The sequence below is a fragment of the Berkeleyomyces rouxiae genome (genome assembly GCF_048999995.1).
Source record: "Berkeleyomyces rouxiae strain 22BRR77 chromosome Unknown BrBRR77_ptg000002l, whole genome shotgun sequence".
Taxonomy (NCBI): domain Eukaryota; kingdom Fungi; phylum Ascomycota; class Sordariomycetes; order Microascales; family Ceratocystidaceae; genus Berkeleyomyces; species Berkeleyomyces rouxiae.
In genome coordinates, this window is record NW_027396492.1 from 1,848,437 (window position 1) to 2,278,294 (window position 429,858).

Consider the following 429,858-nt stretch of genomic DNA (forward strand, 5'->3'; position numbering starts at 1 on the left):
GTCCACAGATGTTTCTTCTCCAGGATCCAGCTCATTTCACGCACCATCTGCTCTGCGGACTCTGTTTTTCTGTCCAACCCATTATTGTCCAAGGCTAGTTTGTAGTTTGTTGAGTTGCTCTTAGTTACTGTCATTGTTAGCTATGAGAGTCCATCCATGTCAGCAGAATGGGCAGACTTGGCCTGCAGGGTTCTGTAGTTAAGACTTGTAAGTACAACATACTTACAATGGGCAGCCAAGGAGTTCAAGCATTAAGTACATACATATGTATGTACAAATACAAATACAAAGAAAGAGAGTTACATACAGGCAATCCAATCCAACTTACAGACAACGGAGCAAGCAAGCTTAAGGAATATAAATCTGCAGCCTGCCCCCAGTCGCTTGTAACTTATAGTCAATGTGCTATCGGTCTGCCCCTGCTTTGTTTCTTTCATCATTCTTCCAGGCCGCCACTCACACTCACTCTCACGCCTCACGCTCATTCTCGCTCGCTCTCTCATCTCAGTCTTCCCCTCGACAACGCCCACCCGTGCACTATGGATGATGATGAGATGATGGTAAGCTCTTCTGCTGTTGTTTTCTGTGCCGTCTGTGATTCTTTGTCTTGGCCGCTTGATATCCGCCAAACACCTACTACACATACATACACATACTGACTGAAAGGCAACCAGCGCTGGGTGATCTGTGAGATCCTCAAGTCGGCTGGCGCAGACGTGAGCGCCCTGCTTGACTTTATGAGAGACCAGGTCCACAACCCGCAACACCATGCAGCCTGCCTGCGCCCACCAGCACCAGAAGGTAAACCTGCCGCTTCTCTGGGTCTGGGCCTGAAGCCGCCTCCCCAGCGCCCGTCACTCGTCCGTCTCCCGCCCGCCCCGCCACTAACACTAATGCCTGCCCACAGGCCCCCAAGCTCTGGCCTTCAACGCCGCCGTCCAGCGTCTGATCTCCGTTGCCGCCCTGCCCGCTCCCACCAGCATCGCCAGCAAGCGCCGCGCCTCGGAAGACCCCTACGCCCTTGCTGTAAAGAAGCAAGCTGTGCACAAGACATGCGTCACCCTGCCGTCGATTCAGAACATTATCCACCCGTCGCTGCAGTGCTCGCCGTCCGAGTCCTTCCATGCCCGCCCGCATGACTCCCACCCCCACCCCCACTCGCACTCGTACTCCCAGCACTACCGCCCGGCCTTCTCGCCCGTCTTTACGCCAGACCAGAGGAACCACTACAACGCTTATACCAACCATCCTGCCGCTCCCACCCCGTATCACGAGCACCCACCAGCGTCCACAGCCCCGGCCAGCTTCGGCACTGCGCCCGTCGCCATGACCCCAGCCGCCGCCAACATGTCCTCAGCCAGCAGAAACCCCTACCAGACACCCACGCCGGCGCTATCGCCCGCATCACAGCCCGGCCAGGACCACCCCAGCAGCGCCGCCAACGCCAGCACCATGGGCCACCACAAAATCGCCTGCGTGGCGGCCGCAGCTGCTCCCCACGCCCACGGCCTAGGCGTCTCTGGTCGGTACTCACCCATAATTCAACTAGCGCCGCCACCGCCCGTCCACACGTCCAAGCCACTGCCCGCCACTACAGGCCCGTCTGCATCCACGGCAAGCCAGACAACGCTCTCGTCGGCAAGCAGCACTTGCTCGCCGCCACTCCACGCTCCGGCCCTATCCACAGCCTCCCCGGCCTCCAACCCATCGACATCGAAACTGAACTCGTCTGCTGCCACGCTCTCTCTCCCCGCTTCCACGCCAGCTCTGGCTCCAGCCCCCGCTCCAGCTCCAGCTCCAGCTCCAGCTTCCACCACGGCATCTGCGCCAGCCAAGCGCAGTCGCGGCCGTCCGCGCAAGATCCCCGCCCCGACGCCACCTGCAGTCCCGTGGCCAACCCAGCGCAATTTGATGCCCAAAACCGCCGAGCCACCAGCACAGCCGCAGCCTGGTGCCATGGGGGCGTTGAATATGCATCCGAACGGCGACTCGCGGAGGGCTCTTGGATCGCGCCGCAGTGAGACATTGCTGATTCCGCCCAAGACTCGCGGGGCAACCACGCGTGGCAAGACGGCAAAGGAAAAGCCCGAGACGAGAGGGAAGTCCAAGAAGTAGCAGCACCACGAGAAGAAAAAAAAAGGAGTGAGGGATGGGGGGAGAAGAAGTTCCTTGAACGATTTGTCTTTTTTTACTTGTTGTATTGGGGTTGGCCTTGGTTGTTATGTTCTTTGCTCACGATACCCAGTTTGCTTTGATTCTGTATTATATTAGCTTGTTTCTATTCACTCATCGCCTTGTTTCTAAGAGACACAACTTTCAACTCTGTTTTCAGTTTCCATGAACATTGCCCGTGCTGATCATCTTTGCCGTAATCTTCAACCTACGCTATTATTTGTCAAAACCCCAGACACCACCACTTGTCTCCAAATTCACAGAGCATTGAGAATCTTGTCGATCAAGTCGACCAGGATGTCTGCATGGTGCTCCTGGAAAATCAGCATCGGTCGTAGACGCACAGTCGTTTCACCGCAGCCGCCAATATTGAGACCAAAGCTCTTGGCCTTGAGTAAGAATTCGTCTCTCTTGGGTGTGTCAAACGCAATAAACGTTCCGCGATTCTTGCCGCGTAGGTTTTGGATGCTCTCGGGGTGCTTTTGCGAAAGTGCCTCCAGCTTGCCGTAAAGATAGTCGCCTGTGCGGCGCGTGTTCTCGACCAAGTCGAGCTTCTCAATCTGGTTAAACAGCTCGCGGAAAAGCAGCGCCCGCACAGGGTCGCCCATCCATGTGTTGAACTGACGATACGGCTTGTTGGGCCGCAGCTCGGGGTTTGAGTAGAAGTAGCCGGCGGCCTGTGCCTTCTTGGAGAAGGTGACCAAGTCGGGTGCGTCGTCAAGTTCCCAGTGATCATGGGCCCAGAGACGGCCTGTCGCTCCCATGCCAGTCTGCACTTCGTCGACAATCAGCAGGACATTATGCTTGCGCGTCACGGCACGCAGCTTGCGGAAGAAGTCGGGCGAAGCGTGGTTGTCGCCGCCTTCTGACTGAATCGGCTCCACCACAACAGCGCAAACCGGGTGATGAAAGGTCTTGATGAGGTGCTCAACCTCAGCGAGCGATTCTGCCTCAGCTGCAGCATTCTCCGCGGCAAACTTCTCGAGAGGGTACCGCGTCTTGGGGAAAATTGCTTGGGGCCAGTCAAAGGCCGGGATGTCCAGCTTATGGATTGGCTTGGACCGAGTAGTCGAAAGAGAGCCAAAGAGACGGCCATGGAAGCCCGTGCGGAATGACAGGATAGACAACGGAGGGCATCCAGGAGACTTGTTTTCCATGGATGACGTTAGCTCCTCTTCGGTGAAGTCTGCTGAAGGACCGCCGCGCTCGTGCTGCCGGCGCCACATAAAGGCAGCCTTGTAGGCAGTTTCGTTGGCATCGGAGCCCGACATGCCAGTGAACACCTGCGTCTGGCCCTTGGGCGCCGCACGAAGCAGAGAAGAGTGCAGAACATCAGCCCAATCGTGGGGTGGGAAATTGCCAAGAGCTGGGCGGTTGATGATGGCATTGATCATTTCATCGCTGGACGCAACCTTGCGCAGCTCGGGGTTGTTGTAGCCAAGGGGAATAGAGGCGATTTGAGCGTACCTGGATAGACGACCGTGTTAGGGGCAGCAGATGGAGGAGAGAATAGGCAAAGTCACATGGGAGGAAAAGCTTACACATCGAGATAAGTGTTGCCATCGTGGTCCACCAGATAGTTGCCTTTGCTGCGAGGATAATCAACCAGAGTGTTGACAGCGCGGGTATCAAACACCTCGGTAAGCTTGCCAAGAGCTTCTTTAGATTTCGGGCCGGGGAACTCTGTCTTTACGAACGGGCCGTCAGGCTCCCCGGCGAACAGAGGCGTTGCAGCAGAAGCCATGATGGTAGGGGAACCAAGGAGAGATAGGTGGGAACTGGAGAGAGAAAGAGCAAGAAAGAAGAAAAAGAAGAGCCCGCGGGAAGATAAACACAAAAGCGTGTGAACTGATAAGCCGGCAAGATTCTCAGGATAGAAACTGTCAGTTACGGCTGGTCTTTTATATCCGTTCGGAGGTTGACGACAAGGTAGAGCTTCTTTCCCTGGACAGAGCCTGTGTCTCCAAACATTGCCCCAACGGGCGGCTTAGTTAAAATCGACTGAGAATTAAATGCCACACGTAGACCTTGCCCATCCACATCGTTAAGCACAGCCGACAACACGCTGTTCCACGGGCTTAGGATCACCGCTATCTTGGGGGCTTCTTTGTGTCCAGGGTCCACCGTTCCCGTTCGTTCAGTGCATGCTTCCTTTTTCTGCCCACATTTCTCCACCTCTGATGCTCGCTCACGTGCGCTTCCGTCTCACGAGCCCTGCAGCACGGTCGGCATAGCTTGCTTGATTTGCCGTTTTGCTGCGCTTGGCCCCGGATTCAACCGGCTTTACACGAACCCCAAAAGACGGGTGCTAGTAGGCCCTGTGATACAGATAACTACACCACAGAAGTCTTCCGCAACTGAGCCACCAGAATAGACCCTGTGATGTGGGATGCTAGTGGCATAACTAGACTTGCCTTAGGAATGCCTCCTTGCCCGCTCTGCTCACATACAAAGAGCCATGTCGACGCTACAGGCCTTTTTTTGGTCAGGAACTGGCAAAGCGGTTTCCTGCATGAATCCCACCCAGCGAGCTAGCTAGCTACCTGTAGCCGGTGCTTGTGTATAGCTGACCATCATGCAATGTCGCAACACCAAACCAGGGCAAACCGCCCCTCGCGCTCCCGACATCGGGCCCCAAGTCACACTCCTATTAAAAGTACACAGACATACGGCCATGTACCTGTAGCTTTGCACAGTTATACCCAACAACCCATCAAAAAGAAGCTTGGGCCCGGCTGAAGTCATCCGGCAGCCCCTCCATCTGCTGGCCCGCCCATCTGCATCACCCCCTGTCGCCCACCTACTTGTACTTGGGCCGAAAGATGGAGCTGCATAATCTAGCGCTGATAACGTATCTGTCCTGATAACAGCTGAAGCCTTCGACGGGCCACTATCTGCGACTTATCATGATTTAACTTTTCCAGGCACCGCCATGGAATACAAGTATGTACACTACCCTCGCACCGGAGCGGGCAGAACGTGCGCCCTCGTGTGTGAATGTGTCTACATGTGCTTGTCAGACCATCAAAGGCTCTATTCGGGTAGAACAGAGATTTAATAAGGAACGTGGGAAGTTGTGCAACGACAGCTTCATATTATGTTTCGTGAAATATACATGCAGACTAAACTATATACATTGCTTTCCCCAAAAGCAAACACCTGAGGATATCAATTGACAAACATGCTGCGCACCAGTGAAAACATAAGCAAGAACGAAAAGATTGCAAAAACATGCCAAGTTTACAATTGGCCAAGCACGGCCTCTAGTGGCCTTGTTCCTCCAAGAGACCCCGCATGTATTTGGCGAATGTCTTCTTGTGAGTCTGTTGAGTGACACATCTGGTCAGCATGCGAAATATTTCGTTGATACAGCGCGAGAGTTGACTTACCATGCCAGCGTAATGGCCGTCTTTCAGTACACAAATGTACCGCAGGCCTAACTTAACGAAGCACTCGTACACCAAATCCATCGGCGACTGAATATCCAGGGCCATCGGAGCCGGGTCGATGTACGGTGTGAAATCAGTTGGATCTACTCCTGCATCTTCGTCATCCGAGTCCTCAATTGACACAACCTTTGCCATCAGGCATTGGCTAGAAGCTTCGTCAAGGAGACTGTCAAGTGCGAATTCCAGATCTGGTGCCGGAATCAGACCAACAAGGGTTTGATCTCTTACAACCGGCAAACCACCATCAAGCTCTCCAGCACGATGTAGAAGCTCCAATTTCTGACGCAATGTGGTTGCTGGGACCACGGGGGAGTCGGTAATGTCGATAACCCGCCATTGTCTGATTGGAGGCATGATTTGAGCCAGCTCTCCTGTAAAGATTGGCTTATGCTTATTATCAAGAAAGGGGTACGAGTTCATTGCGGTTAGGAGGTCCTAGAGCGCACGCGTTAGTTCCAATATGTCCAAAGTGTAGTTGAACGTGTTGGCTTACATAGATACTGTTAGGTTCAATGGCATCCGACATCCACTTTGAAACAAGAATAGCTAGAGAAAATGGCAATACGTAGTCCAAGCTTCCTGTCAACTCAAAGAGGATAACGACCAGAGTGACGGATAGGCGCGTCACTCCACACATGACAGAACCTGCGCCGATAAGGCCGTACACACCGGGTTGGATACAGCTTACAGGCGAGGTAGCAGCACACTGGGACCACATCCCAAATTCGGGCCAGTTGAGGACCGCCCATTGCACAGCATGGCCAACAAGGCGCCCGAACAAGGCGCCAACAACCATAGACGGAACGTATATACCAGCAGGGATTTTCTAATATCATGGTTAGTCCAAGTTAAAACAGTCATCATGTCATATGTACTTACAATTCCAAACGTAATAACAGTCAGAAACCCCTTGATCAAGAACGCTGCAATAAGGTTGAACATAATAGGTCCAATCTCATTGACAACTTTCGGACATAAGCCTGCATCGTCCTCACCATCCTCGCAAGGGGAGGCAAGTTGAAATACAAGTTCAGATACAGGAAGGCGCGTGTACATGTTCCAGTAATTCATGATGCCGGTTACCAAAGCCACGAGGATCACCTCAGCAAGCGGGAACGCCTTGATGAGACCAATGCGTCGGAATGACTTGGCCCAGTGTTTGGAAGCTTTTATGAACAGGGCGCCAAGAGCACCGCCCACAACACCGACAAAGATGAAACTTCCAATCTCAAAGTATTTCCAGTCCATAGAATACTTGACTTGGAAAAGAACAATCTTCGATGTACCGTAGGGGTTCAGGAATTTAAGAGATAGGGCTGCTACAATGCAGCAGAAGAAAGTTCGGAACAGAGTCTTGGCTGGAAAAAAGTATGACACCTCTTCAAGTCCAAACAAGACACCGCCGAGGGGGGCGCCGAAAGCAACAACAACGCCAGCAGCAGCAGCAGCTGAAAGGGCCTCGCGACGTTTTCCGTCATTCATGTCATACTTTGGGAACAGACGACAGGCAATGTTTCCAATGCAAGTCGCAATGTGCACATAGGGGCCCTCCTTCCCGACACTTAGACCTGAGGCCACACTAGGAATCAGTGCAAGTGTCTTGATAAGGAGCGTGCGCAAACCAAGAAACCCGTGAAGCACAAAGCCACTGAGAATAACACGGACCTCAGCTACACCACTCCCGGCAGCGGAGTAATAAACCATTGGAGGAAGAGGGGAGGTGGCTTCCATCTTGGGAACTTGGTGTGGTGATAAGGTATCCTCGTTAGCCTGCTGTGGAGTAGGGACTTGTTCGGCAGCAAGATTTTCATCGAGTGTTGCAAGTTGGTAGGCTGAGGGGATCACGGTTTTGGTCCGGAGGGTGATCAAGCAAGCAACCGCCGAGAGGGCGATGACGAGTGCAATGTAGACAATGTACTCTACCCACTCATGATCAATGGCCTCATGGCTTAGAACCTTACCCCACGGCCTCCACTCAACGCATGTAGTGGCAATATGGCCGCAGCATTTCTGACGTATACGTGTTAGTATGAAGGGCTTGCTTGTGTATAATCGTACTTGACTTACAGCCTGGTTATAGTACCAATGTGTATTACAGTAGCCTTCTTTGAAATCAAAGACAAGAGCCTCACTGACATCGATTACGTACGCAAACAATGCAACGAGCATACCGCACACTGCGGACAAGATCCAGCCCTGGGAGGCATCGTATATGCGATATATTCTCCCCGCAAGACCTTTTCTAGCGCGTAGCTCTTTTACGCGATAGGCATCTTTGATACTGTCGCGAACCCAATCTGTAGAGGTAAATTGGTCGTACCATACGCGCTCATCGGCGAAGTTCTGGCGCCTTGAGTCAATTTCCTGTCGGTCTTGAAGAGCATCAACAAGGCGTTGACCCCATGAATTCTGTCGACTGTGGTTACGAAACGATCGCAGACTCCCTATAAGCGCAGAGAAAAGGTCAATATCAGAAAAGTACCAAAACCGTTCAGTGGTAGTTGCACGTGTCTGAGACAAATACAAAAACAGAGGTTTCAGGTGCTTGCAACTTACCTGTCAGTCCTTGATTCCAGGAAGCAGGGCCGTTCCGAGGATATGGGGTAATGTTGCCACTATGGACGCGTATCCGAGTACGGCCGGTTAGCAGAGGCGTGTTCTCGTCGGCAGCCCCTTCGAAGTGGGAAGCGGCGGCAGTGTAGCTCGGCTGAGCCGACAAGGGATATGGCCGCGGTAACGCTCGTGGCTGTGCGGTCAAAGGTTGAGGGGTCGAGGAGCCCGGAGGCAGGCGGAATGAGATCTGGGCCGGTTGGAGTGACTGGTCCGCTGAGCCGCTCGGGGTTTCGACAGGCTCTAAGCCCTTGGGGGCATCGGGGCTGAAATATGACATTGGCCAAGTTCACGAGACAACCCTTTTCTCCAAGTCAGCGATCGTTGGGATTAGAAGTTTGTCGGGGAGAGAACAAATTTTGGCGACAGGGTTAATCAATAGCAATCTCGTGTGTATTTATGACAGTGATGTCGTCATTATTTTGGAGAATTTAGGAGAAAACAACACCGAGGAGTCGACCAGCAGACACGGAGTTTAATGAGAGGGGCCGGGCCGTAACGCAAGAAGCACAAATGCAAGAGATGACGATGCTGGTGGGGACAAGCAAGTCACACAAGCGAAACAAAGTAAAGAGCAGAGAAATGGTAAACAGGAAAATGATGGGGAAAGAGAGGAACATCACTTGATATTTTGCTTTGCGCTCTTATTGCTGGCTCTTGTTTCATGAGGATGGATAATGGCACTTACGTCAGAAGAAATAGTGGAGCCGCCAGGTCGGCCGGTGAAAAAAAAAGAACCCTGGAGCTACGCTACGCTGCACCGTCGTGAGGTTTCCTGTGTACATGAAGACATAGTTACATACATGCACATGTATCTACATACAGATGGACTGTCAGAGCAGAGAAACCTTGGTCCTTCAAAGTCCGCTAACTAGCGATAGGGGAGACAAGGAGGTGCAAGTTGATGGTGCCAGGGCACAGATTTCAAAGGGGTTAGAGGACAAACGATATGTACCGGTACTATTGCCTTGGTCAAGTGATAGCTAATACCAGAAGTACTTGTACATGCCTTATAGCAGAACGTCATTGATAACGTTGTTTCGTCGTATCAGCCACACCTTATTCCTCCTATTCCACCAGCCTGGATAACCTTGTGGCGTGGCCCTCAAAAAAGCATCAAGTAGACACGATCGTCGGGATACAAGACGAAAACAGGTCAATCGACCAGAGAAAACAACGCTGTGAAACTGAGGTGGTTACAATCGAGTTGAATGCAAGTTTACATACGTATGCAGCTAAATGCCTCGGCAATAGTACATTTCTTCCAGCAGATTGTTGCTGGACTTGCAACTGGCCCAGTTCGGCAATATTCTAGAAGCTATGGCCTGGGGAATAGAGCACGGTGCGCCGCACTGTTAACTTGCGAACAAGTTCGAAGCTCTCACACAGTACGCGCATGACCCACAAAACAAAACACCCCTATCTACTCTCATCTCAATTATCACCAACTCCGATGTACCGCACCTTGACTTATCGCTGTCCTTGACCAATGCTAGCCAAACTAGCCTTCCATTTTGCCCCTTTCAAATTTGCTTTCTCTCTCATCACACGTGGGCTAGTATCCCTTTGGTGTATCCATTTTATTGCCATCTTTCTAGTGCCCTTCATCACGAACTATCACCGTTATGAGTACGCCCTGTAAACATGTCTGAGCCAGACAGAAAACCGGGAATCGTGCCCAAGTTCGCGTCATTCAAACCCAAGCCAAAGACAGACTCAATAGAAGGCAGTGATGGAGAGAAACGTACAAGGGAGCGGAGTAGTCGCTATCGCTCACATAGCAGGAGAGATCGTGGCCACAGCAGGGAACGGCACGGTGACCGAGACCACTATCGAGAACGTGATAGACCCCGGCACCAGGATAAAACATCTGAGCGTGATAAGAACCGGGACCAGGAAAGAGAACAGGAAAAGAGTTCACGCAGAGATAGAGATCACAAGAACAGAGATCTCATAGACAAGGGCAACAGAGACAAGGGCCAAGACAAACTGCGAGGCCGTGACCGGGATCAAGACAGAAGCTATCATCGCCCCAGACAACGAGGTTCCAGCAGAGACCGGCACCATTCTCAAAGTACCCGGGAAACATCTCACTATCAGCTGCGCTCTAATAAGATATCCTCGATACCTAATGACGCACCATCGAAACAGACAAAACCACCAGACATAAGCAACCAGGACTTCTTTGTCATTGATACCAAAGGGGATCCCCTTGTACACCTTGGACTTGACCGTTACAGTATCCCAAATTTTGGGCGAGAACGCCGCAAGTTTCTTCTCGGCACATCGCTGAGGCTCTTTATACATCGTGATGGCCCTCACGAACAATTCACGTTACTGCGCCCGGAGGAGTTCTATGGATCTCCGCCCCTGCGAAGCAAAAAACTCACTTTCAGCATGACACGACCACTCAGGTCTTCAAAGCACTCCGAGTCTACTGATATTATGGATGACATTATCTTTGTCAATAAAAAACGCAAGCGTGGAAAAATGGAGACTTCTGATGAAGAGGGTCCAAACTTCCGCTCCATCGAAGGGCCAGCGAAGCCCAAGTATTACTCGGACAGCGAGCCTGAGTCTGGCGACGAAGCAGAAATTTCCTGCGGCAGTGAATCAGAAGCTACAGAAGAACAAAGTTCACTCAAGAGACGGTCTATCGATTTAACAAGACAGGTTAAGGTCAACCCCGGAGATATCCCAGCCTGGATCGATTTGATCTATCTACAAAACGAACTCATGTGGGAAGGTCTAGCACCTAATCAAAAAGTCTCCACTGGGAAGGCTCATAGCTTCTCTGAAATCAAGTTATCCATGATTCACAAGGCCCTTAAAGCCTCTACAACGGATGCTGACAAAGAAGCCCTTCTGCTACTTCAAATGTATGAAGGTCGGAAAATTTGGTCCACTGATGTCACGCGCAAGAAGTGGAACGAGATAGCTTCGGGTGACTACGGCCAGCGGTTTGGTCTTTGGATAGCTCGTGTGAACTTTGAAATGACAGAAGTCCAGGGCTTCCATGTTGACAATGTCAAGAAGATGTTCATTGATAGGCTGCATGGAATCATGGAAAAGTCTCGGCGGTATGGTGCACACCAGTCACTCGATCTGTACGCCGAGGCAATTTACATTTTCCTCCGCCTGACGCGCTTGTTGCATGAAGCTGGATACCGCGAGCTTGCTGTTGCCGCTTGGCAATCTCTACTGGAATTGAATTTCTTCCGGCCCGACACCGTCGATAATGAAGAGCATGAATTCGCTTCCTTTGCTGAGTTTTGGGAATCAGAAGTTTTGCGTATAGGCGAAAATAACGCCCTTGGTTGGTCACACTTCATCAACCATCAGGACAATATCGAAGTACCTGAGCCCGAAAAAGAGGACCCTACGACTGTAAGAACGCCAAATCAAGGAATAAGAAGCATCTACAAGTCTTGGGCGGTCAGTGAGATGAGGTGTTCTCAAAACGGCCGTTTGCCTGCTCGTACTCTCGATGATGGCACCGGAGATGACCCATTTCGGATGATCATGGCCTCTGATCTAGATGGGCTACTCTTACAGTTTCCTTTGTCTGTCATTCCTAAACTTCAGGAGCAGATTGTGGATTCCTTCTTGATATTCAGTCACCTTCCTCCTCATTTCAATTCAAGCGCCTGGGTCTCCAAAGCGAAGAACGACATGTTCCTTGCACCAACTGATCCATCACTGCATCAGTCTGTTTCACAAGCTTCCAAAGGTGTCCTTGAAAATCAGAAGCGAGACCGTTGCTCTTTGGTTTCACTGCTTTTGCCCAGCGCTCTACCACTGAATCTCTCCTCATTGATCAGATCCTGGCACCGCAAGGATATCAATGATGCACCAGTTGACTTTGTATGGATTCGCAACACACTTTATCAACTTTCCACGACCTCCACGGGGGTATCGGTGAAGGGTCTTCTTAGCCTGGTTATGACCCTAGATTGGCTCCGGGACCCTGTTGTCCGCAAGTCAGCACGGCAGATCATTCAGTCGGATCCATCCAATGCAGAGTTATATCGCTTATATGGACTTCTCGAGTCCCAAAATGGAAATTCAGAGGCGGGTTACAACGTCTTTGCCTCTGTTATCGCCTTGAACGAAAACCCCCCCTCGAATCTTCCAATCAGCGAAGTGGCGTTCAGCTGGATATGGACGGAGCTTGTGGATGATGCATCAGGATCCCGGGCTCTGTCGCGTCTCGTTTTCTTGCTGGACGGACTTGACAGCAAAAATGAAGTATCTGGAGCACGAATTTTGAGTGGTATACAGATGCTTTCGGGGTCCTTTGACTTGATAGTGGCATCTGGGAATTTTGCCGGATTTTCAACAGTTGCAAGATGCCGTGTGCTACTGGCATATTTGTCTGATATCAGTACTGCTCAGCCTCAGAACCAAACCCAGGGCAACATTTCAGCTGCAATGGAATTGCTTTGGTCCCAATCAAAAAGATTAAACCCAATGAATCCGGAACAGGCTGCAATACAGGAAAATTTGCTGAGCTTTGGAGCTTCCCTCTTGTATCTTTACATTTGTCGAGGACCATACCAGCGGGCGTTTCTCAATCTCAACATACAACGATGCTTGGAATGTTTCCCCCAAAACAGCTTTTTCATCGAACTCTACGACTACATAAACTCGAGCCACCTCCTGAGGAGTGATTTCCGCAAACTTGCCGACACGCTTCTTCTTTCGCGATCCAACGACTGCGTGGGGAATAGAATTTGCACAGTGGTGCATGAGCTGCGCCATGGCACTGTTCACTCAGCACAGGCTTCGTTGGAGCGCAGCATTTCCGCTTCTAGCGCCTCCGCCAGCATCGAACTTTGGAGTGCATACGTGCATCTCTGTGCAGGGTCGGCTGATCTTCGTCACAAAGCATATGAGACTTACTACAGAGCAGTAAGTCACTGCCCATGGTCTAAGGACTTGTCCATACAGGCGTTCATGGTACTGGCTGAAGACATGGACGTGGAGAATCTCGAAGCTGCGTTTCAGGCGCTAGCAAACAAGGGCCTACGTGCACATATTGATCTAGCCGACTTTGCCAAGCGGGCTCTAAGCAAAGAATGATTTGAGTTGCATGATGGTACTAGTTACATGTAGAAGCTTTTAGGTGATTCTTTTCAGTACTTTGATTGTGAGGACTTACTGAAGTCCTTTACAGAAGAAGTTTGATTCCGGAACGTCAGACAATATCAATTGGTAACAGAAGTGAGTGCGCGCAAAGATCTGTGGTAGAAAGTATTGCTCTTGTATTCAATAGAGAGGAAGATGAAGACTGTTGTCTAGAAGGAAAAACTAGCTACAAATGACATAGGAAACACTGAACCTTTTATGTTCATGGAGAGTTGTGCTTCTCCGGAGCAAGTAGAAAGAGTTCTGATCTTTCGGAGCTTGTGCAAGTGGCGGATGTTCAGCCCGTTACCCAGAATCGTGACGTCAGTGTTAGGACCCGTGATCCAAACGGCCGACTGACCCTTACTCCAAACGTTCGAGTTCAAGTGACCGATTGTTTTGGGTATAGTGCTTTGGGGACATTAGTCAGGTGCTCCATTCAGCTCGTTCTTCAAGGGTCGCGAATCCTTTAGGGTTGACTGGATGCAACAACAGTTAGTCAACTACTAAGTAAGCAAAAGTTTGTAGTTACTTTTTTGGCAAACATTCGGGTGATTGTAGATCCAACGACTGTATTACAGAGCTCGGGGGGGGGGCGTAAAAAATTCAAACATGGCAAATCTAAAGTCTACAGGAGAGTTCCATAGTTGGCCAGGGTTATCATATTTTCGTAGCCCTAATTTACACATGAGGTATCTCGAGAAGACTTTATCAAGAGTAAACCACAAACAAAAACGACGACACCTCTGAGGAAGCACATTGAATTTATTTTTAAATTTGTATACGATATATTGCGGATGTATTACGAGTGCAAACCCTTGAATCCACTAACTTAGGGTTACCTCACATTTCCATCAAAGTCGTCTCCAATATCGTGACAAAACTTCAACTCACGTCTGACACGGGACAAATGCATGTGCCATCATCATCTCCTTGTAAGTTTTGCCCACCACCTCCATCGTGACACGGTAACGGACATCACCTGTCATCAGCATAAAAGTATCAGCAATTACCTCTTATTCTAGTAATGGAAGCTTTGCCTTCCGCAGCAGAAGACCTATGGGCTACCTCTTAGACTGAGGTCTGATCACGAGGATTTTGGATATAAAGAATGGCTCTTTCTCTCTATCTGGTGTATGTAACTATAGGCTTGTAAGTCATCGATCATCGTTCTTTCATCTTGGGATAATTGATTCAATATCTCTATCTAACTCTTTGAACTTGTGACGGTCCAGAAACATCTTCTGTGAAGAACAGTGAGTCCTCCAATATACACTGACATTTACTGATAGTGGCTTGGAGAAAATAGTTGCCCTCTGGCGTATCGGCGTATACTAATATTTTTTCACCATCTTTTCTGAATTAATAATTCAAGATCCGTCTCGCCTCTCTTCACTATTAAAAAATCAATGCTTTTTTTTCTTGGGCATGTATATGTCAGAATATCACTCCATGGTTGTAAGGTATATGTACAGGGCTACGGTCACGTGATTTCATTCCGGTGCTAACCCTGATGCTACCCTACTTTGTACCTGTATATAGCTATCACGATGGATGGAATGAGGCTGGAGAAGGAGAAGAAAAGAAAAACCACGACTGAACCAACTGACTCCATGACCATTATCTTGCACCTAGCACCGTACGACGTATATTCCGTATTTTGCCACGCAAGTAGGACAGGAGTTGTGATAATAATGACTTGATTATTTCTTCTAGTCTGAGTTTGCCTCCCTGAGAGGGGGTGTCTCTGATTCTGTCTACGTAGGAGTGTCGTGTGTGTGGGTTCGGGCGTACGACACGTGGCTGTGGTGTTTAGGGATAGGGTTATACCACAACAGGAGTCAACGCACAGTATATCCCTGCCTTTTCTTTTCGGACGAAAACGCATGCCGAGAGAAAACATGTCCGGCTCACGGTGGACGGTTTAAGGCGATTCATGTAGCCCGGTCATGTTAAAAAAAGCCAAGTCGAGTCAAGAAAGCAAGCGTATGTCGTATGTGCCAGCTACGGAAAAGCCCGAGTTACTTATGGCATGCATCTACTCATCTATACCACCTGAATTATAAGGACGAACTTGCAGTTGTTTTTGTATCACCCCGTCTTTTCCACCTCGATCCTGGAACCTTTAATTAATCGGCAAACCCATCATTCACCATTATAGTTATATTAAGCGCCATAAGTACCTGTTCCAATCTTATCAGTGTTTAATAGGAGGACTCACTGTTGTCCTGTACGGAGAAGTATCCGGAACGTCACAAGTTCAAAGAGTTCAATGAAAGAGAATGTATTCAATGAAGGGGAAGAAAGGCGAACGATGATCGATGCCTTCTATTCTAGATACTATGGAAGAGAGGGAGAGAGCAGCCCTTTTATGCCCAGCAGTCCATTGATGTCTTGTGCTAGAAGCAGAGTCTAGTCCGAGCAAGAAAAGGAGAAGTACGGCCTTTTGTCGCTCAGCTTCCACTAGGTTGGGAACTTTTACAATAGCGTTCCTCTTGTGGCGATTTGTGATGTTAGAACGTGAACGAGTTGAAGGCAATTCCGATGTAGTCAGAGGAGCACAACCCTAAGATGCTTCTATTTGTAGGGTTGGCATGCTGACAATATCAACAAATCTTGAAATCTCTTAAAAACTACCGGAGAAGCTCGGTCGGACGATGATGTTTTTTATGCAGAAGCTTTCTGAGTAGTCCGTAGAGTGCGCTCGATATAATAAATGTGGGACTAAGTTGCCGAATGATCGCCAACATCCACTGGGACTAGGATCTACATATGCATTTAAGGTTATGTACCGATAAGACTATTCCCAAACTCACGTATACGACTATTACACGCAGTGATGTAATCAATAATACTTCGATTTGAGGAAGCCAAAAAAAAACCTTGATGAGCCATGAACCATACATGTTCCATTTTTATAGAACTGCTTTACGTGAGCCTCACGACCAGTCTAACAGCCGCGTATTAATACAGCCGCGTACCACCCTTCTTTAAATCTCCAAAAGTTCTTTCTTTCCACTCACTTCTCTTCCATCATCTCACTGGGGTCATTGACTTGGTATTCGTCTACATCTTTGTTTTTCTCCCTGAGTTTCCTACCTCCCCCTTCAATATGCTGTTGTCCTTTCTCTTTATTCTCGTCTCAGCTACTGCAAGTCAGGCGGGCAAGTTCAAAGGCGTTTCCTCTGACTACAGCTTTGATCTCGCCGGAGCTTCCAACCCAGATTGGATGTCCAAGCTGCCTGATGACGCTTCCCTACCATCTCTCTCTATTCCTGGCACCCACAATTCCATGGGTGACATGTATGGCGACAGCTTCTTTAGATTTCAAAACACTGAATTGGAAACTCAACTTGAGGCTGGCATTCGATATCTAGACTTCAGTGTTCGCGTGAAGTACGACATACTTGAAATCTCTCACGCTAGTTTCCTGTGTGACGTGGGCCTGGGCGGTGCTCTGGATGTTATTTTTGAGTTTCTTGACGAGAACCCCAGCGAGACCGTCATTCTACGTCTTCGCAAAGGATATCTGAGATCTGGCGATGATGAAACTTTCGAAAAGACCATGGAAAAGTACTTGGGCACCAGTGGCTACCTTGTAAGTGGAGTTGGAGAATATGTCTACTACGATAGAGATGGTATTTTGTCTATCCCAAACCTAGGTCAGCTTCGCGGCAAGGTGCTCATCCTGCAAGACTTCCAAACCAAGACTCCTGGCCGTTTTGGTATCCCCTGGAAATCCGACTCCCTTGCAGTGACCGACCGGAAGCTAGCAATAGGGGGAGCTGGGTTGTCCCTCAAGTGGCTTGGTGTTCAGTCAAGTCTACAGGCGGCTCATAAGGAAACGGCGAACAAGCTTCACATTACACACACGAGTGTAAGTCTTGGTTATACCCCTGCCAAGGCTGCCGGTGGTAAGAAGACCAACAAAGACGGTATGAATGATCGTCTTGGAAAGTACTTGGATGATGGAAAGATCGGTCGCGTTGGTATCGTTGCCATGGACTTCCCAGGCAAACAGCTTGTCGATCAGATCATCAGACTCAACGATTTCTTCTACCCACCGACATCTCCATAGTTCAATCTTGCCTCATACTTTATTATCTAACAACTGAATTCATACCATTGAAGATCTCGCATCTAACAACCCATTACGATGAGACGAGGTCTTTTCAAGAATTTTAACCTTGTAGAAAAGTGTAGCTAGAGTCTTACCCTCTTCTGTCGGTAGCTGCACTTTTTTAGCTACTTATAGATTCAATTTGTCTTGGTAATGAGTATATACACCGTGGTTGTATTCAAAAATATGTATATGGACCTTGGAAAAGTAGTGACAACTCTACGCAGAATATTTTTACTTCGAACTAACACGGATTTTGGGGGGAGGGCGAATAAATTAGTAAATCGTTACTCTTTCCCTATCTACTCCTATTCTCTTCTATGCCCGAAGCCTTGCCTTTTATTCCTATGTCGTGAGACGTTGTGGGTCCTTACGGCACGTGATCATATGTCATGTGCTACCCTTGTACCCTTATCCAAACTCAACAACGGAAACAAAGACACATTGTTTAGGGTGGCCCCTGCACGTCAAAATTGGGGGCCATATTTGTTGGTAGGGAACTATTATTGTTGTTTTTTTTTGGGGGGTGAGGGCGAATATGTCAGTGAATCGTTACTTCTCTTCTCTTGTTCTCCCTAGGTTCTATGTTCTCCCTCTCCCTGCCTTTGTATCCCAGGTCGTGGGAACTGTGGGTCTCTATGTGCACGTGCCCTGGGGTCACGTGTCATCATGTACCCTGGTTGTACCCTTACACTAACTCAACAGTTTTTTTATTATTATTGTTACGTTTAACGTCTGTCTGTGGGTCACGTGGGTCCGACCCTATTGGATCGTTAGACGTCGAGACACCCTAGGGTCCTCAAAAATCCCTCCAAGATGAAAATCCGGAAAACAAAGGAAAAGTTATTTGGTACATCTACCCCGGGAAAAGAGGAAAAACCGGTCGGAACTGGGGAGCGGAAGGGGACTCGAGCAGCGCTACCCTGGCTCAGCTTTCTCTCCTACCGTCCGCCAAAACAAGGCTACAGGCTACAGGCTACGGGCAAATATCTACGAAGAATTTTGTTTCCTCGACAAACCTGCGGAAGTCATGTGCGCCCTGCTTTGTGGTTAGGGCATCGTCGGTCGTCGAGTGCATGGGCCTCCTGGCGAAGACCTTCGACAGACGTTTGCCTTTCCAACAGAAGAAGAAGTGGAGGGGGTCTTTGCGTTTCCCACATGAGCAAGTGGCTTTGAAGTTGGCGTGGTTCATACGCTCGTGGAATTCTTCAAAGTCCCCGTGGTGGGAACGAGCAGCGAGCAGCCAGCCAAGAGTCCTTCTGGGCATTGTTAGTTCGAATGGGGCCTTCGGGGCCGCCATGAGCCCGAGGTCCTTATATGACGTGGGGGCTGATACAGCCCACCATTCTGCATACGCAACGCGTAGCCTTTCGGGTGCCACACGGTGGTAGGGAACTATCGCCGTCTATTTATTTATTTATTTATTTATTTATTTTTAGAGTCTAGCGGGGGAGCACGTGACTCCCGCCCATCCCAGTGAGGACATGCAGACTAAGGCTAGCTTGAAACAAAAACTGTCGCTATGACAGCGCGTGGCGCAATGCCAGGGTTAGGCTGGTGAGGCCCGCGGAAGGGATGGTGGGCGCTGTACAGCGGCTGTCCCACCGGAGGTGTAGTAGAGGGGACACAGGTCCTGAAGAAACTGTGTCTTGTGGAGCAGGGCGGAGAGGCGGGCCGCTCCCGTAGGGGTACCGAGCACGAAGGCTAGGGTCCCGAGGCCACGGGGGCGTCCGAGGGTTGCGAGCCGTTCCCTCACGGTGGGGCACGCAGCGAAATGGGTAGAGGCCTTGGGACGGCCACAGGCGCAGTAAAGCGCCGCTCCGGTGTGCTCAAACCGTTCGTGGTATGACATGAAGTCACCATGGTCGGTCCGGCATTGGATCAAGAAGCCGAGGTGGCGTTTTGGGAGTTGGAGCTCCTTGGGGGGCCCTTTGGGCCAGGGGATCTTCAATTTGTGGTAGGAGGCAGGTGCCGTCTTCTGCCACCACTTCGAAACCTCTTCAAAGAAACGTCGTCTAGTGGCTGCTTTGGCCCCTGCAACTGTTGCCACAAGCCTGGCGGGCGTTTCCCGGCAGGCCGCCTTGGCGAGCACATCGGCACGCTCGTTGCCCTCGATGCCGACATGGCCGGGGCACCACAGTACCCGGACCCTCCCAGGTCGGGCGATGGTGCTGGCGGTCCGGGCAGGCCAGGACGCGGCGAGTTCTCGGAACTCAAGGATTTCCCTCTGAGAGGTCAGAGTCGGGGTGGAGTCAAGCAAAGACTCCGAGGCCTTCTGATTGTCCAGTATCACGTGAACATCGGTAGCGAGGCGGGTGCATGGAGATGCTAACGCCGCCTTCAGGCCTAAGAGGGCGCCCGCGACCTCCGCGTCGTAGACCTCGTGGTACCTGCCCAGAGGAGCGGTCTTCTCAGCCAGGGCTTGGCCAAGCTGAGTGACGTGCGCGCCGGCGCCTGCAGAGCCGTCTGCCTGCTTGGACCCGTCGGAGTATACGACGATGTCGTATGGTGGGATGGCGGCAACCAGCTTTTCGAAGGCCTCCTTTGACATCTCACTTCTCGTGAGGCGTGGAGGCGGGGGTGCGTATGAGTACGGGAGAAGAACTCGTCGCGGGATGGGTGGTGTTAGGGCACTCTTAGCCCGAAGGTCGGAGGACCCGTTTCGCGGGCCCGCGCTTGCCATGCGCCGGGCGCACGGGTGGCGGACATCAGCTGCTGCCAGGCGAATTGCTGAGCGGGCTCTCAGCTCCTCTAAGAGTAGCTTGGCCGGTTTCAGCCCGGCCTCCCTCAGGAGCGCCGGGACCGGGGTAGTGCGGTACACCGGGAGAATGGACTTGGCGGTGGCCTTGAGGGCTCTCTCGACCAACCCCACCAGGTGTGCCGAGCGGGTGGAGACGGTTCGCCCTGCACGGGTAATAGTGTCTCCTCGCCACCAGACCTCAGCTCCGTAGAGCAAGACGGGTAGTGCGGCTGCCAGAGCCGCGGAGCGTAGAAGGTTGGTGGGGCATCCACGAACAGTGTTCCCAAACCCACGAGTGTGTGCCGCGACTTTCGTCGCCTTGGCCGCCCAGTGTTGCACGTGGGTTTTGAAGCTCAACTTGGTATCTAGGAACATACCTAGCCATCTTGTTGAGTCGTTGGCAGCATGACTTGCCCCATCGATCTCGATCGGAGGGGGCCTTTGCTGGGTGCGATGGAAGTACTGGAACTCTGTCTTGTTGTCGGCGAGAGTTAGGCCATTGTCGCGGCACCATTGTCTTGCCTGGCTGACACGCTCGGCAGCGAGGCGGGCTGATTCCTCTAGGGTCTTGGCAGAGCAGAGGAAGCCGATGTCATCCACGTACCCAAAACTAGCTGGGATGACATTGAGAAGAGGCTCCAGGTAGAGCAGGAACAGAATTGGAGAGGCGGGGGACCCTTGAGGGAGACCGTGCGGGATGGGGCGGAACTCGGTGAGGTGGTCGTCGAGGCGGAAGCGAGCAAACCTCCCGGACGCAAACGTCGCTGCCCATCGGACCAGAGGGTCGGGCCAGCCTTGCTCGCGCATGCGGACCGCCAGGCGGCCCGGTTGGACGCTATCGAAGGCACCCTCGACGTCGACAGTGGCTAGAGTGCACACGTTCTTCATGGCCCATGCGTCTTTGACGTCATGAACCAGGCATTCCACCAGGTCGGTGGCCGCGCGCCCAGGCAAGGCACCGAAGTGCTCTGGTGCGGTGACTCTGGACTTTAGGGCCCATAAAGCGAGGCGTCTGGCGACCAACCTCTCAATGCCCTTCCCGAGGATGGGCAGTAGGGAGATGGGCCTCCAGTTCTTGGGGTCGGTCAGGTCATCCTTGTTGGGCTTGGGGATGACAATGACCTCGGCTTTGCGGAAGACTAGCGGGTGGTGGCCAAGGGACAGGCAGAGATTGGTCAGGCGGACAATCCATCTCCTCCACGGTACGACATTCCAGACGTGCTTGAGGACAGAGACGGATAGCCGGTCATGGCCGGGAGAGGTAGACCCAACCTCGATCATGTTGACCCGGACCTCCTGCTCGCTGGCCAGCATGGTCAACGGGATGGAGCGTCGAGGCGCCGTTGCGGTGGATTCAAAGGGGACGTCCGGTCCTCCTATGGGGCGGGCTAGCTTGGCCCGAAATAGTACCTCCGCCCTCTCGGCAGGGGTGCAGTGTGCCCGACCTTCCCAGATGAGGGAAGGGGGCGCAAACCGGCTTCCATATTTCCTCCAACCAATCAGCCTGTGTGCTTCGGTCACATGGGAAGTCTTTTCAATCCTGGAGCGGTCGAGGGCCCTCTTGGCCTTCCGAGCGGTGCGTTTCAGCTCTCGCCCAGCCTGAATTACCGCCTGGCAGTCTTCTAGGCGTTGTACAGCGAGGAAGTTTTTCCTTGCTTCCTTGCACGCGTCGTTCCACCAGTCCTTGCGCGGCACGCCGGCAGGAACAGGTGGGCAGATGTGGTGAAGAGCCGCCACCATGGCTTCGACACCAGCCGCCGCGGCTGCATCGAGGCGGGCGGCATCTACGCCGTCAAGGGAAGGGGATTCAGCGCGCGCCAAGGCGGCCTCCAGAAGCACTCCGTCGCCGTCCTTCAATTTGGGGAACGCGAGAGTGGGTCGTCTAGAATGTGGCGACAGTTGGATGTCGCAGCGGATGGACTCATGGTCCGAGGTAGTGTGGGCATCCGGCAGGATCATGGCTGTAGCTCCTGGAATGTTTGTCAGTACGAGGTTAAGGACATGACCCCGGTTGTGGGTGGGTTGCCCATAAGGAAGGGCAAGGCGGAGAGAGTTAGTCTCTAGCCGCTCAACAAAGAGCGACGCTCCAGAGGAGCGTGAGACGTTGGGTTCCCAGGCTTCATGGTGGAGGTTGAAGTCACCGGCGAAAAGGGAGTTAGCTTTGACGGGCCTGTTGAGGAGGACGTTGAGGCTCTCGGGCATCAGGCCGCTGGGGGGTTGGTAGACGTTGACTATCTCAATCTCGGGAGAGCAGTGAAGGGTGAGAGAGAGAATGTCGAAAGAAGGGCCCATGTCGTTTTGTACGGGGCGGAGCGCCGAAGCGCGCCGCACGTAGGTCAACACACGGGGGCGGGTCTCAGTCCAATCCTGAGAGGGGGCGAACGTGAGGTAGGCAGGATGACTTTTGGTCAACCGCCTGCCCCCAGCCCGCGAGGTCCACGGTTCCTGGACCAGCACTACATCATACTTGCCCTCGTGGGCTGTATGAAGGAGGATGTCGTGCGCGGGTCCGCCGCGTCCTACGTTCGCTTGGAGCGACTGTAAGCGGGGCGGGGGAGCTCGTCGGAAGTGCTGTGACTTACGCATTTCGGCTAGCGTTGGGGTTCTCGGCCATGTCGACATCAAAGTCGCCAAGGACGGCGAAGGAGTTCTGGGAACTCGCGGGTTGGGTGGGGGCGGGGGTGGGAGCGGTGGCTCCAGTGGTGGCGCTCGTGCTGGCTGGGGAGGATCCGGAAGCCTCCGCCGCCGCCTTGGCAGCAGCATCGGCTTTGCTGGCATCCTTAGCCCGTTTGCGGTTGTCCTGTTTGGTCGCCAGGACAGTCTCTTCGGAGGGGAAAAGCACCTGGCCCTTGAACGCTCTCGGTCTCAAGGGGCAGGTGGAGCTGGTGGCGGGGTGGTCGCCCAGGCAGTTCAGGCACCGGGTCGGACCCACGCACTCGCCTTGGTGGGCGGACGCGCCGCATTTGGCACAGCGCTCCTGTTGGCGGCAGCTGGAGGTGCGGTGGAAGCCGAAGCAGGCCGCGCACTGGTAGATCCGCGGGTTGCGGACGTACTTGCGTGACGGAGCGCTGCTGGCGATCCTGAAGTTGGTCACCTCCTTGTCAAAGAAGATGACTGCGGTGCGGGAAGGGGCAAACTCCCCCTCGTGCTTAGACCAAGTGACCTTTGTCGGTACGACGCCGGTCTGGTCGCGGGCGATAGCCTTGGCCATCTCGAGAGTGGTAGGGGCTGTGCCCACTACGCCGTCGAAGAGGACCCTCGGGACACGCTTGACAACGTACCCGACCTGGTCCACGATGGGGGTCAGAGTCCCCGAAACCTTCGCCCTGATGGCATCGGTGTGCTTGGCAATGCTCGCGGCATCCTTCTCAGTAGCAGCGGCGATGACGAAGCCGTCGCCGGCGCGGTAGACGCCCTTAACGGCATCGGGGAGATCGGGTGCCGTCTCGCGGACGGCACGCGCCACGACGGTGGTGTCGGCGTGTAGGAGCGGAGAGGTAGGGGGAAGGCGGAGAGTGAAGCGGGGAAGCTTCGGGCCGGCCTGCTTGGGGGGAGGTGTGGTGCGGGTCGTGGCCTTATGGCCAGGGGGAGAAGAGGAGGTGGCGGCCGTGCCTGAAGTCGGGGCCTTAGCGGCAATCTGCGCGATGGTCGGTTTCAGGGGGAGGGCGTGGTTCTGAGGCCCCGAGGGGCTCTCCTTCTGGCGCTTCGGCGCCGCGAATAGATCTTTAGCATTGACTGTCTTGCCAATGGCTAGGGCGTAGAGGAGGACCTCCGTGGTTTCTTCAGCCGATTGGCGGATTCTCTCATCCGCTCGGGCTGTGATGGGCGAGATGGCCGCGTAGAGCTCCTCCGCCAGTTTTTTACGCGCGGACGCGAGTTGTTCGGCATTCGCGAACTCAGCAGCAACCCGCTCTGGGAGCGGGAGGGTCTTTGAGGCCTTGCCGGGCATAGCGTGGGCCTGTTCGGGCGCGGCGGGTGTCGCGTCGGAGATGGTAATGTGTTCAAAAGGTGTGAAAAGCGAGGGTTAAATTAGGGTTACAGCCCAGCTTGAGGGATGTAAAGGGGAAGGTTGTATCGCCGTCTAACTAGTGTCCTATGCCATAGGTCGCATCATTAACTCACGTGACTTCAATGTCATATGTTAGACCTTGGGATTTCATGTGTAAGGTGGCGAACTTCAGATCACATAGTCTGTGAACAACCTTTTCCCGCTCGGGCGGGGAAAAGGATACCTGCACGACAAATCTGATGGGCATATAATGCACAGGGTTTTCCTTTCCTTTGTGGTAGAATCGAAGATAGAACATAATCACGATAACGTCTTTGCTCTCAACCTTTCAGTCAATCCAGATCTCCTTCATACAGTCATAGTTTAATAATATTCCTATTTTTATATACCCGGTAACTTGTACATTTGTGAGATCTGGAGATCTGTATTCATGTAATAGTTACGGCTATGCTAAGATCTGTTTGGATGGAGATGCCCAAGAAAACCCTCCAGAGTATAAGAATTCGCAAAAATGGAAGCCAAAGTCTTGCAAATCCGCGCACGGTGGTTCAGTGTCGATATATAAAGAGTTTGGGCTTACATCCGGGTTTGATTTGAAAGTATTTATTATGTCACCGAGAAATGTGTCATCTTATATCCGGATCAGGGCGTTACATAACAAGACGCTGTTCTCGCCTTCGGATCCAGATATTCAATTCCCTCGGCTTATCATCTTTCTCTTAATAATGATTTATTCCATACCTTATTCCAACCTTTTGAACAACCTCATGGTGAATGGCCACGAAGGGTCGTTCTGTGAGCCTTTCCTTCATCTTTACAAGGCGACCAGTTATAATGCTGTTTAAGACTGAGGTACTGCGCATAATTGGCTTGGGCCAGGCTATAAACCCAAGGAAGCTCAGCTCAAGCCAAAGCTATACGATACTCGTATATACAATACGTAGCTGGGCTAGGCCTAGGCAGTTTGCCAACTTCAACTTCTCAGGGTGTTTCCAAGTTGCTGCTGAATTGGCATTTTGCCCTGAATACGGCGATCTATGATCTCGTCCGCTTTCCGGTTTCCGAACAAATCTCAGTTTCGTCCTGCGGATGGCTCTCGAGTGTACTTGTTACAGGGTTTTGATTGATTGTTTTGGTTTCATTTTTAACCTTTACCTACTCTTATTTCGCAGCAATACGACGCCATATTCCGGACGGCAACAGTCGGATAATGTGACCTTCCAAGCAACTCTCGGGCCTTGTTAGAAGCCTGACTTTGTTGTTGTTGTTTATTTTTACGCCGTATGTCAGGGTTCACTGGTCGAGTGGGCCTCACAGGCGGCTATTCCACCTGTGAGAAGAGTATAACTATGAAAAGAGCAGGTCTACACCTGAACGAAGAGAAAAAAAAAACTGGAACACGGAGACTCGCAGCCTCCAGATCGACCCTAAAGTCACCCCGATGGTCCCAGGAAAAACAAAAGAAAAAAGAAAAGAAGTTGATGGACTGTCTGAACCTTCAAAGGGACAGTACCGAGTTGTGAAGAGGGATTTACGAGTTGTTGGGTGTGGCGGCGATGAAGGGCCGGCGATCGCGAGGGGGTGTCGTGAAAAGGGGGTGAGTCGACGGCGAGGAAATCCCTCCGAGTTAGGAGAAAGCGGACTCGGGCTTCGCAGCTCGTTATCGCGTTGAAGAGACGAGAATGGCGGCAACATTGGGATGGTGTTGCTGTCCTCGTGAGACCCTCAGCAAAGGCTCGAGGGGGGGAGGCCGACCTCAAAGGTACCCCCCCCCCGAGGGTTGTAGGAGGGAAGGTTGGTTTGTTAGAAGCCTGATTTGATTTGATTTGAGTTTATTCTTTTACGTCTACCTACTGTTATTTCGCAGCAATACGACGGCATATTCCGGACGGAAACAGTCGCATGATGTCATCTTCCAAACTACTCCCGGGCGGTCAGCGATTGCAGGTTCGCAAAGACTTGAAGCATCCCCTGTGACTTTTGAGGGTCCGGCGTAGAAGCCAGGAGGACTCTCCGTCCAACGCGGCCCGAGGGCACTTTGTTAGAAGCCTAATTTGATTTTATTCTTTGACGTTGTTAGAAGCCGCTTTCGGACAACCGCAGCCCTACACGCCATGCAAGCAGCCCACGAGCTACCGCAAGAGACGACCGGCGACCTTTACCTGTGTCTTGATAACAGGGGCATTGTGAACCGTCTGAATGCAGAAGAGGGCGACCTGGGGACATCCCAAACAGCCATCGACGAGACAAGACGACTCTTGGCAAGCTGGAAGCTGAGACAGGGCGGGCTCTTTGCGCCAAAGGCAAGAGTCAGATGGGTACCGGACCACAAGAACATCACCGGCAATGAAAGAGCCGGCCGGTTAGCCAGAGGGGTTGCTGGGACTGAAGTCGGCAGACTCGAGATGTCGCTCTCCAGGGCAAAACGGTGGTGCCGAGAGCAGGCCGCCACAGAGTTCAAGACGTGGTGGGGGGCGCAGAACGGGCCTTCCCATATAGACAAGCCAGAGCCCGTCGAACCCTGGAAGTTTAAGGACTACAGGGAACACGACCGACTCGATATTGGCACATTGATGGCAGCAATTTCTGGACACGGCGACTTTGCCACGTACCACCAGATGTTCGAGCACACCGGGGCCGCTCACAATTGTCCGAGATGTGGACAGGAGAAGACCCCGTGGCACCCGTGGACTTGTGGCTCGATCCCACAGAGGCTACGGCTGACGGAGAGACTCGTTAAAAAGCTTCTCCCTACAGTCAAAGGACGCAAGCAGCTCCTCAAGAAGTTGAAGAGGGTGAGAGGAATGACCAGCTGCGATGGTGTTTGGCGTGGTGTGATTTTGAATTTCTGTTCTGTCTTTGGGTGCTTTCTTTCGTGTATTACTTGCTTCTTTTTCTTGTTTTGTTTTCTGATTCCTTTTTTTATCTGTTGTTTTTTTTTCATTATCACAGTCTTCATGTATCCCCCCTGATGTATCCTGCGCCAGGAGGTGCTTATCACCACAGGGGATCCCGAGTCGGCGTCTACAGTTTCTTCGGAGCCGGGAGACTACGGTCACCAAGGCAGTCTGAATCGAAAGATCCCGGCAGTCGGTTATGCCGCTGCCAAGTTGCCAGGACCTGCCTGGTCATCTTATGAGTGTTTGACGAACACTTCGAATGATGTAAAATAGATGAAATGAAATGAAATAAGAAAAGCCGATTTTTGATTTTATTCTTTTACGTGATGAAGTGAAAAAAGCCACTTTTGGAACTCTCTATATAGGCAGGAATCACAGTCTCATATTTCAAGAAACAAGGCAACTTGCCTGAGTGGTTAAAGGGTATGACTCGAATGAACTTGTTCATCTGAGCTATCATATGACTTCGGTCGCGTAGGTTCGAATCCTGCAGTTGTCGCTAACCTTTTGCACCCGAGACCAACTGACCAAGTCTGTTTTGTTTTGGTTTTTTTTCCTATACACAGACGGCTCGAAGCTGAGTCCGAACAGGGTTGGCGCCGGGACGGCGCCCGTGATCCGAGGCATGCTCGATGGCGTTGACGACCGCAGGGCGCTCACCAACATTTTCCTCCATTCTCATTGCTGTCTTCGGCACTTTTTGTCACGGGCGCGAGCGTCGACCTCCGAGAGGAACTCACCTGCGGCAGCGACCATTTCCCGCTCCTGGTGACCCTTCCTCTGCACGGCCACGCGCCGGCGCCGGCTCCACCCGGCAGGTTCCTTATGGACAAGCTAGACAAGGAGAGGTTCGATGCCGCGTGCAAGGCCGGCGCGACCCGCCTAGACTCCCTTGTCGCGGAGTACCGCAGGGCAGGCACATAGACGAGTTTGCGCGACTCCTGCAAAACGTCATTCTGGACGCGCTAATTGCCTCGACCCCAAGGTCCGAAGGAAAAGCCAAAAGCTTTCCCTGGTGGAACGACGAATGTCGGGAAGCCAGCGCCGACCAGAGGGCAGCTCGGGCCCGCGTGAAGCACGCCGGCTCGCCCACGGAGGAACAGGAGGCTAGGGCCGTCCGCCGCGAAGCCAAAAAACGCCTGAGGTCTGCTCTCAGGAGTGCAGCCCGGGCCTTCTACGACGACCTCCTCGCCAACGTCGCGCGGTCCCGAGACATCTTCCGGATGGTCAAATGGAGGACGAAAGCGCCGAACCGGCACTCCCCTGCCCTGGCCCCGTCCGAAGGCGCGGAAGCCACAGTGCAGGACACCACGGAGAAGATCGCCCTCCTTCGCAGGGTGCACATGCCTTCCGACCGCCCAGGCGACGTCGACCCGCCACACATCGCTCTAGATGAGCAAAGACGGACCCGCATCACCAACGGGGAGTTGGAGGCTGCGCTCCGAAGCCCGCGCAACACCGCACCGGGCCCAGACGGCCTGACCAACAACGTCTTGAAACTCGCGTGGCCTGTTTTACAGAGGCAGATCATGCATCTGTTCAACGCGAGCCTTTCCTGGGGCCACCACGCCGCCTCTTTCAAAGAAGCCAAGGTGATCGCCCTCGCCAAACCGAATAAGAAGGACCGTTCTTCGCCGCGGGCCTACCGACTGATCTCCCTCCTCCCGACTCTGGCCAAGTGCCTAGAGAGGATCATCGCCCGCCGGCTCTCTCACTGGGCGCTGGAAGCTGGTCACATCGGGGAGAACTACGCTGGCGCGGTCCCCGGACGCAGCGCGGAAGACATGTGCCTGCGTCTGGCACACTCTCTAGAGTTCTACGCCGACGGCAAGTCAGAATCCTCAGTGCTCACCTTTGACATAAAGGGGGCGTTCGATGCGGTTCAGCCCAACCGGATGGTGAAGAGATTGGTGGAGCTTGGTTGTCCCGCCGAGACTTGCCGCTGGGTGGCATCCTTCTTGTCCGGGCGCACGGCGTCGCTATCTCTCGACGGCGTGGCCGACCCTCTCCAGCCTACAGGCGGCAGCCTGCCCCAGGGCTCGCCCATATCCCCCATCCTGTTCATGCTGTATATGGCTCCGCTGTTCAGGATGAATCTCCCCAGCTCTCTCCGCGGATACGCCGACGATGGCTGCTTGGTCCACTCTAGCTTGTCCTTGGAGGAGAATTGCACCGCCCTTTCTCGCTCGTTGGAACTGGTGAACAGTTGGTGCACAGAGAACGGCATGGCGCTAGACCTCGCCAAGTCTGACCTCCTGCACGTGACGCGCAAGCGCCACGGCCTAAACCCGAGCGCGCGTCTCCCGGACGGTTCCACACTCCAACCGGTGGACCCTCGCGGGACTCTGCGCTGGCTGGGCGTGTTGTGGTCCCGCAACCTGTCGTTCCTGCCGCACATCCGCGACGTAGCCCAGAGGACGGCGCCCGTGATCCGAGGCATCCAGATCCTGTCCGGTTGTTGGAAGGGCGCGCCGATTAGGGGGGCTCTCACGGCCGTCCGCGCCTGCGTGGTCACGAAACTGACATACGCGGCGGCCACGTGGTGGCGCCCTGGCCCCTCGCCAACCAAGCCTTCCCGGGGCCTTCTCGGGGCTGCCCACATCCTGGACCGCACGGTCAGGAGGGGACTACGTGCAGCGCTGCCCTTATATTGCACGACGCCATGTGCGATCTTCAACCTGGCATCGGGGTTCCCCCCCATGAGCTGCGTCCTCGACCACCTCCTGGCCTCGGCCGGCATCAGGGCATCTCTAGCCCCGGCAAACCACCCCTTAGGGTTCGGAGACACCGATGGTGGCAAGCTGGGTACGCTCAAGAGGCTACTCCCGCACAGGATTGCCACGAGCCTCCCTGCTAGGTGCAAGGGAGTGCTCCCGACAACCCGCCCCCCGCTGCAAGGCGACAAGGAGGCCGCAGCCGCGGCCCACCAGCTACTAGTCCGCTCCTCGGACCCCTCAGATCTCTGGATCTATACGGATGGATCCAAGCTGAGGGATGACAAGGTCGGCGCCGGCTGGGTGGTCATTCAGGACGGCAGGACCCTGTCCACGGGCAACTGCCCTGCCCCGTTCCGCGCCGAAGTCCATGACGCCGAGGTGCTGGCCATCGCCAAGGCCCTGGCAGAGGTCGACTCATGGGAGAAGCCACAGTGCCGCAAGGTCTGGATCTGCTCCGACAATCTCGCCGCAGTGAACCGGCTCACGTCTCGCTACGCCAAGCCGGGCACCTCCGAGCAGTATCTGAGGCGCGCCCAGATGATCTGCGCAAGCTGGATCAGACCGCACCCAGAGCGGCCACGACCAAGGCCCTGGCCCGACGGCCCACCCGAGGTAGAGGCTATTTGGGTCCCGGGCCACTCCGACATCGCGGGCAATGAGCTCGCAGATGAGCAAGCAAAGCTAGGGGCCAGGACAAACACCTGGCTGGACGGCATGTCGCTCTCCTGGGCCCGCCACTATTTCCGCTCCCGTCTCGACTCTGCTTTCCGCGCCTGGTGGGCAGAGGAGGGACGCGCCATCAGACCCCATCTGCACCGCCCAGTTGAACCCCCCAAGAAGGCTTGGTCAAGTCTCCTTGACGAGACAGATCGCAAGCTCGCCCGCGCAGTGCTGACTGCTCTGTCCGGCCATGGCGACTTTGCGGCCTACCATCGCCGCTTCGAACATGTGGACGCCGTGCTCTCCTGCCCCCTTTGCGGATCGGAGACCGCCCCAGAACATGTTTGGGTCTGCCCCCGGAACCCACAGCGGGTGTCCCGCAGCTTCTTCCAGAAGTTGATAGGCACCAAGCGCGGGGCCACCTGGCTGGCCGCCAAGGCAGCTAAAGCACCCACTGTGCTGCTCGCCCACCGCCGTGCGAGGACTGAGGTGCACCCACAGGCCGCCGACCCTCCCGCTCGCTCCCCGTCGAGCCTACCACCGCCCGCCCCTCCACCTCCCAGTGCGGGGGCTCCCCCGGGCCTCTCGGCTTAGCGCGCGCTGCCACTCTCGTCTGTTTGCTCGTTCTCCCTTTCTCTCTCTACTTCTTGTCTTTCCTTTGTTACTTTTCTTTTGCCATGTTCTATCTTTCTTTTGGGTTTGGTCTTCTACAGGGTAAAGGCCGAGGCTTGGGGTCTTGTTTGGGGCCTTACAAGCGAAGGACAGCCATTGCGCTGGGCGGTCGAGGGACCCTCCGTCATTATACTTCGTGCTGTGGAGATTTTCTGTATGCATGATTCTGGGTTTTTGGTTCTTTAGCTTCTGTATGTATTTCTTGGTACTAGTTTTAGTCCCCTGTCGTATGTCGAGAATACCTCGCGAGTGGACAGGTAAAATAAAGACAATCAAATCAAAGGGTTGGCGCCGGCCGGGTCACCAACATTTTCCTCGATTTTCAGAGGCTGCCCGGGGCAGCTTAGCCTCTGGGGCCCATTGCGCGGACTGGTTACGTCCCGACGCCAACCATCCGCGGCCAAGACCGTGGCCAGATGGAGCCATTGAGGTGGAAGCGATCTGGGTTCCAGGCCACTCCGATGTCGTGGGCAACGAGCTCGCCGACAGACAAGCCAGGTGGGGTGCAGACATAATCACCACAAGGACTGGCATGTCACTCTCCTGGGCACGCAGTGAATTCCGCGCCCGGGTCACTACCGCATTTCGCGCCTGGTGGGAGGCAGAGGGTCGCAACTCCAGACCTCACCTGCGCCGCCCGGTGCAGGCCCCGAAGAAGGCTTGGACAAGTCTCCTTGACGAGACCGATCGCAACCTCGCCCGCGCGGTGCTGACAGCTTTGTCAGGACACGGCGGCTTTGCGGCCTATCACCGCCGTTTCGAGCACGAGGACGCCGTGCTCTCCTGTCCCCTCTGCGGAGCCGACACGAGCCCGGAGCACATCTGGGTTTGCCACCACAACCCACAGCGGGTGTCCAGCAGCTTCTTTCAGAAGTTGATCGGTACCAAGCGCGGAGCCTGCTGGCTGGCCGCCAAAGCAGCCAAAGCCCCCACGGCCCTGCTGGCTCACCGCCGCACGAGGCCGGACACGCAGGCGCAAGACGCGGCCCCTCCCGCGCTCCCTCTGCCATCTGGAGACGGCGTACCCTCGGGGTCTCCCCCTTAGCGCGTTTGCGCTGCCATCACCTCCCCTTTTCCTACTTGTTTCCCTCTTTATTTGTACTTCCCTTTGTTGTTTCCTTTGTTTTTGTTTTTATGTTTGGTCTGCATCAGCGGCGAGGCCAGGACTCTGGGCCAGGTTTGGGGCCACACAAACAAAGGACAGCCTCTGGGCTGGGCGGGTGGACACACTTTAGTCATTACACTTTGTGCGGGGGGTTTCTGTATGCATGGTTTGGATTTTAGGTTTCTGTTTCTGTATGTAATTTCTGGTACTACTTGTAGTCCCCTGTCGTATGCCGAGAATACCTCGCGAGTAGACAGGTAAATAAAGAATCAATCAATCAGATCAAAATCACTTTCAAATCAACCAATCAATAGACGGGTAAATAAGGAATCAATCAATCAATGAAATTCAAATAAATAGGAAATATCATTTCACGGGACATGTCTCACCTCAAGTCAACTCAGTTCCCATGATTCTGCGGCCAGAGAATACTCATTGATGCATGAAATATCGTCATAAAACATGAACCTATGATGGCAATGTTAGTGAAACTCCTGTGAACAGTCAAAAGTAGTAGCAGACTTATCCTCGGAGGTGAGGGGCCACCTATTCGCCGTGTCACTGGAGAATAGGTGGCCAGGGCTACCTGCCAATTGGCCTGCCCTTGAACCAAGAAGAACCTAAAGTTTTCCAGAAACGGTGAGCAGCCAACATTGATGGATGCGGGGAACTTGACATCCCGGACAAGCACCAAGCTTTGACACTAACTCTATGATAGGTCCCGGGAGCAAACACCATCGCAATATCAATACCGCCGCTGCTGCCGCTGGAGCACTCGGGCCTCTCCGGGACAACACACTTCAATCCCATAGTCGTCAACGCTAGACCTGGAGATCAACGGCAAACTGCACAATTCAAATCGCCGACCAGACACCAAGTCCTCAATATCCGCCCATTACTGACCCAGTTGATCGAAAACTTTCTGTTTGTGGATGCACTGCCAACATAAACTAGACTTTGATTCCTCTCCTTGGCATGGAAGGCAGACGCGGACAAAAGACGTTCAAAAAACCGCCAACATCTCTTGCGAGGGATGGCTAATCATTGCGATGGGAATACCACACGCCAATGAGAAGCTGCTGATACTGGCGCCACCCCAAAACCATGAGATGTCGCTCACAGAGGGATGCTAATGCACCTGGTCGGACTATGCTCCAAAGAGCAATACACACCGAACGCCGTGACGCTGCTAAATGGCATGCAGTTGTCGAGGGGGAGCGGGAGAAAAACGCTAAGAATATGGTACTTGGACGTTATGCCAGAAATATGTGTAGGGTTCAGATGATCGCGATCTTAGAAGAAAGCCGGCAGTTGGGACTACCAGGTCAAGGCTTGTCGGTCATGTTTCTCGAGTGACATGGGGGGTCAATTCCATTATCAACACAAGAACACAGAAGCCCTAGCTGTATGTTGCTAAGACGAATCATTCCCTTCCTAATTTCAATCCGCACTTTCATAGACATGATAAGCCCAATGAACGCTACACAAGTACCGCATCGAACCATTTGTCTCGGTGTTCACCGCATCTCGGAACCAACAATCGCATCAAGACCAGAGTCATGTCCCAGAGGTCAAGATTTGCAAGCACCCCCCAGGGGGATTTACCACTAAGACTTGGAAATCAGAACCGTCACCCACAACTGTGTCTGAGATTGTTCTTCTAGCCCTTCCATCGAGAACTCTCTGCCTTATCGCAATGGATTCGGACAAAGGGAGCCATGACGACTTAGAAGGCTAACTTAGAACGACTATAAACAGTGCAATACTCGTGCCATATGGCACAAACCAATGGATCGTTAGGGTTAAGTTCCGAGTACTGTTCCTCTATCCAGTGCCAGACAAGGAAAGCTCATGGCTGGGCAGCTAGCGAGAGGTCTGCGTCGAGACTTCAAAGCTAGCCACAAGCAGGCTGTCCAACTAATAGGACGAGGGCCTGAAGCCTCTCCGCAAAGAAAAGAACAGGCATCATATCCGAAGACATAAAACAGCAACCCGGAGGACTATGAGGGAGGCGAGGTGCGAATAAATAGATCGAAAGTTTTGGGACTGGGTCGAGTTATGTGACGAACGAAAGAGGTCGAGATGTTTAGCGGAACTGCTTTATCAGTTAAACCCTGAAAACAGTGGCAAAATCAGTATACAGGAGCCTCCTCCCAGGGTCAAGAGAAGATCAACCAAGTTACTGGAACAGCAAACATGGAAAATCGAAGAGGTGTTGTGTGAATCAAGAGCAATATGTTATGGAGGATGAACTCGTGAAGCTGTTTATATAGAACTGAATCGCGTCACACTAGACCCACTTATTCTTCGCCAACGCGACGGCACGTGCCAAGGGTTCGGGATGGATGGCATGTCGATTATAAATGTAGAGTCTGTCATCCTCTACCCGAGCAACCAGAGTAACCAACTCTTCTGGATCATCACGGCGAAACCAACAACATCGCTATCTCGCATCAGTGTAAACATGATGGAGGATTCTCACGAAACACCAACTCGGGAGGATCTCGGACAAAAAATCATCGAATGTGGAACTGCAGCTTTCAACCCTAAGAACGATATTCCTGGTCGAGATCAAGCCTTGGAGGAATTCCAAAATTTGATCAACGAGTAAGATTTCGAACCCCTTTTTTTTCATGCTTTGTGCCCTGGTTGCTTGTGAAGACTTACTTGACTCACATGTTTTCTCTTCAGATCAAGTGCTTGGTCCTTGCTACCGGTCTTGAACGCTGCCATACAGCCTGGTGCTGTTCCTGACTTCTTGCGGATAGAGCTACTTGCAATTTTGACTCGCATACCATTGCGACCCAATGGTGTCCGTAGCACTCTGGAGTTTATCTTCGCAGTACACCCTAGTTCTACTGTGACTGCTGAAGAGTCAGCACAGCCTCAGAAACAGGGTGCTAATATTACTACAGAGGCTTTGTCCGCGGCTACACGGCTGTTATCTTCAGTTCCAACAGGCATTCCACCACTGGAATGGTTTATGGGCATCAGGCCACAGCTCCTGGAGTTGTTAGATGGCAGTGCAGGGGATGAACTTGCCAAGGTCGCCGGGCATGTCATTTCGTTTGGAGTATTGGGGAGGAAGGCGTATGGCGCTCCAGGTAAGTGACAAGGAATTGTGTAAATTATTTGGTGATACTGATTAATATGTTGTAGGCACACCTGGATGGCAGGCCTTTATTGACCCTATCATCCACGTTCTCAAGCCTTCTATCCCATTCAAAATCCCAGAAAGCAATGTTAAAATCAAAAAAGAGATGGATGATGAGGTAGTTGATTTGACACAGAGCAAAGTTCTTAGCACTGGACCTGATATCAAACGTGCCCTAATGCAGTTATCTTCGCTACTATACTCTAGCCCCTCTCCAGGCTTGTGCAAACGAGTTATCTCCCAAATCATCCTAGAGTTATGGGCTATAGCAAGTATTCCAGAGGCTGATGCAAAGGATGATACTGTGGAAACTTGCTGCAAACCTGCAAGAAAGCTGCTTTCCATGTTCATTCGCGTTGCTAACTCTAAATATGCTGTAGATAAGATCATTGTCAATCTTCTCTTCAACGGAGAGACGTCAAGTCATTCGTGCGCGTGGGAATACCAGCTTAGCCCATCTTCTATTTCCATCTTGTCCTGCAAAACCAAGGCTAACACAACCGAAGCTTTTGACATGCTTAATATGGATTGGAGTGCAGCTGAGTTCAAAGCCAGTTTCTTGGGTACTCTCGTCATGGAAGTCTGCACACATGACGAGGTTTCCGAAATTTTCTTGGACTTATTCAGAAAGTGGCTAATGTCGAAGAATATGGCAAATCCCCGAAGTTCAAAAATAACAATAATCGAGGAGGAAGATGACGATCAAAAATCCCCCGATGACTTGGTGAAGGGACTGCTCGAACTTATGGTTATCCAAGGACTCATGGAAAAGGCCTCTGAGAAGCTCATTAGCAAGTCTAGTCAAGTACTTGATGTTGTCGAACAAGTCCTTGTTGCAGACAAGACAGAACCCCAAGGCGACGAAGTCATTTCGGTAGCACTAAGTTTGCTCAACCAAGTCATTACAGCACCAAACTTCCAGTCCAGCTCGATGATGGAGGCAACCATGGTTTCCCTGAGAGAGGCCCTCACCCGCCTTTCAAGAGAGGCTGGATTGTCTGCAGAATCTACAGCTCAGACAGCAAAGAATCTTTTGCTTCTTTTGCAGTATCGGGATGAGCTGAATGATGAAGAAGAAGTGAAACCAGCAACAGATCGACAAATCGAAGATCGCAAAACCTACCAACTCGCCATGTCATACATTACGGATGGTGATTCACCTCCGCCTGTCAAGTCGGAAGGGTTGAATATGATTTCGAAGCTGATACAGGAGATGAGTCCCATCATCGACGTGCCAGCTATATTAGTACTTTTGTCGAAAGTTATTTCTGATAACGAGGATTATTTAAACTTGCGGGCAATGAAAATGCTGACTCTTCTGTCTGAGCGACACCCCAAGACAGTATGCCGTGAGATTTTGGACCACTATCTGGATCCCAAGGAAATGGCAAATACGGATACTAGACTCCGTTTCGGCGAAGCTCTTCTCCAGGTTATTCAACGCATGGGTGAGATGTTTACCGGTCCCACAGCAATAGAAGTCAGCCAGACTCTTTTGTCCATTGCTAGTCGCCGCGGCCTTCGGCCTAAAACTGAGCACAGGCAAGCTCGCGAAGAACGAAAGCGGGCAATGAAGAACAAGGAAGCTGCCGATGCCTGGGGCGGAGAAGTCTTGGACATGAGCGACGAAATTCCCGAAGCCGAGCGTTTGAACAACGAGATTCTAACTCAGATTGTGCACGGCTGGGAAAGCAAACGCGGCAGTGAGGATGTGCGTATCCGGGCATCGGCACTGTCACTGTTCGCGAGTGCCATGGACACGAACATAGCTGGAATTGGGGCTACTACAGCCGAAGCAGCAGTAGACCTTTGTATTAACGTTTTGGCATACGAACCCGAACTTGAAAAAGCTATCCTGCGACGAGCAGCAATCGTCGTCATTCTCGCATTTGTCAAAACGTTGGATACTGCGAAGCAAGAGCGGCGCCATCATTCATTCGGCTTTGGGCTTACGGAGCAGAGCAAAGACGACATTATGAGATCTCTGAAGTACATTGAGGGCACGGATAATGATGGACTGGTCAGGGAACATGCACGTGATGCAATTGAAAGCCTGGAGAGCTGGGAGATGATTAGTCTTTCTCCTCAAGCGAACAAACACGAAAGCGATGTCTTTTGTGGGCTCAGCGGCATTGCAGGCAATCCGATTGAAATGGCACTTAAAGCAAACCAAGACTCAGGCTTGAATGGCCGGCCACGCATAGAGGAGATAGAATAGAAGAGTGTTGGTAGATTCTAATTGAGCTCATAGAGAGCAATCGTTTACTATGGACTGTGTGGTTGATGTCACCCAAGTCTTGTGTACTGGTGGATTTTGGTGGCACAAACGGTCACGTGACTTCGCGTTTTGTCGCATTTGTAGGCTTTGATCAGGAACGATGTTGATTTCCGCAGCACCAAGCGCATCGACCATAACATCATTTTGTTTCCCCGGACCGTTGTCAAGTCTGTTTGTGTTTTTTTTGTTTACCTCTCTCTACACATGTCCGTAGCGCGAATAATAGCAGACTCTGATGGCGAAGATGACCACTATACCAGCGAGGCGGCTCCTTTAACCACCACTCTTAGCCCTACCACAACAGTACCCCCGTTTTCACATGTAGGCAGACAGTGTCCAATTCTAGGGTCTCGCCCTGTTGGCACCGCCATTGTTGCTCCCAGCGAAGACGCGACGCGCCTGACATCTACAAGGAGCAATTCCACCGACCCTGCCTTTTTCACGGCCCTTTATGCCCGGGAACAGCGCGCTGCCCTCGGCCAAGACTCGTCTCTATTACTAGCAACATTGGGATCCGCAGATGCGACTGCAAAAATCAAGGCGAACTCGCAGCATACCATGGACGGCTCCCCGGCTCTGCTCAACGGCGGCAATCTTAGTGGTAAACGCGCTGCTGCATCAGAAACTTCAACATCTCTAACGGACTGCAACGCCACGTCAAAGCGCCCTTGTCTTGGTGATTCACATAAAGACGCTGGCGCGCGAACATCTCAGGGGTCAATACGGGCTTTACCTGAGAATCACAATCCCAAAATTCCACCAACAGCTAGCCTAACAGATAGTCCAATGGATCCATGGGAGGTTCCTGATGACAGTCAGCGCCAGTGGGGGCAGTATAATAATAAGTTCATGAAACCCTTGAGACCTGAGCCTATAGATAGGCGTCGTCTTGATTCCCATACATTTTCATTGGGGTTTGGTGGAGCGATGCATTCCCACCAGTGGCAACGGGTAAATGCTTCAAGACAGACAACCGCCCATAGCATGGTAGACGAATTATCCCTAGATCCAGACGACATGGCCATGGCTGGCCCAGGAGGTGTTCCAGATATCGGCGGCCTTCGACCAACTATTCCATCAACGGCCTCAGATACAGCCAATTTCCGGCCAATCTATGTCGAGCCTTCGGTCCTTACAGAGTCACAACGGCGGCAGTATCGCGAGGTGTCTATAACGCCGTCACCTACGAAAGGAAGTGAGACTGATATAAGTTTTGACAATCCCGGGACATTGCCGGGGAATCTTAATCGGCCCACAACAGGAATATACTCCAACCTAGCGCCTTCTAGTTGTGCGCCTACAGTGAAGTGCTCAACGCCATCAGATTTCATATCATCAGGACTTGGTCCACCACCTATAGAAGACACTATGGTCTTGTCTTCATTGAGACCAAAGCCAATGGTTCAAGAGCCCACAGGGAAAGGGCACATGCGAAACGACATACCATCGACTCTGGAGTTCACACCTCAACGGCCAAAAGGAACACTAAAGATTACGGCGGACTTATCAGCTACCAAGAAACGCAAATCTGAATGGCGTCGTGATTCCTCCCCCGACATAATCTTAGTAGAAGAAGCACAGAGACTGGGATCAGCGCATTTTGAAGGCGGCATTAAAAAGCCCGCATCAACAAGTCAAGGTGGTGTAGACATGTACGCATTCGACTCTTCTCCGCCTGTTGCCCCAGCAAAGAAGAGACGCAGCATTATGCCGTTTGTTGACCAGAGGCCATCTGCACAGCCACATGACTGTGGTCCTCAACTCTCCATCACCATGGCCATACCCTTGACAACCCGGGCTCAAGAACCAATTGATGTCCTGAGTCAATGGCAACCTGCACCAGCTCCGATGGCCGTTATGGAAGTCTCTCGTAGCACGGAGGAAACCGTTGCACTAGGCGTCATTACGGGGCTTGGTGAAGACCAGCCTCAGCCACACGATACATTCCAACAACCAGAAGAATCAGAACAACAATTCGACGAGCCATCACGGTCTGGTCGCTCAGTACATGATCAAATTGCAGATTCCGAAGACGATGAAGACGATGGCGACTTCCCAGCGGCACCTTTTGTCCTGGCGCTGGTGGAGCCGACAACGCAAGGAAAGGAAATCATTCCAGACACACAATCGTTCTCATCACATGACCCTGTAACACAAACATTGATAGAGCTTCACCCAGAGGAACCCGCGATGCCACATGACAAGGAGCTAGTCCCCAAGAAAAAGAAGAACACATCAACGAAGAAAGCGCCAGTTAAGAAGCAAAAGACAAGATCCAAGGCGTCTGTTCTCAGGAAAGAAGCCGAGGTTGCAAAATCTGCAGATCAAGAGCCAACACCGCAACGCATACAAAAACTGACGGACATTATCACAATATCTGACGATGAGTCTAGTGGTGACGAGTTAGCAAGGGATTCAACACCAATGTCTGCACCGGCACCTGTTCTCGAGCAGGTTACACAGGCACGGGCAAAGCCAGAGGTAGACTCCAAATCTAGGGCCACACTCACGCCTGAGCCTGAGCCTGAACCTGAGCCTGAACCGCCAGCAGGGAAGGCAAAGGATACGACCAAAAAGTCTACCACTAAAAAAACTGCTAAAAAGAAGGCCGTATCGAAAAAGGGCACGGGTAAAGCGAAGCCATCCGTTACACCAGATGTGGCGGTGACGGTCGAGATACCTGAACCCGAGCTTGATGAACCTGAGCCGAAGATTGTTGTGTCACCAGCCCCCGAAACAGTTGCGCCAAAGCCACCCATAGAAACACCACTGCCCGAACCTGCCGCCAAACAACCTGCCGTACCGACATCTCAACAGCGCCGCTCCGAATCGGTCATATCAGCAACAGCGGTGAAGCCAACCGGCTCGATATCGGCATCTGGTAGTGAGCAAGCTACTCCTGAAGCCGACCCGCCTGCTGTGAAGGCCAGCCCAGCAAAGCCAGCAGTGACACCTTTGGCTGCAAGGCCCGTTTACCGCGTAGGTTTGAGTCGCAAGAGTCGCATTGCACCGCTTCTTAAGATTGTACGCAAGACCTGAGATTGGAGCGCATTTAGACCAATGGCACAAGTCTTTGAGTGTAGGCTCATCATGCGGTGGAAGGAATCGCCTCAATTGCATTAATTGCATTAATTGCATTAATTCGAGAGGGCTCTGCCATCTAATTGCCAGTGTGTATGTCTGTACTTTATCTTGGACAAATGCAGCCAATGACGGTCCACTATCGCCACCATGATATGATGGCTTGATGTCATTAGCTCTGTCACGTTTCTGCCCCTCCTTGCATTAAGTGGGGGACCAGATGTGGGGCGAGGAAAATTCACATTCTTACAGGGGCCTCTAGAGGGTCCAATGGGCTGGCAGGCTGCTGTGGCGGCTACAGACACGGTTCTGCAGGTACAAATCACAGCGCCCAATAGTTTGGAAAAGACCAATCTGTGCCTGGCAGTAGCACATTAGAGGCCTGTAATCAGTATCTCCAGAAGGACCGAATCTCAGAAGGCACTGCTGTGCAGAGGAAATATGGCTGGACGGCTGTATGTACCCAGGTATTTTGGAGGCCGCCATGGTGTGACCGATGGCCCCACTTTTGTCATCTCTGTATTCTTTCTAGATCTGTTGGCGATCAATCTGACTTATTTTTTGCCTCCGAATTCTTCTATCCCACATATTTAACGACGGTTGAAATCGTTCTCTGTCTGCGCAAGGCTAAGATATATTAGCCTCGATTCCCGCGTTTTCTTTTCCTATCTCTGCGGACCCGTTTTTGAACCGTCAACGCTCACTTGAGCTCAGGAAGCCTCCCGATTCCAACTTGACTTTTCGCTCTTTTGTTACTCATCGCTTCCCTCTTTCTTTTCAACCATGGCTGCTAACGGCTCAACCCACACGCGCTCTCAGCGCTACCTCAGTACTCGTGGTGAAGATACGGATGTAAGTGGCTTTCTTCCAGTGTGGGATGCTTTCAATATCCTTTACTGACACTGGTTTTCGTCCCCATTAGCTCTCCTTCGAAGAGGTTGTCCTCAAGGGTCTGGCTACCGATGGTGGCCTGTACATCCCCGAAACCATCCCCACCGCTGCCAACTGGGAGTCCTGGAAGGATCTTTCATTCCCCGATCTGGCCTACGAGATCCTGTCGCTGTACATCTCGTCCAGTGAGATCTCCACCGCCGATCTGAAGGACATCATCAACCGGTCGTACGCTACTTTCCGTCACGCCGACACCACTCCTCTGGTGCACTTAAAGGATAACCTGCATCTCCTGGAGCTGTTCCATGGTCCCACCTTCGCCTTCAAGGATGTCGCGCTGCAGTTCCTCGGCAACCTGTTCGAATACTTCCTTGTCCGGAGGAACGAGGGCAAGACTGGCGCTGGTACGTATTATACTACAACTGATAGCCCTTGCGTCTGGTGTCTTTGCTAACCAATGCTCGCACGCTATCTACAGACCGCCACCATCTGACTGTTGTCGGTGCTACTAGCGGTGACACTGGCTCTGCTGCCATCTACGGTCTGCGCGGCAAGAAGGACGTCTCCGTCTTCATTCTTCACCCCAAGGGCCGCGTCAGCCCTATTCAGGAGGCCCAGATGACTACTGTCCTGGACGCTAATGTGCACAACCTGGCCATGGCTGGTACCTTTGATGACTGCCAAGATACCGTCAAGGCCTTATTTAACGACCCCGAGACTAACGCTACCCTGAACCTTGGTGCTGTCAACTCCATCAATTGGGCTCGCATTCTCGCTCAGATTGTGTACTACTTCCACTCCTACTTTGCTCTCGTCAAGCAGTCTGACTCCTTCAAGATGGGCGACAAGGTCCGCTATGTTGTTCCCACTGGTAACTTTGGTGACATCCTGGCTGGCTACTTCGCCTTCCGCATGGGTCTGCCTGTCGACAAGCTGGTTATTGCTACCAACGAAAACGATATTCTAGACCGTTTCTGGAAATCTGGCCGCTACGAGAAGCAGGACTCTAGCGCTGCCGCTGCTGTTTCCCAGGCCAAGCAAGATGCTAGTGGTGTCAAGGAGACCCTCTCTCCTGCCATGGATATTCTGGTTTCGTCCAACTTTGAGCGTCTCATGTACTTCCTTGCCTATGAGTACGCTACCACCACTGGTATGGACGAGGAGTGGAACCGCAAGCAGGCTGGCCAGGAGGTTGATAAGTGGCTGTCTGATCTGAAGACCAAGGGTGGATTTGGACCCGTGTATGATGAGCTCCTGGGCTTTGCCCGCCGTGACTTCGCCTCTGAGCGTGTCAACGATGCCCAGACCTCAGCCACTATCAAGAGCATTTATGACGCTATCGGATACGTTCTGGATCCTCACACAGCTGTCGGTGTGACTGTCGCCGAGCACTCGCTGTCTGAGGCCAAGGACATTCCCCACATCTCTCTGTCGACAGCCCATCCTGCCAAGTTTGCCGGTGCTGTTGAGGATGCGCTCAAGGGCACTGAGGGCTTTGACTTTACTGCCAAGGTCCTGCCCCAGGAGTTTGTTGGCCTGGAGTCGCGCGAGAAGAGAGTTACGGATGTGGAGAACAGCTGGACTGTCGTCCGTGACATTGTCCGGAAACAGGTTTCCGAGGAGCTGGCTGCTACAACGGCGTAAACAATCGGAGAAACGGATTTAGAAAACATGCGGGCTTATGTATATCAACGGGAATAGGATCGAATTGGTATTTAGACATATGGAAATATGTAGAACAAAATGTACAACATCTATGAACGACACACTGAGAGCTTCTTAAACGGTCCTAACAGTGTGGGCTATTTATTAGGGTTAACTAAATGATTGTCTTTAAGGTTTCCTTTTGATGTGTCACAAAGAATGTTCGGCAAAAGAGTCGCAACGTCATTGTGCGGCTTCTTTGTTTCTCATCAGCTTGAAACACTTCCATGGAAGTGTCTGTTTCTTCTGAAAGCTTCCAGAAGAAGTCAAAAGCCGAAGGCCACGCGAGAAGAAAAAAAAAGACGACATGTAGGACAAAGAGAGCTTGGCCAGTGTTCTGCTTGTGAACAAAGAGTTGACAATTGGGCTAGTTTGAAAAGACAAATGCGGGAAGATCTCGTACAGCAATGTCTTTTGGAATTTCTATCATACTTAGAGCGCTGAGAGCTAGGTAGCCCTCTGACATGGGTTGAGCTTCGGGATGTTATATAAAGAGGGCTCTAAGCCTGGCCGTGAAGTCTTCTAGAGGCTCTTGCTTCTCTTTCCTTTACGACAACGAAGTATGACGATTACAACCGCAACATTCACTCACTTTCTTTTTTTATCCTCTCCTAAGCTTAGACCTTAGTGTTAGTTCTCTTTAGCACTTGATCAATGGGTGCTCTTCTTCAAGTCAAGTCACCGTCTGTCGACAGCCCAGGACTACTCACAGAGCCAACAGAGGGCTTCAAAGCGCAGCGTGGGAGTCCGCAGCCCGGTAGTTCTTCAGGTGAACGGCAGGCAACTCAGCATAAACAGACTCCTGATGCAATCAATGGCCGGTCAACTTTCCGTGCGCCCAGCTATGACGACGAAGGTAGCTCTAGTTCTGAAGATGAAGACGACAGCGAAAACGATACAACAGACTATCTACCAGGGGAGCTGCCAGGGGCCAAGAACCTCCCCAACTACCGCATCATACCACAGCCCCCTCTCCAGGCGATGGTGGACTATTCATCTGACGGGAGCTGTGGGAGTGACACCTCCTTCTTATCCTCACTAGACAGACCTTCGCATCTACACCCACCAAGCCCACCCTATAATCCTTATAAACGAGACCCAACCGCCGCGAGTCCAACGACGTCATCGCCGCGAGACCAGCTGCCTTCCGACCGACGGTTGACCGAAAACCTCCCACCACGCCTGTACGACACGCCGATTGACTGGGGCTCTGTGCGCCAAGCCTCCATGCAACGCTCATGCATCAACCCGTTTGCCGAGCCGCGGCGCCGCCGTGTCACTCGCCAGATCTTACAGCTCCATATCCCGCCCGAGACATGGTACGGCGCGGGGACAGCGCGCCCCGCGCCAATCACACTTACCCCCGACTCCGATGGGTCGCAGGGCGCGTGGTCGCCGAGCGCACTGGCTTCGTCTATGGGCGCCACGCTGCATGCGCTGCAGCAACCAATTAGGAATGTATGGAGTCCAGTGTATACCCGCGAGGAACTCATCCGACAGGAGGAAGAGCAGGCTCCAAATAAGTTTATCAGGAGCGTAAGGAAAGCGTTGTCGTTGTTTTGGAATGGGCCGGAGCCGCCACCTCCTTCGCCAGCTCAACTGCAGCGACACCGTGAAGACTACATAAGGCAATATATGCAGGCCCGGCACTCTCATCGCCGGCAAAGCCAAAAGAGAGCACTACAGGCTCAATGGGTCCAAGCCCAACACGCTCAAAGTGCGCAGAATCAGCAAGTGGCTTATGAGAAAGAAATGTACACCCCCAACTGCAAGTACGACTCCCCGAGGACTCATGAGTCTTTGCACAACCAAACTCCGATGTTTAACCCTGACCTATATCAACATCATGAAGCGGCCGTTGACATTTTTGAATATTCAGGCGTAAACCCCACGGACACTTTCCGTCCAGAGTTTGATACCCCGGTCCAGTACGCCGCCGGACCGTGTGTGGGTCCTGGCAACAACCCCGGCTTCACAATCTACGGCTCGCCCTTCGACCCATCTCATAAACGACGTGTGCGCACGCCTGCGTCCAGGTCTTTACAACCGCAACCCTTGGCAGCACCACACGCTCAGTCGTTCCCTGCCACTGACTTTAGCCGTGAAGCTATTGTGCAGGCAGTTGAGCGTGCAGCCATGTACATGCGGGCAGATCGACGTGATGATGCCCGCGAGGCCATTGGAACTATTCGTGCGTGGTTGGGGCAGCAGCACGTGCAGGACTTTTTAGCTGTGGTGGGCGTCTGGATGACGGCGGTGGCGGTGCTTAAGTGGCTCAATATCTCACCTACTGCGCTGGTTGACACGAAATTGACGGTAGTTGAACCAGTCACGAAGATGAAGGGGTTTAGCTATGTGAAGGTTCTAGAGGTTCGCATGTGGTCTGTTGGCAAAAATTGAAGCATTCATTCATGGACCATGTGCTGTTCACGATGTTCAACAAAGATTGTAGTCACAGTACATAATAGTTGGTAACAGCACAAGAAGGTGTCACAACATAAGTTTACCGAGAACAAGACTTTAGCGCATGTCAAGAGATGCCGGTATAGGTTTGCATAATATGTTGCAGACATGACCAAGAAATACGGTACAAGTTGGAGCTCTTAACTCTGTCATAGAAGTGAGGCAGGAAAAAGACATCAGAGGAGAAACCAGCCTTGGCTCTAGATGAAAGAAGGGGAGGCGCAAGACAAGGGAGAAGGGGAATCAAAGAGGGAGGACATTGACAGAGTAGACAAGTCTAAGGGGGGTTGTGATACAGGAAAAGGGGGAACAAAGAATTACAGTTTGAGATCCTTGCATGTCTTGGGGCCAAGAAGTGAAGCACAAATTGTTGCAACTTTTAGGTTGACTGTTTAGATACCCAGGGTGAACTCGACACCAACGTCAATCTCGCGAGCTAAAGGGTTCACAAGTTAGCGATCATAATACACACAAAATAAGAAGGGACTCCGAGAACTCGGAGCAGCAAGTTCATTTACTTACCCATCTTGACGACCTTGGACAGCTGCACGGCCTTCTCGGCAGCGTTCTGGAGGTCATCCATGGAGAAGATCTTCAGACCAGAGTCGTTGATCAGCTTGCGGGCAGCCTCCATGTTGGTACCGTTCAAACGAGCAATGATGGGGATCTTGAGGTCCAGGTCCTGGACAGTCTGGATCAGACCGTTGGCAATGGCGTCGCAGCGGACGATACCACCAAAGATGTTGACGAAGATGGCAGTGACCTTGGGGTCGCTGGTGATCAGCTCAAAAGCCTCCTTGATGGCGGCAGGGGTGGCACCACCACCAACATCCAGGAAGTTGGCAGGAGAGCCGCCGTTCAGCTTAATGATGTCCATGGTGGCCATGGCCAGACCGGCACCATTGACCAGGCAGCCAATGTCACCGTCGAGCTTGATGAAGTTGAGACCCGAGGCAGCGGCACGGACCTCGTCGGGGTCCTCCTGGGTGGTGTCGCGCCACTCAAAGACCTCCTTCTGGCGGAAGTCAGCGTTGTCGTCGAATCCGAACTTGGCATCCATGCACATGACCTCGTGGTCAGAGGTTTCGGACAGAGGGTTGATCTCAATCTGAGTAGAGTCCTTCTCGAGGAAGATCTTGTACAGCTTCTGGATTGTGTCCTTAGCCTGCTCAATGCACTGGGTAGAGAAGCCCAGCTTAGTAGCAATATCGCGAGCAATCTCGTCGGTGACACCGACGTTGATGTCGATGAAGTTGGTGTTGATGGCCTCGGGGGTCTCCTTGGCGACAGTCTCAATGTCCATACCACCCTGCGACGAGGAGACAATGACGGGCTTCTGGGTGGCACGGTCCATCAGGATGGCCAGGTAGAACTCACGGCGGGCAAACTTGCGCTCACAGATGTAGACAGCATTGCACAGACGGCCCTGGGCGCCGGTCTGCTTGGTAACCAGCTTGTGGCCGATCATCTGGCCGGCAAACATCTCAGCCTCAGTGGGAGAGTAGATGATACGGACACCGCCCTTCAGGCCGTTGTCGAAAGTACCCTTACCACGGCCACCGGCCAGGACCTGGGCCTTGATGACGAGGTCACCGCTGCCAATATCCTGGGCAACGGCCTTGGCCTCGGCGGCAGTCTTGGCGACGGAGCCCTTGGGGACAGAGATGCCATACTAATTTTGAAAAAGGCTTGTTAGTTGTGGAATGCCCGGAGAGGTGGTATTTCAGTGCTCCGAGTTGGAAAAAAAAGAGAAAAAAAGACAAAATAGGCAAATTTTGGTGGGTAGCTTCAGCTGTTGCGTGAAGCTGGGTGCTCGGGATCGGGCGGAAACAACTGGCTTGTGAGGAACAATTGGAAGAGCAATTCTCCAGGCGGCTATAAAGGTGGTATCATACCTGACGGAGGAGGTCGGCAGAGAGATACTCGTGGATGGACAGAGCACGGCGCTGCTGAGAAGCGCCGGGAAGTCTGATGGCCGAGCGAGCGGCGAACTATAGACCGACAGCAATTGCAATTGAATCGGGCAAATGGTTAGCAAAGCTGCTCCGAACAACAATTCAAGAAAGCCGAGATAGCCACAATACTTGGCGATCCTAGGAAGCGGCCATCAAGTGTTTAGCCTCCAAGGCGGCCATTTATGGCGGTGATGCCGAGATCACGACCAGAAGCTTGAGAGAAGGGGTTTTGCATACCTGCGAAGTTCTGAGAGCGGATGCGACACGGCTTGAGAACATTTTGAACAACGACAACTGCAAAGAACAACAAGGATAATATAAATGGAAAAGGAAAAAAAAAAACACAAATGCGATTTGCGCAATTCCAGGAAGAAGAGAGAAAATGAAGGGAAAAAAAAAGACGTTGAAATTCGGGAGAAAGAAAGAAGTGGATGTACGGAAGAAACCAAGAATCAGCCGACAAGCAGGGAATGCAGGCCGCTAAAGCCCACTGGAAGCCGCTGCCCTACAGCGACCCGTCCAGTGACCCGTCCACTGTAAAACAGCGCTTATGCTGCTGAGCTGGAGCTCGACGGCTGCTAAAGCCCAGGCCTGGCTACCTATTCTCCGCCGTCCATCTTTGCTCGCCGGCCCCCGCGAAACCTGGTGTGCTGCTACGGCTAACGAACTGCAGCTGAAGCCCCGGGAAACCTGCACGCATTCAACAAGGAGACCTTGGATATTTTTGGCCTCCATCCATCCTTCGGCTCGATGGCGTTTTGGTCGGCCTTTGCCAGCTTTTGCTCGGCTCTTTGTGCCACCCTGCCGCCCTGCCGCCGATGCTACGTTCTGCCCTGTCCAGTCCCTAGTCCCTCCACAATCTGCTTCCCCTCTGCCGTCGCCGCTCGATTGGGTTTGTGTGCGCTCGACTCTTGTCAAATGTCAATCAGGCCATGGCCAGTCCTCCATCTCCAAGGCGGCTTTTCCCGACCCTGGCAGCCTCTGCTGCTCCCACCTGCGCACCGGTCAACTTGCTTGAGCCGCAACCCTGGCCAATGATTAAGCTACCCCACTTTGGCGGTTTTCGCTCGCCCTGGCTGCTCCTTCCCACTTGGCAAGCTCTTTCCCAGCGAAGCCCTTGGCCCGTTGGCCCCTCAGCCCAAACCACAGCAACAGCAGGAATAGCACCAATCTGGTAATTGGTAAACATGCCTCAGCCTTGTCTGCAGGTTTCACCCCTCTCCGCCTTGTCCTGAAACCCACCTTGGTCTGTGGCTGGATTCACCGCGCCGTAGCCCGTCCCATAGTGAGACACGCCCGCTATTTTGCTCTGCTCAGTTCAGTTCTACTCTGCTCTAACCCCGCGGCTTGCCCTCTTTTTGCTGCGTTCTCTCTTCGGTGCTCAGAATTTCTCTTATCGATACCTTGGTAACTATGTCCCGCTCTCTTGTTTTGCCCCTCGCCCCGCGCCCCTCGTCTCACCGCCTTGTGGTCATTTCACGTTGCTACTGGAGCTCGCAGACTCTCCACAGCTAGCGCAAGTCTTGAGTGGCGCCGTGTGAAGATGACTCTATCTCTAACTTTATTGTGGCTGTAGCTCATTTCTCCTGCGTATCCCAGTATTACAACATCACTTAATCTGCCGTCTTCCCCTCGAATCGGACTCATATTATGGCTTCCTTCCTCACCACTGTGTTAGTACCCATTCCTGTTGCCAACCGCCATAACTATAACCCTCGTAGGGCTGTCCTAATGGAATATTTGGGCACTGACACCGCCATCTAGCAACCAACGCACCCGCCAGCAATTCCGGCCCCGTGCTGGCAAGGGAGGCGGGACCAGCCACCAACTGCGGCAGTATGCCGAAGCTACTCTGGGAGGCGGTAGTCTGCGCAAGATCGTGAAGCTTCCCGAAGGCGAAGATGAAAATGAGTGGCTTGCAGTGAATAGTGAGCCCATAACATCAACCCACAGACCAGAAACAAGACTAACTTTTCCGCAGTGGTTGACTTCTACAACCAAATTAACCTCCTGTACGGCGCCATTACCGAGTTCTGCTCCCCCCAGTCCTGCCCCGAGATGAAAGCGACAGACGAGTTCGAATACCTGTGGCAAGATAACGAAAACTACAAGCGTCCTACCAAGATGTCTGCCCCTGCATACATTGAGCAGATGATGGGGTGGGTTCAGAGCAACATTGATAACGAACAGATTCTGCCCAGCCGTATCGGTATGTGTTCCTGGAGTTTAGCTCTCATGCCAACCCGCCCACAGCTAACCTTGTCCTATCTCCAGGTGTTCCCTTTCCCAAGTCGTTCCCATCTCTCGTGCGTCAAATATTCAAGCGCATGTACCGCGTCTATGCGCATATCTACTGCCACCATTACCCCGTGATTCGTGAGCTTGGTCTCGAGCCACACCTAAACACCAGTTTCAAGCAGTATGTGCTCTTCATCGACGAGCACCATCTTGCCAGCGGCCGCGACTACTGGGGCCCGTTGGGTGATTTGGTCGAGAGCATGTTGCGCAGCGACTAAAAAGGTTCTTGATACACAGAGGCCAAGACTTGAAGTTGTGTCTATCAAGTGACGAGCGAGACATGGATTTGGGAATCGGGTGGGATGCACAGGCGTTCATTGGGTGTTTATTTCATACAAACTTTTGGTTGTTGTTTTTTTTTTGTTCGGGTTCGTTTTCCTTTTCGTTATTCTTGCCGTATTTCGCCATACATTTTAGGTCCAAGATTCAACCATCTGTGGCAGCTGATGTCCTGATGTAAACGTGGCCATAATCATCATGAAATCATTGTATTGGAAGCAAGAAGATAGTCAACTATCACTAACTATGACGTTCAGTTGTCGTACTACTGGTAGGGCAGAGCTAAAACAATGGGGTCTATTTTCAAGACAGTATAGTTATGCACTGAATTATGTCAGCAACAGCCACTATACTTGTGCTTGTGCATACAATATCGATGCCTTACTGCCAAGGTATCCACTCAAAATTCCGAAGACTTCCTAAAGTGATTCCGGGCTTCAAGGATCTCTTCATCACCCGCTTCCACGACGAAGACGACGACGAAGATCACCAATTCACCCCCATATTCTTCTCCCCCGTCCTTTTCTCCCTTCTTCTCTCCTTCCCGATCTTAGCCAAGATGTTGTCCAGACAGATCCTGCGTGCCGCCCGCGTGGCCACCCCCGCCCGGACTCAGCTTCGCACCTACGCCGCTGCTGCCGCCGCCGATTCGAAGCCCCCCGTCGCCGTGTTCGGCCTTGATGGCACCTACGCCTCTGCTCTGGTACGGTCTCTCCTCGTGTGAAGGTTGCTGTTTTTTTTTGTGGTGGCGGGATGTAATGGGGACGTGGTTCTCCCAGCAAACTTTGGGTGTAGGTTTGAGCTTTAGGGAGGAGGACCGACATTGGGCCAAATGGGTCTGCAAAAAGTTTCGGCGCGATTGCGGCTCTGTTCTCGCTTCATACGGCTGCGGACCTTCCAATTGGCGAACAATTTCAAGCATGCGATCTCCAAACTTCTTCAACCGACGATTTCTTAAGCTCGAGACGATTCCCGAACAACATGGAAAACGAAACGAGAGAGGAAATGGCTTCTAGAGCTCCTACGACCAATTCAATCTGAGCTAAATCGACATGTCGAACAAACATCTGATCATCCGAGACCACCAGCCGAGCTAGCGACCGTTTATCCATGTTGAAGCTATACCTACACCAGGCCGAAGCCAAAACCGACCCAATTGACTCATTGCTTGGACTCAGAAGCCCCCATTTGCCGAAACAGAAACGATTGGATAGAAGATCCAGGACTACACATTACTTGACATCCTTTAACTTTGGACAGCCATACTACTACTTTGGCCGTAATATGGAACTCAAGCGCATCAAGAAGCCATGACTCTCGGAGGCTAACATATTTTTTATCTCAATTTCTAGTACACCGCCGCCGTCAAGACCTCTTCTCTTGATGCCACCGCTAAGGCCGTTGCTTCTCTGGACTCCATGTTCGCTAAGGACAGCAAGCTGAGCACTATTCTGTCCGCCCCCACCCTGAGCGACTCCGACAAGTCGTCTATCGTCACCGAGCTGCTCAAGGCTGCTGGCACTTCTGATGTCACCACCAAGAACTTCCTCCACGCCCTGGCTGAGAACAACCGCCTAAACCTGCTCGAGGGTGCTGTCTCCAAGTTCGCCATCCTGATGTCTGCCGCCCGTGGCGAGGTCGAGATGACCGTCACCTCCGCCCAGCCTCTGGAGGGCAAGCTCCTGAACCGCCTGGAGTCTGCTGTCACCAAGTCCGCGTACGTCGGCAAGGGCAAGACCCTAAAGGTCAAGAACGAGGTACGCCTACAAAAAGAAAATTACGAATGATTGGGCCATCACACATCCCAATGTCATCCAAGTGATGGCGGCTCTTGTATTTGCCTATTCAAACGCTAACAAAGCAATGTACAGGTCAACCCCGATATCCTGGGTGGTCTCATTGTCGAGATTGGCGACAAGACCATTGACCTGAGCGTCTCGGCCAAGGTGGCCAAGTTGAACAAGCTCCTGACCGAGTCTCTGTAATTTTAGCACTGAAGCAAGCAAAAACTCGTTATATTTACCTATTAGGCGTGTTAACTTAGCTCTACCATTATCGCCACTGCTCCTACCCACCGGCCACATGCCGCACGACTAGGCTATGTTGGCTTTGCAATAACAGATTGAGGTTTCCTTCTTTGTTTCTCTGTATCGTACTTCACCATGACTCAGGACGAACTACTTGAAAGGACGTTCACTTTGTAAGGGCTACACGTGTGCAGATGATTGACGATGAATTTATCCGAATCTTGATATAAAAGATCCAAGGCAGAATACAACTCTAGATAGTAACAAAACAAAAAGCAAAAATCCCCTACACAATTTGAGCGATTTTGAAGCAAATGAATGTAGCCTATGGCAGAAAACAAGAAAAAAATCAGGAGAGAGCGAGGTAATACGGCTAGAGCCTATTGTCCCAGCCACCAATCTAGCCACTCTAGACATCCTCGGGGCCGACCTCGAACGAAGCAGGGCTCTTAGCCACAAGAGTGTTGATGCCAAGACCGTTGAGCTGCCGGTTGAGGGAGTTTCCGCTGCTGAACTGAGAGTTCCCTTTGCTTGCGAAGCCCGTGCCGTTGAGAATCGGGCCGTCGCCATTGGCAGGCGTCTTGGGTCCATTGCGCTCAACGCCGTTTCCGTTGGTAGCAATGCCATTTCCATGGGTGAAGTAGCATTCTTCCTCTGCAGCGGGAGCGCTTCCGTTGGTTGCTGAGTGTTTACCGTTGACGTCTGTGCCGTTGTCGTGTGTGCCATTTCCATTGGTCTCACTGGGGAGAACAGGCTCCTGGTTGGTGGGAGGGGGGTTACGGGGGACTGCGTTTTTAATGACCTGGGGCTTGTCACTGTGGCACTTCTCATTGTCGGTTTCGTGTGCGTCACGTAAAGCCTTGAGAGCAAAGTCACTGCGCGAGCCAAGAGATCTCGATGACGATGAGCGGCGCAGGTGCACGCGGGGGCTCTTGGGGGTCTGTCGGCCAAGAGTCTCGTCAAAGTAGTGGAACATGGCTTGGCCGGGAGACTTTGGAGTCATGGGCATTGCTTCCATGCGGCTGTGTGAGTGTACGGGTTAGCAAAGTTCCATTCATTCATAGCGTGATTGTTGTTAGAGTCTTACCAGCTGTCAAACATCATGCGCGCAACCAGGCCCGTCCAGCCGGTCTGATGGCAGGCGCCCAGGCCGCGGCCAGTATCGCCATCGAAAAACTCGTAGAACCAGACGTGGTCGCGCCAGTGCTCGTCAAAGTCGAGCGTCTCGTTACCGCCGTTAGTGCTGCGACGGCCATTCTCGTCGCGGAGGAAAATGCTGAGCAGTCTGCGACGCAATTCGTCGGCAACTTGGCCCAGGTGCATGCTCTCGACAGATTTATTATTGGGCCCCAGCTGCGTGCTGACGCAGTCAACGCGGAACTCGGGTCCATAGAAGAGGTGGAAGCGCTGCAGCGATTCGATCAGCAGGTAGTTGACGCAGAGCCAGATGGGTCCTCGCCAGTTGCTGTTGCCGCCAAAGAGGCCGGAATCCGAGTCTCCGGGGACATAGGACACGCCAAAAGTCTGGCCGTTGACGTCCATGGTCACGGGGTTGGCTTGGTGGAACTTGCTCAGCGAGCGGATACCGTGATCGGAGAAGAACTCGTCCTCGTCGAGCATACGCTTGAGGATCTTTTCGAGACGGTCTTTACTCACAATGGAGAGCAAAATCCGGTTCTTATTACCACGTTTAGCAATGCTGGCCATGTTGCGCTCAGCCAAGTCGCAGCGATATTTGGTAAACCACTCAACACGCTTCTTGAAAGCCGGCAGCCTGTCAATCAACTCGGGCTCCAGAGTCAGCGTTGCGTAGAGCGGGATCAAGCCGACTAGTGATCTCACAGGCAACTGTTTGACCCATGGAGCTCCCCAGGAGATGGCATCGTAGTAAAAGCCGTCCTCGTCGTTCCATAGAGATGTTTCCTCGGCCTGGCCGGCTCGGAAAGTCATGGCATCGCTGATCATGATGAAGTGCTCAAAGAACTTGTTGGCAATGTCCTCGTAGATTGTGCGGTGCTTGGCTAGCTCCAGGGCAATGTTAAGCATGGACAAGCAGTAGAATGCCATCCAGCCTGTGCTGTCGGCCTGTTCCAGCACACCACCTGTGGGCAGGGGCTCGGAGCGGTTGAAGAGACCGATGTTGTCAAGACCAAGGAAGCCGCCCTCAAAGACATTCTTGCCGTCGACGTCCTTGCGGTTGACCCACCAAGTAAAGTTGATCAGCAGTTTTTGGAAAACACGCTCGAGGAAGTCAAGATCCTCGCGGCCATACATTCTGCGCTCCGTCTTAAATACGCGGAAGGTAGCCCATGCATGCACTGGCGGATTCACATCGCCAAAGTTCCATTCATATGCGGGTATCTGGCCGTTGGGGTGGCAGTACCACTCACGTGTAAACAGATCGAGCTGCTTCTTGGCGAACTCTGGGTCCATCATGGCGAGAACAATGCAGTGGAAAGCACTATCCCATGCGGCAAAGAAGGGATACTCCCAAGAATCTGGCATAGACAGGATGTCGTCACAATGCATATGGCGCCAGTGTTGGTTGCGAATGTTCTTGCGGCTTTCGGGTGGGGGCGGGTTGGCAGCGTCACCATTAGCCCACTCATTCCAGACAAAGTGGTAGTGCTGCTTGGTCCACATCATGCCAGAGTAGGCTTGACGCTGAATGTTGCGCATATCGTCGGTCATTTTAGGGGGCATCAATGCGTCGTAGAACTCATCAGCCTCATCTTTTCGGAGGTCCATCATGTTATCAAATATCTCCTCGTCCACGAATGGGTCATTTTGCTTGCTCAAGCGGAAACGAATAACTGGAACATAGTATTAGTATTTGCCAGGGAGAGAATGAGTGCAATGTGGCATGATAAGAACTTACCAGCACAGCTGCCAGGCTGTACGCCGCCGTTTTCAGTAAACTGATACCAAGCAGCGAACTTGGTGCCTTCTTTGGCAGGGTTGACAGCCTCCTTCTCGCCTTCGACAACATGACGGTGGAAAGCATCTTTGACGTAGGGTTGTTGGTTCTTGGACTTGTACAGCAGCTCAACGTTGGTCTCGTTTTCAGTGAACAACATCTCGGGGTAAATATCATTGTCCGCGACAGTTTCATCGATACCTGGCGAAGGCGCAAACACAGCAAAGCGTTGTCCAATATGCGGGCAGGTGGTCTCAATCATGAGATCGTCATCGGTGGCTTTGGTGACCGGCTTCTCGTTTTCCTGTTCCTCGGGCAGACCCCATGACCAAGTGTTGCGAAACCAGATGTGCGGCAAGATGTGCAACTCGGCGGCTTCGGGGCCACGATTCCAGGCTGAGACCCGGAAGAGCAGCTCGTCAGGGTCATCGGTGTCCTTGGCGGTCTCAATTATAATGTCCCAGTAGCGGTTGTCTTTGAAAACTCCCGTGTCAAGAAGCTGGTACTCGGGGTCTTGCTTGCCGCGCCGCGCATTTTCAGTAATGAGCTCTTTGTAAGGGAAGGCCTCCTGGGGATACTTGTACACAAACTTCATGTACGAATGGGTCTGGCGAGGACCAGTCAGCAGCTGTCCAACAACTAGCAGGCAAATTAGAAAAACTCACCGGGGTGTTGTCAGCATGGAAATGCGCCTCTTTGACGCTCTCGCCATGATTTCCCTGCGGGTTAGATAGACCAAACAGTCTTTCCTTGAGAAAGTCACTATAAGACGAGCCGGTTAGTCTGTGGTGATGATGTAATACCAGGCAGTGGAGATGCTACACTTACTCTTTGCCGTTCCAAAATGCAAAAGCAATGTTCTGTCTTCCGTGGGTATCGCACACGCCCGCAATGCCATCTTCGCCCCAACGATAAGTTCGAGATCGCGCGTCGTCGTGGGTAAAGTCTGGACGTTCAAGGGTTAGCGAGTGGGTGTGGGAGTGTAGGGTTATAGACCCTGGCACCGGCGCCAAACAGCCATTGTATCACCAGCCATAAAGGTGTTAGAAATGGCGGGGGAAGAGGGACTTACAGCTCCAAGCATCACCATCCGCGCTGTAATCTTCTCGTACTGTGAACAAATAAGCGTTAGAACCCGTCTCAAAGCAGTCAATGGCCAGCAGCTACACTTACCAGTGGCCCATTGGCGCTCAGAAACATAGGGACCCCATCGTTTCCAGTACTTGGTCTTTTCGCGGTCTTCGCGTAGACGAAGCTCTTCTTGTGAGACGTTGTCTTTGCCGGTGACGTTGACCATTCTGGCGTATTGCAATGTGTCTTTTACGAGCGGGAGAGGAAGAGAAAGAAGAAGAGGAATAAAGCAGGAGGAGCAGTAAATAAAAAGGATTAGGAAATGGTGGCGATTTTGGGCTGTTGGATCAGTTGAATGTAGGGAAGTTGGACGACGAGGGCTTGATAAGAGGAAAAAGAAGGGGCTGCAGGAAAAAGGGAATTCCTAAAGGCTCACGGGCAGCACAGCAATAGGAATCTGAACAGAAGAAGACAAGAAGAACAGAAGAACCGGGTTAGGTCTTATGGCTGCGGGCTGCGGCCAAGAAAAGGGACTGGGCTTGGATTTACGACGGTGACTTGTGTGTACTATGTAAGTACCAGTACAAGTCTATAAGTCTATAGCTAGCGTAGCTTGGATATCAGACAGACACAGACAGACGCGGCTGGTGGGGGGGGGGGGGGGGGGGTTCAGGACCACAGTGAACAGGAGCCGCTATAAAATGGCACAGGCACGGCGCACGGCGGATGTGGTATTGCGTGACCTGGGTCTGGTTGCACCGCCTGCGGATGGAGCAGCTCGCAGCTCGGCACGGCGTGTATTTCAGTTTCTTGGGCGGAGAATATGTGACAGAATTATGTATAGCTGTCTATCTGCACCTACACACCATACACGCGTATGTAGGTTGCCACCATCGCAACGTCTAGTTTGAGACCGAGCGACGTGAAGAGCCCGAATGCACACCTCGACCGCATGTGGTAACATGTGGCCGGAGTCCCAAGTCGTGGGCTCTGCATACTTGGATGAGACACATACACAAAAACACAAGTATACAAAGCCCTTGTAAAGTCTGTATCGAGCTATACAAAGGTCTCTTTGGAGAAAAGCCACGACGGATCCGGGTGCTCTAAACAAAGCACACGTCCTTGGGTTTCGTGCCCACGCTCTTCTTGATATGCGAAGATACATGGATTCACCATGTATGCCATGTACGTATGCATGTCTGTATGTAGGTCTCTATATTTGTATGCACATATGTGCATATGCAGAGGCACCCTTCACTTGCAGCCCAACGCACCCACCCTATTGTAGACTCTTTCTTGGGCAGTTCAGTCTAAGGCCGTTCCTCACTGCCCTCCCTTGAGTCCCAAGATCTCATTCAGACCTCATTCACATCCCTGGCTCACTTCATGCTGCAAGCTACATGCTACATTCCCTCACACCAACCAGGCCAGCTCGATTGCCGAGAGAGCCACACAGCAAACATGGGGAATGTCCAAGGGATATGACGTCCTGCAAAAGCATAGGGAAAGTAGAAGATGAATGGTTGAGTAGCCCGGAGACCAACGAGTCAAGCTGCGACATATATCGATTCACGCCGTATCGCTCTCTTTCTCCCTTGCCGTTGGCTGGCTGGTCTAGTGGTGATATTGAATGTCCAGCGTCTACAGGTACTTGGTTGCTTACACTTGAGCTCTCTTTTGCTTTTGAATCGCTATAAATGAGACATGGTAGTCTGGGCTGGACATCTATGCTGCGTTTGTAACATGGATTCTTCATTTGTTATTCGGCACCCTTTTTTTTAACCATGTAAGCCTCACCTTATTCTGATGCAGAGCAGATGCAAATAAGTCAGCTCAATGTACCTGTATACATGCATTTCGTGAAACCAAATCGACGGTCAAAACCCCAAAAGTCACTTCTGGCAGATGCGACTGAATATATCTATGTACAGACCGACTGCCAGATACCACGTAGCCACACAAGCACATATGTACATAAGTACGTACTCCCACAAAAGAGCCTCGAAGCTTACCTGCATCGGCCCAATCTGCCGCTGGTCCAAACAAGTAACTTGATATTGTTTTCTAGCTTAGCTCTCTCACCATCTTCCCTCATACATAATATAACTACATACACTCATATACTCTTTTCATGTGCTTAGCCATCATGTGTTGGTACTTGTACATACTTCCACAGCCGAGCCCATACTACGATATCTAACCCCGCAGTCTAGGCCCATCCTATCCGCTCCTTGACAGGAACAATATGTTTGGGTTTTCTAGTAAAAGAGACATGGGAGCCTATAGCTATCGCGCCCAAGTACAAGGACACTCTTCCATGGGATTGTGCGAATGGGCAACAAAGACGTAAAGTTGGAAAATGGGCTGACAAAGTTGCAGCTGCTGCCGGGTATCTCATGTTTCATATTTGCGCTCTTCTTACAGTAGCCACCGAGTACTGTTTGGCCTCTATCATGGATTCTACGTGTATTCCTCCGCAGGACTCGCGCGACCGACTTAATGCGCCAGCGGATTCGCATGAATCGAAATCCGCTCAATCTTGACCGCCTCCTTGGGCCGATTCTTCTTGTCCACCTCGACCGCCTCGATTCTCGCTAGCGTATCCAGACTCGCATCGCCCAGGACCTTTCCGAACACGGTATTCAGGCCGTCGAGGTGAGGCGCCTTGTCAAACAGGACAAAGAACTGCGACGCGTTTGTCCCCGGTCCGCGGTTTGCCATGGACACAATCCCGCGTCCCGAGTGCTTGAGGCCAGTCCGTATCTCGTCGGCAAAGGGCTCGCCCCAGATAGACTTGCCAGATTTTGGGTTCTCGGGCGTCGGAATCGCGGGCCCGCCCGTCTGGGTCATGAAGCCTGGAATGAGCCGGTGGAAGGGCGAGCCATCGTAGTAGTTGGAGGCGCAAAGAGCGAGGAAGTTCTGCGAAACAATGCGGGACGCGATCAGTAGCTGTGTATGGGTGCTCGGGTGTTGTTGCGATGGCTTACCTCGGCTGTCTTGGGGACACTTTCGCAAAACACTTCAATTTTGATGTCGCCGTGGGTTGTGTGAAGCGTGACAGACATGGTGAATAGTTTCACAAATGTGCCAAGCGAGCACGCAGAGTAGACTTTGGCGGGTCGGTAAATACACAGTTAGCTCTAGGGCACAAAGAAATGGGCGTCTTGAAAGTGACGGGGCTGCGAGAACTTCTAACGCGCTGTATATATTCCAAGTTGCGATCTCGTGTAGCTTGATAGATAGCTCTAGATGCTTTTCTCCGTGCCCCACTTGAATGTGCAATTGACCAATCATTGGTTTCTGGTGGTGCTAGGGTTAAAGCGGCAGGGTTTTGAGATAAAGCTCAACCTCAGCTGGTTCTCGGCGCAGGGCATTTGGCAGGATTTGTCTGTGTGTTCTTATGAAGAGAGACATGGAAACAGTGACTAGGTCTCATCGTGTATTTACAGCAAATATTGCAAGCCGGACTTTGCTTTTGCTGTTGGTGTTGCGTTGCCACTGGGCTAATTATATAATCTGCAGCCTATTGCGCACTGCTGATGAGATGGTGCACATGCTTCTGGGTTTTATAGAAAGAGACGTCAAAGGCATGAATGACGTGACATGGTCAACCAATATATCCGCGTGATAACCTTAGTTTTTCCATCTCCCCTGCTGCCAAGGCGCATCAGTGACGTCAAGGCCAAAAAAAAGCTAGGTCCGAAGCGAGGCACTCGAATGACTCTCGAGTCCGTCGGGAAGCTTTAGAGTTGCGTGGAAGGAGGGAGCTCATAAGAAGCTTAGTTTCTAGCCTCGTTCCTATGTGGTTTGGGTCGCCCATCTAGGCCTGATCCTTTGTCCATGAGAATGCAGACGAGTCAGTTGAAGGGGCTGGGTCTGAGCCGTGGAGACGAGCCTTTGCCAGCTGCTTGATGGGGGCTTGTCTCCCTGCTCCGGAGCACGTATTTGTGCTATCAAGCGATATCGTGTTGGCAGTCAATGCTCCACCCACAGCGGCCCGGAGCCGCTGGACGAGGTTGATCCGACATTCCAAGCTGGCCACTCGTCGGCCAATGGTCCCGCGTTCTTTTGCTGCTAGGGCGGGCCCTGGACTGCCCTACGAAGTCAAGCTGCAGCCCCTTGAGAAAATCAAAGACCGCCCACCGCGACCGCGACCGCGACTTGGACTGCGACTACGACGGTGCTAAGTATAGCCAACTATCCATAACAGTGCAAGTAGCCACAGGCACAATAAGCCCACGCCTGCCAACCAGCGTTGCATTGCTGGGCAATTATAGAAAATTGTTTGATCAGCCGATGGGAGAGCTCTGGCTGGTGGATTACAGCCAAATAAAGCTAAATACGAGCTCACCGTTCAGTGCGTGTGTGTGCTTCTGTGGTGGACGACGAGAAACGGGCAGCAGGCCTGAATAGAGACAATAGCCATGTCGAATGTGCTGTGCTGTGTGCTTTTTGTGTGTGTTGGTTACTGATAGCAACACTAGTTACTCCAATCCTAATTTTTTTCCCTGACGCAACCGCCGAAACTCCATCACGACAAACCCTCTCTTCTTTGTTTTCCCCACTGCTTCGTGTGTCTAATCAGCGCTCTGTTTTCTCTTCGCTCGTTTCTTGGCTTGTGGCCGCTTTTTTTTCTTTTTTTTTCTTTTTTTGACCTGTGTCACAGCTCTTCCTGCACCTTGTTTTTTTTCTCCTGGTCGTCTAGGCCGCTGTACAAGTAAACCCCTCCCCGAATTCTGCGCCCTGGCCCAGGCCTTTTGATTACCGCGCCGTATGCATTGCATCGTACGTATGTATGTGCCCTGACTCTGACACTGGCCGTCTCTCTCCGATATCTCTTGCTCCTTCGCATCAACGCCTTGTTCTTGGCTACAGAACCGTCGCCCAAGCTACCTGTCCTGACGACAACACCAACCGACAACATCCTCGCCAAAAACAATCCCATCAAGTAACCCTCTTACGCCCTACTGCCGCCTTGTCAAACTGACGTCGCCAGCAGCTGGCGTGTGAAAAGACCGATCCACGGATCTCCTCTCTTTCGACGCCCACCATTCGTTTGGCTCGCCCGCGTCTCCTCAGTCCATTACCTACGCCTGCCGGATATACATACAGTCATACTCTTAATCCAGCGGACATAATTGGAGCCGGGCCACTCGCCTTACCATCAGCCGACAAAAAAGGCTGCCGGCTTTCTTTCCACCACTATAAATATAACACATCACTCCGCCCGGAAGGAAATCCCGATCTGCTCAATCTCGCCACCGTCCGATCCCCCATCATCCCGACCCCTCCTCACACACGTTACATTGCCGTCCAAAGACTTTGAGGGAAACTTGATTGAGCCAGTCCGCCATGGCTGCCTTTGTCAGGGTTTCGGGCCTACCAAACCGAAACTTCCTCGTGGGATATACTGGAATCTCAGCTACAGTTGTACGTATCTTGCAGTCCAGCCGCTCCTATTGACTCTTGCTAATAGTCTGGGACCCAAACAGCCCCGTATTCAGGGAACCGTAGAGGTCCGGCCCTCCGTAGGCTACTCAGCCCCCGTCTCCGTCAGTCTTGTCCGCATATGTCTCCAGCGAAGAGAATCCATCCACCCCGCCGCCGAGAACATGGCCCGCCGCCACTTGAGTGCCCCCCGCCGAGAAAACGTTGACGTCATCGGGAAAGAATACATCCTATATACCTGTACTGCCGGCCGGGAATCCGACAGTGTTGTGGTCATGGACCTCCCCTTCATGATATTCATACCCTATGGCCGAGGGGGCAACGAGGTCAGCCGCTTGATACCACCTGCCACGCTCCAGTTACCGAGTCGCACTGCGGAGACCTTTTACGAACTGGTGGTTACTGTCCAGCAAGGGCCGAGCATACAAAACAAATACTCGTTTCCTATCCCGCTATTGCGATACGATACTCTCAGCACCTTTGGCATGTACAACACACCAAAGCCAAATCGAGCCTCTACCGACAGCATTGCCTTTCTTGAAATATCACTTCCCAAGCGCAGCTATGGCCCCTTGGACCCCATCAACGTATACATCCGGATTACCCCCAACAAAGACTGGATGAGAAAAGCTCGGAAAGTCACCATTGAAAAAATCACACTCCAAGTCGAAGAGGAAATCACATACAACCCAGAAGGCGACGAGGCCACCAAAAAAGTCAACAAACTGGTCAAAAAGACAGAGGCTATTAGGGAAAAGCTCCCCGAAGCCGGCTACATGACGAGTCTTGGCCTCATCTTCCCCGCGAGAGAGCTCCGAGACTCTGACGGCGTCATAAAACCGCCAAAACCTGGCTTCCCACAATACGAAGTCACCTCTTTCACAACCTCCTCTTACCTCTACAGAATTGAGTTTTTCCTGACTATCAAGGTAAGCCGCATGTGAATGTGTCTCAATCTCCTCCTCCCTCTCCAGCTAACCCTTCCATGACACCAGGCAACACTCAGCTCAGCCCGTGACATTATAATCCGCGAACCCATTATCGTCTGTCCATTTGACAGCGAATCCTGCAAGCAAGAAATGGAGGCTATCGAACAGGCAGCACGAGACGCCTCCCACATCGACAAGCACAATCCACGACTCCCCTCGCCACACGTCATCTACGCAAACCAACCAAACTCACTATCAGCCCTGGGCTTGTGTCTTGTCGGCGACCAAAAGAAGCCCCTGATCGACTGATGCCTCTTGGCAAAAGTAGCCCTAGTCGGCATTTCCAAATGCCTTTGCTGTCTGCCTCGCGGTTCAAAAGCTTCATTGAACGTATCATCATGACCCGTCTATTTATTGTTCCTTCACCCACTAGGCTATGAATCGCCTTTCTTTTTCATTTCTTTCCTTTTCTCTTATTATTTTGCTCTTTCCATAGTTCTCTGGTCCTTCAAGATTCCCCATTTCGATATCTTTTTTTCTCTGGCGTCTATTCCTTGCTTTTTTGTTTCCTTCATTCACATACCGCCTGATGGTATATCATTTGGAATCTTCCAATATATTCTCACGATCTACTATATGAAGAACATACTACTTATTTTCTACGTAGTCGATTTCTTTTTGGATTTATCAAATGCAGTTATTCATGTGTTACCGAAGAATATAAACAAAACCCCTTTTTTTCTCACCCATGATACGATATACGATGACATTGACATTGACAATAAAAGAGAGACATAAGGCAAGGTCTGTTTTTTTTCGTGATTGCTAGAAGATAAAAATGTGGTGGTGAATAGTAAACCTTTTTGTCTTTTTCGTTTTCAAGCCTTTCAACACTGCCGAAGAAAAAAAAAGCAGCATCAACCCGAGCAATACTGTAAATAAAGAGAGAAAGAAAAAAATGAAGAAAAGTAGAGAGAGGACAAGCCGAACAAATCTTCATAGTCTGGTCAGAATGATTCTATTGTGTATTTGCAAAGGATAATGAGAAACATGGAGGTATGGGTGAGATGGACAGAATAATACGGTAAAAGAAGAAAGCAAGAGGGGGGAAAGTTGTTGATCAGAAGGGACAAGGGAAGAAAACAGAAATGTGGGACATGACAAGTAGAGATAGTGTTGGAAGAGGTATCGTCACATGATGGAAGTGGGAAAGTAGGGTATCGATAAAATGATGAGGGGAGAGGGGAGAGAAAGGCCAGCATATCGTAGCCAAGATAATCAAACGGGAAGAAGCAGAGGCATGAATTTCTTAACAAAACGCCGCACATGCAACCACCAAGCTCCGAGTCGTGGTAAAAGAAAACATGCATCAGAAGCCCTAGTTCACGCGGCGTCGTTTAAGATCATGCGATGGGCTCTCCATCAGCCCGTTTGAGAGCTGCAGTGGCTGTGCCTGGTTTGCCAGCCCCATGCTTGTATCCACGATCGGGCTATTCATGCTCAGCCCCGATAGATCGGCACCGGAAGGCATGCCCATGGTTGGTGGAACGGTCTCCAGGGTCACCGGAATCGCAGAAGTCACAGGAACGGCCGTGACCACTGGGGGGGTCGAAGTGTGGGGGTGCGGCAGATTGGGCGCAGTAGCGCTCGCGTTATCGAAAGCAGCGTTGAGGCTGAAATCGGTATCATCACCAGTGTACGCAGAACTATTGAGGAAGTCGCTGAGATCGAAACCGGGGTCGTTGCCAAAATAGTTCATTGCACTGGGATCGCCAAGATCAAACTGCAATCTGCCGTTGGGACTGAGGGGGCCAATGCGGCTTGTCAGTTCTTGGATAGAGCTGTCCTGGTCCTGGACCATTTTTTGCACACGAAGGAATTCGTTGGGATCAGGCTCGATGAGTGTAGATGGAGACTGAATCGACCTAAGAATCGGCGAGAGTGCAGGCGCGGGAGTACTTGTCGCCGCAGAAGACCCGGTTACAGGAGGCACGCTAGGAGGAGGAGGCATGGCACCCATGGGGGCAGTACTAGACACTGTTTGTACGGGTGGTGTATTTACTAGAGCTGGGGTGATTGTCGTTGGTGTCATGTCAGGTGAGACGCTAGCGGCACTCACAGAGGCGGGAATCGGGGGCGTAGGAATAGGTGCAGTAGAGACGACAGGGCGCTGAGAAGATGCGGATGGCAGTCGACTGGCAGGCATATCGGTTGAAAGCGCGGGGGTAGTAGCCACAGGAGTGGGTGATACAGATGTCCCGGGCATGGTGACTGAGGGGCTCTGCGGGTACATGGCAGCAGCGGCGACTGAGTCGGCCAATGACTGGAAATCAAGCGACATGCTGTTATCAGGAGAATGCCCATCAAGGATCTCAGTCACGGAGCCCATTTCAGGCCGGAGATAGGCCGATCCAGAGGGATTTGGAGAAGCGCCTTGCTGGGGAGAGCACAAAGTAGGCGGAGCTTCAAGCAGGTGTCTAGCGCGCTTGGGAGGGCCTATGGGGCTTTGATTCTGCTGACTCGAAGAAACAAAGTCGGCAATATCAAAGACATTGCCCTGTTGGTGCATCTGGCCTTGGGGTATGAACGTAGCCATCAAATCACTAATATTCGTGTTGTTGCTGTGCTCTTCAAGGGATTTCCTAAAATGCATAGCCAAGAAATTGAGAATGGCGCGGATGTGCTGATCATGCTTCTTGTGAACACGAAACAATTCCCGACTCTGGTCATGGTACTGTTGAAGGCTTTGTTGAATGACGGCTTGATTATCTCTGACTTTTCGTAACTCATCTTTGAGTGCGGTAAACTCTTTGCGTGTCAAACCATAATCCGTCGACGGCAAAGCCTTCTGCCCTTGGCCAAGAGTGTTCTTGGCCGCAAGTTCTTCAGAAGGCCCGTCATCAGCACTATCCACGTCGCTTTCGGTTTTTGGCTGCTGGCGATTTTTAGATTTATTATTTTTGGGCTTGCTGATCAACCAGAGAAGATCGGGATGGCCACGGCGGAAATAATCGTTGTAATACTCGCTCGGATTCTTGCTCTTACGCTCGCTGGCCCTCATCGAGTTATCCGATAATCCAACACGTTTATGAAACCCGTACATGTTGAGCTGGCGAACAAAGGAAGCATAGTTGTTGTGTTTGAACAAGTCGGGTATCAGCTTCTTAGCAAATTCATCTTCGTTCATGACAAAGAAAGAGTCCCCTTTAGTCGACCACCGAATAAGATCTCTATACTTGCCAGTTTCATCATCCAGAAAGCTATATAGCGATAGTTAGTTTTGACTGAGTTTAGAATACAAAGACGATCACCGGGGGTTACTGTACTGACCTGCTGAGTTTCTGCACAAATGGGGGTATCTGCTTCTTAGCGGCCAGTGCCTCTTTTTTCGCGTCCCGCGCAATGGCTTCAAGCTTGGAGATATGATTTTGCTCAAGGACCTCAGCATCGGGGGCTGCAGGCGCAATAGCACTGAGAGTTCCGATAGCGCCCGCCGGGTTAGCAGCCATCATGGCCGACCACTGGGCAGGGTTTGCTTCAAATCCCTGGCGGGCGGCTGTGGGCATCAGGGCGCGACCAGGGGCACGGCGAGTCAGCGCAGTGCTGTTAGTAGGAGCTACAGCCGGGGCAGTGAATTGAGCCTGTGCAGTGGGTAAAGGACCAAGGTTCACGGCGTTACCAGCAGCATCTAGGATCAACGAACCGTCACCAAGACCATTGTTCCAGCGCGCCACATGCTCGTTGACCGAAGGAAATACCTGAGCAGCGTTAGTTGAAATAGTTTGGTTTTGGTGAGGCTGTTGCTGAGCTTGCACGGCGGCATGTGACTGTGATTGCTGGGCCTGAGACACAACCTGTTGCTGTTGCATTTGTTGGAGGGCGGTGATGGAATCGGGCGCAGGGCGCTTACGGGAATTTGGCGACGACATTGGCTTTTTTTTTCCTTCACTGAGGATGGGATCGATTGGCTGACAAGGATGGTAACAGAGTCGGATCAAGGCGTACGCGGCGATGACAAAGGCCTCGATTATAGAGAGTCTTGGGATCCGAAGAATGCGGATGCGGAATCTTCCCCAAGGAAGACCCGGTCCGTTAGGGAGAAGAAGTCGGAAGGGGGGTTGTTGGCAGCGGAGAAACACAGATAAGTGCTACTGATGCCCAAACAATGTGTGTAGAGGGATGGAGCGAGAGCAAGATCGATGAGAGAGATCTGGATCAAGATAAAAGAATAATCGGTGGAGTCGCAGCAGATCAATCGGCGCCGGGGCACTCAAAAATGGACGAGGGGATGGCTGGTGGTATCAATATCGAAGGGAATGTTTAGCGGCACTAATCGAATGAAGCACCAGGCAAAGAGAGCCGGATGGTGGCGGCAGGTGGCGTAAGGAATACAGCGAGAAGGCGGCGCGGCTTCGGTCAGCCAATCAGAGAAACAAAGCACTCGGGGCGTTGGGAAACGAGGGGAACGCGGGCAAAGGCCAGACGGCAGTTCAGGATCGCAGCAGAATTAGAGACACGAGATGTTCTTGCTCAGTGCGGGCAGGCTAGACTAAAGCGACGAAGCGCAATTTGTGGTTGGTGGTTGGATGATGAAGGGCGAAAGAAGAAACGGGCAGGCGGGTAGGTTATCAAGGTTGAAAGGCGGTGAGATCGCAGGTGAATGCCGTTCTGTCCTAGGCTTATGCAATATTTTTCAGAATTAGCGTTTGTGTGAAGAACAAAGACGGACGGGAAGTAGAAAGATACTTTGGGTCGCGTTTATATGTGGGCGGTTTTACAGGCGAATAGGTTTTTTTTTTAGGATGCGTTCACTCACTGCAACAGCAAAGAGAAGGCAGCGATGAGACAACTACCAAAGGTCAAAAAAGGGTCTAAGCTTAGGGTCAATCCGACAGAGGCTAGGCCTTGTATATTTTCCTGGCTCTAGGCTGGGGGAAAAGTCTGATGCTCAGATGGATGGGTCCTGGTGGGCGGTAGGAAAAGCTTGGGACATCCGGGATGAAACCAAGACACCAAGACACAAAAAAAAAACTGCAGAGTAAATGGTAAAACTGATATGACAGGTCGCGAAATAAACGACTAAGCGGTTTGCAGCACACACAAGACACAAAGGGAGGCAGTCAGTCGGCTGGCGGCGAGGGGAAAAGGCTGAAGTCAGCAAGAGAGAAAAATTGCAAGCTCCGATAAGAGCGCCGGCAAGGCTGGGCCGATAAGGAAAATTAAGGTTTGCTAGATGTGGGTAGACTTCAAACTTCAGCTTCGGGTTAGTGGGTAGAACAGCTGGGTCTCTGGCAAATAACCGGTAAAAAGGTTCTGACAGGCTTTGTGCAACCCAGAGACAAAAGCATGGCGCTCTGGATCCGAACAACACACCGTCGCAGGGCATCTCGGTTGTTGTCTGTACTGAAGCACAAGTCTGCTGGCTGCCAAGCTACACCATGTAGCAGAAGGCGAGCGCCGGTCGCCCAGGATCTGCCCTACACCTCCATTCATGCTACGCAACCTTGTCTTGGAGTCTGCTACGCCTGTCTATGTATGTCTTTCCTGTCCATGAGTATCGCCATCTATCCCATCCAAGTCTCGCTTGGCCCCACGCTCTCAATTGACACGCAGCGCAGACCTCCATAGAACTTGAAAGAATCAAGCCGAAGTCCATCGAACATTGTGGAAAGCTGCAGTGTTGCTTCTTTTGGTTAAGCATCCTTGTCTGCTATGAGGCCCGCGCACTGACTTGGTCCGGTTAAACAAATTCCCGGGCCTCTTTCTCTTTGCTCGTAGACTAGCTATCTGGAGCTCCGGATGGTGAAGACATCTGGGACGCACAGTTCAGTATCCATCGATCGCTCCTCTTGTTCGTTTCTTCGGGATCTCCGACCTGCCACAGTCTCAGGCCGGGGTATCACGGAAATGGGATTCTGAATTGAATGTAAAATTCGACATGTTGATCCCCGTGCGTGACTCCAGTTGTCTGCTGCATTCCACTCGTTATATCCTGTGTTGAGCCGAATTACCTCTTCGAGACTATGATGCTGAACAAAGGAGGCTTGTTCTTAATGTGAATCACGTTGACCAAAGTGTCACAACGTAAAGTATGGCCGCAATAACTAGTTGCAGCTAGTTACAAACAACTCCTTTGAACTAGCTTGATGGATCACATGGCAAATATCAACCAACAACACAACTTAATGGTGCGAGCTGTCACGTCTTTCAGTGGACACATCCTTATTTCTACAGATCACAGTGGGCATATCGGCCATGTCCTAACCATGCCTTGCACTGGCACTTATATCCATACTTCTCCATGCCATCATAACCAAGACTCTCCCCCCAAGTATCAATATGGGCTCACTTGATCTATCGGCCGGCGTTCCGCGACATTTGCGCATTGCGCTATTGATCCCATGTTCTGCCCGATTTCCCACCACTCCTCTTTTCCCTCTCCCTGCGTTTCCCATCCTTCAAATTGCGCGCCTTCGCCAGTGGATCTATCACAACTAGCTCTTCCTCTGCCTTTTTACGATAGCTCAGGTCCTTGCCCAACTTATCTGCTGCAAAGCTTAGCGCGTGGCCCATCCAACCCTCATCATCACTCACTTCCTCTTTTTCCTGTTTGTCCCAAGCCCTGCAGCTCTCACAGTTTGGAATGTAATGCAAGTCGCAGGCTCCTGCTTCTTCATCTGCATCATCTGCAGTGGTATCAAGGTTGGCATTCTGCTCAGGAATATTGAGCGATGTTTTCTTTACGTCGTCAGGAATTGCGCTGAGCTTTGCTTGGAATCTCTTGAAAAAGCTCATGGCCTGCCGCTCTTCTCTGTCTGAAATGCCTTCACCGCCTGGTCTTCTTCTGCGACCCTTGACAGACTTTTCGGGAATCATTTTCTCCAGCGCTGACTTTTTGGCTTCCTTTTCTTCCTCCGTGTTCGATTCATGTGTTTGTTTTATTGAAGCCTTTAAAGCGGCGATTTCATCGCGAGTCTTTTCCAGCGCCGTCTTTCGTCTCGGTTCGGGTTCTGGTGATGCTTCTAGCTTATCGATATCCATATGTGAAGGCGAATTGTCGTGTGTTTTCTTGTCCTTGAAATCACTCTCGCTGGAGCTTGTGGTTTCTTTCGTAGGCTGCAGCACCTGTTGTACGGGATTTTCAATAGTCTTGTCGCTGTCGCTGGTCTTGTCGCGCTTTGATGACTTGGGCTTTTTCGATAAAGGCGCTGATAATGCTGGTTCATCCTCCTCAATATCCATTACTATCCGTGAATCAAACTTCTTTTTCTTGGGTAGATGGAGAGTTTCATTGTCATCGCCCTCTTCATCACCGAAGCTTAGCAGCTGCTTGCCACCCTTGCGCTTCTTCTTACGCTCTACCACAACTGTTTGCTGCACTGGGGCCGCTGTCTTCACACGTTTTGTCAGACCCTCGAAAGGATTCACGAGAATCTCGACGTGGGTTATCTTTGCGGGATACATGGGACGCTCAGAGCCTTCAACCAGCTCAGCCTCACCCATTTTTATGAGGTTGTACATGGTGTCGCCAACGACTCTTCCAAATAGCGTGTTTTTACCATTTAGTTCGTCTGCTTGGTCTAATGTGAAGAAGAACTGGCTGCCATTGGTATTGGGCTGGCCTTCGTTTGCCATAGCGAGAAGACCGCGTCGCGTAAATTTTAAACGGGAATGGAACTCGTCTTTGAAGCCGACGCCCATGGGACCGGCGTTGCGCCCGGTGCGCTGGTCCATTGGCCATACATCGAACTCGCCGCTCAATTCGCCGCTGTCATAAATGGATTCGCCGCCGTTTCCAGTGCCGCTGGGATCGCCACCCTGCAAAATGAACCCAGGTACTAGGCGATAGAATATGGTGTTGTTGTAGTAGCCGTCGATACAAAGTTGCAAAAAGTTGCGACACGCCAGAGGGACTTGCTTCGCCCATAGCTCGATGAAAATTTCTCCTTGTGTTGTGTGGATAATTGCCGATGCTGTCGGCTGAGGCTCAAGGTTATATATTGCTGACATCTCGAAAGCTCTTTTTGGTGGATGGCCGGATAGTCGAATATTCGGGTTGGTGATGAATAGTTTAGTTGTTGAGGTTTGTGATGGAATTCTTAGAGAAACTAATCGAAAAAGCGGGAATGTTTTTACTTTAGGAATTTATAACCCTAGTAACCCTATCGTACTACATGACGACATTATCAATTCATGCATGGGTGAGAATTATCACCTCACATTGTTGTGATGAAGATTGTACGTCCAATTTTGTATTCAAGTTCTTGTCGTAGATTTCAAGACGAATATTTTAGGGTATCTATTTATAGGGACATTTCTTACCAATTGCAATTGTACATGCTCATGCTCAAAGAAAAGTAGCTTTTAGGCTTGTGTTGAAGCATGCAAAATGCTAGTTGTCACGATCTTTAGCAAAGGTGTTTGCGACAATGAGAGGGAAGCACGCGGTTGCCTCAAGATACACCTATAAATTCATGATTAGATGATGCGATATAGACATATGTGTAAAGGGGTAGGGGGTTGTTCATGTCGAAAAATACCTTGACACAGTCACCACCAATCTTGATCTTGCCCCAGGAAACAGCTTCATCGGGGCGAGCACCAGCATCACTACCGTCGAATTCTTGAGCTGTGTTGATGTATACTGCTGATTCGGCGCCGTTGCGCATGAGGCAGGCACTTTGAAAGCATGTCAGTTGGGTCAATTGGATTGGATTAGGAGGTAGTTGACAAAGAGTTGTCGGAACATACTTGGCAATGTGATGTTTGACTATGCCACCACCAAGGACAATCATGCCAGCTCTTTTGGCGCGAACGGACATGGTGTTGATCTTGCGAATATCCTCAACAATATCAACCTTGAGTTGCTGAGGCGAAGTCTTGAAGGTGTGGAAGTAGAGCATGTCACCCAGGCTGCCGTCTGTGAGAGCCGGGCAGAACACAGGAATGTTATTCTTCCACGCCCAGTAGTACACAGATCGCTCATCGTTGATCTCCTTTCCCAGGCGATGGATAATCTTGCTGGGAGTCCAGTTGATTTCCTCTTCCGTGCCTTTGCTGGCTTCCTGTTCCTCCAGCATCTTGTCAAGGATGGGTACAATCCAGTCCTCAAAGGCACAGTAGTTGGCATTGGGCACAATCAGATTGCCAATGCGGTTCATACCCTTCTTCCGAAGAGTGGCGCCGTCATGCGAGAAGGAGCCCATGTAAGTATCCCCCAAGCACTTGATGAAATCTTCTTCAATGCCACCAGCAGTGGTAACAATGGCACTGACATGCTTGTGCTCTACAAGCCAGCGCAGGACACCGCGAAGTCCAGACGATATCAGATTGGAGGTATAGCCCAGAAAGATGGTAGTTGGGGCACCAGTCTCAGGATCACGCCATGTTCTCTGGATACATCGTCAGTAGGGCATATGGGTGAGAGAAAGTCTGTACAATGTGGATATGGTTTACCATGCCGTTAATTATGCGCACAGCTTCAGCGATAGAAGAGGCCTGGAAGCCCATGTTAGTCATCCCCTTTAGCAGATCTTCTGCCGTAATAGGACCCTTGATTTTGTTGAAGTCAAGCTCTTCAACCTTTTGGGCGTCAGCGGGCATCTCGTCAGATTTGACTAGAACAGCGGCAGCAGCGCCGCTTGGGCGAACATCCTGTTTGTCGGCCATTTTGTGCGTGTCGAGTTAAGGTAAAGAAGCCTGCTTGGGGTGAAATGTCAGAAGTCAGGTTTGGATAACGACTTTTTTTTTGTCTTTGGTGGGATTCAAAACGAGGAACAGGATGACGCTCCCCCGCCGCTGGCCGATGCACCAATCAAGGAGGGTACACAAATACTAGATAGGTACCACTTGTATAGTTATGTAGTTAGTTGCAAATACAAGCACAGTTGACAGTTCAACCAGTAACTACCTATGTATGTGCATTCACAACTAAAGGTAGTTTAGTGGACTAGTCAACTGGTTACTGTAAAACTGATGTAAACTGGTGGCTCTAGTTCCCATCTTCCACGGTCTAGTCTTTGGGGTAAGAGCTCACGCTTCAGAGTGATTTGCGCTTTGATGCATCACCTGGCTACAGTGGCCTTGTCCATGGCCACCCTTCTATGGTATGGTAGTTACTTGTCATGCACGAGCGCGTTTAGGCTGCATCGAAGATTGTGGTTTTTGCCGGATGCTAAGACATTTTGGTCCGTCGGAGAAGAGGAAAGCGCGGAGAAAAGAGAGGAAACTACCCTTGTTGCACGCTGCTCCACATTAATAATAATTACTTGATTTTTTGGCTGTATTTTCCATCTTTGTTCTGAGTTTCTTCCCTTGAATAAACCCAGCTGTGTCTATTCGAGAGTCTTCAGCTTTGCATCGCCAGCTTCACATCACATTGGCTAGAAGCTGATTCCATCGGCCAACCCACCAATTCGCCACTCGTCACGCTCGGTTGTTTCTTTGTTGCTGCTCCATTTGCCGCCGATTGCGGCCTGCAGCGCGTCTCAGTCTTCTGCTGTTTCTCTGGCCGCCGCGACCACGTACTTGTTAATACGCTTCACTATCGCTTGTTTCGCCGGCTACTGGTGGCTGTCACATCGCCCTCTTGCTGGACATTAAGCTTCTAATATCCGACATATCCTCGTTACTTCTGTTCAATCCGATTCGAGCGCGTCGTCCAATTATCCACCCAAGTGCCCTCTTTTGGGCGCTCTGCAACCCGAGCCCATTGCTGTTTCGCCTCGCCTCACTTGGTGATTCCATGGCCGCGTAACTGGCTGGCCTCCTAACTTTTTGTCCATCATCGTCGACCGAGCCTTGGCCGTTTTTGGCGCCTTGGCCTACTGTTTTTCCTTCGTGTGTTGCTACTGTCTGTTGTTTACCTTCGATCAGTAGTGCTATCCTGGTTCTTCAGCCCTGTAGCCAGCCATGTACGTTTTTGTATCCTCAATCTTGCATTCCACAGGTCTTTTCCACCCCTTCTTCCCTTTAAACCCATCAAAAGTTTTCATGTTGGCTCATGCCATGACTACGGCTTCATGCATAGTCTTTGGTCGCTAGCTTGCTACGAGCAACACCGGAAAAAGACTAAATTGCCCTCGTTACCCTATTGTCTCTCTTGCTTCCACCTCACATGCATCTTAATCTAGCGACTGCCAATCGTTGAATACAATCGCCGCCCAACCCTTCATACTGACAAGGTCTTTAACTCGACAGGTCATCACGGTATCCACGCTACGACGGTGGCGACCCGAGACGATCGCGCTCACGATCGCCTGATCGACCTGAAAGATACGAACGCATGCCCCCCTACAACAACGAAGACCGCCGTCGCTCTTCTGCTGCCGACCAACGAACAACCGGCCCGCCTTTCCAGTCTATGCGCTCAGATATCATTAGAGACGTACCTCGTGGGCCCAAAGCCCTCCAACCACCAGATTCACTACCAAACGCGCCTCGCGGTGGATACGGCGGCGATTTTAGCCGTGGCCGTGGGAGACCAAGGGGTGGTCGTGGATGGGCACGCGACGATAGTCGGGAACGAGGTCGTGACATGGACTTCAGAGACCGTAATGCCTATCGGGGCGAGGAACGAAGTCGCGATAGAGAAAGAGACCGCGATCGCCTAGATCGAGACAGAGATTGGAGGGAACACCACGATCGCCCCTTTCGTAACCGACGGCCTTCACCCCCGGTTCGTGGCCGTTCCCCACCGAGTCGAGGTGTATTTAGCGATCGAGACAGCCAACTTAGTCTTAATCTTGATCGCGCGCGTGGGACTCGTGATGGTGGCCCACCTTCTGCTGGATCTGCCACATCTGACACGCAATTTGGACCCCCCTCTTATTCATCTCAACGTGGTGGCTTTAATAGCCGCGGCCGCGGCCGGGGTGGCCGTGGCGATTGGGATAATCGACCGCGTGGCCGATACTTTAACGACGATCATCGTTTCAACCGCAGCCGATCTCAAGAAGGCCGCTGGAACAATCGCGACCGCGATCGAGACGACCGATTCCCCGACTTTCGCGATCGAGATGATCGTGATTTCAGGGATCGGGACTCTGGCCGGCCACGGCTGGAACGTCCCGCACATTCACATGATAATTCGCCTATAAATCCCAAAGAAACTACGTCACCGCCTCCGCTGACGCCCGGAGCTGGTCTACCTCATTTTGTACCGCGTAACCCAAGAACATCTGATGGTAATAGATCGTCTCTTCCTCATCCACCCAAAACCCTCCCTGAACGACCTGGCTCCGCTGGTCATGGAAGTGTGTCTGATATATCAATGGCAAGCGGAAGCCCGACGTTGCCTCCTGGTCCGAAGAATCCACGTGGCTTTGCAACATCAAATTGGGGAAGCAATGGTCCGCCAAATAAGAAAATCCCCGAGTCTCCGGGTGTAAGACTCCCCCCTCGACCATTCCCTGGGTCATATCCACCTGGAGATGAAAAACGCCCGAGAAGCAGTGATGCCAAATCTGACCCGACCTTGCATGACATGAGCCACTCCAGACTAGGTGATAATGTGGATGCCCGTACCACAACATCCGACGCAAACCTGACATCACCAGTGACTCTTGCACCTAAATCTGCACCAATAGTTACTCGCGATGTAAAATCCAATATGACAACAGGCCCAAGTGGCACTGATGGGCTTGCATTAATCATCGATGAGCCCTCTCGCATTATTCGCGCACCTGTAGTTCGCTTCCAACTACCACCAACTGAACCTCCGCCGCCGCCTCCAATCTTTGAGGCAGAAGCTGGATCTATCGAGGATGAAGAAGAAGATCCTGATATTGGTGATTATGTTACTGACGAAATCACCAAAGCCGAAGCTACCATGCGCGGGTTGGTAAGCCAAGGATCGCCATGGGAGATTATTCGACTCTTCTCCTACCTGAGCCATGAGGCACTTACTGAGATAGTTACGTACGAGCCCGATTTGCCTTACTTGCACACATGCGTACCCGAACAAATTCCAGAGAAGCTGTCTGAAGCTACTACCCAGGGCAAGGATCTTGTAACAACTCAAGCGTTCACTCTCGAGAGTAACATCCCCATTCATGACAAGACAAAAGACCCTGTTGATCTTAAACAGCAAGATACACCCAAACAAGATGGGGAAAATATCGCTGTAACTACGACAACCTTGTCGGATGAGCTATCGAAAGACCCTCAAGACACAACAATGCAGGATACCGACAACCTCCACGTCAAATCCCAATACCCTTCTACAAAGTTCAAAGCTCCCGAGAAAGATCATTTGCATACCGACGAGACTCTTCAAAAACAGGAACAACAAGACAAAACTTCTCTAGCGCCTAGTAACGAGAATTTTGATGTTGAAATGACCGTAGACAGTCCAAGTCAACGACCAATTTCTAGCCATAAGCCTACTGTGACGGCGGTATTTGTGCCTAACCCTCCTAGTGTCAAGACGGTATCGCACGAGTCGACTTCCTCGGTGGGCAACGCTAGTTCTGCTCTTGGCTCCCCTTCGATACCTGTTCCAGCTCAAACGCCTGTGCCCATACCCATACTAAGTTCAACTTCTATGAATCCTTCCTCAATTGTAACTTCGCGACCCGAGCCTTTGTCAGTTGCAGCCGCACCGATTGGTGCTGAATCGAAACTGACCCCTCCGGCGGAATCAACGTATGGAAACGAAACAGAAACAGAGCCCGAAATGGATGTTGATGGTGAAATTGATCACAACGGCACTGGCACAGCCTCAACACCATCTAGCAAGTTGGGAATGAAGACACCTCCGTTGGATAGTCTTCCTGATTTCAGTGTTTCATTGCCGTGGTTTGAAGATGAGCTAGTCTTGGATTCCCTCAAGGACGATTCCGACTCCACACAATACGTTTTCGATCACTTGTCTAAACAAGAAGCTAGCGTGTATACGGGAATGAACAATGCTAGTTTGGAGTTCCGCCATCGCTTGATCAACTATTTTGATTTCACACGCTCTGAAGATCCCGCAGCAATCCGAAGCAGAGGGAAGTTCTCAATCAATGGAGGTCTCGACGACAGCGAGCCGTCATCCTCATCCTCGTCTAGAAAGCCAGAGGGTCGCACGCGGAGATTTGCTAGTGAACGAGATCTCCAGCGAATACTCGCCGCATCAATCAAGGAGGATGAGGAGCGCAAAGAGCGCGCTGAACAACTGAAGAAAGATCAGTGCCGAAATGATGAGAAAGAAGCTGTTGTTCCTGACATGATATGGGGACCGGAAAGACGTGAGAATATGAGATTCCTTGACAACTCCGGGTATATTCCCGTTCGTGACACTGTTGCCATTTGGCAATGTCTACCTCCTATCCCCAATTTCACCGACACTGAGTCTGACTTGTTCGTCAAGGCATACCTAGAGCGGCCTAAGCAGTGGGGTATGATTGCTGAAGCAATTCCTAAGCGCGACTTTAGATCATGCATCCAGTACTACTACATCAAGAAGCGCGAACTGGATCTCAAGACCAAGCTCAAGAAGCAGCCGCGTCGCCGCAGAAAGGCTGTTAAGAAGACCAAGACGGCTCCGCTGCAAGATGATGCTGAAAACGAAGAGAACCAGGATACCAACGAAAACGGCGAGAGAAGACGGCCTCGACGTGCAGCTGCTCCGACATTTGGCGAGCAAGCTAAGCAAGCAGCAGAAGAGAAGGCGAGGGCTGAGGGAGTAGCAACACCGGAGAAGACGGATGTACGTCGGAAGCGCAAGACGGCAAAGGAGCGCGAGAAGGAGAAAGAGCAACAGAGAGAGGCCAAGGCTGCAAGTAAGGCTGGAACCGCCACTCCCCAACCACAGTCTGACCAGCCAGCCGATGTTCAGTCGAGCTCCAGTGCCAATCAAACCGAGTCTTTCTCTGTGCCTTCCACCCCCGCACCCCCTACTCCTGTCTTAGGCACAACGAAGGGCTCTGGAAAGGCTGCTCGTTCTCGGTCCAGCTCACATGCCCACCATACCGAAGCCCGTGCTTCCGTCCCTGGAACCCCTCAAGTCCATGGCGTAGGGATCGACCGTGGATCTGCTACCCCGGCACCTGTTCACACTCCCATACCGCTGCCAACAATGTCACTCCAACAACCCCAACCCCAGACTTTCTTCGCGGCCACTACGACAAACACTATGACACCCATTGCGCCCGCTGTGCCATTTTCCACAGGCGTGTCTCTTCTTTCAACATCGCCACCAGCAGGCTTTTGTGGCATGGCTACTGCTGGAGGGTCTGCTAAAACTCCGACTCACACACCTGGGGGCACTCCTCAGCCTCAACCACAAGCCCCCGCCACCACTACTGCAATCTCAGGACAATCGCAGACATCTGCGCCATCGACCACTGGTGGTGAACGCCGGCAAGGTAACCAGCCAAGCAGCTATTGGAGTGTACCTGAAATGGACGCCTTTCCTGGCTTGCTCGCCCACTTTGGTACGAATTGGTCTGCAATGGCGACGTTCATGACTAGCAAGACAGCTACTATGGTGAAGAATATGTACGCTCGCGACAAGGACAAGTCGGGCAGAAAGACGCATTGGGAAGCCATTGCCAAGAAGGCTGACGAACAACGAGCCAACGGAGAGCCTCGACCAGATCCTCCCGCCATCCAGCTGACAACGAGGAGAACCGGGCCTCGAGGCGGTGCTTCTGCAAATGCTGCATCAGCATCGACCACTGCGTCCGCCGCTGCTTCTCCGGTTATCCCGAATGCCCCCGGAATTGAGACGCCCAAGCTAGCTCAACCGGAGCCTCCGACGTCCGAGATTTCGCCTGTACCTTCACCTGTCAAGGAAGTAACATCCATACTACCGACTTATGGCGCAACCGGTACTGGACGTCCCATCGTTCCCATGCCTCTTTCCAAAATGTCTTCCAACCAGCCTACTCCTGCGTCATCTGTCGCCCCACCTCTCTCAGCAGTTTCTCATCAACGCCACCCATCCCACTCTACAGTTGTTGGCGATTCTGATTCGATCAAGGGGTCGCCCAATATTGCTCCTGCACGCCCTGTTGCACCGCCTATCCCGATTCCAGCCTCACCCCTTCACCAAGGACGGGCTCAACCCTCTCAGGTCTCGCCGTTGCGTTCAGACATCAAGCCGATCCGTGACAGAGAACGGGAACGTGAAATTCCCTACAGTCAACAACGTCCTCCGACACCATCTCAGAGTCGCCAAGGCCCTAGTGCTACCGAACAAAGGCCGCATAATCCTGTGGCGCCCCTGGCTATGCAGGCTACCGATGTGGATATACGCAACACCGAAAACATGGGAGACCGCACTGTTGAAAATCCTTCCGCTGCTGCTAGCCGCGTAAGCATGAAGCCCGAGCCTGACATGATACCGTCTGCCAGTCGTTATGACCCCTACCCAGCTTCGCACCCTCATCCAGGCATGCAACAGGCTTCTCAACAGCCGACTTCTGGGATCCGCGGTCATTCGCAACAACTCCATCCTCAAATTTCCATGCAGCAGCACTCACATCACATGGGAGCCCCACCTCTCCAACCAGCAGCGTCTCATCAAGTCACCCCGTTAGGTGCTGGACCCACCACGATGCAAGTGCAGTCTTCGCGTCCTGAGCCTACGGGTCTTGCTAGGCCTCCTGCTGAGGCGCCTCGTTCATCGATGCCTCCTGGCCCGGAGCCTGGACCGAGTGTATATGGAACTGCCCAGCAATCACAAATGCGCAATATTCTTCGTGAAAACGTCAATACTACGCCCCCAGCTGTTGCTGGAAACCCGATGCCAGGACCGCCTCGTCCTATTTCCACGCTCTCTCAACGTCCTTCCGAGTCTTACGCCGATTCTCCTAAGCCGGCTCCAGCCCCTGCTAAAAAGACGTCTAGCCTAATGTCTTTGCTGAATGATGACGGACCTCCATCGCCCCCGAAACCAACACCCGTGGCATCTGCGGTTGCAAGTAGTCTGCGTCCGAGATCCAATAGTCCTGCGCCGCAGGCTGTGTCGAGCCGGAATAGCATGGCACCGCCTACAGGGTCATCGTCCGTACACGTATCATCACAGTTGCGCCGTGAAGCCGAACCAGCTTCGTCGTATTATTCTCATCAGAACACCGCCTCTATTTCGCAGACCGCCTCCTCTTCTGCTATGCAGCCGCTGAAGCAGCCACCTTATTCTCCACCCCCTCAGCATGCTCCTGCTCCTCGACAGTCGTCTGTGATGGAGGCCGCTTCTGCTCTCGAGCGCGACTACTATTCCGGCCGCCCTTATCCGCCAGGTAGCGCACCGCCACACATGGGACCTCCTTCCTCGCAACAACACTCCCATCAACAGCATGTCCAGCATCAACAGCACCCTCCACATCCCCATCATCCTCAACACCAGCAGCACCCGAACCAGATGTACCACCCTCACGGCCATTCACACCCACACTCGCATTCTCATTCCCACTCTCACTCGCACTCGCATTCACAGTCGTACTCGCAGCCATACCCCCAACAGTCCCATTATGCAATAGCCTCTCCACAGACTGCGCACCCCTATAGTCATGGGCAGCAACCCCCGGCGTCTGTAGCCTACCCTCCCCAGCAGCAGCCACAGCAAGGATACCCAACGCCATACATGCAGCAGCAGCAGCCCGGTCACGCCTCGCCGCCGTCTCAATATACTATGCACTCCCGTGGCCGGGAATCCATTGTCTCACAGCCTGTCCCTCCTCGTGAGAACTGGTCTTCCGCCCCAAGCGCCCACCAGCCTCAGGGTGGCCCGCCCCCTGGTCAGCCTCAGCAGCACCCTGGATATGGGCAGCAAGGCCCTCCGTCATCTTCTACTCCCCAATCTCAGCAGCCCCCTCCCCAACATGCGTCTGCTTCCCAACAACCCCCAGTGCAGCCAGGATCCGCTCCGAGCGGCTCCTCTGTACGCCAGCAGCCGCCACCTTCTCAGGCTCGAGGCAAAGACGCATGGGGTAACAAGCGTATGACCACAGGGTGGAGTTCTGCCACAGGCTCCTGGATGGGAACTACGGGTGACTCTCCTGAGCCCGCTGGTGTCCCGCCCCCGCCAGGACCACCATCTGGTGCCGTTCCTCCAACCTCGGCCACACAATACCGCGACGACCGTTACGGCATGCCCTCCGTATACTCCAACCCTGCCGGTGGTCCCCCATCTGCTGGTCCCTACAGCCACCATGCTGGATACGCCGCTCCGCCTCCCCAGTCGCGTGATCCCCGTGATCGTGATGTCCTGCCTCCCAGCAGGGCCTACTCCCAGGCACCTCAAAGCGCCTACGATCGTGGCCCACCGCCCCCCGGCCCTCCCTCGGGCCCTGTAGGAGCGGCATATGGCGAGCGACTCCCCTACGACCCTCGCGATCCGCGCGAGCAGCACATGTTGGCTCAGCAGCAGCAGCAGCAGCCGCCCCGCGGATACGATCAGCGTGGCCCACCCCGAGGATACAACGGTCCATAGAGTGCGTAGCGCCTGTGGCTGTTCCGCGGCGTGTTATATAGACCTCCACGCCGTTCAATCTTGTTTCATCAAGGCGCTATTTAGATTCACTCTGTTTTTTTTGTTTGTCTTTCTTGTCTTAACTGGCTTCCTGTAAGCTCATGCTTTCATATAACTATAACTATTTTTTCTCCATGTTCTTTGTACCACGTATTTCCCTCCTCTCTGTGCTTCGATGAACGTTTCTATGTCTAACTTGGGTATCCATGTCACAGAATCTCTTTCAAGTAGGTAATCCATGTAATATCGCGGAAAACAATGGCTTGTCAAGTCTGCGCTCGCTATCATCGTATTATAAAATTTCTACGGTTATGTTTTCTCCTTTACACTAACATCACCCTGCCCATCTTCTCAACCACCAACTCCCTCCTTATTCGCGCACCTCCATCGTCTCCTACAGCACACCACCCACTGGGGAACTCTACTCCGCTGCCGCGCGCGCCAAAGCCTCGTGGAGATGGGGCGGGAAGCGGTACTTGAGCTGGCTAGTGTAAGTTGTCAAGTCCAGAGTCATGGAGCGCAGCTGTTCCACGACCATGTGACGTGTGCCCTCGTTTCCGCTAAACTCGCCGTGCAGTAGCATGTCGCGCTGGCGCGTGCAGCACGTGACGGCCCAAGTAATCAGGCCGGGGATGTTGGCGGCAACCGTCTGCGGCAGGGCAGCGAACTTGGTGGCAAAGTGCCGGATCTTGGAGGGGTCGCCGCGGGCCTCCAGGGGCAAAAGGTCAAGACCGCGAATACGCTAGAGAAAGAAAACATTAGTAAAAAGTGTAGAGGACAGGATATGAAGAGTGTTGAACTTACATCAAGAGACTCGGCCCACTGGCCGTGCTCAACCAGTATCTTAATTTCACTCATTTCCAATAGTAGCTGGCAAGCTGACAAGTTGATCTCCTTGATGTGACGGTGGAACATGGCGTCACGTAGATACATTTCCATCATTGCCCGCGCAAGCTCAACGGGCTCGTCGATAGAGGCAAGACTCATACTAGCGCCCCGCTCACCGTTCTGCCCATCGCCAGCGACGCGCACCTTGACGGGGGCCAAAGAGGTGGGGTTTTCGCCGATGTCAAGGGCCACAGCCTCTGATAGTGCACGAGCTACAATAGCCACAACAGTGTCGTATTCAGCAGCCAAGTGATACAGAAGAACAGAATCCGTAATACGGCCCGATTCATCAGCAAAGGCGGCAGCTTGTAATGTCACAGCAGTGATAAAGTCGTCCTCATCGGTCAAGCCGATCAAGCTGCAACGCATCTCAATCATTCCCTGCATGCGGCGGCCGTCTGGGTGGATGTCACCGATGAGAGACGAGAACTCACGGGTCTCCAAAACAAGCTCGCGGAGGGCCTCGTGGCACATGTTGGCATGGCGACGACCAGACTCTCCAGCAAGGTCGATGTTGAGACCCAGGAGAGCCAGGTAATCGACAGCAGCCTCAACATTGGCAGCGCGGAAATCACGAGTGTAATAACCAACCATCCGGCCAAAGTTGATCAGGGGGAGGCCACGTGTGTTGGTGCTACGTAGCTCGTTATCGGCTGTCAACGGATCACTGGGGCGAAGCAGACCATAGAATGATAGGGCAATTGCAAAATGCACAGCATCGACATAGGCGAAAGAGTACAGATATGCGATCGCATCTTCGTACAGACCGCAAAGAATTTGCAAGTAAAAGAACATGCCGAAGCTGCCGCTTGAGACGGCGTCATCTGAAGGCGTCTTGGGGAAGTGCTTAGAGCCAATGTCCCGTATGCTAGCTTGAACCTCAGCCAAACCGAAAGTCTCAGAGGCCAGTTCAGTCGATCTCTCAGCCTCGCGAGCCAGATTGAACTGCAGCCACACCCAGTCGTGAACATCTGTGTTGAGGCCATCCAGACTACGGTTGCCAAGCTCACAGCGGCCAATAATCTTGTAGCAAGCCATACGGAAGGGGTCGATAGAGTGCTCAGGGGCATTCCGAGCCCTCTGAGTATATTCACTTACACAGCGCTCCTGGAGCTGTCTCTTCAGCCGGCGGTCTTCGCTTGAGGCGTATCCATTGAGGTATGTAGAGAACATTCGATCAATACCACGGAAATGACCCAGATTGTCGTTGACGTACTTAGCAGCGTCAATTACGTGACCACTCCGCAACAGATAGAAAACAATAGCCCAAACATATTCTCCTTGGACCTGCTGAAGCTCCGTGTTATCCGGCACCAAGTCCTTTCGCGCATTACGAAGACGGATGTAAGCGCGGATCTTGCTCACAATGTCTGGCCTACCTCCAAGATTGGCCTCGTGAGGATGTTTAGCAATGAGATTCTCGATTTCTCGCAAGAACTGTCTTTCCAGGAAGGTGTTTGCGCCGGAAAGAATTCGCTTACGCATGTCTATCGCTTCAGTCGAATTGGTGTTCTCGTTCAAATACATCTTAGCAAACTGCCTCTCCGCCGCCGTAGCACCATTCAACCAAGACTCGGCTTCGGGATCCTCGCCCACGACGTCTACCATAGCACGGTACGCCTCCGCAACGTGATTAGCGTGTGGCTCGACTGACTTCGTCTGTAAAGATCCTAGCTGTGTGAAAATAGGGAACGGACGGTTCGAAAGGCGGTAGATGTTGAGCATGGTAACCTGCTTGGCAAGTCTGCCCTGGCGCTCTCTCAGTGAGCGCATGTCACCCACATAACCTCCACCCAGTTCTGCAGATGAAGACTCTTGGTTTCTCTCCATGTCGGAAAACTCGGTTCTGTGGGATCCAATGCGCGAGGGAGTTCCAATCACTGAACGACCCAGACCAGGGCCCCCCAACACAGACGCATGATTTCCAGCAGCAGGACCACGAGTGCTCTCATCGTTAGCTGCCTTGCTGCGGCGGGACCGGCCGAAACGGCCTTGGGCATCCTTGGTGCCCGATTCGTCGCCGGGAGCACCTTCGCGCAAGCGAATGCCAAAGTGTTCGTAGATCTTTTTACGTTGAGACGTCCACTCCAACGCCATGTTTTCTTCCAGGAACTCGTCAAAAGCACGCGCAGACCGATCAAGGCCATCGCGAATCATACCAAGTGTTGTCTTACTCTGCAGGTTAGACAGATAAGTCTCAACATCAACATCGCTAGTGGACGCAGAACCGGGTACATTTACAGTGGCACGCGTGTTAGTCGTAGGACCCAGGGCCCCGAGGTCCTTGTCAGCAGTGTTGGGGTCAACACCAGAAGTGTTAAGCAGATAAATAGCACGTCCATCAATGACATTTTGAGAATTAGAGGGACCTAGTTTCTTCAATCGCTGGCGGATATCGCCAAGGCCTAGCTGGAGCGAGGGTAGGTTGTCAACAGCGTTTTCGCCCAAGGGGGCCTGTTGTTTACGGGTCGAGGCTAGCAGACTGTCAAAGTAAGCGCCCGCAGGCTTGTTGGCACCATTCTGTGCGTCGACTTGGGCGACAGGCTTCACAGTCGCAGCATTACTGGCGGCCAAAGCAGAGAGACCCAAGCTAGCAGGAGCTCCACCACCAGCAGCTCCTAGGCCAGTGGGGGCCATAGGAGGGGCTAGAGTGTTCGAGAAAAGACTGCTACCACCAAGAGACCCTATAGCAGGCTTTGTAGCACTAGGCGCGGCACCAAAGAGTCCGCCGCCGGTCGCAGGCATGGCGGTGGTAGCAGTTTGCATAGCGCCACCTCCAAATAGAGAGCCGGCAGGTGTCGTCGAGGGCAGACCGCCAGAATTTCCACCAAGTGTGCTGCCAAAGAGCGAGCCACTGGTCGCTCCCATCGCAGCACTTGCCGGAGTCACAGTGGCGGTGGAGGCGCCGAAGAGGCTACCGCCGCCAGGAGCAGTCGCAGTCGAATTAAACAAGCTATTTCCGGCCGGAGCATTAGAGCCACCAGCAGCGGGGGTGGTGGTAGATGCGCCGAACAAGCTGCTGGTGGGCTGGGTCGAGGCGGTAGAGTTGCCAAAGAGGCTGTTTCCGGGGGGGGCGCCGGTGCTGCTCGCTGTGCTGGAGGCAAACAGACTGCCGAAGCTGGGCTTAGCCTGGGCTCCTCCTAACATTGTCGATTGCTGTATTGTTCGGTATACTTGATCGATAGAGGTCGTTCGTTCGTTGTCGGGGATGTGATGTCGTGTATCAGCAAGGCTGGCCAACAAGGCTGCAAAAAAGCGTGGATCCAGGCAAAAGTATCGCAAACTTTTTTGTTGTTTTTTTCGGGTCTCGGCTTGCCCCAGCAACGAAGCCCAGAAAGAGATTGAGTCGCGGGTAAAACAAGGCTGTGCAGAGAAAAGAACAGCAGGAAAACAAAAGCTAGCAGTTCTCTCTCTGGAGCTTTAAAGAGGGTAATAGAATAATAGAAAAGCTTCAATGAGGAGAAGACGAAGCAAGAGTTGAGCTCAAAAACAAATGGAGCAATGGCTGGTGGATTTTTTGCTCCTGCCTAAAAGCTCATGTCCTACAGATAACAAACAAAGCACGACACGCCTGCCTTCCTAGGAGGGAAGACAAACGCGCCTACGACTGACTATACCTGCTAAGTGGTTGTTCTACCGATATTCTACCGACAGAAGCATGTACCTTGGATTACATCATACTTCTAAAACTAACAATTCATGGCCTTCTCTCACAGCCAACTAGCGTTAATGTGGCATGGCTTCTCTTTGTTGAGCTTTGTGAATTTTACTATACAATCATATGCTTTCTAAATCGATCAATACTCTTCATCAAACCCAAGCTTGTAAGAAACTTGTAATAGTATTGTTCATCCAGGTGAAGTCAATCCCACAACAACAACATGAAAGCTAAAACCCTAACAAAGAAAAAGGTTGGTTCTCTTACTGGCCATATTCTGTTAACCAAACCTCCACAGCTGCATCGACCTGCTTTCTGTAGCCTTGCTGTCGAGCAGCTAGATCCAAAAACACCGAATATTTGGCATCTAAGAGCAGCTTCTGGCCTTCATCATCATCCGGCTTGATAGTTTGCGCCGGCCGGCTCATTCGTTTCATAATGTCCCAAAGCGGTTCCGTTTCGCCCTTCTCGTTGGCACTCGCTGCTTTCGCCCCCAGCATCGCCGCTCCGTGAACAACGGCCGAGTTGGCGTATTCAGGAATAATCACAGGAACATTGCACACTGTTGCCAACAGGGACATCAGTTTTGGATTGAGGCACTGGCTGCCAGACATAAAGATGCTGCTGATGTGGTGGCCTGATTTGTTCATGGCCGAGATAATCTGGCGTGTCTGCATGGCAATAAACTCCATGGTTGCATAGTACTGCAGAGCAAGATTATCAATGCTCTTGTCGCTGCTCATGCCAACATAAGTGCCACGCATAGCTGAGTCTGCAATAGGGGAGCGGTTTCCCCAAAGATCACCATAGAAAAAGATGTGCCGGGCTAGATATGAGATAGAGGGCGCACCTTGTTCGTCCTCCAGGTGATCGAGCCAACCGTTGAGGAAGTCATAAATGTTGATTCCTTCTGCTAGGCTCATAGCCTCATTATATGCTGGGTGAATCTCAATCATGTGCTTCAGAAGCTCACCTGTAGCAGACTGGCCTCCTTCGGCCATCCAGTAGCCGGGAATGACTACATCACGGTATGGGCCCCATACACCGTCCACAAAGACAGGGTCCTTGGACATGGCCAGATGGCAGGTAGATGTACCTGCGACGGCTGCAAGGCGTGTAAAGGCTGTGGTGATGTCATCTTTGCCATTTGCCTCAACTCCAATGTCAGTTGTAGAGGCTTCTAGAGAAGCGCCAATAGTTCCAATCCAGCCCGCATAGGCATCGATGACACCACTCCCGACGGCAATTCCAGCTGGGAGTCCCATTTCCTTTGCTGCCTTTTCACAGAGTCGCCCAACAAGCTCGCCGGCGCTCATGAAAGTGCCGTTCTGTAGTGGAGGAACTGTTAGCATTTCTACATTTGGAACCAACAGATTATTTGCTTACCTGACCATGAATGCCACCAATTCGTAGATAATCATCGTGCACAAGCTCTTCCAGACCAATGGTCTTGTAGAAATCGCCCTGCCAGCCCTTAACACTCCCATCAACACCAACAGGAACATATCCCTGTTTGCATACAGCGCTACAGAAGCTTCGGGTTTCTAGTCCAGTGGCCATGTGCGTCAATGCGTCAGCCAAGTCGTAGAACTTGCTGCGTGAAAAGAGCTTTGGTGGCATGTTGTTCTTCAGCCACAAGACCTTAGGAATCTCCATTTCAATGCTCATACGACCACCGACGTATTGCAACAGTGGGTGATTTGTAGCATTGATCTTCTTTGTCTCCGCTTCCGGGCGATGGTCGAGCCATAGGATGACGTTGCGATCTTCACCATTGCTCTCAAAATCCGGGCCAGTCACTGTTACGGGCTCATCGGTATTGTGAGTAAACACAGCCAGGGAGCAGGTTGCATCAAAGCCTATGCCTTTAATGCTAGCGGGATCAGTCTCTGATTGAAGCAAAATACGTTTCACGCAGAAGCAGATTGCTTTCCAGATGTCTGTAGTCGATTGCTCGTAGTATCCTGTCTGCGGCTGCCACATTTTGATATCATGTGAAACCGAAGCAATAATGACTCCATCATCGTTCATTAGACAAACCCGGGCGCTACCAGTGCCGACATCAATGCCGACGTAGTTCTTCTACGGTGGGCGAAACAGGTGAGACAAGATTAGCACATGTATGCCGGAAGTTGTTTATCTGCGGAAGAAATACCGGTGAGCTATATCATGGTCAGTAATGGACTTGGCTTGATAATAAGGGGCAAATAGTACAACTCACATCATTATCTATGTTGTCAAGACCGAATATCTCGATAGCTGAAGCGTCTTTTCAGTCGTGCTACTTGATCAAGACAACAAAACTATTGAAAAAGACAGTTTGGTCTCTCAACGGGAAATAAGAGAAGAAAACAGTGTAGAGTCCTAGATAGAGGATGCGATGGGCTTGAAGGTGACAGCTACCAAATCCTCCCTGTCGCTCTTCAGCCGGGAAAGGAATTGTCCTTGGGGCTGCAGCTTAAGCTTCTATCCAGGTTTTGCCAAAACAGAAACTCCGCCAAACTCCAACATCCAACCCCATGTCCAACTACAAGATCCAATCACAAGATGTTAGTTTAAGAAAGTGCAAAAGATAATTGGAAGGACCAGAGTTGTTTAAATACGAAATTGATATCTGGAAAACGAATATCAAAGCAAATAGTCAAAAGGAAACATTAACGTCCATCCAGAAAAGTTCTCTCACCCCAAAACTAACACCTCTCCTTTTATGTTGTTCTGTTTTCCCCAATGCCGACTAGCGAGTTAGGGGGTTAGTGATATAGCAACTCCGAGTTCAACGACACTAAGAAGCAATACGTTCACTCATGACAGAAATTGGCACCATTACAGTAAATATGGTGGATATATTAGGAAGATTACTTCCCCTCTTTCGTGGTCAAAATCCAAGATAGAATAATACATCATCAACTCATTCTATTTCTCTCAATTCGCCTTCTCTCCTTATATTCGAAGTCTAATAGAAACCCTCATGATAATATTTCAACCCTAACATGTAATGTAAACGATCCTCAGGTCAGACAATACATCAAAACAGGAAAGATTTTGGACAAGGACAACGGGACAGGCAGAGTATCAACAACGAAAATGACGACAGGGCCATAGAAGCAAAGAGTAAACAATGTTGAAACGAAATGATAAAAAAAGATTCGAGATTAGGAAGAGAGTTGCAGATCGAAAACGTTTGGCCAAGCGGTCGTGGGATACTTGGCGTTGCTGTGTTTATTGCTTCGGCATTAAATTTCTTCGTCTTCTTCATACAGCTGGGAATCAATCATGATTACAACTGTTATAGCTGCAGCGTATGCCTCCCTGATTGAACATGAGATGCTATATTAGCAGCGTTAGTACAATGCCATTCACGACAATCATTGAACAATGCACATCAGATCAGCAATTATAACTTACCAAGTCGACGCCAAATCTGCTACTACTGCACTCAAGCCCCAGTGAGCACACCATGCACGTGCCAGAACCTCATTGTCTCTGACACCAAAGGCCTCTACCAGCAGAACCTTCATGTCGTCACCGTCATCATTCACGACAGACGCTGCGCGGTATTGTTGGGAACCTCGGTACACGTTTCCCCAGTTCTGGACACGTACAATCTTGTCGACTGCCACTCGTTCGAAAGTATAGTCAATCCACAAAGGGTGCGGTCCATCAGAACATGGCCAGGCAGCAACGAAGGACACGTCGAACTGTAGTCGCAAGGGCCACGAAGTTCCGTCAATGGCGAATATAACGAGTGCCTGATACCAGCGAGGTACCTGATCCGAAGCAGTGCCTTTGCTTCCTGTGGCTGATGGGGTGATATTTTTATCTTGTAGGTCTGGGTGACTGGAATTGTCGGCGCCACTGCCTTTCCTCTGGTTTTGATGTTCTTCTAGCGTCATCTGCTCAATGCGTACAGTATCGACAAGCTCTTGCTGATTAGGCAACGGTAATGTGTACTCGTCAACGGTATATTCATCGGCTTCTGGGCCTAGGGGGCTGGAACCGTGTCGCATTTCTTCAATATCTTGAGCACGTATGCGCTTTTTTGGGCGATTGACAGAGAGTCGGGCAATCTCTGTACGTCCAAGATCGTTGGTAGGCCGAGCTGGCCCAACCCAACCGCCAATTATGTTGCACGTAGGCGCAAGGACCTTACCAACAATGCTGGTTATAGGCCAATATGTGTAACTGTTGCGGTATTGAAACCCAGAGTCAGGATAGTCCATGAGAAGGTGTTCAAGCTGCTTGCTTGCAGGATCTGGATCAATATCCGTCAATGTATTCATTATGATGTAAGGGAACGAGTCCTAGGGGACCAAGTTAGTACATAAGGACAATAAACATATATAACACAAAGGGAGTTGAACATACGCCTGGTAGGACAAGGCCACTGAAAAATGCCATTGAATCTTCACTCAGTTCAGTGAGCATACCCTCACTGTCGAGATACTTCATTTCATCCAACGTTTCCCTTAGATTAGGCCATTTGAGCTCTCGGGCGAATCGTCTGATAGCCTTCATTTGTATCTTTTTGTTTGGGAACGATAATTTTACTGCAATTGTTAGAAACGAAGCCATGCTTGGGTTGACAATATAACTTACAGTTCTCAGGATAGTTTCCCAACTCTTCAATCCGTACGCTTTCTTTCCATCTTCTAGCGAGAGCTAGACTCCATTGAATCATTGGCGGGATATCTGTAACCATGCATTTTCGCTGGTCGGCTGGGAAGCGGCGATGTGTTAGACGGAAGAGAAGCTCCAGTGTAAGTACCAACTGATGGTAAAACTTTTGGAAGTCTTGTTCTTTATCCGGCGAGTCACTGGCAATGAATTGGGTGACTAGTTGGTTTTTGCGTTGCGAGAAGTCAATCCAATCATTTCGTGAGAGCACATGAATGAGATCCGTGACTTGGCGTTCAAGAGGTCGAATGGCATTAGGGCCATGGAAGCGCATTTTGGGTTCGGGATCTCGAAGAAAACGCTTGTACATTACATCTTCATCATCAACATCGAAGATTGTGCGGTCTTGAAGATCTTGGATACGCTGGAGAATAACGGCAAGGTCAACTTCACGTAGTTCAATAGAAGACTTGCGGTGTCGTATAGCTTCCGGTATAGAACTAGCAGTCCAAGCCCATTGGTTTAAGGTGACTGTGCCGGGGAGATAGCCATGACGAAAGGTGTAACTTGGCTGCTCAACGGTTTCCCAAGGCGACCAGCGACTTTCAGGATTCACTCCCTGGAGTATCATAGTCTGCATGTCTGCCATGATTTCCTTGTTGTTTGCCCTCCCAGTAAGATTGTTATTCTTGCAGGAACTTGCCGAGTAACAACGGTAAAAGCTTTTGTCGGCATTAGGAATGCTCTTTTTGAATCCGCGATGCGTGGAGGCCCCTCGCGCAATGAGAGAAGTCGCTCGCCGCTCACTAAGGGCTTCATCTTTTGAAACTCCGGATGGGGGCCAGCGAGGGAAGCGGTTGGATGACTCTCGTAGACCAAGGGCTTTGTCTTTGTTCTTGGCTCTACTAGTGCGGGACTGTGATGGGTTAAATGGTTCCGGGTGATACGAACGTCGACGAGGACCCTCCTGGGCACTCTCGTGGCGGGTAGCGGTTGAAGCACGCCGAGTACCAGAGACATCTGTAGAGCTTGATCTTCTGTTATCTCTCACCTACTGTTATTAGCGACATAACTAAAGCAAACGTGTATAAACATGTGACTTCTTGTTCCGTAGTTAAACTTACAGATTTAGTCATTTTTCGCGTCAGACTAACACTGCGCAGCATGCCCCAAAGGGTCCGACCTCGTCGGTCCTCTCTTTCAGTCATTTTGTGTAGTGACTATGAATAGGTTTAGTTCCCTATGGAGGCACTCTCTGTGCTGGTCACACACCACAGATTTGGTGACTTTTGGGCGAACAAGCAATCGCAAGATTTCTAGGCCGGAGTAAAATATGGGGGATTGATTCGGGACGCGCAGGAAGAAGACAATAATCACTTAACGCGCAGGGCTTGCTGAACACCCTTGCTCGTGTCTTGTTTCGTCGTGATTGATATTCCGGGATTCGCTGATGCGATAAGCTGCAGCGCTGCAGCTGGCGTTTGGAGTGTTTGCAACAGCGATGTGGCAGTAATGATCGATAAGCTCAAGGTTGGTAGCAGCGCTGGACGTGTGGAGTATGCTTCGTAAAGCACTGCACATCAATACTTGCATATGCCGATCGGAAGACAAAAGGAAGACCAGATCATGACGTCGGGTTTTCCCAGCCTCCTCCCAAAAAGGGATCCAGTTTAGACCAGGTCGGTGGACTTTCAGCGTTGAAGGCAAAAAATGTTGAAAAAAAAGAGCAGTAAACAAGGCTATCGATGAAGAGGCGCAATGCAGCCGACGAGCTGAGTGTAAAAATGGCCAGAAAAAAGTTCCAGTCAGTTGTGAAAAAAAAAAATTTATTCACTTCTTTCTTTTTCTGGAATTTTCGTGATTGTTTTTGTGCGCGTTCAAAAAGTCGCAGTTACTTGTCTGGGGATTGAGGGCAAAGGCGGCCGGGCTTCAGGCAGTTGCTTCTTTCTTGCCTGTAGCTTTCTGAGCTGTCTTGAAGTGTAGATTTCGCTAGGAGACCTCAAAGTGGCTGTTTTGGCATTCCGCGTGTCAAGTGTTGCTTTTGCCAGCCACATTTAGCTCCTAAACGACGTTGCATCTGGCACTGATTGTGGGTTCTGTTGTCTTTTTATATTCAGTGTAAAACAGAGGTCTCGTGGGCCGTCCAACATCACAAGGCGACCACAAACCACTACATCAAGCCACTTCAACCACCAAAGCAGGGCACCATGCAGAAATCTGCAACCAATGAATCTCAACGAGGCCGCACTGATCGCAAATGGAAAATCGGAAGAATGGAACGCATAAACGATTTTTGCTGAGTCACGGTCTACATTCCACGGGATAATGGCATGTATCCAATCTTCTATCAACTATAACATAACGCGTGGATACTTGTTGAACGGTGGCGGAACAACGAAAGGCTTTGTGAGTTGGGCAGCAAAGAACAATTATGCGTGCGAGTATTATCACGAAGATAGCTGCGCAAGAGGGATGGCTGTTAGGTGTAGCAGTGTATTATTACATCACGTCAAAATAAGGCAAAAAAACAGAACAAAACAAGGCTTTATCCAGATGATAAAACAAACTCGATCAATAGTACTCCATTGGCCATCCGATACAACCCCGTTCGAGGAAATCAGGTTTGCCACTTACAGTTCATTTCCGAGAAGGGGCTGCGTGGTGTTTTCCGGTGTACGCACGCTGTAGAATGCCTTCTGGAACTCCAAAAAGAAGTTGACAACAAGCGCAACAACCATGGCGATAGCGATGACCAAAGGACCAACCAAGTTGTCAAAATCACGACCGCTACGCTCATGGATCATGCGCCTCCGCACATTCATCATTACGTAGCCCCATCCACCAGCAAAGATGGCAATCACAATATAAATAATACCCATGATTTCAGCGACAGTATCTTTGCCAGCGGCAGAATAGAGCGCAACAGCCAAACCACCTAGCAGAATGCTGATGTGCTGCCATTTGAGGAACGTGCGCTCGTTAGCCAACCAAACCTTGGGCTCAATCTTGAGCTCACCCGAGTTCTTGATCCAAACCTCAGGCTCGACGACACCCTCGGGGAGTTCCTGCGTGATAGCTGACTGCTTAGCGCGCCTGTTTTGCGCATACCGCGACACAGAGAAGCTAGGAAGTACCGACGAAATTCCCGTACGTGCCGGGGCTTCTTCCTCGGTATTCGTTCGCGATGAAGAAGCGAGGTGTGAAAGATGGGTACCACTCATCTCGGCCTGAGCACGTTGGGTTAAAATTCCTTCAGCGACAGGTGAGCTGGTAGTGGGCTTAAACGATGAGCCAACCTTGGCACCAAGCAGACTGCCGACAATCTGCTCGTCTTCAGCCTTTTGGATACGACGCTGGACTTCCTCATCAAAGGCTTCCTTGGGGTCTTTACGGATATCACCCTCCAACTCGCTAATCCAGAAGGGAAGAGCGTTTACGTAGTCTTCGAAGAGAGAGGCAACGCCATGTACAAATTTGGAAAAGCCCGGGGCAGGGTACACCAGGTGAGAGCCCATGAGGTCCTCGACCCACTCAGGGCGTTTGCGGCCCTCAAGAAGTTTGATCTCCAGGATAGCGTAGGGGAATTTGGAGACCTCACTTTGGTTAATGTTGGAAAACGGGTATTTCATGTTGCTGTTGTCGATGTCGGTGCGATGCCACGTAGAGGGATCGCGGCAAGGACGGCTGCGATCCAGAGTGTCTTCACGAATGAAAGCAACATCCGTATCAATGCTAATGCGCACTCTATCATCAGAGAGCTGCTGGAAGGCAGTTCTGACATAGGTAGCCCGCAGAACGGGGGCTATCTTCTGTGCAAGAATGGTATCTTGAATGCGGGAGACATTAGCCTTGAAGACGTCAATCTCAGACGCCAGCTGACCCTGCCGCTCCATCTTAGTAATTGATCTTTCCATCTTATACTCGCCGTCAAGGTAGGGCTTGATCCACTTCTGCTTGATGTCAAATTTGTGCTCCTCAGCACTTCCGCTAGAATGTACTGTCTTTTCCTCCATCTTGATTTCAGGAGCAGAGTTCAAGTCACCATACCAACGCAGACGCAGGGACGAGGCTTCGGCATTGCGTTCGACCTTCTTGCCATAGAGAGCAAACTTAGGGCTATCAAAGTAAAGCGAGGTAATATTCGGGTCGTTGGAGGCATCATCGACAGATGCGGCCTGCTCAGCGTAAACCAAGGCAGGAAGGCGGCGGAGAATATAGGTCTTGACTTCAAGCAAATTATCGGGGTGGACCCAAACTAAAAGCGGGTGTTAATGCATGACAACAGTATCGCAGGGACTCGAGACCCATGTTCTTACACTTGTAGGCGGTGTGCTTGCCATCCTCCTGCTTGCCAATGTCAAGCTCAGGATGAATGTTCGAACTGTCGCCTCCCTCCGAGTGCTGACGCACGATGTAGTACATGACAGAGAGCTTGTTGATGAGTGGAGTGTAGCCCTTTTCGCTGTTGAAGGGCCGTTTGCTCAAGCTGAGCTGCATCATGGGCCGGACCTTGTAGCGATCTCCACGCTTACGATCATGCTTCTTGACAATCTTCAGAAAGCCTGTGTAGTTGATGGAACTGTACTTCTTGAGCTGACGTAGCTCCTCCGTCAGACCATCTAGCTCAGACTCAACTTGTTTCGCCTGTTCTTTGGTCATTGAGACAGTAGACTCTTGGGCCTCGCCCTCGGCAGCCAAGCCCTTCAGTTTGTTATAGGTAACCTCAACGCGATCTTTTAAGCTGTTGAAAGTGTCCTCCTGGAACTTGGCCACCTTCTCTAGCTGGTTGTTGAAAATTTCATCGCAGAATTTGTTCTCATCGGTCTCGGTCCAGGGCACCTCGTCGTCGTCGTACTTGTCTTCACGAAGGAGGCTCTTCAGCTTGGTGTAGTCAATGTACATGTCCTTCCATGGTCCATGTTGGGCCTCCTGGAGGGTCTTGCCAAAGCGCATGATGGCTGTGTCGAGAAAGTGTGTGGATGAAATTGTTGATCAAATCGTCGGTGACAGGTGACGACAAGACAGCCGATTGCTTGCTGTATGTAGAGATGATTATCGCGACGAGTGAAGCGAATAAAAGGATAGGGAAATAGAAAAAAAAATACAAATGCAAAAAAACAGCACACTGACGTTGGACTCTGATAGCAAGGAGACAGAAACCCCAGCGGCGATGCTTTGAGGGAATTCATTGGAGGCAGTCTAAACACAAAGCTTCCCAAGCCACCATATATAATAACTGTCAGATCGCGTTTTTGGCACTAACGACGTTGAAGCACTACGCAAGGTCCCGTTTAGGCGACAAAATCTTTGCACAGCCCAGAAACCACAGCCTTTAGTGCAAAGCTTCACTATTACTGTCCTTGATAAGTAGCCTACTCCACTGAAGCACCATCCTTGTCCTATGAGAGCGCCATCTCTCACAACGTGCCAGCTGTTTTGCTGGCGACTCCCTTTGGACTTGGAGCATCTTCAAGGGCCCTGGAAGACAATTAGATGTTTATAGCGATGCAGAACATCCATGATTGCGTTGGTTTGTGACCGTGTCAGTCATCTGTAAACACGCCGTCTTATGCTGTCTGTACAGCCACTGACCGCACAAGCACCATATAATCATATATGAGCCAACAAGCCTCTGGACCGTCGCATAATGGCCAATGCTTCCAAAGAGTACAAAGCTGATGGACTCTCCGGTTTTCTTTCTTTTTTTTTATTCATTACTCGCATGGAACCTGATAGGGGACTCTCCGATTTGACAGTAGGTATGACTGCACCTGCATCTAGTCCCTTGAGGAATAATCCTATTTCTCGCCAAGGGAGGAACACAGTCTGCACCATTCCTACACTCTGAAAAGCAAAAATCACATCTATTATTGGTTGACTGGTCCCACCCCTATCTGGGATAGATGCATACATACATATTCGTCTGTCGCACACTACACGCCAACCGCGGATATTGCTCCTGAGATGTCTGTAAACACAAATAATTACAACTTCACTGCACATTGTCTAGAATATCGTAAACAGGAACTCAATGCTGCTGTTCCTAATTCCAATTCCTCTATACCATATACACTGGAGAAAAAAAGCAATAATTGTCATACACCTGTCACACTTTCCTCCCGCTGGCTATACTGGTATTCTATAATTCTTGGTGGAGTAACGGTCAAGTCCACTCCAATGGCTGCACAGGGCATTCCCTCTACTACTCGACATTCAAAAGAACACAAGAAAGTAGAGTATCTTTCCCTCGTAAGTGCTTACCATGACTACCCTTGAAACTAAAAATGGACCAGCTCACCATGTTTGGATGTTTGTGCGGACAACAAATATCGAAAAAAAAAAGAGGAAAGAAGAGATCAAGTGAGGAAATGAATGTCAAGGTTGGATCATCGTGTTTCACCACCATGGCTCTCCGTTATTTTGTTTTGACTTTTACTTTTTGTATTTTTGTCGTAAAGATTCGGTAGAGCTCTCCGCTTACCACTGGGTATCCTTGTTGGTGGTCTCGGCAGCCCAGTCAGTGGGAGCGGCGGCAGCCCAGTCCTCGGTGGTGACGGGGGCAGCGGTAGCCTCCCATTCAGCCTGGTAAGTGCTCTCAACAACGGCAACGGGCTCCTCCTCGGGGGCAGCGACAAGCTTCTCCTCCTCGATCTTCTCCTCAGCCTCAGATTCAGGGTCGCGGTCTTTTCAAGATGGTTAGCATTTCGCGTAATCTAGGCTATCCAACCCCAACAAGTAACTTACAGAAGTACAGATCAACCATGACATCCCAGGGGATCTCGCGGTTGGGGATGGTACCACGCAGGCGCAGGACCTCACGGGCCAGCATCCACCAGACCAGACCAATGGCGTGGCGACCCTTGTTGTTGGTAGGGATGGCAACATCGACGTACTCGATGGGGGAGTCGGTGTCGCAAAGGGCGATGACGGGGATGTTGACGTAGCTGGCCTCCTTGATAGCCTGGGCGTCGGTGCGGGGGTCGGTGACGATGATCAGGCGGGGCTCCTTGAATTCACGGGTGATGTAGTTGGTGAAGGAACCGGGGGTGAAGCGACCGGCAATGGCAACGGAGCCAGTGTGGGCGGCGAACTTCAGGACGGCACGCTGACCGTAGGGACGGGCAGAGATGACGCAAATGTCGGCCGGGTTGTCAATGGCGGCAATGATGCGAGCAGCCAGGACAATCTTCTCCCTGAACTAATGTTAGCAAGCCGCATACACTGGTCATTCGCCTTGCACTGCCAGCTGAGAGTCGCAAACTAACCAGGTCTTGCCAATGTTCAGGATGTTGACACCGTCGGCGCGGGTCTTCCAGAGGTAGGGCTCCATCTGAACCTGCAGGTTCTTGCTACCCAGGTGGCACTGGGCAGCGAGGAGCATCTGGATGTCCTCAGCGGTAGCATCGAAGATCGAGGGCAGGTTGGAAGGGGCCATCTTGACGGTTGTGTTGACGATAATTGAACAAACGATCAAAAAAAGGGAAGTCAGGGACAGATTCAATGCGGCACCTAGCTCTCACGAAAAGTTTCACTACTATCAAAATTCAGGCCCCGCCGTGGAACATTTTCCTGAATCTTTGTGTGAATTTGTGGGAGCTGATAGCCCTTATCACGCTAGGCTCGTTGGTGCAAAATGTGTCAGCCACATAGGAGCACATAAGTGTGGCGAAAACACATGCGTGGCGTCTTATGCAAGGCTACCAAAATTAGGACATTGTCTAAGAACTTCAGCCTTGTTGGTGGGGACTCAGGCAAGGTAGATGTGGGAAATTTTGTGACGACAATGTTGAAAGTCTGACATCACGAGAAAACCGGCGACGGACTTGGTCTTCGCAATATTGACAGCCGCACAATGCCTCTGAAGCTTCCCAACGCGACTAGGCTCGGCTCTTTGAGCCGTAAGTTATTCCTACACAACTCTCCCATCACGGACCGTGCTAACAATCATATTGATAGTGAGTCTTCGACCTGCGGTCCGGCCGGCTGCCTCTGCCAAGCCTCTGATCTTGCCGACGATCCAAACTGCGAGTTTGATGACGAAGTGGGAGAAGAAGCAGCTTGCCAAACGTGACCCATACCGCTGGGCTCAAATACAACAACGCAAAAACGCAAATGTCAAGCGCCAGGCTGAGCTTACTGCTATTCGGGCAGAGGAGTATGGGGATCCTGTCTGGGGCAAGCCCACTCCCTTTGTCGAATCACTAGACTCGGCTGGTCAAGACCCTATGTCAAAGCCCAAGGTGGACGAGAACGGTGTCGTTTTGAAAGAGGGGCATGCCCTCCCCGTAGCTAAGGGTTACCTGGCTTACGGCCTCAATCAGGAGGCCGTTGACGAGGCGTTGGCGTATGGCTATGAGATGACCAAGCCTGTTCCTAACAAGAACCGCGAAATTTCTGATCCTCAGGCTTACGTTGAAGCCCAAGCACTCCATGAGGAAAATCACCAGCGTGCCACCGAAGCGATCAACCGTATTCTAAAGCTCGAGAACACAAACTCTATTGTCCGCCTACATGCCAATATTCGCCGGGTGATTGACACCTTTGGTCGCCACAACACGGACAACTACCTCAAGCCTAAGCCGTTGTCAATCCACCCTAACAAGGAGGAAATGCCTGAACGGTCGGGTCCTGACACTGGTAGCTCCGAGGTCCAGATTGGTATCTTGACTGCCAAGATTCGTGCTTTGGCGCAAGCTCTGGAGCAGCCGCATGCCAACCGCGACAAGCACAACAAGCGCAATCTGCGTCTCCTTGTTCACAAGAGACAGAAACTTCTCAAGTACATGGAGCGCAAGGAGCGTGGAAGCGAGAGATGGACCAACATGCTGACCACCTTGGGCTTGACACCAGCAACCTGGAGGAACCAGATCACGTTATAAAGTAGCACGATATTGGTCTTTTCATCGATGCGGGGTGTTTTCAGTGGTAAAACTTCATAGCAACTGTATTTTTAAGCGTTTATTCGGAGGGGGGGATGTAATGTATGCATTCTCCAGTGGGCACAAAGGGGAAGACTACCTCAAGTGTAGCTCTTTACAATGGATATTTCACCTTGTTGATATGTACAATACAATAGATGCGGATGAGAAAATTCTTCGCATACAGAACATACAAACATAGCATTCTTACATCAAAGCATGCGCAAACAAGCAGACAAAGTTACGGGGTATGAAGTACAAGACTGCAGCGTCAAGATATCCTGGTACTTGGTAGAAAGTTTGGAGCTAAGTAGAGAAAGACAGTGAACTCATGGCGCAAGAAGACAGAACAACAATATAAAAGGGCGCGCAGTGATGAGAAACAAGGAAGCCAGTGGTGATGGGAGAGTGAGGTAAAAGAGAAAAGTGCCGTGGTATTTATACTGATGGTCACTGGCTTAAAAGACGCTGATGTAGTTGCCAATGCGGTCCTTTTGGTTTTGCGCAATGCATTCGGCAATCCATGTTATGTTGCGGATTTCCTGTTTCTGTTAGTTTCTGAGGCTCGGCTCGGGATGAATGCGAGGAAAAGAAGACTATCTCACCTGTTCGCGCAGCTTCACCCACGCATAGACAATTGATAGAGTAAATTGCCGGGTGAAGGCACTCTTAGAAATCTCCATTTCCTTCTGGTAGAACATGTCTTCCAGACTCTTGCCCTCGGAACTACCGCCGCCCATGTTTCCAGGCCCCGAGAGGCCACCACCCATGCCGGCGGCGTCAAAGAAGCTCTTGTAGTCATGAACGGCCTCGACAGCAAGGCGAACACCCTCAAAGTCATCGGCGCGCGAGAGCATCAGGGTACCCTCGGGGTACAGGCTACCGAAACTGGGGTACAGTTTGCTGCGGTCAGCCTTGTTAAGCTCTGTGCCAAAGGAATTGAGTGTGATGTTGATGGCTCGGCGGTCGGCCTCAAACTCGAGGATCTGAAGCATGACCTCGGAGGTGACATCAATGTTGTTCTTGCAAAAGTTGTAAAAGTCTTCGAGGTAGTTCTTGTAGAGCGTGTTGCGGATGATCTCAATGTTGAGCTCGTCCAAATCTTGGTGCTGGGAGAAAGATAACGGGTTAGCCTACGTTGACAAACCAGTACATGGCGATAGGAATATTTGTTGACTAACGCTTAGACTGCCCTTGAAGTAGGGTGCTAGAGGTGTTTCAATGAGAACAGAATTGTAGAGGTCCTCGATGTTGGTAGCCACACATAACACGGGCATAGTATCAAACCAGCCTAGAGGATGGCAGCGGTCTAGAAGATCACGGGTATCACGTTCGTGGAGAGTACCGGTAATAAGAAGGGCGACATTGTCGATCATGTAGCCGTAAGTGAGGTAGTCCAGAAACTTTGACATGACGCCGACAGAGTTGGCGCGCACATACTTGAACTCGTTGACAAGTTTGTCGGTGGTTCGGGCGGCAAGGCTAGAAGTCGAGGGGTTCGGCGGCAGCGAGGCGAGGAAATCGCCGTAAGCAGGGCCGAGCTGGAGTTTGAGGTCTGGAGGGGTCGCTAGTCAGTATCGAATGCGCACGAGACAGATGTTTAGCCGGGGCTGGGCCTACCGTCAAGAGTTTCGCATTGGGTCAGGTTGGCCTAAGACGCAGTCAGTATGGCGAGAACAAGTTGGAAAACTCAAGAACAGAGTGGGCGCACGTAGTTGGAGCTGGTCAACAGGCTGTTGCGGTAGCCTCTTATTATGCCCTCAAGGTATCTGCAGGTCGGTGGATGTTAGATACTTGTCGATATCAGGATCCTCTGCGAAAGCGGAGCCAAGACTGGGATCATCATACCCGTTGTTGACGTTGAAAAATAGGCCTTCCATTGTCGCGGTAGTTTGGGAGATCGTCGTCGATTGTTGCGCCACTCAAGATCACAAAACAGCAAATGCCAGATCAAGCAAACTCGCGGAAGAGCTTCGGAGAGGAGACTCGGTGCCCAAGAAACAAGAGGTTTTACGGAAGCGAAAAGAAAGAGTCGCGACAATTGCGAAGATCACAGGCTAACGTTGAGGACTGCGGTGATGTTGGTGGAAGAAGGCGATGGTCTTGGAGGTTTGATGCCATGAGCGAATTGACGACCTTAAAGTCAGCTTTAACTCTGGAGGCTTATTCAAGATAATCCTACTTGGCACTGGCTTTTCCCTGAACACAGCGCAAGGGACATTCTCAGCACAGCGTCAAAAGGATGCACTGTAATTGCACTGTATCGCTGCCGGTATGTTCCCACTATTGAGCGGTGCGATCCCTATTAGCACTGTACTTGTAGTACACAGCCTGAATTGTTCCGCCACTTGCTCAGCCCACGGGTTTGGTTCTGTGCAGTCTACATGCCCTCAAATACAGACAAAAATGGCCGGCGTTCTCTTTGTGATGATCGAGTTTCTTCTGATTCAATGCCTCGACTGTACAATCGTGTATGCGTCATCCAGGCTGCCCAGCCAAATCGCCTCTTAGTCTTCATATATCCTCTCTCTCTTCTTCACCGCCCAAGACACGCCTGCCACCGGCAGATGTGTTGGCTGACATAAGCATGCATGGATTCCATTTTTGATAACCATAGACCGGGGCCGATAACGAAAATTTTGGACGATTGGACGTTTTCCTGCCATAAAATTTTTTGATTAACATTTACACTCTCTGGCCTTCTCTGTGCATTTACTTTTCTTCCTCTCTCAGAGCCAGCAACGTCTCAACAAACCCACGTCGAACGAAATAGACTTCGTTGGAACGACGACCATACAGTGATTTTGTTGTTTTGGTGTTTTGTTTTCTTCTTTCCTCTGAATTCTTGTGTTGAGTCTTTTCATAATGCCTCTCTACGTCCTGTCCGAGACGCCAGCGGGGTGTGTATTCCCTTTCTCCCCGTCTTCGTCCTTGCGACAACCAGATCAAGACAGAGTCTCTGGGCTCCAGAAGCAGTTCAACTTGCTAACTCACTTCTCTTTAGTTACGGCCTGTTCAAGGCGGCCGACAAGAAACTGCACACCCGCGACGATGTGTCCGCCAAGCTGGCTTCCCTGGAGGCTGTCTCCGAGATGTAAGATGCCCTCGCCAGTACACTCGCTACCGCCTCTTCCACTTTGCGATTCGAGCCAATATTAGATTGTCCCAGAAGTCTCAGCGTACAAACAAATACTAACCTGTGTCTCTGTCTCACTTTCCAGGTTCAAGCTGAAGGACTTCCGCAAGTACGAGAGCACCTCCATGGCCCTTGAGGAGGTTGCGTCTATGTCTTCCCGCAACGTCAAGGTCCCCCAGCTGCTGGCCGACTTCCTGCAAGAAGTTAAGGATGAGAAGCATGCATCTCTAGCTCTGGCTGACAAGGCCCTGGGTCAGAAGCTGAAGGAGCTTCCTGGTTTCGACAAGCTGGATATTGTCGCCTCTTCCGATTCTGCTGCCGGCCGTGGTGTTGAAGAAATCTTCCGTGCCATCAGAGAGAACATGAATGCCCTGATTCCCGAAACCGCTTCTACCTTTGAGCGCGTTGCTCTGGGTCTGTCGCACTCTATCGACCGTCATAAGCTCAAGTTTACCGAGGATAAGGTGGATTCCATGATTATCCACGCCGTCAAACACTTGGAAGACCTTGACCAGTCTCTGAACATCATGGCTATGCGCACCAAGGAATGGTACGGCTGGCACTTCCCCGAGATGTCGCGCCACATTGCCGACAACGTTGCCTACGCCCGTGTCATTATCGAGACTGGTACCCGTGACACCTTCGCCACTGCCGATCTGACCACCGTTTTGCCTGAGCCCATGGCTGACGCCGTCAAGGCTGCCGCTGAGATTTCCATGGGTACTGACATTGACAAGGAGGACATGGAGAGTAAGTACCAACCATCTCACGATAGCCGAAATTAACATACTAATATCTACTCCCTTGCAGACATCAAGCTGCTGGCTCGCCAGGTCGTCACCTATTCGGAGCACCGTACCGAGCTGGCTACCTACGTCGAGAACCGTATGCGCGCTATTGCCCCCAATCTGACTGCTCTGGTAGGCTACCTGGTCGGTGCCAAGCTAATCGCCCACACTGGCTCTCTCCTGAATTTGTCCAAGTCCGCCGCTTCGACCATCCAGATCCTGGGTGCTGAGAAGGCCCTGTTCCGTGCTCTCAAGACTAAGCACAACACTCCCAAGTACGGTCTTCTGTACAACTCGTCGCTGGTCGGCCAAGCTTCCATGAAGTACAAGGGTAAAATTGCCCGCATGCTGGCTGCCAAGACCGCCCTGGGTCTGCGTGTTGATGCCATGAAGGCTACCAAGATGAACGAGGATGGAGAGGAGGTCATCGATGAGGAGTACGAGCTGGATGAGGAGGAGCGCGCCTTCTTTGGTCTTAACCTTCGTACCAAGCTGGAGAACAAGCTGCGTTCCCTGGAAGGTAAGCCCCTGCTGCCCAAGGGTGTCAATGTCGGTCCCGATGGCCAGGTCCTCCAGCCCGGCGAGTTCACCGTCCGTGAAAAGCGCGCCTACAACATGGACGTTGATGCCGTTGCCGAGACCCCCAAGAAGCCCCTTATCCAAGAGGTTGAGGACACCCCCATGGGTGATGGCTCCGACTCTGAGTCTGAGGACAAGCCCAAGAAGCTCAGTGAAAAGGAGTACGAGCGTCTTGCTGAGCAGGCCGGTATCTCAGTTTCCAAGTTCAAGCGCAAGTACGAGCGTGGCGATGTTGAGCTGAACCCCAATGGCAGCATCAAGGTTGCCAGCAAGAAGGACAAGAAGAAGAAGGATGGTGAGTCTTCCAAGCGTAAGCGTGATGAGGAGGCGACGCCCACCAAGACCGACAAGAAGCACAAGAAGAAGAAGACTGTGAAGGAGTAAGAAAAACCATGTGCCTTTTCTTTCTTGTGCTGCTTCTTTCTGCTCTGCATGTACCAACTTGTGTTTCTGGTTTCATCTGCATATCCTGGGTCTATTATGGGTTTGTTTTCATTATTCTCTTTCTCGTTCTTCTATTGTTGCTGGTTTCTATGCCTTCATATCTCTCATCCCAGCGTTCCTCTCTCCTGCTACTCGCTTCTCTTTTACCACCTCCACCAGCCTGCTGTTCACATTGGCGATCTGCATGGACCATGTACTAGCACATGCATGTCTCTATTTTCTTTCTCGCGAAAGAGAGATGATAATAGCCAAGCAACAAGAAAGACAGTATGCATAGAAGGTGCACTACTGGCTGTTCTCCTTCCATCTTGTTCTCATATATCTGAGCGTTTTTCTCTGGGGGGGGCGTGGTTGGCCAAAAAATGGGATATCTTATTTTCTGTTTCTCAAAAAGACAGGCCGGGCCGTCCGTCTAGTCTGTCTATGAGAGGAGGGATCAAAGCCGCCAGCCAGCACTATGTTGGAGGAAGGGTGCCACCTCAGCCCTCATCTTTTGCTGAAGGCTGCCCTCTCACGGTGTTGTGGCCTGACCTGTTTGTTTTATGTCTTTCGTTCTGGCGTAGGATTGGGTGTTTGCAAATTTGTCTCTATCTAAAGAGTTTCCTTTCTTTATCAAAATGTTTTTTTTTCATTATCATGATATTACCGGTATACAACTATGGTGGTAACCAGTTTCCAAGACGTACCATATACTCGCAGAATCGTAATACTACTACTCAAGAAATAACTGGTTACCGCATCCGGTAAAGACAGACATGTTCCCCAACTTGGTCGTGTCTCCCTAACACATTCGCCTATATCAACTCTACATGTGCTCAACAATGTGCGCATTCACTGCTCTCTGAAGACCATCAGAAGAACCTCTAAATTCTGAGACATTGGCGTCGTGGCGCGATCCACCATGTCCCCTTTCTTCCTGAGTCAATGCATCCTGGATGGCGGGCATTGTCTGGTTTGCAGCTGGTAAGAAAATGACCTTGCTATTGGCCGATTTGGCCATGGCCTGCATCGCTTCGAGATATCGGATCTGCATGGCGGGAGCGGATGACAAAATGTCAGCCGCCTGGCGCATCAACTTAGCAGATTCAACCTCAGCCTTGGCTGCAATGACTTTGCTTTCGCCAATACGCTTGCTCTGGGCGGCCATGGAAAGCGACTCCTGCAGATCCTGACTGAAGATGATGTCCTTGATAAGCATGCTTTCAACCTGAACGCCCCAGCCACCTGCCACGTCCTCGATGATTTCGCCAATGCTCTGGGCAATCTCTTCACGGCGCTCAATGACATCCTGCAACACTCGAGCACCAACAACATGGCGCAACGTGGTTTGAGTGCGCTCAATCAAGGCTTGACGAACATCCGAGATTCCAAACGCGGCCTTGTGCGGAGATACTATGTGATAGTATATGACCGAGGTTAGGGTTAATGTAACATTGTCCTTGGTCATGCAGATCTGTTGTGGAACCTCAACAATCTGGATCTTGACGTCAACCTGAATGAGCTTTTCGCTTAGAGGGTTAATCTGGACTAGGCCTGGATCCACAGCCCTATAGAATTTGCCAAACTTTGTCACAAGGCCGACATTTCCCTGTACTACATTTTTGTACGGGTTGGGGCAGAGGATACAGCAAGGCACAGCACCGCAAGCACCAACAATGGAGCCACAAGCGTCGACTTCAGAAGTTTAAAGAAGATGGAAATGTCAGTTATTGAATAAGAATGGCACGATAGGAGTGGGTGAGGGTGATAACATACTCATGCGACCATACCAACCCTTGGGGTTCGCATTATCTGCAACGACAGCGGCGTAACTTTGCTGGAGGTCTTGCATCTTTGGAGGCCGAACCTCCATGGGTTGCTGTGGGCGGAAGCCTGTGGTGAGAGGCGCCTCGGAGCCTGAGGCGTGGGATGTTGGTATGTCCATGCCTTGCTTGGTTATTTGTGAAGTCATTATTAACGGTTGTTTTAATAGTCACTTAGAAGAAGATAGTATTAGTTGGCATCAGCTGGAATCAGTGATGATAGAAACAAGTGTCGTTCAATGAAACCCAGAACCCGCGCGTCCAGGAATTCATCACGGTATCTTTATGTAAAAAGCACCACACCAACAAACATGATATGATGTCGAGCTGAGAACACAGCTAAAATTCATGTCTCAAACGTGACCTACCTAGAAGAAACATCTCCTGCCTTGATCTACCACAAGACAACCACAAGTGTCGCTAGTTACTCCAAATGTCTCCTGCTTATCACAGTGTTACAAGCTTTCAATCTGTTTGTTTTCACTGTGGTCAGGATAGACCCTCGGAACACTCGCACGGGTATCCATACAAATCTTCCAATCAGATCTAAAGTGCCTTTTTAACAATGTCCGCATGACCTACAGCATGTGATCTGCAGGTGGCCTCAGAGCGTTGTTACATTAATAATACCAGGAATGTATGGGATGCTAGTAGTGTCGTAGTACTTTTGATAGGTCATGCAAATAATAATAATAATAATGATGTCAAGAACACATTCAGACAGGCCGGTTAAATGGAAAGCCTGAGGTCAGAGACGCCCCACTCTGCCGCTACCGTAGAGACATTGAAGCTACCGAGTTCGGCCCGCGCAATAGCGAGTCTGAGATCCAATCTTCTAGTGCAGAATCTTGTGTCGTCTTTTTCCGCTTTTCCAACTCGGCCTCAGTTTGCATTTCGCCTGGTTGGCTGTTGGCAGTAGTGAGTAGCGATATGGGTGTCCACGGGTTCGCGGTCGCCCTGTGTGGGTCAAAGCCGGACATAGGATTCATCTGATCCATGTCTATGGCCGGGAGGCCGTCTCCGCCTAGTGCCCGCTCTTCGTGCTCCTGTGCATATATCTTGATACCACGGAGATGTGTATCTTTTCCATTCTGGTGGTTCTCCAAGATAACCATTTGAAACACATAAGATACAAGAGTGTTGCCGTCGAGGCCTCCGCCACAGCCAAATATCGGGACGTCTTGCCAGCCCACCGGAGCCGAGAGTTCAACCGAGGCAAACTCAATGAGCGTGTTTTCGCCGGTTCCTGATTTGAATACAATCTTTGTTGGTGTGTAAGACTCATCTTCTTTGTAGTTGACGTAGAATCTGATTGTTCGGATGGAGACCCTTTTTATGAAGTAAACGGTCAGTTTGTGTGGCTGTGGACCATCTGATCTATTCAGTGAATACACATTCAAAAATTAGTAACTAAGCAGTAGCACAGGTCGGATGTGGAATGGGTATCTTACTGCCAATAGAGCTTCAAGTCATCACTTCGCAACTCTTCAACACCATTGCCCTGCTTTTGGCTGCTCACGGTAAACCGACCCAAATTCGAGATTTCTTTGAGCCCATGAGAGGCAGGGTCTCGCAGTGCTTCTTGTTCTAACTCATCTTCCTCTTCCTCGCCTTCGTGATGAATGTCATCTTCGTCTTCAATGTCAACATCGCCGCCATAAACGCTATTTTCTTCGTAGGCCTCTTCAATCTCTTCGTCTTGTATGTCGTGAGGATCTTGGATAACCATATGTCTTCCAACACTATTAAGCGTTGCAGCAGCCGAAGCAGAAAGAGAAATCGACGGTGATGTAAATGCATTATGGTGTTGGGTCATTGCCACGGCATGTGTAGCCAAATATGACTCCTCTATACTGCCATCGGATTCTTCCGATTCCGTACGGTTGTTGTGATCTCTCATATCCATCTCAAGTTGCCCATTATGTGTAGGTGCTAAACAATATCAGTTATGAGTTAGTTGCAGCGTACTAGCCATAAAATAAGAAGGGGATTGCATATCTGATTTTCTTGGGCTTCGCGCTGTTTTTGTTCCAAGCAAGATAACTTGGGATATGATTGGGATTAAGTGAAATAGCAGTCGGACTATGGTTGTGAAATATCTTGCACATGCTTGCTCCCTGTAGTGAGTCCAGCATAACACACAGGATTGGGATTGACATCATCATTTGCCACTTACACGCGCAGACTCACCCCGAAATTGATGAAACAGGCCGCGGGCTGTAGGGCCAACAGCTAATGACTCCTCTTCTTGGATTATGGCAGCTTCTGTATCTTCATCCGACTCCAATCTTTGATTGGTCCCAGTTCGTGTATTGGAAGGGAGACCAGAGTGGTCATATCCTATGTCCTCTTGGTCGACTGTCTGTGCCGCTATCAAACGAGACATGAATGATCTCCGAGTATCAGTTGGTGTCAAGCTCGGTGTGTTATATGAACCGTTACGGGCAGCATCGCCGCGGTTGTTGTCGCTGTTTATACTGTTGATGTCATTGTTCGAGTAGTTGACTGTTCCCCGTGCCGTAGCCCGGGTCACTCGCCTTCTGCTTGCTTCCATACTGCTTTGGAGGTGAAGCTTTCAATTTACCTAGGCCTTCAGTTCGTAGCCAGAAAGTAAACCCAGCATGTGGAATGCGTTGTGATGTCAAGTTGTTTTGAACCTTGATCACACCTTGGCTGGTGGGGTATAAATATCAGGTTGGCAAACATGCGCGAGCTTACGTGATGGACGAATATCGTTGTATCCGATTTACCCAGTCGCGCTTGCTTGAGATCACGTGGGTGTCTCCGCGTCTGACGGTCCAATGATATTCGATTCACGTGACCCACATGAGGACGCAAAACAAACGATAATTCACATCACGTGACGCAATGTCTCGGACCATGCTACATATTATTACGTCTTAATTATGGGTCAAACCACACAAGGAAGAGTTTTTTTTTCAAATTTATCTGTGCTAGGGTTAGGGTGAAGATTGAGGTGGGCATTAAGTACTGAGGAATAAAGATACATTGGTTTTTCAATAGGTAGTTACTCCCATGGAATACAAAGGTACTGTATAATACTATACAAATAAAATGCACAAACATGGATACGAGGGGAAATTTTGTACGTTCTTTTCTCACAACCACAACAGAGCCTGGCAAAACATCCTCAAGGTTGGCCTAATGACACCTTACATTAGCCCCAAAGTTGTTATTGGTGCACATCTGTAATCGAAGACGAGTCAGTTGGATATCACATAACTACTGAATCCCCAGGACACATGACTAGCCAACAGTCCAGTTCGATAGTATCCGACTCATGACATGACTCAACTAAGGGTTACACTCGAACCTTAAATTTGCATCTCTCGTATGATTTCCGCCATTCCATTTTCCCTGCCACCAGAGCAACATTAGCCCGAGCTGTGAAATGCGAGTCAGTCCAGTCACAGCACCTGGCGGGCATGTCGCATATAAAGCTTAGCAAATACAAATTCCATGCGCCCACATGCAGTGACAGCCACGGCCAAGCAACAGGCATGTATACAGGTACAAGCCACAGTACAGCATGCACCAAAAAGTAATGTTGTTTCGTGTGTTTTGGGTTCTGTCGTTGGTTCTTATCGGCCAAGTAAGAAATGCCAATCATAATAGTGGATCGACTGACTCGGTCGTAAAATTTAGGACGTTGATTGGTCAGGATTCTGGTGACGTTGGGGGAAATCTTAACTGCTCATTGTGCTTTGAATGATCTCTTGCACGTCACGCCCCTAGGTCGTATAATCATTCGTAGATTCTATGTTCTTCCAAGCTTTGATTTTTTACTTGGTGTGTCATGGTCCTCTTTTCTTGCGGGATTTGACCTCACTACATACGAGTCATGTATCTGCATTTTTAGTGTTTCTATAGGCGAGTTCCAGTGGCTCGGCGAAATATTCTGGACAATAGATATACGCTGGGCAGAGCTCTTCACTATTGTGGATGTTTCCTACATCTGCTTCTGCGCCATCTGTGCCTTGCTGCTTTATCTTGTTGTATGGGAGTAGCACACACGCTACGCTACCTTCCATCATCTTCTGCACTACTGGCCCTCACCTCCGCAGATGAGTAATCGCTAGACTTTGCTTTTAATTTCCCTGTTGCGTACTCGAGCCCCCTTCATGATGGGTAAGAGTGTATTGTACCTGTGGCCGGACTTCGCCCACGGCTTTGTGCTTTATGGGGCGTTCACACTTTCTTTGTGTTCATCTCCCGCTTGGAGGTTTTCATTCGGCCCAATTTCCATTCATATCCTTCTTCGACACCACAGGCTGGCCGCCTTTACATCTAATGCCTAATATCCCATCTCTCCGAACCTGTGTCGACGAGCCTGGACCTTTCTGGGATTAAGGCATCGCCACAAACAGACTAAACAATGGAAACTGGAAGCAATCCAGGATCTTGAGCAGTCAGTCCAATTTTTCACCCATTTTCAACCACCATCATCGCGTCTCCGTCTACAAGGAAATTTTTGGGTTTCACCTTGGCTCTCTTTGAAAACAGACTTCCCTTGATCTTCACCATCGATCCATTTTGTCCAGAATACACAGTATGATAAAGCCACGATACTAACATTGTCCGCAGCAACACAGGGTCCCCTTGCCCTTGTTTACTCGGCCACTTCCAAACTCGTTTTGACCTTCATCGACCTTGCCTCTACCTTTATGACGTCGAATACCAAATAACCATCACATATCGCCTAGCCGCCATCTCGCGCACCATAAAGATCTCCGCCTCGAGGCTGAGAACGAATCGTCGTAGCCACTGAAGACACTTCTCGACTCGTGAATAAGTATTCCGACCTTGTCTGAGTTGATCTCGTGGTCAGATCGTGTGTGGGAAAACACAAGATGCCATTCGGCAAACTATCACGCCTTGAACCAGCGACGCCCTCCTTATTTAGAGTCTTCCGTCATCCCCCTCACGTCGCCGAACAGCCCACAATCATTAGCACTCGCCGTCGAAAGGTTTATGACAACAGAGACTAATTTGTCCTACCAAGATAATCACATGAACCCTCGGCGTCGCGTTTCCACCCCCGTCCCCTCTGGATAGCTTTTGGTAAGGCCTCCACTACTTCAAACACTGTATTCACCTCAGCCGTAAGAAAAAAGGAATACAACGAACTCGTAGCCTCCAAGCCGCTTCCCATCCTCTACAGTCTCGTTGATCTCCAATCGTGATTACCCTCTACTGCAAATCGTTCTTAGCTATTTGTTTTCTACCGCAGCTTGGTGTTTAGCCTCGCTCTGCCTTTTTCTTCAGCCACCCACCCAACCCAGTCTTCATCTACATAGCTACAAAACTTGAACTGAAGCCGTGCTCGGGTATCAAGTCTAGTGAATAAGGATCCCGACGGGGGCCTTTTAGTGCCGCTGTGCTTTTGTTCGCTATTTCCCCTCGCCTTGCAGACTTTGTCCGTTGCAACACCCGTAGCGTCCCGCCGCCATTATTTTTCGTTATTATTCATTTCCGCCCCAACACGCGGCCGGAATCTTCTGGTCTCCCTCCTCCCCCATCATTTGTCAGATTTATTCCCCTCTTCTCTCGTCTGCTTTCCGCTATCCTTTCACTCTGGCCTGCTTAGACAAGTCCTCAGCTACAAGAGCCCCTTCTCCTCTGCTTTCCATCCCCCCAATTCCACTCCGTTGTCTCCAAAGCCCAAGACTCACGGACGAACTCCAGAGGACCGGAGTAGCCGCAAATTAAAACGCCACCTCCTTCTCTATCTGCTCAGACCACTGTTAGTCTGTTCCCTGGAACGGGCCGTTGTACTCTTTGGCCATAACGGAGTTTTGCCTATTATACCGCATCGAGTTTCCGCATACCCGTGGCTGCGGTGCTGCACACTAAGGTACGGGCCAACTGAGCATAACCACGAGAGACAAAAAGAACAACAGACCACTCAGTTTCTAGGTCTTTCTTTCTAAGTAGAGTTAGCAAGCATCCAAAGCACAACAAGTTTTGCAGTGCGAGCCGGCCAGTCGGGTTTCTTACTTGCCCAAGCAAGAGTGCCCTGTTCACAAGTAGAAACGATTCCATCCCCCTCCCCACAGGCACTGTCGATTTCGGGTTGACGGCTTGGTTTTTTTCCCTCTTTTTTGCCAATTTATTTTCCTGCCCTCTGTTGCTGGGAAACTTTGCCCGTTCCTACCTTTTTTCTGTCTTTAGATGCCGCATCGGTTTTCCTTTGCTTTTCTAGCTTCCTTTCGGCTCTGAACCCGCTTGGAGAGGGGCTTTCGCTGTCTGCAAGAAAAAGCCCAAAAAACGAGACAAACCTGAGTATCAACTTTTTGCCCAGAATTACCTTGCTTGGTGCACAACGCCAGGATTGTTTTCGGGTTTCCTGGTGTCCTTTTTTCTTCGTTCTTTTGCTTGCCACCCCTCCAATTTTTTGCAATATCCCCTTATTCACCTGCGCTTCCTTGATTGTTGTTTTTGTCGCAGGCCGGCTTCAACGTGAGGTTTGACTTGATTTAGAAGCTGGAAATTCCGAGTTTGGCCGGCCACGCTGTTCAATCTCCATCGCCAGTGGGCCAGCGGGGTAACTCGACATCTTGAGTCATCGTCATCTTGGTCCAACAAGAAAATCAGCCATTAGTCTATCCAAGATGGAAGAGCCTTCGGCTTCAGATTCACCTTCGTTGGGCAAGGCTTCAGGGCCACAGCCTCCCCAGTCTCAATCACAGGGCTCGCGAGCTTTGGCCCCCCGGCCATCTGACAGTGATTCTGCTTCAGGCTCCGGCTCCGGCTCTAGCTCTAGCTTTTCCCATGCTGGAGCTGCCGGAGCATCATCGGCTTCTAGAAAACGAGCTGTACAGGCTTCCCGTGGAGTAGCCACTATGACACCTGATCGACTAGCCCGTAAGAGAGCCAACGATCGGGAGGCTCAACGAGCTGTCAGGGAGCGTACCAAAGCACAGATCCGTGAATTGCAGGATGAAGTTCTAGTGCTGAAAAGTGACCAAGCCCAACTACAGCATGTTTTGCAAGAAAACAGTGTTCTTCAGGCCGAGAATTCGGCAATGAAACAAGCCATGGCCCAGCTAGTTCACCAACTAGACTCGCAGAGTCTCGGTAAAAAATCATCCTTGCAGCACCATCAGCATCATCACGAGCATCATCATCACCACCATAATCATCAAGGGTTTCAGTACCAGTCTCGAGACGAACGTCATGATCAAGATGTCTCCCGCGGCAGTGCCTCTAAGCTACTGTCTTCTGCATCACCAGGAAAAGGAGATTCTTCGAAAGCATCGTTTTACCATGAGCACGCCCCTGACTGTCTGGGCAACAATGGCCATTTCAACTGCTGCAACCAAGGAAACAGTGGTTTAATGCTGCCTGGTATTGAAGAGATGACCCGTCGACCGTTCCATGACGTAGAAAATGGGCCGGACTCGCCACATGGCCATGGGTCCATGAGACATGAATCGGCCATGGCTCGCCAGCGAGAAGACTTTGAACGTCACAGTTTCCGAGATCACTCTTCTATGCAGACCGTGGATAACCACCACCACAGCCAACATCATCAAGAGAAACACTATAATCAACGCCGCAATCAGAATGAATATCCGCAATCATATCGCCAGGCCGTGCACTACGCGGCCTCTCGATCTCTCGTCTCAACGGCCCGTATCAGCCTCGATGACCTCCCCAAGGTCTCCGCGTTATTCCAGGAGTTTGAGGCGCCTAGTGCAGGAATGATGAGAGCTCTTGAGATCTTCTATGGCAGCAGTAATGGTAGCATCGGCGGCAGTGGTGGTGGTGGTAGTGGCGGCGACAACGGCAACGGCAACAACTTCAATGATAATGACAACTGTCGGAACAATGGAGGCTTCAGCGATGCCAGTATGGGGAACAACAACAATGGAAGTGTAGAGACCCCCCCGGATTGCAAGGATGCGTCATTTTACAACGCTCGACGCATCAAACTTCCCATGCCCCGCGTGCCCACGACCTGTAAAATCGATTCATTTCTTCTGCCCTTGTTCGACATGCCAGAATATTGCCAGCCCACGCAGATTGAGATTGCTGCGCTGTTAGCCCCGTCAGCAGTGGCGCACAGTTCTCTGCGGGCCAAGTTGGATCCCTTCTCGGCCGCCTTGGTGGACATTGTGTCGCTTATTGAGTCGGAGTCGTCGGAGTCGTCGTCATCTTCGTCGTCGTTGTTTCAGCGGCTGCCTGAACGCGTAGCCGTCATGTATTCGGCCTTTCTGCTCATTAGTTACATGGTCAATGCCAAAACGGAAAACTTTGACCGCGTGCCCGAGTTTCTCAAGCCGCTCGAGGACCAGCTGGAGCGGGCGCATGCGGCCTGGATCGACCTGGTTCCCTTCCCCCATGCCCGCATCAAGCTCGTGGCCGACAGCGGCGACAACGGGGGTTCCGCTGCTGCGAGAGGGGCAGAGGGTCCCGGCTCCTTTTTCTTCAGATATTTCGGCTGCCTGAGCATTAACTGGCCCTACCCGCAGAGCGATGTGCTGCTTGTAGCCAATGGCAGGAATGCGGGTAGCCGTGAGCTGGTCATCAACCCAGTCTTTGACGCACACATTCGGCGGTTGGAAAATTGGAGTGTGAGACGTGATTTTCTGGATACATTTCCAGAGTTTGGCCATCTGATCAATCTCCAAGAGACGTGAGTGCTGCTGACTGTTCCGTTCCTCCTTTAATCTTTTTACCTGCTTTTCGTCTGTCTTCGCCTTTTTGTTTCGCCGTCCTTTTTTTTGTATCTTGTTTTTATTTCCCTGCCTGCCTTTCGCTCACTCAGCCTTTGCATCACTCTAGCCTTTCTTTTACTTTACATCCGCTCGTTCTTTTCGTCCACTCAATATATATTATCATGACTTTGCATTTGGTCTGCTTTTGGAAGCCGTAGCATCCCAACCTACTTATTTGACGCCTATGGCTTTGTCTTCCGTAACAGTCCGATTGTGTCCTGCGGATCTCTTATGCAGAAGTTTTTTTTCTTCTTGTTTGGTGACCCGATTGATTGGTGCATTAGGCACTAAGCCTTCCCTGCATTGATGCAACATGAGGCTGTCATATCGCCATAATATCGCGATGTCTGACTTTAGCTTCATTTCCTATTTCCACCTCCACACTGTCCCATGTGTCCCCAAAAACCACCCACTCATTCCCCTTCTCACGATATTGTCTCATTCGGCCTCCAATTTTCGCCGTCTCTCTAGCTCAACCTCACGTTCCGCCAACATTTCCACATCATCGTCTCCTAGTGACGAGAACTTGTAGATGCTAGCGCCCACTCCCATGTACAAGCTGGGCTTATGCGTGCCATCGGGGAGTTCGGCAAACCGCATGCCGGTGATGGGAGCCACGCCGTCCACTCCATCCAATACCGGTACTGCCAGCTGTCGCCCGGACCCGAGCGAGTGAAGGACGACTGTGCCGTTATCGCTAGCTGTACACACTACGCCCAGCTCAGTGCTCACTGCAAAGCCCAATCCGATGCGTGCAATGTTGAGATAAGCGGGGAACACAGTGTGTGGTGTGGCTGCGGATTCGACGCTGTAGACTTGCCGCCGACCGTTGGCCACACTGATGGCCTGCGGACCGCTGGCATCGAACGAGGGTGCGCTGTCGGCTCCAAGTGTGGAGGACTCGCGCGTATATCGGAGGTCGTACATACACATACGGTTTTGGAAGCCAGCAACCAATACCTGGTGGTTTCCCAGAACTGAAAGATTTGTGACTCCCGCGCCATGGTTAAATACGTTGACAATGTCTTTGACGCGAGTATCCAATGTCCACAGGTTTCCGTTGCTTCCACCTGCTATTGTCACGTTGGGCGACTCGTGCAGAAAGTCGTGCGCAAAGACGTCGCGCGGGTACTGGCCGGCCTCCTCGGGCTTGCAGGACCGCGGGTTTGGTCCGTATAGTTGGACCAGCTGGCCGCTGGTTGTCAGCTGAAGGACGCCGCGAGTGCCGCCTATTGAAGCTGCAATATCCGAGTTTCGCGGACCGGCTTTGAGACTGTAGGTTGACCATATGTCGCGACTGTATTGCCCTGGGGCTTCTACCAAGCTGAAGTCTTGCACTATGTCGTAGTGGATTATATTAGCATGCGCCACTATTCGGCAATACCATGCCGCAAAATTTCCCATACATGATGCATGCACCCAACTCACATTCAACTGGTTGTACTAGGGGTGCTGATGGATATTGTGTACGTCTGTGGTCATCATCGTCGGCGGATGGACATTGTGCAACTGTAAGCGAGGGAGTATTCGTAAGATCGGTAGATGTAAAGAACATTCTGCCGTTGTCTGTGCTGCGCTCTATCCCACTGATTGACTGAACAAAGGGGAGTTGGATGTGAGCTGGTAAGCCAGACACATGGCGAAAATCAGAAGGGTCTCTGGTCTGGGCGATTGTCCCTCCTCTAAGCGGTATGTATGCATTTACCAATACTTGGTAGGATGCTACAAGTCTCCATTAGTGATCTTGCAGCCGAGTATAACGAACACCATGAAATCCAGACTTACAAGTATACGCCAGTCCTGTACATGAGCTCCCGCAGCCTCCAACCCACAGACACGGCAGATTCATCTGTCTGAGATTCCCATATCCGGCATCCACCCGGCCGTTGGCGCCCGCATGCGGGCTTGGATTAAACTGCAGACGGCCCATGACACGCACATTGTCGCCCCACATGCGGCCGACCGAGTCGCTGAGGTTGCGCGCAGCGCGGCGGCGCTGGCTCCAGCTGGCGCCCGCGGGACCGCACTCGCCCAGGTCCGGGCCGAACTCGCGCGCCAGCCACGCGCCACGCAGGCTGTCGGACAACAGGGCTGAGCGCTTGACGTGCTGCGCTATAGCCAGCTTCCGGCGCTGAGCCTGCGCCGCTGCCTCGTCGTCTTCCTGGCGCTTGCGGACGGTCGAGGCGGTCCATTTCGTCGCGGCTGTGGCGTTGCTGCTCTTCTCGATTTTGAAGTAGCGCTTTTTCTCGGCGTCTGGCCGCAACAGTTAGTCGCCGAGCGGGCGTGCAAGTGGTCTGCTAGGGGCTTGGGAGACCCGACTCACCAAAGTAGTACCCTGGCAGATTTGGGGCAGACATTCTTTTTTACAGGTAGAGGCTAGCCAGATGGTGTATGTTATGGTCCCCCTCGTATTCTTTTTTGGCATGTAGTAGCAGACGTGAGAGTCTGTGACTTGGATAACCCGGCACCAAGTCGGTTCGCAATCTGAAGCTCTAGTAGGCTTATTTTTGATATTACTTGATTCTGATTGATCTTCAGCGTGATGTCTACAACGGTTCGTCAAGATGATGTAGACCAAGGAAAACATCGTCACAGATTCGGCACCATCAGCATTATGAACTCTACTATCAAAAGGCTTCCTCGGCGACGCCACAGAGCGCCACAGAGCGCCACACAGAGTCGACGTAGGATTCTACAGAAGGTCAAGGCATGTAGCTGTACATGCAGTCCAGGTAGAAACTATAAGGCTGAGATGTACCGGTACGAAGCGACCGGTGAGATGAAGATTTTTCACCGGCTAAAATCAGAGGTATCAGAGGCACAGAACAACAGGGTAGGGGAAAAAACGGAAGTCAACAGTGCGGCCAACTATCTACCAAAGAAGCCCTCAGTCCGCTGGAAGTCGGATGATGGTGTTCGTCAGCTCCAAGTTGCAAAATTAATGAGGCCAGTTCGCATGCCAAGCCAGAAACAAGCATAGCCTAACGTGTTGACACCGACAAAAGAAATCAGGCATTAATCGGAAACAGTCGCATGTCAGGAGCAAAGGAATCTATCTAGACAGGTCGAAAAGTGCCTGTACATGCAGAGATCAGGAGACAAGCACAGGCGCAAGAGGAAATAACAGCGCAAGTTGGAACATCAATCACATGGGGAGTCAACTTGTACGGTATACAGCAGGATATTTAGCGCGGAAATTTTTTCACTTCTATTAGGGAATTTAACTCGGTTCAACAAAACAAAGAACAGAAACCAGTTCCAATCTCAGGCCATCTCGTCCCGCGCTGGTACATCTGCCATGTAGACAAGACATAGACAACAAGGGTATTCAAGGAAATAATCAACGGCACAACACATGGCAGCCGCGACGACCAGCACGAAAACAGGAAAGGAAGAGGGAGTAGGTAGGAAAGTGCTCAGGGCGGTGGCCCCAACACAAGACTGGACCAAGGCTTCTGAGGTGTGCAAAGAAACTTGTTCTTACAACAAGAGTCGCGTTTAAGCAGACTTCTCATGCTGGGTAGACACACGCTGCAGCGAGACAACAAAGTCTTCGAGCGAGCGCTGCTTCTGGGAGCCCTTGATGGACTTGCCGTGCATGAGGTTGTCGAAGCCCTCAGAGTCCTGGAGCATGTAGTAGACACCACCCATGATGCAGAAGACACCGAAGGAGAAGACCCAGATACGGACGACAGCGACAATGGAGGTCTGCTCGCCATGCTCGAACCAACCCCAGATGCAGAAGCAGGTGGCGACAATGTCGACAATCAGGATAGCACCAGACAGCTGCCACGAGGGGATGGAAGACCAGAAGGGACCATTGGCACGGGTGATGAAGATCAGCCAGTTCTCAGTCAGGGAGATCTGCAGGAACAGAACCTCGTCCATGTTACCAAAGTTCTGGACGATACCACCGTCCTCACCCTGAGCGTACATGGTGGTGACAGTGATCCAGGTACCGACAGCCAGAACAATACCCAGCAGGACGGACATACCCCAAAGCTTGGGCAGGTTCCACTTGACGGGAGTCATGGAGTAGGGAGCGTTGTCGTAGGCAATGGCCAGGGTGGCGATATCGGCGAAGATGGCAATGAAGACAACCAGCTCAATGTTAAGCGAGCGGTTCATAATGGCAATCCATAGACCAAGGTAGATCTCCAGATGGATGGACAGGGCAATACGGTAGACGACATAGGCGTACATGCGGTGGAAAATCTGGCGAGAAGTCTTCAGGGCATCAATGATGGCACCCAGACCAGGAGCAAGGAAGACAATGTCGGCAGCGGAGCGGGCGGCGTCAGAGGCACCCTCGACGGCAATACCAGTGTCAGCCTTCTTCAGCGAGGGGGCGTCGTTGACACCATCACCAGTCATACCAACCAGGTAGCCACGCTGCTGCAGGATCTCGACGACGTTGTACTTGTGCTGGGGGAAAACCTCGGCGAAACCATCGGCAGCCTCAACGAAGTCGTAGATGTCGGAACCGGACATGTCACCGCCACCACCAAGACCAAGGCGCTCGGCGTTGTAGACATTGGTACCAAGGCCAAGCTGGCGAGAAGTCTCACGAGCAATACCGACAGCGTCACCAGTAAGCATCTTGATGGACAGACCCATGCGCTTAGCCTCGTTGATAGTGCGGGCAGTGTCGTGGCGGGGAGGGTCCATGCAGGGCATAATACCGAGAATCTCCCAAGAACCACCCTCACGCTTGCGGGCAACACCCAGAGAACGGAAACCACGGGTAGCGAACTCAGCGACCTTGTTCTTGTAGTCGGTCTCAATGTCCTCGGGGATGGGGTGATCGGCAGAGACGGTGGACAGGACGAAGAGAGGAGCACCCTTGACGCAGGTGATGCGCTCACCCTGAGGAGAAACTACGATAGCAGTGACCTTCTTGGAGACGGGGTCGAAGGGGGTGAACTCCTCAACCTGGTACTTGGACAGGACGGACTTGGCGCGGGGGTAGTAGCGGAGAGACTTGAGGAAAGCCTTGTCGATGGCATCGATACCCTTCTTCTTGCGGGAAGCAGCAAGGCAGGCAGTGAGCATCAGGTCATCGGGCTCGACACCGGCGACAGTGTAGGGCTCAGACAGAGACAGCTTGTTCTTGGTCAGGGTACCGGTCTTGTCAGAGCACAGAATTTCGACACCAGCCAGGGACTCAATGGCAGACAGCTTCTGGACGATAGCCTTCTTCTTGGCGAGGTAGGCGGCACCGACAGCCATGGTGGTGGTAACGACGGCGGGAAGACCGACGGGGACACCAATGATGGTGATGGCCAGGGTGAAGCGCAGGATCTCGACGATGGGGTTGGAGCGGTAGAAGGAAGAAACCCAGGCAACCAGCAGAGTCAAGATGACCAGAACCAGCAGAATAGTACCAATGCCGTTCAGGACCTCAGTGAAGTGACCAGAGCCACCGGCAGCACGGTTAACCAGAGCAGCAGCACGACCGACGTAGGTGTTGTCACCAGTGGCAGTAACAACCATGAAGGCCTTACCACGCTTGACGGAAGAAGAGGCAAAGGTAGCATCGTTGTGGCGCTTGTCAACAGCCAGCGACTCGCCAGTGATGGCGGACTGGTCGATCTGCAGGAAGGCGTCCTCGGTAACAACACGGCCGTCGGCGGGAATGATGGTACCCTCCTCAATCTCAAGGATATCACCGGGAACGACTTCGGGGGCCTCAACCTCCTTCAGGGTACCGTCACGGAGGACGACAGCCTTCAGGGCCAGGGTCTTCTTCAACTCCTCGACAATGGAACCGGCCTGGAACTCCTGGATGAAACCAACCATGGCGTTAAGCAGAAGCAGGGCTAAGAGAGAAATTAGTACGACTGCACGTGGAGACGGGTGACTGTTGCACAAAACCGTGCAATAGCGGGGGTCGCAGGGAAAGGAGCCTACCGCAAATGACACCGAAATCAACCCCTGGAAGTGGAGAAAAACTAAGTGTTAGCAAACCATAATTTCGAAGAAGCTGCCCAAATAGGCAAAAAGCGGGGCTGTTGCGTCGGATCGGAGAGATTTTCCAGCCATGGCGCTGATCGCGACAGATTCCTTCCAGACTGGTCAAATCGCGCTAAGAGCTGGGCTTGACGCGCCGTCAAGAAAGTTTTTCTTGTCGCGGTGAGCCATGGTGGCAAAAATCAGGCCCGTATCCGTCGATCGCAACGCCAGCGCAGGCAAGGGGTGACTTACAGTCCTGAAGACCGGCACTGTTGAAATTGTTAGCAAATTATTTCGACAAACATTGCAGCGGGAATGGGCAGCGGCGCAAAGCGCATGAGCGATGGTCTACGAGCTGTCGCCAGCGAGCTCTTGAAGCGAATTGTGGAGCCGGCTCTGATTTTCTGTTGGCTCGTCCCCACTATGGGATGCCGGAACAGCCAATCAGAACAGACCGGCAACAGTCGGCTAAAAACCGCTGGCCCACAAAGCCTTGATCGCATGCGATAAGCAGCTAAAAAAAAGTTGCAGTCTGACCAAGGCGACAGAATGTTTTCGCGAAACTCGCTGATCGACCATGGTCAGAGCAACAATGGCGCAAAGACCACCGCCAATGCTAGGGGCGCACGAGGGGCAGAAATGGAGAGCGGGAATACGTACGCAAGAATGGCAGCCGCCTCCATGACGAACTGAATGGGACCAACGAAGAAGCTGAAGAACTTGAGGATCAAGTTCTCCTTCTCCTCCTTCATCTGGTTAGGACCCCCTGTAGATGGTGTTAGCACATGCATCGGAGCAGTGTAGACAGTGGCAGTAGTAACTCACACTTCTTGCGGCGGGCCAGAACCTCCTCGGAAGTCAGGCCAGTCAGAGTGGAAGTCTGAAGCTGGTCCTCGGGAACGACGCGGCCACCAAGACCGGCCTCGTCCTCCTCCTCTTCCTCATCCTGGTGTCCATCCTGGGACTCCAGCTCCTCGATGAGAGCATCAATGTCCTCATCCTCACCCTCATCCTCAGCACCCTTTCCGGCGGGGATGATGGCGGGAGGCTTTTCCTCGTACTGCGGCTGAGCCGCGCCAGTAACGTCGGCCATTTTGATTGTTTGTTGAATTATCAGGAGTATTAATTTCTTGATCCAAAGAAATATTTCACGACAGTCAAGTCGGGTTTTTTAAAAGAATTAGAAGTAAAAAAAAAAGTACTGTAGCACAGATAATGTTAGTAAGGAAACCACAAAAACGAGCGACTGAATAGTGTATCGCACGCAGAAACCGAGCGGTGCTGGACGATTCGAGAAGCCGATTCGGGCTGCATCACAAGCAGCAGAAGAGAGCTGTTATATCTCCCGTCTGATGCCGCGGTACAGACCCAAGGCTATCTCTTTTCGGCGCCAAAACCGTGTCCGGAATGCTGACAGGAACGAGGATGCAGTGATAGTAGTGAGAAAGGGAGCCCAGCAAGCTCCGGTGCGCAGGATGCTATGCGGAAGGGAGAAGGGTGTAGAGAGGATGGGAATAAAGGGCGTGTGAATGACAGGCGGAAAATGGAGGCAGAGTAGACAAAATCCAGGCAAAGAAAGATATAGAGAAAAAAGGGCAGATGCCAGTGCAGCTCGAAGATGCAGTCTGGCCCATGAGGACGAGATGTGAAGAGGAGATGGAAACAAGGCGAGGCAGGAGAGGGAATACTCACTCACACCACCGCACGAAAAGTGAGGGCCGAAAGAACGGGACAGTCAAGTCTTGATCGTTAAACCTTCCGTGGGTGAGGAGGAAAGGGAAAGAAACGAGACTTGAGGGAGGGGAGGGTGCTGCCTTTTAAACCTTTCGTGTAAGGCGGGCTCTCTGATTTTTTTTATCCTTCCTGGATGGAGCTAAACCGTTTTCCCGCTCCGTCTGCTAGAAACTGGGGAGGGGGGTCCAAGTCCTTCCGCCGCCTTATTTTCTGGCGACTGGAGCGTCATTCGCTATGACAAGCAACAGACTGCTATAGTGTCCGTACGCATTCGATCTCTCTAGTTCTGGCCTGCAGACCGGCTTCACGTCATTTTGGCCGTCTAGACTCTGGTATTCAGCCATATGCGTTCGCCTTAGACGTCATGTCCATGGCGTTTCCCACGCATCTGGCCTAGAAAACAACTTGCACACTGATAACCGCCACATCAGTGGCACTCACTAACCCTTACCGTCCTCCACGCTGCTCTATACGTGCAAGGAGGTTCACGGCATTTGGCCGCTCTGGGGCCGGCCACTATGTCTACCGTACGTCTAGCCCGAGTATGGGCCGTCAGCTAACCCCATTCATGGCCAGTGTCTGTCAGGCTAGCACGACAACAGAGTTTTCTTTTTTTTCCACGGTCTTCAGAGGCCTCAGTGGCCTAGGAAATGGCCGTGAGCCCTCTAGCACGTCAAGAACTACTGCATGCGGTATAACGCGAGCTACTGGAAGGCGAGGAAAACAAGAACGCACACTAGATCTGAACATGCATTTTTCCCACTGATAGACGAAGACATGGTCACGCAGCCTGCGAGAACGCCATTGCTTGCCGCTACAGGCCACATTCGGGCCAAAGCCAAGCCAAGCCACAGGGCTCAAGGCCAAGAGCCCAGGGAAGACCACAACGACCAGCAGAGGTTGCAATGGGACTGAAAAAAAAAAATCGGAAAAAACAAACACCTCACAAGCGGAGAGAGCCAAAGTAGCCCTCCACCCTCCACGCTCGCTCTCAAATCGCGCTTAATTGGCGATTAATCTATGTCCGAAAGATAAAGGTACCGTGGGAAGGGCCGGGGTTGGGCTTGACCCAAAAGAGCTAGGAGACAGCGAGAGTGAGAAAACAAGACAAGATTACAGTGCCGGGTACGGAGTACCCAGCACCCACGTACCGGACGGAGGCTCTTGCGCACAATCCCGTACTAAAGATACTTAAAAAGCTGTACTGTGGGCCGTGGAGGGGCGTGTGGATGATGAGCAACATAGGGTGTTGTCTTAGAGACTTGGCTGGCCGCGATTTGGCTTGCTTCCCTCTGGCTCACTCTGGTTCTGGCTCTGGCTCTGGCTGTCTCGCTCTCGCTGTCGCTGTTACGCGCTCTCTCCCACGTCCTACGCCGGTTCTGTCCATCTGCTGTGCATGTACGTACATACATAGAGAGAGTCCCTGTTCAACATGTTACTTACACCAGAGCCCCATGTGTGATCCAGTTGAGCGCACACTGTCTACACTCAGCTTACCACTATGTAGCCATACCGTGAAACTACAGTGTGCTTATAGCCAGCCCTTTCTTTTTCTCTCTTGACCTCAACATCTTGTCAGGGTCCAACCCGTTCACTTCTGATAAGGAAAAAGATCACCGCGGCCTAGGAATTCTCTCACTGAAATGTTTCCTGCCATAGACCACCATCAGTATACGCTGGGCCATATAGTACTTCTATTATGGCTCAGGGTCTTTCAAGCACACGAAACATCATACATAGAGCTTATTTCCCTCGGCCTTCAGCTTCAATTGGCCGCAGTCACCTCGCGCTGATAACCCTAGTGTAGTCTGTGTTGTTTATGCCCAGGAAACAACTACCACCCGCAAACCTTGCTGCCAAAATGATTCCTGTAAATTATGTTGGCCATGCGCTACGGCCAACCTCAGGCTTCCATGTCAGTCAAGGCCCATGTTTCTTTTCTTCTAGTTATGTCTTCTAGCCTTCAAACGTCCACTTCTTACTCCAAAAGCCTCTACCATACGCACAAACCAAGCATGCAAGAATAACAAGCAATCACAGGGCGAAGCCAAATGAGAGTCACCAAGAGCCTGAACACAGATCAATTTGGACTCCAAGACGCCTCGTTTGCTATGGCATATATCTCTCAGACGTCAAGTTGCCATAGTGAAGCTGGTCGGGTCGTCGTCGTTGATATAACGTCCGAGCTTTGTTAGTGAACTCCAAAAACAACACACACCAACATGGAAGTTTGTCATAGAATATGTATAGAAAGACACACGGGCCAGCCCTGAAGATAGCAGGCATGGCCTGGGCGATTCTTTGGTTTTTGGGGGTCAAAATGATGAAGCTGGAACATTGGAGCACGGGATGGTGTTTTGAACTTGTTACGATGCCTGTTGACATGCTATCTAAAAGCTGGTCTATGTTCTGGCTCAGAGAGGGGGGGGCAGAAAGGAGGGGAGCATAACTCAGGTCAGCCTTGCTAGGGCTAGGGCCATGATATCTTGCAATGTAGCGGGCACCACATTTATTCTTCCGCCCATGATAACACTTGCTGTATGCCTGGTCTTTTTTTTTTGTCTCGCACCACATGAAATGAACAGCTGCCATGCTCCAGTATTTCTGCCAACGTGGGCAGGGTCATTTCCGAGTTGGCCGTGTATCAGGGCGAATGATGTATCGGGATCGCGTGAACGTTGGTAGCCAGGGGAGTAAGAAAGAAAAAATAATACATATATAAGCAGTGCGTGTTTCTCTCTAGGACTCTTATCCTCGGCATGGAACTGTACGAGTTTTCGCTCGCGAAGAAGCCGCGCGATTGGAGTTGACAGCTGCCGATTTTCCGCTGTCAGGGTCGGTGGATTAACCCTTGGCTATGCAAAATCCGAAGTCCGATGGGCGATCATCGGAATGTCCACACCGGGATAAGTCCAGGGCTGGCGACAACTACGTATAACCCTCCTTGTAGCTGACAGAACAGAGGCCAACAAAGACCCTCCAACTACGGCTGTGGCGAAACGAAGCCATGTTGAGATTCACGATTCACATTGCGCCGATCTCAGCTGCATATCGCCTGTCACAAGAACGATAGCTGCAGTATATACAACATGCGGTAGTTATAATACGCTGATGACAGACAATAGGGCGTCCACCTGCCCATTGCACCCTCAGCCATAGACAATATGCGAACAGGCTGTGCACAGGCAGAGAGAAGAGAAAAGGCAAGACGTTCCGGATTTGTTCTGGACAACCCCCCTTGCTTAGGTGTCTAGTGCGGTAGTGTAGCTGGTGTGCTCTTCATCTGGAGATGGACGAGGGTTCTATGTAGACTTGTAGTCTCTCTCTCTGTATCACGCCGAAGCCGAATGCGTCAAGTGAGGGCAAAGACGCGGACATGCCCTGGCATTCGGACATATAGAGGCGATTTCTTGGGAGTTCGGTGTCCAAAACTAAGTCCCCGAGTAAGAAGCCTCTAGGTAAAGAAAGACATGAGCAGCCACACGGCTGGGACTCTTACACTTCTACAATCGGCATGGCTGATAGTGGTCGGCGTGTAGCCGCCCTCACGAGATGGGCCTGGCCTGGCATGGTTCTTTTTTTTTTCTAGTCAAGACAACCCATTTATTCTTATTTTATTTGTCGTGCCCGGAATCAGCCGAAAAATAGAAAAACGCTGCTAGTGGGGCATAATCGCCACCCCGTGATTGGCGCATTTTGTGAACCCTCATCCGCGGCACTTTACGTGTAATAGCGACCAGTAACAAGATCGCGACAAGCTTAAGACAAGAACTCGGAGACGGCGCCTGGCATGACCGCGCCCTCCTGTTTTTGGCAGAGCCAGAGGTCTAGGGCATAGCGCCAGTCGAGAGCTCGCAACTATTTACACGGTGGGCTCTTGTCGATAGCGGCCGGGCCGACATTTGGGCGAGTCGGCGACGGCGCTGTCGTTTCTTCGCGTTAGGGTATACCGATCTCTATTTGACCGGGGGGGCTGCTGCAGAAGAACAAGTCCCTCTCCCACCCATCCACGCATTTTCTTTGACAGGGCTTCTAATCCACGTACAAAGTCCACATGACGTGACATTTCGCAATGACGTAGTCCTTCAACGGACCAACCTTGTCAGTTTTGTGCTTCCTTTTTTTCTTTTCTTTGCTTCCGCCATGGCCAACGTAACCGAGGATTCTTTGTGATGCACGCGACGGATAGACCACAATTCATTATGTCTATATGCACAATTATTATTCAAAATAATTGTATACATTGCTCTACGCTTAACCACACTGTCACATACGTCTGCCTAGTAGCTCATCTCTCCCCCTACAACTGGCCACAGTCCAGATCTGACATAAAGCCTTCGCAGTCATGGGAAAGTCGGACTCTCATATGTGTAACAAACAAAGCACCAAGAAAATTTCCCAGGCTCGGAGGGAAAAAAATACGGAGATGCATCCAGCTACAAGAAAAATGTGACCACAGCAACAAGGGCTTCTTTGCAACATGCGCGATTTTCCGGGCCCTGTCCCATTCAGTTTCCAGGCTTCTGGCTAGGTCTCTCCACCCAACCACGACAATGGAATAAGAGAAGAACCAAAAGCCCCAGGACTAAGTGGACAAACAGCCAGCATCGATGGGCGAAGAAAAGGCTAACGAGAGCAGAGCTAGGTGGGGACTTCTTTTCACGTCCGCCTCCAAAGACAGGGTGTGCAGTGTCGACCATTTTATGGGCGTGAACATATTCACAGTAGCCCAGTGCGAAACCAGTTCTCAGTGTTGTTGTTCTCTTCTTGTCTCTTATTATCACTGACCCCTGAAATACTCCTCCCAGGTGCAACCTAGTCAGAGCCGATGGAGAGAAGGAGGAAACAAGGAACTTGGAAACTGAAGGAAGCACCGCAAGATGAATGTTGTAGTGTTAGGTAGATCGCTCTCGTCTTTTTTCTCTTTTGGCACAGGCGGAAAGACACCAGCAAATGACGCCTAGCCCACCGCAAGTATACCACTCGTAAGACTACATGCGAAAAGCTAACCCGAGTCCTCAAGGAATAGGTCAGACACACCAAATACTTAGTAAAGTAGGTCATAGATCCAATCATATGTGATGGTTACTAGGCAAAGCCAAGTAACAATGATAACATGTACCATGTGTACCAGCAACATTACTGTTTCCCCTCGCCTCGACAAACAAGTTCATGGCCTTTCTGTCAAGTTCGCTCCAGGACAACAGACGTCAGACAAGGGCGTCGGACTAGGGCCTGTGCAGTAGAACAACCTCACAAGGGAGAAGAAATAAACACGAAAAGAAGTTGGGGGAGGAGAAATGACGACACAGCAACAAAATCATGTAGTTGTGTTATTGACGACACTGTGGAAGTCCGATAATTGTTTATCCAGAACTAACAAGCACAAGAGCCTCTATGCCAAGCCAAAAACCACAACAAAAGACCTACAAAGTCTCTAGGGTGATAATAGTGCAGGTCTACAGGCATCTAATTATACAGCACCCTTCAACTTGTCGCCTCGACGCTATAACGACCGGGCAAATGCCAAGCTATCAAAAAAACACACACAAGACCTGCCTATCAGGAGTCGTGAGGCGCGCATGCCAAGCTGAATTGTTTCTCAAGTGCCAGCCATTTTCCCTTCTCTCGCGCCTTTTTAGGGCCTATGTGGTTGTCGCTTCGGCTATGCTTTTCTTGGGCTCTTGCTATTTTCTCCCTGTCCGTCGAGTCTTGATCACTTGGAGACCGAAAGTTGCACTTTCATTGCTTTTGCTCATGTGCCATGTCTCCCCCTCCCTTGTCCGCGTCTGTCTCCCTCGCCTGTCCTCTTCAACTACGAACATAGTTACTTGTAGTTATATATAACTATACGCACATAGGTACGTCTTTTCTGGCAAGTACGGCTAATATGGAGTATGGATATGCAGGTAAGCGCGAGGAAAGTTCGGCAAAATTCAGGAAATGACTCGGCAAGCGTCGAGGACGGAAGCGGTGCCATCAGGCAGTTGCATTTCTTGTTCGGACGAAGAGGACCGAGTAACTACCACATCTCGACTTAACCTCACCTCAGCTCAACTCTCTCGCGGTTCAAACTGTCCTGGTCTCTTTGCTTCTGCTGAGCGCTTATTCCCGTACACCTTCTGATATAGGCCCATAACGATCTCGTTGCTTGAACGCCGGGAAGGAATTTTAATGCAGGAGGGCTATAACATCTTCTTTTTCACCTCCAAAAAAAGAAAGAAATCGACACGATAACAACGCTATCAAAACCAGATTAGGTCTAGTAACCACAACTTTGTCACGTTCTTATTCGGCATCAAGGCCTTTCATTTTGTTTTCGGTGAACCAACCTTCATTTCCATGTTCCTTCCTCGTTCCCCGTCAGCCTCAAACAACAGTGGACAACACGACACAGTGGCGGCAAATCCTCAGTGGCCTACTGGATCCAGACACGTCCAATGGGAATGAGCTACACAATGAAATATGCACTTGCAATGTAGGGAGATTGCAGCGTGTTTGTGGTTCGTTTCGGTGGTTTTTTGCTGCTGTTTGCTTGAATTCCGCATATGCAATCAAACACTAGAAATGACAACACAAATACGGCAATGTAGAGATTGTTACAAATCTGACCAGGTTCATCTTCATATGAGCATGTTCAAAGCATAAACCACCTGCCTACAGACAGACATACTCATTAAACATTAGGGTAGTTGTACTTGACCAGAAGCAAAAGCAAAAGCTTTAATCCCATTTCCCGATTGTGGTATGTGCTCCACGATCAGGATTCGTGTAGAGAATTATAGCAGCGCAAAAATGTCTTGGCTGTTCCTGGCTTTATAGTATGGCCTAGTTGACGAATCACGACAGACAAGTCCGAGGCAGAAGAAGCCAGATTGATCGCGATACTCCTTGACGGTGAAACCCAGAAAGGACAACTAGTACAGATGAACAGAGCCAAGGGCGTGGGACAGAACAATAGAATAGGTATTACGCATACACATGCGCACTATGCGTATAAGAGGAATACACCACCGGGGGATTGTAGACTAATAATTAGCCCTTCCAAGTTGACAAAAGTCGCAGGCGTAGATGGAGGAGCAAGTAGGAGGCGCTCAGTAAGCCATCACCACTCTTTGTTCCTAGCTGGACACTAAGAGAAGATGAATCCCCACATAACACGGCGATAGAAGCTTCCAAAAACGGAGTTGCAGGACGCCAAGGCCAGTAGGATACCATAGCAGAAGGGAGAAAAAGGATGTAGGAGAGCAAAAAGAACAAAGAGGGTCTGGCATATGCAGGTGCCAACAGTAGCGGTTCAAGTACTACATACATACACACATCCCCAAATCCTAATACATGCTGAAAGCCAATGAGCCAACATGGCCCCTCCCGTTTCATCGATGTGAGTGGCTGTCTTGTATTCCTATCGTCTCCACGATCTAACAAATGACCATCTTATTGACTATGGAAAAGGAGGTCTTGGTGTCTTGGTGTGTATCCTGAATCGTGCCTTTGGCTGTCTAGGACTGGGACCCAGGGCCAAGCCAAGGCAAATAAGGTAGTTCGGCTAGTAACTAGTTATGTATGTTTGTAACTATGTAGTCACAAACATATGTGCCATCGTAGACAAGAGAGCACAGACACATGCAAAGGACAACACATCACCGACTTCTTACAAGTTGCTGATGAACAGCGCAAATAGGTCGGGAGTTGGGAAGCGAGCAATGTGTTCTTTTTTTAAGGGCGGCCAGATCATCTGTACGTACATACATGTGCTTGTATTTTCGCGCATCATGGACAGTGCTCTGTATGCACATGTGCGCCATCTTTGATTGTGCCCGTCGTCTTGTTAACCAGCCAGGATGCAACTATAGACATGGATATGCGACTATCTCGCCTTTTTCGGCCGGGATTGCTCTGCTAGCTTCGCTGTCTGTGCAGCTTCATGTTCAAGCCGTTTCAATTCACCACCTATGGCTGTGTTGCTTGTTTTGGTCCCTGCGATTGACTTGCATTGTCAGTTCTCATGCCGGACTGGGCGCCGCACGACTTGACAAAGTACAAGTTACTAACTGTATAACTTACTAACTATGCCTACAAAAGTAGAAGGCCACGACAACTATGCCCTGGGCTCCAGAGAAAAGAGAAGCCAAGGGAATCAGTTCCACATCCGCGGACAGGAGCCAGCGACAGAGCTTTTGGAGAAGAAAGAGGGCCGGCTGGATCGTGTTTTGTTGTGTTTTGGAGTAAGTCCATGAGTGGAATTTGCATTCTGTGACGAATTGTCAAGTCGGTGAGGGAATATAAAACTTTGATTTTTGCAATATGCACATATTAGGGTTATATGCTTGTTGTGTGGACATAACTTATGCAACAGACACATGGCGTTTTGTGTAAGATGAAGCAAGCATACAATGCACATCAATAACTATAGTTATGTAACTAGCGAGACACATTGCCAGTCGTCCTTCATCACCAGGCCCATACATTGTCAGGATTTAATTGGCAAATCTATCTTTCTTGTCATGGGAAGTTGTTCCCCGACCGGGTGCACCCATAAACTTCCGTAACTTCAGGGTGGGCGCTTCACGTCGCTTTGTTGGCCTTGTTCATATGTACCGTACCATCTCTGGAATATCCAAGGATCAGATCAACGGGTGTCCATAGTTTTAGATCACGATAAGCTGGGATGGTGCTAATTAGAAACTTCTGTACCGTATAGTTGAAGCAGCCAAGTAAACAAACAGAGCATAAATATAAACAATTGTGCAAAGGTTGGGGGTCTACGGCGCAGCTACCGCCCTGGACCTCGTCGAGGTTCTCAAAGATGTTCAAGACATGATTGTTGGGGGGAAGCATTTTGAGCCATCAGGCTACTCTCGTATCATGAGCCCTATGTAAATGATACTTAATTTTCTACCTCATGCTTACTCTCGTCTGGTTCGAAAACTCGTGGAGGTTTGGCGATGTCGCTCACCTGGATGCTAAGTCCGCTGATGCCCCCCCACGCACACTCGACCATGGCTCTCACTTACACGTGAAGGTGCAGACTAGCACAAGCAGAGGCACAAGAAGCAGCAGAAGCAGCACAAGCAACAGGTGAATGCATGGTCAGGTTATCAAATTCTGACATATAACCAACATGTATATGCACATGCAAAGGACTCAGATTTGCAGTTGCATTCGCTCCACGGGATTGGGCGTCTTACACGCTTCTCAATTTCATGCAGACGCCCTCTCCGAGAAAGCTGCTGTTTGATGGCTGCTGTACCGACAAATATTACCTGCCATCAGGTTGTTACTGATTGTTGTAATATTCCATCGGCTCACCCTAGACAAGACACGATATAAGCAGAGAGCAGGGCTATGTCATGAATCGCGTTCTCACCATCCGAGTTTGCAAGCTGTTCTGAGTGTTGAGTTCTGTGCAACTGCGTCAGGATAGGGCTTACAGGGGAGAGGAGCCTAGAAACCATGTTTGAAGATGCTTGTAGTTAACCAACTAACTAGAATCTGCCTTTCGAATTGATGCTGGGCCCGCCACTTAACGGCCGTCACTATTAAGTTGCCCACATTCTTTCCATTCTTTATTGTTTCCCCGTCCCCTTCCCAGCCTGCAGGAACTGGGATTGGGGCGGTTAATCCTGGTATGCTCTCAGCTTGCTTACTCGTTTGGCTTCCGTACCCCTCCCTCGCTTTCACTTCAAAGAACAGCCAGGCCAGGCCAACTGGCTGGCTCACCATCTGCCCTGACAGCTGAAGCTATGGTGTTGTAGATATTGCTTGCACATGAGATGGCGAGGATTTGGTCGCTGAGGCGTCCAACCCAAGGCTTAGCATGTGGTCTTTGCGCTGTATGTAATGAAGTGAAATAGAAGAGCGTTTCTCCAAAATGACATATCCGAACTATCGGATGTATACGAGGGTGGCTTCTTTGTAGACTACACACTTGACGTACACGCATGTATGTATGTATGTACATATCATGATCATTCAAGTCGTTGTTTTGCCCGGTTTCCTTCCTTCGCTCTCGTGCGAGATAGACCAACCGTCTTCTCCCTCTCCCACATCTCGTCCGAGTAGGCAGAATTCTCTCGCCTTCTCTTGATCCTTTCCCACTTGTCCTTCTGGGCGGCCCAGGTTTATGCATATTGCAGCCCAAAGACATGCTCCAAAAAAGCCCAACAGCTAACCCCATCTTCTTCCTGTCTGGACTTTGTCTTGAGCTTCCTGTTTTTTCTTTTTGCCAATTCGCTATCCCCATCGCCGAGATTCCATCGTGGGGACCCAGAACCTTGTCTTCTCATAAATATGGCCTTTTCTCGGTCAATAAATCCAACGCCTCGCTGGCAAAACGGCTTGCCTTTGGTCTGTTTGGCGTTGGCTTTGAGACACCAACGTTTCGCTTCACGCGACCTTGGCCCTTCACGTCACCTGAAATTTTGGCCTTCTTAGTGCTTTCGCTCGTGTTTAGTTTGTCTCATGTACGCCGTTATAATGCCCGACACAATATTAGTGTGAAGATGTCAAAATCCGATCGATAGTCTTAACCCTACGTCGTCTGTGGCTGCGCCAAGCCCACGGCTTTAATTCTAGGCATTGCTTACTCTAGTCATGTCAAGCATAACGGATGGTACAAACAACTAATAGGAGCAGAGAAAAGAAGACTAAACTCGGGGTCACCAAGTTGACTAGCTGCACATAAGAAATGCCAGCAAAATGCCTTGAAGGATACTAAAACGAGCTTGCTAGAGACCGTGCTAGGCCGTGTATGACATGGAAGGCCGCCACGATTGGCCAGGGAGATAGGCTATTCGTGGAGAAGAACTAGAAGCCAAAGAAGAAAGCTTTGACACCGCTGAATGACTGACTGAACTGCACTGATAGGATAAGCATGGGGCCAGGAAATAGGAAATAAGGGACCGTTTCTCGCTCACAGGTATCAGTGAGAATTTTTTCATCTGCTCTGTTGCGCCGCCATGGTGCTTCTTCTCTCTTCTTCTCCGCCCACAAGGGGGGGAGAGGACAACGAAACCAGAGAAGAGGGGGAGAGTCGCATGTGGGCCTTTGAAGATGACGCTCACTTTATCGTGCTGTATAGTTGCTTCAGACGGCTGGGATTTACATCTAAAAGGGTTGCGTGAATTACAGGGCCCTCCGCTGGATATGACTACATTCAAATAAGCACATGTCCAAGTACATACAGCCAGCAGCTTGAGGTGCACTGACTTTGAGTCTTGGATTTTCTTCTCTTCCTGGTGAGGTCTAGGCGTTGCTCCGCTCATCTTGTGCGGTGGCACTCGCTCTCGGCCGTAGACTAGACTTTCTTTTTTCTGGGTTTGCAAGATGACCTAATACTGATCTTCTCTCAACAAATAACTATGTCTGTACACATGTAACTGCGTATGTATACGTGTGGTTATGTTTGCACAAGTAATCTCCTTGTCAGAAGACCAACCTAGTGCCTTGCCTCTCTATTACATCCGGCCGGCTTCTGTGCTACGACTTTGGCGATCTCTATTGATGCACAGAGGCAAATTACGGCATTTAAAGCCGCCGTAAGAAAAAGTGAGGCTCAACAAGCTGACATGATTGTCGAGCCCTCTGATATTGTCTCAAGCACTCAAATCTTACCAACTTTCGCGGGAAACAATGTGGCCGGCCCTGGTGTCAGAAAGCCAGGCAAAACGCGGACCGGCATAACACACCACCACAGTCAGCGAGTGTCAAGAGCCTCATTTTGCGGCCCATCGTCCTGCTGGAATCTGAATGTTCGAGAGCCCCTTCGCTTGCGACTAGTCGCCTGCCCTTTTCATCTTCACGGGCGCCCACATTGTCATTGTTTGTCTCCATCCACCGGCGGCCGGTTTCAATTTGTTTGTTGCATGTACCCCACGAAGGATCTTGGGAGAGACAAACCCCCCTCTGGGGTAAACGATGAAGAAGCTTGCCTGCTTGCCCGCCCACCCGCGATCCTGTTGATCTTGTGGTTATTTGACGATCAGACTTCAAACATCCAAACTACATGGGCAAGAGGTAGCATGCGACTGAGTGAATATAGTTATTTGTACGCAAAGCCTGTGCAGTCAGTCAATCAGAGATACGGGTGGGCGGCTAAGAGGCGGTAGATGAGCGGTGCCGAATATCTCGTTATTTGCAGGTCGGTCAGCCTCACGAGAACAAATATCTTGGGTCCCATGTGCTTGTTTTAGGTTAGGGCAGGCCAGCCCAGCCTTTCAATTTCAGCATGCAACGCTTTGAGCGACACAGTGCACAGACGGTGTTGCATCCCGCGAGTATATGTGCACGAGACACAGTTTATGACGTATATGAATACTGTGGCATTGGGAACATCTCTGGGCATTCATCCTTCTTCCTGGACTGTTAGCCGGCTGTTCGCCCAATTTTGACGTTACTTTCTCGTCCTTATTCCACATAAGGAGCAATTGCCGAAGACCGGATGTCTGCATCATGATAATTCCAGCGAAGAGCGACCGACGCCTTTGTTTCTTTTTTTTTTTTGTCGTTTCGTTTTTATTTCCCTTCCAGGGAGGTACCAAGTCATCCCCTGGCACCTTGCCTCGGACACAACAGGAAATTGCCTACAAGAGCGGAACCCCATGCAAGTCTCCCGCGTCGCTGTCGCCGATGGACTTAATCTGCAACTGCGGTTTGAGTGAGTTGCAGTTGCAGTTGCAGTTGCAGCTCCACCAGACTTGACCGCCTTCTACATTTGGCGTCGAGGGCTCTTTCCCAGTTTCCCAATCGGCCGCGGGCAGTTCTTTTTGTCACGTTGTTTGCGGTCCATGTGCGCTTCATGCAAGAAGAACCATATGCACAAGCCCTGTTTTCTTTTTTTTTCTTCCCCCACGCTGTTCCATATGGCAGAATGCCCTTGATGTTTATTAGGATAAGGATAGTTAGTTGTCCTTGTGGTGACGTGGAGGAGCACATGATAATGTAGTTATACTTGAAAAACTATGCAACATTGAATAGCTTGTTAACTCCTCGGCAAGAAAACTTTTCGCAGAAAGAAAGGGGACGGTAAAAAAGACACCGATTGATCAATGTCACCGGATCATGAAATATGCAAAGTTGCTATTTTGACAGGTGAAGGCTGGTACTTGGACAGGAAGCAAACATGCGGAAACTTCTTGACTTGGCTTGATAGCGTCATACCCGCCGACTTCAGGCGTATACAAGTCTCGCCGCCATTGCCAGCTTCCATTCGGCTTCGTAACAGTTGTCTTTTAACTGACCGTCCTTTGCAGAAGAGGCTGGGAAGTGTGTTCTTGGCTACATCTTGAGATATTATCTTAGTGCCATGGAACTTGAGGGAAAATATCGCCCACTGTATAGCATGTCCATTCGGGACGTAATATTGTCCTGCATGGGCTTCTCGCCTTTTCTTTTCCCACATTTTCCTCTTTTCACAGACAAAAGGAAACACATACAGCATCCCATCCAGACATGCAAAAAAAAAGGTCTTGGCAGCATTCATGAAGAACGCTGATTTGGTAGGCTCCGTGTTTTGACTTCTCTACCCCAGCTTTTTCCACGCAAGTGTGCCATTGCGGCTAACAAGGTCGAATCCGGGGAGAACAACAGCAAGGGAAAGCTGAAGCCCGGAGAATATGGCTCATTTTCTTTTTCCATGACGGCATGCGTTTGCCGTGAGAGTAGAGCGATATTTGAATCGAGGCCAAGACCAAACGTGCTGATGGACAAGATTTAGAGTGTTGATTGCGTATCTGCCCTCAGCGTGATTTAATAGGGAGAGTTCTTGAAGACCCAAAAAAAAGCCTCTTTTCTGGATGACCTTCCTTGCCATTTGTCCCGCGATGGAGAGGCCGACAGCGTCTGGGTCAAGATCAGCACCAACTTGTATTCGTACGGAACAATAGAAAAGAGGAGCCAGAAAAGTAAGCTCAGACGGGTCGTGTGTTCTTCCCCACCATTCCATCCCCCTCCTCTCCTCTCCCCAAGGCCAACCAGGTGTCTTGTGTACCTGTATACAAGTGATTCTGTGGAGGGGAAGAATTGTTCTGTTCGCTGTTTAATTGAGAAAATTGCCACCGCAAATCTTCCCCAGCTCTCGCTCTGTTCCTTCGTGATTTGCGATGGTACTGGCTGGGCCTTGGATGCAACTACCTGGGCTGACAATACACGTTCTTTCCGCCAACTAAGAAAGAAGATTTTTTTCTGTTTGCCTTCGGTCTTACGGATCTCGAGGACGGGATGAAGACCTCGACAAATTGTAGTAGTTACCGAATCGGCTCTTTGTTGGTGCGACGAATCTGTTAACCCGTCCGCATCTAGTTTGAGCCAATCAATGGTGTTGCTTTTTTTTTTCTTTTTGTTTCTCAACAGAGGAGCCAGACCACCACGACAAATTGGCCCAAATCCAGAGACAGCGTGTTAGAGAACCTGCGTAAAGAGTGCTTTCCCATTAAAATGAAACGGCTAGCATACATGGCACATGGTGTACTCGTAAGATCCGGTCAATGAGCAGAAAAGAGAAGGACCAGAACAGTCTCAAGGGTAGAATCCGCTTTTTCTACGTTATGTCGCTGCTTTTTTCTCTTAATTTCTGATTCTTCTAGCCTTGATTTCGATTTCGGGCCGGCTTTGTGTGGGGCGCTTGCATGCAAGCCAGAGCAAGGAAAAAAAATGGCCCCAGGACGAAGCGGGTTGACAATCACATCACTTGACTTTGACGTGTTTTGTGCTGTCAACAGGAGCCAGAGTCCAGGCTTTCTATAGGCCTGTATCTCGTCTCCGTTGGTAGCTGTTTCTGATTGTCCTCGTTCTTTGGCTAGCAGAGTTACCGAGACGTCCCGAAGAAAAGGTCTGGGTGGAGGAGGGGGGACCACTCGCCGTCAAGGATTAACTTGAAAATACATGCCACTAACTACCCCAAGATAACGAGAGCAGAGATTTCACAAACGTAACTTATTCGCGAACTCGAGCAAAGCTAGTGAATTAAATGGAAACACACAACATGGATGACAAAAGTATAGTTGGTTGTACTTCTACTGTACTTACGGTTTCGTGTAATGCTCTAGTTAACCAAGCGATGTAGATGACACTGTATGGCTACTAACAGTTGAAAAAGGGAGATACTTATCTATTTCCTCGGCTGTTGCGTCATTGTATGGAAAAGTTTTGGCCTCTTCCTGATTGAAATTCTCATCAAGAGATAAACACATGTACGGTTGGGGGACAGAAATGTAAAGAATGGTCAATAGAGAATTGAAAGTTATATGACAGGTGAAGCATATGTAGTAGAATCTATCCATAGTCACTCACGTGTTTATAGACACTGGATATGTCCTACCAATCAAGACATCGTTATCCCTCATACTTCTAATGGTTGATGCACCAACTACTACTAATATGTACTCACTGAACCCCCAGGATAGGTGAGTAATTTGATTTGATTGTCAGTATTGATCAGTCTACTTGCCAGGGAATCTCGGCATACGACAGAGGGATGGATAGGTGAGAGAATATAGTTCATTGTAGTCTATGACGGCTACATAGAAACAAGGTGGTACAATCCCAACGTGCATGTCTCACATTTCCCTGCCTCTTAATTCTTCTTTGCGTTGGTCTTGAAGCTTCCAACCGTCTACATAATACGGAGCCTTCTTTTTCCGGACAGTACCGAGGGGGGCATGTCTCTCCCAAATAGCAGCCTGAGGCTTTCTCCCTCTTTGATATACGACGGTGGCTAGTCCTGATCAGCGTTATGACATGTGTTGTTCTCTCTCGCACTTTTTAGTTTCCTTGGTGCTGCGGAAAATATCACCTTCAGCGGTCAGTTCTAGGCATTCGTCGTCGTGTGTATCTCGTCCTTGTTCGGAAGCTGTATATTGCGGCTTTTGCTGTCATGTTGACCGCCGTTCCCACCCCGGGACTCCTCCATGTGTCTTGATGTCGTGTTTATTGCAGCCCACCCGCGTGATGGATTCCCCTTTGCGGCCAAGAAGTGGACATGCACGTATTTGCGGTACTTGGAACTCATCGTAGTTTCAATTCACACAGAATGACCAAGTATGTACGTACGTACAACTACATACAATTTCACACATATGTACATGTGGTCACACATGTTCACGTAGATGTACTTGCTACTTGTGTATACTGTCACTTACCCACATCACATCATTGCACACACTCGATACGCCGCTTCTTAACACCCCTCTTGTTCCCTCCCGTCGCACTGCACCAACAAGCATAAGGTTTCGAGCTGTTCACTCCTGACCGCGGATGTATGTAGCCCTGCTGATGCATGTCTTTTGCTCCTCCTTCCAGTCTATTCCTACGCCAAGTAAGAACCGGGGCTATTGCTTGGGGGGAATGGGATTGACGGTGAGGCTGCTCTAAAGATACTGGGTAGTTCTATGAATCTGCTGTAACTTGTCCCGTAAACAACGACTGGTTTCGCATGTGAGGTTTGTAGCATCTGTATAAATCACATTGTGCATTGTATTTCAAGCATGTAACGTAGAAGAATCTATCAAGAACTGTACTTGTAATGATAGTAGCATGTAAATGTATGCTGCTCCTGTTTTTGGGTAGACTTCATGCCCAGCAAATATCATGGAATCTTTCTACTTTGTCTCTGATTACATGTGACAACCACACACATGTCTCCGCATAGATCTACTGATGTGTAGGGCCATAGCTTCATTTTCTGCACCATGCGACTCCTTACTTTCGAGAGGAATACTGAGACTTCATAGCATTCCGGCCATATGTAGCCTCCCGCGCTTCAATATGGGCTATTCCAGCCCACCTTTGTGCTGAATATTCAAAATGTTTGCTTCCTCTTCTATTGCTAGAATGCATGTGGCTCGAACGGTCTTGTTGATGTGTGTTTTCGAACACGGAGGCTTTATTTACAGAATTGGGTATCTTTACATCAAGTGACCCCCCTCAAGTTATACAGAGCTGCACTCTCCTGTGCAGATGTTTTGACTCTGACTTGTTTTTATATCTTGCGTTTGGTATCCCTATACTCACCTTCTTCAACCCAGATGCACCGCCAAGGTTAAGTAAGTCACAAGATGCGTCATGAAATTCTAAAAGTTCCAAATGAATCGCCGTGGCTATGCTGCCCAGTTCATGAGGCTTCCGGGTATCAATCAACAAGGAGTGTCAAGTATTGCTGTCGATTAGACTGCTGCTCATGTCAAAACTTCCCCGGACATACATGCACCCCTTGACCTTGAGCTTACGCTCTGGGCCACCTGCTCGTATTTGTTGTAGAAGTCAGCACGCCGTATACAAGGCATGTCCGTAATCGTAGATGAATAGATTGCTTTAGAATTTTAAGCCTTGACTTCATCTTCCTCGGTACGTCTCAACATAAAAAAGACATACACTCTGCGAATGACCCCCTGCCTTTTTTTTGAAGGTCCCTATACACCGGAGCCCTCATATTGACATGGAGTGGAAAGTGGATTTCCTGAACACCAAAAGTCCGATCGGCAACTTCCATTGCCGCTGAAGGACCAAAGCCGCTACATGACCTCCGTTGTGTGGATGTGCATGTTTTATGTATGCCAAGAACATATAAACGTGTGAATTATGGCCTTCATAAATGTGCTTTTTGTGCCGAGAGACTTATCCATTAGCGAATGGGCTTCTCTGGGCCTGCAGCCTGCCGAATCATGATTATAACAAGCAAAGTACTGGTTGTGTAACATCAAATGTCACACCAAACCAGGTGTCCAAACACAGCGGCCTTTCGTGAATGCATATAATACTTCATGGTCTTTCTTTTTGGTGCTTTCTGCAAGACAAGCTCCATGATTACTGCCAGTTGAGTTGATGCTCCACCTCCAACAGAGTTGAATGTTTTACAAGCCTTTTAGTAGAATATATCATGGATAGCGCCCGCCTTGGCTGTGATATTTCACCGTCGCCAAGCAAGCGGGTGGACGGTCCTGATATCAAGTAGAAGTACGCCAAGACGCGAAGAGAGCATGTGGCATGTCGCATGTCGCTTGGGTATCATTTCCTGGCCATGCATCGAACTGACTTACAGAGCCACGCTATAAATAGTTTGAGCCGTCATCAGTTTACTCGCTTCTTGTGTAACACACAAGTTAATCTTCAACTTGCACCATCCGTTCTAGGCAGGTTTCTACATCGCATACACACAATAAGCCAAGACGTTGTAAGAGGCTCGGTGCTTCTATAAGATTACGTACTCGTTGCGGTCCGTGTTTCCCCCCCATGCCCATGCCCATTGTCCAGCCTCCCGTGTCTCCCCACAACGACACAGTATCCCCCCGATGCAGCCCCTACCGATCACAGCGTATATGCACCGCATTGGCTCCCATGGGCGTTGCCCCTTGGCGGATGTCTGGCATCACTACAAAAGCCTCCTTGGCGGCTCACTCTTTGCTCATCCTCTCTGCGTGCGTGTGTACGTGTGCGCGTGTCTCTGCTTGCCTCTCCATCTAGCCCACCGTCTTGGCAGTAACAGCGGGCTTTGCACTTGTCAGTTACACACATGCTCATGGACCAGCGCTGCCAAGCCTGCCAAGCCCGGCAGATACAGCACATTTATACAGACAATATGCACTGACTGGAAACATCTACTCTTCCCCTTGCATTGTTTCGTCATTGCGTGAAGCTCTTTCAAAGTCTGGTTTGTTGCTTGCCGTCTCACTGTAAGACGGCTTGGCTCCCTGCCAAGTTCTTGGTTGGACCTTTTGCTCTGCCGGGACCATGTGCTTTGTTCTGGTACTCAGACTGCATGCACAGCCGAATGCTGAAATGTGTTCTGAGATTCATACATTGTGAACTCTGTTGTCTAACAGCGACCCATCAATCCACATAGTTCAGAAGCCCAAGTCAGGAGGGAAAAACGGGCACACTGTCTACCCATAATCTTGCAATCGCAACTGGTATTTCCTGTTGAGGGGTGCCTGTGGTTACGGTCTTCGTATTAGTATCTCGAATAGGTCTAGATGTGTTGTCTAATGTTCATTACCCATCTCATCCGTACTCCCACTAAGTTGGCCTTTTGTGCAAAATCCTACATACATAAATTCTCAACATAATACAACCACCGGCTTGACTTGAAGATATTCAACGTGGCCAAGCTACATAAAACACTATTACATGACTCAACGTGAGGCGGCCACTACAGACAGGTCCTATACAGCTACAGATAGTTGTCACTCTGCCACTTGAAACTCAGTAGCTAGCACTTGACAGTTGGGAGATTCGCATTGTCACCTTTCCTCATTATTTCAACTTTCTCAGATTCCGTGGTTGCTCAACATCAGTCTGGGCCACCTCGGAGTTCCAAGTCAGGATATGAGATAACTACAGAATTACGTGAGCAAAGTCTTGATAAAGACTTTTCTATGTGTTGGGGTCCTCGCCCTGTCCCTGATGAATACTCAGAAGTACGTCATTATTCTAGGAGTGTGTGGCAAGTCGCAGCTTTCTCAAGCTTCCGCAGCTCTTGTGATTTTTACTTGACGACTAAAGGCAGTTATGGGTGGCATGTATGAACATGGAGTGTACAAAATCAATCAGCAGTGTTATGTGCATTCCTCCCAAATGAGGGTATTTTGAAAAAACTGTCATAACTGTGTAGTACTTGAACTAACGCACAGAAAATCTCAAATTAAAAGCTCTTCTAAGGGTATGAAAAACCATGGAGCCATGTGTCTAATAGTTATCATGATATATATATGTACTTAGTGCTTAGCCGTGACCTTGTCACCAGTCAACTTCTCGACATAGGTCTTGGCAATATCACCAACAGCAACCATGCAAATGGTTTGCCAGATTCCGAGGCCGATGCGGGGAGTCACGCCGCGGTAAAGACTCTTGATACCTCCATTTTGGTAAATGTACTTGAATGTGTTGCCGACAGTCATCTTCTTGGGACGGTTGGGGTCGTCCTTCTTACTCTGCATTTCAACGCGGATGACCTCGATGGGCTGGTTCCAAGTCGAGAGTCCACCACCAACAGCAGAGGCAAGAATCTTCTCACCAACGCCAAGCTTCTCATTCTCACCCTTGCCGCTGATGTTGCGAATGCTCTGCTCGGCAAGGCGACTGAAGCCGAAGCGAGATCCCCAGTTGGTCATCTGTCTAATGGCGACAGCGTTGACACCCTTGTTGATACCTCTTATTCCCTCCTTGTGCCAAATATCCATGAAGGTGGCAAAGGTACTAGTAGGCTTGACACCGGTAGCAATCATTTTATGCTTAGTGATCTCAACGGTCTTCATGCATGTGCAGAAACCCATTGTAGCATATGCTTGGACGACACCACCGGCAATACCACCAGTAATTCCAGCGCCGAAGTTTGAAGCACCAGCAACGCGAGCATAGTATTCGGCCTCGGAAGCCACAAATAGAAGAACAGCGCCCTTGGTAGAGGCCTCGATCCAGGCCCACGGGATAAGACCCTGGTAGACTAATTGAGTAAAACTTCAATTAGCACTTCATTAAGTACGATATGGTGGGATATACATTCGTAGACACTCTGATGTAGAGCTTGCAGAATATAGGGCAAGCAGTCGGTTGCGACGGGGGAAAGTGTAAAGCAATGGCCCAAGAGACTGCAAAGGAAGTGAGATAGGATGGGCGCATGGGCCGGCATTCTTAAAGCACTTTATACTTGGAACGATGATAGATGTTGAGAAACGCGGCTTTGACTTCCATTTTTGGTCCCAGGACATGTCGCCAGCCAGGGATAGGCCAGATGCATGGAGGGGAATGGAATGATGTGGTGTAGAGGTTGAACAAGATGTTTAGTGACATAATGTTGAACATGTGAAGATGGCGGGGTACAAACGGCACATGGACACGCATAGCCGACTACCGACTTTGTTGCTAACGAGGTATTGCCGATGGGGAAAAGGGGGGGAATGAAATCCACAGGTAGAGAATTATGGAGGGAAAAGAAAAAGAAAAAAAAGAGAATTACTTACATCCAAGGAAGCCACCACGGGACCAGATACGGCCAAGAGAAGCAGTAAAGCCATCACCACGATGCGCGGCCATGGTAGTCTTGACAACCTCTAGAGGCTGGCCAAGAGTGGTAACCTCAAACAAGTTCAAGCCGGCACCGAGAAGGAGGTTGGAAAACTTGACGGGCTTCTTCTCCAGTTTGGGAGCGGCGACGGCGACAGCCGAGGCAGATGGCTGAGTGGTAATGGCGACCATGATATGCTAGGTTTCGGTGTGGAAGGGGCCCTGACCAAGGGAATAGGGTGCGTATTCGCGAGAAGAGAAAAAGGCGTAAAGGGAGGTTGTGTCCTGCTAGAGAGACGAACAGTTGAAGAAGGAAGAGAGTTGAAAAGGTGTCTAGGAAATAGAGACCAGGTATAGTCCAACTAGAAAGACAAGGAGCAGAAAGAGGGGGAGAGAATTCCTATTTCAGCGGCTGCAGATGTATAACTATAATGTGAGTAACGGATGTTTCGCAACTAATATTGTAGTATTGAGGTTGGGAGCAGATGCGCACAATACACGACGAATGAGAAGTTTAGATGGGCAAAGGTGGGCTTCTGATGGTGGTGTAAGATGAGAGAATATCTGAGAGCGATAATGAAGAAAAAGGGCATTGATGCAGAGACGAGACAAGATGAGATGGCAAAACAAAGCGGCCTGGGTCAAGTTGTAGCAGACATGAGGCAGGCTCCGTCTTAAAGCAAGCTGGCTAGTTCCAGGAGCTCATGCAGCCGACTCGGGACCAAGGTTGGGGAAACCGCGGTGTGGATATGGCCAGTGCTGTGCTATCCGGGCCAAGCAGTAGAGTAGAGAGTACTACAAGCATGGAACCAACTGAAGCAGGCCTATGTCAATCACAAGCCAAGCCGAGCCAGTGTGAGGATGGGCTGATTGCTGAACGCCCAGACACTGGCGCTGATTCAGGTGCCGGCCAACACAACCAAGCCTCGGGCAAGGAAAGTCAAGACAAGCAAGTAGATGGAAGGGAGGAAAGAGAGGGACAGGGGAAGGGAAGGGTCCTGGATGCGCTAGAGCGAGGTGGGCAGCTGTTGGTTGAGAACAGGCGGATGTTGACTAACCTTGAGAACAGCAAGGGCGCTTAGCCTAACTCAATGAGAAACTCGAGGGCAATTATGCGACAGCAGTAGAATAAGAAGCCGTGGACAGCCTGGAATAAGCGGTGATGGAGCCAAGGGTCTTGTGTTGCGGCGGTGTCAAGAAAAAGAAAAAAATTCCGTCAGGCGGCGCGTTGGACGTGGGCTGAAGCACAAGTATCCAGAGGGACAAGGAGGCTGATGGGCTGGCCGGTGGGTTGTTGGGAGGTGAATTTGGATGGCCGATTCAATTCAATGGATGAATGAATGCAAAGGGAAATGGGAAGCGGATCCGAAGTGGATATACGGGACAAATCACAGGGGAGCAAAAGAACAGCCAGGTCAGCTGTCATGAAGAGGCGGATGGGATGGGATGGCCATTTGACGAAGAGACTTTAGCCAGCCTGAGGCATTCACTTCTCCAAGCATTTGTATATTGGCAACTACCAGCACTTACTTCCACGAATGAATTGGTTGACGGGCGGCTTGACTCATTTCGTGGCTGAAAACCTGTCCTTTCCATCTTTCCTTGAGGCGCAATGAAATGCTCACGTAATTTGCACTAGAGTACAAATACATATTGTCATGGCTTTACTCAGCCTACCTGCGTGTACCTGTACCTCTGCGAAAGGGAGCAAGCCCAAAAAAAATGTTGTTGGGAATCATGCGAAAGCGGTAAGCTTACAGCCACAAGGGCTACTGTACAGCTTCCCCTTTTGAACCCAAGCCTGTTTAGGTACTGCTCTATTTGCCCGGGTCTTTTAAGGGCCCGCCCACTTTCTATCGCGTACCACGTACATTCATTGTTTTTTTTCTCGCAGCTGCGCGCAGTCTCACTCAGCACCAGTACAGAGGCATACAGCACATATATTTGCCCATGTCTTAGTTCCTTTGATTGCCGCCATAGAAAAAAACAGTGTCGTGGAAATTTCTGCAGCTCAGAAGCTGAAGCCAACAACGCACCAATGACACTGACCGATGGCCTATTCAAGTACATTTTTGTGCACCCTTCCCTTGTTTTGTTTCACCCGCCACTAACTAGCACTACATCTTACTTCTCGTTCCCCAATCTGGGGTCATAAAAAAAGGCTTTACCAGGATGGAGCTGACAGGCTCTGGTCTGGTCTGATCTGTTCTACTTTGCCCTATAGATGTCCCTCGATATTGTTCAGATAAACTTGTATACTTGTGCATGCCAAAAATGCGCATCCGTACGTCGCAGATGGCCAAAGGAGTTTCTTGATACTTGATGGTCCGCGGTATCACAAGCTAGAGACAACCTTGTTTGAGCCTGGTTTAGTTTCAACAGCCCTGCTAGCGGTGGCTTGCTTCTGCCGCCAGCAGAGCTCATATTTCATGCTTTGGGTAGTCGTAGCCGCAGGTTTCTCCATGCCTCAGACTCGGCTTGTCTTTCTCCAAGATATCACATGTCACACATTTGGCCGAAAAATGAAATGGTGTTTAGATTTTGCCTAAACACAATCAATGCGTGACTGAACATATGTACATACATTCATCCGGTTATAAGAAGCACTTCATCTGATGACGTAGGTACAAATACAGTTCACATGTCTTTTTCTTTTGGCATGGTACCATTTCTTTTATTGCGTTCAAGTCAAGAACATCTTCAACTACATACCTAAAGCAAAATGGCTACAGAAAACATTTAATTAAACTGCAACTAGCAAAAGCTCAAACAAGTCTGGAGCCGCAAGCTCTTCCGCGGGACTGACCGAAAGAGCGGGAAGCTAAAAAGGATAACAAAAACAATGAAAAATGGCCAAACTCCAATGGGCCCATCTAGCCATGTACCTTTTGTCTGTATGTGAAATTCTGGTCATGGTTGCCATCAGGTCAAGGGGTTTTGGTACATTGCGCAATCAATCGACTTTGGTGTGTATTGAAACAGGAAATTTTTAGTGGGAGTAGGTCGTAAGGCGCCCGCCGTCGCACCAAAGACATACCCGTTAGTAGTAGTACAGGGCGGACTCCAATGAAGAAGATCGAGTAATAGGTGGTGGGGGTTATGGTGATGGTATCGAAAGAAAAAGAATGCGACAAATAACAAGGGGCAAGACTGTAGTGGGAAGAAAGCTGAATCTATTTACAGCTTCTGAACAATCTTGGACCACATGTCAGTGGAGAAAGACTTGGGGCTATACACAAACGCGAGTTAGTCAAAGTTTACGTTTTAACAAAATGGGAAATAATCAAATCTTACCGCTCAATGGGAGCACCAATAGCGCGGTCAATGATGAGCTGAGGAAGAACACCAATGGCACGCGACACACCGAACAGAACGGTGTAGTAGTTAGCCTCGGTCAGGCCGTAGTGCTGCAGCAGGACACCAGAGTGCGCATCGACGTTGGGGAAGGGGTTCTTGGTCTTGCCGTGCTCAGTCAAAACACCGGGAGCAATCTTGTAGACCTGGCTGACCAGCTTGAACATGGGGTCCTCGGGCAGGTGCTTCTGGGCAAAGGTGCGCTGAGCAGTGTAACGGGGATCAGTCTTGCGCAGCACGGCGTGACCGTAACCAGGAACGACACGGCCGGCGTTCAGGGTGGACCACAGGTACTTAGAAATGTTCTCATCGGAAAGATCATCACCAACGGCCTTCTTCATCTCAGTGAGCCAGAGCAGAACCTCTTGGTTGGCCAGGCCGTGGAGAGGACCGGCCAGACCGTTCAGACCAGCGGAAACAGATAGGAAGGGAGAGGACAGAGCCGAGCCGACCAGGTGGGTAGTGTGGGCAGAAACATTGCCGCCCTCGTGGTCAGTGTGGATAGTCAAGTACAGACGCAGCAGCTCAATGAAGCTCTCGTTGCTGGCGAAGCCCAGCTGGTTGGCGAAGTTCCAGGCGTAGTCACGGTCCTTCTGAGCCTCGGCAACCTTGCCGCCCTTGAAGACGTTCTGGTAGATGCGAGAAGCAATGGTAGGAAGCTTCGCAATCAGGTCCATGGAGTCCTCAAAGGTGTAACGCCAGTAGTCCTTCTTGTGAGCACCGCTGGCGTACGCCTTGGCAAAAGCGGAGTTCTGCTCCAGAGCGGCAACAGCAATTGTGAGCTGGGCCATGGGGTGGAGGTCGTTGGGGCAGTGGTCAATCAGGTCCTCAACGAACTTGGGGATCTCAGCACGCGAGGCCCAGTCAGCAGACAGGTCACGAACCTGCTGCTCAGTAGGGACCTCACCAGTCAGCAGCAGCCAGAACAGACCTTCGGGAAGAGGCTCCTTGCCACCGGGGGCCTTAGGGAGCAGCTCCTGGCACTCGGGGATGGTCTTGCCACGGAAGCGGATACCCTCCTCAGAGTCAAGAACTGAGCCCTCCCAGACCAGGCACTTGATGCCGCGGGCACCACCGTAAACCTGATCAAGAGTGACCTCACCGACGACCTTGTCGCCGTGCTCTCTGATGAAGGATAAACAAGTCAGCATGAATGATTGTGATATTTAGGGTATTATCGGGATGAAGCAAAAAGAGCAAATATTCGATGCAATTAATGCGCACGGGATGGAATGAAGGAAGACTGACTTGCGCAGGGTCTTGATCTGCTCGATCTTCTCGGGCAGAATCTCAGCGAAACGCTCCTTCAGGGTCTGTTGGAAGCCATTGCCGGCTGTTGTTAGCAGAATGGACGACGAAAAGCTGGTAAAAAGATCAATTGCATGCATACCTGAGTCTTGGCGGAGTAGAAACGGGTGGCGGCGAACGAGGAGGTTCTGAAGGCAGAGCCGCGGACCGAAGACCGCAGGGCGGAAGAGCTCAACCGAGCGACGGAGGCCATTGTGAATTACTTTGGGGTGAAGAAGAAAAAGAGGAAAAAAGGTTGGAAAAGAATGGAAGAAGAAAACTTGCACAAGAGCTCACTGCTAAAAGGCAAGTTGACAAAGGAGAAGGTTTACGAGGAGGTAGATGAGGATGGAAGAGAAAGAGAAAGGGAACGAAGGTGGGACGGGGCACGAAGAACGAACGGCAACATAAATGGAGAATTTTCGAACAGATACATAACTACATCGGTGCTTGCTTGGCTTGGCCTGGCCAGGGAGAAAAGCCACAGGCTAGCTATAGTTGCTTGTACCTTGGCCAAGGACGCAGACACAGGCAGAACGGACACAGCTGGCTGGCCATGCCGCCTCAACAACACGCACAAGTCACAGGCTGTAATTAAGTGGCCGCCCATTGATTTCACTGGGAAACAAGGCCGGGGTTCAGTTCCGTGAGACTCCATAGTCAGGAATCCTTCTGGGCCTTTCCTTTCCATGTGCTCTCCTCAGGTGGTGTCGTTTTTGCCTGACTCTGCGTGCATACCATAGTCACGTTTGGACGGCCTGGACATTGTAGCTGTGATGCCGTCCATACTTGTAGTACCAACCAGCCTGTGCCAAGAAAGCATAGAAGACTCTTCCCTTCTTCCTTTCCCTCTCCCCAAGGTCTGATGCGTATGGCCGGGCGTCGATGTGCGCCCCAGGAACCGACGGACAACCCCCGTATCACCCGAGGGGTGTCTTGGGAAAACCCAGCGCGCGCTGTAGAGACTTCCACTGCACTGCTAAACAACGAGATAACTGGTCATGTACGTCTTGGTTATATGCCTGTTGACATGTATCGAGGCCATCTGAGAGCTTCTGTGCATCTACCACCCGGCTCTCTCACACTCATTCTCATGCTCACCTCACCCTCAGTCTCATTCTTTATTTACCTGCAAGCACACACAAGGCACAAGTACAGATACAAGCATTGCCTCTGCCTCTTCACCTGCATTGGATCTCCACATGCCCACGCCTGTTGCTTTGCAGGGTGTGATTTATCGGTCCTTGTGGCCCTGTCAAAAAATTCAGACAATCCCGTTACTTGATTCAGTGGGTCCGTGAGGCCGACGAGCCTCTGTAGAACACAATCCTTCCCATTTTCGAGCTTCCCACGCAGGCATGACCTGGGACTTGAGCCAGATTTGGTTCCCAGCTTTACAGCATTGTATGCAGACAAGAAAGAGACAGGAAGCAGACAGTAGCGTCAAGGTACGAAAAGGCCCGCACAGACCGTGGGAAACAACTACCCCAGCAAATAATCCCACCACCAACAAATAGCACGCCCAAAACTTCCGAGACGACTCCGGTAATCGACACCTGAGGCCGCAATTTGGCCGCCAACATTCCGAACCTCCGCCGCCCCATCAGCCAAGCCAGCGATGTGTCTTTTTGTGCTGCTGCAGCGGTGGCGCCTATTCTGACAGCCGATTCAGCCTCAATGCCAAATTCTCCAACTGCCCTGCGTTGCCCGAGGTCGCGTCTGGATATATCGACGGCATGGAAGACAAAGAATGCGTGCCATCTTTGTCGCGAGGTTTCCCCAAAGAAGCGTCAGCAACAAGCCCAATCACACCAAAACTATGACGCTCCAGCAAGGCCAGCCGGAGAAGACCCGGGAATTCCATGGGCCAGCAAAAGTTCTACTGGCCTATCCGAAGCCACTAATTCTCAGCAACTAGTCCTCCCCGCTTATACGTGCTTGATTATGGGGTTGAGCAGCGGGGCGCCAGCAAAATCTGCGATTGATGCTAGGTTAGCTCCGGCCGGGTTGACGTTTACGCGCATCCAACAAGAGATATGGATCGCGGCCAACATGCAATATGCAACATGCAATGTGCAACATCGAAGCAAGGAACTTGGCTGAATATCAGACTGCGCAGCACCAGACCCCCTGAATTCGTACAATCGACAGCATCGGGGAAAGCACACGGGGGAACTCGCAAGAAACAGTCGAAGCATTCAGTCAACGTACGGGAACATACATGTACACACATACATACATAATGGCTCGTTATGTGTGTGCTTGTCCGTTACCATCTTCCACACTGATTCTTGTATACACAGTCATATTCACGAAGAACCCCAATATCGTATAACAACAACCAATATCCAGTATTCCCCGAGAGATTGAACTGCCAGCTGCGAGCGCGGTTTACAACACGTATACTTTCATCCTGTGTGCTAGATCTGGCCAGCTCCCGCCCCATGCACTCCCCCAGGCTCCCAGGCTCCCCAGGCTTAGGCAAGATGTCGCAATACGTCCGAAGAGCCGGCTGCGCCATTACAAGGACAAGTACAAGTATGTACACGTCACAAAACTAAAGAGGGCCTTCTTACATTGTCATAGAATACCTACTGGCTAAAGCGCGGTAGCCAGTTAGTTCCTCATACAAAGACACTCTGGGCATCCGCCCATTCGTCCTAGGGTTTTGTCGGAGATATTGACCTTGGTTATCATTCGGAGACGGCTTTTCATTCAGTGTGATCTGTGGGGAGTTGGGGGTTTGGCCGGATATAAGAGTTCGAAACAGAACCTCCCCCGTCTCCTGTGTAAGTAAACCTACATATTTTGGCAGCAAATCATGACCCAACGAAAGAAAAAACAGTCAGTGTATTGTTTGCTGCCTTGGAACACAGACCTGTGCAAATTCTTCCAATGGTTCTCTCATTATTCCTTCTTATGCAGCATACTTGTACAAACAGTGCCGCTATTCGGGAACCTCACCCCATTGTAATCGTAGAGGAGACAGGCATACACATGCAACAGGCCTACACCAGTAGATGCTACTATGTACGTTCTGGCTGGTATAGTTATCTGTCTATACGCATTGTACCAAACAAACTTGGCTCCTGAGTGTGGCCTGTGCTGCAATACATATGTGACCTTGTGGATGTGGAGTTGTGTCCAGGTTGCAGACTCGTAGATTCTCGCAGAACAGATGTATGAGAAGAATGCTATAGTGAGTTTATGAGCCTATACCAGGGTAGCCAAGGATGACTGCTTTTTCCAATAACTACATCATGCATACAGAATATGAATGGCTAGCTAAATAACTAGTTATAGGTAACTATAACTCAATGTTATTCACCAATGACTGCTCGCTCAAGTTCAGCCACCTGTTTTCAGTATGTTATGTTGCAGGGTCATGGGCTTGTGTGCTTCGGCTCGGCTGGCCGGAGGACTGCAGCGTGGTACCCCACACCTCAATGGAGGCGGTTTATCAACTGAAAAATTGATTTTGTGATAGGATCAACGATGTCATATGTAAACGACGCTCAGTGTTGGAGGAGACCTTGGCAGATTGTAAAGGCAGCTGGGTTTTCTCTTTGGCAACCTTATCAGATCTTCTTTAAGGAGCTATCTCAGTCCTGGCAGTCTGTGACTGAGGAATGCTACATCGTTTAATTTTGAATGCCTGGCTCCTCGGCTCAGGGAGTAGAAACTAGCCCCTCACTGCGAAGCGTTGGCCGAGGTTGAAGTCCCAACGTGATCAGTAGTAAATCAATCGGTGGCCCAAGACGGCTTTCTAGTTGATTTTTGTAAATTCTGCGATGCGTAATAGTAGTCCCTTCTCTTCTGATTTTTCAACTTTTTACGACGGATGGGCATTGAAAAGTAATGAGTACTGCTAACTACTATTGCATGCAAAATTGCACCTTTATTGATACAGCGTCATCAGCCGCTGCATATATTATGTTTCGTTGGGAAAGATGCACAAAATTTCTTTTGCAATGTTTTCCTAATAATGATGACTAGGTGGCGCCACATTGCTTCTCCTTTTCTGACGCCACGAAAACAATAGTTGCCACAAATCTTTTGACAAATTGCCATTAGTCAGCTGGATCAGGGCTCCACATTGCATTTGCTGGCCTTTTTCTTTGGAATCCCCCAGCGTTCTCTTCCTCTTCTGCTTTCATCTTCATCATCTTCTCAGTGTTAGCCATCAACACCGAGCTCTTCGTCATCGACACATCGGATTTTTCCATTGCGATCATACTCACGACACTTACTTGTTAGACTCTACGCTTCTCTTTTGAAGAAGCAATCAATTTGTCTTCGACCCCCTTTAATCGCCTCGCACCGTCTTTTCAACCAATTGCGCCATTTTCACACAGTCTCTGGTGATAACTAAATCTTGCCTCGCGACAACTTGTATCTGACTGTCGTAATCTGGGCTGAATTTCAATTATTGCGGGAAGCATATGCTGAGTTTTCGCTCTGGTTATAAACCCTCAAGAAAAGATCCTAAGCTCAACGTCCTGAAGTTGAACTTCGCGTTGATCTTGGCGTATCGTAACATTTCCACGTATTTTTTTCTTTTTCCATCGTACGAACTGCGTCTAGAAGACAAGTGCAAATAGTTGCCTGCGCATTCTGTCCACTACGTGAAATACGCTCAAGGTGAAGAACCACAAGTAGGACTTGGCCGAGTTCTTATCCCTGCGTGTTCCCTAGCTCTTGCATCTTCCATTGACACTGTTTGTCTTGGGATAATAGCATCGTGGCTGTTTGCAGTTCACCTGTCTCTGCACCCTGTGTTTTTACACCAATATCTCCCCACCACCATCAGTCGCTGAAACTCGCGGCTGCCCAGGAGGTAAAATTCTTGATTAATTCCGGACTAGCCCACCGCATCTTCCTTTGCCTTGTACCGTCACTCTAAAGCCCTGCGACTAGCCAGCGAAGCCTACAAGCTGTCTGCCTCTTGTATACGATCGTCAAGTTGTCTAGCGCATATTGACGTTCAATTGGTGATAAACTTGTGCTCGCTCGTTGATATCTAGCTTCCGAGAGACGCATCATTGTAACACATCTACCAATTATTTAAGAGTGATCTCTCCTTCGACTATCACTGGCCTGTTTTTGCTCCAACCTGATTCAGTAGGCTCTGTTATATTTGTAATAGTGCTTCAGCACGTTGGTGAGCAAATACTGCAGGACATAGAAAGTAGGCACTGCTCCCTGTCTATTTTCCCACTCTCTGTCTTGAGACCGTGATATAGGATTGAGCGAATCAGTTTGATCTTCAACATGTAAGGACTCTACAATCAAGGTACTGAGTGGCGTTGGAAGGTCTGCATGTTGGCTGCTTCCTTAACCTCTCAGTATGTTGCATGACTTTCGCCAAAGCAGGTTTCTAATAAATCTTCCCGTAGAAACAGAACTTAGTGCAACACAAACACGTTACAAGTCAATCAAAATGTCATCAGTAGCATCTGATCTCGAAAAGCACTTCGGCGTGCTGGTGAACTCGAAGCCTCCGGGCTCTCAGCGAGGCCAGGTTGAAGCCATCACTGCTCTTTCAGAGTCAAATATTGAGGTGAGTTACAGCTAAGCAGTTTCGCTTGATAGCCTCAGATGTTTCTAAGGAAATGAAGCTAACAGGAAACCGTATAAATATAGTCCGAATCCGTCGTTGTATCTGCCCTTGTTAGATATCTCAAACGTGCCCCCATTACACATAAGCTTGGTGCGGTTTACATCTTTGATTCAGTTCTTCGGAAATGGATTGAGAAGGCGAAAGCTCAGGGTCAACCTGAGGTTAGTAGTGCGGATGAACACGGGACCTTCGCTGCAGGTGTGGCCCGTATTAGAGATGTCATTGAGCCTCTTGTTCTTGATGTTATTCGTGTTTGTCCCCCTGACCAACGTGAAAAGATCAAGCGCCTGGTCACTATTTGGGATCGGTCTGGTGCTCTTCCCAGTCACATGATTTCTACATTTTTGAAGAGCCTTGAACACCCACCCGAGCCTGGTAGGTTTACTTCCATCAGATATATTATTTTAGGAACTTCAAGTTGGGTTGGATTGCTAACCAGTCTTCACTTATTGCAGATCGTTCAACAACGCCTCAGGGATCCCCGCCGCCTGGCGTTGTTAATGGTATTCCGAGCCGCTCTACAAGTCTCGCCCCTTCTGCTACTGCTACTCCTCCTATCGCAGCACCAGCTGCGCCGGCCGCTGCTGCGTCAGCATTCGACAGTGCATCTTCTATCTTGAGCCGACTTGCTGCTATTGCTCACAATAGCAACAATAGCACTCCCACCCCAGTAAACAATGCTCCTGCCGCCCCGCCTTCACAGCCCGTAGCCCCTGCACCAGTTCAAGCCCCCGCTCCCATTCCGGCTCCAGTCCAGCCCCCTGCGCAGGCTCCGCAAGTTCCTGCTTATAACGGTTACTATGCTGGCACATATGGTACTCCTGCCCCTGTCCAAAATGCCACCCCTGTACCGCCCGCTTCTACTTCTACTATAGCGTCCAACAACGCTGCGGCAGTGGCATTCCCGCCTGCTCAAGCTGCAGCTCTTGCTACTCTGATGAACTCTATTCCTGCCTTGCAAGGTGGATTCCCAAATGCGGGTGCTGGCGCAGCTTTGAATCCTGCCATCGCGGCCATTCTACAAACTTTGGCCTTGGGTAATGCACAGCAGCAGTCGATGCAGCCTCAACAGAATGCCACCCAATTTGGATTCGGCGCCTATGGTGCCGCTAAACCAGGAGTCCAACCTCCTACTGGACCCCAAGCCGATCGTGACTATGGCCGATCTCCACCACGCCAGAGAGGTCGCTCTAGATCGCCTAGCGCAGGAAACGCTTGGCAACGTAACAATGCTGGAAACGGAGGTTATAACGAGCGTAAAGGCGGTAAAAACGAGTACCGCGAACGTAGCCCTACGGGCAACAGAGCCCCGGCACCTGTAAGACCCCGCTGGATTGAGTATGACAAGTCTCTTCCTGAGAACCACATTCGGGTTTATAGTCGTACCCTCTTTATTGGAGGCGTGAACTACTCTGACTCGGAGCTTCACAATATCTTTGCTGCGTTTGGTGAAGTTCAATCTTGCATTGTAAACAAGGACAAGCGTCACGCGTTTGTCAAGATGCTGTACCGTGATATGGCTGCTCATGCTATGGACCAGATGAAGTCTCCCGAGTATCAGCATTATGGACTACGCACACGCTGGGGTGTTGGTTTTGGTCCCCGCGATTGCAGTGATTACAACACTGGGATTTCTGTCATTCCTATTAGTGCTTTGACAGACGCCGATCTTAAGTGGATGCATACCGCCAAGTTTGGTGGATGTGGAGATACTGAGATCACGAGTGGCATGTGTATCGAAGAACCTGATATTGAGATTGGTGCTGGTGTTTCCTCTAAGGCTATATCCCGCCGTATTCAGACTGACCGTGGTGGCTCGTTTGGCCCACGCAGCACTCGGGCTGAACCTGGCTCCCAACAGCCCCCACAGGCACCGGCTGCTCAGACACAGCCTCCTACTCAGCCTCAGAGCCACAACAATCATGAAAGCCATGGCCATGGTTTCCGTGGTGGACATGGCGGTCACGACGGGGCCTCTCATCATGGCCCTCCCACGCGCGGTGGGCGGGGCCGTGGTGGCTTCCGCGATCGCGGCCGGCCGCGCCGTGATTTCGACACGCCGCAGCAGTTTGGGCAGGGCTTTGACTATGGCGCAAACTATTAAGTTTGGTGATACATATTTGCATCTCGAAAAGTTGTTGAGGATAGGGGAAAAAGATTGTCTAGATTCTTAAGCTTCACAGTATCATTCTGAAGTTTTATTGGTGTTTTCTCCTCATTTGTTTTTCGTGGATCAAGAGTTTCTTCTTCATGTCCGTTTGGCAAGCTATGATTGTGGGTGGCTTCTTCTCGTACCTTTATTTCTCATCGGACATAGTGATTGTTTGTTACAAGTTAGTTTTCACTAGTTAAGAAGTTTGATAAGTTGCACTTGATTTTCACCCTTGTTCGTCCACACGTTTCTTAGGTTGAACCATGATAAAGAGTGAATAGCTTCATTGCCTTGAAGTTTGTACATCATGGAGCCCTACACCTGAGATATTGACATCGGTTCCGGTCAGAGTCCCAGGAGTGCCATACGAAGGCTCTAGTGAATACAGCACGCAAGCCGCAACTATATTGTTTGATAAACATGCTGATTCAAAGTGCCTGCAGTTCCAAATCGTTCTCCATGTTGACTTATTTGGCCTACAGAAAATTAAAACAGGGAAGCTGTATCTTTGGCATTCTGTGACGTGCGGATTGGCCGCTTTTCAACACCACACAGACGCGGAGGGAGCCCCCGTCAGTACAGATGCAGAATGGATCCAGCAAGGGCTCTCCCCCCTGACCAGATACGAGTCTACGAGAACCTACGATTTGGCCTCGTCTCGTCGATACCGTTGTTTATTCTGGTGGGTTGGTCATTTGGACGTGGGTTAGCCAACCTAAGATGTTAAAGGCCAAACGAGTTGCCCACTAGACGATACGTCTTGAAATTGGCATGTCATTTACCATGGTTACTTGCCACACCAACTCTGCCCCATTTTTGTACGCATAGTTGAGTTGGGACGCAGTTATGTATACATGTGTGTATAACTATGTGCAGTCCGTCTTAGGGTTACCAACCGTCCAGACCCTGACAACATTCTTGTTGTCTTTGGACTTGATCTCTAATCTTGCTGAAAAGTTCTACTCGAATCTTGACCTTTCAATGGAGCAGTAATAGCCCAATGTTTTGTTTTATATGTCTTCTCCAAGCTCTGCTCTAGACGGTTTCCACTGATCGACCGACACAGATACTAGATGCTCTTAGTATCACAGCCTGCTTTGAGAATGCAGTATGAACCACTCTTCTCTAGTTATCGATCTAACGACTGATGAACTTGTAGTCGATGTGCAGAGCTTTGATTTCATAACATTGTCTGCCTCGGCATCTGGCGGCAAGCGTCTCCTCGATAAAACTGGCCGCACATCAGCAGAGAGACCTGGCGCCCATGCCGCATCGCAGTTTGCTGTTGATGGCTGGCAAGAAGGACACAATCGCGAAGCACAGCATCGTGACGCCCACCCACACGCGCACACCCACAACCACAACCACAGCCACAGCCACAGCCAGACTCACCCTCACCCTCACCCTCACCCATCGCACAAGGCCGCGGGCCCACAACAACCGCCGCGCCATTTGCCATCAGAACTCCATCCCAGTCGCGCCATCTCCCGCTCCCGCTCTCGGTCCCATCAGCGCCGCTTTGGCGTTGACGGCCGCGACCGGCCCAGCCTCCCATCCGAAAACTTCTACACCAACGACGCCTCGCCGCGGCCATACAAACGCATCCGACCAGACCTCGACTTTGATTGGGTACGCATGCTTCATACCGTGACGCGCAGACACCAGCCAGCACGCCCAAGAACACCATGGACGCCGTCGTGGAATGGCTACCGCGACCCTCTGAAACTATAAATATACTAATGCCACCTTACTGTCTTCTAGGGCCTAATCCCGCAGTCTTTCTACGGTACTCAAGATGCTGCTGCAAGTTCCAACCACGGCCGCGATAGCAGCTCCAGTGCGAGAAAAAATACTCTCAATCCTCGCCAGCGCCTCGGCAACTCTTCCTTGCCGCACTCACCGGCTGACCGTGTACTGGTACACGGATCCGATACTAAAGACTTCACGCTTGTCCCGACTTCTTCCGTCGATTCCTGCCTCGCGACCAACTCTATACACGCCCCCAAGCCGGAGCGTAATACCCCCCCAATAAGAACCCTTGTGCCCAGTCCTTCCCGCGTCCGAGACCTCCGTCGCAAGCCACCGGAACAACCAAACGACACCGATCGAGTAGTACCGACACAACCCACCTGGCACCACCAGGGGCCATGGCCTTACTTGTCACGGAGCAATCGGGATACCGTCTTGGAGACACTGTCTACAGATGTCCCAATTACTGAGCTTGAAACCTTGCCTTCCAAAACAAAGTTCCATGTCGACTTCACGCCCGAGGAAGTCGATTTTTTGCTCGAGGAGGGCCGGAAACTTGTCAAGTTCAAAAAGCCACCACTAGATAAGATAAAGGAGTTGTGCCGAATCATCCACAAACGGCCCAGCTCTATTCTTCACCTGAGTGGACTGGAGCGTGAAGGCAGGCTTGCAAGACGAAGCTACATGGACATTTACAACTTTCTCTCCGACGTTAATTGCCGCCAGACACAAAGGGGAATTCCCGCGGCCCTTTGGATAGACCGAGACCAAACAAACGGAGCCTGCAACCGATCAGCAAAGCTCGCGAGTCTTCGGTTTTCTCGAGAGATTGAGGGGCGCCAGAGCTTTGGAAAGTCAAGGCGGTACATGAACGTCAAAAACGACATATCATGTCTGCTTGAAGACGACCTAGATGTCCGCCAAGAATGGACCAACTGCGCTGGCGACATTGCAACAATCTCCTGGCTCTCTACCGATACATTTATTTGCGGCACAACTACACACTCGGACTCCCACAACCAGCAGTATAACAGACCCGGAAATCTCCTGATAGGCTCTGTCAAAAACCGCACACTCAGGGGCTTACCAGACCACCGAATTCCCCGACCCATTGTGGACAAAGGCGAAAACTCAACCAATGCCATGCGTGAGAGTCAAGACCCTTGGTTATACTCCTCTGTCGTATCTTCGGCTTTCGATGAGCCAACAGGGCTGGCGTATACCTCTAGCTTTGACCATACTGTTAAGATCTGGAGAACTGATTCACAAGGGGATGCTATTGAGCACGTTGCAACGTGGCAACATACTGGCAACGTGAACTTTGTGCTTCCACGGGGAAGCTTTGTAGCAACAGGAATGGATGTCTCAGATCAAGCCGTGCGCGTTTATACCATAGACCCCGATGGCGATATCAGCAAAAGCACGTATAGGTCGTTTGGGGATCGGTTTGGCGCCATAAACATCTCAATTCCAGGTCAGGAAGAAGGAACTCCCACTTGGGGATATTTTCCTGCTACCATGCAATGGGGAAAAGGGATATACTGCCAGTACCACCTACTTGTGGGATACTCACCGCGTTCTATGTCTGGAGATGAAAATGACATTCCCCAGAATCGTAGGAACTCTGGTGTGATGCGCATCTGGGACGTCATGACTGGTTATGAGGTTACGCTCAACTGCTTGCTGGCCCAGAACGTGTTTGAGGTGGCTTGGCATCCGACACAGCAAGCTTTTGCTGTGGCTACATCAGCTTCCTCATCAATGACCAACGCCGAATCCAGAATCAAAACACAGGTCCGTATTTGGTCATACACACCCGATCCCCTCAATATCGGTACCGGCTCCTACCACTTGAAACAAACACTGGACTGCTACTCAGCCGATATCAACGAAATTACTATTCGACCCAACAGTCACTCCTACTCATACGTCACAGCTGCCACGACAGATGGCCGGGTTTATGTTTGGGATACGTCAGTGGGTGATGCTCCAATACACATCCTCCACCATGGACGATCTGTGGAACCATTGCTAGATACCAACGAATTCGATACTGGCGTGCGCTTCATGCTCTGGGGCTCAACGCCTGATCGTTTGTATAGCGGAGGCTCTGATGGCGTCTTGCGGGTGTGGAACATTAGAAGTAAAAAGCCATTTGTGCGGAATCTTATTGAAGTGCCTGGTCCCCTCATGGCTGGTGCCTTTTCCGTCGACTATTCCCGCATGGTTATTGGAGATGCTTCAGGCCGCGTCTTTCTCCTCACTACCGATGTCTCCGATTCACGGCCCTCTGACTTCTTGACACTCCCTATGCCTGGCGGCAAAACAAGGCGTATTCGTCGGCCACAACCGTTCAAACCACATCCCGAGCCACCACCCCCTATCATTGGCGCTACGTCAAATCCTCCTTCTACCATGGAGGGTATCCTCCACGCCCGCGACATGCTCGACTCGCGCCAGATCGTAATCTATTCAAATCCGACAATCGGCGCCGTCCAAGGACCCAACTACGCTGAGCTGGGCCTCTACCGCGCCGAAGCACACTCCAATGGCAATACCGCGCTCCAGCTCACCCCCGAGTTTGCCTCAAAACAACAAGAAAACTTACACCCAGCGCCTAAGCGTATGTCGAGTCGGAAATCTGTAGTCTTTGGCTCGATGAAGGAACTCGTGCGCGAGGACCGCTACCTCGTCGCCTCATTGGAGGAGATGCGCTTGCACTCACTCAATCGCTCACGTGACCTCGATCTCGCGAGGATGGATCGAGATACGCTGCGCGCGCTGCGCGCGGAGCGTGCGCAGCTTGAGCTGGATCATGATTTTGAGTACGAGGTAACGCCAGGCTACGAAGATGACCAAGAAGCAAGCGATCGGAGGGCCAAGTTGAGGAGAAGGGCAAGTCGTCGGCGGAGGATGGTGCTTGACGATGAGGATCTCAGTATGATTTAGAAGAGCATTAGTGAAGGTGGGGGGGGGGGCAGGAGAAAGAGAGCAGAGGAGAGGGGAAAGGGGGGTTGTTTGATTATTTGGACGTGCCTCTTGCCGTCTTTTCGTGATCATGTGCTTGTGGGGGACGGGGGGATTGTAATATGCATTGTTTTCTAGATTTCTTTTGCTACGCGATAGAATCGTTCGGTTCATAAACAAAATATGCACGTCTAGTCGAGAGGCAGCTTTGGCTTTCATTGCGTGTCACAAGCATCACGAGACTTGAAAAAAAGAAAATTAGTATGTGACATTCGGCCATTGATTTCCACGTTTGAAGCTATAACCCCCAAGCAACCAGAGAAGTAAAAAAAAAAAAAAAGAAAAAAAAAAGATGCATAGGAATAAAATTTGACAAACAGAGTCTGTATAGGTAGATGGTAATAGTAATAGAAACAAGTAAGACATAGACATTGGTGCATTTATAGACGCGCCTTCTCGGGCGTGTTGTTGATCTCCTCGTACATGGCGGAAATTTGTTCCTGGAAAGCCTTGGCGGTCTGGGGGCGCTTGAGCTTGAGTCTAGAAGACGGGAGATGGACAATCAGTAACAAGATTCAACAGAAGGAAAGAAAAAAAGGAAGGATAGCACTTACGTAGGCGTCAGCAGATCGTTTTCGATTGTGAACGGATCAATGTCGAGGTAGCAGCCGCGCACACGCTCAAAGCTGTTGAACTTGGCTTTGCGGCCAATCTGGTCGAGGGTCTTGAGCATCTCCCGCTTGATAACCGGATCCTGGATTGCGGCGCGCAGCGCAGGCAGGTCGGTGGGCGTGATGTGGCGTTGGAGGTGCTTGGAAGCGAAGGGGGCAAAGGTCACGGGGTCGATGCCGAAGATGCCGACCAGTGACGACTGCATGGGGTCGCCGTGGACGTAGGCGGATACAATCAGGTTTGTGCTGCCCATGTAGACGTTTTCGATGCGCTCGGGCGAGATGTACTCACCCTGGGCCAGCTTCAGGACGTTCTTCTTACGGTCGACGATCTTGAAGCGGCCAAGGGAGTCAACTTCGGCAATGTCGCCCGTGTGGAACCAGCCGTCGGCATCGATTGCCTTGGCAGTCTCTTCAGGGTCTTTGTGGTAGCCAGAGAAGATGCAGGGGCCACGGAGGAGAAGCTCACCCCGTGGGTTAGGCTTGTCAGAGGCCAGGTACTCCATATCCGGGACAGACTCCAGGCACACCTCCACACATGTAGTAGGCGCACCAATGTTGCCAACGGAAAAGTCATCGGGCATTTGTACCGTGGCAACGGCATACGACTCGGTCAGACCATAGCCCTGGACGAACTTGTTTCCCAGGGCAGCGCGGAGGAACTGCTGCACCTCAGGGTCCAGCTGGGCACTTCCACTGACCATGAAGCCGCACCGGCCCAGACCAAGAGCAGCTGTGACCTTGGGGGTCCAGATGCGGTCGAACAAGAAATGTCTGTTGGAAGCACTGCCGTTGGTAAGCTTCATGTTGGCCCTCTTTGTCTCAATGACCTTGCGGGAAAGCGCTCCCTTGACACCAGGGGCTTGAATAGTAGCGGTGCGCAGAGCAGAATTGAAGCGGTTGTAGAGCCGTGGGACACTCATAAAGCCAGACGGTTTCAACAGCTTCATATCATCCACAAGGGCTGTCACATCGCCATGAAAATATCCGACCTTGGCACCCGAAGCCAGAGCTGTAGTATCGACCATGCGACCATATATATGGGCCAATGGCAGATACGAGATATGGGTGTCGCCAACCTTGACATTGTCATTGGCCTGAGCACCAGTAATGCCAGCGACAGCATTGCGGTGGGTCAAGACAACACCCTTGGGGATTCCAGTAGTGCCGGAGGTGTAGTTGATGGTAATGAGGTCGTCGGGGCCAGGAGGACGCATGGGCCGACCAGACTGAGCTCCTATGGCCTCAACGTCACGCATATCGTAGATTTTGATGCCATGAGCAGTAGCGATGTTGTTAAGGATGGATAACATGGTCATGTCGGACTGCTCACCCGCTTCTAACGAGTCTAACGAGATGATGGTCTTGAGTTTGGGGAGGCGACTGGCAAGGCTTAGGAGAGCCGGGATATGTGGCAACGAGCACATGATGACGGGGATTTCGGCATGGTTGATGATGTACTCGGTAGTCTCGGGGCCAAGGGTTTCATAGAGCGACACGGAAAAGAGCGACTGCGAGATGATGGCGAGTTCTAAAGGGGAGAATCGTTAGCATGACGTTATGCAAATCAAAGATGTTTGGTTCAGCGTCTGATAACTTACCAGCAATCTGCCACTCCACGCGATTCTGCGACCAAAGGCCGACGCCATATGTTGAGTTGGGATCGACACCAGCAGCCTGCATGACCTCGACAATGCCAGCGCCGAGATTCTTGCGGCGCTCCAGAACCTCGCCAAACGTGAGCCACGCATACGAGTTGTCCCATGTGCGCGTTTCGCGGTTCCACGGCCGATTTCCGAGACAACTGGCCGAGAGCTGGCGTCGCGCAGCATTCTCAAACAGATCGTGAGTGGTGCGCAGATCGGCGTTGTAGGTCTCGAGGAGACCGGTTTCGCGGAGGCGCCAGTGGCGGTACACAGCCGACCGGTTCTCGCGCTCCGATCCGGGGATCGCGACACCGTGAGGCTGGCCGGGCGGAGGCGTCAGGGCCAGGTCCTTCCGCAGAGCAGCCATTTGGGCACCGGAGACCATGGTTGTTTGAGGGCTATTCGACATTACGCACAGCGAGATAAATTGCGGGTATTGATTGAGACTCGGAAGGGTCGAGGTGATAAATGGCAGCGTTAGAGATTGCGCTCACGAAGAAATGAGGCAGAAACAAAAATCTGGCCAGTCGCAAGGAGGTAGATGTACCAAGGTTGGAGGTGTTGATGGCAAAAAGAGCAGTCACGGCCAAGCGTGGTAGTTGCGTAGATTGATGTCGCAGTCGGCGTTGTGGGTACTGGGGGAAGCGAACAGGTAGTTGCAGTTCTTGGTGCTGGGTTTATGCGTACAGCGACTGTGTAGCTGTATCAGGGCAAGGAATTAATTCAATGGCTGGAAAGACGGCCAGGGAAAGCTGATGGGATGGGCAAAGCGTGCAGGACGAGAGCTTGGGCTTGTTTATTGTATATGTAAGAGCATGCTGCAGGCTGTCTCTACCTTTCAATCATTTCTATACTTTGCCTTAACGACTCCAACGACACCTGCCAAAAACATCGACAGTGCTTGTGTGCAGTTACGCCAAACTGGCCGAGGTATGGGTTCCTTCCCTCTCTTTAGCGTCCTCGGTTCGGGTTTCTTGCTTTCTGGGGAAGTTTGTAGCGTCGCCAGGGAAGGTACCTCACGGAACCGCTGGAGCTACTAAAATTACAGTGCCGCTGCCGTATCCTCAAAGGTACTGCGCTCTTGGCGGTACATTTCCCCACAGACTTGTACCCCATAGAAACCGGGCCTGGCGTAGTTTCCGTTTGGAGTAAGCTGGCTTGCCATGAGCAGACGGGCAACAACTTATTCACTACTGGCAGTAGTCAGGGAAATTTCACCTCGGCAAGTTGTTTTGCTTTTTCCCCTCCGCTGATTGGACGATTTCGCGTTGGTCCCTTGGCCTCCTGGCACATGCCAAATCTTTTTTAATGGCGCACATGTTCGGATGCAGTGTGAGCTATCTAGGGTTAGAATAGGGTTATACATTGTCCTTGGCTGCCCAAAGATTTCCTCTGTAGCACAAGAGTCGATGGCCTGTCTTATTTTACATGGCGAAATGTATGTCAGATGTGACAGCCGGCAGCACTGGCACGTTCGATCGGCGCTTCAAGAAAGGGGCCATGTTTCTTGCCATGGCAGCGGGATATGGAATAGCCTGTTCGACTTCTCTGCTTCCAACAGAAAACTTGAAGACATGAGACGCCGGATAGTGTTAGTGTTTCAGTCTGGATGGCTGTTGCTTTCCTCACACAAGCCCTATGATATATGTAGTCCATAGCATTGTGAGAGGCCGCTGGCGTGCTGCCAACCGGAACTCTCATTCTTTATTCACATAGTTATACACAGTGAGCTGGCCTTACTATCGTCTTCCCATATGGTCTCTGGAGCTGCCTCTTGGATTCTGCGCGGTCTTCAGGCTGTCATAGCCTTGACAGTGTTGATTCTGGCTATGATCGGTATGTCCTACATGCAACAACTATCACGCTCCGGTGAGGAGACTTGATTCTGGGGTTCGATTTACTGACTGGGCGATGCCTTCAGTTTCTCGGTTTTACAACACACAAACAGATTTCTCGGCACCCTCACAAGTCAACTTTCTTATATTCGTGCCGCTGTTCTCCTTTATATCGTTGGTGTATCTTGTAGTAATTCCCAAGATCGCTCCTCGAGGTAGGCCACAGACAAACTAGACCGGTGCACTCCAAGTGTAAATGGCTAACCCCAAGAAGCCTCGCATCCCTTTGCGGCTTTTGTCGTTGAAGGACTCAACGCGTTGTTTTATTTTTCCGGCTTCATTGCGCTTGCAGTATTCATATCGCGGCTTTCGTTCTGCGTAGGCTCCATTTGCACCACGGCCCGCATGGCGGCAGTCGGAGGTGGCATCGAGTTCGGGCTGTGGACGGCATCAACAATTGCCGCTTCGAGAGCTGCATTTGGCTGGACTTGGAAAGCTCAGAGATTGAACTCAGAGCCAGCACCCACGCCGGCAATGGCTCAGGCCTAGTAGGGCGTTGGGGAGGATACCAAAGGAGGGAGGGAACACTATATAAAGATGAGGATGTGGCCGGCATCGGGCCTTTCCTGCATATCCTTTTCTTTGATTCCTGTGCCAAAACATATGTATGTACAGTCTTGTCTGCGGAGTTAAAACGAGCAAACCATTAGCACAAAACAAAGTTTAATACGGACCGGGAATTTAGCAGATTCCGCCACTACTACCAATACAGACAGCGCCCCTCAGACTTGCCGCGCTTCTATTGGCCTGAACCACCAGAGCCCCCCATCCACATACAGCCATGTCGTAATTTCGCAAGCCGTTCCTGATCTTGCGTCTTAAGGATCGATTTGACAGGCGGCCTGGATTCGGGATCAGGGCTATGGCGTGCTTCCAGGGAAGTCCAAGGATCCCAACAACACCCCCACTTTGACTTACATAGTCCCGAGCCTACACGCGGAATCGCCTTGCATCGCCAGCAATGGGCCAGAGAAGCAGAAAGAAAGAAGAGCCAGACTTGGGCTACGGGCCGGTTCGATGTGACAGAGCGATGTCGCCATAGCATAGATAATTTCAAAGGGAAGCAAAAGAGGGCCATGTATGTGTACACACAGAAAAAATACGACTAGCACACAGATGACAATGTCCAATATAAATCAGGCTGTGTCCGTGGGGTGACCTCTCCTTGTTCCTCGTCTTACTTGTCTTTGGTCCACAGCCAGCCCTGTTTGTTTTCTTGTCTTTATTAACCAACCTTCTTCAACATGTCTAGCCAAAGATTCGAGACTCTGCAGCTCCATGCTGGCCAGGAGCCCGATCCCACCACCGGTTCGCGTGCTGTTCCCATCTATGCCACCACCAGCTATGTATTCAAGGACTCTGCCCACGGTGCCCGCCTGTTTGGCCTGAAGGAGTTTGGCAACATCTACACCCGCATAATGAACGTGAGTTTGTTCTTTGCCCATGCCCATCTGCTGTCGGCTTCCTGGTGCAACAGCTACTGACATGACCTGCCTCTTTTATAGCCCACGCTGGACGTGTTCGAAAAGCGCATTGCCGCCCTCGAGGGTGGTGCTGCTGCTCTGGCCACTGCCTCCGGCCAGGCCGCCCAGTTCATTGCGCTGACTACCCTTGCGCAAGTCGGTGATAACATTGTCTCGACCTCGAACCTGTACGGCGGCACTTACAACCAGCTCAAGGTGCTACTGCCCCGCTTCGGCATTACAACCAAGTTTGTCACCGGTGACAATGCCGAGGATCTGGCTGCTGCTATTGATGACAAGACCAAGGCTGTGTACATTGAGTCCATTGGCAACCCCCGCTACAACGTGCCCGACTTTGAGGCCATTGTGAAGGCTGCCCATGCCAAGGGTGTGCCCGTCATTGCAAGTAGACATCTATCCGGACCGGGCTCAAATGAGGTGGTCTTTGCTAACTCCCAACAAGGCCGATAACACCTTTGGTGCTGGTGGCTACTTCTGTCGTCCTATTGACCATGGTGTTGACATCGTTGTGCACTCAGCCACCAAGTGGATTGGTGGCCACGGAACCACCGTCGGTGGTGTCATTGTTGACAGCGGCCGCTTTGACTGGGGTGCAAACGCTGCCCGTTTCCCCGACATGGTCGAGCCTTCTCCCGGCTACCACGGCCTCAAATTCTGGGAAACATTCGGCTCTCTTGCTTTCATCCTCCGCGCCCGGGTTGAGATCATGCGCGACCTGGGAGCCTGCCAGAACCCCTTTGGCGCCCAGCAGCTGCTGCTCGGTCTCGAGACGCTGTCGCTGCGTGGCGAGCGTCATGCCCAGAACGCCCTAGCCCTGGCCAAGTACCTCGAGGCTTCGCCGTATGTCAGCTGGGTGTCGTACCCCGGCCTGGAGAGCCACGGCTCGCACGAGATTGCCAAAAAGTACCTGCCCCGGGGCTTCGGAGGCGTGTTGAGCTTTGGCGTCAAGGGTGGTGGTGCGCAGGGCTCGCAAATCGTCGACAACTTCAAGCTGATTTCCAACTTGGCCAATGTTGGCGACTCCAAGACTCTGGCTATTCACCCGTGGACCACGACCCACGAGCAGCTGGATGATGAGGAGAAGGTTGCGTCGGGTGTCTCAGAAGATCTGATCCGCATCTCAGTCGGTACTGAGCACATTGATGATATCATCGCTGACTTTGAGCAGTCCTTCAAGGCTGTTTTGTCTGAGTAGAGTTTGGAGGAGAGAGGGCATGAAAAAGGGAAAGTCTAAGTAGACCCATTTGACATGACGGAGTTTTGGGGATTGTTACATACCATGATTTTAACGCTTGCTACATAATATTAAAAGTTATTGTAATGAATGACTGATCAATTTTGTTAGTTTCCCCATGCCCATGCTTAGGGTTATCAGGGTCTAACATCGTAGCTATCTCCAACATGGTTGACGCTGGGAAATCAAGCGGCGATTACATCTAGTGTGGTTTCAGACGAGCTCTCACAGTCCTCATACAAAACTTGCTCGGCGCGTAGTATAACGGCTACTGCATGAACAAAAAATTCCCGATGGACTATGGACTTGGATTTCGCGGATAAATAGATGGCCTTTCCTCGCCTCAATGTGCGGACGCAGACTCAGACTCAGATAGCCAGACATCATTCTACATCTTCATTCTTGACTCGATTCACAATTCTTCCTCGATTCACATCGCCCCCTAGTATCCAAAATACTAATAGGTTATTGTGGTGATTTTACATGAGGAATAATTTATTGAAGAAATTTTCTAAGAGGAAAATAGGACTAAATGCTAAGTGGTATGAGAGACGGGGTCACGTGGTGTGGCTGAGTGGCTGGACTGACATGTCACTACAACAGTTATGAACCCGGAGTCGTTTATACTACGCTCAACTCCCCCCTATACGTTTTGTCGAAACTCCTAGATCTCGATACAGCGTTAGTACCTTCTGCCGCGTTCCTTCAGCCTCAAAAGATCGTCACACTAACGCTGTTCACATCGTGTCTGCCCTTCCCAAAGTCCTTGAACATCTGTGTTTGACTTTGAAGGAGTCCACAAGAAACGAATCAGATTCAGAAACCTCTCCGGAACTTCACCCTCGATCCTGTACTTTGCCAAATACACTTCCCGTGCTACCTCCCTCTGTTATTTTTCACATTTACACCTTCGTGAAAATGGACGCTACTCAGACTTTTCTTATTCAGGCTCTCAGTATCCCTATCCCTACCGAGGGGCCATCGAAATCCTCCACCGATCGGACCGCATCATATACAAGAAGTGGCGCGCTACTTGCATGGACATCGCGCGTGACTATGGTGTCAGGGGCTATATTGAGACGCCTATGAACACGGAAGAGTCAGAGCTCACCAAGGAGTACACTGGGAAACTGGCGGCTGAACGCGCCAAGTGCATCTTTGAGTTCTATCTGGATCCCGAGTTCCCCGAGATCGTCATCCCGAACTTTCACGGCAAAAACGCCCGACAGATCCTCAGGGAACTAGACAACCATTTTACTTCCGACATCCATGAGATAGTCTCTCTATACTGGGAGCTCGAACAACTCATTATCAGCTGCTGATCCATGGATCCCGTTGTCTATTCTCAAAAACTCCTTTTACTTGCTGAAAAGCTCAGTGCCGTAGGCATCGTAAAACCCAAGGCTGAACTCGTCGGCATGATCGTCGCTGCCGGTCAACGCGTCAGTCCCATGTGGTATTCCAACACCCGTGCGATCCTGGACCCGTTGAAAATGGAAAACTGGCCCGAGCCGATGATCTTAATTCAAACCATGGAGAGTTTTGTCACTCAACCAGTTCTTTCCCAAGAATTTTCTCAGGCACTGGCCACAACAAGTCCTGAGAAGAAAAAGAAGAAGAAGTGCTCTCGCCACCCTCGCGGCAACCACAGCGATAAGAGTTGCAGAGTAAACCCGAAAAACCAGACCTAGTCCAAGCCCTCGGACTCCGGGAAACCCAAAAACATCAACCTCGGTAACAGCGTTGCGCTGTTTGCACCTATGGTTATCAACAAGGTAGAAGGAGATCCGCCTCATCCCGATCTCTGGTTTGTAGACTCCGGTGCATCTTTTCACATGGCCGGTGACCGTTCCATTCTCTTCGACTATAAATCCACTGAGGCCTCTCTCATCCAAGGTTTCGGTGATGTCCTTCACGCTTGAGGACAGGGTACAGTCAAGATCAACACACGCACCTCACTCGGTACAAAACTTTAGCTCTCCCTACAGAATGTTCGGTATGTTCAGGGTATCCCAAAGAACCTCATTTCGACCTCCGAACTTTGACGACACGGCGTTTACTTCGAACAACGCCATCCTGCGCTCATGGGTCCTCACTCTGAGAAGGAACTCGCCATGGTGCGCCCTCTTCACGGGGTGTACTATCTAGTTGTACGTGCTGTACAAGCTCCGACCCTTCAAAACGCGCCTCTGGCCTTGGGAATCGTTGCCCCCAACAGGCCTCAAGATGTAATAGCTTCGGCTTCGGCCTCGGCAAAGCTCTCTCTCTGGCACCGACGACTGGGCCACCTTCATCCAGCAACTATCAAAAAGGTCGCTTCCGTTGTTAAGGATCTTCAAATCTCTGAAGAAGACCTCCAATCTGGCGACAAGTGCTCAGCCTGCTAGAAAGCCAATCCGCCGAGTCGGCCTTTTCCGTCTAGGCCCGACACTCGCACGCAAAAATTGGGAGACAAAGTACATGCGGATCTCATGGGTCCCGTCGACCCGCCGTCACCTGAGGGTTATCGATACGTTCTTCTTGTTGTCGATGATGCAACCCGATACGTCTGGACACGCCTTCTAACGTCCAAACAGGCTGCCAAGGTACTTCAGCAAGTACCAAACGTGCTGAGAACACGTTTTAACTCGAGTATCAAAGCTTTCCATGTTGATGGGGGCGCTGAGTTCACCCAAGTACTAAAGACCCTCGAACAACACGGCACAGAGATCCGGGTAACCACACCCTACTCTCCTAGCTCCAATGGTCTCGCTGAATGCTGGAACGGAACCGTCACTTCCCGTGCCCGTGCCATAATCCAAGACGCCAATCTTCCTCTCAATTTCTGGCCTCACGCTTTTCGCCTCGCTACACACATCGCAAACCGTCTGTCCACCAGGGCTAATAAGAAATCGATCACCCCGTTCGAAGCCGTTTACGGTTTCCCTCCTTCTGTTGGACACTTCGTTGCCTACGGTTCCGCTCTTGAAGTTCAAATTCCCGAACCCAAACAGCAGAAGTCACAGAAGATGAATGCACGAACGACGCTCGGAATTTTCCTGGGCTACCAAGAGGACACTATTTACAGAGTGTACCTGATCGATGAAGCCAGAATCGTGTCTGCAGGTTCTGTACGCTTCGATAAGACAGAATCGCCAACGTTAACGTCGGTAACAACAGGCCCTACCACAGGTCGAGTTCCAAACACTGACAACGCCAACCTTCGCCGCACACGAAGGGGCGAATCCTCCAATAATCCCACCTCACATGTGCTTCCTTACCACTACTCCCCAGTATTCAATATACTAATAAATTTGTCTTGTCGAGATTGTGATTGAAAGTGTGAAGCAAGTGTATATAGACCAGTAACCCTAGAATAAGTTCTAGAGTTAACCCTAAACAAGAGAGCCCCACATTTTAGCTCACAGCATCATCAGCCACCTATCGTCAACTCTCAGCTTCCATACCTTTGATGATAGACACAGCATAGCTTCGCCCACTGTGATACATCACCGATTTCTTTGACAGCTCATCCTTAGCTTATACATTTCTCGAAAATGCGCGTCGTATCCATATTAATAGCCGCACTGGCTTCTCTGGCGTCGGCAACCGCCTCGGCCAGCGATACAATCTCGACCTCGCTTCTTTTCACCGTGCCAGCCAGCCAGGCCCTCGCCAACCCGAACGTCCTGCCGCCGTCAACACACGCCACGCTTTCTGCGCCCGGAAAGCGCTTATCGGCGCCACTCTCAGTGTCCAATACTTTTGTGTTCCAAAACGTGACTCCCGGCTCGTACTTGGTTGATGTCCACTGCGCGTCCCATGGGTTTGCGCCGTTGCGTGTAGATGTTGATGCTACGGGCCAGCTAGTTGGTGCGTGGGAGACGTACCGCGGCAACGAGTGGGATAACAAGGGCGAGGTGGTTCAGGGCTTCCAGGCGGGCAGACTGGAGATGCGTGTGCTGGGCCAGCGGGGATTCTTTGTGGAGAGACCCAAATGTAGGTTGACCAGAGAACAGAGGAAATATGGGATTTGTAACTAACCATGTCCTCTAGTTTCTGTCCTTTCGCTCTTCAAGAACCCCATGATCCTGATGGCCATGGTGTCGTTGGCAATGTTCATGGGCATGCCCTACCTCATGGATAACCGTAAGTTCCATGTCCTGCCACCGAACCTTGGACACCATTGAGACTAACCAATCGTGTAGTGGACCCCGAACTCCGTGCTGAAATTGAAGACCGCCAGAAGAATGGCGGTCTCCTTGGAGCAGCCATGTCTGGTGCTGCCGGCGCTAATGCCTCGGGTGGTAATAAAGACAAAGCTATTGGGTATGAAAACTCTGGCGGCGTGCGCAGATGAGAGAAAGGGGACTTGGCTTAGAGTGCTTGTATAGTTAGCTACCAGAGACAATGGGTTGTCGTTTATGTTGACACGGGCCAAGAAGCACACGGCAAAGCTACATGGGACCGCTTATTGGGCTTTGTTGAAACAAAACAATGTCGTGACTATTTATGCAAACGTCTGTGTGAAATCTAATACTATCACGTCAAATATATTCTAGAAGTCAAAGTCACCGCCTCCAAAATCACCACCGCCAAAGTCATCATTCTGCCCATCCATGTAGCCCTCTGCATAGGCTTCGTTCTCCTCATGGTCTATGGCACCAGCTATCAAAGCACCACCCAGCAAACCGGCACCGACACCCATCGCCGCACCACCCATCTTGCCCATGCCTCCGCTCTTCTTTGGCGGCGCTTGGCCATAGTACCCGCCCTGCGGGGGGTATCCGCCATATGCCGGCTGTCCGTAGCCCTGGGGAGGGTAGCCGCCGCCGCCATGGCCCTGCTGGGGATAGCCACCGCCGTAGCCCTGCTGGTGTCCGCCGCCGTGGCTGCTATGGCGACCGGCAAGGCTGCCTAGCAGACCGCCCAGACCTCCAGCAGCGGCGGCTCCGCCGGCACCACTGTGCTTGCCAGAGGCTTTTCCCAGGAGCTTGCCCATCAAGCCGCGCTTTTCCTCGCCGCCGGCATTCACGGGCGTTGAGCTGCTGCCCGGCGTGGCGTTGTTGTAGGATGCAGCACCACTTGTACTGTCGTAGTTGGGGTTCGCTCCGGTGCCACCGTAGTTGGGGTTTCCACCAGCGGTACTGCTGCCATGATAGCGTGCGTTTTCTTCTTCTTGGAGGCGACGGGCGAGTGCCGCATCGTCTTCATGTTGATTTGAAGGCGTGTCGTAGGGGTTCTTGGCGTCATTGGGCACAGGCTGATTGTGGTTGGGGGCATAGCCGGGAGGAGCAGCAGGAGGGGGAGCTTCACCGGGCGGATAGGCAGGCTCAGTAGGTTGTTCCCACTGAGATAGTTTTGTGTGAAGGTTAACGTAGAACCTACAGCATGCGGCAGTAGAAAGTTAGCACAACAGACGCAATAAGAGCTTGTCAAGTAAAGAAGAAACTCACCATTGTTTGTACTGTTCGTTCCACCGAGCCGTCCAACCAGGGGGCACTTGAGGCGCCTGGGGAGGGGGAGGCCCGGAAGGAGGGGCAAAGTCAGCCATGACAGAAGTAGAGGCTATTTGAGGAGGTTGAAGAAGAGGGCAAGCCAAGACAAGAACACAAAAGACAAAGAAGAGCTGCTGAGCGGGTGTGTTGTCTCAGTAAACAAGAAAGAAATAACCAAGACAAGGAGCTTATAAAAGAAGAGAGGGGAAAGGAGTTGGATCAGTGATTAGTCGATGGGGGTTGGTTAATCAGGTATTTCTTTATATAGTTATGTACCAGCCCGGAGGTGGAGGTGGCTACAGCAGGACAAAAGCTGAAGTGCAAGCTGGCCCAACAAAGTGCCTGATGAAGGTAGAATAGTAAGTGATATGTAGCAAGGGATTAAAGTAACTAATGGAAAATAGACGTGTTGTCTGGGGGGCTCTACTACATGGCGGCTGTTGGTTCCGACTTATATCACGTTTGTTTCGTCTTGGGGCCTGCGTCGCCGGAGGCCGCCCTCTGTTGCACAGCCCTGGTTCTGGGAGCTTCCCCCGACACACATCCGCCAAGTACTGCCCCCCCTCTCGCCAAAGATCGAAAACGAATCACCTTGTGGCTGAGTTCCGCGCTCTCGTCCGCGCATGAAGCGTGTTTGGAAAACAACCAATCACTCCGACTTAAGACTTTCCCCTGATTAGGCGTATGTGCTAGCTTCGCGCGGTAACCGTAACAGCTAACCCGCATACTGCCTCTAGCGTGCTCAGTAGAGCCATGATGTCATCGGGAGCCAAGCAAGAGGACAGTAAGTAGACACACATTTCCGCACAGCCCGGAGGTTGTCTCTAAACGCATATCCAAACCAAGGCGTGGAGCACCGATCCACACATATTCTCCACGCGGGAGCCAGGGTTTTGACATTACGCATGTGGGCAGCAGAAAAAGGCTTGGCTTTGGGTGGAAACGTGCTGCCAAGACTTGGTCTCCCGTCCTTGCACCATCGGGGTCTTTGATCGACATTGCACCTGCATTTCCATGGTGATAAAGTCAAACAAGTCAAGTCAATTCAAGAAACAAAACGCCTGGGAGGGACAACCATCCACAAGAGCATCAAAACAAAGAAACAGTAGACTCTTGAATCAGCCTGCAGCACAAACAACCCCGAATATAAGCAAATTTGTCCCATCTTGTTGCGATGTATACAGAGAGAAAGCACACGTCCCCGTCATTCTATAGCCACAATGGGAACGAAAAACATATACTGCCTCAGCCACAACGGAATCGCAAGGCAGACGAATACCGAGATACACGAGGCAACCTAGTACACTCTCTGGCTTACCTCATGGCTCCCCGTCTATGGGTAACCTTCCTCTTCGGCTCTACGACGTCCACCAAACAGGTAGGCGGCCTCCATGCAGTAGGCCCCGACGCCATTCTGCATGCGTCGCTCGCTTCCGTAGCAAACAACCACGGCATCAACAATGTTGCCAAGGATACTCTCCATTGAGCCCATGACAGAGTAGCCAATAAAACTGGCCACTAAACCAACTGTGTACGCGTAGAGCGAACCTCTTACAACGCCGGTCCCATCAGGCTTCTCGATTGCGAGTTGCCGCGACGTAACAACCCATCCCGCAAAGCCCATGACAATCGCCATAATAAAGCGCGAGGCGTGTAGAAGCATCTTGGATAGACGGTATGGCACAAGGCCACTGTGTCGTGGGCCGTCGGTTGGGGTGTTGAAAACACGTGGGGTCAGCGTTGCAGTTGGTGTTTGAGGACCTAGAAACTCCATCGAAGATAACCCCCGGGCTGATATCACCAGATTTTGGGAGTGAATTCCAGCATAGGTTATAGTAAGGGGGTTCGTTAAAGCCACCACCGATGTAGGCATTATCATGTTGGCCATGCGCTGGATGATAAAAGATAATCGTGCGGGCAGAAAAAGAATCGGCATCCTAATCATTCGGGCTAGTAGAGTTGACTGGCTGATAGTACCAAAGATTGTAGTAAACGCATGATTAACAGCCGCCTTCACTACTTCCTGTGATGGTGTCACGGGGATTGCATTCCGGTGAAAATACCACTGCGACACAGTAGCTGCCGAAGTCGCGCGATGTACCTCGTTGATGATAGATACTGTCCACATGTACATGAAGACAAACCATCCACCAAGCCACCATGAAGACCCTTTAATGATCCACTGAGCCTTGGTCATAGACATGTATCCATCAAGAAAGATGCGTGAAAACATGGTCAGCCAGACCCATGACCAGACAACAATGACGCCAAGGCTGACGAGGCCAACGGTCACAAGAGCCGAGTTCACGCGAAGGATGCGTGAAGAGAACTCCAAAATTTTAATAGCTTGGTGTATCGAGTGCCGTCCTTTGTACACACAATACACCCATAAACAAGCTGCCGCAAGTGGTACTGATGATGCCCAACGCATGGCCCTTTCTTGCATCCCGCCGCGGCCATGAAAACTAGAAATGAAGGGATACATGAAGAACGACACTGATAATATCGGCATGCCAACTACAATAAGCAGTACCATGGGGCGAACAAACGACTGCAATGCTGCAAGCCATACTAATGCTACCATGATGGCTAACACAGTGTCGACCGCAAGCATGTACATAGAGCCTCTGAGAGTTGTATATATGGTATCGCCGATAGGATGAGAGCTATCTGGAGCCGAGGTATGTAGCCAGACTAGAAAATAAGTGGAAAGCATACTTGCTACCATGATTAGATAGAGCCAGGCAAAGAACTGATCATGCTTGAACAGCTCCGACTCAGCAGGAGAGGACAGGATAACAACATCCTGAATACGGGATTCCTCGATCTCGGACTCTCCAAAGACCGGTTGTTGCCGGAAAGAAGTATGAACATTTGCTTCGCGTCCATCTGTGTCATTGAACCTTTGAAATGGCGCTGGGCTATTGTCAAAATCATGACCCATGAGAGATGCGGGTGGATCATCGTCGTTAATGAGTTCAGAATCGAGACCAACATTGACCATGCCGCCTTTCGCAGATAACGCCTCCGTGTCCGATGTTATGTGTTCGCCCTCTTCGTTGATGATGCCATGTTGTTTCGTCTGTCTGGGTTGTAAGGTATTATGTCGACTACCATGCCAGCTGCTCTTTAATCCTCGGCGGAAAGAGCTCTGGAAAACAGGTGTTTGTTCGTCAGGCTCGTTGCTGTCGTGGTAGTCGTTGGCCTCGTGATCGTCGGCAAATGATGACTGAGCGCCCCGGCTCTGGTCTAGTGATATGTTGCTGGCGTCACCTTCAGAGCCCATGCTTTCAGCAAGTTTGCTGGCGGCAGCGACTCGCCTGGAACGTTGGAGAGCATATAGATCGGCGGCATCACGGCCTTGGTCGTCATCGTCGTCGTCTTCTTCTTGAAATTCGTTGTAATGACTGTGGAAAAGGGGTGCTTCTTGCTGTTGGGCTAAGCGAGTGCTGAAAGCCAGTGGACCAAAACGAGAGTTGCCAGTATTCCCACCGGTTTGTTGATACGAGGTGCCGGCGGGACGATAGGGCGAAAGGAAAGGGCGGTTATTTGTAGTTGGGCGTGAGGACTGTCGCCCAACATCAGCGCCTGGGCGCGACGACGACTCAGGATCGGGGTTAGTTTGGCCAACAAAGGTGGACGCTTTTATTTGGCTCTGGGCCAGGAATTTGGATGCGTCTATAGTTGTAGATATGTTAGTAACATGTGGGAATGGCGCTTAGAGGGATAAGAGATGGGCTAGGTCGGCTGGTGATGAGATGGTGGGCGCGGTCGGTGAGTGGGGACAGGCTGATCGATGACGTACATTCAGAAAACATCGTGGGCCTCGATGGTGTGGGCGGAAAAGATGGACTTGGGCGGGTTTTCGGTCGCGATTTCTGTCGCTGTTTATCTCCTGAATACTGGCCTGGTCGTCACTGGCCGCCAAGATGACAGAAGAAATCTTGAATTTTCGCAGAGAAATTTTGGTTTCTGACAAGCGGTCACTGTTTAAGAAGAAATCCACTTGGGTCGGTTGTGCTGACGGAAAACGGGGGTTTTAGCTGCCAAACTGCATGCATGCGACCAGCCAGAAACGAAACAAAACAGGGCCAGGTCAGGCGTGCGTGAGCAAAGTCGAAAGCGACCGTCAGACTAGAGTGTAGCCAGAATGTATTTGAGCTGAACAGGGCCCAGTAGTAGGAAGAGCGAGAGGAGAGCGCAAGATGGGCGAGCAAAGGACTATCGCAAGATTGCGGCAATGGGCAGAAAGTTTGTAGGAGGAACAGGCTTATGACGCTCGGTAGGCAGGATATGACGCATAGCACAGGTTTACGCGGAGAGAATGTCTGGAAGCAGATTTGTACAACTCAGCGTCTCTCTTAATAGTGTCCTGCTGGTGTGCGTGGAATTATGCGAGCATCCATGTGGCTAGGTTGAAATGGGAGGAGATTTGCAGACTAATAACCCAGTTGACTACCGAATGTTCTTCTAGCTTGACTGATGCAAACCAGATTCAGAGCATGTGACTGTAGAGGCTCTGGAGATTTAGTGGTGGTATCAGATCGGGGGGGGGGGGGTGTTCGAAAGAATATAGGGCGGGATTTTAGGTAGGCGAGCACGGACGTTTAATTGGGCGACTGGGTCGGTGGTAGCAGAAAAAGGAATGGTGCAAGTCTTGGGAGATAAGTCGGTCAAGGGTACAGCGAACGAAACGCTAGCTGGCTGAGAGGCTCACGGTCTTGAGACGAGGCTGGAGGCTAGAAGCTAGAGCGTTGGTTGGTTGGTTGGTTGGTAGGTTGGAATAGAGAAACAGGTTATATGCCACGTTGAGATGAAAGAAAAGAGAAGACCGAAGATAGAAGACGGCATCTTAAAATTAAGGCATCACTAACTGATGCGGAAGGAAGTGAGTCGTCGTGTATGCCGACGTCCAAGAGAGTAGTTGCCGTTACCGTTACCGTACAAGCGGCGCTGTGGTTAAGCGTTTGTCCAAGTATTGTCTATTAGTTAGCTAACTATTGCACATTTGTGCATTTGTACACGCATAAAACCCATGTACACACAAGGCATAACTTGTAGTTGCACAACTTGACAGTTGCAGAGCAGTTAGTTGACGATAACTATAGAGTCAACGAGAAATACAGCTTGCAGCTCAGTCCTTGTATGATCTTGTTATTCCTTTACAGGGAAAATCTGCAAGGCCTGAGCTCGCCAAACAACTCAACTCCAGCATGTGATATGCCCGCATGCGTAAGCATGAGCATGAGAATGAGACAAGGCAAGGCGGCTTATCGTGATGAGATAACCCCTGGCACCGAAAGATATCTACCATCACCCCGGCTTGGCAGGTCGCCAGTCATGAGCCCAGGAGCGACAGCCACACCCACATGATCTCGTCTCACCTGGTCTGGCAGCGCGCCGCGGAGCTGCTCTGTTCCTTCTGGATGAGCTTCCGCCCACTTTTGCATGATTTGCCCTGCTTTGTATTATGTATGTACATACACATGTCCCCTTGAACCGTGCTCTTCTAGATATGTAGGTCTATCATGTGCCAAATACTACCTTGCTCATCCGGACCACAGTTGCTGCGCCCGAATGTCATCATCGATCAGTGCCTGTTATATTAGCCACCGCCCACAAATTCTGCCTCCTTCTTGATTCGACCCGTAGCTTCTGGCTCACCGCCTTTCAGACCTTCGTGGCTACAATTGCCTGCTTGTCTACAAGTGACCTGTTTGCCGCCTCCTTGTTCATTTTCTGCCCTTTCTTTGTCGTTACCGTCGTTTCGCCCCAAGATTCATCCTTCTGCTATCACCAGCGCCTCCGTTTCTACGCCTCTCATCACCTCACATTGCATCCCTTGTATTTTCTGCAGGTTTCTTGCTTGCTCTTTCTTCTTTGTTGTTTCCCTGACGCCGTCGTCGCCTGTACCAGACTCTCGTCACTTCTTCCATTTGCCATACTCATATTACATATCCGTATCGCTAGCTCGCTCTTTTTATCTTCTCTTGTTGCCTGGACATAATATCTCACCTTCAAAATCGCCATCCACTCGCTGGTTCTCGTTACTCTTCCTCCGAGCCGCATTGCATCTGTCTGGGTTGTCTTACCTTCTCTTCAGCTTCGACTTTGTCGCTGCAACTGGTTGGAATAAAGAACACTTCGCATCACTCAAAACAAATCTCCCGATCGACGCTGCCATCAGATTCAACTGTCCTATATTTCGCTTCCCGGTTTCTATTGCTGCCAGGTCTTCTCAATAGCGGCTTAGCTTTTTGGCTTCCGCTTTTCTCATCACGACAGCTTTTTAGCTTGGCTCCATCCGTACGTCGGAGCCAACACTATCCTTGTCTCAACAAATACTTCCGTCGCCATCTTCTTCACAACCCCCAATCAACCTACTCTTCTACTCTCAGCCGACCTATCACCCATCATGGCTTCCTCTGCTCCAGGATGGGACTACATCGCAAAGCTGGTCTGCATAGGCGATTCTGGCTGTGGCAAGTCTAGCTTAACCATTCGTCTCTGCGAAGGCCGCTTCTCCGCCCACCATGATGTGACTATTGGTGTCGAATTCGGCTCACGTATTGTTCCCGTCGGACCGCCTCACAGCGAAACTTGTGCACCGGCACCGCCAGCTAAAGATTCCAAAAAGACCTCTCTCCCAACATCGTCAACATCACATTCTACGAAGACGACGCCAGCTCCTTCATCAGCAACTGGACTGCCAGCACCACCGCTAAAACCAAAATGTAGCACCAAAGCCACCACCGAGCCTCCACTACCTCAAAAGCATATGAAGCTGTCGCTCTGGGATACTGCCGGCCAAGAAACATACAAATCGGTTACACGATCCTATTTCCGCGGGGCTTCTGGGGCCCTTCTTGTCTTTGACCTTACTCGCAAACAAACATTCGACCACGTAACCGACTGGCTTTCAGACCTACGACAAATAGCCGAGCCCAATATCGTCGTTGTGCTTGTTGGAAACAAGGCTGACCTGGCGACTGACGAAGGAGACGATGGCAATGGCAAACGAGAGGTCACCCGCGCCGAGGCTGAAGAATGGGCTCGCTCAAATGATATCCTTGAATACGTCGAAACTAGTGCCAAGAGCGGAGAGAATGTCGAGAATGCTTTTTTGCGTGTCGCCGAGCATATTCATTTGAACATCCAGGCCGGGAAGTATGACTTGAACGACCGCAGGTCCGGCGTAAAAGGACATGCAAGCGCAACGGGGCAGCGACTGGCCATAACAGCTGACCAAGCTGTCAAGCGGGGATGCTGTTAGTTCACCTACCGTATGAGTTCCTTGCCGTGGGGGTAGATGTTATGCACGAATTGCCAGATGCGTGTCGTGTGCCTTGGTCATTTGCAACTTCAGATCGTCATCAGTTGCACTTTCTGCATCTTTTTTTTCTGTTCTTTTTGGATTTCCTGGGATTTTCTTGTCCGTCCCAAGTGTTTCGATGTCTCTTTAATATTAAACTTGGCATGCCCAAGTGATATCACTATATCAAGGCTTGTTTCTGAAGCTTCTTCTGAACTTCTATTTCGTTAACTACGCATATTTACCATTTAAGCCTGGCTTGTTGGATCTTGCCTCCTCAAGCTATAACCCCTCTGGGGGCAGAGCGCGCATTGCATGCATACGGACATTTATACATGCATATTGGCGTGACATGGCTCATGTATCCATCATGCTTACATTACATGTGACATTTTACTCCTCTTTCTGGCGCACGCCTCACGATATCACCGACACAAAAAGAAAATAGAAGCAAAAATACAAATCCAATTATTGAACACACTTACAGCAAGGACACTCCGACTGTTTACAGGTCTAGTGAAATACGCAAGGAAATAAAACCTTTGGCACAGAAGGGCGGGGGGGGGGGGGGGGGGGCCCTGTGCACCTAGAAACAAACAAAAAAAAACATTCCATGAACCATCTAACCTTGTAGTACCAAAGTTTCCTCAAAGTCCACAAATTGATATGTCCCAAGGCCCTTTTCAGCCTTGAATTGTACTTCGTATGCACAGCAGACGATGTACACTTTGTCATGATTTGCTCAAGCATCAGACATCTTCCAGCGCGAGAACCACCGGAGATAGGCATAGTCTCGGTTAGAGCCCTCCATACCCCAACAGATAGGGATAAAGTAGATGTAGAGGCCAATCGTGGCAATGTACATAGTGCCGTAGACCAGAGCCTGGACAACCTTGCGCTGGTTGCTGAACAGCCAGTCTACCACGAAACCAAAGGACAGGATGGCAAAGTACAAGGCAGGGTAGTAGTGGTGAACGTAGGTCACACGAGCCATAACTACAAAGGGAAGGTAGTGAAGGACCCAGCCAATGATGGGGTAAATGCCAGAGTAGTGAATCTGGTCAATATCCTGCTGCGCAAGCTCCTTGTAGCCGCGCTGCCAGCGGATCAGGTACCAGGCGACGATGAGGCCAACAACAGAAAGAGAAGCAGTGGAGCCCCAGTAGACAAAAGGGTTACCTAGGAGGAAGTACTTGACGGTCTTGTTGTCCCAGCTGCACATACGGAGACCGACATGCAGGAAGGGCCACTGCCACCACTGAGAAGCCAGGTCATCCTGCTTATCAGGGTCAGGGACAAGAGCATTGTTAGAAGTCATCATGGCAACATTCAAGTGAATAAAGTCATGGAAAAAGGGGGAGGTGTATACGGCAGGGTCGCTAGGAGGAACTGTCGCAACGGGTTAGTAAAGGTATATACACAGTATTTTAGAAGCAAAGAAAAAAGACTTACGCTTCTCGTTCGTATGGGCTTCGACGTTCCAGTGAGTGTAAGTATCCTTGGGGTTGTTAGACTTGGTGCAGGTAACCTCAATCTGCTTGAAACCCCACTGGGGCAGGTTAACAGTGCCAGCACGAAGGTAGCAGCCCATCACGGGATGTTTCAGACGGAAGGCAGTAGTTAGAGTACGGACTCTGCTACGGTCACGGGAGGCGACATCGCTGACGACCTCGACCTGCCAGTGGTCCTTGGCATCGCCCACAGTAATGTTGCCGTAGCTGGAAACCTCCTTGTCAGCTTTGGTGATAGGGGCAGAAATATCGTGAGAGTGCAGATTACGGCCAGTCTGGGCGTGAATCAACCGAATAACGGACTTGTCAGCAATGAAGCGAGGCTCCTCTGTTTCATTGTAGTCGGCATCGCCACGGTTGGGGTAGATGAACCAGTCATTGTTGGTGTCCTTGTGGTGGTAGCAAGTAACCTGCTGCTGCTTAGAACCCTCGGGGTAGGTTTGAACGTGAGAATGAAGGAGACCACCACCATATCCCATGTTCTTGATGGTCACACGCGAGCCATAGGCAAGCTCCAGGGGGCTTCCCTTTCCAACGGAAGTGCCCTTGAGGTTGGCCTGGAAAAGAGAGCTCATCTGCGCATCGCCGGGGCCGGAGTTGCTGAGAATAGCAAAGTGAAGAGCAAAAGAAAGCAGGTAGATAAGGAAGGGGACAATAATAAGACCAATAATCCGAGCGGAAAGATGGGCACCAAGAACATGGACAGGCATCTTGCGGTTGCCAAACTTGTTCCACAGATCTTCGGCGGTGTACAGACCAACCATGGATGTGACGAAAAGACCAACCAGCTTCACACTGCAAACGCAGCCGATGCTGACACCAGTCAATAGAAGCCACAGGAACCACTCAGGTTCGAAGCTACGATGGCGCTGGTTGTGGAATTTAGCCCAGCAGAGAACAGTCGAGACAGTTCCGCACAGCAACATGGAGTCCAGCAGAATGAAGCGGCTGATGGTGGTGTAAGAGTTTTCACACAGAACCATGAGAGAAATCAACCAAACAGTAGGACGTTTAAAGTGTAGCTCACGGGCAGTCCAGTAGGCCATTGGGACACAGACAATACCAAAAGCAGCGTTGAAGGCGCGCATGAAGGTGTAGTTGACTTCATCGGGGTACTTTTCACCCGACTTGAACTCAAAGGTCCCGTTGTAACCAGCGAGAACACCGGACAGGCCAACCAGCATCTTGCCCAGAGGAGGGTGAACATCGCTAGAGTGTTGAGTCCCATTAGTTTCGTGTTCGGGACTTTGAGGATTTGAAGGGCAAGACATACAAGTAGTATTCGTTTTTGATATAGTAGGATCCGAACTTTCCAAAGCTACAGAATGACCGTTGTTAGTTGATTGGACGATGAGATAGCAGCCACGGCATGGGAGACTTACTGGGCTTCATCCCAAGTAACGATGTTACTCAGACCAATCTTGTAGAGGCGAGTGAAGCAGGCGAGCGCAAAGAGCACAATCGGGCCCCAAATCCACTCCCATTGGAAGAGAGCGTCAAGAGCGGACTTCTAGAAGTACAGGCTGATTAACATCACGACGGTAAGTCGGGAGCATTTATAGCTGGAACTGTACCTTTGGGGCTAGCTTCTTCTTGTCGTCAACAATGGGAGTGCCAGCAGCGGCAGTCTGGCCCTCAGACTGGACGGGTCTCCTTCTGAGACCCTCGGCCAGGTCAGCGCCTGACGCCACGGCAGCATTTTCGCTAGCCATGACGACTGGATATGTGTATGGTGTGGGCGATCAACGCGATGTATTGAGGGTCGGGGAGTCGAGGCCAAGGTGTTTGTTCGTGGTGGGAGAGTCGGATACGTGTGGGCGATTGTGGCGCGATGCGGAGGGGAATTAGAAAGAAGGAGTACGTGTACTTGTATGTACAAGAAGAAGAGAAGGCCAAATGAATGAGCTACCAAAGGAAACTCAGCTCAGATGCGTGGGCGAGAACACACAAGGACAAGGGAGTGGGGAAAAAATAAACGTGTAAAAGAAGGAGGAAGGGGAAACGCGGCTGAAGCTCTTAGCTCAATTGGCCTTTAGGTTAGGAGACACTGGCCACGCTGTCTACATGTACAACACCCGACAGCACCAAATCTCGAGCTACTGGATTACTAGAAAAGCGATAGTTCAAGGGCAAATTGACAGGGAAAAGAGCACATGGAAACCATTTGTTTAGCAATTGGATTTTACAGTGGCACAGAAAGCTGCAGCTGTGTAATCAGCAGCCAATTGGGCGGCCAAGCTGTTCCTTTCTTCACAAGCCGGGCAGCTGCTGGACGGTCAGCCTGTGGATGTATTTCCGTATAAATAAATAGTGGATGTCCTCGTACCCGTGCTATATGTACTGTGCCTGGTCTGGCTGGGCCTGTGCTGGGGGCTAGCTCCAGAGCAGTGAAACGCCTGAAATGGCAAACAGCTGCAGCTGCGTGACAGAAGTGACAATGCAACAAATTCATGTGCAGCATGTTGTAACTATGCAATTCCCAGCAGACCAAAGGTCACGTCGAGTAATGATGCTACTCCCAGAGACCCCCAGATACCCATTACCGCCTTTGCGTAACTGGTTGTGCAGGTTGACCTGACCTATAGTTACTTGTTCTTAAATGTTCTAGAGTTATCGATGGCATTGATGCTGAAAATACCACCTTGCTGCCCTGTAGATATATCCGGGGTTGATTGATATGTTGATCGATTGGGATGGTCCAGAGAGTTGAAGGTGTTGTTGTAATGGCACCCCGAGCCCGACGTAGTTCGGTGAGTATGGTGGGTGTCGACATACATTACATAAGCCACTTCCCTGCTTACCGCCGACATACAGGGATGGCAGTAACTGAATTCGATCCGTTTGCGTGTCACAGCCTCGCAGGATTACCCGAGGTGTCTATACACCAACCCTGAATATCAGCAATCCGCATGCCAGCCGAAGACTGCTCGTCTGCCAGCTGCCAGACTCTGCGTTTCTGGGCCCACAAACAGGCGTACGTATCCCTGTAAACATAAACCTTGCACAGCATGTGATATTACTGGAACAGCCAGCCAGTCCTCAATACTCTAGAACTATTCCTTGAAGCTCTCCGTCTCCGGTCTCAGGTAGCTTTCAGGACTAGTTATATGTATGAAGAATCCGATGGCACAAGCTCCTCTTATTAACTGCGCTATACAGCCAGAGTAGGCCGCTCAAGACATACATAGTATAAAGCACACGTCACACACTATGTCCAAGGCCCCGTATCCTTGGCATTTACCTGCCGCTCCTGTATTCTGCCTCTTTCTTTGGCTTGTTGTTCCTCCTATTGTTCCATCAAATCCAGCTTCAAATTGACGCAATGTCCTTCTTCTACCCACATATTCCTGGCCATGCATTCATACTACATATACACATAACTACACCTACATATGCTGCACACTGGCCCGTTTCACCTCTCATACAACTTTTCCGCCGCATACCGTTAGCATTCAACTCCAAAATCTTTGCTTTCGCACTATCTATATAAATACTCATATACCGATCGTATACCCTCCACTTTTCTTTTCCTCCTCTCTCTCCTTTTGCTATCACATGTTCCCGTTTTCCACCCACCGCCCTTGATCCTGCTGCCAGCCTCGTGTCAGATCTCACCTGTGACGCTTTGTTGCAAACATTCCAAGTCCTTGGGCTCTCGTTTCGCAGCACAAGTCAAAGACACTGGGCTGCTCCCTTTTTTTCTTCATCCCAATATCCTGATCTCCATTTTTGATCTTCGGGGCGTGTGCCGTCTACCCTAACCAAACATCACCTGATCGTCTTGCAAAATGGCATCCTTAGTTTCCGAGTTTATCATCAACCCTGTCCTCAGACAAGCCCGCCGCTTCTCTGAAATTTCCCGTCCATCGGTTGCCGATCTCGGTGGCGAAAACGAAATTTCCCACAAGGACGCGGGCTTGCCTGCTGACTCTCCCGAACATTCTCCGGGATCTGATCCTGGTGTCATCATAGTCGTCGATGATTCTCCAAATTCGGAATCGGTATCTGCTTCAAATCAATTACCTTCCAATATCATTCAAACCGACGGTCAATCAACACCTTTGCCGCCCATACATGCTGATGGCGCCAGGTATAATCATATTGCAGCTCAGGAAACCCGCATTCCAGACAACATGTCAGAGTCTTCTTCAAGGCCTTCTTCTCCCCTTTCCATGGAGCTGCAAGGAGTTTGTGATCTAGAGGAGCGGGAGCTACCTGACGATGATGGCATGGCGGGGATGCGCATGCGCATTCGCGAGATTCAAAACATGGACATATCCACTTGGGAAAAGGGCCATCTTCTTCACCAAACCCTTATGAAAAGCCATCTAGATGCCAAGGCATTATGCTCATCTGGGCAGTCAGCCTCTGGCTCCTCAAATGGGACACAGACATGGCAGGTCCAGAAAACTCTGGCTGTTGGATCGCCGTTGTCAGTTGGGCCTCTTTCTACATCACTAGCTAGCCTCAAGTTCTGGAGCAACGGAGACGAGGTTGAAACATTTACCTTGACCGAGAAGGACATCACCCCTACCTTCCACACCCCTTCCGGCGAGGAAGAAGCATATATTGGCTGCAAACACTACCGCCGCAACATCAAGCTCCAGTGCTCTACCTGCAATAAATGGTACACATGTCGACTTTGTCACGATCATCACGAGGATCACGAGTTAAATCGCCGAGAAACAAAAAACATGCTTTGTATGACGTGTGCTTGCCCTCAGAGGACCTCTGACACTTGTGTCAACTGTGGCACTTCTGCAGCTAGCTACTATTGCAGCATTTGCAAGCTTTGGGAAGATCGTGCAAACAAGCCTATATATCACTGCAATGAATGTGGCATCTGTCGGAAGGGCCATGGCTTAGGCAAGGACTTCTTTCACTGCAAGGTTTGTCTTCATCTTTACTGCCCCCTCTCACTTCTTCTTGACCTTTGACTAACCACCTTATTCCTTTCACTAGACCTGTAATGCGTGTATTAGTACGTCCATCCAGTACTCCCACAAATGTATCGAGCGTGCAACAGACTGCAACTGTCCCATCTGTGAGGTTTATCTCTTTACGTCTCGCAAGGCTGTTGTTTTCATGGAGTGTGGCCATAGCATCCACAGGACGTGTCATGATAAGTATCTAGCCTCTGGTAGCTACAAGTGTCCGCTCTGCAGCAAGGCCATCATCAACACCGAGGCTTTATTCCGATCTATAGATCTTGCCATTCAAAATCAGCCAATGCCGGAAGAATATGTCGACACCCGTGCGCTAGTCTTCTGTCATCAATGTACCACACGAACCACCGTTCCCTATCATTGGCTAGCACTAAAGTGTGGACTCTGCCTTTCCTACAACACAAGCCATATCGAAACTATCAACGCACCCGGTGCCACCCAACGGCACATAGAGTCAACAGCAACACCAAGGCAAAATACTGATAACACAGGAGAAGTTTCAGAAATAGCACTTGGTCAAGCTCCACCGCCTCTTCCAGACCAGGTTACGGAGACAGTTGGGCAGATAAGACAGGCACCAATTACAGACATCCAGGCTGCACTTGTACAACAGGCGATAGTTGCCCGTTCTTCTGCGTTGAGATTCGTGGAAGATCCAGTCTCGCCATCTAGCGATGAGGATAATTCCCCTGAACTCTGCGATGAAATACAAAATTCAGAGTCACCAACTTCGGACGCGGTACCAAATTCAGCCCAGCCTATTCAGCCCATTCAGGAACTCAATGCCGATGGTGTTGAGCGGTTTTTGCAGCAGTTTGACCAAGACCTTGACCAAGATATCCTACATTTCTGGGACAACGATGACGATGACGATGACAACAACAATAACAATGGCCCATCCACTGTTGTTGGATCCCTCACTCGCAATGCACTGAACACTTTACAGCAAGCCATCCACAATAATCTACTTGACAGCAACGATCCTGCTGGTGTGGCAAGAATGACAAGAAACGCGCTGAATTCGTTCCAGCAAGTTCTTCAAAATAGACTTGACAATGATTCTGACGACTCCAGCGACGAAAGTCTGAGGAGAAACACACTGACGATACTGCATAATGCACTCCATGGCAATGTAGTTGATAGTGATGAAGAAGAAGAGGAAGTATCCCCATCAGTTGAAAGAGAGCCAGGCCAAGTCGGGTTTGAGCGTGATGATGATGAGGAACAAAATGGCGATGATGCCAGTAGTGCTGCAGACTCCCTTTTTGCATATGAAGATCCTGAGACCGACTTTTTTCTTCCTGGCCATCGATAGAGGATGTCCATGGGCCGTCTCTGGATAGGCTTTTTATCATGTTCCAAAGCCACTGTATATACACGCAGGCAACTTGGACTACTCCAGTCCTGTAATGTCATTTCCTCCTACGACTAACGTGATGACTAACAGAAGTATTTATGAAAGAAGTGTTGCGTGATTCCTGTGTTGGAGTATTCTGGGTATGTACCACATACATTGGCTCTTCTGCTCCGCTATGAAAAAGAAGAAAAAAACACATCTCCTACAAACAAAAACAGCCTATTTCAACGATGTCTGCGTATTCATCGCCTACGGGCAGCCATTTGTTGTTCGACGGCATACTTCTCTTCTCTCAGCTCCTTGATCACATTCTAGTTGCGTAAAGGCAGTCAGCCAAAGATGAGCACAGGGCAGGATCGGTTACAAAATGATACCTACAGCGAGAGCTTCCGGGTTAACGCCATTTTCAATCATCGAGATGCAGATGGACAGGCCACGGCGGTCAAGCTGGCAGTTCTTATTAGAGTGATAGAGGCTGTTAGTTTATATCCAAACGCAGCGATGGTCAAGGCCGTGAGGACGTTCGGACTTAACCGCGGCCTGCACCAGCTTAAACACACCAGAATAGTCGAAATTTCATGGAGGATATCAACGGCTTGCTGTGCAGAGGCTTGCTTATCAACACGGTCGTCCGGCGGTGGCATATTGAAGTCTCTACGTGCAGGAAGATAGATGGCTTGTGGTAGTAGGACGTGGTTGTCGTAGAAAAACAAGGCTTTGGTTGGCTTAGAAAATGAGATGATTAAGCCATAAGACAGGGTCACACATGGAACAATATAGTTGAGCTAGGGTTAAGCGGGGCAGCCTTGTTTGTCCGTATTGCCGACGGTCCGTACACTTGTCGAGAACCGATGCTAGGATAAAAGGGTGACAGCTTCCTGTGTTCTCCTACAGGCGAGCTTCAACACTTTATAGTGAGGAGTCTGGCGCTCGTGCGCAAAGACAGTGCTTGTCCTCAGAGGCTTCTCCACCAAGCTGACGTATCCTGACATGACTCACAGTGCCATAAACACTGTCATGGCTGCATTAGAAGCCGGCAGCTTGGGTGTTGTCGTAGTCGTCCTTGCACTGTGGAGCGGTACGGATGTTTTTTTTTATATTTCTTTTTATGGCTCTCTTCTTTTACTTGGTCAAATTGACCTCCTTTTCACATTGGACTTTAGGGGTACAGGTACAACACAGCCATGAAAGTTCGGCAATGTCTCTATCCTGTTGAATTAATGCCTAAATCACAACTGCTCTTGTCGTAAAAGGCTCCGTCGCGGCATATATATTCTGTTCGCCTGGAATCATGTTGAAGCTGGCGACCTTGTCTCTATGAACCAGAAGTATCGCGCCCATAATTCATGGTGTTTGTTTGTTGGCTAAATCCCTCCACCAAACAGATTTGCTAAATTTTTGTCGCCTTGCCGAGTGTTTGGCTTTTTGTTGATTCTTCCTACCCCTTGCAATACAAGAAACACAGGTTCTCTTCCCTTGTGTGCTTCAATCTGTCCCTCACTCGACTTCGACACCCCTGGACCTCGCCTTCACTGAACTTGCACAAGCGCCGTTAAAGTTAACTCCATGGCCCTGGCCTGAATCTGCTCGTGCACAGCGCTCTCATCATTATTACATTTGTCAGTATTACACTATCCAACATCTTTTTGGCTTTCGTTATCCAGCGCCCACAACAGTTTCGACTGTCGCCGTATTGTCCCTAAAATCCGCCTCTTATCACAAAAGGCATTCTCCTCAACCAGAGCTCTTGACGGCTCTTGTCCTAGACAAACATTGTTCCCTTTTCCATCTCCTCGAGCGTCTCCTTGTTATTCCGCCATGTTTCTACCAAAACACAACTTCAGCTACAAGTCTGTACAGGCCGGCGTGCCCGTGGGAAAGGCTCTTTTGAACCACATGGCGAGACCTCGCTCTCTTCTGCTACTTGGCATCACATGTTTCTTGTTGTTGACATGGCAAGGCCTGAGATCGTCTTCGGCTGAGATTCAGCGGTTAGTATTTTCCTCGTGTTTCTAAACCACAACAGTCTGACTAACTACCACTGTGATTTGCCTTTGTTGACAGGTTCTACTGCTGGGGACCTGCTACCCCCCCTACACGAATGTCCATCAACGATCAGGTGGCATGGAGCTCACATCAACAAACTCCTGTCGTTTTTAATCACCATGCACCAATCGAGGTCAACGAGTCTTCTATTGTCAACATCGATCTAAATGCCATCAAGTCCACCAAGCAAGCCATCGAAAACGAGGAACGAGTTTTGCTGTTGACCCCCCTAAAAGACGCGGGCCCCTACTTGGAAAAGTACTTCGAATTGGTCACAGCCCTGAGCTACCCCCATCACTTGATTGATCTCGGTTTCCTGATATCCGACTCGACCGACGAAACTCTGGCCATTCTCGCCTCAGAACTCGAGCGTATCCAGACTTCCACCGACAAGAAGATCCCGTTCCGCAGTGCTAGCATTGTCCAAAAGGACTTTGACTTTCATCTAAGCCAAGATGTCAAGGAGCGTCATTCTTTTGAAGCTCAAGGCCCCCGTCGCATGGCTATGGGCAGGGCTCGCAACTATCTCTTGTCTGCGACGATGAAACACGATCACTCATGGGTGTACTGGCGGGACGTTGACATCGTTGAAAGCTCTAACGCTATCATCGAGGACTTCATTGCTCACGACCGTGATATCATTGTACCGAGTAAGTACATGCATACAAACGTGTATTTTTTTTTCATTTAATCACAGATGTAGTCGTCGCTACACGTAGATGATGAACAGGATGCCTGTGCTCCTAAGGTATTTTATGGACATGCAGTGTTAACATTGTGCAGATATCTGGTTTCACCGCTACCGTGATGGGAAAGACATTGAGGGACGCTGTGAGTTACCGAGCCTTCCGAGCATTCCAATTTGGAGACGTTGGGGTGGGATAATTGCTATGCTATTCCTACAGACAATGCATGGCTGTATCCTAAAAATCTCTACTGACATGGTTTAATAGTTGACTACAATTCTTGGGTCGAGTCGGACACTGGCCGAAAGTTGAGCCACAACTTGGATCGTAATGTTGTTTTGGCTGAGGGTAAGAATTTATCAAACGTATTGGACGTATGCCAGCGTTACAAGCCAGCTAATATTTTTATTCCATTGCAGGCTACAAGCAATATAAGACCGGTCGCAACTACATGGCTCTCATGGGCGATCGTCAAAAGGACAAGGACGAGGAAATTGAGCTGGACGGCATTGGCGGCGTCAATATCCTCGTCAAGGGTGATATTCACCGCACGGGTATCAACTTCCCTGCGTATCCCTTTGAAAACCAAGCCGAGACCGAGGGCTTTGCTAAAATGGCAAAACGTGCAGGCTACAAAGTTTGGGGCCTGCCAAACTACATTGTTTGGCACATTGACACGGAAGAAAAGCCCGGAAATGCGGCTGAAAAGAAGCGCGTCTAACGCTTCTCGTGCTGCCTACATCTTCTCGTCATCCTTATTTCTTTTTCGCTTCACTCTCTTTTCCTTTTCCTTTTCAGCGTTCCTGTGTATATTTCTTTTTTCTTCTCCCTACCTCTCTCCTCAAGGCCATATGAGCCTTTGTTATTTATCATCATAGATCAGCTTCGTGTGCTTTAGTTTTCACACAAATCTTCACATTCATGTTCAGGTATGCCACTTCTAATCTACTACTTATCGAGAGAAAATGGTGTAATTCCTCTTTTGTTATGTAGTTCATCATGTATAGTTCATTTTAATGCTTTTCTCGCCTTTCCCACCTTGGCTCGGATTTGTTCATCCACATCTGGTAGTGCTAGCATTAGACTGGCCAGCATCTTTGACATCTGCTTAGTTACCTATATGCCTAACTTTATCCCTACCATCCCAAGCAGTGTGTCATCATTATGTTTTCACATGCTTCTGATTCTACGGTTCATCTACAGGCATACAATAGTCTCAGCACATCTCCCTCTGATTTGTGGTTTACTAGGATAACGTCCTATTTGTATCTTTTCATTGCTGCAATTTAGGTGTTTATGTAAAATAGGTCCTGCCCGAGCCCGAGGATTTGGACTGGGCCTGGTTCAGAGGGTTTGCTCTGAGCAATGTCCATTTTCACGAAGGTGTAGTTGTGAAAGAAAACGGAGAAAGGTAGCACGAGAGGCGTATCTGGCGAGGTGAGGGAACGAAAGGGAAGTTCCAGCGAGATTTTAGAATATGGTTCTTGTAGACTCGTACAAAGTCGAACGTGGATGTTCAAGGACTTTGGGAAGGTCAGACACGATGTGAACAGCTTTAGTATGGTAGTCTTAGAGGCTAAAGAATAGCGGACAGAGGACGGCGGGGACTAACGCTGTATCGAGATCTGAGAATTTCGATAAAACTTACAGAGGAGGAGTTGAGTGTAGTGTAGACAACTCCGGGCTCATAACCTATTTGTTTATTGATAGGGATGATGTGAATCGGGAAAGAATTGTGAGTTGAGTCAAGGATGAAACTGTATTGCAACACGCGGAGTGTGTTTCCAAAACCAAACTGTTCATGGTTTTCTAAATCTAAGGCCAAAGAAACAAGAGAAAAAGAGCAATATATTTATACCCGAAAACACTAAGCCTTTTCGGACCTCCGTGAATGGCGATGAACTTCAGTTGGTCTTCCAATTCGGAGGACAAAAGTTACTGAGTGAGTTATTTTACCTAAAGGCATTGTGGTTTTCCATCACGGTAGTTGGCCATGATGAACGGTCTTCAAGGAGAGAACTAGAGAACGAGCCAAGGCAGGTGTATTCCGTGAGTCGCTGTGAATAGACCCTTGTAGCCTTAAGACGGTGCATTAGGAAACCAACAGTATCCCTACAGGCTGTACCGCGTGTATAAATGCCAAGCCAAAATGGAACCGTTCATGATAGCTTGATCACATCACCAAGTTTTTGGAAAAATAGAAGGAAAAAAAGTACGAATGGGGGTTCTGATTTTATGGCATTAACAAGATCTTTAAGGCCCTCGGGTTTACAAAGCTCTTGTTTCTTGAAGAGGAAAAATAGTGTTACAATTTCTCGTTCAGGTGTACCGGATATGAATTGCGTAAAGAAGAGAGATATGAGGTCGCTCGAGGGAGTTGGGTCACAGGTGGACAGAAGAGGTTGAGCGGTTCCACAGAGCGTATAGAAACATAAGAGGTGGAGCAGACGGGCGATGTCACTCAACAAGAGAAGGATATATCAATCTGACAGGGTATGGTGGGGTGATGGAAGGGCCTGGCAGTTGTCGTGAGACGAGGCAAGAAACCGGGAGACGAAGAGGGCAAAATCAAAAGAGGGTGAAGACTCGCTTAATGGCTCTTGGTAACCTCCAGGCTGTCCAGGGCCTTGCGCTCAGCCATCTCAGCACGGATGTCGTTGATGATAGGCTCCAGGTAGGGCATGTCCTGTAAAAGATAGAAATATCAGTATGCATGTAAATTCGACGCCTGAAGAATGGCGGATCCAGGCTTTTAAGTTGCAAGGGTGGAGGTTTGGTGGGGGAGGGCCTGGATAGTGGAACTGGCGAAACTCACATCCTCGGGCTTGGTCCACTCGGACTTGGGCAGCAGCTTGTTCTGGTAGCTGCACTGGACGGCACGGCGGATACGGTAGATGCGGTCGTAGTGCTGCTTCTCAGACAGGCGCTTCAGGGCCAGCTGGGCAATCTCGTTCTCCTCCTCCCACAGATCATCGGCCCTGGTTTGAAGAAAACTTGTTAGCATGATGGCAGTACATAGTGGCGTCTCATTGGCTTTGGTATAATCTCTGTTTTTGGCTGTTCAATTGATACGCTTGCTGTCACATTGGTAGAGTTGACAGAGTCGGGGATTCGTGTGGGTAGTGTTTTCATTCGATTGTCATGTGTCGTGGTGAAAGTTTGATGGTAGTCTAGATCGTGTGGAGGGTGAAAAAATAGGGACAAATTGAATCAGAGTGCCATTTATATAGAATAAAAGCAATCAACCAATTTGATCGATATTGAATGCCATGACTCTTTAATTGAAGAGTACTCTCGATGGAAAGTTCGTTCGGATGTCGATGCTGGGTATTCCACGGCGATGGTGTTTGCTCAAGTGACTGATTCGGGATCGGAGCCACACACCCAAAGTCGAGAGAGGCAAAATGCAGACGTCGATGTACCAATTGGCCCGCAGAGACAGAAATACCGAAATATTGAGCAGTATCGAGATCAAAGACGACTTACTTCAGGCCAAGCTGGCGGTAACCCTGAGCATTGCCGTACCACTGAGCAACGGGAGTCAGGGCGCGAAGCAGCCACGGACGCTCAATGACGAACTTGGCAGCGCTAACAGACATTTTGATGAGAGTTGGGAGGAATTTGTGAGTGAGGAAGAATGACCGGAAAGAGTGGAGAGAGGCCGACGCGAAGCACGAAGAAAACCGAGGGCGGAGAAAAAAGAAGAGAAAAAAGTCGGGAGGATCGGGGTGGTGATACCAAGAAAAGAGTTCTTTTTTTTCGTTGCTGGAATAGTAGTCAAAGCCTCTGCTCCGAATTGGCCTGGCCAAACAAAGGGTGTGGAGTGGGTGGCCCGAATTCCCTTGACGCTGATTTGCTAGATGGGTCGGCAAAAGATCACGTGAAGTTACGTAATCGTAAAAGAGAAACTGGGTTGCACAAGCAATATTATCTTTGCCTGGGATTTCAGGGTCAAGTTTGAGTTGACGAAGTTCTGCTTAAAGCCCACGCCTATTAGAATCAACATCGAGATATCAACCCAATATAACTGTGCTTATACTGGCTGTATGCAATTTATCCTCCAATATGTCTTGCATATCAGGCCCGGGTTGTTCCTGAAATCTCGATATTAGCGTGAAGACGTTGGCCCTGTGTGTTTGGATTGTAATCCGGGACTTCTCGGAAGACCTTGGATAGCCCTATAAATTCAATGCCTCGAGTCTGAGTTATAGAGGGTCGTCACCCCCGCCAGTACAAAGTTACAGATGGAAGAAAATACCTTGTCCCACTATGAAGTTTATCTTGCACAGCTGCAAAATACAGCTGCAGACACATGTAATGAGGTTCTGGGCTCAATTCCTTCTCAGTTCTGGGGCAACACAGAAGGGTTCTGGTGTTGCATTGGGAATAATGTCGCATGTCAACCGCATATTCGGCAAGATATCACAAAGATGACAGTCCTTGTAGTTAACCACTTTTCTCAAGAACGTGGCGCTCAGCTTCCAAGTTGGAGATGGTCCTGCTCTAAATCAACTGATCTCCATGTTGCATCTGCGCTGTGGGCCTCTGCTTCCGCTCGCCCAAAATATTCTAGCCCGGACTCTGAATTCTCTTTGTGGTTTTTAGTCTTGGATCTGTCTTGACGTTGATTCATGCGCACAAGTCTATCCGAATTTCGTGATATTTTCTCAGTGCTTCCCTAGATTTTGGGGTTACGGGCTCATATTCCATACAAATCGAAAGCGCTCCAGTTTTTTTTTATACAGGCAGCCTTCTACGATTCCTTCCAACCGTCACGCATCGCCCCATCAAGCTCACCAGAGAAGCTTGTCATATTTTGACCTCTCTTTCCATCTGCCAGATTCCTGGCCCCAACGTCGTGGTACCGATATCGCCTTTTTTTTCTTTTTTTTTTTGCCTGCGTAGGTGCTTCTTCCGCTCCGGCCGATCTGGTTCCAACCGCCACAAGACAGTCAATAGCCTGTCCATACAATTCCAACAATCAAACAAGCAGGGGACTTCGCCAACGTAGTCCGCGCCGAAGAAACCTGGCATTACAAATCACCTACGAGCACCTCCTATTGTTTGCTGCTTCGGAAGAGTGCTCCAAGGGCAATCGTCGCATCAATCTGCGTGCCTCCCTCCGCTCTCAGTTGCCACAACTTGCGTCGGTCTGCCTCCCCGCATATCCTCTTGCGAGGCGAACGGCTGGCGGCTTGGAACAGAGTCACAAGTGCCGGGGCCGCGCAGGACCTCTCTGGGCTCTTCCATGACCATTCTTGCAATCCTCTTTTGAGTCGCCCACCACCAAGCCCCCCTCGGACCAGATCGCCGACCGAAAGCGACCCGCAATAGCCTCTTCTCTCCTTTGGCACACGTAGCTGCCTCGAGGTTAGCCCATCCGTCTTCATCCCATACGCTCGAATTAGGTACCCGATTTCCGTCGACCGAATGGCCCATGACGAAGTTGATCAGTTTGCAACCACGACCTCTGAGAACTCGGCAATGACTCCCTCGGCGCCATCTCCTACAACTACCACACAATTAAAGAGTCTTTCAGTCTTGGACCGCTTTGCAGTACAGGCTTCTGACTCACAATTCAACGCCCTCTCCGGCGCTCTAGGCGGCTTCACAGCCGGAATTGTCACCTGCCCTCTTGATGTCATCAAGACCAAACTTCAGGCCCAGGGCGGCTTCTTGGCAGCAACACATGGGGGAAGGATCTCACATACGACACGGCCAAAGGTTTACAATGGCTTAGTAGGCACGGCCAAGGTCATATTGCGCGAGGAGGGGGTGAGGGGCTTGTACCGCGGTCTTGGACCTATTGTGTTTGGTTATCTCCCTACTTGGGCAGTGTGGTTCACAGTCTATAACAAGAGCAAGACGAGACTAAGACAATATATTGGTATGCTTGGCTCGTTTCTTCATCACTGTCCCAAGATTCCATTACTAACTGTTTAGATCATGACTTCTTCGTCAGTTTCTGGTCCTCCATAATAGCGGGCGGCTGTAGCACCATCGCAACGAATCCCATCTGGGTCATCAAGACTCGATTAATGTCGCAAAGTATCAGCGAATTATCCGCGACCTCCAAGATCAACGGATCTTTGCCGCCAGGCCATATCCCGCCTCAAACGCCATGGCACTACCGGTCAAGCTTTGACGCGGCTTACAAAATGTACACCACTGAAGGCATTCGCTCGTTTTACGCAGGCTTGACACCTGCCCTCCTTGGTCTGGCCCATGTTGCTGTACAGTTCCCTGCTTATGAGTATATGAGAGTGAAGTTTACCGGTTTTGGAATGGCCTCGGCCTCTGCTACCGGCGGAGCCAATGAGCAAAAACACAATCAATGGCTTGGTGTTCTCGCTGCGTCTGTTATTTCTAAAATCATGGCCAGCACGGCTACCTACCCACATGAGGTTCTCCGAACCAGGTTGCAAACCCAGCGCAGATCCATAGCATCGACTGTGACTCCGGTTGGTGGCATTGTGACAGAGAGTCCGCCACTTAAGTACCGTGGTGTGATCAAGACATTTCGCACAATCTTGAACGAGGAGGGGTGGAGGGCCTTTTATGCAGGCCTTGGTACAAACATGATGCGTGCAGTCCCGGCAGCAACGGTGACCATGCTCACATATGAATACTGTATGGGAGAGCTCAATGGGGCCCGGCTGCGCGGACTGGACTGTCTGGAAAGACAGGCCGTGTGAGACCCCCGTTGCCATGTTTTATTTTGTTTTTCATGTTATAGTTTCTCATCAGACACATACAGACGGATGCACACGCACAAAAGGTTACCTCTTTTTTGTCCTAGCCACAAATCTGCGATTTGGCTCGCTTGGCAGATTTGCCTTTTTGGTGTTTCTGATTGCGATGTTTACCATCGTCAGCCTTTGCATTCGTGTCATGTTCTAGATCTTGCTTTCATCTGGTGGTTCATTAGATTGCGATGTCGTGGGTTTACTATAAATACTAGGGTTAGTGTTAGGGTACAAGATTATGCAGAGTCAAACTTATCTAGGTGGTTGTCTCTTGATCCTGTTTCCTCTCTTCTGTTCTATTGGCTTGTGCTTTTGCTTTTTCGCTGCGGTCTCCAGCTCAGCCAGCCCATGACATTTTATTGAATTGCGTTAAGAAGCGCCCCCTCCCTCAAAGGTTAATTTGAGTTAATGCTTGACAGCACACACCGGAAAACTGACGCACAATCAGAAGCCAGAAGCCAAACCCCCAGAGGCCAGCCAGTCAGTCAGTATTGGTGCATATGGGCGTATTTGTATGGAACATCTGTCCAGACCAAGCCACCCTTTGAGCTCCCTCGCACTGCTTCTCCATCACCACTGCCCTTCAACAGAGCTTCTCGCAACGCCAGTTTTTGGCGCTTGGAATTCATCGGCTTGACATTGCGCTTTAATTCTCGCTGCTGCCGGTCTTTTTGCCCTCCCCGACTCCGCGATTGCGTTGTGTCCAGCCACCCGCTTCTTCAGCTCTTCTTCTGCTGCTTTGCAGCCACCGACACTGAAGAAATTTGTCTTTTACCTGCCCTCGAGATACCTTGAAATCGCCTCGCATACAGCCTCGGCTTCCTTTTATAGTCAGCACTGAATTAAGGACACCGAACCAGCGAAACGAACCGAATAGCTCCGAGACGACCTCGACACCTCTGGATCTAGACATCACGATACATCTTTTCGTTCAAGATGTTGTGGTTCTTTCGCATCATTTTCAGCGCCTTGTTCCTGCTCAGCATTGTTCTATCAATTCCGATAGCCTTCGATGTGGGTGGCAAAGATAGTGGCCTGGCCTATAGTCTTGCGCTCTTTAGTTTCTACTTTCTCTACTCGGTCTTCCGTCTTGTCACGCCCCCCGAGTCGCGGGTTCGATGGGCCATCACCAGTGCCATTCGTCTTTCGCAATGGGTGGTTATTCCGTCATTGCTTATTTGGGCGCTGAGCACATTTGCTGTTGATGCTGGCTCGGCCGGCTTGCCGGGCCGTAGCATTTCTCGTGGCCAGGCGGATACTTGGTCCGGTTATGTGTTTGGCGAAGGCGGCCTGGTTGAGACGCTGGCGCTTGGGAGCTGGGATACTACATTGAGATACTCTAGTCCTGTCTTCCAACTGCTCGAGGGCTTCTGCAGCTTGCTTGTAATCCAGACTGCTGGTCAGATGACAAGATGGCTGGTAAATCGTGGTCGCAGCGATACTTGGATGGTAAGCCCCCAATTTCAAGAGGCCTGGAATGTTTATGAAGTTGCACCATCGTACTAACCCCTTCCTAGATAATTCTTCTGGTTCTGTCCGGCTCGATACTTGGAAGCTCTGGGTACTTCCTGTGGAGAGTCGTCAACTTCCCGCAGATTACCACAGTTGATGCCTCTTTCATTGGCGTTACTATGACGACTGCTATATTCGTGGGCGGCTACGGAATCACGAGCAGCAAGGGCAACGTTGTTGAGGCCTCTCTTTTGTTTGCTTACGTTGTTCTGTGCATTTATCAGATTTTCACGGATTATTTGCCCTCACACGAAGTTTTCGCCGAGCATCCTTTGCAACCCGAGTTCCCGCCACTTCCCCCCATCATAATGGCGTCATACTCTACATTCTTGCGCATCATTGGCTCCATGCCTGCTGCAGTGAACTCCTTTTTCGCCCTACTCTATGCCGCCTTTCAGACCATTACACCATCTGTGGTAATCTCACTCACCTACCGTACTATTGTCTTCTACTGCGCTACTCGCATCATTCCCGCTTTCCGGGAGAGCGGTTCCCGTGCTCTTCTGGATGAGGACTCGTTTGAAGATACGGCTGATGGCGCAAACAGGGTGCTTGGGTTCCTTTCATGGTTTTCTCCTTCTTTCCTCATTGCCATCTACACCAGCTTGCTCCTCCAACACTTCTCCGCTAGCGACGATTCTGACGGTTGGACCCTGAAAGCTGGAGATGCAGAAGGTAGCGTATGGCGCTGGACCAACGTCATTGGTGTGATTTCGCTCTATGCCTTTGAGCTATACCTTGGCGGCGAGAACTCTAACCACTGGAAGGTTGATTGATTTTCCTTTTTGTCCAGATGATACTTTCTAGATCCTCTAAGGGTTAGCTTGCCGATAACCGCAATTGGAATGATTGGAGGCGTCCATCAACTAGTTACGACTCTTATCTATGGCAGAAAGAAGTGTCTCCTCTGAGGGATTGTCATTACATCCAATTTAATTCCGACGGACCTTGGGGCGCCATCTTCAGGTGTACACGGAGTCGACCTTTATTACACAGAGCTTGTAAAAAGCACTGCTGGTTGATGGGTGCTCCCCAGATCACAACTTGTAGTGGACGCTGCAGTTTGCACACTGTGATCCAATATTTCCCAATTACCCCATTATGGATCCAATTATCCCTTCGAAATCCTATTTCATTGCCCTAGTGGCATTTATTCTAACGAGACAGATAAGAGCAAAGTTGGACATGCCTATTACACTTGACTGGTCATCCTGCGCAAGGGCTTGGATTGCTGTTTTCACATATCACCATGTGATATCTTGACTATGGCTATGGAACTGCACCCGCAAGATCATACTTGGAGTTTGGGCTATACCATTTGGTCGCTATAAATTCATTCATACGGGGGGGATATGTGACTGAGCCGGATGGCCTAGATAAGTTCAATGCCATTTTCTAGTGAACTCTTCTTGCACGATCGTTTCTTTAAATTAGATGATGCTTTGGAGGCAGAGGGAGCAATATCCATGGAACAAGGCTTTTGTTCATGTTCCTTTCCTTGGTCTAAACCATGGTTTGATTGTATAATAGTTGCACTATCAAGCAATACTTCTTTACACTCTTTGCATCCGAGCTGAATATTCCTTGTTGTCTATACATGTGAAATTGGAAATCACACCTGCAATATGTATGAGGGGACTGGAAATGAGATAGTTGACTAACTACTCACAAAGCGGATTCTTATCACAATCATTGAAGGATGTTGAGGTATGATTGGTCTAACTTTTGATTTCTGGGTAAAACAATATTCTGCGTAGCATAAAACACGAGAACTGTTAGACAGTTTAGTAGGAAATAACACAATGAAACAGCTATCGTTCTATACATGAAGCACCAACAAACGGCATCTAATTCTTCTTGCGCTTAACGGCCTCTTTACGCTTCATACTTTGGCTAGCGCGTACTAGGGCCTGGCGCATATCGCCAGCCTTGATCTCCTCCAAATCGTAGTATGCCGGCGCCAGTTCCAGCAGCCACTGCGGCTTAATGCCGGTGATTGTTCTAATGTACTGCTGAGATGTAAGGACAAACTCGTTGTACAGGACCCAGTCGTATTCGACCTTGAGGCCCGTGGAAGGATGTAGGCGCACCGCCTGGTCGTCCTTGACGGTGCGGTATACTTTGCCAGAGGAATCGCGCATGGCCACCTGCATGAAAAAGCCGGCGAGAAGAGCGCGGCGGATGTTGGTGTAGTAGAGGGGATCGTCAAAGGGCGTTGTCCTGAATTCAATATCGTTCTTTTCCATGAGGCGGCGCAGCTGCGTACGCACATTGTCGGCACTGCTTAGGTGGCGGTACGAGAGAAAGTGCTCGTGGCACCACTTCTTGACGTCAACCGAGGAGTCCGCAGCAGCGCCGTGGTAGGCGTGGTAGGCATTGAGAAGCGTGAGATGGTCTCCGTCGGGGTGGGTGAACTGGCTCTTCATCTCATCGGCACGCTTGCGCTGGTTGGCCGGGCGCACCCAGATTTGTGGGACAGAAAGAAGGGCTGTAATGGAAAGAATCTCGTTGGTGCATTCGAACTCGGGAGAGGAGATCAGCATGACAGCCAGAGCAGGATCAAGAGGGAACTCGGAAGCAAGGCTTCCCAAAGGGGTGATCTTGCCCTCGTCATCCAGACAAGCGAGGTAATTTAACTCCTCCAGCGCTCTCATCATGGTTTCAGGTGCTGGAGGGTCCATCAAGTCGAAGTGTACCAGATCTTCAACACCGAGCTTTAGAAGCTCTAGCACGGTATTGGCCAAGTTAGAGCGCAGTATTTCGGGGTAGGTTTGCTCAATAAGCTCATTCTTGTACGCTTTCTCAGTGTACAACCGGAAGCATTTTCCAGGTTTGGTACGACCGGCACGACCAGCTCTTTGTTGGGCAGAGGCTTTGGAGATGGGGGAGACGAGCAGCGACTCGACTCTGCTACGAGGGTTGTAGATCTTTTGCTTGCTGAAGCCGGGATCAACCACATACACAATACCGTCAATGGTCAGTGAGGTTTCGGCAATGTTGGTTGACACAATGACCTTGCGACCTGGTCTACCGCCTTGCTTGAGCGGGGCAGGGGCCTTTGAGAAAATGCGCTGCTGTTGCTGGGGCGGCAGAGTACCATATAGAGGATACACTGCGAGTGGACCGGCACCGATTTCCATGATCATCTCGTCGGCCTCGATGGTGATTTTGCGGCAGGCGTCCTCGATTTCCTCCTCGCCCGTGAGGAAGAGGAGAATATCGCCCTCGGGCTCTGAGGCGTGGATTTGAAGGACAGTTCGGATGGCGGCCTCGACGTAGTCTCTCTCGGGCTCAGGAGTATAGAAGATTTCAACAGGATGGGTACGGCCCGGCACAGCCAGCAGAGGGGCATCGTTGAAGTACTTTTGGAACTTTTCGGCGTCGAGAGTAGCAGACATGATGATGATCTTCAAGTCGCGGCGGCGCATCGAGATTTGCTTCAGCAGGGCCATTAGGATATCGGTGGAAAGCGTGCGTTCGTGGGCTTCATCGAGGATAATGCAGCAGTAGCGCGACATATCGGGGTCGTGCATGGCTTCGCGCAAAAGCATACCGTCGGTCATGTACTTGAGAACAGTCGACTCGCAAGTCTTGTCCTCGAAACGAATGCTGTAACCGACCTCCTGGCCCAGCTGAACGTCCATCTCATCGGCCACACGAGAAGCAACGCTCATGGCGGCCACACGACGAGGCTGTGTACAGGCCACCATCTTTCCATTCAGCTGTGGCAGCTCATCATAGACCACATACTGCGGAATCTGGGTAGTCTTTCCGGAACCAGTCTCACCAACAAAGACTAGGATTTGGGTCGAGTGGTATTTTTTGAGAAACTCCTGACGCTGCTTGTGGACAGGGAGGTCGCGGCGTTTTTCGAGAATCGCAAAGTATTGCTGCGTATGCTCTTCGCCGTTGAACGGATTATCCGGCAGGTCTTCAATTTTTTCGGCCTGTTTTGCGGTAGTTTTGCGAGGGGTAATGCCCTCGAACGCAGTGCCGGCGGTAGAAAGGTCTTCATTCATGTGGCTCAAGTACGGGTTGGACGTTTCGGGCGATTCGTCGGTGGTGCGCATCTTCTTACGGGAGCCGCCAGATTCTCCATCGTCAGTTGAGCGTCTCGTTTTGTCGCCCATTATTGAAAGTGTGAAATATTGAGCTTGGGTAAGTCGGAGGCTGAAAGATTTGGCTGGCAGTGTGCCGAAAAAATTAAGTAGCGAGTGAATGTGTAACTCTGAGAGACAGAAAGGGATAAAGACTGGAGATGAAAAACAAGACAGGCACAAGGCTGACAGCAAGTTGAACGCAACAAAAGAATCATCGCGACATCAGAGAAAAAAAGTTCAATGGCCTCGAGATAAGACGGAAGCTTATCTGTTTATCGATAAGAAATAAATAACACTATGGTACGCACGCATGGCCTGACAAAAGGCTCTAAAGGGTTGGTAAAAGAGTAGTAAAATGCGGCTTGTCTGCGGACGTATAACCTTTCTGGTTATTTCTTTGTGTACATGAGACACAACAACTATTGGATGCCTGGTCTTCGTCTTCACTCTGATGTCGATGCATTCATAAAGTGACAGTTTTCCTAGTCAAAGCTTTCTTTCAAGTGAACGAATAGGCTTGGTGGTTGTGAAGGAGTGATCCTACCAAGGTTACACACAACCCTAACAGAGAAAAAAACCTGCACTACATTCTATCCTGGGTGCCCCGCGATGGGTTACTCACTGACTTGAACATCAAAACATCGTGAGCTTCATCAACAACACCCGATTTTGAACTAAGCCTTCTCACACAAGGCCAATATTATCTCGATGGCCTATAACGCGACGCAGGAGCCTAGCTGGCCCAGAGTTGTTCTTGGATATCATGATTCCACTCTTGAGGAGCCGTTGAATGACCTTCAGTATGGCAAAGCTATCAACTCGGGCGTGAGTTTACTATTTGTTAAATACTTCGTTGGCACTGTGAACTGACCCCTAAACTAGATTTCTTATCTGACCTCTCCAATTACCAACTCCCATTTCTGCCAAAGGGTCACTGATATTGTCAAGACTCACCTGGAAGCTCTCAAGGAGAACAAGAGTGATGCCACTGCTGCTCTCACTGCTGCTATCCCCGATCCCATCATTCCACCACTCACACCCAAGGACACCTCGTTGTTCCCCAACCTCAGTGTCAGCACCTACACTGCCTGCACCAGCACTTGGATTGATCTTGGCTCATCTGACCCTGTCATTGCCAATATTTCTCGCCAGGTTCTGAACCTGGAGCTTGCCTATGCTACTTGGTGTGGTGTGAGATCTTTGATCATTGCTGGTCCCAAAAAGGATTCGTCGCGCGGAAAGGCGAATCAGGGACTTGCACAATACGCCCGTGCTATTCGCGAGGCCTTGACAGTAGCAAGCCGCCAACAGATTACAATTCATATTCCTATGTACCGCGAGCCCGGCCTTGGTGAGGCTACCGAGTCCCTCTCTGAAATTATCTACGGAAGCCAATCCGCATCCGAAATGGCTTCTGAAATTCCCCTGTTCAGTGCCTGGGACTCATGGCACTACATTCGTACCCTCTGTGACTATAACCCTCGTCTATTTGTCGGTAGGTATTTCACTTGCATTCTTCATGCTTTGTGTTTTTGTTGCTGACCCAAGTTTAGGTGTTGGTATTCCTAAAGTTATGGCCGAGAAGACCCTTCAAACCCGTTGGTTTGCAGAGCCCCTCAACTTTGTTTCCATAAGTCCTCAAGCTTTTGAGGTCAACAAGGCCGGCTTCCCTTCTCTTTCAAAGCACCACCAGGGGCTCATATTTAGCTACATGCGCCTCAAGACAACCCCATGGGTTCTACTTTGTGACATCGTCTTAGATCTCGCAACTGGCGAACCTAATGATGTTCCTTCCAAGGCTGAGTTTCCCACTTTGGCGGATGCCGTCAAGGCCACTAGTCTTGCTGCCACCCAAAAGAAGTTGACGGGAAACTCATACATTTCATACATGCAGTGGCTCGAGTCACAACAGACTCCCTATTCGCCTCTTGAGAACAGTACTCTTATTGGCTTCCAAGATTGGCTTCAGTCTCCCCTTCAGCCTCTTTCCGACAACTTAGAGTCTGCTACGTATGAGGTTTTTGAGGGCGATCCGGTCAAGTATAACCAGTACGAGGCTGCTCTGGTTGAAGCGTTGCGTGAATGGAAGGCTTTGAACAAGCCCACCTCTTCCAAATCTGGTGCTGTTGTCGTTGCTGTTGCTGGCTCCGGTCGTGGTCCCCTAGTCACCCGTGCTTTGCGCGCTAGCAAGACAACTGGTGTGCCTATCGAGGTCTGGGCTGTGGAAAAGAACCCCAATGCCTATGTGTATCTCCTTCGTCAAAATGAGCTAGTCTGGGAGCGCCAAGTTACGGTTGTTAAGACCGATATGCGTGCCTGGAAGGGCCCCCTCATGCCCGAGTCTACCCCCGAGAAGCCTGTGTACGGCAAAATTGACATTCTAGTTTCTGAGCTACTGGGATCTTTTGGCGATAATGAACTTTCGCCCGAGTGTCTTGATGGTATCCAGCACGTTTTGTCCAAACCTTACGGTATTTCCATTCCCCACTCATACACCGCACACTTGACGCCGCTCTCTGCACCTAAGCTACACCAGGACATTCTTCACAACAAGGTACCGGTTGAGCCCCATGCCTTTAGCACTCCCTATGTCGTTCAGCTATACTCTCATGACTTCGTCTGCGACCGCGGTGTCCCTGGCCACGCCCGCTTTCAACAGACTTGGGAATTTTTACATCCCATTCCCGAAACTACGCTAGCCCTCATCGAAGCTAGAAAGTCTGGAGGTGTGATTGGCGGAGGCGGTGGTAGTATGGCAGGTGCTGCGGGCGCCAATGATCACAACTACCGCCAATGCCATCTGGTATTTGTTGCACGCAACAAGGGCGTTGTCCATGGTCTAGGTGGCTACTTTGAGTCTACTTTGTATCAAAAGCAAAGTGGTGAGCCAACCAAAGTTGAAATCAGTATTTTGCCAGAACAGATTGACAAGAAGAGCAAGGATATGATTTCATGGTTTCCAATATACTTCCCGCTTGCCGTAAGTACCCTCCTTAAACATCATATCTTTATCTCCTAGTACACTATATTAACATCATGCGATTCAGAAACCCATCGACTTCCCCGCCGATTCCGAGATCGAGGTGTTCATGTGGCGCCAAACCAACGACTCCAAGGTTTGGTATGAGTGGCAGGTTGAGGCTTACACTTGGATTGGAGAGAACCAAAGAATCAAGATTGCGACATCGGGACTGTGCAGTAGCTACAGCGTAGCCTGCTTGATGTGAATAGGGTTGTTAAAGTAACGTCACTGAAAGGTTGAAAGATGGGCAACAATGTATGGCCTCCCTAATGTGTGGTACATTAGTGAAACCCCTCGGATTGTTTATTCATTTGCATAGTTAGAATTGCTGAAAAGTTTTTGTTTGCCTTCGAGAATGGATTATACGCTCGAAGTTCAAGAGACGTGAAGTGAACCTTTCGTCGCGGCGAGTCTCGGTAACATAAAGCCAAGTCCATATTTCTGGCCTATTGGAGGGCATCACGATCGGACGTTCTATTTGAGTTTGGTGGGAGTGGGGAGAACCGAAGCACGAAGAAGTACCATATTATTTCTCTTCGGCCAACATTGCTTGATGTCTACTTGGGTGTTTTTATTCATTTCAACTATTTTACATCAATTGGAGTGGGTGCTCGTCAAACACTCATAAGATGGCCAAGCAAGCCCTAGCAACCTAGCAGCGGCGGAGCCGGCTGCCGAGATCCACCGATTCGGACTGCCTTGGTGACTGTAGTCTCCCAGCTCCGAAGAAACTGTAGACGCCGACTTGGGATCTCCCTGTGGTGAAGAGCATCTCCTGGCGCAGAATACATCAGGGGGGATAAATGAAGACTGTGACAATGAAAAAAAGAAAAAGAAAAAAGGAATCAGAAAACAAAACAAGAAAAAGGAGCAAGTAATGCACGAAAGAAAGCACCCAAAGACAAAACAGAAATACAAAATCACACCACGCCAAACGCCATTGCAGCTGGTCATTCCTTTCTCACCCTCTTCAACTTCTTGAGGAGCTGCTTGCATCCTTTGACTGTAGGGAGAAGCTTTTTAACGAGTCTCTGTCAGCCGTAGCCTCTATGGGATCGAGTCACACGTCCACGGGTGTCACGGGGTCTTCTCCTGTCCACATCTTGGACAATCGTGAGCGGCCCCGGTGTGCTCGAACCTCTGGTGGTACGTGGCAAAGTCGCCGTGTCCAGAAATTGCTGCCATCAATGTGCCAATATCGAGTCGGTCGTGTTCCCTGTAGTCCTTAAACTTCCAGGGTTTGACGGGCTCTGGCTTGTCTATATGAGACGGCCCGTTCTGTGCCCCCCACCACGTCCTGAACTATGTGGCGGCTTGCCTGGCACAATCTTTTTGCCCTGGAGAGCGACATCTCGAGTCTGCCAACCTTAGACCCAGTAACCCCTGTGGCTAATAGGTCGGCTTTTTTATTTCCGGGGATATCTTTGGGGCCCGGCAGCATCTACATGCGAGAGCCACACCCAAAGAGTGTTCATATACTATGATAACAGCTACATAATCATAACAAAGTCCTCATTAGTGTAGTGGTGATCATACCTGCTTGTCACGCAGGTGACCTGGGTTCGATTCCCAGATGGGGAGATGCGAAAGCCAAAAGTTGAATGGCGAACACGTTGTGATTTTTTGTCGGGTTGAATCAGAGCAAGCAACGTGGCGCAGTGGAACACACACGACAACTGGCAAGAATTTTTACATACTTCCCCACATATCTCAGACGCAGCCAACAATCAATCCATTTTCAGAGGGCACCTTCGACATTTTGACCAAGCTAACAGCTACCATTATTGCAAACTACTTTACTTTATTTTCGCCCCCGACAGGTCCTGTCATCCCTAAGATGATCGCGTCCGTCCACGCGCCCGCGCCCGCCGCGCCCGCGTCCGCGCCTCCGTCATTGACGTATGCGCAGGCCACCTCGCCCGCCAGCGACCCCTCCCCCGTGCCCACCACTGTCCCCTCCTCCGCGTCGTTCTCGCCGAACCTCGCCGGCCAGGCCCCTCAGGGGCTCCCCTCTTCCGTCGCGCGCGTCGCGACAGGCGCAAAACGCGTCAGGAGCGAAGACGCGCCCCTCCCCCAAGAGACCGCCTACGCCCCCATCTCGCTCCCCGTCGGCCCCGTAAAGGCTCTAGCTGACGCCCTCCGCAACCAGAAGGACGCGGAAGCAGCAACCCGTGATAGGATGTTGAACACTTTCTCGGCCATGGCCGACAACTGCCTGGCCGCAATGGCCCCGCAGGCCAGCGCGCACGAGTCGACGCGCAAACTTCTAGACTTCCTGCAACAGGGTCTTCTAGACACCCTCCAGCACGCCATGACAGGCGCGCCCCAGCCTCCCCCCAACCGTGCCCCTCGCGACACGACCCCCTCCCCGGCGCCGCAACGCGAGCGCCCCGCCCGCCCATCGACCCCGTCAGAGGCACCATCAGCCCGCGACCCCCCTGCTGCCGCTCCCGCAGCGCCCACCGAGTCCTTGGATAAGGAATCCTGGAGCACCGTCGCCCGCAAGGGCAAAAAAGCGTCCAAGGCTGCCCAGCCCGCGGCTCCCTCGGCCGGAGCCCCCAAGCCCAGACAGGGCAAAGCCAGCGTGGTCCCTGAAAAGGCCACCCCCGCCGACAACCGCCTCTTCGTGGTTGTGCCCACCGATTCCCCCCTCCGGAAGCTCTCGCCGGCTTACATCGTAACGAAGGCCAACGCGGGCATCCCCCGCGGCGAGGGCGCAGGCACCGCCACCGCCACCAAGACGGGCTTTGCCCTGACAGCCGTCCGTGACGTCGGCAAATTCCTCAGCCACGCTGAGCGCATCCGCGCCAACCTGACTGCGGAGAAGGTCCACAAGAGGGACGCTTGGTCCAAGTACATCGTACACGGACTGCCAACCTCGATCACGGTCGAGGACCCCAAGACCCCTGGCGCCGTGATGCTCCACCGGGTCACCCTAGACGATGTCCGTCAGGATATCGAACAGGCCTTTGGAGTCGTCTCCGCCAGCGCCACGCTGTCGAAGTACGTTGGCAAGGCGGGCGTGCCCACCTTCCGCGCCCACATCGCCTTCCACGAAGGCCTTGTGGCCCCGTCTGCGGTTCCCCGTCGCGTAGCGACACTCGGAGAGCTGCACATGGTCTCCCCTGACAACACCCTGGAGCGTTTCCCGTTCTGCACACGCTGCCGGGTCCGCCACTTTGACCGCAAATGCCCGGCCGATACCGAGACGCAGTCGTCTACCCCGGCAGCCGCCGCCCAGGGAGACAAGGCCCCGTCCCCAGTGCCCTCCCAGGCGCCTTCCACGGCCGTCACCTCGGCCCCCCCGGCCCGGCCGTCGTCACAGACGAAGAGCCCTTCAAGCTCCCAGGCTTCCCCCTCCCCTGCCTCCTCGGCGCCCAGCCAGCCACCGACCGCCCCATCACAGGCCGCCCAGCTGCAACCCTACCCCCTGCCCACCTCCAGCGAGTCCCCTGAAACACGGGATTCAATGCAGGTAGACGACAATGACGAGGAACTTCTGTAAATGTTAGGACACCCTAACGACACAGTATTGCAAATGATTTCTGCGAATGTGCAAAGGTCCTGGACCTGTGCACAGTCGTTGCTACATAAGGCGCATGAAGACCAGGTGGATGTGGTCTGCCTCCAAGAGGCCCCGTCAAGCGCAGACCCGGGGAACAGAACGTTCCCTAGGCACCCCTCCTATCAGGTAATAGTCCCGGAGGGTAACTGGCGCTCGAAACCCCGAGTAGCCACATACATTTCGACAAAAAGACACGGGCTTCGCTTCCAAAAGGCCTACATGAGAGAGGAACACCAGGATGTCATCATTGTGGAGGTCCTAATCGGGGGGCGCACATTCAGCATCGTAAACCTTTACAATGCCGGGACAGGTTCGGCTAGGACAGGGGAGGCGCTACGTCTCCTGACCAGCATGCAGCCAGGGCCGCGGTCGGTGGTAGTGGGCGACTTCAACCTCCACCACAGCGCCTGGGACCCCCGGAGCGACACCGACGACAACGACGCAGAGCTTCTGCTAGCCTGGATGGAAGAGCGAGCCCTCCTCCTTGGCAACGCGGAGGGTGAGCAAACCCACGAGTCCGGAAGCGTCATCGACCTCGCATTGCTGTCTTCGGCACTTTTTGTCACGGGCGCGAGCGTCGACCTCCGAGAGGAACTCACCTGCGGCAGCGACCATTTCCCGCTCCTGGTGACCCTTCCTCTGCACGGCCACGCGCCGGCCCCGGCTCCACCCGGCAGGTTCCTTATAGACAAGCTAGACAAGGAGAGGTTCGATACCGCGTGCAAGGCCGGCGCGACCCGCCTAGACTCCCTTGTCGCGGATTACCGCAGGGCAGGAAGCCAAGTCCCACAGGACAGGCACATAGACGAGTTTGCGCGACTCCTGCAAAACGTCATTCTGGACGCGCTAATTGCCTCGACCCCAAGGTCCGAAGGAAAAGCCAAAAGCTTTCCCTGGTGGAACGACGAATGTCGGGAAGCCAGCGCCGACCAGAGGGCAGCTCGGGCCCGCGTGAAGCACGCCGGCTCGCCCACGGAGGAACAGGAGGCTAGGGCCGTCCGCCGCGAAGCCAAAAAACGCCTGAGGTCTGCTCTCAGGAGTGCAGCCCGGGCCTTCTACGACGACCTCCTCGCCAACGTCGCGCGGTCCCGAGACATCTTCCGGATGGTCAAATGGAGGACGAAAGCGCCGAACCGGCACTCCCCTGCCCTGGCCCCGTCCGATGGCGCGGAAGCCACAGTGCAGGACACCACGGAGAAGATCGCCCTCCTTCGCAGGGTGCACATGCCTTCCGACCGCCCAGGCGACGTCGACCCGCCACACATCGCTCTAGATGAGCAAAGACGGACCCGCATCACCAACGGGGAGTTGGAGGCTGCGCTCCGAAGCCCGCGCAACACCGCACCGGGCCCAGACGGCCTGACCAACAACGTCTTGAAACTCGCGTGGCCTGTTTTACAGAGGCAGATCATGCATCTGTTCAACGCGAGCCTTTCCTGGGGCCACCACGCCGCCTCTTTCAAAGAAGCCAAGGTGATCGCCCTCGCCAAACCGAATAAGAAGGACCGTTCTTCGCCGCGGGCCTACCGACTGATCTCCCTCCTCCCGACTCTGGCCAAGTGCCTAGAGAGGATCATCGCCCGCCGGCTCTCTCACTGGGCGCTGGAAGCTGGTCACATCGGGGAGAACTACGCTGGCGCGGTCCCCGGACGCAGCGCGGAAGACATGTGCCTGCGTCTGGCACACTCTCTAGAGTTCTACGCCGACGGCAAGTCAGAATCCTCAGTGCTCACCTTTGACATAAAGGGGGCGTTCGATGCGGTTCAGCCCAACCGGATGGTGAAGAGATTGGTGGAGCTTGGTTGTCCCGCCGAGACTTGCCGCTGGGTGGCATCCTTCTTGTCCGGGCGCACGGCGTCGCTATCTCTCGACGGCGTGGCCGACCCTCTCCAGCCTACAGGCGGCAGCCTGCCCCAGGGCTCGCCCATATCCCCCATCCTGTTCATGCTGTATATGGCTCCGCTGTTCAGGATGAATCTCCCCAGCTCTCTCCGCGGATACGCCGACGATGGCTGCTTGGTCCACTCTAGCTTGTCCTTGGAGGAGAATTGCACCGCCCTTTCTCGCTCGTTGGAACTGGTGAACAGTTGGTGCACAGAGAACGGCATGGCGCTAGACCTCGCCAAGTCTGACCTCCTGCACGTGACGCGCAAGCGCCACGGCCTAAACCCGAGCGCGCGTCTCCCGGACGGTTCCACACTCCAACCGGTGGACCCTCGCGGGACTCTGCGCTGGCTGGGCGTGTTGTGGTCCCGCAACCTGTCGTTCCTGCCGCACATCCGCGACGTAGCCCAGAGGACGGCGCCCGTGATCCGAGGCATCCAGATCCTGTCCGGTTGTTGGAAGGGCGCGCCGATTAGGGGGGCTCTCACGGCCGTCCGCGCCTGCGTGGTCATGAAACTGACATACGCGGCGGCCACGTGGTGGCGCCCTGGCCCCTCGCCAACCAAGCCTTCCCGGGGCCTTCTCGGGGCTGCCCACATCCTGGACCGCACGGTCAGGAGGGGACTACGTGCTGCGCTGCCCTTATATTGCACGACGCCATGTGCGATCTTCAACCTGGCATCGGGGTTCCCCCCCATGAGCTGCGTCCTCGACCACCTCCTGGCCTCGGCCGGCATCAGGGCATCTCTAGCCCCGGCAAACCACCCCTTAGGGTTCGGAGACACCGATGGTGGCAAGCTGGGTACGCTCAAGAGGCTACTCCCGCACAGGATCGCCACGAGCCTCCCTGCTGGGTGCAAGGGAGTGCTCCCGACAACCCGCCCCCCGCTGCAAGGCGACAAGGAGGCCGCAGCCGCGGCCCACCAGCTACTAGTCCGCTCCTCGGACCCCTCAGATCTCTGGATCTATACGGATGGATCCAAGCTGAGGGATGACAAGGTCGGCGCCGGCTGGGTGGTCATTCAGGACGGCAGGACCCTGTCCACGGGCAACTGCCCTGCCCCGTTCCGCGCCGAAGTCCATGACGCCGAGGTGCTGGCCATCGCCAAGGCCCTGGCAGAGGTCGACTCATGGGAGAAGCCACAGTGCCGCAAGGTCTGGATCTGCTCCGACAATCTCGCCGCAGTGAACCGGCTCACGTCTCGCTACGCCAAGCCGGGCACCTCCGAGCAGTATCTGAGGCGCGCCCAGATGATCTGCGCAAGCTGGATCAGACCGCACCCAGAGCGGCCACGACCAAGGCCCTGGCCCGACGGCCCACCCGAGGTAGAGGCTATTTGGGTCCCGGGCCACTCCGACATCGCGGGCAATGAGCTCGCAGATGGGCAAGCAAAGCTAGGGGCCAGGACAAACACCTGGCTGGACGGCATGTCGCTCTCCTGGGCCCGCCACTATTTCCGCTCCCGTCTCGACTCTGCTTTCCGCGCCTGGTGGGCAGAGGAGGGACGCGCCATCAGACCCCATCTGCACCGCCCAGTTGAACCCCCCAAGAAGGCTTGGTCAAGTCTCCTTGACGAGACCGATCGCAAGCTCGCCCGCGCAGTGCTGACTGCTCTGTCCGGCCATGGCGACTTTGCGGCCTACCATCGCCGCTTCGAACATGTGGACGCCGTGCTCTCCTGCCCCCTTTGCGGATCGGAGACCGCCCCAGAACATGTTTGGGTCTGCCCCCGGAACCCACAGCGGGTGTCCCGCAGCTTCTTCCAGAAGTTGATAGGCACCAAGCGCGGGGCCACCTGGCTGGCCGCCAAGGCAGCTAAAGCACCCACTGTGCTGCTCGCCCACCGCCGTGCGAGGACTGAGGTGCACCCACAGGCCGCCGACCCTCCCGCTCGCTCCCCGTCGAGCCTACCACCGCCCGCCCCTCCACCTCCCAGTGCGGGGGCTCCCCCGGGCCTCTCGGCTTAGCGCGCGCGCTGCCACTCTCGTCTGTTTGCTCGTTCTCCCTTTCTCTCTCTACTTCTTGTCTTTCCTTTGTTACTTTTCTTTTGTCATGTTCTATCTTTCTTTTGGGTTTGGTCTTCTACAGGGTAAAGGCCGAGGCTTGGGGTCTTGTTTGGGGCCTTACAAGCGAAGGACAGCCATTGCGCTGGGCGGTCGGGGGACCCTCCGTCATTATACTTCGTGCTGTGGGGATTTTCTGTATGCATGATTCTGGGTTTTTGGTTCTTTAGCTTCTGTATGTATTTCTTGGTACTAGTTTTAGTCCCCTGTCGTATGTCGAGAATACCTCGCGAGTAGACAGGTAAAATAAAGACAATCAAATCAAATTACATACTTCCCTTTCAATCACAATGGCAAACAAAAATCGCCAGCTTCCTGGAGCAGATCTCTGTTCTGGTGATGGCCAACGCTAGCAAAATCCTGCGCCCGGCACGCACTACCCGCGGTCTCTCCGACAGCCGCTGGGCCGGCCCGGCCTCACAAGAACAAGACGCAGCCCCCGCTGCAACCGAGCCTGCTCCCCAACCGAAGAGCAACAAAAAGACGCCCTCCGCTGACATCCAGGCGCCCTCCCCCTCTGCCCCGACCGCCTCTGTGGTCGAGGTCCCCGACGCGGAGGAGTGGACTGAGGTCGGCCCCAAAAAGGGCAAGAAGAAGGGCAGTAAGAAGAAAGCCCAAGCCAAACAGCAGCCAGCCCCCACCGAGACCGGCAACAACAAGAAGAAGAACAACAAGGACGGCAAGGCCAAGAGCAAGCCTCCCACGATGGACGCCCGAGTCTTCGTGCGCCTTCAGGAGTCTTCAAACCTCCGCGCCATCCACCCTCTCTCCCTGGTGGAACAGATTAACAGACTCCTGCCCGACAACTGCGGAGTCAGTGAGGTCAAGCATGTCCGCTCCGGGCTGGCCCTCACTCCTGTCTCGGGCAAGGACTCGATCGTCCAGGCCTCCAGCACGCTATCCCAGCTGTTCGGAGATGCCAAGATCGAATCGGCCGCCAATTGGGTCTCAGTGATTGTCGCTGACGTGCCCAAGAAAGTCAAGTCTCTCACGTCCAGTGAAGGAAAATACTCGGACGTTGAGGTCGAACTAACCGACGACCTCTATAAGACTCATGCCAGAGAGGCTTTCGGCGCCAACCCCACCATGGTAAACTGGAGAGAGGTTTCCGAAGGGTCAAACACGGGCACCCTGAAGCTTTGCTTCCTCGAGGAGCACATTGCCGCAAGGACGAAGACGATAGTCTTCATGGGCAACCGCCACAAAATACGGTTCCCAACCCCCAAACGGCTATGAAAGTCTCTCAGGGGACTGGGTGCCAGATCAAAATTGCACACCTTAACACCCATAGATCTAGCACCGTGCACGCAGCCTGCCTTCAACTAGCTGCAACGCAGAAGATCGACATCGTCTGCATTCAGGAGCCGTGGATCTCCTCTGATCTCCTCAGACAAAAGACGCAGAGACACCCTGCATACACCACTTTCGCCCCATTGCAGAAGTGGACCGCCCGCCCCCGAGTGATGACCTACGTCCGTACGGACATTCTCGCGCACTCGACCGACTATTTCGGCGCCCACACCGACATCCTGTGCATTCAGGCTCGACTACGGGACCGACCTCTAGACATCGTCAATGTATACAACAGTGGCACAGGCAGCCATCAAACCAACGAAGCTGCCGAACTGCTAATCAATGCCACGCTGTCCCCGACATACTTGGTAGTCGGAGATTTCAACTTACACCACCCCAGATGGGATGCCAGGGTGCTCCAGTCGACCCGTAATGCCGAAATGCTTGCAGACTGGCTCTTGGACTCGAACTCGGTCCTCCTTACGGACCCCAACATCCCCACCCATGATGCAGGAGGAGTGCTGGATCTTTCCATCATCTCCCACAACATCCCACCAACGTTCCACGCCCAGGCAATACTCGACGAAGCCCTCACATGCGGCAGCGATCACTCCGCCGTGGTGGTCACAATCAGTCGATGCGAAGTCGCACGCAGACGGCCTACGAACAAAGTTAATATGAAATCCCTAGACCAGAAAGAATTCGAACGAGAGTGCAGCTCCCTTGCCGCGCACCTCCAGGCAACTTACCCAAATCTTTCTGCCCTACCTACTGAACAACAACATCTAGAGCTTGACAACCTGGCGGCCCAACTGCAACAGGGCATCTCCGACGTCTTGACAAAATCCACAACTAAGTCCTCTGACAAAGGCCGCGGCAACCCCTGGTGGAACTCCTCGTGCAAAGAGGCCGCGATACAACACCGCAAAGTGAGAAAGCGCTGGAAAAAACGAAGAGAAGATCCAGTCCGCCGTAACGCTTTAAAACGTGCAAAAAAACGCCTGAGGAAGGCGGTCCGTAACGCCAAAAGGAAGTTCTTTAAGTCTCTCATCGCCGAGCTTAAGGATGCCAAGGACCTCCTCCGAGCAGTTAAGTGGGCGCACAAACCGCTGCCACTAACAAGCCCACCGCTCAAGGCACCCGACGGGCGCGAAATCACAGCTCCGACTGACAAAATTCAGCTCCTCCGTGACACTCACGTGCCGGAGCAGGCTGTCAGCGATGACCACCCCCTGCCCTTTGTCCGCGCGACAGACCCCCTGGACAGCTTCACAGAGAAAGAGATTAGGGACGCGATGTGGAAACCAAAAAACACCGCCCCTGGGATCGACAACATCCCGAATGCAGCGCTCAAACTCACGTGGCCGTTCCTCAAAGACATCTACGTGAAGTTCTTTCGCGGCTGCATCCGCTGGGGCCACCATCCCGCATCATTCAAGCACTCCGCGATGGTGGTCCTCCCGAAACCCGGAGACAGGGACATGTCTAGCCCGCGCTCCTATCGACTAATTTCTCTGCTACCCACACTAGGCAAAGCACTAGAGCGTCTCATCGCCAAAAGACTCTCATATGTTGCTGTGGAAAGAAGCATCATCCCTCCGCGCTACACAAGCGCACTGCCCAAAAGATCGGTTACCGACCTCATCCTCTCCCTGTATGACGAGCTTGAGGAAGCCAAGAACCAAGGCCGATCGACATCTATATTTACCTTCGACATCAAGGGAGCCTTTGACTCCGTCACACCCAACCGCATGGTGAACTGGCTTATCTCACAAGGATGGCCCGCTTCAATATGCCGCTGGACAGCCTCCTTTTTGTCAGGTCGCACCTCCACTATCTCCTTGGATGGGTTCCACGACCAACCAACCCCCCTCGGTGGAAGCCTGCCCCAAGGCTCACCAATCTCACCCATACTCTTTCTCCTCTTCATGGCCCCGCTATACGAAAGAGTCCCCACAGCATTAGGCTATGCAGACGATGGGTGTCTCGTAGCCAAATCCTTAACACTCAGAGAGAATGCTGCTCTCCTCAAGATGGACCTCGAGGTGGCTCAGTCCTGGTGCTCCGGAAACGGGCTCTCCTTAGACTGGGCTAAATCCGGGTATATTCACATTACCCACAAGCGAAACATGGGGAACCCCGAGGTCATCCTCCCCAATGGACAATCCCTCGCTCCAGTCGGCGTCAACGAACCCCTACGCTGGCTAGGCGTCCTCCTCCACAGAAAGCAGTCTCCGCGCCCCCAGGTCGCTCTGGCCGTGAGGAAAGCCCAAAAGGCTATCAGTGGAATCAGGATGCTCTCCGGAGTCTACAAAGGGGCACCAACAGAGTCCCTGATACATGCAGTGCGTGCGTGTGTCATACCAATTCTAACGTTTGCTGCGGTCGCATGGTGGCCTTTACGGACGCGCAGGCGGCAGATTGTGCATCTAAAGTCTCAACTGGGAAAGACATTACGGGCAGCCCTCCGGGCGGCCCTCCCGGTGTACTGCACGACCTCGACCGCCCTGCTCCATCACGCAGCCAAAATCCCCACGATGGAACTCATCCTAGACGACCTCCATCACCGAGAAGCCATCCGGCTAGCAACCCTTGACCCCAATCACATGCTAGTCCGGGACAAGAGAGACGCGCGAGTTTACGCACTCCGCAGGCTTCTACCAAAATCAATCCCACAGACCAGCTACCTGTATGACAAAACAGCTATATCACCATACCCTGGATCTCTGCCCTTCGCCGACAAGGAGGGGGAGGTGCAGAGACACGCCGAACGGCGGAGCAGGTGTCCTGACGACATATGGGCGTACTCGGACGGTTCCATGCTGGCTTCTGGTTTCACCGGAGCAGGCTGGGTCGTAGGGTACCCGGAGGACACGCTCGCAGGGTCCATACCAACGGGTAAATGGAATGAAGTCGCAGATGCCGAAGCCATCGCAGCCCTTCACGCACTTGAGTGTGCTGAAGTGGAATACGCGGGTCAAAGCAAAACTCTACACCTCTGCCTGGACAACAGGAGTGTCGTCGACCGCATCCTCAACCCAACAACAAAGATCGGAACGTCCCAAAACCAGATCGATAGCGTCAAGTCAAAGCTTCGCAATTGGCACATCCACAGGCCCGGCTGTACCGCCTACGTACACTGGGTCCCTGGTCACATGGGGGTACAGGGAAACGAAGCGGCTGACGAACGCGCAAAAGGAGGCGCTGCCAGGGACCACACAGAGACAGAGTTTATGTCGCTTGCCCGGGCCCAGCGGTGGCGCAAAACATGGCTCCAGGAAGGCTCTGACAAGTGGTGGAACACCCAGAAGAAGCCCTCCCATCTGACACACCAGTTAGATGCGCCCAAACTCTGGAAGCACGAGTATAAAAGCTTCGGACGACAGACGGTTGGTCGGGTGCTGAGTGCGAGATCCGCTCATGGGGACTTCGCCCAGTACCACCGCCGCTTTGCTCACGAAGACGCCGAACTACTCTGCCCAGACTGCAACGAGGAGAAGTCTGCCTTCCACGCATGGACCTGCGCCCATGTCGCTAGACCCTTCCAAGAAAGATTCATTCAGAAGCTGATCGTCTCCGAGAAGGGCTTCCGCGCTCTCGCAAAGAAGTTGATGCCCAGCGCCACGCAGGCTGAATAAACCCATACCACCTTCTCACATATTTCCTTTGTTTGCGGCGCCATCTTTCGAAGATATGGTTTTTCGTTTTTTATTTTGCTTCTGTTCTGTCTTTTCTTTTGCTACCATGTGCTTTACTGCGTTCGTTTCTGTATACTTTCCTTTTTTTTTTTTTTTTTTTTTGTTACTTGTTTCCTTGTACCACACATGCAGAATTCCACCCACTAGATATCCTACGCTCGCGCGGGGGTTGAAAAGCCCCGATTTCTAGGGTTTTCTCATGACTAGCAGATCTGCTAGGATCTGTGTCCGCCTCACGGCGGGCCGTGTAATGCTTTTCATGTAGCTTAGTCACGTAAAATGAAGTCAAGTCAAGTCAAGTAAAGGGTGGAGGGTGGAAGTGAGACCTTGGTGGTTGGACAAGACCTGTGTGTGCGTTACACAAACCTCATGGTGGCAAGCCACACGTACAGGGACATTTTCAACATCAAGCACAAGATGCGTTGTCCACATGGTGTAACAGACCTTTATATTGAAGGAAAGTAACATCATGAAGCGTGTGACTACTACAAAAGACTTGAAGTTTCCATGGCCTCAAAGGTCTAGGAATAAGACTGTGTTTCCCCACAAATCCAGCCGTATCTTCTCTTCTTCTCGACTCTTTATAACACCCGCTCGGTATAGAATGGCACCATCAAAGTAACCCACCACACCACAACAAACTCGTATGCCGGTAGTTTATAGAAAGTACAGTATGATACCTACTCTCCCTAGCCAACATACAAAGAACTTGAGTATTTTCCTACGGTGAGCAACCACGTGGGAACCTTCGGGTTTCTGTTGTTATTTTGTTCTAGCTTTCTTTTTGCATCCATGTAGGCATCAAGTTTCTAAAAAGCCTACTGCGCGAGGCCCCCAAATCAACATGTCGGATAGATGGTGGATTCATGGAAATGAGGAATTGAGGACACGAAGTTGGATATTTCACTCCAATAATAATAGAAACTTAGACCTAGAAAAGAAGCAAGGCAATACGTGACGTGTGATATCAAGAAAAATGAAATAGGAGGAGGGCGAATTCGTGAATAGGTGATAGCAGCCCTATCACGGGAGTTATTTGCTTCACCATGATAAATCCTCCTTCCTAGAAGAACCATAGCATTTCGTTTCGGGGAAGAATAAGGGCATCATCAAGAATTCAGAGCGGCAATCATATATCTCTTCAATCTGACATCTTTATGTCCTTGGAAGAGTCTTGTTCAGCGGCGCGAATCCAGAGAACATTGTTACACCTACAAGTTCAAGAGTCAGTAGGGGGTTGGATTGGACTAGACAGAAGATAGACGCTGAAGCTTACCGAATCAAAACCTCGCCCAAATCACCAGTCTTCTTCTGATCGATGAACTCCTGTGCACCACTAAGCTGGACGTTCATGTACGAGTCGATAGACACAAGGCGGCCCTTGTATTCAGCCTCCCCCCACTTGAGCCGGACGACAATGTCCTTACCAATTCTGTTTTCGCATTATAGTTAGCCACATGTTAGACTCGCAGTGATTCTCGTCGCATGTAGAATTTCAAGGTGGATAGTGGCTCTCATGCGCTTCAAAGTCGTAGGATAGTGGAAAGTTATCACGTACAGCTCCTGGAGCATGGGGCGGGGGTTTATCGGTGCAACCTATGACAACTGTTAGCAAACATTCGTTATTTTGTGTGGGAAGTCTTTCTTCTAGTACATACACTCATTTTAGCGGCTGATTGAGGATCGATGGTTAAAAGCTGAGGTAAAGCTTGTCGCGATCGCAGCCTTGCGCCAGGTTTTTAGCATACTTGACCAGCTTCGGCGAAGCTAATAATTCTGCCATGACTCACCGCCTTTTGAGGCCTTCCCTTAGGGTTAAAGTAAGAAGCCAAAATAGAATAGGCTTGTACTTTGACATCGAAGATATCAGCGAAGCATTTTCAGACATTTTCGTCTCCCGCAGATGAACTAGACGAAGGCTTTAAATCGGGAAAATTGTGTCATTGGATAGACTTATTTTCTATCTAGCACATGTCACTAGTGGTTTATCATCAGAAAATGACAATCGCAACCGACGATATCAACTCCCAACCACTCATTATTGAATACATAATCTCCATCAACGAGAGCCACAGACATGGAAGAGCCGAGCATGGAGCTGCTACAAAGCCAGGGCGTGAGAATCGCCATTGAGGGTTGTGTAAGTATTTCAAGAGGCGCTACTTGAGATTGCATTCCACTAACTTGGATAATAGGGCCATGGTACTCTCAATGCCATCTACGAGTCTATCAAGACATCGTGCACAAAGCGCGGCTGGGATGGTGTCGATTTATTGATCATTGGAGGAGACTTTCAGGTAGACATGGTTGAACTCATATAATGGAATTCATGCTAACTATGATACCAACAGGCTGTTCGCAATCCCAGCGACCTCAATGCCATGTCGGTGCCAGCAAAATACCGCGATCTAGGTGATTTTCATGAGTACTATAGCGGCATCCGCAAGGCGCCTTACCTCACTGTTTTTATCGCTGGCAATCACGAGGCTAGCAATCACCTTTGGGAGCTCTTTTACGGTGGATGGGCAGCTCCCAACATCTACTACATGGGTGCCGCTAATGTCCTCCGTCTAGGCCCCATTCGCATTGCCGGGCTGAGTGGGATTTGGAAAGGACGCGACTATCAAAAGACTCACTACGAGCGTCTTCCTTTTAATGGGGATGACGTCAAGTCGTTTTACCACGTGCGTGAGATTGACGTGCGGCGATTGTTGCTGATGCGCTCGCAGGTTGATGTTGGGCTAAGCCACGACTGGCCCCGTGGCGTAGAATGGAACGGAAATACTGCTCAGTTGTTCCGCCATAAGCCGTTTTTTGAGCAAGAATCAAAGGACGGAACACTTGGCAGTCCAGCGGCTATGTATGTCATGGACAGACTCCGGCCTCTACATTGGTTCTCGGCACACCTGCACTGCAAATTTGTAGCTTTCAAAAAGCATAAGCCTGTCCTCGAGTTGGAAGAAGATGGTGCTACCAACGCACCAGAGCCAGTTGCCACCACAGAGCCAGCCATTGTCAGCAATGTTGATGAGATTGATCTTGATATGGACTCGGACGGGGATTCTGAGAACTCTCCTACAGCCGCATCCGAGTCCCCTAAACCGACAGAACAAAATGTTCAAGGCCCAGTTGACCCTAACATCCGAGCCCAGCTTCCAGCCTCCTTTGCAGCTCCGTCAACGAGCCACTCTACCTCACGTCAACGAAAGATCCCTGGTCAGCCAGTTCCTAAGACAATCTCCAACACCGAGACTAGATTTTTAGCACTGGATAAATGCCTTCCAGGCCGCCACTTCCTCCAGCTTGTTGATATGACCCCGTTTGACAAAACTCAACTCGATAATTGTCCACCAACTACCACCGGTACTTCTGGGTCGCGTTTCAAACTGCAGTACGATCCTGAGTGGTTGGCCATCAACCGTGTATTTGCCAAGCAAATCAAGATTGGTGATCCAGGTGCTGAAAACCCCGTGGATCTAGGTGAAGAGGTTTACATTCCACTCATTGAAGCTGAAAAGAAATGGGTTCAAACGAACATTGTTAACAAGAATCTACTGGACGTCCCAGAAAACTTTGAGATCACCGCCCCTATCCATGTTGCTGGAGAACCAGAGGTCGTAGATGACCTCCCAGTCGAATACACAAACCCTCAAACGTCCAAGTTTTGTGAGCTTCTTGACATCCCGAACCAATGGGACGCATCTGATGAAGAAAGGGCTGACAGACAACGTGCTGGGCCTCGGCCAAGCGACTTCAAGTTCTCGGGTGGTGGTCGTGGAGGAAATAGAAATGGGAGAGGTGGCGGAAGGGGTAGTTGGAACGGCAATAGAAATCGGGGAGGCGGTCATGGCCGTGGACGTGGAAGACGGTGAAAACATTCGGTAACAACCATTCCGGTGATGAGTTTAAGAATAAAATAAAAGCCCAAGAAGCAACGCATAATTTATTAGCAACAAGTTTTGTAGGCTTCTGGACACCCGAGGTTCTACATCTTGATGGCCGCCATATACCCTGAAAACATACTATATATGACTACACGCTTGTGGATGTGCCGGAGCTGAGTTTTGTGTAGCCATAGCTAAGAGCTACTTGCAGTCAACTGGCGAGAAGCTGGTAGACATAAACTGTTAGTACCAATGAAAGTAAAAGACGCCTGTTGTGAAAGCTTACAATCTAGTCCAAGATAATCAGCGGCAACCAGAAGCTCAAGGCATAGTTCAACGGGAATATCCAAATTGGGCACGCAGCCATCGTGGTCCTTCCAGCGGTACCAGTAATGAAAGTAATCGACGATGAGCTCTAGGATCACACCACTAAGTCCAACGGTTAGCTCGCAACTTCTCATGAGAATAGCTGGAGAGCCAAGCCAGGTTTACTGAAGTCAATCGAGGCCCAATAACATACCTGATTTCAGGAAACTCACAAACACCGGTTGTGGCTTCTTGAAAGTTTCCCCGTTCCAGCATACCGTTGATTACTGGACTCAGTCGGGCTAGTTTCTGGGGAATTATAAACTCGTAACTATCGCCGGAAACAAGAGTGACATAATCCTCGGGCGGTACCGCAGATGCAGACATGTTGAGCTTCAGGCTGGAAAGAATGTAGTGCTGTGTGGACAACGATGGTGATAAGTCGACGGGGATCAAGGGACTTTAAGTTCGGAGTGAGTGATGCAAAAGTTTGCGTCAAATTTCATGAAGAGTTTTGCAAAAGCTGATAGATTTAGGTGTTAAAGAAGAGGCTGAATATGAGTATGTGATATAAGCCGTCGAGATCCCAGCGAGGTGTGCATGGCAGAACTGCAAGATGACGACTGGGTTATGTGGATGACTAAGCTAGACTAGGGTCTGTCAATCGCAAGGGTTTATGCTACAGCTTCGGGCGAAAATAGAACTCCTGTTTAAGTTAACGCGGTATTCTACTTCTAAAAACTATTGCTTGGAATCAAGATGCATTCTTGTCTGTTTAATGTTGAGATTTCTGCCTGTTGGCTCAGCCGCAAAGCAGATAATTGTTTTCTTTTCCTGTGGATAGCCAGACTAGCTAATACCAACACTAATTGGCCTATGCATCGTTCGTCTCTCTTTAACTGGTGGGGCAGTAGTCGTTGTACAACTTCAGATTTGTGGGGCTTCATGGCTACCTTTTTTTGCTCCCCACTTTTGATGGTTTTCAGCTGGCGCAAGGCTGTGCTTACATAACACAAGGGTGAACAGGATTCGTCTAACTTGGACCTGGAGCTTTGAAGCTCAACCCGGCGCAGCGATCGATAGGGGACGGGCGCTAAGAGAAAACGCCGTTGCCCGGCCAACGGTTTACTTGGTTGTCAGGCTCCTCGAAAACTCTGGTGTTTCAATAAAAGACATCCTCGATGAATCAATCGATATTTGCTTTGCTAAGCCTTCTCCTTTACGCTTGACTGGCTTTAATTGAAGCTGATACACGCACAAAGTACCCAAGTACCCAAGTACCTAAGTACCTAAGTACTCAAGTACACAAGTGCGTAACTACTGTACTGTACGTGTACTGTTCCATCCGTCGCTGTGCAGTTGCAAAAAAAACAAACCAGCTGAAGGTGGTTGCCCTTTTCCTTCTGCCGTCCGCCATTTCTATTTCTGCCATCTGCGGTCTCTTCTTTCCTACTTTCCCGCTCTCCTGCTCTCCTGCTTCATATCTGCTACTACTTTATCCCCGCGCTTTTCTTTCTTCCTGCTATCAACATTCTCCCCGGAGCATCCATCTATCGCACGTTTTGCTTTCGCCATCTCTGCATTCCAGTTCGCTCTTCTTTTCGCTTCTATCGCTCGCTTGCTCTTTTTTTCCTCTGCCGTTTCTAGCCCCCTTCCTGGCCTGCTCGGTTTGACATCGACAGCCAGCTTGTGATTTTCTTGCCAATCTTTTGCCGTCGTCAACTGTGCCCGCCCTACCACTGTAATTCTGTCAATCTCGTGGCTGTCCCCGTTTACTTCGGCTTTTTGTTTCCGTTCCATCTCTGCAATTCCGCGTACGTCGACTATACACAAGCCTGTGCTGTCTCTGTTTTCCTCATTGTACCATTTGTCCTCCCGCCACCAGACGAAGCGGCACACAAACAACCAAAACAAACAACACGACAACGCTATCTTAATACCTGCGCTCTAATTTCGAAGAAGAGAAGTAGCCCATACATCGCTACAGACTCATTTCTTGATCATTCGTGCTACTTTTTCTCCCCGCACTCTAGTCTTCGTCTAAACAGCGAAACGACCAAGTAGTCCCATAACCACCGCGAGGCTGACTTTGCTGCGGGAAAACCAGCATCCTACAAGCCCAACTCTGCGATACGAGGACCCTCTCGTCCACTCGGGATCGCTGCAGAACATCCCTCTTCTCACCTGCAATATCGTCCCCTCAGTCTGTTCACCCTACAAGACTCGCGCTCCAGCTATTCTCCCAAAGTCGATCAATACTAGCCCTTCGAAAACGCTTCACTGTTATCCTATTTTCGCCCGTCCTACACAGTTATGACCTCGTACCAGCAGCGCAACTCTCACTATTCCCAGCCCACTGAATCGCGGTATGCGGAGAACCAGCGCCAGCACTCTCCGTACCAGTCTCAACACCATTCCTACGACAACTCGCAAGATCAGCGTACACGGTCCAGTGAGGGCACTGTTAGCACCACTATGAGCTCGTCCAGCGATCGCCAGTCCGACAACACACAGGCAACTGAAGGCCCCGCCTTCTCCAAGAAAATCGTCGTCGTGGGAGACGGTGGCTGTGGAAAGACATGTCTTTTGATTAGCTACAGCCAAGGATACTTTCCAGAGGTAAAATTCATCACGTAGCTTATACTTCCGAGCCTCTATTATTAACCTCTCGTCACAGAAATATGTCCCCACCGTCTTCGAAAACTATATCACATACCCAACCCATCAGGCATCAGGCAAGACAGTCGAGTTGGCTCTGTGGGATACAGCCGGTCAGGAAGAATACGACCGTCTGAGACCACTTAGCTATCCCGAGACCGACCTGATCTTCGTGTGCTTTGCTATCGATTGCCCCAACTCTCTCGAAAACGTCCTGGACAAGGTAAGCAGAAAAAAGCACTCATAATCACAGATAGTAGAGTTTATTGACTGACATGTGATCAGTGGTACCCTGAGGTTCTTCACTTTTGCCCCTATACACCACTAGTCCTCGTTGGTCTCAAGTCAGACCTTCGCTTCAAGAAATCATGCATCGAGATGCTCAAGACGCAGGGTTTGACGCCGGTAACAAAAGAACAGGGCATGGCTGTCGCCACCAAAATGAGCGCCCAATACGCCGAGTGCAGTAGCAAGGAGATGATTGGAGTTGACGAAATCTTCGAACAGGCTATCAATGCCGTAGTAGCCAACGACCGAAAAACACTTGAGGCCGAGCTTGCCAAGTCAGGTGGCAAGCAATCCAAGCTTTCTCGCAGCAACACTAGTGCCGTTCCTGGTATTGGCCAAATCAAGAAAAAGAAGAGAAAGTGCCAGTTTCTGTAACGTGATAGCTTCATACACTTTACTTGAATACCGATGTCCATAAGGCCATGCGGCGAAAGCCCACTCATGAAGGATGACTCTGGATGAATTGGTAGATGAGAAGGACCTTTTTTTTATTTATTTTCTGTCTCAAATGTTTGGTTGCCTTTTTGTTTTGTTGTATGGGAAAGACTTGGGATATTTTTTCTTCTTCGCTCTTTGTTCTTATTGAATTTGCTTTTTTGCTCTCACCTGGTCCCACCCAGTCCTTCTTTTTGTCGTTGTCCTGGGTGTGATGAAAGAAGAAAAGGTTCATGCTTGACTGACCTCTGCCAAGCCGACCAGAGTTCACAAGCAAAGAAGTTGATCAGATCTTCATATAACTAGTGTACAAATATAAGAAATTGAGTTTGTTTCTATAACTAGTTGCTTTAGTGGTGTGTGTTGTTGATGGAATATAGTTGGTGAGTTGAGCATCGCTATCGTCACAAAGTTCTGGCACAACATAACGTCTTTCGTCGATAAGACTTGATATGAATCAATAGTCCGCTCGCTCAAACATGCTTTGTAATTCAGATCCCAACACTGGTATTATTCATCAGGGCTATTCCTGGCCATCCTCATTCTTGATTCTGCTCTCCTCGGTCTCTTCACGCTTAACATCCTCGTCTTTGCTCATCACGCCTTCAAACTGGGACCACAGAGCCTCAACAGAGGAAAACTCATTACCAACCTAGGCGTGACGTCTTGTGTTAGACAGAAGGATATTGGGTTGTAAACCACGGCGTATGCTGAATATGGGGCTGGCTTACAGCAATGACAGCCTCCAGTGAGCGGTTGAGGTTATTCAAGTTGGTGAGGACGTTGTTGAAGCTCTACAGATTCACGAGCAAGAGGACCGGTGGTCTGCAGTTAGTGGGTGGGCGTATAAATGGCATATGCCACAGTGCTCGGAGGGGTGCCGTTTTCGCTATCCGGATGCCAACACAGAGTCAAGAAGGTCGGAGTTTCCTTACCAGGGCAATGTCGGAGACAAGAGCTTCGCGCTCCTGTTCAAAGAAAGACTTTTCTCTACCCCCGGTGTGTGAGGAAGCCATGGTTCGGGGGGGGCGGTAAAGACGACGGGTGTGTGTTGTGTATTTTGTATTTTATGTTCACGGTCACCATGTACCTCTGGGGTAGATGGAGGTTTACTGTTGAGCGGCTTGTACTACAAAAACACACCACGACGTCCAACAAGTGCCGAAAAGGAGACGACAAAGACGTTCGGTAGTTGTAATTGGAGAACGACTTGGGAAGGAGGAAATGGGGCGGGTTTAGGTCGGAAAGGGAGGGGGGGATGAGAGAAGGCTTTGATTATCGGCTTTGGTTTCGGCTTCGGAGACACGACGACAGATTGCCAGGCTGCGAGACGCTATGTACGGCAACAAGGACGGATAAAATAGCGCGGAAGGATGAGGTTTGGTGCTGATGAGTAGGAGTGGAGTTGAGAATACCACGACAAAAAAAAAGCCCAAGGGCCGCGTGTTTACAGGGATTGCAAACAAAAACAACGATGAAAATGAAGATAAATCCACCAAAATAGATGATGATGATGAAAGTCTTTATTTACATGTCTACAAAGCAAAATAGGCTGCGATCTCGCTCCAACTTCATCCTCCTATTCAAAAATCGACAGATTGCAAGCAACCACCAAAAAAAACACCATCATGGGATTTCAAAAAATCTCACAAAATCGTCCAAAAGGATAACTTTGATTATCAATCGACCCCGCGAGGATTCGAACCCCGAATCTCCAGAGGTTTTCGTGTACCGAAATCTGGCGCCTTAACCATTAGGCCACGAGGCCGGTCTCTGAAAACATGACGGGTAAACTGACTATATATACGAAGTACTGAAATTGGGCAAAGAAAAACAAGAACAAAAAAAGTTCTCATCCCGAACGCACAGAACCTATGGGCGTGTCGAGCGGAGGACTTCAAATTTCCGTCCGGTAACCGATCCGGCGTCGTTTGATCTTAGTGATTTTTGTAGACATTAAATACAATCAAGTCAAGAAAAAGACCAACTATAGCCTCCATACCTAGCTAGTTCTCAGATCAAACAACCGGCCAGGATTCAAGTGGCCATCAGGGGGGAGGGGCAAAGACACATCACATAAGCTTGGAGAAAGCTACTCCAATATTAAACATGGGGCGATCATATCACTCAGACAGCTTAATTGATAGGCACAGGACGTTAAGAAAAAGTTGATAAATTAACCATGACTATTCAAAGAAAAAAAAAAGATCAACTTCAATACATATAACCCAGAGCTAGATCGAGATATCTTCCGGATGTAAGAGAGAAAGAAAGAAAAAAACGCCTAGAAACCCCCAATTCGAACAATCAACCACATAACTGCTCACACATAAACATCAGAAAATATACAGTACAGATTAGCCAATAACCAACGGCTCAGGTTGTTCAAGCCTTGGGAATGCGCATGGTGACAGTCTTGCTCTCGGTGTACATGGCCAGAGCAGCCTCGCCGAGCTCACGACCGATACCAGACTGCTTGAATCCGCCGAAGGGCAGCTGGTGGTGCAGCTGGTTGTAGCAGTTGACCCAAACGGTGCCGGCCTTCATCTGGTTGCTGATGCGGATGGCAGTGTTGAGGTTGGTGGTGTGAACGGCAGCAGCCAGACCGTAGTCGGAATCGTTACCGAGGTCAATGACCTCCTGCTCATCCTTGAACTTGGCAATGGCGCAGACGGGGCCAAAGATCTCCTCGCGCATAATCTTCATGTCGGGCTTAACATCAGCGAAGATGGTAGGCTGAATGAAGTAACCGGTGTCACCGTGGCGGCCACCGCCGGTCACAAGGGTAGCACCCTCGGTCTTACCAGCATCAATGTAGCCCATGATACGGTCGTACTGAAGCTGCGAGACCTGGGGACCCTGGAAGGTCTCGGGGTGGAAGGGGTCGCCAACCTTGTTCTCCTCGGCACGCTTCTTGAAGGCGGCCAGGAACTTGTCGTAAATGCCCTCCTGGACGTAGATGCGGGTACCAGCACAGCAGCACTGTCCGTGGTTGTAGTAGATACCGAAGTTGACCCAGGAAATGGTCTCCTCGATGTCGGCATCGTTCATGACAATGTTGGGAGACTTGCCACCCAGCTCCAGGGTGACCTTCTTCAGGTTCGACTCGGCAGCAGCCTTCATGATGGTACGGCCGACACCAGTGGAGCCGGTGAAAGCGACCTTGTCGACGTCCATGTGGTGAGAAAGGGCGTTGCCAGCAACGCGGCCAAAGCCAGAAATCAGGTTAAAGACACCGGGAGGGAATCCAGCCTCCTTGACCAGGTTGGCAAAGACGAGAGCAGACAGAGGAGTCTGCTCAGCGGTCTTCATGACAATGGTGTTACCGGTGGCCAGAGCGGGACCAACCTTCCAGGCCAGCATCAGAAGAGGGAAGTTCCAAGGGATAATCTGGGCGCAAACACCGATCTGAAGAGGGGAGAAGGATTAGCACCAATTGTGTTATAGGAGGAGAATCGATATTAACTTACAGGCTCGTGACGGGTGTAGCAGAACATGTCGGGGCCAATGTCGATAGTCTTGCCCTCAATCTTGTCGGCCCAACCACCATAGTAGCGGATGCAGCCAGCGACAGCACCGACATCACCACGGGCGTTAGTGATGGACTTGCCGTTATCCATGGACTCAACAGCGGCCAGAAGATCCAGGTTGCGGTCAACCAGGTCGGCAAGCTTGAGCAGCATATGGCCACGAGCACCAGGAGAAGTCTTGGTCCAGGTGGTCTTGAAGGCATGGCGGGCAGCCTTCACAGCTAGGTCGACATCTTCCTCGGTGGCTTCGTGGACGCTGCAGATGACCTTCTCGGTAGAAGGGTTGATGACCTCGAAGGTCTGGTTCTTAGTAGACTTGACCCACTCGTTGTTGATGAAGCTGTAGAGAATCTGTGGTTAGAAAGCGGGGCCGTGAATGGTAGGGACCGGAGGCTGTGGGTTGCACTCACAGACCAGTGGGCTGCTGGTAGTCACCGCAGATGGGCGTGTTCAGAGTAACCGAAAGAGACATTGTGAAAGAGGTGTGTGTGTGGTGGACAAAGAAGTATTAACTAGTTGTGTTGAAGCTGGCAACTTTGGGTATATATTGATAGACAAGCGCAGCTTAGACTATCAATGAGATCAAGCGGAGAGAGGATAGGGGATGGAAGATAGAAGAATAGAAGACTGATGAGGTGAAGATGGTGGTGAGAGATAGAAACAAGAGGCTTGGTGTGGAGGACGGACAGGCTTTTATAGCTAGAAGACAGCGCGTCAGAAAGAGTTTCTGAGCTAGACAAAAAGCCGTGGAGGAGGGGCAATGGAGGAACTTCCGTACTTGCCTTGCCTTGCCTCGCCTTGCCTACACACCCTCCCTTCCTCCCCCACAATTGCAAACAGTGCCAGTGCCGGGGTTTGGATTACCCCAAACGTCATCCACATCTCCTCTTTAATCGCTGATTTTATCCATGGTTCTTTTTCCCTTCTGGGCCCCTTGTCGCTGCCGCTCAGCAATCAAATCAGAGCTTCAAGAAAAAAGGAGGCAACAAGCAAATCCGGGGTGGGGCGCCGTGGTTGGTGCAGTGCAGCTCCTCGCCTTGACGTCGGCGGGGAACGAGAAAACAAGTCAAGAAAACGTGCCTGTCGGTGCTCTAATCCAGATTCGGCATACAGTCTTGTCTGGTCGTCTTGCACTACCACCTGGGCTGCGTCATGAGACCCAGGGCCTCCCCTTCCCCTTCCTGGCTTCCCGTCCTCCCGGCGTGTTGCTGGAGTTCTCCTCTCTGTGTCTCTGCCCAGAGCCCACGACAAGTTTCTGTCTGTAAGTGGCCATTGGAATCCAAGACAGAAGCGCCGCCTGGCAAATCCGAGAGCCCGGCCTCGTGCAAAGGGTGTTTGGCTTGCGCTAGCCCGCTTGGCTCCACCGGGGGGAGGGGAAATGAGCCCCAAAAGCTTGTCATCGTGGGGCTTGTGAAATCACCATGTGCGGCGTGCAATATCTTCCCAAGACGCTGCAGTTCTTCAGTCATGTTTCATGTCGTCAGTGGCTGGTTCTCTGGTGTCCAAGTGATGCCCGTCGGAGTCTCATGTTTGCAGTAATACAAGCCTGGGTACACTCATGCGCAGCAGATGTTGCCCTCCACCGCCGCCTCTTTTGCTGCCGCCCAAGTCCGTCCCCCACACCAGTTCGTCAGGAATGCACACTTCCTCAACCGAGACTCCTCTTTCAAAATAACAGCGCACCGTCTGCTTGCTCTGGTTGATTGCAAACAAGCTTTCCTTGTCTCCGCAGGCCCTGTCAACCCTCTATTGGACATATCTACAAGTGCCTCTAGATACGTGTGCATTAATCAGCGGAGGCTTTGTACCGCCCGTCTTGGTCGTTGGAGGCACGGGACTAGTGCAAGTAGAAACAATAAAACAAAACACCGCATGGCCCATGTTAAGAACAGGGGCGCATTGGATCCGGGAACGGAAACAGAAAGCGGTAATTGGATGACTATCTGTACTGAGGACGTAAAAAAGCTTAACTCTGCATTGCATTGTAACTACGTATAGAAAGAAACATGCTTGAACATAAATACGTGCTTGTATGAGCCTCGCCTCCCCCCTCTCCCTTCTCTCCTCTCCCCTCTGTAACCATACACAAATCCAGACATGTCCAATCCCTGGCTCTTCACCTTCCATAGTGGGAGCTTGGGTGCTTCGGCGCTTGGGGCTTCTAGTCTAGACAACACCTTCCAGAACATGCATACATCTGTATTCTTGTAGTTCTTCATTTGCTCATGGCTTATTGGCCAACGCTACATCTCAAGCCAAGAACACACATGCTGCACAGATAAAAGCACAGGCCGAAGTTGCATAGCCTGAACAACATCATGGAGCTATGTATATATGTATATGACCTCTCACATCACTCTTCGCGCTTCTCGCCGATCGTCGGACTCTATCTCTCGGGGTTGGATCTGAGCTTTCTAACCCAGTGTAATACCAGGACATCGCAGTTTCGCCTTATTTATATACCAGTGCACTAATTCCTGGCTCAACATCATGCTTCAAAACTGCGAACATCCGTGTATGTATGTACGCAAGTTAAGCCCTGGAGTCGGGTAGACTCAGAACCCAGTCCGAAGATTGTCTCGTATACTAACTCGAGGTCGGATTTCGGAGATGCGTGGCCTTGAAAATGAATTGGTTGTTCCCCATCCTCTGCATATATTTGCACCCAGCATGTATAAATCTGCAAAGAATACAATCTGCATGTCTACTTTCTACCCACTCACTTACACGATATATTGCCCATAACTACCAATGCACACAAATATCAACTTTAACATATCCATGCACCGGCCACCGGTTGTTGCGCCGCGAATGTAGCTGATTATGTAATCCTACCCGAGTAGCTACGCTGCAAGGCAGCGTTTTCTCGTCCTCAAGATCCGCTTCCTTCCTTTCTCAGACCGGCCGTCATACATGCTAAAGGCACTCGGTCTAACGGCACAATGCCACAAATAGTAAGTCCATATCCAACGAAGGAACGGCTATCTTGAACAAACAGTGCCGAAAAATGGGCCAAGAAAAAGGTAGGGATAGAAACTGCACACAAGAATGGTCAAGCAACCAGCCTGCAGGAGGCGAAGGAAGGCGAGTAGGGGAAAAGAGGCAAGGGCAAGAGCAGGGGACAGAAGTGGCAGCCAGGCTGGATGCTTGCTTGGCTGCAATTTCCCTCTGATGCTCACTTTTTTGTTTCCCTTTTTTGTCCTTGTGCGTTCTTCCCCAAAGTCGTCGTTTAATATTCCCAGCCAAGCAAGTCTTGCCTGCTTTTGCCTTGCTTGTTCTTGAGGGAATACATACAAGCCCCGAACAAAAGGTTGTTGACTGATGGCTTATCCGGGCTAGCCAAGTATTGGGCCTCCTTGATTTGGTGTCTGTCGCCTCGAGAGAACCCTTCTTTTTGCCGGACCCAAGCTACTCGACGCGACCCCACTCGGCTGTTCTACGGTTGCCGTTTTGGCAGATTTGGAGTTGGAGAGCCGCCGCTCTCCAAATTCAGCCCATCTATCAAAGCTCCTTATTATGTATTTCCACTTATTGGGACAGACGCTTCGGTCAAGCGCACGTGTAACAACCAACCTGCGCATCTTTTTGCCCATCTTTGCGGCCATTTATATTAAATCGTGATCGCTGCCCGTTTTTGTCCAGTGGTACGCAGAGTTTGCTTGTATGCTAGTTCATGTTCTCCATCGTGAGGTTGAGCCTGGCTCCGGAATCATGGAGCTAGCTTCTCCAACACCCACTGCAAAGAACGCGGTGTTATTTTCCCGGACCGATGGAACAAGCTTATTGTCTCTACTGTTTAGAATCAGTTTTCCCTCGTGTGGGGGTTCATATTTCTGTGCTCCTTCGACTTGTCTCTTTTCCTTCGTTACAGCATACAATTAGTTAGAATATATGTACGCACTTACTTACTGTACACTGTAGATCTCAAGATCAGTGAGCTTCTATGCTTCATGTTCCGATACGGAGCCTCAGATGCCAGCTCCATGTCAAAGATTTCGGAATACTTGGCATCTCATTCTAAGGCCGCCGCTTGGTCAGGCTTCCAAGGACATAGGGGCGTGGAATCATTCGATGCAACCCCCCTACGAAGCTTGGCCCTTCCTACGTTGTAAAATAACGCCCGAGATACCACTGTCTGGGCATATAGTTTGAGGGTGCTTTTAGACGTTGAACCTCGAAGGTCTGACAAGTCTGAAATGCGCTACAGCAAGTGTCACTGGTCGGCTATGTCGCTTTATTAGGAATTCCAGGAAACACCAAGCGGCTTCTACTATACTACTCCACGACCCAACATCCAAACGGCTCTTTCGGCTTAGTCCTGCCTCAAAATCACAGAAGCCCCTGAGGGATAACCAGTGAGGGGTATCACAAGCACGGAAACCAAACTAGTACACTCCGAAGCGCCAAGTTCGCGCACGCCCATTGACAAGGATTGCGGTAAGGTTGAGGCTCAGCGCTAGTTCCGGGGGAGAAGACTTCTTCACCAGGATTGTTGCCCGTAAACGGAATGTGCTGGCCACATGAGTCCACATGAGAAGCCAAAATCCTACTTGCGTGCGGAGGTCACAATGTCAAAGGAGTTTATTTTGACCCCTCATGGTTTCTTGTTGCGGCCAGCGGGAACGGGCAACGGAATTGATGTTGGAGACTTAACCCTGCTGTTTTAGGTGTACCGATAACCCTAACGGAGGCGCCGTGATATTCTCAAAACTAAGTCACATTCAAGGAAAGATGCAATTTCCATGCTGCCAGTAGTTATATATCTATCGTATGTAATTTGACGTGTACGGAATCAATAAACCTTAAGAGTGCCAAGCGAGTGGTAGCTTTCAGCTTTGCCAGCTCATTTTTTCTTCTCAAAAGGAGCCGTTCTGCTGATTTTCTTGATTTTCAGAAACCCTTGAGGTCACAGGTCTTGTGAAAAACACAACAAGTATAGCTGTATCAAAAATAGTATTCATGGTGTTGCTGCTCTTGTCTACTGAGCCTTATATGATGCATTATGAAGCATGCTATCAACCAGCTTATATTGGTACTCTCTGATGGTAATAACTTTCTTGAACAAATGTATTCGTGCCCCAGTAATTCTGAGCGGTATTTCTATCTCGGTATCCTTACTGGCTTGCTAACAAATGGACATATACTCAGGCTCCGAGTATCAGTAATTAGTACTATCCAGCTAGCTAGAATATGGTATAGTCCACCATAGAATTGCGTTGTATACGCATTGTATGATTAGGTGCAGCTACGTCCAGTGAACATAGCCACAGAAAAGGAAATACAGTATGAAAAACAAAGACAAGGAAGATCAAAACGAGCGACGCCTGTCTTGAAATAAAGAAGTTCGAAAATCGAAACAAAAATTCACATTTACGCAACTACAATCTCACGAGTATAAAATGGCACAGCGCAGCCAATGACGTCGTCTGTGTAGCACACGCTGACTAAGATGCAAAGATTTGGTGAACTGATTTGATAAGATAAGATACCACGGATAGAAGATAAAGGGGTACCTCCTCTCAGCATGGTGAACCACACTATCGATGATGTACCTTGATATCTAGCGATAAGATAGCTCTTTGAAGCCACAGAAAAAGTTGTCCGATAAGAAAAAAAGTTGGCTCTTACAATCAAGCAGTCCCATAATGCTGCAGGCAGCTGGTAGATTGATTTTGTCGCCAATAAGCCACTTCTAAATCCAGCAGCCAAGCAGAAAACTCCTCTAATCTTCACAACGCTTCACCAACTTCCCTGCAGGAGACGGCTATTCAGTTTTTTATCAAACACCATTCGTCGAAGATTGCATGGCGCGTACGAATCCTTATCGTCTACTTGCGCATGTGTGAATTGAAAGGCGTCCTTGATATTTATTTCTTTTTTTTGCGCCCAACACTGTCGCACGCTGAATTAGCTATGACGGCTTAACTGGGGCATGATTTCACTGTAATCGATAACGCCTCGACACGAATCTACATTCACGCAACACCCACGACCTCTGCGCCTGACTACACCCGCCCACAACCAATATACCCTCGATGGCCTCAGTAGCAACTGAGGCGACAGCCGCCCAGCTTAATGATGCCATCGGCGACTCTCTCGCAGATCTGGCTGTCAATGCCGACGCGCTGGCGCAAGCCTTGATGCGGGAATTCGAAATCCAAGGTACTGTGATCTCAGTCGCTTTTACACTCATCGCATCCGTGGATCGCTAACTGCGTATTTCCCATCTACGTAGACCTTCAAATGGGCCCTGCGCATTCAACAAAGCTACCAGAATCGCCATCTCGGAAACGGTCCTTTGATGATCTAGACGACGACGAAAATAGCGATGCAAAACGCCTGAGGACTACCGCCGATGGCCATGAACATGACTTTTCAGGTCTTTTCGACTCTATCGTCAATAATACTCTCGGCGAAGTCCACGATCTCATGGGTCAAATTCCCGGACTTCAAGACGAGTCGAATGAGCTTGGCATTTTTGACCCAGACCATGATCTGTCTGGGATTCCAGAAGAAGACACCAACATTGCGCCCATGACCGATGTACCTTCTTTTGCACAAGGCCCTATGGAAGCCCGAAAAACCATGAGCATACCCATTCTTGCCAACTCAGTACGTATTCCCATTCGGAAGTTATCCACTCAGGGCGCCTGCATCTCCACCGCAGCCATATAGCAATGGAGGGGAAGAACCCGTTGGATATCCTACCCTACTGCTTGCGCGCATGTCTAACAAACACCAACTTTAGGCAATTCAAATGATTATGATCCTTTCCGAGCAACCTTTTTCGACGACTATCGCAGAGTTACGAAACGATCAATCACTTGCTCGGCGAGAGTTCCTCAACATATCCATGATATTTGAACAGTCCTTTACCTTGTATACCAACGGGAATATAACCAGACTTCTGACATGCGATGACCTTGGTTTCAATAACACATCGGCCAAGCAAACAGTGCGCCTGGCAAACCTGGCTTGTACATGTCCTGGAGTATTCGCCAAGCAAGGTCTCCAGCTCATGTTTGATAAGTTCTTTGAACTTTTCTTACCTGAACAAGCGGAGCTGACTGCCGATATTGCAGACTTGTTCTTGGGCTTACGAACTCAAATGTTTCTGGAAGAAATATCACCCGAAAGTTTCCACACTCTTCTCGACAACATGTTTGAATTTGAGGCCATGTTGCGCTCACGACGAAATGATTCCGAATTGACATATACTGAGAACGACTTGATCGCGGCGGCTCATACACGAAAGTCTGCAATTATTCAGCATCACACAATGAATCCTATGGATAGCTTGATATCGTTACCTGCGAAGTATGCTTATGACGACTTTCTTTCAAAGTTAAACCGGTGTTTACACCGAATATTGGGCTCGTTTGCAGATCATGCGGCGGTCTTTGGAATCAAGGTTCCAGTACCAGAACCCGAGGAAGATCACCACTCCCTGGATCTTGATCTTACAGATGAAGATCTCTCTACATTTCTCCAGGCTACCACCAGCAACTTGGTTGAGAGTGTTCTTACTAATCTTATGGACAGTCACAACTCATTAGAAGATGTTGACCAAGTCATTGCCGACGCCTCAATTCCTACTGCACCAGCACCAACTCCTATCCCATCATCTACGTCAGATCCCGAGATATCTACCCCCGCTTCTGCGCCTCCCACAACAGAAAACTCCACCCCCGCGGCCATGCTGGTATCAGCTAATGGCAAAATCGATTTCAATGATTTCAAAGCTCTAGAAGCTATCGTGGCAGAGAGTACATCGAACTACGTGAGGACCACATTGGATGGGATTTCTAAAACTTCCTACAACATCAGCTATCCCGCAACAACAACAAATTTGTCATCAAAGCTCTTGAGTATGCAGGGTCTCCAAAACCTCCAAAAGGATGTTACTGAAGCTGTTTTGGCGCCCGACTCATCCGCGAATAACATTCTTGCACGTCTACAAAGCAACAATCCCATAGCCGGAACTAACAGCACGGCTGCCTCGACTGCTGCCGGCCAAGCATTTTATCAGTATTCTCAAACCGATGGCGGTCAATCTCTGTCCGTTGGAGCTTCTACCTCTAACGACTTACCGCCGAACCAGACTTGCCCTAGCTCTGTTCTTTATGACAAGGCTCGTCAGGCTGCTCTTTCAAAGTCCTCTTCCCATACAAGAAGAGAAGGCGTCCATTCCACCCGCCGTCCCTGGACCCAGGAGGAAGAAAAGGCTCTTATGACGGGCCTTGATTTGGTCAAGGGACCCCACTGGAGTCAAATTTTGACTTTATTTGGTGCAAATGGTACTCACGGCGATATTCTTAAAGATCGCACTCAAGTGCAGTTAAAAGACAAAGCCCGAAACTTGAAGCTGTTTTTTCTGAAGACAAACTCTGAGATGCCATATTACCTGCAGGCCGTGACCGGGGAGCTCAAGACTCGTGCCCCAACTCAGGCCGCACGTAAAGAAGCTGAAGAGCGAGCCCGTCTCAATGCTGAAGAGGACAAAACTAAGATTAGTGGTTTGTCTGGTATCAATGGACTCATGTCATTGAATGGTTTGCAGTCCCAGCAACGACATCTACAGCAACAATCTGGCGTTCATTCATTCAGCCATGCCCAGGGCCATGGTGCTCACAATGTCATCACGCCTGCCCAGGCTGCCCTTGCAGCATCTCAAAACTCCGGCACACTACAGGAGATTAAGCAGGACGCCAATACCGCTCCTCATGAGCTTCATCAACTACAACAGTTTAACCAGATGCAAACTTTGCAGCAGGCAACGGAGCAGATGTCCCAGACAGAGCAAGAGGAAACGGAACAGGCCCAAGTACAGCAACCCCAAGCTCAACAGGAAATACCACAACCACAACTGCAAGAGATGCAGGAACAACTCCAACAGCAGGTTCAACAACAGACAGCCCAGCAGCTACAGCAGCTCCAACAGGTTTCGCAACAGCCCCAGAACACACAGTCCGATCAACATGCCCAAAAAACACCGCAATTTCAGACGATGGATGTTCCAAAAACACAGCAGGCTCAGGCTCAGACTCAATCTCAAGTCCAGCAAGCCACTTCCCTCCAGCAAACCCAACAACAGCAAGCCGCCGCGATCCTCCAGGTTCAACAGCATGTCACGCAGTTGTCTCGGACTGCCTCTCCCCAACAGCCCGCATCCGCCTCTGCAACTACACCTGCTTCTGCTAGTCAACCCCAGGCCACTCATAATACGCAGTCTGTGCCCATTGGATCACCATCCATTGCTTTGACGAGCACTCAGCCGATTGCAAAAACTCCTAATCACCGGTTAATGCTGCCCCAACCTTCAGTTCCCCAACCACCCCAGTTTACAGCAAGTCATAATATTCAAAGCACTGCTTTATCTCACCAGCCTATTCAAGCTCGACCTGCAGAAGGGTCTCAGGTAACTCCATCTCCAATTCCTGCAAAGGCATCTCTTCCTGCATCATCTTTGCTGCCCCAGGCTACTCAAAGTCCATCTACGAGAGCAGCAGCGCCGGTAACTGCGGCTCCCGCCCAATCACAGCCGTCGCCAATAAAGCACTTGACACTTCCTGCAACCGCAGTAACGAAGCCAGAGGTGGCACCGAGACCAATACTGCCGATATCAACTACGGAACCTTTGTCTGCCAGCGCAATCTCGCAAAGAATCTCAGAAATTTCCAAAATTGCTTCGACAAATCGCCAATCACGGCCTTCTATTTTGGATAACCTGCCCACAACTATTCTGTCTTCGAATGGATCTTCTGCTCCTGTCCAGAACAACATGCAAGCTCAGATTCTCGCCCAGATCCAGGCCCAGGTTCAGGCACAGCTTGCTCAAGCCCGCGTGTCGCAAATCCAAGCTGAAGCTGAGGCTCAAGCCAAGGCTCAAATTGCACATGCCCAGGCACAGGCTAAGGCCCAAATTGCTCAGGCTCAGGCTCAGGCCCCATCTCATGCTGAGTATCAAGCTAAGATTCAAGCTGAAATTCAGCAGCAGATTGCCCAGCATCAAGCTTTGGCACAGGCGCAACTCCAAGCACAAGCTCAGCAGCAAGCAGCTCAGGCGAAGGCAGCTATTCAAGCACAGATACAAGCGCAAGCACAGGCTCAGGCTAGAGCCCAGATTCAACAAGCGCAAGCACAAGCCGCAGCTCAAGCACAAGCCGCAGCTCAAGCACAAGCCGCAGCTCAAGCACAAGCCGCAGCTCAAGCACAAGCCGCGGCCCAGGCACAAGCTGCAGCTCAAGCGCAAGCTGCAGCACAAGCTGCTGCTCACGCGATTGCTCAAGCCCAAAGTGATACACAGGCCCAAACTCAAGCACAAATTCAAGCACAAATGCAGGCGCAGATCCAGGCACAAGCACAGGCACAGGCTAGAGCCCATATTCTTGCCCAGGCACAGCAGCAAGCTCAGCAAACTCAGCAAGCAGCATCAGCGGCTGCGGCGGCGTCCAGAACTCAAGCTCCAGTAGTTTCCAGAGTGTCGACGCCGGCAAGGGTACAGTCTGCCATCGCGTCCCCAGCTGTGGCCTCTCCAAGCCTAGCCTCTGTTCAAACCCAAACTTTAGTCCAGGCGTCCGTATCCCCAGTTCCTCCCCAGCAAGCAGTGGTGGCATTGCCTGGCTCAAATAGGTCTTCACCTCCATCGGCTTTAGCGGGTTCGGCTCCACCAGCTCGTGTGCTCACTCCAGTTACCCAGGCTCTTAGCATCAATCAGACGGTTGTTAAGGAAGAGTCGCCTGAGCCAGATCTTCAACAACCACCACAAGTTGCAAGATCCCAAGTACAAAGCGCCTCGAACCGAAGTCCAAACCCTGTATTTTCGCCACCGTCGCAACTTTCTACATCTGCTATAAACCCACAGATATCTACACCCCAGCCCCAGGCGAGCTTGGCTACTGTAGTCTCTGCTGATGTTCAAGTATCTGGACCACCACTGACCACCTCTCATCTGCCCCAAACTCAAGTCATGGCTTCCATGGCTTCTCACACACTTCCTCAGGTGCAGCTGCAGCCAACTTCTGTCTCAGCGACAACCACCTTACCGACTACTGTTCCTACCCCGGTAGCGCCTCTGGCTGTCTCGGCCCCCCCTGCACATGACCCGCCATTTATTACCTCTTCGAAAAGTCCAACTCCAGCTTCAGCTCCAGCTCCGGGACCCACCCTATCTTCTACTGCATCTGTTGCTCCACTTGTCGGGCAAGTATCCATGTCTGACTCAATCCAGCAAGTTCTGGCCGAAGTAACTCAGTCAGCTACCCAGAGCCTTACTCAGCGTGATACAAGTGCAGTGGAAAATTTAGTTCAAGAACATGTTGCTCGGAAGGCCCCGACTGTTGCAACGGTGGCTCAGGTCCAAGCGCCCGAAACAGAGCGTTTTTCATTGATGTTGCCTACCCTAACCCTGGCTCAAGAATCAGTACCGACCGCCGCATCTGTTCCAGTCTCAGCTCCGGCTTCAGCCCCAGCCCCGGTGCCTACTCCTATTCCGGACTTCGCTGTAGAACCGTCTGAGCTACATGATTCAGTGTCTGCATCATTTACAACCGTTGAGACGCCATCTGCCTATACCACTGTGACGGCTTCGGTTCCAATCGCAGCTCCTGTCCCTGTTTCTAATGCGCTACTGCCTACCACTAGCATCATGTCTAGCGTACTGGGTGAGGCACTGGTCAAGCAAGAGCCGGGATCATCTACAACCCTGAAGCTAGAATCCGATGACACAAATCCATTTGCGTCACTTATTACAACAACTTCTGTGAGTGAGCAATCACAGGGCCAAGTCCAGAGCCAGCCGTTGAGTCAACCTCAAAGCCGGACGTCAGACCCAAGTCAGGGTGTGATTGTGGACGTTGATGCCATAACAAGCGCAACAAGCTCATCTGGAGTGATGGATGAAGCAGCTCAAAATTCAATTTTGCAGGGGCTCCAAGCCTTTATTGACGCAGCAACTTCTTAGTAAGCCCGAGGCTTGGCACCACTTCATCAGAAGCAATCTCTAACGACGGACTATCTTCAGGACCTGTTGTTTTTGGGGTTGATAACGGACTTGAGATAAAAAAAGGCATTCCGTGATAAGAAATCGTTTTTTCAAACAACCTCTTGCTCACAATTGTCTTGTAATATTTCCCCCATGAATTATTTCGGACAGCATCTACCAAGCCAGGGACACTTGATGACCTCGGGAAACAGCCAGTGGCCATATCATTATTTTTATTTACGTATCTTGCAGCTATGGGCTTCTCTGCCCCTATGGTTCTTCTCTTTGATGTTTTAAAAGTCGAATTTTTTTTTCCTAGTTTTTGTTTTGGACTGGCGGGTGTCTTGGGTTTACGGAAAAGCAGTCTGATTTTTGTTTTTATTATTTCTTTTCAATGGGCGTTCCTTGCCTGGCGTATTCATAAGACAGTTTATGAACGAGGTCTTTTCACGCAGGCCTGGCTGGTGTTAGAGAGGGGGAAAAAAGGAAAAGCCTTGTTTTCACCGCAACTATAACGTTGTATCTTTGTTTTTATACCTACTTCTGTAGTTGTCGTGATGTTGATGCTACATAGAGGTTGTTGTGCTTGTTACACAAACCTTGCTTGTACGAACACCAACACCAACATCAATAACTATCTGATTTTGCTCCAATATTCTAAATCACCTTCAAATATTTCCATGTCTCATGTTCCTGTCAAGTCACGGAGATATATTGGGCTGCGATTTTAGATATAGCATTGGCCGGGTACAAACTGACAGGAGTCCGGCTACCTGCTTTGTCAGAGGTAACAATTCGGAGTTCAAGACAAACATCTCACACGAAACCATGAAGCTAAATAGGTACAACGTAACAGTAATAGTAGGACAAGGCAAGACTTTCCTTGATCAAAGTGGCACTACGGAGCAAACATGCTCGGCCGGTGTAGTACAAATCAGACACGGCAGAGAGGACACGGTGAGACGGGAACTCAAGCAGAGACATAGAACGACTGGGGGAAACTTATAAAAGGAGCCGCTCCTCTCCTCTTCCAGGTCCTCTTAACTCTGATCCTGCTGTGCCAGAATTTCTTTCAATTTTATTCCATCATTACTCACAAACCAACACCTAGACGCAGGGATATCGCCGCTTGGTGACCATACTACAGCATATCAAGATCACCACATTATACCACTCCTCTTTTATTTCACAGACTACCCCCACCAGAAGGATGCCTTCATTGTACCGCCACTATACGCAATGGGCTCACCCACAACCGCACTCCTTTTCAGCCCTAGCCCCAGCTGCGACCAGGACCAGCAAGGGGCATGTTACAAGACTGGCCCAGCCATGTGTCCCTCCTGCCTTACAATGTGAAGTTGAAAACGGAGTCCGATGTCCTAATAATAAATGCAGGGTACTAGTGAACGGCATCTTACAGTACTGTTACTACTGCCGGATGCACCAATGCCCACTCATGATGAACGGAGCGCGATGTGAGAAGCCTAAGCGCACAACGGCGCAGTTCTGTCAAACACGTAGGAATACTTGAGCGGCACACACCTCTGACCGAGAAGGAATACTCGACTGACTTGCTCGTAGATAGCCGGTGCCAGGCTGACACTGCAGACGGCGCCAAATGTCCTAGCCCGGTAAAGCAAAACAACCCAGTGAAGTACAAGTTTTGTTCAGGCAGGCGTATGTTACCACGACGGCACCATTTCCTTTCATCATCTGCCTTGCTACTAATCAAATTTCTTTCCTTGTAGACGCCTGCCTCAGCGATAACTGCACGGCCCAACGTCTCGCCCGTAACAACAATACATTCGGCTATTGTGTTGATCATATCTGCTCCCACACCACTTGTTCCAGTCCTCGAGTAGCCCCAAGCACATTCTGTTCCAACCATCGTTGCGCCGACCCTGTCTGTCTAGCATTTATCGATTTTTCCGGTGGCACGCTTAGCCCCACAGACCCTCTCCGCTTCTGCAAACACCATCGAACCTGCTCACGAGACGGGTGTAACCAACCCTGCGAAACAAGCAATAGCGACACCCTGAGCCGTTTCTGCTCCGGCCACTTGTGCCAAGCCCCAGAATGCCAGGATGCCCCTGGAGGTCGAGAAAAATATTGTGCGCGTCATGCGTGCTTGGAGCCCGGGTGTGGTCTTCCAAAGGCAGAAATGGCCAATGGCCGGCTGTGCAAGACGCACGAATGCAAGTATGCAGATTGCAGACACTACAAGTTTACTGGAGACTACTGTGCTAAACATGGCTGCCGTATCTCGGGCTGCCATGGGGTAGTCACGGACACGGGCAGTGATGTGTGTGAAAAGCACATCAAGTGTACCGTAGTGGGTTGTGACCGATTCCACAAGGCAGGTGTAACACTGTGTGAAGTCCGTAAGTAGAAGATATTGCGCGCCTGGTAGTGCCGCGATACGCATGCTGTTTGCTGATTTCTTTCTCTACCCTCACCGCTAGATGAGCCTCGAACCTGCGATTTTAATCGCTGTACTCAAACAGCAACTGGCTCTGGACTTTGTGCCCACCATACATGTTCTCATTCTGGGTGTAATCAAGAGGTTCCCATAGACCAGGCCCAGTTCTGCATAACGCACAAATGCTTAATTCCTTTATGCATTGGGTCTCCAAAGACTGTTCAGCCACCACAACCTGCACGAAACATCAGCATATACCCTTATTGTCTAATGCAGACCATGAATGGAGTAAACAGGGTCGAAGTTGGTGTTATTTCAGGACTCTTTTGCCTACGGCACAGTTGTATCCAGCCCGATTGCTTGGAGTATACAGAATCCGCCGGCGGGAGATGCACATCACATGCCCAGTGCAGCCAAGAGTCCTGCAGACAACAGCGAGATGAAACATCTGGTGCTGATGGAAAACACTGTGCCAATCACCAAGAGGTAAAGAACCAAGTCCAACCAGCAGCTGTCGACAGTTGGGCACAGTGGTCTGGGCGATGGTGAAGGCACCATGGAGGTGCCCATGATAATGTTCTCAGACGACGCGCTTCCCTTTGAGTCAACAATAATCCGCCTCCTTACTTCCCTTCGTATTCCGCTTTCCCCGCTTGTTCTCTTTGTCTTCTACCATCCTTCCCTAAATCCTTTTTGTTTCGTTAATCCCAGGTCCCTCTGTCAAGCTACCCTAGAAAATATGATGCATACTATTTCGTCCTCAAAGCCTTTGTCCTTGCCTTCCCTTGAACTCGCTTGCCTCAAGTATTTCTACCAAAAACGTTGAAAGGCTTGTTCTTGTATTGCATCTCCCTTTCTCTCCTGGATTCTGCTTTTTTGGTAATGCCTTTCTTCCGGTTTCTTTCGCGGCAGCTCTTTGCCCTATGATGTTCTTTTTTCCCCCTTTCACCAAGAATCTTTCGGTGACTGCCGGTTTCCAATTTAGCTGCCAAAACTGAGACTCGGACTCGGGACTCGAGATTTGGCAGTTGCCTGCCACCAAAAATATCGAGTCTTGAAGTTTATAACAGCTTCGGATCTCGCATTATGGTTGCGCTCTTTTGTCTCTATCATTCCGTACTTTCTTCTTCATTTTCTTGTTTTGTCATTCAGCTACTACGACATAACCATCCGTTACTCGCATCACACCATACATCATGCTTTCCTACACTACTTCGGAAAATCCCAATGAAGGTTACATTTACAGACACCGACGCCACTGGCAGTCCATCGTCCCCATTTCAGAATTTTGCGATGGCAATAGTCAATGCTCGCCCCCATTTACTTATTCCGCATTTAACCAACTTAGCTCAAACTCGACAAGCCGAAACCCGCCCTATAGGTACCAGCGAAGATTTGAGGAGGATGGGTATGGACCAAGCAACGGAAAATTAAATAAACATACCCGGATGCACAGACAATCGAGCCTCCCCACCCGAATTAACAATTCCAAAAACAATTATAACCATGACAGTCTTGGTCAAAACCCCCCTAGTCGCAAGAAGAGCAAGTCTGGAGCTGACATTGAAAAGTCTTGTCATCATAACAAAGACTTTGTCGCCGAGATGAAGGATCTACGGGCTGAGCTGGACGCTTTTGCCAAGTCTTTATCAACTGCATCTTCCGAGCTCCGACACTACAAGAAAAATATTGTTCCAGCATTACGTGAGGAGGTTGCCACTCTCACTGCTGCTAATGACAATTTACGGAGCAAGGCCCAAGAGGCTCCCCTTCAACAATCTTCATGTCGCACACTGGAACAGGCAGAGGACAGCCTAAGAGAGATGGAAGTTGAGCTGGGCAAGTTTCGCCTGAGTGCGCAACATGAACATGAGAAATACAAAAAGGCGGATGCTAAGATTGCAAGACTTCGTGCAGAGGTTAATGAGTGGGAAAACAGGTACGAGGACCTCCGGGAGGCACACTCTGCGCAAAAGCGAGAGTCGATGCAAAAGATAGAAGAGCTTCATGGACAAATCCGCGAGCGCGACATCAAGAACCAAAGCTATGTCGACCGCTTCAGCTTCTACGAGTCTTTGCTAAGGCGTGAGGGATACCTTCGAGGTGACTGAGGGGCAAACCCCGGATTTGCTTCTCAGGGATATAACCGCATCACACCCCACTTTGTAGAAGTGGGGCGTAATACGGCTCAAGAAAACAGAGGATTGGGGTGCGATCTAGAGATTATGTAATATACAACTAATTCAAGGCAGCCGCGACATCGAGGCACCATGTACAAAATCACAACGTTTGGCTCATTGTTGAAGGGGTTGTGGAGTGTGATAAGCTGCAAAATACCAGCATGTGAAAGCAGTCAGATCTCGTATAGTTGAGGCCTTCTTTACAATGACCCTTCCCCCCGTCCTTCCCCTGAACCCATTAGGACACAGGTGGGAGCTTCCTCGTCGTTGTCCCCCCTCCTGTAACTTGATTGTGCTGACCTGCACTTCGTGCAGTCTTTCAGTACCTCATGGTAAAAAAAAGATCTGAGCATACACAACCTTGCTGGTCGTGGCCCCTTCTCCATACAGCACATGTACTATGCACATATGTCCGGTGTGTATATATTTCTGGGTGTGTGTTGTAATGTATGTACATGTGTGCAAAAGCTACAACCAGTTCAGAGGCTATCAGCCTACACCACTTGAATTCTGGCGGACCCCTAAAGACCTAGTAGTTGTGATAGGCTACAAAAACACCTATAGGTGGCCCTCTTATAGTTGGATATAGGGTGGAAAGCATGTACATAGTCACTCTCGCTTTAGTCAAGTCGGAATATCATGTAATATGGAGTTGTGAGTGTAGTTGACGCTGCAAGCGGTACAGTAGGACTGTCTCATGCACTCCAAGAGTGCCAGCCACCGGCCCCCTGATCCTTTGGGCATCAATGTTCACTCAAGCAAGTTTAAAATATGGGCCATGTGGTAGAGAAACCATGCGCCGAGCCGAGATTGAACACACACAGTCGACACTAGGCTTTATTGTTGTTGCATCCAAGCTCCCCGTTGACCTAAACTTGGCAGTGCTTCAGTGCTGAATTTTAGATGAGTGGAATAAACAGTTTATGCGCTGGCTAGCAGAGGCCATGCTTCAGACACGGCTGTGCTTTCTCCCCCGCCAGAAACCACGAATCAAAGAACCTATTCTCCACGCAAGAGATCGGCCGATGGCCACTGGCCGCCGGCAGTATTGGCAGAATATTCCAAGAGAGAGAGCGAGGCGTATTTTGATAAGAGCGGATGTGTACATATAATGCATTGTTTCCCAGTGTCGGGTCCCAGACTTGTACACACTACATTGTACATAGCAATATATGTATGTACATACGTACATACACACGCGGCCTATTTGGCCCCAGTAGCCGCATGCATATTCTCGGTGAGCGAAAATAGTCCTAGAGGGTCACCAGTTGATTATATAGAGGGATGTGTCAAGTTTCAACTCTTCTGTGGAAGAAATACGTCGTTTGGGGGGGGGGGGGGGGGGGCATATGACGTGTAGGGTAGCTAGGCAAAACTAGTTTATAGACAGTGCAACTGAATTCCAAGTCATGTGTCAAGATTCTGTAGCGATAAGAAAGAAAATAAATGAAAAGAACGCCCTGGAGATGATGGGTGTTTCTTTCTTTTCGCCTTTCGTCTTCGGTTATACATGTATACCTGGCTGTCAGTTTCTAGGCAGAAACCTGTTGACAAGATCTGTAGGTGATCTGTTGACTTGTTTTTTTGTTTCTTTTTACGCCGAGCTCCCTTCTTTCAACTACAATGGAAGACAGGTATTTATACCTATGTTAATGCACGTATAACAAACTAACATGCATAACTCTGTACGTACGGTCTGTTGTTGGCAAAAGATCATAGACCGCCCGATTGAAAACCCTTGCTTGGAGGTCTTATCTTGATCGTTGTAAAAGCATTACCACCGTCTACCCCCAGGCACATTTCTTTCAACCCTCCCGCCGTCTAACTTGTGCTTTCACATGTCGATGATAGGCCCTCGTCAACTCCGTATAACTATTGTGTACACCCAGCCAGCTATGCTGTCTAGGTATTTTTGATTCTGGGTACTTTGCAGCAGGGCTGCCTTAGCTTAGTGAACAGGGCCATCTCATCGCGGATGGTCCTTGACGTGATTTGTATGGCCCATTTGCACGCTCATCAGTCTCATGGCAAGAGTGGCGTCACTATCTTGTTTCACGACATCGCTGGATATCTCCGGGCACGTATGCGTATTTTCATCAGACCGCTCTGGCTGTCCAGGAGACGGACTTGTCGTGCCATATTTGGAATGCAGTGAAGACGTGCTAAGTAGGATGGTTGAGGAAATATTGTAAGCTTAACTACAGTTATGTGTACATACATACGTACCGCGTTGTCTGAAGGGCTAGACCCAATGCTACAAGGGGATCTGTTGCCTTCTTGAGGTTTTAACTAGGTGAAAAGACAAACTTTGATCGGCTGTTCATCTTGAAAGTAGAACTCACCAGGAAGTACTGGAAGGTCCCAGCAAGTGCCAGGAAGTGGGGACTGTGGCGTCAGGTGGGGCCATGACTAGGCAGACCCCACCCGTGGTCCGGGTATAAATGGGGCAGAGATATCCCACGAGAAGGATACATAGACTGACTTGTGAGCCAACTACACAACTTTCTCTTAATACATCTTTTTATTCAACAGTTCAGGGCATTTCCATTTTTGTCTCCACGCGAGTGCTAATTGTCAAGACGTCGGGAGTAGGCCTCAAAATAAAGTCTTGTCTTTCCGCACCTGTGTATGGAAAGCTCAGTATTAACGGGCGCAGTTTTAGAATGCCGTCGAGACAATCCCAGTACATAGACTAACACGGGCAGAAGTGTAGCACGGCCCTTCAAACAATTCCAGGGGAGGTAGGACGTTATCACAAGACCCTCCTCCCACTACCGATCAAACCCTGGCTTCTCAACGGGAGGCGGCCCTTGGCCGCTCCCCTTTTGTATTGTATATCGTTTAACGTCGTAGTGTCCGTTCCCTTGTTGTACATTCAGCTCTTTTTTTTTTTGTAAAGCCCACAGTCATGGATCTAGGCCTGGGGGTTACAGTTCCACGTTGTGTTGTCTCCTAGCTAGTTACTAGTCGCTTGTACTTGCGCGAACATGGGCGAGGATTGGTCTCCCGTCTACGTCACTTCAAGCGCATTTACGAAGCTATATGCTATATAACACCTCCGAACCCCCCCCTTCTTTCCTTGTTTCCTAAGTGATCTCTGCAACTTTCTTTCTGTCTCTCTTCAACCTAAGCATCTCACTTTTCTATTAAATTTCATACAAGCCGAGCCTTCTGAGTTTGCCTGCTTATTGCTTGCTTAGCCCTAGACATTTGTCGCTTTGAACGAAACATTCACGCCGTCCTTTTGTATCTTTTCTGCCTAGGTATCTTGCTCTCCTCGCTGTGGTTTCTTCTATTGCAATATCAAAGTCCCTCCCCTCCCCTCCCCTCCCTCGCTTCTCCTCTCTCATACTCGCTGTCATACTCAGACTCCTCGCTCAACTCACCATGACCAAAGGTTCGTTCTCACCCAAGATCTATTGCTCTCTTTTCAGGGCCATACTCACATATTCAAGGCATTTTATCCCCAGAAGACTATGCCATGATTTACAAGATGACCATCACTCCGACTCAGCGTGCCGATGAGGACTACAACACCGCCTCATACAGAATATCGGAGCCGTTCGCCGAGATCGCTAGACTCCGGTGTGATATTAACGACCAAGCCATCGCCATCTCCAGCCACAGAGAACGCTCTCGCTCTCGCTCTCACTCTCGCCATCGCCCTCGTCCTCGCCCTGAAACCCAGTCGGGCTCTAGCCTGCGCAGCCTGAATGAAGAGTTGCAAAGAATAGAAGAACGCCTAAAAGAGCAGGCCGTAGCCAACAACGCCACACAGCACGCACTCGCGGACTTCAAGAAACGGCTCAAGGCGCTTAAATCCAGCCAGGACCTCTCCTTTGAGAGCCCACACCCCAAGAGCCGCAGCACGCGTTGCCATCTCGACATCAGATACGTCGAACAGGATGTGAGAGAGGCGAGACTCAACACCCCGTTCAACATCCATCCCTCTCACTCTCGATCCCGATCCCGCACATCCAGTCGCTATCTCGTCGACTCCCGACCCTCATCCCCATCCCCATCGTCATCAAAGCCTACCAACAACTACACTGATACTATTGACCACGTCTATGATGATTCGTACGCTTCCGCTACTGAGGAAAGTGCCTATCATGGGAGCTACGGCTTTGCGAACCGTAAAGGATCTCCCAAGCCTGCGTCTCGCCCACCTCACAACGTCCATTTCCTGGGCCAAGATAGCCGTCCCAAAGCGGCATACAAAGAGGGCTGGGGCCAGATAAGCAAGTGACTTTTTGACATCTGTGTCTCCCCTCTACTCCCACGTCAACTTTGGCAGTCATCGTGAACGTTTCTTCGGTGTTTCCTTTTTTTGGGCTTGTAGTTTGTCATCTGCCCGTCACCGTTGTTATTGTTCTGCTTGACTCACTCATCTGCATTGTGCACGTGATACTGATACCTTGCAGGTGGCGATAACAACGCTTCCCGTCGTACCCAGTACATTACCTACACAACCATGTTTCTCTATGCCCCGGGCTTCCCCGGGTAGCTACTTATCTTCACTAGAACGTTGCGTTGGCATGTACTTCTTGCTTGGATCTGAATCTGCATTTTATCCCGCTCTGCTGTCTCGGCTTTTGCTTTTTTGCCCTGTCTTCGTTTGTGTTCCCTGGTTCTTTGGCTGCGTTTCACATGCAGTTATGGAGCAACTCACTCCTTTGTTCTGTTCTGACAAATCTCGTTTCTCGCTCGTCCCTTCTTTGTTTCCACGTCTCCGCTTTTAGTCTCTACCTGCTAGTTAGTTAGTTTGCTGTTTCTTTTCCACAATTACCTCATGTCTCTGCTTGACTCTGCCTTCTTTTCCGGAATTTCTAGCTCGTCAATATCATCAAATTGTTTTCAAAAACCCACTTGTGAACACCATGCCCAAATTCTACACCAGCATTTCCGATGAACTGGCCGCATGGGCCCAAAGACAGCCTGTATTCTTCACAGGATCTGCGCCGATCCACGGCTCCCACATCAATGTTTCTCCCAAGGGCCTCAGTGCGCACTTTCGTGTACTCTCGCCAAACAAGGTAGCCTACATTGACCGCACCGGCTCTGGCTGCGAAACAATCGCACACTCGTATGAGCCGTGCAACGCCCGCCTGACTCTTCTCTTTGTTTCCTTTGGCCGTGCACCGCGCATCCTGCGGCTCTTCTGTACCAGCACCGTGGTTGAATGGGACCAGCCTGCTTTCGAGGGCCTGGTGCGCCACGTGGCCGGTGGCAAACGCAGCACCTTTGATGGTGCACGGGCCGTGATCGTCTGCGATGTATTCAAGGTACAGACGAGCTGCGGCTATGGTGTGCCTATGATTAAGCCGGAGCTATACGACGAAAGCCTGTCGCAGGGACCACCACCTCCAGATGGAAAGTTGGCTGCGACACGGGACTCAGGCGACGAACTGGTGGTCTTCGCTGATAGACCGACCCTGGACAACTGGGTTGCGAAGAAGGTCGCATCCAATACGGCCCTGAAATACCAGATCGACAACAATCTACAGAGTCTGGATGGCCTCTCCGGCTTACGTTCTGCTCGGATCGAGAATGGAGAAAATATCATATGGGCAACGCTCATGGCCCATGTAAAGGGAGCTGCCGCCGAAGTTCGTGGGTTTTTTCTCGGCGTGCTGGCTTCCCTGACCATGTATCTCTTGTACAACTTTTTTGCAAGCAGATCCATGCTCCACGTGGACTAACCATGGAAGCATTCAAATCGCTATCTCAGTCACTGGTTTTCTTGCGACTATTCTTGCAACTAATCAACTATATGTAGTTATCTCATGTTCCTGTATAGTTAGTAGTTACTTGGTTATTACTGGTTGACATCGCGTACCCCTGTGGCCGTGAATACGACTACCGCTTTCTACTGTGTGCATTGCGATATTGTGTTATTTATCTTATTGCTGCTCAAGTGTGCCATTGAGGAATTTTGAAAGGAGAGGGAAGACAACTCTGTAGCTTTATAGTTAGTTAGGCGCGCCTTAAAATCCCAAAGCAAACTCCCTGTGGCCCTCCAGAAAGCCATGCTGCCACTCTCCCCCTGTACTATCTTATGATAGCCCAAGCAAAAATGAAATGTGATACTCCAGCCCCAGTAGTTATATGTGTCAAACTATCGCTTTAGGGATCACTACAAAGAGGCCAAGTTACCCAGTTAGCATACAGCACAGTGGCCATGAGAGCCCAGCATACATAGTGGAAGATAGAAGCCTCACTAAGTAAGCAAGCCCAAATGAACCTTCGTCTTTTTGGCGTAGTTTATACGCTTTGACAATGTGTTCCATCACTCGTCTAATCTCAATGTCTTTGATTAGATGCTAGGGCTGAAGTAGGGCAGAAACATCTGTGGAAGGGCTGGATCATTTGCCGGCTTTGTCACCACCTGCGCCGGCCTCGTTGCCACCACGGCCGGCATCCTTGTCTTTCTTTCCACCTCCACCTCTACGGCCTCGACTACGCCGGCTACCACTCTTCTCGGACCTTTCGCCACCCTCTTTGATATCTCCACCCTTGGGCTTTGCCGGTTCCTTACTAGCTGCCTTTTCTGGCCCTCCACTCGCCGAAGGGCCATTACTAGGGCCATGAGCACCCGAACTAGTAGACGTGGTGACAGGTTTCTTGTCCTTACGCTCGACAACCTGAACCTGGCCTTGGCCTATTGAAATCTGCCCGGCTTTGACTGCGGCAACGAGAGATTCATGTTGAGAAAACTCGACGTATGCGAAGCCCTTGCGACGGTCAATGTCAATAGAGTTGAGAGCCCCAAAGCAGCTCAGGGCAGTTCGGAGGGAAGATTCATTTACGCCCTGAGAAACATTAACATGCTTGACAAAGCCGTGGGTAACACCCGCCGTGACTAGCGAAGAGGATGCACCAGATGTCTTTCCATCTGGTTTATCGGACTTGCGCTCTTTATTGCTGTTGCTGTTGCTGGGGTTATTGTTGCTTTTTTCAATAGTCTTTGTTTTGCTAGAAGTTATCGGCGTAGGTATTGGTGTTTCTGGGACTCTCTTTGCTGTAGATGTTGTTTGGGAGCCTCCATCATTAGCTACAGGTGTAGGCTGCACAGATGTCGAGTCAGCAGTCACCTCTGACTTTTTCTTGAGCAGTATAATGGGTTTTGTCGGCGCTTGTTGTGCCTTTGAAGCTTCTGGGTCGCCACCACGCTTTCCTCTTCCACGGCCACGGGTGCGTCCCAATTCACGCTTAGATGAGCTAGCTGCTCCATCGGTCGGCTTAGATGCATTGGTAAGAGGTTGGCTCTCTTTGGCAGCTTCCTTTTTATTAGACACATTACTGGAGGCAGCAGCTTTGCTTTCACTTTCGGCTTTGGCGATTTCGGCACGTGCTTGGCGATGGGCTGCTCCAGGGCTCATTCCGTGGTCGCGTTGTAGCAAGCGAGCGGCAGCAGCAATACTAGCCCTCTTTGTTTTAGAGTTTGACTGTTCTGAGGTCGAAGTGCTGGCATTCGTTGTTGTCGCATTCTTTCCGCCAGCGTTGTCCTTGTCGGCATTTGTTGTGGCTGCAGGTTTCTTGAGAATCTTGACTTTCTCCGACATCCTTTCGGCTTTTTCTTTCTCCTTGCCACCATCTCTTTCCTTGTCTCTTGATCGCTTTTTATCGCCAGAATTTGATAACTTGGTCGCAGACTTTCCATCTTGTCTGGCATTCCGACTGTTTCGACCTAGGCCGCTGGTCTCTTTGTCTTTGTCACGTTTCTCGCGCATGTATTCAACCAGGGGGGTAGAAATTGTTGACTTTTCAGCAGACTTCTCTGCTTCAAGTGAAGATGATGCAGGTGTTTCTTCTTCTTTTTCCCTGGTTGCGACGCGCGTGAGATTTTCAAGGAAAGAAATGAACTCTGGATCTTGATCAATCGTACCCTGAAGAGGATCTCCGCGGTCCTTTTCCGCTGGGGTTTTCCGGTAGATACATCTCTCTACATATGGCTTTGCCTTGAGGCATGAGTCATTGAAGCTATCAGCTCCATCCTCCCAAGCCACTTGCTTAACAGTTTCACCAAGGGTGGTGATATCCTCTTCCTTTGACAAGTGTAGATAGGCAACTGAAGCATGAGAGGGCCGGCCGGGGCTATAGCGCAAGGGGCAAATTAGCGTCTAAGTTTGATTTCTATGTCCAAGATGATTTAAATACTAACCGACTAGATGTCTTCCCTTGAGTGTATCTGAAGCTGTCTACCTTTCCGTGTCCAACATGCCACTGTTCTGGCAAAAGTTTCAGACACTCCACTTGCTGCATGGCGGGAGGAAGCAGCCGAATCTTCACCATGACACCGGCTAGTTGGTTGCGAGAGCGGCCACTTCTTCCGGAGGCTTTTGATGGCTGCTGGTTGGAGGCAAAGGCCCCATTGCCAGCGGTATTTTGGCTTAGCCGGCCGGCCTTAGTTTGTGCGGCAGTCATGATTGTCCCGTACACAATGCGGGGTTGTAAAAGTTCAAGAGCAGGTATAGTTCCGGTGATAAGAGAGACAGTGTCGTTCAGAGCGGCTGCCAAAGAGATGATGAATGCAGTTGCGGCCAGCTGAGTGCCGCTGGATTGTTTGATAGGAATGACGATGATGCACTTGACAAAGGTTCTAGTTGACACCAAGTGGTCTATTGTGGGGCTACGATTTGTGCAACTAGGGCGGTATTGTACAATCGAGTGTATGCAATTATCGGGGTGCAGGCTAGGCTCTGGGCTCTAGGCAGCCGGAGCAACCCTTAAAATAAACCCTTGCCACAGTTGGGTATCCCTTGCATGGCACCCCTGCCAAAAAGAAGGCTTTTCTTCCCTGTATTTTTCTTGTGGGTGTTGTTCTCTGCCGAGCCTTGCAAACTTCTTCTTCACGGCCACGCTGGCAAAAAAAACAAATCATGAAACGTACAAACAAATTCCCATCAGAGGAAGGACACAACAAGTGAAAAGCTTTCAACGGGACATCCGGTGTTCAAGGTGGAAACAGCTCCACTCATTGTAGAGGGCCGACCATCAGGCGGCTTTGGAGCCTCGAGTCTTGAGACTATGGCTAATATAGAGCTTTCTGGCGTGGTTGTTGGTGATAATGTGGCTACACTGAACGACATGACCAAGTGCCATAGCGTCACGGGGCACATTTCGCGTCTGGGCGCATGTATCGAGATAGACGAGCCGAGCCCAATAAGTTAGAGGTAGTTGGTCAAGTGTATGTACATAGTTACATACAACATACACAGCACACATAACATATGCACATGTATGGTGTCTGGTGCATCGCCTGGCACGTACCTGTGTAGTCAAATAACCATATGTATGTACATAGCCATGTAACTATGTGTGTACATACATATGTACGTGTATGTATGTACATACGTTTCCATCTCCTCCAGCAAGGTACCGTACCCGCCCGCATAGTCTCGCAGTCTACGCCGCCTTCTGGGTGTTCCTGAAGCCGTGCTGAAGCGGTACTGAAGCTGTACTGACGCTTGTCGTGTCTTCCTTCTTGGTGCCTTGGCCCTGCATTGAGACTCGACTGACGCTCCTTGGCTTCTTTGAAAGCCTTGCAGAGGAATGAGACAAGTCACCAGGTTGGCTCCATTGTAGCAGCACCGAGTCAAAACAAAGATCCAACCAACAAGGGCTTTCTCTCTCTCTCTGTCTGGACCAGAGCAAGAGTGCACGAAGAGGAAAATTCAACCTACAAAGGCCCGAGTTCCTTTCTTCTGCGCTTCGATACAAGCCCATGGCAACAGTTACATATATGATCTTCGATGCGGAACCTGGCTTCCCTGCAAAACACCACCATCGCTTTTTTGTTCTCTTCCTCTTCTCGTCCCCAGTCCGATTCTGCCCCCCTCGCAAGATTCCTTGTGGGCTGTGCTGCGTTGCTTCCTTGAGACCTGCTCAGCTCGGCTTTCTGTCTGCATCTGCACTCGCGTCTGCATCTTAATATTTTCACATAATCCTCAGTCTTGGCCCCCTTTTCTCTTGGAGCAACGAGCGCCTCTTGTGCGGGTGCTTCGGTCAAACTTTTCTTTTCTAATCGCCCACACCCAACTCCCGTGGGCGGCCTTTGTTTTGTTTTCCTTCTCCTCCATTGTATGCTTACGCACCAGCCAACACAGGTCCAGCCCAATTCCCATTCGCCAGAGCCATCACGCTATCAGGGTTCCATAGATGTATACTACTTGCTAAGAGAAGCTTAACCCATCATCCGAGCCTCTTTTTTTTTCCAACCCTTCCCAACCAATTCCTCGCCCAACCCCGTGGTCTAAACACAAAAACCAAACCAGCGCCGCCCACGCACGCGAGAAAAAAAAAAGACCAAAAGGTCACGCTTCTCGCCAGCTCTCCTACAATTCCAATCCCAAAGCCCTCATTCACCTTGAGCTTCGTTCTCCAGAAGCCCAAGGCCGTGTCCATTTCCACACTGGCACCTGGCAACACTGCAGTTCTCTGCCTCGGCACTCCACAACTGCCAGCTGGCACAACCGCCATCCCACGTGACCCGTTTCCGGCTAATCTAAGGCTGGAGCCCCGGCTGAGCTGTGGGGGAACTGCCCTCCCCATTCCAACCTGCTGCAGAAAAATAATGGAGGGTAGGGAGATTCTTGATGAGGGTTTCAAGCCGTCAATGTCGACCTCACAGCCAGATTCACCCTCAGCAGTCGTCGTAAGACAGTCTGTTCGCGCCTGCGGAAACTACAACCCCAATATCAACACCATCAGCATCGGCCTCGGCCTCGGAATTGGCATAGACATTGAAGACTACAGTGACGCCACCTGTAGCCCCAATAGTAACAGCAGCCTCAGCCCCAACTTTTACACCAGTGAAAGACACATCAGCCCCACGAGAAGCCGCCCCTCGTCCAGAAGCCGCTCCCCTAGTTACGCCACTATCAGAAACACCGGCATAGTGTCTACACCACTACCACCTGTCACCTCTGACGCCGTATCGAACACGGCCACATCCGCATCCACAGCCACGGCCGCGGCTCCAGCGTCTCCTCCTACCTCTCCCTCCGCTTCCGACGACGCCTCCTCCCAAATCTCCAGCCGTCGGAGACGCAATGCTATAGATTCAACCAACCCGCGAGTCAATCCCTTTTTCGATCCTCGCAATCTCCCGGCTGTCCAGCCCGCTACGCCAAATCTTCCTCGATCAGCCATCATTGCCGCACAGACTGGCCCTGCCCGCTTCCGTGCTGATCCTCGCCGTCTAGAAAAGCCGCCATTTCAACAGCCCTTCAACGCCCAACACAGTCCGTCCAAAAAGCGGCCCTCGTACGAGTCGTTGCACCTTCAGCTGCCCTACGGTGCTGACTTTTCCTCTCTTACATCCTCCTTTGCTTCCGAGTCCACTGGAGGCCACGACGACGACATCGTTCCCTTCCCCGAATACGACGATACTGCCGCCTTAGCCGGGCTCTCTTTCTCTTCATCTTTCTCCTCTCCGTCCACTGACGCTGATCCCCGCTCACTGCCCTCTATTACTCAAGACACATTGTCTACACTTCATCAAACGACTACTCGCCCGCGCTCTCGCCACAAGTCACCTGCTTCTTCCTCTACCCCTCCACGACGAGCTCGAGCAGGTACCCGTGACGCCGGCTCACCATTCCGCCCGTTGCCCCTGGAACGACCCCGCTTCGGCTGATATTTATATTCTCCCTTTCAGCCAACCGGTACAGCCATACCATCAGCATTTCTGTTGCCCCTACTAAAAGCCTCTTACATTTCTTTCAATCATAATGTCTACAGTTGATCCAATCATACCTCAGCCGGGGCCGGCCAATCTAACACCCTCCTCGGGTCTTGATGAATGGCTAGAGGAAGCTAAGCAATGTCATCATCTGCCTGAACGTGTTATGAAGGAGCTCTGCGAAATGGTCAAGGAAATTCTCATGGAGGGTAAGTTGGCTGCTTAACCACTAAGAAACAAGAATAAACAAAGCCTAACAAAAGCCTACAGAATCCAATATACAGCCTGTCTCTAGTCCTGTCATCATATGCGGCGATATCCATGGCCAATTTTATGACCTTCTCGAGCTTTTTCGCGTTGCTGGAGGTATGCCCGGCGAGACAAATTCCCAACCGCCTCGTACCGTCATCAGTGACGACGACCTTCAGCCGCCTTCAGAGATCACCGACCCCAATTTGAAGAAACGCATTGGTAATATCAATAACAAAAACGATACGAATAGCTCTGTTGAGAACAATGGATGCAGTGACGCTGCGATACACTCTACAGAAACTCATGCCGAGAGAATGTCTGGCTCACAATCTGTCAGCAACAAGTACATCTTTTTGGGTGACTTTGTCGATAGAGGCTACTTCAGTTTGGAAACCTTTACGTTGCTGATGTGCTTGAAGGCAAAGTAAGTCATTCATATTCCTGTCCAACCTTGTTTTTGAATGTTATTCTAATACATGGCCAGATATCCCGATCAAATCGTACTTGTTCGAGGAAATCACGAATCCCGCCAAATTACACAGGTGTATGGCTTTTACGAAGAATGCCAGCAGAAATACGGCAATGCTTCTGTCTGGAAAGCGTGCTGCCATGTCTTTGATTTTCTGGTCCTTGCCGCTATCGTTGATGGCGACGTCCTTTGCGTGCATGGTGGTCTCAGTCCCGAGATTCGCACCATCGATCAAGTCAGAGTCGTTGCACGTGCTCAAGAAATTCCGCATGAGGGTGCCTTTTGCGATCTAGTATGGTCTGACCCTGATGATATTGAAACCTGGGCTGTGAGTCCTCGGGGTGCTGGTTGGCTGTTTGGTGATCGGGTAGCAACGGAGTTCAACCACGTTAATGGTTTGAAAACTATTGCTCGTGCTCATCAACTTGTCAATGAAGGCTACAAGGTATGTTGTTTGAAACTTATTTGTAGAAACTCATTGGGCATCGGCTAACCTCTATCAGTACCATTTCGATGAAAATTCCGTCGTGACAGTTTGGTCAGCCCCCAACTACTGCTACCGTTGTGGCAATGTCGCTTCCATCATGACGGTCGCCAAAGACATGGATCCCAAGTTCAAAATCTTCTCTGCTGTGCCTGATGATCAGCGCCATGTGCCCGCTAACCGGAGAGGGCCCAGTGACTATTTCCTGTAGTCTAAATCTCCTCCAGCATGGCGAAATACAGGGCTTCGTGGTCCTGATAATAGACCCAACTATGTCTAGAAACCGCACTCTCGACGTTTTCTGTTAACATTCGTCACTGGCCCTTGTTTTATATTCCACGAGTCTATGGATGTACGAAGTTTCACTCAGCTTTCATCGTTTTGGCCTTTCTTTTGTTGCCTTTATTGTTTTTCCTTTGTTTTACTTCCCTTCGTTTCTTCTTTTACTTGTTTCTTGATACAATCGGCCACGACAAACGAACCGTTTTTCTCACAACTGGCCGTTGCATCAAATCTTGCAGTTCTAGGTACTCCTAGTATTGACCTGATACTATCATGGCTTTGGGACTCCAAAGAATCACAGGCATGAACAAATGACGACTTGCAACATGACGGTGAAACTCTCTATAGACTATTCTGTTGATTTCATTCCCATATAACCTTATTTTTTGTATATAACTATGCTTCTTGAGAACTTGTGAAATGCCTAGTGTAGTTAGTAGTACGAATAATCCATAGCAATTTGTGTTATTAGGGTTAATAATGCTTAATCAGCACTATAACCCTCCGTCACATCTTATAACTTTTCTGTCTCGATAACCATCTTAACATCATTACATGAAACTGGGTAATTCAATGTCACGATAATCGCCAACTTCTCCCAAATATTACTTGCACATATTTTCAAGTTTCAAACACAAACCCCCTTCTACAATCAAGATGGCAGCAAAACCTGTTCCTGGATTACAAGAACGCCTCAACTTTCTTACCGACTCCAGCTATCTGCTAGCAACATCATCGCCAACAACTGCTGCCTTTCTCATGCGCAAACGCGCCCAGCTACTGGATTACTATGAAATTCCTACCACAGAAGCGGAGAAGCACCGTGTATGTAGTGGATGCAGTAGTATTTCGACTCTTGGGGTGGATAGCAACGTGGAAATCGAGACTGGCGTTCGCCACTTGGTTTCGCAAAGACGGATGGCAGCACTCAAAAGAAAGCGCGCCCTAGCAAAGGAAAAGGAGACGCAAAAGGGGACTGGCAAGGAGAACACAAAGGCAGCTCCCAACGTCAACCGGCCAGACGACAAAACGGCGCGAGTCGGCGTGAGCAAAGTCACAAAGTGCCATCGATGCTCCAGCTTCACTAAGTCGCAAATTGCGCTGCCGCCAGCTTCGTTACGTTTCAGGCCAATGAAGAAACGCAAGGCTGCGGGAAAAAAAAACACGGACAATCAGACGACGCAGAGTGGCGCTGACAATGCTCACGCTGGCCTTGGTTCAGCGCAAGCCCATCTGGCTGGACCTGGCAAAACGCAGCAAAACGCAGCCGCGCCATTGGCTGCGCGCACAAACGCCGGTTTGCCAACGACCACAAGTGCAGCTTCGGCAACCAAGAAACGCAAAAAGGCAAAGAACGGCGGACTGCAGGCGCTTCTTGCTAATCAGAAAAAGCCCTCGGGCAGTGGCTTGAGTCTAGCTGACTTTATGATGAAGTAATTTACAAGACGAAATAACCATGTAGTTACATAACTAGTTACAACATATGTAACTAGTTAGTTATGTCACTGTCTAACTATGGCTTTCTTCTTTTTGCTGTAGACGTGCTGTTTGTGGAGTTGGCCCTGGAGTCTGTTATCAGTTGCCACCTAGCGCTAGAAACGCCGGCTTTCACAGCGCATGTCAGCGCTGTGGCAAAACTTTTCAGGGCACCTGTCATTTGTATTACCAAGCAACGACGCTTCTAGAAGTAGCTAAATGAAAATTGCTGCCCCGCGTTTTCTCAGTCAGTAAAAAAAGCACCCCGCCATCCTTCCGTCACAATTCAAAGCATCGCATAATTTTTTTTCTCTTTACTACAAGTCATAATCATATACGCTTTCTATACACCTTTTTTTTTTTTCTTTTTGAAACTCTTGCTGTTTCTTGATACCCTTCCGCTATTCAAGTTCTTCCGCATTCAAATATTCGCCATGGCTGTCCCGACGAGCGAGTTCCAGTCTATCGGAGATCGTGCTGAGCAAGCGACCAACGCCAATGATGACCATGCCGTTGAGCAGATCGAGTCGCTGTGCATGAACTGCCATGAAAATGTAAGTGCAATACACGCCAGGCTAGATTGCGCCTCTATGCTCTGCTTCATTTGCTAACCTTTCGTCCTGTCTAGGGCTGGACTCGCCTGCTTCTCACTTCGATCCCCTACTTCCGCGAAATCATCATCATGTCTTTCCACTGTGAGCACTGCGGTTTCCAGAACAACGAGATCCAGCCTGCTGGTAGCATTCAACCCAAGGGCACCCACTTTGAACTGCGCCTGACTGCGGCTGCCGACTTTGAGCGCCAGGTTATCAAGGCCGATACTGCCACCGTCAAGTTCATTGAGCTGGATCTCGAGATCCCCGCTGGCCGCGGCCAACTGACCAATGTTGAGGGTGTTCTTCGCGGCATCATTGATGATCTGGTTATGGGCCAGGAGGCCCGAAAGACTCAGCAGCCCGAAGTGTACACCAAGATTGAGGAGATTATCGCCAAGAGTAAAAAGATGCTGGATGGCGAGGCCTTCCCTTTCCGCATGTATGTTGATGACCCGGCTGGTAACTCCTTCATTTCTCCCGATCTCAAGGATGGTGTTGGCAAGTGGGAGAAGCACGAATACCTGCGCACGCGCGAGCAGAACGAGGCTCTCGGGTTGACGGCTACCGGCGAGCAGAACGACGGAACCCTTATTGGCGACGCTACAAACCAGCCTTCACTTACCCAGGAAGGCGAGATTGCTCCCAACGAGGTGTACTCCTTCCCTGCTACCTGCCCTGGCTGCACCCACGCCTGTGTGACGCACATGAAGATGGTCGATATTCCTCACTTCAAGCAGGTTGTGCTGATGAGCACTGTCTGCGACGCCTGTGGCTACCGCAGCAATGACGTCAAGACCGGCGGCGAAGTCCCCGAGCACGGCGAGCGCATCACCATCAAGATCGATAATGAGCTGGATCTGGCCCGCGACATCCTCAAGAGCGAGTCCTGTGCCCTGGAGTGCCCCGAACTCAACCTCGTTGTGAATGCCGGCACGCTAGGCGGCCGCTTCACGACTGTCGAGGGCCTGCTGACCCAGGTCCGCAATGATCTGCACAACCAGATTTTTGAGACCCAGGGCCAGAAGCCTACGATGTTGACTAGCGAAGCTACTCCTGTTGACAAGCTAGTCGATGACGTCAAGAAGCACATCTCCGAGGAGCCGATGCGCAATGCAGGCGACTCCATGGCCGATGAGCAAAAGTCGACCTGGACCAAGTTCTTTGATGATCTCGACGCGGCCATTCGCGGCGACAAGAAGTTCAGCCTGGTGCTGTCGGACCCGCTCGCCTCGAGCTACGTTCAGACTCTCGTTGATCCCCCCGCAGCCGACCCCAAGATCATCCGCGAAAAGTATGAGCGCACTGAGGAAGAGGAGGAGGATCTGGGTTTGAGAGACATGAAGGTCGAGGGGTATGAAAACGAGGCTGCTGATGCGAACACTATGGACAAGTCTGCTTAGACAAATCTGGCTGGAATATGTGATATGACGCCAAAAGTCCGGCATAGAAAAGTGAGAAGGCATGGAAGAAAAGGGGTCTTTCTGGAGTCTGTGTATTTTAGGGATTATTTGTTTTTTTATATTGGCTTTTTTTGTTTGAAATGCTACAATGGGAATTATGATTTGATGTAAGCACAATGGACGGGAAAAAAGAACGCGAGTCAGGGGAACTGTGAATATGAAGTCTAGAGCCACCATGAATACAGCTTCATGGTTAGGAAAAGCAAGATGCGTAAACGATTTAAAGATCAACATGGGCAGGATTCGTACATCAAAATTCATTGGACTCGTTATCCTATGTTAAAAAGAAAAAGAAAACTCCTCCTCGGTCTGCTCCCTTTCTCACCACCCTCGACACCCATCAGGGCTATAACCAAAGAAAAAAAGAAAACTAATGAAGCTCAAATTGGACCAGAGAAACCAAGAAAAACAGACGCCCCGAACCTACCACGACAATGAGATACAAAAAGAAACAGAACAAAGAAAAGAATCAATAACTATGAGAAAAAAAAAGTACGCCAGGAGAAGGACGGAAAATCAGGCATTTGATGAGTTTGCTTTCGAATTTTTTTGATCGTTTTTTCTAGTATATATATATGTGTACAGGCCTTTTGTAGTGAAGAAAAGGTAAAGAGGCATTTAGGCTGCCGGCGCACTGGGTGCCGGAGGAACGCGCGGAGGGGTCTGCGCCGAGCCTGACTGCTCACTAGAAAAGGCCTCTCCGGAGCCGGGCATGGCTCCGTCAATACCGTCCGGAGGTAGGGGCAAAGCCATGGGACCAGGGGGAAGAGGCTGACGTCCAGGGATAGACTGGCCACGAATGACCAGCTCAACCTCGCGGCGGTCCAGGGTTTCGTATTCAACGAGGGCCTGGGCCAGAAGGTCAAGCTCCTTGCGGCGCTTGGTCAAAATATCGCGGACGTTCTCGTAAGATTCATTCAGCATACGCTGAACCTCACCTTCAACTCTACTCTTGGTTTCAGATGAGAGGTTTTGGTAGTTCTCAGAGTAGTCCATGTTTCCAAGCTTTTGGGACATACCAAACTGAGACACCAGCGAAAAGGCAATCTTGGTAGCTTTTTCCAGATCCTGATTTGTGGGTTAGTATATGTATCTCAAGCACGTGGAGCCTTGGAATTACTTACACTAGAGACACCAGAAGTGACATGGTCAACACCATACCGCAGCTCTTCAGCCATCTTGCCACCCAGGGACACACGAATCATGCTAAGATAATCCGACAGAGTGTATGAATGCTTGTCCATCTCGGGCAAGAATGCCGTGTGTCCTAGAGTAGGACCACGAGGCAGAATGGTAACCTTGTACAGCTCGTTCGGCGGGTTCTCGGCAAACAGAAGAACCAAGGCGTGGCCAGCTTCGTGGTAGGCAGTCATTTCCTTTTCCTTGGCACTAATAACCATGCTGCGACGTTCAGAGCCCATGATAACACGATCTTTTGCCCACTCAAAGTCCAACATGTTGACATTCTTAGCCTTGGCACGGCTGGCATGGATAGCAGCCTGATTGACAATGTTCTCCAACTCGGCACCAGACAGACCAGAAGTACTAGAAGCCAAGGCCTGGAGGTTGACATCAGGGGCAGCCTTGATCTTTGTAGCATGATGCTTCAGGATAGCAAGACGGCCGCGGACATCAGGAAGAGGAACAGTGACATGACGATCGAAACGGCCGGGACGGGTCAGGGCCTTGTCGAGAAGTTCGGGGAAGTTGGTGGCAGCAAGGATAATCACGCCACTGTTCTGCTCAAAGCCGTCCAGCTCGGTCAAAAGCTGGTTGAGGGTCTGCTTGACGTAGGCAGCATCACGAGCATTACGACGGCCACCGATGGCATCCAACTCGTCGATGAAAACAATGGCAGGAGATTTAGACTTGGCAGCAGCAAACAGCTCACGGACACGCTTGGCACCAACACCAACATATATCTCATCAAACTCAGAGCCCGACATGTAGAAAAAGGGCACGCCAGCTTCGCCAGCAACAGCACGGGCCAGAAGAGTCTTTCCAGTACCAGGAGGACCAACCAGGAGCACACCCTTTGGCAGCTTGCCACCAAGGGTGGAGAACTTGTCAGGATTCTTCAGGAAGTCAACCAGCTCCTGGAGCTCATCCTTGGCTTCCTCGCAGCCATGAACATCTTCAAATCTGGTGGTCTGACTCTTGGGCTTAACTTCGCTTTCTGTCTTATTTCCAGGCCGACGTTTGTTCATGTCATCAAAGAGAGACACGGCGAGGCTAATGGCGACAAGACCCAGGTACGTGCTAAGTCCAAAACTGAGAAGGAACTTGACCCAGCGGAAGAGAGTAGAGCTACGAGACTCGTCAACGACAACGTAAAGAGGCCCATTCTTAGTTCCGGCACCGCTGCGAATGGAGGCCACACTACCGCCAACCGAACGAGCAGCGACACTCTGGCCAACAGCCTGAGCAGTCTCATTTATAGCATACTGACCTTCAGCAGCCCCTGTGTTCTTAATCATTCGCAACGCCCTGGCATAGGTCTCGTCTGCGGCTTCGTTGGTGGCATACAGGCCAGACTGGTATCTCTCGATGACAATAGCCGGCATATTGGCCTTCAGAAGAAGCTGGTAGAAGGCGTTTTGGGCAGTGGCACTGCCGGGGGCACGGTTGGCGGCGGCTTCGCGGGAGGCCAGCATAGAGCGGGGGATGCCTCCGGAGGCAGAAGTGAGTTTTCGGAGATGTTGGATAGGGTTAAAGGAGGCGCTAGGCGAGCGCCACGCGGGTCGTAATGAAGACAAGGCGCGGATGCTGTTTGGGAGGGTGGCGGAAGCGGAGAGTGACGCAGCGCTGGTGACGAGAGTGCGGAGAGGGAGATTGGAGTTGACAGTAGCCAGTCGCTGCATCAATGTGAGTGGCACGCCGGGCCGGAGCCGGTTCGTAGCCACAAGGGCCTGGTTGCGTATCATGATGACGGCGGTAGTCTCTTGTGACGGCAGGTTGGGGGCGGGCTGCAAGAGCACTCAGTGATAATGCGGTAGTGGTGGCGGTCGCGATGCGGCGTATTCTATGGCGGCAGCAGAAGATTAGCGATTGCAGAAAGTAAAAATGTACGACGTGACAAGTGACGCACCAGACAGAACGGCCCACAGGAAACTTACTCTGCTCAGATCCTGGGTGGTCGGAAAAATGACTAGGGACACTGGACACAGGCTCCACCGCGATGATGAAGGTTGCAGGGCCTGGAAGCTAGAGCATATAGGCACAAGAATGTACCAAGGACAACCCCGGAAGAGGGACAGCCAGCCGTAAAAGGGTGGAGGCGGGTTGCAACTGCGCGCAGGAAATGTCAGCGACTAACGGCTGCTCGTGGATAAAGAAAACAATTCTTAGGTGGCAAAAGAAAAAAAGGAGGAGAAGCTGGAGGAAAAGAATGCCGCTATAAAGCCTGTTGTTCTGCAGCCTTCCGCAGCCTTCTAAGATTGAACAGCACGGCCAGAACAAAGCCCGCTTCACGATTATAATGGTCTCCTAAAAAATATCACGTGAGGAGTCACAGGGCGCTTTTGCTAGCTGGCGACAGCTGCCACCAGCTGTCGCGAGTCAAAACAACGACTGCTCAGCTTGGCATCTCGAGGCACCACCACCAAATAGGAACCTACCACCAACAGTAGCTCTCTGTACCACCATCCACTATCAACGACACACAAGCAATACAATTTCCATACTAACCGATTAGAGAACATCTACAGTATTCATATACAAACTACACAAACAGAGATTACAGTCGGAGGCAAAAAAAAAAAAAAAAAAAGGTATGTATGATGGATGTCATGTGCATTATATCGACATGTTAAAACATGTCGATGGCTAGATAAGACAAAAGTGCAAAAAGTACAGGACTAACTCTCAATAGCATTGGGAACAATAAAATCGTATATCCTTCAGATCATCCTCCAGGGCCTCTCCAGGTCAATAAATGCAAACACAGAATGAAAAGAATACAAGAGAATATAGACGGCTAAAAGCCACAAGACCGGAAATTATTAGGGCAGAAGGAAAACAGGGTAACAGACGTAAAACCACCAAAAAGCAAAAGAAAAAAACACCCGCCATGAGCTAAAAAGCCAATAGAAAAAAAATAAAAAGGAGAAAATATGAAGATGCGGATAATGACGCAATAAATGACCGTTCAAAGCCAGCAGTCGTCAGAGAACAATATAGAAAAATGCAGCAACCGGGTGCTAATGAGAAAGAAAGGTCGGGAAAATGAAGAACCAGCAATAATGAAAGTAGTGGTACACGGATAATTCCTCTAAGAACGCCAGTGCCACCAATGCCGTATCAAATGGCTAATGGAGAAATGGAGACAGGAAAAAACGCCAAAGAACAAACAAGAAACGTGGGGTATCGTTTGGTACTGATCAAGTTCAAGCACAGATAGACAGACAAACAAACAGCAGAGAAAGCAAATACGCAAGCTAAAAAAGACATGGTGAAGAGAGTAGGGCATGTGTTTTTGCTTTCACATGTTGGCGATGCGCTCGCTGGGCATCTGTAGCGATGGATCCGTGGCGAACTCAATCTTAGGGCCCCAGGGGTCGTATACCGAAGAACCATATGCGGGAATCTGGTCGATAGGCGTCACGTCTACAGCCACAGGCTGCGAGAAGTGATACCATTGGTCGGCTTCGGACTGAGGAGTAGGGGCCTGTTGCTGCTGCTGTTGCTTGTGGAACTGCTGCTCTTGGGGAGCCACGGGCGAGTGAGGTTGAGAACCGTGCGATGGAACGGGCTGGGGTGAAGGGATAGCCTGTTGCGGGTGGTAGGTAGCCTGGTGGTGGGCAGCGTGGTCGACGGGCGACGCGCTGTGCAGGGTGTAGGTAGCCTGGGCGGGATGGTTGTAGAATCCGGAATCCTGAGGACCGGCGGAGCGGACGGGAGCGCTCATGTAACCAGTGGGAGAGCTCATAACAGTCGCCTGGGGGTAAGCCGGGATATCAAGGCGGTCGACAGGGTGGCCGCGAGGGATCTGGTACTGGGGCATAGCAGCGTTCATGGTAGCGACACCAGGGTTGGCTTGCTCAGTGACGTAGTAGGGCATGCTTGTGCTACGGTGGACCATGGGCATAGCAGTACCAGATTGGCCGGGAGTCGTATCAAACTCGCGGGGCTGCTGAGGTGCGCCGGGGGCGGTATAGGCGCTGGTGATGTTGTAGGTAGGCATCTGGGAGCCAAAGCTGGCGTAGGGTTGGGCGCGGTGAAGCATCTGGTTACCCATGGCATTGGGAATCATGCCAGAAGTAGACCACTGCATGGCGGAGTTCTTGGGAGTTGAAGGAGACTCGCCACTGTCGGACTCGGAAGTGCAGTCATCTAACATTTCGTTGGGAAGCAGGCCACGCTGGTGAGAACGGCGTTGGTGCTTGACCATTGTGGTCTTGCGGCAGAAGCTAAAACAAAGAGTCAGCAAATAAAGCAAGTGAAAGTCAATGTATTGTGCATAACATACCTCTTAAGGCAACCCTCGTGAGAGCATTTGTAAGGGCGCTTGCCAGTGTGGATGCGGCGATGACGAGCCAGAGAGGAAGAGTCAGAGAAACGCTTGCCGCAGCCAACATGCTGGCACTGATGGGGCTTCTCGCCAGTGTGAGTGCGAATATGCACAGTCAGAGCACTTCTCTGGATGAAGCTCTTTCCACAGCCGGGCGTCATGCATGAGTAGGGACGCTCGTTGGTGTGTATCCGGTAGTGGCGCTGAAGGTCTGATTTGCGGTTGAAGAACTACCCAAATGTTAGACTGATGGTTCAGTGACCAGCGAGGTCATCAAGTTTGGCTTACCTTGTTGCAGTTAGCCCAGTCGCACTGGAAGGGGCGAGCAGTGGGCTCGTTCTCGACAAGCTCCATAAGTTCCATTTTGATAGTGATTGGGGGAGGAAAGAGTAAAAGATGTAATGAGATGTGGGGTGACTAAAGCGAGACCCAAATGTTTGGCTCAGGTGCGGTATCAGGTAATGCTGTGGCTATAGGCCTTGATGTGCGTATACAGACACAGATAGAGAGCAGGAATGGATAATTGGATGTATGCCAATGGAGTGGAGAAGGATGGAGTCGAAGGGAAGTAAACTAGATATATACAAATTATATCTGAAAATGACTGTAGAGGAGTGTGTATGAACAGGTGAGCACAGGTAGGTATTGATGTTAAAAGAGAGACTAATGAAATGTCTTGATGAGAAATGAATAGTTCAACTAGATCATGGACTGAGAACAGAAAAAAAAGAAGAAGCGGATGCTCTAGATATATAGAAACAGAGAGAGGTGATGGTGGTGAGGCTGGGCTAACAAGAAACTCTTTCCTGGGTCGAGACAGGAAGTCTTGAGGTATAAGTATATGGGATGGGTGGTGCTCTTCTCTTGCTCGCTTTCCTCTGCAACGAATATGCCCCTCTTCCACACACACACACACACACACGCCCACTTCTTCTACTTACATGGAAGTTGGCTATCGCACGGGGGGGTGTGCCATTAATTTGATCCTTTGGAAATACCTCTTATTTCTTTTATCACTCGAGCAGCTGCTACAAGGAAGTATGGCTGGATACACATACCGACATGGCAAGGTATAATATATGGACAAGGATATAACTACCTAGCCCGCTTAATTGTCTGCATTTTATCTTTCCTTTTCACTTCTTGATCGCTTAATATACTTTTTTTCCCATGTGCAGTATTGGACATTCCCATAAAACCGGCCGTTGGGGTGAATCGAGGTGTATGCATGTACATACATACATACCCAGATACAAGGGCGGCGTAGGGCTAAAAACCATATGTAAGTAAGCATGTAACTACGTATGTATGTACATACATACATGGATCTTGAATCGATACTCACGAGAACTTGTGAGGGCAAGCAAGGCGAAAGTGAGAGGCAATTCCAATACCAGGATGGATGGCTGAGCCTATAGATTGTTCTTGCTCTACAGTTTTATTCTCCTCTTCTCAACACAGCCAGGCCAAGAACATCAAGTCTCCTTCTCTTCTTACGCGAGAAAAAGTGGCCACGATGTTGAAAACGTGTTGCCCACAACAGAGACTAGGATGACTAGGTGTGTTGTTGTAATTCATGTCCATCATGTTGTCCCCTCCATATAACCCTCAGTTGGTAGATAAATGGCGCCAGCATCGAAGTGCTTAAGCCGCTAAATCCCATCCCATGTCCTTTTTTGATACCGAACAGAATCAAATGTTGAAAACGGAACTGGGAGACTCCAAGTCGATAATATAGCTCGACCCTTACTTTGAGATGAAGCAGCGAATCCATTAGCGCATCATACTTAGCTACTAAATATCATCAGCTGGTTCACATAGGACAGCCGCCCTCCGGATAGCGGCAAGTTCTCGAGTCTAGGACTCGAGCTCATAGGGAAAGTGCTCGAGTTCTCTCGGAAACAGAAATATTGGGGAGTGAATCGGCACATCCGTGATAGCCTTGCCATTGTATACGTTTTACCTTGAGGGTACGTGCATTTTGCTGTGTAGACACCTAGAACTCAATATCTAGACAGAAACACAAGAAAATCAGAGTCACGCAAAGCTCAGGAAGGAATGGAAAGCAAAGTACGAAACAATAGGGAAATGAGTAGAAGATATCATCAAACCAAATAGTACGCTTCCGATACAGTGTCTAACTATTGCAAGTGGAGCTTCTTGAAGACAATATTTTTGTTGTAGGTCTTGTTTCCTGCCAAGTCGTCCTTTCTTCTGTCCTTCGACTTGCTGCCACTAAAGTAGTTTATACCGTCTATCCAGCTCGTTTCGTCGCATCTCCAGTGTCTCTGATACGTGGGATTTGGATTGAAGAAATATAGCGACAAGCTGAAGGGACAGAGGCAATAAAGAAGCGCGGGAAAGTATAGTTCTCATCTTCCTACTCTTCCTCTTTTCCCATCTCCATCCCCCCTCAAATGAACATCAGTGTCTACATAGCTTCAAAACAACACTAAGTCTCCTAGTGCCGGATCTTGGAAGATGAATTCACTGACCTCGACTCGTTTTTCAGCCCAGCCCGGCTGGGCTCTCCGGTCGAATCGTCACGAAGAAGAAAAGAAGAAAACCAACCCAGAAAAGCACTGGCTTCATACTCTCTCCCTTGTCCCCTAGTACATATTAGGCCTAGCCAGGTGTTTCTAGGGCCTTGACTTTCTGCAACTTTTGTAGCAATACTAACTGAGTCCACAAGCAATAATTCTGTATTGCCTACGATGCTAACTGAACGCAAATTGCCCTCTTCCTTACTCAACCATTTTGTCCTAACCAAACCAGCTGCTCCGTGTTTACCTCCAAGTGCACCATTTTGCGCAAAGCCGTGCGGCCCTAAGTCTGTTCTGCAGAGTCTGTTCTACTTTTGCTCGGCTGTCTCTAGTTCTTGTCTTTCTCGTCGCCTTTCCAACTTTGTTGTAGTTATAGACTTTCTTTGTTCCTTTCTTCTTGTGTTTAGAAACCAAGTGCTCATGCGTTCCAGCTGAACGCTTTGGCTTCTACAAATACTAATGAACTCTGTAGGCTTTTTCTAGCAGATTGATACATAATCAAAAAGCAGGCCTGACTGGGCTGGACACTTGCGGCAGTTGGTTTGCCGTGAAGCGGAGAACAGACACGAACAAACAAGGCATAGTTTTTTTTCTCCTAGTCAAACCTTCATAGCCCAAATTTTGTTTACTATTCGTGTATACGTGCAATTGAAAAAAACAGTAGCTAGCATCGAAAAGATGGTGGGGTGGAGAACTATTGAGAATCGTCATGTCAACCCTACGACAGCACCAAAATCTTCAAGTGAAGATGAATAAAAGCCCAAGACCATGGGTGTGTTCGATAGCTAGGACTAGGACGTCGTCCGTTATCGTAATTGGCCCTGTGTTGTCACACCATACTTTTTCGGCTTCAAGGTGGTGACAGCCCTATGTCTCAAAAGAAAAAAGCATGATGATTGCCGTCGTACATACATATGGATACATACATACATTACATATGCACAACAGTTACCGGGCTGCGCGTTGGCTAGGCGCATCAGTCCTCGCACAAGCAACCTCTGCAGTTTCTTCTTCTACTTGACGATTCTCCTTTTGCATGAACCTGTCTCATTATGTTTCTTCTCCCTTACTTGGCCGCTTGCCGGGAAAAGGTCTTCGATTAGGCTTCTGCTAACAGAGTAGCAGTCTATTCTCCCAAACGAAATTAAGTAGCCCATACTTGATATTACGCATGAAGTCTGCAGTATTTCTCCGTGAGGGTTTGTACACGCAGAATTACAGTAGCCTTTTTTAGTTCCCACTTAACTTGGACGATTCGGATAATAAAGAGCCTGCGAAATGGCCGGCCCAACCGTAATCAATCAAGACTACATGCAAGTAGAAGTGAGGTCTGAGAGCTATGAACAAAAAACATATGAAAAAGGGCACTGCTTTCGATGTTTCCCCTTGCATAGCGCGCAATCTACGAATGCCGCTCGCTAGAACACGATAAACCAATAGAAGCGATACAGAAGGAAAGGCGTGGGAGAGGGACAGGGCAGAACTGAGAGATGACGGTAATGGCGATGTCAATGTGCTGATTAAAAGTCTTTTTCTTTTTCTTTTTTTATTCTCTCATCTTAAGCATCTGCACGTTGGGACTTCTTCTGTAGTCAGATGACGACGTTGTGATCTGTCGTCGCTCTGAATAAAAAAAAGTCCCCAAGCCCGGTAGTAGGAGTGCACATCCACCATCTAATCACGACCCGCATTGCACTACATACTTGCAGAAGCCGCGACTGATAGTTCTCACGTCTTGCACTTGTTGTTCTCCGGGGAAGCTACAAGTTTATCACAAAGATGCATCAGAAGAATTACCGACCTTTGTTTTTTTTTTTGCCTTCTGCTGTCTCACACTCTCAATTGCATCCACAAAGACACGCCATCAATACTAGCAAAAGGTGATTTCTTCTGCGCTATATCAGTATTGCTAGCACCTGCTTGGCATTCAAGAGACGCCGTATATATCTGCCTTGTTGGGACAGAGAGGAAATCATCTCCGTGCAAAGCAATTAGTGAGTTGGAGGTGGATTGCGATGGATTCGTGGCGGTTGAACTATCGACGGGAAGTTTGTTCACGGGTATAAAGCAAAACAAGATGGTTCAAGTGAGTCCGGGGTCTTGGCATAATGAAGCTCCCGATCGAGAAAACAAAAACGCTAGCAAGTTGATGATGACCTCTATAGCTATGGTGTATTCAGACGGCGATTTGTCCCAAGAAAGCCAAGGTAAGGCGACAGATACCCTGAATGAATAATATGTAGTGAGTCCTTGTATATAATACAAATACACATGCTTCCTTTCCCTCCACAACTGGCTCAATCAGGCCCAGATAGGCCAGAAAAATGCCATGCACTATAGCACGCAAGAGGTATATTATAGACAAAAGCTTGCCCTAACGAGTCAACGATATTGACTACTTGCATAGAACTGGTTAGTCTCCAAATAATCTCTCACTTTGCCATGTACTAACTAGCATGTAGCCTCTATCTGGTCTGTATACTTACATATACATATGCTTCTGTAGGTCTTGTGAAGACGACAATCTGCTCCTGCGAATTGGAGACTCGGCCGAACTTGGTTCAGGGCGAGATAGTGCCATACCGCCACCGCCCACATATCTATGTACTCGCAAGCTATACATCGACTTGTCTTGTTTGTTTTCTGTCTGCTGCATATCAGACCGCTGGTCTGAAAAAGCGGAGTGTATGTCATTATCTCGATAAATGAATCTAGCAGAATAGCTGCTAGGGACATAAAACACACATTTTATACAAAAGTCATGAACACCACATCTGCTACTTGTTCACTGGGTTCGCGTTTGGCACAAGATGAAGCTAAAGAATAGTGAACGCCTCCTAAGCCATCTATGCACATTCCTATTTCATTTCGTATCCAGGAACATAATAAAACTGGGAATTATCTCCTCCTTTGCCACCCAGGCTTTATTTGCTAGTACATAATCCTTCAATCACAAATATTATGCTGGCCCCCTTTGTTTTTAGGCCTGATTATTGCGTTTGACAAGGCCTAGTAGGCTATGTTATGGATGAATTGTGGCTTATACATTGAATTGAGCACAGGGTATACAAGAGCTATGACCTAGTGTTCTCCCCTCTGATGGACTCGACATCCTGTAATAAAGGCGAATAATGGCTGTTATGTGACGTACAGGATCGGAGGCTTCAAGCACAAAAGTTGAACCACAATAAGTTAACCAAGTCAACACTCTCGCCTGTATGGATCGTGTTCCTGGGACTTGCATCTTTTCTAAGCCAATACGACAGGCCCTGTGTATGTACATACATACATAAATTCTCGGCATAATTTGACCCAGCGCAAGTATAGTCTGGCGCATTTGGGGGGATTATAATTCAAAGGCTTCACGGCGTGGCTGTCTGGCTGCAAGTGCTAGCACAGATCTCTTTTCCTTTGTGTATAAACACAGGAATCGGCTACTATATCACGACGTGCACATAGGCCCGGCATAAAAACGACAACGTTTTTTGTCTGCATGTGCATTGATTTACTGGGAGGTGACTTGACAAGGAACAGAAAAACTCAGTGAGCCCGTGAGCCCGCGTGCTAGACAATGTGCGGAGGAAGACAAAGAACATCAAAGTCTTGTGAAGGAAGGGAAAGAAAAAAGAAAGCATAAAGCACGAGCACAAAAAAGGACAACGCCCGAGCGCGCCGTTCTTAATTGAGTCTTACTTTTCTCATTCCCCTTCACTGGAGGGATCAATTCGGCCTATTTAGTACCAGGTCCGCTCAGATATGCAAGCACAAACACAACTGCACGCGATTGCAGGAGAACGGTAAAAGAAAAACGTCCAACCTGAGCAATGGCTATCCCAAAAGTCTCTGGTAGGGTTACATTGCGATTCTTCTGTTGCAGGTTAACTATAAACAAAACTTGTGTACTGATCAGGTAAGATCTGTCCCTAGATCCAATGTAGTTACTCCTCTAACAACGAGAAAGAGGCATACGAAGAAATGTAGACGTAGATTGGTCTGGGCCGGCTGTCGAAGCTGTGATCTTACAACACTCTGTTATATACCGTTGGTTACGTATGGATGTATGTAAACACATGTATATTCGCCGTCTCCAAAGCGAGGCCTCTGTCCCTCACGCTGGCTGCTATAGCAATCAGGTATACCCTATGATCCCTGTTTCCTTGCAGTTTCGTCGCAGCCCCTCCCATAGTTTGGCCTGGTATAGTTCATCCAGCCCCGCATGGCACATGTATGGAGACAGCTCACACAATAGATAACGCAATGCATACGAACAATGTCTGCAGTGCGTCTGCACATGCGCCTCTTGTGACAAAGCTGGCGTGCAGCCCTTAAACTGCTTCCATTGGTTTTTCCGGGGCTGCGTGTCTCATGATGGCCATCCAAATAGAACACCCTCCCCATACAGTGCATTGTATGAAACAGGATTTTCCGGCTCATCTTGTGCGTCTTCTGCTGGCTTTCGGTGCGTTCGGACCACGACAGGAAACATTCGGCAAGGCATGCCGAGAATGGACGTAGAGAAATATGAGACTTCCTTGAATTTTGTACAGACAGTGTTTTAATCACACCCATTCTGCTTGGCCACATCCTTGTAAGGCTAAGCAAACCTGCATCCTCAGAGCCAGACTTTCTCTTTGGTTAGCCTGCGGGCGCCAGAGCAGCATTTGTTTTGGACACTATCAAGACGCGTCTTTGCTATTGTATACCCACCACATATTAGCTGTTGGCCGTTATCCAGCCACTCAATGCTGTGCATCGGCCAATCATAAGACGATGTCTTTCAACATGGGCCAAAATTTACACCGCCTTGCACTCTTTATCAGTGGCAGCTATTTCGGCTAGGAGGGCTAGCCTCAGGGCTCAGGGTTTCCCTGGCTTGTCAAGACACGCTGGGGATATGTGTGGTGTGGTTACTGTGAAGAAACCAGAAGCAGTGGGCACGTCATTGTTAAGTAGGGCAGGTCGGTGTGAAGCTCGAGCCAAAATGGCGAAGGTAAAAAGAGCTACGGTCTGAGCATATGGCGAAGCTTTGCCAAACATTAATGGCAGCCATGGCGCATCTGAAAAGCTCAATACAGAAATGCACCGAAGTCATAAAGTTGAAACGTAATCATTGGTTTTGTTATCTAGCTCTACAATAAAGTTCTTGTCTCTAACAAGTTTCTCAATATGTTTGCCTTTTTGCAACATGAAACCAGCATTGGATTCAGTTGGCTATGCTCCGTGAACATTTGCCTCCACTACTATAGTCCCTTGACCTATTCAAGCAGGGGAGTCCAGTGTTTAGCAAGAGTGCTCTTTTCCTGGAACCTCTGCTCGTTCAATAGAGAAGGGTAATAGACCTGTTTTCTCACTTACAAAAGGAGACTGAAGATCAGATACACTAGAAGATCAACATTAAACCTTGTCTATAGGGGGAAGAACGCTTCAACAGCGCTCTTGTTGAGATGCTTCTAAAAAACATTATAGATAAACTCGTCAGTCTTCATCTGATACAAAAGTCCACACCACACATGTTGGCAAGGGAACTTGGGCTGTGGTTTTGCACCCCCACCCTACCCACATCGTCTACTTGCACTTGACCGCCTTATATGGTGGCTCACCTTTGATAAATGGCCATTATTCTCCCCTCACCTCTCTGAGAACATATCGAGTTTCGGTACGGAGAATATTATTGAATTACATGATCTGGGACTAGGAAAAAAACGGATGAGGACAAGTAGCAAAAGAAAAATGTAGAAAAAAAACAAGAAACATGCAAACTTTGGTACACGATATCGAATGTATCCAAGAATAGGTCTTCTAAAACGTGTCGGAAATTGCCTATGGTCGAAGACTCGTTGTTGTCTCATTAGTGCTTCCAAGACTTCAAGATTTGTTCTACAATCGTTCTTTTCACATTCTGTTGTTTTCTCCTTGACCTTCTTGGCCTGTTATGGCTGAGACATGGAATGTTTGGAAGTCTTGGCAGCCGTTTTCGCCATACTTTTCCATCGTGGTCTTGATAGCAGGAAAAGGGCGGGCTCTTGCTTTGGTGGACAAGTTTCAAGGCGTGGGGAATTCTTCAATTATTCTCCTGGGATCCTGTAATTTCGTTGTCTTGACTGGAACAGAAGAAAGCCACAAATGCTGCTTGCTTGAAACATAATGAAAGTGTGCTAAGGATTGGGTTAGTGATTTTTGTGCCCACGAGCAAGATTTATAGAACGAATAACTGGTTAGGCAAGTTCTGTCTTGGCTAAAAGAAAGGAAGGCACCTTGTCATGACAACGAGAAGGAGCTCGAGTCTGATCGAGTCCGGTCGAGTCTAGTCGAGTCCTTGCCAGCTGTTGCCCGATCTGGTCGGCTGTTGCCACCCGAATGACGAAGCAAGCCGGCAACACGGCTAGATACAAAGACGTAATGATTGCCAGAAAACATGTACCAGTGCACCATGAAACATTACCGAGATGTACATGCCGTCCAAGAGGTCCTACAGGCCTTTTTACCTTTTCTCTAACTTGTTGCTGCAGTGGAGAACCCTGGCTGTGTGCAAGTACCAGAAGGTCACGCTTGCGACAAGTGCAAACATATTGATCAAGCAAGACTCGTCAAGGGTAGAGACACAAGGGCCCTGATCGAGCGACCGTTCCTTGTCAGTGTTCTGTGTGCTCGAGGCTTATTACGTGGGCTAGAGACAACTATAGACAAGGGCCAAGGGGCGATTATCGAACGATAATGCTCGCCTAGAACTTGGGTAGACCGCAGGTATGAGGCGTGGTAGCTGGCACAACCCCACAAACTCGACATGGCAACTCAGCAACTGACATGGGACACGGCTGGTCAAGAAACACACGGACAGCCCATGTTTTTGATCATGGAACCAGGCTCTGTCGCCCACGAGGAGGGCCTGCATACTGTAGAATAGAGAAGCCTTGAGGGTCCTGGATATATTGCGATTGTCGCCGACATGGCCGTTGCGGTCCATAAAAAGCAACGCAGGGGGGAAGACATGTGTGGCCGGGCGAGAAAACAACCACCTTGCCGTCTGGAACGATGGTCACTCAGCGTTACTGATTTTGCTCCTACTCGGAACTTACATGGTGTTGTTATCCGAGCCAGCGGCCGTGTAGGGACCGTTCTTGGCAGGTCTGGTACAATTACACATAGACCAGAAGGCATACATACCACTGATAAGATCGTTCATCATTGCTTGCGCTTGCACACAAGCTTGTTAGGTGTGGTGCGGCCAAAATGACATCTAAACTCGCAGATGCTAAATTCTGCTTGCCACAAAACTCCCCCTTTCCTCGTGGTACATAGTTAGCGCCGTTAAGTCCGCAGTAATCTCATCTAGTCTAGGCCCTGCGATTGTCTTTTACGGCTAACACTGCGTGCTATATAGCACAGATTTACAAGTCCTACACCTTGGACAAGGCGTAAGCGGGCGCCCAATCCAGGTCTCTGGGTAAGCGCAAGCCCTGTAATTGGACAAGAGTGCAAACCCTTGGCCTTTAAGAACATAGTGTTGTTGTTGCTCCATACTAGTAGGTTTCACGCCATCAACTAACTAGAACATAGACAGCACCCCTGATGCAAGAGGCTGGCCACAAGACAAAGACGAGGAGGATCCCAGGTAGCGTATGTACTGGTGCAGACAAGCATAGTGGCCTTCTTCTCTTCTTTGGACCCGTTTTATCGGTTCCTACGGAGTGTGGGACGCAGGGAATGCTGCTGTGAGCCTGGCTGATGTGGGAATCACTGGGACTAGGCTTGGTACTGATCTGACTAGGATGGGCATATAAAAAAGAAAAGAAAAAAAAAAAAGGGAAAAAGAAGAACAGGCTATGCGGTACATGGGGCCAGCATACACACCAATCCAAGCATATCTGTGCCATAGGCGAGAGGCCAAGCAACAAGGAACCAATGGCGCCTTCGCCAGTATGTGCGTGATACCTAGCCTCGGGGCCTGGCAAGTGGACTTGTTAGTCAACCAGCTGCATGGGGAAGGAGACCCTGAAAAGTAACACTGCGCTAAGCCAAAAACAGACGACCGACGGAGGACATGGTGGGGAGCGGGCTGCGTGCAGGCCGGGCCAACAAAAGAAAACTAGGCTTTGCTCTCAAGGTCACTGTTTGTTAGCCGTGAAACACAATTCTTCATGGCCGCCGCCCTTTATCTTCCGCCACCGGTATCAGGCAATTTTCCTTGCTCAAATACATGGCGCGTGCTGTGCCTCCCGCGACTTGAACCGCCATCACGCCAGAACGAGAGCGTGCTTAAACTGAACAAGTAGTACATGTCCTACGAGCATGTGCGAGGGCAGATCTGGTCTAGACGGCTCTGTACTGGTAATGTTTTATGAGATCTGCCGCGTTGGGGTTCCTGCAATGCGCCGATCTATCCGTGGTTCTACTAGATGTATACTGAATTACTGAAAATCTAGGCCGACTGCCTCAAGGAAGACAAAGGGTCATTTTTTGGTAGTTAGTTAGTAGCAAAAGAGGTCTTTTTGTTGTCTCTGCTTGGCAAGTTAAGAATCGGGAGAACATTTGGCTTGTACTGATTTGGTTTGGCCACCCACTCCGCTCTACAGAAACCCCTCCCCCCCCCTTCCCCCGTTGTTTTCATCCCCTGCTTGGAAATGGTGCTAAATACGGATAGCATAGCAAGCTCCCCCCCCCCAGTGACAGCACTTGTGGCGGGCTCTCCAAGGCCCCTGGCACTTACCCAAGCCCTCTCCACGAGACCACGGGCTGACTCGCTTCCCTGCACGCCGCTCTGCTTTCTCTTCACCTCTGTGCACTGTGGTGCTTCGATTCTTGCCAGGCACGCACATACTGACTATACCGAAAGGAATCAAGCAAGAGAATCTCCGGCTTCATAGTAAGCCGCACTGCCTACCGGCTATCTGTGGAAGGATGTACCCGCGCGGGCTTGTAGAAGCTTCGCATCTGCTCAATAATTATGTCCTAATTTTTGCTTGCCTTTTTGATTCTAGCTTAGCCTTGATTTGACCTTGTTTATGGTGTTTCCCGGCGGCGCTGGTGCTGCGGAAGTTTTCTGTATAGATATAGAGACGTATAGGAGTATACTGACCATAGCTATCATCATTATCATTATCGTCATCACAAAAATGCGGTATCATAAAACATTTTTGTGTAGTTACATGTATATTGCCCACTTCCCTGACACCAAAGGGACTAGCGAAGGAAGTTCCGGCCACCTATACATGGGCTAATAGCGGCAGACGGGACTGTTGCATGCCGGTAGTTTGATTTGCGGAGACTGAACATGTCAAGAAGAATGCTCCCCGAGCCACCAACCAGAGGTTCGTGTTTCTACATGTGGGCTCCGTCAACAGTTGATTTGTAGTGCAGTCGCGGCACGACTTTGACAATCTCTTGATAGAGAATGGTGTTTGAAACGGTGTCAAAGGCTCAGACTGTGATGGGCCGCTTACAACCCTTCATGCCTTCTGCCACAGACACAGCACCAAAGCCGCACGGCACCGTCAATGCTGTCTGCGACATTGACATGTTGACTGTTGACGTGCATGGCGCTGTGGTTTTCTTGGTCTTTGCGTCCTGTTCTCTTCTTATCTCTGCCGTCCTCCTGGAAATCCGACGAACCTGCAGCCGGTCTGATAAGCTCTTGTATGTACATCAAACACGGGCAACAAGACATTCCGTGGTCAAGTCCCAGGGCATGAGTTGCATCACCGTTCCCCCTTCTCAGGTAATGGGTATTTCTGGCGTCTAGTCAATCAGATTTTTGAGGCTGCCGGTATCCGGAACACCGGGTAATGCTTTTTCTGTGCGAGACCGGCAGACCCATCCCCATGTTTTCGGGTGACCTGCAGAACCGAGCTCGTGGAAAAGGGAGTCTGATCTGTAGTGCTATCACACCAAGACGGAAAGAAAAGAAAAGAAAAAAAGGGTTTCATTTCTTCGAGGGTTCGTCACAAACAACACCCCGTATGACATGATGCGAGCAGTACTGGGAGAACTACTTGCAGAGTAGGGTAGGCCTACCTGAAATCAAGGAGACCACTGACCACGCTCGCGCTAAGCCTGCGACCAGACCTAAACAGGAATAGTCGCGGCCGACATCCTAAGTGCTGCCCAGAATGGTAGCAACAGCCAGTGTTTCAATTTTGTGTTGTTGTTATATGTGACGGCCACTATAGACGTCTCAACTTGTTGCATGGCTTGGATTTCTTGGAAACCCCTCCCTAGATTTTTTGGCCTGCTTTTTCAGCGCGGGAGCTTTTAGCACAAGCCAACAAAGGAATATTTTACGTCCTATCTTACGGCGCAGTCAAGCCAAGACAAAGTGTGAGTCCAAAGTCAACCGAACGTCGGCCGCGAACACTGGCATGCGTAAAGTATTCACATCGCTTTCTGGATGTTCTCTGCTGGAGGTAGGGGAATATCTCTTTGCTGTGATTTTGTTTCTTCCACCTGTGCAAAAAAGAGAACATGGCAGAGCTACAGTTAGTTACTTGTAGTTAACTATCTACAACTAGCCGTATGTATACGCGTGAACATCAGTACTAACCCCCATTGTATAGAGTCCAGTCCATACAGGCAAAAATGGCTTTCCACCAAGAGCCTGTATGGTCCTTGTCGACGACGAGGAACAATATTTCTGTGCAAGCAAGCTCTATCGGTCTCTCCCACAGGGAGCAGCCTCGCACCTGAGGCCTTTTTCCTGCCACCCTCTCGCCTTCTCTCAACAATGAATACAGTTTCCCGGTTCTCCAGTCCAGGAGTCTTTCAAAAGTCCTTTATTATGCACAACATCCACATGACGACATCTTATTGTACCGTTGTCAACCTTAGCTCACCAAAACTCAAATCTACGCCCGCTGTCATCTTAAGCCCGCTCCTCTTGCGCTTCCTTCTATCTCCTCCTCCGTTATGTGGACGACCCACTCCCCTCTGGCTCTGATACGAGGACCCAGTGAAACTTTTCAGGGTATATCTGCCGAGTTCCTGGTCTGGCCAAACAGGGTCTGGCCACCAAGCTCACAATTGTGGCTATTGTGCTGAAGGAGTCTTTCATCTCCCTTCATAATGCACCACTCTTTCGCCTCTTCCTGCCTCCCACTCCCAGCCTTAGAAGGCCAAGAGGAATGGCTGTGTATGATTATGTGTGCACTACAGACTATATCGGCTTAAAGGATTTGAGGAGCAGAAGGAAGCATGGCAATCATAATTCATTAAGGACTACAAGGCAATATTGAAGGCGGCCTCTTGTCTTGACTTCATGCACTGGCAGTCAGTTGCTAGTGTTGAGAATCGGCTTGAGAACAGAGGCCGTTCAGGGGGGGGGGAGATGGAGAGAGCCTGGCCGTATTTTCCCGGTAGTCCGTAGTTGTTCCTGTTTCTGCTTCTGCTTCTGCTTCGGCTACTATCCATTGCCTATGCACAAAACAACTGCTGTATATATACCTGTCCATACACACATGTCAAGGCTGCTTTGTGCATCCGCTATGCATTGTTTGTGCGCCGGAGAAATGTTGCCTTATGCGGCACAGGCATAGTTCTCAAGCTTGGACTTTGTTTTTATGCTCTATTCTTGTATGGAACAGAGGGGTGCTTATGGTGGTAACCCTAACGTCTGTGCTCTCGCCACATTCCGAGAAGTGCCTTGGACTTGGGGCACTAGCATGGGATGAAAACCCGCAACAAGAGAAGAGGACTGTTCCTTCGTTAGTTAGTTATCTAAACATTCAGACAAGGTATACTAGCCTTGTCCTGGGATTGACTCCATCTATGTACATAGCTCTCCAGTCTCCTCATGGCAGACCTAGATAAACTCATGGGTTCCATGCCATTAGCAACTATGCCATACAAACCTGACTACAGACTACAAGGATGGTCCAGCACTACGGCCGGCCGGCCGGCCGGCCTTTTCCTTGGATCTAGTTGGACAGAAGAAGAACCCTTGAGGCCCATAGAGACCGGCCATATCCCTCTATCTTGACTGCACTATTGAAACCAGTTCATGCAGAGCAGCACATCATTGTACAAGTAAATAGATAGCCAAACAGTAAGAAGAGTTGCGTGATAAGATAACATGACACCGGTAGAACTATCGATAAGTACACACACACATACGCACGTAGTAGTAATGCCCGGCACAAATATGACATGACATGGTCTGATTTGTTGTAACCCTCAATGACATCCTGTTTTGGTGACATTATGCCGCCGATTGGCTCGTCCATAACTGGCTGGCTTTACGAATTCCAGTCACAAGAGTCACAGGTAGCAAATAAGGAGCTAGACCAGCAAAACTTTTGCTAATAGTCTCTCAGGCTGGCCTTCTGGTCAGGTTCCAGAACACTATCGCGGGAAGTAGACCCAATACATCGTAATGATACCGCCTCATACCAATACAGCAGCCAGAACTAGCAAGTCTAGTTTGTTGTGAGAGAACGGTCTTGTGATGTTAGTAAGACACTACCCAGAGCGGGAGGTGAAGGATAAGGTGTAAGAACAAGGAGAGTTTTGTTCTAATTTCTATAGCTAGTTGAAGGGCAATAACTATACAAAAGGAAAGACGAGGGGTTAATAACTAGATGTAGTTAGTTACTTGAATACATGATCAAATCAAGGTGAAACCCAAGTATGGATTCCCAACTACATGATGATTAAGCTTTCCAGACTAACCCTATCCAACACCAGTTCAATCACCTTATCACCCTATATTCCCCTGATCCAGTGTGAAAGAAACATAGGAGATGCCAAATGTTTGATAACACAAACCAGTTTTCAGTATAGCTGGAAAATGGGTTCCGGCGGGCTGGAACCAGAAGGGCTGGCAAGGGAGACAGACACACAGAACATTCTCTGCCCTAGTCTTAGCCGGGGCTCTGGTTCGGGTCCGGCGCTGGCTGTGGCTGTCGCTCCCCATGGCTCTAAAAAGACTTGAGATCTTGTCTTTTCATGCTGCATGCGCAGCCCCCGATACCCGTGAGTTTGTTTAGCTTGGAGAACCAACTATCTAATTGGAGGGGCTAAACCCGCAAGAGGTGGACGGTTAAACTACTCTGTTAGCACACTTGCTAAGATGTGCTCAAGAAGCCACTATGGAACATACTCACTAGGCCAGGAAAAGTCATGATTTCTTTTTTAATTCCTTATTTCTTCATGGTTCAGCGAGCGTTTCTTCCTGTCTTTCGTGGGGATTTTAGAATTGCAATCTGTAAATATGAAGCCGCAGACCAGCGGCCACGCTAAACACTAGAACAGAGACAATCAGTTGCCGGGTAAGGAGACTCTGGATACTAGCTAGCCCATTTTCCAATCAACTACTACAATATGTAAAGACATGAAAGAATCCAGGACCTGGTATTTTTGCAGGTACACACATACTTTAGTTATCTCCACGTCAGCTATGACAACTTATCGAGACAGCTCGGCAGAATGTCCGACAGGGCAGGTCAGGATCGCCGAGTTCTCATGGAGGGTGTTGACTAGTATGTACGTGTATGGTAAAAGTCTACAAGCAAAGAGAGTGCAAAAGTCTGTCAAGTTCAAGTAAATGTTCCCCCGCGCATTCTCACTCATCTCACAAAGTACTTGGAATCTTCTTTTGATCCGTAGATCCTTGGGTTGTTTTCCGAGTCGTTTAGTTGAAAACGTAAAGGATATGTCCTGGACTCTGCATGGAGACAACATAGCTTAGCCATTTTCGGTGAGGGTTGGTGACAGCTGAATGTTCGGAATTGTCCGGCTTATTATGGCGGTGTGGACATATTTGGACAAATAAAAAAAGTCAAGGGAAACAAAGACCAGGGTTGACAAGAAAGCAAAGGTTCAATCAGAAAAAAAAAAAAAAGAGTAAAGCTGAGCCCTAGTTGTTGGTAAAGCCCGTAGATACCCTGGCTAACCCTCATAATACCCAGTTCATCTACCATCAGTGTAGCAGTGGTGTCTCCTACTTCGGATCCAAAGACGTCTGTGTTGAAAAATATCGATTGTTGGTGGTGATAGGAACACCTGAAACCAACGTCTTGGGTACATAGCCATAATCGTCCATCACCGACCCAGTGTACTCCGGCGAATTCTGGTGAGCTAGAAGCCGCAGAACCTCTAGGTCAGCGAACCCCAGTCGTAGTAGACCCCAGAGGAGGACATCACCGAATAACCAGGGTCTTTGCCCCATGCTTAGTTTCGAGTGCTGACCAAACCTCTGTCTTGCAAAACGACTGACAAGCCAGTTGACCAGCATGAAGAATGGCACACCGATACCAGGCGAAAGTATGGCGAACTTGAAGCCCCAAACCCATAGGGAAATGACAGCCGATAGCGGCAACGCCAGAGCATATGCCAAGGAGCTATTGGTAATGCCAAAAACAATGCAGAGTTTGAGTTGCACTCGAACCCACATAAAAGTGTCCAGAAAGGCCATGGATGCCAGATATGGCCGTGGATCTTTCGTGTACCACGACCACAACTCGAGTGCCGGGCGTGCCACTGCAATGAATTGATAGGACGGCCGTGAGGTTGGTGGGTGTCCTCGCCGCAGAGGCTTCACTAGGAGCAAGCCACCCCAGCCCCAGAACATACAGGCCACCGCCTCCGCCAGTGACACCGTGCCGGGGGCGACCAGACCCATGCGACGCAGCTCAAACATGACCAGCTGCAATACGCCGTGGGCCACATGCAGAGGCAGTAGCCACGAGACCTGGCGAGAGCGTTTGAAGGTCTGCTTGTACTGCGGCACCCCATTGCTCATGCGGTTATTGAGTGTTGCTGCATAAACCACTAGCCGGACAAGTGGCCATAGCTTCCCGCACTCAACAATTGCACGGCCCGGTGCGGCTAGCAGTGCGACGGGCATGGAGGCAAGGGAGACTAGGGGCCAGCTGCCGGTCCACTGAGCGGCCGTGCGAAGAGACAAGGGAATCATGTTCATCTGGGAGATTATCTGTATTTCTTTTGGCTTGGGCGTGGGGGAGGGTGAGCCTTTCACAGCGTCGGATTTCAACGGCTTTCTTTTCTTTTCGTGACTGGTTCCTTGAACCACGTTGCAAGATTCTAAACAAAGGATGCGTCGACGACGAAGTGATAAGTGAGGCCTTGTGTATCGTCAAAGGTAGGGCTTGATGAAGAAGCGTAACACAAAGAGATGAGGAGAAAAGTCAATGAGGAACTAACCAAAGTACTGGCGATATCATAATTTTCCAGGCCACCGCGATATTTGAGCCTCGCAACGTTAATGTGACGTCTCCATGTCGCCCTTTTCGGCGCAGTCCATGAGTTCAGCTTCAAGCTCAAACCCCACCCAGAATGCGCAGCTTGAGTCACGGTTGAGACCCCACACACTTTATTCTCATCATCTGGCCACCAAGCTGACGAGCGATGGTGATTGTGCTGGATGCTAGTGGCACTCTACTATCATGGTGTCGCCCCGTTACTTATTGTTGGTTGTGCTGCTGTGAAACACACATCCCAAAGAATGGATAGATTTTCATCAGCTGTATTTTGCAGTATAGCATGTGAGAGATGTGTCCTAACTGCCAGGTCCCCGCCCACGCCAACAAAGCCCACAAAAAACAGTCATGTGACTTAATGGTGGGCGTGTTGTGATAATGGAGCCCGAGAGCATGACTTGGTACTACATCTGTATGTATGTATGTATGTATGTATGTACTTACATGTACTCGAGAAACCCTGGCGTACCGCGTGAAACCGCTTGTTGCTCTTGGCCTGCATCTAGATGCTTCCATGGAGTCTTGGTAGGCCGGTGTGCATGAGCACTGTCGCTCGCATACGCGATATCGGTCTTCGGAATACTTCACGACGGTTCATTCCTCTTTTCATGTTGTCTCGTCTCGTAGCACCCTCTTATTTCACATCATTTTCTTTTTTTCTCTTTCCAAATAATACGACAGTGAGGACTAAAGACGAGAGGCACGGACTACAATACAGTGAACTACGCCGAACTGAGTATCCCATATTCGCTATTGGCGAGGCACTGTGCTCTCTGGCTCTTCCACTGTTCCCGAGTACCAGATAGCAGGGTGCGAGAAAAGTCCGAATCACATTCTACATGTGTGTTCACGGGTGGAAGGTGAGATTGCCTTTCCCGTGGCACACAAAGTCCGCGGCAGATCATATCCGCCATGAAACTCGACCCATTAAACAAACTTCCGACTACATGTGTAGATATAAAGCACGTAGCTATAGTACAGCAGTTATATTGCTCCGCACTTCCGCCACATTGTGTTGTGCATGAACTGAAAACCGTCAAGACGAGATAGACGATGAAGCAGCCGTATAGAAACATGGCCATCAATAGTTAAACTGTCATATAGTACTGACATTAGAGTTGGATGAATTTGCGCATGAAATTTTATTCCCACTAGTAGCTGAAAAGATTGACGTAAAGAGTCTTGGACTCGTGACGAAATGAGAGCTTCCAGACCATGTCAGCAAGCCCAGGGAGGAGAAGTCTACCGAGGAAGCCTACAATTGTCTCAACATACTTGTAGCTATGTAACTAGCTTTCTTTGACAACTTGGTCACTGAACAGGCGACCCCGCATCAAATGTTCATGACTTGATACCGGTGGCTTGTCGCCCATCATGGCAGACTCCGAGTCCCCCCACTTCCGAAATCCAGGAACACCCAGCACTCCAATATGCAAGGGGCCCCCCTTCTCTATCAGTTAGATCTCTGATGAAGTCTGAACACCCAGTAAAACCTAAGCTCGTTCTTCTCGATTGGGAATGGCGTCGCCGGGTCCCTAAACGTCTGTGTGCTAAAGACTGGCCAGCATATAATACAACCCTGCCTGTTGTTCTCCCGCGCGCGCGATGATGATGTCGACAATGAAACATCCATGAGTGTCCCTACTCGGCCTAGGCTCGCTGAGCTAAACAATGATCATCGGATACAAGTATGCAAGTAGACATAACCATGGCAAGTCATGCGTGCGGGCTGTCCTTTTCGGCCTGGCATTGATATTGGTCGAGGAAATCCGGTCTAGTTTGTTTCCTTGATACTACTCTACTATTTTCCCTGTTTTTCCTTTTCTCAGTCTTGCTGTTTTGGACCCTTTGGCCTGCCATATATGACCATGAAACTGAAAACATGCTTTTGTTCTTTCTACTTCTATCCTCGGACACACCCCTGAGTACATACTCGTATAATACATACACACTCCCTTCCTCCTCCACCCTGTTGGACAAACGAATCTTCTCTTCACCTTCATTTGTCTCCCACTGACCAAAGCCTCTGTGCGCGAGGAACAAGAAGGATTGCTACATTAAAGTGGATTTGGGTTGCTTAACGAGTTGCACCCTATACAAGCAGTTCGGTTTGTTATCATGGACTTTGCGGGAACTTCAAAATGTGTATACATGCACACCAGACAAGAAAGCCCCTGGAACAAATGCACGGATCTAACGGTGCCTTGTTAAGTTTGGAGAGGGCTCGCTGCATTGTTCTCACACAACATCCTTGGCAACCATGATATATATAACTATCGTATGTACATATGTCCATACAGACATGCAGCTTCGAGCGCTGTCGGAGACAAAAAGAAAACATGCGAAGTGACCAGTGTCAGTGGGCAGAGAACAAACCCGCGCCCGCAAAAAGGATTCAATCAGTGACATCTGCATAGGCCAAACAGTACCAAAATTTGGCTTCGCTAGCGACTTCTACAAGTATACAAGTTACAACATGCAGTTACTCAGCAAGGCAGCCAGCCTCATGGAAGCTTTTGCTATTTGGCGCCTGGTACATACTTCAATACATCGTGAACCTCGAATCAATAGTTAGCTTCTATTTTGGAGCAATGGTTCGGAGATAGCAGCCCGAAATCTATCTCTGTGGCATCCAGGGCACGAGGTTGCCAAATGCGCCAAACAGGGAAATTGTCATTGACAAGTCGGATTCGAGTCCAAAGATCGGGTCATTTACTATTTGTACTACAATGTCCTTGTAAGCAGTTGCGGTCATGTATCTTCTATGACATCACGCAGACTTCGGAAATAAAAGAAAGGCCAGGCTCCTATATGACAACTGTAACTAAGCGGGTAACTCTGCAAATCTGGAGACAATGCAGTTGTTTTGTCGAGATTGAATAAAAAAGAAAACATGTGTTCGTGGTAAAACCCAGCTGTCATGTAAAGTTTTGTACCTTCTCATGACGCAATTCCTTTTGCCGTTCTGTCTTTCTAGAAGCCTCACCTCAGGGAGAAGAACGCGTTAGAGACTCACTTTATCAGAGTGCCGTCTCCCTGATCCAGTGTTTCGCCCCATAAGGCCTGTAGGATGGGTAAGACTGATATCACATTTGCGATAGAGCTCACGGACTACAGGGTCTGTGGGCCTCTTGTATTTCTCCCCATTGTTCATACTTGGCTTGATTCAAGCAACTGGTTATCTGCCAGTACATAGAAACTACAGCAACCATACGCACACGTTATTATTAGCACTACTTGCTGTATTAACATATACTACTACCTTGAGGATGCTGCAAAAGTTAGTCCTGAGACGAGTCTGAGGTACGTTTCGTTGCCTATGTACATTGACTCGACACTTCAACCCCGTAATGGTGGGGAAAGAGGGGGAAGATGAGGGGGGTTCACACAGCCAGGCATGGCTAGGCTTCTCTTTTCTCGGAGCGAGTTCTCCCTTGCAGCCCTGGCTTGGATGGAATACATTCATGATGTGGATATGCATGTATGTACATACATGTGTACATAGACATACACGGAGCTTCAATACATAGTTATTGTACTTGGGTTAACTAGTTAGTTATTTGTATTTGTAAAAGCAACAATGTGACTATTTCGTCTAAACGCACGAACTGGCCGTGGGCAAGCGCTGCTGTGTACATCCAGACTAGGAGGAAAGTGATTACATAGATGTACTAACTGTAGTTGCGGATAACAAAGGAAATACATGTCTATGCACATTGGTAACTATCTCATCTCGTCTACGGTCCTTCTAGAAAACCCACTGCAGGGTGTGGCCTCTTACTAGCAGGCTCAGTCTAGCATTATCGAGATTGTCTGCAATGCAAATCCAAACTCTCCACCATGATGATGCCTGTTCGCCTTCGTTCATACGTGTAAGTACTAAAATGGGAGACCTTTGTGCAAGAAGCAAGACAAAGGTCCAACAAAGGAAGACACATTGAAAAAGCGGTCAAGAAGAATATGCGGGGTCGCTTTGAGAGTCCATTGGTTCAATTTTTGCTTCCTTTCTCCATGTTGTCTTGTTTTCTGATATCTCTACTTTTTGGTGCTGGGAAGGAGTTGTACCCTCGCTTCTTGACTTGTCTGATCCTTAAAGCTACCAGAATGGTGTGGCATGGCACCTTTTTTTTTTTTTTTTTTTTTGGGGCTGTAGGGTAGGCCCAGGGCAAAGAAACAGATGAAATAGAGTTCTCAGGTGTCTGTCTCGCACATTGCTCCATATCAGCAACGGTGGATAAGGAGGATGAGCCAATCACGCATACCCTCGCGTATTTGTGCCAGCCTCTTTGGACATGCTTGCAGACCGCAGCCTTCAGGCCAAAGATAGAAACGTACACAAAGACTAGACCCCTTGTAGACACACGCACATACACAATGTATACGGTTGTGCACGAACATTCTTACTTGTACAAGTACAGGGCTCATGAGAGGGAACCTCTCGATGCTGCAGTGTGCTTCGGTGGGGGAGCATCCTGAAACCAAATAACTTACTCTATGCTGCATATGAAATCTCGCTGATGCACCACAGTACCATACTTTGTGCACATCTTGTTCTCTTCCAGTCTAGATCCAACTGATGGCGTTCTTGGTAGCAAGGGATAGAAAGGTTACCCTCCTTCATCCTCAGTGTGCAAGTGTGTATGTGCATACATACAGATAGGTACCATGGCTACATATGTACAAGACTCGTTCATGACAGGGTCGCCGAATTTTCCACTCGAAAATAGTACATGCATACATCCTCTTCTTGGGTAAATGTCTATCAGATCACGGACTGCTGTTAGCTTTCAAGCTTTACCCCGTGCTATGCTTGAACTTGTATGGAAACATGTATCCAGGTATCCTTGACTCACTGACATGCATCTGCCTGCCTTCAAGGCTCTATTTGTACCTGTGTAGATACTTATATGTGCTTCACCACTCGATGGCCACCCACCCTGCTCTATACACCGGGCTGGGGACTTGGTCCTTGTTCTTATTATTAATCCGCCGTGGGGAAAAGAGAGAGAAGGGCCTTTGGGAAAAGATCGACTGGTATACAAAAATAGTATACTCTAAGCTGCAGTGTTGCAATACGGACTTCTTGAACACAGGAGACCGACCTCACCGACATTTTTTGGTTTGTAGAGGCTTTGAATCCCCGCCATTTTCTTCCGACTCCCCGTCATGTTGAACCCGTGAAGACCACACTTGTTCAAACAGCCCAGGAGGGTGGACAAGCGGACTGAAAACGGCGGCTGTGTGGAACAACGGTACGTTTGGGTAGCAGTGGCAGTGACAGTGATAGTGGGAGTGATGAGCCTTGCCTTGGTATGTGGATAATAGGATCAGGAGCCAGCAACCCGACACACGTAACCTAGCCCCATCCCCTCTCTGAATGATACGCAACATCACTGTTCTTGAACCATTGGGGCGGATTCGGTCAGTATGGCCACTCATGCCCTTGTCACCGTCGTGCTATTCAAGAAGTACTGCTGGCTGCGCACACATGCCTGTCTTAGAGTTGTGCACATGGGGCAAATGGCGACACATCCTCCTCGAGGTTACTGGCAACGGTTCATTTGGAGGACTCTATATGAACATATGTTTGTTAAGTACTAACTAACTAACTAACACTAAAGCTATGGCATATAAGGGACAGCTTCGGCACCCTTCGTATGCTTGGAGTTCGCAAGAGGGAACTTGTACTAAAAGAGACAATACTCACAGACCTGAGATAGGGCGCGGCATGTAGATTGAACCTGAACACCCGTGGGCGGACCTGCATGAAAATAAATTCCCCAAAGGCAGCGGACTAGGTGCCAAGACGGGGCAGTGATTCGGATTAGTTAGTGCGGACTTGTTGTATTTACCGAAGCCTCTATATGAGTTATCAGATTTGCCGCTGATGAGCAAGACCAGCGGAGAGAGGAAGTGCGCAGGTATTCCCACGAATACGCACCTGCTATTTCGGCTCGTAGTTGATGGCGCAAGGAGGCAGTAAACTTAAACTCAAAACGCGAAAAGATCACTGCAAGATCCAAGCTTCTCGCTTTATCAACAACAGCAGACCCATGTCTGTGCTTCTGGCAAGAATGGCCTGATGTTGAACGGGAAATTGTACGCCTGCTATAACTCCCTCTTCTCTTCTCTCCTCTTTCACATTCTCCGCCTATGCATTGCTAAAAGCTGCTATCAGTCTGAACTAAGACCCGTCAAGTAGACTTTGAGATATTGGATACATCTTGACTTACAGAGACCGAGTGGCACATCCTGAGATACTCCACTAGAGGGGTGTTTTCTCATGCGGCGATATAAACTATAAGACATATGCAGAGTGGGACAAGTCTCCCGAGTTGGATTGATCGAGATCAAGTCTTGTGAGTGTGATCGGGGTGTGGAACGCACCACAAGATCATAGGGTTTAGAGAAATTACTTACACGCGTTAGGGTTGTATACATACATCGTATCAAGAGTTCTAGTCAAGGACAGCCTTTGAAACCACCGTCAATGGAGTCTCGGATAAATGGAGTTTGCTGCGCGCAATTCCAGCGTACTGGCTGATTCAGAGTGTATGTTGGTTCGTGCACACCGCGTGTCAATACTTGGTGTTATATCTGCTTAAGTGGCCACATATAGGCGTGTTGAGACGAGGTTCGCCACTGTCTTGCGAGGTGTATTATTTGGATGGACTCTGTGCCGCTGTAGACTCCTTATGGAGTGTCCGGTCGGCCGAAGGAGATGACGACTAGTACGGGCCCTTGAAGGTGCAAGCTTGTTTTCGAGAGGGATTAGTTGAGTGATGGGAACTCAGTAGCTCGTGACTTTGGGTGATGTGCGGATTGGGAAGCTCTCCCGGAGACATGTGACAATGTTTGCAGAAGAGGGCTACAATTGGGGGTTTTACTGGTTGGCAAAGCACTTTGCTCCCCCAAAAAAGTTCCAATATATCGTAGTATTATGAACAGGCCAGTGGTTGTTATTAGTAGTCAGTTTTATAGCACGCCATCCGTAAATGCAGATGACAAGGCACCCGAGCCAGTCTGTATGTGTTTGTGTGTATCTATGTACGTGTGCATGAAATCCTAGACCCCCCTCGAAAACCCGGAGCCAAGCTCTACAATACTGGCTAATGGATCAAAGGAACACAGCCTCGCCTGTAGCAGGAGCAAATCTCTAAAATGGTTCGATGGTTCGAGCGATAGAGCGTTCTAAGAACATTGTTTCTCCATTGAGACGGGACAGAGGCAGATGTGCTCAGTCTCAGGTGCGAACAGTGTTGTGGCCATTGCCGAGACGAGAGCAGCTCTACCCATTTCTGTAGAGGACAATGAAGCAAGCACAGTGCAATATCCGGCCCGGGGCTTGGCTAGTGCTTTGCTATCATTCCTTTTTGTCTCCGGGCGAGCCCGCTGTCTTAAAACATACTACATATGTATGTATGTATGTACATGTGTCGGCCTCCATCTCCACCTGGATGGGCCCCTCCCGCTGTGTATGTGCGTGCATAGTTGCTCGAGCAGCCATATGGTGATGCTCAATTCCCTCGTGATAGATGCACTTTATAGCCGGAGGGGTGGGTGGGAAACAAAACAGAACGCCTGTGCCTACCCAAAACTTCGAATATACTGGTTCCGTGACGACGTGGGGAAAAGGCCCGATGGCTGTGGTAATCAGTGGGCAAGGGGCTATTTGACTACAGACAGCCTGGCTGGCCAGGCCAGGACATGAGCTTTGGCAGCCATCAGCAAGGGCGGCCAAGGACAGGCGCCGCTCGGCCATTTGCTCAACCCGGCTGATGCTGCAAGCAAGGTCCTGCATCATGGATCACGGGATAGTTCAGCACGACAACGAAGACTCACGATGGTAAACATGCCACTGACAGCAGCCAGCCCAGTGATATTATCGTAGATGTGTATAGTGCTACTTGTACTGGCAATGTGGAGATGACAAGATAAAAAGGACATAATTGCCCAGGGAATCATTTTTTGTAGTCTGTCCCCCGTCCCTCAAGTCCGTCTGGCGTCGCATCATGGCTTCTATCAATTCTTTCGGCCGCCAAGTTCAGGTCCCCGAAAGCTCAACATGCAGGGCACCTGGGTTGGTTTGTCCTCAATGTGTTGCATATACGAAAAATAAGGCACATACAAAAAAAAAGCAGGGCCAACTCAGAGCAGGAAAGGGTAGTTATAGAGAAAAGAGAAATCAGGATGAGCAAGGCAGCAAATCACGACCCCAGATAGAGCCCGCAAGAGAGGCCCAGCAATGAGACAATAAGACGCGGAAAATGGTGGTGTTGTTTAGTGCTAATATTTCCCGTAGGGCGAGTCTTATATCACAGGTATGATATAGTACCGGGATTGTTTGAGAAGAGACAACAACTAACTAGTTAGTGATAGTTGATTAGTTAACTATACACTTTGTTGGAAATGCACATACACATGCACATGCATCCGTGTACTTGCAACTGTACGTACAAAGCCTTGAAGGCCAATGGGAAACTGACTGCGAGACAACAGGATGAGATGCAAGTTCCCACAAGAGCATGACAGCAGCGAAGACGCAATATCGCCAGACAACCCCATTGACGATATCATTGAAACAATCCGTTGATTTGGGAGCTTTGTAAAGTCGGGACCAGGAGGTCAACGACCATTACGCGGCCTTTCATGAAAGTCTGGCCAAGACTTCATACGCCAAGCATTATCATTGCTACTATGTATGTAAGTCTGTACATACATATGGTTCGCCTGTAACTCGGGACTCTCATGCAGCCGGTACATACCTACAGAGGCGGGCCTGAGGCTTCCCTTTGCCCTTCTCTGGTGTCTTCTTTGCTTTTCCCAACGAATCATGCAGGGTCCTGTCCGCCCGTTGTGGAGGCTAAACATCTGCTTCAGGAAAGCTAGCCGCTGGCCTGGTCCCATCAGGAGGGGTTTTTCTGGGACATCAAAACCCGAGACTTATTTTCCACTCTTGGTTCATGCATGCTACCGATTTGAGAAGACAAGGAAGAGAAAACACAGAAACACAAGCACCCTGACTGCCAGACAAGAGGGAGAGACAGAGAGAGACAACATTGACCAGGAGGAGAGTCCAGGTCGACGTGGGGCCACCCGTTTGGACCGGGTACCAACTGACAGACCCGCATCTCACTCACACCTGTAGGCGTCATCATTCGTGCGTCCTGCGCTCCTACATGCATCCGCATGGTATTTCGTGCTCTGGCTTCTTAGATTTCCCCAGAACAGGGGTCTTGGGATGGCGTTGGGACTGGGCTGGACGCCACTTGACAGGACTGCAGCCACAGGAAATAGCACGCACAGAAGTCCCTGTCCTGTCGTGTGGACTGGACCTGCGAACATGGAAACCTAGACCAGAGGTGATCGCGATAGTGACAGGGCAGTGCAGTGCCTCATGTAAGTCAGAGGCAAACAAGCTCTCAAAAAGCCTGGCCAAAAAGACAGCGTCGTGCTGCAAAGCCTGTGCCACAAGACCTCGCCGCCCCCGTGAGGAAGGCCGTGCCCAAGAACCCACTGGAGAGGATTCAAGCTTGTTTAACACTCAACTTGCTCATCTCATCGATCTTGGCCACATCCACTCTGCTATGCATCTGCAAGCGAAATCGGCGATTGTCTGGTCTTGGAGTGCGCAGCAGCAAAGTGCATACATACATACATATGTACATACATCTATTTACACATGCGAATGCGTACACATTGTATTCGCATTGGGGTTGCATGACCAGGCAAGGCCACCGCCTTTTGTCTAATACAACTCGCCCAAGGAAGAAGGAGTAGCATTTGGCAGCTAACCTTGGCTTCACCGTAGATTCGATGGCAGCCCGTGGGTGGGGGATTTTGCTAGCGCTGGCAGCCGTAGTAGCATCTGTTGTCATGATTCGTGAGTGAATAGTATCGCCGTGCAGCTACAGTTACAGATCACTTTTTTCCCTCGTAGCACACCGACATTCTGAGGGCAAAGTATTTGCCGTGCCGTAGCCGTGCATGGCAGTCACGATGGGTCTAGAAGGTCTGCGACTACTTGTGCATCTTTAGGTAGCAATGTAGCACAAGGCCTTCGGCTGCGAGTCTCTCGGCGTAGCGGCACTTCTGTCTGGGAATGTGAGACACTTGTGTGGCCAGCCGGGGTGATGTGATGGTAGCACTCTGGAAGCAGCCCGTGGCGTGTAACTCAGTACTACAGCAGAACGGTCAAGTTAGTAGACCGAAGGTTGTCACATATTTACACTTGGGCATCTCGTAGATGCGTCAACACTACCAGGAAAGCATGTCTGTCCCCTGTTAATTTGCTGGCTGCATCACCGAAACTGATTTGTTACAGGCCTGCCCATTTTCACAACATGTAGTTTTGGTCTCCAGCATGCATACATCCTAGCAAGGTTAAGAAGACATTGATGATGTCTTTAGGCACGTTCCTCACCGGCTTTTGTTGCGGCCGCAGCAATCGGGCCCGTGGGCTCAAGATGCACTTTACCTTTTCCCCTACATTTCGATTGCTTTTGCCGGACATGAGATCTCGTCAGCACCAGAAAGGCAACTCGCGTCAGATCTCCTTTCAGAGCCTCTAGGTGTGCGTTTAGGGCTTCACTCTTGGTCCCAATAGAAAGGATAGTCCATGCAAGGACTGGGAACAGCCCTGCCGTACCCTACCATCACGACACGCTCTTCCCTTCTGCCATAGAACTCGCACTGGTCTCCGTGATTCGCCAGGGCCACAAGACAGGAAGAAGCCACTGCATCAAGACTAATCAAGATTTGTCCTGGGATATTCCCTTTGCGCTTCTTTGCTCTGTCCTTTTCTTTCGGGAAAAGATTGTCAAATGTCTTGTTGAGCAAACTTCGAAAATTACAAGGACTCTCATAAACGAGATAATGAGTGGCGTCCCTTCACCGACATGCAGTAGCCTGGTGATGTGATCAAAGGCTCGAATCATACTCACCTGTCTTCAGTGATCATGCTCGTGCATCTTGTGTCCTACCATCTCAGGTCTGGAATCATGAGCGTCACAAAAAAAGGGCCATGCGTGTGTTTCTTATTGCGTAGAATACCATACCACACTCACACTGGCTTCAGTTTCCACCTCGTTGACTTGAGCCACCTCCGTAAAGTTTGGTACAGTGCCATGATCTTCTCTCACGGGGCCTGAATCCTAGCAATGTCTTGTGCGGCATCTATAACCTCTGATGTGCCGTTCCCTTCGGCCTGGGCTTTCTCATGGGCAGTGAGCCCTTGTCTGATGGCAAGGACATTGTCAACGATGACGGCATCGATGCCTTCTTCCACTTGTTTCTAAAAAAGAGAGGCAGGTTAGACCCATTCACCGCCTTCAACTTGACAGCCTCATGCTTCCTTCTTCTTTGTAGACTCACCTGGACCATCTTGGTATCGTTGTTCAAGGTTCCGTAACTAACACAAACAAGGCCGCTTTCCTTGACGACCTTAACCAACCTGGGGCTGTTAATCAGAGGCTCTACTGCACTAACCACGCCTAAAAGATTCCAGCGGCTAGCAAACCTCACAGCCTCTTGTAGAGAGGATGCCCGGATGTCGCCAACAGGACAAATACCAGCATCCGTTAGAAACATGATGGGAATTGAAGGTTGCTTGAAACTGAGGCACAGGCAGATATCCGGGTTAAAGGACGAGAAAATAATGTGTCTGGCACCCATGAGATCATACACCTTAGCCAGGACGGTGTCACAGAATGAGTTGAGCTCCACAGCATAGGTATCCATCTCTTGCTCTTCACTTTCATGAAGCATAGGATACTTCATCTCAATGTTGAAGCCCACGCTTTCAGGTAGCTGTTGAAACAGGTCCTGTAGTGTTGCAAATGGTGCCTGAATGAAGTTTCCTCGTGAGTTTCCCTTGTAACCTTGATTCTTAAAATCGCGAGTATGCTTCATACGCTCTTCCATCTCCCTGTGACCATCACCGGCAAAGCCTAGCGTACGAGACCGTCGTGGAGGTCCAACACTAGTGCTCCGCGATAAGCCGCTGGCTTTGCCATTGCTTGAGCCTGGTGATGGCGCGCGAGAAGAGTCTGGATTAATATGAAGGAATTGCTCAAGAGTTAGAGTATGTACTGGAGCATCAATACCAGTCTCGCTGACAAGAAAGTCGTGGTAGATGACAGGCACATGGTCCTTTGTGAGCTGCACATCGAATTCAACATACTGGGCTCCTAGATTGGCTGCTGCAATGAATGAAGGAACTGTGTTCTCACCCAGCTGTAGTGACTTGGTGGAAGTAGCATTCTTCCCTAGGCCTCGATGGCCGATGACCATGGTGGACGACATTTTCTTCCAGTATGTCTTGTCGGATGTGATTTCAATGTTTGGATGCGTGAAGGGTGTAATGACAAGGAAATTGAAGTTAACAGCACCGATGACGTCAAGGTTGCAATCCACAATAGGTACGCATACATCACCCTGAAGATTCATTCTTTTGGCACCAATAGACGGACGAACGGAAGACAGCAGGGCCACTGCCCGACCAATCTTCTTCTGACCAGTGGAGTACGTTGGCACAAGATCAAAGAAGAGTTTAACTTCGGTGGCGTTTTTCGTCGTGAATACAATTGGGTCTGTCATCACATTCTCATGTGTAGGAAGGTTGATAATGGTGGGCTCGCCTTGAGCACCAGATGCTGAAATCACAATTGAAAGCGCAGTGTCTAGCTCGGTAGTATGAGCAGAGGCAAGAGGTACATGGTCAAGCTGTACCGCCTCAACAACCTTGCGCATATCCATAGACCCCAAACTAACCAAGACCAAGCTCTCATCCTTGAGATATTTGTGACCAAACGACTTGACAGGCTCAGGGACTTTGCCATTTGATCGGCGGTGATCGATAGAACTCCCAACAGGAGTATCATTTCTTTCGGGGGGTGTTGTACTGAGAACAGAAGTGCCTTCTGTCAGGCGCTGTTGCTGGATCTTATCTTCTAGAAAGATTGCAATATTCATGTTTCCGCGGAAGGCTGCGTGTTCCTTAGCGGTCCATCCAGAGGAGTCAAGCTTATCTATAATGGCTCCGTTCTGAACCAAAAGCTCCACAGATGCCATTTTGCCGTCTACTGCAGCCACATGGAGAGGCGTCCAGGCATAGGTTGACTCGGTGGCATCGATTTTAGCACCCCCTTTGAGGAGAATTTGAGCGCAATCAACGTGGTCATATCGAGAAGCAAGATGAAGGGCTGTTTCTCCGGTCTTGTCTTGCCAATCAAGGTCAACACCTGCCTTAACCAACATGTCCACGATCACGGAGAAGTTGGCCTTCACTGCAATAGCAAGAACAAATCCTGACTGAGACATGGCCTTGCGAGGTTTTCTACCAGTTTCGTCTATATGTCTCCAATTCTGACCATCGATCAAAGCCTGAGTAGTCAGTGGATGACCTCCAATCACGCTTAAATGAAGGGGAGCATAGCCATCTTTGTCTAGCCATTGAGGTGCGTCTAGCTCGTGGTCGGTTGAGAAGAACCCACACTCTTGCATTTTCTTCATGATTATTTTGCAGACGTTTACAAACCCAAACTGGGCAGCATAGTGAAGTGGAATACGGCCACTAGAGTCTTTGCTGTTGATGGCTGGCATTTGGGTAGGTGAGAGTTTATCGAGAAGATAAGTCAACATCCTCACGGCCTCATCGTTTTCACTCAAGAGCTGAGGCTCATTATTGTTAAGTATAAGCTCCGACAGAGACACAGGAGGTTTCATGTACTGGTCTGAAAACTGAGAGCCAGCAACAATTCCGGTTCGTGAGGTGCATTTGGTGCGACCAATATGGATGACTAAACGGTGAATGCAGTTTCTACCGTTGATGTCATCAGGCTCGTCTAGAGATTTGGCATGGTCAAGCAAGTAGTCAACAGACTTGAAAGCGCGTGTGGAAATAGCCCTTTGCAGTAGATTAAGCATCAAGGGTTGCGATGAGGCATTAGCCAGGATATCGCCTTCTTTTAGCTTTGCCTCAATGGCCGTGATGTCGTTCGTTTTGACAGCTTGATCTAGGCTGTCCAAAATTGACTGGGGTAAGAGTACCAGAGATCCTTTGACAACCGCTCTACTAGAGGCCGACGGTCGATCTTCGTTGGCCTTCTGGTTTTCCATCAACACCGAAAGCCAATTGTTGATAACAGCAAGGGTACTTGTTGTTGTTGTGTCCTTTGCAAACTGCTTTGGGTCAACCTTAGTGGCTATGTATCGATGTTGTGTGGGTACGGAAGGTATCTTTTTGTCCAGCTTCTTTGTGATTTTGACGAAACCACGGCGGTTGATTTCACCAAACCACTGGAGCTTTCTTAGATGTGATCTTAGATCAAGGAGAGCCCCCATGAGCTCTTCTGCTTCGTCGTCGTCCAGCGACGAAGTATCGTGATGTGGTCTTCCGTAGTGTTCCTGAAGAAGGGTCATTCGGCGCGCATACTCTGTGAGCTTCTTGTTGTAGAAGCTATCGACGTCTTCCAAATTTCTGTCTAGTGCATAGAAGAACTCTACTCGGCAAATATTAGTTAGCGGTTCCTGCATGGGTATCCTGCGTTATGTATCTGGAGTCTGCGTACCAGCAAGATCGGCGGTTTCCCCGCTTCGCCATGTTTCCTGGGCAGTCTTGATGAGCTTCTTCAAGTCCTTATAGTCAATGTAGAATGCTTCCCATTCCGGGACCTGGTTCCGCGGAAGGCTGAGGCGTGGGTTAGTTCTGTCGTTCACATGCTGATTGGATCAATGACGGCTTACTTTCGACCGAATTTCATTGCGTAAGGTGTGATGATGAAAGGAAATCAAAGGCGATATCAGAAAAACGGCGACAAGAAGATAAGTTAGGAGAGAATAGGGACTTGTAGTTGGGTGTATCAAAGACAATTAAACGGAAAAGCGACGAGACCACTGCCTTTAATATCCGTAGATAGTTGTTAACGCGAAGCCACAGCCACAGTGCAAAAGCCTAGGCTGCACTTGTCTCGGTGCCTCATCGCTAACTACAGCATACAGTGATTCCAAGACCTCTCGGCACTGTTCTGTCCAAAATGCAAGCCACTAGCGTGCCCTGCCTGAGACTGAATACACCAATAACAGGCCGCTGAACTCTGCCCGTGCTGGTCTGGGAGCCTTTAGTGGCTACGGTGGTGTCTGTACATCCATACATACGTACTGCAACTTGGTGAGTCTATGCGGAGCTTCCGTTGAACAAGTCACAAGTTGCATCATTTTCAAAGACGAGACCTAGACGTAGAACACGCAAGGGATGCTGTTTCTCTTGGGCCCTGTTCGCTGGGGCTTCAGGGGGCTTGGAGACATGCAGGGACTATGGCACTTGAGGACACCTAAAATAGATCTTTAACTATCACGTGTCAGACCATCACTGAAAGTTACAAGTCGGTGAGGGGCACCACGTCACCGCCGCCTTTCAAGCAATTCTCCCTATCCAAGCAGAAGTTCGGTAGAGATACACGCTACCTTACAAGCTGTATGCCCTATGTCGCTACAAGAAGAAATTTGAATGGCAAAGTCCAACACAATTCTAAATGTTCTCTGACATCTTGAGATGAGACGTGGGTTGGTTCACATGCCCGTCGTAAAGCCGTCTCTTAATTTCGCACCATGGTTGTTCAGCACCAACAAGCATCTAAGCTCTAGTTCGTCTCAGGTTTCCACGTGTCTTGAGTAACCTGGCCTTGGAGAAAATGGTTGATACTCGGGAGACATGAAATAATGTGCGTCATTCAACACGTCCGCGTGACCTCACGATATCCTTTGCAGAGACACCATGCCAATCTTGTGCCGCTCACATGCCACACATGAAATGGAGTTAGGAATGCTCACGTGCTGTGTCTAGATGATAATACATAATACTAGTATACAAGTAGTTCCTCAACCTATCCAAATTCCCCCATTGCAAAACCAACCCTATGTCAAAAAAAAACGCAAAAAGTGTACCAACGCTAGCCTAACAATCAATGCCCCCTATCCTTCCGATGAATTTTAAAGAGTTCTCATGAGGGCCATGTCGAATTCATCGTTACGCTGTGTTGCAGTGACTCTAACAGAGCAATCTTCTTCTTCAATTGCAAGTCAGCTGCGTCTTTGGCATCCTTCAATGACGTTCTAGGCTCCCATCCCTTAAGCATCTGGTGGTTTATCTCTTCCTTTTTCCGGGCTGGAACATATGGTGCCTTGAGATCGATTTTTATCTGCTCATCAGCCTCTTCGGTACCCTCTGCTTCTCGGGCCTTCTTGACGTCAGAAATGACTTCCTGGGCTTCCAGAATAAGCCCTTGGCCGTCACGGACGGCATTGATAATCATTCTATCAGTAACTGCCAACTTGATTGCCATTTGTCCTTCGAGGTAATCTTGATGTGTATAATGCGTAAACTTGGGTTCAGTAGGACTTCGTGCCATGATCTTGTTTCCAAACCAACTTCCGGGCGAAGCAGCAGTCCAATGGAAGTCAAAGTCTTTAGTCGCAGCATCAACTTCTTGGGATAGTTCTGATGGGGATAGATCTGATGATAGAGCCGCGTAGAGTCGCGATGTAGCACGCTCAACCTGCTCAGCCTGGAGTCTTATATCGTGGAACTTAAGAGAAGATGTTAATGACTTAAACTCTTGAAAGCTTATTCCAGACTCTGCAAAAACTTCGTCACGGAGAGTTTCGGGCACCTCGTTTAATCTCGTGATAGAAAGCAGATATTTAATCTGATGCATGACGATAGTTTGAACTTCAGGTTCACGCGTGATGAGTGAGTCTAAAAGTTCAGGTGCTTGGGCTAGAGTGCGTATTATGACAAGGGCAGCGTTTCTGTCCAGAGCGTAGATGCACAGGCTAAAGAGTTGTATGATAGCCCAGGAGTTGATCATGTTCCCTAGCTGCAAGCCATTGCAAAGCATATCAGCAGCATCCCGAAGCTTGTAAAGTCCAAGGAAACCTTTCATGATGACTTCAAACAAATGTCGACCTTGATCCGAGGCACTCAGTAGCCATGTTTTCAACGCATCGGGCTCTTTGGAAGAGAATATTCTGGAAACATGATTGTAAAAGAGACCAGTGCGATTTGCCTCCTTGCTGTGGTTGAGAAGGCAGACAGCCGTGGAATAATTTGTTGTGTATGGATTGAAGTGTGATCGAGCATTAAGCACCAACTGCTCTGCAATTGAATGATAGCCGGCTTGACTCAGGCGAAGAAGAAGTGAGTTGTAGGTCTTAGCATTGGGAGCAACAGGAGAGACCAGGAGATTATAGCAAATATTCTCAATGGTGACCTCTTTGTCGTCGTTTATTCCCTTCAAAAGATAAGTTTGAAGGGTAGAATGATCCTGTTCTTCTTCAGCGGAAGATGAGCTGCTGAATCGTGGGTAGTCTTGAGCCAGGAGACCTTCAATCCGAAGCCGAAGGTCTTCGGGCTGAAACTCGCAGTCATAATTTCTTTCCAAGGTCCGAAAAATCGATCGGACAAAGCCAGACACTTCTCTTTCGCGTGTCCCAACATCAGGGTCTGAAAAGTCGTCCAGGGATACAGGATCGTCAGTTGTGTTTTCCTTTAGCCAGCGCGTTAATCGTTTATAGTTGGTGCGTTTGATAACTGGAATCGTCTTCCAGTAGTCAGAAGTCTTGAATTTGTCAAATATTTGGTTGCCATGTTCATCCCATAGGAGATATGCTGGATCGTGACTGGATGCATCTGGGACAAACTCTTTGTCGCTGCCCCAACGACTGTCGCCCTTGGCTTTGTTGCTATTTTCGCCCTCAATCCTTTGCGCATGCTTTGCCATGAGCGTTGCATTCTCGGCTTGTAAAGCTGCGATCGCATTCTTGGTGTCGTTGATTTTTGTTTCAAGATCGTCTCGTCGTTTGTCCTTAAACTTGGAATCGATGACGGCGAAGGTTCCAAACGCAGCCGTGTAGCATCCGGTGATGACTTCGCTGAGGGTCGGCTTTCGCGGGTTCGGACCGGTTGTCATGTTCCGAATCGTAGTCTTGACCACTGTTAAGCAAGACCGACACCGGCAGGCCTGTGTCCTGCCTGCTCTGAAAAGAAAGGACTGCATAATCGGAGCATTGAGCAGTCGGTAGTTGTAGAGGAAAGAAGATAATTGGTAGTGTGTCTAGACCAGCTGTTTCCAGCCTTGCCCAAAAAACCCGAGTTGTACCTCAATGGACCACAATGCGTTGCGATTTTCCTGTGCCGCTTCAGCTTCCAACCATCTGACGATATCTGATCTGGAGCCGGCCCCAGCAAAATTCATAACCTCGCTTCATCACGTGACCAAAATTGACCCGCGTTGACACTTATGTAAGCTAAAGTGCCCCTCTGACGTTCCAAACTGCGTTTGCAACCCCCGTTAGCATGCGGCGCTGGGTAATGAATTACCGCAGTTCTGCTCTATCGTGATTAACTAAAAAAATAGTTTTTGGTATTTCGTTTCCGAGTTTCTCTTTTTTTTCTTGCTGTACTGCACATCAAAGCCCGCCATATCTAACCATGTTCGCCCTCTACTTAACTGCGGAGCTCACTGGGTATGTATCACCTGTAAACATTGCGAAACCGGCTCCCATTACTAGACAATTTCTGACCAAGATTATGATGAATAAGTGTTACCAATCTCCGGCCTGAGGATACTGAAGAGGGGCCTTTCTGGTACACCTTCACTGTTCAGTGCACTTCATGCAGAGAAACCAACCCCAAACCTGTTGCAGTGAGCCGTTTTGTATGTGGTCCCGAAGAAATAGCATAAATACATTGAGATCATCCAAAGCTAATCACCACAATAGGAAGAGAACGAGCTCAGTGGCAGCCGTGGTGAAGCCAACTTTGTTTGGAAGTGCAAGAACTGCAAGGTTTGTTGACATTTACATATCGTCTAGTTTACGGCATCACATACTAAAACATGCGTCATAGAGAGAGTCATCGGCATCGATCAAGACTTCCCCAACTGCATACACCCAAAGTGAACCCGCCAAGCGTCAAAAGATTATTGAGTTTGACTGCCGTGGTCTCGAATTCACAAGCTTCTCTGCTGAGGTACTTAATCTGCATTCCTATCAGTTTCGACACTTGAACCCAACCGAGACCATACGACTAACTTAGATGGATAGGGCAAATGGTTGGCCGATGGTCTCGAGACTAGCACCAAGTTTAGCGATGTTGAGCTCACCGAGGATTGGTTTGACTACGACGAAAAGTCCAGCGAGGAAGTGAGCATTACGGACCTGAAGTGGGAGGTTTCCCGGGCGTAGTGATCGGGAGCCAATGGTAGACTTGCATTGATTTACACGAACATGAGAAAACCATCAGATCAAAACGACACGATTGAACCAAGACCAAGAAGCCATTTAACTTGACTTACGTGACCAACCCGCATGGAAAGCATCACACCACCCACTGTGAGGCAGACACGGATCCGAAAGAGCATGCCAGATACGAAAAGACTCTGATCATCGGAGCCTGTTGACCCCCGCCAAAGAGCTAGCCCACGATGTCAGAGTGGCCAGGGACCCAGATCGCTTCCACACCCACGGCTCCGTCTGGCCAGGATCTAGGTCGTGGCCGGGCTGGGCGTCGTGAATCCCGGCGGCCCCTGCACCGGAAAAAAAATCTAAAATGACAAAAAAGCCAGCGTGAACCTCCTTGATTGATGATTGATTGATTGATTCTTTATTTACCTGTCTACTCGCGAGGTATTCTCGACATACGACAGGGGACTAAAACTAGTACCAAGAAATACATACAGAAGCTAAAGAACCAAAAACCCAGAATCATGCATACAGAAAATCCCCACAGCACGAAGTATAATGACGGAGGGTCCCCCGACCGCCCAGCGCAATGGCTGTCCTTCGCTTGTAAGGCCCCAAACAAGACCCCAAGCCTCGGCCTTTACCCTGTAGAAGACCAAACCCAAAAGAAAGATAGAACATGACAAAAGAAAAGTAACAAAGGAAAGACAAGAAGTAGAGAGAGAAAGGGAGAACGAGCAAACAGACGAGAGTGGCAGCGCGCGCGCTAAGCCGAGAGGCCCGGGGGAGCCCCCGCACTGGGAGGTGGAGGGGCGGGCGGTGGTAGGCTCGACGGGGAGCGAGCGGGAGGGTCGGCGGCCTGTGGGTGCACCTCAGTCCTCGCACGGCGGTGGGCGAGCAGCACAGTGGGTGCTTTAGCTGCCTTGGCGGCCAGCCAGGTGGCCCCGCGCTTGGTGCCTATCAACTTCTGGAAGAAGCTGCGGGACACCCGCTGTGGGTTCCGGGGGCAGACCCAAACATGCTCTGGGGCGGTCTCCGATCCGCAAAGGGGGCAGGAGAGCACGGCGTCCACATGTTCGAAGCGGCGATGGTAGGCCGCAAAGTCGCCATGGCCGGACAGAGCAGTCAGCACTGCGCAGGCGAGCTTGCGATCTGTCTCGTCAAGGAGACTTGACCAAGCCTTCTTGGGGGGTTCAACTGGGCGGTGCAGATGGGGTCTGATGGCGCGTCCCTCCTCTGCCCACCAGGCGCGGAAAGCAGAGTCGAGACAGGAGCGGAAATAGTGGCGGGCCCAGGAGAGCGACATGCCGTCCAGCCAGATGTTTGTCCTGGCCCCTAGCTTTGCTTGCCCATCTGCGAGCTCATTGCCCGCGATGTCGGAGTGGCCCGGGACCCAAATAGCCTCTACCTCGGGTGGGCCGTCGGGCCAGGGCCTTGGTCGTGGCCGCTCTGGGTGCGGTCTGATCCAGCTTGCGCAGATCATCTGGGCGCGCCTCAGATACTGCTCGGAGGTGCCCGGCTTGGCGTAGCGAGACGTGAGCCGGTTCACTGCGGCGAGATTGTCGGAGCAGATCCAGACCTTGCGGCACTGTGGCTTCTCCCATGAGTCGACCTCTGCCAGGGCCTTGGCGATGGCCAGCACCTCGGCGTCATGGACTTCGGCGCGGAACGGGGCAGGGCAGTTGCCCGTGGACAGGGTCCTGCCGTCCTGAATGACCACCCAGCCGGCGCCGACCTTGTCATCCCTCAGCTTGGATCCATCCGTATAGATCCAGAGATCTGAGGGGTCCGAGGAGCGGACTAGTAGCTGGTGGGCCGCGGCTGCGGCCTCCTTGTCGCCTTGCAGCGGGGGGCGGGTTGTCGGGAGCACTCCCTTGCACCTAGCAGGGAGGCTCGTGGCGATCCTGTGCGGGAGTAGCCTCTTGAGCGTACCCAGCTTGCCACCATCGGTGTCTCCGAACCCTAAGGGGTGGTTTGCCGGGGCTAGAGATGCCCTGATGCCGGCCGAGGCCAGGAGGTGGTCGAGGACGCAGCTCATGGGGGGGAACCCCGATGCCAGGTTGAAGATCGCACATGGCGTCGTGCAATATAAGGGCAGCGCAGCACGTAGTCCCCTCCTGACCGTGCGGTCCAGGATGTGGGCAGCCCCGAGAAGGCCCCGGGAAGGCTTGGTTGGCGAGGGGCCAGGGCGCCACCACGTGGCCGCCGCGTATGTCAGTTTCGTGACCACGCAGGCGCGGACGGCCGTGAGAGCCCCCCTAATCGGCGCGCCCTTCCAACAACCGGACAAGATCTGGATGCCTCGGATCACGGGCGCCGTCCTCTGGGCTACGTCGCGGATGTGCGGCAGGAACGACAGGTTGCGGGACCACAACACGCCCAGCCAGCGCAGAGTCCCGCGAGGGTCCACCGGTTGGAGTGTGGAACCGTCCGGGAGACGCGCGCTCGGGTTTAGGCCGTGGCGCTTGCGCGTCACGTGCAGGAGGTCAGACTTGGCGAGGTCTAGCGCCATGCCGTTCTCTGTGCACCAACTGTTCACCAGTTCCAACGAGCGAGAAAGGGCGGTGCAATTCTCCTCCAAGGACAAGCTAGAGTGGACCAAGCAGCCATCGTCGGCGTATCCGCGGAGAGAGCTGGGGAGATTCATCCTGAACAGCGGAGCCATATACAGCATGAACAGGATGGGGGATATGGGCGAGCCCTGGGGCAGGCTGCCGCCTGTAGGCTGGAGAGGGTCGGCCACGCCGTCGAGAGATAGCGACGCCGTGCGCCCGGACAAGAAGGATGCCACCCAGCGGCAAGTCTCGGCGGGACAACCAAGCTCCACCAATCTCTTCACCATCCGGTTGGGCTGAACCGCATCGAACGCCCCCTTTATGTCAAAGGTGAGCACTGAGGATTCTGACTTGCCGTCGGCGTAGAACTCTAGAGAGTGTGCCAGACGCAGGCACATGTCTTCCGCGCTGCGTCCGGGGACCGCGCCAGCGTAGTTCTCCCCGATGTGACCAGCTTCCAGCGCCCAGTGAGAGAGCCGGCGGGCGATGATCCTCTCTAGGCACTTGGCCAGAGTCGGGAGGAGGGAGATCAGTCGGTAGGCCCGCGGCGAAGAACGGTCCTTCTTATTCGGTTTGGCGAGGGCGATCACCTTGGCTTCTTTGAAAGAGGCGGCGTGGTGGCCCCAGGAAAGGCTCGCGTTGAACAGATGCATGATCTGCCTCTGTAAAACAGGCCACGCGAGTTTCAAGACGTTGTTGGTCAAGCCGTCTGGGCCCGGTGCGGTGTTGCGCGGGCTTCGGAGCGCAGCCTCCAACTCCCCGTTGGTGATGCGGGTCCGTCTTTGCTCATCTAGAGCGATGTGTGGCGGGTCGACGTCGCCTGGGCGGTCGGAAGGCATGTGCACCCTGCGAAGGAGGGCGATCTTCTCCGTGGTGTCCTGCACTGTGGCTTCCGCGCCATCGGACGGGGCCAGGGCAGGGGAGTGCCGGTTCGGCGCTTTCGTCCTCCATTTGACCATCCGGAAGATGTCTCGGGACCGCGCGACGTTGGCGAGGAGGTCGTCGTAGAAGGCCCGGGCTGCACTCCTGAGAGCAGACCTCAGGCGTTTTTTGGCTTCGCGGCGGACGGCCCTAGCCTCCTGTTCCTCCGTGGGCGAGCCGGCGTGCTTCACGCGGGCCCGAGCTGCCCTCTGGTCGGCGCTGGCTTCCCGACATTCGTCGTTCCACCAGGGAAAGCTTTTGGCTTTTCCTTCGGACCTTGGGGTCGAGGCAATTAGCGCGTCCAGAATGACGTTTTGCAGGAGTCGCGCAAACTCGTCTATGTGCCTGTCCTGAGGGACTTGGCTTCCTGCCCTGCGGTACTCCGCGACAAGGGAGTCTAGGCGGGTCGCGCCGGCCTTGCACGCGGCATCGAACCTCTCCTTGTCTAGCTTGTCTATAAGGAACCTGCCGGGTGGAGCCGGGGCCGGCGCGTGGCCGTGCAGAGGAAGGGTCACCAGGAGCGGGAAATGGTCGCTGCCGCAGGTGAGTTCCTCTCGGAGGTCGACGCTCGCGCCCGTGACAAAAAGTGCCGAAGACAGCAATGCGAGGTCGATGACGCTTCCGGACTCGTGGGTTTGCTCACCCTCCGCGTTGCCAAGGAGGAGGGCTCGCTCTTCCATCCAGGCTAGCAGAAGCTCTGCGTCGTTGTCGTCGGTGTCGCTCCGGGGGTCCCAGGCGCTGTGGTGGAGGTTGAAGTCGCCCACTACCACCGACCGCGGCCCTGGCTGCATGCTGGTCAGGAGACGTAGCGCCTCCCCTGTCCTAGCCGAACCTGTCCCGGCATTGTAAAGGTTTACGATGCTGAATGTGCGCCCCCCGATTAGGACCTCCACAATGATGACATCCTGGTGTTCCTCTCTCATGTAGGCCTTTTGGAAGCGAAGCCCGTGTCTTTTTGTCGAAATGTATGTGGCTACTCGGGGTTTCGAGCGCCAGTTACCCTCCGGGACTATTACCTGATAGGAGGGGTGCCTAGGGAACGTTCTGTTCCCCGGGTCTGCGCTTGACGGGGCCTCTTGGAGGCAGACCACATCCACCTGGTCTTCATGCGCCTTATGTAGCAACGACTGTGCACAGGTCCAGGACCTTTGCACATTCGCAGAAATCATTTGCAATACTGTGTCGTTAGGGTGTCCTAACATTTACAGAAGTTCCTCGTCATTGTCGTCTACCTGCATTGAATCCCGTGTTTCAGGGGACTCGCTGGAGGTGGGCAGGGGGTAGGGTTGCAGCTGGGCGGCCTGTGATGGGGCGGTCGGTGGCTGGCTGGGCGCCGAGGAGGCAGGGGAGGGGGAAGCCTGGGAGCTTGAAGGGCTCTTCGTCTGTGACGACGGCCGGGCCGGGGGGGCCGAGGTGACGGCCGTGGAAGGCGCCTGGGAGGGCACTGGGGACGGGGCCTTGTCTCCCTGGGCGGCGGCTGCCGGGGTAGACGACTGCGTCTCGGTATCGGCCGGGCATTTGCGGTCAAAGTGGCGGACCCGGCAGCGTGTGCAGAACGGGAAACGCTCCAGGGTGTTGTCAGGGGAGACCATGTGCAGCTCTCCGAGTGTCGCTACGCGACGGGGAACCGCAGACGGGGCCACAAGGCCTTCGTGGAAGGCGATGTGGGCGCGGAAGGTGGGCACGCCCGCCTTGCCAACGTACTTCGACAGCGTGGCGCTGGCGGAGACGACTCCAAAGGCCTGTTCGATATCCTGACGGACATCGTCTAGGGTGACCCGGTGGAGCATCACGGCGCCAGGGGTCTTGGGGTCCTCGACCGTGATCGAGGTTGGCAGTCCGTGTACGATGTACTTGGACCAAGCGTCCCTCTTGTGGACCTTCTCCGCAGTCAGGTTGGCGCGGATGCGCTCAGCGTGGCTGAGGAATTTGCCGACGTCACGGACGGCTGTCAGGGCAAAGCCCGTCTTGGTGGCGGTGGCGGTGCCTGCGCCCTCGCCGCGGGGGATGCCCGCGTTGGCCTTCGTTACGATGTAAGCCGGCGAGAGCTTCCGGAGGGGGGAATCGGTGGGCACAACCACGAAGAGGCGGTTGTCGGCGGGGGTGGCCTTTTCAGGGACCACGCTGGCTTTGCCCTGTCTGGGCTTGGGGGCTCCGGCCGAGGGAGCCGCGGGCTGGGCAGCCTTGGACGCTTTTTTGCCCTTGCGGGCGACGGTGCTCCAGGATTCCTTATCCAAGGACTCGGTGGGCGCTGCGGGAGCGGCAGCAGGGGGGTCGCGGGCTGATGGTGCCTCTGACGGGGTCGATGGGCGGGCGGGGCGCTCGCGTTGCGGCGCCGGGGAGGGGGTCGTGTCGCGAGGGGCACGGTTGGGGGGAGGCTGGGGCGCGCCTGTCATGGCGTGCTGGAGGGTGTCTAGAAGACCCTGTTGCAGGAAGTCTAGAAGTTTGCGCGTCGACTCGTGCGCGCTGGCCTGCGGGGCCATTGCGGCCAGGCAGTTGTCGGCCATGGCCGAGAAAGTGTTCAGCATCCTATCACGGGTTGCTGCTTCCGCGTCTTTCTGGTTGCGGAGGGCGTCGGCTAGAGCCTTTACGGGGCCGACGGGGAGCGAGATGGGAGCGTAGTGAGCCTCTTGGGGGAGGGGCGCGTCTTCGCTCCTGACGCGTTTTGCGCCTGTCGCGACGCGCGCGACGGAAGAGGGGAGCCTCTGAGGGGCCTGGCCGGCGAGGTTCGGCGAGAACGACGCGGAGGAGGGGACAGTGGTGGGCACGGGGGAGGGGTCGCTGGCGGGCGAGGTGGCCTGCGCATACGTCAATGACGGAGGCGCGGACGCGGGCGCGGCGGGCGCGGGCGCGTGGACGGACGCGATCATCTTAGGGATGACAGGACCTGCCGGGGGCGAAAATAAAGTAAAGTAGTTTGCAATAATGGTAGCTGTTAGCTTGGTCGAAATGTCGAAGGTGCCCTCTGAAAATGGAGGAAAATGTTGGTGGCGGAGGAGGTTGATTTGATTTGATTTGATTGTCTTTATTTTACCTGTCTACTCGCGAGGTATTCTCGACATACGACAGGGGACTAAAACTAGTACCAAGAAATACATACAGAAGCTAAAGAACCAAAAACCCAGAATCATGCATACAGAAGGCGGAGGAGGGGATTGATTGATTGATTCTTTATTTACCTGTCTACTCGCGAGGTATTCTCGGCATACGACAGGGGACTACAAGTAGTACCAGAAATTACATACAGAAACAGAAACCTAAAATCCAAACCATGCATACAGAAACCCCCCGCACAAAGTGTAATGACTAAAGTGTGTCCACCCGCCCAGCCCAGAGGCTGTCCTTTGCTTGTGTGGCCCCAAACCTGGCCCAGAGTCCTGGCCTCGCCGCTGATGCAGACCAAACATAAAAACAAAAACAAAGGAAACAACAAAGGGAAGTACAAATAAAGAGAGAAACAAGTAGGAAAAAGGAGGTGATGGCAGCGCAAACGCGCTAAGGGGGAGACCCCGAGGGTACGCCGTCTCCAGGTGGCAGAGGGAGTGCGGGAGGGGCCGCGTCTTGCGCCCGCGTGTCCGGCCTCATGCGGCGGTGAGCCAACAGGGCCGTGGGGGCTTTGGCTGCTTTGGCGGCCAGCCAGCAGGCTCCGCGCTTGGTACCGATCAACTTCTGAAAGAAGCTGCTGGACACCCGCTGTGGGTTGTGGTGGCAAACCCAGATGTGCTCCGGGCTCGTGTCGGCTCCGCAGAGGGGACAGGAGGGCACGGCGTCCTCGTGCTCGAAACGGCGGTGATAGGCCGCAAAGTCGCCGTGTCCTGACAAAGCTGTCAGCACCGCGCGGGCGAGGTTGCGATCGGTCTCGTCAAGGAGACTTGTCCAAGCCTTCTTCGGGGCCTGCACCGGGCGGCGCAGGTGAGGTCTGGAGTTGCGACCCTCTGCCTCCCACCAGGCGCGAAATGCGGTAGTGACCCGGGCGCGGAATTCACTGCGTGCCCAGGAGAGTGACATGCCAGTCCTTGTGGTGATTATGTCTGCACCCCACCTGGCTTGTCTGTCGGCGAGCTCGTTGCCCACGACATCGGAGTGGCCTGGAACCCAGATCGCTTCCACCTTAATGGCTCCATCTGGCCACGGTCTTGGCCGCGGATGGTTGGCGTCGGGACGTAACCAGTCCGCGCAAATTGTTTGGGCTCTCCGAAGGTGTTCCTCGGAGGTTCCGGGCTTGACGTCCCGGGACGTGAGTCTACTCACCGCTGCCATGTTGTCTGAACAGATCCAGACTTTGCGGCACCGCGGTTTGTCCCGCAGGTCGACGGCGGTTATGGCCTCGGCAATGGCCAGCACTTCGGCGTCGTGCACCTCGGCGCGGAAAGGGACCGGGCGGTTTCCCGAGAGCAGGACCTGTCCCCCCTGGATAATTACCCAGCCGGCGCCAACCCTGTTCGGACTCAGCTTCGAGCCGTCTGTGTATAGCCACAGGTCTGAGGGGGGGGAGGAGCGGACCAGAGCGAGGTGTGCTGCAGCGGCAGCCTCTTTGTCACCCCGGATCGGGGCCCGGGTCGAAGGTAGCTTGCCCTTGCATGGCGGCGGGAAGCTCGTGGACAGCTCGTATGGGAGCATACTCCTGAGCTCGCCCAGTATGCCCCACATTGGCCTTATGGAGCCGAGGGGGTGGTTTGGCGGGGCCAGCGCGACTCTGAGAGCAGCCGACCCAAGGAGGTTGTCCAGCGCATAGCGCATGGGAGGGAAGCCCGATGCGAGGTTGTATATTGCACAGGGTGTGGTGCAATATAGCGGCAGGGCGGCGCGGAGGCCTCTGCGGACGGTGCGGTCGAGGAGGCTTGAGGCCCCCAGTAACCCGCGGCTCAGCGGGGCGTCGGGCGGGGTTGGGCGCCACCATGTGGCCGCAGCGTAAGACAGCTTGGCAACCACGCATGCGCGGACCGCCGTGAGGGCACCCTTGATCGGGGCGCCTTTCCAGCACCCGGACAGAATCTGGATGCCGCGAATGGCCGGTGCCGTCCTCTGTGCCACGTCTCGGATGTGTGGCACGAAGGAGAGGTTACGTGACCAGCGCACGCCGAGCCAGCGCAGGGTCTCGCGAGGGCTGACCGCCTCCAGCGTAGAGCCGTCGGGGAGTCGCAGGCTTGGGTTTTGTCCATGACGCTTGCGCGTCACGTGCAGAAGTTCGGACTTCGTCAGGTCGAGCGCCATGCCGTTGTCCGTGCACCAGCTGTCAACGAGCTCCAGAGAGCGGGAGAGAACCGAGCAGTTGCCTTCGAGGGACGAGTCTGAGTTGACTAGGCAACCATCGTCAGCGTACCCACGGAGAGTGCAGGGGAGTGGCATCTTGAACAGCGGCGACATGAACAGCATGAACAAGATTGGGGAGATGGGCGAGCCCTGTGGGAGGCTGCCACCTGTTGGCTGGAGAGCGTCGGAGACGCCGTCTAAGGTTAGGGAAGCCCGCCTGCCCGCCAGGAACGAGGACACCCATCGACATGTTCCAGCCGGGCACCCCAGGTCCGCCAGTCGTTTGACCATGCGGTTCGGATGCACGGCGTCGAAGGCCCCCTTGATATCAAAGGTGAGGACCGAAGACTCACCCCTGAGGTCGGCTGTGCGCTCGAGAGAGTGCGCCAGGCGTAGGCACATGTCCTCGGCGCTGCGCCCCGGAACCGCACCGGCGTAGTTGTCTTGGATGTGACCTGCCTCCAGCGCCCAGCACGAGAGACGGCGGGCGACTATCCTTTCCAGGCACTTGGCCAGGGTCGGGAGCAGCGAGATGAGCCGGTAGGCCCGTGGCGACGAGCGATCCTTCTTGTTGGGCTTTGGCAGGGCGATCACCTTAGCCTCTTTGAAGGAGGCAGGGTGGTGGCCCCAGAAGAAGCTTGCGTTGAACAAATGGGTGACCTGCCGCTTGAGGGAGGGCCAGGCCAGTTTCAGGACGTTGTTCGAGAGGCCGTCCGGGCCGGGGGCAGTGTTGCGCGGCCTCCAAAGAGCAGCTTCCACCTCGTCTCTGGTGATTCGGGCGCGTGTCGGCGGGGCTTCCGTCCTGGAGCCCCAGGTCCTCGGTTCCACCTGCAGGGCGGGGGATTCGATGTCCCCTGGCCGGGCGGAAGGCATGTGCACGCTGCGAAGGAGAGCGATCTTTTCCGTGGTGTCTTGTACCGTGGCCTCCGCTCCGTCCGCCGGCGATAGTGCTGGGGAGTGGCGGTGCGGAGCTTTCGTCCTCCATTTCACGATACGGAAGAGGTCTCGGGTATCAGTGACCTTCGCCAGCAAGTCGGCGTAGAAAGCCCGAGCCGCGCTCCTGAGTGCGCGCCTGAGGCGCTTCTTGGCTTCGCGGCGTTCGGTCCTGGCCTCTTGTGCTGCGGCCTGTGTCGTTGCCTTTTCCACCCTGTTCCGCGCTGCGCTTTGCTCCGCACGCGCGACGCTGCACTCCTTGTTCCACCATGGGAAGCTCTTGGCCTTGCCCAGAGACTTGGGCGTTGATGCGACCAGGGCGTCCAGGATCACATCCTGTAGAAGTCTCGCGAAGTCGTCAATGTGCTTTTTCTCCGGGATCTGGCCGTCTGACCTCCGGTACTCTCTCACAAGGTCGTCCAGGCGAGCCGCGCCGGCCTTGCATGCCGCGTCGAACTTCTTTTTGTCAAGCTTATCCATGAGGAAGCGCCCCGCGGGGCTCGGGACCACTGTGTGCCCTGGCAGCGGGATGGACACCAAGAGCGGGAAGTGGTCACTTCCGCATGTCAGATCGTCCCGTAGCTCCACGCTCGCCCCGGTGACAAAAAGAGGCGACGACATTATGGTAAGGTCTATGACACTCCCTGACTCGTGGGTTGGCTCCCCATCCGCGTTGCCCAGCAGAAGGGCACGCTCTTCCATCCAGGCCAGTAGGAGCTCGGCGTCGTTGTCGTCCGTGGCGCATCGGGGGTCCCAGGCACTGTGGTGGAGGTTGAAGTCGCCCACTACCACAGACCGCGGCCCTGGCTGCATGCTGGTCAGAAGACGAAGCGCCTCCCCTGTCCTAGCCGAACCTGTCCCGGCATTGTAAAGGTTTACGATGCTGTACGTGTGCCCCCCGATTAGGACCTCCACAATGATGACATCCTGGTGTTCTTCCCTCATGTAGGCCTTTTGGAAGCGAAGCCCGTGTCTTTTTGTCGAAATGTATGTGGCGACTCGGGGATTCGAGCGCCAGTTACCCTCCGGGACTATTACCTGATAGGAGGGGTGCCTAGGGAACGTTCTGTTCCCCGGGTCTGCGCTAGACGGGGCCTCTTGGAGGCAGACCACATCCACCTGGTCTTCATGCGCCTTGTGTAGCAACGACTGTGCACAGGTCCAGGACCTTTGCACATTCGCAGAAATCATTTGCAATACTGTGTCGTTAGGGTGTCCTAACATTTACAGAAGTTCCTCGTCATTGTCGTCTACCTGCATTGAATCCCGTGTTTCAGGGGACTCGCTGGAGGTGGGCAGGGGGGAGGGTTGCAGCTGGGCGGCCTGTGATGGGGCGGTCGATGGCTGGCTGGGTGCCGAGGAGGCAGGGGAGGGGGAAGCCTGGGAGCTTGAAGGGCTCTTCGTCTGTGACGACGGCCGGGCCGGGGGGGCCGAGGTGACGGCCGTGGAAGGCGCCTGGGAGGACGCTGGGGACGGGGCCTTGTCTCCCTGGGCGGCGGCAGCCGGGGTGGACGACTGCGTCTCGGTATCGGCCGGGCATTTGCGGTCAAAGTGGCGGACCCGGCAGCGTGTGCAGAACGGGAAGCGCTCCAGGGTGTTGTCTGCGGAGACCATGTGCAGCTCTCCAAGTGTCGCTACGCGGCGGGGAACCGCGGACGGGGACACCAGGCCTTCGTGGAAGGCGATGTGGGCGCGGAAGGTGGGCACGCCTGCCTTGCCAACGTACTTTGACAGCGTGGCGCTGGCGGAGACGACACCAAAGGCCTGTTCGATATCCTGACGGACATCGTCTAGGGTGACCCGGTGGAGCATCACGGCGCCGGGGGTCTTGGGGTCCTCGACCGTGATCGAGGTGGGCAGTCCGTGTACGATGTACTTGGACCAAGCATCCCTCTTGTGAACCTTCTCCGCAGTCAGGTTGGCGCGGATGCGCTCAGCGTGGCTGAGGAATTTGCCGACGTCACGGACGGCTGTCAGGGCAAAGCCCGTCTTGGTGGCGGTGGCGGTGCCTGCGCCCTCGCCGCGGGGGATGCCCGCGTTGGCCTTCGTTACGATGTAGGCCGGCGAAAGCTTCCGGAGGGGGGAGTCGGTTGGCACAACCACGAAAAGGCGGTTGTCGGTGGGGGCGGTCTTGGGGGCTGAGCTGGGGTTGCCCTGTTTGGCCTTTGGGGCTCCGGTCGAGGGGGCGGCGGGTTGGGTGGCCTTGGATGCTTTTTTGCCCTTGCGGGCGACTGTGCTCCAGGATTCCTTGTCCGAGGACTCGGTGGGCGCTGCAGGAGCAGCAGCAGAGGGGTGGTGTGCAGGCTGGGCCTTTGATGGAGCCGGGGCCGGGGCCGGGGCCGTGTTAGGGGCGGGTGGCACGGGCTGTGCGGCCGGGGGGAGAGAGGTGTTTGTGGCAGCGCCCGTGGGGGGCGCGAGGGGTGAACCTGTCATCACGGCCACCAGGCCGTTCTCCAGGATTGAGGCCAGGTCGTTAACGATCTGGCGGGTAGACGCGAAGGCCTCCGCGTGGGGGGCCATGGAGGCCAGGCAGTTGTCGGCCATTGTCAAGAAAATGCTGGCCAAGCGATCTCTCGCGGCCGCTTCCGCATCCTGCTTGGTGCGGATCTTGTCGGCCAGGGCCTGGAAGCGACCGACCGGGAGCGAGATGGGAGCGTAGTGAGCCTCTTGGGGGAGGGGCGCGTCTTCGCTCCTGACGCGTTTTGCGCCTGTCGCGACGCGCGCGACGGAAGAGGGGAGCCCCTGAGGGGCCTGGCCGGCGAGGTTCGGCGAGAACGACGCGGAGGAGGGGACAGTGGTGGGCACGGGGGAGGGGTCGCTGGCGGGCGAGGTGGCCTGCGCGTACGTCAATGACGGAGGCGCGGACGCGGGCGCGGCGGGCGCGGGCGCTTGGACGGACGCGATCATCTTAGGGATGACAGGACCTGTCGGGGGCGAAAATAAAGTAAAGTAGTTTGCAATAATGGTAGCTGTTAGCTTGGTCAAAATGTCGAAGGTGCCCTCTGAAAATCGAGGAAAATGTTGTTGAGTGGCCTCGTGATGTGATGTTTTTGGCGGAGGAGGGGATGGTGTAGGTTGAAACCCTATAGAAGACCAAACCCAAGCAAAAAAAAAAAAAAAAAAAAAAAAAAAAAAAAAAAAAAAAAAAAAAAACGTCCGCCTCATGTCATTTCGACGACTGGCGTGACAGGATGTCAAAAAGTAATGATACTGAGAGCGACGAGATTCGAACTCGCGAGGTTTCCCATTGCGGTTTTGGTTAATGGTTCTAACCTAAACACAACGCCTTAACCACTCGGCCACACTCCCAATGGTTATTGTTCAGGGTGCACTAACTCTATTATAAAGGAAACAAGCACATGGATCTACTCAGGATCATCTTATGAGTGTTTGACGAACACTCCGAATGATGTAAAATAGATGAAATGAAAGAAAAAGAAATATCTACACAGGTCTGGAAGTCTTTTCTCTCGGTAACAGCACGTGTATACCACCTGGTCATGAGAGATATCAAGTCGCCGGTAGAAGGTATTCTTCGGTCCTTTTAATCCAACAAAGTTTGTTTTTTTTTTTTTTTGCACTGTTCCATTCACAAGCCTATGGATGTTTGTGTGCCATATTGCATGCTCTTCAAATCTCAAATCATCAGACGTCAGATCGCCCCACAAAACTACAGCCCTTGTTACACCAGGTTTGAGTACGTTTTCAAGCTCCACAAAAGAGCTTTCTCAAGCACATAACAATCACCAGACTCAATACCGCTTGATTTCTCTCAACCTACTCTCTCAACCAACTCCAACAGATAATCAACTCACACTTGTCATCATGCTAGATGATGAAGATGCTCCAAATATCGATCGTACCGCCGCCGACGAAGGGCATATGGACGAAGATGGCGCTGAAGACTTAGCACCCGACTTCCGCCTCTTTGAGGCTATGCTAAAAAAGAAGAAGGGCTACTCGGGCACATCGATTCGCAAGGGCGAAAAAGACTTTGAGCAGCACGGAACCCAAGCACAATCAAATAGTTTGGAGCACAGTCGCCAGGTCATGGAAGAGATCCAGAGCTACGAACGTTTTCACAAGTACGAGACATGGAACCGCGGTTGGTTTTTCCCCAAGTATTGGAGCAGCTCGCTGGAGGAAAAAGTCAAAGACACCTCCAAGTTAAAGGAGCTTGGAAAAGACGACTTGTTCCTCCAAAACCGGGTTGTTGTGGTTGAGATGTTTAGTGGCACGCTGCAAAAGTCCATCGGTCGCACAATTCCTGGCGTAACCAAGTTTCATCCTGCATTTGGAAAGTCGTGGTTGCTTCCAGAAGAGGCCCTTTTCTTAGTAGAACGAGGCAATCTTGATCTCTGGTATCCCAGCAGACCGATAGAAGACCTCATGCCCGGATGGCCCCGCGAGATAGCGGAGCAGAGGGGGAACAATGAAAAGCCATTTCCTCAGTCCAGGCCCGACCCTAGTGACTACGAAAAAGGAACGCCACTCAGTCTACAGGCTGCGTATGCCATGCTTGTTGGGGAAGATGGAGAGGAATGTAAGGTCAGCTTGCGAAAGTATCAGGTCTACGCACATCTCAAGCGTGCCGGATTTCACGTATTCCCGGCCTGGGAAGAAGACGAAAACGATGGTGCCCAACCATGGACATTATGGAGCTGGATGACCTCGCTTTTGGACACGTCAGACTACTCTAAATCACAGAACGGTTCTTTGGTAGGACCCGGCGTCTACCATTCTTACAAATCAGTATACTCTCGCCTACAACAAATCCCACGTCACGTACCGACAAAGACGCTTGAGAACAAGAAGGCAGCAGAACAGCCTTTCAAGGTAGACTACTTTGTCTGGAAAGCTGATGGAGCTCCATTTACCAAGGGAAACCCACGAGCCCCCGATTTCAGGGTCTGCGTTGTTGATGCCAAAGACACTATGGTTCCTACACTGGACCAGGTCACAGCGTTACTAGAGACAACCCCATACTCACCGCCCTCCGAATCATGGCAGGGCCCTGGCCGCATGCACCAACGACTCAAGCATGGATATCGCAACGTGCTCATTGCCGTTGTTGACTGTGGTATCATCAGCTTCTCAAGATTCTGCGAAACGGCCTTTGCACTGGAAGATCAAACACCGCGTTTTGATATTTCTCGTAGCGTGAAAGGGCGCAAGAATGGTGGAGGTCGGGGCAGAGGACGAGGCAGAGGCAGAGGCGGTCGGGGCCGTGGAAGAGGGGGTTGAGCATGACTTCCCAATTATTTACACGACTAGCTATTCAAGGTTTTAAGGTGATGGAAATGAAAATGAAAACAAGTGTGTCTGATCTATCGCGATTCAATCAGCTGCAGTGCTACTTCTAAAAATGACTAGCCCTCAGCACTCATGCACACTGCACATGTATTCGATACAACATGATGTGCTTCAAAGCAGATGCAAAGTACATGCAAACAATAAACCTCTGGCTTCAAGTAAATTTCCTTGCCAGTGCAACATTTAAAGCCACTCACCGGCCTAGGAACTCACAGTAATACTTGTTTTATCGCCCACACAAATCAGCAAGAACCAATGACACCCTTCTACATAGCCATGTATTACATTACATAGTTACATACATACATACATACATACATGATGTGTAGAGTGGATTAGCAGTGAATATGTGAATGTGTACTTTGAGAAAGGAACAAGCTTCTGGCAACAGCCAAACCGGTCGGTTGGGACCCAACGAAACCGAGCCGAGTGCTATCACGTGACGAAATTTGTATGCACATGCGGAATGAATTAAATGCGAACTAAGCGCCACCTGCAATAGATTGGACTCTCTATTTGGGTGCAGTCAACAAAGGCCTCATGGAGACAGTAATCATTAGGGCAATTACACCTGGCCACATCTGGACACTTGTCACGAGGGTAACACCACTGGAAATATCGACAGGTCGCCCTGGCACTAACATCTGAGGCTTCCCTCTCAAGGAAGCTCCTCTCCTTTTTGAATTACCAAGTAGGTATAACGGTGTGCTTGGTGTGGTTAGTTGGTTAACTAGTTAGTTAGTTGTAAGTCAAACAGTCCGTTGTACAGATGTATGTACATACATCTATACATACATGTCCAGCACGTTGAGGACAGACAAAGGGAGACCACAAACATGAGACGCGACATGATCAGTCACGAACGTTGCATTCAGATGTCCATGTACTACAAGTAAGCATATTCAGTATTATTGAGGTAATGGGTTCGGATTAGATACAACTAGTTATCTCGCTTCAAAATGCCAATGTTGCGAAGACGGATATAGTGACAATGCTACTGCTTACCCAAAAATCATGCCTGAATGACGCCCGTCTTGTTTCGGAGGCGGATCCTCGGGACATTTTTGGTTGTAATCATGGCAAGAAAAAGAATGCGCATCTTGGGTCATATAGAGGACCGCTTTATGACCCATTATGATGCATACATACTATGGACTTGTATTTCTCAATCTGTGACTGTTCAAAATGTGGAGGCTTCTGTTCAGTCTTGGCAGTTTAGGCAGCGGTCACGATAGAAAATGCGAGGTAGATGTGTGGAGAAATGATCTCCATAGTATCAAGGATGGATGTTTTGTCAACAATATCGGGTGCTACGGTTGGCTTTTTTATATATAGCATCAAGTAGCAACTCACCCAAACCAGTTTCCACGCCACCCGAGGCCTAACCAGCTCCCGGCCTAACCAGCTCCCGCTATCAAAATACACACGGAGTGGCTTTTAATGCCATCCACTGGGCAGTAACAGTATTAACCAGCCCCTCTCTTCTTGTGTATGCGAACAGCATGATGTTGATGCATCGCATGGCATGGATGCATTTATCATGTGGATTATCCAAAGACCAGCAGCCAGCGCGCACAAATATGCACATGGTGTGCCATTTGGCCACGGCGATTGGTCGGGTCAGATTCATCACTGGTTTATGGCCACAAGACAACCGGCTCGTGATTTGCAACAACAGAGTTGGAAGCTCAGCAAACTTTTTGTCTGTCGCGCTGCGTTGAGTGAAACCATACTTATGATGGCACATGCCAGCAACTAGCACTATTCACAATGCGAATATACAGTGGGTCTGGCCCTAGCACCCAGCTTTTTATTGTGGTACTAACCAACTGTTCCGGTTGAGGGTGGTACGGCACGTCGACATGGAACTTGGCACAGAGCCCGAAGCCCAGATTCCAGAGCCCAGAGCCCAGAACGTGTCGCTTCCAGGCCCGTTCAGAAAAGTGTCTGTCTTGGTTATGTTGACTCAGTTACGGTCGATAGCCTTGGAGAACTATCAGGTATGATATGGCAACTTTGGCCTTTTGCCATATGCACGCTATGTTGCATTGTTGTATCTTTGTACTCCTTCAAAATGACACAAAGGTGTGCGGTACATCTCCTGTTTTTGTTTTGCCTACAGATAGACAGACACACAGATAGCGGCGGCCTCTGAGCCATTGAGCTTCTTGGGCCCATCCCTGTTCACCCTCGCCTCCCGCTTTTTTTTTATGTATGTACATACACATAATTATTGCACTACTATCAGTTCGTTGCCTCAAGATTCCATATACTTCCACCATAATCTTGCGTGCTTTACCAGACTCCCACAACCCGGCGAATGTGGATGTGGATGTGTATGGTTGCTGTTTGAACCAGCCAATGGCAGCTCTGATGCTCTCAAACTTTGTAGAGTCAACTATACGTTGGCAAATGCTCCAGTACTACCCAGCTCTGCCTTCACTACTTTTCTCCCCTAATGAATTCACTCTATGTATGTACTCTTGTCCTTCCATCAGATGCCCCTCCACAGCCATTGCACAATCTTTCCGCCACTGAAATGGGAGTCCCCTCCCTACTTGTTTCCCCCCTACATTCACATCGCTTGTCGACTTGGTTGGTTCGTTCCACCTTTCATTTGTCGTCACACAATCTCGCACCAACACAACTTTCACCGTAGCCTTGCCCTCGCCATGTATTTTCTTTTGTAGTTTTTTTTGCCGAATGGTAGAGCCATCCTGAATATGTGTGATTTTCCCTCCTCATGAAGATTCAGAATCAATAAGCCTCCAGCACTCGAGTCAAAACGCGTAGTTGTGTCGACATGATCACTCGATTTAGACTAGCGTCAACAGCCCAAGGCCATCCTTATTTGTTAGTTGAGCAAGGGTTAGTTATGGTGATAGGTTAACGAAATGTCTCGCAGAATCTGATTCATTGAAGAATGACTGGCGAAGTGCAATACTTATGCTTGTACCGTTACTTGTACTAGACCATCGTATTGACAGGCTTTGCCCCCTCAAGGCTATATAGTCTAGTAGGCCTCTCCTTGACCAACTCATTGCCCTTGTTTCGCTCTGCATCGGCGTAATCCGTACAACTAGTCAATTGTTTTCTCCTAGTGTTGGCATCAGGTGCAAAGTCCACCCACCTATTCCATCCCTTAAGCAACTTTGGCTTCTTCCCTCTTTCAACCAACCCTACACCGTCCCGTTTTCTGAGCTTGTGCTTCGTCTGACTATATTTTGTTCCGTGTTACGTGGACGGATCGCGCTGGATTCCAGCGAGGCCAACAGTACCACTGAACTGGGCTGGCCCTATTATGTCTACGTGTCCCGGCGTCGCATACTCTACAAGTAGAGGCACACGTCCAAGTATTAATTCGAGGTCTTGTCAGGCACCTGTACTTGTACTTGTGGATGAGTGCGACACAATGTGTGGCATGGGCCTTGTATAGTTACATGGATATGAAGATGCGAAAATACAAAAATACAACTGGCTTGTAGCACGTTCTGTCTTTACATGTAGCACCAAAGCACTTGCCATTTACGATTGGGTTGGTTCCTTCCTCCAAGTTGTGTTCCACTCTCTCCTACGCATTACAACGTACATATTCTGGGATTCCCAAGTCCCGAAATTGCTGGAATTTCTCTTCCTTTTTTTCCTGCTTCTTTTTTTCTCATCATTTTTTTTTATCTGGGGGTTTCGCTAAAATCTTCAACGTGAGCCGCCATCGCATCACTGTGCCATCTTTACGCCACCAGCCTTTCGGTCAACGGCATCTCCTACTCTTTGTCTTTGCATCAGCATCGTCTTCGCAAATAGCCATCAGGCTTTTGGCCTTTTTTTTTTTTTTTTTTCTTTCAGGGCCAATAAGGCAGCTAAAAACAATTGCTTCCAAGGACACCACACTTCAGCCCAACATGGCTGAACAATCTTCACGGCTCAAGCGAAAAGACGTCGCCTCGGCTAATACTACCAGCGTCCGGCGCGATACCAGCTCATCTCCTGAACCTATCGCCAGAAAGTCGGCGTCGAAGATTGTACAACAAAGGTAAGCATGCGCAACTCCGACACCCTCAATCACGCGCACATACCCCTCTCGTTTGGGTTTGCCCTGTTCACACGCGTCGCGCCGCCCCCAGAAGCAAACGCGATTGCTTGAATCAAAGTTCACATCATTGGAGGCGACTCTTGTAGGCGAATATATCTCCAAGTCACTGGTTTCGTTTCACGTTTCCTGAAGCTTTCACCCACCATTTCCTTCGTCAACCTACCCCATATAATAGCCAATGTTTTTATCACACATCTCATCGAATTGTCTCACTTGCATCATCCATCCTCTCATGTCCTTGGTTTCATCGTGTCTACCGACCTACCTGCATTTGCTGAATAGCTGTAATTTCTAACACCCAGTAGCCAATCTGACGTTGAAAATGATGATGGAGATGATAACGACGATAATCTGAGCCCGCCTCCCAGCGACTCAATTAGCCCTCCTCCAGGCTATGAACCTGCCACTCCCAAAGATGATGTTCCTGATGAAGCTGTCCGGCACGCCTCGCCATCCCGCGTGGTCTCGGACAATGAACATTCTGAGGAAACACGAAAGATCGCCAGTGATGATACTGCGGATGACACTAATACTAGTCGGAAACGGACTTCATTGAACGATGATGCTAGTGAAACTCCAGTGGATACTACGGCTCTGCCAGACGAAAATTCGTCAGCCAATTCTCTCCGTCGCCCTGGTCAAACCAATGCTGCCAAGTTAATCTTAGTTGGGTATTGGCGATCGTCAAATGTCCCAGATGATGCACTTAAACACAGCGTAGTTTGCTTCATCGATACCCGGGATCGCTTGAGAACTCGAGTTCAAACCATGACTCGGCATGGAAAGCCTATTTCAGCTCAATATCCAATGCCCCATGGTGGAAGCTGGGTGCCCTTCGAACAAATTGTTTTTGAAGACCATTTGGTAGGCCTTGATCAGGTTCAAATTAAGGAGTACGTAAAAATTCGCACCGAAACTCTTGAAAGCAATGTTGTCGAGACAGATGTTGCGGCTGCAGAACGCAGCGCTGTTGAGAAGGCCGTGCTAAACGCCAGGTATGGGCCTCAGCCTGAATCAGGCTTACCAATAGCATATGGCAAAGAAATAACAGAGCGTTCTGGAAACAATTACTCCGCGCCGAAGAGAAGGAGAACGGACAATGGCTTTGTCCCTCTCGATCAACACCCCTCAGGAGCCGACAGTTCAACTTCAGGTCCTATTCCCTTTACCTCGGTCGGAGCTGCTCAAAATTTGGCACCACTTGATCCTCTTCCTGGAACACGCCCGACCCGTATATTGATTGGTTATTGGCATGGATCTAGTGAGCCTCTAGAACGTGACCGCCATGCTATTTATGGGATTTTAGGTCAAAACGACATGTTCCGTGTTAAAGTGGTTCGCGAGACTCGCGATGGACGCTTTGTCGATGGAAACTTTCCCTCTGGCGCCGGTGCCTTGTGGATTCACTATGAAGAAGTTGTACTTGAGCCACACCTACAGAAGCTCAGCAGACACGAAGTTAAAGAATATTGTCGTGTACGTCAATGGCAAATCGATCACGAGGAAGCTGATGAGGATCGCCAAGCCAACGAAGCTTTTGCCGTACAAGAAGCTCAAGCTCGTGTTGCTCATGGATTCCGCACCGGCCAGATTACCATGGTATCTAAACCTCCAGATGACAAGGTCAACCTAGTTCCACAAATATCTTCGGGTCCTCCACAGTATCATCAACTGAGACCCGCCCCATCACCAAATGCTCACGATGAACCTCGCCGATCAACCGGCACGCGCCGGTCGCTACCAGATTCGCGTGCTCCAGCTTTCAGGCCTATTAACGACCTTCCCAATATTCCCCGTCCCCTTTCCGGACTATCACGGCAATTACCCCCACCATCACGGTCAATGCGTTCTTCATATGGTGCTCCGCCGCCGATTGATGTCCAACCGGTAGAAACTAGCGTAGCTAGTGCGGCATCGATTGCCTCGCAGGCCATCGCCGCCTCCACTGTTGGTCTCCCACCTCCAGTCCGGACAATCACTACCCCCACCAGGCACGTGGCACCGGTAACACCTACAACGACCGCGGCACCTGCTAGCAACGGTAACAGAACGCGCTTCGGTACTCGCGACGAACCACGACATATGGCTACCGAGTGGGGCAGTCCAGATTATCGTCGCCATCATAGCCTTAGCAATGATGATGCTATCATTTACGGTGGCGTCAAATATGAGAAAAAGAAGGCGGGCCCTTTTAAAGATAGACATGTCTCGCAAGGGAACATCATTAGCATCAACGGCGAAGACTATGTGGAGTACCGCGTGCTCACCAAGCCAACGTTCTTTTGAGCAACGCATCTGTGACTATATTTAAGATGGTTTATATATGCAAATCTTGCAATGGTACTCTTCAATCCTTGGTCACCTACTCCAAGAGTCCCATGGTTTCTCTTCATCCGCACCAGGAAGTCATTTAGGTAGTAAATAGATATTTTTTAACATTTCGATTTTTAACTGCCGTTCTCATCTGCCATGATTATTGATATCGCCGTTCGCGTTCGTATGATCACTTCATGGTTGGTTCCACTTTTTATCGGGATGGGGTGGCCTTCGATCATGCTTATTTACAAATACGTGTACAGGTACTGGCACTTGCAGCCCGGTTTCCTTGATTCGTATTCAATTACGCCGAGTAGCTATACGTTGGTTTTGTTTGTTTAGTCAGAAAATGTGTCCTCGGTCGAGCTCTTCGAAAATTGCATGAGAACAAGTCAGCCAGACCCTGTCACAATATTCCTGCCGGCTCACCATCCCGCCACATCACAAGTGGTGAGCTAACCCCGATTGGCTGTCGCCGAAAACTTAGCATGGATTTCAAATCACCAACTGTCATCGGCCCTGTTGCAGCATGGAGGATGAGGGATATTGGTACATATTTGGCCACATAGCTATGGATGCACATGTATATATGGGTTTTGAGGGGTTTCCGCAGTATAAATACCTAGAGAGCTCACCGTCTGAATGTTTGCCCTCCTCTCAATCATCCATAAACTCTCTTTACAAACGATACATACGACACCACAATCACGCACTAAATCGCAAAAATGGTCAAAGTTCTAGTTACTGGTATGCCTTCCTCTCCAGCAGCGCGGGTTTCCCGAGGCCTTCCATAACCGATATCACAACGCTAGCTAACCTACTTCTTCTAGGCGGTTCCGGCTTCATTGCTGTACATACCATCGATCTTCTCTTTAAGAAGGGCTATGAAGTGATCACTACAGTCCGTTCAGAGAGCAAGGCTGCTTACCTCAAGGAGAAGTTTTCCGGTCATCCTTTGGAGACTGCCATTGTTCCCGACATTGCTATCGAAGGCGCTTTTGATGAGGTGGCCAAGACTCCCGGTATTGTCTACGTGCTCCACACTGCATCTCCCTTCCACTTCAACGCGGGTAAGTTGTCTTGAACTCTGAAACAGAAAACAAAGTGGCCGGATATGGACTAACACAAGCCTTACCAACAGCCAGTTATCTTGACTTGATCAACCCTGCCGTCATTGGCACAACATCGATTCTCAAAGCTCTGGCCGCCTCTGCACCCTCAGTTAAGCATGTCGTTGTGACATCATCGTTTGCTTCCATCATGGATAGAAAACATCTTGACAGTTCTACGACCTTCACTGAGGAGAGCTGGAACCCCGACACAGAAGAAGACGCCAAGGCCAACATGGTGGTGGCCTACTGCGCCAGTAAAGTGCTGGCTGAGAAAGCCGCATGGAAAACAGTCAAGGACCTTGGGTCGCCGTTTGCCCTGACGACAGTGTGCCCTCCCATGGTTTACGGGCCAGTTGCCCACCAGCTGACATCTCTCAACGAGGTCAACACTAGCAATGAGTTCATGGTTCAGCTGCTTAGTGGCGCCTGGAAGGACACTATTCCCTCAGAGTACGGTGCTTATATCTGGGTGGATGTCCGTGATGTAGCCAAGGCCCATGTCCTGGCTCTAGAAAAGGAAGAAGCCAAGGGCCAACGGTTGCTTACTACTGCCGGGTACTATTCGTGGCGCGAAGTCGTGGACATTGTCTACAAGAACTTTCCCGAGAAGAGGGACAAGCTCCCCACCTCCGAGACTCCGGGTGGAGAAATGGCTACGAACAAGTTTCATTATAACAATGACCGGACTAAAGCGATTCTCGGCTTCGATTGGACTCCCCTGGAGACGACTATCAAAGATCTGGCGAAGAGTCTGATTGAACTTGAGTCTGAAACTAACTAAGTTGGCTAGCAGATTGAATCAAACTTTAATAGCCGAATATATCAATGTTGCCACTCAATCACCGTCCTATATTTTTTGTTCATGCTATTTTCTCCGGCTTCAACTAGTAGCACACACTCCGTCCAGCAAACCCATGTTTCATGTCACGATTACTATAGAACTGGATATGAATACCTTCACAGGATGAACTCGTGCTTTATTTTGGCAAACTAATCGTTATTTCTGGCATGACGTAGACGGCAAATTCTAGTGCCGCAAATTCCACGGGTTTGCTTGCGTAACAAGCACGCATATATTTTCTTGTAGTTATCTGTACTTGTACATACTTATCTTTAGGGAGAGCAGCCAATCTCCGAACCGATCTGTGCATATATCGCAGAGGATGTTTCCTATGGTGTCTTAGTTTTGCAAGGGGAAGAAGGGCAAGCAAGACAAGGGCAAGCAAGATATCAATGAAAGCCCTCGCTAATATAGTTGAATGCTTCATTTGAAGCCTCCTGAAGCTATTAAAAGCTAACTCAAGTATAACCCTTCTAGAATGCTGCTAGTCACAGGCCGACGAGATTAACTGTTGCGAAAGTTTATGAGAGTTATGGTCAATCCGCATTGCAGCCACTATTGAGACATTTCACTGGGAAAAACTAGTCTGAAGCCGTATATGCTGAGTCTGAAATGAATTTCCATAACCATACGTTTCATGCATGATGTACGGGTAGTTAGGGTTAATAGATAAAAAGCCCGTTTAATATTGACTAATATTCTCCGCAATGTCAACATCGTCACTCATTTTTGCAAAGGGTTTGTTTGGAGCACGATGATGTAATTCTTGTCTAAACGAGCGCAAGTGCTTCATTCTGACGCACTCATTAACACATGCATGGCCGCAAAAAAATGAGGTGCTGTTGATGATTATTTTTCCAGCACATCACTGCTAGTATTTTTGGGCGACTTTTAGGACAGCAGAGGTTGACATGAGCGGCATTACAACAGGTACAAGTCAGATCCAAAAAAAGAATGCCCCACTTCTTGTGGTCGATCGGGATCACAAACTCGTCGTTAGGGTCCCAAACCAGGGCCCCACAGAGACAGGAGACCCACTCGGGTGTGGGTGGGATAGACTCCCTGCACACATCGTCATCACATGGGATCGCCTTTTGGTAACAAGGGCAATTGAGGTGATGGAGGCAAAAAAAAAAGCGACTAGTGTGGAGAGTACTGCATGCAAGTATAGAACTAAAATGGGTGTATCAATACGATAGGAACAGAGTTGTTGATAAAGAACTACCGTATGGTTCTTCTGGTATTAGAGGGAAATGGAGAAAAAGACGACGTGTCGTGAGGTAAATGAAACAGGCGGTTTATCTTCGGGTATTGTACCTTATCGGCAGAGCGGCTGCGGGCACAGCCTTAGTAGCAGTTGTCTACAAGCAAGTATAACTACCTGTGTATACAAGTAGCTATACGTACACATATGTGCATGCATTGGTTAGAAAAGGAAGGTCTTACGCTCACACCCCACTTGACATGGAGCCGGGGCTTCATACCAATTTTTACGCTTCCAGAAGCGCAACAGACGCGGGAGTCATGAACCAATCAAAGTGCCTGGGTAGCCCCACTTTGGGGGGTTCATTGGAAGCTAACCACCACAACATCATCTCATGCAGTTCTACAGCTTCGTTGCACTTGGCTGTGATGTAGACATGAGGTGCACGTCAAGTTTGATGTGAGGTGCCAGCGAAGTAGAGCGCGGGCGATGATCTATGTTGGCTATAAAAGTGCGAATCTTTTGTGCCGACTACGCAACAATCGCGGCTCATCAGAGCAGCACGACTATGCGCTTTTGGTAGCTTTTTTTTTCGCCCTGCTGGCTTAATGGCGGGCTTAGGGTCAGGCCAATTTCGCATAACATGTTGTGTCTTTTGGAAACTTGTAATTTAGGTTGTCTCGTTGTGGTTGCCCATGCATGCGTAGTCATAGTTGGATGTTCCAGCACCGTGCCGGTGCTATGATCGCACTGTTTTGAAGCTCCTATTGGTGCAGATCTGCACTTTGCACAGTGCACAGGGCCGGGACTCCAGTTCAGTCCAGTAAAACTAGGTTGCAGAGGGAGGGAAAAAAGAACAAAAGATGACTGGCAGACAAACGGAAACTTCCCTGTCGTCCTAATCCCTGCACCGTCTTTTACTTTTTTGCGTTGCCGTTACTAGGCCCACACCCCACAGCTCGCAGATGGCCTGTCATGCAGGTTGAGTGCCCCATCAAAGCATCAAAAGGCAACTTCCTGGCGTGGAGAAATTTGTAGTTGGCCTGTGGACAAGATATACGTCGGCAATATCGAGAGGCAGATGAGCGTCATGGGGGCAACAGCAGCTGCAGAATAAGAAGAAGACGAGAGAAATGCGGACAGGAAGACAGCTCTGCCTCAGGCCGCAGGTTATTTTGAACTGGAATTACATGTGTGCGTGTGTGCTGTTGGTATTGTTGATGGCCCAAGATACCTCGCACAATTGTACATACTATTTGTCGTGGATTGCCGTAGAGCCTGTACAGACACACACACACACACACACACACAAACTGACACGCCCCGCTGGCTTTGACCCTGCTTTTCGATTCCTTTTGCTCCCCTTTGCACCCGAACATTCCTTGTGACGCCCACAGAGTCTGGTTGGTGTCTTTGAACTTGTTCCATATTCTTTGTGCACAAGTACAGGTACACACACATGCGGGCCAAGCTGCTCTGGCAGCATAATGCGTCCATGTCTTTACTTGTTATTATTGTATTGCCGTGGGCTGAACCTGACGGTCCCCCTTTCCCTCAGTTGGCCAGTACTTGTACAAGCGTACATATGGATGTATGTATGTACATACATACACACATAGTTGTCTGTTGACTAGTTAGTCTTTCCTTGCCCTTTGAATCTTGAGCCCTCTCGGCTGGCTTTGCCATTTGCCAGCAGGTCCAAGGCCTGTTTGATTTGACAGGCTGCGCTGCTGCTTCCGAGCTCTTTTCTTTTGCTTTTTGCCTTGGCCCAAATAAACGAACTCATCTGACTCCATTCCGCCCCTTTGCTCACTGTTTTCCCGCCCAAAATAAAAGCAACTTGCATCCCAAGGCCTTTTTTTCGTGCCCGGCCATCTCTCCTTCTTTTCTTCTCCTCTTTTCCACCTCCACCAGCCACGCAGTCCACAACACATCATCACGACCATCGCCGTCTTTTTTGAATTTTTCATTTGCGCTGCCAACCTGCAGTCTGAAAAAGACCGCCATCAGAAGCGCTGAATATCCCGCCTTATTTTCACCATCTTCCAGCTGCTCCACCGCCTCGTGCGGCTCCGCACCGAACTCGCACATTTCTGCGGCTCCCCCCCATTTGGCGGCCGTGGTGTTTTGCACCTTTGCATTTTTTTTTTGCGTGAGGCCATTCGCAACTCTGCGTTAACACCAGTTTCGCGTGGAAGGAGCTGCTGTGACGCACGGACCAATCCAAATCCACCGTTGCTTCTCTCTTTTTGGCTGTTGCCATTTTGAGTCCTGCAGAAGTTTGTTCAGCTAAGCCCACAACGGCGAAGCTTTTGATTGGCCGAAACCGCCCCAAACACACGTCTGTTTCTTATTCTTAGTCCCTGGCCTTTGGACTTGGCTTGCTGCACTGTGACGGCCAGTCTTACTTAGCCTTGCTTACATCGACATCAACTTCCATATTGACGTTGCACGCCGCACATCGCGGCCCAAGGCTTCTGGTCTGGAGTTTGTTTGTATATTTCCATTCCCCACGGGCACATATTCACACACCAAAGCTTTGGTTCGGCTTCTGTCGCCCCAAGATACTTCGTTGCTTGTGCTCAAAGAGGCTCAGCTCTGCCTTGCCTACCGTTCGCTCTGCCCTTGACACGCTGGCGGCCAGCTTATCAAGCCAATCTGCATATAGTCAGCTCTGGCTTTTGCATCGCTTCCGGGCTTTGTCTCGTCCCTGAAAAAAAAGCACAAATCCGCACACTTCCCTTTGGTGTCATCTTTTTTTGCCTTCTCCCTCTTTTTTTCTCTAGGACTCTTTCGCTTCTGACCTTTACTGTTGTCCTCCCTGTCGCCTCTTGTAATAGCCGACCTGCCCTAATTCGTTCACTCTTGTAACCTCACTTCCTCCACGGTTGAGCGTAAACCTTTTCTTCCGTCTCTGTTTATCCTTACTGCAACCTGCCTCACTACACTATAGATCCAAATGAACAACATGGCTCTGGATACAACACCCGCCCGCTTCTCCGTTGGTCCAGACGAGCCTGCACCGCAGCTCACGGCCGCCGGACTTCCCCGGAAGAAGCCTGGTCGCAAGCCTGGAACCACACAGAAGAAGCCTGTTGACGCGGAAGGCCCTGCAAAGCCGAAGCGGACTAGAAAGCCTCGCGATCCCAACGCGACTCCAGTGGTCCGCAAACGCAAAGCTGAGTCTGCTGTCGGCACTGAAGACGAAGCCGATACTAGCAGAGTCTCTGCCAACTCTGCCCCCTCGAGACAATCAAAAGTCTCAGATCTCATGGACCTAACCGCCTCTGATTTTAACCATTCAACCAACCAAATCCGCCCACAATCCGAATCCCAAGAGCCTCCCACCAAGATTCCCCGACGAGATGCATCTATGCGCAGCATTCTCAACGACGACCCGCCCTCACATGCGCCCGCTTCAGCACCGATTCCCCTGAGAACCAGCGGCCAAAGTTACGATCCAATCCGTGGTAATTTCGACCCTGTCCGCGATACTATCCTGGCACGTGATCCTTACGGCACCAACTCCTCGACAAGCGCACCGCTGCGTGCTTCTCCTGCCGCCCCTTCAGCTGCGACTGTTCCTGCACCAACTTCCACTCCTAAATCCGCTTCTAAAATACAACCTAAAACATCACCGTCCATTTCCACCTTGGTCGATCCGGTACCTGCCTTACTCTCGCCCAAAGCTTTACAACACACCATCGATACCAGTGTGAGCCTCGACAAACAGTCATCTTCTGTAGTCCACTCACCTTCAAACTTGCGCAACCCTGTGCTCTCAGCAAACTTAGAGACCTCGACCAATCTACCACATACCGATCCCGCGAGCACCTCTGGCGCAGCATCAGCCGCCAAAATAAATACTATGAGTGTTCCGTCCTTAAAGCCATCGCCAACCATTGAACGTAAGGCCCTGCCTACTAAGGTGGCAGTAGCAGAACCGACTACCAAAAAGCCAGCATCCGCCAAGGCTGCCTCTAAAAAGGAATCAGGCGCTGCTGTTGTTGCGAAGAAACTTGCGAAGGAAAAAGCGGTACAGTCAGGTTCATCACAAAAGACCAACGATAAGAACACTGAAGATGTCGAGATGACGGATGAGCGATCCATTCTTGACTTTGGAAAGGCCCGGCCTGGCGAAGAAGTGACTGCTCCCACAATTTACCTCACAATTCCCATCATTCCCGGTGAAACCAACAAGTACGTCAACTTTATGCGCATGGCCGAGGAACAGTACGGATGGGATGCCCTTCATCCCAGACTAGCGGCTCAGAGAGACCGCAAGGCTCGCATTGCTGCTGCTACTGCGTCATTAGAAAAGTCTTTGGTTGGTAACAAAGAATCTGGTGATGATGACATGTCCGAGGATGCTTCTGAAGCGGAAGCTAGCAATGTGGATAAGGCAGCAAACAGCGGACTCGATGTCCCTGCAAAGCCCGCCAAGAAGAAGCGTGTCCTCAAGGAGGATGAGTATGACAAAGATGATGACTTTGTCGATGACTCTGAAATGCTTTGGGAAGAGCAAGCTGCCGCCAGTCGTGATGGCTTTTTCGTTTATTCCGGTCCTCTTGTAAGAGAACCTGAAAAGCCAGTTGCTCCGTAAGTACCTATCCCATTTTGCACTACATTCGTTTGAATTTGTACGTGAATGCTAACCAAAATACAGTGAACCACCTAAGCGTGGCCGCGGAGGACGTGGCGGCCGCACTGGAAAGACCAAGGCAGAGCGCGACCAAGAACGGGCCGAGAAGGCAGCCGAGAAGGCAGCCGAAAAGGCAGAAAAGGCCGCTGAGAAGGCCGCTGAAAAGGCTGCTCGCAGTCGTGCTCGTGGCACTACTGCACGCAAGCCTAAGATGACTAAGGCAGCCCAGGCCGCTGCAGCTGTCGCAGCCGCTAATGCCATTCCAGAGATTGAGCTTTTGGATGTTGGCGCCTAGCCACGCGCATTTGACTAATGGCTCTTTTGTTCTTCCCACTGGCCCCCCTTCTCATGTACTTGAGGGAAGGCTTTTCCATATGTGGGGGTTTGGTTGCTCAAGAACCCTGCATTTGGTCGCTACTACATATCTCTTTCTCCTTTCTGTCTTCCCCTTTTTTGCTATGGGCGCACATTCTCTTCAATTTCATTTCTTCTGATGCCGGCCTGGAGTTGTTACAGCCCACGTACCAAACAATCCTGTTCACTCGCCATGTCCAAATTATTTTCTCCCTATCATTGGGGCATTTTTGGATATCGCTTTGATATCCTTACCACCTGTCTTTCGAACCTCTGTTTCTTTGTTCCCTGAAGGTTTTGTTGTATTTATTATCTGATGACTTGGCGTATCGTTTTTCTTTTGTTTCTTTTTTAAGGGGAGGGATTTTATCACGCGGCAGAGGATGTTGCTTTTTTTGCCATTTCTTTTGTGTCTCTTTTGGGGCTAGTTTCTGCTATTCTACAAGGGGGAGTTCAATTGTTTTGATCATTGTATGGTGGCTCTTCGACATGGATAGTGGGGTTTTAGATCAGTTTTAACATGTCAACAGGTTTCTTTGTCCAGCGGTGTACTTGTGTGCAATCATTGGGTCCAAGTGCGATCTAGTTCAATATGCATAACTATGTGTGATTATGAATATGCCTTTTTGATGTTGAATACTTGAAGAAACCCAACCTGAACTATCTACTCAGAGTTCTACCGGTTCACTCGTCTTGTGTCTGCTCTGATTCACCTGCCTTGACTCTTCTGGGCGGCTTTTGCTGGTGTCTGACCTTGTTTGCCTTTTCTTTCTCCCACTCTTCCCTGGGCATATACTTGCGCGGGCCCTTCTTCGCATTCGCCGCCGCCGCAAACTGTGCTTCGGGTACGCTGCCATCAGCCTCCTTGACCCAGCGAACCCAGTCGAGACGCTTGCGCTTCCAGAAATCGCCTTTCCATGCGCGCCACACCGCGCGGCCTGCCCACGACTCACGCATCTCTGTTTCGCGCGCGCCCAGCTGCGCCATGATCTGCTCCTTGATGTGGAACGGTACGCTGCGGTTTTCGCTGCGCGCTGGCACGCTGAGGATGCCCTCGACGACGCGGTGGCCGTGGTTGTTGGTCGCCAGCGCGACCGCATGTGGCACCAGCGCGGCAATCAGCGCCTTGTGGAAGAACTGGTTCAGCGACGGCTGTTCCAGCGCCGTCACTAGGATCATGGCGCTTGACGCCGTCGTTGTGCCCAGGGTGAGCAGTTCGGCGCTGCTAAGTGACAGCAGAGACGTCTGGACCGCCTTGGTCGGTGGGCCGGTCACGGTCAGCATCGTTGTTGCCAGCTGGGCACCATGGGCGGCGGCGCGCTCAAGCGCGTTCTTTTGCGCGACCTTTTGCGCGTCTTTGGCATCCTTGGTATCCTTACGCAGGGCGCACAGCACGGGCACGATGTTCTTGGGGTCATGGCCGCAGGCGGAGACAATGGCATTGCGGAGGCCGTCAATGCGATCGCGGATGTTACGCGCGGAGGCGCGTTCTAACAGAGCCTTGACGACGTTGAAGCGCTGACGCTCAATAAGTGAGCTAATGGTTGGCATGATCTTGTCAATGGCCTCTGACAGGTCTTTGCCGTTCATGCGCTCAAGAGCGCGGATGGCGGGGTATGAGGCGACGTCGTTGCGCGCGTAGGCGTGGATGCGCGCGTCGAACATGTTGGCCTGGAGTGCCTTGAAGATCTTGGAAGGAGCGTGTGTAATGATGGTTTCAATCAGACGTGAGCCTAGGGGGTCGTAGATCATACTGTTGAAGAAGTCTGAGGCGGGCGATTCGGGATTGCTGAGGGATTCGGGGGCGTCGGGAAGAATACGGGACAGCAGTGACATGCTAGAGTCTTCGGTCTCAGACTTCTTTTTCTTGCCCTTGGGCTGCAGAGACAAGTCGAGTTCGACAAGCAGCTGTAGTAGAGGGTTGCCAGTAGTGTGACGGGCCAGAATACGAATACCGGCTGGATCCATGGTGGCCGTCAAGTCGCCAATGATCTTCTTGACAGCGAAGGTAAAGTTTGGAGGTATGGGACGTGTTTGTTTGGTCAGCTCGGCAGAGTTGACTATAGCGCCAGGAACTGAAATATGCTCGGCGTTCTTGCTTTTTAGAAGAGACTTGGTTTTGGCATCCTCAAGTGGCCTGCCCGACAGAGCAATGAGAAGAACACGGAGAGTATGCGAGCCGTACCGGTCTGTCAGGAGAACATTGAGTTGGCCGTCAAGCTCATCTAGGGTCAGCAAGAACATGTCCTCCATAGACTTTTGCGTCTTCTTCTCGCCATTCTCGTCTACATCCATAGCATCACCATGAATCTCCTCCTCGCCTAAAATTTCCTCGGAGACACCGCCGAGTTCTAGAGAGACAACAGGTGCCGACTGTAGAAATAGCGTTTCGCAGCAGTGGCTAGCAAAACGGTGCTGTACCAAACTGAGGAAATGACCAGCAAACTGTTCAAAAAGATGCTTTTTCTGTTTCCGAGACGAGAGGAGAATTAAGCGCTCCATGAGACGAGAACACGATTGACTGCTGGCAAGCTTGAGCTCCTTTCCTTGAGCTTCTTTGTAGACGTTGGCAAGGAATATACGGCGGTCTTCGGGGGTGGGGAACTGGTTCAACTCCAGAACCTCGTCGGCGCTACGGAAGTATTCTTGCTCTTCGTCGGTGAGCATACCGAAGAACTCGCGCTCGGGGGCTCCGTTGCCATAGTTGTCGCCGTCGTTGTACCTCTGGTATGAATCGGCGTCGTTTTGCGCCGCCTGCTGGTCTTCCTGGACGGGCTTGGTGGCCTCAGGATTGACATCAATTTCCCATGCCATTGACTCATTATGAATATCGGTCTCGTCAATAGCAACAGCAACATCAGCATCGTCGTTGGTGCTGGTGGCGGCTGGTTGCTCGCTGTGTTCGTCATCGGTGGTACGGTTGCGCTTTGTCGAGGAGTGGTCGTCGTCGTCGCGCTTGCGCTTCTTCTCCTCAGTGGAGCGCTTGGTTCTTGTCTTGACCATCGCGATAGTTGTAGCAGATTCAAGGGGTTGGTGTGCAGTCGTGGGTAGATTCTCAAGGTCGCAGACTTTTGTTTTTGGCCCAGTGATCGCATCCCAACTCTGTTGTTTCTTTTCATGGGCAAATTTTCGGACGCTAAAAAAAAAGAGATCTTATCTTATCTCTTATCGCGTCTTATCGCCCCTCTATGTCCATAGCTCCGCGCTAGTGCTCAATCAGGCTTCTTACAACATTTTGGAGTTTGAAGAGCAGTAGGAAACAACTGTGTGGTTTACACAAGATTCTTTCTCTGTGGGTTGCTATTGTTCGTTTGCAGTAGAGTGGTTTATATGGCGAGCTAGCAAGTACTTAAGCTAAATTGTCACGTTCTCATAGTACACAGATTAGGCTTTTGCAGAACTATTGTCAATCCAACAGCCAAGATTCCCAGTTGCTCCGTTGCCAACACGAAAGTGATGGCATTCGGTGTGATCTTTATGAGCTCCGCTTTCATGAACTAACTAGTTATTGAAAGCGAATAAAGCTGAAAAGAAATTGTAAGAACTTCACCCTCACAGTGACAACAAGTTCCGAAAACCCCCCTTTGCATGGAACCAAAAAGAAAAAAAAAAAAAGAAAAAAAACTTGTTGATGAAGGTGCGCAAGTGCCTATGATTGGCCGAGAAGGCTCCACCGCTCCTGTTTTTTTTTTGTTTTTGGTTAATATGGTAGTAGCAGGCTCTTTCCTCTTTCTGCTCCTTCCGGTAGAGTTTTTTTTTTTTTTTCTTTTTTTCTGAGGATTTTTGAAAATTTCGTCTTTTTTTCACGGGCTCTTTTCTTTTCTTTTTTTTTTTTCATCTGAACTTACTCTTTCTCTTTTTTGTTTCCCTCTCACCATTGCAGACAAGCTCAGAACTTTTGCTCGTATTTACTATTTGTGTCAACGTGCTTTCTATTCTTCATCTGCGCCCTGGGCTTTGTATCCCCGTTCAATCGAGTATCTCACCATCCCACCTTCATCTCGGCTTCGTTCCTCAACTACCACCGCCTTTTTTTTCTTTGGTATTTCTGCCGTGACGCTGGATTCCAGTTAGTATACGGTAGAGTCTTTCTCAATCTTCCAACACTGGCTTTCTCTTTTCCTCAGCAACGCACACTTTAATAATGCCAAGAGTAGCCAATAGCAACAAAGAAAATAGGGACCCTCACCCGGCCTATATCCAACCTGCTCTCTCATCATCCCCCTCCGCCGAGGCCGAAGGCGGTTCAGAACAAGATCCGGCCTCCACAATTGCCACATCCCGCACAAACTCACCGGTCCCTCACGTACCCCATCCCGGTCTAATTGCGCTATCCACTGCTGCCGCCAGCTCTCAAAGCAGCCTGCTCGGCCTCCTTCTTAAGCATGTCAATGAAGATCTGAATGCCTATACCTACGATCGTGACTATTGCAACTATCAACTTCGCAATGATGCAAACTTGACCCCCGAAGAGGCTAGAGCCTTGCGGCTGCGCGTTATGGACGCCAACCACCAGATTCGCAAATGCCAACAGAAGAACGAACTTATCCAATTCGAGGCGCAAACGGGCATTAACCCATCATTAGTCCTTGGTGAAAAGGGCGCTGTTCAGGCCTTTGTACCGCCCATGGCGCCCATAATCTCTCCCTCAATACCCGAGCCGATACCGATTGTGGACCCTGATGCGAATACCAATGTTGCTCCCGTATCCAAAAGAAGGCGAAAGTCTGAATGGACAAATGAAGACTACAATAGCTTCAAGGTTGAAGAATCCGGCGACAATGAGGACTCTGGTGCCCAGGTACAGCGGTTGGGTTTCTGGAAGTGTCGTCTTTGTACGACACAAAAGTATCTGCGAGCCGGGCCTGGCCGTCAACCCAGTGGACCCTGCAAATGGCCTCTCAAGGACGTTGCCAAGATGATCGCACACTTTACAGAAATGCATCATGAGCATTTGCCGCGTGAGCGTTGCTCTGAGCTTGGTGATGCACTCGACAAGAATCGTAAGTCTGCCTTATTTTGGGCCGCTACACGCTTACCCTTTGTCTACCTTCTCCATCATTTACAAATATACATAACATAAACTACATAAAGTGACCTACTAATCACATATCTACTCATATAGGCGGTCCCTTTGAATACTGGCTGCGAAGGTCCCACTCCATGTCAGCTGCCGACGATGCTTTGATTCAAGAATGCGTTGACGTTCTGCGATCGGGCAAGCTACCACCAATTCTACGGAAACTGAGTCGCGCTGCGGCATCTTTCCCCGAGGAATAGACATAGCTGCCCCTGTCTTTGTTGCAGTCTTGTTCGTTGCTGTTGTGCGACTCGTTGTTCGGATTTTTTCACCATCACTTTCGTTGGGCGTTTACTGTGTTGCTTTTGGTCGGTATTCAGTGGGTAGCGAGGGAAACGAGGTTTACGTCATATCACATCGTTGCATAAAAAAACATTCATGCCACAAAATAGTAGTTATTGTTAATTACCAATTTTTCTAAAGCCTGCTCTTGGTCATGGAGGGGTGGGCATGATGAGCTTTGTAAGTGGTCTGTGGTGGGATTTTCCTGCTTGGCATGAAATATGTAGAGCCTGCTAATCATCACTAGGGTTAGCACAACCAGCGAGGTTAACAATTACTGGTAACACAGTTCGTGGACTACACACGACGCAACGAGGGGGAAAGAATTTGGTATTAGTGCTAGTATAACAGTTTATGTTGGAATTGATAATTTACAAGGGCAACTCAAATGCCTCCATCATATTAAGCCAGAGTCTCCTTTAGCTTCTTTTTCTCTTCTAGGACAACAGTAGTGTCTTTGACAACCTCTCCGACCTTGAAAGCAGACTCAGGGACTTTGGAGTCTTGGATTTGCTTAGGTTGAGCCAAGTCAACAGCACTATTTAACTTGCCCTCGGGCGCGTCGGCGATCTCATTAACCTCATTGCGAGTAAGAGAGTCCGCAATACGCACACCGCGGCTAGATAGGAATAGCGTTGAAGGACCTTGGAACTGCAGGAACAGTCTGTCGCCCCAGATAGTGCGGCGCAGTGATGTGCGTACAGAGTGTGCTGCGCGAGTAGCCATGCGGTAGGCCTCGGTATTCTTGATGTCTTGCACGAACTTGAGCGACGACATCCAGCCACTAACTACCGAGGGCACCTGAAGCTTGATGCTAGAACCTTTGAAGCGGAAGGGGAGCGGCGGCGTGGGAGAGACAGAGTATGCTACAACGTGTGAAGGGTGGGCGACGAATTCCTCACCGGCAGCCAGGGTCAATTTGTAAATTTGACCGGGAGAGGAGAGAGCGACGAGACCGCGGCCCGTAAGTAGCGTGCTGCCCCAATGAGCAACAGTCAGGCCTGTCTGCAGGCGCTGGTGAGGAGAAAGAGTATGGCCGGTCCAGGCAAGCAATGCATTGCGTTGGGACACCATCCAGTCGGTGGTGCCATCAAGGTGTAGCACGGAGAATGTGGTTGTCGGGGACTTGGTCGAGATTAAGGCGGTAATGGGGGCGGTTGACGTAATGCGCTGGTAAAGGAAGGGAACACCGAAGAAGGCGCGGGATAGAGGAGACAACATAGATAGAGTAGATTGCGCCTGGTTTGAATATATTAGTGATAGTTAATGCAGATAGAGCTCATTGGTCACACAAACACTGTCTGGTTTTCCGGCCACGGCGACAAGGGTTCCTCTCCGGGTAAACAGCTTTTGGGACGGCGACAGAGACACGGAAAGCATTGAGTACGGCGAGCCAATGACCTCAAATCTAGCATCTACGACAAGAAAAATGAGAATTAGCGGTCTAGCCGAGCTTGCATTGATCTTTTTGAAACATACCAGCACTATCCCGAACTCCGTCGCGAGCACCGAAGGCATCGCCGCTGGCACCGGGCCCGGAACTGGGCGCGGCACTGATTTGGATGGACCGGCATTGGACGCATATGTATTTGGGCGTCGTTTGCCGACTCCACTTCGACGCCTGATGCGCAGTTCTAACAAGAGAGGACCGGCTGCTCATGGGTTCGGCTGGATGAGACCGAAAACGAAATAATGTGAAAGAAGAATCTCGGTGGTAGTCCGGATAATATCCCGAATATAGATATAAGCGTCGGCCGTGGAGATGTGATGTCGGCGAGGAAGCTCTCTTGCTGTCTGAGTTTGCTCCAGTGCTGCAAAAAGCGGGCCCGGAAGCAGGTGTGGCGCTAGGCTTTACTGGATGATAAAAAGCCGGGGGCACTGATGTGGCGTCTCTTCTGGAGCCATCGTGGCGTCCAGAAGGAGGCTCAAAGGGATGCTAAGCACCTTGTCAAACCAAAGTTAAAATCGATGGCGGGAAAAGGCTCCCTTGCATCGGTGTGTTGCTGGGGAAACTGCAGGCTTGTGGCTTTTTCGTCTCAGGAATCCCTGTGAAAACCGTGTCGTGGTTGTATTCTCTTGTTATGCTTTTCCTTTGGTTGAGTTCGGATCAAAGCTCATTTTACACATCGGTGTGCTCGATTTTCTTTTCATGCTTAGCATTGTGCATTACTACCAATTATACCACACGGTCTTTCTATCCGGCAAGTCGAGAAGGACGTGAGCGGTGTCGTCGAAGCTGCACCGGGATACATCACAAGAAGCAGGTTTCCTTTTGCTTCCTTTGTCGCCACTCTTTGTCTGAGGGCGTGACCTGCTCATTGGCGCTTTATGCCTTTGTCCTGAGCATCATCTTGAGTCCATCTCGATATCTTCAATATGCCTATCAGAGTGGTTGCGCGCATACGGCCGGTTTTGGAAACCGACGCAGATTCCGAGATTGTACTATATCCAGTTGGCGTTGACGAGAAGGGCATTGCAAAATCAATCAATGTCCCGTCTCCTAGAGACGAATCGGACGAGCTTAATTTTGCTCTGGACAGCGTTTACGGCTCGCAAGTCTCTCAAGAGGCCTTCTTCAACTCAGAAGGTACTTACTTCTAAATCACGATTGCCACCCTATCTCTCCAGCCCTTAGTTTCGGGTGTCTTCGCCTATAGCCATGTAAAACTAACGCGTAAACTCGTACACTTGTCACAGCCCACGCCGACGCCAAATATCTCTTCCAAGGGAAAGATGTCACATATATCGCCTATGGATCCTCGGGGACGGGCAAAACCCACACCATTCGTGGTGGGTTGAAGCTGGAAGACAGAGGCCTGACTCCCAGGTTGATGAGCAACATCTTCCGCCGTGCCAAAAAGGTAGCCAAGGACTCGGGCGACCAAATATTTGTTAAAATCACGCTATCGTACATTGAAATCTACCAGGACGAGATTTACGATCTCTTCAGCCCCCCGGAGAGCCGATCTTCCCGGGGTTTGCTTCTCGACGACAAAGATAACCGCACGCATATCATCGGACTCTCGGAAAAAGAGTGCGTCTCGCTCAAAGACTTCTCCAAAATATATATCGAAGCCAACAAGAACCGGGCTACTGCTGGGACTAAACTCAACTCTCACAGTAGCCGGAGCCATGCCATATTACGAGTAAAGATTACCCAATCCATTGCCGGAAAGGAACGTATCAGTGTTGCGTCGGCTGTCGATTTGGCAGGCTCAGAAGACAGCAGGAAGGCGGAACTATCCAATGAGGCCCTCGACGAAACTGCATCGGTCAATAAGAGTCTCTTCGCTGTTACTCAATGCATTGATGCGATTACCCGTGGCGAGAAACGAGTTCCTTTCCGGGAATCTAAGCTCACTCGTGTGATGGGCTTGGGACAAAAGCCCAAAACACACATCACCATGATTTTGAACCTAGCGCCAGTCAAAAGCTACCACCTCGATTCCATTAGCAGTTTAAATGTTAGCTCACGAACAAAGCGTATCGAAGCCCGTGAGATCGAGAATGAAATTGTTTTCAAACAGGTCCCTCGAATAAATTCTGGCCTCCACGACCCCAGCCGACAAGCTTTACGCCCTCTTGCCGATGCCCCTCAGCCCAAAAGTCTTGCCCTTGGGAAACCAGGTGTTGCAAGTTCTACTGAGGGCTCAGCACCTCCTGCTCCACCGACCAAGATGTTTATGGTCTTCAAAGACAGCAAACCAGCACCTAAACCCCGCCGTACTCGTACATCTCTCGCCAATGTAACCAATACTACGCCTATGGTACATCGCGTAGGCCGTAGCCCCGGCAAACGCATTTTCGACACCAAATCTCCCACGAAGCATCGCCGGCCTCTTCAGGCACGGCCTACGGCTATTGTACGCCATGATGATGAAGACGATGCGCCATATGAGGACGAGATGCAAGAAGGTATGCGGTACATGGCACAAGCCAAACAACACTGTCCTATGGTTCCGGACAAGCGCGCTGGAAACGTGCGCGCGCGGACGGTTCTTTCTAAAACCCGTGGCGGCTTGGGTGCTAATGCACCTGGTCCTATGAACGGATCAGTTGCCAATAACCTCCGGGATAAGCACAGAAACAAGGGTGGTGAAGACTTAGCTAGTCGTCTTCCAGTGGCCAAGTCATCTGTGGCGCATACGAAACGTGCATCAGGGCAAGCTAACCGACGGGTTGAACGATTGGCTGCACCGTCGGCAGCACTTGGTGTGACTGGAATACAAAAGCCACTTCAGGCCACGGGCATTTTGCGGGCCTGAGAGCGCACAACTAGTGGGTAGTGCGTACTTTGTTTCCAATATGGGTTGAAACTCGTTTTGAAGTACGTACAAGTTATGGCCTACAGTGGTGTGGCGAAATAGTGTGTCTTGGTTTGTGTCGGGGAAATTTGCTCCGGCTATGAAGATTAGTGGAACTTATATAGACGAAGACTATCTTATATGTTGGTGATGATTCACGGGCAAGTGTGTTATGGTCGTTTTCAAGTTTAACATTTCCTCGAATGAGCTTGACATGATGTGGTGGGAGGTGGAACTTTGTTGCATTATATATATCTCTGTGAGCGGCTATTTGAACACATTATTTGTCAATTTCATAAATATCGTCGCATGATACACCAATATCAAGAGTGGTCTTGGCTTATTTTTGCTTCGTCAAGTTACCATCTCACTTGTTGCAACAGCAAGCATGTGTCTCTGGTTTGCCAATGTAACAGTCCTGTGGTCTCCCTTTTTGGCCACCCACGGGCTAGTTGTCTGCAGTATTGTGTCCATGTCGCTACTGGCGAATGGACATGTCACGAGCATGCTGCCATTTAATATGTAAATATGGCCAGTTCCTCATTTTTTCTTCCGAGATGTTGTTGTCTAGACTAGTTCAAGATTGGCGGTCCAGTTTCTTTTTATGTTGGTTACACAGACCAGATGTTCATTGTGGATTCTGTCAAAACCAAGTGCTTGAAAGAGTCTCGCAAAAACAGGGAGATGTAGCAAAACAACCTCATTTTACTATCAACTAACTATCTTGAATGGGTGTCTCCATCACTCTGTACTCGCTTTATTTTGGTGCTTGCATAGAAGTACATACATGGTGAATGGCCCCAGATCATTGTATGTAAAAAACGGCAGATGGCCATTTCAATGAAGACCCTACCTGGCCCAACCTTTCACATAGCATAGACTTGGAGTTGGCTTTCTTGTAGGAGATGTCGCACCGCACATAGACATTAGTTTCTGATGCAATTCTGGCTGTTGTGTTATCATAATGAACAGTGGATTTATTCTGCGGCGTTACTGGAAGAGACTTAGCCAATGTGGAAGTTGGCCAAGCCTGGGTACACCACGGGGAATGTAAGGGGGTTGGCACAGCTGCATCTAAGCCACGAGATGAAAGATTGACACATTTTTTGGGTTCAATAGCTGAAGCATATGTAGCAGTAGACCTGGGAACTTATCGAGATAGTTACGTAGATTAGCTAGTTAGTACTTCAAAGCAGAAAACCTTTTCTACTGTCACTTCTACCACATCGTGGAAACGACGATGCAAAAGTGGAGCGCCTTTCTCAATGCTCATTGGCCAGGCCAACTGCGGCTAAGCGCGAAGTTGGGTTTGTCTTTAGCAAAGTTTACGGTCCGACTTTGACTTGTCAACTCCCCCTTTAGATTTTTGTGACCAGCCTCTTTTTCTTATTGTCCATCTTCGTCGCTCCGGTCTCATCGCAGCTTCTCACGGCCGCTAAATCCATAGGACTGGATCCTTCGTTGGCCCCAGCTCAAGAGATATTTGCTTTTTGGTGGAATTGGCCTCTTGTCCCTTACGCAAAAGACTCCATCACCTCCCCGGCACATCTGGCTGCTTACTCGCCCTTCGCTTGGCTTGGACCCTGCCCCTGTTCCTCGAGAATCGGCTGCTTTGTACACAGGTACAGTACACTTTATGAATATCCAGGTTTTTGGCCTATTCCGCTCATTTTACACTGTTTCATACACCAAGTCTTTGACCGCTCCCAGCCAAGCCCAAGCCAGCGCCAGAGCCCGTATATCAAGCAGCCCTCGTCATTTGTCTGCCCATTCCACCCGGCACACATCATCTTCTTATTCTTTGCCTGATATCTGTTATCTCCCTGCGCGCATCGCGGTACTCCTCTCTTCGCTTCCATACTTGCAAAAGTATACATCGCCTTTTGCTGCGCTATTTCTTCCGCGCCCTGCTTGTCAAGAGTGTTTGGGTTTGTCGCCATCCTCCCCCCAACTGTGCGGTAGTCTACAAAGTTGATCCTGTTTTTTTTTTTTTTTTTGCGCGGCCGACTTGTTTCAGTGACATCAATCATTCTCGTTTTTGACTTCCTCGAGAACCCCGGTTGGCACTCCTCGACTTGTAAATTTGTTCCTCCCACCAACCTCACTTATTCGAACGCTACTGCACTTGCTGCTACAACTACAACAGCCTTTTCTTGCTCCTTTTTCCGTATATCCGCCCGTCTTTCTTAACCGCCGACCGCTCATGACCGCGTAAGATACCGATCGTCTTTGTGATATCTCACCCCTCAGGCCCTCGGCTTTGTGCATCGTGATATCTTTCCCCCGCCATGTATCAAGGAGGCCAACGTCATGCGTCGGGAAACGACTCATCCCGTACATACCAAGTACCTCCACCTCCGCCAATCTCGCCGCCCACCATGAACAACCAGGCCTCCGGAATGCATATCCCACCGCCGCCGCCCAGATACCCCAATGGCTCTCAGGCAAATGGCATAATGATCCCACCACCGCCATCTGGACCTCCTCCTGGGTCTAATATGGCTGCACAGAACACCAACTGGGCTGCTTACATGAACCGAGGAAATACCCATGCGCCGATCCAAGCCTACAACCCCCGACTCCATGCTCAAATGACGTCGAATCTTAGTGGAACGGGAACCATGAATTCGACCATCAGCTCCATGACAAGCTCTTCGTTGGCCTCAAATGTCATGCTTGGATCTGTCCCTCCGCCGCCGCCGATGGCCGTGAGTCCTCCCGCGAGCGAACTCACCATGTCAGCCACATACATACCCAACGGCGAAACCACATTTGGAGTTGGCATCCCCGGCCTTACCGAGTCAGACTTTTACAACAGTAGCAACAGCTTCACCAGCCCACCTGCGCCCCCATCTTCGACCATATCCTTATCTAATCAAACCGACACAATCGGGACGGACCGCTCTTACTCAAACACCTTAGGGGCAAGGGTTAGCACCTCAAGTTCAACCTCAACGCCCACCAATGCACTGATAATCCCCCCGGAAATGATTGCATACTGGAGCATCGAGCGTGTGCTAGCATGGCTTCAGTCCAATGGGTTTTCAAAAGAGTGGCAAGTCACTTTTGCCTCTTTGAACCTCCACGGTGTTCAGTTTCTGGAATTAGGAAGCCGGCATGTTGGAAGAGGCAACTTTGGCTTGATGCACCAGCAGGTCTATCCCCAGTTAGCCACAATTTGCCAGGATCTTGGAACCCCATGGGATCAAAGCCACGAGAGAGACGAAGGGAAGCGGATGCGTCGACTAATTCGCAACATCCTAACTAAGAGATCACTTGACAACACCAAGTCTGCAATTCCCCCTCATACGAAAAAAGAATCTGGAATCATTGCAGTCGATGGTGAATCTCCAAATACGCCTCTGAATGCTCCAGGGCCCAGCTTTAGTAGCCGTCAAGGACAATCACGTTCTGCCCCTAAAAGTATCGATGTTGAAAGTACACGGCGATCGGCAAACACTGACATCGTGAGTGCTCAAGTCGACAGCCCAGTTTCGTATCCTGTCTCTGCTGGGGGTGTTGCTTCTGCGTCTCCTCATACCGGTAACTTTGGCCACCGAAGCCGCAAGAGCACAGACTCGATTAGTTCCAATGCCGCTATTTATGGAAGCGGTGTTCCTCTTGAAGCTACTCGTATGCTTCTCAATGATGTTCGCGCAAGCAGAAGACACGGCCACGATTCCAGCCGTCTATCACCCTCAGAGTCTGAGCCTTTGTCAGCTCGTGACAACAAGAGCCTACTCAGTTTCTTTGGAAGAAAAAAGAAACACGCCCGAGAGGATGGAGAAGACACGGACTCTCCTACTTCGCCAGCCACCAGCTACAAAGTTGGTGGTTCTCGATCACATGGAAGCGAACAGTCATTAGACATGACAAAGATCCGCTCAGGAAGCTACTCTCGTCTCTATGTTCTAATCACAAAGGACGGCTGGAACTACCGTATGTGTGACGTCAGTGACTATGATACTCCATCCGAGTTGAAACAAATCATATGCAACAATCTCGGGATCGTATCTCCAGAAAACATCAAAATCTATGTTACTGAACTTGGCAAAGCAGACCATGACGAAGCCTTGGATGACGCAAAACTCTTGTCTGTCAAGCGCACTCGGGCTGATAGCTTCGGAACTTTGAAACTACTAATTCGATTTGATGCTGGCAGCTCGTCTAGAAACTACCACCTTCCAGGACTTACAGTTGATGAGGAGCTTTACGCTGAAAACAATGGTGCTAGTATTCGGTCTGGAACTCACGACTCTGAATCCTCTGAATACCGTGATGCCGTGGAACGTAAACAGAGAGAATACCTGGCACGTAGGCAACAAGCAAACCGTAAAATCGACGATAGTGTGCAAATCATTGGCCGCAATGTTGACTTCGACCAACCCCGCCTTTCACCTTACGACGATAAAAAGCCCGACCACGGATTCGACGATAGAAAGCCTATTCCTGTTAGGAGCGCCCCTGCCCTGCCTACAAACCCATCGGCGACTCTCATCAAGGTCAACTCCTTGAAAAAGAAGCCGGCACACAAAGCCCGTCCGTCCTTTGGTACCCTCGATGATGTACCAGAACGGCCAGGAACAAGCAATGGTATATCCCACCGACGTGCATTCTCTTCCCACTCCCCTTCCGCAAGTTCCGTTGTGGGATCTGTCATCACTGGTCTCTGCATGAGCCTGGCTTCCATGACTGGCCCCAATGGTATCCGTTCAAACACTAACGGCTCACCAGTCTCGCCATCTTTCGCTTCCCGCCCTTCATCTTCTGGATCTAGATCGTTTCAAACCCCTATCTCAGGCCCCCCGAAGGCACCCGGCCCTGATCTGGACTTTGTCGGAAACGATGTTTCATTCGCCCCCGCTACACCCGCTCCTGCCGGCTCCGCTGAAAACTCGGACGACGATTCTGATGATGGCCTTTTTGCTGTTCCTATTGCTGCCCGCAAAAAGGCTGCTGCTGCTGCTGCTCCTAGGCGGTCCACTGGTGACTCTGGTGTCAAAAAGCCTAGTTTGCATGTGGATGTTGAAGGGTCATCTCGTGCCAGAAAGGGTCTCTCAGTTTCGTTCATTTCACCTCCAGGATTTGACAGCCCAAGTGATTCGATCAAGTCATCTGAGTTGGATGAGTCTACCCATGGCTCTAGCTCGAGACGGACCCCAGGCACACCAATGTCTGACTCGACTTGGGAGTTTGATGATAGCAAGTTGAGCAGGAGAAAGTCATTTGTTGACAAGGGAGTGTGGGCCAATCGTCCTCCAACCGATGCACTGCTCAACAACCTGGATGACTTCTTCCCTAACCTTGACCTTGATGCGCCTCTTGTCGAAGACAATGAATCCAAGAACGGAGTTATGCCTTCGCCTATCTCTGAAGGGGATGAAAACAGTACTTCTTCATTAGCATCTGCATCTGTCCCAACCTCTCCGCCTGTATCGCCCAAAACACGTGATGCTGATCCACCTCTTACACCCACTGACTCACTTTCGCTTATATCGGACAAGAGTTCTCGGTACAATGAAGATGACACTCTTGGCTCAGATGAATCTACGCTCAAAGCTAGCAATATGAACCGAAACTCATACCAATCTATCGCGCATCGCAGCATCAGCCGTGCCAATGGCCTTGCTCGGCTCAAATCTATACGCCAGGTCGCTCGTGATACACATGAGGCTCAAAAGCGATACACCACTGTTGCACAGGCTGCCCCTGACCGGGCGACTACTCTGTTGCGCCGCAAAAGCACCAAGATGTTCAATGCCAACATTGTACAAATAAAACCTGAACGGGATAGTATTTTGTTTCCCACAGTTCCTCAGGACACACTCCCCAAACGACAGACTACCTTTCGTTGGTTCAAGGGTCAGCTCATTGGAAAGGGATCCTTTGGTCGTGTGTACATTGGCATGAATGCCACTACTGGTGAATTCTTGGCTGTTAAGGAGGTAGATGTCAACCCCAAGGCAGCTGCTGGAGACAAGAACAAGATCCGCGAAATGGTTGCTGGCTTCGATTCTGAAATCGACACTATGCAGCATTTGGATCACGTTAACATTGTGCAGTACCTGGGATGTGAGCGCAAAGAGACCAGCATCAGCATCTTCCTCGAGTACATTCCCGGTGGTAGTGTTGGTTCATGCCTAAAGAAGCACGGTCGCTTTGAGGAGCCCCTTGTTAGCTCTTTAACGCGGCAAACGCTTTCTGGGCTGGCATATCTGCATCGTGAGGGTATCCTACATCGTGATCTTAAGGCCGATAACATACTTCTTGATCTTGATGGTACGTGCAAGATTTCTGATTTTGGCATCAGCAAGAAAACCGACAACATCTATGGCAACGACAAGAGCAACTCCATGCAGGGGTCTGTTTTCTGGATGGCACCCGAAGTAATTAAGCCTGAAGGCAAGGGATACAGCGCCAAGGTCGACATTTGGTCCCTTGGATGTGTAGTTCTGGAAATGTTTGCCGGTAAGAGACCGTGGGGCAGCGAGGAGGCAGTCGGCGCCATCTACAAACTGGCCAACGGCGAGACCCCTCCAATCCCGGAGGACATCACTCCAAGTCCTGTTGCACTCGCGTTTATGCTCGACTGCTTCCAAGTGTAAGTTTGTTCTACTAATTGGCCCTGTCATTCCATGGCAAACAAGGATCTGAGTCTGACATGTCTTTAGGAACCCTTATGATCGCCCGACTGCGGAAAAGCTGCTTGCCGAGCACCCATTTTGCGAGTCAGATCCCGACTTTTTGTTTGAGGGTACAGAGATTTACGAAAAGATCAAGCCGGGGAGTCAAACTGGGTGAAATGTGATGGTATACGATATGTCACGAATTTAGGTTAACTATGGTAGTAGTGTAGATGATTTGCGTTGATTGAGTGGATCTTTCTGATGCGTAATGTGCCTGGACTTGCATGTTTTTGCGTAGTTATGCCATCCGTAATTACGTAGTTGGCTGTTCGTTTCCAACATCACCAAGAGGAATACCGCAAGATTGTGGTGCTGCAGGCGAGTGCTGTCGGTGATAAGCGTACAAACTTTGAAGGGGTGGGCGAGAGACACTCGCGCCACGCCCCACTTGCGTTGGCTTCCAGTTTCCCCTCGCCATCTGCGAGCCTTTTTTCGCGGCTTCAAAAAAGAGGTTTTGTCCATCTTTTGACTCCTCTTCTCACTAGCCTCAACAAGCCATCTTGGCCTCCTGTTTCTCGTTTTTGTCCTTCTGCAAGACCATGCGGCCACCTTGATCAATTGTAAGGACGCTTCCTGGCTTGAGTGGCTTATTCTCTGAAGCCTGCCGTAGTTGTGCAGCTCTGCCGGCTTTCTTTGTGCGGCTGCGGTCTCCTTGTGCATGGAGTAGCTCAGTAGATACAATGGGAGATTCGTGGATAAATCGTCTGGTATCATATCCAGGGTCATCGCCAACACCGTTAAAGCCGATGGCCTCTCCTTCAGAGCGTAGTTTGCAGCATCTGAAGTAACTCTAGCTGCACGAAAAAACTGGCATTATGAAGCAAATTGATCTAGTTTCATAATTTAATCTTTTATTCTGATCTTACCTAGGTCATTCGTGATGAAATTCCAGTTCAACGCCCAATTCCTTGGTTTCGTCGTCTCAATGTACTGCGAGATGCTTCAAGTTTGCGGACAACCTGGGATATTTTAGCATCCGGATTTTCTCCCCTATACTAAATAGCCCTCTGCAAACAGTCCTGAAGTTCAGCCTTATCCTTACGACGCGTTGTTGTTGATATATTTACGAATATCTTCGATTTCAATGAAAATGGAGCATGTTTGTGAACCTAGGGTGGTGGAAGGAAACTGGAGCCAAAATAGGTGGGGCATGGCAAGAGTATTTAATGTAGAGAAATGGGTCTTGGTCTCATGAGTATATGTACTTGTTGTGGTGTAATCCTAACCCTAACATCAACACCGGACTCCACCCCTCATCCCCCTCATAAATACCAGTAGATAGCACAACTTACCTCAGTATTTATGAATAAAACCCTCAGTTCGATTCACAGTACTACATAGCTGTGGCTCTATGGACTGATGCGGAAAACCACGATCTTGAGCTTGCACCGCGCTTTCTTCTATCACTAAACCAAAATGAAGAGGTCAGCACAGAGCAAAATGCATGCAGTGATGAAAAGTAAGCGTCAGTGCTCGTCGCACATATCTGCACGCATGTGTAACAAGTGGAGACATAGTTTACATGAATGTGCCACTCTGTAACTATGCACATACACTAAAGTCAAGCACATAGAGAATAAGCAACGGAGCACAGGGCCTACACTACACCGTCTTCTTGGCCAAATGCGAGATGCACATGCGAGATGGAGGCTTGTATCCAAAGTAGCCCACACGAGGGGGGGAGAAAACCCGTCAACCATGCATTGTAGACAGACGTGCGTATTTTTGAGAACGGTAGGTCGTGGGTGCGCTTGTAGCTAATCGTGTGATTTAGGTTGCACCACGCAGCGACTTGGGATGAAGCCGCGGCAAAGAACGTGTGTGCCGATAAGGTCTACCGAGCGCTCCAGTAGCAGCACAGGGGGTTTATATATGTATGTATGTATGTATGTATGTAGACGATGAGTTATGTGTCGGGCTGCAAGGTGAGGTGAAAAAGCGGCCTGTAGTCTCAAGACCAAAAGTTGCGAGATGGTGGGCGGCTCCACTAGACCGAAGTACTGGGTGGGATGCTGAGAGCCGTGATGATACGGATGCAAAAGGATACGAGTATGGGAAGGCAGTTACATAACTATATGTCCCCACAGTGCTTACTCAAGCGCGGATAATAGCTTCTCCGAAGACCCAGTGCTGCCCTTCTATCCCAGCATGCTGAGCTTTTTTGTTCATGGATTTATTCCTTACTCTCATGAAACCCGTGGCATTTTGCTTGTGTTGCGTTGCGATCAAGTTGCCATTTTCGACTTTATTGCTACATGGGCACGGATTCTATCTGCCCTTTCTGCACTGTTCCCAGATATCTTGCGTCTGCGTGCATCTGGTTGAAACTGTCAAGCAAATACTCTACTTGCTTCCCACGAACAGACCCCCTCCCCCTTTCTCTTCCTCCCTTGAATGCCCCTGGGATTCTGGGCTCTCGGGTTTGCGGCATTGAATGCAGGGAAGCACAAGTACGGGGCTAGCATGCACTCCACGCCGCCTGAGGATTTTGGGATATATTGACGCTAACAGCAAGCTTGTCTCGCATTGCATTTTTGGCTCCAATACGAACCTGATCTCTGCGGCCACGCCTCGATCTTTTTTTTTTTTTTTTTTTTTTTTTTTTTTTTTTTTACCATCGTCTTTTTTCTTCTTCCAGAATCTTTATTGTCGATACTTTGTAATAAGCTTGCTTCGTATACAGGTGCTTCCCCCTGTCATCACATTCTCTCCCGCATCTGGTGTGCGGCTCTCTTTCTCAACACGCGCACCTGGTGAATCTGGCGCCGACACTCAAGCCTCGGATCGAGAGCGCTTGTAGTTGGACTTGCAACTAACTACACCATCCACACTTTGGTGCCCATTGGAATAATACGCCTGCGGATCAACCATCCACATTCCCTACAAACCTATCAAGTCGAGTCAGAAATCGACAGCCCTTCAGAAACCAAAATCCTGCCTTCAGCCCGACCTGCCTGTCTGCCTCCCTCTCTCCATCATCACGCGCCCGCTACACCCATAAGGAGGTCTCTCTCCTCCAACTCTGCCGCCACGATGGTCCCCCGACGCCGCTCGCGCCTGGTCTTGGTGGCCGCCTTCATTATTACTGTATTGATATACAAGGGCACTGAGGGCTCCTGGGACAGCCCTTCCGCTTTTAACCAGAAGCTCCATGTCCACCAAGATACCGCCTCACACTTGTCAGCAGAAGGCCCCGCGTCTGTTCCCGGAGCTGCTGCCGATGGTGGCCACCAGGCCGTTATCCAGGAGGAAAACGGCGCTGTGACTAAACCGGCTTCCAGTGAACCGAAAGCCCCGTCGCAAGGGGCTCCTAGCACCAACAGCAACGTCAATATTCCCGTTTTGAACGACGTGGACCCGACCGACTCGAGTCTCGACTTTTCCCTTCCGGATCAAGTTTCTGTTCCTGAAGAAGACCTCGAGACTAACCCCAAAGCCCCCTCCGACAAACCGGCTGATATTCACGAACATGCCCCGCCGGTATACATCGAGAAGCCCCCTTCCACCAAGTACCCGACCGGAAACCCATCTCAGATCCACTGGACTAAGCCCGCTGAGCACTTCCCCGTCCCGACTGAGAGCTACATCAAGATGCCCACAGGAAGCCCCAAGCCTATCCCCAAGATCCAGTTCGACTTTCCCCGAACCGAGGATCCAGCTGCCAAGGCTCTTCGCGAAAATCGTCAGCATGCTGTCCTCGCCGAGATGAAACATGCTTGGTCTGGCTACCGTACCCACGCCTGGATGCACGATGAGCTAGCACCCAGTACCGCCACCTTCAAAGACCCGTTCTGTGGCTGGGCCGCTACCTTGGTGGACTCTCTGGATACGCTGTGGATCATGGGCCTTAAAGAAGAGTTTGACGAAGCCGCTAAAGCTCTCAAGAATATTGATTTCACCTACACTAGCCGTGATGCTATTCCCGTTTTTGAAACCATCATTCGCTATCTCGGTGGTCTTCTTGCTGCCTTTGATGTTAGCGGTGGTGCTGACGGCGACTATCCTATCCTGCTGGAGAAGGCTGTCGAGCTGGCTGAGATCCTGATGGGTGTGTTTGACACCCCAAATCGCATGCCCATCACCTACTACCAATGGAAACCTAATGCCGCGTCCCAGCCCCACCGTGCTCAAGTGGGCAGTGTCGCCGAGTTGGGCTCTATGACAATGGAGTTCACTCGCTTGGCTCAGCTGACAGGCGAACAAAAATACTACGATGCCATTGCCCGTATTGTGAATGAATTCGAGGGTCTGCAGGACCGCGGCACTGTCATCGACGGCCTTTTCCCTGAGCGCCTGGACCCCTCTGGCTGCAACAAGACTGCGACCAAGGAGAGAGACAAGCTTACCCTCGTTTCCGAAAAGAAGCCCACCGGCTTCCAGCCCGGCCTTACAGTTGAAACCAGTCTGGAACCTACCCATGAACTTGAGAGACGCCAGCTTGACGCTCGTATGCCTCCCTTGCAAAATATCGCGCTTGACGTCAAAGATGATTATGGTGAGGATTGGGACTGTGTGCCTCAGCCTCTATCTGGAGTTGAATTCGGAAGACAGTCGTACAGTATTGGCGGCAGTCAAGACTCTACTTACGAGTACTACCCCAAGGTAGGAATTAGAAACGTGCACTTTTTCACGGTATATGTACTGACTCTTATGATCACAGCAACACCTTCTTCTTGGTGGCTTGGAACCCAAGTATGAGAAGATACACCGCAAGGTAATGAAGGGCATCAAGGATACTCTTCTATACCGCCCCATGACCAACGACAGCAGCGATGTCCTATTTGCAGCCAAGGTTACCACCGGCCGTCATGGCGTCAAGGACATGGACTTTACCTACGAAATCACCCATCTGGCTTGTTTCCTCGGCGGCATGTTTGGCATGGGATCCAAAATCTTCCCGAATGCCGAAGAGCTCGAAATGGCTAAGAAGATCACAGAAGGCTGCGTCTGGGCCTATAGATCCATGCCTTCCGGCATTATGCCCGAGGAAGCCACCGTTGTCCCCTGCGACTCCATGACTGAGTGTGCCTGGAACGAAACTAAATGGTACGAACACATTGACCGCAACTGGGAGTACCGTGACAAGCAGGTCGCCCTCTGGGAGCAACAAAAGGCTCTTTTCTTGGAAGAGAACCCGCAACTTGTCGCTGCATCTAATGCCTCTGGCTCAGTCAAGAGATCAACCCTGGAAAACGCCGAGGCAGAAGAAGACGCCGAGGCAGTGAATTCCGAGTTTGATCTTGAAGCTGAGATTACAAAGCACATTGGTTACCGTCCCCAGGGACATATCGACTTTGTCGAAAGCAAGATTACGATGGAAAACATCGCTCCTGGATTTGTTAAGTTCCCCTCCACACATTATATTCTCCGGTAAGAAAACCCCCAAAGCAACGCACAAATTCCACAATGTGACTGACATTCAAAATAGTCCCGAGGCCATTGAATCGGTATGGTACATGTACCGTATCACTGGAGACCAGACTTGGATGGAGAAGGGCTGGAAGATGTGGGAGTCTATTATCCCTTTGGTCAAGACGGAATACGGTCACAGCGCCCTCAACAACATTCTGTCGACCCATCCGCGACACGTCGACAACATGGAGAGTTTCTGGCTGGCCGAAACGCTCAAGTATTTCTACCTGCTTTTCTCGGAGCCTGATGTCATCAGCCTGGACGAGTGGGTGCTCAACACCGAGGCGCACCCCTTCAAGCGGCCGACAACCGCATTTGGACGCGGTGAAGCAGCGACCAAGCTGCAGCCACATCCATCGTCGTGATCGGCTGAGAAGAGTACCGGCGAGGTCATTTTTTATCCCATCCAGCTGCATTCTTTTTGTTTCAACTAGTTAGCATTTGTTTACGTGGTCATTTATCAAGAGTTATTGTTTACTGCATTACACAATTTTACTGATCATTGGATAAGATGGTCGATTATGCCACAGGCCACCCAATAGTTGTATTAACAGTTCTATATACCATAGGAACCTCCAAAACAGATGAATCAGAATCAAGCATGTTTGCCATCTCATCCAAATGAAAAGAAATTGCCATCAAAAGAACTCCACGTGCAGATACCCATGGTAGTTTCAGGTTTCAGGAGAAAAGAAAGGCACGTGAACTCAAGTGTATACACAAGTGAAGCCCTAGATGAGAGGCTTGCAAGGATAAGAACACAAGATAATTGATGCGAGACTTGCGGCTATGTTGAGTACGATCCATGACGATCGCGCGTAAAATCGGCATGATGGAAGAAGCGGATATGGCACACATGATTTTGAAAGTCAATGGAACGAAAATAATTCTTGTCTAAGGGCAAAGAAAAAGTAAGATGTAAAAAAAAAGAGCATGTGATAAGCAAGTGTAATAGTTGAAAAAAAAAGATAGAAACAAGATATGGTTGGTCGTTGCGACTCGTGGCCAAGACTTCTAACCACATTCTCGTTTGGTCATCATCGTAAACAGGTGAAATGGGAAGAGCCTTTTTTCGCGATACATGAAGAGGGGAGGTGTTCGGGTAACTAGCTAGTATTAGGCATATACTCGAGATATGCCAGGTCTTGGAAAGATGGTAGATGGCAGAAAACACGGGCCAAGGCGAAGAGATACCGAAGAGGGAAAGCAAAACAAAACAAAAAAGGTGACGCGTGAAATGCAAGAATCCAACCCCCCAAAACGCCTTCAATATAAGACAAAGATGATGCGAAATCGGCAAAGAGAAAGAGAAGAGAGAAAGGCATAATAATGGCAAGGGGAGTCTGTGAAGTAGGAGAAGTTTCAGAGTATTGTATCTTCCTCTCCTGACCATGCAGCTCATCTAGCTGACAATGAGTTCATGAATCAGGCCGATACTAAGGATCATGATCAACAAGCCAACCGTCACAATGATCAAGAGCGCAAATGCAAACCAACCCATGACCATGGCCGAGGTACCAACGCCCGACTTGACCGAGCCGTTTGCCATGGACTGGGTCATAACGGCTGCCGCGACTGATGCCGTGTGCTGCCACAAGACAGAGACGAGAATGAAGACGGAGGAGATGAAGATGATGGTCAGAGCAATCTGACTGACGGCGCGTGAGGGGAAGCTCTTATATTCACGCTCGCTGCCATTCTCAGAGGTGTTGTCCTCTTGCCAGCCAGGGAAGGTTAGAAGTAGCAGGAAGCAGACGAAGGCAAATATGACGGCGATGATACTGTAAACAGGCAGTGGTTGGTTAGTTTTCACGGCCTCTCGTTGAGTGTAAATGGAACAAAAGAACGTACATGAGATACGGGAACACAATCATGTCCTTGAACTGCGATGCGAGCCACACCAGGTTCAGCGGGTCTTGGTCTATGGAAATCTCCTTTGCGAGCGCAGTCGCGTTATTGCTGCACAGCCAGCTACCACCATCGGGGTTAATGCAGATTCCAAAAAAGCCAACACGGGCCTGAAGACGGGCATCGCCGGCGATATTGGAAATGGCTGTGTGGACATTGTAATCGACCTGGGCAGTATCGGGATCGGCTTCATAGGACTTGTAGTACAGCGAGAGAAGGAAGATGCTGGGGATTAGGGGCGATGACGATGAGCATCCTGCTAGTAAAAGAGCTACACGCAAGGGATGTTGTTAGAGACGGAATGTTCCTGATTCAGCGAGCCGCGCTGTTCCTGAATGTAGGCAAGGCGCCTCCTGAAGAATGGAAGACAGTCAAGGGCTTACAAAGAAGAATAATTGCCTGAACAATGAGAAACATAAGCACTTGTGGCACACCAAAATGAGGTATAAACCCTGCGTGAACATGTTAGCCTGAGTGAAGCGGATGAAGCTGGAGGGAAAGCTCCAATTACTTACTATAAAGGGTAGCTTTGAAGTCCGCCATGGCGATTGTGGGCGCTCTCGGCGAGCTGGAGCTTCAAATGTGGGCAAAGAAGACAGAGGACAGTCTTTTGTTTCTCAAGATGCAGGCCAGAATTCCTCGGCGGCGTGCTCACTGCGTCGTAGCAGGCTTCTAAGACGGCACAGGGCGCTTAAATCTAAGACACTAGGGCAATACTGGCGATTATAGGCGGTTCAGAGAAAGGAAGGAGTTGCAGGCCGAGGATAAATCTCATATGGCAGAGAGGGCGAAGTTTTTTTTGTACTGCACAAGATTCGGCTTCACCGACAATGTAGAGGCTGGGCAGAAGACGAGGAAAAAAAAGAGGAATCGCGGTGAGCCAGGGTCAGAAGATGCGGCGGTTATGATTCTGACAGAAAACAAAGACCTGCAACAGGTTGAGGTCAGCGGGTTTTATCGTTGCGGGCTAGCGATGAATATACGGCGGGATGAAGTCGCAGATGGGACCAATCGCACTTGCTGGATGGATGTGTAGAAGCGATGTTGTTTGGGGTTGGTCTAGAAGATCAGACCAAAGCCGCGAGAAGCTTACCACGGACGAAGCTGTCGAGCGAGGAGGCCGGCGCTAGAGCAACTGCTTGGGACGCGGAAAAGCAAAAGTGGCGATAGTATTGATGGCGGAGAGCGACTAAGTGGAGAGGTGGTTGGAGAGAGAATGCAAGAACTGGAATGGAAGCAGATTCGATGTCATCCAGACCCGCGATCGAAAAGTCAAGCGATTCCAGGAATGCAGCGCAAAACGAGTGCGAAAAATGTAGGAAAAGAGAAAAGAAAGAAACCGTTGCGCAACTGGAAATGCACTCCTAATTAGTCGGCAAGCCACAGCAAGGCGTTCTGAGTCCCGGGCTGTGCGGCGGGGGGGGGGGAGGGAGGGGGAACTGAATAAGTACAAATACTTGTGTCTGTATGTGCGTGTTTCCAAGTGAACTTGGTCACTACAGCGACCTATTGACATATTGACATGGAGACACTTTACTAGGAAGCCTTGACGCTCCCGCCAAGTGCATCACCACAGCAACACAGCCTTTGCCTATTAAGGCCTCGCCTGGAAGCTCCGGCTCAGGCGCCTGCAGGGGGGGGGGGGGGGGGCTGACGCCACAGCTACAGGCTACCTTGACATGTCACGTGATGCTCGCAAGCCCCCAATTAGGCCGCCAGCTCAGGGATGAGAGGCCCCGAGGCGACGCGCTAGAGTGGTTCACGACCCGACCCCACTATTATTTGTACGACAAATATTTACTTGGGCTTCACACTCGCCAACGGACGGTCTTCATCTGCAAATAGTAACTAATACAATCGCACACATGTAACTAGTTGTGCATTTGTAAGAAAATATACGTGCATGTAGGCGTGTATGTGAGGACGCTACCAACGATCAAAGCCAATCCTTGTACAAGAAAAGAAGCTGCGACAAACTTGCAGCACCCTACCTTAACTGCCGCCGCCTTCGTTGCGTTGTTCTTCATGTTGCACTTGTACCACATACTCAGCTTAACCTAACTGTCCACCTAGTTCTAGTCGCCATAACGCTTCTCCTACTCAGTAGCTTCATTCTCAATAGTCAGCCGCCCATTCTAGGCGCTATTTCTTGCATTGGTCTGGTTCCACGGCAGGCTCGACATGTTCTAGCTTAGCGTTCTGAGTGACATCTACCTCGTCTTACTATGTGTAGAAGAAGCCTCGCTACTTGTTTCATGCACTTGTTTGCTTGGAGTCCAAGCGTGAATGGCTAGTGGGAATGAGCGCTTGAACGCTCGGGAAGATGCCTTCACTAACAGAGTCAAGTGCAAGTTTCCCTGCATCTTCACCAAGATCCGCCATACGAGTACGAAACTATCATGTCAAGCAAGCTAGACTTGGGTTCATCTCGCCACAGCCAATACGGTTTAATTGCATCCCTTCCAAGCCCTCAGCTTCACGGAACATTTGAGCAAACACGACTTTTGAAAAATAGCCGACATACAAGGCCAACTAAAAAGTGGCCTACCTCCTTTCATAGACTCGAGTTGAATGAAGCTCCCCCAAGCAAGCAGACCCAAACCTCCATGTATTCTGCCGCTTTTTAGCTTTCTGGATGCTTCCACCCCTTCACCGCCCAAACACAAGGTTGCCAAAACAAGCCGAAAACGTTTTTTTCGCACTGTCCCATGCACTCTTCACACTGTACCTACTGCTCCAGCAAACTTCGATGACTGAGCCAATGAATTGAACTGGCTTTAGCCAAGGTGAAGAGGTGGTTGATCGGTCAGGACCCCTACCCACTACCCACTGCCCACCATCCCACCTTGACCAGGTAAGCCATACAGACAAAGTCTTTGGATTTTGCAAGCAGACTGGTTTGTCCTGCAATCACCAACGAATTGCCGTCTTTGCGCCCACCACGCTCCTACTGTTTGTCACCGCGTACTGGTTACTCTCTGTTCTTTTCCCTTTACTATCTAATTACCAGCCGATATCATGTCTGCTGCGCAGCTTCTTAACCCCAAGGCTGAGTCCCGGGTATGTTGCAATTTTCCCTGCTTTTCAGCAAGCTCACGAGCATAGGCCAGCCTTGCAAAGTCCCGAGCCCCTTTATTCGCCAAAAGTCATGATCGCTAACTATGTGAACAGAGGCGGGGTGAAGCTCTCCAGGTCAACATCAATGCTGGTGAGGGTCTGCAGGGCGTCCTGAAAACCAACCTGGGCCCCATGGGCACCATCAAGATGTAAAGCCCTTCTTTCTCTAGTCATTCTTCCTTAATTTCGATGTAGATTTGCTGACTTGTATAACAGGCTGGTGGATGGAGCTGGCCAGGTACGCATATAACACGACATCAACCCCGCCATCGATCGCCAAATCCGCCTGTTTTTGATTGATATCAACCGCACACTCTATGGTTATGTGGACAAATACAGAATTCGCTGACGCCGTATACTCTGCTCTAGATCAAATTGACCAAGGACGGCAATGTTCTGCTCCGTGAGATGCAGATCAAGAACCCCACCGCTGTCATGATTGCGCGTGCCGCCACAGCCCAGGATGATATCTGCGGTGACGGTACCACCTCCGTTGTTCTTCTGGTCGGTGAGCTCCTGAAGCAAGCTGAGCGCTACATCTCCGAAGGCCTGCACCCTCGCATCCTGACTGATGGTTTTGAGATCGCAAAGGTCGAGGCACTCAAGGTAAGGAACTTTCTATGGAAATAGGGGACTCAGATCAACTTGAACTGCCTGTAGGCAAGTAGCGCGAATCAATTACTAACCCAGTGCTTCCCATTACCAACAGTTCCTTGATGAATTCAAGCTACCCCGCGAGCCCTCGCGCGAGCTGCTCCTCAACGTTGCCCGCACCTCGCTGGCCACCAAACTGAACTCGACCCTCGCCGCTGCTCTGACCACCGATATCGTTGATGCCGTCCTTTCTATCTACCAGGCCCCCACCAAGCCCGATCTCCACATGGTTGAGATCATGAAGATGCAGCATCGGACAGCTGCCGACACTAAGCTCATCCGTGGATTGGCTCTGGATCATGGAGCTCGTCACCCCGATATGCCCAAGCGCCTGGAGAATGCCTACATCCTGACCCTCAATGTTTCTCTTGAGTACGAAAAGACCGAAATCAACTCTGGTTTCTTCTACTCAAGTGCCGAACAGCGGGACAAGCTTGTCGAAAGTGAGCGCCGCTTTGTCGATGCCAAGCTGAAGCAGATTGTCGATCTAAAGAAGGAGGTTTGCGGCAACGACCCCAAAAAGAGCTTTGTTGTCATCAACCAGAAGGGTATCGACCCCCTGTCTCTTGATGTTCTTGCCAAGAACGGCATTCTCGCTTTGCGGAGAGCTAAACGGAGAAACATGGAAAGATTACAGCTGGTTTGCGGTGGTACCGCCCAGAACAGTGTGGATGACCTGTCTCCTGAAATTCTTGGCTGGGCTGGTCTCGTTTACGAGCAAACCCTGGGTGAAGAAAAGTACACATTTGTTGAGGAGGTCAAGGACCCCAAGTCTGTCACCCTCATGATCAAGGGCCCCAATGCCCACACCATTGCCCAGATCACCGATGCTGTGCGCGATGGTCTTCGCAGCGTGTACAACGTCATTGTTGACGGCTCCGTTGTTCCCGGTGCTGGTGCCTTCCAGGTTGCTTGTGCTTCGCACCTGAAGAGCGATGCATTCTACAAGAAGGTCAAGGGTCGCGCAAAGTGGGGTGTTGCTGCTTTTGCCGATGCTCTCCTCATTATCCCCAAGACCCTAGCTGCCAACGCCGGCCACGATATCCAGGACTCCCGTAAGTATTCTTCGCCTACCACATACATCTTACAGTCGACTAACATTTTACAGTGGCCCAACTCCAGGATGAGAACGCTGAAGGCAACGTTGTTGGCCTTGATCTTTCTACAGGTGACCCCATGGATCCCACTCTAGAGGGTGTCTTTGATTCCTTCCGTGTCCTACGCAATAGTATTGCCTCCTCTTCCAGCATTGCCTCCAACCTTCTTCTCTGCGACGAGATGCTCAAGGCCCGGCAGATGGGCAGACAAGGTGGACCCGGTCCTGGCATGGATGGTCCGGAGCAGTAAAACAACAGATGTATGAATAAACAAGATCATTTTCTGCTCATGTTCTAACCGTTTTGTTATTGTTTGGGGGTTTTCTTGCCATTGAATCTATAGACTTAAAATGAAAGAACTTGGGTCGGATATAACTTGCAAAAGAACGAAATTTGACGATCTCGTGGAACGTAACTTTCCGGCGTTGTGTAGTTATTGATACTCAACGCATGTTTATACAACTACTTACACTTTACCAAATGATACTGGCCTATGGTCAAGTGTGATCAAAACAAACAAACAGACCATGCCACTGATAAGATAAGCCCCGCGCTGGATCAAAAAATTTCGAGCCCCTCTAAAAAACCGACGCACACACGCTGACTGCATCATCATCATTCCACAGGCATCACGGAACAGCACCTCCAAACACTCACAAAAATGAAAGACTACGACAGCGACTCTGAGATTGACGATCAGGAGTTTACCGAGACCAATGTCCTGCTCGGATATGCCCAAGAGGATGTTGGTGACGATGCTATCACACACCTTGGTGGCACGCCTGTAGGTCACCCTGCAACCAACCATCCACATAATCTGTAGGGTTAGGTAGCTAACCCTCGTGAAACATCACAGGAATGGATAGACCCCTCCACACCACCCTCTGCTACCCTGGCGCGCTGCAAAGTCTGCAAAGACATGATGGCGTTGCTTTTGCAACTAGACGCACATCTCCCAGACCGCTTCCCGGGGCACGATCGACGGCTCTTTGTCTTTGTCTGCCGCAAGACCAAGTGCCGTCGTCAGGCCGGCAGCATACGCGCGCTGCGCAGCATGCGCATTGCTAAGGATGCTCCGGCTGTAACTGCGCCGGGTGGCGAGAAGAAGAAGGAGGCTGAGGAGAAGAAGCCCATTGAGACCAATAAGGTCGTCACTAGTACTGGACTGGGCGAGTCGCTGTTTGGGGCCAAAGGCCTGGGCGGCGCAACAGCTGGAAACCCGTTTGGCGGGGGAAACCCGTTTGCTGTAGGAGGCTCGACTGCACCGGCGAACCCCTTTGCTAAGCCAGTTGCTGCTGCTACTCCTGTCAAGATTGAGGAGAAAAAGGCTGAACCAGCTGTTGAAAAGCTGCCTGCTACCTTTGCTGAGAAGCTTTCAATCAACAATCCGCTGGCTGACAAGCCCAAAGCTGCTCATACACCACCTGAGCCGTGGCCCGCAACTCTGGCCAAGCCATACCCCACGCTGTACATGGATGCTGAGTACGAGACGCTCGATCCGACGCCGGCCATGAAACTACCGGCGCATGCCAAGATTGAGAAGATGGAAGTTGAAGAGGCCGGAGTCGGCAGTTCGAGTGGCGGCGGTAAAGAAGATGCTAGTGCGTTTGAGTCGGCCATGGACGCCACGTTCCAGCGCTTTGCGGACCGCATGGCACAGAACCCGGACCAGGTGATTCGTTACGAATTTGCAGGCGCGCCACTGCTGTACTCGGACGTTGATACGGTCGGTCAGTTGCTGGCTCCGGCGACGCCCGGGGTCAAGAGCAAGGGCATGCCACGTTGCCAGAACTGTGGCGCAGGGCGGACGTTTGAGGTGCAGGTTACGCCGCATGCTATTACTGAGCTGGAGGCAGATGATATGAGTCTGGATGGCATGGATTGGGGAACCATTATTGTCGGCGTGTGCGAGATGGACTGTCAGAGCGATGCGGTGGAGGTGGACAAGGTGGGATACTTGGAGGAGTGGGCAGGTGTCCAGTGGGAAGAGCTGAGCAATGACGAATAGAATGACAGAGGTTGAACGTAGAATGTCACACACAAGGAAAGCAAAAAGGGACGGCATGATTTGAATTTGAAGTACAGAATAGAGGAATATTGCATTATATTCAGATTGAGTGTCAGATATACAGCAAATTGGATGGCGCTTGTTTTTCGCAACGGCTGGTTCTAAGTTGCAGTGACTGTGTCTATTACTTGTAACAAAGAAGGCATACAGCCTGATGGCCAGCAATAATACCTAGGACGTGTGCCTTCTGGTGTAGTATGATGCATGTGTAGCGGTATTTTGTGAATGTTTTTTGTTCTCTTTGTGTCTTGTTCATTACTTTTTGTGTTCTCACATAAAAAAACCCAAAGCCCATTTACGTTGATGCTAGCCCCCATAAAGAAATAGTTAAAAGGAAAAAAACAACTCCGGGAAATTTTTACGCCAGCATGGAGTCTTTCCACGAGCGCTGGATGACCTTGGAGAACATCTCGATATTCACATCCTCGCGGATATCGGACTTCTTGGCCTCGTTCTCGGCGTTGGAAGGGATGATGACGTTGGTGCCATCGACGGTGAAGCCAAACTCGGTGATGAAAGCCTTGGCCTTCTCCTCATCTAGGCCCAGCCACGACGTCAGGTGGGACAGCTCAATCTCACGGAAAGCCTGAGAAACCAGGGTGCAAATGCGCTCGCGGATAGAGGTCTCGAAGCCAGCAATGTCGGCAATCAGATCGGCGCACAGGTCGTCGCCATCCAGAGTGGCCCAGAATTGGGCGTATTGTGCGCTCTCCAGTTGGTTGTTGAGGTCGCGCAGCTTGGTCAGAGCCTCGTGCAGCTCGCCGGTGGCGGCAGAGCCGGGGTTGATCAGGTGAACGGCAAGAGAAAACTGGGCCGAAGGGAACTGAACCATGGACTTGACAAGAATGTTGGTGATGACCTCATCCTTGGTGCGGTCAGGGTTGAGCTGGTACCTATTCGCAAAGGCGGGCGCGCAAGAAGAAGGCGACAGCTGTAGTTAGCAAGCCAGGCCTAAACCGAGTTGGATGCTCAAGGGGTTGTGACAAGATGACTTGGCAGATCAGATTGACTATAAAGTAACTTCAAGTGCGCAAGAGCATGACGGCTTAAGCACAAATCAGGTAATAGGAAACGTGGTTGACATAGAAGCATCATATAAACGCCAGAGTATAGTAGACAGATATGGAGACCTCGAGGCAGGGTTGGTACGGGATCGGGAGGACACTCACAGCTTCAGCAGTGTCCGGTTGGCGTTGCAATCGGTGAAGCGCTGCTCGCACTGCTCGGCCAGGTAGCTCTCCAGAGGTACAACGGCGACGGGGTTGTACCGCTCCAGGCCATTGATGATGTTGTTGATGTGTTCGGGCCGCTCCGAAGGATCCTCGCCAATCATGATGGGCAATGTTTGTGGGTATCAAATGAAAAGAAAGGGGAAGAGAAAACAAGATCCGGTAGCAGAGGCGTCCGAGTGGTCAAACGGGCGCGGGGCTGGCGAGGGGTTTCGATATTTCGACCGTTGAGGGGGTGGTGATGGCTGGATGGTGGGGTGCGTGGTGTTGAGAATTCCTTCGATTTTTCTTCTCTTTGTGGCAGTCAGCCAGGCCCGCCAAATTTCTCCCCTTCAGTGCTTTAGAGCCTTGCTTTCTATGGGGTCTTTAGTGGGGTTTGTGTGGGAAATCGCCAAAAGGGTTTAGCGCTAATCGATAAGACAGTCACGTGAGAACGCGTCACTGTCCCGTTCATAGAGCCGTGAAGGCGCCTTGGCGATTCTCGACATCACACGTGAAGGTGGTTATCCGCGACGACGATTGGACCCAAGACTATTAGACCTCATTATACAAGCTTTTTATTCTTGAAAGTATCCACAATGTCCAGTCCGTCTAAAAAGCGGAAATTAAACTCAGGCTCATCTGCCCACAGCCTCGAGTATTTCTTTGCCAAGCAGCGGCGCACCCGGGAACCAAGCCCAGTTGCCGGGCCTGTGAATGAACACACTGCTGGCTCTGAAAGTCTGTCGAATTTAGCTTCCGATGAGGAGCTTGCTCGTAAACTCCAAGAGGAGTTTGACCGTGAAGCTCAGTCTCTGCCTAATCAACTAAACCCGCGCAGCACTCCAAAATCTGGAGATGCTGGGCCTGCTCAACCCAAACAATCAACGCAATGCGCAAGTCCTAAAAACGCACCACAAACATTGGAATCAGATAAAGCAGTACCAAATATCCTTTCTCTTCAGTCCGTTTCAAGCACTGAGGACAAGTTATCAGAGTCTTTGCCTCTTAACCAAAATCCTCTCGAATTCAACGTTTCGGAATACTTGCCAGCATTGAAAGAGCAGTGGCAGGCTCAAGGTGGCAGCGCTTCTTATGCTCTTCTCACAAGATGCTTTGTCCTTATAAATGGTACTACCAGTCGTATCAAGATTGTTGACACTCTTGTAAATTGCCTCCGACTTCTCATTGAAGGTGATCCATCAAGTTTACTTTCAGCAGTAAGTTTCAGGGCTCTATTGAATCCCACCAGTTGTATTGACCACCATGCATAGGTATGGTTGGCTACAAATGCCATATCACCTCCATATGAATCATTGGAGCTCGGGATTGGTGGCTCAGCAATCAGCAAGGCCTTAAAGAAGGCGTGTGGGTTGGATAACCGGGCTTTGAAGGCCATCTACAACAAACACGGCGATGCTGGCGATGTTGCTTTTGAGGCAAAGAAGAAGCAAAGCTTCACGTTTCGCAAACCAGAACCGCTCACTATACAGGGTATCTATTCATCGTTAGTTAAAATTGCCAAAGCCAAAGGCCGAGGCAGCAGTGATGTTAGACAGTCGATCATCGACCGGCTACTTCAAAATGTCCGCGGTGGGGAAGAAAGTCGATATCTTGTTCGAACTCTGTGTCAACACGTGAGTGGCTTGCATATTTGCTTTTGTTCGCAATTTAGTTTATGAGCTAACCCGATGAACTAGCTTCGTATAGGCTCAGTAAAAACCACAATGTTGATTGCGTTGTCTCGGGCTTTTGCAATTTCTAAACCACCGGATGCTTCTTTTCCAATCAAAAATAGAGCGAGCTTGTCAAAGTTGAAGCGAGAGGAGCTAGCCGAGTTCTGGAAAAAGGGAGAGCAACTGGTTAAAAGTTGCTTTGCACGGCGACCCGATTACACAGTCATTGTTTCCAGCCTATTAGAAGTAGGAGTCGGTGATGAAATTGCTTCGCGATGTAGCTTATTGACACATACGCCGCTGATGCCGATGCTCGCGGGAATCACACGGGATCTTTCCGAAATGCTGAGTAATCTCCAGGGTCGAGATTTCACGTGTGAATTCAAGTACGATGGTCAGAGAGCACAGATACACTGCGATGATCAAGGCAATGTGTCTATCTTCTCGAGACATCTGGAGCTCATGACTGATAAGTATCCGGATTTAGTGGCATTGATCCCGAGCATTCGCGGCAAGGAAGTGGGCAGCTTCATCATGGAGGGTGAAGTGGTTGCTGTTGACGCAGCATCTGGAAGCCTCAAGAACTTCCAAACCTTGTCTAGTCGAGCTCGCAAAGATGTCGAGATTGGAAACGTTAAGGTTCAGATATGTCTCTTCGCATTTGACTTGATGTATTTGAACGGCCAGTCTCTACTAGATTGCCAGTTGCGCGATCGAAGAAAGCTACTACGGTCTATCTTTTCAGAGGTTCCAGGCCAGTTTACCTGGGCTAAGAGCATTGACGCCACTTCCCAGGATTTTGAGGCTGTCTTAAACTTTTACCAGTCCGCTATCCAAAACAAGTGTGAGGGCATCATGGTAAAGATTTTAGACCATGCAGTTCCCACCAGCGGCCTAGATCATTCTTCTTCATCAGGCAACACACATGCAAAATGTCAAGGCAAAGAAGGAAACAAAGTACATGCTGCTGATGATAATGACAGCACAACCACAAAGCTCAAAGGAAACAAGAAAGCACTCCTCGCTACCTACGAGCCAGACAAGAGGCTCGAGTCTTGGCTGAAAGTCAAAAAGGACTACAATGCCAGCTTCGACACCTTGGACCTGATTCCAGTAGCTGCATGGCATGGCTCGGGAAGGAAATCAAAGTGGTGGTCTCCTATTCTGATGGCTGTGAGGAATGAAGAGACTGGCTCTCTTGAGGCTGTTTGTAAGTGCATGTCTGGATTCACAGATGCCTTTTACAAGGCCAACCGAGAGTTTTACGGTGACGATATGGATGAAGACACAGCACGGAACACACGAAAAGCCCAGCCAGCATTTGTCGAGTATACAGGGCCTGATCCCGACATCTGGTTTGAACCGCAAGAAGTCTGGGAGATGGGGTTTGCAGACATCACACTCAGTCCTACCTATTCGGCGGCCATGGGGCTCATCAGTGACGAAAGAGGCCTAAGCTTGAGGTTCCCTCGATTTATAAAAAAGAGAGAAGACAAAAGCATCGAAGAGGCGAGCACAAATGAGTTCTTGGCGGGTCTGTACCAAAAGCAAGAGACCACAGGGCCGAAAACAGAGCCGAAAGAAGCCGATGAAGACGGAGGGGAAGAGTAAATGGGAGGATGGTCTCTAAATAGCCATTTATTTCACGACAATCATCGACAAAGATGAAATGCCAACCCTCGAGTCCTATTCTGCCCAATGAGCTTTTCTACCGCGGTGTATTCATCTTCTGTGCCACCAAACTGAATACTGCAACAGAACCTAGGAAGAGAACGGCATTATAGAACTAAAATTCCGTCAGTATTATTTATCGAAGCTGAAGGTAACATTACAATACGTACAGTTTTGCGTGAAATGGTTCGCTCTTCGTCTTCACTGCGTGCCTCAATGAAGAGCCGTCTCAGGTTGGGTAGACTAGGCTTAAGGGTTATAATTAGTTCAAGGTGTCCATTATATCGGCTGTCAAGAAAACCGTAGATTGGGCATTTGCTCACCATATTATCAAGGAAATATTGTGGCAGCCTCCATTTATTTTTGATTGCAAATCATATACATCCAAAGTTAATTATGGTACGTGATTTCTGCCGTCGATTGCCTCTGTTGTTTTGTTGCGTAGATACGGCACGTGATGGTGATGTAGGGTTATTGGAAATGTAATAAGCTCAGGCCAGAAGCCAACGAGGCATGTTTGGGCCTGGTCGCCTGTTAGCTGGTTGTCTGAGCTCAGCCATTTGCTTTGACCACCGATCCCCATCCATCCCTTGGACGTCACATAACCAGCTCTCGCTATGAACCCAAGACCCCTCTAACACCTACATCTCGACCTTCCTTTACTTTCTGCTGTATCGTTCTTTGTGAATCAATTGCTGCCCGCTGGCTCACAGCTTATCCGGAATCCGGTATCATTCGGCAGTCAACACCACCCAGCCCCTCTACCGCCTCTCCGGCAACGTCCGCTCCTTGGCTGCCGGCCAAATCGTGCTACACCAGCACTATTGCTATCGACACGTTGACCTAGCCAGCTGCAAATATGGCAGTAAACCGGATTCAGAAGGCCTTTGCTCCGCCGCGCAAGGGCGAAACCTTTGAGCTTCGATCCGGGTTGGTTTCGCAGTATGCGTGGGAGCGCAAAGAATCCATCCAAAAGACCATCATGGCCATGACGCTGGGCAAAGATGTGTCGGCGTTGTTCCCTGATGTGCTCAAGAATATCGCAACGGGTGACCTAGATCAAAAGAAGCTGGTCTATCTCTATTTGATGTATGTCCGATGTAGCAAATCGTTGACAAATCATAGGCCCTGGAGTCATCGCTCACGATAGGTACTAACCCTCTCCTTTTCTCCTCTGTCTAGGAACTACGCCAAGTCGCATCCCGATCTCTGCATTCTCGCCGTCAATACATTTGTTCAGGACTCCGAAGACCCGAATCCACTCATCCGCGCACTGGCTATACGAACCATGGGCTGTATCCGTGTCGACAAGATGGTGGACTATATGGAAGAGCCGTTACGCAAAACGTTGCGAGATGAATCGCCCTATGTTCGCAAGACAGCCGCCATCTGTGTGGCTAAACTCTTTGACCTTAACCCCACTATGTGCATTGAAAACGGATTCCTCGACATGCTAAAGGAACTCATCAGTGACCCCAATCCAATGGTAGTCGCCAACTCAGTGCAAGCTCTGTCTGAGATTAGCGAGACTTCACCAGAGACTAAAGCTCTGGTCGTCACGTCGCCCATGCTCAAGAAGCTGATGCTTGCCTTGAATGAATGCACAGAGTGGGGAAGAGTTACCATTCTCTCGACTCTTGCTGATTACACACCGTCCGATGTCAAAGAGTCAGAACACATTTGCGAGCGTGTTGCGCCTCAATTCCAGCATGCTAACCCCTCCGTCGTTCTTGCTGCAGTCAAGGCCGTCTTCATTCATATGCGCATCATTAGTCCCGAACTAGTGAAGCAGTATTTGAAGAAGATGGCACCTCCTCTAGGTAAGTATTCACATGCAATTTTCTTCTGTTGCTCCCTTTAAACGGGGCGCGGTCTAACGCCTTTTCCTAGTCACCCTTGTCGCCTCAGCTCCTGAGGTTCAGTATGTCGCACTGCGTAACATCGACCTTCTTCTCCAGGCCAAGCCAGATATTCTCAGCAAAGAAATGCGAGTCTTTTTCTGCAAATACAATGACCCTCCTTACGTCAAGCTTCAGAAGTTGGAAATCATGGTGCGGATAGCCAACGATAAGAACTTTGACCAACTACTTGCTGAGCTCAAGGAATATGCTTTGGAAGTCGACATGGACTTCGTGAAGCGTGCCATCAAGGCCATTGGCCAAGTAGCTATCAAGCTGGAGGGTGCTAGTGAAAAGTGCGTCAATGCGTTGATGGACTTGATTTCCACCAAGGTCAACTACGTCGTCCAGGAGGTTGTTGTGGTGATAAAGGACATTCTGCGCAAGTACCCTGGTTATGAGGGTGTCATTCCTACTCTTTGCAACTACATCGATGAGCTGGATGAACACAGTGCTCGCGGCGCTCTGATTTGGATCGTTGGCGAGTATGCTGAAAAGATTAACAACGCCGATGAAATCTTGACCTCATTTGTGGATAGCTTCCTAGAAGAATTCACCCAGACTCAGTTGCAAATTCTCACGGCTGTTGTGAAACTCTTCCTGAAGAAGCCCGGCAGTAACCAAGCCTTGGTACAAAAGGTGCTTCAAGCTGCAACCAACGAAAATGATAATCCCGATATCCGCGATCGTGCCTACATTTACTGGCGTTTGCTCTCAGGCGATCTTGAAATCGCCAAGGTAAGTTGTTGATATTACCGATGCATCCTGTAATTTTACCAACATTCACTAATTCCATCTCCAGAACATCGTCCTCTCCCAAAAGCCTGCCATTACAACGACTATGACAAGTCTTCCTCCTAATCTGCTTGAGCAGCTACTCAGTGAGCTATCGACTCTCGCCTCTGTCTATCACAAGCCCCCTGAGGCCTTTGTCGGAAAGGGTCGTTTTGGTGCCGACGAAATCCAGCGTGCTGCTATTCAAGAACAGCGCCAGAACGCTGTCGAAAACCCCATTGCAGCAGCTGCGGCCGTGGCGGCCGCTGCCAATGGCAGTGCCGCACCGCAGAGCAACATTGAGAACTTGCTAGATATTGACTTTGACGGTCCTTCTTCGACTACGCCCAGCAGGGTGGTCAGCCCCTCCGACAACGCGCCCCCCGGTGGCATGGCAGACATGATGGGCCTGTTCGATGCACCTGCTTCCGCATCCTCACCTGCACCCGCCTCTGTTGCATCGCCTGGTGGAGCTATGGGCGACATTATGAGCGGATTCACAGATTTGAACTTTGGTGCCACCAGTGCAGGCCAGCCGCTCCCGGCTGCGATGCAGTTGCAGCAGCAAAACAAGCCATCTTCGTCTCCTGCGCCCGCTGCTCCTCCCGCTGCTTCCAGTGGAAGTGATGATTTGCTGGACCTTCTATAGTTGAGAGACAGAAGTGAATATTTCGCTAGAATTGAAACACACCCGTAGCACCTTCATAAATTCATGTGTATATGTCTCTGCTCCTGACTTGTTCCAATTAGATATCTGATAACTGGTTCTGTGTTCCTGTGGTCCATTGACCTGCACTCTGCGTTCATATGTGTCGTTGTACGATTACTTTTATTAGAACAGGAAAGGCGCCGATGTAGCTTCTATAGTTACTAGATTCATTATATTCATGAGGGTTAATTTGTTTGTGAGCCCTTTTGACCTCTCGTCATGTCCCAAACAACTTGTTTCCCTTTAACATTATAGCCATTATGAGTATCTTTTCTGTTTTCATGTCCTTTGCCGTCTTGTATTATTCCCAGTGATTTTCTAAGCAGAAGAAACTGGGTCTACACTGGTATCAACAGCTTGGGGCAGAGAGACACCTGTATCCCGCTCGAATTCCTCGGGCGTCTGACACTTGGCAGTCCAGGCATGAATGCTGGCAATCTCGGCCTTGAGCGCGGCGTTGACGAGACGGTGGCGCTTCAGTGAATTGAGCCCAGCAAAGTTAGAAGACACAATGAGAGCCGTAAAAGATTGGCCACACCCGCCTATGGGGCATGTCAGCAGATGAATATGTAGCGATAGATGCATAGATGCGTGGGGAATTTGGCAAGTTGCAAGCGATTCAAGAGGGTGCATTTGTGAGGAGTATGCTGAATTATGCCAGTCGGTCGTGCTTGGGGGGAGCCGAGGCCGGGGCAAGCGACTGTATCGAGGGCTTACCTGATATGTCAGTAATGGTGACGTGAGCAGCTGCTACACGCTCAATGAGAGCCGCCTTGAGTGTCTCCTCTGTTATTTGGGTGCTCATGGTGGGTGTGAGAGTGTGGTAAGCACAAAAGAAGAAAACGACAATAATTCTGTGAGAATTCAGGAACCCGTGAGCAGTTCGTTGGGCAGGGGTGTGTCGGTTGTTTTGATGATACTTGTTTTGATGTAACTGCTAATTAGGGCTTCTATAGCACTTTGTCGTAATGGAGGGGCATTGTCTTCATCATGATGAGACTAGGATTGACGTAGATTGATAAGATAGAGATAAGTACGGTGCTATCGGCACGGTGCTGAACTGTACGGACTTTTTACCTAGCCGAAGTGAAGTTCGCGAGCCTTAAACAGAGAATGTGCCGTAAGTGCTGGCCAATATTCAAACTAGCACTTGGTTTACAATTTGTAGGTAGTAAATTCATCTTGCTGAGGCCCTCTGCCTCCGTTCCATCATGTCTACCTGTGCGTGGGCAGGATAGCTGCCCCTCACACATAGAGCAGAAGCTCTACCTGAGAGCCTCACTTCTAGGTTAAGCTCCCACTAACACCACAACCAGCGCCACAGCTATCCCGACGTCAATGAAGACAGTCTTACGGCCCGTTTTTTCCACTGCCTTCAACAGTCTGCGCGCTCGACCTTTCGCTCTCCAAACCGCCTCCAACCCCGCCTTCAGAATGTCTTCGCAGTGGACTCAAGGCTCTATCCAGGTCACCTCACCCGCCTTCACACAGCTGGTTGTCAAGGGCATGCGGGACATGTTCCCCGAGACCCTGGCCGACCGGGCGTGGGATAACGTCGGGCTGCTTCTAGATAACACGAAGCTTGCTACCGAGTCAGAACAGAGCTCGAAGCCCGTGGTTATGCTGACCAATGACTTGACGTATGCCGCTGCAGAGGAAGCCATCCGGGGCAACGCCAGTGTGATTATCAGCTACCGTAAGACCGACTCGCCACTTAAAATCTGCGTCGCCATTCGCATAGGCTAACAGGCACAGATCCTATCATCTTCCGCGGTCTCAAATCTCTCACTACTGCCGATCCTCAGCAGGCAACCCTCCTGCTTCTAGCCCGCCACAACATCGCAGTGTACTCGCCACACACTGCGCTTGACGCCGCCCAGAAGGGCATCAACACATGGCTGGTTGAATGCGCTGTCGGGTCGTCCATACCGTCTTCGGCGATCCAGCCGCTCAAGCCCATCGCCTCTCTCCCGGCCGGCATAACTTACGGTGGCTACGGTGCCACAGCTACGCTGCCTACGCCTTTTTCTGTGGCCTCCATCCTCAAGTCCTTCGCGGCAGGCATTGGGGGCCCGTCACACTTAAACGTCGCGGTTCCTGACGGGTGTGATCTTTCCTCGGCAGCGGTCTCCAGCGTGGCTGTATGCGCGGGCTCTGGTGCTGATGTCCTGCGTGGGTCAACGGCTGAACTATGGATTACAGGCGAGATGAGCCACCATGACGCGCTGGCTGCTGTCCAGACAGGCCACATCGTCGTCACAGCTTTCCATAGCAACACCGAGAGGCAGTTCTTGCGGCAGAGACTACAGCCTACGCTCAACGAGTGGCTGGAGGCGAACGGCGCTTCTGGCTCCAGGGTGTTTGTTAGTGAAGTCGACCGGGACCCGTACACTGTGGTGGACTTGAGTGCTCTATGATTGGGGAGGTGGATATGTTGCGTAGACACCACACAACAAAGTGCCATGAGCCATTTTAAATATCATTAGTCTTACTATAGGGTATCATCTCTTCGTTAATCTTCTCTCGCACTATGCTCGCCTATGCTCCTAGGATTTCCACTTTTCGCGGCTATTCTAATGATACTGTCTCCCTCCTCCAGCAGTCTATGTACTTCATCGCCGCCGGCTTCCTTTTCCTTCCAGCGCAGGAGCAACTTGCGCGGCAACTCCCACTCTTTCTCGGCCTCCTCTATTTTGCCCTGGTCAACCAGGTACCGTAGGCATGCCGGGACTTTGAGAATATCAGAAACCACCTGGCGTGTCCTCCGTGCATGGTCAGTCTTGCTGTTTGGTTCGGGTATCGACTGGCTCAACGATTGACGAATGGCTGAGGCTTTCTCGTAGATTTGGGCCATTTTGGGGTCGAGCATCGAAGCCATTGGATTCAACGGGTCCATGTTTGCGCGCATCTACTAAACAGTTAGCAACACATCAAGTACCACGATACCTTTATTCTAGCTCTTTTGCTCACCTTGCGGATCGTTTCTGTGGCAGCAATCAGTTTGTTGTAATTATCATAGACAAGCGCCTTTTTCTCTGCGTCTAATGCCCTGATTTCACCCAGGATCTTGGTGTAGACTTTTAATAGCTCCTCCAAGCCATGCTCTTCCGAGACTTTGCGCACATATGCCGCCGAGTCAAACTCGGGCGCATCTAGCTCGCCATAATCGATTTCGCTCTGGGGGTCATCAGGCTGCGTGGAAGATGCGGGCGAGGGGGCTTTCTGAAGGTTATAGTATTCGCGCAACGCGGCTCGGTTTTTACGCTTGGATGTAGTCGCCGGTGTTGCGCCAGGTGCCGCGAGACCAGAATTCGCAAGAACTGGAGAGTCTGTCGCGGAGCGCAGGGTATCAAGACTTGGCCGCGAGGAGCCGATGGGCGAAGTGAGGATTGGGGTTTCCGGAAGCCGTCGGGCGGAGAGATTCATAGAGGAATCGCGAGGCGAAGCTATCGTAGACATGGCGGTGGTGGACTCAAGCGGACGATCTTGTTGTGTTGTAAAAGAAGAGTTATGCGCTGGAAATTTCACGTAATTATTTTGTATCGACAATTATGTAATCAAAGCTGGATCAATACTTTGCTGTGTTTCTCTTCGTGCGAGACGTGTAGAAATGGCAATGACGTCTTCTAGCTAACGTGGAAGCTTCCAAACGAAACACAACAGCTTAGCCTCGCACGGACCCTAACCCTAAGAATTTGTAGGAGAACCCCACAGTTAAAGACGTCGTCCTCAGAATACCAGCTGTATAGCTTGTCCTGTTTCTCTTTCTCGAAGCTGTCAATCTCCTAATCAACATGGATACTATTGTTACTCAGTTAACAAATGCTCTTAGAAGCTCCCGGTTCCCGGTTCCTACAGCCGCCTGGATGCGCAACTTTCTCAGTGGCCAACAGCTACCATCGGCCTCGTTGACACCGATGCAGCTAAAGCCATTGATCGAAGCCACACGCGCACGAATTCTAGCTTCAGACTTGACCACAGACGGCTTCTTGGATCCCTCGTGTTGCCATTCTTTCCCTCTGCACACTTCGTTCTCTGCAGAAGTGGCCGAAAGCAGGATCCCCAAGGAAGTCTTTGTACAGCTCATGGACATTGAAGACCTGACGCGCAGTCGCTGGGATCAGGTGGAAGAGCTTGAAGCCATTGAGCGCGGCGAGACGACCAAGGGCCGTGAAATTATCCGCGTACCAACTGAAGCTGACGAGGCAATGGCCGACGGCGGTAGTAACGGCAGCAATTATGGATCCTCCCGCACTGCCAACAGTGCAACGACCGCGGCCGCTGCCATGAAGAGCAAATGGAATGCTACGCATCGCGTGGTACTACAGGACATGAAGGGCTTTCAGGTTTTTGCTATCGAGCTCTCGCGAATCGAGGCGTTGGGCGTGGGACTGACAACTATTGGGGCAAAGCTGATGATCAGCGCAGGGGCGCCGATTGTGAGAGGGACGATATTGCTGGAGCCGTCCAACTGTGCGGTTTTGGGAGGAGGGATAACGTCGTGGCACAAGAAATGGCTGAACGAAAAGAAGATCCGCCTGAAGGAGGCCGTTTCAGGCGGTAGTCGTACGTAGGGTTGGGAAGAGGAGGTTACGTTACGTCTGTAAAAGATAATATGGGTGGCTATAGCTATGAGCTCTTTATTTGATAGAACGCAGACTCACCAAGAAATGTAAATGTTGCTTTAGGGTCTAATCGAGACATTTATTTCTCTACTATTACATGTAGCTATCTAACCTCCGTCATACTACATCCTCTCCGCCATCTTCGATACCTCATGCCGCCATGTCGCGCACTTTCTCTCTGCCCTTAGCAATGGCCTTATCCAGTGACACCCATCCGTCCGCGACCCACGGTGCCATGAAAACCGCAAGCTGCGCATCCACAGCATTCCTGGTGGCCGCATAAGCTGAAGCCACATCTTCAGCTTGTAGTTTTCCGCGGGGAGGAACGCCTTTCAACGCGACACTCACACTTGTCTGGGCAAGTTGTGTGGCATCAGATGATGTGACCTTGGAAAGCTTCATCCATCCGTGGGGAAGACTGGGGTGAAGCATGATGTCCGTCTGCATCTGTTCTTTGACGTCATCGAGTGTGCGCGAGGGTTTGATCTCCTCAATGGCTGTAAGAACAGTGCCAATTGCCTTGTACATGCTCTCGTCGAAACCTGTGGTCATGCGCATGATGTTGAGGTCCTCGACAACCGCCTTAAGCGAGACTGGGTCCTCATCTAGAACAGAGACAACAGCAAGCAAAAGGCGAGAGGGAACGTGCTTGGACGCCTTTTTTACAACTTCGGACAGCATCTCACGAGCTTGGTCTCGGTTTTTGGCAGCCCCTGTTGCCCAGAGAGTTTGGGCAAGAAGACACACAGCATCAGGGTTTCCGTTGGTTTCTTCTAGTGCAAACTGCATGTTTTCCACAGCAGATTCCGCGTCTTTGTTGAAATAGTGCGCAAGGCCGATAGTGAGATGTGCTGAGAGTCTGGCCTTGGATCTTTGTTCGGCGGTTAGTTCCTGCTCCGAAACCTCATCCGTCAGACTAATAGCCATCTCGCCTGCCTCAATTGCACTTTCGTAGTCTTGAGATGCAAGGTATGACCGCGCCAAGTCAGCTTTGGCAATCACAAAGCGACCAAGCAGCTCGGGGTCTTCAGTGGCCTCGAACTGAGACTCGACCGTTGAGCACAGATTTTCCAGGCATTCTACTGCACGCGCATGATCGTAAATACGCTCTTGAATGAGGGTATACATGTGAGGGTACACAAGATCCCCAGGGTCTAGTGCTTTAGCTTGACCGAGAGCAAAGAGCATTTCGATCAGAGAGTCTACATCAAGCTTGGATGTGGGTGTCTTGAGGATGTGGTCAAACATGGCAGCGCCAAATTGCTGGCGCACAACCAGGTTAGATGCACTAGAGAGACCCATGGCATGCTTGATTTGTCCACGGAACTCTGGCTCATCATCCAACATCTTGTAAATATAACCATGGCCTACCCAGGCATTAGAGTAGTCAGGGTCATTTGACTGAGCCCGAGTGAAGGCCGCGCTAGCAGTCTCCAAGTCATTGTTCATGAGGGCCAAAGTGCCTAGATTGGTCCAAGCAATTGAGCTGCGCTCATCCAGATACAAGCTACGAACGAACGCGTGCTGGGCTACCTGGGGGTTAATCTGGCTCGTGACAACACCCAAAGCGTTCCAGAACTCCTCATTCTTGGCCTCGAGTTCGATTGCTCGCTTGAAGGCGCGGACAGAAGCTTTCTGGAACTTGCTAGTCTTTCCACGATCTATTAGTGGAAGGCATGTGTGGGCCTTGAACTCGGCCCATCCTAGATTATAGTAAGCCACTGCTTGGGCATGGACCTCTGAAATCGAAACATGGATGGCTCGCTTGTGGCAGATGATCATGAATCCCAAGCACTTTGATAGTAGTTCTCCTTCAGCCTCCACAGACAGCTGCTCAACTTTGATTTTGTCATACTCAGAGAATAGTCCGTCTGCTTCCTTGACAACGGCATATGTAGCAACAATATGCTCAATGGCGGCAATTGGAAACTCTTCTATCCGCGACCTGACAGATGCGAATACAGAGCAGGCATCGCCCATAGACTTCCAGAAGTTGAACAATGGGGATACTAGTGGTGCCACGCCTTTTCCAAGCTGGATCGCCTCATTAGCTAGCTGTGCAGCCTTGCCAAAAAGACCCTTCTCAATAGCATCTAGAGCCGAGTCTACAAGAGTCTGCAGAAGAGATATAATGATGCCATGCTCCTCTTCGTGTGTATTATAAATCTCACGGTATAGAGAAATGGCATCATCATAGTCACCTAGCTCTCGTTTGATATTGGCAAGAAGATATTGCGTGAACCACGTATCGCCCAAATCTCCTGCTGGTCGCTTGGCTTCTAAGTCCTTCGCATGTGTGAGGGCTTTGATAGCGGCCATATGTTTGCCTGATCTGTAGTAACTTTCGCCAAGTGACACCCATGAATGGTAGTCGTTTGGAGATATGCGCAGAGAAGCTTGAAAATTGACAATGGCTTCGGAGTATTCGTGCTTGCTCAAGTAAGCAATTCCAAGAGCTGAAAATGGCCATGAAATCCCCTTTCTCTTAGATCCAGGCTGGGCTTTCACCTTTCCAGACTCTACCGCACGCTGGGCAATCAGCTCGACCTTTTCCCAGTCTCCGCTGTCGGCATACGAGTGCGCCAAGCGCTCTGCTGACATTAGTTCGTTGGCGGAGAGTTCTAGAGCCTTTTGGAAGCAGCGCTGTGCACGCTTTTTATCGCCAGCGTAGTCTTCATAGTACAGACCAAGGATGGTGTACGACGGCGCGTAGTTCAAGTCACTCTTGAGCGAATCCAGGAAAAATGAGTAGGCGCCCTTGCGACTCTTTCGAGCGGCTCTGCTCGTATCGGTATTCCAAATACAGAAGCCTATCCTGTACTGGACTTGAGCTACAAGATCGGGTTTGACGTCTTTTTGCTTTTGGTCCAGTAGCAAGTCAAGGCAATTGCGCAGTTCAACCTCTGCAAGCTCATACTTTCCCATCATGGCTTTCACCCAACCCGCCTCAGATAGGACTTTGATGTTGGTGGGATCGCGTTCAAGAGCGCGAGATAGGAAGTCAGATGCCTTTTGGTACTCCTCTTCCTCTTCAAAAATGAGGCCAATACCGATCATGGCAGCAGTCGACTTGGGATCTCGCTCCATGACAGCCTCGAATAGTTTCATGGCATCTGGGTGATTTCTGGGGGTTTGGTAGTAGACGAGGGCTGTACCCAAAATGATACGGTACACGTCCACAGTCTCTAAGAACTTCATGCCACAACGATTTGTCTCGGCAGCGGCATATTTGATCGCTTTCTTCATGAGTTCTTGACACATCTCCCACTCTTCTAGATACTGGTAGTACGCGCCCACCAGCCTGTAGGCTAAAAGAGACTCGACTTGAGCCATACTGCTAGTCATGGTTGCAACACGGTCTGCCTCAGTTGTAGGAATGACAAGCGTTGAAACACCGCCGTTATCCTCGTCGCTGCTACTTGAGTCCTCATCAAATTCTTCAGTCAGACCCTGAGTCGGCTTTTCAGGCGGGAAGGGTGACAGTTCGCTAGTGAGAAATCCAGTGATAACTTTGCCAAGATCGCTATCAGGAAAGAAACGGCAATACTCACGCAGAACATTTACGTCGTAATCTGTCAAATTCTTGTGATCTTGCCAGTCTAGGGCAATGTCCCAACCCAATTTAAAAGCGTGTTTAACTACCACCATACCGTTGGCATACTCAAGCACGCGTTGACGGGTAGCCTCTTTTTCAGGGCCACTCTTGAGTGCGGTAAGCTTTTCCAAACAGTGTTGTAATAGCCTCTCTTCGTAATTGCGTCTGACATCGTCTTCGCTGCACCAGTTGATAGCTTGACGGAGGTAATGCTCCCGCTTGCTCTTCGCATAAACTTCGCACTTGGTTTCCTGGCTAACAGTCGTGAACACAGCGCCTATCCGGGTTCTGCGCTCTCCAATGAGTCTGTTGATGGTCTTCTTCTCTTCGGCCTCGATAATGGTAATCATTTTGTCGTATGTCACGATAGGGCGGTCCACGAGACCTTCAAGACAAGGATAAGCAACGTTGTCAGGGCAGGTCAACTGGAGTGCTTCGACATAGTCCATTCTGTTATCGCTGGTTCTAGCCAGGCCCATGTATCGATTCAGAATTTCGCGGGCCTTGGTATACTCTTCGGCCTGAGCAAATATAGGAATCAGGCTCTCCAGAGCTTCCTTGAATAGGTCGAGACGCTTAGTGCCTTGTCTTTGGGCAAGCTTGCACAAGCCCTGCCATGGTGCCGGAGACTTGGGTGTCAGAAAAGACACACTTCTGTAGGCTGACTCTGCATCGTCAAACTGATCTATGTTTTCTAGAGCAAAACCTAAAAGTAGATATCTATGGAGACTGTCAGCAACAACTCCCAGGGACATTACACGGTAAGCGGGAGGACCTACGCGTTGGAGTTGTTTCCATCCCGGCTGAGGATCTCCTTCGCCTGGTCGACTGCCTGGGGATACTGGGCTTGCTTGACGAGCTCATTCAGAGCCTTGAGTTGAGTCTTGGTCGCCATAGATGGATGTTATGGAGAGTAGAAGCAATGATAGTGTGGATATTACGTATGCCCGCTTCGTTTGGATTGCAAGGAGGAAAACATGCAAACCCACAGCTCCTGGAAGATGTCTCAAACTGCGAGCTTAAGCTAGACAAATAGAGATGGGTTTCACACCTACAAAGTCTGGGTTTGCATTTGATGTTTGTCTTTTCACGACGCCTCGATGTTGTTCTGGTAAGCTATTAGGCTGCCCCACCAAAGCTCAAAGAGTCTAGGGATGTTGTGATAGCCGGTAATTAGCCGATTGGCATCAAATCCTATTTAGTTGTTCTCTGCGTGTCTAGTTAACCCTAAGTGAGTTTCGATGTGCAACCACGCGCTTGAAGAGCTTCAATTCTAGGCTACCACCAAAAGTCACGGAGACAAGAAGCTTCTGATTAGTTACTACGAGACAAAAAGAAAACAGGCGTCCAGATTGGAGTCAGTCAGATTTTTCGGGCCGGATTTATAGGTTAACAATGCGCCGTATCGTAAAATGCACGGTTCTTAGTCCGGGAAGGAATCTACGTCATCTTCCCCTTTCCCCAAACCCCCATTCTACGTCAGCCCCGACGCTTCCAGCTGGTTGTACTTCAACTGTCTTTCTTCTTTAATCTCAGCACCGCCAAGGACACAAAGCCACGCACCACCCACTCAGCCCAGTAACCAGCTTCTACTGTTCACTCTTCTTCCAGGCAGACCATAGTCTTTGTCTTGGCCTTCATTCCCATAGATACCGGCGCGTGACAGGTTGCAACATTGGGCTGCTGGTTGCGGTGTTTTATCTCCTAACGCCGCCAAGCCCGCGCCTTGAGCCAGACCATCTCGACCGGCTGCCGCCAGCTATCTATACATAGATACTCTAAGCGCATTCGAGGACGTGCGTGCGACGTCACAACTTATTATACAAGTACATTTACGAACAACCCCACACCGCTTCTCTATCTGTGTCTCTTGCCGGGACTCTTCGATTCTCGATACCTTTCATCCGACCATTTCCCAACATGCCCCAGTTCAAACTCACTATTGAAGATGGTCGCTTCGTTGATGGTTATGGTCGTCAAGTCATTCTCCGCGGCATAAACTGCGCCGGTGATGCCAAGCTTCCGTCAACGCCGAATCAAACGTCGTACGACGGGGAAGACTTCTTCGATGGAGACAATGTCAAGTTCCACCAACGGCCTTTCCCTTTGAGCGATGCCCATGAGCATCTAAGCCGTATTCGACGACACGGCTACAATACACTGAGATATGTCTTTACATGGGAGGCCATTGAAGCTGCTGGTCCTGGTATCTACGACGAGACATGGATCCAGCACACCATCGAAATTCTGCGAGTTGCGAAGCAGTACGGCTTCTACATTTTCATGGATCCGCATCAAGACGTGGTATGTGAAGCCCTTTTCATCCGTTTCTCTGTTTGGCTCGCCGTGTGCTAACTATTATGCCAGTGGGCACGTTTTTGTGGTGGCTCTGGAGCTCCCCTCTGGACCATCTATGCCTGTGGGCTTAACCCACAGAGCTTCTTAGCCACCGAGGCTGCGATAGTACAGAACACCTATCCAAATCCCGACGATTTCCCCAAGATGATTTGGTCAACAAATTACTGGCGTCTCGCTGCTGCTACGATATTTACACTCTTCTTTGGCGGCCGGGACTTTGCACCAAAGTGCATCATTAATGGAATCAACATCCAAGACTTCCTTCAAGGTCATTTCATTGCTGCAGTCTCGCATTTGAACCGACGTATCCGGGAGGCCGGGGATCTCCACGACACATGCGTTGTTGGCTGGGAAAGCATGAACGAGCCCAACCGGGGGCTTGTTGGCTACCAGGATATCTGCACCATTCCCAAGGAACATCCTCTCAAGAAGGGCACATGCCCAACCATCTGGCAGGCCATCTTGACTGGGTCTGGTCGGTCTTGTGAAATTGACGTGTGGGAAATGGGTGGCATGGGGCCGTATAAAACCGGCACCAGACTTGTAGATCCACTTGGCGAAAAGGCGTGGCTTCCCCCCGACTACGATGAGTCGCGATACAACTACAAACGAGATCCAGGCTGGAAGTTGGGTGAATGCATATGGGCACAGCATGGAGTCTGGAACCCCGAGAACGATACTGTTCTAAAGAAGAACTACTTCAGCAAGAATCCCAGAACCGGTAAGACTATCGACCATCCAGAGTTTACCGACACATATTTTATCGATTTTTGGCGGTTGTACAAAAATGCCATGCGCAAAGAGCACCCGGACTGCATCATGTTAATGCAGTTTCCAACTCTCGAGCTACCTCCCCGTATCAAGGGAACGGCTGACGAAGATCACAAAATGGCCTTCACACCGCACTACTATGATGGCATCACCTTGATGACCAAGAAATGGAACCGCACTTGGAATATCGATGTTATAGGTTTTCTGCGGGGTCGTTATCTTCACCCGGCCTTTGCCTTGCGTATAGGAGAACGGGCCATCCGTAATTCATTCAAGGACCAGCTGGCATGCCTGAGGCAAGAGGGCCTTGATCGTATGGGTAATTATCCCTGTGTTCTATCCGAGTTTGGAATCCCCTATGACATGGATGACAAACACGCTTACAAGACAGGCGATTACAGCAGCCAGTTGGCCGCTCTAGACGCCAACTACTATGGTGTAGAAGGCTCATTGCTAGAGGGTCACTGCATCTGGGTATACATGGCTACCAATGACCATCCACGAGGTGACCAGTGGAATGGAGAGGATTTAAGCATATTCTCACTTGACGACAAACCTCTTCCAGTCAGTCCAATCCCGCGTAGCTCATTGGCCCTAAGTTCTAACGCGAGTCTTGTGAAGAGCAACCAAGAGGGAACAGCTTCTGAGTCTGAAGATGTCACCCCAACTACTACGGCCCCAGACCCGGCTTTACTGCGAAGCGCAACTGCCGACGAGGCAACTGTGACGCCTGTAAATCTTAGGCAATCGATGGCAAGCCCTTCAGCAATGACAAGCACAAGAGCTGGCCGCAGCCGCGACGCAACGCTCACCAACGCCCCGGGATATCGTGCAGCTGAAGCGTTTGTGCGCCCTTCCCCTCTGTTTGTGGCAGGCAAAATCACACAGTACGGCTTCGACCTACGAACCTGCGTGTTCACACTCAAGATAACTGCACCTACGGCTACAACAACCGAAGCCCCCACCATCATCTTCTTGCCCGAGTTCCATTTCCCACGCGATACATGTGTCGTGGTGACGTCTTCGGGCAAGTGGGAAACCTCAGTCGACAACGGCGAAGGCGATGAATTGGCACAAGAAGATACCCTCAACGGTGTGTCTGCAACACAGGCAGCGGGTGAAGGGGGTGTAATGCTTCAAAAACTTCGCTGGTGGCATAGTGACGGCGAGCAAACTATCAAGATTACGGGATTAGTGAGGAAGTTCTCTAGACCAGAGGGCACCGCGGAGGAAGCGGGCTATCTCGAACAGTGCCAAAGCAACTACAACATCAGCGTCATGTCATCATGTCCGCTAATGTAATTGCGCGTTCATAGAACGTTTTTGTATATTCCAAGACGCTTGTTTTTGTCTTTTCTTTTCTTTTTTTTCCACCAATGCAGCAAACCCATCGCCATCTAAACCTACGCCCTGGCTATTCCCATGTTCTTCGAATATGATAAAGAGCCTGCAAACCACCATTATGTACATACTGCATGACTCCAGTACCGGAACAATAAGAGTTTTTAGAGTCATGTTAGATAAATTCAGCCATAATGAGATGCTTGTTAACCCAAACGAAATCACCGATCACACACCAAATCTTTACACAAGTTACAAGTCATTGTTTAAATTCCATTTGAAGTCAGGAGATAGAGAGAAAGTAAGTACCGGGAGAACGAATAACAAGTTGTGAAACAGCAGTTAACAAGACAAAGCCGCCCAAGAAGACCCCCAAAGTCGCCAGAAAACGCCAGACAACGGCCTTTTAGCCGATAAAAGTTCCATGAAACCCTCAAGACAAAAGAAAAAGAAAAAAATCGTGACGGAGCAGATGATAGAGTAGACGGAAACGTTCAATAAGCCTAGGCCTATGGAGCACGTTTCACAGAACGGATTGTACAAGCAGTAAGCAGACTTCTAAATAGTCTGGTTCCAGATGGGCAAGAAGATGAAGATGAGCACAAACAAGAAGGCAAAGATCGATCCTCCGAGGACACTCTGTACAATGATGCGCTGTTGCAATTGCCGCATGCCCTGGTCCTTGACTCTGAGTCTGCGGTCGAATATCATGTGTCGGCTGATGCGCTTCATTAGGCCGCTTTTATTCGACGTGATGGAGGCGCTGTCATCGAAGCGCTCCCATGGCAATGCCTGGCGGCGCGTGAGCATAAGTAAGAAGAAGCATGAGCCGCGCATACCAGCCAGCAAAAAGCTCATGCCAAAAGCCCAGAGCGGCCAAGCCGCAAAGGCCTCGAACATGCTGTGGGCACCCTTGTATGGGGTAAAGGCGCGCATGAAAAGCACGAGGAAACCGACAGCGGTAGATACGACGCCGAGCAGAATCGAGGAGCATAGCGTTTCGAGCGTGCCGTTACCCATACCCAAACGTATGAAGTTGCGGTGCGAGCAGTTGCGTAGCAGCATGTACACGTGGTCTGCGATGGCCGCAAGTTGCGCCGGGTCGGTGCTGTGCTGCAGGCAAGCAAGGGCGCGGTCGCGCATGGCCGGCGGAATGTTGAGCTCCTTCTCGGAGCCGGGAAGCAAGAACATGTTGATGACAGCGTTCAGCTCGGCTCGCGCGCCGCGGTTAGAGGATGCGATAATGTTTAGTGTGTTCTTGTGGGTAGGCTCGCTGCCATCTCCCTTTTCTTCTTGGGGCAGGATGCCGCGGACAGCGTCCTTGAGGCGATCGGCAAAGGACGGCGCACAGGATCCCGGGCCACACATGGCTTGGCGGCCGATCAGGTCTGCAATTTGTTCGCGAGTAACGTTGGCTAATAACATTGTTAGGTGGTGTCCATACAACACAGATACCGGTGTTTTCCATTCATCAACTTACCAACTTCCGGGTCCACAGTATAAGCAGCATCCGTCTCCTCGTCCTCAGGGCAAATTGTGCCATCTGATTCACTGGGTGACATGCCCATCTGCTCGCCCGACAGCTCATGGATACTGAAATCGGAGGGCGCAATGGATGCCTTCATGGAAGAAGGTCTGCTTCTAGAATGCTTAGACTCGAAGTTCTTGTACCTGGGGTAGTGTTAGTACGACGATTTCACTCAAGCACCACTTGGAATGTTTTGCTTGCTCTACCCGCTTGATTGGAGCCGGAAACTCACCAAATGTAGAACTCGAGGTTCTCCGGGGAGTACTCGATATACTTGAGATACATGTAAAAGTCGTAAAGTGACATGGGACTGCAAGTCTTGTTGTCTAGGACTCGTTCAAGGCGAAGGTTTGGCGGCACAGCATTCTGAGAGCGGTGGTCAGGACTTGGTGATCTCCGTCCATCAACTGCGCTCTTGGAATACTCGCGAATGTCCCTATAGTCAGGACGCTGATACCAGGTCATCCAGTCGGGAAGGCGAACAAAAAACATGATGGGCGAACGTGGGCGAGGAAAACTGAAGAAATCTGGCTCAAGATTGGAGATTGTGGCGGACTCAAGTAAAGGCGGTAGAGAACATGTATCGGCTCAGTTCAGGAAGCCTTTGAGTGAGGGGGGAAGATTCAAGGAAACACAAGCGCGTCGAGACATTTCCATATCTCCTCGAGGCAGGAGTCTGGCGACCTTGGTATATATATAGCCAAGGTTAATGCCTTGCAACTTAATTCCAACAAGTTGAAGCTGGCCCAGGTACTTTGTGTCTCTGGTGTTGCTGATTGCTTTGTGAACTTCCCTCCCCAGCCCATAAGCCCCCAGTCCTAGCGCTCACATCGTTTCCTTTTACAGCTGTGACAACAGTGATGTGCGGTTTTGCCCTCGTTTCCCTGTCACTTCTAAGTGCGAATTGTTCACCATCCTTAGGCTATCCCTTCTTGCAACGCTATGTCTCTCCCTTCTACCCTCATAGTTACTGATGTGACCCCGACTTATCATTGCATGAGAAGCGTCTCCTACGAGTAGTTCTTTTCTTCTTTGTCCAAGTTCCAGGCGGTTTGGAGGGCGAGACTCGTGGCACAAGACAAGGAGAACATGTACAAACCCAAGTGCGATATACCAGGCCCCATACACTCCAATGGACCAAGACTGATAGCGAATCCTTGTGCCGAGCTAGGGCTGGTCCTGTACATATACAGCTCACGCAGACAAATGGATTCCAAAAAACATGGGATCGTCATACGGGCCTTGGCTATTCCTTGATTGGATGTCCGGGGATGTTCCAGTGCAGCACAGATGCTGTAGTGCGACGCAATGTACCATGAGATGAAAATGTATAACTAGGTATTATATGGGTGGCCCTGAGCTGAACTACTCGGCTGAACTGTCAGTCGGCTAGGGCAAGGGTTTTCTCCCACAGAAACACATGACTGGGCAAAAGAAGATGCACTCATTTACTTCAGGGAAGACAAGAAGGCGCATGTGATTTCAGCACATAACTGGTTATAGCAAAAAAATAAAGAAATAAAAAACATAGTTATCCAATCTTTTGTCCAAGCAAACCCCCCTCTAACGATGTACCACCTCCATGCCATGTATGCTAGTCGGATATTTAGAATAGTGACAGACACTGAGAAAATGCGATCGTCACCTCTCTCATCCCTGAAGTCCAAGCCTTGGCAAGACCCGAAGCTTCAAGTTTAGAGGCAACGCCAGTCAAGAGCAACATGTGGCTATCAACTCCTTGACGTTGTGATCTGCGCTCCAAGTATACGTGTACATGCAACGCTACAGGCATAAACAGCTTGAAAAAGAAACACCATTTGCCGCCATGCCAATGCACAGTAAAGGAGAACAAAAGTCACAACAGGAGATCCGCCAGTGGCAAGAATCCTGGAAGCTTAGATCTACTGCTCTCTTCTTTCATGGTTTGTCTGGCCCTCAGTCCCCTCAAACAAGACAAGATCGCCATTCTCGCTCTCTCGCCTCCAACTCCAACTTCTAATGGTTAATCCTGATATAATATCACAGTAACAGCAGCAAAGAGGATAACCAGCTATTCCCCTTGAACCTCCAAACAAAATCATCTCATTCACGTGCGCATCTGGACCATGCAAGCCCCAACGTGGCAGTCGATATCACATGTGGCTTCCCATTCTGCAACCACACATGAAAGCCATATGGATAGCCAGTATGTATGTAGATTACTTGTAGATGCGTCCAGACAGAGGCAGGGCTTGCTTTGCCAGCGCCTCCAACAAGCAGTGGATGTGTATTCTTAAATAATCAACTACTAGTTAATGTATCTAAGTGCGGGACTCTCGCACCCCGCCCCCATTGTCTTGCTGTGTCTAACATAGTCTTCTTTGACAAACACAATCGCTTTCTCCCTTCAAATGTCATATCGATCGGCACTGACAAGTACCGCTTACAGCCTGGGTTCCCTGCGTTCCCTACTGGACTCGACAGCCACAAAAGAAATAAATCACTTCACCCACGTTACAAAATACCTCTCAGAAGGGAGTTAGCTTGTATACAACTGATTTCTACAAGTGCCGCAGATTAGAGCTGTCGACACAGTACAAGTGCATACTGACTACTGTTACGTCTAGATGGCGGTATTATTTTCAGCACTAGTGCCGAGACCTACTACAGTTACATAGTTGTAGTTACAAGTACTACAAGCACAACTATTGAAGCAATGACTCGGCAATGCACCGTCCCAAGCGTTCAAATTGTTTATGTTTATGCCTATGCCGCTGTGTATTTGAACATTGTGTTCTCGGAACACTCCCTCAATATTTCCACCTGCATCATACATGCTTCTCTGCATTGCTGATCAGGACACACTCGCTCGTCATGCTGTCAAGCTCTTTTCACGCGATAATCTAACTATGTAGTCAACTATCTAGTTAAAGAAATGCCCAGAAGCACAAGAATACGTGGGTCATAGATAGACATGGACATGGACATGGGTAGACGGGTCAGGCACATCTCGGACTTATTGCACAGGTAAGCATGAGGGAGCCGCTCAGAAGGGGCAGGGATGCCAAGAACATGTAAATCCAGGCGACCAGGGTCCTTTGGACATTACAACACTAGTCACAAGCAACCTATGTAATTAAAATAGCTTCCACAAAATTAGAGCTTGCGTCGCACCTGGCGAGAGCTGCGCAGAGCCGGGGTTCGAGATCTTTGAAGTTTACAGCTGTGCTACTCAGGTCTACAGTCACATTCACATTCTGTTCACTCTATTTGACCCGTCTTTGACTCCCTGGGTTTTCGTCCGTCTGGATCCAGACCACCAAGCAAGACTTGCCGTCTGCGTGGTCACAGCTTGGCGACTAAAGATCTAGCTCAAAATTCAATGTGCCGGAACAACCTTCACGCGGCAGGCCTCAGGGGACAACAACCAGGGAAAGGCATGCAGACCATTTTGGAGAGCGTGTGTGGCGTTCTTCCTTTAAAGCCGACAAGATCAACAGTGGCGAGAAATAGAGAGAAAAAAAAAACACACGCTCAACCACGAAGCTTCGAGGCAGAAGAGGTTGAAGCTGAATTGTGCAACTCTGCATGATGATGCACTTAACCCTTGTGTTCGTACACGCATTAAAAAGACAACAGGGCCTGTATTAGCTTCTCCATTCATTCCGCTGTGTCCAGGCTAGACCAATTCCTCCCGTTGTCTCCTTCGCTTTGCGCACAAAGAGTTCTCCCATCCTGTCTGTTGTCTTAGACTGCTTCTCCCTAGAACTACCCTTACGCCTCGACCTAACACATGCTGCAAAAAGGGTGTAAAAGGATCCCTTCCAAGTGACGACTAAACCAGCAAGGAGGGGACTTGTTTCACGGAAAGAACTTTGGCAGTTGAACGTCTGCTCCATGTCCGGTAGTCTCTGTCAAGATGTCAAGATACTTTGAGCAGCAAGGCCTGTCTTGGTCGTGCATATGAACGAGACTTATGGCACGGCACATAGTTCCAAAGGTCACTCGTTCACACAATTCAAGACATTTTTCACGGTGATAAACGTGCGGTTTCATATGTACAATCATTGACTATGGCGTACCTCGACCTTTGGACCATGGAGGGAAGAGCGAGAATACTAAAAACGTGGAAAATATTGCAGATAGTAGCTATAAGCAAAAGAAGAGAACTTTAAGCTGTGGCTTCCCGGCGCCGCCAGGGTCTTGGAATAGATGCATGCCATGGCGACTCCGAGTTCACCATCTGCTTGAAATTACATGTCCTCTGTGCAGTACTTTAACATCTCTTCTAGAGCCAACTTCTCTTCTTCCGTCACAATCAAGTTGTAGTAGCTCTTGACTGCGATCCAACTTTTAGCATAGTTGCAGTATGCTATAGTCAGCGGGGGCCTCCACAGATCTGGAGTAAGGCTGCCCTTGTCGTTATTCACTGAGCCTGTAATAGCCCATAGTTGAGGCCGGACAAGATCATTGGCAAAGGACTCGCGTTTGGCTGGCGACCATTTATTAGCACCTGACATCCAAGCGTTCTTCAAAGGCACCATGTGGTCAATTTGAATGTCGGCCGGGCTTTCCCAGGTGCTTCCATCGTAAAGAGAGGTCCATAAGCCCGACTTAGCGTGGCATTTCTTGTTGACGACATTGACACCCTCGCGCCGAAGAACAATCTCGCTGTGATGATGAGCAGTTGGTAAAGTCAGTCTATAAACACATTTAAATTCTTCTTTGTCCGCTTCAAGACGTACCGAGTATTACAGCCACTTCCAAGGTTAATCCAGTGATGGAACTTGCCCCGGGTATAGTCATCTGCACTTCCCAGAGCACCGACTACTAACTTAGCCAATTGAAGCTGTGAAGTAGATAGAATCGGAATGGTTTTCTATTCGCAGCGTTAGCCATGGAAGGGGCTCCGCATGATCAAAGCAAAGGGCGACTTACCACCACCGGTACCGGCACTAGGACGGGCGCCGAGGTAACCAGTGCGGCTAGAAGTAGAAATGACAGTTGTAAAAGTCTCATGACTCGAAAAAGGGTAACAAACAGAGACAAATCAAGGTTGCACAAGTTGTAGATACTTGAGATATTTGGCGACGTTTCGTATGACTTGGTTACAGCTTGTAGAAATTTAGATGACAGAGTTCTTAATTGATACTTTATATATTTACGCAAAGCAAACAAGAGGATTGAGGAATACACTCACATATAAAGTGATTGCGCCATGACTTTGTTGGATGGTAGCATTTCTACTGTTCCGTGTCCGTACGGCAGCGGTGACATCGATGAAGGCTGGAGGACCATGTGGTCACATTCTATATGCAGCCTTGAGGATTCCGAGTGCTTCTCCCCCCACCCTCTTTTGGTAGTAGTTCCTAGTAGGTATTCCTCCTTTGCGTCCTTTCTGTCTGTATGTTCTCCCCCGAGTGTCACTCATGTTGCATTCTGGCCCGCACGGAAACCCATTGACAGGATCTGTTTGTGCCAAGAATAAACTATCACCGAAATAAACACGATTGAAAAGCACAGAGCCTCCCCCTCTTGTATTCTGCGTGTCATGAGCAGGGCTTTCATGGGTGAGAGTTTGCGCTTTGTGAGCAAAACTTCCAAGATGTAGATGATAGATAAAAAAATCTGATAACGCACGAGCGGCTCCGACTAATTATCTCTATATCCAGTTTAACATTTCTGTCACCTACTAAAACTTCCCCACAAGACTATAGCATGGTATATCTGTGGCTCCAAGCACCAGAAGGGGATTTATTATCAGGTCAGGACCCGTTCTTGGCAAGCTGAGTATTAAACGCTCCAGCCACCAGATGCAATACCATTGATTGATTTATCATGCTTCTTCTCTCAACTCCTGCTCAAAAGTCCTTCTTTCTTTCCTAGATCCATCCTGTAAACTTTTTCGTCATGTCCTCCAGGTTTCTTTCCGGTCGTGTGGGTAAGTCTCCTATCAGGGTACATATTTGAATCAGTGTAAATGGTCCATGATAGGTGGCAGGTGGTGGTCATGCAGACGATCAGAAATACGAGACTATGGCAAGGGTCTTTTATGCTATGCTGCCATACTGTATGTATGTATGTTCAGACAAATAATCTCGGTCTCAAACTTTTCTTACTCCTGTGGGAGCAGTAAGCTTGACATGATAATTCTTCTGGGGAAACCTTCATTCTTATTTCGCGCAGAATGGCGATGTGAAGGCTTACTAAACTATTATGGATTGAATCATTTATCTAACAGTCTTAGGTACAGTATATATGAAAAGGGCGTAACTAAATAAATATGGCCGACATTGACCATGTAGTAAAGTCTCTAGTATTCACGAAAGCCTATCATGTTTCTTACTTCGACTTCTCGTTCATTTGAGCCCGAGTGTATTGTACTTTGCCTTATTTCGGGCGGTGTGCCCTGTGATACTTATTCCCGGTAGTAAGATGAGGATTAACTAGCATACTACAATTATTGGTGCAAAAAGGTGGTGGCAGACCTACCTAAGTACAAGTGGTCGAAACAACTACTCCACGCACATGAGCCTTCATGATGATAACACCATCTTGTTGAAGACTAAGATGAGATCTTATCAATAGGCATATATGCACGGGACTCATCTCATCTCGCCAAAGGCGGGAACTCGAATGCATTGGTACTCCGGTGCTTTAATGATTGGACGTGGCGGAACTTTGAAAGCCACCATCTTCCACACACACAAGTCACATCATCGATGGCGAGCTGTCAACTGTGGATAATCCCCAGCTGAAGCCTAATCATTACTAATAAACTGCTGGGTAGTTATACATGATATGAGGCTATCTCTCTCAGTAGATTTACAGTCGTCAGATACCACCGGATAAATGTGTTTTACATGACATGAAGATAAGAAACAGATGAAATACATGTGTCCAATATGATTGAACGCGCTTCCTACAACTCACCACACGAATCAACTTTCAAGGGTCTTTTTGTACTTTGTATGTGCGACGCGCGGGCTTCGATAACAACTATTCAACTTCCTTTTTGACCTTTTATTAAGACTGATGAGTGAAGAGTGAAAGACTCTAGATGGCCCCTCCAAACCTAAAAAGACGTGCAGCTGTCAAGCATGTGGCACGTCGATAAAGAGGATTCTACTTGCGAAAGCTGCTTGATACTAGATATGCTTGAATATCTGCCGTGCCACACGCATAAAGAGCGTTATCTGAGATTGGAACTGGGGATGACAGGTCGTGTAGTTCCGTTTTTTCTTTGCATAATCCGTTGTTCTATTTTTGTGCTCTGGCGCTAGATGCTTATTTTTAGAAACTGGCTCCCGATTGCACAAGGGTTTGGGGTGTAAGTGACCCAGGGCTTGATTGGATGTTGAAATTAAGCACGTGATATTGTACATCATAGGGTCTTCGATGTAGCTGTAAGGGTTATTATAAATCTTGAGAAGTTTGACAAAAGACTCTTGTTTTTTTTTTCTCACCTTTGCATCGTGGTATTTTTTTTCGAGGAGAGCGATTATTCAAGAACCAAACCGCCATCCAGTAGTTATAACTATATCAGAGGATCACTTGACGCAGCCTATCAACCAAAGAGTCACAAGTCAAGACTGTATATATCGACCAATCACAGTGGGTGCTACTGAAGACTCAAATCCCTGATTGTGGCTTATTGTTGAGACGAAGTTATGACGACGACTGTTGGCTTGTTACATGCGTCGATAAAGACAGCTTGCATGCAAGTTAGATGCATACACGCATCGAGACTTCCCCTGCTATGTGTTGTATAGTACGACGAGAGACAAGACCACCTAGCTTCATGAGCCAGCACTAGGAGGGTCACATCACCTGATGACCTCCTCACTGACAGAGTGTGAATCAGCCAAGTATTCTGTTGGCTTGACTGTAACAGGAGACAAAAAAAGAAACACTCCCTGAGATTCCGGGAGGTCTTGGTCTTGCTTGGCCTTAGGCTCGTTGAGAGTAAGGAGACATGAAATTCAGGGCATCTCGGCTGGTAAAAGGGGCCAAGGGGTAGTTACATGGTTCTCGATGTCTTTTGAGCTGGAGTTTGTCGGTTGGCAGAGTATCCCGAGACACAAGAAAACAAGACGGTGAGAAGTGCACCGGACGCTGCTTTCCATGCACTTATCATGAGGTCACATCGGGGAGCTCGAGGTCAATAGGGCTGGTATACTGTGCAGAAGAGCAATTAACCATGTCAAGAGAGGGATTTAAAAAAGGAATGGATACAAGGGGCCGGGCTGCTCGCTTACGGTGTTAGTATCTAATGTGTTCGTGTCAGCTGGCAAGGAGTGGCCAGTCTGATAGAGCACGTTTGTCGTAGGTAATCATGATCATTTGGTGGGTTTTTTTTGGTCGTGAAATCCAAAATGCAGTGCTACAGCTTACTAGCTGTCCCTCTGCGGGAATCCGGCCTCACAAGCCGAGTTTTGTGAAGTGCGGCTGAAGTGTAACAAGAATCCCATGCCACTCAACCACAGACAAGTCTGCTTATTCCATTCCGGCCCCCAAACCCCTGCTATCCTGTCATCAGTAGTGATCCACGGACAATCCACAAATAAGACAGACAGATTCGATCACATAAGATGCTTCGGCCTCTGGGGAACATTGGGTTTTACGAGGGAGGGCACGAGGGGCAGCTTCGAGTTTAGCAGAGACAAGTGGCCAGTGTAGGCGAGAAACAGTAACGCCGGGACTGTCGCCTGCACCGAGTCTCTCTTTTGTTTACCTTTGTAAGTGCTGGCGCCTTTTGTGTCGTGAGGACGGCGCGTTTAGTGGGGAGCCTTTATTATTTGTCGTTAGTGGGCATAAATATAGCCTAACATGTAACCGAGACGCCTCTCGCGAGGGGCCGCCACTGCCGTCCTGGACCCCCCGCCACTGGACATGGGTTATTTTGGGAGTGTAGAAGGGAAGAGTAACAATGGCAGTAGTTTGTTTTTTCGGGAGTTATTTTTCACTTTGGAATTTTCTACGCCGTTTTTGTGTTCCATTTTGGCGTTCTATGACATCACGATCAGCTAGAAAGAGCACTAATAACTTTCGCGGTATCCCAGCGTGTTTATTTACACTTTGCGAGTAAGACCACGAAGAAGGCCGATCGGACGCCTTCTAGGTCATATCAACAAAACGTATGATCATGGCTCTCTAACCAGTGTACATGTATGTTGGTGCATTATTATTACTATGGCGTGAAATTATCGTTTGGTCCCCATCCTAGGCACTAAGACGAAAACAAAAACAACCGCCTATGTCAATAAATAAGAAGCATCCAGTTAGTTATAAGAAAGAAAGTAAGGTGGGTCTATGGCCACGTCAAGATACGAGCCCTACTACACTTGTGTGCAAGCTCACCCGTACAACCAAACTTCTCGCTGTAGCCGAGCTTTCACCAAGGCCACCTAACTGGCGTGATACGGGAAGATTGAGTGGATGGAATAGCCAAGAGCCCCCAAAAGCTAGCACCCCGAGTCCGTGCTCTCTGTGGCCCAGCTTCCTTGACACAACAAAACACAGTCTGGACTTTAGTCTGTGGAGAGAAAGAGAAATGGGACCGGAGACATGTATATTCATGTACCAAGGCGTTTTTTTTGGGCTTGGCTTTGGGCCTAATTTTGTGGTAGCCTCTTCTCCAATGTCATGCTTGGCTGCGCCGTGAAGCACCAAGTCGAGGACCGGCCAGAGACGAAAAGTTATAAGTATGCCGCACCTACCGCCGTGTAGAACTGACATACGATATCTTTCCTCTTTACCCTCGCCAGTTCACTCTGCTCGCAGTCTCATAGCCCTCACTTGCATCTTCTTCGCTTCTTGATCACTTCTTTGTCTGTGTCCACCTTTTATTAACTATATTTTATTGCTCATATATTGTCTTTTAGCCAACCGCTCCTTTAAGATTCCAGTGTCTCGTCTTCACTCTCGCCAAAAAGAAAAACGACCTTCATAGCTCTCCCGCCTCGCTTGAAAACTCCAGACGACCATTCGTTTTGCATTATCGCTCTCTTCTACCTTTCTAGAATTTTCTTTTCCTTCCCAATAACGCGTCAAAATGCATTACAACAACATCGCTCTGGCCGTTGCCGCTATGTCCAGCTTCGCGACCGCACAGACATTTTCTAAGTGTGACCCCACTCGTGGTGACAGTATGTGGCTCTTCCTCCAAACCTCGTAACGGTGTCATTTCGGCTTTCTATGGCCGCGACACCGAATCTCCAAGTCCTTTTTGCTAACCCTTGACTGCTTCCCAATAGAGTGCCCTCCTGACCCTGCCTTTGGCAAATGCAACACTCCCCAGGTTTTCGACTTCACCAAGGTTGACTCCAAGTGGCACAAGGACTCGTCTTTCAACAGCTGGTGGATTGCTGATGACGGTGTTGCCTACGAAAAGGAACGTCTGGAGATTAGCAAGGATAGAGGTGCTAAGCTCAACTTCAAGGACCCTGAGAACGCCTCGCCTTTGATTAAGACCAACCGCTACTTCTTCTATGGCCGTGTCGATGTTGAGGTCCAGGCTGCTATCGGTCAAGGTGTAGTTACCTCGATTGTGCTTGAGGGTGACTCCCGCGACGAAATTGACTGGGAGTGGATTGGTGGTGAGCAGACCAACGTGCAGTCCAACTTCTTTAGCAAGGGTGTCAACGACTTCACTCGCGGCAGAACCCACGCTCTTTCCTTCAACGCTACGGCGGACATTCACACCTACAGCATCGACTGGACCGGCGAGAAGATCGAGTTCCTTGTTGATGGTAACTCCATTCGCACCATCACCGTTGACCAGGTCGAGAACTTTGGCAAGTGGCCTCAGAACCCTGCTCAGCTGAAGCTTGGTATCTGGGCAGGTGGCAAGGAGGGCATGCCTGAAGGTACTGTTGAGTGGGCTGGTGGCAAAACCGACTTTAGCCAGGGTCCCTTCAAGGCTTACTACAAGAAGGTGACCATCACCGACTACTGCGGTGGCAAGAAGTCTGCCAAGGAGTACACCTACGGTGACTCGTCCGGAACTGCTTCTTCTATTAACATCGTCGAGGGCGAGCCCGCTGCTCTGTCTGGCGCCAAGTATGACGAGTCTAAGACCTTGGGTTCTGTCACTGAGGTCCCTAACTTCTCTGATGGCAAGACCTCCGACTCCGCCCCTACCACTCTGGCTACCACCACTGCCTACGGCAGCTCCAACGCGACTGGCACTGGCGCTAGTACTCCTACTGGCACCGGCTCCAGCTATGGTTCTGGCTCTGGCTCTGGCTCTGGCTCTGGCTCTGGCTCTGGCTCTGGCTCTGGCTCTGGCTCTGGCTCTGGCTCTGGCTCCGGCTCTGGATCCAGCACCGGCACCAGCACCAGAATCAGCTCTTCCGCCACTACCACTTCCTCTACTTCTACCGTTACCACTGCGGGCGCTGCCTCTCTAGGCATGTCCTATGTCGCTGCTGGAATTGCCTTCCTGGGCTACCTGGCTTTGTAAAAGGCCAACTATGGGGCTTTTCAGTAGCCACGGCCAACCATGATGGATGGTCGTGATCACCATACTAACTACATGGTAGTACAAAGATGGGGTTGTGTAGTACAAGATGATGTGTGGGAAAGGGCAAGTGTCATGTTCTCACTTTAGTTCCTTTTCTTTCTCACACTGGGTATTTTTGCATATCTGATTATTATGGCAGGCATGTTGGTTTGGGCATTGCGTTATCATCTCGACACTATTGTGTTGGGACCCTTTTTCTGTGTTTCTTTTCTTTTTCTTTTCTCAGTTGTTGGGCTTCAGCTTGGTTGATGCCTATTTAGATGCCAGTTACACCAAGAACCTTTTAATTCTAGACTTCAATGTTTCTTTCTATGACATTACTTATCACAATGCTGCTCTGTATTATCGTGATTTTTGATAGAAGGCGCCATAATTTGCTCACGTTGATGTAGCTCCGTGCGTACAATCGCATGCTTTCTTAGACCTGAAAACAGTTGAATGTGAAAGTCGGAGTAGCTTTCCCTCCGAAGTGGATAAGGCGAGATTACATCCCGAAAAGAAGATCAATGAAAAATTAATGCTTCACATGATACGCGTATATTAGCAATGTGCGGCGCCTTACATACACATCAGAGGTCGAGTTCGTCCTCCAGCCTTGAAAGTGGGTTCTTGCTTTAAACTTCATGTCAAATAACCCTCGGATAATATCAAACCCTATCTAAGGGGTACGCAATGGCCTACCTCCATTATCACCGCTAATATTTAACCGAACGCCGGTGTTGGTCTCAAAACTCGGAATACCGAGCCACGGCACCGATAGTTCGGATCTTTGGCCTCCACACGCCTTCCTTTGAGCTTGTGGTCCATCGATCTATGTGCCTACCCCCTTTTTTTCTCTACTTATTTTGTTCTTGGGTTTCTTGTCAGGCGGACAGCCATTTCCTAAAACAACCTTTTGGGAATAGGCCAGCAAGGATGAAAGGTGCCTTGACACACGAAATGGACTCGATTCGAGAAGAAGCCAGACTGTGATTTGTTAATCGGAATAGATGAGATGTGCTGGTTTGTTTCGTGGGATATGGATGATACTAAAGAAACCGATATCGCCCGCGGTGCTGGTGATTGATGTTCCGTATTCTCCTAATTGCTTTTCTGTTGTTGTGATGATATTCCAGTTCCAGTACATCTCATTCTTTATCACTGTCCTGTCCTTTTTTCCCCCTTTCATCACTGCCTCATCCTTGCAACGCAGGTCTTGCCTCAATCTGAATCTCTAGTTTTATTTATCCCGACGTCATCTATCACATGCTGAAAGACGCCGCCGCCTAGACATATTTTCCATCCTTCACCTGTTCAACCCGGACTCCCTAATTTCTCGACTGCCGAGCAATGACGACTTCCCCAATCTTTATGCGTGTCATTACATGCACCAACTTCCTTGTCACGTCGTCCGCCCTCACCTTCCAGACCACTGTCCTATATCCAGGCCACCAGGAAGTCAAAGCCGAGCTAGATGCTCTTCGGGCCGAGCACAGGGTGGTTCTTAAGGCTCTTGAGGAGAAGACTCGGAAGATACCAGAACGGTCGATAACGGAGCGAATCTTTGGCCGGAGCCATGTTACATCGTAGTCAGCCTAGGGACAGCCACTTTATGGCGCCAGAGACAGAGTGTTGCTTGGACTTGCAGCACTTCTCACTATAGTGCGTATTCTTTCACAGGACCAATGACGATCTTAGACGCGTCTAGAGCTTAATGTAACAATCTTCCTCAATAAAGTAATGATTATTTTTCGCTAGTTAGGACCGAGCCGCTGACAAGATTCTACGTACATACAAACATACGTACGTACAATGTCATCTTGCACAAGTAGACGCATAAATTCCCGGACGGGAAGATAGCATCCAGGTCGTACATACTGTAACTAACTGTGGGGGTTGTCAGGCTTGACTTCATATCTAAGTTCCGAGTTATGATGTAAGACCGGGCGTAGTTGAGCCCTGCATCAGGCTCCAAAACTACCGTATCAATACAGAAAGTGAGTCTGCACGAACAGCTCAGCGGAACAGCAGAGCGCCCTCGCAGGACCGACCAGGCCATCACTATGGCTGAGATGCCTTGGGGCTGATAATCTCAAGACTGTGGTCTCATTAGTAAACTCCCGACCATGTAACAAGGAGCAGTCTACCGTGACGCTGCGACCGTGGTGATTGGCCTTTGGGACCTCGGTAAGATGGATCACACGGCTCATTGGCCCGGGGCTCATGTTTACGGACAACCATTTGGTCTAGAAAGCTGTCGCAAGTGAGCTACACATGTATCCTGCCTGCAGCCGATGAGTTGTCACTGATTTCTCGGTGATCAAAAGACTGCAAACTAGTATACTTGGTATACCAAGGGCATTTATGTGTGCTGATACAAGTTGGCTTTGCACTCAAGGGGGTTAATGGAGGGGCGTGAACTAGGTTGGTGCCCAATGAAAATGTCACTCACTGTCACGGTGACGTTTCAATGCACCGTTGTTTTCTCATTTTATATTTTGTTTTTCTAAAGTACTTGTGCAAGTGCATGCATCAACTTACGGCTCGTGAAGTTACATAAAGCACAAGAGTATGAGGGCCAGACTCGAAATTAGATGACAAAAGGCGACGGGAGTGTAATGAAAAAAAAAAAAGAAAACAAGCATATGGGTATATAAATGAAAGAAGAATATATATACAGCAGAAAAAGTGATTTCAGGGCAGCAATATCAAAGACTGCATGGAGTGTGCCAAATGTACCAGAAAGAATATGTAACAAGGTATGAATGGTGTTTAGTATCAGGGGTGCCCCCAAGGGGCAGACACTTCGTTTTTAGGCCATCAGGGCTCGATTAGAATCGTGTAGCTGAGTTCCTGGGAGTATACAGCTTGAGAATGAAGCTGAATAGAAAGAAAACTATGTTGGAATATTAAACAGGAGAGAGGAAGAAATGATTGGGCGATCTTTTTAGACCACATGTTGCGTTTTCTTGAGCCGCGAATGCTTATAGTTAAGGGGGGCCTAAGAGCGATTGAATGGCCATGTCATTTCGAGTATTCCTCGTACTGGGTTGTCGTTCTCCTGGCTCCCGATTACCTGTCAGATTTGGCCATGGTTGCGCGGTTTCGTCGCCGGTGCTAACCGGTGGAGGCGCCGGTGGCACTGACAAATTTACAGACATGTACGGGCTGGAAATGGCCAAGCTAGAGCTAGAAGGACGCGGGGAAAAGAGGGCCGATCTTGGCGGCAACATTCCTGCTGAGGCGGGCGGCTGTGGTATGGGATGTAGGCTGGTAGTTGAAGGACGCTTGGTGCCGGATCGCGGCGAGAACGGGGTGATTGTTGGGGACCCGGCAATGTTAACCATGTTTGAGGCTTGGGCGGCACTAAGCTGTGGCGAAAACGCACCACGGGTTGGTGGCGAAAGGCCTGCGGCCATGGGGGAGAAGGCGACACTGGCTAATGAGAGAACGCTGCTAGTCCGGTGCTGAGAGGGGGCAATAGTTGGAGAAAAGGTAGAAGAGCTAGAGACGGGCATAGACATGGGTATAGATGGGTGGGCGGGCAGCCGGGGTGGCATTGAGGAAGAACTGGGCGCCGATGGCGGTCGAGATGGAGGGGGCGGTGGTAGTGGTTGCGGGCGCGAGCTTGGGTATTGGGGCTTGGGGTGGCTTGCCGAGGCCTGCTGGAGTCTTTGGATTGGCACCATTGCCGAGGGAGACTGGACTGCCTGTTGGGAATAAAGCCATTGGATTTGAGACGCTGGCGGATGGGCTTGCTCGGCAGTGGGGAACTGTGGCTGAGGGCAGGATCGGGAGCGCAGGTGCGATCGAGGAACGGGTTGGAACTGGGGCATGGACGGAGAAGTCGTGGCAACAGGGGTCTGGGGCCTGGCTGGTGGCGCCAACGGAGGCTGGAGACTTGAGGAAGGCTGCCTCGAGGGCTGGGCCGGCGCCGGCATGTGGCCGTGGTTTTGCATCTGCCGGTGCCAAGTGTCGTGATGCACGCCCCTCCGCTGCACATGTATCTCCAGCGGAGTCATTTCTCCGTCCTCATACGCTGTAATCGGCCAGTGTTCTGGGACCGTATAGTCGTAATCGCCCAGTGTCGAGCCGTCATCTGAGTCCGAGCCCAAATCCAAGTCCATGTCCCAGTCAGGCTCATAGTTCTCGCCAGCCGTAGCCGCCGCGCCTTTTGCTGCCACTATCACCTGGCAGCGCAGTCCATTGTTCTCCCGGGCGCGTTGCCTGTTTGCCTGGTCTCGCCGAGTATCGTCACATCTGGCCTTGGTGAAGCAGCACCACTCTCTGTATGTCTTGCGGCTCTCCTCCTTGATCAGGTGGGTGAGCTGAGCAATATCGATGGTGACGTGAGTGGGGCTCTGGCCAGGTACAGCCCCTGCTGCACCCATTGGGCCTCCAGTGTCCGCACTGCGTGTGCCAGCCATAGTCGCGAGACGGGGGATATGTTCATTAAACTTGTACAGCAAGTAGCCAATGAAGTCACCCACATCAGGTGACACGTCGTGATCTACGACCACCGACCTTGGCCGCTCAGCATCAGGGAATACGATGCTGTATATGTCAAACCATTGGTCGCTGACACGTTTTTTCTGGTCGACGCGTCCCCGCAGCTGCCTTAGCTGGTCTTCAGTCACACCGCGCGGCTTGAGACACTCCTTTGCCCGACATGTTTTCGCGTCCGTATGTACCTTGAGATCGTCCTGGTCATCAAACTCGGCCAGACACTTTGCGCAGAATAGCGGCCGGCGGTGGTGTCGCGTCAGATGTTGCTTGACATAGCTGATCTTGGTCAAGAGGAAATTGCGACACTCTCGCGAGCCTACCGGGTCGTAGCGATAGAAAGGACACGCCAGCCCGTAGCCCTCTGACTTGAGGTTGGCGCGTTTATTTGTGTTGTTGGCCCGGTATTCAGCAATGGTCGTGGCGATTGCTGTTTCTGCATACGACTTCTCGGGTGCCTTGGCCTGGCGCTGCTTCTTTTTCTGGGGTTGGCCCTTCTTGTTATGCCTGTCGTAGCTGTTGTTGTTGTTGTTGCTTTCAGAGTCCTCAGAGTCATTGTCCAAGGTCAACGTTCGTTTCCTTTTTTGTGAAACCGCCGATGTAAGTGGAGTACGGCTAGTTGCCGAAGGCGAAGTGGGGCCACCGGCCCGTTGCGTATTTGTTTCGTGGGTGGCCTTTTGATGCTGCTCCCGCCCTCGCTCCTGTCCCTGGCCCTGTCCCTGGCCCTGTCCCTGGCCTTTCTGCTGCTGTTGTTGCTGCCTTTGCGACGTGCTTCGAGTCACCGTCTGTCTCGGAGATCTGCTCGGACTCATCTCTGTGGTTGTTCTGACACGGAGCTTTATTTGTGCTCTTGCTGTTGCACGTGTCACGGGCAGCGACATTTGCGGCAAGGGGGAGTTTGGTTGTACAAGGCGATCACTGCTCCGCATAGACGAGCCTTCAGGCTCGGTAGGGACAACTTCGCCGCCGAGGCTTCTTTGAGAGGCAGCGGGCAGCACTGATCTCTGAAATGGGCGGGCTTCGGGGCTTTGCGAGGTGTGGTGAAGAGCTTCGATAGCTAGATAGGCAGTGTCCTGGATTGAGCCTGGGTCCATCGTAGAGCTGGAGAGAGAAGAAAGAGAAAGGGAAGATGGAGAGTTGGGAAGGTTCTATCCGCAGTGGGGTGCTTTGGCGTGGCGGATAATTAATCAAGTATAGCTTGTGATAGTTGCCGCTGCTATATAATAAGGTACAAAGGTGCAGTGTCGATTTTCAAATGGATGACCCGAAGTGTGATTTTGCTTTGATCGTCTATATAGAATCCAAATGGGAATTCGAGTAATCGGTAGGGTTGAAAGGTGCGTTCGTGGTAAAGATGTCCCGTCCCACAACCATAGGGGTATTGCAAGAAGCTGGAAAGATGACGAATTTATACGTTTCCAAACGAAGCCGGCCTGATCTTCGTAGGCTGGACAATTGGATAATGACGAAGTAGAGAATGGGCAGCAGAACAAAAACAGCAGACATCCATTGGACTAGACTGTCAGAGAAAAAGCAGCGAGCATGGGGTTAGGCTGGCAAGTCTAGGTTGGGCGGTTGTGACGATTGTTGAATGAATGGGTGTACCGGAAGACGTCCCCGGGGTTTTCATAGGCGGAGATGAAAGTTCTTGGGCACATTCAAGTGGTAAGGAAAGCATGGGACGTGTTAGGAGGAAAACAAAGAAAGAAAAGATCTTGATTGACCAATGTTGTAGAAGAATGCAGAACGCCTTGGATAGAATATAGGTTATCCGTGAGGAACATAAATCCTGTACCACCCTTCTTTTTACTGTACATAACTAGCTAGAGCAAAATTCACATTTGCACACCAGAAATAGCCAGCAAGCTTGCTGCTGTCAATCTGTTGTAGAGTGAACCAACCTGTGCATGTATGTAGCTCCAGCAGATGTGTTGTCATACTATTCCCTATTCTGCATGCCAACCAGCTGTTAAGCCCACACCCACACCCATTCTCATTCTCTACCTTGATACCTAGTTATGTCTAACAGACTAACTAACTATACACATACATGTATAGTACAGGCCACGACTCTGTCGCCTTGTATTTGAAAGGCACGTTTGTGCTGGTGCTAAGCCCAACTTCTGCGTGTTCCTGAGAGTTGGGGCTGCTGTATTTTGTTTTTCTTCCTTTTGAATAACTACTCTTGACCTTGAAATATTTGCTTTGTTTTCTCACTTCTTCTCTTCCATAGACACGTGTCTATCTGTGCATAAGTAGGTACAATTAAATTGTATAAATACATATCCTTCTCCGAGAAGACGTCGCCTAGGCAAGCTATTGGGCCGCATCCACCAGAAACCATTGTCCTTCTAATCTAGTCCACGGACAATGGGGGTGTCCATATAATGCAGTAGTCATCTGTTGATAAACATGCATCTAGTGCATTTAGACACAGCTCACTGTTAGGGTTTTGTTTTGGTGTGATGTCACCAGCTTTCCATCCATGTCCAACGAGCTAGACATGGGTTTGGACGTCCAGAAAAGGACACAATAACCCATCGCAACACAGCTCTGCTATCACAACTCTTGACAGGCTAGCTAAAAAGGACTGGCTGCGTAAAGCCTGGTCACAATTGTAACATATTGGTGGTGGGCGGGCCACATATAAAAAGACATAATGGCCGTGCCCGCATGCTCCCCTCAATGCTCAACGTGCATTGTTAGGCTATGTTTCTTGCTCCTCTCAACGTCCTCCTCGCGCTCAAGGATCATTCGTCTGCTCGGCTGCCCACTTTGTTTCCTTTCCATAAGTAGCGGTGAACTAGAAAATCCACCCGGAAAAATGGTTAACTAGTTATGTGAGGCCGTATAGCTATATATACATGACAGTTCCAAATTCTGTCTGGCTCACATGTCTCGGTGCGGAAACCCCCTCCCCTGGATAATCATACTGGTATCTTGTTTTTCCTGTAAACAAAAAATCCCCCTCGGAATCACTAATACCAGGGGGCTTTCAAACGACTTTTTTCTTGTTCTGTTTCAGACAATCTCCATCACACCAAGCCTAGATAATGAAAGGCCTGCACCCACACCAAAGTCCTCTGTCACTCGACAGGCTGAGCGTCAACTTTGATCAAACAGACATAGGGCGGCTATGGTGAGCACGGGAAATGAAGTATCTATAAGGTAGGGCCCTTGAATTTCTGTTTTCTTTACTAATACTACATGCAATCGTGCCCATGTGGCCGCTATACCACCTTATAATGACGACTGCCCGGGGCCTGTTGATCTCACACTTGACACCGCCAACATCACCACCCCTCGCTTTACCTGCGTCTTGACTCGCAGTTGATTTTTCTCACACTCTATCACATCCGTACATACTGTCCTTGTAGGCTCAGAAAAAAAGGGTAGCCCCAGGGCCTATTGTAAATGCATAACCAGGGCTCGGCGCTTCTGTGCTTCAGACTCCAGCCTAACAGGCTAGCTCCACGATGAATGTTGCCGTAAGAAAGGCTATGAACTAGAGAATGGCATGCCAAGTAGCTTGGGCGGTCAATAGGCACTACGGCTGGGTTGTTCTTTATTCATGCATACTCTAGCTTAGGAGGTGTATGTATGTGGGTAAATAACTATAATTGCGAACTTGTGCGTGCCAGAACCCAAAGCAGACCACAAAATACCTACATGTGATAGAGATGCCCAAATTGGGATCTTATCCGAGCAAAGTTTTCGCTATCACGGCCGGTATTGAGCTTTCGCTTTTGCTTTCTGGCCTTATTCGCCTCAAGTGACATGTTGGCCAGATATTTTCGAGGGCAACAAATTACCATGTCACACACACACATAGTTCAAGAGTGTCGATATATTTCTCAGTGCACATAGACACATCTAATATCAAGCCTACAGCTGAGAATCCTTGTGATGGCCGTTGATATCATACAGCAACTTGACGTACTCTACATGCTTATCCCCCCGAGTGTGTACTTATCTTCCCCGTCCCCTTCTCCTCCTTCTTCCCTCCACCATTTCCACTCGTATCTCACTCTCACTTTCCAAGATTGGCCCAAGCAATTAGCTACATATAGACAGTCCGTATAGTTACAACATCTTCCATCCTTTCTTTAGATAACACTGGGCTTAGAGTAGCATGAAGGAGGAGCTCAAAGTAAAGATGTGGACGCCTTCCTATGGCTGCCTTTTGCTCTTCTGACAAGTATATAGCACCAGCGCCATAACGAATGCCACGCACAACTTCACCCATAAACACATAACTTACTTGAGTCATCCCATGTTCCTCTTTCCTCACGGCTTCGTCATGTGATGGACCGGTGTACAGCAAGTCACCACCCGCATCATCGGCAGGAACAACGCATGCTTGGAGCCCAGCACTGGCCTCTTGAAGAGGCTCCTATGTGTTATTCAAAGCCTTGCATCGCTCTGGTCGTGCTGAGTGTCTCTCTTTCTAGCCCCGATGTCGTTGTTTCTCAGACATTGGCCTCCAAAAGGACCAAACACTTGTGCCTTGGACCTATGCCTACCTCACTTCGCCCATGGCTTGTGTGTTGCAATGTCTCCATCCGCCCTCATTGCTACCCAGCGGATATGGAGCCATAGACGAACGTATATAGGCATCCTTAGCACAGCGCTGTCTTCTCTAAGATCCTACATTGCAGACACACCCCTCAACAAAGAAAGACCCTCACGAATATATTTTCTCATGAATGCTTGTATACCTCAGCCCAATCTCTTCCAAGCCCAAATGACAGCACACAAGCTATCTCTTATTTCTCGGGGGGGGGGGGGGGGCGGGATGGAAGGCTACCTCATGCGCATTGGTTGTGGAAAATGGAAGAACTTCAAGTCACCGGGTATTGAACAGCTGGAGCAATAGTTTTAGTCTTGTGCATAGCCTCATGAGTAACTAGGCAGGCAAAGCCATATTTCTTCCTGCCATCAGTAATGCCCGTCCTCCATGTCAGGCTTTGCCAGAGGCCTGATCATGAGACTTGTAAGAAATAAGACCGACACCAAACAGACCTATAGCCACAGGCCAGTGGGTTACATCTTTAAAGGCCTCTAAGAAATGTAGACTAAAATACAAGTCTGGAGCAATGACCGGATAACAAACTAGTGAGAGCCTGATACAAGCGACCTCAAACACAGACTAATACAAGGCTAGATGCATTCACTGAGCAAGCCACAACTAGGCATTCCAATTGAGTGTGGTAGTATTTAGGCTATTGTTCATACGGTACAAAGCCTTACTGGGCCATTATCGTGTTCTATACCGGGCTGCTCGCCATCATCACCACCTACATACTACGCCTTGGAGTTCCCTACGTAAGACAGCAACATGAACAAAGACTGCGCCTGGAAATCGGGTCTTGAAAGCCTACAAGCCTCATGCAACAATAGCAAGGCGTTATCCAGCATCCCAAGAGTCTCATGTAGCCAGAGACATTGGCCTAGAGTCAAAGCAAATGTCGGAGGCAGACAAGGTTCAAACAGGTCTTAAACTCTGCCAGCGGTTAGGCTTAGACAATGCTCGCATTCGATATCCTTATCACGTGTGCTCTGGTCTCTAGCCTCTAGACTTCTTCGCTGCTATGAGGAATCAGGCAGTGTTCATGTCTTGACCTACCCTGACATTTTGCTATGCTAGATACTTCAATGGAGTGGGATTATATCGGGTACTAGTGCAATAATGGACGAGAAACAAAGGAGTGACGTCAGAGCCAAGCGTCCAAGTCAGCAATGACAAGACAACAAAGGCCAGCACAGATAGAGGGAAGAGTGTAGTCAAGGGCAAATCTTTTCTAGGCAAGGCGTCTGCAGATTCCATAAACGTGAAGCTATTCTGCTTGCGCGCAAATTCAGTTCAGGCCCGGTAGATGAGGTCCGTGTGCCACAAGCCTGTTTCTACAAGGCGGTCTGGCAAGTCCCGGCCGAGCGAGAGGGATGGTAAAGTCAGGGTCTAGGCTTAGAGAAATATAACGCTTGTGTGGTTTTCTGTGGTTAGCTAGATGTGCAGTCTATATATAACCGTTTTCAAAGGAACTGGCGCTTCTAGAAAAACACATTAGTTAACTATGTAAACAGTGCCCAAGCTTTCGGAAGCTATGATGCATGCGCTCTGACTACTCGCAAAAGCCCAAGATTCAAGTCCAAAGCTCAAAAAGCTCGGATGGCGTTCTTTGCCAATCTTTGATAGATCAACCAATACCTAGCTGTAGCCGCTAATGTGACACTATGTTTAACATGAGCAGAGAGAGAAAGTTCGGACTTGGTGCTTGTGACCATAGCATAGCACGTACCATGTCGATATTCTCCCACATGAGCACAGGTTGCATACACTGGTAACTAAGACATGAATCTATATGCGAGCACAAGCACAAACACGAGCACAAGCACAAGCACATCTGTATGGATGTGCGAGGACTAGTTAGTTATGTGCTGTCTACATGCATACATGTAGCACTACTAGTACATCTGGTACATCTGGCTTCTCCAGGGTTGACGCTCCTCCGTAGCCCTTCCGCTCACCGCAAGAACAGGAGGGGCTTAAGTGAAAATTTGTTCGATGCATCACATTGTGTGACTAGTGTTTCTGATTTGTGGTGGTTCGTCGAACACACAAAGAAGCTGTGGAATGGACAAAAGCTTGCAGCAGATGCGACACTGAAAATGAAACGGTGGACAGACAATAAGACAAACCTGTGCTGGCTGAATCATGAAGTCACATCAGTGGTCGATACCGCAAGACTTGTTTCCATAGGGTTGTTGATTGTTATTTGTTTACGACACGTGATCATTTTGTCTTCAAAAACCAAGCCACAGAGGACAGCTTGGCCAGGTATCTTGTCCAACAGACTCCCGACTGGGTTAATATCGAGGAAAATCGGTGTGTAAACAACTTTGTTCTGGGGCCAATTGAGGGATCCAGGATCGCCACCCAGGAGCTTTACAGGATAGCCAGGGTTTCTTGGAGCGGTTATCAAGGACTCCCAAGGAAAGAATATTCCCTAGAAGCATAACTGTAAGTCTGTGTCCAAGATTGTCGTGTTTGTAGAAACGCCGTCGACAAGATTGAAGTTGGCAGAAAGAAAGGGGTAACGGTGTTAGTGGCTGATGATTAGCTTGGACCCCTGGGATGGAGGACTTCACCGCCTACTAGACCCGAACAGCGGGCTTGAAGTGCCGGCGAGCTGAAGACATAGGGTGAAGTAAAGTGAATTAGTTAGGGTGAAGGTTTACATTTGTTTTGTGTAAGAGTGCGGGAGTGATCGTCAGGGCATTTGTATGCGGGGGTGGACGTCATTGTGTGGAGGGGGCACCAAGCGTATCGTGTGTGTGCTCGTATACAACTAACCACCAGATACTTATGGATAGTTAGATAACACGGCGGTGTTTGAGAGCTGGAGAAGCCCGAGATGCCGTGATGTTGTCTATGACGATGATGATGATGATGTTCTTGTTGTTTGTAAAGCCGTGCCCCGCGGCGTTTTCCACAGCAGCCACTTCCTTGTGCCCATTTACTGCGCCCTGATCGCCGTCGTTGCAGTACAGATGCGAGATATCTAGATGTGAAGCTTGAGATTTGCTGACATGGTTCCGGGCTTGGGAAGTTGACAAGACGGGTTAGCGTGCTGCTGCATAACGTCTGGCAGCGATATGACGAGACCCTCTTGGAGCTAGAGCTGAAAGAGGAGAGAAATTTGATGGCGGAAAAAAAGGGAACAAGATTTGCGTTGTCATGAGGCTCGAGATATAAGGACGCGGACTGGACGCCGGCGGGAGGTATAAGTGGACGTAGTATGTAAGGAGAACGCAGAAGCCGGAGGTGGCACTTCGCGATGAAGCAGCACTTGGCCTCTTCTCTCTCGTTTCCTTTTCCCACACAACCCGGCTCTGAGATCGCCATCACGAGCGAGTCTGTTCTGCTTGTAGCTTGGACAAGTATGCGGCGTTGTCATGACCAGTGATCAGACCTGACACACCGCGTGCCTCATAACTTGCCACACCTGCGTCTACTCCTGCTCTCTGTGCACCTTTGTGTCTTGTTGCGACCCCCCGACACGCGCATTTCCGGCACTGCCAATATATTGCATTGCATCTTGTTAGAGGCAGGCCAGCGAACCAGCCAACCAGCCAGTCTAGAGGACCACACGTTTGTTTGGTCCAACTAGCCAAGCCCGTTCACCTCATTTCACCTGCCGTGCGTGCTCTGTGCTCTCCTGCGCACGTCCATCTCCCGCCATGGGCACCGGCTCCAACTACCACCACAGGCGCCAGCCTGAACAAATAAACATTGGGCCCATCTCTCCCGCCCGTCTTTCGTTTCCAGGACCCTTTGGTCATGCTTCCAGCGAAAGCGACCACGACAGCGACCACGACGAGCGCACTCCAAACGACCACCCCGATCACCGCTTCCCGCGCCCACGCCGCGCCCGCCCGACCAGTCTGGGATCCATCACTGTAGCAGCAATAGCAGCAGCAGACTCGCCGCGTTCCCACGTCGCAGCCGACTCAGCAACACAAAACATGCCTGTGGCCAGCAGAAATGCAGGGACAGCCGTAGCTGTGGCTCCAGGCATCGGCTCGGGAACTCCAAGCACAGACACCAGGCCTATGGGCTTTGCTCCCAGGGGCATTGCTGCTGGTTCTGTAGCGACCACCATTACAACAAATGCGCCAAGCACCAGACCAGCGAAGCCGTTACTGGCGCGAAAGGCGAAGGCCCCGCTGAGCCTGCCCCTGGGCTCGACTTCAAACACCAAAGACAAGCAGAGCCCCAGCCTGCAGCTCGACTGGGACCTGACGCTGAGCCCGCTGTCGGCCAGCTTTGCGCGCAGCTCGGCTTCGGCTCTTCGCAGCGCTGGCCTGGCCACGCCCCAACGGTCCAGCTTTGGGCTCGACCTAGACTTTGGCAGCCGGCCGATCGGCGGGCCCCGCGGCAGCATCAGCACGCGCAGCACCAGCACAGTCGCCAGCTTCAACGATGTGGCCAGCAGCAAGCGCATCAGCAGCATCGGCAGCTTCTACTATGAGGCCAGCGAGACCTTTGACACCGCCGCCGACGCGCACTCGGCCGACGAGGCCACTGCTGTGGCGCACGGCTCGCCGCTGCGGGCTTCTGTGAGTCTCAGTGCGCTGTCGCTTGCACGTGTCTCAACTCCTGAGCCTGGGCTTGGGCTTGGCCCTGGGTCTGGCCCTAACCCCTTTGCAGGTGGGGCTTCTGGCAGCGCTGCCACCACCAACTCCGCGGGAGCTACAGCCACAGCGACAGTAGCATTGCCAGGGGCCCCGGGTTCAGGAACGCCGCGACTAGTGCGCCAACTAGCGTCTTCTCCAGGGGCCGCCCCCCCCACAGAGGCCAGCTCCAGGCTGCAGGGCCCTGAAGCGAGACCAATGCAATTTCACGCCACGGCCAACGTTATTGGCGTGGTCTCCAGCAGTGCGAGTGCGGCCTGGACGAAAAACACTCGCATCGCCAATCACAGTCAATCATCATTAGCAGCCGCCCCTATTCCCACCGCCGCTGCCACCACGCTCTCGCCCTCGCCCTCGCCCGCGTCAGCGTCAGCGTCAGCGTCTTTTTCTCCCTCCAGCGCTCCGTTTGCCTCGTGCTCCGCCGTCCTCACAGCTGCCGCCGTTGCTGCTGCCGCCGCCGCCGTTGCTGCGCCCTCTTCTGCAGCCGAGAGCGCCCCATCCCTTGCAGCTCTTCAAGCGACTGCGAGACCCTCCTCCTACAGAGCCCAACAGTCGCCAGCAGCGCCACCGTCCAAGACATCCGCCGCCACTGCTGCTGCCGCCGCTTCGGCTGCCCTGGACTCGTCCCTTTCGGGCCCGTCCTTCCCCGTCTCCTTCCCGCCCCACGCCAACCCGAGCAGCACCGGCATGTCCACCAATAGCCACGAGCACGACTATCGTGACTATTCTCGCCAGCACGACAGAGACTCGCATGATCTGTCGCTGCCGGCCCGCAACGTCACGCGTGATTCGCTGATGACGAACATGCTGCTATCGCTCGACCAGTTCTCCCATCTCAGCTCGACCTCCCCCTCCACCTCCACGCTCGCTGGCCCTGACGCCCTCGCCGGCCACCGCTCCGCCACACAGCCCATCCCCATTCCCATTGCCCGCCGTCCTTCTACCCACCAGACTGTCTCACATCTGCACGACTTTTCTTCCTCTGCCCCTTTTGCCGATCGCACCTGGTCCTCCTTGACCTCCACATCGCCCCCTTCGGCTGCCGCCGCTGTCCTGGCCCACGCCCGCACCCGCACCCGCGCCAATACCCACGGCGGAAACTCGTACAGCTCCGACTTTGACATTCCCGACGACGCCAGCAGCCGCATCAGCTCCCGAGCCGGCCGCCGCTCCATCAGCTCGTCCAACTTCCACTACCCGCCGCCCTCCGGCTTGGTGCGCATGAGCAGCTTGCGCAGTCAGCCCACACCTCCTCGATACCAGATACATTCCCGGAGTGGCCGCGGCTCCAAGAGCAGTAGCACCAACAGTTTTGACGGCGTCTACATCCAGGCCGTCAACAACCAGCGCTGGGTACAGAATCCCCCGCCGTTTTCCTCAGCCCCTCTGGCTAGCGCTAGTGGTGCCGACTACAACATCTCGTCGTCCCCCCAAAACACCACCACCGCCCAGCTCCTGCAACAACATCAGCAGCAGCAGAGGGATCAGCTTTTTCTTCGACAGGCCCGCTCTACTCAGTCGTTCGTCAACGACAACAAGTTTGCCCAGCGCAAGGCCTCGTGGCAGACCGACCTCAACGATTCCTTCGCCAGTGACGACTACGACGCTGCGCCTCCCCCGGCCGTTCCTGGTGGCCCTCGACGCATTACAAGGTCAACCTCGAGCACAGTCCCATCCTCATCCCACGGCCCCTCTTCACACATCGACGCCCCAGTCACTCCGCGTACGGCTCGCCCGCCACCGCCGCCGCTGCCCATCGACTCTCCCCAACCTCCTATACTCGAACGCAAGCGAAGCACCCGCTCCATCAAGAGCGCTGTTACAAGCACGACTCGTCGTCTGGACTCTTTGAAATCACACCAGCAGCCACACAAGTTCGACGCTCCGCCTCCAATGCCCACCATGGATGGAGAATCTGCGCCGTCGCCCAATGTGGGTTATGAAAAGACCAAGGAGATTCCCCCCGTGCCTGGTAACCAATCTTCAGGACAGCCCAGCCAAAACACCACCCAGAACCCTAAGGAGAAACAGGGCTTCTTCCGCCGCGTATTTGGCTCGCGCGCCACCCAGTCTGCCTCTACGTCGGCCGAGTCCTCCCCGGTTGAGCCGCCTGATCGCAGCAAGTCGCAGTCAACACCGCCTTCACGCGAGCCCGCGCCTCTACCGCACCACATTCTGCAGAAAAAGACCTCGGCCTTCTTCCGCAGGCGCAAAAAGTCCATCACCGACCATGATGTGCCTCCAATGCCCACGCCTCCTCCCTTGCCAACGGTCGCTATGGCTCCCTCGCCTCCTACAACAGAAACCCTTCCCCCAACTCTCCCTGCTACTGGTTCAGGAACCACTGCGCTAGAATCAGAACCTCCACTGGCATCGACTCCAACACCGGCATTGGCAGGTAGCCCCTTGCCAGCATCAGTCTTAACTGCATTGCCACCCAAGTTTATAGACAATCCAGAACCGAGTCCCGTCAGTTCCCTCAGAAAGGTCATGAACCCCTACCTCAAGGGCAGCCCTCTTCCTACTGGCACGTCTTCTGGCCTGGGCTTGGAAGACTACATGTTGCCATCTACTCCCGAACGTCCCGCCAACCGCCGCCATAGCACTACTCCCAACGACCCCACCTACAAGCGCTCGTTCTCACCGGAATATGATCCCAGTCCGACTGCCGTGATTCGCAAGGTCGAACGCGACGCCGAATCAGTTTACTCGACTGCCAGCGAGAACGCCAACGGTGGCAGCCAGAAACCCCCCAACAAACCCGGCTACCAAATGTCGGTCCAAACACGTCCTCGCGCTGCGACACGTGATACACCCAGCAAGCCGTCCTTTAACGCGAATGGGCGCGCCAACTCTTTCCTTAATCTTGATCAGGGAAGCGACGGCGAAGGTGATCGCATCAGAGCCGCAACAAGCCAGTCATCTCCGCGGAAATCCACGTCGACCACCAAACACGATAAAGGTGCTTCCGAGTCGCAGCGACGCGAACGTTCGACTAAAGGTGGCTCAAATGACGATCGTCGCAATTCTGTGCTGCTTCCCATTGAAGGAATCCGCCAGGACAGTGTGGATGAAACCAACACAACTTCCCCTAGTTCCAAACAGGCGAGCACAAAGCCGGTTATGAACATCCCCACCATCGTTGGTGGCGACGAAAAGGATGGTTTGCCCATGGAGCCTGGAAACATTGACGAGCCGGATCTGTTTGTCATTGGTGACCCTAGTGACGATGACCGCAGCAAGGCCCAGAGAATCTTTGATGGCGATGAGTCCTTCATCCAGCGGGAAAAGGCTGCGGCCTGGATGGGTGAGGAGGGCCCAGTGCGGCAGCGTGTTCTACGGGCTTACATGGAGCTCTATGATTTCCGCAACACAAGCATCGTTGAGTCTCTCCGTGCCGTCTGCAACCGCCTGATCTTCCGTGCCGAGACACAGCAGGTCGATAGAATTCTAGTGTGCTTTTCGAATCGTTGGGCTGCGTGCAATGCTAAGCACGGGTTCAAGACTATTGGTAAGTCTTCAAAATTACATACTTATTCTAATTATATACACGATCACTAACGCGGTGTTTGTAGACGTCATTCACACCATATGCTACTCTATATTCCTTCTTAACACTGATCTACACATGGCCGATATTGAGCAGAAGATGACCAGACCCCAGTTTATTCACAACACTATGGAGACTATCCGCCAGGCTCTCGAAGACTCCGACCCCGAGTATTGCGACCAAGCCGAAAATCTGGCTATCAAGCAGCAAGAGGCTGGTTTCCGCAGCTCTCACGCGCCGTCCAAGCGGTCTTCATTCCTGCCTCTACGACCAAATGAAAGTTCTGGTATTGCAGCTGGCTTGGCTGACCTCGATGAGTCTGGCCCTCTGATTAAGGCGCCCTTTGAGGGTTCGTTCAAGGCCTGGCAAGGCGTCGTTGAGATTGTGTTGAAAGACATATACGCCAGCATTCGCGACGCGCGTCTGCCCCTAATGGGCGCTGAGTCTGATCGTCACTTGGCGTCTACTGGAACTCATCAGGCCGGTGGTCTGTCGGTCAGAGGCATGTTGAAGCGAAGCCCTAGTGTCTTGAGTAAAACACCTTCAGAGAGCCAAGCCTCTATTCGCGGCCGCATCACCGACTCGTCATCGCGCAATTCATCGTCACGCTGGCCGTCCAAAAGCCGCTCTCGCCCGCGTTTCGGCGCACCGGGCTTCAGCTCCAGCCGCACAAGCTTTGACGACCAAAACTCGGTATGGAGCCCCTCGCCGTCGTCTGCGACTTGGAGCAAGCAATCTCTGGGTCGTACTCAAACCTCCATGTCAATGGATTCCTTTGGCTCTGGGTTTGCGCGTAGTGATTTTCAGCAGAGCATTGGCTTTGCGAATGCTCTCAGTCAGTCCATCATCCGCGACGAGCTACCAGGTACGGCGTCAATTGTTGATGACGACATGAAGACGTCGTTGCCGTTGCTTGACGACGAATCGCTGGAGCTTGCTGGGCCGCCGTGGATCAAGGAAGGCCTCGTTAACCACAAGCATCATCTTGATGGTGTTGACAAAAAGGCCAAGGATCGCAATTGGTCTGAGACCTTTGCGGTTATCCAGAAGGGCACGTTGAGCATTTTCTCATTTCAGCCAAACAAGTCTATGCGCCAACGCCGCAACGCTCGTAATACCCGCAACAAAGGCCCCATCACCGTGGGTGGTGGTAACTGGCAAGACAATGCCACTAACCTCGGTACCTTTGATCTGCGCCAAACGCTTGCTTCGGCTCTGCCGCCGCCGGGATATTCTCGCACACGTCCGCATGTCTGGGCCCTGAGTCTACCGACGGGCGCCGTTCACCTTTTCCAAGCCGGCACTGAAGAGCTTGTCAAGGAGTTTGTCACCTCGGTCAACTACTGGAGCGCACGTCTAAGCACTCACCCTCTTGTTGGTGGCATTAGCAACATTGAATACGGCTGGAGCAGCAGCATTATCAACAACTCGCTGGTGACTGCCATTACCGAGTCCACTGCTGGAGCCCCCAGTGTCCTATCTTTGACCTCAGCTACCACCAATGACAACAACAACGCCGCCAAGGACGGCACCGGCAGCATCTCGTCGCGTCCCGGCTCGTCAGCCGCCCTACACGGTCGCCATGCTAGTGTCACCAACTCTGTGCGTAGCGCGCGCTCCGCCTCGCTCGACCAAGGCTTCAGCTCTACCATGTCCTCATCCGCCTTGGGTCGCGGCAAGCTACCAGGCGACCGGGTGCACATCACAGAGTGGTCCCCGCCGACGCAGAGCATGCGGCCCTCAACGCTCGGCGAAGCCGAGCAACTGGCATCGCTGCAGACCTACGTCAGCGGCATCGAGGCCGACCTCCAGGTCCACAACCAGCTGCGCAGCCCGATGCTCCTGGCGTTTACGCCGCGTGGTGCCAACGCAGCTCGCGCCATGGCCAACTGGGAACGCAAGAGCGCGTATCTGCTGCGCGAGATTGTCAAGTTCCGCACTTATGTCGATTGTCTGCAGCAGGCGGACACGCGTCGCTCGGAAATCTATGCTGAACGCGAACACGCTCGGCGTGCAGCGCGTGGGGAGCTCGACTTGAGCGGTGATGATCAGTCTGATGTCGTCCAGGACGAGGCGGTGCGCGCCATGTCATGAACGCGCGAGGCAAAATAGTTACTGTATTTTTTCTTTCTTCTTCTTTCTTTTTTTTTTGTATGTGATGGCGAGCAACGGTCAATTTAAATTGGAGGGAGGTTTATTTTCTTGATCTTTTTCTTTTATCTGTTTCTTTTGTGATTTTGGCCTCGTCCAATTCACCACCGGCTCTTTCCCATATTCTTAGGGGTTTTTTTTGTTCAAGAATTGTCTTTGCTTTAACTAGTGTTTTTATCATCTAGAGTTTGCATTCTCTCCTCTAGTTTTTCAAGCCCTTGTAAAACCAACTTCTCGTTGTCTTGTCTCTTACTACTTTTGGTTTCATTATTCACCCGCAGGACGGGAGATTGTAATACATCTTTTTTGGGTTGCATTTGTTGATCTAGTGCCCCAATGTCGAGAGCGATGGCCTGATGCCGCATGGCACTAGTTTGTTTGTCCCACTTTATTTCACCATACAAAACACTGTACCACAGGAATCATGACTACGGGAAGAGAATGTGAAGTTGAAGATGTACCATTAAGAGCTATGCAACATAGCATTAAAAAGGAGTGAATAGTAACTATGAACAGAATGAGAAAGGAATGTGAGAGTACCTCGAAGCAAAAACAAAGCTGGGGCAAAGAATAGCTGCGGGGGCCGGTAGCAGGACAATGTCGACAACAGCGTACTGTCTACTCCCGTGCCCCATGCTGATCAAGTTGATGTGATATTCCCCGCAGGTATATTTTATGCGGGACTTGTTGAGTGCAGTAGAGCTGCGATTGATGCCGTAGACCTTTGTCCAAAGCATTTACATTCCGCAGGACGCGGCACCAACCTGGGAGACCTGGACCTCAACACGGCCAGGGTCGAGGCTGCCGACGAGGGTCTGGAAGGCAGTGGGCGAAGTGTTGACGCCACCGCTACCAGAGTCGACGCCCAGCACGAAGATGGAGTTGCCGTTGTAGCTCACCTGCCAGCAAGTGCCGCAGGCGAGCGAGTTCCAGCCGTTGATGGCGGGAACACCACCGACGAAAGGGAAGCGGGGCAGGGAGCCCAGGGTAGAGTAGCCGGGAGCAGGGCCCTTGCCCTTGAGGCCGTTGGCACCGTCAGAGCAGGCGACGGTGTCCAGGCTCCGGGAGCCGTCAGCGTAGTTGTTGTCATAGGACACTAAGAGATGGTTAGTGAGAAGCGCTTGGGGAGAATGTAGAGAACCAAGTTGGTGAGACATACTGGAGACGGCCATGGCGCCGGTGATCATGGAGAGGACGGAGAACTTCATGGTGAAAGATGTGTTGGGTGGTTATTAAAGAAGAGTGATTAAGTTGTAATAGTAGATAAAGTGGTAAGAGAAGTGTGTGTGTGATGAGGATGAGAACAAGAAACAGCCCTTCTTGGAGGCGGATGGGCCCTCTCTTTATACGGCTTGACGAGAGGTGAGTCTTGACGAGAACGGAACAGGAGCTCGTAACAGCATCCCATTGCGTCGATGTTTGTCGAGTGTAGTGCAACTTAGCTCCGCCCTGCTCGATACCTGGGAAGCTCAACTCCCTTGGCCCCATCCTAAAGGCCTCAGGGTCTTCTTGCTTAGGGGAGGGGGTGTAGGTGTAGGTGGAACTTGGGTACCCATTTCTAGGCTCAAGCTAGTATCCGCCCGAAACGTACAGATACGAGAAAGCAATATGGCAGTTGGTTATACTACAGAGCGGAACAGCATAGAAACACCAAGGAGGGGTTGAATAGTCTAGGCAAGTATGTACGCATGGAATATCAATACCCCAATCAAGTCAAGCACAGGAGACGAGCTTCACGGTGGCCCAAGTTGAGCGCCTAGCAGAAGAGTTGTAGTGCTAGCACCACACGAAGCTGTCATCAGCCAGAAACAGCCTTATGACAACTTCACTACTAGCACTGACACCGGTCTACCTCGGGCTGTATGCAATGACATATTGCACGCCCCTTCTTCCGCCCTTGCTTGTACCCAACAGCCACCTCTCCCGAGGCAAACAAAAACCACAACTACAAATAAAGCTAGCCAACTAACCTAACGAGGACCTTTTTTGCCACCTCGGCCCCCTTCGGAAACAGTCAGAACCTGCGGCTGCTTGCCGAGCTAGCGACGGCAAGCTCTGGGCTCGTATCTATTTTTGCACGCACCCATGAAAGACATTGGATGGGCCGTTAGTTACACGCATACTACAAAGATCGGCGACCCAAAAAAGCTCTGGCCCACAAACACTGCACATGGGAGGGCCTAGCAAGGGTGCAAAAGAAGCCCGAGGCCCCGGAATGCATTGTAACTGTACATTTGCGTATATGGTCTCTCTACCTATGTAGCTGGATGCTCTAGCTTCGGCCATGGCCATGATCGGCCATTGATACACGCAACCAAAGCAAGAGACGACAGAAGGACATGTACAATGTGCAGGAGTACATGCATATGTCCTTCTGTACACATGCCAGGTTCCAGGTCAAGCAAGATTCTGTGGGCCAGCATGTGCAGATGCATTTGTGTACGGGTCTCTTCAAGTCAGCAGCTAGTTAGAGCTTCACACATCCTGTGTGCTACCCGCACCTACATGGATGCCTTGGCTGGCGATGAGGCTGTGGCCATGCTGTGAACCATCAGCTACATGCATGTAACTATGTGTAGTTAGTTATGTATGTATGTACATGACTACAAGTCTACAAAGGCGCATCTCTGCTCTATCAAGGCGTGTTGTTTGTCGGCTATAAAAGATTTAAAGTTCAAAGTACGAGGAAACCGAGAAACTCGCATCCGTCGCCCCTTAAGTTGCCCGTCCGTGACCAGCCTGTGAACCGTGCGCAATCGTCTGCTTGGGGCCTCTTCCTCGTGGCCGCTTGAGCTCATTCAGCCGTTCATGACAGTCCTGCTCTGCTCCGTCATCAGCTGGCTGGCTGGCTGCACACATCCGTCCCATGTTTTTTAGCCTTCCCCTCTCCCTTTTGGGCTTTGCTGACTGGAATCTTCACCCCAGTCAGTAGTCGTCAGGCTTCCTCCCTGGCTTGGATGGCTATGAGTCTCTTAGTTGTGTGCATTTCAATACACATGGATGTACATACATGCACGAAATCTGGGGAGAAGAAAGGGATAAAAAAAGAGCTCGCCGAATGCAACTGTTGTAGGAAGAAACGTGGAAGGCCAAACAGAATAGAACAGACAGCCTGTCAAGCTGGGCCGTCGGCAATAATGGTCTTGGGCGACGTCTTACGGCGCCGCGGTTTGCGGAACATGATTCAAATGGCTGGTCAGTCATCTCAAGACAAGACAACATGCACAGCATGCATACAAACGCCCAGGTTTCTGCATGCCTGTTGAAAGGGTTGCAACGATGTTGTTATGTCCGCCGTATGCTCGAGCACGGGACCCAACATCCGCTACTCTGCGATACGAGGATTCACCAAGCGATGTAGTATTCCCATTCCTGTGCGGTAGTTAATCATGGTGGCTATGGCTTTGCCGCCTTTATGGAAAATAGAGAATCTCGCCGGCTTATGGAAACTTATGATACTAGCCTCCGACTCGATCCTACCACTAGAGAGAACAACGTTACCTTTGTCCGCCTCGAAGCTTAACCAACTACTCTCCCCCTCTCCCATGACATCATACCCACCACCTGCCTTGCTTGTCACGTAGACATTTGGGGCCATGGTCATCTATAGCAGTGACTTTTGTAGTGTTGCATTTTATCGCCATGTACTATGCCATGCATACACGGTGTCTCAAGCAAGAGAGGGCGCAGCAGGATTTCCATGACACTCCTACACCAACAGATACACTTTGGTGATTACAATTATTCCAGATCGTAGGCCTTGATCTCTGCTCTTCTCTCGATGGCGGCTTAGTGGCAGCAACACTTGGTAAAGGGACCGAGACCATAGCAAACTCGCCTTTGGAGTAATCCCATGACCTCCTCTTCCGAGCCACCGCCGTCGCCTTTATACACACACAACTCTGTGTCTCTGATCCAACATCTTTTTGCAGCCGGCAGTAAACAAAAGGCCCCAGTAGTCGCCATTCCCTTCCCGTTTGCCATCGTGGCCATATCCAAGTAACAAGGGCTTCTTTGGCATAACTAACTATCCCAGTCTCCCAACTCCCGGTCTTGTCCTAATGGAGCACGCGTATATAACCATGTACTACATACATGCAAGACCATCTAATAGCAGGGAAAAACTAACTAGTTAGTTACATGCATTCTAAACTTAGGACTTCCTTTCTTTCCCCTTCTTCTGGAAACAAATCTACGAGTCCGTTAGCGTCTGTCCAGGACGACCTCGTCTAGAGCTACTCACAAACACAAAAACCACAGAATACGAAGACGGCAAAGCCATTCATCCCGAATTTGCCCTGGACCGCCCCCTCCCCTCCCTGTCCTCTTTATACACCATGCTACAGGGGCTGGTTATAGTCAACACAACATGTGTATGTGAGTCCGCCAACATGCTGCTAGTAGTTCCTGTCTATACAACACAGATTGCCGACATACCAAATTTGCTCTACAAATACAGGGCCGGCTATACCCATCTCTCTTAGTCAGAATCTCTCTTGGTCTGTTTGGTAGGGTTGGCGTCGTATATTTGTCCAAGCTACTACCCACCCACATGAATATGGCCATGCCTCTCCCTTTACCCGCCCCTTTGACCTACAAGACATCCACAGCCGAGAAACCTCGAGACAATTTCCAGGACATCAAGTTTGCCTGCCGATAGTTAGAGATAAAAGCATAAGGATTGCGTCTCGGGTTGTGTGCGCCAAAAAAAAAAAAAAAAGGGGGGGGGGGGGGGGCACGCCCAGATAGGTATACCCATACACTGCTATAGAAGTGCCCAAGACCAAGGCAACACATGAAAACAAGTGTCGAACGTGTCCATTCTTTGCTTTTTACACACGGAAATAAAGAGACTCGTATGTTCTCCATTTAAATAGCCTGGTAATGGTGCCCAAAGGCGTCTGGCCACTTATAGTCCGTACCCCATCATCCACCAAAACATCACACCACCCTTCCCTTCCTCCACTGTGATGATTTACTCAAGTCCTTGGGAGCGATCAAGTCGGCGATCTTCACATCTAGCCTGCCACGAGAAACCTCGTAACTGACAAACCAAAGTCATAGACCGTGGTCTAGTCCTAATCTTCTACCCAGCTCATACTGTCTTCCTGCTCAGAGTATGATGCACCTCTTCTAGGGGGGCAGCAACCCAGGAAAACACTGGAGAATACATGTGCTCCTTGCCTCGCGAATAGATGGAGTTAAGCAGCATGATCAAGAGGCCATACATGCAGCCGGCCTCACCCAAGGAACTCAGGGTCGAATTTGTCTATAAATTTGCCCGCTGTGCATCCCACGGGTGAACGGCGATCTCTTCTCTCTCTGCTCCATTCATTGCATGCATGTCTGCATACTTTTCTGCAGTACATCTCTTAGACCGCCCATGAGGCAGCCACCGCCACAATGCGCTTGTCGACTGTCTGTCTATTATATCATGCACATTTGTATGTATTACAAGTATAACGCACCACGCCTTCATCGTCCACAGACCCCATCATGTCTTGTTTCGTCCGGCATTGATTAGGGCTGATATGAGCGGCGTAAGCAACCCTATGGCTTGGGCAATGAGGGTCGCAACATGGGAAAAGCCCCCAACCTATAAAACGTTGCCCTGTATCCACCCACGAAGTGACGGACCACCACCAGATTCACAATTAAGAACGATGCGAATACCCCATTCATGCGTCAATACCGAAGACATGAAAAGGTTCCCACCATCAGTCTAGCCTTCATCCCATGCATTGTGTTTATTCAATAATACGTTATGGATATCAACTTCCAAGGTTTAAGAGCATCGTGGTTCAAAAAAAAAAGGGTGTGTTCAATTGCAGTCTTTGTTCGTCTTTGAACATTCAAGACAAGAAGTTGAAAATAAAAGATGAAAAAGCTAGAAGAAAAGAGAAAAGAAAAGCCGAGTACAAAAATACACAAATAGAACTAGCATAAAAAAACAAGACCATCGCTATGCAAGTACCAGAGCAAGAAAACAAAAATGTTTCTTTCTGTCAACCGTATAGACAAGAGATATGACAAAGGAAATGTAAAAAAAAGAAAAAAAAGGCAGGAAGGCGGTGGGAAAAAAGCCAACAAAATGCAATGTAGACATACTGGACACCAGCATCAGATGTGAGAGTAAGGACAAGAGAGAAGAAAAAAAGGAAGAATCAAGAAAAGAAATGTAAAGGTTCAGAGTTAAAGACGTAGACAATGATACGGAAAGCAAAGCCCAGATAAGCGGCCTATGGCATGGCTGATAGCTCTTTTTATGTGCTCACAAGGCTGGGTCCGGGTGATTTAGCAATCGTTTTTCATATGCTTCGCGTCTATAGGTTGAGTCCACCATCAAGGCGGAGGAACGGTGGTGAAAGAGTGACAATAAGGAGAAGATGAAGAGAGCGTAAATGTGATTTTCAGCAGCTCGGAGTACAATATGGTCGTTGGTGTCGTGTTTCAGAAACCTAGGACCTTGTCTCCGGTGCTCAATGTGGCTATGGTGTTTGGTCGAGGCAGAAAAGAGAGTGGGCATTTATGAATGCCAAAACAAAAGAAAAAAAAAAGTAATGAAAACACTCCAGGACTATCGGAGTTTTCATTTTGTATATAGGAGAAATATATACTTGCTAACAATGGCAAGTGGGTAGGATATGATATGCAATATGAGTGATACCGTATAAGGCATTGAACGTGAATCAAATGGTAAACATGGCGAGAAGAGGATCGTAGATGGCGGGTATGTTCCAGAAGAGGTGAGAGGTATAGAGTCGCCACTGGTTGGTTGTGAAAGAGGCGTAATGTTGAATGAGGTGATGGTTCAAGTTGAGAGTAAAGGTCTATAGTGGCCGAGGTATAAGACGAGGATGCTAAGATGACATTGAGTCATGAGGTAGGTGATGTTGTCGAGATTTTGATAAATCCGGAATTTCGATTGAGGTAGCTGACCATGAGCATGACAGGCTCACTGACCATGAGGACCCTGAGGCGGGAAGCCGCCACCGGGAAATCCACCTTGCTGGTAGCCGGGATTTTGTGCAGCAAGCCAGTTTGATTGGTCGGCTTGTTGTTGTAATAGTTGCTGCTCCGCAGGTACTTTGATGTCTTGGCCGGGTCTGGAGGGTAGAGCAGAGGAGCTGCTTCCGGGCTTGATGTTGGTGACAGCCATGGCAATAGAAGCTACCACGTAGCCACGCAGCTCTTCATCCTCGGAAAAGTCCTCCTTTTGTAGACGAACTCGCTCATTCTTATCCATGTTTTGGCGGCGGATATTCTTGATTTCTTGCATGATGTACATCATGACTTCCTCGGGGCAGCGTGTCCGGTCAGCAGCGCATTCGCTTTTCCGCACATATCTCCGCGTGACATCGGTTGCACCATCGATGGAGAAGGCCACGCAGTAGGACATTTTCTTGTTCCAACCCTCAGTATAAATGGTTGGTCTGTCCCATAGTTCTTCCACGGCATCGACATGCACCCAGCGATTTTGGTGCTCAGAGTAGACCTCGGTCCAGACATAGTCTTCGGCATTCCACACCCAGCGGATACGACCGCCGACAGCACGGCACAACATGCCGAAGCAGTTGGCCCACTCGCCGACACGGCCTCTGCGGGTGTGGAGCAGACGCCAGACGTCTCCGTATCGGGGAAATCTCTCATAGGCACCACATCCCCCGTTGGAGCATCTGTACAGTTCTACACGAAGGGCGCCGCATGCGTTCTCTTCAGGAGTTGGCTGGGTCATGCCCTGAGCAACGGTAGGAGTGTGGCAGACTGGGCAGGGCGGATTGTTGACCCAGCTAAAGAAAGACCGCTTGAACCACCTGGAGAAGACAGCAGCATTAGTATGCGTGGCATATATCACATCACAGTTTGACAAATGAGATAGCAAACTCACCTTAAAAGGGCACGGATTACGCAATCCTGATAACCCCACTCGGGACGACCTCGACCAAGAGATTCGGCCTGTGCTCTCATTAACTGCGACTCCTCCTCAGCCTCGGAGTAGATGCGGTCCAAGGGGATGGTTTGCAAGGCTTCGTCGAGTAGGCCGGGGTTTTCGTATTTGGTAGGAGTCAGGGCCAAGCTGATCATCATGCTGCGGAAGACCTGGGATTCGCGGTCGTCGGCGTTGGGAGGCACTGGGATTTTGGGGAGGTACCGGACGGAGGAGTAGTTTGGCGGGGTGTTGAAAGAATGGGCGGCCATGGGCGAGGGAGAAGCGGTTGTGGGCAGAAAGGGCGAGCCGGCGCTAGCGTCGGAGGAGTCGTGAATGGTGGGCGAGCCGTGCCTTTGGGCGGCGCGGAAGTCGTTCATGCGCTTTTCCTTGAGTAGCGACTCAAACTTGACTCTGAGATCACGGGCCCATTCTTCGCCGTAGGTTGAGTTACTGGCGGCTTGACGCCAGTCTTGATTTTGGTTGCTCATGGTGGATATGTGTGTTTTGATTAAAGAATAAAGAAAAGCAAAGCGAAAAGGGGCAGAGCAAGTGCCATGTAGCAGATGCAGATGCCAAGAGAAAAAGGCCTAACTAGGGCTCCAAGCGGTGCTTGACGTCTGGAGGAGAGACACCGGATGAGCCGGATAGGCCGGGTGAGGCGGCAGCGTATGTGAGCGTGGACGATAGCCGCAGGTATTTCGCGGAGCAAAAGATATCGTCGGTTGGCGTTGTGGCGGGCAGGTAGAGAGGAGGAAGGCGGCGGTGGGCGAGCGAGGATGGCGGTTGGTATTAAGAGGGACGCCGGCGGTGGTAGAGAGCGGTGGAGGGAAGTGGAGGGCGGCAGGTGTTGTTATGAAAGTTCGATATGGCGAGGAGGACAAGAGATGTACGTGGACTGGATAAATGCGGAGGTGTTTTCGTCACCAGGAGCGGTGCACTGCGTGCGGCAGATGCCTCTGAGGCGTCGGTCGAGAACAAAAGAGGAGATAAAACGTGGAGGAGAGGTCGCTGGAAAAGTCGGTGTCGCAGTTGATATCCAAAATAGAAGAGGAAGAAAAACAATTCAAAAAGAGAGACGAAGGGCAAGCAGCAAGGTTGTAGTGGAGTGGAGGCGGATGGAAAGATGAAGCTTGGTGTTGGCAGAGATCGGATAACTATTGAATATTGAAGAAGCAAGAATCCGTTCAAGATGGAGGCCCGCGGCGAATGGATCTTGTGGGGAGCGGATAGTAGCCCAGTCTGGAAACTAGGCTTGCCTGGCTGCTTGGCACGGAAGAACGAAGACGAAGACCAAGCTCCTGATTACGCTGCTCTTTGGCTCCTGTTGCGTATGCGTATGCCTTGCCGTGCCCTGGCTTGGTTCTTTCTGACTTGACCGCAGGAGCACAGTCCCAAGATCAACAGGAAGGGAGCCGTGCAGGAGGCAGTGGACAGCGCGCTGGGAGCGAAAGCAACGCTGCCAAACAGCGCTGGAGGGTGCCTGAGAGCCTAAAACCCTTCTATTCTGGCTTCTGCTGTTCTGTGCTGCGCTGCGCTGTGTTTCGGGGCAGCCAGGGGATCCAGTCCCAGAGACAGGGGTAGCCGGCAAGGACCAGGATGGCACTATGCAGAGACAAATGCATACGCGTCAGCTGTGTGACAACCGGCCAATCAGCAGGCCTGGGTGGTGCCAATCCGGAGCCGAACGAGGGGCAGGCGGAGAACCGCACAGGGTACGCCCAGCAGAAGGCACGTAGCAGAGCAGGTAGTTACAGCCAGTGCAAACACCACGCAGGCCGAGGACTCTGTTCTCAGAGGGTGCCCAACTGGACTGGCTGGCTGGCTGACTGTCCAGTCCGCCGTGGCGCGTGCTATGGCAGCGCTCTGTGGCTGGCTCTCGCTTTCTGCTGTCTGCTTCACCACAGACAACACCCAACTCCCCGTTCTCCGCCGCCCATCCACTCCACGCCGCTCCCCTCCCTTTGCTCTCGATGCGTGCCCATACACACTCTTGCCCACCACCAGAACCAGATGTTCCTTTTCGCCAGGCTGGATGGATCCAGAACAGCCCAAGCACCACCAGCCCTCCGCGTGGCCTGTATTTCTAGCACCCGGTTTCTGGCCGCATTTGGACAAGCCCCAGGCTAGAGGGGCGATGACGAGGCTAATTATGTTTCTTTTAGGCACAGCCCCAACGACATGATGTGGTCTGCACAAGTTTCCAAGTACCGGTACACGCGAACCAGCGCTATTGTACCTATGCTTGTGTGTATACGCTACATACCTCGGCTTGCTTGCTAAGTCCTGGACACAGACGCCTCTGATCTGATCATCACCCGGCTCATGGGCTGCCGCTTCAAAGGGCATTCCGATGTCTTGGATATGTGCAGTTGGGTTCTTTTTTACTTTGGCACAAGGCCTTCAAGGAGCATGGCAACAGTCTCCGCGTAATGCATGCAATATGCAATTTCTTATATAAGCACAAGCACACGCGCACAATCCACCTTCACGGCCGCAGAGTCGTCAAGCCGGCAAATCGGCCCCAACGTCGCCAATCTGGTGTCGTCGTCGTCGTCGTCTTCGTCGTCTACCTCCAATATGGCTCCCGCTGTCCTGCTGTGTTCGTAGTCCTCGGCATCGCCTATGCAAGTGCTACGTCCAAATACCACCACCATCGTCACCAGACACATCCTGCAGGCCAATATGTGATGTGCAGATACAAGCACATATCTATAACTAGCGATATCCAAGTGTTTTTGCATGTCATGTGCTGTGCTGTAGTTTGTCGTTGCAGCCCGCCCAGGGCTGGTCTGGTCCATTCACTTCCAACCTTGCGTGCCTCAACCATAACGAGTGAGTGCCAATACTCCTTAGCTATATGATCGACGAATGCCACGTTAGTCCAACTGCCATCGTCAACGAATGAGCCTCTCTGCAATCAATGGCGAGACCCGGCTGTCGGCGTCCTTTAGCCCTTTGGCTCTTGGGCCGAAGGCTTGAGCGAGACGCATCATCGTCCATACTTTTCGGTGCACTTGTACCACTTGTATGAATGGATGGATGTATGGACAAACCAATCCACACATACGACAACCCTTCTGACTCTTCGTCGT

At 50.6% G+C, this 429,858-nt stretch overlaps 113 protein-coding genes across 113 annotated transcripts; 59 read left to right on the forward strand and 54 right to left on the reverse strand.

The window, feature by feature from the left end:
* Positions 1 to 539: 539 nt before the first annotated feature.
* BROUX77_002057 (uncharacterized protein) lies at positions 540 to 2,115 on the forward strand (the record flags this gene model as incomplete). Its single annotated transcript, XM_073746555.1, has 3 exons — positions 540 to 560; positions 675 to 801; positions 908 to 2,115. 3 exons carry the CDS (start codon positions 540 to 542, stop codon positions 2,113 to 2,115), a joined length of 1,356 nt encoding a protein of 451 aa, XP_073607139.1.
* A 314-nt stretch (positions 2,116 to 2,429) lies between these two features.
* On the reverse strand, positions 2,430 to 3,916 carry BROUX77_002058 (uncharacterized protein; the record flags this gene model as incomplete). Its single annotated transcript, XM_073746557.1, has 2 exons — positions 2,430 to 3,639; positions 3,714 to 3,916. The coding sequence occupies 2 exons, from the start codon at positions 3,914 to 3,916 to the stop codon at positions 2,430 to 2,432; spliced, it is 1,413 nt and encodes a 470-aa protein (XP_073607140.1).
* Positions 3,917 to 5,435: 1,519 nt separating this feature from the next.
* On the reverse strand, positions 5,436 to 8,511 carry BROUX77_002059 (uncharacterized protein; the record flags this gene model as incomplete). The annotated part of the gene is made up of 6 exons (XM_073746558.1): positions 5,436 to 5,495; positions 5,562 to 6,056; positions 6,115 to 6,447; positions 6,501 to 7,631; positions 7,689 to 8,065; positions 8,178 to 8,511. The coding sequence occupies 6 exons, from the start codon at positions 8,509 to 8,511 to the stop codon at positions 5,436 to 5,438; spliced, it is 2,730 nt and encodes a 909-aa protein (XP_073607141.1).
* A 1,364-nt stretch (positions 8,512 to 9,875) lies between these two features.
* Positions 9,876 to 13,313, forward strand: BROUX77_002060 (uncharacterized protein; the record flags this gene model as incomplete). The annotated part of the gene is made up of 1 exon (XM_073746559.1): positions 9,876 to 13,313. One exon carries the CDS (start codon positions 9,876 to 9,878, stop codon positions 13,311 to 13,313), a length of 3,438 nt encoding a protein of 1,145 aa, XP_073607142.1.
* Positions 13,314 to 16,470: 3,157 nt separating this feature from the next.
* BROUX77_002061 (uncharacterized protein) lies at positions 16,471 to 17,436 on the forward strand (the record flags this gene model as incomplete). The annotated part of the gene is made up of 1 exon (XM_073746560.1): positions 16,471 to 17,436. The coding sequence occupies one exon, from the start codon at positions 16,471 to 16,473 to the stop codon at positions 17,434 to 17,436; it is 966 nt and encodes a 321-aa protein (XP_073607143.1).
* Positions 17,437 to 19,027: 1,591 nt separating this feature from the next.
* Positions 19,028 to 24,167, reverse strand: BROUX77_002062 (uncharacterized protein; the record flags this gene model as incomplete). Its single annotated transcript, XM_073746561.1, has 2 exons — positions 19,028 to 22,634; positions 22,801 to 24,167. 2 exons carry the CDS (start codon positions 24,165 to 24,167, stop codon positions 19,028 to 19,030), a joined length of 4,974 nt encoding a protein of 1,657 aa, XP_073607144.1.
* Positions 24,168 to 27,759: 3,592 nt separating this feature from the next.
* BROUX77_002063 (uncharacterized protein) lies at positions 27,760 to 31,098 on the forward strand (the record flags this gene model as incomplete). Its single annotated transcript, XM_073746562.1, has 1 exon — positions 27,760 to 31,098. One exon carries the CDS (start codon positions 27,760 to 27,762, stop codon positions 31,096 to 31,098), a length of 3,339 nt encoding a protein of 1,112 aa, XP_073607145.1.
* A 610-nt stretch (positions 31,099 to 31,708) lies between these two features.
* On the forward strand, positions 31,709 to 32,221 carry BROUX77_002064 (uncharacterized protein; the record flags this gene model as incomplete). The annotated part of the gene is made up of 1 exon (XM_073746563.1): positions 31,709 to 32,221. One exon carries the CDS (start codon positions 31,709 to 31,711, stop codon positions 32,219 to 32,221), a length of 513 nt encoding a protein of 170 aa, XP_073607146.1.
* Positions 32,222 to 34,745: 2,524 nt separating this feature from the next.
* Positions 34,746 to 37,653, forward strand: BROUX77_002065 (uncharacterized protein; the record flags this gene model as incomplete). Its single annotated transcript, XM_073746564.1, has 3 exons — positions 34,746 to 34,888; positions 34,973 to 35,385; positions 35,441 to 37,653. The coding sequence occupies 3 exons, from the start codon at positions 34,746 to 34,748 to the stop codon at positions 37,651 to 37,653; spliced, it is 2,769 nt and encodes a 922-aa protein (XP_073607147.1).
* Positions 37,654 to 37,917: 264 nt separating this feature from the next.
* Positions 37,918 to 40,752, forward strand: BROUX77_002066 (uncharacterized protein; the record flags this gene model as incomplete). The annotated part of the gene is made up of 1 exon (XM_073746565.1): positions 37,918 to 40,752. One exon carries the CDS (start codon positions 37,918 to 37,920, stop codon positions 40,750 to 40,752), a length of 2,835 nt encoding a protein of 944 aa, XP_073607148.1.
* Positions 40,753 to 41,577: 825 nt separating this feature from the next.
* On the forward strand, positions 41,578 to 43,329 carry BROUX77_002067 (uncharacterized protein; the record flags this gene model as incomplete). The annotated part of the gene is made up of 3 exons (XM_073746566.1): positions 41,578 to 41,646; positions 41,717 to 42,089; positions 42,164 to 43,329. The coding sequence occupies 3 exons, from the start codon at positions 41,578 to 41,580 to the stop codon at positions 43,327 to 43,329; spliced, it is 1,608 nt and encodes a 535-aa protein (XP_073607149.1).
* Positions 43,330 to 44,043: 714 nt separating this feature from the next.
* BROUX77_002068 (uncharacterized protein) lies at positions 44,044 to 45,789 on the forward strand (the record flags this gene model as incomplete). The annotated part of the gene is made up of 1 exon (XM_073746568.1): positions 44,044 to 45,789. One exon carries the CDS (start codon positions 44,044 to 44,046, stop codon positions 45,787 to 45,789), a length of 1,746 nt encoding a protein of 581 aa, XP_073607150.1.
* A 455-nt stretch (positions 45,790 to 46,244) lies between these two features.
* BROUX77_002069 (uncharacterized protein) lies at positions 46,245 to 48,086 on the reverse strand (the record flags this gene model as incomplete). Its single annotated transcript, XM_073746569.1, has 4 exons — positions 46,245 to 46,288; positions 46,375 to 47,524; positions 47,748 to 47,843; positions 48,045 to 48,086. The coding sequence occupies 4 exons, from the start codon at positions 48,084 to 48,086 to the stop codon at positions 46,245 to 46,247; spliced, it is 1,332 nt and encodes a 443-aa protein (XP_073607151.1).
* A 1,371-nt stretch (positions 48,087 to 49,457) lies between these two features.
* Positions 49,458 to 50,323, forward strand: BROUX77_002070 (uncharacterized protein; the record flags this gene model as incomplete). The annotated part of the gene is made up of 4 exons (XM_073746570.1): positions 49,458 to 49,480; positions 49,572 to 49,735; positions 49,789 to 50,016; positions 50,082 to 50,323. The coding sequence occupies 4 exons, from the start codon at positions 49,458 to 49,460 to the stop codon at positions 50,321 to 50,323; spliced, it is 657 nt and encodes a 218-aa protein (XP_073607152.1).
* Positions 50,324 to 50,760: 437 nt separating this feature from the next.
* Positions 50,761 to 52,369, forward strand: BROUX77_002071 (uncharacterized protein; the record flags this gene model as incomplete). The annotated part of the gene is made up of 3 exons (XM_073746571.1): positions 50,761 to 51,087; positions 51,737 to 52,141; positions 52,256 to 52,369. 3 exons carry the CDS (start codon positions 50,761 to 50,763, stop codon positions 52,367 to 52,369), a joined length of 846 nt encoding a protein of 281 aa, XP_073607153.1.
* Positions 52,370 to 52,820: 451 nt separating this feature from the next.
* Positions 52,821 to 56,625, reverse strand: BROUX77_002072 (uncharacterized protein; the record flags this gene model as incomplete). The annotated part of the gene is made up of 7 exons (XM_073746572.1): positions 52,821 to 53,433; positions 53,499 to 55,224; positions 55,290 to 55,935; positions 55,994 to 56,090; positions 56,157 to 56,274; positions 56,401 to 56,439; positions 56,502 to 56,625. The coding sequence occupies 7 exons, from the start codon at positions 56,623 to 56,625 to the stop codon at positions 52,821 to 52,823; spliced, it is 3,363 nt and encodes a 1,120-aa protein (XP_073607154.1).
* Positions 56,626 to 58,898: 2,273 nt separating this feature from the next.
* Positions 58,899 to 59,467, reverse strand: BROUX77_002073 (uncharacterized protein; the record flags this gene model as incomplete). The annotated part of the gene is made up of 2 exons (XM_073746573.1): positions 58,899 to 59,321; positions 59,390 to 59,467. 2 exons carry the CDS (start codon positions 59,465 to 59,467, stop codon positions 58,899 to 58,901), a joined length of 501 nt encoding a protein of 166 aa, XP_073607155.1.
* Positions 59,468 to 61,754: 2,287 nt separating this feature from the next.
* On the forward strand, positions 61,755 to 63,088 carry BROUX77_002074 (uncharacterized protein; the record flags this gene model as incomplete). The annotated part of the gene is made up of 3 exons (XM_073746574.1): positions 61,755 to 61,832; positions 61,895 to 62,779; positions 62,846 to 63,088. The coding sequence occupies 3 exons, from the start codon at positions 61,755 to 61,757 to the stop codon at positions 63,086 to 63,088; spliced, it is 1,206 nt and encodes a 401-aa protein (XP_073607156.1).
* A 1,069-nt stretch (positions 63,089 to 64,157) lies between these two features.
* On the reverse strand, positions 64,158 to 66,708 carry BROUX77_002075 (uncharacterized protein; the record flags this gene model as incomplete). The annotated part of the gene is made up of 2 exons (XM_073746575.1): positions 64,158 to 66,039; positions 66,110 to 66,708. 2 exons carry the CDS (start codon positions 66,706 to 66,708, stop codon positions 64,158 to 64,160), a joined length of 2,481 nt encoding a protein of 826 aa, XP_073607157.1.
* Positions 66,709 to 69,169: 2,461 nt separating this feature from the next.
* Positions 69,170 to 70,789, reverse strand: BROUX77_002076 (uncharacterized protein; the record flags this gene model as incomplete). Its single annotated transcript, XM_073746576.1, has 1 exon — positions 69,170 to 70,789. One exon carries the CDS (start codon positions 70,787 to 70,789, stop codon positions 69,170 to 69,172), a length of 1,620 nt encoding a protein of 539 aa, XP_073607158.1.
* A 443-nt stretch (positions 70,790 to 71,232) lies between these two features.
* Positions 71,233 to 72,448, reverse strand: BROUX77_002077 (uncharacterized protein; the record flags this gene model as incomplete). Its single annotated transcript, XM_073746577.1, has 3 exons — positions 71,233 to 71,458; positions 71,531 to 72,171; positions 72,236 to 72,448. The coding sequence occupies 3 exons, from the start codon at positions 72,446 to 72,448 to the stop codon at positions 71,233 to 71,235; spliced, it is 1,080 nt and encodes a 359-aa protein (XP_073607159.1).
* Positions 72,449 to 73,523: 1,075 nt separating this feature from the next.
* On the forward strand, positions 73,524 to 81,200 carry BROUX77_002078 (uncharacterized protein; the record flags this gene model as incomplete). Its single annotated transcript, XM_073746579.1, has 2 exons — positions 73,524 to 73,531; positions 73,979 to 81,200. The coding sequence occupies 2 exons, from the start codon at positions 73,524 to 73,526 to the stop codon at positions 81,198 to 81,200; spliced, it is 7,230 nt and encodes a 2,409-aa protein (XP_073607160.1).
* A 460-nt stretch (positions 81,201 to 81,660) lies between these two features.
* Positions 81,661 to 85,274, reverse strand: BROUX77_002079 (uncharacterized protein; the record flags this gene model as incomplete). Its single annotated transcript, XM_073746580.1, has 2 exons — positions 81,661 to 81,981; positions 82,044 to 85,274. 2 exons carry the CDS (start codon positions 85,272 to 85,274, stop codon positions 81,661 to 81,663), a joined length of 3,552 nt encoding a protein of 1,183 aa, XP_073607161.1.
* Positions 85,275 to 86,048: 774 nt separating this feature from the next.
* On the reverse strand, positions 86,049 to 88,011 carry BROUX77_002080 (uncharacterized protein; the record flags this gene model as incomplete). Its single annotated transcript, XM_073746581.1, has 4 exons — positions 86,049 to 87,113; positions 87,172 to 87,867; positions 87,941 to 87,947; positions 88,007 to 88,011. The coding sequence occupies 4 exons, from the start codon at positions 88,009 to 88,011 to the stop codon at positions 86,049 to 86,051; spliced, it is 1,773 nt and encodes a 590-aa protein (XP_073607162.1).
* A 1,007-nt stretch (positions 88,012 to 89,018) lies between these two features.
* Positions 89,019 to 91,607, reverse strand: BROUX77_002081 (uncharacterized protein; the record flags this gene model as incomplete). The annotated part of the gene is made up of 5 exons (XM_073746582.1): positions 89,019 to 89,094; positions 89,191 to 90,086; positions 90,151 to 90,332; positions 90,382 to 91,450; positions 91,524 to 91,607. The coding sequence occupies 5 exons, from the start codon at positions 91,605 to 91,607 to the stop codon at positions 89,019 to 89,021; spliced, it is 2,307 nt and encodes a 768-aa protein (XP_073607163.1).
* Positions 91,608 to 93,029: 1,422 nt separating this feature from the next.
* BROUX77_002082 (uncharacterized protein) lies at positions 93,030 to 95,352 on the reverse strand (the record flags this gene model as incomplete). The annotated part of the gene is made up of 2 exons (XM_073746583.1): positions 93,030 to 94,654; positions 94,716 to 95,352. The coding sequence occupies 2 exons, from the start codon at positions 95,350 to 95,352 to the stop codon at positions 93,030 to 93,032; spliced, it is 2,262 nt and encodes a 753-aa protein (XP_073607164.1).
* A 1,524-nt stretch (positions 95,353 to 96,876) lies between these two features.
* Positions 96,877 to 97,834, reverse strand: BROUX77_002083 (uncharacterized protein; the record flags this gene model as incomplete). Its single annotated transcript, XM_073746584.1, has 3 exons — positions 96,877 to 97,082; positions 97,144 to 97,592; positions 97,665 to 97,834. 3 exons carry the CDS (start codon positions 97,832 to 97,834, stop codon positions 96,877 to 96,879), a joined length of 825 nt encoding a protein of 274 aa, XP_073607165.1.
* A 417-nt stretch (positions 97,835 to 98,251) lies between these two features.
* Positions 98,252 to 99,278, forward strand: BROUX77_002084 (uncharacterized protein; the record flags this gene model as incomplete). The annotated part of the gene is made up of 2 exons (XM_073746585.1): positions 98,252 to 98,297; positions 98,356 to 99,278. The coding sequence occupies 2 exons, from the start codon at positions 98,252 to 98,254 to the stop codon at positions 99,276 to 99,278; spliced, it is 969 nt and encodes a 322-aa protein (XP_073607166.1).
* Positions 99,279 to 99,775: 497 nt separating this feature from the next.
* BROUX77_002085 (uncharacterized protein) lies at positions 99,776 to 101,197 on the reverse strand (the record flags this gene model as incomplete). The annotated part of the gene is made up of 6 exons (XM_073746586.1): positions 99,776 to 99,859; positions 99,923 to 100,426; positions 100,499 to 100,872; positions 100,938 to 100,968; positions 101,029 to 101,086; positions 101,166 to 101,197. 6 exons carry the CDS (start codon positions 101,195 to 101,197, stop codon positions 99,776 to 99,778), a joined length of 1,083 nt encoding a protein of 360 aa, XP_073607167.1.
* Positions 101,198 to 102,182: 985 nt separating this feature from the next.
* Positions 102,183 to 104,204, forward strand: BROUX77_002086 (uncharacterized protein; the record flags this gene model as incomplete). Its single annotated transcript, XM_073746587.1, has 4 exons — positions 102,183 to 102,217; positions 102,322 to 102,411; positions 102,539 to 103,203; positions 103,264 to 104,204. 4 exons carry the CDS (start codon positions 102,183 to 102,185, stop codon positions 104,202 to 104,204), a joined length of 1,731 nt encoding a protein of 576 aa, XP_073607168.1.
* Positions 104,205 to 105,069: 865 nt separating this feature from the next.
* BROUX77_002087 (uncharacterized protein) lies at positions 105,070 to 106,215 on the reverse strand (the record flags this gene model as incomplete). Its single annotated transcript, XM_073746588.1, has 2 exons — positions 105,070 to 105,938; positions 106,020 to 106,215. 2 exons carry the CDS (start codon positions 106,213 to 106,215, stop codon positions 105,070 to 105,072), a joined length of 1,065 nt encoding a protein of 354 aa, XP_073607169.1.
* Positions 106,216 to 106,836: 621 nt separating this feature from the next.
* On the reverse strand, positions 106,837 to 107,972 carry BROUX77_002088 (uncharacterized protein; the record flags this gene model as incomplete). The annotated part of the gene is made up of 2 exons (XM_073746590.1): positions 106,837 to 107,443; positions 107,518 to 107,972. The coding sequence occupies 2 exons, from the start codon at positions 107,970 to 107,972 to the stop codon at positions 106,837 to 106,839; spliced, it is 1,062 nt and encodes a 353-aa protein (XP_073607170.1).
* A 4,726-nt stretch (positions 107,973 to 112,698) lies between these two features.
* On the forward strand, positions 112,699 to 114,729 carry BROUX77_002089 (uncharacterized protein; the record flags this gene model as incomplete). The annotated part of the gene is made up of 1 exon (XM_073746591.1): positions 112,699 to 114,729. The coding sequence occupies one exon, from the start codon at positions 112,699 to 112,701 to the stop codon at positions 114,727 to 114,729; it is 2,031 nt and encodes a 676-aa protein (XP_073607171.1).
* A 516-nt stretch (positions 114,730 to 115,245) lies between these two features.
* Positions 115,246 to 117,164, reverse strand: BROUX77_002090 (uncharacterized protein; the record flags this gene model as incomplete). Its single annotated transcript, XM_073746592.1, has 4 exons — positions 115,246 to 116,144; positions 116,236 to 116,529; positions 116,593 to 117,060; positions 117,131 to 117,164. 4 exons carry the CDS (start codon positions 117,162 to 117,164, stop codon positions 115,246 to 115,248), a joined length of 1,695 nt encoding a protein of 564 aa, XP_073607172.1.
* Positions 117,165 to 118,305: 1,141 nt separating this feature from the next.
* BROUX77_002091 (uncharacterized protein) lies at positions 118,306 to 121,852 on the reverse strand (the record flags this gene model as incomplete). The annotated part of the gene is made up of 5 exons (XM_073746593.1): positions 118,306 to 120,626; positions 120,718 to 120,741; positions 121,012 to 121,028; positions 121,420 to 121,525; positions 121,585 to 121,852. The coding sequence occupies 5 exons, from the start codon at positions 121,850 to 121,852 to the stop codon at positions 118,306 to 118,308; spliced, it is 2,736 nt and encodes a 911-aa protein (XP_073607173.1).
* A 20,350-nt stretch (positions 121,853 to 142,202) lies between these two features.
* Positions 142,203 to 143,682, reverse strand: BROUX77_002092 (uncharacterized protein; the record flags this gene model as incomplete). The annotated part of the gene is made up of 2 exons (XM_073746594.1): positions 142,203 to 142,930; positions 143,448 to 143,682. The coding sequence occupies 2 exons, from the start codon at positions 143,680 to 143,682 to the stop codon at positions 142,203 to 142,205; spliced, it is 963 nt and encodes a 320-aa protein (XP_073607174.1).
* Positions 143,683 to 146,667: 2,985 nt separating this feature from the next.
* Positions 146,668 to 148,345, reverse strand: BROUX77_002093 (uncharacterized protein; the record flags this gene model as incomplete). The annotated part of the gene is made up of 4 exons (XM_073746595.1): positions 146,668 to 146,719; positions 146,785 to 147,969; positions 148,093 to 148,157; positions 148,235 to 148,345. 4 exons carry the CDS (start codon positions 148,343 to 148,345, stop codon positions 146,668 to 146,670), a joined length of 1,413 nt encoding a protein of 470 aa, XP_073607175.1.
* Positions 148,346 to 153,571: 5,226 nt separating this feature from the next.
* On the forward strand, positions 153,572 to 155,855 carry BROUX77_002094 (uncharacterized protein; the record flags this gene model as incomplete). Its single annotated transcript, XM_073746596.1, has 3 exons — positions 153,572 to 153,691; positions 153,775 to 154,126; positions 154,207 to 155,855. The coding sequence occupies 3 exons, from the start codon at positions 153,572 to 153,574 to the stop codon at positions 155,853 to 155,855; spliced, it is 2,121 nt and encodes a 706-aa protein (XP_073607176.1).
* Positions 155,856 to 157,013: 1,158 nt separating this feature from the next.
* On the forward strand, positions 157,014 to 160,601 carry BROUX77_002095 (uncharacterized protein; the record flags this gene model as incomplete). Its single annotated transcript, XM_073746597.1, has 2 exons — positions 157,014 to 157,532; positions 157,665 to 160,601. 2 exons carry the CDS (start codon positions 157,014 to 157,016, stop codon positions 160,599 to 160,601), a joined length of 3,456 nt encoding a protein of 1,151 aa, XP_073607177.1.
* Positions 160,602 to 161,059: 458 nt separating this feature from the next.
* BROUX77_002096 (uncharacterized protein) lies at positions 161,060 to 163,321 on the reverse strand (the record flags this gene model as incomplete). The annotated part of the gene is made up of 3 exons (XM_073746598.1): positions 161,060 to 161,159; positions 161,234 to 162,821; positions 162,892 to 163,321. The coding sequence occupies 3 exons, from the start codon at positions 163,319 to 163,321 to the stop codon at positions 161,060 to 161,062; spliced, it is 2,118 nt and encodes a 705-aa protein (XP_073607178.1).
* A 1,369-nt stretch (positions 163,322 to 164,690) lies between these two features.
* On the forward strand, positions 164,691 to 165,320 carry BROUX77_002097 (uncharacterized protein; the record flags this gene model as incomplete). The annotated part of the gene is made up of 3 exons (XM_073746599.1): positions 164,691 to 164,772; positions 164,858 to 164,986; positions 165,046 to 165,320. The coding sequence occupies 3 exons, from the start codon at positions 164,691 to 164,693 to the stop codon at positions 165,318 to 165,320; spliced, it is 486 nt and encodes a 161-aa protein (XP_073607179.1).
* A 755-nt stretch (positions 165,321 to 166,075) lies between these two features.
* On the forward strand, positions 166,076 to 167,510 carry BROUX77_002098 (uncharacterized protein; the record flags this gene model as incomplete). Its single annotated transcript, XM_073746602.1, has 3 exons — positions 166,076 to 166,255; positions 166,337 to 166,696; positions 166,758 to 167,510. The coding sequence occupies 3 exons, from the start codon at positions 166,076 to 166,078 to the stop codon at positions 167,508 to 167,510; spliced, it is 1,293 nt and encodes a 430-aa protein (XP_073607180.1).
* A 1,076-nt stretch (positions 167,511 to 168,586) lies between these two features.
* BROUX77_002099 (uncharacterized protein) lies at positions 168,587 to 168,871 on the forward strand (the record flags this gene model as incomplete). Its single annotated transcript, XM_073746603.1, has 1 exon — positions 168,587 to 168,871. One exon carries the CDS (start codon positions 168,587 to 168,589, stop codon positions 168,869 to 168,871), a length of 285 nt encoding a protein of 94 aa, XP_073607181.1.
* A 762-nt stretch (positions 168,872 to 169,633) lies between these two features.
* Positions 169,634 to 171,888, forward strand: BROUX77_002100 (uncharacterized protein; the record flags this gene model as incomplete). Its single annotated transcript, XM_073746604.1, has 5 exons — positions 169,634 to 169,699; positions 170,126 to 170,659; positions 171,068 to 171,527; positions 171,585 to 171,677; positions 171,737 to 171,888. The coding sequence occupies 5 exons, from the start codon at positions 169,634 to 169,636 to the stop codon at positions 171,886 to 171,888; spliced, it is 1,305 nt and encodes a 434-aa protein (XP_073607182.1).
* Positions 171,889 to 172,086: 198 nt separating this feature from the next.
* BROUX77_002101 (uncharacterized protein) lies at positions 172,087 to 173,082 on the reverse strand (the record flags this gene model as incomplete). Its single annotated transcript, XM_073746605.1, has 2 exons — positions 172,087 to 172,912; positions 172,985 to 173,082. The coding sequence occupies 2 exons, from the start codon at positions 173,080 to 173,082 to the stop codon at positions 172,087 to 172,089; spliced, it is 924 nt and encodes a 307-aa protein (XP_073607183.1).
* A 1,277-nt stretch (positions 173,083 to 174,359) lies between these two features.
* On the reverse strand, positions 174,360 to 176,833 carry BROUX77_002102 (uncharacterized protein; the record flags this gene model as incomplete). Its single annotated transcript, XM_073746606.1, has 2 exons — positions 174,360 to 176,681; positions 176,813 to 176,833. 2 exons carry the CDS (start codon positions 176,831 to 176,833, stop codon positions 174,360 to 174,362), a joined length of 2,343 nt encoding a protein of 780 aa, XP_073607184.1.
* A 2,608-nt stretch (positions 176,834 to 179,441) lies between these two features.
* Positions 179,442 to 180,299, forward strand: BROUX77_002103 (uncharacterized protein; the record flags this gene model as incomplete). The annotated part of the gene is made up of 1 exon (XM_073746607.1): positions 179,442 to 180,299. The coding sequence occupies one exon, from the start codon at positions 179,442 to 179,444 to the stop codon at positions 180,297 to 180,299; it is 858 nt and encodes a 285-aa protein (XP_073607185.1).
* A 781-nt stretch (positions 180,300 to 181,080) lies between these two features.
* BROUX77_002104 (uncharacterized protein) lies at positions 181,081 to 183,561 on the reverse strand (the record flags this gene model as incomplete). Its single annotated transcript, XM_073746608.1, has 5 exons — positions 181,081 to 181,727; positions 181,791 to 183,058; positions 183,123 to 183,167; positions 183,232 to 183,359; positions 183,424 to 183,561. 5 exons carry the CDS (start codon positions 183,559 to 183,561, stop codon positions 181,081 to 181,083), a joined length of 2,226 nt encoding a protein of 741 aa, XP_073607186.1.
* Positions 183,562 to 185,637: 2,076 nt separating this feature from the next.
* Positions 185,638 to 188,110, forward strand: BROUX77_002105 (uncharacterized protein; the record flags this gene model as incomplete). Its single annotated transcript, XM_073746609.1, has 2 exons — positions 185,638 to 186,738; positions 186,812 to 188,110. 2 exons carry the CDS (start codon positions 185,638 to 185,640, stop codon positions 188,108 to 188,110), a joined length of 2,400 nt encoding a protein of 799 aa, XP_073607187.1.
* Positions 188,111 to 188,394: 284 nt separating this feature from the next.
* BROUX77_002106 (uncharacterized protein) lies at positions 188,395 to 188,796 on the reverse strand (the record flags this gene model as incomplete). The annotated part of the gene is made up of 3 exons (XM_073746610.1): positions 188,395 to 188,463; positions 188,531 to 188,608; positions 188,713 to 188,796. The coding sequence occupies 3 exons, from the start codon at positions 188,794 to 188,796 to the stop codon at positions 188,395 to 188,397; spliced, it is 231 nt and encodes a 76-aa protein (XP_073607188.1).
* A 1,174-nt stretch (positions 188,797 to 189,970) lies between these two features.
* On the forward strand, positions 189,971 to 191,605 carry BROUX77_002107 (uncharacterized protein; the record flags this gene model as incomplete). The annotated part of the gene is made up of 5 exons (XM_073746611.1): positions 189,971 to 190,143; positions 190,217 to 190,848; positions 190,982 to 191,029; positions 191,152 to 191,232; positions 191,304 to 191,605. 5 exons carry the CDS (start codon positions 189,971 to 189,973, stop codon positions 191,603 to 191,605), a joined length of 1,236 nt encoding a protein of 411 aa, XP_073607189.1.
* Positions 191,606 to 193,474: 1,869 nt separating this feature from the next.
* Positions 193,475 to 194,483, reverse strand: BROUX77_002108 (uncharacterized protein; the record flags this gene model as incomplete). Its single annotated transcript, XM_073746613.1, has 3 exons — positions 193,475 to 193,570; positions 193,700 to 193,862; positions 194,371 to 194,483. 3 exons carry the CDS (start codon positions 194,481 to 194,483, stop codon positions 193,475 to 193,477), a joined length of 372 nt encoding a protein of 123 aa, XP_073607190.1.
* Positions 194,484 to 196,314: 1,831 nt separating this feature from the next.
* On the forward strand, positions 196,315 to 197,579 carry BROUX77_002109 (uncharacterized protein; the record flags this gene model as incomplete). Its single annotated transcript, XM_073746614.1, has 2 exons — positions 196,315 to 196,771; positions 196,828 to 197,579. 2 exons carry the CDS (start codon positions 196,315 to 196,317, stop codon positions 197,577 to 197,579), a joined length of 1,209 nt encoding a protein of 402 aa, XP_073607191.1.
* Positions 197,580 to 198,566: 987 nt separating this feature from the next.
* BROUX77_002110 (uncharacterized protein) lies at positions 198,567 to 199,918 on the forward strand (the record flags this gene model as incomplete). Its single annotated transcript, XM_073746615.1, has 2 exons — positions 198,567 to 199,079; positions 199,148 to 199,918. 2 exons carry the CDS (start codon positions 198,567 to 198,569, stop codon positions 199,916 to 199,918), a joined length of 1,284 nt encoding a protein of 427 aa, XP_073607192.1.
* Positions 199,919 to 200,989: 1,071 nt separating this feature from the next.
* Positions 200,990 to 203,272, reverse strand: BROUX77_002111 (uncharacterized protein; the record flags this gene model as incomplete). Its single annotated transcript, XM_073746616.1, has 1 exon — positions 200,990 to 203,272. The coding sequence occupies one exon, from the start codon at positions 203,270 to 203,272 to the stop codon at positions 200,990 to 200,992; it is 2,283 nt and encodes a 760-aa protein (XP_073607193.1).
* A 678-nt stretch (positions 203,273 to 203,950) lies between these two features.
* On the forward strand, positions 203,951 to 206,469 carry BROUX77_002112 (uncharacterized protein; the record flags this gene model as incomplete). The annotated part of the gene is made up of 4 exons (XM_073746617.1): positions 203,951 to 204,067; positions 204,125 to 204,737; positions 204,796 to 206,222; positions 206,290 to 206,469. 4 exons carry the CDS (start codon positions 203,951 to 203,953, stop codon positions 206,467 to 206,469), a joined length of 2,337 nt encoding a protein of 778 aa, XP_073607194.1.
* Positions 206,470 to 208,101: 1,632 nt separating this feature from the next.
* Positions 208,102 to 209,769, forward strand: BROUX77_002113 (uncharacterized protein; the record flags this gene model as incomplete). Its single annotated transcript, XM_073746618.1, has 1 exon — positions 208,102 to 209,769. One exon carries the CDS (start codon positions 208,102 to 208,104, stop codon positions 209,767 to 209,769), a length of 1,668 nt encoding a protein of 555 aa, XP_073607195.1.
* A 411-nt stretch (positions 209,770 to 210,180) lies between these two features.
* Positions 210,181 to 213,681, forward strand: BROUX77_002114 (uncharacterized protein; the record flags this gene model as incomplete). Its single annotated transcript, XM_073746619.1, has 1 exon — positions 210,181 to 213,681. The coding sequence occupies one exon, from the start codon at positions 210,181 to 210,183 to the stop codon at positions 213,679 to 213,681; it is 3,501 nt and encodes a 1,166-aa protein (XP_073607196.1).
* A 435-nt stretch (positions 213,682 to 214,116) lies between these two features.
* On the forward strand, positions 214,117 to 218,708 carry BROUX77_002115 (uncharacterized protein; the record flags this gene model as incomplete). The annotated part of the gene is made up of 2 exons (XM_073746620.1): positions 214,117 to 214,988; positions 215,069 to 218,708. The coding sequence occupies 2 exons, from the start codon at positions 214,117 to 214,119 to the stop codon at positions 218,706 to 218,708; spliced, it is 4,512 nt and encodes a 1,503-aa protein (XP_073607197.1).
* Positions 218,709 to 219,909: 1,201 nt separating this feature from the next.
* On the reverse strand, positions 219,910 to 220,432 carry BROUX77_002116 (uncharacterized protein; the record flags this gene model as incomplete). The annotated part of the gene is made up of 4 exons (XM_073746621.1): positions 219,910 to 219,979; positions 220,045 to 220,200; positions 220,327 to 220,364; positions 220,427 to 220,432. The coding sequence occupies 4 exons, from the start codon at positions 220,430 to 220,432 to the stop codon at positions 219,910 to 219,912; spliced, it is 270 nt and encodes an 89-aa protein (XP_073607198.1).
* A 413-nt stretch (positions 220,433 to 220,845) lies between these two features.
* Positions 220,846 to 222,640, forward strand: BROUX77_002117 (uncharacterized protein; the record flags this gene model as incomplete). The annotated part of the gene is made up of 3 exons (XM_073746622.1): positions 220,846 to 220,908; positions 220,964 to 221,065; positions 221,120 to 222,640. 3 exons carry the CDS (start codon positions 220,846 to 220,848, stop codon positions 222,638 to 222,640), a joined length of 1,686 nt encoding a protein of 561 aa, XP_073607199.1.
* A 206-nt stretch (positions 222,641 to 222,846) lies between these two features.
* BROUX77_002118 (uncharacterized protein) lies at positions 222,847 to 223,345 on the reverse strand (the record flags this gene model as incomplete). Its single annotated transcript, XM_073746624.1, has 3 exons — positions 222,847 to 222,878; positions 222,939 to 223,081; positions 223,173 to 223,345. 3 exons carry the CDS (start codon positions 223,343 to 223,345, stop codon positions 222,847 to 222,849), a joined length of 348 nt encoding a protein of 115 aa, XP_073607200.1.
* A 1,926-nt stretch (positions 223,346 to 225,271) lies between these two features.
* On the forward strand, positions 225,272 to 226,279 carry BROUX77_002119 (uncharacterized protein; the record flags this gene model as incomplete). Its single annotated transcript, XM_073746625.1, has 3 exons — positions 225,272 to 225,577; positions 225,636 to 225,839; positions 225,902 to 226,279. 3 exons carry the CDS (start codon positions 225,272 to 225,274, stop codon positions 226,277 to 226,279), a joined length of 888 nt encoding a protein of 295 aa, XP_073607201.1.
* A 583-nt stretch (positions 226,280 to 226,862) lies between these two features.
* BROUX77_002120 (uncharacterized protein) lies at positions 226,863 to 227,355 on the reverse strand (the record flags this gene model as incomplete). Its single annotated transcript, XM_073746626.1, has 3 exons — positions 226,863 to 226,991; positions 227,071 to 227,133; positions 227,275 to 227,355. 3 exons carry the CDS (start codon positions 227,353 to 227,355, stop codon positions 226,863 to 226,865), a joined length of 273 nt encoding a protein of 90 aa, XP_073607202.1.
* Positions 227,356 to 228,724: 1,369 nt separating this feature from the next.
* On the reverse strand, positions 228,725 to 230,341 carry BROUX77_002121 (uncharacterized protein; the record flags this gene model as incomplete). The annotated part of the gene is made up of 3 exons (XM_073746627.1): positions 228,725 to 229,747; positions 229,810 to 230,209; positions 230,280 to 230,341. The coding sequence occupies 3 exons, from the start codon at positions 230,339 to 230,341 to the stop codon at positions 228,725 to 228,727; spliced, it is 1,485 nt and encodes a 494-aa protein (XP_073607203.1).
* Positions 230,342 to 235,904: 5,563 nt separating this feature from the next.
* Positions 235,905 to 241,831, forward strand: BROUX77_002122 (uncharacterized protein; the record flags this gene model as incomplete). The annotated part of the gene is made up of 3 exons (XM_073746628.1): positions 235,905 to 236,031; positions 236,105 to 236,481; positions 236,618 to 241,831. The coding sequence occupies 3 exons, from the start codon at positions 235,905 to 235,907 to the stop codon at positions 241,829 to 241,831; spliced, it is 5,718 nt and encodes a 1,905-aa protein (XP_073607204.1).
* A 3,636-nt stretch (positions 241,832 to 245,467) lies between these two features.
* On the forward strand, positions 245,468 to 246,382 carry BROUX77_002123 (uncharacterized protein; the record flags this gene model as incomplete). The annotated part of the gene is made up of 1 exon (XM_073746629.1): positions 245,468 to 246,382. One exon carries the CDS (start codon positions 245,468 to 245,470, stop codon positions 246,380 to 246,382), a length of 915 nt encoding a protein of 304 aa, XP_073607205.1.
* Positions 246,383 to 249,838: 3,456 nt separating this feature from the next.
* BROUX77_002124 (uncharacterized protein) lies at positions 249,839 to 250,700 on the forward strand (the record flags this gene model as incomplete). Its single annotated transcript, XM_073746630.1, has 2 exons — positions 249,839 to 249,848; positions 249,922 to 250,700. 2 exons carry the CDS (start codon positions 249,839 to 249,841, stop codon positions 250,698 to 250,700), a joined length of 789 nt encoding a protein of 262 aa, XP_073607206.1.
* A 631-nt stretch (positions 250,701 to 251,331) lies between these two features.
* Positions 251,332 to 252,153, forward strand: BROUX77_002125 (uncharacterized protein; the record flags this gene model as incomplete). Its single annotated transcript, XM_073746631.1, has 1 exon — positions 251,332 to 252,153. The coding sequence occupies one exon, from the start codon at positions 251,332 to 251,334 to the stop codon at positions 252,151 to 252,153; it is 822 nt and encodes a 273-aa protein (XP_073607207.1).
* A 663-nt stretch (positions 252,154 to 252,816) lies between these two features.
* BROUX77_002126 (uncharacterized protein) lies at positions 252,817 to 254,878 on the reverse strand (the record flags this gene model as incomplete). The annotated part of the gene is made up of 2 exons (XM_073746632.1): positions 252,817 to 254,548; positions 254,616 to 254,878. The coding sequence occupies 2 exons, from the start codon at positions 254,876 to 254,878 to the stop codon at positions 252,817 to 252,819; spliced, it is 1,995 nt and encodes a 664-aa protein (XP_073607208.1).
* A 2,149-nt stretch (positions 254,879 to 257,027) lies between these two features.
* BROUX77_002127 (uncharacterized protein) lies at positions 257,028 to 258,092 on the forward strand (the record flags this gene model as incomplete). Its single annotated transcript, XM_073746633.1, has 1 exon — positions 257,028 to 258,092. One exon carries the CDS (start codon positions 257,028 to 257,030, stop codon positions 258,090 to 258,092), a length of 1,065 nt encoding a protein of 354 aa, XP_073607209.1.
* Positions 258,093 to 258,186: 94 nt separating this feature from the next.
* Positions 258,187 to 259,553, forward strand: BROUX77_002128 (uncharacterized protein; the record flags this gene model as incomplete). The annotated part of the gene is made up of 4 exons (XM_073746635.1): positions 258,187 to 258,346; positions 258,408 to 258,813; positions 258,874 to 259,303; positions 259,362 to 259,553. The coding sequence occupies 4 exons, from the start codon at positions 258,187 to 258,189 to the stop codon at positions 259,551 to 259,553; spliced, it is 1,188 nt and encodes a 395-aa protein (XP_073607210.1).
* A 728-nt stretch (positions 259,554 to 260,281) lies between these two features.
* On the forward strand, positions 260,282 to 261,061 carry BROUX77_002129 (uncharacterized protein; the record flags this gene model as incomplete). The annotated part of the gene is made up of 1 exon (XM_073746636.1): positions 260,282 to 261,061. The coding sequence occupies one exon, from the start codon at positions 260,282 to 260,284 to the stop codon at positions 261,059 to 261,061; it is 780 nt and encodes a 259-aa protein (XP_073607211.1).
* Positions 261,062 to 261,534: 473 nt separating this feature from the next.
* On the forward strand, positions 261,535 to 263,096 carry BROUX77_002130 (uncharacterized protein; the record flags this gene model as incomplete). Its single annotated transcript, XM_073746637.1, has 2 exons — positions 261,535 to 261,654; positions 261,729 to 263,096. 2 exons carry the CDS (start codon positions 261,535 to 261,537, stop codon positions 263,094 to 263,096), a joined length of 1,488 nt encoding a protein of 495 aa, XP_073607212.1.
* A 678-nt stretch (positions 263,097 to 263,774) lies between these two features.
* BROUX77_002131 (uncharacterized protein) lies at positions 263,775 to 266,080 on the reverse strand (the record flags this gene model as incomplete). The annotated part of the gene is made up of 2 exons (XM_073746638.1): positions 263,775 to 264,224; positions 264,281 to 266,080. The coding sequence occupies 2 exons, from the start codon at positions 266,078 to 266,080 to the stop codon at positions 263,775 to 263,777; spliced, it is 2,250 nt and encodes a 749-aa protein (XP_073607213.1).
* A 1,556-nt stretch (positions 266,081 to 267,636) lies between these two features.
* BROUX77_002132 (uncharacterized protein) lies at positions 267,637 to 269,028 on the reverse strand (the record flags this gene model as incomplete). Its single annotated transcript, XM_073746639.1, has 3 exons — positions 267,637 to 268,564; positions 268,624 to 268,895; positions 268,954 to 269,028. The coding sequence occupies 3 exons, from the start codon at positions 269,026 to 269,028 to the stop codon at positions 267,637 to 267,639; spliced, it is 1,275 nt and encodes a 424-aa protein (XP_073607214.1).
* Positions 269,029 to 285,135: 16,107 nt separating this feature from the next.
* Positions 285,136 to 286,110, reverse strand: BROUX77_002133 (uncharacterized protein; the record flags this gene model as incomplete). The annotated part of the gene is made up of 1 exon (XM_073746640.1): positions 285,136 to 286,110. One exon carries the CDS (start codon positions 286,108 to 286,110, stop codon positions 285,136 to 285,138), a length of 975 nt encoding a protein of 324 aa, XP_073607215.1.
* Positions 286,111 to 297,551: 11,441 nt separating this feature from the next.
* Positions 297,552 to 301,176, reverse strand: BROUX77_002134 (uncharacterized protein; the record flags this gene model as incomplete). Its single annotated transcript, XM_073746641.1, has 4 exons — positions 297,552 to 297,707; positions 297,788 to 300,915; positions 300,985 to 301,103; positions 301,160 to 301,176. 4 exons carry the CDS (start codon positions 301,174 to 301,176, stop codon positions 297,552 to 297,554), a joined length of 3,420 nt encoding a protein of 1,139 aa, XP_073607216.1.
* A 1,239-nt stretch (positions 301,177 to 302,415) lies between these two features.
* On the reverse strand, positions 302,416 to 304,470 carry BROUX77_002135 (uncharacterized protein; the record flags this gene model as incomplete). The annotated part of the gene is made up of 1 exon (XM_073746642.1): positions 302,416 to 304,470. The coding sequence occupies one exon, from the start codon at positions 304,468 to 304,470 to the stop codon at positions 302,416 to 302,418; it is 2,055 nt and encodes a 684-aa protein (XP_073607217.1).
* A 434-nt stretch (positions 304,471 to 304,904) lies between these two features.
* On the forward strand, positions 304,905 to 305,659 carry BROUX77_002136 (uncharacterized protein; the record flags this gene model as incomplete). Its single annotated transcript, XM_073746643.1, has 5 exons — positions 304,905 to 304,939; positions 305,016 to 305,130; positions 305,195 to 305,260; positions 305,322 to 305,444; positions 305,519 to 305,659. The coding sequence occupies 5 exons, from the start codon at positions 304,905 to 304,907 to the stop codon at positions 305,657 to 305,659; spliced, it is 480 nt and encodes a 159-aa protein (XP_073607218.1).
* Positions 305,660 to 306,422: 763 nt separating this feature from the next.
* Positions 306,423 to 309,923, reverse strand: BROUX77_002137 (uncharacterized protein; the record flags this gene model as incomplete). The annotated part of the gene is made up of 1 exon (XM_073746644.1): positions 306,423 to 309,923. The coding sequence occupies one exon, from the start codon at positions 309,921 to 309,923 to the stop codon at positions 306,423 to 306,425; it is 3,501 nt and encodes a 1,166-aa protein (XP_073607219.1).
* Positions 309,924 to 310,334: 411 nt separating this feature from the next.
* On the reverse strand, positions 310,335 to 312,002 carry BROUX77_002138 (uncharacterized protein; the record flags this gene model as incomplete). Its single annotated transcript, XM_073746646.1, has 1 exon — positions 310,335 to 312,002. The coding sequence occupies one exon, from the start codon at positions 312,000 to 312,002 to the stop codon at positions 310,335 to 310,337; it is 1,668 nt and encodes a 555-aa protein (XP_073607220.1).
* Positions 312,003 to 312,627: 625 nt separating this feature from the next.
* Positions 312,628 to 316,131, reverse strand: BROUX77_002139 (uncharacterized protein; the record flags this gene model as incomplete). Its single annotated transcript, XM_073746647.1, has 1 exon — positions 312,628 to 316,131. One exon carries the CDS (start codon positions 316,129 to 316,131, stop codon positions 312,628 to 312,630), a length of 3,504 nt encoding a protein of 1,167 aa, XP_073607221.1.
* A 411-nt stretch (positions 316,132 to 316,542) lies between these two features.
* BROUX77_002140 (uncharacterized protein) lies at positions 316,543 to 318,225 on the reverse strand (the record flags this gene model as incomplete). Its single annotated transcript, XM_073746648.1, has 1 exon — positions 316,543 to 318,225. The coding sequence occupies one exon, from the start codon at positions 318,223 to 318,225 to the stop codon at positions 316,543 to 316,545; it is 1,683 nt and encodes a 560-aa protein (XP_073607222.1).
* Positions 318,226 to 319,143: 918 nt separating this feature from the next.
* On the forward strand, positions 319,144 to 320,562 carry BROUX77_002141 (uncharacterized protein; the record flags this gene model as incomplete). The annotated part of the gene is made up of 1 exon (XM_073746649.1): positions 319,144 to 320,562. The coding sequence occupies one exon, from the start codon at positions 319,144 to 319,146 to the stop codon at positions 320,560 to 320,562; it is 1,419 nt and encodes a 472-aa protein (XP_073607223.1).
* Positions 320,563 to 324,533: 3,971 nt separating this feature from the next.
* Positions 324,534 to 327,010, forward strand: BROUX77_002142 (uncharacterized protein; the record flags this gene model as incomplete). The annotated part of the gene is made up of 2 exons (XM_073746650.1): positions 324,534 to 324,664; positions 325,030 to 327,010. The coding sequence occupies 2 exons, from the start codon at positions 324,534 to 324,536 to the stop codon at positions 327,008 to 327,010; spliced, it is 2,112 nt and encodes a 703-aa protein (XP_073607224.1).
* Positions 327,011 to 327,765: 755 nt separating this feature from the next.
* BROUX77_002143 (uncharacterized protein) lies at positions 327,766 to 328,933 on the forward strand (the record flags this gene model as incomplete). Its single annotated transcript, XM_073746651.1, has 3 exons — positions 327,766 to 327,787; positions 327,871 to 328,110; positions 328,182 to 328,933. 3 exons carry the CDS (start codon positions 327,766 to 327,768, stop codon positions 328,931 to 328,933), a joined length of 1,014 nt encoding a protein of 337 aa, XP_073607225.1.
* A 4,232-nt stretch (positions 328,934 to 333,165) lies between these two features.
* BROUX77_002144 (uncharacterized protein) lies at positions 333,166 to 335,134 on the forward strand (the record flags this gene model as incomplete). The annotated part of the gene is made up of 2 exons (XM_073746652.1): positions 333,166 to 334,796; positions 334,864 to 335,134. The coding sequence occupies 2 exons, from the start codon at positions 333,166 to 333,168 to the stop codon at positions 335,132 to 335,134; spliced, it is 1,902 nt and encodes a 633-aa protein (XP_073607226.1).
* A 743-nt stretch (positions 335,135 to 335,877) lies between these two features.
* On the reverse strand, positions 335,878 to 338,196 carry BROUX77_002145 (uncharacterized protein; the record flags this gene model as incomplete). The annotated part of the gene is made up of 1 exon (XM_073746653.1): positions 335,878 to 338,196. The coding sequence occupies one exon, from the start codon at positions 338,194 to 338,196 to the stop codon at positions 335,878 to 335,880; it is 2,319 nt and encodes a 772-aa protein (XP_073607227.1).
* Positions 338,197 to 339,337: 1,141 nt separating this feature from the next.
* On the forward strand, positions 339,338 to 340,473 carry BROUX77_002146 (uncharacterized protein; the record flags this gene model as incomplete). The annotated part of the gene is made up of 2 exons (XM_073746654.1): positions 339,338 to 340,196; positions 340,319 to 340,473. 2 exons carry the CDS (start codon positions 339,338 to 339,340, stop codon positions 340,471 to 340,473), a joined length of 1,014 nt encoding a protein of 337 aa, XP_073607228.1.
* Positions 340,474 to 340,957: 484 nt separating this feature from the next.
* BROUX77_002147 (uncharacterized protein) lies at positions 340,958 to 342,215 on the reverse strand (the record flags this gene model as incomplete). Its single annotated transcript, XM_073746655.1, has 3 exons — positions 340,958 to 341,794; positions 341,852 to 341,970; positions 342,035 to 342,215. The coding sequence occupies 3 exons, from the start codon at positions 342,213 to 342,215 to the stop codon at positions 340,958 to 340,960; spliced, it is 1,137 nt and encodes a 378-aa protein (XP_073607229.1).
* A 716-nt stretch (positions 342,216 to 342,931) lies between these two features.
* BROUX77_002148 (uncharacterized protein) lies at positions 342,932 to 344,820 on the forward strand (the record flags this gene model as incomplete). The annotated part of the gene is made up of 2 exons (XM_073746657.1): positions 342,932 to 343,142; positions 343,253 to 344,820. 2 exons carry the CDS (start codon positions 342,932 to 342,934, stop codon positions 344,818 to 344,820), a joined length of 1,779 nt encoding a protein of 592 aa, XP_073607230.1.
* A 2,327-nt stretch (positions 344,821 to 347,147) lies between these two features.
* BROUX77_002149 (uncharacterized protein) lies at positions 347,148 to 351,660 on the forward strand (the record flags this gene model as incomplete). The annotated part of the gene is made up of 2 exons (XM_073746658.1): positions 347,148 to 351,460; positions 351,531 to 351,660. The coding sequence occupies 2 exons, from the start codon at positions 347,148 to 347,150 to the stop codon at positions 351,658 to 351,660; spliced, it is 4,443 nt and encodes a 1,480-aa protein (XP_073607231.1).
* Positions 351,661 to 354,578: 2,918 nt separating this feature from the next.
* BROUX77_002150 (uncharacterized protein) lies at positions 354,579 to 357,322 on the forward strand (the record flags this gene model as incomplete). Its single annotated transcript, XM_073746659.1, has 3 exons — positions 354,579 to 356,147; positions 356,206 to 356,915; positions 356,974 to 357,322. 3 exons carry the CDS (start codon positions 354,579 to 354,581, stop codon positions 357,320 to 357,322), a joined length of 2,628 nt encoding a protein of 875 aa, XP_073607232.1.
* Positions 357,323 to 358,359: 1,037 nt separating this feature from the next.
* On the reverse strand, positions 358,360 to 359,408 carry BROUX77_002151 (uncharacterized protein; the record flags this gene model as incomplete). Its single annotated transcript, XM_073746660.1, has 4 exons — positions 358,360 to 358,738; positions 358,809 to 359,136; positions 359,249 to 359,317; positions 359,381 to 359,408. The coding sequence occupies 4 exons, from the start codon at positions 359,406 to 359,408 to the stop codon at positions 358,360 to 358,362; spliced, it is 804 nt and encodes a 267-aa protein (XP_073607233.1).
* A 2,475-nt stretch (positions 359,409 to 361,883) lies between these two features.
* On the forward strand, positions 361,884 to 363,983 carry BROUX77_002152 (uncharacterized protein; the record flags this gene model as incomplete). Its single annotated transcript, XM_073746661.1, has 6 exons — positions 361,884 to 361,925; positions 362,037 to 362,131; positions 362,199 to 362,220; positions 362,352 to 362,588; positions 362,692 to 363,691; positions 363,745 to 363,983. The coding sequence occupies 6 exons, from the start codon at positions 361,884 to 361,886 to the stop codon at positions 363,981 to 363,983; spliced, it is 1,635 nt and encodes a 544-aa protein (XP_073607234.1).
* A 411-nt stretch (positions 363,984 to 364,394) lies between these two features.
* Positions 364,395 to 365,741, forward strand: BROUX77_002153 (uncharacterized protein; the record flags this gene model as incomplete). Its single annotated transcript, XM_073746662.1, has 2 exons — positions 364,395 to 364,517; positions 364,590 to 365,741. The coding sequence occupies 2 exons, from the start codon at positions 364,395 to 364,397 to the stop codon at positions 365,739 to 365,741; spliced, it is 1,275 nt and encodes a 424-aa protein (XP_073607235.1).
* Positions 365,742 to 366,159: 418 nt separating this feature from the next.
* Positions 366,160 to 367,134, reverse strand: BROUX77_002154 (uncharacterized protein; the record flags this gene model as incomplete). The annotated part of the gene is made up of 2 exons (XM_073746663.1): positions 366,160 to 366,694; positions 366,971 to 367,134. 2 exons carry the CDS (start codon positions 367,132 to 367,134, stop codon positions 366,160 to 366,162), a joined length of 699 nt encoding a protein of 232 aa, XP_073607236.1.
* Positions 367,135 to 367,608: 474 nt separating this feature from the next.
* BROUX77_002155 (uncharacterized protein) lies at positions 367,609 to 370,296 on the forward strand (the record flags this gene model as incomplete). Its single annotated transcript, XM_073746664.1, has 3 exons — positions 367,609 to 368,229; positions 368,284 to 368,646; positions 368,710 to 370,296. 3 exons carry the CDS (start codon positions 367,609 to 367,611, stop codon positions 370,294 to 370,296), a joined length of 2,571 nt encoding a protein of 856 aa, XP_073607237.1.
* Positions 370,297 to 371,215: 919 nt separating this feature from the next.
* BROUX77_002156 (uncharacterized protein) lies at positions 371,216 to 373,677 on the forward strand (the record flags this gene model as incomplete). The annotated part of the gene is made up of 4 exons (XM_073746665.1): positions 371,216 to 371,445; positions 371,539 to 372,176; positions 372,247 to 372,992; positions 373,057 to 373,677. 4 exons carry the CDS (start codon positions 371,216 to 371,218, stop codon positions 373,675 to 373,677), a joined length of 2,235 nt encoding a protein of 744 aa, XP_073607238.1.
* Positions 373,678 to 374,055: 378 nt separating this feature from the next.
* On the reverse strand, positions 374,056 to 374,542 carry BROUX77_002157 (uncharacterized protein; the record flags this gene model as incomplete). The annotated part of the gene is made up of 2 exons (XM_073746666.1): positions 374,056 to 374,279; positions 374,455 to 374,542. 2 exons carry the CDS (start codon positions 374,540 to 374,542, stop codon positions 374,056 to 374,058), a joined length of 312 nt encoding a protein of 103 aa, XP_073607239.1.
* A 629-nt stretch (positions 374,543 to 375,171) lies between these two features.
* On the forward strand, positions 375,172 to 376,154 carry BROUX77_002158 (uncharacterized protein; the record flags this gene model as incomplete). Its single annotated transcript, XM_073746668.1, has 2 exons — positions 375,172 to 375,433; positions 375,493 to 376,154. 2 exons carry the CDS (start codon positions 375,172 to 375,174, stop codon positions 376,152 to 376,154), a joined length of 924 nt encoding a protein of 307 aa, XP_073607240.1.
* Positions 376,155 to 376,249: 95 nt separating this feature from the next.
* Positions 376,250 to 377,196, reverse strand: BROUX77_002159 (uncharacterized protein; the record flags this gene model as incomplete). The annotated part of the gene is made up of 2 exons (XM_073746669.1): positions 376,250 to 376,645; positions 376,708 to 377,196. 2 exons carry the CDS (start codon positions 377,194 to 377,196, stop codon positions 376,250 to 376,252), a joined length of 885 nt encoding a protein of 294 aa, XP_073607241.1.
* A 335-nt stretch (positions 377,197 to 377,531) lies between these two features.
* BROUX77_002160 (uncharacterized protein) lies at positions 377,532 to 378,311 on the forward strand (the record flags this gene model as incomplete). Its single annotated transcript, XM_073746670.1, has 1 exon — positions 377,532 to 378,311. The coding sequence occupies one exon, from the start codon at positions 377,532 to 377,534 to the stop codon at positions 378,309 to 378,311; it is 780 nt and encodes a 259-aa protein (XP_073607242.1).
* Positions 378,312 to 378,512: 201 nt separating this feature from the next.
* On the reverse strand, positions 378,513 to 382,852 carry BROUX77_002161 (uncharacterized protein; the record flags this gene model as incomplete). The annotated part of the gene is made up of 2 exons (XM_073746671.1): positions 378,513 to 382,677; positions 382,737 to 382,852. The coding sequence occupies 2 exons, from the start codon at positions 382,850 to 382,852 to the stop codon at positions 378,513 to 378,515; spliced, it is 4,281 nt and encodes a 1,426-aa protein (XP_073607243.1).
* Positions 382,853 to 383,877: 1,025 nt separating this feature from the next.
* Positions 383,878 to 386,388, forward strand: BROUX77_002162 (uncharacterized protein; the record flags this gene model as incomplete). Its single annotated transcript, XM_073746672.1, has 2 exons — positions 383,878 to 384,261; positions 384,325 to 386,388. The coding sequence occupies 2 exons, from the start codon at positions 383,878 to 383,880 to the stop codon at positions 386,386 to 386,388; spliced, it is 2,448 nt and encodes an 815-aa protein (XP_073607244.1).
* Positions 386,389 to 386,985: 597 nt separating this feature from the next.
* BROUX77_002163 (uncharacterized protein) lies at positions 386,986 to 388,447 on the reverse strand (the record flags this gene model as incomplete). The annotated part of the gene is made up of 3 exons (XM_073746673.1): positions 386,986 to 387,842; positions 387,908 to 388,098; positions 388,188 to 388,447. 3 exons carry the CDS (start codon positions 388,445 to 388,447, stop codon positions 386,986 to 386,988), a joined length of 1,308 nt encoding a protein of 435 aa, XP_073607245.1.
* Positions 388,448 to 392,187: 3,740 nt separating this feature from the next.
* Positions 392,188 to 392,953, reverse strand: BROUX77_002164 (uncharacterized protein; the record flags this gene model as incomplete). Its single annotated transcript, XM_073746674.1, has 3 exons — positions 392,188 to 392,605; positions 392,680 to 392,813; positions 392,873 to 392,953. The coding sequence occupies 3 exons, from the start codon at positions 392,951 to 392,953 to the stop codon at positions 392,188 to 392,190; spliced, it is 633 nt and encodes a 210-aa protein (XP_073607246.1).
* Positions 392,954 to 397,988: 5,035 nt separating this feature from the next.
* BROUX77_002165 (uncharacterized protein) lies at positions 397,989 to 399,398 on the forward strand (the record flags this gene model as incomplete). Its single annotated transcript, XM_073746675.1, has 2 exons — positions 397,989 to 398,082; positions 398,191 to 399,398. The coding sequence occupies 2 exons, from the start codon at positions 397,989 to 397,991 to the stop codon at positions 399,396 to 399,398; spliced, it is 1,302 nt and encodes a 433-aa protein (XP_073607247.1).
* Positions 399,399 to 402,427: 3,029 nt separating this feature from the next.
* On the reverse strand, positions 402,428 to 405,034 carry BROUX77_002166 (uncharacterized protein; the record flags this gene model as incomplete). The annotated part of the gene is made up of 1 exon (XM_073746676.1): positions 402,428 to 405,034. The coding sequence occupies one exon, from the start codon at positions 405,032 to 405,034 to the stop codon at positions 402,428 to 402,430; it is 2,607 nt and encodes an 868-aa protein (XP_073607248.1).
* Positions 405,035 to 412,181: 7,147 nt separating this feature from the next.
* On the forward strand, positions 412,182 to 418,779 carry BROUX77_002167 (uncharacterized protein; the record flags this gene model as incomplete). Its single annotated transcript, XM_073746677.1, has 2 exons — positions 412,182 to 416,646; positions 416,711 to 418,779. 2 exons carry the CDS (start codon positions 412,182 to 412,184, stop codon positions 418,777 to 418,779), a joined length of 6,534 nt encoding a protein of 2,177 aa, XP_073607249.1.
* Positions 418,780 to 419,573: 794 nt separating this feature from the next.
* Positions 419,574 to 420,044, reverse strand: BROUX77_002168 (uncharacterized protein; the record flags this gene model as incomplete). The annotated part of the gene is made up of 2 exons (XM_073746679.1): positions 419,574 to 419,932; positions 419,996 to 420,044. 2 exons carry the CDS (start codon positions 420,042 to 420,044, stop codon positions 419,574 to 419,576), a joined length of 408 nt encoding a protein of 135 aa, XP_073607250.1.
* A 5,747-nt stretch (positions 420,045 to 425,791) lies between these two features.
* BROUX77_002169 (uncharacterized protein) lies at positions 425,792 to 427,254 on the reverse strand (the record flags this gene model as incomplete). The annotated part of the gene is made up of 2 exons (XM_073746680.1): positions 425,792 to 426,650; positions 426,725 to 427,254. The coding sequence occupies 2 exons, from the start codon at positions 427,252 to 427,254 to the stop codon at positions 425,792 to 425,794; spliced, it is 1,389 nt and encodes a 462-aa protein (XP_073607251.1).
* Positions 427,255 to 429,858: the final 2,604 nt, after the last annotated feature.